The following is a 562,652-nucleotide window of genomic DNA, read 5'->3' as shown; positions in this document are numbered from 1 at the left end:
CAGGTAGGATTGCTGGGCCATGATGAGGCAGCTCAGTGCAGAGTTATTAGTTCTTCAGACCATGAAGAATTTAGAACACAAAACCAACTGGAATCACAGTAGGAAAGAAGTATGAAGACTTCCTAATTTTGTATTCCTAAAAGTATTCCTAATTTTAGCCAAGCAACTAACAGAAACAGCTGCCACCCTACCACCTGTAACACCAACAAGACAGCACAGCTTCCAGGACAGGATTCCAGGACAGGATTCCAGGACAGGATTCCAGGAACAGAGAGCAGGCAGACCACACTGGGAGCTTCCTGGAACACACAGCCAGCCTCCAGCAAGGCCACCAGTCATCTTGGCTGGGTACTTGGATAATGACATTTTAGTAAGAGTTACTTTACAATTTGTAATGTAAACACACATGTAGCAAATACAGAGGTGAAATGGGCCTGAACACCATGATTTCTAGTATCTAAATCCCTGCATTTACCTCTGACAGCAGAGAAAATAAATGTCTAGAGGAAAAGCAAGGTTAGGTAGCATTAGCTCTTCGCGTGACATTTACCACATAAGGCGATGATGTGACTGCTGTCTTCATGTACAAATTTCCGGGTGACAGCTTCTTCCATGATCTGCTTTACCTAAAATGAATAGAGAGAAACGATTGCATGATCCCAACAAAATCAGCACAGCATTTGGGAGTTTCAGTTTCAACCACTGCTTGCCCCTTCCCCCTCACCAACAGACAAACAACTCCCTCACATCACATTTTGCAGGGAAGAATGGATCTAAGGAGGGAAGCACAAACCAACCTAAGGGGCTTATAATAGCATGAGGAAACCTCTGGCAGAACAAGGACAGGTCTGTTAGGGGTGTGCCCCCATAGAAGGCAGATTTCAGTGTGCCCACAGTACCCTCCAGAGAACTCCTCCAGCATAACTTTTGAAGAGCTGTGAAAAACTTTTTATATGATTCATCCTTGGCCTTCACAGTCTCTTCTGCTCATGAAACCAGATTGTGTAGCTATGTCCCATTTCCACTTGTGCCATTCTGCTCTTTTTCAAGCAAAAGCATCCCTGAGCGACACAGGCACACATTCCCAGAGAGGTTTAGGGCCACCTTCTCCCTACCTGGGAAACAGGGCACATGCCACAGCAATTACAAATTATGCCTTTGAAGCTCTGCTGCACCAGACAGTATACAAAATTATTACAGTACCAACAGAGAAGGCAATGCCTTCAGTTTTCACTTCAAGACACGATTTAGCAATTGTAGCAAATAAAATTACACTTATCACACTTTTTAATGATTTAAAACAAAATTCCTTTCCAGTTTCAGGGTTCAAGATGTGTCAAGCTCCAGAGGGAAATCATTGCAAATTACTGACTTTCAAAAATTAAAGAAGAAACAGACAATTCTTACACTGAGGCTCTTGGCAAGAGGCTGTAGTCACCCTCCATTCATCTGCCAGTGATTTCTCCCCAATGGCTTCCTCATCCTGACACCACATGAAACCTCACTGGTTTCCAGCTCATCACCAACTCATTTATCAGACACTCATTTCCTCCTGGCCGTGGAGAGCTCGCTCTCTTCTGTGTACAAATTAACCATAATTTTTGACTTCTCTCATTTGTGAGCTACAATTACAGGGTTATGACACTCTGACTAAACACATGCCAATTCACTCTCAATATATGAAAGTAAGTGCTACCATGGCAGAAGACTCAACCAGACACACTCTTCTTCCAACATTTAGAGCTGACTGGGTACCACTTCATGGCACGGTCAGGTCCCAAGGTTTTGGGCTTTTCCCCTTGGTGCTGGACCAGGAGAGCTGCAGGTGCAGTGCTCCATTGACAGCTGGGCTCTGCAGCTGCCTGTGGAGGTGCCTTCTCCGGTTTGAAGGGCTTCCTCCTCCAGCAAGACCATCTGTGAGACCGATTCTGGATGCTGTAATTAAACATCCCCTCCCCCAGAAATCCTCCTGGGGCCTCTGTGCCCACTCCTACACCCCCAGCCCGGCTGGCAGCAGGCTGCAGCTCTGGCACTTGCTGCACGAGCCTTTCAACACATGGCATTTGCCTCGCTCCAAGTTCTGGATCGAATGGATCCTCCAGAATCTGTGCTCCTTATCAAACAGGAGCCCTCTGAGTCGCAAAGAAAACACTGGAGGGGAAAAAGAAAACATGTAAGAGGCTTTCAAAGTAGAATGTGTTTTATAGCTGAGGATTTCAAAACAGTCATTTGCACTTTATAAAACCTGGCTCGCTGCTCACACCTGAGGCCTGACAATATAAACTTTGAGCCAGGCAATTTGTTTCTTCCTGTGGCTTTTCTGACATGGCTGTTAGAACTCAGGACCTCACAGTGAGGCAGCTGGAGGTGGAGGAGTAGGAGGGTATCAAGGGAGAAGCAGAGGTGTGAGGAGGTCTCGTGAATGGGCACTCACATCTGGATTATCCTGTGTGCTCAGCAATCCCTTTGGCAGAGTTTCATTCACCCAAGGAAAGGGCTGATTACTACTGGCAAAAAGCAGCTGAGTGCCACTGCCCTGGTGCTGCAGTCACCACGCTGGCAGGGGCACAGCAGCCTGTGCACGTACAACTCAAGGCCACAGACATGACTTCAGGACTGCACACCATGAAATCAGTCTCAGCATCCCAGAGAACATTCACTGGAATTCACATCCTAACAACGGGGAGGAAGAAGAGTAGTTTCAATGACCAAAAGCTCAAGTGCTCAGCAGCCAATTCATTGCTACACACATTTCCCAGGCACACCCCAATCAGCTCAGTATGTTATTGAGATTCCCATCAACTAAAATTTTAAGTGTATAAAAACTGAGAAAGAAAAGTGTTTCAGATTCAATAATCAATGCTACTTTTCTAGAGCAGCACCATCCAGTGTGTCTGAGGAGACTTTAAATCCCAGACTCCAGAGCTAAGGACACAGAGCAGGCTCTCTGTGTGTTCCCCACTGCCACCAGATGCCAAGCAAACTCCCTGCATTTTCTGGAGACTGACTGAATGTTATCAGAAAACATTTTTAAAGCATAGGCAGGATATGAGAAGATTCAAAAGCTGGAATGCAATGTTCTTCAATCCCACGTCATCCCTCACTGCCACGTAATTCATGGATGCTCCAGGCAAGGAGCTAAAGCAAGTATTTCTGATCAAATGGAACACAAGCTTTTTTTTGCTTGTTTCCTTAGTTCCCTTGCAATATTGCACAGCTCTTCATAGGGAATTCTGCTGCTTTGTCTCTGTTCTCGGGAGGCACTTGACAATGGAGCTTTTTGAGCACAAGCCTCCACACACACCCACTGGCAGCTACCAGCAGACCTGACCAAACTGCAGATTAATCTCTTTAACAGAAACGTCCCCACCTGCCCCCACAGCCAGCCATCTACCCCCACAGGGGAGGGACGTGCAAGGGATGGAGGGCTGCTCCCAGAGCCTGCAGAGGAGCCTGTGCAGGCGGGAGGGAGCGCTGGGGCCGGCTCAGGTCCAGCCTTGGAAAACATCATCCACTCTCTGTGCCTCCCCTGCAGAGCACAGGAGCCTCTCACCCTAACCAGGCTCTTGTCTGGACCTGCCTGGTGGCACAGAGAGGCACTCGTGTCACTCAGTGTCACCATGCCTGAACCAGCTGCAGCCCTAGGGGACACCTGCTCGCCCTGGAACAGGTGCCAGGCTCTGGGGACACACATCTGCCACCCCTGAGAGCAGGGACGGGAAAGCTCTGCCCAGCCAGGTAAAGATCTCAGCACTCGAGGAGTACAGAAGATCCTGGTGGCAGTATTATACAGGTAAAGCAAAGCAAACTCCCCAGAGAGAAGCTGCTCAGCATTTGCAGCATCTTCTAATGGATCACTGCTCTGACTTTATACCACATCCTACAAGGGCTAAAACTTTCAGAAGCAGTCAAACACTGAACCCATTCCATAATACACAGATTATTTATTAAGTTTCACTCCGGAAATACACAAGAGAAATGCCTTTATGTTTATTTTTTTTAATTTTATTTAAGGAAACTTTAAAATGGTAAAGAATAATGCTTATAACACACCACAATAACCAGGAACACAGTTAAAGCCTACAGCATTTTTTCCTTTAAAAAATTTTTTTCATCTAAAGGAAAAAACCTAATGTCCACCATCCATATCTTCTTCAGCTTGGGCAGCTTCTGCTCACCTCCTTTATTGACAGCTCCTACTGCACTGACTCCTTACTCGTGATGAAAGACTGGCAGTGTAATAAAAGCTGTTCAATAACTATTGCACTTCTGTTCAGAAGCCCTTACATTTCAGCTGCAAGTTGAGCAATTGAGCTTCTGAAGTGCTCTGAAATCGTTCAGGGTGGAACTGCTAAGGTTATTGTTATCCTGTTTGTTTCACAGCTAGAAAGTACTGTTTAAATCCAGAAATGGCAAAACCCTCCATTTCAGGAGGCAAAAGGAAATGGCCAGAGAAAAAAGCCTGTTTTATGAGTCTGCTTGTCACAACAGATTCTCCTGCAGAGAGAGATAAATGCTTGAAACGTGAACTTCCAAGCGGCCTCAGCATGAATCCCAGCAGTTACATTTTCGAAACACATTACATGTCTTCTGTTCTGTGAGAGCCAACAAAATACATTCCCTACCAATGGGAAAGTCCATCTGAGGAAAAGCAAACAGCATTAAATTTCCCAAAGGAAAAATGCAGAAGTTTTAGCTGAGACACTGAGGCAAAATAAACTAAACACTTTGGACCAAATTACTTTGGAGATAACTGTTCTATACTTTGCAAAGACAACTGAATTTTACCAGGCTTGGTGGAACAGTCCACAGAAAGAACGCACTGCCTACGAACTCCTTTGGCCACTGAAGTTATGGGAAAATCATTCAACAGGAAATAAGAGTCTGGGTTTAAAGGACAAGGGAAGGGGACCAGGGCTCTGAGAACAGACATGGACATGGAGTCAGGTTCTCCCAGCAAGCAGGCAGAAGTGGCTGTATGAAGTCACACACGATAATAAATGAGGTTGAAAATTCTCTTGGAGAAAGTTACATACAGTCATTAAGGGCAGCATTATCTGGTGGGCAGTTACTAGTGGCGTTCAATTCCTGCCTCTTTGTCAACTGATTATTGAAGGCAAATAAAATCTCCATCTCAGGGTCTCCAACTGTGACCTGAGCCATTTTCTGACTGTGAGCACAGACAGGGGCCCTTCCACAGGTCTGTGAGGGCACAGGTGAGGAGTGTTACCTCAACCTGCTTATAATCAACAAAGGCTCTCATGGCTATTTTAAACTGGAAAGCTCTGGCCAACCCTAAAAAGCCAAGCTGCTATAAGTGCTCTAAAAGAGCATTGGTGAGGACTTGGGAGAAGGAAAAAACAAATCAGAGACAAAACAAAAATGCAGATGACACAGAAGGTACAAATAACACTTTCAAGCATTATTCAAGTAATTTAAAAACCAGAGTCCAATTAAAAACATTTTAGAGACTTTAAAAACAAATTAGCCTCAGATTTTTTAATTACACACCACTGCTTCTCCTCAGCTTGAGCTGGCTTGGGTTATGAAAATCCATTTCACTTTCCATCTCATGCATTAGCACAAGACTGCAATGTTCACACTTGGAAAACATTTATCAGATTTATTTATATATTTAAGCATTACTCAGGAGAGCAAGCACACCAACTTCTAAATAAAACCTTGCGCTGCCTCAGCTCAAAGGTTCTGGTTCAAGCAGAAATTTCTAATCGAAGTGGCATGTTCGTGGCAGCATTCAGCAGGTACCACCTGCCCAGAGCCAGCTGCTGCCTGGGTCATCCTGGGACACAGTCCTGCTGCTCCACATAGAGACTGTGCTTGTGCCTGTCCCTGCTCTGCCCCCTCCACGCTCCCTACAACACCTGATGTGTTCTGGTTCCAGCATTAATGACTACCAGGATACGGCAGTCGGGCTCAGGAATCTTGGCCACAGCACCAACTTTACATCTGAACTTTGACTGCTCCTGCTGCTTCCCCAGGAGTGAACTGCAGAGGGGAAGGAACAGGAGGGCAGGTACCTGTTAAAAAACTTGTTACTGCTGTGACGGATAAGCATTACACCTCCACTTCACTGCAGTGTAATAACCGGCAGCTACACACAGCTCGCCACAGCCAGTGCCACAAACCCACAAAATCCGATATGGGTGCATGGGGAGAGGTGGCCGCAGGGAGCCCCAGCTGGAACGCGCTCCAGAGGTGCCCATGGCCCTTGGACACCACCGGCACCTCCTCCCGCCCCGGCAGAAGCCCTGCTCTGCGGCAGGAGCTGCTCCAGCGCGATGCCATCCGTCCGTCCTGCCGAGCACCGGGCACGGAGCACCGCCCGCCGGGCACGGAGCAGTGCCGGGTACGGAACAGTGCCGGGCACGGAGCAGTGCCGGGCACCGAGTACCGCCGGGCACCGCCGGGCACCGCCCCGCAGCGCAGGAACGCCGGGCGAGGAGAAGCGGCACCGGCCCGGCCGCGAGTGTGACCGAACACCTCCGGTCAGGTGCAGGGTTGGGCTCTTCATGTACACACGGCTCTGGCTGCCCCAGCCCGACAATGTCACACAGGTGTGTGCAGAACAACCACCCAAATTAACCCTTCCCAGGGCACAGGTGCTCTGGCACCTGGGAGTCAGCTCGGCTCATCCACGGGCACCTTAGAAATACCCTTCTTACCTCCGATTTCCCCCCCTTCTCCTGTAAAGCTCCCAGGTAAGGAAAAAGTCATAAAAAACGAGTGCTGCGGGAAACACAAACGCGGGGAGCGGGAGCCGATGTCAGCCTCCTGCCGCGGCAGAAGTCCCGCGAGCGGCATCCCGGCTCCAGGTGCGCCCGGGGGAAAGAGCCCCGAGGTTCTCCGGAGCCGCGCCGCCCGCAGCCCCGCCGGGGCACAGCCGCGTCCTCGGCGCCCGCCGGACGGGCGCGCACGGCCGGGCCCGCTCCCCGCCGAGGCACCGGCACCCGGACCGGCACCGGGGCCGGCCCCCGCCCGGGCCGCAGGGCGTTCCCCACGCGGCGCGCGCTGCGACCCGCGGCCCCCCGGGGCCGGACCCCGGAGCGCGGGGCTCTGCCCGCCGCACAGCCCCGGGGCCTCCCCCGCGCCGCCCTCACCTCCTTCTTCACGTTCCACAGCAGCTTGTCCTTCACGGCGTCCGCCGAGCAGCTCATGTTGGCGGGCCCGGGGCGCTCACAGCTCCCGACCCGGGCCCGCCGCCATCTTCACCGCGGCGTGACGTCAGCGGGCGGGGCGGGGGCGCAGCCCGGCGCGAGGGGGCGCTGTGCGCGGGGAGAGAGCGGAGCGCGCGGAGCCGGCGGGACAGGGGGACAGAGGGACAGGGGCAGAGAGGGACAGGGGGACAGGGGGACAGAGGGGACAGGGGGACAGAGGGACAGGGGGACAGGGACAGAGGGGACAGGGGGACAGGGACAGGGGGACAGGGGGACAGAGGGACAGGGGGGACAGGGACAGGGGACAGGGGGACAGAGGGACAGGGGGAGAGGGACAGGGGGACAGAGGGACAGGAGGGGACAGGAGGACAAGGGACACGGAGCAAGCGGGACACGGAGCAAGCGGGACACGGATCCCCCGCTCCACTGCCGGCCCCGGTCTAGGAGCTCCGGCCCCAAATCCTCAGTGGGGATCACATCGGTAACAGGGAACAGAAGTTCTAGAGACCCACACTACCAACAAAAAGTAATGATGCTGGAGAAAAATCACAGAAGACAAAATATAACACTTTATTAAAAATTAGTGTTCTATTTCCTTTTAATGCACTGGTGAAACACTTTAATCAACAGATAATTGATTAATTACTGCCTTAGCTAGGTACTTTTTCTGTAAAACTGACCCTTAAAAGTTAGACATGAAAATAAAACAAAGACTGAATCTCTAAGAAAATAACTTGATCACAGAATGTCAATTTAAACAAGATCAGCAATCATATTTGTCATCCTCTGGATATAAAATATCATAGAAATCCAAAAGAATCCTTTACTCTCAATAAACAAATTAAGTGTCAGCCACTCTGTGAGGTAGGGGAGGGTCTTACTCGTTCCATGGGATGAGGAGAAGGGACACACATGCAGAAAACAGAGCCCGTCCCTGAGGGAGGGCAGGGCTGGAACAGGACTCTGTCCCACAGCACGGGGGAAGGTGGCTGCGAGGGGAATGCCAAGGATTGTCACAGAACACAACCTCATTGTGTAAGGCAGGGGCTGCTGGGCAGACCCATCCAGTTCAGATCGATCTCCAGTATTGCCTGGAGAGCATTCTGTCTGAGAATGAAAAACCTCGAGAAGAACAAAAGCAAACCAAGCCCACAGTAAGCAATGCCCATTCAAACGCAGCTCTCGGTGACAGCACGGCCCCTCTAACACCCTCCCCGTCCATCACTTATTTTCTGTTTTAACCAACAAGCGCAAAAGATCAAAGTCACTGGAGTGGAACATTGCAGCAGGATAAATGTCTCCTGCTCAAAAACCAGAATGTCAAGGTGAAGGTTAAGCAGTGACCCTCATCTGGGCCCTGAGCAGCAGCTGGAGCTGAGCCCTGCAGAGCTCTCCCCTCTGCCCCTGCTGCCCCATTCTTAACCCGAGCTAGGGCTCCTTCCCTCACTCGGACCTCCCTCCCTGCAGAGGGCCGAGGTGCTGGCAGGGCACGGCACTGCCTTTGGGAAACACCCACAGCCCTGGGGCACAGGGCTGGCCACGGCTGGCACCAGAGGCTCCCGCTCACTCCCTCATTCAGGGCACTGCCTGAATGCACAGGGCTTTGACTAAATTTAGGAGTGAAGAGACAGCGAGTCCTGTAAGAATGACAGCTGATGTAGTTACAATTCACACCCCACAAGTGGGGCAAAAAGGCTCTTTTTTTCTCCCAAGGGCTACTCCAAATTCCTGTTAATGCACTCACTGGTGATGGTCTGGGTGGAAGCCAGGGCAAGTCTCAACTTGCAGACAAACACATACAATTAGAAACCTTTATTGTCTTAATCTGTGCTTCATTTGAGCTTAATTTGAGCAGAGATCCTTGGAGAGCTCACTGCAAACCCACCAATGCTGCCTTTAGACTGCATCAGCCTGCTCCCTGCTGCTGCTTCGGCACTACACTGGCTGTAATCTCATGTTCTAGAATGTCTAGAACATTCCTGTCACAATAATTAATAGCCTTCAATTACGTAAAGACTGATTAAGATGAGAATACAAAGCATGTGTTACATGTCAGCTCCAGTACTCGAAATGATCACAACCTGGTGGGACAGAGACTGGAACAGGGCATGATTTTGGGGCAAGGCAGATTCAGTGACAGCCCGTGCTGGAGCAGCTCCAGACAAGCAGGACTCAGGAGAACCCACAGTGACATGAAAAGGATGTCTGCACGTATTTCAAACACGTGCACAACTGCTGACAGCTCTTACTGATCCTGCGCATTCCACAAACTCCAAGAAGATCCTTTGTACTTGGTAAAAGAGTCTCGTAACCCAGATGGTTCTCAAAACCGTTTGCTTCCCAGGTTAATTAATCTAAATTCAAATCAGAAATGAATACTACTTGTTGGCTGTGGGAAATAGGGAAAGGAAAACTAAACCGAAACACAGGCTTTTCTCTGCTTCTTACAGTGTAACAATTCACAAGTTGGGTCCATTTTGTTAATGAATCCTGTGAGTACAGAAAGCCTCTGGAGCAGCACAGCGATCTGGCATTCTCTTTCACACACTCCTTCCCACACCTGTCCTCCCCAGAAAAAATAAAAGCAAATATGAGATTTTTCTGCTTATAACATAATTTAAACGCAGTTTTGCAAGGCTATCAGCATCACTTATTTACTCTCTTAACATTCACTACGATAGCAACAAGAAAAAAATAATATAAATCATTTGCCAAGAAACAGAAGTGCCACATGTTTTTTAAATGGCATCAGCCTTTGTTACAAGACAGAAAAAGCACAAGATAACTTGAAGCTGTTAAATGCAGCACAAAGACCCCATCACTGCAGCCTCTGCTGGTGCCTTCTAATTAAATAGCATCAGTGGAGGGAAAAAATTTTAAAAATCCACATCACACTCTAGCAGAATTAGAGAGAAATACCACAAAAATCTTTGTTGAAACTAAATCTCAACAGCTGTACTTTCTCTGGCACAACAGAATAACCAGCTGGAAAACAAAAACCTAGAGAAAGAAATATGAAAGAGGTTGCTAGGATTATTAGAGATTTCAAGAGGCCTTTCACAAGAAGGCAGGTGCATCCCTGTGCAATGCTGCTTCCTGAATGTGAGGAGAATGAAGTGAAATCTGCCACGTGTAGAGGCAAGAAAATCCTAAAAGTCTGTTAGTGTTATCTTACTAACCCACAATATTTTAATTTTCAAAAAACCTAAACGAGTGCAAATAATTTTTCGTTCCCTCCCCTGCTTCTATTACCCCCAAACCATCTAGATCTCAATTCTCCTTAGGAACTCCCTGCAATAATTTGGGATCATTTTGTTGTCAGGGTTTTGCAGTAATTTTCTTTAAATCTTACAGGTGGATTTGGCACAGGTCAAAGCAGTTCAGGACAGACCACTGTGGAATCTGGAGCTTCGTGACCAAGTATGATATGGGAACACAAAGGCAGCTGTGGAATATATCCAGAGTATCCCTGGCTCCAGTGGGCAGCCAGCAGGAATAACCATGACAGCGGCAAAACTTCTACCTACAGCTCAAACATACCAGCAAATGTTTAAAAATACAACAATGGCTTTTCATACTGAACTTGAAACTGTTTCCAGAAAATTTCCAGAAATTTCCGATTTTCAGAGCAGACTTGACCCCCATCTCCTGAAGTGCCCTGTACAATCAGCACCCAGCCAAGCACTCAGAATATTTCAGTTTAAAATCCAGTATAAGCCACCTCTCTCCTGTGCCCAAAGCCTTTCACAGTTCCATGCTAGAACAATATTTTCACAGCTGTTTTTCTTCTTCAAATTCTACCCTCTAGAAGGGGTTCAGGACACAGAACTTGAATTCACATGTTCTAGCCTTAGAAAACACTGTTTAGCCTGTACTTCTCCAGCCACTGCAATTTTTCCCCCGCTGCTTGAGAAATTTAACATCAAATAGCACTTTTAGGCCACAGGAGGAAAGGAATGTAAAACCAATTCTCCAGATTGCCCCTGTTTACTTCAACAGGATTTCACAGTGACAAGCTTCAACCAGGGCAACAGTGCCACAATCTGCTCAAGTTTGCTCACTTCAGGTTTCTTCCCTCACCATACTCATTTCCCCCTCTCCCAGGACAAGTCATTACCTACACATTTACATCTTCAGAGATTTCCATTTTTCACACAGAGACGCTGTGACTTGATTCTTACCACTTTGGCAGAGCTTGCGTTGGAATCAGTGAGTTTTAAGGACACTATCCTGGAACACAAACCTTTGCAGGTGTTCTGGGGACAGGGGTGGGAGAGCACAGGTGCAGCTGACTGGCCAGCCAAACGTTTCTCCCGGGGGTTATCCCGTGTAGGGTCTGCCAAGAGCAGCCACATTCAAGTTCTCTCTTCAGTATCTTGATTTAATAACTGCAAGTTCCATTACACAAGGCCCTGAAAGGGGAGCTGTCTGGAAAGAGCTTTTCAAACTGCCCCACCTGACTCAGGAAGAGCAGTGCTGCTCACGGCAAGGGGGAAACTGGCAAATCGTTAGCTAGGAAAGAGCAACCACAAACTGAGAACCAGCGTTCCACATCCCCCTCCCAGCAGGAGGAGGGGCCGGCCTGCAGGTAAAGCACAAGGTGCACAACTCACACCTCAGTTCTCCAAGGCCTTGGCCCTTAGTGCTGCTCTGCGCACACGAATCCCTGCTGCCTTTCCAGGGGGCCGAGGCGCCCCGTGAAGATGGCTGTCCAGGGGATCCCCCTCCTGCCCAGGGACAGGAGCTGAGCTGCAGCTGCTGCAGGCCCAGCCCAGCTAGTGGCCGAGCTGGCGGTCGTCGTAGGTGCTGTACCTCTTGACGTGGATGCGGCGCACGCGCTCGCGCAGCTCCAGGCCCTCCTCATCCTCGCTGTGCGAGGCCTGGCTGCGGCTGCGGCTCGTGGCCTCCAGCAGGGAGTTGTCCGGGACTCGGGGTGTCTCGTACAGCAGGACATTCAGTGTTTCCTCATAGATCCGTGCCTCAGGGAACTCAACCTGCAAAACACAGCACGCGTCCTGCTCCTCAGCCATCCAGGATAGCAACTGCAACACACACCCAACATGTGAGCCATAAACCCACACATTATAAAAAATTTGTGGTGGATGGTTACTCCCACCAGGTCACCTCCCTCACCTAATCTTTTAGATTGCTCCAGAAGGGAATAGAGTATCTCTGAATCTTAACATTGGACCCTGGTAACCTCAGATGCACCACTCCAAATTCAAAGTTAACTCCTGAAGTCAGAGAAGCTCTGCAGACTCCTGAAGCTAATCAGGACCGTCTCTAATCCGCAGCACGGGCGGATGAAGCTGCATTACCTTGGTTTGCTTCTTCTCCGTGGCGTAGACGATGGAGGTGCAGCACACCTCGGCCAGCTTGCGGCCCTGCCCGTAGAAGGACCAGCAGCAGATCTCGTCCCCAATCACGTCCTTGATGAACAGCACTCTGCCGTTGAACCGCAGGGACAGCTTGTCAAACAGCTCGATGTTCTTCAGCAAGTTGTCATCAGAGTTACTGAAAAACAGCAACAAAAGCAGGAACAGGGCTTTTCATGCAGCCATCTCTGCCTGTTCCACCAGCTTTCAGCCCTGATCCAACTGCAGAATACAAATAAGTAGTGACTCACTGCCGCATGCTGCCAAGAAAAGAGGGGTAATAGCCCATTTCAGATACAAATACACTGCTCTGCCCCACGAGCAAACACACCAGCCTTTAGAGGTCAACTTACATAATTAATAAGGACAGCACAATGTCCCAGACCATTACATGAACTATCCATGCCCGAGATAATCAAACCCCACTTCACTGAAGTTCTCTGGCTTGATGACAGCAAAAGTCCAGAGTCGGTGTGTGCTGGAAGGCCATGTGCTCTGCATCCTGCACACCACAGACACACTGCCAGCATGAATACGTTATTTAAAAAAAAAAAGTTTTATTGACAGAGATGCAACGTAGGGCCCTAATCACTTTTCAAAGCAAGATAGTTGTTAAAACCCAAAACAAACCAAAAGAATCAAAGTTAGATCATTCATCATCATCTTCCACTCCCACAGTCAAAAAGCAACTTTTCCACTAAAGTGAGGGGGAAAAAAGAAGGGACATACCTGGTGTAGGAGTACTTATTGTTGCTTCTATTATACAGCAGTTTAACAACAGGCTGTTGGGAGTGAGAGAAAAGAAGAAAAGGTAAGTTCTGTGTTTCAATACATTTAGCATGAATCCACAGTTGAAAAGAGCAGTTACTTTCATTGATGACTCTATCAGTCTCTCCTCTTCTTTCGGAGAGGTGATAATAGGGATGCTGCAGACAGGTTCATACAAGTCTTTCTTGTCCTGTTTTAACGAAAGAAGAAAGAGAGGAAATAAGAAAGGAATGCTAAAGCTGACATTGCTGCTGCTGCCTCCTTCAGCCTCTCCAGCCATGTTCCCAAACACTGTGATGCACAGGAAAAGAGCTGGGTTGCTACAGTAACCACATAGCTTACCTTGATCTGCAACCCAGAATCACAGCACAGATTTCTTATCCCTGGAAGGCAGCAGTAATTGAAATATTGGGACGCAGGTGGATGTCCTCAGCTATAGCCAGGACAAGGTCTAGTCATACTTGGTTTAAGTGGGTTTAATATTACATCCTTTATTGAAGAATAGAAGGAGTCTGCAGTAGTTTAATTGACTCAAACCACTGCACAGATGAGCATCAGCCACTGTGAACTGAGCACTTGGCAGAACAGGATGTCACCAACATGAGCCAGCCCTCAGGGACACAGAGCAAAACCCAAGTGTGGGCAGGCCAGGCCGTGTCCCCAGACCCCTCACCACCTATTTACTAACTCATATTTTAAAAATGCCTTGCACATCTCAGACTTGGTGCCATCTCTAAGGCCATGAAATAATCTCTCAAGTTGTCTTAAGTAAATTTTATAAGCCAAACACCCATGAAACACTTCATAGGATACTTCTGTTCTTACCTGCAGGGCTGCCTGGCACATGTCCACTAAGCCCTGGATGAGATAGTATTTGGCTTCTGCCATCAACGCTTTGATCTCCTGCCTGTGTTTAGGAAGTGCAATCGTGTCATCTCTGAGATAATTTAAAATTGTTCCAAAGTGCTTCCCACAACGGTCTATAAGGATCCAGCCTGAAAAAGAGCCAACACATTTCAGTCACCTCAACACAAGAGGCAAGAAAAAGCTCCCTGGAGAGGTTAAACACTGAGGTTTCCTGCTGCTCAGGACACTTCTCCAATTTCACCTAGTGGAAATCCCTACTGCCTTTGAGCAAACTGAAGCTGGTTCCAAAACAGAACCTGACAGTGGAGCCCCTTCGGTATCGCCCAGATGTTCCCACTGCTTTCCAGCACCCCAAAAGGAAAGCCCCAAGCTAAAAACACTCAGCTTCCAGCACAATGCACTGAGATTGCTGCAGGAACCCAACTGCAGGGCTACCCTGTGATGCTGGGCATCAGAAACTTCAGAGAGCCAAGGAAGGACTAGAAGAGAGAATTCACCAATGGCTGCAACAAGTAGATATGGATAGGTTCTGTGGCCTAATAAGGAGGATTTGGCAATTCTCCAAACACATCTACTGCTGCTGTTAGTTAAAAAGAGAGAGAAATGTTCTGAAGATGCTAAAAGGCAGATCAGCCCAGAAAACCCAGTGTGGGGCAAAAGCTGTTCTAGTCCCCAAAGAGGAGCAAAGAACAGGACAGACAGACCAGGAGGAAGCACAGAGGGGATGAAGCAGAGGAAACAGTAGCAAATGGACAAATTCTTGCAATTTTACAAAATCCCTGAAGTCACATTTGCTAAGGAAACAGGATGTCTGATTGCTGCCAAACAATAGCAGTGTAGGATGCAGACACACACAAGGCTAAGTATGGTGCCAAACCCTTTCCCATAACGTGGAAGGCAGGAAAAAAGTGTTATTTTGGAATCTAGGTACAGAAAACAACCTAGGAAAGTAAGCTAAACCCCTGCTGGACTCTCCAGCTGGAGCTATCAGAACATGACTCTCATTTTCCATCCAGGCTGAGGCTCTTACACAAAATTGCCTGTTCTGCCCTTTATAATGTATCAGGGATTTAAAATATCCTGTGTCCAGCTGGAGATGACACACTGCCTGACTGATCCCTAAATGCTGCCATGGTACCATGAGCCACAACTGAAACATGCTGCTCAGGAAAAGGGGAAAAAAAAAGATTTTTCAACAAAGCAAGGCAGGCTATTCTGAGCCTCAAAGTTGAAAACTGCACGTCCCTCCTTACGTGCGTGGTTTGAATAATGCCACTGCCTGATGTGACAGAAATGACAACCCACAGACTGTCTGTTCAGTCTTTACAACACCACCACCAACCTGCTCACCAGCTGCGAGGGTAGGAAAGAGGACCAGTCCTTCCCCAGTTCATTGGAGTAACAAAACCAGGTATTTCCATAAAGCCAAAGGATTACTAGCACCAACAGGACTTGGTTGCCTAATGCTCCCAGTTATTTTTGGCACATATCATTCTCTACATCCTTAATGGCATAAAACCACCACCAAACCCCGGCTGTTTTACAAAGCTGTCAGCAACGAAAGAACGAAAGCCACACCCTTACCTTCCTTGTCGGTGAGCACCTCCATCCTGCCGCTGAACATGGCCTTGAGCATGGTGTCGTGCCTGGTGAGCACCTGCACCGTGGTGTAGTACAGGGAGCCCCCGACGTTGAGCCGCACGTACTTGTTGCCCAGGCTGCCGCCCTTCAGCCCGCCGGCCTTGGGCTTGTGTCCCGCGGCAGGGCACAGGGCGCTGCCCAGGCATGTGTCCCCCGACATGGCCTTCTGCAGGTAGATGACCACCCTGCAGCGCGTGGGCCGGGCCGGCCCCGCCGTGGTGCCGCCCTCACGCCTCAGCCCGCCAGGACGGCGGGGCAGGGGCCGGCATCACCCAGGGCTCAGCACGGCCAGGGGTCAGCACGGTGTGGGACCAGGGGTCAGCACGGTGAGGGGCCAGCACGCTGTGGAACCAGGGGTCAGCACGGTGAGGGGCCAGCACGCTGTGGAACCAGGGATCAGCACGCTGTGGGACCAGGGGCCAGCAAGGCCAGGGACCAGCACGGAGCGTGGTCAGCACACAGAGCTCCACAGCCACTCCACACGCACACGAGGATGTCGCTCTGCAGAAGAGACACTTCCTAAGGACACAACTACACACATCCTGACAAAGCACGATTTAGCCATTTTTCAATTGATGCAGCCAGTGCTGCGTCACACTTCTGAGGCACATGAAACTCTCCCGACTTCCTGTTGTTGTATCTCCAGCCAACACTGCAAACACCACACGGCAGGAGGGCCCGGCTCACACGCTGCTGGAATTCAGCTCCCCCTCGGCCTCCCAACAGAGCCCAACTCTCTCTGTGCCCAGCTGAAATGCCCTGAAGAGCTTCCTGCCCCTCCTTCCGCTGGGGTGTGTGTGCGTCCCCCTGAGCGCGGCTTGTTGATGTTGGTTTGACTTTAAACTGGAGACACAAATGTCTCTTCAAATGCCTCAACACTGAAAAGATGGATCACAAGGTTCTATTTTCTGGTAACTCCTTTCATTCAAAACTCTCCTGCATCCATCCTGGAGCCCTGACCAGTGAACGTAGTTCTAATTTGAAAAGAAAATAAACAAGACTCCCCACCACGTACACCACTGTTTGTCACTGATGTCCTGCCTTGCTTTAAACCCTCAAAATCTTTCCCTTTTTAGAGCAGTGGCATGTTTATAACAGCAGCCAGACCGAACCCGTGAGGAGACAGGAATCCAGCCGGTCCGACCGAGCTCCTCAGAAGAGTTCCGTCCCCCCAGGCAGTTTCTCACTGCTCGGACCGAAGAACGAAGCTAAACACGAGCAAAGAAGCTAAACCCCCTGCCCAACCAGCGCAGGCAGGAGCCAGCACAACTCCTGTAGATGGCCACGGAGGACCTGTGAGGCCTCTGCTGTAAACAGCCAGAGATCTTTAATTACCCCTTTTGACACGACCGAAAGCTCCCCACATCCCTTCCCGTCCCTTCCTGCCCCGCGTGGGAGGCAGGACGGGCGGCGGAACAATGGCCCCGCAACGGGACCCGCCCCGGCCCAGCACGGCCGGGAAAGGAGCGACTCCAACGGCTCGGGGGGAGCCGGGGGAACCCGAGAGTACCGGGGCAGAACGGGAGCCGGTCCCGCGCGGGTCACACCGAGCGGCCCGCGGGCCTGCCCCGGCCCCGCCGCGGCCCCGCTCCGCCCGAGCCCCCGCGAACGGCGGCACGGCCCGGGACAGGCTCCGTCCGCCCCGGCCACGGGGCAAGCGAACAGAGCCGGCCCGACCCGGCCCCGCCGCTCACGGCCCCGCGCACCGCCGGCCCCGCTCACTCACCCGCCGCCGCCGGCCCTCAGCCCCGGCCCGCCCCGGGAGCCGCCGGCCCGGAAGAGTTTCCCCGGCTCCCGGCGGGCGCAGCGCTGGCGGAGGCGGGGTCGGGCCGGGCGGTGCCGGAGGAGCCCGAGCCCGGCGGTGCCGGCTGAGGCCCCGTTCCGCTCCGTTCCGTTCCGCTCGGCTCGGCTCGGCTCGGCTCGCTGCCCCGGCGATGGCGCAGGCGGCGCTGGGCGCGGCGGGGCTGCACTTTGACGAGCTGAACAAGCTGCGGGTGCTGGAGCCCGAGGTGGCGGCGCAGACGGCGCAGCTCCGCGAGCAGTGCCGGGCCTTCGTGGACAGTGAGTGCCAGGCCGGGCACCGGGCACCTCAGGCCTTCTCTCGCCCCTTTCATCTGATCCCGCCCGAGTCCTAAAACCTTCCTGTTAACTGTAAACTCTAAACGTACAGCTGCGTCTGAAAACTATACGGCAGGAGCATTCGATTTCTTTAGGGAAGTTCTGGGTGTCACTTGACGATTTTTTTCTTTACAGAAACAGCAGAATTTCAGAACATAGTGGGCAGCTTGATTGAGCTCGTTGACCAGCTGGCCAAAGCTGTAGAAAGTGAGAAGATGAAGGTACTGTGCAGTAAATTCCTTGCTTCTTGCGTGCACTGTTCTGTGTGGGGCCTCTCTGTCCCTCCTTCCCTTTTACAGCAGAAGCAACGATTCTCTGTCAGCGTCCTGCTGGCATTCCCCTGGGATTAACTGGGCCTTTAAAATTGATATAAATTATAATATTAATAATGAATTAATGAAATTTATGACAGTGTCACATTACGCACACATGAACCAGTCCCGCTCTCCCTGCTTGTCTGCATTTCTGCACAGAAACAGAACGTGTACTTTTTAATAATTCCATCTTGGTAGAATTTGTCCTCCAGAGGCAGGAGAGGCCTCTGGTAGCCTGAGCTTGTCTGGCTGTAGGACCAGTGCCCAGTTTGTGTGTCCAGAGGAGTCACTGACTTTGTTCCTCCAGTTTGGGGAACACCAAACTCCCACCCACCCCTCAGGAGCACAGCATCGCCCTCTGTTATTGCTGGCATGGCTGAAATGCCTCACAGTCCACCTGCTGGGAGGGAAAGGGGCTAAAGGAGCTAACCAAAAACCCCTCCACACATCCCTGCCCTGTCCTGCCAGGCCATTGGGGCACGGAACCTGCTGAAGTCGATTGCAAAGCAGAGAGAGGCTCAGGAGCAGCAGCTCCAGGCTTTGATAGCTGAGAAAAAGATGCAGCTGGAAAGGTGAGTTTTGTGTTCGGTGCTCTGGGGCATTGTGCAGGCTGGGAAGGCTCAGGGTGGACACAGGGCTGACTGCCTGTGCTGTGGGACCCCTGGCTGGTTCAGACAGCCCCACCTGCATCAAAGGTGTGTCCTGGCCAGAGCACATGGGAACAATGCCACAGGCCTGGAGTTACCTTCAAGCCCTGCAGTGACCCAGAGAAGGTTCATCCCTGAGGACTTCAGGGCTGAACAGGCAGCTCAGGCCAGGGCAGTGCAGAACTCTGAGAGCTGCATCAGCCTCGAGTCTGGCTGATAAAGAGCTGCTCTGTGTGACTCAGGCACCTGCTGCTTGCAGGTGACTCACCCAGGCAGCCCAGCTCCCCTCCCAGCTTTGGGGGCTGCCCTGACCCCCTCACACGGGGTCCTGGACCCTCTGTTTTGTCTCGCAGGTACCGGATCGAGTACGAGACCCTCTGCAAAATCGAAGCGGACCAGAACGAATTCATCGACCAGTTCATCTTCCAGAAATAGAGGATTTTAAGACAAAAACCAGCTCACATGGAAACTTGACCATTCCGGAATCTTGAGAATTTCAGAAATATGCAATTTCCACTGTACAGGAGTGCAGATGGTTTGTACAATGGAGGGGCTGTACCTCAGCTCACAGCTGCACAGACTGTTCTGGCCTTTGATTTTATACCAGTTTTGTACAGTCAGTAGTTCTAATTCAAATTCCAGTTGAATTAATGCTACTGGTGCTTCGTTGTGTCACTTTTTGAAATCTACAGCTCTTTCATAGAAATCAGAAAATAAATTATTATTCTCAGACTGTCTGGCTGTACCAGAATTAGTTGCTCCTCCTCTGTTATTTTTCAGTATAAAGGTTTACACACAAGCAGCAGTTTTGGATCTATATCTGCCTATGGTACTTCTTCTATAGAATTATTAAAAAAAGACAGAAATGTATGATTTCCAGAATGGACCAATTACAGATACAAAAAAGCAGAAACTACATGAAAATTAGGAACTTTGAACTGTTCCTGAGCAATGTCCATTCAGGACTGTCGTAATATGAGAGCTGAATCCTTTTATGGGCATTATTAGGATGGAACACCAGACTGATGAGGGAAACCATTCTGAGTGTCAGTGACACCAGGAGTGCACAAACTGTAAACTACAAACACAAGTGTGATCTCAAGCCTCATGTTTCAATGCAAACAGATGCATTTTGTATATGTCTACAGCACTTCAGTATGGAAATGCTGCCCCTTCCAAAGCCTGGGGAAGGCTTCAATTTTACAGTGAATAAAATGTGCCAGCAGTGCCTGAGCAGCTTCACGGGGCCTATCACCTCACCAGGCTCCAGATGAAAACCAACCCCAACCACAGAACTTCTAGCTGTAGTTGTAACTTATGCATGGATTTACTCTATGAACTCTCCACCATCTCGTGGTCACTGCAAGTTCCTTCAGCCATTCCCAGAAGAAGACTGAATGCAGTTTAATGCGTTTAGTTATTTATTTCCATACCAGAAGTGATTTTAGGGAAGAAAGAAATTTCCAACTCCTTGGTTACAATTCCTGAAGTACTTCAGAATCCTCTGGGCAGTACTCCTAGTTGTCAAGGGTAACTTTAAGCATTCATGAATCCAGATTTTGGCACATTTATCATCGATCAGACATTTATAATTAATCAAAATGAAGCAGAGCAAAGGCGGTGGAAATTTTAAAGGAAGGGGCAAGGAAGTTAAGAATCATGATATGATTTGGAATGCTTCAAAACGAACAGCTTTGCAAATCTGTGTGAAATGGGTTGGGGATTCTTCAGAATATGTGGTTGGAAGACAGATTTCCTACTTGAGTGGTTTCCAAACAGTCATCTTGGGAAAAGGGACCTTGGAAGAACAGTATCAGCTGCAGAGTGTGAGTGTGTGTGTGTGTGTCCCCTCACAGAGTTACACATCAAAGGGTTAAAAGACCATTTTCCTGGGAGAGAGGCCTTGCACAGACCTGACCCCAGGCTGGCCCAGGCCCCTGCCAGAGCTGTGTGGTTGAAGCAGGCCTGTGCACTCCAACCGATTCCATTTTTCCTTGCAGCAGCCAGTGCAGCCAACACGAGGGAGATGTTTGTCCAGAGGACTCTGCCAGCGCAGGGTCGGAACCAGATGCAGCACAGGTGTGGTGTGTACGACCTCCAGAGCCAGCTACTTCCTTTTCCTCTTCTCCACGTGTTTGTAGTGGGGGTTGCAGAGCATGGTGAACAGGAGCAGCAGTGGGATCAGCAGGTAGGGCAGGTAGATGGAGAGCAGCGCCAGGCGCTCGCGCAGCGTCTGAGGCCCCGCGTGCTCCGCCTTGGAGAAGTCGTGGAACAGGATGTGGGCCAGGATGGCAAACAGAGTGGTGGCCACGTGGGTGGAGTAGATAATGGCAGGAGTCCTGATCCATCTGCAGCCACCTGTACAGAAGCAAAAAGGAAAAAATATTTAAGTATTTTGAAACAACCAGAATTCTGAGTGACAGAACACTGACTGCTGCCTCTCTGCCAGGGTAAGCCATCACTCAGATGGAATAGGGAACAGAAAAAACACTCAGTACTAGTAGGAACCAAGGAAATTTCTCTCCCCTGAAGGCAATTTAGAACAAAGGTGTAATCCTGAAAGATCTAAAGTAACAAAATGAGTACACAGGCTTGACCCAGACCTTTAGCTGGCCTGGGAATTAGCAAGATGTCAAATGCTGATGGTGGTTACACAAATGGCTGCACCTGACAAGAGCCTGTAGTTACAAGGTTTTGTTCCTGACAAACTTTATTCTGTGCTGCTTTCTCAGGTAGAACACTCGTGTGGGCCTTAGCAGCCCAGCCCTCCACAGTACCTCCCTCAAACCTCCTAATCATAATACAGAAATATATACAGCAGCAGCTGTCCTGCAGAAATGCCCCCAGGACATGCCCTCGATCACCCTGGTTCCCCCCACCTTTCAGGAAGGCGTAGGCAGCGATGGGGAAGAAGGGCAGCTGGAGAAAGGCTTCGCAGTAGATGAACGCCTTGAACCACTCTGGGGGCTGCAGCATCAGGGGGTCCCTGAAGGAAGTTGCATACTGCTGCAACAGGTCTGTCAGCTGAAAAAACCCAAAACAACAGTCAGTCACTGAGCATCCACCAGAGCAGGGCAGCGCTCGTGGTTCTCTGTGGGATGAAGCCACCAGGCTGTGAGTGCCTGGTCCTGAGCAAGGCTGGGGCTTCTTCCTGGGGCTGCTGCAGGGGAACAGCTCAGCACCAGGATTTGGGCTCAGGCAGTTCAATTAGTTTCTGACAGAAATGTAAACTCCAGCACGGCTTTACGTTGGACTTTGAACAGAGAGATATGCATTGAGATCTGCTGGTTAACTATTAATTGGAAATGGTTCCTATACTGGAGTAATCCTACAGGCAGTTCCGATGGCAAAAACCAAATCACCAATTGTAAAGTTCAAACAGGAGGTGACACCCTGACGATGAGGGCTGAACTAATTATCTGCCATCCAACCGTTATTTTAATTGATTTTATGATATTCACCGTCTTCTATGATTTTGTTCAAAACCCAGCAAACCAGAGATTTTTACGAATAAATTCGTAAATTTGGCATGCCTGCTCCCGCAACGGCAACAATTCCCTGTTGCCTTTTTGGCAGGAATTTGAGGAAAGCCCGTGATCGGAGAATGCCCGGGGCCGCAGGAGCCACGTCCGGGGCACGTGGCGCGGGCCCCGCGCTGCCGCAGCCTCCGGCCGCCGGTGCCGAGCGCGACAGCGAGGGGGACAGCGAGGCCGTGCCCATGGAAAGGGTGTCCTTGGGCAGCTGTGAAACAGCCACAGCCCGCTCAGGGCAGAGGAACATCCCCACCGCCCGTTCCCGGGGCGAGCAGCGACCCCGCACCAGTTTCCCGGAGCCTCCGGGGGACGGGGACACGGAGCGGCCGCCACATCCCCGCCACAGCTCTCGGCAGCAGCATCAGCCACAGGCGCCGGACGCGCGGGCCAAGCATCCCTCTCCCGTTCCCGTTCCCATTCCCGTTCCCGCTCCTCCCCAATGAATGACCCGGCTGTGACTCATCCCGCGGCACCAGCACCGTTTCGCTCCCAGAACGCTCCTTCACACGCTCGCTGCAGTTTCTCTCCCCCTCTCCCCCCGCGATGTCTCCACACACGAGATTCGGCGCAGGCCGACCCCGGCCCCGTCAAACCGGCGGGTGCCCCTCACGCATCGGCGGAACGCGCCCCGACCGGACCCCCGGCCCCACTCACGGCCCGCGGCGCGATCCCGGCGGGCAGCAGCGGCTGGAGGTCGATGAGCGCCGTGATCGGGATGTGCGAGATGAAATAAAGGGCGAAGAGCCGCTCCCGCCACCGCGGAGCCGCCGCCATCGCCGCGCTGGCCCCGCCCCCCGCGCTGGCCCCGCCCCGCCGCGCCCGGCGGCGGCCACGTCCCGCGGCACGGCCCCGCCCCCTGCCACACCCTGTTCTGGCCCCGCCCAGCGGGCACACCCTGTTCTGGCCCCGCCCAGCGGGCAGACCCTGCTCTGGCCCCGCCCCTGCCCCTTTCCCCGCTCTTTCTCCGTTCTTTTCCCCATTTCCCCCCTTTCCCCTTTTCCCGGAGTGCCGGCAGCCGCGCCGCGCCAGCCCGACTCTTGGCCCCCGTGGTCCCGCAGCTCGGCCCCGCCGTTTCTCCCCCGCACGGGGACCCGGAGCTCCAGAGCCCAGGCGTGCCCGCGTCCCCTGCCAGCCCGGCCCGCACTGCAGGGCTCCGGTTCCGCCGGGCCCGAGCGGGGTCCCGGCCCCCGGTCACAGGCACGGCTGCAGGAGCCGCACGGAGCCGGAGCGGCACCTCCCACCCGCTGCACCCCAGAGGAGAGCGGGACGGGGGAGAGCGGGCAGGAAAGAATGACACCACCGCTGCATTTTCAAATGTCACATTTAATGTTTTCACCACTGTACTCCAAATCTACATTTTACAAAGTGACCAGCAAGTGTGCCACATTAACTGACCAACCTCTGAGATTTTACCTTTCATACCAGTGTCTTCTGGGGCTCGATAATTAAACACGTTTCTCATTCAAGTGAATTGAAATGCTTCAGTTGGTTTTATTCTCAGGAGCCTCATAAAAAACAAAGATATTGCACCATCTTTGTTCAGTTATTTAATGTTTGTCTCTTTCACAGCAAATAATTACTTCATTGAAGTTAAAACTTCCAAACATAACTTACTAATAGTCTCCAATTCCAGCTCAGATCACTCTTGTTGAAAATACTCTGCTAAATACAGATAACTTACAATAACTTTAACAGTTAATTGTCCATAACAAACACCATGGTTTCTCTCCAGACCAAGGCTCAAATTTTAAGACCACCTTTTAGTATTCCTTTGTACAGGTGAAAAACAGTCTTCAATTTTCTAGTCTTGTTTTAAATACAAAAGTTGGAAGGGACATTCAAGTTTCAAGTCTCCACACTAAACTTAAAAAAAAAAAAAATCATGTGGAGGTAAACAAACCAAGTTGTATACTCCAGGAGGTAGAGGCCTTCAATTTGTGTTCATATATACATATGCACAGAATTCAGTGTTCCAACAGAAAAAGAATTAGCCAAAAAGTAATAAAAGTTATTTACTACTGTGACATTTCAAGACTTCCACAGCTCTGCCTAAAGACACGAACACAATTAACAGAATTCCCTATGTGCTTTTTTTTTCCTTTTCTTTTTTTTTTTCTCTCAACTGTCCAGTGCAGGAAAAAGTTCTCACAAAATTTCACAGACCTAAAATGTGCAAGCTAGTTTCTCTCTATACAGCAATGATGTCAGGGATCTCTGAAATTAGCCCATAAATGGAATTATTTACACACATAGAAGATGCATGCTGGGGGGTTTTATGTAAGAAAGAGCAGAAAAACTTCTAATAAAAATAGATTAAATATATATATATATTTATACTGGGTAAGGAAACAGAAGTTTAGTCTCTCCTAGTCACAAACTCATTCTCTCTACTCACAACATTTGATTTTAGAACAGCACACATCACCATCACAGCTCTAGTGAGAAGCTATTTATAGGGTTGGGTATCAGGGGACGTGGCCACTTCCCATGGCCACGGCCACCCAGAGGGACTTCATGATTGGTCGCAGTCAAGTTTTCTGTATTCCTTAGTTTTAGAAAACCCAAAATCTTCAGGAATGGCTCAATATCAAAATGTATGTCTATCTGTTTGTACAATCTCACTTCAATAAAAAAAAAAAGGAGAAAAAAGGAAAAAAAAAGAAAAAACCTCCCCGAATTTGGTTCAATTCTGTTTGTTCTGAGCTGAGCCATCACAGCTGCACTAGAATTCATAAAACACGTGCAACTCTGGGTAAAATATTTTCTTCTAAAAGCACAACCACTTTACAAGATTAAAAGTCTAGTACATTTCTAAGTATTATTCATATTGTACAAGTAGTGGTTGTTAATTTAAAACTTCATTAGTAAAATTACAGTACAAGCATGATTAACCTCCAGAATTGCAAATCCCAGGCTCCAGTGGAAAGCTACATTACATCTTCAGTAGTACGGGGCGCTCGGGTCACTCCCACACCAGCGGCGACGGCGGCATCTCGGAGGGCTGGGCGACCGTGGAGCTGCACAGACACAGAGAGAACTGCTCAGTGCAGGGCCAGGGACACTGCTCATTGCAGGGCCAGGGACACTGCTCAGTGCTCAGTCAGTGCTCATTGCAGGGCACAGGGACACTGCTCAGTGCAGGGCCAGGGACACTGCTCAGTGCTCAGTGCAGGGCCAGGGACACTGCTCAGTGCTCAGTCAGTGCTCATTGCAGGGCCAGGGACACTGCTCAGTGCTCAGTCAGTGCTCATTGCAGGGCACAGGGACACTGCTCAGTGCTCATTGCAGGGCCCAGGGACACTGCTCAGTGCTCAGTGCAGAGCCAGGGACACTGCTCAGTGCTCACTGCAGGGCCCAGGGACACTGCTCAGTGCAGGGCCAGGGACACTGCTCAGTGCTCAGTCAGTGCTCATTGCAGGGCCCAGGGACACTGCTCAGTGCAGGGCCAGGGACACTGCTCAGTGCTCATTGCAGGGCCCAGGGACACTGCTCAGTGCTCAGTGCAGAGCCAGGGACACTGCTCAGTGCTCAGTGCTCACTGCAGGGCCAGGGACACTGCTCCCTGCTCGGGGGGACCAAAGCCCCTGGGACCAAAGCCCAAACCCAACCCGAGCCCGGGGGGATCAAATATCCCAGTACCAAACCCCAAACCCCACCTGAGCCCGACAATGGCCACAGCAGCACCCACAGCCAATATTCCTTTATCTGTGCATTTTCACCCCTCAGTCCCTCCTTCCAGCACCTTCACCCTGCAGCTTCACAGCCAAAACTCAACTTGCCAACCTTCCCAGTTCTAGTTTAGATCTGACTTCTGTTCTTTTGCACAAAAATGTTACTTGAAACTTCTGCATGTTTTACTTAAAATTCTAGAAGAATTCATAAATACAATTCACAAGGGTTTTTATCTATGGGCCCTTGCTATCTCAGGAACTGAAAACCTAAAACATTCTGGATGTGTGAATTCTGTACTACTAATAAATGGGAATTAATATCAGATGTGATTACATACAGTTACCTAATAAAGCTCTTAAAAGCAGCAGACTGAGGGTTGATGCAGAGAGGCACTCTGTTTCCTTTCTGCTGTTCCAAAATGAACTGATGAATTATTTCTGTACACGGGAGAAAAATACAAAACAACACAGCATTAACACTTCTGGCTTCAGTAAAATGCAATGTCAGCTGGAGGGAAAGAGAACTTCCCTTATTGAGAGTACATTTTCGGGAGGATAGAAGAGCTCCAGCTTCTCTAAATCTGACTGCTCCGCTTCAGCTCCCGGCTGCAGGACAGCTGTGGAGGTCACACCTCACAGCCCCAAACGGCCACACAGTGACTTCCCCTTCCCCCAGAGCCATCCTTCAGCAAAAGGATGAGGAACAGGGCACCAGGGATGGGCACTGCTGAGGTCTGAAACGCACAGACTTCTGCAGGTCAGCTCATACTTGTGCCACTGCCTCATCTCAGTACACTTACAATTCTGTTCTTTTGGTGAAAAGAAATTATTTCCAGTGTCTACTATGGAAAAATATCTAAAAGAAACCAGCACCAGGGTCACTGTGTGGATGCAGAGCACAAATCCCAACTCCATCCCAGTTCCATCCCACATCCCCCCGCTGCAGGGGGACAACTGCACGTGCAAGGTTAACTCCTGCTCACCTTTAACCTGCCGAACAGAACTGAGGTTCTTCTCAAAAGTGTCATCAAATTTGGGATTAGTGATGGGTTCAAAATCACTGGTATAAACTCTGCCAGTCGAAGTGGAGAAACAACACTTGCACATACAGGTGTGGTACCGCAACCGGCCCTCGTCCAGGTAGGGGTGAGCTAAGGCATCCTTAGCAGATATCCTTTTGGACTGGGAGCAGCATGGGAAGGGAAGAGAGCAGGCGTGAGGTGAGGAACTACTCATCACTTAATCCTCAGTGCTTAATAAACCCGCGGTGGTGTGGAAGGAGCTGCCACTAGAGGGGAGCTGAGGCTCACAAACCAGCCTGGGTGGCACCGACCTGGCTCAGCCACCACGGCAAACGCTGAGCACACAGCTCTCAGGAACATGCCTTTCAAAGGCTTTTTTCTCCAGATAACCTTACAATTATGACTCCTGCAATAAATCAAAACAAGCTGGGAAAGACAGCATTCTAACTGTTGAGGGAGTCAGAAAGAAATTTTTGGTTTTCAAATGTGGAAGTTATAGTTTAACATTTCCACGGTTCTGCTCAGCAAAGCAATCTTAAGGTTTAAAAAAAATACACTCCAAAGGCAGTGCTTCTAAATGCTTCATCAACCCCCAGCCTCCTCCTTTGCACTGCAGTCACTCTGTTTTACATTTGCAATATTGGGGGGGTTCTGTAGGAATGAAATCATTAAGATTATCAATTCCAATATCATATTTTCTTGTGACAATTCTCTACAATGTCCCAAGAAACAAAATCCAAAATCCACAGCAGCACATTTTTATTAGAAAAACAGATGCTCAGTGGAAAAACGATCCTGTTCTGTGATTGGGGATGCAGAAGGAATTTTTTGTGTGTTGCAAGACCAGGAACACCCCCGTGTCCCTAATTAGAACTGCATCAAAGTAGCTGATGTTCTGCTACCTACACCCAGCTCGGAAAAGAGCATGAGTCATGCACAGCCTCATCCTTCCCACTGCCAGGCTTCCTTCCCAGGACCACTCGGTTTGAAACCTGAAACCCCCATTCCAGGGGGAATTGATCAGCCAATTATACGATATTTTTACTTTTTTCATGGACCAGAAGTACTGCAATGCCATGTAGAAGGAAACCAGCTAAAGCAGTCCTTGACTTACAACACTCATTTAAGCACCAGACAACAAAAACCGTTCAAAGCAGAAGTATTAGAGGTGATTTTCAGTCCTACTTACTGGATCAAAGACCAACATCCTGCAAAGGAGATGAACTGCTTCATGTGTAGCTTGACTGGAGAGTGTATATAGGACAGGAAGGGATGGCTGTAGGGAGAATGGGAGGAAGAGAAGCACAGAGTGTCCTGTCAGATCCATCAGCAGGAGAACCCTGTTCCCGCACGCGCTATTCCAGCCAGCAAGGACAAACTCCTTGTTACAGGGGACAAGTGGTACCTAACGCTTTCCAGCATGACAATAATCACCATTACAAAACCCAGCAACTGTAATAAAGGTCCAATTGATCACTGTTCCCCTTAGTTCAGGTGCAATCCCTGGAAAAACCTGCTTTTCTTTCTGTATTTTTCTCCACAGACACCACCCCCAGCTGTAGCTGCTCCAGGGTTTGATTAACTCCATCATTTCCAGTAGTTCCTTTTTTAATCTCAATCCCTCCCAAATTATGGATTACTTTGCTTTTCCTTGCCCAGGCAATCCACAGCTGACTGACAGTGACAGAAGGACTGTACTGGATGTCAGGGTTGCTGTAAATTTCCCAGTATAAATAAGAATTATGCCTCCAGAGTGACATCAGTCGAAGTTAACCCTGAAGTGCCACACAGAGCCCTGAGCACTTCCCAGCCTTGGTTTCTCAGGGCAGCCTATGGAATATAAAGCTGCAGTGTTTGGTAACTCTCCTCCTCCTGGCCTGCTCTCCCACAGCAGGGGGATCACGACAGGCAGGGGATGGACCCTACACGTTTTCCTTTGAGAAGGGGGTCAGCAGGGACAGGGACAGCTCGCTCCCCCTGGGGCCGCCAGGGACACAATTCACTTGAACTTTTAAATACCAAACTGACAAAGTCTACAGAGTATGTAAATACCCATTTTGCCAGCACACAGTGGGGTAGGGGGGGTTTAATCAGAAACTTCTGGCATTAATCTATTTTTGCACAGAGCAGCAAAATGCCTCACCCCTCTCTCCCACTGCGCTCACCTACGGCGAGTAAAAATAGTCGGTGTGACAAAGCAATCGCCCGCTTCTAACTTGGGCTTCTCTCCCTGTTAGTCTAATTAGGAAACCAGCAACATTTAACCACTTACAACCAGTAAAAGCTCCATTTCAGAATATGAAAAGCCAGAAATTTGCACTCAAACATGAAGTGTGCTTCAAGTTGAAAACAAAAATACCAATCATCACCTGGATGCTCTATATCCCCTGTCTCCAAGGTGCCATGAGCACACCAGCTCCCACAGCACTCCAGGGAGAATGAACATTGTTTTCCCCAACACACACACAACTAACTCTTAGAGTGTATTTCGTACAACTTCGTGGCTACAGGACATTAAATCTGTAGTGGAAACTTTTTATACCATTTCACCTCACTAGCTTTTTAGGACTCCCACCGTCCTGTGGGTCATAAGACACTGGCTTTAGGAGTCACAACTCTTCTAGCACACGATAGCAGAAAAATAAACTTAACTTAAAAGTGGCAGAGAAAATCTGAAGGAAATCCTTCTGTTATTAATGCTCAAATTAAAAAATCCTGTCATGAAATGGAACAGCGACAACTTTATGTAGTGGATCCAAAGTGCCAGGGTGGCAGAGCTCCCACATGTCAATAATAAAGCAGAATATACACGCAATGCTCATTTCTATGGTAACTACTATTGTAGTGAGCAGACCTGAGAGATTACTTCAACATGCAGAAAATGATGCAAACTTAACTACTGGAGCAAGTACAGGCCAATAATTTTGTTAATTTTGTTAGCAATCATAAAAATGACCCTATTGGAGAGCCACAGAGCCTTATCCCCGCACCAGAGATGCCTGCACAAGCATTTCTTTGTATCTGTTAACACTACATTGCATTTGCCCTTTTTATTGCCCAGTCAGCACAATGACTCCATCCTGCCTTTTTCCTTCGGTTTGGTGTCTTTTTCCAAGCTAACTTTTACTCCAGTTGTGTTGAATGCTGTATCTCAGCTTTCAGCCTCTTGTTGGGCCTTCCCGAGCAGCTCAGGTGTGCAGGGACCCTCTGGGCTTGGGGTGCTGGAGGTTCTGCCCTTGGCTCTGGGCAGGGGGTGAATTCCACCTCTAACACTCCTGATCCTGGCAGTGCAGCAGCCCTCCAGGGCTTTATGAATTATACTGTCAATTTTAATTTATGTCTCTTGCCAGTACTAACACGTAAATTTAACATCTTCATTCAAAGTAGGTGTCAAAACACTGCTGCCTCAGAAAGGGACTTTCACCTGGGTCATCAAGTCCAACAATCCCCCAAGGCAGAAGCCAGAACTGCCCCTGACTAGTGAAAAGCCCCCTTGTCCCCAGAGCAGGTGGAGTCAGCACAGATCAGTCCCTGTCCCAAGCACCACAACCCCCCGTGCCCAACTCAGCCCCGATCCCAGGCACAGCCAGCTCTGAGAGCAAACATCCAGGCCGCGTGTTTTTAACCAACAGGCCATGGGAATCCAGTCAGGCTGTGAAAGCCTCGCCCTGCCCAGAGCAAGCCCTGCCTGCTGGGGCTGTGTGGCTGCAGGCAGCCCTGCAGTACCTGTTTATGAGGACCCCTGAGTATGTGTGCCTTGGCGCCTTCACAAGCCGTCCTCATCGCCTCCAGCGACGGCGTGCCCAGCAGGTCTGTGATCAGATCCAGCTGCACAGAGCACACAGGACACAGCTCAGACACGGGATGCTCTCCACTGGAGCAGCAGATTCCCCAGCTACCATGAACCAACATCCTGTCCCTGTCCCCTGGGAGCACAGCCCGCCCCCCCCAGCTGCCCCTCCTGTCAGGCAGTTGTGCAGAGCCAGGAGGTCCCCCCTGAGCCTCCTTTTCTCCAGGCTGAGCCCCTTTCGAGCTCCCTCAGGAGTTCTCCAGCCCTTTCCCAGCTCTGTTGCCTCCCCTGGGTCCCGCGAGGTGCAGCTCTGCCTCCAGGAGCAGGGGCAGCAGGAAGGCTGGCAGGGAGAGGGGAGGTGGATACCTGCTGGATGGGACTCTGTGCCTGGAACAATATCCTTCTCCCAAGCAACTCTGCAAAGATGCAGCCAACAGACCAGATGTCGATGGCATTGCTGTAGTGGCGGCTGCCCATCAGGATCTCCGGAGCACGGTAATACTGAGTGACAACTTCCTGAGTCATGTGCCGGGATTCATCTAACTCTTCCACCCTGGCCAATCCAAAATCACAAATCTAAATTGAGAAGGTAAATAAGAAAATTAAAACAACCAAAACACCTTCTGCATTTCAAATAGGCAACCTTCTGGGAAGGAGGCAGGGGATCCCCAACCAGCACTTAAATACATCAGATAATTTGCTGTAACTGCATAAGCCAGGGGAGAGGGGATAGGAGGAAATCACATTGCTTTGTTCCACAGCCATTCAAACTTCCTACAATTTGATTTGAAATCACAGTACATTTTAAGTAGGCATTACAATATTTACAATCTGAAAGATTAAAAAGTTTTGCACTACAAAAAACCCAACCTGTGGGTATTATGGAGTATTTCACCTCAAACAAACTTCATTTGCTCATGACATGTCTCAAAATATTAAAGATTCAGCTCTACTCATTTGGGCTTGGAGAATTGTTAAAAATGTCTTGAACCAGAAGGGTTAAGAAAAGTGACCAAACTTTGCCAACTAGAATTCTTAGCAAAGCCCGGTAAACAATACTGAATTTTTGTGTTTGGCACGGCTGTACAACACACCTCAGTCCTCCAAAATTCCATATACCCAAGGTTAATGGAGGTGCCTTGGACATTTGGTGTCATCTTCCCCTGAGGAGCACAGGGACACTGAGAACCCCCTGGCCCTCCCAGGCACAGGACATCCCACCCAAGCCAAACTCAGGAACTGTCTCTCTCTGGCTTTCAGAGGTGTGGGCAGAGGCAGGGAGAAAAGGGGAAAGGCAGATGTTTGCTTCATTTCTACTTTTTAAAAAATCTGCAGGATTTTTTTCCATTTACATGGACTTTCAGGGAAAGTGTTCACATTGAATGTTTTTGTTTACAAATTAACAACATACACACACAAACATCTTCAATTAATGTAAGCAGCACCTTAAGGACACAGTTGCTGTTCACGAGTAGGTTCCCTGGTTTAATGTCTCGATGTAAAATGCCAGCAGAATGTAGATATTTCAGACCTGAAACGTTAAAGAAAGTTTAAATATTTTTTTTCTCTTTTAGAAGAAGTTCAAGGTTGACAACATTTTCCCAGAAGATCTGGCAATTCCTGATCAGCAAAGGCTTTGCCTGCGCCTCAGTTTTTAAATGAGTAACTCCCAGCCACTAGTGCACAATCAGCCACATAATGACAGGGTAAAATTTTGGAGTATATAAAATACTACAGGAAAAGGAATTTAGCAGTCTTTTTATAAAAACCCCTTCCCCCCAAAAATCCAACAAACAACAAATCAAAAGCAAAGCATCATCTCTCTGATTATGGCATGGATACTCTGCTAATCCCCACTCTGGAATTTTCAGATACTTCTTACTGCTCTGTTTTTCAGTAACAATTTTTGCCTTAAGGGGATATAATTACCCATATTTACCCATCTGGTTCAGCCTAAGTGTCCATTTTGTTCCTTGATTCTAAAAGCATGACTTTTCTTTCCCTGACAATGCTTTACGGCAGCAGGGGTGCCATGCTCTTGTAGCTACAATAATTCATGCTTGGTATTTATTCAAATATGACATTAAAAGAAGTTCCTACAGGAGGCTTATTCAAGATGAGAATGTCTTGAGAATAAACATTAAGAAAAATTTAAAAAAAATTCTACTACACAATTTTCATTAAATTTAGAGGAAGAAAAATTACCTCTTAAAATCTGGTAAAGAAAAACTTTGACATGATCCGAGCTGAGAGGCTGAGGAGAGACAATAATCTTATGGAGGTCACTCTGCATCAGCTCAGTGACAACATAGCTGCAGTTCAGTGGTTAAGGAGAAGCACAACAGGCACAGAATCTCTTGAAACATTCACTAACTCCTACTTACTTGAGCTCTTACAGGTCAGAACTATTGAGTTAAAGAGAAGAAAGCTGCTTCAGAGGTCAAATTCTTACAGGAATGAAAATAAAAAACAGCTTGTGAAAGAAAACAGATTAGTCCATGAGAGTTTGCACTAAGGTAGTTGTACAAAGTTACTGAAAGGCAAATTACAAGTGAGACTGAGGGGAGGAGGCTCCCAGAGGGGCCTGTGTGTGTTCAGGGGGGTTCAGAAGTAGTGAAATAGGGTGAAAGCTGCACCCTATAGCATGGAGACCATCCCGACAATGTCCTGGCTGTGGGACAACAATAACACACAGAGAAAGCATTCCAATAAATACTGGGGGAACTACAGGCATTAATTAAAAACAGCACTGCTTTAAAAGCTTAGTTTAGCAGTCACATTTGAAACACAAGTCTGCTATTATCACATTTGTGGCTGAAGGAGGTAAAACACATTTGCCCCATGTTAACTGATACAGCCACGTATGGAATGCTCATTTTCTTTCATCTCTACCCAGTCAATGCTCTGCTTTCATCTGTTGCTCTACAAACCCTCTCCAGCTAAATCCCTGTTGCCCAAAGGGTTCATCTGCCAACAGAACACCACACAAAAACTCATTTTATAAATTAAATATCTCCAACTTTTTGAGGAAAAAAATATTAAAATTGCATTCATAAAGAATTCATAAAGAAAAAAACCAACCTGCAGCACCATAATTTGTAGTCCTCTAATTTTTCTTTTCCTTTAGCAATTTTTCTTTTCCTTTTAAATATTTATACCAGACTTTTAAAATTTGCGGTTTACCTTATACCTGCAACAAATCTTTACATTCAATTTAATGGAAAATACTTTTAAAAACCCAAAAGCATTACTCTGGCACTTTATTACGATAAGATTTTTGTTTTGCTACGCCACAAATCCTCCTAAATCTCAATCCCGAGCATAATGTCTCCCAGATGTCTCAACTAGTTGCCATGCCAACTAAAGCAGCTTAAATTAAATGAGGGCCTGAAATGGCACCTGCACCACTGCAGGTCTGGGGCGCATTAAATCAAGCCCTTGACAGGCTCAGAGGTGCCATTAACCCCAGCAGCAGCAGCAGCCATCTGATTATTGTCTCTGGATAATTGAGCCAGGGCTGGCGGCAGCGGGTTCTGCTCTGACCCACGGGCTTCTGCTGCTGCTGGGACCCTGCCTGCAGCAGCCACTGCTGGGGACACTGAGCAAAAGAGAGCCCCAAACCCGGGGATGTCATCCCCTGCTCACACAGGTACCTCAGTTTGCTTTTCTCAGTGCCACCGCCGGGCCCGAGCCGTGGGGCGGCCGCTGGCGCTGCTACCGGAGAGAAATTGCTCCTGACAGCAGTAATTAGTTAAGTAGCTGTATAAAATTAGATCTACAAATGTACCAATTTGCTTCAGAGTAATTATCAAAGCAAATGCGCGGCACAAAAGAACTCGACTTGCTCTGCTGGCTGGGACCTGCTGAGTTGGTGAATTCTATAAAGCCACAGATAAACGTTAGAAAGGGATGAAGTGCCCTCGGTGATGTGGCACTCTCACTGTGGCTTGGTCTGTGCTGTACTTGGTCTCTGCACCCCTCAAACCCCAGTTCTGTGGCTCAGAGTGACCCTGGCAGTCCCTGCCCAGCTGGTTTGGGTGCTGGCCCAGAGGAACTGGCCCCAGCAATGGATCAGAGGAAAACCCTGTCCCAGGGGGAGCAGCCTGTCCCCGGCCCAGCAGGGCTGGCACTGCCCCTCACTGCCTGCAGCAGCCCCCCACCTTGCTCCTCTCCACCCTACAGACACCAGGGATCTACCACAGAATCCACCACAACACAGCTCTTTCCCCTCTCTGGGAATTTACTGCACATCTTTGCTTTTACTGCTATTCAAACCTTTCCCAGACCCCACCCCTGAAAAGTGGTGACTTTTCAGCAGCTTCTGATATCCACTTTAATGGGCAAAGTTTTCATAAAGTTGCTACAGAAACTTTGGATGCTTCTTAAAGGAGAACATCCGTGGATCTGCAGCTGCTGAATTCAGTATTACAATCAACTGTGGAAGATTCTGTAATTGGAAAAAAGAGCTATCAATCATTCATTTCTGCACTAGGTGATATTGGCAAAAACATCAATACCTGTAAGATTCAAAATGGCCACAAAGATTTTCAACCGAAAACTTCAGTATTAATTCAAATTATATCTTAATTTGAATGTTTGTCAGGAATTTTCATCCTAAACAAAAATCTCACTAGATTAAAATTCCTTTATTCATCACCGTTTTCCTCAGAAATCTTTTAATTTATCATTAAAATGTTAAGGTGGTTTTATAATTAGTTCTCTTTAAAAAATACACTCTGCAATTCCTGCTGGTACCTACGAAACACTGAATAATTGACATGAACTCTACCAGCTCATTTGCAACACATCATTCATATCATTTTAGTCATTCTTTTATTACATTTCTTTCCCCAAAAAGGGCACTACAACTCTTTGGAAAGAACAAAGGAAATCACTCAATACCAACTCCAGCCCTTTACGCTTTTATCACTGTTCAATATATCCTACTGTAAAAATGGAACAGCCTATGATCTCTTTGGGAACTCTACCAGTGGACCAACAAAATAAGTTTTGACATCTACACCCCCCAAATATGGAACATCTTTACCTGATCTTCTTCAAACCAGTCTCAAGTTAATTCTCCTTACACTACAGTAAGCAGAAACACATGCAATTAAAATGGGTATATAAATCAAAACATTTACTAAGTCATTCTTTTAAGGAATGTAAGGGTCCTAAGTGCACTTATTGTAATTATTTCAAAAGAAAGGACAAAGAAGATTACACATAATCTTCTGTTGTCAATATTAGAGTCAAGAAATTAACAAAAATATAAAAAAAGGCAGCCCTATAGAACACAACTCAGAATGACTTAAAGTCAGTTAGCCATGAAGGAAACTAACATTTTGGTTTTATATTCAAAACTTGGCAGTGGCTAAGCTCATAAAAATAAGCTTATCCCATTTAAATATTCTTGATTGTACAATTACACGGAAGGAGTAATCCTTAACCTAGATCTGATTTATAACTCATATGACTTGTTCTAAATGAGGGCATTGAACTAGCGCACATAACCAAAATCCAGTTTCTGAAGACTTCTTATATGCTCTTCACGTGAAAGAAATATCAAAGCAGAATTTTAAAGCTTTACCTAAACTCATATGAAAAGCCCCAGTATAGCACAGCAATATTTTCAACTAAATAATGTGTTTCTCCACCAGCAAGTTGTGCTGTACTTTGGTTAAAATTACCACGTTGATTACACCTACCTTCTTCACCAATCAATCCAAGGTATTACATAAACAGATCAAACCAGACTTCAAAAGTTCAGGTTACCTAAAAATAATGACAATTTCCCACCCATTAACTGTAAAGTGGGTCATAAAAAAAGCAGCTTAGACCCACCAGCACCAAAACCCAACCTGCCCAAGTCTAACCACAGGAGTGGCAAAGAACTTCTCCTGCCTTGAGAGTCAGAGCCCTCCCAGCTCAGGGATTCACTTTTCAGTACTCCAGAAAGCAGAAATTCCCTCCTTCACGACTAGAAGACAGCCCAAGCCAGGTTAGAAAAGGAAAAAAACCAAACCAAAACATGACCCTCATGTGAAGTTTTTCCATCAAATTCACTGCTAGAACCCAGTTCCCCACAGGCAGCTGGTACCTGTACTGCACCAGTGACACAGAACATTTCTGGGACACAGCTCTGGGCAATGGGCTCTGGACCAGGACAGAGCTGACCAAGGAAAGCCACAGCCCTGCCAGTCCACTGAAACCTCTCTGGTAACTCAGGGCTTCAAAGCCTGTGAAGGCAGAACTCTCTGAAACCACCACAAAGTCTTTTAAAGTACTGAGAGGAGATTAATTGCTGGATATGGTTTTAAAAAAAATAATTCTGGGGGAATCCCCATGAGCAGCAGCAGCAGCAGGGCCTGCTGGTCAGTCCCACACTCCTGCACACACTGGCCCAGGTGCAATCAAAGCGCAGCTCAGTCCTGCACCATCCCACCCCAAAGCTCAGCTCAGTCCTGCACCATCCCACCCCAGCACCACCTCACAGCTCTGGATGCTACAGGTTCACTCCTGGAAATAAAACTGTCCACAGGCAGGCTCGAGGCTTCTGTGGTTCCATTTCATAGATTACACCACACACTGGCAGCTTCTAAGCTAATGAAAATCACATCTACCTCAATTAAGATGTTCTATTTTTATATTTAGGATACATTTCTTCAAAATAGTCGATGTGTGGAGGCTGGAGGATGTCGAGGGCAGAGAGTACCTAGGAAATACCACACAAGGTCAAGGCCTATTCCAGAACAAATCCCTTTCAAAAAGACAGACTGCACATTTCTCACATGGCTTCATTTTATTCTATCCCACAGACAGACCAATGTTCTGTCTCACCAGGTATGTAAATTTAATAACCCACCATGTCAAATATTCTGTACATTCAATGACTCTCTCTTTTCTAACTCAAGACATTTTTTCCAGCTTTTTGAGTAGTAGTTTGAAAGCACAAATTTATCTATCCAACAAAAAGTGGTTTCTTTACAATATATATGAACACAGAATCTTTGAAAGAAGTAATTCCAGCAAAGAAATGTAAAAGCAGAAGGTATCACACTTTGTTCTGCCTTTAGTCTTTCAGAGTTTTGTGATTCACTGCTTCCACATGGGAATTGCAAACCCCAAAGATGTTCCCATTCTGAATAAGCAGCTCAGTGGTACAAAAAGCAAAAGGTAAAAAAGGTAGAAAAAAGCAAAAACATAGAAAAGCAGCAGCAAAGAATTCCCATCCTCTCACAGAGGAAGATACTCCTTGGTGTAGTCATTTGGATACTATCCTAGGAAGGGTCATTTGGGTGAAGCACCCAAATGATATGTGGGTGAAGCACCCAAACTTCAGACGCACTTCAAACTTCATGGGTCAACTCAAATAGAGTTTAAATGTTTTAACTTAAGCTGACTGATTTTACCTAAAGCAGGTTTGGGAGAGGACCAGCAAAGGGGACAGCACCATGGAGTACAGAACTGCTCAGGAGGAACAGTGTCCAGCTGACACAGCTCTGTGCAGCCAGACATTTACCCAAAGTCTGAAATAAGGCTGGGCAGAAGTGTACTGACTGTCTCAGTGCAAACACTTTGGAGGGGAAATTATGAGTTTCCTTAGACTCTTGACAGTTTCATTTTTATAGTGCCTGCAACAGTAATATCTGAGTTTCTAGAAAATCTGATCACTGTAAAGCATTTTAGACATTCTGTAACAAAACACACTTCTGTTAAAGAGAGCTACATTTTACATTTAGGTTTTCTCAAAGATTTCAAGATTACTTTGAATTTACTTACATTGTCATGCTTAAAAAAACACAACATCTTCAGCTCCCGGAAGACCCTTTTACAAGAGACCAAATTTTGGAAGACGTTGGGCATCTTTTTGAGTGCAACTCTCTTTCCATCTCGTGGATCTGTTACTGACCTACAGAATAAAAGATAAAGAACATCACATACTCCTGTTAGAGAGTTTGCTAAAGAAGAAAATATTATTTTAAAATCTTTTATCGTTCTCAGGTCAGTGAGTCAAAACAAAGTGAAGCCATTTCTAGGGAAAAGAGCACTAATGTGAGGGCACTGAGCAGTGTCCTGCAGAGCCTGTGTCACACAGATGTGATCATTCTGCGGATGGAGCGCACACCCAGCCCAGCAGTGCCACACACGGAGCTCATGGTGACATCAACACCTGCAGTGGATGTCAGGATAAACATCCCCTTCACCTCCCAAAAACACCTCATTAAAACGCTCTCAGTTACCCAGATCAGATTTTATCAGGTCTGTCGCTCACTTCTTCCTCTCCAAAGAGGGTAAAAGATCTAATAATCCTGTTCTGACAGAACACTGGCAAGTGTAAGACTATTTATTGGTCTGTCACCAAATCACATCTGGAGAAGCAACAGCACGTGGTATCCAGGTTTGCACAAATGTAAAACAGGCATGATACTGGTCCTTCTCCCACACAACTTATGGAATGCAAGTATAGTAGCTCAGGAATTATAAGGTGCTTTGCACATGGCAAGTATTTTAATTTAAAATAATTGGATTCTGAAAATAGAATTTTATAATGAGAACCATAAAACTAGAGCAAGGAGATTATGGTGCCTCAATTCCCAATCCCAGTTTTTAAGGTGAGTTTCTCAAACTACAAAATAGAGTATATGCATATTTTTACTGGGATGACCAAAATAACTTCAATCTCAGTGCAGTGTTGAACCCACAGAAGAATCCACATCCAGCTATGCACCCTGATAACTACATTTGTCCTTTAAAAATTGCTGGCTTTTCTCTCTCATGTGAGTCCTCTGCTGTGCCAGGCCTGGTGTGGCTGCTCTGCTCTTCCCAATGTCTCCATACAACAACCATTGCTTTGGGTGAACAGTGTTTTCCCAGTCTCTCATAGAGGAAGGAGTTCAGTGGGGTTGCTGTGCCATTCCCATTTATGACCACTTTCTTTTTTCTTTTAAATAACCCCCTTTTACAAACAAGTGATGATTCCCTGCAGTACCCATCTGGAAAGCAATTCCTCTGCTCTTTTCCCCACAGCAGCAGCAATGCCAGCCTGCTCCTCACCTCCCTGCCTTGGGTTGGGAGCTCTGGGCTACTCACCAGCAATTTCACTTCAAGGGGCAGCACAGAACTAACAATCCAAGTTCTGAAGATCAGAACTGTCAGGCCTGCATGCCAAAGAACAGAAACAAGAAAGGAAGAAAGGAAACAGCCTGTCTGAAAACCTGGTATTTACAGCATCCAAAAAAAGATGCTGAAAATGTTGCTTTGTGTTTGTGTACAGTACCTACTTTGATACTAGTAAAATAATTATTTATAGCAATATGCTATCGGGTCACATATCCCCAGGAGAAACTAGAAAAGCAGGAAAATCTCCTAGGAGCTAATTGAGAGAACAGCTAGAAAGGCAGCTTTACTTACTGCTGCTCTCAGATGAACACATTTGAATTCCCTGCCCTGCTTTGTGAGGACATTCCAGCACGGGTGAACCCCGCAGCAAAGGGCCCAGCAGGCAGGAGCCATCCATCACAAGGCACTACTGAAGCCTCAAAGGGTCCACTTACCAACCACCAACTGCAGCTGGGATAAAGAGATCACAGACCAAGATTCAAACCAAAAATAACCTAGCAAAAATTTATATATAGGTATGGGGCAAAAAATAAGTGATTGAATCTTGTGCCAAAGCAGATAGCTGAGCTCCAACCATACCTTTGGGAGTGACACTGAGCAGTGAACCCAAGCTGGGGGATCCAGCACTGAGCACTGAGGGTGCAGTGAGCCCAAACCCCAGCCCTGCAGGGACACAGGGGGAGCACACAGCTGGGACAAAGGGCCAGGACGTCCTGGGGAGCAGATCACAACCAGAGCAGGTGAGGGACAGCAGCAGAGCAGCCCTGGGGCCAGCACAGAAATGGGATGCAGCCCCTGAACTGCAGTGGGTGCCCTGTGCAGCAGGGCCACTCTCCTGCCACCAGAAACCCTTTTGTTCTGCTCATTATACATAATGTATGTATGTCTTGCTATATTTAAGAACTACATAAAAAGCTTTTAAAATAGTCTGACATAAAACACATAAAGAAAAAAGATACTTTACAGAACCCGCACCTTCTATTTACTTTGCAAGCTAATCACACCAGAAATAATACAATTTTAAAAAGTAATAGGACTACAGAAGAGATTAATGACACAATCCAGACCTCAAGTTAAAATGTTTTCAAAGACAATCCTTATCTCAAAGAATCCTTGCAGGCATTCAGCCGTTTCAATTACGCATTATAAGCCTTTAGCAACTCTCTGCCATGTTGATGGCAAATTTTCAAGGTGGAGTCTATGCCAACAGTGACTTTTTCTCTCCCTGAATCCAGGTCAAGGCATACACATTGTTCTGTAGTTTCAACTGGTAGAAAAACAAGTTTGTGACTGCTCCATGCAATTATTACACAGGAGCAAGATAATGAAAGAATGTTCTTGGGGTGGTGTGGGAAACTGCTGGTGGAGTTTGTTCTGTCACGGAAACAAACCTTCCTTCGCATTTATAGAGAATATCTATAAATTTACATCAGGAGTTACCAGAAGGGAGGGAATTTAATAGGATTACTCTGCAAGTTTTTCTTATTAGTCAGTGAACTTTTTTCCTCAATTGCTTGACTCTTAATCACACAGGCACTTCCAGCAAGCCTTACTTTGAGATATGTAAGTGGCCTGGTCCCACAAGCATTTCAGCTGCTCACCCAGGCATGTTTGATGTACCACTTTAAAACAAACAGCACAGCTAATACTCAAGGGCATGTGATCCCAATATGCCACTTTTTCAGCACATGGTATCGCAATCAATCACATCTTGGCATATTTCAAAATATACTTGAGCATGGGATGATATTAAAAATCCTTTAGAAAAGCTCACAAACCCAAAAGATTCCCAAGACTGAAGTGGAAGGGCAGGGAGAGGCTGTGCACTTATCAAATCTCTTATCTGGGAAATGCCTGATTGTGTACATAAAATTTGCACACAGGCACAGGCCATGAGACCAGGCTCTGCCCTCTGCAAAGTCACTGCCAGGCACTGAGCCCTACCAAAATGTGACAAAAACTGCTCCACAACATTTAATGGACTGTTGGGTAGCAGAGGGGAGAGGTGAGGAAAATAAGAACATAAGTGCGAAATCCTTAAGAAAACAAACCAATATATATTTGTGGATTTTGCAACAGATGTCTTACTGAAGGAAAAAAAAAAATGCATCCACAGAAGCTAAGTTTTCACGCAAAGCAGCTGCTTTAGCAATTTACCATTATAAAGATTCAAACACCAGGGAGACAGGCCAAAGGTGATGTTCCAGGCTCTGCAATGACCTTGCCTTCTGCCAGCAGTGTTTTCTCCCATCACAGACTGCAGACCATGTCCCACACCGCTCCTGACCCGCACACAAAACGCCTTCTGAAGCTCTGTGACAATTCCTAATGGAAGTTAAATTATTCACATGCTATGGTTCTGTCTAACTTTAGCAGCCTGAAAGTCAGTTTTGCAGCCCAAAGCTGCGAGTGAGGCGTTCCTGCCCAGGGCAGGGGCTGCTGCAGCTCGGGCTGGCCCCAACCAGCTGTGCTGGCACGGTGACACGGCCAGCAGGGAACAGCCCCCAGACAAAGGCAGGACAGACAGACGCTTGTTCAGGAACAATGGCAGCCCGGGCATATGTCAGAGAGGATCTCAGTCAGTCACACTGCCTCTGCCAAGTGAACAAGGAGAGGGAGAGGTGGGATTAATCTCTTTTGGAGCGCTCTTGGGTAACACATGAACTGTTTCTCTAGAGGTGCCTCACTTGAGCAGCGAATGCAGAGAACCAGCAGAGCCTCCTCGTAGATAACCAGATTGCCGATCTGAGGACCCCAGTTTTCTAATTTCATATGAGTCTTTTCTCCCTGTGTGTGCAGCCAGGGCCACGCTGAGTGTCACAGCCCACTGCGCGCCCTGTCCTGCCAGCAGCGTGACCTGGGCTCCCCTCCAGCAGTGGTGGGAGAGGGATCATCAGGAGCGAGGATTTGTTTTGGTTGGATTTCTCACAACAAGAGTTTCAGCACACACACTCATGCAATTAGCATGGCATTATAATGGGTTTTACCCTCTGGCTGTACATACATTGTCTGAAAGATGCAAAAGCTGATACAATCTCATTTAAAGGAGATATTCATAGTCATTTCAGCTATAATTTTTAAAAGAAAAGCCACCCACAGATTCATTAGGAAAAGGTGGAAAATATTACAGCAGAGCAGTGCTCAGTCCTCTTCACTTTACTGCCATGACCAGAGCTCCCTGGAAGGCTGCTCTGAGCTTACAGCATGAGGCCTGTCCCCAGGAAGAAGCAATGAAACTGGAAATCAGGAGCCCTGACAGGCACAGCAGCAGGGAGGCTGAAGGAGGAGCACAAGCCAGGGAAGCTCACGGAATCCCAGGATGACTCCAGGGAGTGAGGAACTGCACTGACCAGAGGAGGGTCCTGCACCCACCCACCAGCCAGAGACACAGCTCAGAGAGGAATCACATCATTCCTTGTTAAATCACACCATTCCCTGTTAAATCACACCATTCCCTGTTATCCCACCTGTGAGTTACATTAAATACCTGCTCACCCTGAGGAACTCAGCAGGGCCCAGGAGACTCAAACACTGACACGTGTGGCCACCTATTCACATCAGCAGTTTGGGGACTTAAAAAATATTCCAAAACTTGCACTAAATCATTGCCTACAAAAAGTCCCAGTAGCTGCACCACAGAAGAGTCTGAAACACTGAGGCAGAGTTGTCAGCGACAGCAGAATTTTTAGCACACAAGCACAAAAAAATAAGGTTTCGTTGTTAAAAGACATTATCAAAAAGAACAGCTGTTATTTTTCAAGCTATTTAAGCACTGGATGTGCTGTTGATTTTCAGGTCACTATTGCTCTGTAGCAGCCTCCAGCTGGCAATACTTCAAAGATCCTAAAATGAAATATTTACAGTGGGTAAAAAAAAAAAAACAACAAACTTTGAGAGATATGATATGAAAGCAAACTGCAAAAAGATAGCTAAGGAGATACTACTGAGCAAAACCTGGATTTCACTTGGATTGAACTTTGAGGCAGAGAAGCCAAGTCACAGAGTTGCCTGTGTCACCCATCCCTGCGGATCAGCTGCAGGAGCCTGAGCGCTCACTGACACAACTGAGCGCCTGACAAGGAGCCATGGGCGGGCTGATATGGATTGACAAAAGCTGGGTGAAGGTGTTCACAGGCAAAAGTAAAAACTTCTTACACTTCTGGACATCTGGGACCTCACAAAACATACTCCACCTGCTAAATATTTTCTTAATATTTTGGCAAGTAAAGTAGGTTTTGCACGCAGGAATCTACATGTGAACAAAAAATTTGTGTTTCTTGGAAAGGCACTGAACAGAAAATAAGTTACTTAAGAAGATTACACAAAAAGACAATTTAATTAACTGACTACCAATGCGCATTCTCAGCATTTCATTAAGTTTTCTCAACATTCTCCATGGAATACTGTAAAGTAATCAAAAAATACCCAAAGGCACTTCAAGGAAACCTGTAAGTTACTCCAAATAGTGAAGTCTTTCTAACACATATCCTCAGGAGCTGGTCTTTTTAGTGGTATGGGACCTGGGAAAGAACCTGACTGAATGCAGGCGAACAGATTCCATGTAGAACTTTCACATGAGCCTGAAGAAAACATCCAGATTTCATTTCCACTTACAGGTGTTTTACAGGAAAGGGTTAAACAACTTCAAAGGTGTGCTTCACTCCCTCCTGCTAAATGCAGACCTCTCCAGAGCTCCTTTTCCAGCCATCCATGTCCAAAAAAAGCCTTTTAACGTTGGTTCTAATCACACCCTCCAGCATGTGTGCCATTATCACTTATTCTTTACAAATCAGAGCTAAAAGCAAAACTGATTACTGCAAGAAATCTGTCTCCTTGAACAAAAAGTGATTCAGAGTATCTTACTTAAAAGAAAGGAGTGAAAATTAAAGGGATACTGTTATGGCTAATATCTTTAAAAATGTTTAATTTGTCTTCCTTCATGGAAGCTTAAAATTGAAACTGCTTTCCAAATCAAATTTATTTCCCCACTTATACAAAATTTTCTGACTCTGCTTCAGACCTTTTTATTCGCTTCTCAACTGCCTATATGAACCACAGCTACAATAAATTACTACACTACACATGACATTTATTCAGATAATTTTTAATTTCATTTTTAATTTTTTTTCAGCCAATGGCATATCTCTAGATGTGATGCTAACAAATAAATAACATGCCCAATAAACACATAGACCTCCATGTATTTTTACAGTTCTTTCTTCTTTATTTTTAAAGTTTATACCACTATAACATGCACATTCCTGCCCCAATTCACTGACCTCTATTCCCATTCCCACCAGCCAACCAAGAAAAACCCAGATGAGAAACCTTCCTCTCCACGTCCAACAAGCCTGCAGGCCTTGGCACAGTTCCTGGAGTATTTCTGCACCTCCAGAGCAAAGTAGGTTAATAAGGTCTCTGGTCATATCCCCGACTGCTGCCTTGCTTCCTGCAATAATCACCCAGCTCCTCTCTTCACCAGCAGCTCTCCCCTGCACCTCCATCCTCCCACCACATCTCCAGACCAGGAGAGAACAAACCCACAGGGAACGGTGCCTGAGCTCCTTTCTGCACAGCAATCCCTCTGAAGCAGCTCAGCACCTCATCCCAATCAATACCTCAACACTTCCTCTTCCAGGGCAAGCCTGTCCTGTTTCAGCCAGTCCTTTTTTCACCACAATCATGTTTCCTGACATAGAAAATCAGAAGAGGATTCAAACCAAAGTGTACAACAAATATTAGAAACTCAGTACTTCAAAGTAATTGCACTGCAGTGTTCCCTGCTTCCACCAGGGAGATATTTGTATCTGTTGGTTAAGGATTAAGCCTCAGGACTTTGATGTATTTGTAGATAAATACACAAATAAATAGGTATATATGTATGAGGCTGAGGGTACCTTTTAATTTCAGGAATTACTGCTATTTATATTCATCTCCCCAGATTCTGTAGTGATGATAAATACATGAACATTCATCAAGATTTTTAGCTGGAAGAGCCAAATCTTATTTACTGACCTTTTAAGTTTCAACTTACTCCGCCCATTCCTTATTCAAAGGAATTCTGTATTCTACAATAGTACAGAACACAGAATTGAAACCCAAAATGTTTCGTAGTTGACGCTTCTTTTACCAAAGAATCTCTTTCATTCTCTTTACCAGAAATTATTTTAGATAACAGTGCTTTATTTGTCTTGCATAGGCATGGATGTTAGAATCACCAAACTTTAAAATATTACTTTAAATACACACTAAGCCTATAAGATGCTGTAATTCCCAAGCCCAACACTTCACAGCGGCCAAAGTAAACACTGAGCAGAGACATCTCAATTGCTCTGCTGCTGAACAAACCAAAGAGCTGAGAGCCAAAGGAGCAGCACATCTGACACGAGTTGTGCAGCTTTTCCCATTGTGGCAGCTCAGGATCCGCCCTTAGGCTGTCTGACAATGGTGGTAAAGGCCCAGCCACATTATAAGCTGTGTCCTTGTAGCTGTGCACAAGGCATTTCACATCAGCTTTTCAAAGGCTTCCTCTGCACGTTTTACTCACGTAAATTAGTGCAAACTGCTGCCATTTTTTTCTATGTAAAGATTTCTACATGCTCAACCCTGCCCAGTCATTCCTTCCCTGAATTACTGTAGGAACAGAAGGGACACGTCAAAACCCAAGTGTGGGATAAATAAATTCATAACCTCTACCATCCAAAAGTCTAGAAGATGTCTCAGATGGGATATTTTTGGAACATGAAAGAAGTGCTTTATATTTTATTACATGTTAATGAAGATTTAAGAAAGACCCGTAGCCTTGCAAAAAAGAAGGGAAAAGAAAGTAAAAATCAGTCTCCTATTTATTGCCAGAGCATTTAAAGACACATCAGTCTCCCATTACCATGGGCCAGTGAAGTGAATGATCCTCTGTCACATACCATCAAGTCTCACGGTGCTGTAAAAATTCCACCTATTTCCTTGACAGTCTCAATTACACTGGAGCCATAACCACTCCTTTTCAATAGATTCAAAAGGCAATTTCAGAAATCCGGAGACATTGGAGTGACACACTAAAGTGGAGAGGTGAACAGCACCTTTGAGAGAACAGCCTGCTGAGAGTGGGACGAGACTGCTCAAAATTCTTCCGTCTCTGCAACAGCAGAACATGTAGCTGATGAATTTCTGTGAGAGGTCGTTTGGCTACTGTTCAAATGTCTGAAATACTGTAAAATTTGCAAAATCGAAATTTTCAGGTAAGCCAGCCAACCCTGTTCATGTCTTGGTGCCAGGGCCAGGTGACCTGTACCAGGTGCTGGAGGCAGCACAGCTCCAGTGATCCTCAGCCTTTTCCCCCTTCTAAAACTCACCCACAAAATGTCATCTTACAGAACTGTTTAAAATATTACCAGATCTCCAAGGAAAGTGTGTCTCTCCCTCTTCCCACTAGAAGAAAACCAGCCTGAATTGTTATAAACCAAATTAACGGATGTGCTACAATGCAGTTGGTTTGGTTTCACATCTCCAGCCGCAGAAACACCAAGGTCTGACCTGCAGGACTCCCTTGTGACCTCCTCCTTTCACAGATGTGTTTAGCTTCCAGCGATCTCCATGAACTGACAGGAAAATCCTAATATATGTTTCTCTATTCTGAGTCTGTCAAAAACCTTGTGATAACAGATGGAATCTCTACCATGGGTGCAATTCCAGGGGAATGAAATTAATGACTCTAAAATACTTCAAACTCAAAATTTAAACAATAGTTCAGGATGAAATAAAATTATTAAAGAAGAATTCCCTTTACTGGGTCATTTGGTAAGTGACAAAATCTCCTTGGGAACAACTGTGGGAGTGATGATATATACATTTAATATTCAAATTACCAAACACCTGTCAGTTCTCAATGTTTTAGATGAGGTGTCACATGAGTAAACAGTAGCTTAAAAATGATAAGGTGACATGCCCAAGACAGAGATCAGAAAAAAAGCCACAAGTAGGTCAAAGCTGGTCCTGATTCTGTCAACATTCACCTACTTTTCCTCAACTGCTTCAGAAAACAATAAGCAATCCAAACCAAAGGAACATACATGCTTTGTTTCTTCAGCAGGGGCAGAAGGGAAGCTCAGCTCAGCTTACAGGCTTGGGTGAGGATGTGAATGCCCTGCTGGCAAAAGCACGGTGCAAGTCCCTGATCCTGACTTTTCAAGTGCAATCGATGAGCAAATATACTCAGAAAAGCACTCTGATACCTTGAGGTATCTATAATAATTGAAAAACCAAATCAAATGTACTTTCAACTTCGTAATTAAAATCTGCTTTTAGTTAAGCTCTTAGGTAGAACTCTTACTGTCTTCAATTAAATCAAGTGATCCATGGTAAAACAGATTTTTTAAAATACATTTTTGCCTCTCAGAGCAGCTGTAGGACATTCTCTTTTAGAACAGTGGTGCACAAAGACTGGCAGAGTGCAGGATCTGGGCTGGTCTTCCTTTAGTCACTGACACAGAAGGATTCCCCAGCCCACACAGACACTCCCCTCTCCACACAGTCCAGATCCACAAGGAGAGAATAAAATTCTTTCTCTGCCAAATCATAAATGGCAATTTTCAATGGCTTTTAGACTTAAACATAGCATCCTTTCTTAATTTCACATCCTTTTGTTCCAGCTCATCATGTGAATATTCACTGGTGAAGCAGCACTGGACAGAGTACTAATGATGCAGGCCACTGCCCCTTTAAATTAACAGCAATTATTATGTGGGAGCTTCTGCCCCCAACAATTTGAATTTAGACATAAGAATAAAGTAGATGCTAATCATTACTCACTGTCATTTCACTTTAAAAGTGGTATTATTTTTATACTAGCCTTGGTTGGTTCTGGGTTTGGTAGTTGGGTTTTTTTTTCATTTCCATATGCTGAACTACAGGAAAACAAAAAGCACTAAACTCCACTGGTCTTTACCTGTACATCTTGTTAACAACAGTGACTCTGAGAACAATGACTTAGAAGACACATGCCCTTGACAAAACTATTGGCAGATCTCCATTTCTGGGTCCATTCCTACCTGTCCTTGCGATTGAGATACAAACTGAGAATTGAAAAATGCGAATCGATCGGGAGACTCCCCACCTCTGTTCAAAACCAGAAACAGTATCTCAATTCCGCTAGCGTTGTTTTGACTGTCTTTATCCTGTTTTTTCAAAGAGCTGAGAGCAGGTCTGAGCTGCCCCCCTGGTGCTGGGCACCCCTGCACACAGCCCACGTGTGACCTTGGGCAGCGCTCTGTAGGTTCACGTGAGGAGCACACGGCTCCCTGGGACCTGTCTGACCCACAGCCCTTCCTCCGGCCAGAACAACAACCAAAACAGTCCTTCTGCTCCACCATCACCCCCACCAGCTACACAGCAGCAGCAAGGAGGTCTGCTCTCCACTTCAAACACAACACGGACAACACAGGGGAGCCAGAAAGCACTGAGAGGCTCAGGAAATTCTTTTCTTCATTTTACCAAAAACACTAGCCTAGGAATTGATAAAATTAAGAAAGATGGATGGCAAGCAGCCCAGAAATAATAATGCCTTCTCTTCCTTGTCCTGAAAAGAAATCCTCCTTCCAAAGACTGCTCTGAGCGAGCCAAGCAGAACTTACAGAAACATCCAAAGAGAAGTTATACTGCAAGATGAGAACAGCCTTTAAACAATGCTTTTGTGCTGTCACTATGCAATGTCTGGGGGGAAAAAGCTCTAATTGAGGCTTTCAAATAGTCTCACATGGGCTGCCAAGGGCCTTTAAAAACGAAGGCAGGAGGAAGCCAAGCAGGCCTCCAGTTAAAAGGCAGAGACACACTTGTGCTCAGAAGCCAGTGACCTGCAGCTCTACTCCAGACAGGAGTGCCCTACATCAATCAAGGGCTTCAGAACGGACTGGGAGAGAACTTTTTCTGTATTTCCTGTAGCATACCTTAACCCATTAGGAACCAAAACAGCAAAGGCTGAATAGAATGGGTCTCAGAGAAAGCCAGAGCACGTGCCAGGCTCCCCTCCCTCACCCAGAGTGCCAGCACACACCTCAGCAGCTGTGCACAGGAGGAACACTGCTCCTTGCTGAAAGCTGCTTCTGCCTCCATGGAGGAAGTTTTGCTATTCACAGACAAATACTCTTCCATAGTTACATGAATTTATATCAAACAATAAAGTGCATTACCTGCAATAGCCAACCCCACACACACAGCCAAGGGAGAAGGCAGAATCAGTCACTCTTCAGAAAAAGCATAATAAACTATCTCAAACCCTGAATAAGTACTTGGCCACCAGCTCAACACCATCCCCAGCTTCACTGGTCCCATTGAGCAAAGGCTCTACCCTGACACCACAAAACTCAGCAAACCCTAAGAGCACCTCCTGGTGGTACCCGGATAATGGAGACAAACTGCAACGAACCAGGAGCAGACTTGGGATCAGCACCACTCCAAAACGACAAGGAAACTGAAACACCAGCTTCTCTGGTGAGCAATTTTGGGGTTTTTTCACAACTATTAAAATGTATTTTCATGTAACAGAAGGGAGGAAAGAAAATCCTCCTCTGAAGTCCAAGGATTACTACAGTTCCCAGTACATTTCACTTTTCCACAAAATTTCCTGTAAGAGTTTTTGAACAGAATGCTCTGAAAAACCATTTCTTTTTTCAAATCCCACATAAGTACCATCATATCATGTTCTAAGAAAATTTAAAGAAATAAGAGAATATGTATTTTACACAATGATTCTGTTATAACCATTCTGATGTTATATCCAACAGCATTAAGAGCATAAAAATTCCACTCACACACAAATGCTTCCAAGCCTTTATAGAAAAACACCACATCAGGAAATTAAAGAATGATACTACCAGGACACACTGATTCTGCCACAGCCCTCAAGATTAAAGCTCAAATTCTTACTAAGCACTTTTAAAGACTGTACATGGCCATGTTCCAGAGCTGTAGCCATGGAAGTTGTTTCATATCAAGGCTGGTGTAAGTCTGCCTTCATTTATCTGTCACGATTGCATAAGAAAAGATGATGCAGCTTTAAATACTGAAATGAAGTCCAGATTATTCTGGTAGGTTTGGTGTATTGTTCTGGCGCATTCTGAGCAGCATTTTGGTACCTGGCTGTCCTCCCCTGCAGCTTTGTGCCCTCTGTCCCCTCTCAGGGCTGTACCCACACCAGCCTGAACAGCACCACGTGCACTCACTTCACACACCTGAGTTCACCTGAACACGACTGGCATTTTTCCACAATTACTGAAACCCCCCCAGGCAATTTGTAGCAAAACCAGGGAACTGTGAACCTAGAAAACTGAGCTGACAGTTTCATTGATCGAGGCTCTCAGCAGACTTACAATACAAAACTGAACCTTACAAGCATCAGCACCTCAGTGATTTTAAGGCATTTGTGACCATGGGCAAGTTGGGGATTTCCCCAAATGAGACTCAGTTCTGTAACCCACATGCTGGAATCACAAGTGTTCAGCCAGTTGGCACCCACAGGCTGCAGCCCATCCATGTGCCCACAGGACACACTAAGGAAGTTCACGTGCTCTATAGAGGAGATGACTTTGCTCTTTTCCAGGTTCCTCCTGCAATGCACAATGGATGGAGCTACAGTGATTTCCACAGGGAAATGTTATTTATTTTCTACAATTTACCCCTCATCTCCAAACACTACTGTTTTCATTTAAGCATGCTGTTGGTAAGCTGCACTTCATACCAAGTATCACAGACAATGGCAGAAAATGAGAAAAATGGGCAGAAGTGATGAAAAAGTCAGAAAAGACAGTGTGGGAAATAAAAATTAAATAAAAGATAAGACCTATGTTATTAAAAAAAATACTGCTACAACAACATTTGTTTTTATAACCCCTCTTAGACAGGTGATGGCTGTGGTTTGTACCACCTGTAGCTACCACCCATTCAGTGCTCATCCCATCCACTTTTTCCCTGTTACTGCTGATTATGAACAAATACTCTCATCAATAAACAAAGCATTGATCCCAGAAGTCTCTATCCTTTTCATACATGTTTGTACTGCCTGCCATCTGCCACTTTGATTTAAGCATCTCCCACCTTACTCAGGGGTCTACTTTTACAAAACAGGCACAGTAGTTACTCTGACTACCAATAAACCAAAACTTACAGCATCTACTGCGAGATTTTCTAGCACTTAAAACTCTTTGTGGATTTTTAACGCAGCTTTTAAAAAACATCACCAATTATATTAATGAACACAAATTCCATTTAAGCAAACTCGACACACCTTTGAGCCAGCTTCTCTCACAAGAACAGCTGCACATTACCTACTCCAGACCAGGAGGCAGAACTTTCCAGAGGATTAAAGATACATGAGACCCAGATACAACCATTACAAGTAATCAAAAAACACTTCAAACATATCCCCAAGGCTTCCTCCACTTCACCTGCCCAAAGCTATTCTTTCTATGCCATTGTTCCCTGAGAAATGAAGCAGCCCAGGCACATCCAGCAGCCTCCCCCCAGACCCTTTCATGGCCTTTATCTCCTGCTCTGGGGGATCCCACACTTTGGGCTGCATCCTCACACCTTCACCCCCTCCAAAACACCAACAGCTCTGTTTGGGATTAGGGAATTCAACAACTTAAATATCCTCTTAAAAAGAGATGAAAGAATCGGGGGGAGAGAGAAAGAACATCTGAAATATGTCTTCTGGAAAATCAATATTAGACTGCAGATCCAGTCACAAGCTGTAACATTTGCAGAATTCAGAGGAAGAAAGAAAAAACACTGAATGCTACCAGGATCTAACTGGATTATCAGCATCCAGTCCTGTGTGGATACAAACAACATCAAGGTCTGCAGGTGCTGCAAAGCAACTTGCATTTCAAGTGACCTCTGAAATGCTGACCTTGGTATAATTTACAGTGAACTAATTTATCCCAAATGCTCCTTGCCCAACTTTGAGAAAAAAAATGTTATTCACATTCCTTCTTTCTTGCATCATGTTACAAGACAATAATGAACAACTCGTATATTACTTGGATAGAATTTCACCTAATCCCAACGTCTAATTTGAATGCAAGGAGTTATTATATCCATTTCATTTAATTCACTCCATTTGGGAAACAGTCATTTAAATGTTAACAGAATTTTTCTCTTCAGGAAATTTGAAAAAAAGCCCCAACCACTCAAACACAAAAAGCTTTGCAAAATTTCCCATATAGAAAAACCTGAATAAGGTCATTGTTCTACTACATTTCTTCACAAATAAGGTCAGAATCCAATTTAGATAAAGCAATCCCATAAAAAAATACTGACATAGGGATCTAAGATCATCACCTGCAGCTCCTTCCATTGTGATGGTGAATGTGAAACCCCATCGCCACTCTACTCAGTGCCCACTGCCAGTGCTGCCTCCTTTGCCTTAGGCACCCTCCTGGTTCCCTCCAATAACGGCATAAAAATGACTCTGCCTCCTTCTTATGAAATCAGTGTCTATCTGCATCAGACAACAGCAGAACTCACTGAAGTAGAACACAAAGAGCGGGAAACTCGTGGTCCAAGCCTGGCCCCACCGAGCTGGGGGAAGGCTGGGAGAGACAAACACCCCAGTGCCATCAGCCCTTCTGTGCCCCTGCTCTGTGCCCTGGGCACGGGGCTGGAGCTCCCCAGTGCCATCAGCCCTTCTGTGCCCCTGCTCTGTGCCCTGGGCATGGGGCTGGAGCTCCCCAGTGCCATCAGCCCTTCTGTGCCCCTGCTCTGTGCCCTGGGCATGGGGCTGGAGCTCCTCAGTGCCATCAGCCCTTCTGTGCCCCTGCTCTGTGCCCTGGGCATGGGGCTGGAGCTCCTCAGTGCCATCAGCCCTTCTGTGCCCCTGCTCTGTGCCCTGGGCATGGGGCTGGAGCTCCTCAGTGCCATCAGCCCTTCTGTGCCCCTGCTCTGTGCCCTGGGCACGGTGCCACAGGGCTGGAGCTCCTCAGTGCCATCAGCCCTTCTGTGCCCCTGCTCTGTGCCCTGGGCATGGGGCTGGAGTTCCTCAGTGCCATCAGCCCTTCTGTGCCCCTGCTCTGTGCCCTGGGCACGGTGCCACAGGGCTGGAGCTCCTCAGTGCCATCAGCCCTTCTGTGCCCCTGCTCTGTGCCCTGGGCATGGGGCTGGAGCTCCTCAGTGCCATCAGCCCTTCTGTGCCCCTGCTCTGTGCCCTGAGCACGGGGCTGGAGCTCCCCTGGGCCATCAGCTTTACACATTATACAGGTCAAAGCTAATCACTGTCCACCTGTTAATTAACAGAGAATACTTCCTGATGGTCAAGTACTGTCTTCTGCTAGTAGGCGAGGTTTGAGGGACTGGAAAAAGGTGATACAGACAGCTTCAACTTCAGGAAAAACCTCTCCCACCAGAAGTCCTAATGAATTTCATAAAAGAAATGTCTATAGTTCAGCTTTTGCTAAACTTTTGTCACTTTCCAGCCTAAGCATTGTTAATAGTATTAACTATGCCAAACATCCTTGTGGTTTTCAGCAGTATCAGATAGCAGAAGGGGAACTTCTCCTGCCACTTCTCAGACTTCTCTGAACCCATAACACCTTCTTTTCCTTAATATACATTCTGGCAATTTTGTCCCAGACACATTATCCCCACTGCATCCTTGCTCAGCAGGACACATTCCTTTAAAGGAGAGGGAGATTATCACTTTATCCTGGGAACGTCTTTCCTGCTGCTGTGCTTAGTATCAGTGCTGGGATAAAACCCTCTTAAAATAGTTCCAGGGTCCAGGCAACAATCCATTGTATGCAATATTCTTTTGGGTTTTATGGAGCAATGACTTTGGCATTTTCAGGCCTTTGCAGGCCAGCAATGAACAGTAGATTAAGGCTAAATTATTTCTGCCCTTAAAGTTATGACAGCCTGAATATGATGTCCTGTCTCAACACCAACAGCCAAACTGTTTAGAACACTGTATTGTCATGTGACCTCCTGAATAAAAAGGATTAGAGGCAAGTACTTTAACCCACACACACAATTGCAAATGGGGTAAATCGGGAATTTAAAAAATATTAATTCAAATACTTTCTTCTATTGTCACTTGTAACAGCTTTCCCACAGAGAAGCATTTTAACATGGATTTGTTATTATTAAGAGAGATTGCTTGGTTCCACAGTTTTTGATGAACCACAATAACTTCTCAAAATTAAGAGACACAAGGAAGACAAGCAGAATTCCCCCACACCTTACATTCCTATCCCACTAGATTAGATATATCCCAGCCAACAGGACATTTCCACATTTCAGCAGCAGTGTTACCACCTTGAACCAGCAGCAAGAGTTGTTATTCCCTATCTCCCTCCTGCAGCTGCAGAGCCTCTTCACCAGCTCAGGAACCCTGCATGGAAACAGCACCAGCACCTCTTGCAGACACACTGAGGCTTCACCCCTCATTTCAAACCTACCAGCCTTGGCAGGTTCAATCGATACATTTTTTTAATTATCATTATTATTATTTTTTTAGGAATCCCACCAGATGGCAGCAGCATGTCTCCCCAGCAAAACTGGGAGCACTTCTCCAAAGGACAGCTCCTCATTCTTGGAACAGACACAAGACTTCCCAAACTCAGCCCTGCTCAGTCTGAACCACAGGACACAGACAGAGCTTGTCGCTGACATTAAAATCTGGATTTTTTCAGCACTTTAGGAACATGAGAGCAGGGAACACTCCAAGAGCAAATCACTCTGCTTTTGGCAAATGAGGAACCTGACTGGGTTTGCAGCAATTCGCCAAACCAGAGCGTGGGGAAAGAAACCTGCAGGACCTGGGGGAAGTCCCTGCAGTCCTGCCCCTGCCCAGCAACACCCTCCCTGTCCCAGGGCAGCAGGGAGAGCAGATGCTGTGCCAGGACAGCTGATTTCCACAGAAGTGGTGCCCAGCTGAGCGAGGACACGGCCTGTGTGCACAGACCCCAGGAGCAGCAGCACCCGCCCGCAGCGGTTAATAACCAAAGTGCTGAAGCACCAGGCTTTGGCTCTTCCCGAGCGAAAAACTCCAGCAGCACATCAGCGACCCCGAAACATCATCGAGTAGCAGACAAATGAACTAATGACAAATGCTAACTCAACTGCCAAGAGAAAATCTCTCTCGGTGAGGTAACGGGAAGTGCAACGCCACACGCTGATCGCTCATCTGATGCACCGAACTGAGCTGCTGGTCAGCTGTGCCTCCCAAACAAAGCAGTGACACACCAGAGCACAAGATGAAAGACTTCTGCAAATACCCCAACTGTCTATGCAGTAACATCCATTTCCCTCAGAAGCACCGATAAAAACTTTTCAGTTACCTATTAGCACAAATAATGCTCAGACAAGATACTGAGAAAAAACAAATCCTCCTTCCAAAGTCACTCAGGCTTTGTGAATCCCGCGTCACGCTTGAACCCAAGTGCATATTGCTCATGTCCAAGTCACCTCAAACTATAAATACTCAAGTCAGTGTTTGCTTTATCTCACATAGCTAAAATTCAATGACATGGGCATTTTTCCACATTTTGAATGAAACTAAAATCCAGTTTAATTACTGCTTACAGACTCCTAAATTGAGCCTGCACTCACCAGCAGAAGTTAACACGAAATGCCAAAAGCTGAGCAGTGACCACTGAATTCAAACACACGTGAGCAAAGAGGAACTCACTCCCACCAATGACATCCTCAGCCAGTGCAGCCGGAGGGATCCCAGCTCCCAGCTTCTGCTTTTAGCTGACACCCTCCCTCGTTGCTGTTTTCTCTCTCCCAAGCTGTTGTTACCTCCAAGCAGAGCTGTAGCTGCAGCTCTGCAGGCACAGTCCCCCGGGGGTAGGTCCTGCGGGCGGCTGCAGGTGCGCAGCCCAGGGCTCGGGATGGGCAGATGCTTTTGGCACTGCCTTTCCTACCTGATGTCAGTCAGACCCTTCCCTCTACACCTCCTTTCTCCCCCCAGCACCCTTAATGATATTATATTTAAATATGCAAGCGTGACCTTTCATTCTACTGAATACTGTGGAAGCAGATCTCTCTCTGCACCTTGTTTTTTGGCAAAGAGAACTGGGAAAATAAAGACCTGGAAAATGCACAGGCAAACAAAACACCAGAAAAAAGGGCTGATCTTACATAACGACATGAATTTAAGCAAAGACCTTAACAAATTAAGTTATAAAACTCCATACTTTAAAAAATATACAAACTGATGGAAATACCTTCAGATAATTTCTGAAAGCAGATTTCTTGTCAGTTTTCATTCTTTTACACCCACTTTTTAATGCTGTACCACAGCCAGAGCACGGCAGTGCTGACTGCACAACAGCTCCCCTCCAACGGGGAGAACTCGGCGTTTAAATTAACTCCCCAGCTCTGAGGGAAGGCACACGAGAGCAACCACAGCACTGACCTGCACCTCGCTCCTGCAGCTCCCCCGGCCTCCTCAGAAAGCACCACTTGCTACCAGCACTGGGCTGGTGATGCGTGGCCACCCTGAAGGGCTGGGCTGCAGGCAGAAAGGGTTTTGCTCTCCTGAGGCCTGCCCTGCTGAGCCCTCTGCCTCTGCCTGGCACACACCATGACCCGGCTCCTCTCACTGAAGCTGCAGCTTGGCCAGTGCCTAAAGCAAAACTCCTGGGGCACCCCAGAGGCTGGGCTGGGAACACCGCAGAGGGCTGGGACACCACACGCAGCTGCAAACTTTGCATTCGTGCTGCAGGAAGTGCACTGCAACACGCCTGCTCTCCAAACAACCCCCTGCCAGCCTTCATGCTTCCCAGCACAGCTCTGAATAGGGCACGCTGACAAACATTTATATACAAATATATATATATATATACACTGCTGCCAGCTTTGTGTCAGCGCTCCTGAAGGGCACTAATTACATCCATGGCTCTAAGGTAGTCACAAAATGCATTAGGAGAGATTCCACTCTGCTGACAGACTCCTCTGAAACGCAGCTGGGGGATAAAAGGGCCGGAGGCAGAGCTACAGTGAGGCAGGAAATCCCATTTCCATTTTTGAGAGGGGAGCAAAGTTCAGCTGTGCTGTTTTAGGTAGCACACAGCACTACCGCAGGTCAAACCGCTGTGAGACAAAGATCTTGACAGGTGACTGCACAAGGAAGACATTTTCATACGCTTTTCATTTCTGACTCTTAAGCCAGGTCAAAATGAATATTCTAATGCTCATTTGTTAACCTGAAATTTTAGGAAGCACGGCTTAGCTGCACGGATGCACGCTCTAATTAAAGGTACAGAAACGGCATAAACAAGCTGTATTGTCTCAGAAGAGAACGGCAGGGTGGGCTGTTAGTCAGAGGTGGCTCCTCACCACCGGGAACCTCGTTCTGCCAACGCAAACAAGCGAAGCAACTTTCTAAGAACGGAGAAGAACCAGCAAAAAAGCCCTTAGTAAGCAGCTCTCTTGTATTCTGATTCAAATGACAAAAACAAAGATGAGTTATGACCAGGTAAAGAATGACAAGGAGGTATCGGTTCACTTTTGTCTCTACTCACCAGACAACACCAAAGGCTCCGTATCCGATGGGTCTGTCCGGCTCAATGTCCAGTTGCTGCTGTGGATGTTGTGAGTGCTGATGATGGTGCGCTTTGACTGCAGCAGCTGCTGCAGCCTGTACCTGAGCTGGGGCTGCTGCAGCCGGTCCGGGGGCCTGGCCCGGGGCCGGGGATGGGAAGTACGGCTGCTGCTGCCCTGGGTTCAACATCGCGGCGGCGGCGGCCGCGGCTGCGGCGGCCGCGGCGGCCGAGGAGGCATGCTGCTGCACGGGGTGCACCGCGGCCGCCGAGCCGGCGTGCAGGTGGTGCTGAGCATGGTGGTGGTGATGGAGGTGAGGAGGAGGGAGGTGAGGAAGGTGGTGGTGATGGTGGTGGTGGTGACCTGCTGCTGCCGCAGACGTACCGCCATTGTAAGCCGCCATCATTTTTGCGTTGGCTGTTGTGCCACAAAGAGACATTCAAAAAAATGCCCTTTGATTGGATAACAACTGGGTCAAGCTGTCATTTGGCCATAAAAATTAAATCTGCTACACTTTAAAAGAAGTTGGGTTTCATCATACACGGCCCACCTTTAAAAACATGGAGCTCCACTGGCCTTATCTCCTCGCGAAGCCAAACAACTCGGGGAGTCTCTTCATGTGTGCGGGCGCCAACCCCTTCCCCAGCATCCAGCCGGGCTTGGCTACTCCAACTCCATCCTTGGGCAGCTGGGGTGGGGCCGGGGTGGGGTTTTCCTTCACTTTTGGTTATTTTTGTTGTTTTTCTTGTTATAAAAATTAAACACCGTGATCAATCCCCCTTCCCTCCGGAGGGAGGGCTCGGAGCCTCTGCCCTGAACACCCCGCGAGGGCTGGCCAGCCTAGCCCTGCCATTCCCACACCCTCTCCATGTGTCCCCCGAACCTCCCTGAGCCCGGGCACCTCCTACATCGCTCCCTCCTTCCAGACACCTGCTCCCTCCTTCCAGGCACCTGCTCCCTCACAGCAGCAACAACTCGGGAGTTTGCAACTTTTTCTTGAAGGCCTGAAACACACACAAGGACCCAGAGAAAGTGAAGGGGGGGCGCAGGACGAGGAGAGGGGGGGCGAGGGGGCTAAAAGAAGATAAAAACAGAAAGAGGAAGGGAAGGGCCGGGGCAGGACAGGGATCGCGGGGGGGGCGATGGAGGGGGAAAAGTGGCGAATGAATGACGGGGGCGGCGCGGGGCCGGGGAGGGGGCGCGGGGCAGGACGCAGCGGCCCCTGACAGCGCGACCCGCGGCGGGGCGGGGCCGGCCGGGCCGGGGGGTCGGGCCGGGGGTGGAGGGCAGGGGCCCGCGGCGCGGACGGCGGGAGGGTCTGGGGGCGGCCCCGGGTCCCCGCCCCGCCCGGCCCCGGCCCCGGCCCCGGCCCCGCTCTCACCTGGTCCCGCCGCCCCGCGCCGCGCCGCACGCGCTCCCCTGCGGGGCGCGCGCCCGACGCCGCCCGCAGCCAATCGCGCCCGGCCCGCTGGGCTGCGCGAGAGCCGCCCCCGACCAATCACCGCGCGGCGCCCGGCGCGCCCCGCCCACCGCGCGCGGCCGTGCAGAGCCCCCCCCACGGCGCGGCCCCGCCCCCGTGACCCCGCCGGCCAATCACCGCGCGCCGCCGCGCCCGGAGCCGCCGAGACCCCGCGAGATTCCCTCACCTCACACAACCCTCACCCCGGGCGGCCCCGCCTCCTTCACCTTCCTGCCACTCACAGCGGGCCGCCGGCCAATGGTCTCTGCTCCTGAGCCAAGTCCCGCCCCCGGGACGCGCTTTTCGCCCAATCGCAGCCGCCCATCCAATCCAATTAGCCAATGAAGAGAAACGAAAGCCCGAAAAGAGGTTACTGGGCCAATGGCACTGGGAGGCGGGGCGGCGGCGAGACCGACGGCTTTCCTCACCAGTGGTCGGAGACGGTGGGCGGTGAAGGAGCCGCCGCTCCACAAATCACGGAGGGCGGCGCTGCGTGACGGATGAGGAAGCGGCCGTTGTGCCCGCCCACAGGCGGCAAGCGGCCAATGGGCGGAGGAGCTTTGCTGACGGGCGGCGGACGGGGCCAATAGCGGCCCGGGGCGGGGTGAGGTGAGGACGCGGCGCGCGCGGGGTCACTGTGGGCGCTGAGGGGGCGGCGGGGAGCGGAGCGCGAGCCGAGCGCGAGCCGCCGTGAGGGCGGGCTGCAGGTCCTGGCGGGTCCCGCCGTCCTGGTGCCTTCCACTGCCCGGTCCCGGTGCCCGCCAGCGGCTCCCTGTGTGCCCTCTCTGCTCCCGCCCGGGTCACGGTGCCCTCGGGTTCCGCTGGCTGCGGGCCGAGCCCGCTCCGTCCCGCCGGGGCTGGTCCTGCAGCACGGGGGGCCGACGGGGGCTGCCCGCGAAGGGCGTGGGGGTCTGTGGGGCTTTGGGGCCTGTTTTTCGAGTCTCTAAGGACCGGAGAGCGGCGAGTGCGGGGCGGGCAGCGGGGCCCCTGGGCTGTGGCAGCCGGTGGTGGCACCTTGTCACGGCGCGCGTGAGCTCCCCTTGGCAGGAAAGGGAAATAAAGCGCTAATGAGGGTGTAGATGCTCCCAGCAGCGCGGCCGTGGCCCATTGCCCGAGGCAGTCCCTGCGAGGCGCCCTTCAGTGTGCTCAGAACATGCTCAGGGTGTTCACACTGCGAGGTACGTGTTAACCAGGACCGAAATGTTCTTTGGTTGTTGTTCTAGTTCCCTCACGCTATGAATCTGCATGCTTGGGGACTGCAGTTTCTTTGGATAAGGCATCAGTGTTCCCTAAAACACAGGGGTGGGTAAAAACTCGACAGTTTTAACAACTTCCATTTTCTCATGTGAAGATATTAATCATATCTGATTAATAGTTTTACCTCAGAAAAACTCTCCCAGGTTACTGGAGCCTTTCCCATGGTGGTAGAGTTAAATTACCATGAGGGTGATAAAGAGGTTCCTTCAGGTAGCTGAATGAGCAGTTCAGAGGCAGTCAGGGACTGAAGGGATCTGCTGGTGCTGTGCTGGGAGGGAGCTGACAGCCTCTCCTTCGCTGCCCCTGGCTCCTGTCTGGGCAGAAAAGAGCCCAGCCGAGCTGTGCCAGGACAGCTGCAGTGCTGAGGTGTTACCAGCAGGTCCCTGAAGGTGCAGTCCTGCCACCTGTCCTTTCTGTTTGTCTCTGAAAACTGGACAGCATCGGGCTCCTCTGCGGGGGGAGGAAGAGAGAATATAAATGTGACAGCCTGTTGTGATTCCCGAAACCTCAGTGCAAAATCTTTGCAAGAATGGGTTTGATACCTTGGGGATACTTTATAACAATGGGGTTTGGATAATTTTTGCTGGCTCTTTGAGAATGTAGTCAAGAAAAGTCTTGCAGGACTGAAGATAGATTCCTTTGTTAAAGCTATCCCTGTTGCATTTGGAAATACGGTTACTAGTAGTCCAGTCTGGAATTACATCAGAGTTTTGCTGTCATGTCACCATTTTAAAAACAGAGACTACACTGAAGAAAAAAAAAGCAAGCAAATTTTGGTTTACCGCCATTTTATATTACCTGTTGGAAGAAGAGACAGAATACTTTTTTAGAGCTCACATTTGTAGCTGTCTGGTTGAGGTTTCTGTGGGAGCTGATAACAAGCTGGGTCTGAATACGGCGCACCCCAAGGGTTCTCCTGGTTTCTGCTTCCCCTCGGGCTCTGGGGGGTGTGGTGTGGGGGAGAAGGAAGGAAGTGGCAACAAAAGGGCATAGGGCTGTGTTGGCAGGACTGGAAGGCTTTTAAAACTCTCCCACACGTTTTCATTATGGACTTTTCTTTTTCTTCTGCAAAACCTTTTCAAGTAGTAAAAGGGAGCAGTGGCCTAATAATCCTTGTATGGGAAGCTGGGTTCTCAGTGTATTTGCAGGTCAGTGTCTCAGTGCCATTATTCAAGTCTGAGCACACAGTGTCGCCTTAACTGTTTGTTCAGTTAGGTACTTTACTGGGTAAATAAGTGTCTTGCCTTAGAAGTACTCTGAAAGTGTTGTTGGATGCTGTCATGCTGGTGGATTCTCAGCAGCAGCAGTGCAGGGTTTGCAGTCCTGGCACTGGCACGTGTTTCCTGACAGTCCTTGAACAGATCACTCCAAACTGCACTCCCCAGCTTCCATCTGTGAAGTGTTGGTAAAATCTGGGACCCACTGTATTGATTTCAGATGCACTGAATGCTGCAGCCATGTTGTTCTGTTTGCCCTTGGCAGCTGCAGCAGCCCTGCTCAATGAGGTGCAGCCTGGAGAGGGATGCACTTATCTTGGTGCCCATATGGAGTTCTGTCAGGTGCCACGATGGGTGGCCCACCCTACCCAATGTATCTGCCTTGCACACTGGGTTCATAAACACTTCCAGCTGGTGTCCCTGGCCTCTGTCACACTGTGAAACTTAAGAGCTCTCAGTTCAACTGCTTTTGGACTGCTCATGCTCTGAAAGTTAAGGAGGACAAGATCAAGTTGATTCATAGGGAAGTATGTGTAAGGAAAAAGCAGAAGGGTAGTAAGGAAAACACGAAACTTGCAAAGTGCTCACCTAATAGACCCTTTGTTTCCTCAGTAGAGGTCTGTTACTGCGTGTAGAAGTCAATACTGTGCATCAGAAACACAGGGCTCACACTTGTTCATTTTTTAAGATCCACAGCTTCAAGTTTAGTCTTTTCTGACTCTTGAGAGATTTATTTTCCTCTGGGATTTGACACTTGGTTTGCAGGGGTATAATCTCTTTGACAGTGCTCTGCATACAGGCAAGGGATGGTAGACACTTTGTGATCAGCTAGTCCTGTTTCTTTAATGCTCCTCAGCAGTGTTTTAACCTTAAAATTCTACACAAAAGATTGTATCATCTTGAACAATATAAAATGTAATTGTCCGGTTCCAGACATAACTTGTCAGCATTTTTTTCTTATCCCACATGAACTAACTGTGAAAACAGGACTTGAAATATTAGAATAAGTCTTTTGATCGTGTGTTGTGTATGAACGTCCTTCAGCATTTAGGCATGTAGGGGTTTTGTGAACCTTTAATGCAGAAAAAAATAACATTAAGTGGAACAAAGCATAATAAAATGCACAGATTTGTCTCTGATCCACAAAAGGGGTGCTCTGAGCTGCACTATTGATAATTTATCATGTGGGTGTTTGACAAGCCCACACATACCCTGATATAACACTCTGCAGATACAGTCCTCAGTGTTCTGTAACACCCTGGAAATATTTAATTCATAAATCCTGATGCTGGAGCCCTTAAGGTGTCAGAAACACAGTGCTCATGCCTGTGAATCTGAGCAGGTTTGGTTAGTCAGATAAATACCACGCTCCAAATAAACTGTGATCCTAACGTGCAACAGAATAAGCATATACATGAAATATCATGGGATTAAAATTGCTGTTAATCAAGTATGTTAGCCCTTTTCTTTGCAAGGAATAATTTTCTAGAGTTTTTGTCTTTAAAACCTTTTATCCATGAAACTGGAAAATAATAAATTCTTCCATTAATAAAATTCAGAGAGGAGCAGGGGAAGGAATATTTTGGTTTGGCTTTGGTTGTGTATAAAGGTTTCTGTTTTAACTTTTGAAAGGATGGCAATATTCCTTCATCTAGGTGGAGGGCAGGATCTGCTTGTCTTGTGAATGAGGGACAAATCCTTGCCCTACTCAGGGCAACATTTTAATAAGATAGAGGGAAAAGAATGGAGTAATCCAACCGAGCAGGTGACCCATGGTGAGGCTGTCAGTCAGGCCAACAGGCAGGGTGACTCTTTAGAGCAGCACTGGGGAATGTGGCACTGCCTTGGACAGCAGTGAAATGATGGAATGGTGCTTCCTGCAGCAGGGCAGCATGATGTGCCTGGGATGGGGTAGGGGACAGCTGGTGTGAGTGACAGATGGTGTCATCCAAGATTGAGCTTCTCCCTGATGTTGGATATCAGACTCTACGGGTACCTGTGTTGCCTCCCTGGCCCATCAGCCCCCCCCGGCTCTTGCAGAGCAGTTTTTTTGTGATGGGGTCACAGCCCTGCCCCAAGTCTGTCCAGTGTGCTCCATCTACAGACATGATGGTCAAGATTGGCATTGCAGCTTGAAATCATCCCAAAAATGTCGCCTCCTAAATACTGAGCTTGTGCTCTGCATAGCTTTCTAGCCAGAAGTGTTTTCTTTTGAGAGTTCTGAAGGACTTACTGAGTTCTTTGCTGACTGCAGCATTTAAGCATGAACTTGGCTTTACCTGGGAATGCTCAGGGGCTTACAGTTGGTTTGTAATAATTAGTCATTTACAAACTTAAGCCTGATTGTTTAGTCCCTTCCTAAGCACCAGTTGCAGGAGGCAGAGGGGACATCTTTATCCCCTGCTGCTTTCTGGAGAAAGAGTCAGTTCTGTGGTTCTCTCTGTTCTATATTTCTTTGCACCAGAAATGACCCTGCTGCTCTTTGTCGACAGTGTTTCCTTTTATCCTTCTCCTGGCAGCTGCTCTTGCTCCATTCTGATGTTGGAACAGCAAATGAATTCCCTCTGAAGCAAATGTCAAGCCAGTAAAGATGTTGAAGCAGCAAGAAAATCGTCTCTGTCTCTGAAGATGGAATTGGAGACCTTTGTGAATGAGATGTTCTTAAAATAGCTCCACAGTGTGTTATCTTCCCTAGAAGGTGCAGAATTGAAAGCATCACCACAAGGCACTTGTCCTTGTGTGAGCAGCATCCCTAAATGATGGGTTTGGGAGAGGGGAGAGAAGCAGGCTACTTCCTTTTCCTCCTCTCCAGGCAAAAAGCAATGCATGATTTTAATCTCTGTGTGATGGTACGTTTATGTTTTTTCCAAGAGTTGCATCGCTGTTTGCTGCTTATTTAAATATGTCACATGTTGATTGACCTTGTTCTCCATGATCCACTGTTTCTGGAGTAAACTGGTAGCTGAAATAATGCCAAGCCACAAGTTGAGTAGAGGTGCTCTGAATTACCCTAACGTTCAGGGTGGCTGTGGTCCCCTGTGGAGAGCACGGATTCTCAGCTGGTGGGGTGTGCCACAGCCTGGATAGGCTGAACTCAGCATAGAGTCACATCATGCACTTCAGTTCCTGTCTCAATTCAAACCTGCTGTCCAAGGAAGATGGCAGCTTTGGAAATCTTCCCTTCCATGGAACTTTGGAGTCACTGGTTCAGGTGATGGAAGCTCTGTCTCTGTGGTCAGACAGAAAAGAGGCATTGATTGTACATGGAGAATTTGGTTAGTTTGGGAGCTCTTGCTGAGATTTTTCCACCCTCAGCTAGTTTGGGGTGTTTGATTCCCTGACAGGCTCAGCGTTGGGCCCAGCAGCAGGGATGGCGAGAGCTGCTGGGCTGTGACATCCCATTGTCCCTGAGTACAGCACAGGGCTCACGTCCTGAAGTCCCACAACTTGATGAGCCAATGCTCTACAGGTTGCAGGTACATTTTAAGAATTCATTGTTGTGTTGTTGCTTCATAATCCTGTCCTTGAAATCTGATGTTTTTAAGAAAGTATATCTTGCGTATGTGCACTTTGGAGCAAAAAATGCGGGCTGCACATGTGACGTGCACATGAACTGTTGTTATTTTTTTTATCGAAAAAATTGTTGATGTAATTAATGGAATTGAGGGTTTGGGCAGTAAAATTAATCCAGAAAAAGTCTGATACAACCTTTTGCCAGAATCATGAATAGAATCTTTTACATGCCTGTGAATATCTGAATACTTCTATTTTTCTTCAACTTGGTAGGAGGGGAATTGATAAGTAAAAATACTAGATGCAAAAATTAAATCACTAATTGAAGAACAGGGCTTTTTATAGCCGTTTCACAATTATATTCATAACATGAGTTTAACTAGGAGAAGTGTTAAAATTTTGACATCTTCAGTTTTTCATCTTTTGTGTGAAGGTGGGAATAATTACCTGTACTCATACAAACATAGTTTTCAGAGGTTTCTCAGTTGTCTTAAGACTCTTAATGTTTTTCCTAGTCCTGTTTTTTTGACATGACAATATCTCTTTAAGGGCTTTCTTTACCAGATCAATTCCTTTCCTACCAGGAGAACTAAGGCTTTTCAGCTGTCTGTCCAATTTATCCTTCTGGACTAAATTTCTCATCTTGAGATAACCAGCAGCAATTCTCCCCTCAGGAGATTTGTATCAATTAGTTCTGCATCACTAATTCCTGTGGTATTGGGGGACCAGTGGGTTGTAAGGAAGCTGCTCTGTAAACAGTTATGGCTGTTGGGGGTTTGTCTTGACTTTTTTTTGTTCAGAGGTTGTGGGTGCCATCACTGGAGCTCTTGCCCGTGCTTGCCCTGTCCTTGCCTGCGAGGCCGGGCACTGCTTCACTGCAGAGGGCGTGCAGGGCTGTTTGGGGCTTTGGTGCCTGGTGGATTCAGGGAATGTGAGCTCTGTGTGCTCTCTGGCTGCAGCAGTGGCCCCGCAGCCACTCCTGGTGTCACCTCACGTGGCCAGGTGGCAGGTGGGAAGTCACTGCCACTGTTGATAACAGGAGTGGCAGATGCAGTCTGGCGGGAAAGCAGGTTAGTCTGCAGCTGGAATGCAGGCCAGGCTTTCCCTAATCCCTCCCTTAGCCACAGAAAGGTGGTTTTAATCTATTTGTTCTGCATTTGGTTGTTTTTTCTGCACTGATCTCTCTGCAAATGCCATTGCACTGTCTGTTTCTATCCGTTTGCCATTAGCAGATGTGTCGGGACATGAGACTGTTTTCAGTCACTCAAGTCTAATCCCACCAATGCTGTAGGATCTTGGGAATTGCTCTGTATTTATACAGAAGTAAATGATGTATAATGTGTCATTTTTAAGAACCTGCTACCAGCAATTTTAGGATTTTGTTAGACAGCTGATTTTCTTTTTGCTGATGTTTTAGACAAAACTAATTTGATAGGATTATTAGAGGAGGAAAATTAAAAGGACAGAATCATCCAGGAAGCTCATTAAAATGGAAACCCTGAAAAAACTGGGTAATTGGGCATTGATTCTGTCCTCCCCCCTCACTTTATGAGCAGTATTGTATTAAAAGTAACATGTCTGCAGGATGATGCTTCAACATCTGTTACTGCTGAAACAAAATGATTTGCTTGTTTTTTCCTCTCTATATTCTCCCAACATCTGCATGTGTAGATCTATCCTGTATATTTTTATCCCATCTAACACAGCTCCTTTCCAGGGAAAAGGCATCAAAGGGAACAGGATCCTCCCTCTGGTTTGGAGGAGGATTCTGCATTGCCGCTCGCTTGCATTAGCTCTTGGGTGACTGGCTGTGAAATGAATCATGTGAGCGAGGACCCAGGGCTGCTCAGGAAGCCCAGGCACAGGTTTGGTGCTCTGAGATGTGTTTATGTGGAATAAAGAAGTTCACAGGCCATCAGCTATCTGGCTCTTGAAATATCAGTGTCACATTATGTGATTAAACCCATGCAAATAATTGTCCTTATTTTCTGTTCTCAGAATATTTGCAGGGAAATCACATTTTTAAAAAAGTATTTCACTCTGAGGATGCTTGATAATTGCACTGGGATTTAGATTTTTTTGTTTTCTTTATCGGCAGATTCAATAAATTGATTCTAAATCTAGCTTGCTGAATGTTTGCTATTTTCAATCACTCTGGCTGTGATTATTGTGATAGTAAGCAATACACTTTCTTTGGTTTAAGTTTTGGATATTTGCTAAAATATACATAGTTGCATGTGCCAATCTTAAAATTCAGTTTATTTACAAGTGTGATGGTTTTCTTTCTCTTCAGTATATGTAGAATAAAAATACAATTGCATAAAGGTTTGTAGCAAGAAAATAGAAAAAGCTGGGCAATAGATTTGGAATAATATTGGGAAATATTTTCTGATATCTAAAAATTATGATGTTTGGTCTTCCAGACTTGAAAGTAAGCATGGGAAATTTAAGCATGATAAAGCACATGATTAAATCCATTGCTATCCAGCAAAATTCTCGAACTTGATTTGAAGCATGTGCGTTAGTTATATTAATAACTCATAACTATTCCTTAAAACCAGCCAGTGTCAGCCTGACTAAATATTAGAATTGCAAGGTAAATACTGCAGTAAATGACATAAATATGGGTGCTGGCTTTGTCAGTGGTTTTGACTTCTACAGTCATTTTTATGGCACTTGAAATCAGAAAAGAATGGAAATTTCAACTAATTTTTTAATATGCTGAAATGTATTAAGTTACACAAAAGAATCCATATTATAGTAATCCTGCATATATACAGGGAAAGAGTACCCAGCGTGCATGGCAGATGGTTTCAAAGGAAATCCTCGAGAGCTAGGATTAAAAAGCAATTTTCAGCAAGTTTAAAATGGGTCTCCATATTTGGGTCACAGATATTAACTCTTTCATTGCAAACAAATGAGGGAGAAGTCTGGTCAGATTGTTATGGAAATGTTTCTCCCAGTAGAAGCTGACCAGTTCGTGCTGGGGAGGAAAGGCGTGAGCAGGGCAGCTGATTCTGCTCCTGGTCCTGTTCTCACACCAGTGGGAAGCAGAGTTGTGGCATACAGAGACAGGGATGTAACGCAATAAATGGGATTCATCATTCCATGAACAAACATTGGCAGCCCTCTGAAAAATAATAAGTGTGTGTGGCTTTGATCTTTGCCCACTGAAACAAATTTCCATAAAGATAAATGGATAAATAAGTTTTAGCATGCTAGAAATAGCAGATTTATACCTGTTTACCTTCAGTAAATTATTACCAATCACTTTATTAAAGTGTAAAGACTTTACAGATAGCATTTCTTTATTCCTTTTGGATACGGCGAGCATGTATGATATGGATAAATAAGAAATTGACCAGCAATATTATTGCTCCCTCATAGGCAGGAATGAAGACGGGCTCCCAAGCTTTGCTTGGAAGTATGTCTGTGCATGGCAAGTAAGCCTGTTTTTCTCAAACATGTTTTAGAGGCACACTAGAATTTTATTATCTGTTTCTAAAGGTTATATAAAATCAACATTATCGTGCAGCCATTGTTCCAGGCTGCAGCTGTTTGGAGGTGGCATATGAAGATGCAAGAATCTTGTCACCAATCTGATGCACAGAAGGGATTGAGTGCAGGTCAGCTTTGCACTGGGGGATCACAAGAAGGCACTGGGCTTTTAGTAGATAAAAATAGGGCAGCGAGTTGGAGATTATTGGCTTTAACTAACTTATACCAGTTAGTAACTGTGTCAGGAGTGTAATTCACATTTACATCAGTGCTCTTTACACATTTTGGCAGCTCAAAGGAACCTCAAGTTTGACATGAACTTTTCTTTAAAAGACACTTCCAAAGTGGAAATTCAAGTTAGACCTTAAGCACTGTTTATCACTGAACAATGAAACAGAGCTACTGATACTGTTTTGTTGTGTTCCCAAAGCTCAGCTGGGTGTATTTGAGTAGGTTTGGAAAGCTTTCTGAGCCCAGGTGCTTGATGCTCTGCTAAGTGAATTATAGAAGTAAGTGCTGGTTTGAATATCAGCCTGAGGAGAAGTTAATTGTGTTGCTCTCTGGGTATTACATTGGCTATGAGTTAACAGAGGAGGGACTTCACTTCTGAAAGGGCGTGGTGAATGTCCTGGTGGGATAGTAACTGCAGGTGTATCTGCTAAGTGCTAATTAACAATGTTTTCTGCAGCACTCAGCCAAGATCTTTATCAGAGGTCCTCTGCTCTCACAAAGGAAAATTTAGGTGATGGATGAAAATAAGGCAGCTTTTCGTGTTTAGTTCTTGTACCACAGCTAGAAATTGTCAGTGGACTCAGGATGAGCTTTTAAAGTTCAATCTGTTCTTCTGGGTTCTTGTTTCACATTGCCTATTATAGTAAGGCTGCCTGTGAACATCTTGATATGGCCTTCAGAGGGCAAATATAAGTGCTGACATTAGATACCAAAACTTGAACATCCCAAGCTGTTGTCAATCATCATATGTCACCAAGTTGTGCTACTATTAAATACTTGGGGGAGGGAAAAATCATCTGTGGCAACAGCTGTCTTTGATCCATGTGTTTGTAAATGTGCTTGAGAGTTTTGCCTTAGATTTTTCAAAGACTCGTATCTTTCAAAGGGAGGCAAAACACATCAGTTCAGAGTCTCTGTTGTTGTTATCTTCCAGGACTTTTGTTTTAAGTAGTTTTTGAAAATCTCTGTGACAGGATCTGAGATAAAACCTGATCCAGATGTCTTTGCATAGCCAGAGAAATCTGTTTGCTTGACTTCAACAGACTTAGGAGAGGTTCTAAATAAACAAATTAGTGTTGGCTTTAGAGAATGAGTTGCTTTGCCTTACTCACTGTACAGTCGTGTATTTGAAAAAAAGCAGTTTCTTGTGTGCCGTCTGTTGTTGCCTGGGTCCAAAGCAGTTTTTTGTATGCAGAATACTGTAAAGTAATTATTATGTCATTGTATGGAGTTCTGAGTGTGAGAAACTGTGGCTCTTTAAAGGAGGTAAATGCTTTCTTACCTCCAGCAACTCTTATCAGGAAATATTGAAGGGTCAGTTCTCCTCAGTCAGAATTTCTCTCTACTTAAATCTTTTTGTAGGGTATATTTTTTAAAGCTTTTCAGAGTAGATGACTGAAAGCAACAGCCTGTTCATATTAAAGCCATGCATTCATGTCTGATGTAACTGGTCAGACAAAAGTGAAAGCTCCCATAGGGATAAATTGAGCTGTGGATGGGTTTCTCAGCACTTCTTTATTAATGGCACTTCAAGTAGTGACTTGAAGAGAAACAGATAATGAAAATTGATTCTTCTCTGCAGGTCTCTTGCTTACTTTTGGACTTGGACAGGCCTAATCTGTGAAGATAATTAAAGTTCCTCTACTGTGGATGCTGTAAGTGAATTTTTCATTTTGTGTCTTGTATCTGGTTGAGAATATGCACCTGAAGTATCAGCATTGACCAAAATATCATGTAGAGAGGCTAGAGGGCTGAAAAAAACGTGTGAATGAAGAATGTTCTCATTGGCAGTGACACGGGGTAGTGGCCCTGGCCATCAGCATGGCAGTTGAGTTCCAGGTGCCATGATAACATAGTGGGACGTTTCCAATACCCTTTACTATTCAATAGACTTCTCTCAGAAGAGGCCTGCCCACTTTAAAATCTGTCCCTGTAGCAGCAGAGTCTTTGGAGCATCTGGGACAATGCCCTCCCTAGAGCAGGGAATGGGCTGTAGCTGGCACTGCAGGAAGGCAGAGGATGTGGAGGAGGCTGGGATCAGAATGCCATGGCTTTGACCTTGTTGCAGCATCCCTTTGGGATCCATGGGGCACAGCTCTCTGTGGGTTAATTGTCACAAGTGGGGGAATGACACATTTCTTATTTCTGCAAGAGTGTCTTTAAAACATCTGATGTTTTTCCACCAATGAAGGCATGCAAAGAGCTATTCAGATCCCCATTTTCTCCCCAAAGCTGTGGGAACAATTTTCTGGCTTGTAGAACAAAGAAGTTGGAACAGATGACATAGCCAACATCTGCACCTGGCTCACGGAGGAAGTGAATATTTGGCATAGAAGCTGAGCTCCCTTCTGCCAAGAGAGCCGTGCCGATGCAGTTGTTCAGGGATGAAGATGGCAAAATGTCTTTTCCTTATTGACTCACCAAAGCAATTTTATTGGTCTGTCAAAGTAAAAAACTTATTGGAAAGGAAAATGTCTTTACTTTTAAATATCAGAGTTTAGTCAATGGTTAATCAAATGCTGTCTAACCAGCCCTGTTAAGATTTTGATGGTGTATCACTTCAGTTCCGATGGCAGACACATCACATATGGGTTGCCATTTTGATGGCTTTGAATGGTAATCTGACCCATAAAAACTGAAGCATAATATGCAAACTGATTTTTTTCTGGCCTGCCCTGTTCTTGGTGCCATCTGTGTTAGGATGGAAACGAGCCCGCTCAAAACGTGGGCTGCCGGTTTTGAGCTGATCACAGATGGGTTTGAAAGAATAGCCTTGTGTGCACAAGGAGAGGGAAGATGTTCCTGAGCAGGAAGTTTCACTTGAAACCATATTATGTCTGCTATATCCTGTGGCCTGTGGAGCAGCTACCAGACCTTTCCCTGAATTCTTCATATGGATTAAGTAAACTAAATTTACCTTCTAAATATCAAGAAAACCCGCACAACTTCTGAATATCACTCTTCTTCCTCTACTGTGTTCTACTGCTGTCATCAATGATGGAACAGAGTACAGAAAGCTGACATTACCTGACCCTGTCAGGTATTTGCTAGCATCTGTTCAGCAAAACTGGACACAGTAAATTATTTCATGAGTTTTTTAGATGAATTTTAATCTGTAGTATGAATCCTGTTGAACTTACAGGATTCAGGCTGCTGTTCCTGGATTTCTGTCTTTGACAATTAATAAAATCTGTGTTGTAAGTGAAGGTGAGTACCTGTCCTCTGCTGTTGCATCTCAGATCAAAAATTCAGATATTTAAGTGCCTAATTCTTACTGTGGTCAATGAGATCTTGGTTTTCCTCTCATGTTGAGGGAGCCTGTACTCTAAAGTTAGAGATTGACTGGCCTTGTCTTACGTGGAACCACAAGTGTCCTGGTACTATTTATAATCCCAAGAAATACATGAAATAATTTTCACTGGTTAGGAATATGGTGTACAGAACTCTGATTTCTGTTTTTACTCTCTTTAAATCAATGACATTGTTTGAGTGACCATTTCTTTGTCAGAAAGGAAGCCTGTAGAAGGTGGCACTCATTGATGAGTTTCGTGGTCGTGACACACTTGAACATCCCTCTAAAGACATCTTGAAGCCTTTTATTTCCAGGCTAAATAAACACCAATTTCAGCAATGTCTCATCTACTCCCTTTAATTACTGCTGCTGAGAGAAAGTTTCTGCCAATGCAAATGTGCTATTTTGTCATGTCACATCAAATTGCATCAGCCTTATATTTAGGAACAAAAAGAGGGGGAGGCTGAGACAGGATGTGGCTACAAATGGAACCAAAGGGTTTTCTTAAATACAGGCTGAAAATAGACAATCGAGGCAGTGATGCTTTTTCAAGCAAAAATCCATGAAAGGGAAAATGAAGGCTGTGACGGCAGAGCAGGGCTGGGGGTGGGCAGAGGGAGTTCTGGGGGAGGCGGGGTGCTGGCAGGGAGGGGCTGCTGAGCTCCTCGCTTACGCACACACCCTTGTGTGTCAGATGGGCACGAGGTGCGTTTGGGCTGTGTATGCCCACAGCTCGTTCCTGTGTGCTGGCTGAAGGAGGGGGAGCTGTGCTTCCCTCCAGCCTGTGCCTGCCCTTTCCCCAGGATGTGTCCCCATGCAGCAATAACAGCTCTCTAAATGAAAGAGATTGTAGGAAAGAGGCATAGACAAAATTTGAGTGGCTGTCCAGATAAGTGTTGGAGCCTTTGAAAAATCCCTCACACCACTTTAAAATGTAGTGTCTCTACAGAAATAATATTTTTTAAAACTTGTTATTTAGAAAACATTAGCATCCTCCCCATGGAAAATGCTTTTTGCCCCCTTAGTATTGGGCACAAAAGGATCTGTTGAAATCAAATACATAAATTATGGATGTAATGGAGCTTGCTTTGAACTGATGAGTCTGATCAGAGCCTGGTGGCAATTAAATTGAGTTCTGAAAGATCAGCTGTGTTTGAGAACCAGCAGAACTCAGGGAGGAAGTGATCTGGGGGCGTGTGAGCAGCACCTACTTAGCAAATTGGAAAAATATTATTCATTTCTTACATCTAAGCACTTGGAATCTCTCCTCAGAAGCAATTGGTGATGATAGAAGTAATATTTTTATTCTTGTCACCAGGGATAATAAAAATGCAGTAGAAGCTTGGAAACTTGTGTATTTACAGCATTGTGACAGGGGTAAGTCAAGCAGCATTTCAGGCTGAAGCCAGAGAGCAAAGGCACCCAGGTCTCCTTGGCTGGAGGTCACTGGTCCTGCAGGACTGTAAAACGTTAAATAGAGTGATGCTGCCAGTTGTTAAATTCCTTTACAACAGGCAAGGACTAACCGTAGTGCTACATCCATGCACACAGTGCCCCTGGAGGGGAAGAAGGCAAGGAAAGTTTACCTGGGGCTTTCCAGCCCCACCTGCAGCATGGGGGGGTCTGTGCCGGGCTGCATGGGGGCAGGGACAGCCTCGGGGCTGTGTCCTGCTGGGGTGCTCTGCCCTGGGTGGGCTCAGGGTGCTGAAGGCTTTGTCTGACCCTGAAACAGGCCAGGGGTGCTTCCTGCAGGCTGAGGCAGCAGGGCACAGTCCTGAGACATTCTGGTGCTGCTTCCAGTTATAATTTGCATTGAATTCTTTGGATTTCATTGTCATTTAACCCACCTCTCAAGACTTAACCACATCTGATTTTTGCTTCCACTGACATTTTCTTTTCTTTTTAAACACATAAGCATTAAAAAATCCTCAGTAAAAATGTGTGTATTTTCATAGCAGGGAAGGCATTTCTGTAATACTCTTTCAAAGCAAATCACAGAAATATTAAATGGGGGAGGAAAAAGATGTTTGGTTTTTATAGCTGGGGTTCGTTTGTTTTGAACTGAATAAGTCTGAAAATACTAGATAAAAACTGCAGATCAAATGAAAAGACTCCATAAGCAGCATCCTCCAGATTGTTCCTCAAAAAAACCACCCAACTGACAACAGTACAACAGAAAAGTGTTCTTAATTAACATCTTCAGTTAAAGGAGAAGCATTGTGGATCTCTTAAATGTATTATTAAATCTTCATTGTTTAGGTAATTGGATGGGGACAGACACTTGTGCTGAGTGCTATGTCAAATTCATCAGGGCCTGCTGTAATTCTAGTGCACTTGCTGGATTTCACAGCTATTTGTCTGGGTACGGGGGTAATTTGGAGGGTTGAATGAAGCCAGATGACTGTAATGAACTCATTTTGTTTCTTTGACTCAGTTTGGGGGAAAAAAATATGCTATTAATAGGGTATTTTGTATTGTTAGGACTTCTGTTCTTCCTGTCTCTCAAAGTTTCTCTGGGTCGCTGTCTTTGCTTCATCACCGATAATTATATCAAATTAATTCAGCATAATTGAGTTAATTATTAGCACTGGCAGTTACCACCAGGACTTCGATTGAACCAAAGCTTTTATCCCCCTTTTTCTGAGGTTTCACCAAATGTAAACAGACCAGAATCATGGGTGAAACCTAAGGCAGCTCCATTTCCATCAAATGCTTTTGCCACTCAGAATTGTCCTGCCATGCTCGTTCACTCAGATGAGTATTGATAAATGCAAAGGGAAAATAGTTCTCTCTCACCCCCTTCATCTCTGCCAGAGCTCTAAATTAGTGTAGTTACTCAATAGAGCTCTAAATTAGTGTGGTTACTCAATAGAGTTGGTGTGTTGTGTGTAATCAGTGAAGAGCAAGCCCTGTACCACCGAGAGCAAATGTCCTGTGGGGTTCTGGGGGATGTCTGTACTTGTTAGAGCTTCTCGCTGCCCACACCTTCCTTTTCCTTAGATTGCCTTTGAGCTAGACTAGGGCTTGGAGAGTGACAGTGAAGTTTTGGGGGAAACTTGAGCTGTGGCTTTAAGAGGTCAGAAGTGTCCCGAAGACATGGCGGGATCTGCCCCTGATTAGCTGTTGGTATGGAAACAATCCCTGATTAGTGAGCTGGGCCAATCCCCCTAAGAGGCTAAAGGCTCCCAGACTTACATGTCCTGCATTACTGCTGCTTATAAACACTGCTCCCAGGAACGTGGATTTTGCTCAGGATATGGTGGGTCAAATTCATCCATGGTTTAATTCCACCGCAGACAGGGTTTATGCCAGGAAAGGGGTTGATTCAGATTATTACTGTGATTGAGAGTGAAGGATTGGCAGATGCTAAATTTCAGCAGGTGTGGATTTGGAATAATAGACATTGAGTTGTTCCTGACACTACTGTGAAGGATAATGTGAGCTGGGAAGGACAACTCCAGGACGAGGTGTAGATCCCAGGGCAGGGCACAAGCCCCATCATCACCATCCAGGGATCATGTGCACAGCCAGGGCTGGAAGGGATGTTCAGGGGAGCAGGAAAAGGAAAGGTCACACTGCACAGGGTTTATTCCCTTGTAAGCTGAGCAGGATGTTTGCAACTCTTGTACTTTCCTAAGAGCTCTTTCTGCACTGACAGCTCCTTGTTTTACTGTCTTGACTTTTCCTTGAAAAAATTATAAAGTTGAATTGCATGAGCAAAGTAAGCAAAGTGTTAAAGAATAATGGTAAAATAAACTTTAACCAATTTCAGTCCTTCCTGAACAGCGAGAAGCCACTAAAAAACCTTATGTAAGACTTACTATTCTTCCCATGCTTGTCTGAGCCATAGTCCATAGAGTTAATGTGGTCATTAATCTGACAGCATGGTTTTGCCCTTCAAAGGCACTTCCATGCCTTATGCTGCCAGCTGGGTATCTGTCTGTCAGGAACAGTTGTGGCAGCTTATTTGGTGCCCAGTTGGATGTTTCAGAAAGTGATACAACCTCAGCCAGAAAGCTGTTGCACTAACTGACATGAAGTAGTTGGGAGAATCAGAATTGCTGAACTGGAACTAAGCATTGGATCATTTCAAAATACAATATTTACAAGAAAGGAATGAACAGGCGGTTTTGGCTTAAAGTTGATAACTCAATTCCTATTCAAGCATGATCCCAGAGGTAAATACGTGCAGGTTTGGCCACTGTGAACAAAATTAATTTTGTTCAATTGAACTGAGCAATTCAGAGCTGAGAAGAAAAAGTTCTTTTGAGACTGTGCCTTTCAGAATTTCCTTTAAGCCGGGAGAATCATTTTCAGGAGAAAAAGGTGGAGAAGTTTGAATTACACCTAAACCAGGAAGGTTCCTGTCCTCACTAGTGAGTATGCACCAAAGAATGTTACTCTAATTAGTCTGATCATGCTCATTAATTATACAGAACAAAGTAATCTGGCCTCAGCATGGGCAGCATGTTTCCTCATTGGTGTAGGATTGCAAAAGCCAGAATGTTTTATTTGCAGTATTGCATGTCTGTGCTGTGTGATACCAAACCAGGGTGTAAGGTAAGACATCTGCCCTGTGGCTTTGGTTAATTTATACAAGTAGTCATTATGCCCAGCTCTAGCACTCTCTGTCATTCTCAAGTTTTATCAATTACAATTCTATATTTTGTATTTATATTATATTTATAATTTATTATGTTTTATATTTTTAAACTGGTGACATTGTTGAATAGTATTAGGCCAGATCCTGATGCTGTGGAATAGCATGAAGGGTGTCCAAGCAGTGGTGATTCCTTGTCAACAAAGAGATCTTCAGGATCTGTCATTTCCCAGTCCTTAACCCTTCATATGGTCTACAAATATTGTGTAAAACAAACTTTACACTGCAGGGCTGTGGCCCCCAAATTGTTCTGCAGAGCCACCTGACATTGCTTCTGCCTCATGCATCAATCAAAGCATAAAGGGCAGAGGAGCAGAAATAGAAGTGAACAGGCCTGGCTGCCATCACTCATGCAAGGGGACTTTGCAGCTCGTGTTTAGAAAGGACAAAACCCCAACAATGCCCGGCCCCAGCTCGTCAGAAGCAATCACATCAGAGCCACGATCTCAATGAGAGCCAGCGAGACGTGGCTGCTGGAAGTGACTGCAGCATTGTCCGTGCTCACCCACACAGCAGGGCTGGGGCTGGGGAGCGGCTGGTGCTGCGGGGCAGCTGGGGCTGCAGGGAGCTGGGGCGGCAGGGCGGCCGTGCCCAGGCCTGCCAAGCCTTCCGAGCCTCTCAGTGCCTGTGAGCAGGCAGGGACGGATGGACAGACAGACCTTGGCTGGTTTGCCTGGGGCAGCAGAGCCCCTCACACTGCCCTGGATGTGCCACGCACTCCCGTGACCCACTGGGGACTGAGGGGAGGTGTGACAGTGCCATGAGCAGTGAGGGCAGCTGTGGCCCACAGTGGGGAGTTCTGCCCCTGCTGCAGGCACTCCGGGCTGGACTCACAGGAATCTGGGAAACCTGCAAGGGAGGACAGATGTGACCAAAGAGGAAGAACCTTCTGGGTAGCAGCAGTTCACTTGGGTGCCTTCCTGGACTGATGTCACAACATGAACTAAGATGTTTTGTGGTTAAAGAGGTTTCAAAAGGCTTCATATTTCTTTGTTATTTTGGCATTCTTATTTATCCTGAGATCATGAGGTTTGACAAGGATGGAGAATCGTAAATTCCTGAGTTAAGACTTGTGAGGGTGTAATACTTCAAAGTAGTAAAACACATCTCTACCCTGTATACTGGAGAAAGAGAGGGCTGAGCAGGAAGGAGGAGCCAACCTGTAAAAGCAATAGCTCAGGTAACTCTTGCAGTCCTTTAATTAACACTTCTAGTCTCTAGAGCCCAGCTTTGGTGGCTGTTTAACTAGTTTGGAGGGATTGGGATCATGACTGTTGAACTGTGGGGATTTGCTTGAAAAACACTCACAATAGCAGGTAAAAAAAGTAAACTGAAAGCAGTGGCATAGTGTCATCTTAGCTTCATCAGGGTTCTGCTGTGCACGGGGTCAATTGCCAAATCTGCTAATGCAGAGTGAAGATTAATTGGCTTTGGTCAGCCTTTGCTTCACTATCTGAGTATCATTATCAGGAATGTAAATGATTATGCAATGCAGAGAAATGCCACAATAGTCTCAGTGTCTCCTTTTATACTTGTCTCTTTGTGAACAGGGCTTTATCTAAATGCAAATGTGATTTCAGCCTTCTGATTAGGACATTATACAGTCATCCATTCCAGAAAAGCACAATTAGCGGATTATTTTATTTCTGACTCAACAGTTCTTGGTGTAGATAGTTTGTTTGTTGTGCTGTGCACGATATTTAAGTTATCAGAGGGAGATTTACATTATTAGTCAGGATTGTAGCCAGATTTTGTGAGGTTGAGGGTTTTTGTGTGGCAGATAAAACTGGTAACATTTGTGGGATTCGAGGGGAGATGTTTTCAGAACAAAAGGCAACAGTGCAGATTCTTACTGTGCTTCATTGTCCTCTTTGTGCTGAGGAGGGGCAAATCACAGTAGAGGCTGTGCAGATTCTCCAGTGCATCAGGGTGCACAAGAGCAGAGAGGGTAGTATTACCCGTTGTCAGGGTCCAGTCCCTGTTGAGGTGTGCTTGTACAGGGCACCAGTATCTTAGAACTCAACAATGGGCAGGTCATGAGATTATTTATTATTAAACAGCCACTTTAAAAACAGCCATGAAGTTTTCCATGTGCTGTGGTAGATTTCCTGTGAAGTTTTCACTGGATGAAGTTACATCCTAAGAAAAACATAGATCTTTGATGATAAACTTCCCTGTGAAGCTTGCCCATATCACAGCATTTGTAGCATTTTTGGAGCTGTGAATCTGTCAGAACTCAGGTGGTTTGGTTTTTTAATTTGAATATGAGAGTCTCGTAGGAATTTAAGTTTGATAATAGATGGGGTGCAGATTTCCGTCTTCAAACCTTTCAGAAAGTCCAGTATTTATGAAAGGCAAAGGATGAAAAAAATTCATCTGTGCAAATGTATTTGTCACACAATTTGAATTCAACAGCTCATCATTTTCCTATGAAAAATTACTGCAGTGGAAAATTCCTGATTATCTATGATGAAACATTTTCAATTCCATTGATCAGCTTCATCTTTCCATATCCATATGTTTCCATGACTGGTTCCTTCCTCTCTCCCAGAGCTGCTTTTCTGTGTGCTGGAGCAAGCTGTCCTGGACAGTCCCAGCACATGAGGGATCTTTGCATTTGTGACAGGAAATCTATTGCACCACTTAGGTTTAATTAGAGCACAGTGACATATGATGAGTTTACACACCAAAGCCTAGAAACAACTTCACAAATTGGCTCTGGTCCCAAAGTGTATTTTGGGATCTGTATTGAATTTTGGGATGTTTCACTGTATTAAGTGGGAATATGTGAAATGCCGGGTTGGGTTCTTAGGGTCAGTGGAATTATACAAATTCTTACCAGCCAAGAATATACACCCAAATACACGCCAAAAAAACACATGTAAAGTTAAATTTAGGTACAGATCAAATTGAATCCAACTACATATTCCAGTTTTCTGTTTTGGATCATAAAAACTTCTCTCTCTCATGGAGAGAAGGGCAGGGAATCATTCAGTCTATATGTTAGGAGTCACATTTTGGAGTTGCTTGTCTTTCTGCTGCTTGAAGGGGAATCAGGGATCTCTCAGCTGACTGTTGGGAGTGTAATCACCTCCCCTGCTTGAATGCCAAAGTGAAATGAATCCAAACCAAAAATGCATGGAGCTGATGCCCAGCATAGGTTTCACTGCAAAGAGAAAAGGATATTTTACAGAGAAAAAAACATTGGAAGAAAACAAGAGATGAATGTGTTGAAGCTTGGCGGCATTTGGATCCCATTATGATGGGCATTTATAGGTGCATAGAGAGGAGATTTTCCCCAGTGCAACAAGATTTAGTCTGTGCAAATATACAGCCCAGGCATGTAATAGCTGTCGTGATGTACTCTGAAATACATTTGGCTAAAGGACTTAAATTACTTACGAAAGAGGAAAAAATTATTTCAAATAATGAGTAGGTATCATAATGGGTGCTAAAACAATGACATGCACCTACTTCATTATTCAGTTGTTTATTTATTATCTCTATTCTTAAGAGTAATGATGTAAAAAGTGCCTTTTTCCAAATGTTAATTTAGTTCTTTGCAGATGGCAGCCATCTGTTAAATGACAAGGCATTTACAGTCTTTGATTAGCACTTTATAGGACTTGGATGGACTTACTGTTACGACATGTAAATATAGTTATGGAAGTGAAACTTGGTAGATTTGTTCTTTTCCTGTTGCCGTTACCAATACATGTAAAATTTCAAACCTAACAATGTTTCTTTCTGTCTTCTCCTATGTTTATCTGTGTTGTTTCTAGCTGAAGCCTTGAAATTCTTGACAGAATGACAAAATAGGAAATATTGTTAAATTCCAGCACCATTTGTAGCCATTATAAGCATCCTGATTCTAAAAAGACACCATGTGGATGAACTCCTAGGGATGCTTAAGGAAAGCACTGGAAGTTTGAAGGATTTTAAGGATCCTGGCTGTGGGCTCTGATACAGGTTTGGGTACTCACCGAAAGTCACACTGGCAGTCTGGAGTGATGCTCTGGAGTGAGCTCTGCACTTTGTGCTTTACTCCCTTGAGCAGTGAGAGCCAACCCCGTCTGTCCATAACCTCAGCAAGTTCTCATTCATTTCATGTTGGGGTTTATTCTAAAGTTTCTGCAGGTTCTGCTGCCGAGCCTGTCTGCCAGGCCTGTTCTCGTTATCGGTTTATTTCCGTGCTGTCGGTAACACTCACAGTACTGTGGTTGGTTCTCTGTGTGTTGCAGAGCCGCGGGCCCGGCCATGTCCCCGCTGCCGGAGGCGGAGCTGGTGCGCAGCTCGGTGCAGCTGTACCGGTACCTGCTGCGCTGCTGCCGCCGCCTGCCCCCGGGGCCCATCCAGCAGCACTACAGACACGCCATCCGCCAGGTGCGTGCCGGGCTTCTTCTGCCGCTGAGCCAACAAAAACGGCTCTCCTGCAGCCTGGAGACCTTAGTGCATCTAAGGGTTATAGTGGGAGTGAGTGCAGGACCGATTCTTTTTGTTTGCTTTGAATCTGAAACCTATTTTGCTTGGCTTTCATCTCTAATTCTTGTGCTAGTCAAGAGAGTGAACAATCATTACTTACTCCATAAACGCATATTTTATGGTGAAACCTACCGTTTCCATGTCAGTCATTTATATATTCCCCCCCCTCCCACTGGGGTAAATCTTATCTGGCTGTTCATATTCTATACTTCATATGGAAGTAATATCATGCCTTTGATCATACTTGTTGTCCTCTTTCTAGTTTTAACATACCATACAATTTTAGTTCTTCTGAATTGAAGTTCTCTGGGATTTTTGTTGTTGATATATGAAAGGAGTAGAATACTTAACATAAAATTCCATATGGCCAGATGTTACAATGTGTAGTTTTACCTTTTTAGACCATCAGTTTATTTGCAACAAATATTTTTCTGAGATTTCAATGCTGTCTTTATTTTGACAACTGTTGGGTTGACCAGTCAGTGACACTTGGAATGTTGCAGAGTTTCAAAGTCCATGCTGATGAAGATGATCCTGTGCGAATCCAGCAGATCATTAAAAGAGCCATTGAAGATGCTGACTGGGTGATGAATAAAGTAAGTGCTTGGGATTGTCTGCATTTTGGTTTCAGAACAAAGAAGAAAACATTGGAAAGCAAGTTCTGAATAGCGAATTGTTGTCCTGGATGTTGAAGTGTCTGGGTAAAAGGAAATACCCAGCCAGGAGGGATCTGTGATTTGTGATTCAACACTTTTTGTTTGAAAATTCTCTTAGTCAGCATAAACTAATGGTGGGTTTTTTTCAGAACCAGTAACAATTTAGGTTGGTCTCTGTGTAAGTCTTTGTTTCCATGCAGAATTCTATTAATTATCAGCTGTGGTGGCTAGTATCACTGTTGTAGGAGAAAAAATTAAAATACAGCATTTTGCAAGCCACATCTTGCTATGCATCATGTGCTTTCCTAACAGCATCTGTCCTCAGACAATTTATATGAACTTCCAGAACTACCGTTGCTTTTCCTCAGACCTTGCCCATGGCTGCAGAGATCAGGGATAGGCCACACAGTGGCAAAGCTGTGGTGCTGGGCCCCCTGTGCACAGTTGTCACCCAGTGGATCTGCCCCTGTGTTGTCAGACTGGCTTCTCAGATGAAAGAATGAGAATGGTTTCCATCGGACAGCTGAGAGTCACCTGTGCTTCCTGGGATTTCAGTCTGGCTGGGGAGTGTGATACCTTAACACGGTGTATAATGAAACAAGTCAAAAGTTCAACTTTTTCTCTAAATATCTGTGATTTAATTTACTAGGTGACTGTTAAGTCCTTCTCTCTGCCAGTCCGTGAAATCCAAATGAGAATTGTTACAGGAGCAAACACAGATTAGTCCCAGATTATGATATTTTAGCAGTAACCAAATCCTGGCAGGTTTTGACAATCTAGTCAATAACTGTGTCTGATTTATTGTTTTATACTGCAAAGGGAAAGCCTACCAAATTTCAATCTAACTGAAACGAAATGGACATAAATTTATGTGGATCATGAAGAAGAGTTGTAAATCCTTGTTGGTATGAAATTTTACTTGGTTATGTGCCCTTCCCACAAAAAAAAATTCTTTTTTTTTTCAGTATAAAGACCAGAAGTAGAAGAGGAAGGATGAAACCAAGGAGGACATTGGTAAACATCCTTAAAGGACTTGCAGTCAAGAGCAGTACTATATTAGAATTATTGCCTGAAGTTTTGTCTTGGATAATTTAAATACAATAATTTATATTTCACTGGGATGTCATGAAGCTAAATTAATATTTCTGAAGAAATTTAATTTTGTAAATTGCTTTGTATAATCACGTACTTCTAAGTTAAATCCCAAGCTTGCCTAACATTTGAGTAACTTATTCCATTATACTGTTAGGCCTGGCTCAACCCTAGCAGTGTGTGATAACGCTTGTTGTGCAGGTTCTTTGGGGACAAGGTGCCCCTGCATCAGTCACCGTGGATTTGGGGACTGAGCGTTTCATCCTCTGTGTGTGTGACACTGGTTATGGCTGGCACTCTGCTGGGTCACATCGGCCTCTGCTGGGACAGTTGGTGTTAGAGTGCCGCCAAGTGGGGTCAGTGCCCGCTGAGTGGGGTCTGTGCCCGTTCAGCTGGGTCTGTGTCCTGTGCAATGCTCTGCAGCTCAGAGGCACCACAAGGCCTTGCAGCACATAATGAATGTCCTTTAAACAAGGGGTCCGTGTCCTTGTGGAGCAGCCCGCCCCGCAGTGCCGGGCTGTGTTCCCGAGGGAGGGCAGCTGGGCGCAGGCCCAGGGTGTGCCCGCAGTGCCCGCCCGGCTGCAGTTGCGGCGGGCCGCCGGCAGGTGGCGGTGCCGCCCGGCGCCGCTGTCCCGCGGGCAGGGGCAGGGGCGGGGCCGGGCGGGGCGGGGCCGGGCAGGGATGGGTGGGGCGGGGCGGGGCAGGGGTGAGCTCCGGGCTCGCCATAGGCGAGGGGAGTTTGGCAAGACTGCACCAGAAATGGGGCTGCCACTAAAATCCACAACGTATTCTATCAAAAAACTTCCTTCTCTCTGCTAACCCGCCTCTCCTGGAATTCCTGCTCTCTGTTACACTTCCCTCTGCATCGCCAGCACTGTTCCTCTCTCTGCTCCCGTGTCTTTCACATCACCCTTATGCACCCTTAACTTTTGTTGTCTTTGTTTTACCTATTCCTTAATGCTGTTCTCATCTTGTCTCTCGACCCCCCTTATTTCTCCTCCTCAAGTCCTTTTCTGCACCAGATGATACTCAGTATTATGCTGGAGCCAGCCTTCCGCTTAACTTCAGATATAGCAGGAAGGTAATGGACTTTCTCGACAGAGTAGGTGTTTCTCCATGTGAGGAAAGCCACTTGTCTTTCTACCTAGGTACATTTTTTTTGAAATTGCAGCCATTGTGGTTTAAACTTTCAAAATAATTTTGTGCAAGGTAGAGCACAGAAAGCTTCAACCTTGGCAGTTGATGAGGAATATCCAGTATGATCTTGAACACTAATAAAAAAGCTCAAGCATTTTTTGGTAAAAGCTCTCTGAATGTGCTGCTTCTGATCAAGACCAGCAAACAGGTGACCTGTGCTGTTCTCCAGATCTGTTCTCTGTGTGTGGTCTGTAGCACAGAGATGCACTGAATTTTGTATCGCTGTAATAGTGATTAAAAACTCTCAGACTTAGTGGGATTAACAGTGTATGGAAGCCCAGCAGTTTCCTGAACTTTAACAGTGGAGTGATCACACCCCTCTATGGCTTTAATTGACTTTTGGTAGTGTGAGATGTAATATTTTGTTCAGTTACAAAAAGGATAATTGCATGTTTTTAAATCATTCTTACATGCCTGTTATTTAATTTATGGCTAGTTCAAGAGGGAAAGGACCATGGAGCTGGAAGGTACAGCCATGGCTTGTCTGCAGGTCCAGATGTCTGAGGTGCCAGCTGGGATATGGGAGCATCAGACCAAAGGTATGGTAGATGTAATTGTTATGGAGGATGAGGATCTGTGAACTTTAGGGTTTGGAAAGTGATAGAGCATTCAATTCTCAGTAGGGTACAGATGGGGAACATGGTTGGTGAGGCAGGAGACATCATGACTAAATATTTTGATAGTAGTGATTCAGCTGGAGGCATGAGGAGAAGTCTGAAGGACTTCTGTACAAACTTAATCTGGTTTTCAAAGTAAAAAGACTTAATAGAGTCAAAGATAACTTTATTTACTCAATATACAAGTAATTTTTCTGCTGGTGAGGAGATTGGATGCTAATAACTATTTACTTCTTGTAATAGTAACTCCAGTACCTCAGACATGTTTCTGTAATGACTGGACTGAAGAGTCCTTCAGCTGCAGAGCTGAGGCTTTTATGTTTTCAGGACATTATACAAATTCCATTCTCCAGCAGCATAATTTCAGACCAAAGATGTTATAGTAACCCAGATGTAGATGAGAACTCTGAAAGGGGTTTTGGGCAGAGCTTCAGTACTTTCAACCAAAATTACTATTCCAAAAACTTCTGCTCAAAAGTCATTTAACCCTGGAATTGTCCAAATTTATCACTCACTGACCTGCCTGACCTGAGAGTTACACAGTGAGTTCTCTTCAGCTGTGTTTGAGCATCTCTCTGCCTCTCTGCCCCCCGGCCCTGCTGAGCCTGAAGAGCTGTTCCCTATTCCTTTGGTGCTGCTGTGCTGGCAATTACTGCCCACGGGGACAAAGGCACAGTCACAGGCAGCGTCCTCCCGGGTTCTGCTGTAGCAACTGGGGAGAAAATAGCAACCCCAAATACACTGGTGCACCTGTGTTCCCAATTTCAGTCCTCCAGAATCTCTGACCATAAAGATGGTGGGTAAATGAGGCAGTGTTGTGTTCTGTAATTATTTTTGAAGAGTTTAAAAAACTCATGATGTTCACGAGGCTGCTGACAGAGCAAGGGATAATGTCAGTAAAAGGAAACAAGTGTATTCATAGGCTTCAGTTTCTTTTACTGCAATGAGGAACCCATTTCTGTGCCAGTTCTGGTAAGTGATGAGCCGTTGATAGGTGATTGCAGTAACCCCAAAACACTGCCAAAAACACTTTTGCAGCTAGTTCCAGTAGGATCTTGAGTCAATAACTTCTCCTGGGTACTCCACAATTAGGAGTTGAGTGAAGTTAACAGTTCAAATGTTGTGTGCAGGCAACTCTTGATTAAGGTAGTGAGAGTTTCACTGGAGGCTTGTTATGCAAGGGCAAGACAAACATTAGAACAAGGAAAGACAGTGGGAGACTTCTGATTAATAAAGTGATATCATGCTTTACATTCTTGAAGTATAGAGAATTAATAATTTAAATCACTTTACAGACTTACCAACATCCAGTCTAAGGCCAGAACCAACACTGGTGCTATACTTTCTGTTTTGTGTATGCACGGCCTTGGAAACTTAAAGCTGAAATTGTGTGTGAATAATCTGTACATTACAAATATGAAAGCAACATGTCAAAAGATGGAGCAGTAGCAGTAGGTTGGTCAATGTATTTTTAGTGTTTAAGTCCACAGAGAAATAGTAAAGACCACTTTGGTATTACCAGCCTTGGAGCCTCATGCAGAAGCTTCCTGTGTAGTGCAAATCTTTCCCTTTTATTTATTTTTGTAATGAATTTATTCATTTCAGGTTTTGGTACGGACAAGATTGTTAATTCCTGATTTATGTAACATCCAGGATAGCATTCCACCCTTTATGTGGCCAGAGACAAATACACTTCTGATCACATTCTTGTGTCAGAAGTGTTACTGATTTCCATTACCACTCGCCACCAAAGTAATTTGAGCCCTGTGGGTACTGAATAGAATATTTACAACTCAGGCCAGGCCTTGCTTAGCACTATTTGTCAGTAATGGAATATTCTTTAAGTCATTCTTTAGCACTTTGTAAACTTCCTCACATGGTGGGTTATGTCACAGGCATTGCTTTTGTTTAGGGACACTTGAGCATGAGGACTTGATGCTAAACAAAAATCTCTCCTCCGTGGTGTTTGGCTCATTTTCAAATGTCATAAGGAAGTAATCTTTACTGTGATGCTGTAAAGAAGAGGAATGCACACTATTTCTGGGAGAAACAAATAATATTCTCTCATATCTTTTTTAGAGGAAACAGTTTCTTATTTGTAAAAGAACGTGGCATTATAAACTGTGCCTTCATATAAAGCTTTGATAAGCTGCAAACTGAACAGGCAGCACATCTTTGAGTCTTAAATACTCAATATAGTATCTATTCATTGTGAGAGTCCCTGACCTTAAACTGTAAGAATGAGTTGTTAGAGCTTTATGCTCCACAGTGTCGTGTCCTTCTTCAGTGTCACCCCAAAGACAGGGATGGTTTGGGGTGAGCAGTATCTTGGCCAGAGCAGTCTAAAGCAAGTCCCTGACCCACAGCACTGCTGGACACAGACCTGCACTGCCCACCTGGTCTATCCCTTTCCTGCAGCATTGCCTGCTGCTCAGAGCTGATCTGCCTCTGCTGGAGCACGAGCCAGCTGGTGCATCTTTCGACTTTTGTATTATTTGATTAATTTATCTTATACTTCTGTCAAGCCAAGTTTTATGAAATAGTGTTAACTGAAGTATACACCAGTCATCAAGTACTCCTTTCATCTTGTGATTAAGCAGGGCAGACACATTAACTTTAGAAAAAACCTTGTTCTTTGAGGACTATTTTCTGTTTTCCTCATAATTGTGTTTGATATTTAAAATAAGTTTTTAAAAGTTTAGAAGCAGAGGGAGGCATCTGTCACTTGCACCTAAGAGCTTAACAGTGTTTGTGTTTGTCAATGGGGGAGAGGTCCCTGGCATTGCTCATTGCACTTGTAGAGTCTGAAGAGGAAAGTTCTGGGACTGCTATTTGCTGCCCTCACCTGTGGACACTGAACTTACCCCTTCTATAACTATCAGCCTGGGTGACTTTTCCCCCAGAAGAATCTGCCTTCATGTTCTGCATGAATCCATTCTGAAAAGGATTAATTTGATTTTTGTTTATTTAATCAGCAGCTTCTGAGCCAGTTTGGTTTGGGTGCTTCCAGAATCATTCAGGCAAAAGTCTCCCCAGCCCATGGAGTCCAAGCTGTGCCCAGTCCCCACCTTGTCCCCAGCCCAGAGCCCTGAGTGCCACCTCCAGCCCTTCCTTGGACGCCTCCAGGGATGGGCACTCCAAGCCTCCCTGGGCAGCCCCTGCCAATGCTTGACAACCCTTTCTGTGAAGAAACTCCTTCTGATGTCCAACCTGAACCTCCCCTGGCACAGCTTGAGGCTAAATCACTACCCCATATAAAATATTTTCTTTCAGCTGCAGCTGCACAACTTCAGACTGAGTGGCGTCATTACCTTTGGGCTTCCTTCTGCTGGGGTTCAGCATCATCTGTTTAAAAAACATTGCACTTAATATCTTTTTATTGTTACACCTTATATTTTGCACCATCTCTGGTACTCATTCTTGTTGAGAGGAGTTTAAAACTGCTGGTGTTTTGATTAATATTCTCCCCTTCTACAGAATGGATTTTAAAAGATGAAAAATTGACAATAAATTCTTGTGGCTGATGAGGTTGACTTACATTCTGCATTAAATAAAATCACGCAAGATGTGGGATTTTCTCAGTCTTGCTTCAATTTCTTAGCAGTCATTTCATCTACAGAAAGTGGTCTATGTCTCAGCTAGTGTGAAACAAGGAACAAGGAAAACTGAAAACAGTCTGGAAAATATTGTGTCATGATGGTGAGCAGAGGCAAAGGTTGTATCTTTTGGAGCCATCTTCCTTATACTGAGTCAGTCTGGGGAGTGACTTTTCATGCTTAAAAATAGAGTATTTTGGTTTCCACAACTGCAACTGCAAGCGCTGCTTTCTCTTTTATTTTCTGTTTTCCCCTCCCATTTCTAGAGTTCACAGAAATGGTGTGTTAAACCACAGTTTACAGTACAGAATGCAGACACCTGTTGAGTCTTGGAACTTTCTCTCCCCCAAGAGCTCTGTTGAGTTTGTCCTTTTCCTAGCTGGAAGTATCTCACAGAGTACATTGCAGCTTTCTGGCCAAGATTTCAAAAGTAGTTCTCAGATTGCCTTTGAGGTGCTTAACTCAGGAGACCTTTAAAAGGCACACAGCAGCTCTCAGACAGGTTGAGACTCAGGGGACAAAGAGCAGGAAATTGCTTATTCTCCACTAGCATGGCTCTGAGGTGGGGGGTACTGACATGGTAATGATCATTTTACAACTATTTCAGAAACATGGTTTAAAAATACTGAGATCTCCAAATCCTGCTCCCAACTGACAGAATAGAGCCTGCAGGATGTCACAGTGACACTATGCCAGGTCTGGTTATTTGCATTGATTAAATGCAGTGAGAAGGCATCCAGGGTTTATTATGAAATTTGAGATGGAGAGCCAGTCCCTGCACTCTAACTTCATTATCCTCATAAGCAAAGGTGCAGATTTTATAGCTGGTAATTATACAAAGAATATACACAATATGAATGGTATTTAGCATAAAAAGTAACTTGAATGCAATCCATGTCTGGTTGAGAGAGGAACAGAACCACAAACCCTTTGATGTAACAATGAGGCTTTGAAAGGAATAGATTGGGTACAGTACTGAACCTATAATCTGCTCATTTTATTGCACTATATGGGGAGGGCCTTATTTATTTACTACATAAAAAGTGTTTTCAATTTTATAAGTATCTGAAAGAAATCACAGCTCATAATTATGTAGCTTTGCTCCACAGAACTCTGTAACACTTGTAAGAACCTCTGGAATTCATAGGGACTGTCTGTGAAATGGGAGACACCAATCCTGCCTTCCTTCTCTATCAAATTCTGTCTTGGTCTGTACTAACAGAGGCAGTCTGGATATTGCTTATCAGGATGTTTACTTTCCATGCTGTTCTTGGGTTCTGAGCTGAAGCCACTGGAATCAAAGGTAAAGGCTCCCATGTACACTCCATGACTTCAGTAGTGTTCACCATCTTAAACCATTTTGCACTGCCTGGAATACTCAGAGGAGTGGCCTGTGCTCAATCATGATTACCAGAATTAAAAGTGAAACAGTTTTGTTTTTTCAGTTTTACAAAACATAGTGTCTGCAGCGGCCTGGGTGGACAAGTTCAAGAGATGGGTGTGATGCTGAAGGCAAATATATTCTCCATAAATCAGCTTGGAATCTGGACCCAAAGGCATCACATTATGTGAGGGGAAGGTAGAAATAATTCTGAAGTTTTTTTGTCCAGTAATTAGTTGCTTTCTTGTCCTATGCTTATATGCTCTTTTGGAAAAATAAATATTAAAAATTCTGCTGCTGCCTTTAGTGCTGAAGAACTGTCTTCCTTTTTCTTGTTTTCAACTTTATCAATGTTAAATCCAGCAGTCTGTTTAAAAATGAGCTGATGGTTTGATGGGCAGTGGTTTATACTGTGCTCATTTGTTTGTCTCACCACTGGCCTGGGTCCTTCCTTCTCCAAGGTGCACTCAATTTGCTGGTTAGTCAGGGATGGGGTGATGTGTTTCCTGCAGAATTATCATCCAGCTGGGTAAGAACTTATTACAAGACCCTACCAAAACCATGCACAAGCTCGCATTTCTCACATCCTTCTCAAAAGGTGACAGAGACTTGAGAAGTCACCTTTTCTGCAATGTCATTCTACCAAATCAAGACATTAACTGCAAAGATTTCTCTCCTATGAATGTGGAGTCGTTGCAGTCATCTGTCTTTCACACATGCAGCTTTGCTCTTCCATTAAAAACAAATGGGACTTCAAAAGCAAAAACATGGGAGAAAGTCGGGATCAGAGACGTTATGTTGAACAAGGACTTTGACACTTCATGGAAGTACAGAAACTGTTGGTCCTCAAAAACACCACTAGGAAGAGGAGTGGTGTGTTCTTTGGGAGAACTCTCAGATTGCAGTTAAGTCTTCGAAGCTGGTACATGAGAAGAAAGAAGGAAATGTCATCGTGGTGTTCAGCTTGTACTGGTCAGAGAGGTCTCTTGAGCTGCCCAAACCTAATGGACAGTGTTGTAAGTCACAGAAAATTCCCCTTTATTTTCCCTTCTGCCAGGTTTCAGATGACTAAATCAAAAGTAATCATCATAAAAACAAGGTGATGCAAGAACATGTTTTTAACCAAAAAAGGTGCTATTTCTGTCCTGTAAATAACATACACATTCTACATCAGCTCTTGCTTTGGAGGCTGTGGTCCAAATACCCCTCACTGCAACAGTTGGGTGAAACATTTAGACTGAATGAAGTAATTGTTTTGCATCTTATCCTTTCAGAATTTAAGACAAAAATTGTTATGGCTAATAATAGCACCTGCAAATTAATCTGTAACAATCCTTTGATGTGTGTACTAGGACAGTTTATTATAGATTTACCCGTGTGACTTAACCCACTCCATAAAGCCATCACTTTCTAGAACCTGAACTTGTCAGCACATATTCCTCCACATCTCTTTTTTATATTTTCAGTAAGTGACTTTTCAAGCTCCGAAGTGGTGTCCCCCATTCCAAATGTAGCTTCAAAGACCATCCTCTCTGACACTGTGGCCAACAATAAGTTGTCTCAATCAGCAGCATGTTTGTTCACTGAATGAAAGCTAAGCTAAATGGTATGTCCCTAGCCTGGAATTCCTATAGAAGGAGAGAAGGAAAAGCAGCACCATTGGAGTATCTGCGTCCTTCACTGGTGAGCTACTGAGTCCAGTTTGGGCCTCCAGTGCACAGAGTGAGTTCACTGGAGGTGTTTGAGGCTGGGGCTGCCTCATGAGGAGAGGCTGGAGGACAGAGCTTGTTCAGCTGGGAGAAGAGGAGCAGCCTTCCAGTGGCTTTCAGGTCACTGAAGAGATGGAGCCAGGCTCTTTGCGGGGTGGGAAGATGAGAACCAGTTGAGCTGGACTTGCAGTTCCAAATCAATGAAAACTGACTAAAAATACTCTGAAGAATGTGCCATGGAAATTGTCTTCTTCAGTAGGGGAAGGTAGATAGTTGCTAGAAAAGGAGCTGTAAGCTGATACCCCACACCCTCTGGCACCACTTCCCTGTCGGGAAGGGCAGAGGGGAGGCAATTTCACTCTCATGGAAAGTTTTGAAAATGTGATGTAATTCATGCAGACACTGGAAGTCGTGCAGGCATAGGCAAGACTGGCCCGCTGTAGTGCTTAGCAAGGAGTCCTTAAAAACAACTGAGGTAGTAAAACAGTGTTTATAGATAAAGCAGAGCCATAAAATTACTTGAGAAAACCCCTGTCTCCATGCAGGAAACATGGAAAGCGGGTCAGCATGCTTTGGTTTTGTGTAGACTAAGGTACATTGTCCAAAGTGTGACACCTGAATGTGCAGAAACAACTGAGTAGATAAAGGCAGGTGTAAGGAAAAGAGACTCAGAGGTCACCGATAAACAGAAGCACATACATGTTACTGAAGTTCTTCCAACAGTGCTGTGTGTTCTGGAGTAAAGCACCAAAATTTTTAGATTCAGAACTTAAATTACTTCTATATTTCAATATTCTGTTCTTCATTTTGGCCCAGAAATTTATGGGTTGTTTTTCCAAAACCAGTATTTAAATCTCTTCTATTACCTGTCCTTGGTTAGAGATTCTGCTGGCCTCAGCCAGTGCTCTGTGACTGAAATTGGAGTTTCTTCTTCAGACCATGATTTTGCTAAAGAAGTCATTTGCAGCTTTGTAGTTCACTGTTATTTTTAAATCATAAAACTCTTCTTGCACACAGTAATCTCACAGTAATTTTTTTTCCTGTTCTGCTGTGACAAGCATGGATTGCAGGAGCAGAAGTACCAAACACCGTTCTATACTTTTTCCAGATCCACATGCCAGGTTTTCCTTATGCTCCACACAGGGACATCTTCAGTGTAGTGAAGTGATGTCCAGGAGTGCAGGACACAGAGCCTAGCGTGTGACAGCCACATGCAGGACACCAAGGTTTAGGCCTAGCCAACTGTTAATTGCTTTTGCTCTTTTTTTGGTGTAATTTTGTCTTTGCTGCTGCAGCTGTGGCTGAGGATCTCAGGGGTGAGTCAGGAGTGTCAGCAATTGCTTCTGCCCAAGCCAACGTGCAGCCAGGCACAACAAAGTCTGGCTATTGACTGCCTCTGGTCCTCCCTCACTTCCTCATCCCTGGGAGTTTTGGAGAGGTGACTGATGAGGGAATTCTGTTCTTTCTGCATGTCTGAGTTTGGCCTAACTGACAGTGAGCAGACAGGAAGGGATGGGTTTACTGGCACATCTCCACAAATTTAGCACTCTCTTTAACTTTCATTTTCGCCCTCAGATGGTCAGACTGGGAAATTTTCCACCCTGCCTTGCCATCATTTGACAGTCAATCTTCCACTGGAGAGCAGGACATGGTAAACAAAACATTGCACTTTCCACACTAAACTGCTGCTTTAAACATACCTTAAATCTGCAGAAACTGAAAAACGGTCCAGACTGGGCTGGGATCCTACTTTTATTTGCATGTTTTCAAGTGCCAAGGCCTGGATCTTTTATTTTGCTTTTGGTAGAGTTATTATCCCCATTTTATCAGGAACATTTTGAAATAATAAAGAAACCAATGAAGAAAGGGCTACAGTTAATGGTGAATATCTTAAAGTCCTTAAAGGAATAGTCAGCAATCAGAACACCAAAAAAAAAAAACAACAACAACAACAACAAAAAACACTCCAGAGCTGTTGCAGAGTCTGGGGGAAGATTCAAACCAAACAAATTTTCTTTGGGGAATGAAAAACCAAACCAGTGTAAAAGAAGATGACTGATGGTAGTCAATGAGAGGAGATATTTGGGAACAGCAGTAGTTATTATTGTAATTACCTGTATCTTTATCAGAAACCACCAGATGTGAGAGTAGTTCTAACAAATCTGAGATACTGAGTGTTTACAGGGGTCACAGTACTGTATTTGTGTGCTGCAAGAGACGTCTCAGACAATAGTTACGTTAGTTAGGAAGAGAGAGTTAGAAGGAGTTCACTAATAACCTATGAAATGTTGGGACAGTTGAACATCTCCTTGGGTTTCCATGAAGTTGGGAAGATCAGCCCTCCTTGTAATCAACTTTGCCTCAGTGTCGTAGTTCTTTGAAGACTCAAAATGCCCTGATCTCAGAGGAGCAACCTTACAACCAGAGCTGGATTTGTAAATGTTTTCAGGAATATGACTGCCTGAGCTTATGCAGAATCTTGCAGATATGATGTATATTATAATATCAGACACCGAATGTGACTCACTTGGAAGGAGATTGCAGAGAGCTGATTGTTGAAGCTACAAAACATCAGACACTCAGAAAGAAAACAAAATTTAAGTCAAGATGACAGCATTGAATAGGTCAAAGTCTGCTCTGAAAGGGCAGCTCTTTCATCAAAGTTAATGCAAGGAAAGCAACCAGTTTTTGCACTCTCATATAGCAGAGGAAGAAGTGTCTGTTCAAATGGGCAGAATTGGTTTTCTGAAGGAAAAACCTTCCAAGCCCTGTAGAATATTTGTAGAAGGAGTACCCAGTGAGCTTTTTTAGGTAATCTCTGATCCATCTGAGGATTGAATGGTTCTCTGTTGTTCTTACTATACAGAGAGAGTTTTATTATTGATTTCAAGTGAGTAAAAAACCAAGTCCAGTTTGAGCAAGTGGAGTGGTTAAGCAGTTCCCCGAATGGCTGTACCTGAGCCAATCCTTTTAACAATTATCCTAAGGAAAGATGTTTCTCCTCCTCTGGTTATCCCAAATCTGATTTTTCATATCCAATCCCTACATGACCTTTCCTAGATTTCAGCAGTTCCAAGCACAGGGAAATAAGGAGGGTGAATACTAAAAGCTTAGAACCCACTGAATTGAAATAAACTTCTAAGATATATTATTTCTTCTAGTACTAGACATTAAGATTCCCCATGTTTTATAGAAGAAAGAGGTTAATAAGAAAGGAAGGGGTGAAGAGAGAATTTTTAAACCCTGTTACAAAGTAGCAAATGCAAAAGAAGAATGTAAAGGCAGAATTTTCCCGCATGGCATTGAGTGGCACAGTTCTCACACATCGTTTCTGCCTGCTGATTACATCTGCCTGATGACTGGAATATTTTAAACAAAGGGATTCACCTGCTAATTCTGGTAAGAAGAAAGTCACCACATTAAAGAAAAATCCAACTGTGAAAATTCATGAGCAGTGGATGCCAAGCAGCACAGGCTTGTTAAAGCCAAGCAGATGAATGCTCAGAAAACTCAGGTCTGTTTATCAGGAGGTTCACCTCTAGAGTCCTGGATGGGATACATTCAGGGGATCTCATGCATGAACACGTGGGCATAGCACTTGTTTTGCCTCTAGAAATGCTTTGCACAATCATCTAATATTCATTTTCAAATAGAGAAGCTAGACGCAGAGAGAAGAAAACACCTTGCCCAAGCTTGCCCAGTAAAAGAGTGACAGATGAGAAAAGAATACACATTTCCTCATTTCTCTGGCTGCTTTATGCTTCATTTCTGTAGATCTTTGGTCAGCAACTGTAAATCTTTCCCTAGTTATCAATGTACCTCATTTGATTCATATTATTCAGCAGATTTATTAGTCATCTTTAATTTGTAAACAGTTTCCTTAGAATAGCCATAGATAATATCAGAAACAAAAAAGACAGGTTAAAATCCTTGTTGGGGCACTATCTGGCACCAGATTCGTGGGCTGCAGGTGCCTGACAGCCCTGGGCACTGCTGCCAGCCCTGTCCCAAAGGGGTTCTGCCTTCCAGACTGCAGGGAGAAGGTAAAAGGTACGTGTCCACATGTTGTCCGAGACTGAAAATCAGCTCAGCAATCCCATCCTCCTCATCCAGCTGTCCCTCTGGTATTCCCACACACAGCATGGTGGGAATGGTTTGTACTTCGGGAAGTTGCAGTTTCCTTCCAGTATTCCCAATACTTTGGAAAAGCACCAAGGGACAAATCTCACTGGTAGCAACAGGCAGAACAAGGAGCTCTGGAGAGCAAGAAATTCTACAAATACTCTATTGAGAAAGATCCTTTAAAACTGGATAAAAAGTAAGGAAGTATGTGTAGGTGAAACTTAAAATACCTGTCCTTAGTTATAAGCATGTGGTTAAATGCTTTCCTGGCCTGTACTGTAAAACTCTACAGCTCTGTAACATTTCTCTAGAAGTTGCTCACTCTCTTCCTACAGCCATGGGTGGTGTACAGGAGCGTGCCTGGAGACTGGCCACACAGGGATAAAAGCTGTAAGAAGCCCTTCAGCATTTATTTCTTTTAATTTTAACACCATGTGCAAGGCTGCAAACAGTGTTTGGTGTGATACCCTGCCCTTTCCAGGAGCACCAGCAGGAGAGAAGGCTGCAGCACACGGAGGGAAGGAGGGATGCTGAGAGCTGCCTCCCTCCTCACATGGGTTGTGTAACGCTGCTCACACAGCAGTGCACACCCTGCACTTCTCCAAGTGGACAGGACAGCAATCAGGGGAATCCCAAATTGCAGTACCCGTGTCCAGCCTTGCGCAGAGCTATTTTGCATAGATGCTCTGCACTATAAAATGCTTTTGCCTCCTGGGAGGGATACAGAGCCTGAGCTGGAAGGCAGGAAGCTCTGAGAGAGAGAGGAGTCTCTCCTGGCAGGGTTGGGACACCTCTCACAAAGCACGGTAAGAAGCACCATGTCCAGGTGTTGTTCTGTCATTCATTTACTGCCTCTCACAGGCAAAGTAATTATATGGCAAACTGTATCTTTTTTTTCTCTGTTAGGAGCAAAGTGTCAGACTCGGTCTCCTGCTCTAGTTCCAAGCTGTCCAGCTGCTCTGAAAACTTTGTCCCTCCTTTCTGCTGATTTAAAGGTTTGTGCATGTAACTGGTAACACTGACAGTGCTACCCACAGAACCCTGCGAGGCTGGACACAAAGCAGCTTCTTGCTCTGAGTGCCAGTGAAGGGAAATGTGAGTCTGCTCTCTTTCTATTTGCTTTTTCTTCTTATTTTTTCTTTTTAATATTATCTTTCTTTTATCCTGTTATTATTTTTCATCTTTTTCCTCCTTATCCTTCTTTTCTTCCTTTTCCTCCTTTTTCTCCCTATGTATTTTTTTATGTTTGTGTGAGGTTCCCCCTTTTCTTTTTTTCTTTCTTTCCTTCTTTGTTTGTTTCTTTCTTTTCTTCCCCCTCTCCATTTCTTCTCTCTTTCACCCCTATATTTTACAAAATTGTATAGGCACCTCACTACATTTTTTATTACAGAAAAATAATTTAGATTTTTTTTCCTATTTTGTAACTGCAGAGAAATGCTTATTGCGCATTATTTCTCTCACCTGGAGTAGCAAACAATCGTAACACCTTGCTGTTTCTGCACACACAGTTGGATGGATTTCTCTTCTTGTGTGACTTCATAGCAGACAGTACCTTCAGAGCCCAGCATAAGTTTAACTTTTACTGTAAAAGTAATATAAATACCAAAATAAGACATAATTTACAAAAGGAATATGTGACAATGTCTATTTTCTCCCTTTGTCTAACTTCTTGGAAACATCAGGTTTTGATTTCTGTTATGAACCAGATTCAAATGTTTTGATTTCTGTTATGAACCAGATTCAAATGCTGGGGCTAATTCTCTCTAACCCTGCAATTTGCTGGCTTGATCTTTCTCTTCTGTCACACCTTCCCTAGCACAAAATCCATCTTATGTTCAGAAATGAGCAGAAAATGTATGTTAAAATGAAGAGCATAAACTTTGTACACCCTTATGTAAATGCTATGTGTTACATTGAAATAAGTGCTACAGATCTTAGAAACTAGAGACTTCAGCCTCTCAGAATCCTGTTTGTCTCTGGCAGGTGGATACACTGCAAAATGGTCAGGTTCATATATGAGTAAGATTTTTTCATTACTGTGTGATTAATACAGCAACACTTCACATCCCTTTTCTAAGCTTGTGGTCTACTCTGACACCAATATTTGCTGCTTTACATGACCAGGGGTCATCTGAAATTCTCTTGCCAGTGTTTTAGATTAGTACATGGCTGCACATTACACTGGCAATGTGTTCGTTTTAGTCTCACTATCCTAAGAATCGAGCGATTTTCATTTTAAACACAGGATGTTAGATCAGATCAGTTAGGCTGGTGAGTTTCTGAAAGATGCTAAAGGGAGTTGCCCTCTTGGGTAAAAACTGACCTTGTTGGTTTTTTTATGTCCTTAGAAGTGTTCCCACATCACACAAAACAAGGTTTCAGCACAGTGAAGTAAAACCACCAAAAAAAACCATACGAAATGCTGTGCCCGTGGCAGTTTGTGTTCAAATCTCATGCTGCCAGGAGCCAGTACCCCAGGGAGAAGGATATCAACAACAACGTGGAGAAAAATAGGAAGATCCATGGGTAAGATCCTGGTTTTAATGGTTTCACAGTTTATCTTTGATTTGAAAAGGGAAGATATTAAGTGGTTTGGGTCCTGGAGAAACCCATAATGTGTTTCCAAAATACTGATATTAACCAAAGAACTGTGGGTCTCTGGATGGTGTAACTTGGTAATGAACATTAAGCACTTGTGTCAAAGTTAAACAGTCATTGAGGATATAAATCATCTTGCTTTCTCTTTCAAAAGTAGTCTTAAATTTATTTGGTGTGCTAACATGGTTTCATGTATTCTAAGTCTCAGGAGGTGTGTATGCTACAAATACAGCAAAGTGATTATTTATACTGTAATTAAGTTGGTGAAGTAGTTCTGTGATGCAGTTCATACCCAACACTTGTATACAAAAAGTTGCACATGAATCTTAAATTTCTCAGTCTTCAGGGTGTTACTTATTTCAGGTTTCAGACCCTGCCTTCCTTCCTTTCCTTCCACACAGTGTTCTGGGAAGGGGGTACTGTGGCTTTACTGCTGATTCCTGCCCACTGCCACTGCTGGGTTATGGGCTCAGTACATGTTTCAGAGACAGCACTGAGCATCTCCTGCTGATGCTGAAAGCAAAGCCTAACATAAAGAACATTGCCTTGTGCTGACTTTTCTTTCTCTCTATTGAAGCTCAGAAAAGGACGATGCCAAATTGCACAATCCCAGCAAGAAGCAGATGGAGAGGCTGCCTATCATAACTTCAGCAAAGCCCAGTGAGGGAGGAGAGGTCTGTTCCCAGCATCATTGTTTGATGGTAACAGTTCACATGAGTGGTGCTTGCTGCTCACAACTGCTCCACGTTCTCCTGAGAGGTCTGACTGTGGTTGCAGGAGGTTGGGACTGCTGGGACATCTTTGGGTGAAAGTTCTTTTCTGCAAAGACAGAGCATTGATAAGACTCGAAGGAAGAGGTGACCCCACGGGGACTGGGATGCCTGATTCCTTTATATACCTTTGCAGACCTTTAATAACAAACCTGTCCTGTCTCTAAAATTGGTTCATTGTTTTCCTGAGACTGTGACTATAATGCTGAAAGATACTCAGAGGACTTACTGAAATTATAAAGGTATTTGCAGTGGCAGACCCTGTTTGATTACTACAAAAATACTTTTTTCCCTCATTTCACATCAAACTGTAGATTAGCTCAGTAGTTTTGTAGTCAAATAATCATATTGGAGCAGATCACATTTATATCTAGTTTCTTGAATTTAAACTGAAATATTTTGATGTTGAAATTAAATCTAAAATGAAACTGAAAGATATTCAATAGGTCTGAAGACAGTATGCATTTTTATCTGTTATCTGCCCAGAATCTCCCTCCAAATGACATCAAAGTTTCAAACCAAATATCAGGATGTCCAAGACATGTAAGAGTAAGAAACTTGGAAAATGGATCCAGCTTTCTTGACACACTACACCTGACTGCAAAAGAGGTAAAATACAGAAATATGAACAGGGAGCTTTCATAAATTTTAAAATACACAGAGTGCAACCTTGTTTTTTGACATTTCATTGTTTTTCAGGTTATCAACTGCCAGACCAAAGCCTGCCAAGGGTCACTCATGACCCCAAAGGGCCTGGTGAGAGGTACCAGAGATGGGCCAGTTCCACCAGAGGATCTTTTACCTCAGGCAAGAGACTTCCTCAAGCAATATTACAGTTCATTTAAAGAGTAAGTCAGCTTGATTTTTGGGTATAAAATCCTCTACCTACCTCTCTGTGAGCCTCCAGGAGGGATTGGTTTCTTCACAGCTCTTGGTAACTGTCCTGTTACACAGCATGCATTCAAAAATATATAAGGACTGTTAAAAATGCCAGATAAAACTGTCATTGCACTTCACATGCTCCATCTGTCAATGCAAGATCTTGGGAGCACAGGGAAGGACTCTGGACCGTGCACTCCTCAGCTCCATCCCTTTGGAGTGTGCTACATTCCAGGACATTGAGGACTCTCTGCCAGAGCATTACCTTCTGTTTTCTTGGGATCAGCTGCACTCAGATCAGTCTCAGTGTGGATAATGCGTTTTGTTTGTGCTGTTCCAAGTGTCTTTTCTCTGTGTTCCTCTCAAGGCTTTAGCCAAAGATTGGAAGGCCAGTGTTGCTTCTCAGCCTTGCTCTGTGCTATCGGCATAAGCTCAGTGAGCGTCCCGAGAGGGGTTTGTGTTTTCACAAACATGGCCATGGTGCAGAGGCATCTTGTTGCAGGAAATGCTGGAACAGCTGGTTGATGTCCAAGGGCTTGCAGTGACATTCCACATGATGAGCTTTCAAGCAACAGTTTGGTGTTTGCTCATCCCATTAGAAAACATTATCAAACTTTCAAAGAGACTCAGCCACATAATGGCCACTTCTTTAGACACTTTGAACTCCTTTCAAATCTTTCTTCCCTCTGACTCTTTTAGAAAGTCCCTGTCTTACACACAAGCTGTCCTCACCAGCCTATTGCATTTGCACATCCCCGTGTCTCTGCTCATGGCTGTTTGATCACATTGATTTACACTATCTCATATGCTTGTCCTTGATCTTTCATCTTGCTGAAAATGTGAAAACTCTCAGACAGTGCAGGCTATTTTCATTCTGTCTGTAAGACAACAAAACAATTTTTGTCTCTGCTGTTATAAATATTTTCTAATGTTTTGACTTCGCTCTCTGTTATCAAACTCAAGAATTTGAGTTGGTTTCCCTGACAAAGAAATTGCTCAGCACTTCCCTTTAGGAATGAAAATTCTACTTACTTTACTCAGAAGAGTTGTGGCCTTGTAAACACAATGGATCTTTGAGACAGCAGTCACTCTGAGCCTACATGTGCCCTGAAATTCACCTGTTCTATGGTTTTTATTTCCTTGTGATTTTTTTCAAATTTATCTGGAAAATCCAAATTTAAACCAAAAACTTACACTGAATAGCTTGTGGCCAATCTGTGCGTGTATTGGGTGGTGAAAGGATGGTACCACTACTAAGATTTCTCGTATGTTAGTTTCTTCATGGGGCCAATAAGCTCTGTCCTTGCACTCCATAAGGACAAGTCTTAAATTCTGAAGCCAAAATATAAAGAGAATGTCTGCACTTTGAATGAAATTCTCATTGTTTCTTTTCATGGCTGTTTCCTGTTCAAAAGGCCAAAAATCAAAGAACAGCTGGGCCGGCTGGAAGCAGTGACCAAGGAGATAGAAAGAACAGGAACCTACCACCTGACAAAGGATGAGCTGACCTTTGCTGCCAAGCAGGCCTGGAGGAATGCACCCAGGTGCATCGGGAGAATCCAGTGGTCCAACCTGCAGGTGAGCTGTGGATCTACACCTGAGCTGTAGCCAAATAGTCCTCTGCTGTGACTCAGAAGAATGGCTTTGCCTTTGCTAGAACATGTCACTGTTTCGATTGAGGAGGACTCCCTCCTGTCCCTATCAGGAGATTGGTTTCTTTGTAGTTCTCTGCTTCTTGGCTGAATGAAAATGTGTAGCAGTGTGAGTGTGGGAACCAGGTGTGTCATGGAACCAGGTACATGTTTTGGTCCTTTGTGGATTGTAATGGGTAAAATGATGCATATAAGAACTTAAAAAATGAACCTTTCCTAGTGGAGCCACAATGTTTCCATTCCTTAAGTGCATAGGAAAAATAACTTTGCATAACTGTTTCAAAATTAGTGTTCTTTACATTTCTGTTGGAAACACACAGGTATTTGATGCACGGGACTGTAAAACAGCCAAGGAAATGTTTGAGCATATCTGTCATCATATTCAGTATGCCACAAACAATGGCAATATAAGGTAGGTCTCTAATTTTAATTTTAAACAACAATTTTAATTTAAACAACAAAAATCATATCCAGATCTGGCATCAAAAAACCATGAAATGGTTTATCTAAACATTTTGACAACTTCTGCTCTTAATTTTCCTGGTACTTACATTTTCCTCTCATGTGTTCCATCAACCATCTTGAAAATTTTTAACTTTAATGGCTGATGCTACAAAACCTTTTGCAATTCCTTGGGAAAAGAGATGACTTGAAGATTTGGGGAGGTGGGTAAAGAGGACAAATTATTTTATTTCTACTGATGTTCATTTTAGAAATGCAAAACATTTTCTGCTGGTCCCAGTTTCTGTGTGGAGAGTGAGGATGTGTTTGTATGTGTCTCCTCTGTCCCGGGCAGGTCAGCCATCACAGTGTTCCCACCCCGGACGGATGGGCAGCACGATTTCCGCGTGTGGAACAGCCAGCTGATCCACTACGCTGGCTACCACATGCCAGATGGCTCTGTCCTTGGGGACCCTGCCACTGTGGAGTTCACTCAGGTACAGCTCCAAACTCACCACCGCAGCTGCTTCCCATCTTGGCTAACCCACCTCCCTGGGGCTCCCTCCTCGCACGTTTATGCAGAGTGGCAGGGAGGTGAGGAGTGAATGGGATGTTCTGCCCCACAAGTTCCAGGTGCAGGCTGGAACAATAATTCCCTACAGTTCTGATACAAAAGTGCTGCCCTCCATCTCAGAACAGGGTGAGCTAATATTGTCAGGGGACACAACCAGGCACACAACCAGCACTTCATCAGCATGGCTCCACATTGTTTGAATGGCAAAGACAACCTTTTTCACTTAGAATTTACCTCAGCAGGTTTCAGAGGGTTAAAATTCTTTTGTCTTCAGATCTGGAGGGGAAACCTGAAAAGAACACAAAATGTGCTTTCTGTATTTGCAGTTGTGCATCGAGCTTGGGTGGAAGCCGAAATTTGGCCGCTTTGATGTACTTCCACTTGTTCTCCAAGCAAATGGCCAAGACCCAGAAATATTTGAATTACCTCCAGAAATTGTCCTCCAAGTGCCAATGGAGCATCCAAAGTAAGCACACAGGATTTAGATAATTGCATTTTTGCCTCTGCCTCACCTTGGCAGGTTATTGGGCTGCGCCTGTGGCAGTTGTTTTATGAGTTCTTTGTCAGGATGAAACGATGGTAAATCATCCTGAAAGATAAAATGCCTGTTAGAACAATGAAATGAGATTTAAATTAAGGAAGCAAATGACTGTTTTGTTGGAAAACTTTTTTCCCAATCTACATTTCAATTATATTCAGAATTTTAAAAATCCTAATTTCTTATGCTAGTGTAATACACATGTAACACTGCACTCATAACAGGGTTTATTGCCTTTCTCTCATTGCCTTTTTCTTCCTGTTTGTTTTGGGACTGGCCTGCAGACTGCAGAACTCTGTAATATGGTTCTGCAGTTCCTGTAGCTGGTGATTCCCAAATACTGCAATAAAAACTGCTGTCAGTTTCTACAGACCCTGGTCCAGGGGTTCCTCCTAGAATTGCTACTCTTTATCTTCCTGGGTTTTTCTGGTTTTTGAGGAAAAGACACACAAATAATAACTCCAGCTGCTTGTTGGGCAGGTACGAGTGGTTTAAGGAGCTGGAGCTGAAGTGGTATGCGCTGCCTGCGGTGGCCAGCATGCTGCTGGAGGCGGGAGGGCTGGAGTTCACCGCGTGCCCTTTCAACGGCTGGTACATGGGCACCGAGATCGGAGTGCGCGACTTCTGCGACGCGCAGCGCTACAACGTCCTGAAGGTGACTGCTGCAGGGAGCTGGGCTGGCCTGCAGGGGAGGGAAGGGGCAGGAAGTTTTGGAAAAGGGACACTACCAGTGTTCACTGGGATGGGAGAGAACCACTTCCTGCTTTGTGAAGCTGGAACATCCTCAAGAACCAGAACTCCAAAATTCCAGTTTACCTTTAATCTCACGTGTTTCTGCTGCCATCACTTTCCCCAGCATGAGAATGACTCTTTCCCCTTCTTCTTCTGCACAAGTTTTTCCTGATACAAAGCTGATGAGGTTAGAAATCATGGGGTCTAAGTTCCATATAGCAAATTTTCTTTTCCCTTTTCTCTCTCTTTATCACATGTAGGAGGTAGGGAGGAGAATGGCACTGGAAACAAACAAACTGTCATCATTATGGAAGGACCGAGCTGTTGTAGAGATCAATGTGGCTGTGCTTCACAGCTTCCAGGTAAGTCACTGAGTGTGGGATCTGGACAGACACTGAACACTTGCTGTCCCTTTTTCCTCTCACTTAATGGAGATGGCATTATGATTCCAATAGCGTTATTCTTGATTTTCACCTGAGAAAAAGGTGAGGAATCCATATTTCCTCACAGGTAGAGGCAGAAGAAGAGAAAGAAGCAAAGGAAGTTAAGGGAAAGATTTTCCATCCTTTTAAACATTTATCTATGTTTCAAAACCTATATAAAGGCATTGGATTAATATATTTTATTTTCAATTCAAGTTTAACATATCATGACAATATGAAAAGTGGGTAAAAGTGAGTCAGAGGCTTTGCAAAATGCACTCCCAGTGCTGCAGAAGTAAAATGCTGATGTTAAAGAAAAGATCTAAGAGTTCTGAATCAAAGGCCCGCGCCTCAATCTGTATCTTTACAGTAACTGCTGATAGTATTTATTTCCCATAAATACTCCCTTTACTCTGAGTAAAGTCCTTGAAATATTGACCAAAGCAAGAGGATTACTTTAGCTACCCCAGGTAGAAGGGCAGAATAGGGTTTTTAATGCTGTTTTTCTTTGTGCCATTGTTCTAGAAACAGAATGTGACCATCATGGATCACCACTCTGCCTCTGAGTCCTTCCTGAAGTACATGCAGAGCGAGTACCGTGCGCGGGGCGGCTGCCCGGCTGACTGGGTGTGGATTGTGCCTCCCATGTCAGGCAGCATAACCCCTGTCTTCCACCAAGAGATGTTGAACTATGTCCTCACTCCCTTCTATTACTACCAGGTACACACCATCAAAAAGAAAAACCGACCCTAGCAGACAACCTCAGCAGTGCAGATGTGATACGGGACCTGAGGGAGTCTGGGTGCCAAGCCTTGGTTCATGAAAGTTCACTAGATAGATTCAGAAGTAGCAGACAGGAGCTATTTTATGTGGGAGGTGCTGTTAGTTCTGTTGAATTCTCTGGCTTTCAGTAAAATGCAGTTTAATGCAACAGAGACTGATACCTTATTTTTACTCAGTGGGTTGTATATACAGATTCTATTTGATCTGGCCCCCTAAAGATACACAAACTGTTTATTTACTATTTTGCATTCCTTCCCTAAAGCATAACTTCTTTTTCTTTAAAGGTGGATGCATGGAAAACACATGTGTGGCATGATGAGACCCGGAGGCCAAGGAAAAAAGAAATAAAGTTTAGCATCTTGGCAAAGTAAGTTGTTCAAATAAGATTCTTCATGCTTTGTCCAACTATTCTATTCTTGTAATGTTTCTGCTCTACTTCTTTAAAAAACATTATTACAGTAAGGACCACTTGAGTGGTTTGAATCATAGCCTTACCTGCCCACCCTGAGGTAACATTGCAATCTAAGGTTCTTGCTCAGCTTCTGAACCATCTTCCAAAGAAAAGCCATGCTCCAGCTCACTCTTTCCTAGCTTGTTTGTGAATCAACCTGAATTAGTGTAGCTCCATTTAAAGTTGTGTGTGATTGTTCTTCCCCAGGGCTGTGCTCTTTGCATCCTCGCTCATGCGAGGAGTGGTGGCCACCAGGGCCAAGGTCACCGTGATCTTCGCGACAGAGACGGGCAAGTCAGAGACCCTGGCCAACAACCTGTGCAGCCTGTTCAGCTGTGCCTTCAGCACCAAGGTGAGCAGTACAAATCAGACACACCTCCTGGAGACAGGAGTTTGGCTTCTGCAGGCTTTTCCATTCTCCAAACCTGTGTTTGGAATGTTCTGTAAATCCCAGCTGGACTAGAACTTTGATTTAGTATTCATTTAGCATAATGCCGTGTGAGTTTGGTCAGCGGTCATCTGAGATATCTAAGGCTAATTCTTATGTCTGCTAGCAATGTCTCATGAGCTTTATTCCTTCCAGATCCTGTGCATGGATGAGTACAATATTTGTGACCTGGAAAATGAAACACTTCTTTTAGTGGTTACTAGCACTTTTGGAAATGGAGATTCTCCAGGTAACGGAAAGGTAATGTTCACCTCAGAAGTGTGTATGAGACTCAGCTCAAAGGCCAAAGACAAACCTTTCATTTATCTCATGTCCTTCAGTAAGATATGGATCTTGTTTCAGATCAGAGTATTCTGTCTTAAATCAGAGTATTTTTCTAACCTTAAGTATTTTTATGCAGGCCTTGAAGGACTCCTTGCTCAGACTGAAACTGCTGAGAAATAAAATTAGGTAAAAATACTTTGTTGTTTGGTTTGCATGCGATTGAGTCCTTTAGCACTCCACATGGCAGAACACAGCAATCTTCTTTTCATCTCCTGCAGGTATGCTGTGTTTGGTCTGGGGTCCAGCATGTACCCAGAGTTCTGTGCCTTTGCTCATGCCATTGACCAAAAACTGGCCCAGCTCGGGGCTTCCCAGCTCACTCCAGTGGGTGAAGGGGATGAGCTCAATGGGCAAGAAGAAGCGTTCCGCACCTGGGCAGTCAGTGCTTTCAAGGTGAATATAGAAATACAGCTCATATTCTACTCACTCATCCATTCACTTTAGTTCAGTTCCCATAAAAATGAGGGAAAATGAAGGAAACCAAACATCTGAATTTATATCTGAATTTGGAACTCCCCTCTTCTCTACTGCTTGCCTAACAAGGAGAGGGAACTGGGTCCCTTTTCTATTGTTTTTTAATATCCACACAAAATTGCATGAACCCTTTTGTATAATGGAATGCTTCAGTATGAACAAGTTTAGCATCAAACATATTTTGCAGTAGATCCTTTTTGGCTATACTGTTGTAGAAGTGGAACCTTACTGAACTCACTGAACCCACACACCAGAGGCACTAAAAACCAGCAATCTGTGAAACTGATAGCTCCTTATTAGGATTATGACAATGCTAAGAATTTTTTTTTTTACTGTGAATAGCCTTTATTTTTGTGGGTTTTTTATCTAGGCTGCCTGTGACATTTTTAATGTCCGTGGGAGACACAGTATTCAGTTGCCTGAGATCTACACCTCTGAGGAAAGCTGGGACCCTACCAGTTACAGAGTAGTGCATGACTCCCAGCCCATGGACCTGGCTAAAGGTATTGCTCCCACCTTCCCTTCCCTCTGCCTCTGCTGCTTCAGAGGGGCTGCACTGTGAAGGTTTCTCAGAAGTGCTCTTGGCCCTGCTGGATGCTGGAATGCATATAATGAACTACATGGTCAGATTTTAAAAAGACACCGGTTTATATTGTGTTAGTTGTCTTTTCCAGCACAGTGACACTGGAACTATCACACATTTGTACAGCCCCAGAGGAACACAAGCTGAGATGAACTGCTTTTAGTCAGGGAATGGGGCACACACAGTTGACTGGTGGTTGGTCACTTTCTAGGGCAAGTGTGGTTCAGTTCTCCTCTGCATATTATTTGAAGGCATTTTAAACAAACCTAATCACAAGGCTACCAAGAGTCATATCTTATTTTCTCACCAGCTCTTACAAACATTCATACCAAGGATGTAATTCCCATGAAGCTGAAATTCAGGCAGAATCTTCAAAGTTCGAAGTCCAGGTATGCTACCTCATTCTTTTGAATATTGCAATACTACATTTTACTAAAATCTTAAACATCTGAAGTGCCTGGTTATAAACAGCTTCTCCCTGCAGTTATTACAAAAGATATTGGATTTTTGTACTGTCCTTAGTAGAAGCATGTGAGCTGTGCAGTCTGCAGTGGGGCAGCACTTCCACTGTTGACTCCAGGCATGTTTATTCTGTACTGGACAGACAGGCAGAATTTCAGCACCCAGTTTGTTTGGATACAAGTACTTCACATGCCTAGGCTCTGATTTATTTAAGTCTCTGTGAAGCCCTAAGCTGGTCTGGTATTTGGTAATGAACACAAGGGAGCCCTTGCCAAGAGCCACTGCAGATTTATGCCTTTCCTGTGCAATCCAATGGAAATCCTGTCAATGTAACCAAGATCTGTCTCATTTCTCTTTCTTTGCTGTGCAGTCGTGTCACCATTCTGGTTAAACTTCAGTGTGAGACTAACCAGGAAGTGTACTACCTTCCTGGGGATCACATCGGGATTTTCCCAGGCAACCAGGCAGAATTAGTCCATGGCATCATTGCACGTGTCAAGGACGCCCCTCCAGCTGGTCAAACCATCAGGCTTGAAACCTGCATTGATGGTAAGTTGAGTCTCTTTAGACAAAACAACAGAGGATGTTGGACAGATTCCTTTAAAATTCCTAAGAATTTTTGCTGATTGAATTTAATTCTGTGATCTTTTTCTCAAGTTTCAATAGGATTTTGTTGCTGCTTTTTAGTAATTCTTATAATTCTTGGTTCTGATTTTGCCCTTTCTGGAAAAACCATTGCTTCCCCAGGGTTTGCAGAGGTACCCGAGGTGACACTGTAATTCAGTTGCTGAATTGGCCATTGACTGCAATTAAATTAATCAGCAGTTTGCTTATTGCTACATGTAAATGTCCTAAAATAGACATATATGTCCTGCACATCTTTCCCATATTAGTAGGAACAATCATAGGATTCTGGAACACAGAAAGATGGTTTCCCCAAATGAAAGACTGTGCCTTTCCAAGTGGCGTTTTGTTGTCATAAAGTTTTCTGTGTCAGATCCTCCCCTTACAAAACACTGACAACCTCACAATAACCTCTTTCAGAGCAGGGCCCTGTGGTCTGGACCTGCTGCACCCTCACCTGAAGGAGTGTTTTGAAGGACACTGAGTTTTGCAAAGCTCTACAGCTGTCAAATACCACAGGTGTTGCTAAGTCCTTTTCTTTCCCTCATTTCCAGGTGGGTACTGGGCAAGTCACAAAAAGATTCCAGCCTGCACGCTACCTGAGGCTTTGACATACTTGCTCGATATCACTACTCCACCCTCCCAGCAACTGCTAAAAAAATTCTCCCAGCTGGTGACAACAGAAGGAGACAAGCAGAGGTTGGAGGTGCTGTGTCAGGTGAGCCTAAGGGCTGGAGTTTTGTTTGCACTACTGTCCACTGGGCCCTCTGATGCCCTTTGACTCTGTAGCCAGAAGCTCAAGAATTTTTTGTAGTGATGGATTTTTATGCCTCTGTTAGATATTCTGTGGCCTTAGAAAGCCAGCCACAGTGAGAGAAGGAGGGGTCTGAGGCTCAGCTTGGGTGTGGGAGCCAACATCTGATGTTTCCTGTGTGGTTCTGGGTGGGTCACTTGCTTGCCTGGTTCTCTTGCCTCACGGTGGTTTCTGATGAGACATCCCTGAAGACCTTACCTTACACTTTGCATGTGGAGGAGCTGCACGGGAAGCTGGTAGATGTTTTTGTCAGAGAATTTGCTACCCTGAGAGTCAGAGGGATGTGGCTTTAAATAAGGTGTGGTGAGTGCTGGCTCCTCCTACCAGGTTCAGGGAGGCTCGGGAGGGGTCAGGACCTGGGACTACACAGTTTCATGGACGTGCCATGACAGGGAGCTGGAAATGAATTCTACTTCAGTTTCTGCATCCTCCCTGAGAGAGCAGGTGTCTAAGAACATTGTAGCGGGGTTCTGAACTTCTGTGTTCAAAATGAAATTATTTCTTAGGAAATGCCAGTATTGGTCCTGGCAAAGTTTTGAGAACTCTTTGTTGATTTACCTGAATGTTTAATCAACTGTCAAGCAGGAATCTTTTTTATAAGTGACGTTTCAAATACGCCTGCTCTCCTGAACTCAGCCTGACCTGGTAATGTTGTGGTGATGCCCTTTGGCTTTTAGAGCACAGAGGAATACAATAAATGGAAGTTTTACAACAGCCCAAACATCCTGGAGGTCCTGGAGGAGTTCCCCTCTGCTGAGGTCTCCACAGCTTTCCTGCTGACTCAGCTGCCACTTCTGAAGCCCAGGTACTATTCTGTCAGCTCCTCCTGTGACATGACAGCCAGAGAGATCCATCTGACAGTTGCAGTTGTAAACTACAGGACAAGAGGTAATGAACTGTTTTTTTCATCTCTCTCTTAATTAAATGGTATTTAGACTACATTGTGGTTCAGGGGAAAAAACCTGTCTGCCATACAGCATGAAGCATATCTGTAATAAAAAATTTGCGTTGTCATACCTGCAGAATAGTACCTGCAGGGCAGGTGTTCCTCCTGGGCCAAGATTTGCTAAAATCCTGCACCATCATCAGTGTATCCATGTTTTATAAATCGTTACTAGACATACATTCATTTTAAAGCTATAATTTTAAGTATAAAGTGTGCTTCTTTAAAAACAGAGGGCTTTTGTGTGCTATCAGAGGTTTTGCCTTGTTCTGCTTTTAGATGGAGAAGGGCCTTTGCACCATGGAGTCTGCAGCACGTGGCTGAACACAATAGAGCTCAATGAAACTGTTCCCTGCTTCATCCGCAGGTAAAGAAAATTAAACAGGTAACAGCAGCTCCTAGTTCAGCTTCTTCAGTGGGTTTTCCTTTGGATATTTTCAAGTGATTGGTGAGTTGAAGTTGGAACAGCTGGGTCCGAGAAGAGAGGAAATTCCCTGTCTTCCAGAGATTAGATCTTTTACCATGCCTTTCATTTAGTAAAATTACACATCATTAGAAAATTTTGAAATAATTCTATTTCTATGACCCCATTCTCCACTGCAGAGCAAGGAAAGAGGAGGGAACAAGGAGCACCCAATTCAGCCCCACTGCTGCTTTCACACTGGGGACTTGGGCTGTGCTGCTCAGTCATTCAAGCAACTGAACATGAGTTTCAGTCAGAAACCAGTTACCTAATTAACCTATTCTTGCCTTTTAGTGCTAATGAGTTCCACCTCCCCGAGGAACCAGCCAAGCCCTGCATTCTGATCGCTCGGGCACGGGCATTGCTCCCTTCAGGAGCTTCTGGCTGCAGCGCCTCCATGACCTGGAGCACAGAGGTACCTGCAGGGACCTGGGGCAGGGCTGGCTCAGGGACACCCCCAGCCCTGCAGCCACAGCCACCCCAGCCCCTGCAGCCACCCCCAGCCCTGCAGCCACAGACACCCCCAAAGATCAGCCCAGAGCCCCTGCAGGGATCAGCACCCCCAGGCTCTTTGGGCACTGCACTGGCACAGCCAGGCCATCCCCCAGGGACCATCCCTGTGGGCAGGGACCAGGAGGGCACAGCCTGTGTGCCAGTCCTGTGTGCCAGTGGCTGCCCAGGCACTCACTGCCACTGTCCCTGTGGGTTTCAGGGCTCAGAGGAGGGGACATGACCTTGCTGTTCGGCTGCCGGCAGCCAGACCTGGACCACATCTACAGGGAGGAGACTGAGGAGATGAAGAGGAGGGGAGTCCTGAGAGGTGTCTACACAGCTTACTCCAGACTGCCTGGCCAAGAGAAAGTAAGGCTGGTTCCTTTGTTCTTTAAGGGTTAACTCCTCCAGAATCATCCCTCAAGTTAAGATCTGGACTCTTTTTGTTCTTAAAAAAATGTTAACATTTTGCTTCAGTGTATTGTGAGCAGGTTTGAGATTCTTCAAATGAAGGAAAATCTCCCTGGGCACTCCAGCACAAGCAAACTGTGCTATAAATTGCTATAAATATAACCCCTCACTGCCATAGAGAGGCATATCCAGTGCAAACAGCCTTTGGAACTAGAACTGGAACATTTTCAGAAACCCTGTATTTTGCAGTATTTGATTAGCCCATGAGTTAGAAATCAGTTGGCACTGGCCATTTTTCCCCATTTCAATGACACAGTGACCATGGAAATTAATTTTATGTAGAAGAATCTTGACTGGGAAAAACCACAACAGAATAAAAGTTATCCTCTTTTTAGCTCTCCTGGCAGCTAGGAGACTTTGGCATGTAGAAGAGTTTTTGTCTGCTCAAGTTTGATCAAGAGACGGGTCCAGCTTCCAAATCTGGGCTTGTAAAGAGCAACCTGAAGACATTTTTCACCTTTGCTGTGGTGCAGGACAGAGCAGGAGCAGACAGGGCACTCAGAGCCTTGGTGCACAGACCCACATGGACTCCGAAGAGCCAGCAGCCAGAGCAGCGTTTCAGGAGCCGGGTGTGCTGATGGTTTCTGTGTTCCCAGGTCTATGTCCAGGACATCCTGCAGGGGCAGCTGGAGGCCCGCGTGTGCGAGGTGCTGCACGGGCAGCAGGGCCACGTCTACGTGTGCGGGGACGTGCGCATGGCGCGGGACGTGGCCGCGGCGCTGCGGGCGCTGCTCGCCCGGGCCCTGCAACTCAGCCCGCAGCAGGCGAACGAGTACCTGCAGCAGCTCAAGGTAGCTCTCATCACCGGCCAGTCCCTCCGGCGGGCGGGGCACTGTGCCTGCCATGGGCTCCCGTGTGTGCGGGCACAGGGACCGGGCTCTGAGGGAGCAGCCCGTGAGCTCCCGTGTGTGCGGCACAGGGACCGGGCTCTGAGGGAGCAGCCCGTGGGCTCCCGTGTGTGCAGGTACAGGGACCGGGCTCTGAGGGAGCAGCCTGTGGCCGCCGGCTGCACATGGGCGCGCTCTGTGTGCAGGCACAGGGACCGGGCTCTGAGGGAGCAGCCCGTGGGCTCCCGTGTGTGCAGGCACAGGGACCGGGCTCTGAGGGACACCCGTGGTGTTTTGGAGACCGCTCTGAGGGAGCAGCCCGTGAGCTCCCGTGTGTGCAGGCACAGGGACCGGGCTCTGAGGGAGCAGCCTGTGCCTGCCATGGGCTCCTGTGTGTGAGCTCTGAGGGAGCAGCCTGGTGCCCCCGCACTGCCAGCGCAGCTTCTGTTCGGTCAGGGTGAGAGAGGGACTCTGCTCTTACATGGGGTTCCTGGGGATCAGCTTTGCAGGGTGTTGGGAACACCAGGGATTTGAGGTTTTATTGTACCAACAGAGGAAAAGGGAGTTCAGGAATTTTGTGGGCCCATCACTAAGAACCCAGTGCCTGGGGCTGCTGCTTTTTCAGACCCTCTTGTTATCAGAACTCGTCCTGGTGCATTTGTGCCCCGGATTCAGGAAGCTCCCTTTCACTGGCAGTAACAAAATCTACAATCACAGAACCAGTGCTACAAATGCAAAAGGCCTTTTAGTTACTGAACTGATGGATACGGAGTAGCTGGCAGCATTTCATTCATCTCTTGGGTGTCCTTTCTTTTTGCAGAGCCAAAAGCGATACCATGAAGATATATTTGGGGCTGTGTTCCCACATGAAGTCAAAAGAGCTTTGCAACCCACCAGCTGAAGAACAAATCCACTTGTATTTTAGACAATACTTGCACATTTGTTGTTATTTTCAAAAAACAAAGAGTCAAATCCTCCTTCTTACGCTTGTTCAATCATGCATGGGTATAGGATTGTAGGATTTGACTCTTAAACCTCAGCCTTAATTAAGTAAAATATTAAATTTAACTTTTATTGCTATTTATTCTGACATTTTAATACATTACCTTAATAGTGAAAGTGCAAATTATTTTTTTAATACCATCTATGCTAGTATAATCTGGTGGTTTTTATACATACTAAGAAAATTACAGTTTTGTACTAAGTTAACTGGAGCTGAAATATTTTTTTAATATACTGTTTATCTTTGTGACCTTACTTATATCAGATTGGTTTACTTACATATTATCTTCACTTGAAAGCAAGTGAATGCATGGCTGTGTTGCTGGGCATTGTCTGGCCATGTGCCTGGATCTGGAGCAATGTTTGCAAATGAAATAATAATGTGCTGGTCCCCAAGTGGCACCACCTGCTGCATCCACCTCAGATGAGTCTGCTCAGCAGGTAGCAGTGGGGAATTCTGCTTTGTAGGACTCAGGTACATGAACATCAGCTGTTGTTGTTACGGACCCTGTAGCAGGAAGGTTCCAAAAATTCCAAAGCACTTTGTACATTTGAATTCTATGCTCTGGTTTACTTGATTTGTTTGTAATAAAATCTGTCTTTATACTCAAAGCATGTGGATCAGTGAACCTCTTCTTGCTCTTGGCTCCAGCCTGCAAAGGCAGAGGTAACAAGCAGCTCTCAGGCTGTGGTGAGGTGGGTTTGGCTCCTCCCTGAGCTAAGGGCATCTCCAGCAGTTACAGTCTGCCTATCAGCAGTTTTGCATTTTTGTTACTGCCAGGCAAGTGTGGGTTTGCACCAGGGAGTGAGACTGGCCTGAAACTGCCCTCGTATTTGGACTTGGGCTCTTTCTAGGTGTTGCAGTTACATCAGAAATAGTTCCTTCTCTGAAATTACCACGATTATTTGAGCATATTAAAAAGGTGAGATTTTGCTGCCATCCCTCATCTCCAGGAGCTGGAATTGATGAAGGCAGAGTTGAGACTCTAAAGTCAGCAGTGCTATGTGTGAACAGTGTGTTTCATGCATGCTTCAGGACAGCCCTCAGCCCCTGGAACTGGGCTGGGTTACTGAGGTGGTTGTGCACCTCGCTGGGCTGGGACTGGACTGGGAGTTAGATTAACACTTTCTGAAGCAATTAGTGTCTTGTTTCATTGACATTTAAGCCAAATTTATATGGCTTTAAGTGAATGCAGCATCCAGAGCAGGCCGTGTGCCCAGGGCACTGAGGTGCAGACAGACCTTGCTCTTAGCCTCGTTCTGTACCTGGTTTTGGGTGCTGGTAAAACCCCAGGAGCTGGGCTGAACTGGGGCAGCTGGGAGAGTCCTGGCTGGCAGCACAGAGCACTGCTGGCTGCCCTCCACCCCTGAGTGCACAGGGTGCATTCCTGGGCTTTGGGGAGCAGTCTGACATTGGGATATACTTGGACCCTGATTTTCATAACACTATTGACTGAAGGAAAAGGAAGGGAACGTGTGGACAGAGTCCATGAGTGCAGGGAAGTGAGAGAAGGTTGGGCCCTGCATCAGGGAAATGCAGGAAAGCTGGAGGCTGATAGGGACAGGCAGGGGCTGGGGGATGAGGGATGGTTAAGGCTCGTTAGGGACACCTGAGGCTCGTTAGGGACACCTGAGGTTAGGGACACCTGAGGATCACAAGAGCCAGCAAAGGTCTGTGGGGCAGGGTCTGGCAGATGCTGCTTGTGTTGGGGTGATGTGCAAGGCTGTGGAGCTCTGGGCCCTGGAGACAGTGAGAGCAGGTAGGTGAAAGGCTTTTTCTTCTCCTTGGTGTTTTGGTAATGCTGTGTTACATTGTCCATGTGCAGAGGGGTTCTGTCTGCCCAGTAACCCTGCTGGGAGCCAGGGCTGGAGCTGCTGCCTCGGCTGGGAGGAGCAGGCTGACCTCTGAGGCTGAGGCCAGACGTGGTGTGTCCAGCTTTGCCAGATCCTGCTGCAGTCAGTTCATTTGTAGCCTGAGCTGTGCTTTGTGAGTTGTTATTTGGTGTCTCCTTTGAGTGAACCCCCGTTTCTGTGGCTGCTCTGGGATATTTTGCTGTTGAGCACCCAGCTGGGCTGGCGAAATGTTCCTGTTGGGTGTGGGGGTTTTGGATGCCATCGGGTGTTGCAGTGCAGCTGGCAGGGGCTGGAAATGCTCCCTTTGTGCTGGGCTTGTCTCTGTTGGGGGGTGTGTGCTGGCTGCTCCTGTTCCTGTTTGCTGTGGCTCTCCCAGGGCAGAGGGACCCCGATGCTGGTGCCTCCTGGGGCAGTTCTGGGGTACAACTCTGAGCAGGGAAACATCAAACTGCTCCAGTCACAGCCAGGGCAGAGCCTTTGTGCTGGGGGACTGGAGTTTGCGTGCTTTGGTTTGTTAAATGAAACATCTCTGCCCTTAAAATATAATTGAGAATTAAATTTATTATTTCTTATTCTTTATAAAAGACAACAAAGCTCAACTTATCTTAAGCTTTTTATTGCTTGCATGTGAGATGTAGATAAGATGGATGAGATGTAAAACTGTGCTTTTATGATGCCCTGGCCCATTCCTGGCAGGACGGCACAAAGCCGCCGTTATTCCCAGCACAGAGCTGCTGGCAGCAGCAGAACTTTCCTGGGATTAATTAACACCCGGTAATTGCCCTCCAGTGGGGAGAGCCCGGTCTGTCTGGCAGAGCTCTGCCCCACTGCAGGTGGTGGCAGGACCTTGAGCAAAGGACAGAGAAGGTGCTGGGGGGCCCAGAATGGCCTCAAGTGCTGCTCTTGGGAGGGAAGCAGCTTCTTAAACAGTTCAGTGCTTCAAGAAAACTCCGTGGTGGTTGTGTTACCCATTTAATAATGTGACTCATCATATCTGGGAGGGAAAGCTTTGGTAGTTGCAGGGGGAGATCACCTGGTGTCCCTCAGGGAATGGGCAGGCAGCAGAGGGGGTGGAGGAGCTGCTGTGCTGGGGGGGTCTCCGTGGGACTCTGCTCCTGGTATGGTTCAGCTACAGTCAGTGGGAGGGAGAGGTCAAACCAGGACTCAGTAACACTTGCTTTATCCAGACCAAAGATTTATTCACTGAAAAGATTCCTACATATCCAGAATTCCAGTAGCATAGAATGCACTCTTTTTTTTTCTTTTTCTTTTCCTTTTTTTTTTCTGGTTGCATAAACTAATACAGAAACTGTTGTTAATTCTAACAGTTTGTAATTAATTTAATAGCAATTCTGGAAGACACTCAGTTCATAGAAAATATAAAAAAAAAATTTGTACTGTACAAAGTTTACATCACATTTGAAAAGAAAACGTGTCCACGTTCACCATGTAACGACCATTTACATTCACTACTGACATGTGGCTCCTGTAGCAGCATTGCACAGCATTGTCACATTGACAGCTCCACGGGGCAGGACGTGTGACACAAACACAACCCAGGGACAGCTTGGTGTGCGGGGCTGGGGCAGCTCTGTGGCCCCAAGCTCTGTGCCCAGAGCCCGGCTGGGCTCGGCCAGGTGCCCCTGGCTGACCAAAACTAAACCACCCACAGAGGCTGACCAAAACTAAATCACTCACTGAGGCTGGCCAAAACTAAACCACTCACTGAGGCTGGCCAAAACAAAACCCCCCCACAGACACTGTCAGCCTCTCCTCTGGCTGTGCTGGGGCAGAGGATGAGCTTCGTGTTCAGGGCAATTTATGGGTGTCCCACACAGCACCCAGGTCAGGCTGGATCCCAATCCCCCTGTTAAGGGCAGGCTATGAACAACCCCCTGTGCCAGGACTCGGCACATGCCACAGAGTCCAACACCCTGACCCAGGGCAGGGCAGGACACAAAGGGCTCCACAGACAGGGCCTGCCCTGCACAGGAGGGACCAAGGCTCATTCTGGGGCTGCAAGGAGCCAGGGCCCGTGCACAGCCAGGCCACTGATCCCACACAGAACACTCTGGGTGTCCCAGCTCTCAGGGCCTGCTTTATGCACCCAAAACAGGACACCCTGAGGCTGCTGCTGCCCTCGACACCGACTGAGCTAAGGGCCAGTCTGCACCCAGCAGCAGCTCCTGCCCTTCCCTCCCTAAGGCAGGGCTCCAGCCCAGGGGCAGCACCTTTCTTCCCTGCTTTGGGTTTGTGTTATGCTGCTCTTAATTAAGCAGCACTGGGGGGAAAACAACTTCTGCTTCAGGCTGCTGACACGCCATTAGCGAGAACAGCAGAGCCCGAGAGGGACAGGGTTCAGGACAGCGCTGCAGTGCCTGGCCATGCTAAACCCATTTCTCTTTTTGATCTGAGACACATTTAAAAAGTCTTTGTCAACACTTGTAAGAGGCTACAGTGGACTTGCACACAGGACTGAGGCTCTCTGCTCAACAGAACTCAGGTTTTGTGCCACTTAGTTCCTCACACAAGGCAGCCAAACTGAGGGCTGGTGCTTTGGCTGCTCAGAGATCTGGGAGCTCCCCCTGAGCCTCAGGGATGGGAAAGGGGAGCCTCTGGTAATGGGGCCTGCAGCTGATTTCCAAGGGGGATGACGCATGTCGCCTCCATAACCTCCACACTGTGCACTCGAGGAGGAGGAGGTGGGTTTTGGTTTTAAAACTAACCTCTGAAACAAGTCTGAGGTCAGGGGTTGGGGTCAGGCAGAACCTCCAGGCCCAGATATTGCCTTCTTGGTTACAAGATTTGTTATTCTTAAAGGTTTTTTTCCTCAAAGCAACTGCTTTGGTCCTATGTTTCTCAAACAGAGAATTTGCAAGCTCAAACGTGGCCAACTGTAGGCAGTGGCAACCCTCTGTGTGTGTGTGCAGGGACGCTGCAGCTCTGTGCATCAAGGCCTTAGTTAATGCATTATTTATGGACAGCTTTTCCCTTGTCCTGTTTCTCTTGCCTTTTCCTGCACTCAAACTTGTGTCTGAACCAAAAGAAGAATTTGGTCCCTGTGCAGAGCTGTAACAACTCATGAGTTTATTTTTTAAGGCCAGCAATTCTTAATTACTCTGGGATTGTATGAGAAGGAGCAGGTTTTAGTGTGAGTTCTGTGGAGAAGAGCACTTGAGTCACTGAGAGCCAGCCCCCACGGCCAGACACTCCACCTGCAGCAGCTCTGTTCTGCTGTAGCCCAATTCAGGGTGAGCCAGAGCTGGAGCAGCCCTGCTGGAACAATGGGTGGTCTGGGCAATGCCAGTGCAGCAGGCTGGGCTCTGCCTTCAGGAGGGAGCTGACTCTGGAAGGCAACACCTGCAGGAGCGACGTCGCTGTTCCACTGCTGGGACCCCGCTCTGAGGGCAGAGAGTGGCTCCTGCTGACCACGGACACAAGGAGGGAACAGGAACAGCTCAGCTCCTCAGTGCTATTTGAGAATGGCTGTTTTCAACTTGATTCACTGTTTATTATGTTTAAAAAAATATAGTTCACACAAAAGTATCATGTAAACATTGTTAAATAGCTGCTGGTGCTCAGGCAGGACACAGGGCTGAGCTGATGGTCCTTCAGCCTCGGCGTGGAGCAGCCAGGGAGGGTTTCTGGTGCTGTGTGGGAGCAGGCAGCCAGCATGGTCACAATGACACCGGCCTACAGCTTTGGATTACTCGGCTCCAGGATTCCCAAGCCAAATCTTTCAAAACGCAGGACAACTTTGCTACTGTTAATGCTGCAGAGAGTGGGGAGGGAGAGGAGAAGGGAGGGGGACACAGTTACTGATGATTCATCTTACAAAGCTACTGCCCTATCACAGGAGCTGCAGTGAGTTTGGTTCTGCTCTTGCATCACTTCAGTTCACCCAAGAGATGCTCAAGTAACTCAGCAGCAAACACATGAAGTTATTCATGCAAACATTATCACTGGGAAGAAACTGCACAATCTGATTTGCCCAGGGGGGAGGAGCAGGAAGTTTTCCCAGGTCTCTGCCATGGGTAGAAGCCTGACACTGGTTTTCAGTGGGCACTTGCTTCTCTTGAAGTAGAAGGGAAGGAAAAACTGTCAGAATTTTCTTTGTAAGAGAAAGGGGAATTTTGACAAGGTACATGAACAGGCTAAGAAACCCCAACAGAACAAACCCAAATCCATTTGCTCCTCCCCAGGCCCTACAAACATATAAAGGGGTCTCTCCCCTTGCTCTCACACTGCTGGCAGAGCCAGAAGCACTTTCAGCTCAGAGCTTTCCTGAGGAGGCTCAGGGAATGATGTGGGAGCTTGTCCTCAGGCAGCAGAAACCCCCTTGGTGTGTGCTCTCCTCTGTCCCTGTCCTCTCCCCTCCAAATCAATGAAGAAAGACCTTTTCTAGAAGGCACATGTTTGCTGTGGTAGCTGTGACCCTGCCAAGGCCCTACATCGAGTCCTTCTGCTGCCCAGCGATGTAAACAGAAGCAAACTGTTAACATTCTGAGGCCTGGATCTGCAAGGGGAGGAGCTGAAGGCTGCTCTTGCTTTCCTCCTCCTTCACACAGCTTTGTAGCTGATCCCAGCTGACCCACATGGACCTGCCCCAGACACTGCCCCAGCCTGGTTCTCAGTGGGCACAGGACCCTCAGCTGCTCCAAGCAGAGCAAGGACCATCCTTCCTTCCACTCAAGAACTGACTCTGGCTGCAGTGCTGGCTCTGTGCCTGAGGGAGAACCGGCCTGGCCTCAGCTCCTGCTGGTTTGCAGCGCAAGGGCTGTGACGATGTCCCTGTCACCTGCAGGCACAGAGGGACACAGCCCCAGAGGGGCTCGGGGCCTCGCGGACACGCAGGGGTGCAGCAGTTTGGGGACAGCCCTGAGCTGCAGGCAGGACAGGCACCCTGCCCTGTGTGCACCTGCTCGGGCCGAGCGGCCCCGTGCCCTGCCCAGAGGAGTCTCAGCTGCCGTGGCACAGGAGCCCGGTGTTAGCCAGGAGGGTCTCGCAGACAGGAGTGGTTATTGAAGCTACAGCCCACACCAAGCCAAAGGCAGACAGGAGAACTCGGATAAAGTGTTGATTATGTCCGTGGGTTAATTTCGTGGTTTGTTTTTGCTTTTTTAATGGAAGGTGATTGTCCAAGTTGCCGGTTAGGATACGACACATGGAAGCATGCAAGGTGGAGCCCGTTATTGCACCAGTAGCTACAACCTACAAAGAAATATGGGAGGGAAGGGAAAAAGACACCATGAGAGTTAGTTTTCAGTTATTTAAAGCAAGCCCTTGAGAACTACACACTGTACAGCTTCGCCCAGGCTGCAGCAGGGGTTAGTGCAGTGTGTGAAAGGATCTGGGTGAGGTGGGGGGAGCTCCACTGCTCAGTGCATGTTCTTTGTGTGAGGGTGAGGCCAGAGTCTGGGGGAAGCCTTCTGCAGTTTAAAGTTGTTGGACATCACTGGTGTGTCAGGGATCCAGTACAAATGGGGGGGAAATTGCACAGGAGAAGTGGCAGAATTTTCAACCAAAACTCCAAAGCCCCCACACCCAGCAGAGACCAAACTGCCACGACCGTTCCTGTGTCAAGAGTTTGGGTGGTTCTGATCACGTGTTGCAGAAAGAGGGTGAAGGATTATAGGAAGGGAAGGGGTGGGTTAAACATCAGAACAAAGAGAAAGTAAATATGAGCAGTTGAGGAGATGAAAAGAAACACTGAGCCAAGGCCTGGTGAATGGGCACTGGGCACAGTCTGTGGCCTCAAACCCACGCAGTCTGAACCACTTCAGAGGCAAACAGTTCCTGGGTCCTTCCCCTCCTCAGGCAGCACTGCCATTACCATCACTGGGGAAGTTCTGACTACTCTGGGGTCAGTGTGGGCCCTTCCCAATGCTCTTGTGGATATTCTCTGACACAAACAGGGGTTCAGTCAGCTGCTGGAGGGAGGTGAATATGGTGAAGTAGGAAACAAACTGTCTGAGGCTCATGGCTTAGTCACATCATTTCCCAGGAAGCAGAGGAGCAGCGCTCCCACCCTGCCAGATCTGACAGCCCCAGGAAAGCAAATAAAGCTCAGAAATCACGGTTAGCAAATTGCATGGCATCAGTGTTGTGACCAGCAGCAGGTACTCACTCAGCAGACTTCCAGAAGTGCCCTGGGTGGGAGAGCCGGCGGTTCAGTTTTGGCAGTTTTTCAAGCATTTCCATGAGGACAGTGAAGCTGGGCCTCTCGCTGAGGTCAAAGGCCCAGCAGGCCGAGAGGATTTCCTGCAGAGGACAGTGGTGGCTCACTCATTATCTCAGTTCATGGGTCAACTGTGCAGACCAGAAAACTGTCAGAGCACTGGGATGTGTGTGAGCCCAGGCAGACACTGCTCACAGGGGGCCTGGACACTGTCAGAGCCCAAGAGTGTCCCGTGCTGGGGATGTTCACTTCTGCACCACAGTTACAGGCACAGGCTAAACCTATCCCATTCTCATCTGTTCTCTTTCCTGCCCTTTCTCTTTCGAGTTCTGAGTATAATAACTCTCTGGAAGCAGCCCCCTCTGTGCCTGACGAGCAGCTGTATGAGGGGCTCCTGCAGCTGAGGTACTTACATTGACCTCTTTGCCCAGGCTGACAGTGGCAAGGACTTGTCTCACTCCCTCTCCGCTGCCGATCTGCCAGATGAGAGCCTCTGCAGGCTGGGTCCTGAAGGGCCACTCCCGTGCCTGCAGCTCGTACCACACGGTCCTGCAACGCCAACACACGGGTCAGGCCTCTGCTGCTCCTGACAGACAAAGTACCCAATGCTGGCACTGTTCCAGCTGCTTCAGCTGAGCTCTGGGAGGCGCCTAAGGCTGTGCAGCAAACCCCGTCCACCCATGACTTTTGGAATAGGTGAGGAAAATGTGTCCCAGCTGGAATCCTGACTCTGAGAGAAGGGGAGCGCTGACTGGAAGGCTTAGGCCAGGAGCCAGTCTCACTTAGCAAGCTCTCGTGGTACTCCTGGGTGTTCCTTTCTTACCCAAAGGCATAGATATCTGCAGCTTTGGAGAAAGGCAGCTTGTCTTCATCTTTCCCTGGGGCCATCTCACGGACAATCTCAGGGGCCAGGTAGCACAACCAGTCATGAGGCAGCTTCAGCTCATTCTCCCTCCTGAGTCCAAAAGAAAGAAGCAGGACTAAAACACTGGTGTGGAGGCCATATCTGTGCTGCACCTGATGCTTTGGCTTTATTTACTCCAATGTTTTTGGTGATGTTTTGTTTCTAATTTTCTTGCCATGCTAACAAATAGGCACGTGTCAGCCTGACACTCACAGCTCCTTCCTGGCCTTAAGGTCTTGTTTGTTCTGTACTCTGAGTCTTAATCCAAACTCTCTAGCTGTGCTACTGCAACTGTAGGAAGAACTCCGCTAAAAAGGAAAACAAAGCAAACATGCTCAACGCAAACTGAGTGTGTACTAAACCAATGGATGCTTCTTGTGCACTGCAGGAAATGTTTCCCTATGTGACCATTTGTCATTCCAGAGCTGGAACCAAGCGCTGAAACCTCCGCTTACCTTCCTTCCTGAACCACACCCGAAATTCCAAATAATCCAAAGTCGGTGATCACAACTTTCCCATTGTCATAGAAGACATTTTTGGATTTCAGATCCTTATGTACAATCCCCTTTGCGTGGAGATACCCCATGCCCTGGGAAACACAGCAGAGATGGAAATGTTTTTGGGGTTTTATTATTTCCAAGCATACCCTGCTTTCTAACACATTCCCCCTTCCTAACTCCAGTGTCAGGGATTAGTTGTAACTGGGGGCAGGGCCCCTGTGGGATTTGTGCAGGAAGGTGTGGGGAGAGGCTGAGGGAGCAGCTCCCAGTCCTGTGTATAGCTCTGAGCTCTGGCTGAGGCCCTACCCAATGGCTCTCTTGGCATAACAAGCTCTTACCTTAATGATCTCCTGTGCTATCTGCCTGGTTTTGTTGATGTCCAGGGAGATCTTGGGGTCCCTCACAAAGGAGTGCAGCGTCCTTCCTTTGCAGAAGCTACAGGAAATGTTTATATAAGAGAACATTAGCTAGCTCTACAATACATATCCAGTAGAACCAATAGAAAGATCTCTCTCCTTACCTGGTAATGATTGCTAGGTGAGGGGGGTTCATGCAGGCTCCCATGAACAGCACCACGTTCTCATGCCGGGTCTGCCTGTAGTTCATCACCTCCTTCTTGAAGAGCTTGAGGTGATCCTGGTTGTTGCCGTCGATCTCCAGCAGCCTGATGGCCACCTCCCCGTGCCACTTGCCCTTGTAGACCTTGCCCCAGCGGCCCTGGCCGATGGGGTCCCCCAGCTGGATCTGCTCGAAGGGGATGTCCCACTCCTGCAGGTACACGCTGGTCTGGCTGGGTTTGCGGTAGATCATCCCCTGCAGGTGCGGCCGCCGGTTGGGCAAATCTTCCACCTCATCCTCGTCGTCCTCGGGCTCCGACTTACCCGCCTCTGCTTCCTCCACCTGTCCCCAGCAAGGGAAGGGAAAGGTGTGCTCGCAGTCCCTTGGGGTGGCAGAGCAGCCCAGCAGCACAGGCTGCTCCAGAGACCTCCGGGGCAAACCACAAACCCACCTGTGCTTCCCGTGCGCCTCCGCCCGTGCCCGGCTGCTGGGCAGCGCTGCAACAGAAACAGTGAGAACAGTTGGGCATCACTGGGGAATGGGGGCCTCTGCTGCCATTAGGGAGCAGAAGAAGCCAATACAGAACAGATCCCGACAGTTACAGAAGCAGAGAAAAATACAATTCCTGCTCCATGTAAAAGAGAAGGACTCTAAGCTCACTTTGGCAAATGAGGGACAAAGATTGGAAGTGGTTCTTGATAATTAAGTGGCAGGAATTGATTTGGCAGTGGCATGGCTCTGATATTATTACACTGTGTTCCAGGAATAGATGCTCCCATTCCTACCCCTGAAACACCTGCAGTGGAGCAGCTGGCAATGCAGGCTGGAAGCTTTTCCATGCCCTGCAATTGGGATCCTGAAAGAGCTGTTTGTTTGCAGCTCAGTGTGCTGTGCCCTTCAAGGTACAGAACTCCAACTTTGTTTCATCTGACCCTTCACACAACCAGGACTAGATATTAAAGGCTTGGACTCCTTAGTGTGCCATTTAGAGTTAAGTGTCATATTCAGCTTTATAAAACTGGCAATACCAGCATCACCCTCACTGACTAAAGTTACCCTGGGAATTCTCGGGTGTTAAATCTGGTTTTGGCCATAACACAGCACTTCTGGGCTGACTTGAGGATTACCAGGTAAATGCTGTGCAAATGAAAAGATTTAAAACTCTACTTACTTAGTGTCTGCAGCAGTTTCTGGAAGCTGTGCTGTTTGTGCAGGACTGGGAATTTCTGGGAAAGTAGAAACAGTTATGATTCATCTTCTACACTTAAATCTCCTATAGACTGCAAGTTTTAACACTGCAATAGCAAATATTTGCTTCTTGTTTAGGAATTATAAACTCGACCACAGACAAAGTGATTTTATTCTTTTACTGATTTAAAACTATGCTCATCTCTCCTATGATCAACCTGCCTGCAGGTTGGCTGAGCCCAGTCCTCTTCCATTTACCCCACATATCTGTAAAATCCTTTTGGCCAGGCACAGAGCCATAAAAGTGAGTCTTTAGAAAGGAGGAACATGGATGTGAATAGAATCCCATAGCAGGAAACAAATGTTCTACAGCTAAATATTCAAAGTTCCATCTCAATACATAAATCACACCTCAGATTAGGGGGAGAGAGGCCTGAGTACACACTGAGGTAAGAGAAAGTCTGGATTGTTTTAGACAGGTTTTTGAAAGCAGAATGATTGTCCTTGGGCAGCATGCAGAGGTTTACAAACAAGTTATGTTTTGGCAGTAGAAGTTGGTTAGTAGAATTAAAACAATCAACTCACCTGGGAAGACAAACTGTTGTCTATGCTGAAGGTAGTAGGCAGCTTTTTAATTAATTGGGGTTTTGTAAAAAACGAACAGCAAAAAAAAAAAAAAGGAGAAAAAAAAAAAACAAAACAACACAAACAAGTTAGAGGATGGATCATCAGAGAGTGCCTCATGTGCATACAATGAATTAGTCCCAGGTCACTGCTGGGAACAGATTAGTGGATTATCAGCCTGCTGGGGGGAATTTCAGCACATGCATTTTGGGAGGGCCCTGACAGATGACAGGTATCACACACAAGCTGTGCCACCTCTTTCAAACAGCCTGGTGGGCAAAGGGAGAGCCCAGGAATGTGCAAGGCAGGCCCACATCAGGTGTGATGTGATGTGCTCTCGTGTCTCAGCTTCGCAGAGGTGCCCCCACAGAAGCTGAAGCTCATGAACCATCTGCCTTTTTTATTTTTTCAGTGAATCTGAGCAGTTTGTCCCAATGCAAAGTAGCTGCAGTGGAATCCTTACACTGAACTGCCTCTGGTCCTTTTTAGCAGGCTCAAACAGCAACTTGAATTCACAGGTCAGAAGCTGATGCAAAATTCAGCAGTGTTGAAGGCCAGATGTAGTAGCTACTGAGCACCATGTGACTTCAAGTCAAAGGAATTCCATTTATTCTCACTGTTTAGATCTTTGCCCTTGTCAGAGATACTTGCCCCTCTCAGCTCTGGTTAAAGCTGCACACTGGGGCTCTCAGTCCATAGAGCATGAAGGGTAAACTTCTCTCTACCAGTTATGCCTGACAGTGGTTTAAAAGTTGGTGTTGATTGTGGGTTATATTTTGGAAAGGTTTGGTAAGGTAATTCATTCCAGTTCTCACTTTTACAGCCTGCTCCAGCAAGCACCTCCCTCCTGACTGAAAGCCCCTGGTGAGCACACTTTGCAGGCAGCATGCATTGTACAGCACAAAGGGGAAAGGAGGGGAAAAATAGCTTTTTTCTTCAGTCCTTCTCCAAAAAGGAAAAGGAGAAACATTCCTCAATAGTCTGTTTCCTGCAAAGATATCTTGCTGATACCCTTTAAGAATTTGTAAGGAATACATTTTCATTCTATCAGATAATAAGATACAGTTTTACACCTTGTTTAAGGCACGACCATGTATTCAGACACCCACAAGTCCCTGTGAATTCCTGGTCAGCCTCTTGCAGAGCCTGCTGGCAGGGAGCAGTTTACCTGGGAAGTTGAACCGCCCATCCCTCTGGCCCATGGGGGACGCGTTGGGCGGCGGCGTCGCACTGGGAGGGTTGGAAGACTGGAAAGGTGCTGGAGAAGAGGGAGTGGATGAGGTTGTAGAAGAAGGATTGCTGCTGGAGTCCAGGTGGTTTATTGCTGGTGGATGCTCCTGCAAAGCAGGGAAAGACACTCGTGAGAGAACAATAAAGAGAAAGGAGGAGTTCCCCTGTGTCTGCTGCACAACAAACAGAGGGAACTTGTTCCCAGGCTTAATCGTGGCATTGCTGTGCTGAATAAGCACCTGGAGCTCTGCACAACCCCCGTTTTACAGGGACAAAATGTCTCATATCCAAGTCTTGCAAAGTGAAAGCTCTCCAACCAGTGAGATCCAACCTCTCCCTACTGCAGCTCCCCAGGGACTCTGGACATGCCTCAGCCACCTCATACCTTTTTAGTTAGTGCTTTGGGGAGAGTTCCAAACTGGGGTTCTGTGGGTCTGTCTACTGGATTATTGATATCAGATGGGACAGACTCTGTTCTTCTTATTTTTGTTACTGAAAAACAGTTTGGAGAAGGGAGAGAAACAGCTTTAATGAGACTTTTTATTCTTTCCATACCATCAATTACATTGAAGTGCCTAGAATTTGTAGAAAATTACTCACTGGGAAGGAAGGATATTCTACAAGCAGGTGCCTCTTTAGTACATTTGTTGTGACATTTTAATCTGAAAGATAACCATTACATGTTAAATAGCAACTTGTTCTTTCCCAAAAAGAAGAAGCCTACCCTTAATTTGTAATTCTTATGCTAATCTCAGAAGGAGTTCTGGAATGCTCAGCCCCAGAGCACCAGGCATTCGTATGGAGAATTCTATTATTCAAGCTAATGAAACCACAAACATATCTTAGCATCTGATTTATTTTTAATAGAGTTACTTTCACTGACTCTCAGCCAGCAACCATGAAGTAGTAAAATCTCAGTCCTCTGGACTAACAAGCCTGAGAGAGAAACAAAAATTAATATCCTGGCTGTTATTTAGGGATCTAGCTCCCACTACAAGATTTGCCCAGGATGAGGTAGGAAGCCTGTGGCAAGGAAACAAATTTGGTTCATTCACGTGTCAGGCTGCCACCTTCAAGTGTGAGTTGTGCCAGGAGTATCCCTTTGCCAGGTCAGAAGGACTGAAAAAATGATGCCACTGCCAAAAGTGCATCACATCAAGAGAGAGGAGTTACTGCAGGCTGTGGTGAGTCCAGTTCCAGGCTGTTCTGAAGGAGACCATCCCCGTGTGCTCACCTGCAGTACTTACACTTCACCCCGAACATCATGTTCTTCTGGCACACTTGGCAAATCTGAGATAACCAGGACTTTGTAGAGAACCTGCCAGAGACAAGAGAGGGAAAACTGACGTTAGCTGATGCCTGAGGGAAAACGAACATCTGTAGGTAGCTGAACTTGGCAGTGAGACACGAGACCCGACTCCAAACCCATCTCAGGGTCCTGTGCCACCACAGCCCTGCCTGGGCTGCTCACCTGTGAGTCACAGCCAGGCCAAAGTCTCTTCGTACCGTCTGGGGGGATCCCTGGGAGAGCTCTGATGGAGGACAAGAGGAAGGTTTAGGGAAGCATTGCTGACATGTGCTCACCACCCTGCACAGAAACTGAGCAGTCACTGCCCCAGGTCAGCACCTCCAGCCATGAGGAGTCACAGGAACATAGCTCAGACTGATTTGCCCCCTGTGAAGTTGCTCTTGTATTTGTTTCCATATGATTGGATAAATCATGATGTTTTACATTTAAGGATTACAGAAGTCCATCTCATCAGGTCTAAGCCATTCTTAAAGTGGAAAGTCAGACTTTACTCCCAACTGGTTTACCACAAATGCCATCACCCAGTTTTCCTGCAGTGTCAGTAGATTTCAGAATATTCTATTTCACTGAAAATTATCTCAATTTTCTAGACAGGGCCAGCATGACCCAGAAGAATGAAAACATACATGTGAGCTCACCTAACTTTCTGCTAAGTGCAGAAAGTAAGATCTAGACTTCCAAATGCCAAACCAGCATGCCAGTGGTTAGAGCACATAATTTCCTGAAAACTCTCCAATACTCAGAATTCTGGCATCATTTCTTGAACGAAATCTACAGAAATATTGCACATCTGAGGCAAACCCCAATGTGCAAGTGTCAGTACAGCAGCAGGGCTGGCTCAGAGCCAGTCTCCTCACTTGACCATAGATGGCACCACAGTCTTTTTTATCATTAGTCCAGGGAGCTCCTGAGGCATCTGTGATCCTCAGCCTCTTGGAAAAGGCTGGAATGGCTAGCTGCTGTTCCTAGAAATGCTGCTGGCCTAGTGTGGCCATCCAAACAATCCCAGCACAGCAGTAAAGAAGGCTGTGAACATCGGGTCAGATGGTTAAATCCTCACTGAATGAATATCAACCAGTCTGGGATTGTCCAGGACTCACCAGAGCCCACAGCAGACACTTCTCCCCAGCCAACAGGTCTATATGAAGAGGAGCACCAAAATCCTTCATTTCTGTTTGAGTTTATTCTAATGCCTTTTTCATTTATCACAGTAATTATCTCACTCTCCCCAGAGAAATGCTTAGATTTCTGCTGGCACTTTCATTTTACAATCTTTCTATTTCTGAAAGTAATTCCTCAGATTTTTGTTTTAAATGGCATTAGCTATATGTGCAGTTCTTGGACTTTCATACATGCTTTTAATACCCAGATACTTTTGGACACTTTCCAAGCTGCTCCAATCTCTCTCCATTAGCTTCCAAGGTTACAGGTGGTGTCTGGGACACACCTCAGGATGGCCAGAACTCCCAGTGGCCCTGGAGAAACCCAGTCCTGCTCCTGCCAGCCATCACCCACATGAACAGACTCCTCAGCACACAGGGAACACCCCACATTCCAATACCTGCTGCAGCTTCCTCAGAAAGCTGCACACAAGTGTCTTAACTTCACTGCAGAGACACTGGGCAATGCATATCCAAAGCCACTAAATGGCTTGATGTGAAATTCCTGCACCAAGAGGCATCTGTGCCAGCTGTCTGGCACATATGGTCATAGATAAGCACCCCCTGGCTTTAACCCTTGAAACATCAGTATTCCTTTGCCTTGCTTGTGTCATCCTAGAAAATACCAGGTGCAACCAAGGAAAACCCTGTGGTTCTGTGGCAGGCCAAGCTCCTGCTCAATTAAGAGAAGCTCTGGGATAGGAGGGCCAGTGGAGAACCTCCAGAGGCTGCCCAGGGATGGCCAACAGGGAGCTGACAAGCACAGGTTCTTCTCTCTCAGCAAGGCACGGCAGACACCCCTGTGAGAATCTCTTACCGAACCTAGAAAGAAGAAAAGATATATATTTTTAGGCACCGATACTCCTGTGACAGGTACACACTTTGCTAGAGCAGGAACTGCTGCCTGCAGCATGTGCTGTCAGGTTTACTGACACCTCTGGCTTTGCACAGGCTCCTGAGGTTGCTGCATTGCCAGTATTTTCCTGCCTACCTAGGGCAGCCTTTGCCGGGGAGAGCCCCAGCTCCATTCTGGGAGGAAACTTACTTTATTGGAGGAACTTCGTCTATCCTGTTGCCCAGCTGAGACTCGTGGGACTTGCTCCTGGTGAGGGTGGGGAAGTTGGGCAGCAGCTGGAACACCTTGCGGCAGGGGGCGGCGGCGTCCGCGGCGGCTTCAGGCGGTGCCGGCGCTTGGGCTGCGGCGTGGCCGGGGGGGTGACGGTGATGCTGTGCGGGGTCCGGGGCCTGCCCCCGGCCGCGGGCAGCGCCAGCGGCTCCAGCAGGGCCTCTGCCGAGGGACAGGGCTCGCAGGGCGGGGCGGCGGGCACGGAGCGCGGCTGGCTGCCCTTGGCCGGGGCGCACGGGGAGCAGGCGGGGTCCGGCTGCGAGCAGGAGCTGTCCCGGCGCTCGGGGAGGGCCAGCGGCACATCGTCCCTCGGCTCCCCTCCTGTCCAAGGGAGCAGCGTTAGTGCCGGCCGGCAGCGAGGGCACTGCGGGCACCGCGCCCGGGCTGCTCGGGGCTCCGGGCACGGCTCTGGGTGCCCGTTTCACCTGGCAATGATCTCCCCTGAGCCTCAGCAGGGCCCCAGGCTGCGAAAACTCAGCACAGAGCCTGATCTGAGCTTTTGGGAGACATATATCTGAGTTTTTAAAAATGCCATTTCTTTCTAAAAGGTGAACACCATAACTCCTGAGCAACGGCTGGTTTATAGTGTGGATGGGAAATATTTGACAGCCTGGGACAAGAAAGATTAGAAAAAAGGAAACATGAGACTGAGCTGTTTGCTGATTTTTTCCATTAACTAATCTTTACCATTTGCAAATGGATGAACTGTCATAATACCAACAGGAAACATCACCTTTCAGTGACAGATTGATAACTGCTACAAAGAAAGATGTGGTGCATGTGAGTCCCAGTCTGCTGGGAGAGGCTCTTGTACAAACAGATCGTACAGTGCCTGTGGAAGTGCTAGGGGAAGGTTTCTCTCTGAGCTGGCAATATTTGGGAAAGGCATCACCTACAAAGAATCTGGATGTATTTAAGTAAGTCAAGGATGTGTACTGATCCGTGGAGAATGAACTGGAGCATTAGACACAACTCTGAACAGAAAGGGTTAATAAGGATATACTCTACTGAGTAGGAGAGGATTCTACATACATTTATTTCCATTTATTTATCTGACTTGATGTCCAAACCAAACCCAGCTGACAGCTCTGGATAGGTTTGATCAGCGCACATCCCAGAGCCATACGCTGCTCACAGAACATCCTCAGGCAGCGTCTGCAGGGCAGCAGACGGGGCTGGGCTGGGGACACCAGTGCCCCAGGAGAACAAGGCAGTGTGTACCTGACTCCGTCACCTTCCGCAGGCAGCTCAGGGCCCCGTTGAGCCTGGAGCACTCCTCATCTCTGGCTCCACATCTCTTCATCGTTTCTTTCACCTTTGACTCATTCATTTCTAGTAAGGCATCCAGGGTCAGCTCCTCTGGTATTCTCTGCAGGAAAGCAAGAGAGACCCTTTTTGTTGCTGTGTGTACAAAAGGAGTGTCACCTGTTGGGTACTTTGAGCAGTGGCACTGTCTCACTGCCAGGGCTGACTCATGGCTCACTCCTGTGGGCAGTGCCCCTCTCTGGCATGGCCAGCAGTGCCCACAGCTGCTCTCTCCCCTGCCTGGGGTGAGTGTGCTCTGCACCTCCAGGACTGCTCATCCTCTGCTATTCCACTCAGGATTACAGGGGATCAAAATACTCCTCCCCTTGTGGAAAATTTTTGCAAAGCTACTAATGAAACTTAACTTTCTCATTAAAAATAGGGTCCGAAATAAAACAGGTCTAAAACCTGAAAAAGAGTCAGATAAGGATGTTTGGCTTTTCAGTACTGAAGTGAACAGCAGAAACAGTGAGGAAAATTACTTCTTTATTTGAACAAAAAAGAAATGTTTTTACAAAGATAGCAGCCTCCTCCTCAAGCAGTCTTTCCTTCATCAGAGAACCAGCCTTACCCATATCCTGCCTGGAGAGATATCTGTGCAGAACTCCTTCTACATCTTAATACACCAAAGCCCCACAGTGATAAGGCTCAGATCAGGCAGACACAAAAGATACAAGAGCCTGGAAAACACAAAATGATCTGGTATTTCCTGACACAGAACTGAGCTGTGTGTCTCTCTCCTCCCCCATTCAAATGTTTCCAGTGTAAGTCTGCAGCAATTGTGGTTAATAAACAAAACCAGGATACTTAGCCCAGTTACCCAGGAATTTCCCTGTAAAGTTCTGCCTAAACAAACCTCCCTGTTGCCTATTCTCACAATGAGATCACAAATTTCACAATATTTGGCCTTTATCCTAAAGTTTCGACTCCTGGAATCAAACTATAAAAAAGGCTTTGAACTTTATTTGAAGGGGAAACTCAAAAGTGTGTGTCACTGCTTGGTGAAACAAAAAGCTTGGAATCCTCTAGTCCTTAAACCCCACTTCCGACTCAGAAGCAGACGTGAATGTGCTGAATGTCCTTTAACAATTGCATCTTTCTTCAGCCAGACTCTGGCTTTGAGAGCTGACACAGGACTTTCAGCTGTGACAGTGCCCAACAGCCCCAACCTTTGGAGCTCTGTAGGTGGCAACACAAAGAGTTTCCCATTTTAGTAACTGTGGCATGGAGCAAACAAAAAGAATAAATTAAGAAAGGGCAGAAGTCTAAGAAACACATCCTGTATCTTCTGTCACATGCCCTGGACTGGATGAAACACAAAACACAGCTGACTCAAGGGAGGCCAGGAATTTAAATGAGCAGTAAGCATGAAGCAGGACCAGAGCAGAGCCAGAGTTCAATGAAGTTTGGGTAGACTTTCTTTCTTTTTCCCTGTAACTAATCTTCGCAGAATAACAAAAGCACAGACATCACAACTGATGCTGGGTATTATTCATTTTTCTGCACATCTGCACCACCATGATGCAGGACATAGGACTGCCCATCCCTTTGGAGGACACAGTCTCTCTGTGCCCAGAGCTGACTGATGATGGTCCCCACAAGGCCCAGCTCTGCACCCCCAGCTCAGCTCTTACACAGATCCTGCCTGAGGGGACTGCACCCACACACAAAGCCCAAGCTCCTCTTCTGCTCAGTAGTTTAATTTTAGAAAGACAGAATAGCAAGTTGTAGGAAAGTAGAAAGTACAGAAAAGGAGATTATATTTAAACAATCCCAATGACCTTGAGCTGGGAGAGCTCAGACTTTCTGAACCTGCTGCCAGCCCCCATGACACGCGACAAAAGAAATAAGCCTTCAGAGAGGGGGAGGGAGGGCAAGTAAGAGGCTTTCTTTAAACAGCCACTCATGTGCTGCACATATGTGATGGCTTAATATAAAACTGGTCAACCTGATCCCTGTAAGATTGGCCTGCTCTGCCTTGGCTGTGTGTCACCCCCCAGGCAGTGTGACAGTGAGGAGGGTCACTAGTTCAGGGTGGCTCTCAAACAGGCTCTGCTGCTGCCCTGGCTCAGCTGCTCTGGGGGGAGAAGGGCCCCTGCTCAGGGGCACGAGGTGGGCTCTGGCCCCTCAGTGCAGCTCTGGGCCCTTGCACAGGGGTTACTCCAACTCCTCACCGCTGAGGGTGAGAAATGTGGGTCCAGCTCTCTTTACCTGCTTCTTCAGTGGGTGCTGAGGCTTTTTTTAAAAACAGCTTTAAAAATGCAGATTAAAGGCTTGCATTAGGACCAAGCTCAACACCACCTCCTTGGGCACACCTTGTCTTGACAGGGAGAGCTGCAAGATATTCAGACAGTACTCTACTAATAAGGTCAGATTTAAAAACAGAGAAAAAGCAGGAGAAGATAGAATCTGCTTTCAATCTTCAGCACCTCATAACTGCCAGCAAAATCTAAAGCCTAACCATGCACTGCTCAGCAGAAGGGATGCTAAAAAGTCCAAAGCAGGAAATTATTCCTCCCTACAACAGGTAAGAGGCCTTCTCCCTGAAGCCCTCCTGCTTATCAGACACAGATTGCACTTCATGGTGCACAAGTCTAAAGAGACAAAAGTGAGTACCAGTGCATCCAAGGAGCCATCCAAGTCTCAATTAGTCCGGGTGAAGAGTTCACAGCAGTCTTTAATCTTGTCTAGTGACCAACTTAAATCCCTGAAACATGGCAAAAATGCTGGTATCTAACACAGTGGAGGGGTTATTTTTGGTAAAGATTCCACCCTGCAGATAAGCCTACGTAGCTAATGCTGCTGCAGGCACTCTGCAAAATCAGCCTGACCTGCTCCTCGACCCAGTAGCCACAGCTCTTCCTGTAAAGCTGGACAGTTGTCAAGGCCCCAAATGCCTCCTCTTAAATCAATACATTCCCTCTCCAATCATCCTCCCATGAAGCAGCAGATGCTAGAAGAGAAAGCCCATTACATAAGGTGCTTAAATTCCCACTGATAGCTCTAAGCAAAGCATGTAAAGATGCTGTTAAGAACATCTTGTGCCTGCTAGTTGTTATTTTGCAGTGTTTTTCTGGTGCCCAGCAATGAAGGTACTGAAAAATTGCTGTATTATTAAATTCCTGGAGATTTTATGGGCATTCTGGAAAGCCTCTCAATTGAAATTTCCAGCTTGCATTAAGCTGTGAGCATAAACAGGCCACGGTTCCACCTAACATCACCCTCCTCACGGTTCCACCTCACAGCAGAGGCTGGAGAGGAGCTGACAGGCTCAGGGCATTGTGTCCAGCTGGCTCTTTGGGGACAGGAGAGCTGCTGTCACAACTCTTGTGTGGCAGACAGGTGCAGCAGTTGCAGATCCCTCGGGCTGACCTCAAGCCATGAAGGGTTCACAGTGCCCAAAGCTGCAAGGGGCACCTGGAGCCCTTGGCAGGGAAGGGGAGCCCTGGCAGTGGTACAGACTATCTTCCAGGAGCTGTTTACACTGGGGAGGGCCTTCAGCTGGAACACTGAAGGAATTTTACAGCTCTAGGAAGCCTGCAGGACAGAATTAATTTGCATACACACAATTAGCACATCCAGGATCTCTGCTATCTGGCTGGCCAGCCAGAGCTCCTGCTGCCAGACCCATGGAAATCCCCAACAGCCAGCCACGGTCCTCATGGCCTGTTCATGCAGATATGCTGACAGAAAAAGATGAGAGGATACAGCTGGGGAAACCTGATAGGCATAGGCAGATCTGCCTCTTCTATCCCCCATGCAAAGGATGCACTCACAAAAACCCCTCACAGCTCCTCCAGTGACAGACCTGCTGTGAGCTGGGCCACCCTGTGCCAAAAGAACCCTCTGCCACGGGCTCACAGCAGCAGCCCCAGGCCCGTGGCTCACCCCTGGCAGGGGCACTTTCACAGGGGCAGCACAAGGCTCTGGGCAGACAATTCCTGCTCAAGGCAAGAGCCCTTCTTGCTCTGCTCCTGCCCTTGCCTTGCTCAGCTCTGCAGCTCTTTGGCATCAGTGCTGGCTGGGGATGGGCTTCACAGGCAGGCAGGAGGTATCCCAGAAAAGGGCACAAGGGTACAATTGGGACTCAAATCTGCTCCCAAAAGGAACAGCCTCAAAGCAGCCCCAACCACAGCCCTGTTCCACCTGCTCCCAGTCTCCCTGGTGACACAGCGCTGCTGATGGCCAGAGCCCGGGGCAGGATGTGCCCCTCCCTGTGCAGGACAGTTATCCACTCTAAAAACAGCTTTCCAAGCTTGACTGACTGGCACCCCTGCTCCACAGCCAGCAGGGCTGGCTCAGACATGCTTCAGAAGATGATAAGAAGATGACTCTGTTCTTAAGTTAGTTTTTAAGACAGTGACAAGTTACATGAGGGAACAAATACAATAGTTATGTTTCTGGGAAGCACAGTGATAAAGGCAGAGAAAATCGCTTTCTGGGCTGAAGAAAGAAAACCAACAGAATTTTTTTACTCTCTTCTGTTTGGCAGACATACTCCAAGCTCAGAACCCAGTAAATAGCTCTGCAAGAGACTTCTTGCATCAGCTCAAGAGTGGAGAGAGCACTCTGTTCTCATCCTCCCTCCTTCCCACTGCCCTCCCAATTCCTGACTCCAACTCCCAAGGCAAGCAGGACAATCCAGATCAATGTGTTTTTCTAGGACCATTTTCAGAGCAACTTTTACCCACTCAAGGTGACTACATAGCATGAACACACCTTCTGTCTGTAAGGCTCCTTGCCCTGTCTTTTCTAAGTCTCAGTTCGAGTACCTCTTTGCTCACTTTCATCCCACCATATTTAACCATTTATACATAATTTTTGGCACTAAACTACACACACAATTGGTCTCTAGAATTAATCAATCTCTAGAACTGATCAGATTCTGGAACTCCTAAGCAAAAACAATGACTGCAGCATTCCCTAGAAAAACACTTAAACAGCAAGTTACAGCGCCACATTAGCCCAGCTCCAAAGCAGAGCCTGCTGTCACTTTCCACGATAAAAATCTGTCTGGCAACTGATTAGAGGAACAGTAACAAAGCCACAGAAATAGCACAGGTTGGGGTGGGGGTTTCAAGTTCCCTTAGCGCTCTGGAAGGAGCTGTGTATTGCCAAGGAGGATGCCAGCAGTGCCCACCTACCTGCAGGCCCGCGAGGTCGGCGCAGCGCAGCCCTCGCACCCGGCGCAGCGTCACCGGCTCGCTGCTGTCCGTGCTCTCAGCAGCTCTAGCTGTTGCCCAACGCCATAAACACTGCATTGTTATTGCTATAATCTCCTCCAGAACTAAAGGATTTTACAGGCAGTCATTATTCTCGTTTTAAATATAGGTTTTCAAAGAAATAAAGGAGCCCAGCAATTATAATCACCAGAGCTTTCGAGCTTCACAATGTCTAGAGCAAGTCACTGAGCAAAAATAGTCTTCACTCAGGAGTAGAAGAGTCAGCAGATATTCTAAATTGGAGCTGCTGCTCTATTTCTGACAGGAGAGCCTGGGAGCTTCTGTGCTTCCCTGCATGGCAGCTTTATTTGGGAGAGGACTGGGGGGAGCGAGGGGAGGGGAGGGGAGACAGAGAAACAGAGCATTGTTCCTCTCACCGCCGAGCTAAAGAACTCCTGCAATTAGGCTGCTTTTCAACAGTGTTATGTCACAGATTAGCACAGTCTTGAAAATACTCCCTCCAGTAGCACTAGAAATGCAAAGGGACTCAGAACCATTTAAAAAAGCAAAAACCCCATCAACCCAGGCCTTTCTCCTGGTTTGTCCCTGACAGGCAGCAGGCACAGAGAGCCCTCCACTGCACCTCCTCCGGTGCCAGACCTGCTGTTCTGTTCAGCTCTCAGAGGTGCCCAGGGCAGGGCTCTGAGGCAGCTCTTCTGAGACTCCACAGGTACTTGGCAACCTCTCCAACTAGTTTCAGAGCCTAAAAGGCACAAGAAGAGAGGGCTGTTCTACCATGTGACCACACTGTGACACCTGAGCAGTTTTCCTCCTCTCTGCACCATTTTTTGGAAGCCTTAAGAAGGAAACCCAGCATGCCTATTTCCATTTTACAGCGAGCTAACAGTATCTGAGAGATGGGAAGCTGTTCCCAGTAGCACAGAGCCAGAACCACTCCAAGGTCCCCATTTTCACAGCATGACCTGCTCAACTCTGTCTGCAAAGGCTCCTCCCCATCCTGTCACAGGCAGTGTGCATGAAGCAGGACACCACTCTAGATTTTGTAATAACTAACCTATTAAAGCTCCTTCTGTCAGTGATTTCCATTTTGAAAGCTTTCAGCTGAAATGCAGTTCAATGTGCTGTATGAAATCTAAACAACAGCAGGAATGATCCCATGATACCTGAGACATTTCTGAAAGGTAACTCATCCCAGACAGCTCAGCACTGTGCTGATGTCAGTGTCCAACAGCAACAGTGGCTGCATGGCTATTTTTTGAGCAGTGAAATAACAGGACCAAAAAAAAAAAACACTGCAAGAGCAGAGCACTTAGTTTATTAGCCCAGCTATTTCCACTTCCCCCAGCTCACAGCCTGTTCCAGCATGCCTACTCAGAAATTATTTTAATGACCCACAGGGTGTTGCAGTTCTGCTGTCCAGCTAATACAAGGGCTACAGAAGCTGCCTGCAGCTGCATGAAATGGATGCAGAACCCTTAAAAGATAACCATACATTTGGAATCCCAGAGGAATTTCAGTGCTTTGTACACTTCTTACAGTTCTGTCCCAGAAGGAACAGAGTTCATTCATTTGGACACTGCTTTGGGACAGGGCAGCAAGAGAGCACAAATCAAAATAATACAGATCTGGGAAATTCTTTCTGCCTTAGACCAAACCCGAATTTGTTCGCCCCTTTTAGTGACCACACATACAGAAGGGCAGTCTCAACCCTCTCTGCTTCCTGAATTAGCAGGATGTGGCAGATTTGAACTGTCCACCTCCCTCCTCCCTTTCCTTCACCTCTTCCCCCCTCCTTTCTGTAGGCATCACAAAGGATTTATAAAAGAGCTACAAAGACATTCTTTTAGACTCAGGCAATTCCAGTAACCTTAGAAACCAACACTAGCTGGGAGCCTGACAGTTTGGCCACAGCAACAGGCTGCTTTTGTCCTCTCATTGTCACTGCTGCACCTTTGCCTGTGCCACCCAAAACCTCGCTGGGCTGGAAGGCAACACCAGCACCACGTTCAAAATGAACAGTAGGAAATAAAAGGAACAACTTCGTCCTGAACCCATACTGTTTAACTAAGAGACCACTTAGTTACATCAGAACCAAGCTGGAATAACTTCCATGAAAATTTGTGGAATTTTTCACCCAGGCAGATTCCTGCTGAGGTCAAAGAAAAATTGTGGTTGTTTAGCGATCAAAGGAAACTGAATGAGAACATTGTGACCTGGCCTGCAGAGGCAAAAATGGGAAAAAGAATAGAAAGAGCCTTTTCTGCCTTGTTTAACTGTCAGTGAACTGAGCTCTACGTGTGTGTGTGTGTGTGTGTGTGTGAGACTGTACCAATGGTCCTGTTTTGGCTAATGCTGGACACAGAACACAGTGCAGCACAGTACTATCAGTATCAGAAAGGTCGTGAGTGATTAAGTCCTGCCGTGGCTCTCAGACCCACAGGCAGCTGGGAATGTACTGAAGGGACAGGAGGGCTCTGTGGGGGCTGTGTCCCCTCCTTACCTGCACCACCTCCTTCCTGACGTTGACGATGTCCAGCCAGTCGTTGAAGCGGGGGTAGCTGTTGAGCTCGGCGGTGCGGTCGCTCAGGGGCACGCTCAGCTTGCACTGCCGCTGCCGGTGGATGTAGTCAATCAGCTTCACCTGGGGACCAGAACACAGACTCTGAGCTTCCTGGGCACGGGCTGACCTTGCCAGGCTGTGCTTGTACAGGGGGCATGCTGGCTTGTGAGCAGGGCTCTTACATGACACAGGAGTGACATCCTCCTATGAGCTCTTGGGGAAATCCACGCAGTGCATTTCCCTCACACTGAGCATCTTTGCTCTTCAGCATTGCAGCAGAAGCCAGGACCTGCTCTAAACCCCCATCAACAGCAGTTCTGAGGCAGGAATAGCCAAAGTACCCAAAGACTCTGAGGCCAGTTATCTGATGGGCATTTCTATTACAAAATCAACATTAAAACCAGCTAAATTGAAAGAACAAAAATTCAGGCAGTTGGACTAGATGATTTCTGCACATCTTCTATTCTAAAGTTTTATTCCAAAGCTTTTATCTCCTGACCATCTCATGGCAAATGCACTACACAGAATTCTTCACTTAAGGCACAAAAGAATAAAACAGCAAAAAGGAGTATTGTTTGTGCCTTATGTTTGCTTATCAAAAAGAAAATACTCTCCAAAGATTGCTCACTGTGTCACACATTCCCATGAGGCAGGCTTAAGCTTCAAAACCTTCCTAACAAAACAATGCCTCAAAGCAAGTTAGTTGATCCATGATTTATAAACCAAAACATGTTCTTAGTCAACAAATTTTAGCATCTGGGACATGATCAGACTGAAAATGTAAAGGAAAAAACAAACATGGATTCTTTGACCACGATGTGTCTCCTCTTACAGTTCAAGTGCTTTCCTATGAAGTTAGTTGAGAGCATGTTTTATGAGCAATCTATTCCTTACAACTATCAGCTATAGCAAGTTTGTCCCTGCCCACACACCAAATTCTGACAGCAGTGCCATGCAGTCTGAGATTTATCAAAAAGTGTGTGAATACTGAAGTGATTCCAATTCCTGTAATGCCCAGAGCAATGCAAAGCATTGCCATTTCCAGGAGAGGCAATCCAGGACTGCCATGTCCTAGAAACTCAGCCATCCCTTTGCATTCTCACCCTGACCCTCCTGCTGAAACCAGAGGAGCCTTTTCACCACAACTTCCCAACAGGGCTTTGGAGCACCAGCCCTACAATGAACTGGAAATCCCAACCCCTCGTTCTCAGTACCTCTTTTTATATAAAGGGGCTCACAGCACTTCCTTTTTTCCACCCCTGCTCTGCTTCCTCTGGCCAGAGCAGGGCAGGGCAGGGCCAGCCTCGGGAGGGACTGGCTGTGGGCTCAGCAGTGCCTGGGCCCCAGTGGCTGCCACACTGCTGCTGTGTGCCAGGCAGAGCCCAGGGGCTCTGTGCCTGCCATGTGTGCCATGTGCTGGGCCCTGTGAGACCCCAGGGGCTGCTGCTGGCTGTGCTCTGGCTGCCCTCTCTGCACCAGCCCCTCAGCTGTGCTCTGCCCCGAGTTCCCCTGGCTCTGGAGCAGGGGAGCTGGGATCCTCCAGGCAGCCCTGTGCACTCTGGGGCACACACGTGTCACGGGCTGCCTCAGTGCTGACCTTCTGCTTTCTCACTGTCACACGTCCTTTCCCACAGCAGCCTGTCCACAGGGCTCTCCTGTTCACTGCCATGGCAGAAAGGAGCTTGCAGGTGCTGTCCCAAGGATTTTCCTGCTCGGGGCTTGCTTTAAATTTTCTTTCTTCTCAGTGTCCTTTTCCCCTCTATGGACACTGACATTGGGATGAGTAGATGGGCAGGGGCCCCTCAGGACAGGCAGAAAGAAGAGGATGCAGGAAGTTTGTAGACTCAACAGCCCCCAGTATGCCAAAAATCAGCTTACACAAATGAGAAACAGCTTCCCAACTGTGCAATAGCTATGTCATGGAAAAGAGAAGGAAGACAGAAATCACCCAAGCCTTGTCTCTTTGCAGAGGCCACTCGAGGGAAGGGCCAATGACGATATGTGTTCTGATATACAAACTGCAACCACAACATCCAGCCCCAGGCAAACAGCTCAGCGTGTTTGTGAGCCTGCCCATGGAATTCCCAGGGCACCGAGGGATGTAGCTGCTGCTGCCCCTGGCTCACCTCACCCTTCCCCATTCCTGGGAATGCCTCAGGGTTGCAGAGCACCTAGGGACAGAGGCAAGATTGCACAGTGATTTTGGAACTGGTACAGCCAGCCCTGATGGGCCTGTGTCTAAAGCTTGGCTCTGCAGTCTGACTGTAATCTGTTATTTTAGTGTAGGATCTCCCATCAGGCAAGATTTATTTTTCCTGGAAGAAGGATGAGCTATCAGCATACTCTGTAAAGCCAGAGCTCCATGCTTCATTATATGGAACACTAATTACAGGCAAATGCCCTAAAAGTAGCACATGATCCAGAATAAAGCAGGGAACTGCAGGCATTGGAGGTGTCAGAATCTGTTCTAAAAACCACAGTGGAAGGAAAGGAGGGCTTAGCATCTATTTATAAATGAAAAATCACAAATTATGTAAAAGAAATTATACAGAAAGTGTGTGCCCCACGTTATCCAATTCCAGCGTGCAGTGTCACGAGGACAGCACGCTGCTCGAGGCAGGATGTTGCTGAGGTACAGCCACTGCTTTTGCACTCCTCACAGAAGTTCTCCTGGCCAACCCCAGAGTAACTCCAGAAGCATCACATGAGTAAGAGAACAGAGCTGGGCTGCACTCTGGCTCTGCCACTGACTGATCTGTCTGATCAGGAGCAAATGCACTCATCCCTCCCCTTCTCCCTGCACAGCTCTGCCTGCTCCTCCTGCAGGAACTCCCTGGAGCAGGCACCAGCCTCAGCTGGTTTCGTACTGCTTAAAAAAATACTGGTTCAAGAATTTCCCCTGCCCAGGTGTCATCCATAGCATAAATTCCTAAAGGACACTGCTGGAAGGGACTCTGTGCAGCATGGATTTCAATGTGGAGCTTTTCTCCTTTGCTGGAATGTAACGAATTCTCCAAAATGGATAAGCACTCTGGCAGCACAGCTCTGAGTGTCTCAGAGGGCCAAGGCTGGTTTTTCTCGGATAGCTCTTTCGCTTTTACTCCTCAAGTCCAAATTTGTTTTCCCCATGTCCTATAAATAGTGTATTTGCATTCTCGTCCCAGCCTACATACACCACGCTTCTCCCCTAGGATGAATTTCATTTTGTTGTTTCCTGCCCAGACTTTTTACTAAACTACATGGTTTGGCTTTAATAGCTGAGCTGTTGCAAAACCCTTTTCTGAGAATATAATAAAATTTCTGGGTTCAGTGACGCACATAAAAACCCACAACCAGCACACAGGTCTCCAACCACAAACTAGACTGAGAGATAAAGCCAATAGTAGCTACTCACTGCCTGCTTGCTAAATGGCACGTCCTACTCATCACAAATGGCAAACCCCATACCAGAAGCAGCAATACTCCAACTGCCTTGAACCCACAGAGACGGGAAAGGGCAAGAACAGAGACAGGACACGGAGCAGCTGGAGCACATCACTGACTCCAGGGCAGAGCCCTGCTGCTCTGCCTGGTGCAGCTGACGGCCAGGACACCAGTCCTCACTGCTCTGAGAAGGGCACATGCTGCCAGGTGCTCCTGGACACATGTTCATCTCCTTACAGCACCTTTAAAAGATCCCTTTACACCACAGATGAGAAGCAGGTCCAAGAAGTTTAGGAGAAATCTGCCAAGCTTGTACTTTTTTATTTATTTCTGCAAAATAAACAGCAGATCTCTTGAGATGCAAGTCTGCCCAAATCCATGACCTCCAGCCAACAGCTGGGACTTTAGAGGACAATAAACAAAAAGCAAATGCCCACAAGTTTTTCAGCTGCACTTCTGCAGACATGGCACAGAAAGGCATCTGAAAAACCAGATCACTGACACTGGGCTGCAGAATTCAGGAGATACTAACCAGATAAATCAAGTTTCATGCATTTGGGCGTCAACTCTCCCCAAGCTTCTTGTTGATTATGTTTTATTTGTGTTTACAAAAGTGGCATCTTGTTCCAAAGTCACTAAAAGGCATTAAACTTAGACCAAAACCCAGTCTGAATGCACTTGATCCAAGTAAACATGGAAAAAGGAGCAAAGGCTAGAAGACTCCCCATTTTTCTGAAGCCTTCTGTGGCTTAGTTTCATGCTTTTAATTTTTAATCTGCTTATCTTGAAATACCCTATAAATGCAGCAAAAATAGTAATTTTCAACTCACAAAAAAAAAAAAAGGGAAACCATGGCAGAGAATGAAAATTATAAATTAAACAACTTGGGGACAGGCAGAGGGAGGACTCTGCTATACCAAGGTGCCAGCCAAGATTTCTTCAGAATATCAACAGTTGGAGACCAAGTTTGATTCAATCATACGTTTCACAACCAAATGCCATGTTTTCACACTTTCACAAAACTTATAATCTGCTCAGTGAAGCCTGCAACTTTTCTTGTTGACTTGAAACATACGCAATGTTTAGAAGAGGAGTTTTGCAATACCCAAAACAAACAACTGTCATGATTTAATCAACAAATCAAGCACATGGTCAAAAGCAGATCCTATTGCTCCTGTGCCCGGAGATGAAATCTCAGGGAGCCTGGCAGCACTGGAGGAGACAATAAACATGAGCTTACACGGAAACTTCCAAGGCTACAAGCAAGTCCTGCCCTGCAATTTACCCAGCTGGTGGCTGAGGCTTTAAAAGGATCAGATCAATGTATGGCCCAGCTCTTGCATGTGGTTAAGAGAAATGCAAATCATCTATCTTGCCTCAGACAGGAATTAATCAGGAAGGAACTCCTCTATTAACCTCCTGCCAAGAACCAGCCCAGAGGGCAGGGAGCACTCCCTGAAGCACCCCAGCAGCTCCTGGTGCAGCAGGACACTGCACTGGCCAGATCAGGATCACAGCGTGAGGAATGTTCTGCATCTCTGCCTCCTCAAACAGAAGACAAAACTTCTGAGCTGGAGTTTATCTGCACGGGGCACTGGGGAAAGTCAGATGAGTCATCTGAAGGCATCCAGTGAAAGTGGATTCCCTTCACACCTTTTGCTGACTCTTATCTATTCTCCCCAGTGCGATTATATACACAAACGCTATGTCAGACCAAAAAAACCTTCCAGGCCACCTGAGAACTGAAGAGAACATAAAAAGGTCAGAATTGGACTTACCAAATTTGTCTCTGAAGTCATGCTTGGTACCCATGTGAGAAATTGATAAAGATCTCACCAGCTACTGGGAGAGCAGCAGCATGTGAGGATACTTCAGGGCACTTTCTCAAAGTCATCCATTTTAAAGTGAAAAAAGGGTACAGCAGGGTTGATCCATGCAAGGGAAAGACCCAGGATGTCACTGTTATACAGCATACAGATCTGGGGCAGAGCCTGGGCTCTGGAGAGCTCAAAAAGTCCCTGTGCAGGTGCCCACACAAGGCTCGGCTCTGCCAGGGGTCTGCAGGCACAGGACAGGCTTCTCTGTGCTGTGCAGCCAACCATCCAAACCAGTTCTGCTCCAGTGTGAGGGTCTGCAGGGCCCTCCAGCTGACAACAACCCAACCGTGCCTGCAGCTCTGCCCACTGAGCACTGAGCTGCTCCTTTATGAACCCAAGCTCTCAGCAGCTGACTCATCTGAGTGCCCCCAGCTATCTGGATGGTTATCAGCATCTGATCACAGCATCACCAGCACCAACTGCAGCCTCAGAAATTCTCATTTCCCCCTCTGTTCAGAGAACTCCTCCTTGTGCCTGTAGGTATAAAGATACCCGATGACAGTGTGAAGTGTTCCCTTTCTAGTACAGGGAGAATTGAACCAGTGCCTGGTTTTCACCAGTTTAGAACCAAATCTGCTTGCTTAAACTGAGAGAGTGGGTCTGTACCCTTTTCACATGACATATGCTCAATTTGCAGTGAAATCTGATCCAAACCTGTTCATAGAACACTTCGTTCAGCCACAGAGAAAACCATCCTTCCCATCTGTGCTTCCATTAGGAACAGTCACATAATGCAGGATTCAGCTGGAGAGTCTCACAATCTCACAAATTTCCAAACTACCTTGAGATCAGCAAGAAATTCGAACAGCTCTTTCCAAGGCAAGCACAGGATCCGCACAGGACCCAAAGTACGAGGAAGAGAAGCAAAACACTTCATTTCAAGGAATTATTTGTATCCTAAAAAAATAGGTCACTCCATTTGTCACCCAACGTGGCTTTGCCCTCAAAACCAGTAGAACTGAAGCTACTAAAGGATGATATTGTGACCTGTATTTTCACCAGCCATGCATGGTATCAGACAAAATATTACAGAGAAATAACTAGCGGCAAAGTAATTTGCTTTATTTGAGGTGGCATCTGAGAAAAAAAAGGGGCTCACTTACTGCCAGCCTCTGACCTGCAGCCTGTGGAATTCATTCTCTACTTGAACCCAGCTGACTCATTCAGCAAGAAGCTTGGCAGTGAGCAGGACACCTGTCCAGAATGGGAGGCCTGGTTTCTGTAGTTTTAGCTGTGCTGAAACAGCAGCAGAGCTCTTGCTCGCTTGGATGCATTTGCTATCCCCCCCTGCCCTGGTCACACAGGTGCAGCCACAAGCTCCAGGTCTGGGGTGACTGCTGTGCTGGGCCACAGGCACAATGCCCTTGAACAAGAGTGGCTGCAGAACAGTGACACTGCTTTGAATGCCACCAACACCTCAGGAACATCAATGCTCTCAAAGGACCCCATGCAGTAGCACCTTGTTAAAAACAAGAAAGAGGAAGAAGGATTAAAATAATTTGCACAAAGTGAAGGAGCAGCTCTGAAAAGGGGCCATGAAAGCTCTCAGTGCTCTGCTCTAACCAGTGGCTCCCAGCAGCAGGGACTCTGAAAAGCAGAAGGTGTCAGAAGGATGCCAAGGATGGAACAAGCCCCCAGGTGACAGTGCCACCATGGAGCCCTGGTGCCAGCCCTGCTGCTCCTGCAGGACCCAGCTGTGCTGCTCAGGGACTATGGGCTCACTTGTAACAGAAAAGGAAATAGTTTCTCAATGCATTGCTAAACAGACCCTGCAAAACAGGACCCAGCACAAGGCAGCAGGAAAATGTGCTGGCAAGGTGTGCTGGGGGGGAGAGGCCTTAGGAGAAACTGGTAAATACAAAGCACAGAGAGGTAGAGGGGTAGGGAGAGTTGGAACACCAGATGGATGGATTTTCCTTTGAACCCTCAGTCATGCCTGAGGCTGACACAATAGCCACTGCCCAAACACTACAGTATGTTATTTCTGCTTTGTCAAATGATGCAGACAGCATCATTTCTGGGTCACTTGGAGGCCACATACCACTCCTTTTCTTCTCCACTCTTCTCTTTTTCACAATCCCAGCAAGTGAGGCTGTAAACATTCAGTTGAGGCCTTCCCAGCTAAGAGTGGGAGGATGAAAAACTGCACAATCAAGTAGTTCCCTGAGCCTCATAACATAATTCTCTTCAAAGATTTCGTCCCAGCGAGGCATCTGAGCCTAATGCAGCTACAGGAACAGTGCTCTGCTTAAAGATCAGAGATTTCACACCCACTGAACACTAAAAATGAAAGCCCTCCCCCTTCCCTTGCAAGCCGAGGACACACACACAAGTGTAACAGAATGACTGAGAGCATTCTGCAAGACTAAGAACTGTACTTGCCATTTGCTGAGCACAGCCCTGCTGCTGCCACATCAGATCTGCAGCTCTGCTCCTCTCAGCTCACAGCTCTCCTGCACCCAGCGGGCTTCTTCACTCAGCCACGCTTCATCAGGCTTAGCTGTGCCTCCATACGGAGCACAGCAAGCTCCTCCTGCCCAGCCTCTCCTGAAGGCTACTGTTGTTTCACACTGCCCTACAGACCTGTTGGTGCATGGCCATTGAGCAGGCCAGTGGATTTACCCTGCTGTGAAGAATACCACACAGGCTTCTCCAAGTCGTGCAGGTAAACAAGCACCTGTCCAACCCTGTGAAGTCCTACAGAGGCAAATGCAGCCCAAACATAACATTAACACTCTGCCTCTCTCTATAATTATTCAGTATCTAGGCAAACCCACTGGATCTCTCCTCCCATCAAGAAAACAATTACCCCCCCACCCCTGTGGGCTTTCCAATGACTGCAGCAGAAGGCAGCAAGTGACAGGGAGAAAGACTATGGAAGGCTCAGAATCTGGAAAGGAAGCACCAGGCCATGCTCTGGGGATAGGAGTTGTGTTAAAGCCCATGGATCTCTCTGTAAAATTCAAAACTTAAAGTGCCTTTAAAGAGAATATCCTCCATAGTTTTTATGATGGCACTAATCATTCTCACACATCTCTGAAAGAACTCTCAGGTATATTTGGCTCATGGTTCAGGAAGTGAAAATAAAGACACCAACAAGCTGTGCATGTGTAAACTTAGAGCCTAAATAAAGGCGAGTTTACAGCAGACAATATAAAGCCAGACATTTCCTTCAGCAAGGTCAGGAAGAGAATGACTAATTGTGGATCCCCGTCATATTCCTGCACTTCCCTTTCCTCATTGCAAGCCTCATTCTGCAGGTCCTGAGCACCCCAAGCTGGCATAGACAGCGAGCTCCAAGGCAAACACCTTGGATGAGGTCTGAACAGTCTTCAGGACAGAACTGAGAGGTCTTGGAAAGAATCAAGCTCCTTCAATGGAGCATTTAGGTGTCCCTAATCCCAAAGGCTTTTTCCCATTTTTCTTCCTCTGCCTTCCCAGCGATCTTCCTTTTGTCTTACACGTTTCTTTTTCTGTAGCCTCAGTAAAATACAAGCACAAACCTCCAGTCTCTACCATTCCCTCACGTACTGGCTGGGGAATGAGACAGATTAGCAGTTTGTTCTCAGGCTTATCAGCACACCAAGGGAAGGAAACAAAAACACAACAAAATCAAATCCTCTGCTTGTTTGACTCAACTATTCGAGCACTTCCAGAGTTCACCTTCCCCTCCTCCACGGCACACACAGTTCCCCAGACTGCTGCCGGGCTGGGCTTTGGGGAAGAGGTTTACACAGAAAAGTGTTAAATCTCTGTAGGAGCAGGCTGCAGGTCTTGGAGCTGAAGACGTTCTGTCTCTGCACCCTGGGAAATCTCAGCTAAGAAACTGTATTCTCTGAAATGCTCCCAATTATTGGGTTTCTGCTAGAAAGAATTGAGCTATTTTGGCAAAGACTGGGGTCACATTTCTCTTTTCACAGACAGTGAGTGAGAAAGCTGCCATGGCTCACTGCTCACATTTTGTTTTTCAAAAAATCTCCTTGGGGCTCTCTCTTACTGGTTCACATTTGCCTGTAGCAACCATGAGGGGGTTTCTATCATTAGTTAAATACAAATACAGGATTTAGAGTGCAGACACCTGAACCCAGATTGCCAACCCTGAAAAGAACATTTTTTTCTTATGACCCTGAGACTTTCACCCAAACCATGTTGTGCCCACTTAAAAAGTAGAGAAAAATACAGCTGCTGACCCAGTAATAGTTGTATGAGGAAAAATATAGAGGAGACTGATAAGCAGCAATTGGCCATACACCAGACAGTTCTGCAACAGCTACCTGGCATCATACAGCAGCCTGGAAAGATTTTAATCAACACTTGAAAAAAGATCACAGATACAAAAATAACAAGCACCAAGCTCAGCATCTTTCAGGCAGGTACAATATCCATTACTTTTGTGAATTTCCACAGAAACTTCACACACCACGTTTTTCTCTGTACCTAAGCAGAACAGGAGGTTGGGGTTGGGACTGGTTTTACTTTGGTTTTGTTCATTTAAGAGAAGTGTATTGTGACAGCTGGCTAAAACCAAGTTTCTCATTTTCACAGCATTCTATGGAAGCAAATTAAAGTTCTCAAAACATATTCTTCTAATAAAAATCGGCATTAAATGTACAATGGAAGAAAATGTGCCAGTTCAGAATCAGAGTTTAAGCATTTTGCTTGTGTGTCCAAAACTTATTTTATGCAGAATTTGTGAAAAATCTGACCCTGACATTTTTGCTCCAGTTGGGGATTGGAAAAAGGCCTTTAGAGTAGAGCAAAGTTCTCACACTTGCCATCGCTTCCACAATTCAGAAAAAAAATCCAGAGCATCAGCCTGTAAGAAACATTCTAAAACATTATTTTTACACTTGTATGCTTCCATTCCATTTCTCTTTTCATGCTCTACAGGCTCTTTAGGAAATACTCTTCAGAAAACTTCTTCATCACCCCTTTGCATTCCTTGTGCTGAGTTACATCCCTTTTGTCTTAAAGTATGTCCTTGGATTATGTGCTGGAGAGAAGCTGAGCAGGCTCTGGGTTCAGGGTTTCCACTGCCCTGGCTCAGCCCAGAGGAGGGACTCACTGTGCTGAGCCACATCGACCAGAAACACACAAAACCCAAACTGCTGAGGAGAAAAGAAAAAGCCATTGTAACAGCCTGTGTGCTAGTCTGTCATGGAAATACTCTCCTCCCAAGGAGCAGGGGAAACACAAAGGGATTCTGTGTTGTATTTCTCTGCCTGCCAGCGGACAGCTCTGAGTGCTGGATGCAAATTCATGCCACAGGAGTTGAGATTTTTCACTGCAGCCAAGCAGCTCTGCATCATTATACAGAGATCACTCATGGGTTTGTCCAACTCCATTTACAGTATTTCACCTTGATCTCTCCAACAGGAACATGGATAAGTTAGGCATTACTGAAAATCCTGGATCCTGAGGATGCTGTAAAAAGCTGCAATGCCACAACTGTACAGTGGCAGACTCTAAGTGCCACTGCTACACTACTACACCTCCTGCCAGGTGTGCTGTAAGACACTACTGGGAGTAACTTTTTCTAGCACTCCTCCAGAATACCAAAGCCAGAAACACAGTGAAGGCCTACAAATGGCTAAGGCATCCAGCAGATCTGCAGACAGCTTCTCACCTGTCTCACAGGCACACACTCAGTGCCCACGCTCAGCTTTCCTAATACTTGGCTTGATCCAAAATAGAGCACAAGCTGTCCTTCCACAGCTCAGTCGCTCTGAGGATTTCCACAAATGCAAAACTTACAGTGCTCAGCCATCACAGGATGAGCAAACAAAATAGCAGAATTCCCTAAGTATCAGCAGTCTTGCTTTAGAATCAGCTTCTGAAGCCAAAAATGTCTTGAACAAAAAGAAAAAAACCTTTTTACCTCCATCCTTCCTTCATAGATAGTCTTATTTCTCTTTTGTGTTTTGGTAAAGGAAATTTATAAATTCAACTAGATTGTTTACAGTATAATCTTGAAAGTGCAAATAATCAGCAGCACATTATTATTAGCTTTCCAGCTGTGATCTCATTCAAAGAACACTGAAGTTATCTGAAACTTCCAGATGCCCTGATTTCCCCGAATGCTGGACGAGGTCCTGCCCGTGCTGCCTGTCACCCCAGCAGTACAGCTGAGCCTTGTGCTGGGTTAGGTTACAAACACAGGCCTTTGGGAGCTCCATAGAAGCAGTCTGGCTGTCCAGGCTCTGGAGCCCATTTCCATGGCCTGCCTGCAAAGCCCCTGCATGTCCAGTCTTGCCTCTTCAGCACAGCCACTGCCAATCATTTCCTTCAGCTGAAAAGAGAAAGGGAGAGGACTGAACACAGTCACCCAGAAATAGGAAGCTGTAGCATTACTCACTACCTTGAGGACTTGCCTGCTCTTCCTTTTCAATTACTCAGCAGATGTTCTTAAATCAGTTACTCGGTTTCTGCATGCACCTGCCAAACCCCAATTTCGCAGGACACGCATCCACCCACTGAACTCAGCCAGGCACATCCTGCTCCCCTCCCGGCGCTGGGACTGAGCTCCAACTGCGGAGCCGCCGCCCGCTCATGTCCACGGGAGGGTTCCCAACCGCTCCATCGCTGAGCTGCTTCTCAGGGCTGCTGCAATATAAAAGGGCAAATCTACCCCCATGAAGGAAAATGCTGCTTCCAAAAAAAGCCACAGTTCTTAAAAATTCCAGTTTGCCACATACACTACAGTCCCCCGTGCCAAGGCTCCGTGTTCTGTTCTCATGGTGAGACTCAGGAAGGGGAGTTTGCTTCAAGTATTAATGCAGAGGTGGGGGCTTCTGTGTTGTCTGGGGTATTTTGTCTTCTTGCAGAGAAAACAGACTAGGGACACGGCTGAAAAAAATGTGCATTTAAAAAAAAAAGTCAACTATAGGAAATTGCTTAACTGGAATGTGGCAACTTGCCACATTCTCTCTTTTAAAACTGCAAAACAGCTTTATTTTAACAAGCTGCTATGAGATTGTACTTTGGGATTGTCAGGAAGAACAAAATACACTAAACCCCACTCTGTTCAAAATGCTTTGAACCTATAACCCAAGATTTTAAGAGGGAAAAAGAAAAGCTTTGGTATGTTCTGCCATGCAGTGGGATCAGAAATTTTCAGTTTGCTCACCAATTATCAAGAATGCTCCCAGAGTGCTGTGTACAGGCACGGAGACACAAAATACAGGACTGGAAAAGCTGTGAGTGTAACTGAGATTCAGCTGCCAGGTTAACCAGGTCCCCCACAGCTCAGCTCTAGGAGAGACTCCTAAAACAGTTAAAAAGTAAAAAGGTGTCAGTGGACTGTCTGAGCTTTATCTTCCCTCCAGGACTGGTGATGCCATTTGCCAGTGAGTCTGCTTCCAGGGTCAGCTCTCTTTCCTTCTCAGCAAACAAACGCTCTCACCAGCACCTGTCCCAAGCCCCCTCTTTCTGCAGTTGCATGCCCTCAGGTTAGCCTTCCTGCTCTCTCAAAATCAGGAACATCACAGTCCCAGACAAACCTCTGTGCAGCTCTTTTCTGAAAGCCCAGGACCATCCCACTGATGGAGGTAGTATAATTGCAGTGAGAATGAAGGGTTACTTGAAGAAGTTAAATGGGGCATGTGGGGAAAGGCTGTGAGACAGAAAATGGTGTTGCAGAAAGGTTTTATTTATGGCCTCTTCCCTGGTTTTGTTTTGAAGTTACTGGGATGAGCTGTGTGTTCTACTCTGCTCAAAGCTGCTGGTCAGTTGTTGGGTGTCTTTGACTGTTCAGTGAGGTTTTGTACTGGATCAGTTCTTCCTTCCTACTCCTCTGCTACTCTGCAGGGCCACGGGCAGAGCGAGCGAGGCAACAGGAAGAGCAGGAGTGTAGGAGCCACCTCTACAGAGACAGAGCAGGATATGACCTCTGCTCCATAAAGAGGGCACAAATGGTCAGGTCCCCATATCCAAGCTGGTCTCTCCCTAAAGGAAAGGCTATAGCAAGGACCAAGTGAAGCTGTTAATCTTGAGTCAGAAATTAAATTTAATTGTATCAGTGGTGCTTTGTAGGAAGAACTTAATTATTAACTGCAAAGAAGTCAAATTATTGACTATTCTGATGGATGCTTGCTAAACTAAGCTTAAACACTCTAGTACTTGACAGAACTTCAATTCTGCCAAACTTATATCTCACAAAGTGCTGATGCTGCTCCTACCTGAAAACATCCAGCTCCGGCAGCCTTGGAGCTCTGCTCAGGTAGGACAGAGCTCTGGAAACCTGTGTGACCTGTTTGTCCAGCCCAGAGGCTCCCCTTCCCCACTGGCTGTGCAGCCCTAGTGCACTCTGAATTGAACAGCCTCTGACCCCAGTTTGCTCCATGAGCTGCCTGAGCCCCGTTTGCCAGGGCAGCACAAATTCAGCTGGAATGGGCAATGACAGCCAGCCACCACAAGTTAGTCTCATCTGCACATACAGATACTGAGCTGTGCAAAGAGTCTTTTCAGCCTCAAATCTTAACAGAAGGCTGTATTAGTGTGCAGCAAAGTACAGTTGAGGGAGGCTTTACTGCCACTATCTTGGTGCTCCCATCCTGGCTGTAGTTACACACAGATTGCTGCTGCTGGGTCTGCACAAACACCAGGCATGGATCCCCAACACTACAATCTCATACTCTGAGGGTAATGATTCACCTAGTTCAGTACCTTTAATCTCCAGTCTCTCTAAGAGACCGTAGCAATAACTTCTGAACGTGCCTGCCTTCAAAGCTATCCTAGATCCTGTCTACGAAGGGCTTCTGTAGGATCCTGGATAATGAGAAAAAAGGCATTGCAGTTAACATGACCAGCTCAAAAGACAAAAACAGGGAGCTCCCACTGCTGCTTTAGAGCTTAGTCCTCCATGTATATCTTTTTCTACTTAAAAAAGGGACCTTACTTAGTCCAGTATGGATGAGTGCTGAACCAGCTTCTTGCAGTGCCTCAGCTCCCGCTTGCTCTTCCTGTTTAGCTGAAACCCTTGTGTATGAAGCTAAGTAAAACTGACCTAGAGGTTGTTTATGCTTTCAAAGGGTATATGGTCTGTGCTGGAAATGAGTACCTCGATCCAGCCTGGCTCCCTACTACAATAATAACTGGAAATGAACTCTGGACCATCAGTTCCCAACCACTCTGGGTTAGATCACGTTGCACAAGGAATATCCCAACCTGGGGGAGGGGAAGGCTCTCAGTGACACGGAGCAGCACCTTCTGCTACAAAGGCTCTCCCAGCAGCTGCACAAGGCTTGAGACCAGGGAGGATCCGTATGGAACCAACAAACAGCAATGGCAGACAGAGAGAGGAAAACACCTGTGGGTTCCACAGCCGCTGAAAGGAGAGGAACCACTATAAAGCCAACTGCTGTACAGTGTCACCTGAACGTGAACCTTGAGACTCGAAGGTAACCTGTCAGGTGTGTGCTCCAGATATCTGACCCAGATAAGCAATGCTAAGGCTCCCTTTGTCTCCCAGCCAGGCCATCTGCAGCAGCAATATGAGAATTACAGGGCAATAAAGGTGCAGTTAATTCCCTTCTTATCCCAACTTCCACATTGTCCTGGCCCAAACACTAAATAAAATCAGGACTAGAAGCACTTTCTCTGAAATGCGTCTGCCCTTGCTACTTGCCAAGAGAAGTTAGAAAAGCCTCTCATGAATAGGCCGACTGCTTTCAGTTCCTCAGTGCGACTGTAACTACTCAGCTTTCACTTGCCAACATTAAAAACTCCCTCCTCGTCTTTGGTCATTCTAGCGAACGAGGAAGGATCAAAGCATGGGTTGAGTGTAGGCAGTGTCTCTCTTATTGCAAAGGGAACTGCAGAGTACACAACCTCTCACCCTATTGTCCCTTCTGAGGAGGCTGTGAAGCATGCTGACACATCCAGGATTTCAACACAATTAAATTGTAAATTAGTCTTGTCCTTCACAAAAGGCTCATGACACACAATGATCTCCAACGAGCTACGATGACCTGCTAAATTCTCTATTGGTCTCTTGGGGGTTTCCAGGACCTCCCGGTACATCATTCCCTAAAGCCAAACAGCTGCATTTACCCACTGAAAGAACTAATGGATTGGACAATGGTAGGGGTCGCTTTCCTACATACAGTTCTTGATTGCCAGCTGTACTAGTAGTTCACTATCAGCCCCAGGAACAGGTCCAAGCACTTAAAAATTCTGAGAAGGAGCTTAAGAGTAGTTGGACTTTAAAGCATTCCTGTAGTCATTTCAGTGGCAGAGATTTCAGAGATAGATGTGAGCAAATTAAATCTTCATACAAACACTGAATATTATTTAGGCCGTGGGTAGCAGCACTTGCATGTTATAGATGAGACCATCATATGGTATGTGGCATTTCTTGCCACACACATGGCTCAAAAGGGAGAAGAACAATTAAGTGTCAGTTCTGGATGCCAAGAGAGAGCTGAATAGTTATTGCTGTAACCTTCCAGGTGTACTTGGGTGGATGGCAGCCTCATGCTGGGGCTGTCTCATGCAGAATGGGAGCTGAACTGGCAAAAGAGCAATGTTGCTGAAACATGCATTCAACAAGATGAAAAATTCAAGGTTTTCTTGTAACTGTAGAATTTCTACCAAGAGTCAGGTGAAATAAGGCACAGAAAGAATCCTTCTGAATTCTAAAAATATCCCCTTTCTCAGCTGGTTATCCTTTGCTATGTGTGTGTTGTTTTTCAGTCCCGTGTTCATTCAAAACGCACTTTAACATCAGACCAAGTCTGAAGACAGTACAACAGTACTTGTGTTTAAATAGCTGGAGCTTCAAGTGGGGTCAAGGCCATGCTGTTTAAGGTATTCAGCCTTGAAAAGCACTTATGAAAGAACTGAGCCAGCAGAGACTAGAGCTAAATTCAGCTCTTACCCTAGTTTTAAACTGCTTCAACTCCTTTGTCTTCAGTGCAGTCACATTCAATTGCTACTCCTGTAAAGGAAAGTGGGCTCACATAACCTGACATTCATCTGATGTCAACTGGACAACCCCAAGGAACATAAGTGGGGTTCTCGGTCAAAGCCAGCTCTACTCTTTGCTACAGATGTCACTTACATGATACCTTTAGCAGACCAAGTGTTCCATCAAGTGATACGGCTGTAAATAATTCACCAGCAACCCCATAACACTTGATTAAAACCTACTGAAAGAAGATCTAATTAAATTGTCTTTTAAAGAACAGACATGATATGATGACTGTGTGAAGGGCAGATGGTAAGCAGAAGCTCATTGGAACATGAGAAAATCATTTGGAGGACAGTACTTGGTGGCCAATACTATAAGCTTTGCAAGGTTGCTGGCTTTAAAGCTGTGTACTTGCTGTGCTGTGAAATATATGTCTTATTGATTAAATAATAGTTGGACAATACGTTACAGGAATGTAACAGCTACCTTGCTGGAAATGATATGTGCTTTGAGATAAAGCACCACAGCTCACAGAAGGTTTTCCATGTCTTTCAACTTCTGAGGAATAGAAGAGCTTTATTTCATACCGCAAATCTAAGAAGAAATATGAACATAAAACTCACATCAGAGAGTCAAGTATAAATCTAAAGTAGCCCCAAAGTTCAAATATGCTATCACCCAGTTCAAAGTTTTGCATGAAAATAAGAATTTACTGAAGAAAACACAGACTTTTGTCCTCTGTATAATGAAGTCCATCCCAGTTGGGGGAAGAGAATCTACTGCTCAGAGACAGGCTTTCAAAGTAATTAAACGTGATCCTGGTGCAGCTACCTGAGATCAAAGCAAAGCTGTGCCATGGTACCCACCCTGACCTCCCAGAAGCTATGGTCTGTTTGCAGTCAGTCATCTTGGAGGAAAAGCTCCCAAAATTCTTTTTCCCAAATAAATGAGTGTTTCTTACTGATACATTTCAAAATCCCCCATGCATCAGGGTGGTTCTCCAACTTCCCCCTCCCCCCGTTCTCTCTCCCAGAGTTTGAGGTTAGATAAATCTCAGAGCCACAGCTACTTGCATGAAGAGGCTGAAGGCTCAGCACTTAGAAGAACTCTTAAAGAATTCTAGCAATGCAGAGACTTGCAGAGCTCACTGATGCTGTTCCCACACCACTGAGGCTCTGTGAGGGAAGCTGACAGACCATGGTGCTAACCCACCCTGTAAAATACAGCCTGCATGTGGAGACTTTATTCTTTGCAGTATAAAGGGGCCATGCCTGCAGTGGCAGCGAGCTCACACCAGGCTCCTCGTGTCAGGAATACAGGAAGACTGAAAGGGCTGAGCCAGCCTATTCATGTGGAGGATCCACGAGGAGTGAAAGGGAGAGGCAGGGATCAGACCATGCATTTCCTCACGTGTTTCCCCTTCCCCTCTGCACCTTGGTTTTACAGCTGCAGGAAAGATCAAGGCAGAGGTGTGAAAACTGCTGAGTCAGGCCATGTCTGTGGGGCCTCAGAGAGGCTGTCACAGCACCAGGGCCAGAGGACAAAACCTTGTGCTGAGGCAGAGCTGAGCAGACACTGCAGGGTGGGGACAGGCAGGACACAGCCACTGCAGGCACAGGCAGGAGGCACTGGCAGCAGGACATCACAGAACCCTGCCTAGGAAAGATGAAGACCCAGAAGCATTTTGCATTAAGAGAACTGTGGAAAGTTTCAGTTTTACTCATAAAGACAAAAGGCCTGAAGTTATTTGCTTGGCAGATAAAGAACAGTTTTTAAGGAGACATCTAAAAAAGTCAGGAAGCTTTAAAAAACAAAATCTCCCTACTTCAGCTTATTTCAGAGGAGCTATGTAACTGTATTTCAAAGCAGGACTTAATCCTCTAGCTTACTCTGGAAATAAAAGGGAAAAACTGCTCTGGAAGAAGAAAAATGTTGCTAGAAAATTGGTAGGACCCAGGTTTGGAGAGGTTCTCCAAGAGCACTGTAGGCAGCATAAGGGGCATGGACACACATTTCCCCATGACTGCACCTACTGACAAACCCATCACCTCCCCTAGCAGTGTCTTTTACTGCTGATGGCCAAAAATCAATGTGCAGTTCTCAATCTGTAAAACCTACTAATTATTTCTTCAGTTTATAACTAAAACCTCACACTGGAACCTGCAGGCCTCAACAATAACTCGTACACAACAACAACGAGCTCAAGACTTCCTTTCCAAATTTAGATTGCTTCAAACAGAAGTGAAAGTTCTTTGATAAATCAACAAACCCACGTTTTAGAAGCATGTAAGGAGAGCAGAACTGGGCAGGAAGGTACTAAACTCATTGCAAAAAGCTTCTGAAGATTTCCAGGGCCTCAACCCTGAGGCTCCTGGCTGCATGCTGAACACTGGGGTCAATGACCTGTTCTGGCAGCATCAGATCAGACCAGATCAGAGCCTGGATCTGCTGCATCCCAGCAGCATTCCTCAGTGCCACATTAATTACTGCTCCAAAGAGAGCTCACAGGCTCTGCTATTAGCGCTCTTCCATGTGGGATAACTACTAATCATCCTATCAGGGGCACTCCATACCCTGACCAAAGCGTGATTCCTGACTCTGCTGCTTAAGTGTCCTGTGACCCTTCCCTGCTTCCCCAAGATGCACGCAGAACCAGCTGGATGCTCTCACTAGGCATAAGAGGAATGAGAGACCTGGCCTCTGCTCAGTTTAGAATATATACACAAATGATAACTGTACTGACTTTACTTTTAAAGACAGATTTTGAACAGTCTTGAGCTCAGGTGTGTAAGTCCAATGAGATTTGGATCTTCATTCTGCCTCCAGCCCCAATAGCTCAGACTTCAGCCCTCTGTGCTGCACTTAGAGCAGGATAAACACCAGACACCTATGATCAGCCTGGGCTGTGATTCCCTCAAACCCCAAGAGCAGGGCCTAAGCAAAGGCTTGAGATTCCACCTCAGGAATGCCCCAGGGTTCATTTTAAACAGGTCATGCAAAAAGCAGGTTTCCAAGGAGGACAGGGAGCTGAGCACAGAACAGGTGACTGTCACCTAGCACAGGAGCAAGTGAACACCACAGCTGCAGCAGTGATTACCTCATGTCCTTGGAGGTGTGCAGTGGGAGCAGGGCTGGCTGGGACACGCCTCTGGGATCTCTAGGTGGCACAGGAGCTCTGTGCAGCTCTGGCTTAAGGCAAAAGGCCTCTCTGACCACCTGTAAACTTTGGTGCTTCCCAACTGTCTTCCCACAAGCAAGGCAGAGTTTATCTAGTTTAACTGGGGACTGATCCTGTCCTAGATTCCAGGGGCTATGCCAATGAGGACTGGTGCTAAGCCAGAACGCCAAACTGTTTCCTAATCATGTGCTAGTCTGACTAGGTGCAGACTCCCACCAAGAAGCAGGAATGCCCACAACACTTCCATGCACAACTGCTCACGAGTCATGTGCTGGAAAAACTCCCCTTTGCTTTTGGAGCAGGTGTGTTTCCAGATTCAGAGAGCTTCTGTTCCCTATATTTGCCTGCTGTGGCAACTCTGTGCTGCTGGTAGTGTCAACTGTGTGGGATTGCTCCACAGGAGTGAGAAATGAGCAGGGAGGGAAGTCTGAGAGCTGGCTGAGTCAGGATCATCCATACATCACTCTGTGCCTTTCACCACAGCAGCAATCCAGCCAATACATTCTCCAACCCCCTAACAGTGGAGACAGTCAGGCTTGCTTTCAGCACCATTTTCCTTTTAATAAGGAGAAAAAAAAAAAGGAATCCCTCTAAGCTGAAAATGAGGGTAAGAAATATTAATCCTAAAAGAAAGGTGAGTGTTTATCCCTCAAGCATCTGATAGATTACACTTAGTTGGAAATATTGTAACAGACACTATTCCTTAAATAATTTGGTATTTCACCTGACTTCTTTGTTAAGTGCTCCTATTTATGACCAAAGCAGGTGATAAATTTGTGTACCCAGCGCTGACTCATTGCTGTACATCTGTCTCTAGCATGCAGCTGGAACACTGATGGGGGCTTTCCTTGGGTGAAATGCAGTTCACAGCATTGGAAATAGAGTAGCAGCCCAAGGTCTGTGCAGGTGCGATCTGGGCGAGCTTGGTCACAACCAGGAGTTCAGCTGGACACAGCTGGGGCCCAGCTTGGCTACTTCCCTGATTAGATCAGTTCTGTGTTAGAAGCTGTGTGCAGAGACCAAGGCCAGTGTGGCTGCATAGGCTGTGGGTTCCTGTAGCTGTGTGCAGGCACAGACAGACAGACAGAGCTCCCAGCCAGGCTCTGCTGGGCTCCTGCCCCGCAGCTCCAGGGCTGCAGGAGGGTGAGCAGGAATAACGCTGTGTTACCTGTGACTGCACAGGCAGCCCTAGAAAGGCAAAGGCAGCACAGAGCCTTACTCTGACACTTCCTTTCTTGTTTCCCAGTCAGTGCACCATGGAATCCAACACAAGGCAAGGAGTACACAGAGCCTGACAGAAAAGTGAAGAGTCCCTTGTACTGTCTTCATACTGACAAAAACCTGCTCACCAGAGCTTGTCCTGGTAACTCCAGGTAAGTGAAAACACTGCTGCCGAGTTTCTGTGTCAACAGTTATAAAAAATCAGTGGTAAGAGATGTGCTAAATTCCATTATGATGTGGAAACTCTGATCATAACTGTCACAAAGGAAAGATGATGTCTGCAGACTAGATAATAATATATGGTCTTCCTTTCTTCCAACTCAAATAGAATCTCTGTTGAAGACTATCTTGTACATGAAGTGCACAAGTTTTAGAAAGGAGAAAGAGTCCTAAAAAAACAAAAGACACTTTAAGAAAAACAAATGTGTTGCATATATGCAAAAAGTAAGATGAAGTAAGAGACTTTCTTCTTCTCTTACATAAGACCTGCTGGGAAAGGAAGTCTTTTCAGCTGAACAAAGCTCATAAACATGTGGCTACAGGTTGCAGTTTGGCCTGAAAAATTCGCTACTCCCACTGCTTCCAATTTACAAACACAGTTGTCCTTCCTGTATGCATGCTCAACTTCCAATTTGCAAGTGTGGACTATTACAATCCTTCTTCCTCTTCTCTCGTGCCTCCCCCCATTTTCAAATGGTTTGTTTCTGTTCAGAGATTGCTTGGTAAGATAAACCTTTTCTAGATAAATTGCCAAATGAATTGAGATAATGCCAAAGCAAGTTCAAACAGATTTAATGCACAGGTACCATTCAGCCACTGAACTACTGATTTGTGGAGACTAGACTGACTTATTTGTGAGACAGCACAGCTGGAGTGAGGCTTTCTGATCTGGTGCTTGGTTTGCTGAAGGTGTCAAACAGAAGACATTCCCGAGGAAGAGGCCAAACTGATCTTTGCACACAGGCCCAGGAGTGTCTCTATCATGGATCTAGTGTGGCCAGAGAGCCAGGAGGACAGTTTTCCCAAAGAGCAGGCAGACCTCAGAATGTGTGCTACTGCCTCACCCCGACACTCCCACCATAACCAGTTTGGAGGCAGCTGCCATGCCAGAGCCACTGCAGTCAGCTCTTCTGAGGCAAGAACCCAGCTAGAAAGAAAATACATCTGCAGTCTAAATCCACTCCAGGTCTTGCAGTTCAGCCTTCCTCCCTCATCTTTGCTGCAGTCAAAACTGGGGGGTGCTGGGAGAAGGTGTCCCCCTTAGTCTGGGGACTCCCACAGCTCACCAAAGCAGCTGTTTCCAGCTGAGAAACCACAGGAACCTGTCCTGCTGCCAGCACTGGCGACTGTGTTCTCCTGCTCACCTCCAGCAGACTGGCTTGAGCTGCAGTTGGAAGTTGGATGTGCTTCACCACAGATGTCTAGTCCCACCAGCAGTTTCCCAGCCAGGGAAATGAATCCAGAAAGATACTGCTTTCACAAAGAAATACAGCTAAAAATAATATGCTGCTAACTTTGCAAAACCAATTTGAGTCATACAAGGGATTAGTGTAAGGACAGAGGTAAAGACTGACAGAGCTATTTCTTTCCAAGGATGCTTGGAAACACACTGGATGCTCACTACATGGCAGACATTTTTTGCTCTTACATATGGGTTAAAATTACCATTATTTTCCATTTCAGTTTTGTAGTCAACTTGAGAAGTGAGTAAACACGCTAGGACAGAACTGAAAGCACAGACCAGCACTGGGTAAAAAGAAAAACACTCAAGCACTTATTGGGCAGAAGATATAAAGCTTAAAACCCCAGCACCCCAGACCTTGTGGCATCAAAGAACCCAGTTTGCTAATAACCAAACTACCTAAATAACCAAAGAACCTACTTTCCACTACAGGGAAACTCCCTGCCCTTCTAAGAAATGGCCTTCCTACCCTGAAACAGGGTCAGCTCATACAACACCTTACACTCAACACATCCTTTGCAAGCAATTCCCACAGCCCTTTCTTTCTTCTCCTTCCTGTATCTCAGTTTTCCCTGAACTCTTCTGAGCCACCCTGAGTGCTTATCTGTACCTGCCAAGGTCCAGTTTGAAATCCTTATCTACCTTGTGTTTTATTTTGAGAACACCTTACAAGCAAGAGGAATGAGGAAGGAATTAAAGCATTGCAGTAAATGGGGAGGGAGCTAAGCTTGAGTCCAAGTGCCCTTGGTTAGGTTGGTGTTCTTTACCTGGCGACTACACATCACCACACAGTGTACCAGTTATATTAATGGAACTAAGTTTTCACAATTCTTTTTCCTCTGAAGTCTTTGCAGAAGAAAAGCCCTGTGAGAGTTCAGCCCCAGCCTCGACAAGCTCCCAGTTCAGGACTAGTAATATGTGTAGTACAGATGTGAATGTATAGTACAGACGTGGCTCACAGCACTGCACTACCAGCAGACACTAATCATGACCCACAGAGCCATTTGGTGACTTGTGGAGGCCACCAGGGAAGCACAGCAGGCCCTGAAGAACTCCAAGCTCCCAGCTGCACTCTGGACTCTTCAGGAGCTGCCTGCAGAGTCCATCTACCAGTAGCGAGCTCCCTGCAGGACCAGAGCTCATGTCTGTGCTGGCACGACCCCACAGGCAGAGGCACACTGCCTCAGTGGCACTGCTGGCACAGGAATCGGAGCACAGGAACTCCACCTGGTACCTGAGACAGCTCTGGGCCCACCTCCCTTAGGGGCACCACAAGCAATGACAGCTTGGGGAAGCAAATACAGCCCCTGAGCTCCTGCAGTCTGGCTCTGTGACTGCAGCCTGGCACAGTAAAGCACAAGACTCGGGCTATGCCTGACATGTATTTTGGTACAGCCAACCCAACAGTGCAAAGAACACGGAGTCTGTACCCATGCCCACAGCTCCATGTGCGGGCACAGATCCAGCACTTGGTTGAACTCCCGGAGAAATCACACACTGGACTGTACATTGAAGAGATTTTCTTCTGAATATAAATTTTATGATCATTGGTGAATGTGGCACCCATTTGTTTAAACAGATAAATGCTGAGGAGGATTGTGTGCACACACTCAACAACTATCCACTAGAAACAGCTTTTGTTGCTTTAAGAAGAGCCTCAAGATCATAAAAGGCCTTTATACTTTGTGAATAAAGGTTTTCTTTTAGAACAGGTCCACAAGCAAAATAGTGATGATCACTTTCCGAAATGATGCTGATTGACATTGGGCATCGAAAAGGCCCTCAAGCAGGGCTGCCAAAAGGCTATATAAATATTGTTTCACAGAGAATAGCCTTTGGGATGCTATTTGGAGGTGACAGGAGGAAGAACAGCACTATACATTTTTGGGGAAAAAGAACCAACCAAAACAAAACACCCCACAAAACAAACCAACCAACCAACCAACCAAAACCAAAAAAAAAGTCAGATAAAGAATAAAGGAAGAATGATAGATTTCCAGGAGGCTGTGCCAAAAGCTACCTACCACCTATTGTTTCATGGTTTTCTTCCCAACCTTCATTTCTCATGTGATGGATTTTTCTGCATGTAGGTTTATTACAGTTACAGTGTTGCGACAATCCTTTCTTCCTAAAAAGCCTAATGCTCTGTTTAGCTCCACTGTCTCCAGTACCAGGTAGAGAAGAGGAGCATTAGCATTTACATCAAACTTAAATCAAAGAAGGGAACAGGAGGGGATTGCTTGCTTAGAACAAAACTACCTGCCAAGAAGGTAAAAGGAAATGTTATTTAAGTTTCTAAAGGTCAAATTAACTAAGGAAAAATATATCCTATGTACTTATACAGACTTTTATACAAATCCAGCTCTTCTTCGACAGCATCACAGCAGCGCATGTTTTGTGTTTGAAGAATTTCATATAATCACTCTAAACAGTGGAACATCTCTCCAGCCCAGTCCATGATGCTGTTTGAGCCACAGCAACAGAGGGAAAAGGAGGATCAGATTAGATCAGTGAAACTGAGCCAGGGATAGAGAGACAGGCCTGGAGCAGAGGGCAGGAAGCATTAGGACCAAACACCAAGGACCTGAGGCAAAGGGGAGTTTTCCCAGCACGCCAGGACAGCGGCGTGGGGACACACCTCCTGCCAGCGAGCCCGGAGTCACCTTTGCTCCGCGCCACACATCGCATCCCGCTCCGCAGGGACACGGGAGCCCGGCCCAGGCCCCGGGGCGCGGCGGGGCGGCCGCACGCTGCCTCACGGAGCTGCCGCGCACCCGCCCGACAGCCCGGGGCACCCGAGGGGCTGCCCCGCACCTGTCCGCGCTCCGCCGGCACCGCGCTCCCGCTCCGCGGCTTCCCCGGGCGGCGGGCCCCGCGCCGGGAGCGCCGAGGCCGCTGACAGCTCCGCGGCGGGGGCCGGGGGCGCCGCTGTCCCCGCCAACAGCGCTTGGCCCGCGGGAGAAGGAGCGGAGCGGCGCGGCCCCGGTACCGAAGGGACAGGGCGGCGGGCAGCGGCAGGCCCCGGCCGCAGCCCCAGCCGTGCGGGGCAGAGGCGGCAGCGCGGCCCCGCTGCGGCGCCCGCGGCTGCCAGCCCGCGCCGTACCTCCAGCGTGCGGATCTCCTGCTGCGTGAGGTCGTTGGACGCGGCACACTTGGTGCGGAGCCCGCGCAGGTTGGAGAGCGAGATGTCGATGAGGTCCTGCAGCAGCCCGCACTGCTGCAGCGTGGTCCGCACGGCCGGCAAGCCCCGCGGCCCCGCCGCCTCGCCGCCGCTCCGCTCCTTCCTCTCCAGCATGCCGGCGGCTCGCAGGGCAGCCGCTCTATCCATCCCTCGGCATCAGGGAGGCCGGGAGGCGAGGCGGCGGCGGGGAGCGGCGGAGGGAGGGAGGAAAGGAGGGAGGGAGGCGGGCGGGAGGCGGCCCGGCCCGCCCCGCTGCGCTCGTCGGGCAATCACCGCGCGGTACATGCGCGGCCGCCGGGCTCCGCAAGCGCGCCCGCTCCGCCCCTGCCACCGCCCTCAGCGCCCGCCGCCGCCCCGGGGCGCTCTCCTCAGCGCTACCTCACCCCTCAGTGCCCGCCTCAGCCCTCAGCGCGTCCCCGACCCCTCAGCACGTCCCTCAGTGCCCGCCGTGTCCCTCAGACCTCATTTCCCGCCTCAGCCCTCAGCGTGTCCCTCACACCTCAGTGCCCGCCTCGCCCCTCAGTGCCCGCCTCGCCCCTCATTGCCCGCTTCGCTGTCTCTCTCCCGTCTCCACGCCCGCCTCAGCCCCTCAGCCTCCCCTCAGGTATGTCAGGGCTCCCAGCTCGCTCCGAGGAGCCCGCGGTCGGCTCCTCTCCCTTCCGCGCCCCTGGAGGAAGCAGGGCCGGGGCAGGGGCGGCCTGCCCAGCCAGGGGAGGTGTGAGCGGGCATTAGGATAAACATATTTTAGTGAATATAAGCTTTGACGATAGGTATGGGGGTTCATCCCTATCATGAGTAGGAGGGAACTTCATTATGTCCTTGTGGAATCGCTGTGGTTTGAGTTTTCACAATGGAGATGTGAGAAAAATAGTCCAGGTAACTGCATTACATTTGGTTTCATATCCAGCCTGTCTGATGGACTTGCACAGAGCTGAGCTGTCAGTGCAGGAACCACTCATCTCCCAATTATTAGAATTGGGACTGTTCATCTGACATGAGGGATCCAGAGAGGCAGTTAGGTTGTACCTTACTGACAGAAGAAGACAGCCTCCTTAATTTGCACTAAATTGATACCAGGTTTTAAAAGCTTAAATACATCTGAAAAAAAAAAAACCCTGAATTTAGGACATGAGGCAGTGGAGCAGGGCAAAGCAGCTGACACTGTGCTGTTTTTCTCATGGTTAAATAAATACTGGTATCCACATTAGTTTGTGTGGATTTGCATCAAGTAGTGTGGCATATGCTGTTTAGTAATTTTCTTAAGAATGTGGGTCAGGTTAAGTATTTGATTTCATTGTCATTAATCACATGCTGTAAATTTCATACGCAATAAGGGCTTTGCTGGATTAGGGTTTAATTAGTTTGCCATCTGATGAGTCTGTGGTTTTAGGAAAGTAACTTTGCTTATTACCTCCATATTTCTGACCTTGTGAAAAAGCCTTTATCTACCCTGTCTGCGCTCAGAAGCACTGGAAATTTAGTACTGGAAATTTTTATTTCTAGGACTCTGACAGGTTGAAATATTCAAATACAGGTGACTGTGGTACTCGGGCATGTTATTAACAGGCTATTGTTCTCATAGACATTCTCTGCTGCTACCCACCTGAGAATATCCATTTGCTTTCAGACAAGAGGCCGAGCGCATTGCATAAGAAAGCAACCTAGGAAACTTGTGGGCCGTGCATCACAGAATACTTGGCATTCCCTGCAGTGTTTGTGTGCTGGGAGTGCCGGCCTCATTACCCGGCTGCCATCCGTGGGCAGCATTCCAGTCCCAGCACACAGGGCTGCCCCTGGGCCTGCGGGAAGAATGTGCTGACTAAACACTGCCTCTGCATCCATCCCTGCTCAGCATCGCTCAGCATCGCAGGTTGTGGGGCTGGCGCCTTCCCAGGAGCTCAGGCTGCTCTTCCACCACAGTTCTGTGTGCAGTCCTGGTAGTTTGTCTGAAACCACAGCTTTCTGTCTATAAGGAGATGGGGTAAAAGCACTGCTTATCTGAGGGTTTGCAAAGAGAAATACCATGGCTGGGCCGTGCTAGAAGGACCGTGTGAGCACACTGAATGAGCTCTTTTCCCAGAGATTTCAGAAAGTGACATGTTTCATGTTGTACTTTACACATGTGTTGATGCACCTGTTAGAATTTTTCTTTTAATGTACAGTTTATGTAGGGTGAACATAAGAACTGCATTCTCTAGACTAAAACAACTGTTTTTTTCTTGAATTGAGTGAACCGTACCCGCATTGTCAACTTCATTGTACAGTGGCCTTTTTTGCCACCCTGTCGAAAACCAATAGTTTTGAAAACAACAATAAAATATGGAATGCCTGAACTGGATTGGAGAAAACTGATAAGTCCTTGGTTAAGCCACAGGCCTAAGGATTGAGGAGATTTCTCTTCCCCACTGCCCTCATCTCCCTTGCCCACACAGATCAGGTTCTAGCTACCTCAATAAAGCCCAAACCTTGCTAAGCACCCCTGGAAATCCTGGACCGTAGCAATGGTCTTGGACTCAGTAAAATAAGCTCACTGGGGAAAAATACCTTTTTTTTTTGTTCCTGGAGAAAGAAAAGCACTGATGCATTTCACATGCTGCCTGTATGAAAAGCCTCTATTACCTTTTTAGCTATCTTGCCCCAATTTCATTCAGCTATCACAACACTGAATTTAGATGATGAGACTGAATTGCTCTATTTGATGTGTTTAACACATAATAGAGACCTGTTTTAAGAAAATGCAGTGTTGGGATTTGAAGAGCTGAAATGTTAGGTATTTCAGATAAAAGAGGCCTTTATTATCGGTGATTTTCCCCTCAAAGGCTTCCTCCTACACAGCCATAGGAGTATTCCTCTCCCCGGCACAGCACAGGAATACACAGTAGCTCTGGCATGCTCCTCTGCTGGGAAGCTGAGAAACTTAAGTCCTATTTTTAGACATGCTGCTGGATATTCTTGTTAGGATATACAGAGAAAGTGAGGATGGTGAGATGGTGTTCCCAGAACAAATCCTCACCATTCCCCAGTTTAGATATCTCCATGCCTTGCAACTGAGCCAAACCAGTTCACACAAGTATATGACCTTCACCTTTAGGAAGAATTTTAGTCTAAGTCCGCTTCTTCCATGGATTTTTTCCTGCTCAGCTGTCTGTGTCAAATGGCACAGTCAAATGCAAGGGATGGACCAGCAAATCCACAGCTTTGGCAATGGTGGATCCCAGTGAGTCAGGGATAGATACAGGAAGCTGAACTGTATGCTGATAGTAATGGAGGAAAAGATATGAAAATTAAACACTACTCCTTTTCTTAAAAATAATTTTCATGGGTGGGGAAAACAGTTGTGTTTGGGCAATCTTGAGGGAATTTCTGCCCCACAAGTGGAAGGCAGAAGAAACTGCTCTGTAGCTTCACTCAGTGTTTTCTGTGGACAGGTGTCGTGGTTTAACCCCAGCTGTCAGCTAAGCACCACCAACCCCCTGCTCACTTCCCCTTCAACAGAAAGAAACTTTGAGATGGGACTGGGAGGAGGAGGACCGAAATGATGTGTTCATCTTACCTTCTGGAGTCACGTGAGTAAACAAGCATTGCAGCTGTTACAGCAACCAGAAACGTTCTAGCTTTAAGAACATAAGAATTTTAGTTGTCTATAAAACAAATAAAACCCCCAACATTTATTTTTAGAGTAGTCTCATGGGTTTTGCAGTCTTTCTTTAGCATCAGCTGTGTTGCAATAGTGCTGCCTTTTTGTCTGCTATTTATCACCAGTAAAATAAACTGTTTGGGCAGGAAGAGTCTTTTACTCTCTGCTTGCACGGCAATGCCTGAATCTCAGCGAGAAGCCTCTGAGCTCTGCTGTAATATAAATACTCAATAATTACAGGCCCAGAGGCTTTAGCCCCCACCCCACTTGGAGCCCTGCCAGCCCGTGGGGTTTGTTCTAGCAGCAGACATGCCAACAGTGAAAAGTGACAAATTTTGTTGGCGAAAGATATTCATAGGTCTAACAAGGATAAGAAACACCCGCCTTTAGAAACAGAGGCTTATGTCTCTCCAAGGATAAACACACCCTGGATTGACTCATGCTGGCATAATCCCCTTGTGCAATTTGTATATTGGCATTAGATATGTGTGTGAGGCAAAAAGACAAATATTTGGTTAATGAAAAAACACAGGGATAATAAAAATAATTAGGCAGCTTTACCTCTCAGAACAATGCAGCAGGTGAGCTGCTGCTCTTCCCCTTAGACAGGCATATCCCTGCAAGACGAGCTTCCTGATGTTTGTTTTATTTGCAGCAAAATAACCTGTTTATTTTGTTAAATGCTCTCAGAGTAAAAATAATTAATAAATAATTAAATGAATCAAGTCCAGTAGCGCGCAGTCTGGTGAGGGAGGGGGTATATACTGTGGTGGAAAAAGCAGGCTCATATTCCACAAGAGAGCTTTGTCAAGTGTATTGCATAAGGAGATTACAGGCCTGAGTCTGAAACAGGCTGAAGGTTTTAGTTGTATTTGTCATTAGCACGCTGTGAACTGCAGCACAACAGCCCCTCTTTCATCTGGGTGAGAAAAGGCTCCAGGTCCATCATTATGATTCTGGAGCTGGGACTCCACATGGCTATTAGCTTCATTCCCCAGAGCCCTTTCTTGGTGTTTAAATAAAGGAGAGGAGCTGGGCGGGTTAATTGTCTGCTGCCATTCTTCCCGTGCTGCGATCCGTTTCATGTGACAGCCCTCTGGGAGGGCCCCGGGCCCAGGCTCTGCTCTGCAGCCCGCTGAGGCTTGTCCTGCACTCGGGCTTTGCCAACCGAGTTATGTTGATTAGCAAAATGAGAACAAGCTCCTCCCACCCCCGTGCCCTATGTCTGTGGGCAGCTCTGAATCAATGCCAGTTTTTCTGGTGAAAGAAGGAAAAAAAACCCCAACTTCTCCTGATGCAGCCACTTCTGTGTGGAGATTTTACCACCAGCTCTTGTCCTGCTCTGTGGGAGGCCTCCTTTCCAGTTCTGCAACCCTTCCTCTGCAGCTGTGTGTGCAGTGCCTCACAAGTGGGGTGACCACAGGCATTTCTCAAGCACTACATTATGTCTCTCATTACATACCTAGCAGGAATGCTGTCCTGGCATCATCAGGGTCTGCTGGATAATCCACATCCCTTTCCATGGGAGGAGCAGCACCACAAAGACCACTAGATCCAATATCCACATTCTTCCCAAGATCCACCTGCACGTTTGATGTAGCTGTATCACTCTGCTGTGCATGATGGGACCTGGGAGGATATATTGCCATCTTTCACCTGTGAAACATCCAGGAAATATCTTTTTCTGAAGCATTATGGTGCATATCTTGTAGCTCTCAGTTACGTAGTGGTCCCTGGGGAGAGCTTGCATACACTGACAGCTCTGTTTTGGAAGAGCTGCAAGAACTCTGCTGTAGATAAAATGGAAGGAGCTGAGTTCTACAGGTTTCTAAACATGGGGATACTGTAAAAGAGGCTGGGCCAAATGATATGAGTGGAGGGACTGCCCTGATGCATCTGAGGGGCATTGCCTGTGGCGTTCCTTCATTGGAGATAGAATTCTGCGTGCAACTGCCTGTGTGTTCTGCTGTTCCTCCTGGTCTCACAGCCTGATCCTGCTCTACTGAGTCAGGCTCTTGGAAACCAGTCTGTGAAAAGCCTGCAGACGGTCTAAAGAAAGCTTGCAACATTGCGAAGAATATTTAGAAACGTAAACCTGTCCACTGCAAAAAAAAATGGCTCAGCAGGAAGTCCTTAGAGTATGATAATAGAAAGGACATTTTATGCAACTATCAATCATTCTCACTCTTGATGAGTTGAGAATTAATCTGCAGAAGGAAAAACAAACACAGATCTGTTGTTCCTTCCAATTCAAAGTCCTTTGAAATCAGTATCTTCCCAGCCAGTAAGTTTTGGATTAAGTCCTTGTTCCACCCTCCTTTCCCCTATCCCTACAGTACCATGAAAATTCAGGCTGTTTCTCTTTACTTCCTTCCTCTTCATAAAATGTCTAATAATCAGCCATCTGGTGTCCAAGATGCCTTGAGTATTAGGGCATTTCCTTTATCCAGGGGAGGCTTGTGAGAAGGAAGATAAATGTGTCCACGACCCATCCCTGCTGTGTGCTGATTAGAGTCTGGCAGTTTTTCTTTGTTCACAGTGATTACAATAGTGCTAAGTTGTTTAGGAGAGAAGCATATTTAAAAGGAAAATCTTGGTTTCTGATCTGCTAGATTTCATGACATTACTTAATTATGCTTAATGAGAATTCTGTAGAACAGAATTGTATATATGTTGTAATATATGTTAAAGACAGAGTGGGATTTAAAGGGAAGATGCAAAATGAGATTTATAGAAAACACTGCGTATCCTAAAAAACTGCAGTCTGGATTCATTCTCATTTTATTTCTGTTTCACAGTGGCACCCTATTTTTCAGAACTAGCTAAAAAACTTAACCCTTTCCTTTAATTTTGTATTCCAGAGACCACAGCTGCAAGACAAGCTGTGCTCAAAGCTCTGTTCAAGTCAGTGTCAGTCCCTGGGAACAAGGGTTCTGTGTGCCATGCTGTGTAAAACTGGGTCAGGTCTCAAGGTAGCCAATGGCTTGAAATTCAAGTTTAGGAGGAAAATACTGAAGGGCACAGAGAAACAGTGACTGTGCATCCACTGGACAATTGCAGTTTTTTAAAACAAAGCCTGGAGGGACAGGTCAAGTCAGACTACAAAGAAAACAAAAGCAGCAGGAAGAATCTGCACTCTTAGCTCTGAAGTTAAAGAAAAAAACCTGCCCCCTATTATTCTGTGACAATTTGTAGGCCAAATTCATGACATAAAGGAGGTTTGTGTCTTGATTTGTGAGCCCTTGAGAGCTGCAAATTTTTGTTGCCTTGACTGTGGTGGTGTGAAGAGATGCCAGCAAGGTTCTGTTTGTATTCACAGAATGATACTCCCATCCCATTAGGGTGTGGACAGTCACTAGACATTTGTACCAGGAGTCTTCACTTGATGGTATGCTTATAAATAGTGAACGATTTTGGTCCAGCTGGAGTTTGTCAGGTGAAAGAGACATAAAAAGAGATGTCCTTAAAATACCTTTAGGCTGCTTCTGTACACCTTGGTTCTCAGCAAAGAAATATTTCTGGCTTACTTTTTTCTGTTGAAAGTCACCTCACCTTTAAGGGCATGTACTGTCCTAATCCCTGCTTGAACTCTGTGTACAGTTCAGGCTGTGGATTATGGCACTCATACAATACATAAGCTATTTAGTGCACCCATTAATTAACCAGCTAATAGCATGCATAGCATGAGTGTGAGGAGTATGGTAGCCCAAACTTTCTGTGCAGGACTGTGCAAATCTTCCTTTAAATGGGGGCTCAGAGCTTCATGCATATGCTTAACTTCTCACAGAGGAGATAGATGCTGCCCAAACTATCCACCAAGAACAAACACACAAGCAGACAAACCTTTTTCTGATGATGCCAGAGAAAACAGTGAGCCACATACTTGCAGTCTACTCAAACACAGTAAAAGTCTTTGTCAAATCAAATGGGCATAGGTTGTTACGTTAACTGTTGACTTGAGTTTCTCATTTTGAAAGGAGAAACTGTCAGTAACTGCCAGCATGCTGGGGCTCAGCTGCCCCAGTTCTGCACGAGTGCACACCCTGATCTTGCTGAGAGTGTCTGAGGAGAGAATGGTCTTGGCTGGTTCTTGTCAGCATTTGAATTCAGTCTCCTGATTTTCTGCTCACTCTTCTTCCTCAGTTTCCATCACAGTCATTGACTTTCTCAATAGCACCGTCTCTGGAAATAGTTTGCACCGGAAGCAAGATAAGAGAACTTGAATGCTGGCAGGAGCTGAGCCAAAGTTTTGAAAAATTCTGGCTCTTACTCCACAGCACCAAATAGGAAACCTTCTGCATTCATGGTGGACAAATGGACAGGAAAGGACAAAGTAAACCCTTACCACTTTCCCTCATACTTGAGTTTAGTTTTCTCTGATCCAGGAGCTTGTATGTTTTACCCCTGCTCTGAGTGCAGAATGGCAGAATTCAGCAGCTAAGGAAAAGGCAGCTGTCCCTGGCTGCTGCTTCTGCCATGCAAAGGGTGCAGGTCCCACTGGTTCTGAGGGGGAATATGGCCTGACAAGACCATAGTGCTTGATCATAATAAGGACAGAGGGCTCAGTGCAGGAAAGTGGTTGTATTCAGAATGTTGCATAAGCACAGAGTTAGTTTGAAGTCCATATCCATACTTTAGTGCATGATTTCAGAAACCATTTCAAGGCAGGGAATGATGACCCTGTGGTTGACACACTGAGAGTGGACCAGTCTGGTTCAGTTCCTGGCTCTTTTAGAAAGTATAGCCATGGGCAAATCATCTGCCTCCCCAATGAACCAGAGATGAGAATGTTTCCTCTGTCTGACATGTCTGTTTAAACCATGGAGAGCACTGAGGAATTAAACTCAGAAGATGAAAGGGGTCGATGTGATCCACATCTGCGCTTCCCTTTTCAAAAGGTCAGATTTTGCCCACTACATTTACCCCCAAAAATTCACATTTAAAATAGGAAATCAGAAATATCAAACCCACAAGCATCCAAGTATTTTCATGAAGGATAATCAGGATGTTAAGAGTTGCTGATAATTTTATGTAGATGTTCAAGCTATGAAAGAACCCATGTGGTCCTTTTCCATTCTGCATTTCTGTTAAAAAATGAGAAATCTGTTGAATTTTAGCAGTTGTTGGTTGTCCTAGATGTCATGCTGATCACCTGTTCTGTGAGGCTGGGAATTTTAGTTCAGCCAATGCTCCCCTTACTCCCTCCACATCCTGACCTCTTTGGTACCCTTCAAACTGGGAAAATTCCACCGTCACCAGTTGTTAGAGGAACTTGCCCAGCTGGGCTCACCAGCCGTGGCCCGTGTGGCAAACAGCAGCCCCGGGGCTGCAGGTGCCTTTGTGCTCACATCTCCCCTCTGCCACAGGGCAGAGGTGTTGGGAGTCCCCGCTGGGGTTTGCCTCTGCCCTCTGCCGAGCAGGCACAGCCATCTGCAAAGAGTTCCCAGCCCAAAGGTGGGTGCCAGCCCCGAGCCTCCCAGCTCAGCAGGACGGGTGCAGCCGGCAGCGCTAACGCCCCGTGCGCTCCCAGGATTGCATCATTCAGTGCTGCCAGCTCCCTCTCCTCACACAATGCGGTTCAGAGATTGGCTGCACAGGAGGTCAGCTTGTGCTAGGAGAACAAACTGCTGCTTGGCTTGGTGCAGCAGTGAGGGAGGGCTGGCAATAGCCTCTGACAGGAGACATTTTGCCTTGTTGAGTGTTGCTACTGTGATGTGGTCAAAGCATTTTGACCCGGCTTTAGTGGGCCAGGCTTAATGCACTTCTTTTTCCACACAGTGATGTGTAGAGGGGCTAATCCAGATTGGCTTCTGATTGCTTTAGTCATTCCACAGACAGCTCCCAGTCCAAACCAGTGACTGTCCTGGGGCACGAGGTGTGCAGGTAGGGGTGTTCTGTGCTCTCAGCATGGAGCTGGGGCACGCAGAGTTCTGCTCCACATGCTGTGCTGGCTGCCCGTAGGAAAGTATTTGGTACAGCAAGGCAGCTTGTGTGACTCCCTAATAAACTATTTATTTATTTCAAACAAATGTCATAGAAGGGTAAAGGTATTAGTGATAATTAAATCCCTGCCTGATTGGGGAAAATAATCTTATGATGGAAGTGCCAAGCTGTAGTATGAACTCACTGCTGATTAGACACCACAGAAAGGTTCTCAGCAACGTCTTTCCCATTAGAAATGCTTTGTTTGGAGCTTGTTACCTCAGTCAGGTTATCCAGGCTCTTGCAATCAGCATAATCTGACATTCCCAAACACAGTAGCTTTGCTCCCAGAGAATCAATTGGGAATTACAGAGGGGAAGGAAAAGTAAAGTTATGCATTAGCAGCTGAGCTGAGAAAAGAACACAGAGGGTTGCATTTGGGCAAGTGAAAAATCCCCACATGGACTGCAGAGTGCTGGGTGTGCCAGATGCTTTCATGCCTTCCAGAATGTTCCCAAGGGTCCCAAGTGTACCTGGGGTTTTTTCCTAAATGGATGGAGTTAGAATGACACAGCCTTGCCTCCCTGGGGACACTAGAAAAGTAACGAAGAAGTGCCTAATTAAGGCATAATTTATTTTTCTCTTCTGCAGCAGCTATTGCTATTCAGTTAGACAGATAAAGCAGCACATTAGGAAGGCACATAAACTGTGCTGCCAGGGAAACCTGACTTTGGTTCTTGTTTCCTTTCTTCCTTTAATCCCACATACGGTATCCCTGCTGAGACCAGACTGGTAGGAGCTTGTGAATAATGGAGAGGGGTAATACTGAGCAAGGTCATCCCAATGCACATCTGCTGCACACACTGTTTGTATTTAACCCTTTCTTTCTAACAGGTGCTTCTAAGGTATATGGATTGAGGTAGTTGCATGCATAGAAATTGAAAATACACCACAAGAAGAAATAGTAAGACTCCCAGGAGATGCAGAAATAGTAGACACTTGCTAGGTTTGGATTTTTTTCCCCCAGGGTATCATTTTCTAGGATGAAGTGGTCATCCTAGACAGCCTCACCAAGGTGCAAGGCAAGGTTAGTAAGTGGTGCAGCAGCCTGGAACGAGGGTGGGCCCCTCAGAGACCAGTGCAGTTCAGGTGCCTCTTCCTGCAAGTTAAAGAAGCAAAATCTACCATGTAGAAAGAAGAAGAAAAGGGGGCTCTGAGGAGAGGCTGTGCTGCCAAAGGCTGGGTTTGGAGGCAGCATGCTCTGGAGAGGACAGCAGAGGAGAGGAAGGCAGAACTGGCTGCCTCCTCCTTGTGTGCCACATGTAGCTCTGGGCACATCTCACAGGTGATCCTTTGATCTCCTTGTAAACTGGGGCTGATAGAACTTACCTAACTGTCTCTTTCACAACGTTTTGGAGAAGGTTGGTTATTTTATTAGAGGTAATTTATCATGATGACTGCTATGTAGAGTACTTTTTGGAGGCAAGCCCTAGTAGGCAAGCCCTAAACTTGTCTTTTGACATGAGTGCTGTTCAAAGTCCTTCAGGACCTGGGAAAGGCAGGGAGGAAAGTGTCTGAGTGAATCTGTGGCAGAGCTGAAAAGTGGACTGCAGCTGTTTCATCTGGGAAATGCTCTGTAAATGTGGAATGATATAAGAAATTGTTGACCCTGAAAATCAGGAAACAGGCTGGACTGGCTCATCCCTCACGTGACTGGGCACTCCCTTCTGATTGTTACCTGGGGCTGTGATAGCAAAGAACAGGAATGCAGTCGGGGTGTCACAGAAGGCTCTGAGCTGGGCTCTCCAGATGTGTGCTGGATGGTCTCAACACCTCCCTGCTGCTCTTGAGAGCTGCAAAAACTGTGATGAAAGGCAGAGTATTTTGCTGCAACTCCAGCAGAAGCTTATCTGCACACAGAAACAGTGCTTGTAGGTCAGCTCTTCATACCAGTTTTGTGATTGAAATTATTTGGCAAAGAGGAAAAAACCAAGTGATTATACACGTTAAATCCTCCTGACCTGGGCTGTGGAAGATGTGTTTCAGTTGGTACGTTCTAATGGCCTCACCATGGAAGTGAGACTAGCAAACTGAGGCTGGGAGTCCCAAGGGCAGTACAACCACTTGTGGAAGCAGTTGTGATCGCTGTACTTTCCCTCACACACAGAACAACCTCAGAGAGCTTATACATAAAGATAGGAGAAACAAAAAGCCGCTGGCAAAAAGAGACAACAAAAGCCTTCAGGAGACACTCTCTTATCTGCAGTTTGCACTCAAATAACCCCAAATGGCTGCTTATCTGTAGCAACAATGGAGTTCTTACCGATTTAAAAGTGGGAAAAATAAACCCCAACAACCCAGCCCTGGAGGGCTTATCGAGTTACTCAGACAACTGTTCTGCAGTGATGTCAGGAAGAGAGCAGTGATGAGGTCATAGAGAAAATGCAGTGCTTTTCTGTCACTGGGAATGAAGGATCATATTTGCTAAACTCAGGTGAAAATCTGAAATATTGACATGTTTGGGTTGTGCAGGGCTGAGATCTCAGCGCTTGGAAATCACAGTAAAATGGTCAACAATATTTGCACAGAATGGGGCTGTTTAAAGATGCTGGGATAAAGGAATGTGAACACCTCTGTGCTGTAATAGGAGTTTCAGAACACTTGCCAGCTCGCAGTGAAGGCTGCTAACAAGGAGCACTGATGTTAGAGTAGTGCTTATTTCCTGTTCCCTGTGGACTTCATCCAGTGCCTCAAAGTCTTGCAAAAGCTCCCAGCTGACTTTGTCTAAACCAATGCTGTTTCTGCCCAAACCAAGGCGTGGTTTTTATGCCATTCTCCCCCAGTTACATGCAGAGCATGCTCCTGTGAGCCAGGGAGGGACACAGACTCACTGAATTTATCAAAAGCCAAAAAATATGGTCACACCTGAAATTCAGCATTTTATGTCACTTTTAGTGACATCCCCTGTGCCTTGAAATGACACAAGAGGGAGAAAACAGCTGCCCAGGATCATTGTGCAATTCTGCATTTTCTCCCAGTCCGGGAAATTACTTAAGTAAGAAACGGAGCCTGTTGGGCCAATGTGTTTATTGCTGTTGTTTTGGCGTGCAGCCAGTACCCAGATGAAGCCGTTCCCCCGGGGCTGTAAATCCCTGCTCTCCTCCTGGCACAGCGGCGCCGGCCCTGGTTCCGCAGCAGCAGCAGCGACGCCAGATGGTGCTGAGGTAACAGAGGGGGGCTCCCCCGGCAGGCTCGGGGTGCCCATGCCACACTGGGGGGCTGCCCAGGTGCTGCCCGGCGCTCTCGGGGCGCTGCGGGGACCCTGGGCTGTCCCGTGTCTGTCCCTCGTCCCCTCGCAGCCCGGGCTGCAGCGGCACCTGCCCGGCGCTCTGGTGCCCTCTGCAGCCGCTGGGCCGGGGCTCCTGCGGGAGCTGCGGAGCATCGCAGGCACTGAAAATCGGTAATCCTGCCGGAGACAGCTGTTTTCGTTAGATTAACTTTCGTTAGATTAACTTCACACGCTGGTGCTCCCCCGGCCCGAGCCGCCTGTCAAGGCGAGAGAGGGAATCGTGCAGCCACGGATGTGATTTCTGTAGAACAGCCTGGAGACAGATCCTTCTGCCCAGATAAGGGACCTGCGTGCTTTTGATGCACATCAATCAAGAGCAGTCCTGCAGAATAACAGCAGCATAACCACGCTGAGAGCCACCCCCCTGTGCTCCCTGTCCTCTTGCCCCCTGTGTCCAGGGGCTGTTTCATGCACGAGGAACATTTACAGTGGGGACAAATGCAAGCTGCTCCCCTCACATCGAGGCCTGCTTACACAAGCCTCCTGCATCTCCTGTGGGCCTATCATTTATGAACTTAAATATTCTGCTTTTCATTGTGCTATGCATTTATTCATGGCTTTGCCCTGGGAGCCTCAGTTGTGGTCTGCCTTCCCTGCTGTTTGAATCACTAAGGAATATAGTTAGGGACAGATCCAGAACAAGAAAATCATTCTTGCCCCAAAACATTTAAAACCCATCCTCATGTGTGTTATAAAATTGCAGAGGTGTGTATAATTTCTTAACAGACTCACTGCATAAATCTTTGTCAAATCTTCTTTCTCTCACAGCCTGTGAGAGTGTATGGTTTCTTATTGTGGGCATGATGAAATTAAATACATTCCTAGTGATTGAGAGCAACCTGAAGGGAATGGTGCCTATCCTTCCACCTACCCAGTACACCCCTACAGAGAGCTGAAATGGGGAGGTAAATGTGGGGAGTGACCTCAGACCATCTCAACTACACAGTAACAATGCCAATGAGATACTGTTTCAGGTGGCTGTTTTGTGGAATTGGGTCTTATCACTGGAGTCCTGTGCAGTAACATAGTCTCTGTTGGAGAACTTAGGTCTCAGGTCTTTCCCTTCCTTGTTTTCCTGTCGTTGAAGCTGTTATTTTTATTTTAAATGCAGCTATTCTAAAATCATTGCTAATCTCCCGCATTGCAGTATCCTACTCTCCTCAAAGGCTCAGTTGCCAGTAGAAATTGACTTTGATGTTCTTGGTGCAGCTTTGTCTGGAGCCCCTGTTGTGTAGGTCAGAGCATCTCTGTTCTGGAAAAGGAACTCGTGGGGGTGGCTGCTGCTTAAGCCCAGGTGTTGTCAGAGGAAGAGGATGTTGGTCTCTTGGGCCCAGCTCAGCTCTTTGAAGTCACTTCAGGCTGGTGGCCAGCTGTCAGCCATGCAGGGCTCTGCAGGAGTCTCTTTGTAGCAGGCAGATTCAGCAGCCACAATGCACACTTGTCCTGTGCCCCCGGGCACTCCTGGCATCCCTCCTTTCCTGTGCAGCCACACTTCTGTGGGGACCCTGCAGTTAAACCTGCTCTGTGTCAGTGCTGGAGAATCCTGATGGGGAGATTCTTCCTGAAGTGTGTTCTGAACACTGCTTGAACAGTGCCTCTGCTGAGCCTCAGTCTGAGCAGAATGCTCCTGCTTCTGGCAGACCATGAAAATAGCTCCTCTGGGTGCCTGCTGGATGCTGGGGGATGTGGAGCACACTGCTTTGGCTGGACCATGGTCTGTGCTGAGTTCAGCCTTAGTGCTGGGAGGGGAGCACAGCAGCCAGCAAGGAGCCAGGCATTTTATTGCAAACTGAAACTTCAGGGCAGTTTTGCAATGCAAGAACGCTGACCCTGCTTAGCCATGAGGAGATTTCATGCCCTGTAATCCCACACTGATCTGGATTACTTTTTTATTTAAAGAAACTGACCTCCAGTAGACACAGCAGGTCTCTCTGGCCCAGCAAGCAAGTCCTGAGCACAAGAACAGAAACAAAAGTTCTAAGTAATAAAAGAAATGGTGGAGACCACTATTGTGCCTCAATAAAAAGGCCAAGGAGAGCAGTGTCTTCCATAGGTCCTGACATTTTATTAGTCGACTAAGTACTTTAGCTAATCTTGTTAATTCTTTTTCTGAATTAATAAATTAAGGGTTATCAAATACTTAGCACATTTGCTGAGAAAGAGGGCTCATTAAAATGCTGCCTTCTCTTTCCAGCAGGCAGCCTCATTTCTTTTGGGTTTAAAGAAAATGCACACCTCCATAATGGAGTTTTAACCAAGCAAAGCTGTGCTTACATCTCTGGTGTGACACTCTATGTGTGACTGTGGGTAAAGTACCCAGCTCCTCTGTGTTTCAAACGTATTCCAGAATTTCTCCGCCTCCCAAAGGTGTTCTGGTGTCAAAGCAGGTGATGCTGGGATGTGTTATGAACCAGGCCATGAGGGTCGTGACATGCAGGAGTAAATGGAATGTGAGAATGTCCAAGGCACAGTTGTTCTGAAGCTGGAAGCCTCTGAAGTGGTGACTGGCAGCTTTATTGTGTTTGGGACAGTTTCAGAAAGCAATTCTTTATTACTTGCTCAAAGAGCAGTTTTCCCACTCTTCCTTAAGCCAGGAGTCAGTCTGATCTTCCCAGAAGCGATGAGAATAAGCAGCTGTAGCTGGAACTCTGCTGCCACTCCCCAGTGAAAGGACTGTGCAGTGCAGCCCCACCAAGGAGCTGCAGGACTGTTCACAGGCCCAGGGAGCCACGGCCGTGAGCAGCTCCAGCAGAGGAAACCCAGTGTTGATGGATGCCAGGGTGCAGCCACTGCTGTCACGCCTGGTGACTCACACCAGTGGATCAAGACAGGCCTGGAAAGCCAAGCTAATTTGTCACTTCCTTCCTCTTCCTCTCGCAGGGCAGCAGTTCACAGGGGGCCCCTGTGACCTTTAGCCTCTGAAGGGATGAGAGGCTGAAGAGCTGACAGAGGTGTGTGTTCAGGGAAAGAAAGCATCAAAGGCTTACATTTATTTGCTTTTCGGGCACTCCTTGTGTTTCATGCATTGGCTCTTTTCTAATTAAAGCAGGAGAAACAAAAGAAGTCCGAGGTTTGTCTCCCAGCCTTGGCAGAACTCTTTCATGCTCGGTGCTGCTGTTTGCAGCGAACACTGATGAGAGCACAGCGCCCTGATGAGACAGAAATTCCCAGCCAGCTCATTTTCTTTCTCTAACGCTGACAAATTGGACCTGCAGCAGGAAGCAAGGCACTGATATGACACAGAGTGGACGTGCTGCAGGAATCTCCCCTCCAAACCCGGGCCAAGCTGTGAATCCCGCTGCAGACACTGCCGTGGGGGTTATTGCAGGCTGGAGGAGCCGCTCCCTGGCCTCCGGGTCTGCCTTCGAGCAGAGCACGGGGAGCCAGCGGTGAGCGCCACGGCCGCCTGCCCGCAGCCGGGAGTCCAGGGATCGGCACCGGGATCGGGATCGGGGCGGGGCGCGTGGCCAGGTGGGCAGAACTGCGCGTGCGCGCCTGCCCAGGTATGCAGAACTGCGCATGCCCAGGTGTGCAGAACTGCGCGTGCCCAGGCGCGCAGAGCCGCGCGTGCCCAGATGTGCAGAATCGCGCATGCCCAGGTGTGCAGAACTGCGCGTGCCCAGGTGTGCAGAGCCGCGCGTGTCCAGATGTGCAGAACTGCGCGTGCCCAGATGTGCAGGGCCGCGCGTGCCCAGGTGTGCAGAACTGCGCGTGCCCAGATGTGCAGAGCCGCGCGTGCCCAGGTGCGCAGAGCCGCGCGTGCCCAGGTGCGCAGCGCCGCGCGTGCCCAGGTGTGCAGAACTGCGCGTGCCCAGGTGTGCAGAGCCGCGCGTGCCCAGGTGTGCAGAGCCGCGCGTGCCCAGGTGTGCAGAACTGCGCGTGCCCAGATGTGCAGAGCCGCGCGTGCCCAGGTGTGCAGAACCGCGCGTGCCCAGGTGTGCAGAGCCGCGCGTGTCCAGATGTGTAGAACTGCGCATGCCCAGGTGTGCAGAGCCGCGCGTGCCCGGCAGAGGGCGCCGCACACCCGGCAGGTGCCCGCACGCGCCCGGAGCCCCTCCCGGCATTTGGGGCCGGTGAAGGATTTGGGGTTTGGGGAAGGGGTTTGGGTTTCCTCCCCTTCCTGCCCTCCCAGGCCTTTCTCTCCAGGCACGGGGGTACAGCAACAAACCAAACCAATTCCAGCTTTCCAGGAGGAAAGAACAGAACTAATTAGAGATCTTGTTCTCAAACATCTCTCTAGAAATACAACAGAATTTTTCTCCTCTTGCTTTGAGAAGGGATTCAGCTCAGATCACTTCGCTCTGGAAATTGAATATTTAAGAGCATTGGTACTTGGTGTGAAACCACAAGACCAGAGTTTGAGAGAGCTTGAAGAGAGAAAATCAAGGCAGCAGCAGAACTGCATCTGTGCTGAATGAAGGCAAGCCTCTGGAGCAGGCCCTGCACACTGACCATCAGGAACTGCGTTTACATTTGACATCTGTTTGCAAAGCATGATAGGCCTGTGCCAAAGGGACTTTCTGACCACATCAGGGAGGAAAAACAGATTCTGAGGTTGGCCACAGTTTTCTTTAGAATCCCTTTCTGTGCCTCATTTATTTACCTCTAAGTGAGGGATTATGTTTTCTGTTCACATCTTTGTCTCTTGTCTGTTTAACTTAGGAGTTGTTTGGATTAGAGAGACTTCTTTATTAAAGGCTTGGATGCTACTGTAGTGCACAAATGAAGATAATTCAAACATTTCCATGTTCCCATAAATACTCCAAACGTTATTATCCTTACATTTCTCCATAAATGCTACTGAGTTATGTTTTGTTTCAAGTGTGATTTAAGATAATTGGTGAGTCAGAATACTGCTTTGTTTCTGAATAATAAGTAGTTAATAATATCTGCTGTTGAAGCCAAGAACTATTATAGATTCCAGAAAAAATAGGCTAAAAAGAAAACCCTCAACATCACATTTCTTATGAATTACTAGACGGAAGTGATACTAAAAAGAGGAAACCCTTCTCACCACAGCACAGTGCACAGAATAATGTCTTCCCAGGCAATGTATGAGGATCCCTGGTCAGGGGAGTTTCCTTGGGCAAAGAGCTCCACAGGAAAAGTGTAATTTCAGAAGTTCTCCATGCACACAGATGGACATCTTGGGTTCCAACAGAAGCTGCAACACTTGTGTTGGCCAAATGCCACCCTGGCAGCTCTTCACCAAACACAAAGCTGTGAGCAGGTCAGTCCACTTCCAGCTTCTCTAATGTCTCATGATCCAGTGGACACAGTCAATAAACGTGGGGATGCCAAGGGGCCTCTGCACCTTCCCCCAGGAGGTAAATGCCCTCCCAGTCACTGCCTACCCAGTGCAGTGTTGTCACTGTGCAAGCACCAAGCTTTTCCCAGGCTCCAGAGTAACCCCTGGCAGGGAGTTACACTGTGTGTGAGTTACACACAGACACACATGGATGGAGGCACTCACCCCCACATCGACCCACAGAGATATACGTGTGTGTATCTCAAACTTCCCTTGCTTTATTGCAAGCCTTTGCTATGAATATGCTTCATTAGAGCCTGGTCAGTTGTTGCTCAGATTATTGTCATGGTGGACTCTGTTTAATTAGCTTTTTATTTGTAATGTTGTGCTGGAGTAGAGTCAGGAGAGGATTCTCTAGGCAGCAGATCAAATTCATCCATGAGAGCACTGAGGTCAGAGAAATGGCAAACTGCAGCCAGATTTAGTGCTGATTTATACAGTCACAGAAGCAGCATGCCACCCCTGGTTCCTCTTTGTTCTCAGAGTGTGCCAGCTGGAGGTGCTTCACCTGAGGATCAGAACTATCTGAACTTCTGGGATCAGCGTGAAGGAAACCATGTGGCAAGTTCACACCTCCCTTGGAGGCCAGGTGGCCTTGGGGCTGTGTCACAGACCTGTTGGAAGGCAGGGAGGGCACTTTCTCAGCTGCTGCTTTTCCTTCCATGCCAGCGACCTCACAGAAACCAGCACAGCTCTCTGGACTGGGGCAGCAGCAATCACCTATCTCAGTCTTGTGACATGCCACATCGGGACCAAAGTTCTGCCCAAACTCTTCTCACTGCTGTTATCTGCAGTGGACCTTGGTTTTTTTTGGTTTTTTCCTTTCCTCTGATGCAATTAAGATGAAGCAATATTTTAAGTCTTTCTTCTGGACTGGTTCCTTCTGCAGTGACCACAAGGAGCTGATCATAATTAATAAATATCATCAAAACACCCTAATGGCTCCTGGGCAGTTGCCCCAGGTTTGAATTACACTGTTAATAATGTACACTGATTGATTTTTCCCCATCTGATTTCAGTTTAAGTTTTCCATCCTGGCCTTTATTCTGGTACAAGTTTTACTACAATTGCTGTTATATCAGGAAGCACATTGAGACAGTCTTCCCAAAGAAGTGCTTGCCTTTTGAAGCAGGAGGGGAGAGGAGCACCTGAAGAAGTGGGCAGAACTCTCCAATTAAATGGGAGAAGTTCCTCCCATTAGTGTGCAGGGGGCAGCAGGAGTTTGTATAGGCTGAGAAGTGAACTCAGAGAGGGAGAGGGGTTATGATTTCTGTCAGGGAACCCCAGCGTAGCAATTCTTATTAGAGCCCCTAAATAAATATTTTTCTCCTTGATGCAACAAAGCACTCAGCCAGCTGTAATAAAAGTGAGCATTCAGGAGCTTCTAATATCATGTTAGAAATAAATCATATCTGCCCCAGAATTTGTTTGGAATTAGCTGGTTACACAAGGCATAACCTTGCTGATAACTACCAGTGTTATCATGACTTATCTCAAGTTTACTCTGGCTTTCTTTTGGTTCTAGTACATCAATAATTAGGGCTGTTCTGATCCAGCTCATTGCAGTGGGATTTGGGTGAGAAGCAGTGTTTATAAAACAAACTTGTCCTTGTGCAGAAGCCAGCATCCCACAGAAACCCTCTGCCTGCCTTACTCAGGTGGTTCTAATCTGAAATAATTACTTGGATAAACAGTTTCTGCCTGACACCTCTACCAGATTTCCCATGGGATCTTACATAACCCCTGTCCTTTATGAGATTATTGTAATATATAAGGAAAAGGTCACAGGATTCTTCCACCCTATTTCTAAAGCCCTCCAATGGAAGTCCTCATCTAGCACTGAAACAACCCCACACAATACTTAGCAGTGTTATTCACTCATGATTCAACTAAAATAACCATACATGAATGTGGAAAATAGAGTTTTCAGAGCATTCCAGAGAAAACTGGAGCTTCAGCCACCAGGAAGTTTCTCCATGGTGCTGTCCTTTGCTTGTTCCCTTTCCCCCTGACAGGGGTAACTGAACACCAGCTGGGAGGAGCCGTGTGCCTCACCCTGCTGAAGGGCCCAGCTCTATGCTGTGGTCACAGCTGGGAACTGCTGGGGATCAGGCCTCACCTTGTGGTGTCCCACCATGGCAGGAAGAGGCTTGTAAACGTGGTACATTATTATAAATAGCCTCACTAATGAGGAAAGCTTGTGTACTTGGTCTAACACTATCATTTGTGTCCTGGGAGAAAGGTTAGAGCAAACAGAGGAACTCCTGCAGGCAGAAGCAGCTTTCAGAGCTGGTGAAAGGGGGAGCTGGGATGCTGCTGTCTTCCTCCACTTCCATAAATCATCAGAGCTTTTGGTGAACACAACCCGAGGGGACCCTTCAGTAAGGCCCTCCTGCAAGAGCCCACACTGAAGTCCTACTTGCTGATCCAAAGCTGGAACTGTGATCTTGCAGAAACAGGCTCATGGCAAGCCCAGCTTTTAGCTCAGCTCACGAAGGCGCTTAAATAGGCAGATTTGCATCTCACACATGCCTATAACACTGTCATGGCTTTAGAGAGCTCTGTGTCTGGGAGCACAAAACAGGCCTCACCAGCTCAGTCTGGAACGCTGCAGCCACACAGTGCTGATAAATCAGTCACCAGATGAGACACCAGAAAACTTTTATACAAGTTTTTAATACAAAATTCAACAAAAATATATATAATCAGGCATTTTATGCAATGCATACATTCTTTATATCTGCAGGTACAGATAAATAACAGAAGGCAAAACCAAGTATTTTGCTTATCTTTGGCCATTAACCAATAATCACCCCCAAAGAGATATTATAGGGTTAAAGGATAATAAACTGAGTCTGCAAATGTCTCTCATTACAGACACAGTATCAGGCAAAAATACAGTAGTCAGATTTTCAGAAATGTAAGGAAATAGTTCTCTAACACTGCCCAATACTGAAATTTCACCTGGTTTGCTGCTATGGAGCATAAGGCCTTCAGCTGACTCAGGCATGGTCCTGGGTTACATCAGATACACTGCACCCCTTTTAACCTCCTGCCCTTCCCCACACACTGCTCTCTACAAAGCTGTACCTCTCACATATAAACTAGCACAAAGTCTGACCTGGGGGGCAACTTTCTGCACCCCAACCAATGTACAGAAGGAAGCTTAACTGCTGTGTAAGTCAATAGTTCTCCTACCTCAGTGTGCCAGAACAGCTGTCCTTCCACTTACAGCTCAGATGCATCATGGCTCTACCAAAGCAATATATACATGAGACACATGAAAAATCATACAAGCAATTTTTAAAGGTACACTGATAACATGTAGCAGCTTATGTCTATATATGTACATGTTTTCACAGTTACATTTTAGAAAATTGAGAACACCAGGAATACTTCTACTGTGTTTTCTATAAATAGTAAAAAAAATTACCTGTCAGGCATTTTGATAAAATAGTATTTAGGTTACCACTTTAAATAGCTCTTGAAAACCTGTAGAGTTTTAAGCTTAAAGGCTGTACAGTTTGAGGATTCTGTAAAGTGTTTGTAGCCAGTTTCAGCAGCTGGGCCACCTCCCAGTTGTTGGTTTTGTTGTTTGTTTTCTTCTCAAATAACTCAGATCTGGTAACAAAGGAACTCCACCACTTTGCCCGGGATAGGCAAGTTCTTGACCTGGCTGGTGGGCATCACCCTGCGGATGGCCATGCGACACAGGTGCTGCAGGCTGGACACCTGGCTCGGGGTCGCCCAGAAGTACAGGCTGCCATCCTGGGTCCTGCACAAAACCCACAAAACCCTCCAGGTTATTCCACATGAACCAGCTCAGCCTGCTACCAACTCACATACACATGACTAGGTAGGGGACTTGCTGGTGCTCAGTTCCAGCTGCTTCCGGATCCCGATTTACTCCGGTTCCTATTTTAAGCTGCAGCAGCACAATAAGCAACTTGTCTATGCAAAGGGAGCAGATCTCCCAGCAGCTACTGCTGTGCCACCTAACACACAACAACTGCCCTCAGCTATCTGATGGGCTTCTTCCAATCCTCATGTTTTGGGTCTCTCACATATTTATTTTTAAAGATAAGAAATGAGTTTATCAGCTGATTGATTTTACTGCTATTCCACGCATGTTTAAACAAACAGTACCAATCAGAAGCACCAGACTGCAAGTCACAACTGAAGATTTTCAGAACACTGAACTGCTGTTTTCAATCTCTTGTGTTACATTCATATTTTAGAAAGGAAAAGAAGTCTATACTTGCCCTGCAGCCAGAACACTGCCATCAGTAGAGAAAGTAGAGCAGAGTCCATTGTTCAGAGGTGCAACTTGTACAGGATATTCTTCATCAATTCTCCAGAACCTCACCATTCTGAGGGGGAAGGACAACACAGAAGTTATCAGAGTTGGTTTTTAAGTGTGCTTGGTGTTTCCTGTATGCTGCACGAGAAGCTAGTGTGGAGCACTGCAGTGACAGTGCTGAGAGGCTCCTGTGCCAGGGCAGAAGGCAGGAGGGGCAGCCGCCCCATGCCCACACTCACTTGTCGTCGGCCAGGCTGGCCACGTGCAGCCCGTCGTGGCTGAAGCACACCGAGCGCACCCAGCGGTCGTTGGCGCCGCCCGCGAAGATCGGCGTGGGCGGGGGGAACAGGTGCCTGTGGACAGATGGACAGACACACGCTCAGGGACAGGGACACAGCCTCAGCCAGGACAGCAGAGCTCAGGCACTCACAAACAAACAGCGTTGGACCAGTTCACTGCGGATTCGGCAGTGGGGACTGAACTGCCGCGTGCTCTTCAGCCTTGTTTAACAACTTAACGCACATTAAAATACCAGTGCTGTAAATTGGCTCTCAGATGGAAGAACAACCTCCAGCCTCTGCTACTTTAGGACTTCCATCGCCACTGGTCATTTCCACGTCCATTCTGGGAGATAGTTTCCAGATTTGAGTGCTTTACTTACCCAAATTCCCTAAGGATCACTCCAATGTGTGGATCCCAGACATAGACTCGAGTATCGTAAGATGCAGTAGCCAGTAACGCTCCGTCAGGAGAGAACTCACAAGCTACAACATCATTGTGATGGCCTTCAAGTTTCCGTAGCATGGAGTATTTATCCATATCCCAGAGGAAAACCTGCAATTAAATCAGCTGATGTTATAGCTCTGCTCAGAGAGGCAATGAAGCATTTAATTTGTTTTTTAAGTATAACTAGTCTTATTTAGGATTATACTAAAATCAGGTATTATGAATTACTACAATTAAGAAATACGCTCAGTGTCATATTCAGATTAAAATCAAGGTTTTTTAAAAAATAATTAAAGCAGACATGCAAGTTCTAACTCAAATTTGTTAAATGTTATTAACAAAATAAGCCAAAATATAAGATAAAGGCAACACAATTTAACCATGTAGCTTACTGAAATTCATATATTACAAAACTATTTTATTAAAATATTCAGAAATATATAGGGTTAAACTCTACAGTCCCCTCTTTTCAGTAACTACCAAAATTTTAAGAAATATACAGACAGAAAATGTAAGGTTAACATATTGTTACTCCAGTGGCATCCCTTTGAGTTTAAGATCACTTGTTTACAATTGCTTGGATCACCAACGTCAGCCTAGGAAGAGAAACAGATACTGCAAGCAAAAAGAATTTTCACAGCCAAAAGTTATGTCTGTGGCAAAACAACAGGGAAGTCTAACCACATTATTAGAAAGAATTTAGTCATTTAAAATCAAGTCAACAGTAACAAACAACATTAATATTACAATTTACCCAACTAATTGCACAGTGTATTGTAAGAATTCATGGAATATTACAGTATTTTACATGCAGTTGTATATTATATATTATCAAAATAAGGACTGTGCAGAATTACTTAATAGGAACTATTCATGTACTTTAGCATGGTTTTACAGGAATCTAAGTCTTTAGCAAAAGCTATTATGTCCCTCAAAGAGCTCACTAGCAGCCTTGATTTTTCCCTTGACAGTTTTACTGCACAGGTTAAATTCTGACAACTTGGATAAATTTATGTTTGACCAAAACAAACTCAGCCTTAGAGCCTCCCATACCACCTAACTCTGAACCATTTTACAATCAGTTATAAACACGTTCACTAATTTTTCCAAGGAGACCCCAACATTCTATAAAACTGGAAACTAAGTTTGAGGAGTCAGTGTGTTTCACTGCTGTGAAAAATTATAAAAAAAAAAAAAAAAAAAAAAGCAAGCAAGCAGACAGTGGACATGGAGCAGCACCTGCGTACGTACAGGACCCCTTGCAGCCGAGGGCAAGGTTACTTCGTCCTACGGTACAGACGGTACAGCTCGCCGGGCTGGCGGCCAGAGCTGCCACTCTCTGCCCGCCAACACCACTGTGCTCCTCAGAGTGGTGCCAGCTTAACTCAATCACACCAATATTGCTGCCACCACCTGTGACAGGGAAAGCAAGAAGCTTATGGAAAACACACAGCCTCCAGACAGCAATGTACACATCCCCCTCTGCTCCACTACAGAGCCAAACCCCAGAGCTCGGCTGTGCTCACCACTGTGGACAATGCCTCTGAGCACTCCCACAGGAGTGATGGCCAGTGCCTCAGCTGGGCTTCTGAGGCTGCACTACACTGCCTACAGAGCTCCTGCAACCAGGCTGAACTCCCTTTCTGGTCTGCCCTAACTCTTCAGTGCTAGGAGTAGCTTACAGCATACATGCATTACCTGCACTGCTTTCAGTTCTCTAGCAGGGCATTAGGATGGAAGCAAAACCAGTGTGCTCCTCTTCCCTCTAACTCTTAGGTACTACTGCCATTGGTAGGGGAAACCAGGGAGAAAAGTTTTGGTTCAGCAGGAGATGCCCTGACTGCTCCAACTTTGGGAAGTCTTTCTCATTGAGCACGAAATAGGAAGGACAAAATCAAAACCAAAATAGTTTTATGCATTAATCTAAGTATCTTTTAACACTGGCAGCTTTAGTGGTCTTTGTTTTATGCCGTGACCCTGTGCAGACTTATTTCTCCACACTTACAGCCTCTTCAACTAAAAGCAGTGCAAGTTCCATTCACAAATCAGGGTCTCAATGCACCATTTGCCAGTTTAATTTCATGCACTTTCACATCATCAAACATTAGAAGTTCATGACACCGAGCACAAGCTTAACGTTACTTAGATTTAAAATGATTATGCACACAATTCAGGAGAATTAAGGAACAAGAAACTCTGACACATACTGCTTTACTAGCTCCAACAGAACAGAGGATGGAGGAGTCTGGAGAGAATGCACAGCCATACACCCAGTTCGGATGGCCTCTCAGCACCTTCATCATGTTTCCTAAACAGAAAGGCATTGCTGTAAGAATTGGTTAAGTATTACAAAATTCAGATGGGAAAGCTTTTTCAAGTTAGTTATTTCTTTGCCAAATTTTGTATTATTTTCCCAAAATACTTTTTGCAGAGTCATTCTACACAGAAATAAAACCCCTGGGTGCAGCCTCTACTTCCATGTCCCTATTCAGAAAGGTCACTTCACGCACTCTTAGCCCAAAACCTGCTTCTGCCTCCAGGGTTCAGACAGATAAGGAATTCCAAGGGGCTGCAGAGTGAGTGAGTAAAGAATTCCAAGTGCACAGTGAGTGACTAACCGAACACGCAGTTTTTAAGCAATCCTGACTAAACTGAGTCTAGAGCAATAAAAGAGGTGAGTACATGGGTGCTTCTCTCAGGTATTGGAGCAGACAAAGCCCAGACATTACCATCATCTTTCAGGTCCCACACTCGCAGGGTTTTGTCTCTGGACGCAGACACAAGAATCAGGCTGCCATCGGGGGCAAAGGTTAAATCTCTGACAACTTCTGTGTGGTCCATCAGGTTAAGGAGGAGTTTTCCTGTTACATGAGAACACCACAATTTAACATGAAGGACTCCTGTACTTAGATCAAATGCTTTATGGATACAAATACTGAATATAAAATTACTGCATGTAAAGACAATTTTCTTTGTAGAAATGCTCCCTACAACGAGCAGCACATGGATCCTTCCACTCTCCTGTATGAAGAGGTAACTCCTGGAAAAGCTACAAAATCTATATACTAGAACCTCAGAAATAAGGCAAGACTTGTCTTTTGATGGACATACCTCTTCCAAGCTTCAATTTACAAGGACAGATTACTCAATAGTCATTATTTTTCTTAACTGAGTTCTCTCCAACCGAGCAGCTGTGCTACCAGCAAAACTCAAAGTCCCCAAGTTCAGATTCAGTCTTTTCGAGTCATTAATTTTCTTTTTTAAAAAATTAAAGGTCCTCATCAACATAAACCAGCAATTTCATGCTTTTAAAGCATGGTAAAACTAGGAAGACTATTGAAGAAACAACCAGTGTATGTATGCACACACTTGCTCTGCACTCACCCGTGTACACATCCCAGATCTTGATGCGGCCGTTGTTGAGGCCGGTGGCGAGGAGCAGCTGGTCCTGCCCGAACTTGAAGCGGTGCCACTCGATGTTAACGCAGCGGCTCTGCTTCTCGGGCACGGAGGAGCCGAAGGCCAGGCTCCACACGATGTCCCCACAGTCGATGACGTGCTCGCAGGGCTTGTTCTTCTGGCTGCCCTCGCTGCTGTGCCGCGGCAGCCGCGTGCCGGCCGCGTTCGTGCCATTCTTGGTGCCGTGCAGCAGGCTGAAACACAGCACAAAGCACACTGCAGCACACGGTATGGCCAAAAACAAACCTTTCTGCAAGGTCTGATGAAACATGGGAGCTGTCGTGATCTATGTCTCTGGGGCACAAAACAGTGCATCTTTACTTTAAAATCATAAAAGTGTCTTTTTCTGATAACTGAGAAAAATTACCAGCACCTGGAAACCTTCCAACACAAAATAATACTAATACTCTGTATACAGTTTTACCTCTGTAGACAGCAAGATACCAACTTAACCTACTGCAAAATCCAACAGTTTCGAAGCATTTACAGAAAAATGAGTCGCAAAAATTTCTAGGATTTTCTGCTAGAGAGTTACTGAGTATCCAGCACATGGAAAACAATTAACCATCCCCAAAAGGGGGAAAAAATGGGTCAGAGAAATGTAACCAGCTAGAAAACTGCAGTGGCCGGCTACTGACTTCGCTAACATGCAACCTGCAAGTGCCAATAAAATGTGTGTTTTGGAACTCCACTTGCATTCGAACAAGGATGATAAGGAAAGAGGTCTGCCTTTAAGTAAACTCCTTAAAGGTAAAGCCAAACAGCGTTGTGATAGGAAGTGTAAAGGGCCAGATCTCCCCACGTCTCTAAATTCCCTTTTCATTCTAACTTCCTCTTATTTTAGAGTGTGTGAATTAATTAACAAGTCAGTCCTCCACAGGCTTTGTGAGGTTGCAATAGTTGTTCCTCTTGCTGGCCACATAGGAAGAGACAGAACAGCTGTTATTTTAAGGAATTCATTCGTCCCCAAGGTGTCAAAGCCTAGGAGACCACTGCATGCGTTTTAATCGATCTGAAGCTATCTCCTGTTTTCCAGGTGCACCGAAAGCCATAGCGGTTTGTCTTACAAGTTGTTGAGGCACTGTGCCCAGGGGACCAGCTTCACTATGCGATGTCCCTGTGACCACGCCAGGTACGAGCCATCGGGAGCGAACGCGACCGTCCAGTTCTCCCTGCCGCACTTCTTGTCGAAGGGAGACGTGGGGGCCAGGAGCTCTCCTACCGTGCGCGACCGAGCTGGGGGGACAGAGGAGATCCGTGAGGGGAGATCCGTGAGGGGAGGAGATCCGTGCAGCGCCTTGCACCGGCTGCACGGGCACCCGCGCGTCACCCCGCTTTGTTTCACGGCGATTACCGCCATCGGGAGGGGGCCCGGTGTCACCGAATAACCCAGCAGGGCTGAGCCCCCGCAGGGAGACCGAGCTGTGCGCGATGCCGCAGCCGGTACGCTACGGGCGATGCCGCCAGGCCCGCGCCCGCCCATGGCCGCGAGAACGGGTCGGCGGCCGGCAAGGGCTCCGTGTGCCGGGAACGGCTCCGTGTGCCGGGATCCCACCCGTTCTCCGCGGGCAGCCCCGAGCGTGCTGCTGTGCTGCGGGATGGGCTGAGCGCCCGCCGGCCCCCGCCCGAGCCCGGGCCGAGTCTGGGACTGAGCGCGCTGCCCCCGCCGAGCCCGCCCGCCCCCTTCTCACCGATGAGCTTCTCGTTGACACTCGGGGGAAAGCTGGCCATGGACGGGCGGCCTGAGGAGCTGCGGGGCTGCCACGGAGCGGGACGGAGGGCGCGGGCTGGGCAAGATGGCGGCGGCGGGCGGCGGGGCGGGGCGGGGAGCGGAGCGCTCGCGGGGGCCGGGCCGGGCTGCGGAGGAGCGGCTCTGCCCGCCCTGCTCTGCTCGGCTCTGCTCGGCTCTGCCCGCCCTGCTCGGCCCGGCCCTGCCTGCCCTGCTCGGCCCGGCCCTGCTCGGCTCTGCCCGCCCTGCCCGGCCCGGCCCTGCTCGGCTCTGCTCGGCCCTGCTCGGCTCTGCCCGCCCTGCTCTGCCCGGCCCTGCTCGGCTCTGCCCGCCCGCCCGGCCCGGCCCTGCTCGGCTCTGCTCGGCCCTGCTCGGCTCTGCCCGCCCTGCCCGGCCTCCCGGGACCCTGCCCTGCCCACCCGCAGCCGTTCGCGCTCCTGCCCCCGCTCCGGTGCCCGTCCCGGCCGTGCCGCTGTGCCCGGTTCGCAGCCCGACCCCGTCCTCCCGCCGTGCGCCTCCCTGGTTTAGGGGCTGGAGGAGTCTCCTACTCTGTAGTGTTATTTTCTATACGAGTGTAGTTCAGCATTTAAATCCAGCAGCATCTGGTTTGTGATAAAATTTTGCTGTTAATGAAGTTGTTCACAAGGAACTTGGAGAAAGAGACCCTGAGAGCCCCTCATTCTGTGATTTTGTATTAGCATCTCTATACATCCCTCTCTCCTTCCATTACCTCTTTTCTCCTTTTGCATGTCTAAATTCTGCCCCTCTTCTCCACGAAGTGACTCTTCCTTGCTCTGTGTATGGACTTCAGAGAAGCACGCAGCAGGATAATTAACAGCAGATAATAACCGTGATTTCATTCCAAAGCAGTGGCCTCACTGGCAGGCTCATTGCAATAGCCATGGGATCTGCTATTCAGCTGTAGCAAGAGCCAGGAATTATCCCAGCGTGAGCAAGGCTTGCAAAGCATTTTTAAATTATGCAGTGATACAATGTCAAAGAAAGGAGCAGGCATGTTCGGCGAGTTCGGCGTGTTCTTGGTGATGTGAGCGCTAGCATGGACTAGCGCTGGTTTGTATAAATTCCCTTAGCACATCCTAGCACTTATTTGAAGCAGCACAGTCCAGTTCCTGCTCTGTCCGTCCCCCACTGCCCGCTGGGGGAAGAGCCCTGAGCAGCTCTCTGCAGCTAATCCCTGGACAACTCCTTGGAGCAAGGCAGACTTGAAGCCAGTGAATATTGTGAAATGCTGCTTGGAATTGCTCCGGGGTTGTGGATGTTTGAGCCAGGCCAGCCCAGAGCTGAGCTGACTCACGTAAGGATTCTCTGGAGGGTTTGAGCTTCACTCAGAGCCAGCACACACTGCTGACCCTGGGGGCTCTTACAGCCAGCAAACTGCAGCTTTGGCTTACTCAGCTTCACAGGGGTGTTACCACACTGCTGCCTTTCTCACTTCTTTTTCTCCAGTCCACATTTTGTGCGTTATGGACACAAAGGCAGAAAGGGATATATAAAACCCCAGGGGTTTGCAAGCGTGTTAGGAATTGTTTGTTGTCACAGGCTGTCCTGGGGACATTGGTAGCACCTTCTCTGTTTGGGCAGGGCTGGAAGGGCTTGTCCTTGTGTCTGAAGCCAGAGAGGGAGGGGTGAAAAGCTGTGTTCTGTCTGCAAGCTGCCAACTCATCCCCTCTGCTCAGTAAAATGTATCTGACCAAAATGCAATCTAAACTTGAGGAGATAAAGAAACCACACTTTCCTTCCTGGGGACTTGCTGTGTTTATTTTCCTGGCAAGTGGAGTATGCAGGGTGATTTTTCAGATTATTTTTCAGTTCTTCCTGGGTGAGGTGTGGCTGTGGGATCCAGGGTGTCACACCCCAGGCTGTCACATACTGCCAGGGCCTGCAGCGGGTGGCTCAGGCTGATTTATGGGTTTTCCATTATCTTCCTTTAGGGATGCAGCTGCCAAGCCTCCACAGGGCTGCTCAGCTGGGAAGCTCACAAACTTGATGCCATCTTTCTCCATCAAGTCTTTGTTCACTGCAATAAGCTTTCACAAGTGAAAGGGCTTTTTTCCTTTTTGCCTGTCCTGGAAATACCTTCAGGGTTCCAGGCTATGGAGCTTTCCCCAGGCTGCTGGAGCACCAGGATCTGCCGGTTTCACATTCCTGTATTCTGACATGGTGAATTCAGTTCTACCCATTTTCTTTGCTTTGTCTTGTCTTTTTCAGGCCCACAAGTGATGTTCCTTCTCCTCACAGCTGTGGTTCTATAAAGCACTCCTGGCAAATAAGTAACAGTTAGGTCCAGTCACACTTTAAATCCAAGGTAGCTCATCTGTGCCATAGTGCTTGCCATTAAAAATTATGCTATTTTTAGTCTACATTGTTAATTATTCACAAGCTCCTGTTTGAGAACCTCTTGAGGATGGAGAAAGTTCAGCCTCAGGGCATGGAGGCAGAAGAGAAGGTGAAAGGAAAACACAGAATGGAGGAAAGAAGGAGATGGCAAAGAAGGTTGAGTAGGAAAAGGGCTCGCAATGAAGTGAATGGTGAGCAGCAGAGGATTGAGACAGGAAAGTGCTGCCAGGAGCTGGACTTCAGTGATCCTTGTGGGTTCCTTCCTGTTCAGGATATTGTGGGATTCTGTGATCCTAGGGAGGTCCAGGTGACAGCTGCCCCCAAGCTGAAGGGTTAAAAACTCAACATGCAAGTAAAGCAACAGCCCAGCCCTGTAAGGAGCTGTTAGAGTGCATGAGACCTTGCACACAAGGCTTTGCCAGCTCTTGGTCTGTAGGTACATTTTCAAAACTCAGCAGTTTTGGCCCTGAGTGTCTCCTGCCCCTCTTGTGCAGCAGTGCCATGAGGTGCTGCTGGGCTGGCACCAAGCCCCCCTTGTGCAGCTGTGCCCTGAGGTGCTGCTGGGCTGGCACCAAGCCCCCCTTGTGCAGCTGTGCCCTGAGGTGCTGCTGGGCTGGCACCAAGCCCCCCTTGTGCAGCAGTGCCATGAGGTGCTGCTGGGCTGGCACCAAGCCCCCCTTGTGCAGCTGTGCCCTGAGGTGCTGCTGGGCGGCACAAGCCCCTTGTGCAGCTGTGCCCTGAGGTGCTGCTGGGCTGGCACCAAGCCCCCCTTGTGCAGCTGTGCCATGAGGTGCTGCTGGGCTGGCACCAAGCCCCCCTTGTGCAGCTGTGCCCTGAGGTGCTGCTGGGCTGGCACCAAGCTGTTGCTCCATTTCCCGTCCGTGCTGTTGTGTGCCTGCTGACTGCGAGCAGTGTTGGCACCACCGCGGCCCTGGAGAGTTTGCAGTCTAAACAGACAAGGCAAACAGCAGCTGGGAGGAGGAACAGGGGGATGAGGCCACTTTCTCAGGGTCATCATGGAGCAGTCGGGAGCATAACTGTGTGATTTTCCCACAGGCACCAGATAAGGCTGCCTCCCTTCCTGGAATTCTGAGCTGTCATTTCTCTCTCCCCTTTCGTCCACTGCTCTGTGATCTCTTTACCATCGCTTCTTGTGAAGAATTTTAGGTGATCCTAAATTGATATACATCTGGTACTTAAGGGTTAATTTCAAAGGTCTGCTAAAAGAGTGTGCTGTGGAAAAGTTGCACAGATGGGATATCAGACCATGGGAATTTTTTCTCTGGTTTTTTTGGTCTCGTTGGGATTTTACAATTTTTGGAGCACGTCTTTGGATATAATAAATAGAGCAGATGGCTCAGTGTATGTGGGGAATTCAGTGCTTCCACGATGAGTAGCTGCACTGAAATAACAGAGACAGAAGTTTGGGGTTATTCCTTTTAGATTCAAACCATCCCTTCTCTGTAAGCCAGCCATGGGTGCCTTGTAAGGGAGCTGCTTGCAGAAGTATCTGTGCTAAATTTACCCTCTGAGGGTACAAGAGGTCTTATCCCAGACGGCTGAAGTGACACTGAGAGTTTTGAGCTGTCCTAAACAAGGGCAGGGGCAAAGGAAGCTCTGCAAGCGCTGAGGAGCTGGGTGCTCAGTTCTCCTGGGCCCATCAGGCATTGGCCAGAACAGGCTGGGGTTGGGAAGCTGGTGTAAGACCAGAGGAATTCAAAGCAGTCACATAACAAGTCAGAAAAAGGGCTGTGTCCTGGCCAGCTCTGAGTGTACAGATCACAAGACAGCAGGGAATGTTCTGAATTGTTCCAAACCCAAATGCTTTTGTGTTAATATGAAATATTTACCTTTTTTTTTAAATATCTGACCCAAGGCAGAACTCTACAGTGGTTGCTGCTAATCTGGGGTGCAAGCAGTAATAAACTGCTGAACATGTTCGCAATGGAATGGAAAGAATATTTTTGGCTGTTGGGTTTTTTGGTTTTTTTTAATGTTTTGGCATTGAACTATCAGGATTACGCAAACAGAGGGAAAATCAATGGCATGGAGGGTGTAAATGTCAATAAATCATCTATAAAGTCAATTTATAGAAAACTAAGTTGTGTTTAATAGGAAAAACAAATGGGATAGAGTCCCTACATTCTGTAGAGCAGCTCAATAAAATAACCAGGACAGAAGAAGTCAGCTTGTTGGGAATTGCAGGGCTGTGTGTGACAGCTTCTGCCTGGAAACAGCCGAGGCTGCATTCCTGCTGCGGGGAGTTGGGAAAGAGCAGGTTGCTTATAGATAAAGAGTGTTTGCTCACAGATCAAACAGCTCAAGGTGGGCCTGAGCTGGTGTTGAACTGAGCTTGAAAATATTTGGGTGGCTTGTGTCCAGCCCTGTTGCTACAGGGAACACATGCAGAGGGCTACAGAGGAGGTGCAGAATCTGAGAGAAATGGACATTCTTTGAAAGTGGAGGTTGGACAAGCAAATTTCTCCTAGTCTCCATTTGTGGGTTGTAAAAATGCTGTAAATAGGAGTAAGAGGAGAGAACACAGACCCTTCCCTTCTGTGGTACCCTGAGAAGGGTGGCTGTGCTTGCCCAGTGTGTGCAGGTAAGGCTGGTGTCACCCTTGGTGGGGACACCCCGTGCATAGACACACAGGAGGGAGCTGCCAGCAGAGCTGGCCGTGCTGGACCTTTCAGTGATGGCCTCTGCAGGTCTGGCTGAGCCCAGCCCTCTGTTCCTCACACTCCTGTGCGGTGCTGCTCTGCTCACGGCTTTCTGGGGCTGGCAGAACACTCTGGGGAGAGACAGTTACACTCATACTGCAAATGGAGCTGTGATCATGTGCGTGTGCCTCAAGAGAGCACAGGCCATTCCACAGGGTAAAGGAATAAGCCACAGCACCACAGACCCCACTGTCTGGCTGCCCCACACCACAGGCTTTGTTCCTTTATGTGTGTTCCTGAACAGCCCTGGGTGCAGAGGCTGTGCCTGTGATTCACCTCCTGCTTCACCTTTCTCTGCACTGCACGTCTGGTTCTGCTCAGCCAGCCAGGGTCACTCCAGTGAGTCTGAGAGCTCTTAAGGGAAGGCCCTGCCCTCTGCATTAACGTAATTGCAGGTTCTTTGTGAGATTCCTTCCACGGCTTACTTCCTGAAGGTCTGGCACAGAAATCCGGTTTTGTAATTTGAGCTCTAACGAGTGGCTGGATGTAATTAGGGGCTCCATTATCCCAGCAGCCTCTGTAGCATGGAAAGTAAAAGCTCAGTGTTGCCACTAGCACTGAAAATACAGCAGTTGGCAGCTAATAATTCCCTTGTGCAAGCAGTCTGCGGGCAGTGTGTACACAGGTAGGACCCAGGTTCTCTGGGTCTGTTTGTAAATGTTTCCCAAAAGAAGCTGACGAGGTTTCTGGTTATACTCTCATTATACTCTCCTGAAGGCACAGATTGCACACAAAATGTGTAACAAGTAAGACTAATAGGTTCCCCACTAAAGCAAAGTAGGATTTGGGGGGGGCACAATTTACCTTTCTGCCAGGTGTCATAAATGGGGGATGAGCTGGACCTATGGACACAGGGATCAGCTGCAGAGCAAGGAACTCATGGCTGGCTGAACACTGGGAATGCTCTGGAATGCTCTGGTCACTGGGAAAAGGCTGCTGGGAACTAAAGACATGGATAGAGAGCACATTCCTGCCAGGCGTGACACGTAAGGCAATCTGCAGCCATGCTCCCACATGGCTCAATCCAGGCCCTTTTTTGGGCTGCATTTGAAAGCTGTTCGGCCATGACTCTGTCAAAAAAATGGTGAAATTTTCTTTTTTTAATTTGAGATCCATATATGGAAGTAAAAGATGAATTGACCACTTGATTCCTGCCAGTCTAACACAAGAAAATATTTAAAATGCAATTCCATTACACAATTTAGCTGGAGGAAGCTCGTGTGCTACACAGGTGTAACCTTTTCTTTTCCTTCCTTACAGAGCCTGGAAGTGTTGCCCTCTTGCCTTTCTTTCTGTTGGAGCTGGCTTTTCCTGTCATACTGCATACTCTGAGAGAGCTTGGCTTTTTTCCCTGCCCTTTGCAGCTCTGGAATGCTTTCTTGCTGTTTCTTAATGCCTGTTATGACTGCAAGTAAGGCAGAGGTGGTGCCTTTGTTTCACTGCTGCTTTTAAGTCACATGATGATATTTGGGACCTGCAGCACTGCCAAATCACACCCACAATGAGCAACGAGTCCAAAAATGCAAAGCAGGTTAATGAGCCCTTATAGGGTCAGGGTTAGGTTTAGGGCAAGGAGAGTTATTAATGACCAGCAGTGTGATTTTTCAACATTGGCATTGCCCATGTGGCCAGAGAATTAAAAAAATAAATACAAGGACAGGATCTGTGTGTGGATATCAGCTGGGAGCTCACCAGGACAGTGCAAATGTAACCATGGTGTTCACAGGAGCAGCATGGCCCTGGGGTAAGCTTTATCCCCAGTTTCCAGCTCCATTTAACAGCAGCTCAAATACACCATGACCAAGGCCTCTGTGCTGCTCAGCATCATTTAAAGCCCAGCAAAGCAGCACATGTTTTATCCAAAGGATGTTACCATGTAGCATCCATCCAAACCTCTGGATACCTACTGCAAGTAAGCTTTTTTAAGGTTTTATTTTAGCAAAGATTGTGTGGGCTTAAGCAGCAGTTGCAATTAAATAGGGCAGCATCAGCTAATGGCATGAGTCATGGGGAGGAAACTGAGCAGCAGTTGGGGAAAACTCTTCAGTAACAAAGAGTCTTTATATTCATAAATTCATACAGACTGACACAAGGCTTACACAGAGCTTGTTTAAGCAGCAGAAAATTCAATTCTGGTCTTGACATTTTCCCAATTCTTAAAGCCTTACCTTTCCATCAGACATTTCCTTTCCCTCATCAGTCCCTCCCCTAACCTGAGTACTTCAGAAGACAGAGCAGGAGGAAAGGTAGTCTCTGATGGCCAGGCTGCTCTGGTGACTCTTCTCCCCAGTGCACTGCACCCGTGTTTAAAGAAAGTTAAAATAAAGTCCAGGTGTCCCATGTGTGAACCTGCAGGTCTTTGCTAACCACTGACCCCACCTGTGCCAGTAAATCCCATTTCTGCCCCAGCCCCTTGGTCAGAGCTGGACTGGCAGGAGCAGTGCTCTGGTGCCACCAACAAAGGCCACGCCTGATGGGTGTGCTGATGGTGCTGAACCCAAACCCTGGCTCCCAGACTGTGTGCTTCTGGTCTAAAATCAGCTGAACTAACTGAGAAATTGTGCCACTGAACTGAATGGGACTTGCACAGGTTTTTACACCGTGCCAGGGGGACAAGTGTCAGGCCCAGTCTTGTGTTGTACAAATTGAGACTGGTTTTAATTCCGGGGGTCCCCAGGTGATGGGCATTCCCTGGGGCTCCTTGGGTGGGTCTGCTTGGGTGTGAGCAGCCTTTGGGAGCTGACCACCAGACACTGGAAGGCTTTCTGGAGACAAGTTTAATGTGATTTTAGGATGATTCTGCCTTGCTTGCAGTGGTACCACTGTAGGATGCAGAGGAGATGGGGACTAAAACAAGCTGAAAGCTCCTCTTGATGACCCTGCGGTGTGATAAACAAGAAAGGAAACGAAATGTCAGGCAGAGGAAGTGATAACCTCGAATAATCCTTTGGGGCACTGTTCTAATCTGGGCTGAACTGATTAGTCATCCAGAACAATTAAAATACTGCTCTACAATATTTAAGTAACTTAACCTCTGCAACGACTGTCATATGTGGGGATGGCATTACTCATTAGGGAAGGGAAAAGTAGATACACAAAATGATCTCGTTCTGCTGAAGTCTTTAGAACGTGAACACATACACTGGGAGTGATTGTGATCAAACAAACTTCAACTGGGACTCGACAAAGAGCTTGTTTATAGCTCCAAGGCAAATGGGCAGACACTAACAGGGCTGTGTCCCTTTGCCGTGCAGGCATCAGCCTCCGTTTCAGAAAAGATACCGTTCCATTAAGTGCAATTAGAATATCTGAGCTCTTAGAGGCCCTGATAATAGACTGTTCCTTTTATCAGATCAAGTACCAGGGATTAAATTCCTGATGTTTTGCATCCAAATGAGATTCCTACTGGAATAGAAATACTTGTTTTCAGAATTGATTGTGTGAAACATCGTGCTACAGTTTGAATGATCCCTTGGCGACTGGACTTTCTGGGATAGAAGTTCCAATGTGAGTATTTTGTACAGAATCCCTAATAGATCATTTGCTGGCTCTGCTCTTGTTTAACAGATGCTGTCGCTGTCAGGGAGGAACTGGGAAGCAGAGAACACAAAGGAAAATCCGTGGTTTGCTATTAAGAAAAGGTTTCTTCACGTTTTGCTGTACATCCACGCGTGCGGGGTGAGTCCGTGACAGCTCCCGGGAGGAGCAGGAGCTCCCAGCCGGGCTCTTCTCGGCGGGCGGCCCGGAGCCGAGGCCGTTCAGCGGCCTCTAATGCCCTCTGATGGACGAACGGGGGGGAGCTCCCTCCGGGCTGGCCGGGCGGAGCGGGGCTGCGGCTCTGCGGGGCTGCCCCAGCTCTGCTCGGGACCTGCCCCAGCTCTGCTCGGGACCTGCCCCGGCTCTGCTCGGGACCTGCCCCAGCTCTGCCTCGGGACCTGCCCCAGCTCTGCTCGGGACCTGCCCCGCTCCGCTGCTCGGGACCTGCCCCGGCTCCTCTCGGGACCTGCCCCAGCTCTGCTCGGGACCTGCCCCGGCTCTGCTCGGGACCTGCCCCGGGTCTGCTCGGAACCTGCCCCGGCTCCTCTCGGGACCTGCCCCTCCGCCTTAACCCGCGGGCTTCGAGGCCTTTGGAGCTAGGAAGGTTAAATCACCTCTTACTAAAACCTGGCAGATCCTTTCCTTCCTCCCTTCCTTCCTCCTTTAGTTAGGTTGGTTTGTTTGGCTTCTCTCAAGAACAGGAGAGAAAAATACTTTTGGGTGGCAGATTTGGCACAGTTCCCCCCCAGTGACACCCCCTCCATCAGGAATGGGATCAAACCTGTGCCTCGCAGAGGAATGCTTCCAGAAGGGATGGGAGCTTTCTGGACCAAAGCAGATAAATAGAAATTGGAAAGTATCGCTCTGCATGTTTGAGCCACTGCTGGAGTGTTTGACAAATGCTGGTGAAAATGAGAAACTGGGATGGGAGGAGTAGAGAGAAAAAAAATCAAAGGGTGAAACAGCCTTCAGGAAGTCAGAAGGAAAAAAGGTTAATGAATACATAATTTGAGTTGAAACACAAAATAGAGGAAAGCAGAAGATGGGAGAAGGAAAAAAATTCCATATTCTCTGGCAAGAAGCCAAGTGTCACCTCCAAGAGGCAGCTCAGGTGTAATGCCAGAGAGGCCCAGATCTCCTGGGTACAGTGTAGGTGATGCTCAAGAAATTACCTGAATCTGAAAGGGTAAATGCACCAGAAAGGAAGGAAATGCTGCACGGCTTCTGCCTTTGAAGGGGACTTTATTGGAGGTGGGGCTGTAAACCGATGGTATCTGTGACACAGGATCAGCACCTTCACTCCCCAGCAAGGACAAAGGGTGAGCTGAGAGCTCCCTGAGGCTTTCCTGCAGGCCTGGCCAGGTCATTTCCCATGTGTGCCTCAACCTTCTCCTCTGCCTCCTCATCCTCGAGCTCAGGCAAAAAGCAGAAGTGCCAGAATACCTCCAAGGAAGTGATTCAAGGGGTGTTTTTGGCTGGATTGAAAACATCCATGGCTGGAAATTTCACAAGGGGAACTCTTGCCACGTAGATAAATTTCCAACTCACAATTTATGGCTTGGCTGCTCAGGCTCTAAACCTCTGCTGAGAGGGAATAGAGACATGGCAGGGACTTCCCCTTGCCAAGAGACTCCTACCACTAGTGCCACTTTGACAGCCACAATGGGAGAGTTTTAGTGAGGAAAAGCCATTGGCATTCACAGCAAAGCCTGACAACACTCTGTGGATGCCTTAGGCTGCAATTCCCTATTTCAGTTCACATGGAAGCTTAAGGAAGTGCATAAAAAAGCTCTTGCTAAAGTGTCCTTAAAAATCCACAAGCAGGAGGTTGTCAAGAGCTGCTGAAGAAATGGTGCCACCCCTCAGAGTTCTCAGGAGCTGGGGAACTTGGAAAGGTTCATTCTCCAACAATTCCCAGCTGGCTGTCACAGACTGTCCTGTCTCTGCCTGGGGAGGGCACAGTCAGGTGGGCTCTGGCACAAAAATCAATAGTAGGGCTGTTGTGGGGCTTTGGGGACAGCAGAATGGGTCTCCAGGCTAAGTACTGGCTGGAATTTTTCACGGAGTTTGGGGGAACACTATGAGAATTTCCAACATAGCCATTCAACCCCTGTGCCTGAAATCTGGGAATACTACAGCAAATCTTGTTTGCTTTTAGATTTACTATGGGAAGTGCACTGCCAGAAGCAGGAAGAAGCACTGTTTGTTTTGTTTGGTATATTTTGAAGGGAAGAAATAGCCTGTCCTTTGCTACCTCAGTCAGGAGTTCCCAGGATGCTTCTCTCTTATCTAATCATATCACCCTGATTTCTTTCTGGCATTTTGGGACATGTTTTTCATAACCATATCAGTCAGCTGAAGCCCTTTCCTGCCCCGACATGCATTATTATTGTTTAGATTTCAGCAGAACGTAGAGATCCCTGTGAAGATTGTGGCTGGATTGCCTTCAGTGGAGATTATCCCTGCCTGACTGCTGTGGGACACTGCGGGCTCAAATCAGGAACAGCTGGAAAAGGAGACGTGACCAGGAGGGCCCAGCGGGGTGGTTCTACCCCAGCAGGAAGACCCAGCCCTCGGGTTTAATGGGAATTAATAAACCTTCTGGGGAAGGGCTCTGCTCCACTGAACCCTTGGGGGTTTGGTGTTCATCTCTGCACCTTTGGTGTTGGTGTTTTGTGTTCTCTGCCTTTGCACTCTCTGTGACAAAGCCTTATTCTCCAACCAATTAATTGGGCTTTTTTTCCTTAAATTAAATACTTGCAATTGATTTTTGTCTTTTTATAAAACATCCACTCTTCAAAAATTTGCTGTCACCCAAATTTCTGGATTTGATGCTGGAATGCAATGGAACTGCTTGTCCTGTAAATCCAAATTACAGGATTTTTATTGCTCATTATTTACAGGGAAAGTTAACTCAGGATAAATTTGATATTGCTGTTGCTGGTAATAATTCCTGTGTGCTGTGATAACAGCAAGAGTCTCTGAGTCACATCAAGGCCCTGACTGAGTGGGGGGACAGAAATTCCGTTTGATTCTCCAGTTTTTCTGCCAATTTTAAATCCACTGTTCCAGAGCCCTCACCTCAAGCTGCGTCTTTATTTATACCATCAGAATTTCAACGTTACTCTGATATGAAAGAACACTATTTTGGGCTTCTGTCTACCCAGAAGGAAAACAAATTAACATTCCCAAGAAGGAAAGTGGAAGTGGATGTTTATTTGTGTGCATCCTCCTTTTCTGAGTCACTGAGTAAAGAGTTGGCTGGGGCTGCTGTGACCAGGCTGGGGACGGAGGTGCCACGCTCGGATCTGAAGTTACTGCCAGAGTGAAGACTTGGAATGTAACAGAACAAGTTAATTTGTGGAAATACCCGGGTTTATGTTTGAAGGCAAGATCCAGCTGTGCATCCCAGAGCCAGCAAACCTGCGGGCGATGTGTCACGCAGGGGGAGCACAGCGCCAGCCGAGGTGCGGTCTGCAGGGGGGCGGCCACGGTCCGTCAGGGGTGCGCACCCGCGGAGCCCCGCGGGGATGGCCGCGCTGCGTTCCGGAGCGCGGTGTGTGTCCGTCCTGAATGCGATGTGCCCGTTCCCACGGCGATGTGCCCGTCCCGCAGGGCGGTGTGCCCGTCCCCAGGGCGGTGTGTCCGTCCCGGTCTCCGGCATCCCTCCATGGCTCCTCCTGCCCCGCCCGGCCCCGCCCACAGCGGCCCCGCCCCGCCAGGCCCCGCCCCAACCGACCCCGCCCTCATCGTGCCCCGCCCCGCTCCCGCCCAGCCCCTCCCCTGCGCAGGCGCTGCGCACGCGCAGGAGGGCGCGGGCGGGGGCGGCGCGCAGGCGCAGTGCGGGGCTCGGTGTGCCCCTGGCGCGGCGGGCGCGGCGGCGGGGCGGCGCGCGCTCCCGCTTCCGGTGAGGTGTCATGGCGGGCCCCGCGCGCTGAGGGCCCGCGACACCGGCACCGCCCGCGCGCACCCGCCGCTCCCCGGGCGGGCGGCGGCGGCGGGACATGGCGGCGCACAAGCCCGTGGAGTGGGTGCAGGCCGTGGTGAACCGCTTCGACGAGCAGGTAGCGGGGGCGGCGGCGCGTCCCCTCTCCGGGCCGCGGGGAGGGCCGGGGGCGCGCGGCGGGGGAACGGCCCCGCTCCCCGGGATGGGGCGCCCGTGGCAGCGCCGCTCCTGCCGCCCCCGCCCGTGCCGGGGCCGAGGCCCCGGGCCCCGGCGCCCTTTGTGCCGGGCGGGCCCGGGCGGGGCCGCGCTGCCCTCAGCAGCCCCCCGCAGCCCCCCGCAGCCCGGCGCTCCCGCCGCAACGCGGTCCCGCCGCTGCCGGGCCGGCCCTCCAGGTGCGGCGCATCCGTCCTTGTGCCGGCAGCGACGGCGAGGAGGGGCCTGGCTCCCCTCGCCGCTGCTCCCCCGCCTCTCCCGGAGTGTCTGTGCTTTCCGTGGACAGTGCTGTGAAATTCCCGTCCTTGCTTTACACCATCTGCCTCTCCCGAAGGCAGGAGAGCCTCAGAGCGGGGTTGAGGAGGGCTGGCGCGCTGCGGCGGCCGCGCTGCCCGTGCCCCCCGGTGCAGGGGGACGTCGGTGTGCAGCCCCAGCCCCGGAGCGCGGCCCTGAGGCGTCACGAGGGGGTTCCAGCCCCTGGTTTCCATTGCAGTGATGGATATTTACATCTCCTTGCAAAAGTCATCGCGCGTGTAGTTCCAAGAAGGATTTTCTGAATGGAAGGAAGAGGGATTTGTTGGCCTTAGACTTTGTATTTCTCTGATCCACCAGCAGGCACTGCTTATTGGGATTAGGTGGGTGATTCCCCGTGGGGCTAAGCTCGGAGTTTACACTCCTTCCCTGCTCCCAAGGTGCTTTCCTGACTCAGGTGGCTCCCCTGAGGCTCAGTGATCAGTTCCTGTGGTGTTTGTCTCATTTAGCCACACTGTGAGTGCAGCCCTTGTGTCACAGGAGGCCCAGCTCTGTGAGACCCTGCTTGGTGTAAATCCATCAGAAATGTGGAGCTGCTCCTCCAGACTGAGCCTTGTTCTGTGCTGCATCTGTCCCTCAGTGCTGCTGGGCTTCAACACCCTGCAGAAAGATGTGGCCTGGTGCAAGAAAAACAAGCCGTTTCTTTCTACATTTATATGAAATTTATTTTGAAGAGGAAAATATCAAGCTTTGTCTTTTGACATTATAATGAGGCAGATCTTTGCAATATATTGTAGATATATTTGCATAGTTACCTTATTCTCCTCCTTGAGTCATAGATCATTTTTTCCATAAGCTTAGAAGACATAGGATTGATTATGCTCCCAATAATGCAAGAAAATATTTCTTGATGTACTGGTGTTAAAAGTCCTGGGCTTTCTCCTCTTCTTTATTGTGTGTATTGTGGATCTGGGTTTGCCAGCATCTGTTAGGAGTTACAAACTTAGAACAGAATTATTTTTCTGTACTTTTTGTTGCATGGTTATGGATAGGTGTAGGGGAGGAGTCCTCTCTGGATGGGAAGAAAGCTGAGATGCTGAAATAGTGGAGTTACAGTGATAATATGCATCAAGTACATTGTTGTCAGTCACAGTTGTGGTGTCTTATCAAAATACACTGAATATATGCAGATTATTTCAGTGGTGTTCATGCAGCTGTGAGGGTTTGCATCCTGTGTGTGCCTGAGTGCAGGACCTGTGGCTTCAGCACCAGGAGTCAGCTTGGCATGTCTCAGTGGGTTTGAGTGAGGAGGGCGAGAAGGGCAGCTCAGGTCCCTTGTGTTTTGGTTTTCCTGCCCAGGGGAAGACACACTTTTCCAGGGTTTCTTCCTTCCTTTGCAAGGAAGAAAAGTGTAACCATCTTTCCTCCCAATTTACAGATGTAGACAGACTTTTCATTAATTTGCTGAGTGCTTGAATTCATTTTAGGAAAGATGAAGCAGCAAGCTGAGAGGATGCTAATCGGTATTGAAAACAAGGGAAATCAGGGCAAACCAGTCTGCTCTGGCCTGCTCTTGTTTATTGTTAAAAATGCTGCTTTAACCAAAATGTGCTTTTGTGTGTACAATTCTGTGGGCCTGCAGTGACTGGCAGGCAGAGTTTTGTGAATTAACCAGTGCCTGGTTCACGGAATAAATGCTGGAGCTCCTGCCAGTCCTGCCCTGTGCTCCAGTGAGCCCTCGCCTGCAGCAGGTGAGACCTGTGAGACCAGACCACGCGGACAGAGAGCATGGGGAGACCTGTCAGCAGAGCCTGCCCTTAGTACTAGTTACTGTATTTTTCAAAACTTGGGGTGAACAGGATAAAGTTAGATTCCAGTAGCACAAAGAGCCTGGAAATTCATGGAATTCTCTGTGATTTCAGACATAGTCAGAGCTTTGGAAAATAGAATTCTCTCTGTTTTTCCTATGGAAATACTCACTTCCAGTTTTATGTTTTGTGTTTTCATAGAGCTTTAAGTGTGTTACAATGTGAAATCACAGGAAGGCTGGCACTGCACTGGAATAGTTGTGAACATAGTTGGAGGAGTCTGACTGCCCAAACCATTTATGTCTAGATTGGTTTAAAACTATCAGATGTAATAAAAACTATGAATCCTTTATAAACTTGTGGTCATGTAAGTGGTTATTGTGGTGGAGCGCCCATCCTTGGAAGTGTTCAAGGAATGACTGGATGTGGCACTCAGTGCTCTGGGCTGTGACAAGGTGGGGGTCAGTCACAGGTTGGACTCAACCTTCTCAGAGGTCTCTTCCAACATTAGTGATGCTGTGGTTCTGTGATTCTGATATGCTTTAAAGAAAGAAGACTTCTGTTATGTGGGTTTTGGTTTAGGCTTCCCATTTGCAGTTCATGAGTTGTGATGGCTCTCAGTTAAGGAAGTGCATAAAAACTGGAAGTCAGTAGTAATGTTCCATTCTCCCTTTAATTAAAAGGTATTAAATGAAAGCAAATATTCCTTCCTCCTGTTGATTTTTCTCCACAGTGTTTGAAATCTGTGCAGAATCAGAGACCTGCAAAAGCAGCGGTTGCAGGTACCAGCTCTGGTTTTCCTCGTGGCTTGTTAGGACATCCCTGGTAGTAATGGGATGTAGTGTGAGGTGTTTGCTGTGCTGTGCTGGCTGTGCCCCCAGGGCTGTCCCTGTGCTGGGAGGTGAGGCTGGGCTGGCAGGAGGTGCAGCTCCTGCCCGCAGCTGCTGTGTGTGGGGCAGAACGCCCCAGGAGCTGGGGCTCAGCCAGGCTGGAGCCCTGCCTGCAGCACAAGGTGTGCTGTTCCATCTTCCCCGGAGCAGAACCTGCCGTGGCCCTGGTGTGATGGCTCTCAGGGTGTGTGCAGGGGATTTGCAGCTGAGGTGCTGCTCTGCACAGGGCTGGAGCCCAGGGACAGGAGGGAAATGCCCAGTGCCACAGGTGTTCCCTGGCTGCACTGAGGAGCTGCTCAAAGTGTCCAGGTGAGCCACGGCCCTTCCTCACCTAACACAGTGTTTGTGTTGGCAGGATGGGGAAATACAGGATTGGTCACAGCACCAACTTCCAGTTCACCTTCTGACAATGCTTTATTTTTAGAGCATCCTATATAGAAACTTCTGAAAGTTTTGAAACTGGGGAAGGCTGGGCTGTGAGGTTCTTTTCAGGGATAGTGCCTCTTTAGCAGGTGTGTGTTGATAGAGGGGAGGAAGGTGCCTGCTGATTTAGAGAGATTTGTGTCTGGTTCTGACAGTGCTGATGCTGAGGAGGGGTGCTGCTGTGGGGATTTTCTGTCACCAGTACGTGTGTGCCTTACAGTCTGCTGAAAAGTTCCAAGAGATTGTTTGGAAGGATGAACTGAGGTGGATTTTCGGTCTCTTAAGGACAGCACTAGGGATTTTTTCCTAGATGTTGTGTGTTTCTCCAGACTATTAAATGCCAACTAAGTAGAGTTGATTAAACTTTGTGTTCATTAATTAGAAGTGATAAAGCAAAATCCATGGCTCAGTGTAGCTTTTCTCAACAGCCTGAGTGCACAACTTAGAGACACTCAGGCCTGTCAGTGATCGTGGTTCCAAACCAATGTCCATCTTCATATAACAAAAGATTGGACCTTCTTGCATCAGACTAGAGAATCAAAAGTCAATGAAAGTAAAATTTCAGCTTTCCCCCACCCCAATGTTTAGATTAATGGATATTTGTAGAGAAGTAAAATAGATTCTCTTTAGTCGCTCAGCACTGTCACTGCATTCTGTGACGGGAAATAAAATGTTCCAGCGTGTCAGAGTGCACAAAAGAGCTGAGAAATAAAGCCCCCCAAAATAACAGTGCTAATATTTCCTTTTCGTATAGTTTGCTTTTTTAAATGATAGTATAAAAAGCAGTTTTACTTCTAGGTGACCTTGTTGTAGTGGCTGTTGTGGCAGGAAGCTCCAGAAGTGTGTAATGTGATGTTTCTCTGGCATGGGAGCACACAGAACTAGATCTATGACACAGTTTCTTTGAGAGGCTCTTCTCAAGTGTTTTAGCACTCAGTGGTATTGAGCTTTGCTGCTGCTGTCAGCACAGAGACTTGAAAATCCAAATAAAAAGTACTAGCAATAGTGAAATTTTAAATTAAATGTATCTATCATCCTCCAATGACTTCCAAAAATGTATTGTAGAAATAACATCTGACAGTGAAAACAAAACTTGAGTCATAAATGCTGTTTATTCTGCTTTTCCAGGGGTAAGGCGAGCACACTGGAGCACCTCACGCTGTTGTGAAGCCCTGCAGCCCAAGCTGCCAGGGAGTCACAGATTCCAGTGGGGATGAGCTGGGTTGCTCATGGGCTGTTGCTGTGGGTGTCCTTGCAGGCAGAGTCTCAGCCCTTGGCCTGGAGGTGCTGCAGCTCATGGAGCCCATCTAGGGCTGCTGCTCCTCAGGGACCCGGGGCTGCTGCTCCGGGGGGTTTGGTCTGATCTGGAGTGCCAGGAGCATCTTTTTCCTTCATTGACAGTCAGCCATTCTCTTAGGAAAGACCCAGCCCATGTCCATAGGGATCCTACTCCATGGTACCAGTAGAATTGAGCTTGAACCCACACCAAAGCTCAGCTTATACAGAGAGGGGAGTCACCCCGTAGCATCAGAGCAGGACAGTGTGTCAGTGCCCTTTTCCCTCCCAGGGGACAGGCTGGGTCAGGCACACTGCATTCAGAACTGTTGGACAAGAGTGCTCCAAGTTGGAGCTCTTCAATGCCATTCACCTTGCACTTTCAATCTGGGCATTTGGACTTTCCCCAGCAGCAGGTGGTGCCAGGTGGCTGCAGGGGGGCAGTGGGGAGGGTGCCCTTCCAGAGCCCCCAGCCTGGCAGGTGCCTCCTAAGGCACTTTGCAGCTGTAAAGCTGATTGTAATTCCTTGGAATCCTTCTTTTACCCTCTCTTAAATTCTCTCTCTCTCCGATAATCTTTTCTAATGCACAAATATTACACCATGGCATTTCCATTGAGCTGTTGCTGTCTTTCAGAATACAACTTTATTCACAATTCTGGTCAAAATTGGTTAAAACTCATAATAGCAATTCAAGCTCCTATGGATAGGGAATTCCAAGGTCACACTTTCAAATACAAATGGCATAAATGTTCCTATATTAGTTTGCTTTAAAAAAATGTAAATCCTGATTAAAAGCATTGTTTCTGAAGAGTGGCGGCTGGCAGCAGGCAGGGGGAGTGGGTGTGTGCCTGGGAAGTGACTTGTTTGTGACCCCTGAAGAATTTGGGTACAGCAGGAAACAAAGTACCCAGTGTTCACACAGCAGCAGGAACATCTCAGGCCGTGCAGTCACTCTGAATCTTCTCTTTCTGGGCAAAGATGGATTTCAGGTCCAGTTCTTACCACTGGCTGTTGGGCAGGGACAGGTAACGTGTGGCTCACAGGTGCTCCAAGCGTGTTTGAGGCTGAGATTCAGCACTGGGGGTGTTTGTGGGGGGACCCCAAAGGTACCACGTCCGTGGGGGCTGCAGGGCCAGCGCTGGCTCCTCCTTGGCCAGGCCTGTCCTGTGACAGAGCAGGGGACACACGTGGGACAGCCACTGCCTTCCAGCTCACCTACTCTGGGACCTACTGGGGTTTTCCTCCCCTCAGGTCCCAAGATGCATTTTCTTCTTGGAAGGTTTTTGGTCTTTATTAAGCCCATTTTTAAAATAAAGAATCTTTTCTTATAATTCTGTCTTATATTTTTCTGCTCCTTTTGATTGCTTTGACATCCCGGTTGTAGAAAATTTATCACAAAATAGAGGTTTAGTTTCAGTTCAGAAAAAGGAACAGGTGAGCTTAAGTGTTTTGTTTTATAGATAACTAACAGAAAGATGAATGTAGAGAAGATGAAATAATGTGTTCACTATTGTCTCTTGCTGAATGTTTTTCAAAGTGGTTTCTGGTGTGTCACAAGCTTTTAACCCATCTTTAAAGCTGTAAATTTCAGTGTGAAAAAGCTTATAACAGTTTTCTCTTGTAGCTTCCAATAAAGGCTTGCCAGCAGAATACCCACACCAAAGTCAGCACGGAGCACAACAAGGAATGTCTCATCAACATTTCCAAGTACAAGTTTTCCCTGGTCATCAGTGGTCTCACCAATATATTAAAAAATGTTAATAACATGGTAAGCTTTCTAATTTTGCATTGTTTGGTGATTTTTTTTTCAAATAGTTGTTATTTATTTCTATTGTAAAATCTGCAGAGAATTACTTGAAATTTAGTCAGATTGTTGCTTGTCTTTTACACTTATTTTCTGTTTTGAAGTTCACCAGCAGCATCCATCAGAGCCATGTTCCACAGAAAGGTGTTGGGATTTTGGGGCAGGGAAGGGATTTAAAACTGGAGCTACTTGAATTTTCCAGGCTGCTTGGGTGTTTCACTGTGTGTCTGTGTATATATAAGATAGATGTATTTTATAACAACCAGATGAGTTTCAGTGAGAACCTTTGCCATGAGAAAAGTTTAGTTCATTGAGTTTTGAATCCATGTAATTTGGGATCGTTTGGAATCTCCCCAAACAGGTAACAGAACTGGCCAGGCTCTGGCAGTACTTTTTGTATGGTTTTAGAGACATTATTTAGAGTGAGCCTTTGGCTGTCAGTTGTACAAGGATGTGCAGCTACTGGAACTGCAGAGGACTGATAAAATGAGAAAATAGGTTGCCCTGCTGCTAGGGATTTTAGGCTGCTTAAAGCTACCTGTAATCCCTTTGGAGAGAGAATTTATTTTAATTAAACTCTACAGGCATGAGGGAACATGTTGATGTGCAAGGTGATTGGCTGATAAATGAGAAAACTGTACAGTTTAAAGAAGTTTCTCTATGTGATACACAGATTTTGAGAGGAAAGACCTAGCTGAAAGTGTCAATTAAAAAGTTTGCCCTGAGGAGCAAGTCTGAATGTTTGTCACATGTGATGGTCTGAGCTTCTGTGGGAATCAGCAATAACTGGGGAGGGTTTCTGTGGCTGGAACAGACCAGCCCAAGAGACACACAGTCATAACAGTCTTGGTTCAGAAGGAATCTCAGCTGAAACCTGGGCTGAGGTGAGCCACCCCTGCCCTGGGGTAAAGTAAACCTCTCTGGGTGGCTCTGTCAGGTGCTCTGTCTGTGGTTTTGGCTGAGTCTTTCCTGCTTTGTTTTGCTGTTTCAATGTTGCTGGAGGCAGTGCCTGTTCTTGGCGCAGGACTGGGTGCTGGCTGGAGCACCCCAGGGAGTCCTGCTCGTGTCTGCAGTGGGGCATCCTGTACAGAACTGCAAAAGGGTCAGCACTGATTGATTCCTGAATAGGTTCTGAAAGGTGAACCCACACTTCTGAGCAGCCAGTGGGCCTGAGGGAGGTGAGGGGCTGCAGGGCACCTCCAGTCTTACTTTGCAGGGGCTGTTGGTTCCTTGTTGCTTTTGGCATTGCAGACTGGACAAAGATATTTCTTTAGTGATAAGGTTTTACTTCCTATTTTAATTTGACTTTTGCTGGCTTTATGTCTAAACTCCAAACCAGAGCAGTAATGGAGCCATAATTTACTGTGCCACTTTGCTGCTTCCCTTTCATTACATCACAAGTCAAAGATCTGTGTCTCAGATGAATCCATTCTACTTCTAGAGAATATTTGGAGAAACTGCTGAAAAGAATTTATATCTATCTCAGCTGATTATCTTGGATACACTGGAAAAATGTCTGGCAGGGGTGAGTAGGCTTGCCTAAGTAATTCTAACTTGGAATCTAATGGGTTGGAGAATACAAGTCAAATGCTTGTGTATCTGTTGTTACTGGTACTAAAAACTCACCAGATTTAGAGCAAAATAGGATTAATGCCATTTAAAAATACTAAAACTTCCTATAAATGCAAGTAGTTGATGTAATTAAAGCATTAATGATTTGGAGGGTGCTTTTTATTGCCTAAAATTAATGGTCTTTTTTCCTGTTAAAAGTAGCAGAGAATTCAGTACAGGTTTTTCATTTTGTGCTACTTGGTTCTCTGCATACAGGGCTGAGGTTTTTTAAAATGTCTTAAAACTTTCATTTGTTGAAGTAATTTTCCATGTGCTTTTATATAGAGCAGAAACTTTGCTGCCACTACTCTAGAGATGATTTCTGCAGGTGTTTCCTAGATTACATTAGTTAACCATGTCCAAATCTCCACTGGGAGTGCAGGCCTGAACTTTCCAGTCGGAGCTGCTGCAAGGCAGTTTGCTGGTCCTTTTGGGAGGAGAGTGGTGCTGGTTGTACAACTTACTGTGCCGAGCTGGAATTGCAAAGCCAAGCTTCACTGAGAGCGAGATTTGCAGTGGTTTATTCTTTTAACAATAACGGGATTTTATTTTCAAGCTGTGTCTGATTTCCAGCTTTTACAGCTGAGAAAAGCCCCCCTTTTTGGCACTTTTTGTCTTTGATGCATTGAGTCATAAGAGCAGTTTGAGTCAAAAACTCAGAATTTTAAGTTCAGAATTTAGTTATTTTTAAATATTTCTACAATGCATAATATTTGAAACAGTGGTTTTCCTGATAGATCATCATATTTAAATAGCCTAAAATTGTGCTGAATGTTTCTTGCTCTGTCACTTGAAATGAGAGCAGTTTGAGGCAGAATATGTTAAATCAGAGTGAGCCAAAGCTCTGTACAAAGCGTGTTGTGTTCTGTGGTATCTTCAGATGGATTTCTTGCTCAATGTTTCATCAAGTTCTCATGGCAACAGGACGCAGGTCAGCTAAGTGGGAGTCTCTGAAACTTCCCGATTCCCTATGGAAAACTCATTGGTAGAATTTTAGAAGGCTTTAGTGCTGACCCTTCTGTTCAAACTTGCTCTTAGTAGAGCAAAGTTTCACTTCGAATTCTTCTGTAAATAGTTTCCTTATGTCTCACACTGTGCAAACTGGCAAAAATTAGATTTTTCTTTTGCAGGGAAATTAAGCCATTTTTGACTCGTATAGAGCAATTCCCATCAAGAGCAAGGGAGAAGCACCTCTTTTTGGTTCATTTTTAATATAAAATACTCTCTGTCAAAATATGGTCACCAAGCCCCTACCCCAAGGGACGTGAGGGTGGGCTTTGCCCTTTAGCCCTCAGGGGAAGCCAAGGCAGGCAGTGCTGTCCTGATCCTCACCCAGAGCAGCAGGACATGCTCATCAGGGCAAAGCGTGTGCTGCTTCAGAACCTGGTTTGATGTTTGCCTGGTGCTCAATGGCACCCATCGGCCTGCTGTCCTCAGCTGAGGCTGTGGGGTGGTTTGGCTGTGCTGGGGATGGAGCCTCTCTGTGCAGGTCGGGAGGTGGATCTGCTGGGGCAGGGCTCCAGGCTTTGCCTCGTGATCAGAATTCAGGGGACGCTGTCTGTCCGTAGCAACCGAAGGACACCATGCGCCTGGACGAGACCATGCTGGTGAAGCAGCTGCTGCCCGAGATCTGCCACTTCATCCACACCTACCGCGAGGGCAACCAGCACGCGGCCGAGCTGCGCAGCTCCGCCTCGGGCGTGCTCTTCTCGCTCAGCTGCAACAACTTCAACGCCGTCTTCAGCCGCATCTCCACCAGGTACAGACTGCTCCTGCAGCCCCCATGGGAGGGACATCATCTGCACTGCTGCCTGCAGCCCCCATGGGAGGGACAGCATCTGCACTGCTGCCTGCAGCCTCTGTCTGCCACCAGCTGTGTGCTGTTCAGAGAAGCCAATGCTTTAAATACTCTTTAATGGGGTAGTTCTCAAGTGGAATGCCCTCAATCTTTCACTGGGCAGAGTAAAAGGTTTACTTGGGTTTCAGGTTATGACATGAACCCGTTTCAACCCCATCCTGGGTTACTGCTGGCTGCATTTATTGCTTTTTTAATCTGCTTTCAAAAGTACCGCTGAAAATAGTGAGTGAAGATAATGCAGCAGAAGTTGAGTAAGTTATTGTGGGTGCAAGGTGTCTTGGAAAAAAAAAGAATGCTGAAGCTAATGGTTGTATCCATTTACTTACAAATTTAGAATGAAAACTGGTGATTGTCCACAACTGTGCTGGAGCCCCATGGTTGTTTTCCTGCTAGGAAGCTTTTATGTTAAATCTGTCTTATGCCTGAAGGGGACAAACAGCTGGGCTGTTTGTTAGTTCTTGGAAAAGACCCATTTGTCTTCTGATTTGAGTTTCACAGCACATCTACTGTAAAAATAACTGGATTTTCTGCTTTTCTAAGTAAGATGGGAGACAGGCCCAAAATTTCCATCTATTGTCTCTTTTTGCTCTGTTCCAGATCCTTCTGATGCTTCAGCATTTGTCAGTCCACTAGAGTGGTGTGCTAAGCTTTTTATTACTGAAATACTTTGATATTTTTTGAAAGGTGCTTGAAGTGGCTTAGCTCTTGTCACACAGTGTTACAGTTGACATCATTCTTGATTTGTTAGAAATGGATCTTGGGCAGCCTTACATGGTCACATAGCAATGAGTGAGCCAATTTAATTGAAACAGAGATTTATATTTTCCTCATATATTTATATATTTCTTTGGAAAATGTTTGTGTTTTAGAATTCAGTCTAAAATGATTGAGTAATTTGAAATTTAAAGTATTTTCTGAGTTGTTACAGAACCTTTAATAACTTCTATTTCAAGAACCTAGACTTGGCAGCTAGCATGGGGGATGTTGTTTTACTCTATAGGTTGATAGTGTTTTGTTGCTTATGGAAATGGAAACAATTTCTTTTGCTCCTTTTATTGGAAGCATGTTTCGGTTGAATTTTTTTGAGAATCCTTGAGTCTAGTGGCAGGATCTGTGTATTTGTATGCCTGTAGCATGGTTTGTTCCCCTGCTCCAGAGCACCCCCTCAGCATCCCTTTGAGCTGGAGCAGAGTGCTTTTCCCCTAACCTGTTTTCCCTTGCAGATGACTTGTACAGCAACAGTTAAATGTTTGACCAGTTGTTGCTGGTCTCCACAGGGGTCAGCCTGCTGCCAGTCAGCGCTGCTGATCCCTGACCCGGGTTTCCTGTTTAGGCATATTTCTGGGCCTTGCACAGCAGCTGGGGGATTTTGGCATGAAAAGCACAGCAGTGGGGACCTTCCCAGTCCCAGTGAGGGCTGTTAAGATTCCCTGGTGCTGAAGACATGAAGAACTGCTTTTGTGTGTAGTGCTAGAAATCACATTCCATGTCTGAAACACATCTGTAACCTTGGAAGGAGCCGTGGCACTCCCGAGTTTGTGGGAACAGATGCTGCAGTGATCAGTGGCTTGGTGTCTGGGAGATGCTGAGTAAAGTCTCTGAGACAGCAGTGTGAAAAGATGCTGTTTTGTTTAAACTGCTGTGATTAAACTTCATCCTGTGTGCTCAGGCCAGAGAAATGTGGAGCAAGAATGGTTGTAGCTCACTGCAGTGGTATCCAGTACCATCAGTCCCTGCTGTGCTCTGAGATCTTACCTGGGGCAGGACCTGCTGGGAAGGAGCAGTAGCCTAAGGGTGTCAGGAGTCCATGACTTCAGTGTTTAGTTGAAAAGATGACAAGGTTACTGCCACAGGAGGGTGGATGACAGGAGGATTTAGGCAAATCTTGGGCACAGTCAATCCACAGAAGGTACTGGCATCTTGTAAGATCATCACTGGTTTTCTAGCTCCATTTTCAGTACGAGGATGGCACAAGACTGTAATATTAAGTCTTAATCATGCAAGATCTTTTATTTCTAAGTCTGGAAATGTTCATCTGAGATGATGGAACATTCTCCTGCTATTGAAATGTATAATCTCACAGGTGTGTTCATACCTGTCTGGCAGGATCTGATGGAAAAGTTTGTTTACTTTGTGTATTTTTAGATTGCAGGAACTGACTGTTTGTTCAGAAGATAATGCTGATGTTCATGATATTGAACTGTTACAGTACATCAGTGTGGATTGTTCAAAACTCAAGCGACTCTTGCAAGGTATGATCTGAGCCTGTTTTGAAATATTTCTATTTTAATCTGGTTAGTCAGAGATGACACAGTGCAATTGATATATCTGGGTTTTATTGCTCTGTTTTACTCCAAGCAGTCATGTATTTACTGAAGTATTTAAGAGTAGTTAAGTAGTATTAAAACATTGATTTGAAAATTGCTTTGTGCTTCAAATATCTTGTATAACCTGTGTTGTTTTTAGAACAAGTTTCTGTTCTAAATGCAGAAATGTTTTATCTTTACAGAGACTGTATTCAAGTTTAAAGCTCTAAAGAAAGTAGCTCAGTTAGCTGTTATCAACAGTCTTGAGAAGGTAAGTGTTCAGTACTTCTGTTTCATTGCTTATTCATAGACTTTCTTCTAGTTTAGGAATAGTTGCAATTCAGTAATTTACTATAAAATAAAAATTGCTGCCTCCCTTTGATGCAAATATGTTTTGCAAGAAATTTTGAGTGATTAGAGTTAAGAATAAAACCTCTCTTTGTTTAAATGTGTAATTCAGTACAATTGTTGAAGCTCTGGAATGTGAAGGTGTTTCCCATTATCTGCAGGCATTTTGGAACTGGGTGGAAAACTATCCTGATGAATTCACAAAGCTGTACCAAACCCCCCAGACTGACATGGCTGGTAAGGCATAACACATGACAATGTTCAAGGCTGGTTTCTCAGATATCACCAAATGCATTCACTTGCATTTTGTGCCCTCTTTGCTCCTTGTGCAGCCTGCAAATAAACAAATTTCTGTCAACCTTTGTCAGGGCAGGCAAGAATATGTTCCTGTCTGTTTTCTTTCCTGACTCCCCTCTTAAAAGAGATTCATTTTGTTCTTCACAACACAAAGAAATAAACCCCAAAAGATGGAGACTCTTTAAATTTATATTTTTCATCTTGATACAGGGTAAAAACTTAGAGAACATCACCTTTACTTGTCTCTAGTGAAAAAGAGAGGAGAATTTATATTTTCAGGTAAACTATGTCTTTAACTGGGTTGAGACCATTTGATCCCCAGTAGCATGTCAGTATTGTGCAGACCAGAACTTTCCTTCTGTGTAGGTGGAACTATCCCTCTGCTCTTTTATACCTGTTCTTTACCTCTTCATAGTTAAAACTGGTATTGGACTTGGGCCTATGTTTTATGCAGATTGTGCTGAGAAGTTGTTTGATTTAGTGGATGGCTTTGCGGAAAGCACGAAACGTAAAGCAGCAGTGTGGCCACTGCAGATCATCCTCCTGGTCCTGTGTCCAGAGATAATCCAAGATATAGCAAAGGATGTGGTAGAGGAAACTAAAATGAACAAGGTAAGAGAATGAATTCTGGCTCTGGTTTTTAGAGTTGGCTTGGTTTTGCTGATTCTGTATTTCAGGGATGTTTAATTTTGGCTTTCCTCCTTCAAGAGCACTTTGCAATTCCATATGTAAATTTGTGCACTCTTTTTAAGTTCTCACCTTACATACGTTCCTTTACTGTCAGTAATTCATACAGATAGTATGTCCCAAACAATGTTATTTCAGAACTTTCTATTTCCTTGGAGATTTGAATCTCTGTGCTGTGATTTCCTCTGCCTCCACCTGCAGCAAATGGCTGTGCTGAGGTTCTGGGGTCTGCAGGGGGCTGTGGGCCCCACAGGTGCAGCACCTGCTGGGTTTGATGTGGCTGCAGCATGAGGGCTGGGAGTGAACACCCACCTCTTGTGCCATTCTGATTGCCCCAGCTCTGTCAAAGGGAATGTCTCTAATAATGACAGGATTTCTCCAGGATGCTGCATCCAGTTGGTTTTTGCCATCACAGTGTCTGGTTATAACTATCCCTGGTTTGAATTCTGCAGAAGCTGTTCCTGGACAATCTCAGGAAGGCCCTGGCAGGACACAGTGGGAGCAGGCAGCTGACTGAAAGTGCTGCTATTGCTTGCGTTAAACTGTGCAAAGCATCTACGTACATCAACTGGGAAGATAATTCTGTCATTTTCCTGCTAGTGCAGTCCATGGTAGTAGATCTTAAGGTAAGAATGTCTGTCTCCTAATTGCAGTGAAGAAATTTGAAATAATGAAGTTAATTTTGAATTTTTTAATTGAATACCAGCGGTTTTCAATGGAAAGTTTTGTATTAAAAGTAGCCAAGAATAATAATGGTATCTGATTTATATATTTATATTTTTCTGAATGATATAGAATTTGCTGTTTAACCCAAGCAAACCTTTTTCAAGAGGCAATCAGAATGCAGATGTAGACCTGATGATTGACTGCTTGGTTTCCTGCTTCCGCATAAATCCTCACAATAACCAACACTTCAAGGTAAGAACACTGCTTATGGTAAGTCATTCTCTACATACTATTGACAATCTGTCAGTTATAAAAGCTGTGCTAACAGCAGCGTGAAGCTCATAAATGAGTTCAACTGTATAAATATCCCTTAGTAATAAATCCCTGCATGTTTTGATAAATCTTTTCACAGCTGATTAGGCTTCTCTTGTTCAGATTTGACAGCTTTGTCAATTTAATAAAAAGGCTCCAGAATGTTTTTCAGGATGATAGGAGGATGGCAAAGACAAAGATATTCCTAAGTGGCTTTTATGTATTTTTATTGTAGATCTGCTTGGCACAGAATTCCCCATCAACATTTCATTATGTGCTGGTAAATTCACTCCACCGAATCATCACAAACGTAAGTTCTGTCAGTATTTCATCAGCTCAGTGTCTGGGGCTTCTGTTCAGATCAATATCTGCTTAGTAAATACCATTTGGGTAGCAGGCTAGATCTTGTGAGTGCAGAACATCTCGGGGTTGGTGCCAGTTCAGGAGGCAGAGCGTTGTAGTGAGCAGCTAGGTCGGAATTGTTGCTTCAGTTGCAGCCTGTTTAAAGGTTACAGGTTTGATAATGGGCATGCAGGATGACGCTGGGCATACTGGTACAGTGTACAGGGAATTTGGGGTGAGGGTTGGGCACGCTTAGCCTCGGTGGCCCCAGAGCTGTGGCTCGGGGTCAGCGCTGCCCTTGCCTTGCAGTCGGCGCTGGACTGGTGGCCGCGGATCGACGCCGTGTACTGCCACGCCGTGGAGCTGCGCAGCATGTTCAGCGACACGCTGCACCGCGCCATGCAGGGCTGCGGGGCACACCCTGCCATCCGCATGACCCCGGTAAGCCCGGGGCACCCAGCCCTGCCTGGGGCACCCAGCCCTGCCCTCCTCTTCAGCACCTTGCACTGGACACCAGAGGGGGGAAGAGCAGAGCAGCAGGGAGCCACACGTGCTCTGTAGCCCTGCAGTGTTGGGGGACTGGCTGTTCCTAGTTCAATGTCTCTGTTTTCCTAGTGCTTTTAAACTGGCTACGTACAAGTATTTGTCCTCTAACTGTCCTCTGTGGCTAACTGTCCATTTTAAGCTTTCTGACTCTGTGAATAGCCAGCTAACATGTCCATCCTTGCTTAATGTGAAAAACCAAAGCATTCTGTATGTGAAGACAATCACTGAAAGCTGTGATACTTTTACCATGATTGGCATCTTCATTTGTCTTGCTTTATGTTGAGCAAGTTGACTGTTTGGTCTTGGTGACAGCAACAAAGGAAAAGATTTTTCAACCATTATGAAATAAAGTCAATATTCTTGGCTGTGCTGGAGAAAGTCTTGAGTAAATTCAGATTTGTCGCTCATCCAAATTCTTCCAGTAAGTCCACACACAGATGTGTTGCTGCATTCTCCTCTGAACATTCCTTGAGGACTTCTGCTGTGGCAAGTGGTCTTGGTAGGTTGGTTTAGAGAGCCTAAAATGAGACGTAAAAATATTCCTGTTGGGCTTCTCAAAGGAGAGCAAATGAGCACAATGCTTTTGGTTGAAAGCTACTCCATGTTTAACTTGCTTTTCACCTGTGTGTATTCATCTGTTGGAGAATAGTTGCCCTGACAATACCCCTGCTCTGACTGGTGGTGCTTTGTCTTCTGCTTCTCACTTTCCCTCTGCCTGGCTGCTGTTGCCCACGTGCTCAGACGCCCGCCAGCCCCTGCTTTGCATGGCCCTGGGCCTCTGCTGCTGTAAGTATGACCCGTAACTACCGCAGAAAAGCCCTTCCTTGCGCTGACTTTTCTGTGCATAGTTACCGCAGAGCCCGCCAGCCCCTGGGCAGCGCCAGTGGAGCTCCTTCCCCCAGGAAGGCACCGTTGGTTCTGTGCCCAGCACGATGCTCTTCCCCTGTGCCCCTGCTCTGCTTTAGAACTGGTTCCTCATTTCCAGCCTGAACTCACTGATGCTGAACTCCTCCACGTCTGCCCTTGTCCGGTGCTGTCTGTCAGTGTCCCGCTGCTGTTGGTCCCTCAGTGCACTGCAGAGAGCCTGGCCTGGCTTTCTCACTGACACTCTTTAGTTTGGACTGTGTGGAGGCAATAAGTACTTTCACAGAAACACATCTCCTTTTGCCACGTGGCTCTCCTAGAAATCCCTGAGCTGTGGCAAACCAAGGCTTAGCACAGAGTTAGCTGCCTCTACCACTGTGCTATCAATTTCTTGATCAGATGCTTTATGTGGTAGGTTCTATTCCATATATTTGCACAATAACTAATTATTGAAATAACATGAAGACCTAATTTCTTGTAGAAGTTAATCATACCATGTCATAGCTCATCATTTACCTTGAAGGTGATTTCAAACTAGGCTTTCTCCTTTTGTTCAAAACTTATAAGTAGTTCACTGGTTTTTCAGCTGAAGGCAGATTATATTTAAGTGATGCCCTGTGTGCCTTTTAGAATTGAAAGGTTCATTTTCCAGAGGCTGTTGAGGTGAACATGCAAGCATCTGGCCTGGGGCTGTAGCAGAAAATAAAGACATTACTTTGCCTTTAGAAAGAATTCCCTCTCATGTAATCAGAACAAGTTGGAAACGTTAATTTTTATTTCGGTCTCAGACCAGAGAAATCACCAGTAATTCTTTTTGGTACTTTTTCCACTTTTCTTTCACCACAGTTGGTCTCTTTTGCAAAAAATTTTCTTATGTCTACATGCAGCTTACTGAAACAATTGTTAAGGGAACTTTAAAGATACAGTCGTGATTGCCTGTGAGAGAGGGGATTTTGAACTAGAAGGCTATGTGACTATACTTGAGTTTTGTATACTTTTAAACTTTTTTTTAAATTATAGATGACAAAAGCAATAAATTTCGTAAGATGTTTAATTATAATTGTTATGTTTGACTACTTTCCTGATGAAGACTGTGATTTTTTTTCCTTCTATCAGAGCCTTACATTTAAGGAGAAAATGACAAGCCTTAAATTTAAAGAAAAACCTACTGATTTGGAAACCAGAAGCTACAAGTTCTTGCTGTTGTCCTTGGTGAAACTGATCCATGCAGATCCAAAGCTTTTGCTGTGTGTAAGTAAATCCTATTGTCATACTGTTCAGTCATAGTGGAATTTACTTTTGAAGCTACTAAATGAGTAAAAATTAATGGTCACCTGACCATCTAGGACACTTCCTACTCATCTTTGTCTCTGGTTATGATGCTCATGTGATTTTGAAGGAAAAAGAAACTGTAAGAGACTTTACAGAATCAGAGCAAAACAATGAGCGGGAGCATGAAGTTGTGTGACTCTTAAGGGGAAGGAGGGGGAAGGAGAGGGGAATAGAAGAAAATTAAAATGAGGGGGTTGGAAATTAGTCATCATTTCAATGAGTACTGTCTCAGATCTTCCATTTTCTTAGGCCTGTGATGGTTTAATATAAAAATATTCCAGTTCTGTCAGAGACATGATATGCAAGGCGTGTTATGGATTAAAAATAAAACAACAGATTCTCTGAAAGATCCCCAAATCCCCCTAGTTCAGCAGCAGGAGTGCTGCAGGAGCTGTCAGTAGTGTGGTCAAGCAGGGAAGGCTTTGCAGCTGAGCCTGTGTTGTGTGTTTCCATGCAGAACCCCAGGAAGCAGGGCCCCGACTCGCAGGGCAGCACGGCCGAGCTGATCACGGGGCTGGTGCAGCTGGTGCCGCAGTCCAGCATGCCCGACATCGCCCAGGAGGCCATGGAGGTGAGGGGCACAGCCCGAGGCTCCCTGGGTGGGCATTGCTTCAAAAACAGCCTCTCCTGCAAAAACAGAGTGTGTGTGTATGTGTGCAGCATGGCTTTGGACAGAGATACCAGGGAAAACCTCTGCGTCTGCAGTATGAGCGTGGAGTAATGACTAAAATGAAATGTTGTTGACAGCAAGTAACAATGAACTCTTGCTGTTCTATGGAAAATACTTTTTATATCTTTTGTTGTTCTTAAAGCAGTTAATGAATATGACTGCACTGATTTTCTCTGCCTGTGCTCAGGTACTCTGTGAAGTTCTGTCTTTAAGTGAAACTCTCTTTGGCTTTAGGCCTTGCTGGTTCTGCACCAGTTGGACAGCATTGACTTGTGGAATCCTGATGCTCCTATAGAAACATTCTGGGAGATCAGGTATGCAAATTAACTTATATAAATGAGAGAAATAGCTGTTTTGAAATAGCTGTGAGTATTTTGGGAAAGCTTTGCAACAACAGGGAGTTCACGGTCTCTTCGGGCGGGGGGAAAACCCTTCACACTTGGCACTAATTTGGACCCTTTGGCAGTTTTAACAGAGAGTGTGAGGCCTGACGGGATGTGAAGAAGGAACATCCCTAGATGTGTTCCTTCCAGAGCAGAGTTGACACGTTGTCAGAGCAGTGTAGGTAACTCGTGCTGCCCTGTCTGTGCTGTCTCTGTCCCGGGCAGAGCTGGAGCTCCAGGCCGGGCTGCCCGCGGGGCTTCAGCTGCTCCAGGCCGCGGGCGCTGGGAAGGGTCCCAGGGGAGCTTGGCCTGTCCATGCACACTCTCACCTCTCTGTTGTACTGCTGGAAGCCCAGGGTAGTGTTTGCACAGGGTGTTCATGCTAAGTGCCTATTTCTATGTGAAACGTAATATAATACCTTCAGAAGTTTTGGTGTTCCATCAGAAGGCTGATGCTGAATTTCATTTTGCTGCAGTTCACAAATGCTTTTTTATATCTGCAAGAAGCTTACGAGTCATCAGATGCTCAGCAGTACAGAAATCCTCAAGTGGCTGCGAGAGATTCTCATCTGTAGGAATAAATTTCTGCTAAAAAACAAAGTAAGTGAACATTACCATCTCTCTGTTAGTATCATTGACATGAATTGTTCTCTGTTGGTGTCACTTCCTTTATTTACTAGGTTATTTTTGATTGGAAGAGATTTAGTAGCTACTCCTACATGTTCCATTCTCTGATTTCCTCTCTGTTTTGTGAGGCACCTTGGTTAGAATTGGTAACTAAAGTTAGGTTTGGGATTTTTTTTCCCCTTTAGCTGCACAGGTTGCTGTACTTGCCTAGAAAATGAATGTTTCACATGTGCCTTGTGCCTCTTTGCCTAATACCCAAGGTGAGAGAAAGGGAAGGTAGTTAATGGTAAAATACGCATGCTTATGGACAAAGAAAGTTTCCTTTTGGATCTCAGGTTCTTCTAAGTCCCAGAATTCATACTCGCTTCTTTCTGATATTCTTAAAGTATCAAATAATGTATTTCTTATGGGGAAATATCAGTCTAGGATACCATTAACACAAGGAACTTGATAACACTCTGAGTGCAGCAGTGGAAAGAGTACTGTGCAAATGTCCAAGAACTTTTTACCTTCCTCAGATCTATGCCTTTTACTCTTTTAAAGTATCAATTGATACATTATTTTCCTCCCTTCTCTTTATAGCAATCAGATAGGAGTTCCTGCCACTTCCTTTTCCTTTATGATGTCTCTGGAAGTGGAACTAGTCAAATTTCTCTTGACCATGAGGAAATGATGCGCTGTGCACCAGGGGCTACCCTGAGGAAAGCAAAGGGGAATTCTTCCATAGTAAGTAATACATGTTGATAGTTCATTTTAACACTTGAGAAAAACCCTGTGGGCAAGTAGAAATTAAATTACCTTTAGAGTTAATGTGCTGGTTAACAATGATGTTTCAGACTTTACAAAGTAACATTTTTTCAGTTAAAACGTTGGCAGATATTTTTTTATTAAGATTGCAAACAGCATTGTGACAGCATATATGAGCCCTGATCCTTTTTGGGATGGCTTATTCCTACTAGAACAAAAGGAGTTTCAAACACAGTTTGGCCAGGGCTGAATTTTCACAAGCAGTGTTCCCCAACTGGGAATTGTGTGTTTCCCAGGAGAGCACTGCAGGCTGCAGCGGAACCCCGATCTGCCGCCAAGCCCAGACCAAGCTGGAAGTGGCCTTATACATGTTCCTGTGGAGCCCAGATATCGAGGCAGTCCTGGTGGCCATGTCCTGCTTCCGTCACCTCTGTGAGGAGGCAGACATCAGATGTGGAGTAGATGAGGTCTCAGTGCATAATTTTTTGCCAAACTACAACACTTTCATGGAGTTTGCATCTGTGAGCAACATGATGTCAACAGGTAAGAGTCATGAGTCAGTAAAAGTAATTTTGTACCTGGACAAAAGACTGTTACTTGTGCTTGAGTTCTTTAAACAGGTTGAGGTTCTTGATTTCATGCCGCTCTGGCTTTTCCTGGAATGTCTTAGTTATTAGAATTGCTAGAAAGTGTAAGGAATTTGGGTGACTGAGCTCAGGATGATTTTACAATTGTGTAACAAGAAGCTACCTTTCTGAAGAATTTTAGGGGGATATGTTCCTCTTAATTCAATAATTACTTTCAAATATCACAAATTTGATGTAGGTGGATTTTCAAAAGTTCGGTTCAATGTTCTGCATCCTTTGCAGGAAGAGCAGCGCTTCAGAAGAGAGTGATGGCGTTATTGAGGCGCATTGAACACCCCACTGCAGGCAACACAGAGGTGAACTAACTTCTCACTTCGTATGTTCTGTGTGCCCATTAAAAAAACAAACACAGAAATATTGTTGCTACAAGTAGTTTTGAAGTTAAATCTTGATATATTTTATCTTCTTTCAGGCCTGGGAGGATACACATGCAAAATGGGAACAAGCAACAAAACTAATCCTTAACTATCCAAAGACCAAAATGGAAGATGGGCAGGTGACTATAAATTTTTCCATTGGTTCAACATTTTGAAATTCAAACCAAGTCTTTAAGCTTATATATTTTAAGGCATTTGAGTTTTAACGTAGCAAACGACCTCTGTCTCCAGGTGACCGAGAGCCTGCACAAGACGATCGTGAAGCGGCGGATGTCGCACGTCAGCGGCGGCGGCTCCATCGACCTGTCAGACACGGAGTCGCTGCAGGAGTGGATCAACATGACAGGGTTCCTGTGTGCCCTGGGCGGCGTGTGCCTGCAGCACCGCAGCAGCGCGGGGCTGGCCACCTACAGCCCCCCCATGGGCCCCCTCAACGAGCGCAAGGGCTCCATGATCTCCATGGTCTCCACCGAGGGCAGCGTGGAGACCCCGGTCAGCAAATTCATCGACCGCCTGCTCACCCTGATGGTCTGCAACCACGAGAAGGTGGGGCTGCAGATCCGCACCAACATCAAAGACCTGGTGGGGCTGGAGCTCAGTCCAGCCCTCTATCCTATGCTCTTCAACAAACTGAAGAATACCATCAGCAAGTTCTTTGATTCTCAAGGACAGGTGATTCACAGTTGTGTGATATTATTTACATTTGTGTCAGTCCTGTCTTTCCCCCGGGTGACTGAAATGGATCCCTCTTTGTGTTCTGTGCACACCCCCTGTGAGCAGAGTGATCGTCACAGCACATGTTAATGATTATTGTGGTTGTGATTCCAGGCTGTATTTAACATTCTTGAGTAGTGAACTCTTGAGTGCAGAATCTGTGAGATTGTTTGTGGAATCCTTATGCCTGGCAGTGTTCCCATATTGAATTGTGACATGTATTGGAATTCTCTTGGCTTGATGGTAACTAGAAAAATGCTTGTCCATGAGATTTTTGAAATGTTGCAGTGTATTTGGCAAATACTCTTTCTTTGGTTTTATGTGTAAAAAATTAACCAGAAATTGTCATCCTGTAGGTCTTGTTAACTGACACCAACACACAATTTGTAGAGCAAACCATTGCTATAATGAAGAATTTGCTTGACAATCACACAGAAGGAAGCTCAGAACACCTTGGCCAAGCAAGCATTGAGACAATGATGCTGAATCTGGTTAGGTAAGGAGCCCCCTTGACCTTCCTATACATAGGCATTATGTTTAAGTGAGTTGGAACCTTCTAGTTTAAATCTTTTCTGCTTGTGTCCATGGAGAAGCAGCAGCTGATTTTCTGATCCTCCTTATGGTTCTGACAACTTCAGTATTGTGGAAGTTGTGTAGCATAAAGTGCATTGCTGAAGAGAGACTGTTTTGTTTTAAAGAGCTGACCATTCCATAGCTTGGCCCTACTGCCATAGGCATTCCTGGTTACTTTTCTGTACATTGATGTTAGTGGTTAAAAACCAGCTGAAGGGCAGATTTTGGTTCACTATTACACTGATAGAAAGTTTTGGCCAGAAGAAATTTGCTACTGATGCAGGGGATTACTTGGGGCAGAGGAAGTGAAGTAGCATGAAGTATTTAATTAATCTTTTTTGCTTTTTTCTTCAGGTATGTGCGTGTGCTTGGAAATCTGGTACATGCCATTCAAATAAAAACAAAGCTCTGTCAGTTGGTAGAAGTAATGATGGAGAGGAGAGATGACCTTTCATTTTGTCAAGAAATGAAATTTAGGTAAGGATGGCATTGCCTGACTGATAGGGTAGAGTACTGTGGGCGAGTGTAGTTTTCTTTGGTTAGGTGGTTAAAAAAGAAACCAAAGCCCTGTCACAGCAGTATTCCTGGTACAGAGAGAGTTCCCTTGTCTGTCTTCAGAATGATTATAAGCCTGGTGCTACATTTAAATATTACTTAGTTTGTGGTGATACTGAACACTTGTAACAATTTAATGTGTGATACAGACAGGTAGAAAAACCCCAACAAAGCTAAACCAATCTATTTATGTGTAACAGGAACAAAATGGTGGAATATTTGACAGACTGGGTAATGGGAACATCTAATCAAGCAACAGATGAGGATGTGAAATGCTTGACAAGGTAAGGGGCACTCTTCACATTTGGTTGCAGGTAGAGCTATAAGTAAAAGTGTCTTATATTTGTTAAATTTTATTTTTCAGAGATTTGGACCAGGCGAGTATGGAAGCAGTGGTCTCTCTTCTTGCTGGACTTCCACTCCAGCCTGAAGAAGGAGATGGTGTTGAGTTGATGGAAGCAAAATCTCAATTATTTCTCAAGTAAATAGTGACTTTTAACTGTTCCTCTATACAATCACTCTGAAGAGAAACCTCATATGACCTTTATTACAAACTGTCCTTTTCTTCCAGCAGAAATAATTGTATTATCTCAAGAGGAATTACCTCTTCTCTGGCCCATTTCAAAATCTCTGCTTTGTAGGTTTATGGAAACATTTTCATTTAAAAAATAATTAGAAAATTTGGCTTTGTTTCTGCTTAATGCAGATGCGTGTTTCAGTCATGGCAAGGATTACCTTGATTTGATAGTGTATTTTATTTATTTTTATCCATGAAACTTAAACTCTCTTTGAGTTTGTTGATAGAGGCACACCAGTGTTGGGGAGAATGGGCACACCAGGTTTGGGACAAAGGGAGGTTGTTGGAACACAGTTAAGGTTTGGGCTGTGCCGTGAGGAGGCTGCTTGGCGAGGGGGTGAGGTTTGGGGGGGTTTATTGTGTGATTGCTGCTGTGGGTGAGGTTTGGGAGGTTTGTTGTGCGTTGGCTGCCATGGGTGAGGTTTTGGGAGGTTTTTTAACTCCCCATGGGTGAGGTTTGGGAAGTTGGTTGTGCGTTGGTTCCCATGGCAGGGCATCTGTGACCGTGAGGGCTGTCCCCAGGTACTTCACGCTGTTCATGAACCTGCTGAACGACTGCAGCGAAGCGGAGGAGGAGGGCGCGGCGGCGGGCGGGCGCAAGCGCGGCATGTCGCGCAGGCTGGCGTCGCTGCGGCACTGCACCGTGCTGGCCATGTCCAACCTGCTCAACGCCAACGTGGACAGCGGCCTCATGCACTCCATAGGTAACGCCCCGCCTGCCCGGTGCCCGCCCCCTGCCTCTGCATCCCCCTCACTGCTGCTGGCTCTCTCCCTCAGGCTTGGGCTATCATAAAGACCTCCAGACCAGAGCCACCTTTATGGAAGTCCTCACCAAGATCCTGCAGCAGGGGACGGAGTTTGATACCTTGGCAGAAACAGTGCTAGCAGATCGCTTTGAGAGATTGGTGGAGCTGGTTACGATGATGGGTGATCAGGGGGAGCTTCCTATTGCTATGGCTTTAGCCAATGTGGTGCCTTGTTCTCAGTGGGTAAGTTGATTTTATTTCCTACATTTTGTTAAAATAATAAGACGTGAAATAAAAAGTGCCACAACAGTCTGGTACAGAGAGAATAGAGCTGCCACTGACAATAGCTAGCCTTTCTTTGTGTGTTCTTAAAAATGTACTGAATCTAAGTTCAGATCTTGGTGATAAACTGCATTTTAGTTAATGTCTAGGAACGATTTATATCCAGTCATTATAATAAATGCATCTGGGCTGGTTATTTATTACAGGTGGTGTGTGCTGTGATGCAGACACACAGAATTGTATTTGCTCTTCTAGGTTTTAGCAAGATGAGTTGGGCTTTGTTATACAGCGGAGTGACTGCTTGTCTGTCTGGATAACCATTATGCACTTGTAAGGCTGGATAGCCTGAGGCAGATTTTTAGACAAGCAGTAGCATAGGAAACGTTTGCAGAGAGATTGTTTTTGTGTAATTTGATATTTACCTGCCAGAGCCAGTAGCAGGCATAAAGCTTTATTGCAAACTGCTCAGTGGTTTTGTCATGGTGCTGGGTTTTCATACATGCCTTGGCTCCCTGCGAGTCAGATTAACTCTTCCTCCTCTCTTTAAGGATGAGCTGGCTCGTGTCCTGGTCACACTCTTTGATTCCCGGCACCTGCTCTACCAGCTCCTCTGGAATATGTTCTCAAAGGAGGTCGAGTTGGCAGACTCCATGCAAACACTCTTCCGAGGAAACAGCTTAGCCAGTAAAATAATGACTTTCTGTTTTAAGGTACATAATCTCTTTTTTTTTTTTCCCCTCTGGTACCGATCTCTTCAATAGCAGGAAAACTTTTTGTGTTTTAACATTTCATGAAGTGAATCTTGTAGAACACTTATGCTCAGGCCCTTAAAATGTAGGTATCCCTCTGGCACTAAACTTTTGCCTTTCTGACTGGTTCAATTGTATGACTGATTCTGGGCCAGTGCCAGCTGGAGGACTCTTCCTGCTAAATTCTGAGGTCTTGTTTGTGCTCCCATTTCAGTTTAAAAAGTTGTGTACAAACAGAGGTGAAGTGTGGAGTCAGTGCTGTAAGAAAGAGTGTCTGCTGGTTAACGCAGTTGTTATTTTTCTCTAATTGGAAATTAATTAAAATACCTGTAGAAATTGATCTTGGTTGTGTTCCAGAGGTGAGACTATAATATACAAACCCGAGTTTTACAGGAATTTGGCTTATGCCAAAGCAGCCCAAGTGTTTTCAGGCTGTTGAAAGCTTCCAGAACTTTGCAGCATTCCTGTGTCAATCTGGGCTCTGTCCTTGTTTTCCCTGCACACAGGTCTATGGTGCTACATATTTGCAGAAGCTGTTGGAACCCTTGCTGCGGACTGTGATCACTTCCCCTGAGTGGCAGCACGTCAGCTTTGAGGTGGATCCAACAAGGTTTGAGATTCAGGGCGAGCTGCAAATGTATTTATTTGTAAACATGATTCCCACTCCTTTTTCCTTGTTGCAGATATTTCTCTCATGCTTTCATACTGTTGTACCTCTCACTTTTCCAGACACATTAATTGTCTCTGCAGCCCTCTTGCTCTGTTGCTTTAAATTATTTCTAACTCTTAGAAAAATCAAAAGTATTCATCTCTTAAGTAGCTTGTCCAAAGATAGGCCTTCTAATGAATGCTTTAACCATCAACTGTGTCTACCTCAAAATTCCTTTCAGATAAATCATCATGAACTGATAATGCAATTATCAGTTGGAATTGTGCATGCATGTGTTTGTATAAAATGGTCTGAGAGAATGCCACCCACAGCTGTCTGTTTATTACTGAGTTTTACATGGCCTTTTATTTGTACCTTATGTGGTTTAAAATAATGATGGAAACTTTTTCTTATGGAAATACTTGTGATCTTTTACACAAAAGGAGAAATGAGGTTCTTACCAAGGATGTAAGTGCAGTTTGTGTTGTGTTTGATTGCTGGTCATACATGTGTGGGTCTGTTTCAGGCTGGAGCCCACAGAAAGCCTTGAAGAGAACCAGAGGAGTCTCTTGCAAATGACAGACAAGTTTTTTCAGGCAATCATTAATTCCTCCTCGGAGTTCCCACCCCAGCTGCGCAGTGTGTGCCATTGTTTATACCAGGTATGCCTGCAGTGCTTGCCTGCCCCGAAGCTTTGGGGTTGGTTTGTGAAATTCCAGCAGTTTGGAGCTTGGTGCTAGGCACAGGGGCATCTCTAAAGGTTCTTCCCAGATGTTTGATAAGTAACACCAGTCTGATCATTGGGGCTAAGGGGTGTTTTAAGGCTTGTGTTTGCAATCAGGAGGTGACTGAAGGTACCCAGGTTCCCTGACCTCCATCCCCAGCTCCTCTGCTCTGTCCTGTGGCTGCTGAGCCCAGTGTCCTGCTGGATCTCCTAGTGTGTTTCTCATGGATTCAGCTGCTGCTAAAAATCTGAGTAGGAGTTCCCTCAGGGCTCACTGGGAATACAGTTTCCAGTCCAGTTGGAGCATGTCACAGAAATGCTGTGCCTGGTGGAATATTGGAGCTGTGGTCTCAGTGCGGTGCTCTGGAAGAGCTGCTTCTGCCCTTTCAGCCAAAGCCTGTATTCAGGTCTAAAGCAAAGCCAAGCAAATGGATTTTCTGACCTGTGTGAACTAATGATGAGTAACAAAAATCCTGTCACATTTGCACAGGGGATGCTGGGGTGATCAGGGCAACTGCTGCAATCCCCAGAGCTTGGGAGTGAGAACAGGGAATGTGTGTTGGGACTGTTGTGGTCTGGGGTTGTTCCTGTGAGCCCTTGCACTGAAGCAGGTGTGCAGATGCTGAGCCTTGTTCCTGACTGAGAGCTCTGTAAAAGCCTCTGAAGGCTTTTGGTTTCTCTTCCTGACAGTGGCTGTGTTTGGGTTGGTGGCAAAGTGACTTTGGGGTTTTTTGATTTGTTTGGGTTTTGTAATCAGGAAATGAAGTGGGCAGATTGGTCTCCTTCATGGCCACAATGTCACAGACATCAACTAGAAGAATATTTGAGTGTTACTGAAAATATCACACACAGCCTTGGTTGTTCCTTCTGTTATTGGGTGTTACATTCTCCCACACCTCATCCCAGAACTGGGTTTATATGCTGTTTCCAGGATGTGTCAGATTATTGCCATTTCAGTGGTCCATTGGTAGCAATTATTTCTGTGCAAACCATTGGTAATTCCTTCATGAAATAGAATTTTTAAAATGTGCTCACCAGCAGGCATTCCCACAGATTCTTCTATGGAAGCCTTTCCAAGTGTGTTGGCTTTATTCTTGCCTTTACTGTCTGTGGTAATAAGGGTAATTTGTTCCCAAAAGAGATTATTTACTGGCAGATATACAAGTGGTATTAACTGATATTTAGCTTCAATATTTACTACTTTAACTGTTTCTAGTAACAACTAGATTTCTGTACAATTGTTTGACTAATGCTATTTGTGATGAACATTTTGTACTTAAAATTTCAGGGAGTTTTGAGGTCTAGCCTTTATCTGAAAGAAAGTACAACCAGGATCTGATTTTGGGGCATTAATCTATTTTTATTGTAAGAACCAAATAGGTGATTTTTATAAGATAACTTCCCTTTTAAAAAGGTGAACATGTTCCATCCCAAGCACTAGTGTGAGAGTAAATTATACTGAATTTTGTGGTTTTTTCATGCGTAGAGTGTTAAAGTAACTGTGCGAAGAATGCTCACCAGATGTGTTCTGTAAATGATTTTAATCACTGTAGCAACCTCACAGAAACGGTGTCTTTGGTTGGATATTGGTGTCTTTGCTGGCTGGTGTTTCTTTTTGGGAACAGAGCCCAGTGAATGTTTTCCTTTGGAAACATCAATAACTGGCTACTGGTACAGATTCACCTGGCTCCTTACAGGTAATGTATGTTCAGGAGTGTGATGTGGGAACAAGCATGCTCACAGTAACTCCTGCAGAGGATCTGTGCTGCCTCTTCCATCAAGTCCCCACAAACGCACGTGGGTTTTCTTGTGAAAGCAGAGTGGAAATTTTCCTCTTGCTGCAGTATCCCAGTGAGCAGAGTGTGTGTACAACTGCTCCAGGAGCCACTTGTGGAAATTACACAGGGAAGGTTGGCAGAGGTGCCACTGGTTAAATATTCATAGGTCCTGCACAGGTTTCAGTTCAGCTTGCTTAGCAGAGGGTTTTCCTGGCTGGTTTGGGTTGGGTGTTTGCTTTTCATTGTGTTCCATCCTGGACATGTGGAAGCTCTCAGTGCCAGTGTGACCCTCTGGAGGTGGCTGGGTGCTGCAGGCTGCCTGGGACCCCGCCCTGGGTGCTGCTGGAGGCTCCCAGGGATGCCCAGCCCTGTCCCAGCTCCCAGGAGTGTTGATTCCTCTGGCTGGGGAGCAGGGCGCGAGGGTTGGGGCTTTGATCAGGTGCTGCTGGAAGTAAAACAGAATTGGGGCCTTCGTGGTGGGTCCCTTTGCATCTCAGTGAAATGCAGAAATAAGCACAATCAAGTCAGATCTCTTGATTTGGAAATCTCTAATAAATTAACTGTAGGCTGTAGCTTCTTTCTTCCTTTGTCCAGAGAGTGTTTTATGGCAGTTTCCTCTCACAGTGTAATAACCCTGATGGTTCACAGGTCTAACCAAATTGAAGGACACACAGAGAAACATTGGGAAGATTTAAAACTCCAAATTTAATTTAAAAAGCAATATGTATTTCAAAGGTATAACACTACTATTTGTACTGTTAAAATTATTTGGGGATGGTAAAACACATTTGAAAGCTGAATATACACCATTTAAGGCCCAAGATTGTGTATCATGAGCACATTGATGTGGTTTGACTTTTAATCTAGCCAGAAATAGTAGAAATGATTGAAATTCAACATTTGCTTGTTTTGTATTTAGTGCTTTGTAAATAAGATGTAATAAAACTGTGGAATAAAAACTCCATCATCAGTCTTTAGTTTATATATTTCATTTTCTGTTGGTTATGTTTGTTACATTTTACTGTGTAATTTATGTACAAGTCAACATTGGTTTTTTGTTGCTATATGTAGTTGGTGCTGTGACTTGTTTGTGCTCATCTCTGTTCTGTAGGCAACTTGCCACTCTCTACTGAATAAAGCTACCGTAAAAGAAAAAAAGGAAAACAAAAAATCAGTAAGTTTGGAGACCTTTTTATTAGCCATTTCTTTCAAAGCACAACAGAAATCTTTTGCTGTTTGTTCAAAATATCTTCACTTCAGTCTATTTGACCTCACTGTAAAATCATTCTACTAATTCTGGCACAAAATAGCTTTCATTTCAATTAACACTGGAATTAAGTTAGATTTAAAATATTCTCTGTGTGCCTATTTGAGTAAATGAGACATTTTTAACATTACTGCTTAGTATTTAATATTCTGACTCTTCTAGTCTTGCCACCATCTTCAAATTAAAATTGTGGAAGAAAAATGTTTCCTTTGGTTTTGAGAAAAATCTAGGTCTGTTGAGCTGCTTTAACACTCTGGCAGATAACCTGAGCTTGCATCCTGGGCAAAGAACAATTAATATTTGTGGGGTACTCGAAAGAGGCTCATGGGACTTGTTTCTGACACATTGTCTTCTGTTTCCTTTGTGATTAAGTGAGAAAACCCCAACTTTAGCACTTGTATTATTTCCTGAGAAAAGCAGATTTTCCATTTTAAGTAACTTGCTGTGTAAGGGTTTAGATCTGTGGGTTGCTTTAGAACATTGTCTTTCAAAGTTCAGACTTACTCTTTTCTTTGGCAATGACCTCAAAATATAAAGTATGAATCAACCAGAATGGAAATCTAGATTTTTATTAAGTACTGTTATTTTTGCTGTAACTGAGCAGAATAGTAAACATGTTTAAAATGCAAAAGTTGTGGGCAAACCAGTATTTTACAAGAAAATATCAGTAATTGCATCACAAGGTAACTGACTGGAGTTGCTAATGAACCAAAGTGATTCTTGGTGTATTTTATACTAATGGCTTTGTCTGGTTTGAGCAGCATGATTTGAGATTGCCTTAGTTATGTTTTGAAGTATTATACTAAACTAGGATTTGTTTGGAGTTTTTTTATTTTAAACTACACAGGATAATATCAAGTTTGCTAATTTTATTCTGTGGAAAGGAAGAATCTATCTGACTCCTTTTGATCAACCATTGTTACTTGTTACAGTACACACATATGGATATTGATGTTTTATAGAACCACATGTTGAATATCTAAGAACTTTATTTTTGTCAGGAAGATTTGTCTTTAACTTTTCAAAGTTAAATCAAAGATATCCAAAGAACAACTCTCCTTTTAGTAACGCACAGTTTATTTCCTTAAAGAAAAGAGATTTCATGGGAATTATTTTTTCCTGGATGCCAAGGGACAATATTTTAAATCTGCTCAGTGGTTTTATATGGTGTATGTGTAGGCAGAGGAGTGCACTGGCCACTCAGCTCTGGCTCCTTCTGTCCTGCAGTGGACAGATGATGGTTCTGAAGGGTATTTCTGCAAATAGCTCCTCCTCACAAATGGAAAATTACTCCTGAAGCTGTAGAGCACAGTGTTACTGCTGGAGAGGCTCGTGGCTCACTTGTGCAGTTACAAACACACAGATCAAAGACCCAGTAGGTGAAAGGTGTCCCCTGCCCTGGGGGAGGGCACTGCACACCTGAGGCACCTGCGGGGTCCCTCCAGGGGCAGGGCCCTGTGTGGGATCAGCTCTGAGAGAGACGTGGCCAGGAGCTCTGGGAGCCGTGTCCCTGCCACCGGAGCTGTGCAGCAGCTGAGGGAGAGCCAGCTGCTGTCTGAGAGCCCCACTCCTTTCCCTCTTGTTCTGGTTCTCTGGGATGCAAGACAGTCCCGCTCCATTGTGCCGCGCATGGTGTGGAAGGAATGCTTGGCTTGGCTTGCCATGCAGGGCTTTAGGCAGCCCCTGCCCGGTGCTAAATGCAGAACTGTTGTGTGTGCTTGTCCGTGCACAGGTGGTGAGCCAGCGCTTCCCCCAGAACAGCATCGGGGCCGTGGGCAGCGCCATGTTCCTGCGCTTCATCAACCCCGCCATCGTGTCCCCGTACGAGGCGGGCATCCTGGACAAGAAACCCCCGCCCCGCATCGAGCGCGGCCTCAAGCTCATGTCCAAGGTGAGCCCACACCCTGTCTGCCTGCCCCTGGGCTGTGTGCACCTGCTTCAGTGCTGCTCCATGACCAGTGTGAGAAAATGGGGAAATGTGGAGGTTTTTGTAGCAGCTGTCACGTTTATTGAAGGCGCAGTGTCTGTGCTGTGTTTATGCATCATGGCATTGTTTGAGCTCTCAGCGGTGTAAGGATGGGGATGAGCACTTGGCCAAAAGGATGGATAAGAGAGTGGAATTCCAGCCCTTCACTTGAACTCCTCATTTGGGTAACAAAGAGACCGATGTTCCTGTGAGCACAGTGAGGGTAGCAGCAGCCAGCATTTATCAAGTTCATCCCACTGCTAAAGAAGGGATTTTTCCTGCCTTTAATCTTATTTGGTCATATTTCTTGTGAAAAATTTTTTAAAAAGGTTTAATGAGGGCACACAAATTCTGTGGCCTGTGTATATTATCCATTGTAAGTGTTGGGAAATTGTATTTTTCTTTAGATAGGGGTGTGCTACTGCTTTTACTTACCTGTCTTAAGTTCTAGGAGAAATACTTAATAACTTACTGGTGGTTTGAAAGATTACTTATTTTCCTAGTTTAAAGTTCATAAAGAAGTGAATTAGTTTTTATTATTTAAAAGTATGAGAAAGAAAAGACTTTGAAAGTGAGTGTATTTTAAATTACTTGATTTACTGGCTTTTTGTTGTGAAACCTCAAGACAAGAAGTGAAAATAAACTGTTTCTGCCAGTTTAACTTCATGGCAGAAATGTTTATGTCAATTACTGTAACAGTAATACATTAAACCGCTGTGTGTCCCTGCCATGTTTTTCCCTTTAGATCCTTCAGAGCATTGCCAACCACGTGCTGTTTACGAAAGAGGAGCACATGCGACCTTTCAATGACTTTGTGAAGAGCAATTTTGACGCGGCGCGAAGGTACGGCCTGGGGACAGCATACGGGTTGTGCTGTGGGCAGGGAGAGCTGGGGTGCCCCTGCACGACAGCCCTTCGCTGTCCCTGCCACCCTGATGTATGCTCCTGGCTGGCAATTGCAGGTTTTTCCTGGACATCGCGTCCGACTGCCCGGCCAGCGACACCGTCAACCACAGCCTGTCGTTCATCAGCGACGGCAACGTGCTGGCCCTGCACCGCCTGCTCTGGAACAACCAGGAGAAAATTGGCCAGTACCTGTCCAGCAACAGGTGAGCCTGCAGCCCTGCATGGGGGTGTGTGCTGAGGGGGGAGCCGGCATAGTCCTGGAATGCCTTGTGCTGGAAGGAAACATAAAGCTCATCCCAGCCCAGCCCCTGCCATGGGCACGGACACCTTCCACTATCCCAGGGTGATCCAAGCCCTGTCCAGCCTGCCCTGGGACACTTCCAGGGATGGGGCAGCCACAGCTTCTCTGGGAATCTGTGTCAGGGCCTCCCCACCCTCACAGGGAAAGATTTCTTCCTAATATCCAATGTAAATCTCCCCTCCTTCAGCTAAAAGCTGTTAAAAGTTGGAAATACTCCCTTCTGTTGCTTCTGTTATTACTGAGAAGAATATCAGTCATCATTGAAGATTTCTCATAATTACTTTTAAAAGGAAAATCCAGCTTGTTCCAGTTGAGGAAGGGTAGTTGCTGGGTAAAGAAGGACTTTCCTGACAGAGAACATGTTTGTAGGGACCACAAGGCTGTTGGACGACGACCTTTTGACAAGATGGCAACACTTCTTGCCTACCTGGGGCCTCCTGAGCACAAACCTGTGGCAGATACGCATTGGTCCAGCTTAAATCTCACTAGTTCCAAGTTTGAAGAGTTTATGACAAGGTAATGAGATTACTGTGGTGGGGACACACAATGTGGGTTTCTAGACTTTATCATGTGAGGATATGTCAGTAGTTTTTAAGACTCTGCTAACAAGACTCTCTGTTTTAAAGGAGAGTTTAAAAAGCTCTCTACACAAACCTTTTAGGTTTGTGAGTAAATTTTAATTAAAACAGCTAAACTGAGTATGAGAAATGGTGGTAACATCTGATTTAAGGAAGGCTCAAGATTGTGTAGACTTAATGCTTTTGTTCAGAGATGGAAGTAAAGAGGGTTTGGGATTTTTGAAATTTGTTTAAAAGGCAGTTGTGAAAGTTGATGTCAATGTATTGCTTTTTAGGCATCAGGTACATGAGAAAGAGGAGTTCAAAGCACTGAAAACATTAAATATTTTCTACCAAGCTGGGACATCCAAAGTTGGCAATCCTGTTTTCTACTACATCGCTCGGCGGTAAGAAACCTTTCACCTTCCCAGTCTGAAATGAACCTGTCAGTCAAAGGTGTCAAGTGTATGTAAGAGACACCACCTTGGTACCAAACAAGAGTCTGAAAATAGCTTATTTGTTAATATTTGCTGACAGTATTTTTGAGTTGTTTCCTAAACCGAGATTGTAGTTTCAAAGTAATTGCACTCATGACAGGAGTTATCCCTAGAGGTGTTAAGGAAAGGGAAAGGGAGATCCCTGTGCTCACCCCCAGCTGTGGTCAGGAGCAGAGCCCTGCCTGGGGGTTGCTCTGTGGTCTGTGCAGTGGCTTGGGGCAGGGGGGGCACTTTCAGTGTTGTCACGAGAGGATCTCATCAGTGGTGATTCTTTGGATGGAGTGATAGAATACAAGATGAGGAGCATCATTTTTTTAAGCAAGATCCCTAATGTTTAATCCCCTTACATGCACAGAGTTAGAATCAAAGGCAGTCTTTTGAATTCTCTTTAAAAAACTGTTTGCTTGCCACATTTTTCTTCTCCATTTTGTTCCATTAGACACAGTCTTATTTCATGTCAAGTAAAACAAAAGGCCTGTGTTGTTATCCTGCCTTGTTCAGACAAGAAATTAGGCATACAAATGCAGAGAGTAGTGATAACCCATCTTAAAAAGTGACTGTGCCTGGCGGTGATCCGAGGCATCCTTATGTATTCTGTACAGACCTGACATGCAGTGTTTCCTTGTTTGCAGAGCAAGAAATGGTTATTTCATCTGCAGAGAAAGAATTTCTGGGAGTAAATCAAGACAAAAGTTTGCACCACATTTGCTAGGCCTAGCTCACCTCCCCCTTCTTTAAAAGCAGAAAAATTAATTTATCCAAAGATGCCTCACTGGGCAAAACTGTCATGGTCCAGTCAGCCAAGCATTCCTGCCTTCAGAGAGGGTGGGTAGGAGCAGATTTCTGAACATTTTACCCAGGTATGGGATATTAACGAAAATATTGTTGTGCTGCAACATGGGCCTTGCTGCTAGGTGAGTTTTTACCTTTGTCTTGAGCAGCTGCACAGTTCAGGAATCCTGGCAGGGCTGCCTTTCAAACCAGCTGGAAGGGCTTTGCTCTGGGATGATGCTCTGGCATCATCTCTTCTCACTGGGATGTGGCTAAGTGGAGCTTATTTGGGGTCTTTGTCTTCTGGTTCTGAGACAGGTGTTGTGTTTTCAAGGTGTGAAATGTGGAAGAATTGTTTCGATTGGAGCTGCCAGGCTATTTGAGGGCTTGTAGCAGGCTGGGGTTTTTTGGGGTTGTTTTTTTTCCCTTTTTTTTTTCCTTCTTTTCTTTTTTATAGTTGAAGATCTTGTTGCTAAGGCATTGTTGAGTCATTTTACTGATATATCTGGATCAGTTTATGTCCTCCTTGTGCTGTGAAATTTAATTCCTTCTGTCATCTATCTTCACATTTTGTTTCCTGGGCAACAACCCAGCTTCTGGAGCCAGTGCTTTTCTGTTTTTAATCCCTCTCCAGTTACAAAAATGATCCATAAATCAATGAGTATTGATCCTGAACTACTGCCATTAGGTTTTAAGGCTGATCCCAAACTAATTAATAGGAATAAAACCTCTGAGTTATTGCTGCAGACCGCAGCAATCCCCACAGCAATTTTACCCTTTCCAGAGCGAGTACCCAGCTATTAGAGGTGTGCCAGAGCTTTTCTGGGTATTTTGAATATTGCCCTGAAATGCTGAATGGTTGTTTTGGATACCAATTTCAGCGAGAATAGATTATTTTTTGTTTCTGGAGGTCTGGGTGCACAGCATGTTTACAAACCCAGGCCCCCGAGCTCAGCTCAGAGTGGCTGTGCAGTTGCCCAGCAACAAGTGCTCGACTCCCACACTCCTGCCTCCTCCCTGTGCCTTATCGACTCATTCGTATTCCAGAAAAATACCAGGAAGCCTAAATTCCAGTCTGCCTTTCTGAAAGCAGTCTGAGCAGGCAGCCCTGGTGCTGCAGCAGCTCAGGCAGGGTTTGGGAGGGAGCAGAGCCCTGGAGTGCCACAGTCCAGCTCACTTCATACCCAGCTGTGGGTCTGGGATCCGGCTCCCCAGTCCTGCCTGTGCCTTTGGGAAACCCCAGAGCCCCATTTCCCCTTCCAGGCTTTTCTTGGCATGCTGAGCAGTTGGAAGGCTGGATAGCAAGTCCTTCAGGGTGGGGGCTTGCAGTTTGCCCCAGGTAACCTCTGGAAAGCAGAGTTTTCCTGTTGCTGGTCATCAGATTGTCTCATTATGGGTGGGACATTCCCAGAGCCTTTAAAGTCAATTCCCTGTAGGTTTTTTTAATGCAATAGAATTTGGCATCCTGTACTGATTCTGCAGCAAAGACACATGCAGTATTTCCTGTAATTTCCTCAAATCAAGCAATTTAGCCACAGCACCTCATTTTGTGATGAGTCCTGCCTTGCAAGCCCAGCTGCTCCCACTGTGTGGGATGAGGCCAGAGAATGATGCAGTTCTGGGAATTGCTGAGTTCTGAGCATGGGAAATCGGTTGGTGCTGTACTACAGTCAGTCAGCACTTAGCAAACCCAGGGACTGTCCAAGGAGTGTGGCAGCAGGGCCTTCTTCAGTGTTTCTAAGTTCTAAAGAGTAGGAAGGGGAAGGATAGTCACAGTGTTGTGTCATCTCATCAGCTTATTGCTAAACAATATTAGAGGTACATCAGTATCTACATAGTGCAATTTAATATAACCATAAATTCCCCCCATAAGACTGCTTCAAACAGGTTTGTATAATACAATGCTATCTATTTATTCGTTTTATTCTGCTTAATAGAAAAGAGGCACAGTTGCTAGTTCAGTTCAATACAAACATAACTTTATTTTTACTTAAATGCCAATGAAATAACTGTACAAATCCATTGTGTAACATTTACTGTTAGAAAGTAAAACACGTATCCAGTTATAGAAATACTGTTCACAATTGGAAAGTTGTCATTTCTCTGATACCAGTGGTTGTAAATGATCTACAGCCCCCATTGACACCTTAGGAGAAACAGGTAAAGGACTCTAGTCTTGGTTGTGAGGTTTTCTGGGTTTTGCAGCACCTTCATGCTACAATAACTGGAAATTAAATGGCCTGGAATGAATGGAAAACATTGTATAAGATCTGTAATATTAAGTGGATAATACTTTTTCAATTAACTTGTTCTTCAATTTTCATTTCATGCTGTTTGCAAAACTTCATCTGTAGTATATCAGGTACCTTTGCCATAATTTAAATAGTTTTCCTAGAGTGGACAGAACCATGCGTGCAGCTATTTCTACTGGCTGACGGAGCAGATGTTGAGGAGAAGAGCATCCATGCTCGCCCTTAGAAAGCAGGGATTTGGGCATGTTCAGTGCCATGGCCTGCATTCATTCTCTTTGGAGTCACAAGAGTCAGGAGTGTTTCAATGACAGCTCACCAGCTAACTGCTTAATTGATTTGTTACATGACTTGTGTTAGAAATCAGCTGATATTTCATTTTACTGATAGTAGTTTGCTACGTTCTGGCTGATTTGTGGTATTCTTTTAAGCAGAACATATTAACATTTCAGCATGTCACTTGACATAAAGTCAAGGAATTCCAGGTCATTAATTTGGGTATATAACTCCTTGGTGGTGTTTGACAGTGTCATGGCATTGAACATCTGGCATTTTTCTCTACTTTTATCTTTTTTTTTCTTCTTTTTTTTTTCTTTTTTTTAATGTGGAGAGAGCAATAACTTGCCTGCGGTCTCTAAGTCAAGCCAGAGCAGAAGGATACTGGCCCCTACCACTGTCCCATGCTGAAGTTGGACCATGTTGTCATCTCAGTTTACACCCTCCTAGCAGACATCATGGCATTGTCAGATTTAATTCCGAAATTCAAAACTGTTGTTCTTCATATTTAAAATGCTCTAGTACATATGAAGCAAACGTAGATATACATGCTAGCGATTTTGCTCAGGAATAACTTCTGATTAGTGAAACAGTTCAGTTTAGTTCCTTTATTTTTTCCCTTTCTTTTGCGTGTCATCGTAACTTACAAAGAATCTGTGCTGCTATATTACAGGAATTGCTCACTGGCAAGTCAAGCAAGACAATGCAGATATGATACAGGCCTTCTGTTTTTTTCCAGTTGTTCAATGACAAAATCATACGTAAAATCAGTACTTAAAATTCTGATGTGTTTATTCTGTGCAAGTAAAATGAAAAATTTAAATACAAAATAAGCACATTTTTAAAAACAAAATAATAGATTAGTTGTACTCAATTAAGACATATGAAAATAAGTAGCAGCTTAGTATCAAGACATTAGTGTGCGCGTCTTTAAGAACTGTTACTTTCTTTAGATCAGTCAGGACTTTGAATTTCTTTCATTCATTATTTCAGCTGGATGTGTTAACTCCAGCTGTTATCACAGGAATAACCTCAGTAATTCCCACGGGGTGCAAGCCCTTAGTCCATAGCCAGGGCCAGGGCGTGCAGCAGTGCCAGGCAGAGCAGCCCCATCTGCCAGTGGCTGGCGCGGGAGGGCACGCCTGGCGTGGCCTCCTCCTTCCTTAAGGTAGCGGTTGTGCTTTGAGGCATCTTGGAGTAGTTTGTTGGCATTCCACTGGTGATGCTTAAAGTCATGGGAGTGGTGGAGGATCCCGTGGCCGGGGCCAGGCTGGCGTTGCCCTCAGTGGAGTCCTGGACGAGGATTGTGCGAGTGGCCGCGGCCTCCTGGGGGCCGTTGGGGGAGTCTGTGCCGGGGAACAGAGCCGGGGGGCTTTGGGTCCCCAAGGGAGGGACTTCCTTGGCTTTCAATTGTTTGTGTGTTTTGGTCACTTTGGTGGGCTCGGGCGCCGCGGCAGAAGCCTCCCTGTCGGCCGCCTTGGTGCCTTTGATCATGGGGCTGGAGTCCAGGGCCGTGGGCTGGGCCGGGGCTGGCGCAGTGCTCGTCCAGGGCTGCTCAGCACAGGGGGCCCCCAGCACACGGGCAGCTGTGCCCTGCACCCACTGCAGCACGTAAGGGATGGTTTGGTTATCGCTGCACGACCAGGGGTTGTTGTACAGAGTTATTACCTGCAGCTGGGAGAGCTGGTCAAAGGCTTTGTCGGGAATGTATGAGAACTTGTTGTTGTGCAGGTAGAGGCTTGTGAGGTGTTGCAGTCTCACCAGTGTTCCTGGGAGTATCTGGGACAAGAAGTTATTGGATAGATCCACTGTCTCTATGTTGTAGGGCATATTGGTTGGAACTGTCCAAAGTTTGTTGCTACTGAGATTGAGAAACTTGAGACTGCTCAGTGTGTTGTTGATCAGGACAGCTCTTTCCACCATATTCCTGGAAATATCGAGCACTCTAAGATTCCACTGATAAGCTGTATCAAGTTTCTGGAGAACTTTAATGTTGTTGTTTGTGGCATATAATTCCCATAAGGACTTGGGCAGATGAGCAGGAACATTCTTGAGCCAATTATTTGAAATATCAAGGGTCCTCAGATTGGTGAACCTCGTTAGCTGATGATCGAGATCTACAAACTGGTTAAAGGACAGATTTAAATATGTAAGGTTGTCTTGAAGTCCCTGGGGCAGTACAGTTAAGTTTCTGCCTGAACAGTCCACATTCCTGTCGTTTCCTGAGCACTTACAGCTAGAAGGACAGATACCCAAACCAGTGGGTATGAAAACCAGAAGGACCAGCAGACAGGTAGATGTATTCAATATCTGGTATTCCATTGTTGCCTGGAAATAAATATACCAACATGACACCCTTTAAATCCATGTAATACATTTTATCTCCGTATAAGGGTTGTCTTGGCAATGGCCACTTGCAGGAGAAATTAAGTAAAAATATCAATAACCCCCTTTGTGGCACGGTCCTTTTTAGAATTGTTCAAGAGAGACTTCACAAAGCATCCCTTCAGCCTGTCATGTTGTCTGGCAGAATGAGACTTGTTTTTTTCATCTCCCTTTCCCCCTCCAGCTCAAATGAGGGCTTTCTTCCGAAAACGCAAGTCTCTTCCAAACCTTATACAATGTCTGCTTCTTGTTTTTAGTGATTTCAAGCCTATATTATGTTTGGAATAATGTGTTCATTTATAGAGGATGAAAAAATGGCTGTCAACTGGATCTTCACAAATCTCTGCAGTAATGTAGCAGTCCCCCCCATCCAGGCATGCTGTTTGCTTAAGTAAATTGGTTAAAATATATCATAGGAATTTAGCTTGAACTCCAAATTCCAGTGTTCATGGTAACATGCACTGTAGCATTTTTTCCTCCTTATAGTTAATTACGATCTCAAAGCTGGAAACACATGTTTAGAACCCGAGTTACCGTTAGTAAGAAATCTCTGACACTGCAGCAAATTTCTGGTGCAAGCATCTGTCATCAGCTCCTAATTCCATTCCCATTTCCTTCTCTGATTTGGTAGTAGGATTTTGTGAGTAAAATCAAAAAGCACAAACTTACCGTGGTGTCCTGCAGTATCAGCACATCGTTTCTGTGATGGATTGGAGCTTAGAGGTCGCCTTGTTCTGGAGAGCAGCTCCAGAGGCTGCCGGGGGCTGTGCTTGTCTCAGCTGCATCGTACGGCTGCGCCCGGCTCCGCAACCACCTGATCCTGTGGGCACTGCAGAGCCGGCCCCGAGCGCTGCCAGGGACCTGCTGGGGCAGGGAGTGCCCGGCTCCCCCGAGCCCTGGCAGGGAGTGCCCTGCTGGGGCAGGGAGTGCCCGGCTCCCCCGAGCCCTGGCAGGGACCTGCTGGGACAGGGAGTGCCCGGCTCCCCCGAGCCCTGCCAGGGAGTGCCCGGCTCCCCCGAGCCCTGCCAGGGAGTGCCGAGCTCCTCCGTGCCCTGCTGTGCTGTGCTGCTGCTCCCTCCCAGCTGGGGCTGCCTGCACACGCCTGGGCTCCCCCCGCACGCCTGCAGGCTCAGGCTGCCACCCCACTGCACATTTCTGTTTGAAATGGCAGGTCAGCTTGGCTTCTTTTTACCTTCTGTTAACCTCTCCTCCTGTAATAGAGGTTAATGTGAATTTAGGCTTTCTAGCTTAAGCTTTTTTAAGCTACACTGCCAGAATATATTGTCATAATTTTAAAATACTGTTTTCTGCTCCTTGGATCAGGCTATCACTGTGTTGTCAGGTATATTATAGCTCAGCTCATAGGATTTTACAGATTTCTACAGGAAATCTTGATCTGATTTTCTCAAAGCAATATGAGAGTGAGAGTGTTTATAATGTTTTGTTTATAGTGCTGTTAATTTTAACAGGGTGTCATGTGAATGAGCCTTACAAAAGTCTTTGTATAATTGTAATGCTATTCTTTAGGCATACCCAACCATACAGCTTATGTAAACAGTAAAGAAAATTGAAAATATATTTTTCTATGGCCATTGTATACACAGCAGCCTGGAATTGCATTTGGATTATGTACTACTCTTTATTAGCAGTAGATTGAAAATGCTGAAGTTTATTGTGTGCAAATCTTTGTTCTGTGCTCCATCCACACATCTATTCCCTCTTCATGTGAACTGCAAACTCTGCCATTTTGCAGAGCTCTCATGGGAAGCTAGCTTCAGCATCTAGCAGCTTCTTTATATATATATATATATATATATATATATATATATATATATATATATATATATATGCAATACTGGTAAAAAAAAAAATCTACTGCTGATACCAGCCTGCTACTGCCCAGCCAAGGCTGGTGTGGGGGAGATGAGCTGTGCTGGTACTCAGGGCCCAGAGAGGAGCATGTAAAGTATTGGGACACGAGATGCTCCAAGGAATCTAGCATCCATGAGCCATTAAATGAGTTTATATTAGTGACTGAGTGCATGCTGTATCTAAGCAAATATTCAGGTGGGCTTTAAGTGACCAAAGCATCTTTGATTGAGAAAGCTTTATTGAAATGCCCTGGAGGTGATTGCATTCGCTTGCACAGCCCAGTGGAGCAAACCCGGGTGCGAAGCCGAGTCCCTCTGATGCTGGGCTGTCTGTAACATCTCCACGTGTGTGTTACCTGTGTCTGCCTGTGCTGGCACACACAGCTGTGTACTCTGCCTTCTGGAATCTCTAGTTGCAGGTGATGACTGGGCACAATTTGTTTTGTAGTCAGAAATTTGCTTCAGGCAGAAGCAGGTTGTTCTCTCTTGTGAAAGCTGAGGTTGGGAAACACCAGGGAAATGTCAAGGAAATGCTGGGGCCTCACCGTTCTTGCCTGTGTCAACTTCTCCTTTTTTTACTTTATTGAAAATTACTTGGTTTAAGAAAGATGTAGAGTATTCTGGAAATTAATTTGCCAGTCACAAAGGGTGTTCTGGCTGGGGCAGTGTTTCATGGATCTCCTGGTTCAGTAGCTCAGGCGGTGAGGGCTGTGGTTCCTCTGCTTCCAAGTGAAGTTCCGAGTGCTTGCTGGGATCTGAGCTGGGCTCCTCAGCGGGTTCCCTGAGCCACTCGGGGGGTGGTGGCAGGTCGGAGCACTTGGGTGGAGGCTCTGGGGAAGGACAGGACTCAGCTGCAGTGTTGGCTGGCTCCTGCTCTGGGGCAGGGGCTGGGGCTGAGCTGGCTCCAGAGCAGCCCACGGCCGGCGGAGGTGGCTGCCCATTCCCAGTACTGCTGCTGTGGTGAGGTGGGTTCTCTGAGGCAGTCGGCTCCTCCTGCAAGTTTGTGCCTTGTTTCAGTCTCCAAGGCAGCATAAGTAAGACAGAAGAACGCTTGGTGCCGGGGTCAGAGTCCATGCAGAGATCTGAAGTGTCCCCATCCGTGAAGGGGGAGCGGCCTGCCCAGTGGGACTGGGCCTGAGGAGGCCTCAGGCAGCATTTCCACAGGAGAATCACCATAATTGCCAGCACCATCCCAATCAAAATGCTGCCAAGGATCAGCGCTGCTACCCAGCTGCCATCCCCAGCCTCATCCTCCCCTGGGAAGGCCTGGGGCTCTGTAGCAGCCTGGTGTAAGCTGGGCACAGTTGCTTGCAGCTGGTGCAGGAGGAGGTTGTCTGCCCTGGGGCTCGTGGCACTGGTGCACGTGTGGCTTTCAGTCCTGGCAGCATGCTGAGGTGCTGCTGCAGAGAGGGAGCTCCAGATCTCCCCACAGAACACAACCAGCATGACCTGGTTGCTGACCATTTCCCTCCAGCCTCTTTACAAGGGTCCTCTGCTGTTGCGGGGAAGAAGTAGAACATGGTAAGTTGTAAACTGAATTTCTGCACTTTACTGCCACCAGCCATTCTGTGTTAATACCATCAGACTGAAAATAACGGTCTCCCCAATATTTCACATTTCAAGCCTCTTCCCATCTGCATGATCAGTGGGTTTGGCACTGACTTTACAAATAACAGCAGATTTTCAGTATTATGGATCATATTAATAAAGTGGCTTTTTTGAATGTAATGGCTTATTATCATCTTGTTTCACCTTATCAGAAAAAGGCATTGGCAGCTCTGCAGCATTGACAGACAGGGTTGTCAGAAGTGAAGCTGTGGCTTATTGTGATATAAGCTGAGGCAGAAGTAAAAGGCTTTTTACAATTCTCTTAAACTTTTATTTCCTGTTCTTATATTTGTTCAGCATAGCAAAATATTTAAAAGTTTTCCAAGTACTTATGCTATAATGACACAGCATTCTAATGGTAAAGTATTTTATAAATAAATTCCTGCGTGCAGATTTTGCAAATGTTGAGTTGTTGGCATGAAACAGACTTTTTTTTCCTGTACTGATTAGAGTTCAGCTCTCTAAATGTCTCCATATGAAATAAATTATATAAAAATTCATCCCCTACACAAGCTCTTTTCCTTCTGAAGTCACTTTCATGCAATTTGAGCTAATTCATTAGTTACTATAGTCCTAGTCCTGTGAAGCTATTTCTGGGAAATTAATATGCATGAGTCTTTATGGGTTTACAAATACACAAAATTAAATTTTAAATGCAGCAGTGTAAACACACATGAGCAGTAAGTTAATGACTAGAGAACATGCTGATCTAAACTCTGAGAGGTTTGTAATGGGTTAAAATGATTCTATTCAGTTTTTATCCTGCTCCCCTCTTCTCAAAATAGGCTCAGGACTTGGATTTGATCCTTACCTGCACATTTATCTTCTCTGAAGCAGGCACCGTCCGCGTTTGTTGTTTGGAGCTCGGGAGGGCTGGCTGTGCTCAGAGCGAGGCAGGGTAAAATGGCTCTTTTCAGGCAGAACTTTGTGCTGAGAGGGAGGAAGTTGCCAACGCCGGCAGGAAGCGTCTGCGCCAGCAGCTCGGGGGCTCCTGTCTCAGAGATCAGATCGTGTGTCCCACTGTCCCACAGGCAAACTTCTGAGCTGCCCGCCCTGGGCTTCTGCAAAAAGGTGTTTGTGGCTCCTGCCACATCAGGCACCTCTGTGTGTTGATGTGGAAATTCTCAAATACCTGTTTGCCTGTCTTTGTAGAAAATAGTTACGGTTTCTTCTGTGGGAATCAAAAACTCTGCAAGTTTGGGCTGGATTTGAGTGGCTGATGTAATTCAGTGGTGGGTTTGCTGTACTCTCAGGGTTATTAGTGGGAAACCACCCCTGGGTTCCTTGGTGAGTCATGGAAAGCTCTGTGGTCATGGGATGCTGGCTGCTTACACATCCTCCCTTGTGTGGCTGCACTGAGGGGCAGAGGGCAAAATCTGATTTCACCTCAGCCTGTCCCTACTTGCTTGGCTGTTTTTCTGTGTGGACAGGGTTGTGACCAGCTGCCATCGCTGGTGGAGGGCTGTACTCTGAGCAGCTGCTTCCCCTGTCTGTCCCTGTCCGTACCATGGAGTGTAACCCAAGCTGCTCTCTTTGGTCTCTGTGAGCACTTTTGCCTGGAAAGGCTGCGTGGTGGAAAGAAACCCACACCAAATATGTCCTCATGGCACTTTGCAATTGTGTTCTGCCAGTAGCTACTGACAGATTCCTCTGCAGCCCTTCCTGTTGTGCCTCTCTGACTGCACTGCTTCTCTCTTTGACACTCTGCCTGCTCCTGCAGCACACACACATCCTGGTCCCATACTCACACTAACTCGGTGCTTCTTGTCCGATTTCTTTGTCTCCTCCCCATTCTCTTCAACCCCCACAGCTGATTCCCAGTTCTAGGCTAAGCATGCAAACCCCTTCCAGCTTTGTTTTCCTCACTACACAGCCCACCTTTGAGCCTGGCAGTTGCATTTTTTGAGCTCTCTCTCTGTCCTGGCTGCCACAGTGCTGTGGTCCTGCTGCTGCTGTATCTGCCCTGCCAGCCAAGCTAATGGGTGATCCAGTGGAATTGGAGTGGGGGATTCAGTCTCCTGGTCCTCTCAAACTCGTACAACCGTCTTATGTGTCACAGCTGTTGGTTACAGCTGCACAGGATGTTTGGAGCTTTGGCACTGTGCAGCCTCAGCACTTGTAACCGCAGTGCAACAGAGCTTCTTCAGCCCAAGGAGCAGCCTGTGGAAAGCTTCTCACGTTTCCTTAAAAGAGCAAAGCTCTGCTGCAGGGAGAACCCCCACAGGCACCTCCCTGGCATTGTGGGAAAGTCAGGTCTCTGAGAATAAAGAAACTAAAAGTTGTTGTGGTTGAAAGGAATTCCTGGCATGTTCTCTTTGGTGTCAGGAGAAAGTGGAGTGTGTTTCCATGATGCAGGAAATCACAGCGAGTCATCAGAGACCTTTCCTGAGTCAGCCAGTTGCAGGAATAAAACATTCCAAAATGCCTGGTCATAGTTTTTTCTAACATTTGACTTAGAGAAATAGTGTCACGTAAGTAATTTAAAAACTGATATTACAAGTTTATTGAAGATAACAAATTGAACAAGTTCTCATATTCTAGCAAATACTACAAACTTTATCTATTCATAGTCAATGTGGAAACACAATAATTATGGTTCCAATCAATCTGCTTCAAAAGTAACTAAGCTGGTTTAAGAAGTTCTTGATGGAAAATCCAGAAGGGCATTTTGAGAGGGACTAGATCCTGGGTTAGTGGTTGAATCAGAGTTGTGACTAATGTATGGTTTCCTTTGAAAAGCAACTTGGTTATGCCTGTGCAGCATCCTAGTGTTCAGTGTGTTGATCAGACTCACAGTCTGTTCCTTGTTCCGCTCTGTGGTCTTTGAGCATGGGCAGATTCTGTCCTTTTGGTTTATCCTGTCCAGCTCCTGTCACCCTGATTTCTGGTCAAAGGAACAAAACCAGTCCTGACACTACTTACAGAAAGCTATTTAACACAGTTTTACTGCCTTCTGGGTCCACACAGGGCTGCAGCGTTCCCACTGGCATAAATGGAAAAACTCTAAAATCTGGATTTAGCTTTCTGGGGGGGAAATTCTTGCTGTTACTTGAAATACAAGTTTTTGCCTTACATTAATGGTGTAACAAAGGCAAAAGATGAATTTTTACCTGAGTGTGAATTAAATCTCAACTACAAAATTTGTTAAAATGGGTTTGTGTGGCTGGGATGGTTCTTTGCTTTCTTGTTCATTGTCTGCTGCTTTGGTGAGTTTCTCAGTAGTTTCATCTTCAGTTTTCCTTTGGTTCACAGCATCCCTCCCTGATACCAGCTCCTGCATTATCAGCTCAGTTCCACTTGTCTCCTTGGGCATCCTCTGCCACGTTCCTGCTGCTGTGGGCCATAGGCTGTTGGTGGCCAGGAGGTCACCATTGCTCCTGGGCCTGCGTTTGCCCTGCTGGGCTCTTTTGAGATAGGAGATTTTGTTGGCTGCTATGACTGTGGACAGAAACAGGGAGATGCAGATGAGCACAAGAACTGCAATGATAATGAAGCAAATCAGTATGAGAGACTTATTGTCTTCACAGGTTTCTTTGGTCGTTGGGCTCTTGGGTTTGCTGCTTTTCTCTAATCCTCCCGTGGTGGAAACTGCACTTGGGGCAGGGGAAATCAAATTTTGAGTCATTGTGGAGGAGAAGGATGACATGGTACTTCGTATTTTGGCACGGGAAGATGTTGAATTTTGGGCCATTGTGGAGGAGAAGGATGGCAGGGTACTTTGCATTTGAGAAGTAGTTGTTTGGCTGCTGAAATTGAGGCTCAGAGGAGAATCTGGGCTTGCTTCTGTCCTGTTGTGACTCTCACTGCGGTTTTGGCTGATGGGACTCCAGGTTTCTTCTCTGAGGTGAGGGTAGCCTGTGTGGTTTGCACTCGTTTGCAGCCACAGGGAGAAGATGATCATGACAGGAAAGGCAAGGCGTGGGTTACTGCATCTCGTTGTCTGCATCCTCCTGTTGAGTCCCCTGCAAAAATACAAATTGTGGTGCTAGTTTAGCAGGTGCTGGTTCTTAGAGGTTTGGATTGGACTTCTCAGGGAATAGCAGGATTCCTGATGAAAAATACATGGCCTCATTCTGGGGGGATGTAGGAGGACGAGTTCAAGTGCCCAGATTGCGAAAGAATAGATTGTCTCAAACTTCTGCCAGTTTGAGGTTATAGAAAACTTACAAAAATCAAAAAAAGAACATGGAACAAAGAGAAAAAGAGAAGTGTTTCCTACTGGGGGCTTCCTGATGTCAGGGCAGACACGGGGAGTTGCTTCTCTCTGAAGCTGCCCACATTACACCTGGTCATCACTTCTGCTTTACACCAAGACCCTGTGGAGGTTACACATCACTGGCTGCTTCTCACCTCCCTGAATTCCCCTGGGCCAGGCAGGGGAACCCTGCAGGGAACAGATGGGCAAGGGAAAAACTTGAACCCAAAATGTTCCTGTAAGTGACAGCAATAACTTAATGTGAACTGTGTGTAGTTCCTAGCACAGCTGTCTGGGGTACTTTAAAATGCCCAGGAAAATCTTTGTTCTCTTGTTTTTCTGCTTTTTTGTACAAAAAGCTCTTCATCACAAATGTACTTCTTGTATTTTTTCTCCCAAACATTCTGCAGATTGTGACATTTTCTGTAAAACGCCACCGATAATTATGCAAATGAGAGTAACCATTCATATGTTCTGTTTCACATTTGTGTGGCATTCATATCTGTACCTGTTGAATTTTTCTGGAGGGTAGGAACGTGAGAGTGGGGTTGGTCTGATATAAAGATAATATTTATTATCTGAAATTAACAGACAAATCAGCCAAGCAATGACCCAGGCAGTGGGCCAGGCTGCTCCTGACCTTCTCAGGGCAAGGCTGTGTCCCACCAGAGTCTTTCTTCTGTCTCTGGTAACAGATCAAAGGGTTTCCTTTGAGTGTTACACACTCTGCATAGTGCAAATTGAAATGCTACAAGGAGTGACATAAAGTAACACTGTTAATTTTATGGTTGTTCTTGAAAAAATGTGTTTGTTGCCTGTAAAGGTAACAAAGTGTATTTGTGTATGCGTAAATATGAAACATCAGAGAAGTGATGTTCCTGTGTGTGACCAGGTGAGGGGAAGGCAGGGATACACCTGATGTATAAGGAGATCTCTCCTTGCTCAACGAGGAAAAAACAAAAGATCTGTCTATAACTTGGTAGTTCACCCATAATATAAAATTGTTCTCCATCCTGAGCTTAATCCTGTTTGTTCAGTTTGAACTAGAAACCATCTTAGTCATAAGCTACAGCTCAGGTAGGATTTTTGTTTGTGTATCGTGGAAGTCACCCGGGTGATTCCTTGTAGCATACTTTGGAAAGGAAAAGGAAAGCAAACCCAGCAAAGCTTGGGGTTTGTAACATTTCAGCTGCTGTGAGCAGGACAGGCAGGGCCAGCCCAGCTCCCTGCAGTGTTCCTGCCCCTGCCCAGGGTGCAGCTCCAGCTCTGCCCCAACACACTGAGCCCAGTGTTCATTGTGGGCTCCCACTCCAGATGTGCTTTTCTTACAAATCAGCGGGCTCGTCTGTGAGGGGCTGCTCTTGAAACCACGAGAGCAAAGGAACTGATCTTTAAAGGGCTGGTTTTCTTTTTAGTTCAACCCTTTGTGTCTGGGTATTGACAGGGTCTCAGTACCCAGCGAGATCTGCACTGAAAGGACAACAGAGCCAAGTAGTGACTGCCACTGTTAATTCCTGACTGTGAATAACCTTTAACATGATGAAAAATTCAGTATATCAGCTTCCCTGATTCAGTTGGAGATACTGTGTCTACAGTTTGTTACTGTTTTTTAATTACTCAAATTTCTGTAAAAATACCTTTTCATATATTTTTCTACAAAATGTAAGTAACTTTGAAGTACAACTTAAAATAGGAGAAGGAAAATGTGTACTTACCTTGCCAAGATGTAGTCAACAGAACATGGATGTTTCAGATATTTAGTCCTTTGCCAATAAGATTTCTGTGTGCATACATTTGCTCCTAGCATGCAGGCAGCCATCAGTGTACAGCAGGGAGATTTGGGCAGTGCTGGTGTTTTTTAGGCAAACCTGTAACTGCAATGACATGTGGCTCTAAGGGGGGAACTAAAACCACAGCTATGACACACTTCCTTTGGTAACAGCTATACCATGACGTGCTGGGGGAAAAACACCAACTTGCCCAACTTAGCTCTCAGAACCACCGGAGGTAACGGGGGCGGGGGGAAATCTCTTGTGCAGATGAATGTTCTGTTTCTGTCTCCTGAGTTGTCCTGCACTCAGGTGCTATCAAGAAAAGTGTCCCAAAACCCTTAAAGATACACCTGTGCTTAAAGCATTTATTAGCTCTTCTGTAGCCTGTTTTTTGCCTTGGAAGAGTTGAGTTAATGACAAATCAGAACAGTGACAGGTATTTAAAAAACTTCAAAATTTCACAAGCTGCTGATGAATTTATTTTTAATTAATTTTTCCTACTAGAATTCAGTCTGCTGTGTGAACCCTAGAGATGTCGTTTAGGCAAATGCTTTGCCCAGTCTCAAAATTCAGAGAACCTTTAAGTGAGAAAAAATATTCTCAATTATGTGAATATTTTTGAAAAGAGGTGTTTTTGTAGGCAAGTCCTCTGTACTCCTCAGAGGACTGACCATTCTTAGAAACACCCCCAAGCATTGGAGTGCTGCAGGACAAAGTAACTGGAGTGGCTCTGAACCCTCTGAAAAAGTTGGGGTGTCGATGTTTGATTATTAAGACTCTTGAGATAAATATATTTTTCCACATACAAGTATAGATAAAATTTGAATCTCTAAGGCTGTTACAAAGTTAGAGGCACTTGGAGGTTGTGGGGCACTTCAGGATGAAGCTGAGTTAAATCCAAGCCCCCTCATCCTGGGCACTAAACGTGGCCAGAGTGTGAGGCAGTGCCTGGGGCCGGTGTGGTGTCCATGCTGTGCCCAGGGGTGTTTGCAGGACTGTCACAAAGGTCAGTCTGGCTCATGGGCAGGACTGGGGTGCTCTTGGTGTGCCTGGGCCCTCAGGCTTTGTGCTGTGGGCCTCAAGCATGACCCAGCCATGTCTGTCCTGTCTTACAGGTTCAAGACTGGTCAGATCAACGGGGATTTGCTGATCTACCATGTGCTGCTGACCTTGAAGCCATACTATGCAAAGCCATATGAAATTGTGGTGGACCTCACACACGCTGGCCCCAGTAATCGCTTTAAAACAGACTTTCTTTCTAAATGGTTTGTAGTTTTTCCAGGCTTTGCTTATGAAAATGTTGCAGCAGTTTTTATTTATAACTGTAACTCTTGGGTCAGAGAATACACCAAATACCATGAAAGGCTCTTGACAGGTTTGAAAGGGAGCAAAAGGCTTGTTTTCATAGACTCTCCAGGGAAGCTGGCAGAGCACATCGAACATGACCAGCAGAAACTCCCAGCAGCTACCTTGGCTTTGGAGGAGGACTTGAAAGTGTTTCACAATGCTCTCAAACTGGCTCATAAAGACACCAAAGTTTCTATTAAAGTAAGTGCTTTTAATGCTGTTCCTAGTGATCTGTTATATTTGTTTAAGGATTGGAATATGATTTTACTGTCTCTTAATTCTCCTCCCTTGTCTCGAGGAGAAATCACAGCTTTCTAGTATGCCCCATTAGGAAGTACAAAATTTCATGTATTTATCTTTCCTAAAAGTAGGAGTGTGAGGGTTTTCTCTGTGTGATTACCCAGAGGTGCTGCAGCAGTTTTCTCCTCTGTCCCCAAGGTCGGCTCGACCGCGGTGCAGGTGACGTCGGCGGAGCGCACGCGGGTGCTGGGCCAGACCGTGTTCCTCAACGACATCTACTACGCCTCTGAGATCGAGGAGATCTGCCTGGTGGATGAGAACCAGTTCACCCTGACCATTGCCAACCAGGGCACCCCTCTCACCTTCATGCACCAGGAGTGCGAGGCCATCGTCAGGTCCATCATCCACATCCGCACGCGGTGGGAGCTGTCGCAGCCCGACTCCATCCCCCAGCACACCAAGATCCGCCCCAAGGACGTGCCCGGGACGCTGCTCAACATCGCCCTGCTCAACCTGGGCAGCTCCGACCCCAGCCTGCGGTAACAGCTCTGCACTGCTGCTCCTCTGCTCGCTCAGGGGGCTCCCTGGGGCTGCTCCACTGGTAGAGAGCCTCTCTTGAGAAAAACCACAGCTCCATAAAATGCAATTCTTAATAAATAAAGATGAGTTCCTGTGAGCGAAGAAGGGCACACACTGTCAGAGGAAGTGAAGACATGAAGGGAGCTTAATTTCTCGTTATGAGGAGCAGTAGTTCTGCTTTGCACTCTGTATTTATTGGGTACATATGATTTCCATGGTGTTGAACTTCGTGTTTAAGAGCATGGGAGCTGTAGCCCTTAGAGCAGCTTGTGATTTGTGTCAGAACAGGCTCTCCCAGGCTTGGTGCTGACCAGGGGCACCCCTGGGCTTTGGGCAGCTCTCTCCCAGCAGCTCAGGTACACCTGGAGGGATTTAGAATTTCCTGGAATTCCAAGCTGTTCTGAGAAACCCAGTACAAAGCCCTTCAAACGTACTCTGTAACCTTATCAGAAATTGTTCAGAGCAAGTGGAGGAATAATTTCTTCTATTTCTCCAAGGAAATTCTTTTTTGCTCCAAACTGTAGCCTGTCCAGGGGAAAACGTTTGGGAATTTAGATGTAATTTCTACTACAGCAGCATTGAATTGATTTTTGAAATGTCAGTACTGTGGTGTATAACATGTATATGTTCAAAAGTACAAGAAAGCTCTTACAAATCACATTGTTTGCTTTGTTACAGGTCTGCTGCCTATAATCTTCTATGTGCCTTAACCTGTACCTTTAATTTAAAGATTGAGGGCCAGTTACTGGAAACTTCAGGTCTGTGTATTCCTGCCAACAACACACTATTTATTGTATCTATCAGTAAGACTCTTGCAGCAAACGAGCCACACCTCACCTTGGAGTTCTTGGAAGAGTGTATTTCAGGATTTAGCAAATCCAGTAAGTAACTCCAGTGCTGGTTAGTGCCAACCATGAATTTGAAAAGATTCTAATCTCTAAAAGGATTTTAGATCTAGCTTAGTCAACTGAGCTTCCTCACTGGCTCTGTTGCTCTCTCCATTTGCCATGCCTCTTTGAAGCCTCTCTGTTGGCCCAGTGTTCTCTCTTCAGCTGGGACAGTAACTATTTTAGGCACTAAAGCTGGAAGGAAGAGTTATTTATGAAGGGGGGCAGTGCTGGCCGTGTGTGATGAGCAGTGTTGTTGCAGGCATTGAGCTGAAGCACCTGTGCCTGGAGTACATGACCCCCTGGCTGTCCAACCTGGTGCGCTTCTGCAAGCACAACGACGACGCCAAGCGCCAGCGCGTCACCGCCATCCTGGACAAGCTCATCACCATGACCATCAACGAGAAGCAGATGTACCCTTCCATTCAGGCCAAGATATGGGGCAGCCTGGGACAGGTACCACTTCTGCATCCTCTGTAAACAAACACTTCAGATCAGGTTTCTTCTTCCTGGGGTCAGCATTTTATAAAGAGATATACTTTAAAGTGGAAAATTAAATAAAAATAGTGCTAAATTACAGTTTCTAGTTCTGAATCACTGGTAGTAAAACCTAATGGAATTCAGCTTTATGCTTCTAAAATTTACATGGGGCTTTTTGCCAAAGGGTAACAAGTCACTAAAATGGATGGTTCAGTTTGTGATAGTTGTGCATCTTCAGCTAAAGAAATGAATGACTGCTGTTTAAAGGGTGATTCAAGGTGGAAAAGTAAAGTTAATCTGACTCTTTTTCTCTGTCAGATAACAGATCTCCTGGATGTTGTGCTGGACAGTTTCATCAAAACCAGTGCCACGGGGGGCTTGGGCTCTATCAAAGCTGAGGTGATGGCAGACACAGCTGTAGCACTGGCTTCTGGCAATGTCAAACTGGTGTCAAGCAAAGTGAGTTCCCTCTTTGCCTTCTTTTCCTTTTAGAGAATAATTTCAACTTATTTACTAATGTAACACTGAGATGCTTTCTGGTAACTCAGGACAGGCAACAATGCAAAAGCCATGATAAAATAGATTCCAAGCAGTAGAGTAATTTCATTGTTAAGTGTTGATGGTTTTTACTGAAAAATTCTGAGCTGTGCTCCCTGTTTGAGTAGAACAAAATGGTTGCTCTCTTTATAGGTGATTGGGAGGATGTGTAAAATCATTGACAAGACCTGTCTGTCCCCCACACCCACGCTGGAGCAGCACCTGATGTGGGATGACATTGCCATTCTGGCTCGGTACATGCTCATGCTGTCCTTCAACAACTCCCTGGACGTGGCTGCACATCTGCCCTACCTCTTCCACGTGGTGACTCTGCTGGTGGCCACGGGGCCCCTTTCCCTCAGAGCTTCCACTCATGGGCTCGTCATCAACATCATTCACTCTCTTTGCACTTGTTCACAGCTCCACTTCAGTGGTGAGCTTTTTTGGATTTTCAAAGAAGCTGATTGCTCCTTAATTTGTTTAACAAATATTTGAGTTGTCTTTCTCTGCAAACTATTCTGAGAGTTTGAAAAAAGTGGGTTGTAGTTCAGCATGAATACAAATCAGAATGAGGATATGATCAACAAGAAATGAGTATGGAATTAAAAAATATCTTACTTAGAGCAGGTGCATAATGTAAATTGTTTGTATAGTGGGTTTTAGAAAAAGAGAAGAAAGTACCAGTGATTTTCTGGTAAGGCAAAGCAGAAAATACATCTGTGCTAAAACTGGCTCATGTACATCTTGTGAAGGGTTGCATAACATGGTAACAAAAATACCAATTACATAAGGGAATTGTTAACTTACGGTATTAAAACAGGTATTTTATCTACTGCTGTATTCTAGCAGTCCTAAAATAATTGATATTGGCAATTTGGCGCTTCTTAGCCCAGAAGCACAATGTGAAACCAGGCTGAATTTTGTGCAGAAGAAAAATGCAAAGTTTATGTGATCTTGTCTTTTTTTTTAAGTCTCTCATTGTATGTCTGTACATATCAGCAGGGAGGGTAGGTGTGCACACACACACACACAGAGGTGTCTGTGTGTCTGTGCTCTCATGCACGGGGTGCTGAGCCTCCTGCTCACACAGTGGGTTTGAAGTGCACTGAAATCAACTGAAAGGTCAGAACTGTACAGATAGTCAGTGCCAGAACAGGGCCATCATTTTCTTCTGCTTTAAGTGTCTTTCTTCATGTGAGTGCCAGAGCCAAAAGCGGAGTCTACTGCAGTTTGAACTTCCAGTTCTGTCGGTATTTCAGAGCAGGAACACTCTGGGTTTCCATTTTCTCAATCACTGTGAGGAGAACACACAGAGCCACATCTTTACACAAGTTCCTCTGTAGAGTCTCTAGAATCCAGTCCTCGTGCCTGGTCTCAGCAGTCAGGGCTGGAGAGCAGAGCTGCTGTGCCCGAGTCGGGGCAGCGGCAAAGGGAGCGGTGCTGGAATGGGCACAGGGACCTTGGCTGTGTCCCTGGGGGGGAAATGTGCATTTGAAAGTCCCTGGAGTCAATCTAATATGTGCAACTTTATTCAACAGAGGAGACCAAGCAAGTTTTAAGGCTGAGCTTGACTGAGTTCTCCCTGCCCAAGTTTTATTTGCTGTTTGGGATCAGCAAAGTGAAGTCGGCAGCAGTGATCGCGTTCCGCTCCAGCTACCGCGACCGCTCCTTCTCGCCCGGCTCCTACGAGCGCGAGACCTTCGCCCTCACCTCGCTGGAGACGGTCACCGAGGCCCTGCTGGAGATCATGGAGGTGTGTGGGGACAGGGGGTGATCCCGAGGGACAGGCAGCAGGGGCAGGGGATGTGCCTCCTCCATGCTGACAGTTAACAGCTGATTTCTGAGAGCCAAACCTCTGCACATTCCCAGTTGTACAAATACATTTTCTCCACGTTACATCTATTCAAATAATCTAATTCCCTTTAGGCTTGTATGAGGGATATTCCAACATGCAAGTGGCTGGACCAGTGGACTGAACTAGCTCAAAAGTAAGTAATAGAATTCAAACCGTGAGCCCTCCCTGCCTGTGCAGTACCCCCAGAGTTCTCATCTTTCTGTTATATATATTTTGTTGTATATATGTTGTTTAATGCAATGTGCTCTGTTTCTTCACAGGTTTGCATTCCAGTACAACCCCTCCCTGCAGCCAAGAGCACTGGTTGTCTTTGGCTGTATAAGTAAACGAGTGTCTCATGGACAAATAAAACAAATAATCCGAATTCTCAGCAAGGTATATGGGTCTGTCTCTTTTCCTTTGTGACTCATAAAGTAGCTATTTTTAGCTTTATTTTCCCATCAAATATAGAACTTGGAATAATTTCAGGATAAATGTTTTTTTCTAGCATATTCTTGTATAGAACTGATTGGAAATACACTTTCTGTAGGCCAGGCTTCTGAATTTAAATTAATTTCGTGGCTTCTGAATTTAAATTGAATGAGTTCCATCACTGCTGTGATCTCTGCAGTATCAATAGATCTCAGTATTGAGTTTAAAACTCCTGACACAGGTAGATCCAGCAGTCTGTATTTGAAGAAGTAAGAAATTTTCTGTTGAGGCATTTACCAGCATGCGCATGATGCATCGCTTCCTTTTTCTTAAAGGAAGTGAATGACCTCATGTGTGGTAGGTAAATATAGGAAAGAGCTGATTTATATGAGAAAACTTTGAAGCAGGTGCCTGGCCTGACAATGATGTTGCATCGTTCTAAAGCAGGTTGTATTCCACAGCAGGTGAACAGTGTACTAAATATGTGTCCTTTAAGCATTTCATTAGAGTTTTATAGACACAAACTTTAATTGAATAGTGTCTAAATGATAAAAGAGCTTTTCTACAGCTCTTACAACCTCCTGCAGCCTGACTGTTAGGGTACACGTTGTGCTGTCATACATTTATTTCTGCTGTCTAAATCTCCATTTGGAAAAGTTCTTGAGAATTGGTTTAAAATGAACTCAGGCTTTGTAAGTAATTGAGAAAAACAGTTATTGTGCAGATCTTTGATCTTCTTTTTACAAAGCAAAATGTAATTATGCTTATGTTGTTAATTACTCTCTTTTTTCAACAGGGACTTGAGAGCTGTTTAAAAGGCCCTGATAATTATAATAGCCAAGTTCTAATAGAAGCCACAGTTATAGCCCTCACCAAGCTGCAGCCTCTTCTTAACAAGGTAAATCACTGCCCTTTTGAATAAACAGAGCATATATTTTGTAAATTGTGATTATGGGTATGATCTCAGAAATACAAGTTAAATGTTGGGGTTTCTGAAGCTCACACTTCACTGTGATTCATGCGTGGAAGGAGCACATATGGGAAGTGTGGCAGATTGTGGGACCAGTGCAAAGGCTTGGGAAATGCTGGGAATGTTCTGTTCTGCTTCCCGGAGCGGGGCCCTGGCAGTTGGGCAAAGGCTGTGCCCAGGCTGTGCCCGTTCCTCCCACAGGGCTCCAGTGCAGCTTCAGCTGTGTGTGCTGCTGCCCTGCATGCCAGGGGAATGGCCACGTGTGGGTGCTGCTCCTTCAGCCAGCCAGGGTCACTGCCAGGCTCCTGCCTCAGAGCACACCGGGGGCACAGCAGGGACAAACAGCTCCTGGTGCTGAGTAAAGTAAAACTTGCTCTGCAAACAGCTCTGCTCAAGGCACCCAGGATGTGCTCAGTGCCAGTTCCTCCTGTGTGTGGTTCTGATGTTGAGGAGGAAGTGCTTGGCCAGTGCTGTGTGCAGAGCTGCTGTCCATGTTTAGATGGAGAGCCACAGACCCATTTCTGGTCAGGCTGGTACAGGGCAGTGTGAGTCTGACACTGAGCAAGGAAGGGATGGAGGTGAGCAGGAATGGCTTGGGAGGTGCAAACAAGGCTTGAAATTCATTTCCTTTCTACTGTTCACCTGTGCAGTGTATTAACAGGTCCATGTGAGCATCTGTTCCCTTGGAATGGATGTGGCTGAGGACAAAACCTGCTACAAGGGGACAAACCCTCCCCTCCAGCCTGGTTGTTCCTTCACCTGCAGGAACTGACTCTAACTGGCTCTTTCTCTCCCTGCAGGACTCCCCTATGCACAAGGCTCTGTTCTGGGTGGCCATGGCCGTGCTGCAGCTGGATGAGGTGAACCTGTACTCAGCAGGGACAGCCCTGCTGGAGCAGAACCTGCACACCCTGGACAGCCTGCGCGTGTTCAACGACAAGGTGAGCCCACAGCCTGTGCTCCTGGCAGCAGCCAGAGCTGACAGAAAAGGGGAAAAACCCAGCTTTGTCCTTGTGAACACTTGCTAAGCAACTAAACTTGAATTTGCATTAGAAATTGTTTCACTTGGGTGATATCCACAGATAAAGGTGTGGAGAGAAGTTGTCATTACTCTGTTGGAAACTGGAACAGAAATGTCCAGATGTGATCTGTGAGAAAGTGTTTGATATTTTCCTGTAGCCTCTGAAAGAACTGTTCTGTCACTTAAACAAAAAACCCAACAAACTTGCCATGTCCTGAGTGCTTCAACTGAGGTGCTCTTGTATTTTGTTTTTGTGGGTCAGAGCCCAGAAGAAGTGTTCATGGAGATCAGGAGACCACTCGAATGGCACTGCAAGCAGATGGATCATTTTGTTGGGCTAAATTTCAACTCCAACTTTAACTTTGCACTAGTGGGACATCTCCTGAAAGGTAAGAGTGCATACTGCTCTTTGTTTGAGATGACTCTTACTTCAGGAATAAAAACAAGTCGAGGGATAGAGGGGCCACATTGGGTGATGGATTTTGAGTAACTTGGATTACAGAGTAGATACAGAGTTAAACACTCTTGGATTAAAGGACTTCACCAGATTTCCTTCATATGTCTCCTGTGAAGGTCTTTAGTGCTTCTGCTAAAAGTTCTGAACTGTCACAGGGTGCAGAGCTTCATTTGCTGCAGTCTTTCTTCTTCCTCTGAGAATGTCTCTCCCTGTTTGCCTGTGCTCAGGCTCACTGGGTTTTTTAGAAGACTGATTTGTGAGATAACAGATATAATGTATGCACAGACATTTGAAATTATGCAGTTTTTAGGGGAGGGGTAGAAAGAATTAGTCTTAAATGTGCCATTTCTGGTAGCACTTTGCTCTCTTACCCTTGAGATGGAATGTCTGAGAATGTGCTGGAAAATATTTATAAATGCTTTCAAAATATTCGTGCTTCATAAATATGGATTCAGAAGTTAAATACAGTCTTCTGTTTCTTAGGGTACAGGCATCCTTCCCCTACCACTGTAGCAAGAACAGTGAGGATTTTGCAGACACTCCTTGCTCTGGTTAACAAACACAGGAACTGTGACAAGTTTGAGGTGAACACCCAGAGCGTGGCTTACCTGGCAGGTAATGAGCCAAACCTCCTTTCCAGTCTGAGCTGACTGAAAAGGACTGGATTATTGTGGAATTCCTTCAGGTTCAGCTTGTTAAAATTGTACCAGCACAAAGAAAACTTGTAACTGGTGGACAGGACTGTGGTCAGGGTGGGCTCGTTGGGAAGGCTTTTTGGGTCTCAGGGCTTTGCCAGCACAGCACATCATCTGGAGCTTTGGGACTTCTTGAGGGAGGCTGGAGGTTTCTTGGTGTAAATAATCCAGTGTATGCCTGACAGCCTTCAAGTTTCCAGTGGTCTGGATATAGAAATTGTGACCATGTGAGGGCAAATTTGTAAATCTTGTCATTGTAACTGGATAGGAAACAGAATTCTTTTTAAATGACCTGCTTTTAATCTGTACATCCCTAAGGTGTAACTGCAGCTCAGTGCTGTTGGTGTAAATGTACATTGATGCCTGTAAGAAATGCAGAAGGCTGGAATATTGTTTCATTGTTCACTGTTCTGCTGTGAAAGCTTCCCTTGCCTTGCTTTGCCTGTGTGTGTTTGCAGCCCTGCTGACGGTGTCGGAGGAGGTGCGCAGCCGCTGCAGCCTCAAGCACAGGAAGTCTCTCTTGCTGACAGACGTTTCAATGGAAAATGTTCCCATGGATACATACCCCATCCATCACAGTGACACTAGCTATAGGTTGGTTGTCTCACTTTTAGATCAGTTACCCACATTGCAAAGCTTGGTTCCTTTAGTGAGTGAGCTGAGCCCCACTGATAGCGCTGAGTCCATGGGCTGTGGTGGCTCCTCAGCAATTTGCTCCTTACACTGGGGTCAGGAGTCACAGAAATTTGGATGTGCAATCGGTACAGATTTAATTTTCAGAGCTTAACTGCTCTGGAGGGTGTTAAACCTTTTGCTAAAATCTTTCTACAAGACCTGATTTAATCTTATTTATATTTTAGAGGAACATTTTGTTTGTCCTTTTAAGAGCTCCAGGGCATGGAGCTGTCTGTGCCACTTGGAAACCTTGACACCTTGTAACAGCCTGTGTGCAGCCAGAGAGATCAGTCAGGAAATCAACTGGAAGTGCCAAGGAGAGCCTGTGTCCTCAACAGGGAGCGCTTCACTCCTGATCTCTCTTTTTAGCACTGAGATTGGAGTGGCTGATTACTAAATATATTTCATCTTGCCCCATAGGCTGATTTGCTTGTGTTCTTTTCATGGCTTTATTTTTTATCCCTTCAGCATCACATTCACATCAGATTGTTTGTTTTCAGTAGCTCAGACATCTTTGCAAGCAAAGTAATTGCTATTTGTTATTACGTCTTTTGGGGAAATTAACCGGGTAGGAAAGATGGGTTTAAGAAAGGATAGTTTGGCTGCTTGAAAAACCTCTGCCTAAATAGCATAGTTTTAAGATTTTCTTAATTGAATTTCTCTGCACTTTCAGGACACTAAAGGAACACCAGCCCTGGTCATCCCCCAAGGGGTCAGACAGACACCTGGCTGCCAGTTACCCAACAGTGGGACAGATCAGCCCTCGCACCCGGAAATCCATGAGCTTGGACATGGGGCAGCCTTCACAAGCCAACACTAAAAAGCTTCTAGGTTATTAACATAACTAATTTATTGATCTGTCTACAGAATACCCTGGGAAGCATTACTGGAGGAAAAATGTTCTTGTATTAGTTCTGGCTTTAAGGGCTTATTCCCGATTGAGAGGAATAAATGCAGTTTCTGCAAAATGCAAATTTCAGGGCACTGGCCAGTTAAAGAGGACTCAGTTCTTTTGGCCATGATGGGGGGGAGCAAGAGCGATGCTCAAGATGTGCATGTTGAAGTGGAGAAAACAAGATATTCCAGATCCTGAAGGTGCCTAGTGCCAGTTTTGTGGTCCCAGCCCTTCCCAGCAAACCCAGGAGGTGGATTTTTAGCTGCTCCATTGAGTACTCTGGTTGGGGCTGGAGGAGATGGTCCCAGAACATGGTAGATGTGTGTAAACAATCTGATTTGTACTCATGGCTTCTCAGTGCATCATGTTTACAACAAACTCATGTATCAGAGGAACAAGCTGAGTTGCTTTGCAGAACTTGTGGAAGCCCTTTGGCATTACACAGGTGGAAGAACAGGGGCATTTCCTTCATTCCAGCCCTTTCCTGCTTCCTTTTCAGTAACCACGTCCTGGCATGTGTATTCCGTGTGGGGGCCAGGAGTCCATGGCATGCCCCCCTGACTAATTGCATGCTCCCTCCTGTGTATTGTGAAGCACTCTGGAAGCTGTGATGGAGAGCGGCATGGTGTGATCGTATTTTCTGTCCCATCCCTGAAAATGGTGAAAAGGTCACAGATTCCTGTCAACACATGGTAGATAGGGGAGTAGCTTGGCCAGAAAATCAGAAAAAGTTAGAATATGGATTTAGGTTTAATGTTTTTAATTGCTTGATAAATTGTTTTTAGGTACAAGGAAAAGTTTTGACCATTTGATATCGGACACAAAGGCTCCTAAAAGGCAAGACATGGAATCTGGAATCACAACGCCTCCCAAAATGAGGAGAGTAGCCGAAAATGATTATGAAATGGGTGAGACACAGGACTAACATTTTAAGAACAATACTAATTGTAAACGCTTTGTATATCTATACAAAGGACTATTTCTAAATTCGGTGTTTACTTACCAAGGTTACTCCAAGGTAGGGGAGAAGCACTTTTCTTAGCAGTGGCTTCTGCAGGGTGCAGCCTTCATATCTCTGGCAGCTGCACTGGAGCTGCTCAGTTTACAGGTGCAGAATCAGGGGCAGCTCTAAAGGACTGCATATAGGAGTGCAATGAAATAAATAGCATTTGGCCTTCTATAAGTTAATAAGCCCCAGCAGCAAATTCCTGCAGGAGATGGAACGTGAGCTGATGCCTGGAATGCCTCTCTTCATCTTCTCCCCCATCTGCTTCCTGTGCCCTCACCCCCAATTGCAATGCAAGACCAGGGTTCTTCTCTTGTATCTGCCTGACCCTAAATTTGGTACTTACACCCCTGGGCCTGTATTTCACTGAAGAGGAAATTGGGGTTTTTGTTTGCCATCTGATAACACATCCCATGTAGTGGTGCAGTGCTGCTGCACTCCAGCGCAGTCGTTGCTTTGACCTTTGTGACGAGGCCGGTGAGCTCTGAGGTTTGCACATGACTGACTCTGGTGTGCAGAACCTGATTCTGTCTTGCTTTGGGTTTATTTTGCTCTGGATGAGTTGCTCTTTTTTATCTGGCAGAAACCCAGAGAATATCACCACAGCAGCACCCACACCTCCGGAAAGTTTCTGTTTCCGAGTCAAACGTCCTCCTGGATGAAGAAGTTCTGACTGACCCAAAAATTCAAGCTCTGCTGCTTACAGTTCTTGTAAGCTTTCTTCTGTGTGTTGTCTGCTATTTTCTGATGTCCTTTTAACTCCCAGCAAAAGAAACATGTTCCTAGGAGTTTTTCCTGGCTGAGTTTATGACAAACTATTTTGTATAACAAAAGCTTATTAATACATTATAGTTTAAAAGAAATTAGCATTATTGGAATCCCAGGATGATTCAGTTTAAAAGTAGTAAGAGGTGCAGTCTGATAGCACTTGCTTCAGCGGTACCACTGCAGTTCCCACTCCAGCTACGCTCAGTTGTGTAAAAAACTGATGAGATATATTTATTGGCAAAAGACAAATTGTTGCCAACTGGTTCTGTTGTTTCTCAACAGAGACATAAATCAGTCTTTTCTAGCACTGCTTTCTGGTAGTCAGAAATGTTTAACCCTTTAAGCAAAGGCTGTAACCACGCAGGTGCACTAACAGCTCCTTCCCTGGCAGGCCACGCTGGTGAAATACACCACGGACGAGTTTGACCAGCGCATCCTCTACGAGTATTTAGCAGAAGCCAGCGTTGTCTTCCCAAAGGTCTTTCCTGTTGTGTGAGTACCTGAAGTTCTGGTTACAATAACTCTGTACCTGGCTCTTCTTTAGAGGTCTCTGGTCCAGGACAAGCATCTACAAGGCACTGCCTTATGTGGAGGTTACAGGCTGCAGTCTGTCCATGCTGGTTGATTTTAACTTGTGCCCCAGGTGTTTCAAATCTGATTTAAAGCCTGGTGCAGGTGCTCTTTGGGTGTTTCTTTAGACACCTGTTGTAGTTTTGCTGGAGTGAATATGTGTAAAGGAAACCCAGCTGTCATAAGTTAAGGTGAGCACGTGTTCACAAACTGACCTGAGCACATCATTAGAGTCCTCATGGAACAGAGTTGGGAATTGTGTTCTGAAATCACTGCTGGGGCAAAAATCCCACCTGAACTGCTGGTTGCTAAAGTCAGTTGGGAACTGCAGGTTTATTTTATTTAATGACCAAAAATTAAGCCACTTTTTCTTTCTTCAGGCATAATTTATTGGATTCCAAGATCAATACCCTTTTATCGCTGTGCCAGGACCCAAACTTGTTGAATCCAATTCATGGGATTGTGCAGAGTGTTGTGTACCATGAGGAGTCTCCACCCCAATACCAAACATCCTATCTACAGAGTAAATATTTTTCCATTTTTTAAAGTGCTGTACTGGGAGCACTGTTCTCTGTCAGGTGAGAGCTGGGCTTTCATGGTGGTGTTCCATTTGTTGTTGCAGGTTTTGGATTTAATGGGCTGTGGAGGTTTGCTGGCCCCTTCTCCAAGGTAAGAGCTCTTTGGGGTCTGGGCTGTTTGGCCTTTCTGGGCATGTTGGTGCTGCAGCAAAGATGCTCATAAGGAGCATCCTTCTCATATAAGTGAGCAGAGAGCATCAGAGGCACCTCCAGGGCTAAAACCAGCCCTGGGCCTGCAGCAGGTGCTGTGATAGATAAGTTACCAAAGTGGGGTAAAAGCAGCCAGGTATGTGAGTGCAGCTTTTCCTGCTCGTGGGGTCAGTCCATTACATGTATCTGACAGGGTAGGGGTTAATTTGGTAAGAGTGATGATTCCAAGAGGCTAAATTTTGTGTTGGAGCAGAGCCAGTGGAGCACTGCCCGTGTGTCCAGCCATCCCAAGGGAGGTGGCCCAGGTGTGGGGCTGGGGCAGGGGCTCTGCAGCCCCTTTTCCTGCCCTGGGCTCCCACACACTGAGATCACACTGACACCTGGTCTGCAGTGTGGACATTTAGATTGGTCTGGACAAGGCCACAAATGAGTTTTTACAGATACATCAAATGCTCTTGAAAATCTGCAGGCAAAACAGAGGGACTTGAGAGTGAGCTCTGGAGCAAAGCTCAAACTGACATGGAAAGAACAACTTTTTTTTCCCCCTATCTCCCACAGCAAACCCAAATCCCGGACTATGCGGAGCTGATTGTAAAGTTCCTCGATGCCTTGATTGATACATATTTGCCTGGAATTGATGAGGAAACCAGTGAAGAATCTCTCCTGACCCCCACCTCTCCGTATCCTCCAGCGGTGCAGAGCCAGCTCAGCATCACTGCAAACCTCAACCTCTCCAACTCCATGACCTCACTTGCCACTTCCCAGCACTCCCCAGGTCAGTGCCTCTTCTGGTTCCATCTGGGTGGGGGAAATGGGAATTTCCTGCTTTAGGAGCCTCCTTGGCTCTTTGGATGTGTTAATATGTCAAACAGCGGTGCATTGTGGAGTCAAATGAATATTAAATTGTTCCTGAGCTGTTACCCTGTTGATTCAGATCCTGGATTTTATCTAGCACAAAAATTGTCTCCCAGATCACTCCATGTGAAGGGAAGAGAATTAAGGGCATCAGAACAGCAGCACCTATACTGGAACATGTGCCCTGCAGGGGATCCCTGGCTCACAGGCACTGAGACGGTTTGTTCAGGGTTCAGAGGAGCAGCAGGAGTAAGGCAAGGCTGTTGGAATTATTTGGGAACAGGGGTTTCTTTGGGAACATACCTTGCAGTCAGTGTGGAAGGACATTCTGGGCAGCATCTTTCCATTTGGAACACAGCATCGGTGGCAGCTCCAGCAGTTCCTTTCCAAGGATGAGGTGATGGTGCAGGATTGGGCTCTCTGCAAGGGAAAGAAGCATTTTGCTCTGTAAATGTCCTCCTTCCTTCTGCCCCACTTTCCATTCCCTCTTCCTTTACAAGCTGAGAGGAAGGAATTAATCCAACTCGTCAAACATTCCTTCCAAGTGCTGTGCAAACAGATGGCTTTTGTCAAAGGCTGGTTAAGAGTCTCCACAGAGTTGGGAACTAGGGAACTCGTTCAGGTTAATAGTAAGTCTGAAACAACACACTGCTGGCACTCTGAGCACTGTTTGCTTGGAAATTAAATTTAAAACACCAGTGTGAAGGCCACGTGTTCAGCAGTACTCAGTTAAAAGAAACATTTTCAGCCAAGTGAGTTTTTTTAATATGGCTACAAATACTAAGTTGCAGATACATGAAAAATTCATTTCTTGCATCTGGAAACAACTATGCAGAATCATTGTTTATAAATGTTTTGTCTGTCACCATCTCTGTTCCTTTCCCTCCACTTCCCAGTCTCATGGACATTATTCACTTACGTTGATTTCTTTCATTCTGTGTCTGTGAAGCTTCTCTGCCTTGCTCTAAGTCTGCAGTTTTCATGCAGCTGCCTCATCCAGGTACTCTCTTCTTTCATCGTATTTGCACGAAATGCTGCTTGAGCTGCGTTAGGGCCGGGCTGTGGCATGAGGAGCAGTTTCTGACACGGGAATGGCTTCAGCAAGTGCTAAGCTGGTGCATTTCTTGAGGGGTGCCAATAATACCTGGTGGTAGAGCAGACAAAGTCACCCACAGCCTTGAGAATAAATCTGGTAACAAGAGGGATGCTTAATATGGAAATCACTTGGCTGCACGTGTGAAGCTGAAATGAACTGTTTGGTGTGAGCTCCTTAGATTGGCCAGGATTCAGCTCTGACTGCAGGGACACACGGGCTAACAGACATGAGTTTGGACTAAACTGCAGCAGACAGTGGGGCAGTAAATCAGGAGCTGCACACTTCTGCATTTCTGCTTTGTGTGGAGAAGAGAAAGCTGCAGAAGAGGGTTTTTTGCTCATGCCCATGGATTGTCCCTGTCCTCAGCATAGTTTGGGAGTTTTGTGCTGCCACCCACACAAGGAGAGGAAGGTGCAGCCTCTGGCTGGAGCCCTCACATTTGTCCCTGTGCTGAGTGTGGAAGGTGTTCTTTGTTCTCACTAATGACAACACCAATTAATTTCTTGCACATAATGGTGGATATGTCACTTACAATAACAGAACTTTGTTCTAACCTTTCTATTTGCTGTCAGACATCCTAATTTTTGCTGCTGATTGTAGTTGTATCCTCTTGCATAAAACCACCCATCCTGCTCTTCATTGCTGGTGCTGCACCTGTCCCGTGGGTGTGAGGTGTTGGTGAGCACTCACCAGGCAGACTCAGTGTGGCAGGGGTTAACTCACAGCAGAGTCAGCATCAAGAGCAGCAATTGCTCAGGAGCAGGGCTGCACTGAGCCCAGCTCTGGGCTGTGCAGTGAGAGTGCCCAAAGCCACTGCTGAGGGCTCTAACTGTTGTGTAAGCGTGGGGTCTTCACTAAAGCACTTCAGTTTTGAGGTTTGTTTGATGGGAGACTTTGAGCAAAGCATAACAGTTTTGCTCTGAAGGACAGGGTCCTGCAGAGGACATGCAAGCTTCTCAGGAGGGTCTAAGTTTGTGGGCACAAATCTGTCTGGTGCCATTCTCATCCTGAGCCCCACAAGCCTCTTCCTGCCACTGGTGGGGCTGAACTCAGCACAGTTTTCATTAAGAGTCCCAGCCTCAGTTTCTCTGTGCCTGTGTCCTTTCAAGACCCTCCTTAGGAAACTGTTTCTTTACTCATTAAGAGTCAGTTCAGTGGTTTGTGTTTTCCTCCTTCCTTCACTTAAGCAGACTTGTTTCCAGCAGGACAGCCAAGTTTTCTTGGTTTTACTCTCCCTTTGCCCTCCACCGGCCCCACAGGCTGGAGGGCAGGAGCGAGCGGCTCTGCAGCCCTTCCCTGCCTCTAATCGTATTTGGTTCTTTTTAAACTCGCCCCGGCGGTGGCGGGCGGGGAGGCGGGCGGAGCTCGGCGGGGTCGGGCCTTCAGGGGGAGCGGCCCCTCCGGGATCCCCGCGGCTCGGGGGCTGCCGGCGGCGGGCTCAGCGCGGCGCTCGTGTCTCCGCAGGGATCGACAAGGAGAACGTGGAGCTCTCGCCCACCGCCGGCCACGCCAACAGCGGGAGGATGCGCCACGGCTCCGCCAGCCAAGTGCAGAAGCAGCGAAGCGCCGGTAGCTTCAAGCGTCACAGCATCAAAAAGATCGTGTGATTGTCGCTTTTTAATTTTATTTTTTATTTTTGGACCTGACTGACACGCGCGGCCCCTCGCTAAGGGCCCTCTACCGGGTGTGATGCTGCACTTGACCTGTACCGTTCCCATCCAGCCGCGTTGCCAGATGATCAACTCCTGACCCACTGCCTGAGTTAACGCCTTCCTTCATCCCCCTGCTGGGCTCCAGCCGTGTTCAGAGCCACGCCTGTGCCCCGGGCGAGGCTGGAGTTCGGTAGCGCTGCAGAGCCGAGTCCTGTTCGAATCCAAAGCCATTCCCCAGCCCTGCCATGTCTGCTCTGGCCTCAGGTGTTCCTGCTAAGGGAAGTGTTGATCCTTAACCCCGTTTGCACGCCTCAAGGTAATAGTGGCTTCCTGAGCCGGGGAGGTTTCTCTAACCCTGGTTTTAATCCAAACTATAAGATTTAAGCTGTGTACTTTTTTTTTACCACACTGAGAAGAAGTTCATGATAGCTGCAGTACAAGGAGCTTAACAGAAGTGGTGGATTAGGTTAAATTTCAGGTAATTAGCAATAAAGGGGAGAGGAAAAGGAGGCTGCAGGAGTCCCTCATTCCCCAGACCAAGCTTCACACACTTGGACTGTATATGGACCAGACTGGACAAACTGGCTTTTTTCCCCAAGCATTTTGGGTTTTTTTTGGCTGTACTTTATCTTCCCTGAGGAAGTTGTACCGGGGAAAATCCCTGGGAACTGAGCCTCGAGCTGTCATTGTAGCACCTGCTTTAGTTCTGCCCTTCCCAACAATGTGCACCTTCAAGAGCTCCTGGCAGAATATCCCGTGGGGAATGGAGGGAAAATGGGATGGATTCATACCCGGCTCTGGGGGATAGTGCGTGGCAAAGTTGCCCCTGTGCTGCCCGAGCAGGGACAGAAACAGCCACGTCTGCTCAAGGTACATGAATTTAAATTAACTGACACTGTGTCCAATCCCAGGGAGGTCTGGCGGAGGCGCAGTCCCCTCCCGAGCTGGGTTCAGGGCTCCTGCGGGGCTCACACAAACCTGAGGCTGCGGCCCCTGTCGGGGCTGCGGTGCCGGGCAGGAGCCGGTGCCGCTGCGGCCGCGGTCCCGGGGCTGGTCCCGCTGCGGTTCCGGTGCCTCGCGGGCACGGGCGGGGCGAGCTGGAGTCCAGGCAGGGGCTGTGTCCCTGGGGCTCACACGGCTCCTGCTCAGAAACAGACCCGCTTCTCGGTTTCACATCCCTCTGCTGGGGTAGGAATTAACAATCCTTCAGTGGCTTTAAAAGAAAAAAAAGTATATCCATTAGGTAAAAGCCAGTCCTCCAGTGCAATCGTTAGTGGCTTTCAGTAAATCAAACTCCACAGCTAAATTATTAGAGAATGGTACAATTAAGGGTTCCAATTTATTGCTATAGCACATAATTCCCATGTATCCACACAGTAACAATGTAACATTTATGTAAATAAAAATACCTTTATTGTATTGATTCATAAAATAACAATTTCTGTAATTTGTTTACAGTCCTGGAAAAACTATGAACACAAACTTCATATGCAAGTAGTTTGCCAAAACAAGAGGAAAACTTAGAATTAGCACTCATGGAATAAACAGGCTAGAAAGATGAACTGGTGCAATTAACCAAATCCCCTCACTCGGGTGGTGCAGGCACCAGGGCAGGAACGTGGTCACTGGTGACACAGAGTGAGGTCTAAGCAGAGCCACGAGGCTGAGCTGGGCTCAGGGACAGAGCAGGGGCTCAAGCCTTGGGTTTGGGGTCCCCAGGTTAGCAACCATTGTCATCTCACAACTCAGATTGTGAGGAGCCACCCCTGGTGTCACTGGGGTTTGCACTGGGTTGTCCCCAGTCAAGCTGGTTCCAGCCCTTCCCGTTTTGCTGAGGACAAGGAATTGTAGAAGCCTGAGGATTTGTATGTAGGAGGAAAACAACCTCTTGTAAAGGTGGTGTGCTGTTTTCAGTTGTTTCTCATATGAGCAGGTCTCCTGCAGACAGGAACAGTAATTCCAGAGGAACTGCCCGACTGCCTTGGTTTGGGCAGAGAGCAAGCCCTTCACTGTTCTGCATCGCCCATGTCAGAAGTGTCCCTCCATCAGAAGTGCTGTGTTCTCTGCAGCACAGAGATGTGACAGCAGAGGGGACAGGGATCAAAGTCACCTTCCCTGTGAGAACTACTCCAGGCTCTCAGTCCCAGCTGGAAAAAATGGTGTCTTCCTAAAGTCAGTGAACAAAACTGAATTTCCTCTTTCCTGGAAGGAGTCGGTTGGAGTTTTCCCTGTGTGAGAGGTTCAGTGAGAGGGCTGGACTCTGGCAGAGCAGAGGTATCAGACACCTGTGTCAGGTAACAGGTGAATTGAGGTGTAAGGACTGCTGATGGCCAAGGTTGGATTTGGGATCATGTGTGCCCTGATAGACAGGAACATTGTCTCCTAGTACTGGTGCTTGGGAAGCTTGTGCTTGGCTCCCAGGGAACCATGGCCTTTGTGTAATGATTAAACTCCCATCAGTAATTAGTTGTTGAGTGCCTTACTGTCACTACATCGCTCTCCCACTCCCCCCAGCAGCCGCTGCTGGGATTTGCCTCTTTTTCTTTCTCACATCCTCCTTCCTTTGTTCTCTCCCTGTTTGAGCACTCACCATCCCATCCCATCCCTGGGAGCTCTGCTCCCATCCCGGGCTGCTCCATTCTTTCTCCACCTGCTGCTCTGTTCTCTGGTGACCAGCAGGTTATTGCTGGTGATAGTGTGGGTGTGACCTGACAGGAGCCCCATCCCAGCGTCCCCAGTGCCCCACGCTCCGGGCAACCCACAGGCCACTGGCAGTGCCTGCTGCTCCAGGCTCTGCTGCTCCAGGCTCTGCTGCTCCAGGCTCTGCTGCTCCAGGCTCTGCTACAGGGCTGGAGCTGCAACCCCAGAGTCCCTGTGCTCTGACATGAAAACTGAAAATTCAGAAAAATCCTATTGGAACACGTGGACCATGTAATGCCCTCCCGGGGAGCGTGTGTGACCCCCTGGCTCAGAGCCCGTTCCCTGCCCCACACTAACCACAGCTCAGTACTGTAAAGACAATTAACATTCTGTTTGTGTTTGTATTTTCCCTGACTTAAAGATAACTCAGTAGTATTTGAATAGTGCATAACCTACCTGTAATGATGCCGACGTTTCTGCTTTCCCGTGCATGAGGTTTCCCAGGACAGGGAACATTTCACTGAGTCTGAGGGCTGAGCCCCTGGCTCATGCCAGGGCTGGCTCTGACCTGACCCGGGTTGTAGGTTTTAGGGCTTTTTCTGTTTCATCCTAAGGTTAATTTTTTCCGAAGTCACAAAGCACGTCCTATTGTTATGCAACAAACCACAGACAGTCACTCAGAGTGTTGGTCCCACCTTTTTTTTTTATGCAGTATATTCACCTGTAAATAGGTTTTGTGTAAAATTTGACAGAAAAGTATATTTACTACACTGTAAATACATGTGACAATATATTGTATTATTTTGCTTTTTTTGTAAAGCAGTTAGTTGCTGTATATGTATAACATACAAATTTGATTATTCTAGTGTTAGTAACTGTTAACTACTCCTCTCCCTCCTGCCGGTGCATTCCATCATTTAAACCAGAAGCTGTGTCCGACACACTCACCCTGTGTATGATCTCACTGCTTCCATCAGCCTCGGCTTCCCAAGGGTTTCCAGGATGCCAGTCCTGGTCGTGCTGTCAAAGCCAGGCTGGGAGCCTGGAGAGCCCGCTGGTCCCAGGCTGGTGGGAGCTGTGGGTCAGAATGGTGGAAATCTGCTTTCAGATAATTATTGTTCACCCCATTCTCCCCTCATGTATGTACTTCCCCTTTTTTTTTTGAAGTAAAATGTAAATTCAACCTGCTCCCAGTTGTTTGAAGGTCATTCCGGGGCTGCAGGGTTGGACGCTGATGTCCTCTCTCTGTTGGAACAAGTTTGGGTGGGTTCTTTGGGGCTGAACCAAGGCACCCAACCCAGTTACAGAGCCCAACACCCCACATTTCTGGGGAAATTAAGATTCCAGTTAAAATTGAGTGTCTGGGGTTTGTCTTCCCAGACTGGTGCTGCTCTGGGTGTGGGATCCTGCACAGATCTGAGATTGCCTGCGGTGACTGAGGAAGAAGAAAGCCCATTGTCATGAATTTCATGTCACTTCAATAAGATTATCATAACTGAATAATAAATCAGAATATTTCTTTTTAAAATGTAAATTTAATATTGTAATAAAACAGCTGCTTGGTCTTTAAAGAACAATTCAGTATAATTTGTCTATTTGAGCTTTTTTTGCCTAGAAGCTTGAGGTTTCAGCTGTCAGGCAACTTCTCTGACAAATGATTAATCACATCTATTTTTCTTTTAGGGGGATACATTACTTCCCCATTAAAAGTGTATAAGTACTTATATTCTGACTTTGTGAATCGTAAAAGGATGTAAAGACACATTAAAGTGTGACTGCATTGACTTCTTCTGAGACATCTTATTGTTCCTGCATGGTGAACAGACAGACCTGCTGACACCTGGACAGGTGATTCCTGTTGTGCTCCTGCTGCCAGCTGGGGCTGCACAAGTGGAAGAGCAGCAGGGTGTGAAGTGTTAAATTTCATTTTCTTTACTTCAGAGGAGATGTTCCTTAGACCTGGAGTGGGATCCAGGCAGGAGCCAGTTCCTGAGCAGCACCTGCTCAATCACTGCTGTCAAAAACATTCCTAAAGTTCCTCTTTTGGACAGTGGAGCCTCCCTGCTACTTGAGATCACAAATACAGTGTAGCCACAGGGAAGGAATGAAAGTTTTATTTTAGTTACATATGCAGTTGGAAAAACTGTATTTAGGGGAAAATTGCACCATTGGAGCAGGCAATTCTGTCTAAGGAAATAGCTTCAAAATCCCTGCCCAGCTGATGCTGCTGAAATATTTTACAAAGGCAAATAATAAAGTAAAAATGCAGAACTTACTTGAAGTTGGGGAATGCATTCTGTTCTGGAACTGAAAACTGCACAAGGAGGAAAAGCAAGTTGTTGATGGCTCAGCCCAGGATGGCTCAGAGCTGCTGGTGAAGGTGCCCCAGCACTGTCCCAGGTGAGATTCCTGTTCCCTTAGGTCCTCTTGTAGGACTGGATTCTGCTTGGTCACTTACACCATTACCAAATGTGTGTCTGTCCTCCCCTTGGGCTGCTCTAAGGACAGGGACAGAACACCTGAACTCAGCCTTAAGTGATGGATGAGCCACCTGTGTGACAGAACGAAGGGCCAGAGCCAAGCTCCTGCAGCTGTGCCCCTCTCAGAGCAGGGAAATGCCTGTCCCACCACCCGAGCTACAATTCTCAGGTGTGACTTCTTTGTGCCTTGCAACAGGGGCTCTTCAGCTGGCTGCTCCTCTGCTTAACAAGCTCTCAAATGAAAATCACTCCTAGGCTTGTGTGGGTGGAAAGGGTACAAAAACAACTCTCATGATGCGACTTGTTCAAATAAGTATGGGTTTGTTCTTCAAAGGAATCATGAAAAAACCTCTGATGACAGGATCTTCTGGGATATTTAAATAACAGTGCTATAAATAGCCAGGAGTAACTATATGCTCAAGAAAATCCCCCTGAACTATTAAATAGTATTTTAGGGTTTTTTTTCTCATAGCATACTGTCCTTCAGACAAACTGGAAATATCGGTTCTGCTGCTTCCACCCCCAGTGGGGTATTGGGAGAGCAAGGTCTGCCCAGGAGAGCTGGCTGTGGAGCAAGACACGGTGTAAATGCTGAAGAGCTCCTCCTCCTCCTCCTGCTCCTCCTGCTCGGGCCGTGAGGACACGGGAATGAAACCGCAGGAGGTTTCAGCAGTTCTGGTCCCCATGTGTGTGTGACATAGGCTGTGGCTGTGACCTTGATAAACCCCTGGGTTGGGAAGGTGAAGACTGTCGGTTGGGAATTCTTAACGGAAAAACTTCTGAGAGCCTCAGATTAGGGACATCAAAAGGGCAAAGTCTCAACACCAATGGATTTTTCCACTTCACGTGTGACACAATTCGGATTTTTTAAGTGGGTAGTTAGTATTTATTCCCGACTGCTCTGAACAAAAATATAAAGGCAAATCAGGAACTTTTCACAGAAAAATACTTGGACAAATCAGTGACTTAGGAAGGACAATCCTGCCCATGACTGTGGTTTCTCCAAGTTACTCATTTACACTCTCACATACCCGCTGCCTGCTGCAGGCATGTGTCAATAAGAAATGGGCAGGTTTGAAGAGCATCGAATATTTCCCAGTCTCCTCCAAGTGCCTCGTCCAGAGCTGTCCTCGAATCAGCTGTCACACGGCCCACTGAGCATGGCTTCTCTAGCCCACCAGCCATGCTTCTCTACTGTGCATCCCCCCAAAACCTCAGAGCTTCCTTGGGACAGGAAATCAGTCACACACTGGATCTTCTGCAAGGATGCCAAAAGCCCTGGGGGGAAATGTCACAAGTCCTACACAATGACATGGAAAGTCTCTATTAATTCCAACTTGGCACTGCTGCAACTGAGCAATAACTTTGCCTGAACACAGATTCACATTTCTCACTCTAGTTCAGCCTTGCAGTTCCAAACCATTGCTGTAGCTTCTGGCTAATATTTGCTCACTAATGTGTCACCACCAGCCAAACGTTCGCGTAAAACTCTGTCTAAAGCTCACATTCATCTGCTTGCGTGTGCGGCTGTGTTAGCAGGCAATGAGGTGCTCTGGCTCGGGGGCCGAGCCCGAAGGCCCCAGCAGAACGCAGAGGCGGGAGGCGGAGGCTGCTGGAGCGGCCTTGCGCAGCAGTGACAGGGCCATTCCCAGCGACTTGTGGAGGTGCCCAAGGCCCGACCGGGGCACCCGGCACAAACCCCGGGGCCAGGCGGGGAGCGGGGCTGCGGGGACCCGCGGGGCTGTGGGAAACAAACTCCAATGAGGGCAGGGGCCGGGAGAGGCCCGGGATGAGGGACACGGCGGGAGTGGGCCGGGCTGGGCCTCGGCGGCCCCACAGGGCCTGTCTGCGCCCGTCCGCGACTACCGCGGGAGAGGGAGGAGGGGAGGAAAGGGGCGCGTCCGGACTTTCCCCGAGCCTCGGCCCGAGGACCGATCTCGGCCCCAGGAGCGCTCCCACCGGTCCCACCCCGGCGCCGCCGCGGCTCCGCTCCCTCAGGGCACGGGGCGGTGCTGCGCGCGCGCGGGGCAGTCTCGCGGGACGCGGCGCTCTCGCGAGAGGGGCGGGGCGGGGCGGGGCGGTGTCGCTGCATGTCCGAGCCGGGCGGCCCGGCCGGGGCACGTGGGGCGGCACCGGCACCGCTCCGGACCGGGCCCGGCACCGCTCCGGGCTCCGCCGCCGCGCCGGAGCATCCGTAAGTACCGCCCTGGGCCGCCGCCCGCCCGCTGGCGGAGTGGCGGGGCCCGCGGCCGCGGCTGTCAGCGGCGGCGCTGCGGGGCGCGCTGAGGGTGCTCCCTCGCCGCGCTCCCGGCCGTACCTGCCCCGGTGCAGGCGCGCGGGCCGTGGCGGGAGCGCTTCCGCACCGCCCAAGGTCAGCGCTCCGGCCCCGCCGTGACCGCAGCCGTGGGCAGCGGGCGGGGAACGTGCGTGTCGGGACGCGGGGCGGCAGCGGGCGGTGTGGGCCCCGCGGGGCAGCTCCGTGTTCTGCTCCCGGGATGCGGGCGGTGAGGGGCCGGCCCGGGCCCTTCAGGGCAGCTCCGTGTTCCGCTCCCGGGATGCGGGCGGTGAGGGGCCGGCCCGGGCCCTTCAGGGCAGCTCCGTGTTCTGCTCCCGGGATGCGGGCGGTGAGGGGCTGGCCCGGGCCCTGCGAGGCCGCTCTGTGTCCTGCTCGCCGTCCCGGGCGGCAGCGGCCGGGGCGGTTCGCCCGTTCTGAGGGCAGCGCTGCGGCCGGGGCTGCCCGCCTGCCGTGAGGGCCGGAGGCGGCATGGGCGATGCGGAGTCACGGTGAAGATTAAGGCACCTTGTGCTGTCTGGTCTGGCGAGCCTTGCCTGTGTTATGGTAATGGCTGTAAAAAGTGCTATTTGCAAAACTTCTAATGTGCTGTAGTGACTCCTTTTGTTTGTAAGCCAGCATGGAATACAGGTGGGAGCAGAGGAATTAAATTATATTGCTACTGAGGAAGTGATGTTTGTAGTCTTGCTTTCCTGGGAGAATCCTTGTTGTTTGCTCTTTCTTTTTCTTCTTCCCCCTGATTGAAGCAAGGGAGATCTAAGTAACTCCTGCTCCAGAAATGGGCAACTTGATCTGTGCCTGGCCGAATTCTTTAGTGCAGTGCAGTAATTCCGTGAGGCAATGACCACAGAATGGACAGGCTTCTCAGCAAGGGCATCCTCTTCATGGATGTTATCCATAATAGCAGAAAATAGCACCAGAAGCTGCATTTGGCAGCAGCCCACATGTTGGGCAAAGCCAGGGGCTGTGGGATGGCAGAAGTCGGCCCTTGCTGTGTTGCCGGGGTTGTGCTGCACCTGCCGAGCGTTATCGGGCCCTGTGGACTTTGTCTCAGGTGAAAGGAATTGGCTGGTGCTGCGGAAGGTGTAGCGCTGGTGTAACTAACTTTGTGGCTGTGAATGATCGACCGAGCACAGCCCCGCTCGGGCCGAGCACGTGGAGCGGGGAGTGCAGCACAGCTCCCCGGACTGGGCTCTCTCTCCTTGGGAGCGCTTGGGCCAGAGCTGCCAGAGCAGCTGAACAGAGCTGGCTCCTCTGCTGGGATCACCGTGTGACCCACTTCGGGTCACTTAACCTCCTCATTCTTTAATGAGCTGCTTGTGTAAGGGTGAAGGGCTGTGCAGGCACCTGCTGACCTGCTGTACCTGTCACCTAGTGATGGACCTGTGATTCTGGAAAAGGGCAGCACAGCCTCACTGTGTGTCTCATTCTGCATTCCCTGGTGTGCTTGCACGTGCTGCGCAGTGCAAATGCACTGCAGGGAATGACAGCTCTCAAGTAAGTGAGAAGAGACAAGTCTGTAGAGCTTGAGCAGTGCTTGAAGTAGAATGGAATCCACTGGAATCCATTCATGCATCGATTCCTGTCCTGGTCTTGCTTACCTGACAGTCCTTCAGCTTCTGCTTAAGTGTTTCACTGAGCTCTTGGAGGACTTTTAAAAGCTCTCATGGGGTTTATGCAGGTCAGTCTCTCCCTGCAATTGTAGCAGTGTCTCCTGCAACAGGCTGTTTGCTCTCAGACACGAAACTAGTGATATGTTGGGGTGCAGGGTCTGTGTAGATGGCACTGCAGGAGCTCAGTTGTTGTGTATTAGCAGCTGTTTTGTACTTGGGAGTGCTCTCCTTATTCAGCCTTGGTTTAGAAACCCATCCTAGGAACCACATTCTTTCTTAAAGAACGCTGGAGATGGTTTGAGATCCTAATACTGGAAATTATGGACTGCCTAGGAAGCCTTGGCTTTAACCTAGACACTCCACAATGCCTGAAATGAGGGAAGAGGAATTCCCTCACTGCCCAGGGTGTAAGGTGACAGGACCTGCAGCTCGGATCCACCACGTTTTGTCTGTTCCCAAAGGTGCAGATTGCCTGTGGAGTTAACTGTGACAGGAGTTTGCTGCAGGAGTGCAGCCAAAGCTCTCAGAGCCAGCAGCAGTTTGATTTGTGATGGCTGAGACTCTTCACTTTGAAAACATTGCAGGCTGGCTGCAGGGGGATTGGAGAGCAAGTGCACTTCTGCAGGAGCAGTTATCTGAAGAGCATAATGCTTTTAAAGCAACATAGCCCACTTATCTGTGCCTCTCCTTGTTCGTGTGCACTTAACTCATGTGAAAAAATGATTTAAGGTATTTCTAGCGTCCAGGGAGCCTGTAATAGGATTGGGGCTGGTATCCCAGTTGCCTCTAGCAACATCTAGAGCTAATAAAAAGCATTAATTGCAGCATTAATTGCTTATAATTGTTTCATGTTTCAGATCTAATGATTAGCCTTTTTAAAATCCTGATTTCTAACTGCAGTGCTTCTGTGGAGCTCTTAATGCACATGGCTGGTTAGACTTCATGAAGTGATGATTAAGTTCAGGCAGCCATGCTCAGATATTCAGAAAAAGCTATTTTATTCTTCAGGTGTTTAATATTTCCTGGAAATTGAAGCTGTTGCATTTGTTTCCCATGGGGATTGCTAGAAGGGGAGATATTTGCATGTTCCAAACTGCTTTTTCAAGTGCTCTGTCTTCAGCTGGTTCACTGTACGTTTCTTTATTGTCCACTCTGTGGATTCTGGTCCTGCATTTTGTCAGCTGGAAGCTAACTGGATTTTTGGGTCCTGTGCATTACTACTAGCAGAGATGATTATTTCATAAAAGACCATTTAAAATCATTCTTGAGCAAACAAATCACTGCTGCAGACCTGTCCTGGTCGGGGTTGCGTTTGACCTCTGCTGCCACCTGGCACTGAGGATAAGAAACTTGCCATGTGCTGTGGCTGATTTTTGACTCTGGATATAAATAGCAGCAGTTCCTGGCAAAAGTTCATGATTTTCATGTGCCTCTGGTATCAGAGGCCTTAGCTTTGCTTGGGGATGAACCTGGGAATGGGGAACTTTGAGATCTCTCTGGTCAGGCTGGCGTGTGCTGTGCCACTCCTCATAGCCCTTGTTCGTGTGCACGAGTGTCTTCCTGCTCCTTCACATGAGTGGCTCTCAGTGAAGCCTTTGCTGTTCCGTCCCAGCTCAGGTGAATACAGGGCATCCTTCTCACTGATGGTTGCTGCCCTCCCTCTCTGAGTGCTTCTGCAATTTCTCCTCCAGCTGAGCCTTGGCCACAAGGCTCCCAACCAGACTCCAGTGCTTTTTGCTTTCTGCCTATCTTGTTTTGGGAAGCTGTTTGTCAAGGTCTCGTGGCTGTGCCCAGCAAACATCCCGTGAGCAGAGCTGCTGTTGCTCCCCAGATACCTGGGGACCTGTTTGGTCTCTGCTGCTCTTGGCTCCTGGCTCTTGCAGCCCTATCAGTGTGTTTGCTGGAAACCTCCCCGTTCTGTCTCCTTGAAAATTCAAGCTTGTTTTTGTCTCCTGTGCAGAGCATATTGGAAGCCCTTGGTTAGTTTAGTCTCTGTTCTGTGGAAATTGATAGAGATGCCAGGCATCTGACTCAGGTGGCTGCTTTTAAATCTTCATTTATAAGCTGTACATGTAGTGGCCACTACACTGTGTTTCCCATAGTAAGGGCTGCATTGGCTTCCTTATGTAGGAGCAAACACAAATGGCTGATTATTGGATGTGTTTATTCTGAAACTCTGGAAAATAATTTGTTCTGTTCTCCAGCCTGAGTGAAAATGCAGAGAGAATGAAAGATAAAACTTTTTTCCAAATCCAGACCTTTGTAATGTGTTGATAGGTTATAAAGATAATAACAGCTGCTTTACCTGTACTGTGGGGGTACAGGTAAAGTGGTGCAGAAGCAGTTTTTGAAGCTTGCTGAAGTATCTGAAAGACTTTTCTGGGAAAGTGGAGAAAAAGCTCTCTGCAGTAGAGGATTCACAGGGAGACACTAACTTGGGTGAGGAAACTATAAATAATGAAACAACTGGAGCAGGGAGGTAATAAGATATCAAGAGCAGTATGGAGCTCAATAACCTAATAGGATTAATGTTAATTACAAACTGTTCATTCCTGCAGAGCAGGAGCACTCAAGGCCCTGCCTGAGTCCATGAGAGCAGTGCTGAGGGTTGCTGGGGGTTGGTGTTTGTGTCCTTGTGAGCTTCTTGATTTCCAAAACATCTATTAAAAAAACCCTACAGGTTGGCCCAGCTGATGCTTTTATTGTAAAGCTCTGAGTGTGGCAATAAATAGGAGCTGTTCTGAGTCCTGTGTTGGTGCAAAGGCTTCTGTAGGAGCTGTGCTAGGCCAGAGCAGGGCTGCTGAGTGGGGGCAAACACAGAACCAACAATCAGTGTGGCAGCTCCAGCTGCGAGGGGGGACTGAGCTCTTGTCGGAACAGCACTGGTGCTGATTACACTGAAAGCAGTTTTTATCTCAGAGATAAAAGACAGCCTGGTGTTAATGGTCTTTCTTGTTCCTGAGCACTAGTTTAATTCTACATCAACCAGCTTTTTCAGCCTTTTACTTAAGTCGCAATTTATCCTTCTGCAAATAGGAGACTGCTGGTTCTTAAATATTCTAAGGTTGTGGAGTGGCTTCACTGGTGGTTTTCATTCAGAGAGGAGCCTGTTCCTTGGGCTCATAGCCCATGTTTACTGGGCTGTGAAAAGGTGGTGTTGCTTAAGGGCTATCTCTTGCTGTTCTAGTCCCTCAGTGCTACTGTTTGAAGCAGAAATTGCTGCACAGCACTTGCCTTTAATTAGTTAAGTACAGAGAGATTTCCCTGTTGGCTTCTCTTAAAACAAGTGCCACCCAGTTTGAGATCTTGCTGGCCTGGCTCCTACCTGTCTCTGGGTGCTTGTAGCTCCTGAGTCACGCAGTCTGAGCTCCTGGCTCTGGGTGCTGTTGCATTTGGTGGGGGTACTCCAGGCTGGCTCCTGGGAGGGCTGGGGAGGCTGTGGAATCTGGTGGCCAAGTGACACCCTGGTGATGCAAGGGCTGGCAGGCTGCTGTGTCTTCACAGCTCCCTCCTGTAAGCTCAGGCCAGGGCTGCTGCTGATCTGCATGGGAGAAAACCCCCTGTGCTCTGCAGCTGGAACAACTGGGAGCACGTGCTGCAGCAGGACTGGCAGGAGGTCCCTCTGTTGTGGATGTTCAGCCTCCTTCATCTTGTGTGAAGCACAAAGAAGCTGCAGTTAGATAATGCAGTGCCACGTGCCAGTTCAGCTTTCGATGAAAATATGCCTCATGCCAAGGGTGGGTTATGTAAGTCCTTACGTCTGTTTCAGTGCAGCAATTTTTCTTATTTTAATCTTAACAGTAGGGCCCCCAGTTCCTTAGGTTTTTGTTAACTCCTGTTCTTATGCCTCCTATAAGGCAGAGCATGTGCTACCAGTTATTTTTAGCATGGAAAAATTTAAGAGCCCACGTGATCCCGTTTAGTTTGAACTATGCCAGCCTGTCCAGTTCTCTTTCACCCAGATAGTATTTATTTCCCAAGTGCTGCTTCACTAACTACAGGGTTTGTCAGGAGGCATCCTGGCCTTGCTGTTGAAGCTGCATTTCCAATTTGCTCTGTGATCCTTTAGGACGGGCTTTAATTCCAGCCTTGATTTCCACAGCTTTCAGGGTTTGGAAGCCTCTCAAGTGCAGGGGCAGAGGGAAGCGGAGGAGCCAGGACCGGCTGAGGGTACGTCCCTGCAGAGCATGGGGGCTAAGTCACTTGGGAGTCATCCTGGCCTCTCTCCTGGTGGAGACTCGAACCAGCTCGCCTTCAGAACAGACCTCCTTGTGTGTAGAGAACCCTGATATTCTGAGCAAGTGCTTGCTGAACTCCTCTCGGACCTGGAGAATGAATTATCTGGCGTCCCCGGGAACCTCGTGCTGCGAACATTTCTGACCTTATAAGGCTGTGAGTGCTGAGGGCTCTGTGTCCTGGCCAGGAAACAAGGTGGCTTAGAACTGCTCTGGGACCCTAATGTAAACGAGTAGAGTAAATTGGCTGTCCTTGGCTTTTTTCTCAGGTAGGTAATGTGTGCATTCTTTCCTGTCTTCATCTCCTTGCTCTTTACCAGCAGTTTTCCATAAATCAAGTCAGGACACAGACTTGGAGAGCTGACTGACCCCTCCTCTCCCCTTGGTGCCTTGATCCCATCCTGACGTGTAGAGGGAATTATTTAGCAGTTTGGAGAAGTCTCATGCCCCAGCTGCAGCTCTCCAGCCCATGATAGGTGTGACATTTAGGCCGGATTCCCGGCGTGCCAGAGGGATGTGGAAGTGGCTGGTGCTGGGGTGAGCGCATACAGTGCATGAGTTCTGCACTATTTATGGTGCAGGGCTGTTGGGGCCCTGCCTCTTGGGAATGGTGGTGGAGATCCAGTGTTTTCTGGGGGCTCTGGCTCCTGCAGGCTGCTCCTCTCCTGTCCAGAGCTGCTGCATTTCCCAGCTGGCTCCTCCTGCCTGGAGAGGGAGAGTGCAGGCCCTGCTGGGCTGGGCTCCTTGCCTCTTGGCAGTGCTTGAGGGCATGTGATTTGACAAGTTGCCATTTTCTGTCCTGCTGCTGGCAGGAAAATCCCAGGCTTTCTTCCCCCAGTGTGTTAAAATGATCCCATTGCCACTGTAGTCCTGAGCTGGCTGGCAGATCGGCAGCGGGGGGATGGCTTGGTTACTCTGGGACAGGTTGGGAAGTGGCTGTGCGCTTTGGGGGAGAAGTGGACATGGAGCAGTGTCACAACCCTTGGGATGGGCAGGTTTGATTCTCTGTCCTCAGGCATCACATGCAGCCAGGCTGTGACCAGCATTGCAAGATGTGCCAGAGCCTCCTGCCAGGTCTGTGTGAGGGGATGTTTGTTGGTGTTGAGCTGTTTCCCAGCCAACCCAGCACTCTGGGATGTCTGCTGGCATCTCATGCACAGCCACTGCCTTTCAGCCTGCTCTAACTGATGGAAGAATGTGGAATTCCCATTTCACATGATCCTGGTAGTGATGCAGCTCTGGCTTAAATAATAAATCAAAAACATGGAATCAAATGTCAGCTAATGCAGCAGTCCCCACTCATCCAGGTATCATAGAGGAATGAAGATCTGTATCCTAAATGATGATAGTGTTCAGAATGACTCACTGAACTGTTTTGTCTGCCAGACTTCAGGACAGGCTTGTCCCTCTGGGGCATCCTGCAACTGTCTCCCTGTGCTGCAGAGCTGTGTGGAACTATGGTTTGGACAGTTGGTGCAACTTAGTAGGGAATCAGATAATAATAAGGCTGTCTGTTTAATTGGGAATGCTTGCTGGGAATGGACTTATGTGAGCTACTTTAATTTGGGTTTGTAGTACGCCTGAGAGACAGCTTGTAGGGTAGTTCTGCATTAATTACAACAACTTGGGCACCCAGCAGATGAGCACTCACAGCTCACAATGTGCCATTGTTCTGGGCAGCATAAAGGGGAATCTTTTGTCTTGGGGATGTACAGGCTTCACCCTTTCCATTTGCCAGCTTCCAAACACAGAACAGCCACAGTATTGCATAGGTTTGTTGGTTTTTTAATTCTAAGATCCCAGATGTTGCCATTAACAGAGGGTTCACCCTCAGCAGTGCTCCCTGACTGCATACAACCAGCTGGGAGTAACTGGGATTTTAGTTACTTCTTAGTTACTTAGTTTATTTAATCAGATACAAATGTCCAATGGACATGCAAGTCTCTGTGTAGAACAACATAAATGCCTTCTTTGTGATGTACTGGGAATATTACTGAACTTAAATTGTGTCTGCAGCTGACCTTTAATTTGGGATTGAACAACCAATTTTCTAGTCCCTGCCTTTGCCATTCTTTCATTCATTTGTGTGCCTCAGTGTCTGGGCCCTGCAGGAAGCAAGGCAGAGTCTGAGCTAGTGTGGGTGAAGTTCTGTGGATGCTCCTGTGGAGTGGAGAGTGTGACTGGAGGAGGTGAGAAATCTGGGGTGAATGTGAAATTATCTGAGGCTCTGACACTGGGTTTGAGCCCGAGGGAGGCATGGTTTTGTCCCTCAGCTAGAATGTCATCAGCTCCTTGTGGAGATTGTGGCCTGAAGGAGTGTTGCACTGGGAGCTGTGGTTGGGGTGTTAGTTCTGATAACAGAAGGATTTTTTTGGTTGAGACACACTGGGGCCAACTGCCTTGGTTGTCCTCTCTTGTCATAGAAATATTATGCTTCTAAAGAGGAACCAGATAATGCTCTTTTCCAGTGGGTGGCTCCCATTTCTAAGATTTTGCTATCTCCTGAAAACAATCTTTATTTTTGTTCCTTGCTGGCAAGAGTCTTGAGGACTGTTTGGATTAAAGCCTGTCTGTGTAAGCACCCTCAGACACGTGGTGTTTTGCTTTAATTCCTGTGCAGTGAAAATATAAACTGTAAGTGCTTTGCAGCAAGGCTCTTTGGGATGTGGTAACAGTTTAGCTGTGCATTCCAGTTGCAGATATTCCTTAAGGAAAAGGGAAGGCATGGCAGCCCTGTCCCATGTGACTCAGGTGAGGCTTGCCAGTGAAGGAGCACGACTGGGTGTCTGGGTGGGAAGGAGTCAGAGGCCTTGCAGAGGAAAAGGGAGAGCTGCCAGCTTTTAAGTCAGGGGAGTGGCAGCTGTCAGTGTAGTGAGTTTGGATGTAGAATAAACTTTGGAGCTGCATTCCTCAGGCTTTATAGAAGTGTATGTTGTCAGAGTCCAGAGCCCTCGGGAATGGGGTGCTGCCTTTCAAGGGGAGAGCTGGGGAGCCCTGCCGTGTGCCAAGCCCCTGCCATGGAATGCTGTGGTCCAGCTGGGCTGGGAGCCCAGCCTGGTGCTGGAGGAACCTGCTGTGCTGGAGGCTGTCCTGGGGGCAGGACTGACCTGCAGAGGTGTGAGGCAGAGGAGGCAAGGGGAAATTAAGTGCAAGGTGAGGAGGAGTGAAATCATTGAGTATAATGATGAGACATGTCCAGATATCCCTAGTCTTGGGTAAAGATCTTGTTCTGTGGTGTGCTGGTAGAGCAGAGGTGTGAATTTCTAAAGCAGCTGGAAAACAAGCCTGACCATGCTAATAGCAATACCTCAAGGCACTTACGGGACCTCCTGCCACCTTCCCTGGGACTATTTTAACGTGATTTCTCTTTCTCCTAGGTGTAACTGCTGAAGCTCTGTAAGATGGCTTTACGCTTCCGCAATTTCGTCCCGTATGCCATTCCCGGAGTGCTGGCGCTTCTTGGCTGCTGGTGGATCTATTCCTGGAGAAAAAAGCACTCGGGCTATTGCAAAAAACAAGCAATAGCCGTGGCAAGGGAAAAGAAGGAGGAACTATCAGAGAGTGAGGCACGTCCCAAACCAGAAGCGTGTGTCCCTCGGAGAGTGCCTCTTTTATCGGAAGAGGAGTGCCTGGAGCAGCCGGCCCCCAGCTCCCTGCTGCCCGCGGGGCCGACGACGCCCTCTCCCCTGCACCCAGCTCACCAGAGGCCGGAGCTCTCACGGGACCCCCCGGACCTGTCAGCCACGGCAGCTGGGCCCAGCCCCCGTGAGGACGACAGTGAGCAGCTGGAATCAGTGGGATCTCGAGAGGGAAGCGGTGTCCCTGCTCGTGCCTCACTCCCTCTGCTCGCTGGGAGCTCAGAGTGTGACCAGAACGAGGTACTGAGCCTCACACTGGGGCAAAGCTTGGGGGCAAACCAAGGCCAGCAGCCACCCCTGATGCAGGAGTCTTTGGGAGTCACAGAGGACACCAGCAACACAGAGCAGTCGGATGAGTCTTCATTTGAGCCCCCTAAGGAAAAGCAGATGCCAGGAATTGTGCAGTCAGATACTGACTCTGTGACAGCCGGTTGCTTGGGATTGGAGAAAGAAGCCAGTGCCCCAGAAGCCTTTCTGAATGAAGCTGAAGTATCAGGTCACCAGGATTCTGCAGTGAGTGTGTTACCAGGGAGTTTGGAGTCTACCTGTTCAAAGCAGTCCAGAGAAGAAGAGATGTCCGAGTCAGTCACTGGTACTATACCAGTTTGTCAGAAGGACACACAGCCAAAAGGAGATGAGTTGGAAAGAGAGAAGATTGGAGGAGTGAGTTTGGACAAGGAAGTTGAGAAAATTGAGCAAGTAGCAATACAGATAATTTCCAAGGTCATTTTGGCAGCAACGGAGGAAGTGCTGTCGGGTTCTGCAGGCGATGCATCCCCTTGGCTCTGCCAGGCCACTGCCAGCCGAGCTGAGGCTCCTCTGGGGATGGAGAGTGTTGCTGCCTCTGCTCAGGTGCCTGTGGAGGGAGCCACAGCAGCTGATGAGAGTGTGGCTGCAGGGAGCAGTGCAGGGGAGCACGGTCAGGGTGTGACAGATTGCTCATCACACGGCTGTTGGGCCAGCCCTGTTCAGGGGAACACAGAGGACTGTCAGGTGGAGAGCTGCGTGTGCAGGGAGTCCCAAGGAGTTGGTCGGACTCATGTGGAGAACTCTCTGGAAAAGTCACCTTTGTCCATGGAGGACTCTGGGTATGGCACGCACACACCCGGAGGTGGGACGAGTGTGGAGGAGCCCCTGCAGAGCACAGTGCTGTCTGTCACATCAGAGCAGCACTCGGACTCACTGAGCACATCCTCAGCCCCAGACACGTCTGCTGAGCAGAGCTTGCTAGCAAGGGAGACCCCCTGTGCTGCGGGGCTGCCTGAGGGCAGCACAGTGCCCTACAGCAATGGGATCCTGAAAGAGGATGGGCCAGACCTGAGTCAGGAGTGTAGCAGTGCTCCAGGCACGGATGGAGATCACTCAGAAGGTAAGGGACTGGAAAATCCTCCTGCAGAAAATGTGGTGAACAAGCATTGCTGGGGAGCACCTTGCAGGTGTGAGACCTCATACCAGTGGTTTCTGGTGACCTCCAGGACCCCCTGGGTGCTTAGCCCTGTTTATGGGCTGCTGCTGACAGGAAGGTGAGGCAGGTTCTGAGGTGCTGCTAGAGGAGCCAGAGCAGAGCTTTGAATTGTGATAGAATCTGCTGGTTGCAGAGCAATTACCCTGAAGCCTTTTTGTTTGGAGGGGCAGGTGCATGCCAAGAAATCCCAACAGGGAGCAATATTCATGGAGTTCCCCCATCTGTCTGTGCTGCTCTTCCCTTGTAGATGCTGGATGATGTGTGCCTGGCACAGTACATGCAAAGCTGTCTGAGCAAACATTAGCCTGTGTGACCTTGGGGAGGGATGTTAAAATCCTTTGTAGGACCCTGTGGTGCCAACAGCCCTTAATGACAGGGGATGTCTCTAGTAATTGCTACAAAGCAGTTGGAACACTGCTTGTTGCAAGACATGGGGGTTCAGTTTGCCAGCAATGAAGGATTGAACCCACTGAATGTTTTCACTAGTGAGAGTAAGCCAGGAGGAGAAGGTATTGCCTTGTTGTAAGTGCTGGTGTGACAAGAAGGTCCAGGAGTGAATTGTGGAGCCTGCTGGCACTGAGACACTGAGGTGGGGAGAGGGGAATACAGCAGGTAAAGCTGATAAGGTGGCAGTGCTGGACAACAGGTTACCCAGCTGACCTTCACATCCAGGCTGTGAGTCTCAAATCTTCCTTTGCCTACAAAGCCAATGCCAACAACTGCACCCTTGGCCTTTCTCAGCCTCTGTGCTGTGTTCCCCATTAAGATGTGGCAAATGTGAAGCAGCTCTTGGGTTCATTTTTCTCTTTGGTCTCACTGGATGGTCTGAATACTTGCAAGCAAGTGAGGATCTTCATGCTTCTGCTTGTTAGTGGGAGGAAGGACCAAGCTCGTGTTACACTGGCTGTATCTGAGATCTGCTCAGGAGGAGGCTGTTGGAATTTGTCCCTTTCCCAGGTAGAAATATTCCTGGTATCAGCTGATGGTTTGGGAGCAAAATGCACTTCAGCTCTTGCGCCTTGTTTCTTCAAATATAGGGCAAATTTGGGCAAAAGGCAGCCCCCTAGCATGCCTCATAGTGGGCACACCTGGCACTGGGGTCACTCTGCAGCCCCTCCTTTGGGGTGGGAATGTAACTGTGGGTCTTGGGGGCTGTCTGAATGCTTGTGCCTGTCTCGTAGGTTCAGATGTAAATAGTGTGGATTTTGTGGACAGTGGCAGTGCCATGAGGAAGACAGTGGCTCGCCAGAATGCGAAGCTGGAAGGAGGATCCAGCAAGCCAGACTTCGTTATCTGGGAAATCGAGGTCCCAAAGGTAACCAGCTGCTGGCCTGCTCACCATCCTGCCCTGCCCTACACAGCCACCTCCTGGTCCTCCTGGTCTGCTGCTGGCTCTGTGCCATCCCAGGGAGATCAGCAGCCAGTCCAGGACGACTGGAGTGTTCTGCTCCCGTTAGGACTCACAGGAGTGAAGAGCCAGTGCACAGCGGTAAACACACAGCACTCCAGGGCTACACCCAGGGGAGCGGTGCTGGGTGAACTTGTTATTCCCTGTTATCTTCCATCCAGCCTGGAAGTCCAATGCTTTGAAAGCATCCAGGAGGCTTTGAGGGTACCCAGGTATTAAGAACAGGGGATTATCAAGATGAGCTGTGCTTACTGGTCTGAACTTATCCCAGACCCCCTGAGCTCTGCACTGTTCCAGCACTGCCTTGTGTTTATCCTGCCTGTGACAGGGGAACTGAGAATGTGGGTGGTGTAAACCAGAGAGAGCAGAGATGTTTGATCTGTGTTTCTCTTCCTGACTGTTGCTTTCTTGTCCCTTTCCTGAAGGAATTAGTTGGCCGCTTGATTGGCAAACAGGGGAGGTTTATGAGCTACCTGAGACAAGCGTCTGGTGCCAAGATTTATGTCTCAACACTACCTTATTTCCGTGACTCCCAAGTCTGTCACATCGAAGGTGAGTGGAATGTGTCTCTGTTCATGGTCTAATGTGTATCTTGGGGGACTTAATTAGATGAGCAAGGAATTTAAATGGATTTAGTGGCTTCTGAGTCCAGTGCTTTTCAAAACCCCTCTGGGCAACCTGTTAAAACTTACACTGTTGAGGTAGTGCAGGAGGATCCTGGCAGTTGTGTTTCTTCAAGTGACAGGACTGGAGGTGTCCTCAGCATGCCCATGCTAGAGACTTCCCATGGGATTTTTGTCTTCCAGGGACCTCTCATCAAGTGGAGAAAGTTCTGAGCCTGATTGGCAAGAAGTTCAAAGAGCTGTGTCTCACCAACATCTACACCCTCCCTCCGCCGATGCCGCTGCCGCTTCACTCCCTGCTCGTGTCCGCCTGGGTGAGTCCTGGCTCTGGCAGTGCTGGGGCTGGAGCTTGCATTTCCAGCAGCACTCATGACAGTTTTTCCTCCCCGTGGCAGCTGTTCCTCCCCGATGGAGTCACTGTGGAGGTGGTGGTGGCACACCAGGTGGACGCAGGGCACATGTTCCTGCAGCAGCACACGCACCCCACGTTCCACGTGCTGCGCAGCCTTGACCAGCAGATGTTCGCCTGCTACTCTCAGCCCGAAATTCCAACCCTGCCCACTCCGGTAGAAGGCAAGTCATGGATGCTCACATGTTGTTCTGTTGAGAAAGTTCTGGGCTCCTGTGCAAACCTGTTGTCCCTGACTCAGGCGTGGGAAGTTCCCAGTGGATGAGAATGTGATAGCTCACATGTCATCTCGTCTTTAAGCTGCTGCCAGAGTACAGATGTTGCTCTGCTCTCCCTTCCCCTGCTCATCCCTGGAGTACCTCCCGAGCCACATAGCTGCATGTTGAAATTCAGAGTGAGATCAAACCTGTCTCGGCTTATTTTCGGTCACCCTGGCATCTGGGGTATTTCTCCTGGCAAAGTGTGGAGCTGCTCCCACACCTCCATAGTGTCACTGTGTCCGTGTCTGTCACCCTGTCTGCACCTGGTGTGAAGGGTGCATCACATGGAAAGGGGTTGTGTATTCCTGTGTGGAGACAGGAAGGGAACTGGGTACCTGGGCAGGGCAGCTTGGTTGTAGCAGACAGAGCTGAGAGTAAAACCCACCAGTCCTGTCTAGCTGCAGACCTGGTGTGCTGGGGCTGTGGGGGATGTTGGAAGAAGTTGGAAGCAGCCTAAGGAATGCTGTTGGTTCTCCATAGATAAATGAGCATCACCGCTCATGCCTGAAGTGCTGATTTTTGGAAATCCACTTATCCTGAGCCTTTCTTCTCTGCACTCTGGTGTTTTGCAGTTGGCATTATCTGTGCAGCTCCAGGCCTGGATGGGGCATGGCTCCGGGCTCAAGTCATCAGCTACTTCGAGGAGACCGATGAAGTGGAGCTCAAATACGTGGACTATGGAGGATATGATAAAGTGAAGGTTGACACACTCAGGCAAATCAGGTCTGTAGATCCTCTCCCATGGCCTGAGGCCTTGTCTGGCTCAAATCCTAATCACAGGAGTCTGTACAGTTTGAATCCTTAAAGGTTTTTCCACAGCTGAAGTGGGAAATGGTAGAAAGGTTCAGCTCAGCAATGAGTGTGGGTTCTTGGGAGCACAGCAAGATCCTGCAAGGCTTTTTTGAAGGGAGGGGAGAGGAAATGGCAGCTTCTGCCACTTCAGTATGGAAGCTGAGGAAGAGGATGTCTTCAGGAGGCCTTGAAGTGTAATTGATTGAGCCAGGAATAAGCTCCTGATTCTCTATGCTCCAGCCCCACTGTCTGGGACAGCTGTGCTGGATCAGGAGTTTCTTACACAAGCCCATTACATATTTGATTTTGCCCCAGAGCTGGGAGACAGGCAGCACAGCCTCCCTGGTGGAGGTGGGTTTTGCTTAGAGCCTGATCCAGCTTGGCATGTTAATCAGACAATTCATTGCTGCTCTTAGATTGCTGGGAGAATTGTATGATTTTTATTTTTTTTTGTTTGACTGTCATTAATTTAAAACTGAATTCCTGTAAGAGCAATTTGATTAATCAATGTCATATTGAAGAATGTAGGAGTGATTTAAAGCCCTGTTCTTACTCTGATCCTCTTTTCTTTAAGGTCTGATTTTTTAACACTACCTTTCCAAGGAGCAGAAGTTTTACTTGACAATGTGGTGCCACTTCCAGGTAAATGGAGCTCTTGATGTACTCTTGGCCCTTCTCCTGAAGGTTTCCGTGGATGCCAGATGTGTCCAAGCCATGATTCTGTCTAAACCTTCCACCTCCTATTGCCAGTGCAGCCTCTGATGTGACAAGAGGAAGGACTAGAAAAATTGTATTGTATTCTTCTAAATGTGCTAGCATGGCATAACCTGTCAGAATCCAGGGGAAAGATGATAAATGTCCAGGCTTTTTCCTGCTTGGATGAGACAATGAATTACTGTCCTAAGCAGCAAGTTGGCAGGACTGGCAGGGTGTAGGTGCAGTAGCTGTAACTGCTCTAATTCTTCTGTCATAGAGCTGCTGTAAATGCAAACTTAGTTTTTAATCTGCACACAAATACCTGACATTTTCCTCCTGAAATGACTGATTTGTAAAGTTCTGTGTTCAAACTCCAAGCCTGCAAGCACTGGGAGAATGTCAGTCACTGCCTAGAAACACTTTAGTTTGCTTTTTTTTGTCCTTGGCTCTGCTCAGGTGCTGGGCACCTGTGGTACAGACACTTTGGGTTCCCAGTGCCAGGGGTGCCCTCTGTGCAGGGTCAGCAAAGCCCTGAGGGACCTGAGCTTAGTTTACTGTTTATCAAAACAACAATGGCAGCTCCAAGGTGCTGCAGAAATGTAGTTTTCTGTATTTAAAGCCTCCTGATTCATCAGCTACTTGTGTTTACATGATTGTGGCTGGTGGCTGTAGGAAGCTCTTCATCCTTTCCCTGCAGAACCAACAGCTCCAGATGTGGGATCAGCTGGCTGTGAGGGATCTCTGGCCCAGTGTCTCTAGGAGGACAGAGAACATTAGCTCAGTAGTCCTTTCTAGTGACTATGAAGGACCTCACGTGTTTGCTCTGCTCTCCTTTTCCCACAGACGAGGATCACTTTTCCCCGGAAGCCGACGCCGCTGTCAGTGAGATGACCAGAGGTGCTGTCCTCGTGGCACAGGTACAGCCCCTGTCTGGAGGAGCCTTGCTGCTGGTGCCACTGCTGGTGTCCTCTGCCCTGCACTCTGTGTTACATAAACCCCAAACCCCTGCGAAGTGCTGGGGCTGGGAACTCCCATCAGCACTGCCTGGAGCTGGAAAGGGATGAATGTTCCCTCTTGTTTCTGGTGCAGGCAGGGGGAAGGGAACCTGGATGTGTTTACAGAGCACAGCAGGGCCCGGTGTCCAGCAGATCTGGGGTTCCCTGGGTCTGCACTGCTTTGCCAGTCCTCACTGGTTTTACACCATGGACATGTGGGATCTGGCTCCAGCTGGCCAGAGGTGGCACTGGGACATCTGGTGATGTCCCAGAGACTTGCAGGCAGCACCTGCTTGCAGTCCAGAAGTGCTCACCTCTTCTGAAGTGCTTCTGGTAGTGGCTCTAGCGGTCCATGTGAGTGACTTGGGACCAGAATTGCTGCACACTCATGTTTTTCTGTGTTTCCAGGTCACAAATTATGACAGTGTCACAGGGCTGCCACTGATACAGCTGTGGAACTTGATGGGAGATGAGGTGGGTATATGCTGAAAACTCTTTAATCATAAACCTTTTATTGTTGATTAGGAATTTTCAGAACCAATGTTTGTTGCTGTGGCTTGTTCACTTATCTGCTCTTTGGGTTTTTTCCCCCTCCCTTTAGGTGGTGTCAATAAACAGGACTCTGGTGGAAAGAGGGTTTGCTCGGTGGCTCGACTACTAGCAATGTCCTAGATGCCTTGACTACTCTTTCTGCAGAGAAAAAACAAAAGACAAAATCTTGTTTTGCACTGTTACAATTCGGTTTGGCAACTTCCCCGAGGAGACCCGCTCACACCTGCCTGCGGAGTTTTGTGGTCCATTGAAACGCGTTTTGCTCAACTGTTACCATTTCACTAGAACAGATACCTCATCTCCTGGAAGGGGGTGTTCAAAGCCATAATGACAGATACTGTAGCTTTAAAGCAAAAAGTCCTCCCTGGCCTCTGCTCAAATTTTAAATGGAAAAGATCTCAAAGCCTTGGGGGTGGCAGGAGGCAAAGGCCCCCAGAACGGTAACCGCGCTTTGGTTCCGGCTGTGCCCCACGAACTCGGTGTCTGCTTTTCCCAAAAGTTACATCGGTTGTCCTCTTTTTAACAGGCCCTGCCTATGAAATTAATGAATGTTATTAAGGAATTTAATGTTCAGTTATGGATTTTTCTGTATTGTGCCAGTAACCTGCACAAACAGCATCCATCTTGTGTCTTCCTTGCGCCAGGAGGTGGAGGAGTTGTGTTCCTGTGTCTCACTGCAATCATGGATTTTAGGCTTGATCTGCTCTCCCTGCAGGGGCTTGGAGTGCAGGATGTTACCACTACAATTTTTGCTCTGAAATGTCATGTATTTAAAGAAAAGAAACTGCTTGCCAAGCCCAATTGTAGTTTATATTTTTCTAGCCGTGCAAGTCTGTAAATATATATTAAAAAATCATTGTAATATTTTGTACAAGAAAAACACTGGAAACAAAGGGAACTTTACAGAAACTTTTTCACACCAAAATGTCCTATATAGGTAGAACTGGTATGGAGTGCATTAGGGTAGCCAAATTATTTGGAGCATCTGAATGTTGGGAGTGTTTCAGCTCTGCTGTATGAGGATTAGTGTCCCCTTAGGTTGCTGTCTGGTTGAAATTGTGATCGCTGCATCCTTTGCTATGTTGCTGTACAGATCTATTTAAAAAAAAAAGTAACAACTTGGCATTACTCTTGCAGTGGTGTTCTCTCTCAATTTTTTTGTTGCTCCTTTTTAGATTTCTATTACGTATTTAAAATTTTGCTCAAGTAATTTAAGCTGACTTAATGCTCTTAAAGACATGCCCTCTAATGTGTATCATTTTAGATATGAATTGAGCTGGGATTTATTGCTGGCAGAGAAGACACTTGCCAGAAATTGTTGATGTAGTCAGTCCTCAGAAGCTGCTTCAGGTGATTCAAGGATGTGCTCACATCCTGTGAGCTGACATGCCAGGGCATCATACATTTGGACACTGGCCTACAGCAGCCTTTAGCCCAATCCCCTCTGCTAGGGAATGGTTATATCCTTTCTTGGAGTTCTCTCCTAGTCGATGCTTTGATTTAATGTTCATGTTTGCAGTAACATCCGAAGAAAACTAAATTGGGTAAATCAGATCTATAAAAAATATATCCTTTTGGAATGTTTCTTTCCATTTCAATTAAAGCTCGAATTTTAAGCTGTCTTAGTGAAACTGTGATGACTTGAGAGCCTTGCTTTCCTGTCTCCATTAGAGCAGCCCTGGGCTCCTTGCTCTGCACCTATGGGGTGGATGTGTCACTGCTTATTGTTCATGGCAAAGTTTGACTTGTCTGAATGCTGGTGTTTTCTCTTCTTTGAGAGGTGTCAGAGTCAGGAATCTACAACAGGGATGGGGAGCTCTGCCAGCATCAGCTCTGTGTTTTCCTCTGGCTCTGCACTGTGGAAGAACATCCTGTTCCTATTTGTGTTGAGAGCTGCCTGGTTTTTAAACTGCAGTAAAATAGAACATTGCACGGGGAGAGGAACTGAAATAAGGAGGTGTTGGCAGGTAACAGATACTCAGCTCATTCTTCTTTAAAATCACAACTCTCAGCCTATACAGGAGCATAAATGTGGGGGGCTATTTTAGGTTTGGGTTTTGTTTTGTATTATGGATAAAAGTGAGTGGGTTTGCTGAGCTGCGGAAGGGAGTAGTTGAATATGGACTGCTTGGAAAAGGCACAGGTCAAAAAAGGCCCAGGGGAGGTTGTGGCAGTGGTGCTCTGTGCCCTGTCAGACCTCGGGGAAGAGGCTGTGCTGGGTTTGGAGTGGGTCCTGCTGCTCATAAATCATCAGTGGCCCCCGAGCAGCTCCGTAATCCTTGGCTCAGGCCTGAGGCTGAGCACAGGCCCATGGAGCTGAGCTGTCCCACGGGTGCTTTGACTGAAGCCCTTCAAAGGGGCTTTTCCCTTTGGAAAGTGGTAATTTTATTAGGGGTGAAATGAATGAGGTCTCAGGAGATGCCTCATTTATAAGCTCCTGGAGAGCTTCCACGGGCTGCACAGCACACTCCAGCACTCCCTGCCAAGCAGCCCCTGCATGCCCAGATCCCCTCTCCAGGCTCTTTCCATGGAGGAGTGGTGCTTCCTAGGAGGCCTCCTTGTGGCTGCTGGCTCTTGTCCTCCTGCCCGGGGTGGAGAATCAGGAGCCCATCCCTGGGCAAGCAGCCCCTTCCTGCCAGAGCCTCTGCAGTGCCAGGGCTGCTCCCTTGGCAGAGCCTGGAGCTGATTTCCCTTTGGCACATGGGTTTCAAGGCTCCTCAGGGAGGGAGGAGGGCGGAGTTCCTGGAGCAGATGGAGAGTAAGGAAACCCTTGTCTGACACAAGCCCAGAGCCTGGCTCAGCACATCCCTGGTGCTTCACTGGCAGAGGTTTTTTTTCCCTAAAAAGAAAGGAAAATTAGGTGCAAGCTGTATTATCTCTTCCATTCTACTGCATCACACAGATCCATGGGGTCCCAGCTCGGGGCTGTCCCTGGGAAGCCAGCATGTAGGAGGCTGCTGAGCAAGAATTAGAAAACATGTGTCTTGCCTTTAGTTCGTTGCCTCGGGGGCTGTGTTTTGGCTTCAGTCACCTCTGCTTCTTTCCCCACCCCGGTAAAAAAAAAGAAAAACTAGCAATGATAGAGGAAAATTTCTGGCTGCATTGGGCAACAAGGGTGAGGATGGCAGCTGGAGAGACTTGGGGCTCTTTGCCAGAGGAAATGTCAGAGCAGTTTTGCCCTGACCCCCCTGGGTCCCAGCTCCTCAGCACTGCTGAGCCTGGTGCCTCACACAGCCCGTAACAGAGAGGAACTCCCCTCTGAGGTGCTGCGAGGGCGTTTGAGGCCATTTGTCCTCCTGACCTTCACAGCTCCCCGTGGCAGTGTGTCCCACAACTTAATCATGTGTGAGTGGGAAAAGTGCTTCCTGTTTCTTTTCTAAATTGCCTCAAAGTCTCCCCGGCTCATCCGTGATCCCAGTGCCCAGGAAGGTGAGTAATGGCCCTGCTGTGCCTTGGCCACACTGCCCCCGAGCCTACAGCCTCCTCTCCTGTCCTGCCTCAGGCCGAAGCTGCTGAGCTTTGCTCCACAGGCTGGAGCAGGGGTTGCTGACTTCCCCACAGATCCTGAGCCCTACAGAGCCTTTGCTGACTGAACACGTGCTGGAAGCTTTCCTGCTTTTGCTGAATCAAGGCTGTAAAGCTGCTGCACATGCCCAGCCGTGAGTATTGGTGTCTGAAAGCAGGTTGGGATGTTTCTTACAACACTCAATCCTTGTGGAAAGCAGGGGAAGGCAATGGGAGTTGTGCTGTAGCTGTCACTACACCAAGGTTTTAACCTCCCCCTGGAAGAGGGATCAGAGGCACTCTGGGTTGTGCACTTCATGTCCCAGCTTCAAAACCCTGCATGTTGCCTGGGGGATGTTACTCTTTTGTTTTGTGCCCTGACTCTGCAGTTTGGATTCAAGAACACTGAAGAGACATTTCATGCTGTTTCAAGTGAGGTGCCCTCATTTCTGGATAGCAGCACTCTCACACTAATCCCTGGGTCTGGGTTTCTCTCTTGCCTGTTGTTCTCCAAGTGCACCTGAGGCACTTCTCTGGCCCTCAAGTACTGTTCTTGTTGGCAGCCGTGAGTGGCAGTATGAGCATCTCCCGCTTCTGTCACATCCCCCTGGGTTCTGCCTGGTGTGGGGATGTTCCCTGGCTACTCCAGGACCTCCAGTGTGGCTGCTGGGGCATCCAGCTGCTCCAGCCTCCTGTTCTCCCCAGCTTTCCTGTCCCCAGGGCAGGGGGATGCTCAGGAGGGATTCCTGGGAACCCAGCCCTAAGGGAGACACTTGTTCTTCACTGGACAAGTTGTTTTGTAAGAGCAGGAAGAAATGTTTGGCTGCCCTGTCAAGCCTGTAGCTCTAATTCTGCTATGGGCAGCTGCTTTTTTGTGGCACAAACCAGTGTTACACACTGTGAGGGGCGGCAGAGTGAACTGCTGCAGGTGCCCAGCCCTGTCTGGGGGCAGAAAGACACCACGCATGATGAGGAAAGAGTTGTAGTGGAGAAAAGTTGGTTTGCTTTTTTTATATCTGCCCTGTCCCACTCACACCCGCACCCCTGCTGCCCGCCCATCCATCCCTCCATCCATGCCTCCATCCATCCCTCCCCTCCTCAGGAGAGCAGCAGGCTCGGTGCCGTGCAGAGGGAGCAGCAGATGGCACTCGAGCACCGGCCCAGCCCCGCCGAGCTGCGCGGCTCGCAGTCCTTGCCGGGAGATGGATCATCCCAGCTCTTCACTGCATCCACAGGACCGCGATTTACATGCCTGGGATGTTCCTCTCTGCTCGCAGGTCCAGATTGTATCTCTGCTTGTGCAGGTTTGTCCTTACACTGTGTCTGGATATGAGATGATAAAGGGAGTGTGTTACTTTTCACTCACAGAGACAGACCCCTAATTTGCTTGGATGTGTTTTGTGGTCGTGGCGTGCCTTTCCCTCAGAGCTGCCTCAGAACACAGAAACAAGATTATTTTTTTCTCAAATAAGATCATTTTGTCCCTCCAGCCAAAATTAAGTGAGCTTCTTGTCCTCCCACTGAAAATGGACTTGCAAGTGCAGAAAGTGAAAAGCAAAGTTCAGCATAATTGTTACAGAGGCAACAGCCAGAGAGGTGTGAATGAGTCAGGGAAAATGTTCCTGTTGAGATGGTCACGGTGTGTGCTGGGATGCAGAGAGGTCCCCTGGCTGAGGAGCTCTGGCTCCCCTTGGTGCTCCAGCACTGCTGCTGCTCCTGGCAGAGCTGTCACATCCCAGGGCTGGCTGTTTGCAGGGACAGCTGAGCTTCCAAGCATACAAGCCCTGACCCCAGATTCAGACTGTGCTTATTCTCCTCTGGACCCCAGTTCACTTGCCAGTGGCAGCTGAGACAGCACAAGCCCCCAGAGGTGCCTGTGTCAGGCTCTGTTTGCCCGGGTTTTGCCCTTGAATAGGGCAAGACACCCAGGGTGGGTTTGCCCAGGAACGGGGAGGAAGCAGTTGCCCCTGCATCTGCTGAGCACCCCAGCCCCAGGCTGAGTGTGCTGGGCCCCCACTATTGAAAATTGGGGGAGGAAAGCACTTGTGAGCGCCCAGCTCTCCCATGTGTGAGAGCCATACAAATCCAGGGGCTTTTGTCAGCAGCTTGACCTCTCGGCCAGCGTTCTGGCTCTGCAGTGAAGAGGTGCCCTCGTTCTTCCCCTTGCCTGACTCCTCTGTAATGGAAGGGCTAAATGCTTATTACTTTTTCTGTAGCCTTTTCCACTTGCCAATCAAACGTGTCTGGTTGGGGTTTGTTTTGTTTCCGTGTTGCTGGGGCTGTGCAGGACACTCCATCTCGCTGTAATTATGGTTCCATCATTGTCTTGGCACAGAAACATCTGCTGGCTCCCTGCGATCTCCACTTCCCCATTTCTTTGGAGAATTTCGTGGATCCCGATGACCTTCTATTTTCCATGACATCTCAGTGTACGCAGCTGTTCCTCTTGCGTTCCCCTGTCTCTCCATCTACCTCTTTTTTTCCTATCAGCATTTCCAATGCATTTGGAATTTCAGCTCATCTGCTTATCAAATCAATATCTCGCCGTCGCCTCTGTGCCGCAGCCGCTGGGAATGCAGCGCTTGCCCCCCAGTGCTGGGCTGCTTCCCTCTGAGCACAGACATCCCCAGCTCATTTCCCTTCATTTCCCCATTCCCCAGCTTAAAGTCCATTTTCTCTGGCTTTTTGATTGTGTTGCACCCTTTGGCTGTCTGGGTCTGAGGCCCATCAGTGCTGCAGTGATGTGCTGTGGGATGGATGGATGGATGGATGGATGATGTTGCCACTCAAGGTGATGTCACTGCTGGTTGCTGATGACAAACTGAGCAAAGTTGGAGTGTGTGAGGAGAGGAGCTGTGCTGGGGCAGTGAAGAGACTGGAAAATACAGGCTCAGCTGCTGATTTTGTGTGACCTTGTTGAAAGAACGTGAGGTCCATGAGAGTGATGAACAGAGATCCTTCAGGTTTTATTCTGTTCTGGCACCTTTTATTATTAGGACTTTACTCGTATACCTATTCTCTTAAAAAATATTAATTAAAAAATCAGTCCTATAGCTGCTGCAAAATGACTAATAAAACTCTGGGATATGACAGGACCTTAAATCTCTGCTTTGCTCTCTGAAAAGTATGCATCCCAATTCTCCACCTTTCTCTTCTGTCTCACCTGCCTGCATGGCAGGACCCTAGCCTGGCACAGGGCACTCCATGAGACTGCAGTAAAATTAATCCTGAAAATATTAAAGGCACATGGATTTTTTGTTATTTTAGTCACCTTCAACCCATGGTCTGTGTACATCTGAGCTAAGAATATCCCGTTCCTGAAAGGTTTTACAGAAGTTTGGCACCTGGAGGTGTGACAGAGGAGGTGGGAGCAGGTAGGGAGCTGGTGGAGGTAAGGAATAACCTCATAGATGGATGGAAATAATACCATGTTTGCATCACAGCTTTTCCTCTTTCAGGGCTGTGTTTATGCAGAGCTGGGTTTTATACAGATCTGCATTGCATGTGGGTGCTTGTACCTAAGTAGGGCTGTGAAATCATGGATTAAGGGTTCTAGTCATCCAAAAGGAGGGATGTAGCAGTTGGAGTGGATAATGACTCCCTGACTGGGGAGGAGAAATGCTCCCGTGGAGATGGGAAGCAGCAGGTTTGGTGAGGACTCAGCTCTGTATCCTCACCCAGGCAGAGCTGTCGGAACATCACCAACAGCAGTTCCTGTTCCCTGGGCACGAGGCCAGGGCACCTTCCCCTGGGCTTTTGCCCCTCTCAGGGAGAGGTGCCCAGGAAGGCACAGCAGCAGCCTGGCTCCAACACAGGGCTCAGGTGTTGGGCCAAATGGGGATCTGGAATGGGCCAAATCAGAGCAGAGTGGGAATTGCATAGGGAATAAGTGTTAGAGGGAATAATCTGCATCACTTAACGCTCCAACAACTCTGAAATAATTGGCTGTTTCCTGGGCATATCCAGAAGAGCTGAAGTGTTCTCCCTGTTGCCTTTTGCCTGGTGATCTTCCAGAGACCTGATTGTCTGCCTCTCCCTCACCCTTTACCTCCTGGGCTCCCCCTCCCTCAAATTTCTCCCAGAGTTTGTATTTTTCCCCCAACAACGTCTCTAAAGAATCACAAATGTGTAACGTGTGTCCCAATGCCTGGATTTTAATAACGTGCAGCAACCCCCATCAGCACAGGCAATTTCACATTCAACACATTATTGCTATTTAAAGCGCCGAGGTATAAAAATGATTGGCAATCCAGCTCTGCCAGCCCGCGCCGCCGCTGCCAGATTGTGATTTTTAATATTGGCTGCTCTGCGCAGTCATTCCCTCACCTTTGACTTGCAGATTTCCCAACGTCAAAATAGCAAAATCATTTTGGGTTGTACCAGGCACATTGCTCGCTGCTGAAAAGAAGCAATTATCATTAAATATCCCCCTGGCTGGATGTACACAGACACACCCACACGGGCTGGGGCTGCTCTGTGTTTCCAGCTGAGCCTTGCTCCAGCTTTGCAAATATCCTTTACCTGAGCTGCTGGATTTTGGGGGTAGGGGCCATGGGCAGGTGGGGTATTGTGTTGTGTCTGTTGTGGTTATGGAAGAGGAAGGACACTGGGATTCATCCCAGAGGTGCTGCTCCAGTAGGGCTGATGATTTTCGTGTTCCCAGGGCTGTGACAGAGACCTCACACAGAGCCCAGAGGTGTTGGTTGTGTCAGGGCTGTTCTCATGAACGTGTCGCTCTGGGTTGATGTACAATGTGAGTAAAGATTGGACCTTTGAGAATTTCTGTTGGAGGCAACCTCACCCTGCTTACCCTGAGGTGACCAGGAAACATCCCTTCTTACAGGAAAACAAGGCTGTCCTTACTGAGGTAATGGCCCTGGTGAGTTCTCTGTGTGCCATATAAAATCCAGTGAACACATGGCAGGTGGGTAATTTCTCTTCTGCTGTTGCTTTCTGAGGTCCCTACTCCAGGCCCTGCTGCAGGGTGGCTGGAGGAAGGCAGGAGCATCCTCATCCTCAGCTCTGCTCGAGGAGCTGTGCAGGGAGCAGGACCCACAGCGGGGTCCCTGGGGCAGGCAGTGCAGCTCCGGGGTCGCACTCTGGGCTGCCACAGCTGCTCAGCCCAGTGGTGACACCGGGAAGAGCTGGGCGTGGGATGGGGCTGGGATGAGGGGTGGCGTGAGCTCACCAGCACTATGACATTAAACAGCAGCCTTCCTCTCTTCTAAAAATACCTTTTCCCTCTTGCTCCCCACAGCAGTGGAGGAGATGATATGCCGAATACACCTGCTCCAGGCAGCTTTTGGGACGGGAAAGCGGAGATCTTTTGGGAGATCTTGGGGAAATCCTGGTGCCTCATGCAGATGTGGAGTGAGCAAAGCCCTGGGAAAAGGCGGCCCCTGGAGCCAGGGAGCAGTGGCAGCACTTTGTCACCATATTTACACTTCCACTTGCCCAACACGAAGCGTTTGGCTCTCCTCCACTTGCGGAAGGGATTAGCTACTTCATAACATCTAGACAAGATAATCTCTCCAATTTTGCTTGGAAGAAGTCCCTGACAAAGAGCAGCAAAGCAAGAAAAATGCCAGATGAAACAGTAATTGAGTTTGCCTTCTTATTACTTTCTCAACTAAGTTTGTGTTGGTTTGAATTTTATTTTGTTGTTGTTGTTGGTACAGAACAGCAAAACACTGTCCCTGTGCTGATTCAGACCAGCAGAGTCCCATCTGTGGTGAACTGCAGCCACACAAGGAGGTGAGCAAAGAGGAGAGGGGAAATGACTGCAAGGAGTTACGTGCAGTGTAAGTAGTGTTACACACTCCATCCTCACTGGAGCAGTGCTGCTCTGATGGTGCATCACAGTAATGCCCCACAAGAGCCACAGAGCTTGAGTGCTGCATCCATCCAAAATGGCCTCAGCCAGGAAGAACACATCCAGGAGCCTCTGCCCACTCCAGCTAAGTATTTTTCAGTTTCCCCAAGGTTTTCCTTCCCTTGAAAGAGCACCCTAGTATGAAATAGCAGGAAGAATAGCTGCTGGGCTCCTGAGGGCCTCCCGGCATGGTTCCCCAATGATGCAGAGAGTTTCATTTGCAGAGGTGAAGCTGAGGTGCTCCCAAGTGCCAGCGAGGCAAATGTCACCTCCTGGAGCGCTGCTGGACCGTGGGCTGGGCACGGCTGCTGGCTCAGCCCAGACAGCCCCAGCTCAGCACCTGCTCCTGCAAAATTGGGCAAGCAATGGTGCATGCAGGAGATGTTTGCTGGTACTGTGTTATTCCACTAATATTTCAAGGATAATGTAAGAGGCTGCTGTCAATCCTGGCCTCAAAGCAAAACACTTCATCCTTGTTTCCTTTCTCTGCTCACTAAATGATAGCCATGTATATTTCTAAGGGGATTGTCCTTTGGATTCTTTTTATTTGTCACCCAGTATCAAAGCTCTAAAGGTCACATTTTTCAAGTTCTTTCCTTGGAGCTTCCAAGACTATACATTTACTTTAAACGAAAACTAAAAACTGGGCAATTTTAGAAAACCACTCCACACCCAGGAACTTGGGAGAACTCTAAATATCACTGCCAAAACCCAGGGCTCTCAGCTCAGCTTAAGAACAGTTTGCTTTTGCTTCATTATAACCAGTCTGTAAGTGTATTTACACTTAGAAATTGCATGTTTGTAATTGTGCCTGTTTGTAAGCAAGCTATGACAAACAAGAGTTGAGTGCCCAGTTCTTATCTCAGGCAGTTAAATGTTCAGTCCTGCTCACCCCATCTCCAGGCTCTGACCCACTCTGGGAGCACAAAGGCTCCAGGTGGAGCAGGGATGTCACTCAGGGCTGTGGCAGTCACACAGAGCACACACAGGCACCGGTGCCAGTCTGACCTGGCTGGGTGCCACCTCCAGGACAACACGTGGTGCCCAATCTGGCACCGAGGCAGAGGGGAGGGAGATGATGCCTGACCCAGCTGAGAGCCTTCAGTGCAAAATTAACCCATCAATGTATTTGAGTAAGTCTGAAGTGGCAGAGTGACTTCATTACAAGGCAGAACTCCATGTGGGATCCCAGCCTTTCTTCCTTCAGTGTCTGGAGCCTGGAAGCCACTTCTGCTGGCCTGTCAGCTGGGCCTCACACAGGTTTTCATACAGTTCTCAGTGTGAGCTTAGGCAGGTGGATGAGCCTGGAAGGGAAATGAAGGACCTAAAGATCTGGATCCAGCTCAGAAGGAGCGAGGGAAGCATTGTTACAGACCTTGTCACCTAAAATCTCTTTTGGATCTTACTCTCCTGAGAGAGCTTGTTCTAATTATTTGCATAGCTTGATCTTGACATCAATGGAAATTCCAGCTGAATTTTGGCCAAGAAAGGACGGGTATGTCAGGGCCAGTTGCTTAATTATGTTTGCAACTAAATTGCTGCCGTACATCTTCACTTCCTCGAAAGTAATTTTCCTCTGCTCTTTAATTTCATAGAACAATATGAAAGACATGAATCTTCATGAAACTCCTCTCCTAATGCAGCAGAGACTCCACAGTGTTTGCAGGCTTTGCTTTTCATCACAAGAGGTCCCAGGGGAGGTTCAAGGTAGGATCCTTGCCATCCCGGCTCAGCAATCACAGAAAGACAAATAAATAAAGCAGGAAGTTGGCAAAGCCCTGATTCAGCAAAGGCAGAAGCACAAGTTCAGCATTAACCTCTGCTTAAAATGATTTGGAACAGAAGAGTTAATCTCATGGCTGCCCAAAAGTCAGACCAGGGATCCAGGGCCTTGACAGTCAGTATATCAGTGCTTTAAATCTAGTGGGAGAAGGTGCTTAAAGCTGAGGAATCTCTTAAATATGGGAAAAGCACTTTCCCTGGTAGGAGGTAGTAACTCAAAGAATGGTTTCCAGTCCATGGTGAGATGTAGTGGTTGGGTGTGACTGTGGCCAAGGCAGTGATGCCCTGAGCATGGCTGATGTTGGATGGCAGTGAATGGGTGACTGCAGGGGAGGCTGCCATGGCCCCAGCAGCTCCTCCTCAGCCCATCCCTCTCACGGGGAGGCTGGAGATCCCTGGGCAGTGCGGGGAAGGCTGGGGGGACTGGAGGGTGTCAGGGCAGCAGCTCAGCCAGGGGCTGCAGTGCTCCCCCTGCTCACCAGCACTGCCCTGGGGATGCCTCTCGGGTGCGGGAAGGACAGGGTTGGATCCGGGTAAGGGCCCATGTGGCTCAAAATACCCTGCCAGGGGAGGGATGCAGGGTCTGCCTCTGGGCTGCACGGGTGACACTGAGTCGGAGCAGAGAGAGGGAGTGCAAGGCGCCGCCTGGAGAGGTGGGTTTGCGGTGTAAACAAGTGGGACATCCCCGGAGGAGGGAGCGCGATGCTCCCCCAGCCCCAAGCGCGCCCGAGCGGCGGGACGCGGCTCCCGCAGCCGGCGCGGCCCGGCTCCCTCGCTCTCCGTGCTTATCTGATCTGCACCTCCGTAATGATGTGGTTAGAATTGAATCATGGTGCTTTAATGTAGTTACAGCTACATTTCCCAGGCACATTTCTTCCTGACGTACAATGCTGGAATTTAGGATGTGGCCAGAGGCTGTGTGTGACTCCTTGTCTCCCGGGCTCGCTGCACCTTGCAACGTGCTGTGCCAGACCCTGGCCAGAAAGGCAAACCCAGGAGCTTGAGCCACATCTGCTGCTGGAAATCAGCGAATTACATGGAAAGCCAGGGAATTGCATTAAAGGTAAGCCCAGGGTGACAGCCCTGTGTGCAGGGAGTGAGGCTCCTGCCTGCACACAGCCAGGCATGGCTGGACAACAGCTCCTGGCACGGACAGCATCCCACAGCTGGGTCTGTTTTGTCCTTGTTTTCCAGCTGCAGGAAAATACCGTCAAAGATCCATGGAGGTAGGGGTGATCTTTAGCCAATACATGTGGTAGTGTGACTGTGAGGATTTTGTGCCCATTGAAGATCTGGGCTGAGATAGTCTAAAGCCCTATGGAAACTTTCTTGCTCTGTGTGTCCTTTGATGCGAACTTAATAGTCATGGAATTTGCTGTATCAGCAATAAGAATCATTTGATTAACTGGAAAGGAGCAAACAAAGTAGTTGACTCTAAAGTCAGACAGGAAATTATGGGTTTGCCATTTCCATCATGCCAGAGGTACAGGAAAGCCCAAACTCCAAAATGTGAGGGATCCCCACAATCTACAGAGTGGGAGCTTTGCTTATCAACCTCTCAGGGTGTTTTCATCAATTCTGATCTGCCTGTTGTTAATTTAGAGCGATGGTGTCCTCTGGGGAGTGACTTGTTTTTCCTACCCCGATTCTGCTCCACACTTGTGAATTTTAAATGCATGTGCATATATAAATGAGTGTCTGTATTTATCCAGATCCTGCCAGCACATGTTTTGCAATAATTCTCCTTGGATGCTCTTGCTTTCTCCTGCAGTCGATTTTTTTGAATGACATGGAACTGATAATGGATGTGGTTTCAGTGTGATCGGGCTGACTCGTCTCATTCCACCTCTCCTGCTTTTGAGCAAGAATGTGAGGACTTGCTGTGTCTATTTTAGATTCCATCATGAAAGGAATAATTGAGATTGAGATTCTTAGTCACTCAATGCGGAAGGTCAGGGAATTAATGCTGTGTTACACCAGACCATTCATTTACTGGGGCTCCTTTTTTTTTTCCCCTTAACTGTCTGTAGAGGAAAACAAATGTGGCTCAGAGAAGGTAACACATCTTCAACACCGTACACAGCCCCAGCCTCTGATAATACACACTGTTTGTCTTTATTTTGGGGGTGTTCCAGGGTAGTTTTATCATCATAATTGATTAGCGGCGACAGGGAGAAAAAAATCCAAGAGTAACAGGAAGAAATGATTCCAGTGAATCCATTGACTCAGTGGTAGCATTGATCTACTTCTGGGAATTATTTATAGGAGAAGATTCATAGTTAATAATATTAGTTTGGACTTTGGGAGCAGTTTATCAGAGGCTCTTAAAGGCCTTTGGTAAAAATTAATCAGGGAGAGAAATAAGGTAGACAGCCTGGTTTCAGGAGAGGGAAGGAAATGGAATTTCTGGCATAACTCTGTCCAGGGTGAGAGACAACACAAGGGGTAACTTGGGGTGCTTGGATCTGTCCAAGCACAGGAGTGAGAGGCTGGATTTCCAACTGCTCTATCAGACAGCAGAGCTGGGGAAGTCTTTGGCAAATTCCCCACTAACCCCCTCCTTCAGGTGAAGCCAAGGTGCCCACAGGACAGTGACCCCCCAGATCCAGCAGGGAGAGCTGCCCAGGGCAGCACAAACCCTCCTCTTCCCCTTCCTCTCCTCCCTCTTTGTTTTTGGCTTTAACTTAATTGATCTGTATCCTGCAATCCTACCCGCAGGAGGAATGACACATCTGAAAAAAGCAGGAGGATTTGTTTAAAGTGAGCTGCTTGGGTTTTTCGCTGTGTGTATATATAGAATTGCCTGGAAGTAGTAAATAGAATTAAACACTGTGGTTCTGAAAAACAGAATTCTCAGGGCTGTCTGTTGATTTCAAAGCTGACGAAAACAAAGCAGGCTTTGAAATCTTTCCTTGCAGAGCTTCCCCCTCCTCCCTTATCATATGAAAGATAGGCCTGATAATATTTGGGTTTTATTCTTCTTTTGAAACAGTTGAAAAAAACACTGTTTTCTCAGTTAAGATGAAAATCACGATGTTTTTAATAAGGTCAGTGTAATGTCTTCATTAGCAAATGCTGAAATAATTTGATGCAGATCTGGAACTTGACAGGGAAAAACTCCAGTGTCTACTCAAAATATAGAGCCACATTTGCACCAAGTGTGAACCAGTACTGCTTCCCTAAAATTACTGGTTCTGGGATAACCTATTCCTGTTTAGGGACTGGCTGCTGTGTTTTTAAGTCATTCCCTCCTGCGCAGCCAGACTCAGTGGTTTTTGTTTGTTTTCCTGCCCTGGGCTGCTGAGAGCCCCAGGGCTGGGCAGTGCTCATGGGCATTGGCTTTGGTGGTTTCCTTTCAGCTGATGGAGCAGGTGGAAACAGAGGGGCAGGCAACATGGGGAGAGGTGTAGAGCTCACCACGAGGAAACACAGGTGACGTTAACGGATGGGCAGCCTAAAATGAAATAAAAAATATCCAACGCCCTAAGTCTGCACTCTGCTGAAATTTTGTCTACAGATATCACAACCAAAGCTGCTGAGTGCTGTGCAGTTAAAAGCGTGTCCCCTGTTGTGAATCCCAGGGACACACAGGAAGTCTTTGCCCAGCTCTTTGGAGAGGTGGATGGTACCTAGACAGCCCTGACCAGTCTGACACCACAGACCCCAAAGACATCTCTTCCATGCCCTGTGCTGTGTCTCCTCCCTCAGAGGCAGGGCTGGCACAGCTCCTCTCCTGGTGTGGCTCTGTGGGTGCTGCAGGCACTGGGGTAATGCCCGAGGCAGAGATGCACCAAGAACACCAATTGTTTGCAATGACATATTCTGCATTTTAAACGATCTTTGACTTCCTGGCAGCTCCCCAGCATATCACCCCCTGGAATTCTGTCTAAATAATGTTTGTCAGGTGAAGCCACAGCTGGGCAGCAGGCAGGGCCCTGCTCCTCACTGGGGACCTTGAAACCCACCGGCCGATCAATCTCCACAACCTGCTAAATGATAGATGGAATGTAATATAGGTCATTATTCCTTCCCTATGCGTGAAAATGAATTATTCAGTAAAGATTTAGATCCTTTTTATTATGACACTGAATTTATAGAGCATACAACACATAAATGCAGATTTCTACAGCCCCAGATAGATGAACTCATTCTCCAGGCAGCCTGAGGTGGATGCAGCCCCTCGGCATCGCTGCACAGCAAAGACAGGATGTCCAAGGAACACACTGCAGCCTGGGAGATTGGGACCTGCCACCTTCCATACCTGGGAACAGCATTCCCAATCCAAGCCCAGCTGGTTTAGGAGCCCAAGATCTCTTTGTTTCGGAAGTCAGACTCTCAGGGCCCACGTATATCCAAGGAGATTTGGGTCTCATGTCACTTTGGCCTTACAAATGCTGATCTTAACAAACTCTGCATCTCAGTCTCTGATATGAAATGGGAGTTGTAAAAATTGAAAGGAAATTGGTGAGGCTAAAACCTGCTAATGAGAGTAGGGGCTACGTGAGTATGTGGACAGTTGTGATTGTCCCAAATTCCTGTGTCCCGCGGAGCCGCCATGGAGGATCTGGGCTGGTTTGAATCAATAGCAGTAACTTTCCTTGTTATTGGACTAAATGCTTCAACTTTTAATTGTGCAGCTAGGGAGAAGGTTATCCCTGGCCGGCAGTTACAGATGTCAGCTTTGCAGTTCATTAGCTACTTCCCAAATTCCGCTGGGACTTTGGATTTTTAGCATGAACATTAGAGGCTGGAGAGGAGGAGAGTAGAGGGCAAGCCTGCAAACTCTCAGTGGGCTGGAGGAAAATCTGGGATTGGAGCTGGAACAGCACCTTTGGGGCTGGGTGCTGTCAACTGCTGCCAAAGGAGCAGGACAGCGGCTCCTGGTTTGTCACCCCTGGGCTTCAGGTGCCCATCGTGTCCCCAGAGCAGCCCTGGTGCCGTGGGTTTGGCTTCTCCTGTGACAGCAGAGTGCTCAGAAAGAGCAAAACCAACCGAACAGATTGAAACTGGTCACATCCCTGAACCCAGCCTCAGCTCTGGGGGAGGTGGAGAGAGAACCTACTGATAAAGTCTTTCCAAAGCCGTTTGACCTGCAACGTTTGCTGATGGAAGGGATAGCAGTGAAGATTTCCTTTTAATATATAGCAATCAAAATTTCTTTCTGAGCCATAAGCAGCCGCACTGAAGTTCCTTCTGTCCATCAGCAAAATCTGTCTTGTGCTTGTTCATTCTGGAACCCCTTTAAAATTCTGCACCGCTGCCAGAGAGATTAAAGGGGTAATATAACCCCAGGAATCGCTCTCCTGACTAGTAATTTCCCAGTGATTATTACAAGAAATAGCTAAGATCTAAAGGAAGCTCAAAGGGGGAGAAAAAGACTGTTCTTTAATCCCCCCCATCCATTTCCTTTGCACATTGGTGCTGCTCACCCTGCTGGGGCAGGGCCGGGTCAGCCCCTCTTCCCTGCCCGCTCTGGAGGAGCAGAGCCTGCCCCGCTGCTGAGCCAGAGTTCAGCACTTCATGGCAAAACAAACCAAATAAAGGGAATTATATCCTGTTTTACAGTGGTCAGCATCACAGCATGAAGAGAGGTGTTTCTCCAGTGGGCCTGACCTCCCAGCCCTGCACACATCCACTCATTCCCACCTTGCTCATTAGTCCCTGCTGGAAAGTACATCCACATACTGCCCCCAGCCCCAGTGAAAATATTATAATCTCTGAGCTGGAAATAGTTGGCAACCCCAAAACAGCTCTTGTAGGCTTGGCTGCTGAGCTGGGAGGTCTTTGGATGGGAAGCACTCGGTGCTGGACAGGTGCAGGAACTCAAAATCCACAGATGTCTCTGAAAATTTTCCGAGTCCCTAAAATTTAATTTTCCTCTCCTGGACACCCAGCCCCCGGAATTCTCCCCTGATGCCTGGCTGGGCTGTGCGGGGTGGGGAGTGGAGCAGGGGGCCGGCAAGAACAGCCAGTTTCGGCCGAAGGCCACCCCTCGTGAGGGGCAGGGTGTGAGGGGCCCGCGGGACAGTCCCGGGGGAGTCCCATGAGGGGGGGACAGTCTCGGGGGACAGTCTCAGGGGTACGCTCCCATAAGGACAGCCCCAGGGATACAGTCCCATGAGGACAGTCCCGGGGTACAATTCGGGGTACAGTCCTCGGGGACAGTGTCAGGGCTACAGTCTCAGGGGTACAGTCCCGCGAGGACAGTCCCGGGTGTCGCGGACACGCGTGAGGGACGGACGCGCGGAGGGGGGGCGGGAGCTGCGCGGGGAGGGCGCGGTGACGTCACGGTGACGTCACAGAGGGCCACGCGCCGGCAGCGGCCCCGCCCCCTGAGGAGGGGCGGGATGGAGGGAGGGGAGGATGGCGGCGGGGGGGGGAAGCGCCGGCGCGGCGCTGAGCTAAGCCGATCCCACGTGTGACGGATCTGGCTGCTGCCCCAGCGCCTCTCCAGTGAGATCCTCCGGTAGCGGAGGGAGGAGGAGGAGGAGGAGGGGGGAAGGGAAAAAGGGGCAAAGCAAGCGGAGCGAACCGAGCCGGAGCCGGGCCGGGGGGGCGGGTTGGGCGGGCGGGGGGTTCTCTAAGGGGCTCTCGCTCGGCGCGGCCATGGAGGCGGACGGGAGCCAGGCTACCTCGGGGAGCCCCGGAGAGGCGCAGCACGACCCCGGGTAAGTCGGCGGGGCGGCGGGGGCGCGGAGCGCGGCGGCGAGGGGCGGTCAGGCGGGCCCGCCCCGCTCCGCGCCGCTCCGCTCCGCGCCCCTCCGCCCCGCCGGGAGCTGCCCCGTCAAAATGGCCGATCCCGCACCGGCGCTCAACTCCGCTCTGCTCTCTCCCTCCAGCAAGATGTTCATCGGCGGCCTCAGCTGGCAAACCTCACCAGGTAACCCCCGCCCGCCGCCCCCTCCCCCACGCGTGTCCCGCCCCGCGTGGGCCGCGTCCCGCCGGCCGGGCCCTGCCCGCGCCCCCCCATCCCTGACCCTCCTCTCCCTCTCTGCTCTCTCTCTCCGCAGACAGCCTTAGAGACTATTTTAGCAAATTCGGAGAAATTAGGGAGTGTATGGTCATGCGGGACCCCACCACCAAGCGCTCCAGGTAAAACCGCCGCCCACCCCGCTCGGGCTGACAAACTTCGCGAGTTGCGGTCGGGCCGGGTGGCCCCGCAGCCCCCGGTGCCGGCCCAGAATCCCAGCCCGCATCCCCCCGCACGCGTGGGGCGCTGCGGGAGGGCTCTCCCCGCCCGCATCCCTCCAGCCCGGAGCAGGAAACAAAGCGGCCGGTGGAGCCGGAGAGGGGCCGGGGGTCGGAGCCGGCCGCTCCTGCTCCCGGAGGCTTCGGGGGAGGGCAGAGCAAGGAGGGGGACCCAGCGGTTTATTTTTATGACTTCTCCCTTTGGCTCTAATTCTCATCACCACCCCCCCCCCCCCGCCATCCCCTCGCTCTTTGTCTCTCGCAGAGGCTTCGGGTTCGTTACGTTCGCGGATCCGGCGAGTGTAGACAAAGTCCTGGCCCAGCCGCACCACGAGCTGGACTCCAAGACGGTAGGTGCTGCTGCGGGGGCTGCCCGCCGCCCTTCCCGCACCCGGGGACGCGACCCGGCCGCTCCGAGCCCCGCTCGGGCCGGTGCCGCGGGCGGTGCCAGGCTGTCATTGAACCGGGACCTTGCGTGGCTCGGCTTCTCCTTTATATTTTTATAGACGCTGCTTTTTAACTTGCCAAAAGCGGTAACTTTTTTTTTTTTTTTTTTTTTGAAATCGGAATTCGCCCATACCGACCGCTGGCTCCTCCCCCGGCCTTATATTTTATTGAGCGGTGACATTGAAAAAGCTGTGGAGTAAAATCCAACTTTTTTTGGTGTTGGGCTGCGGCATGCTTTCTGCAGGGAACTTTGTGATTCTTTTGATTGATTATTTATGTATTGTTGACCGCGTTTCAAGGTGGGAGTGACTTACTGTCAAACCGAGAAAGCTGCTGCTCGTGTCATTTGCCAAAGTCATTTTTTGGAGAGGTCCCCTCACCTGTGATGGCAGGGCCCCGGCGAAATGCACGCGGTAATTTATGGGAAGCTCTGCAAGAGCTGGAGAGTGGATGTGGTAGAGAAGCACAAGTCTTAATGTGTTGTTGTTTCTCCAGAGCTTTTTGCTACGCTCAGTCTCCAGTGCATAATATAAGGAAAAAAATGCTTGTGAGATGCAGCTGATTTTTTTTTTTCTTTAAATAAACATTACATTTTTGTTTGTTTTTTTTTAACAAAAATTCCACGCCTGGGTTTGCCCCCTGCCCCAATGTGGTTCTTTCAGTGTTGGGTCAAACAAAAGGTATTGGGCAAGTGCAGCTCTGGGCCCTGTTTTCTCCCTGTGACCGAGGCCAAGCAAAAAGATGAAGTTTTGTGCCTCCTACTTGGTTGTAGTTTTGAGCCTCGGCAGAGCTGGGAGGGGAGGGGGGAAGGACACTGCTAGAGGTCATCAGTGCTCTGGTGCTGCTGGCTTGGAGGGGGCTGTGTTTTGGGAAGGGAGCTGTCTGCAGAGACATTCTGCTGGGCACATCGAGTGTGCTCCTTGCTGTCACTGGGGTTTACAGGCGGTGTTCTGGGGCTTAAGGGGTTTATTTTAGCCTGAGCGTGGTGTTAGGAGCAATCCTGTCTCGGTGCTGCAACATCTCACGGGTGCCTGTGTGTGCGAGATTATAGTTAAATGAAGAAAGGGAGAAGCAGGGAGCAAACATGAGGATATGTATTTTTTAAAAATGTAATTTATATGGAAACAAAAAGCCTAAAGCTCTTGTAGAAGCAGGTGGAATCTAGTGTTTTAATTCGACCTACAGATTCTGCTGGGCTTGCCTGAACACGAAGCCCATGCTTTCACATGCCTTAATAATTTGATTTTAGGTTTAATCAGATATGGTAAGATAACTGATTCAACCGTGCTCCTGAAATTAAACTCACCAGACTTTTCATGTACAGCTATATTCTCTATGTGTTTTTAAAGATAAATTTAGATAAGAAGAACAAAGGCAAACAGTATCTTGAACGAGAGTTTAAAAAAAAAAATCATGGGAGGACACCCTGTCATATTTCTGACTATAATTAGGTCCTCCCCCAGCTTTTTTCTTGTATCACAGTCTAGTCCCTGCAATGTATTAATTTGCTCTTCTCTGGGGGAGGGGTGAAGAGCTTCACCAGGGCAAATCTGCCTCGGTTTTGGTTGTGTGATAATGATTGAATCAATCCAAATACAAAACTGACCTTAGAATCAGTAATTCAGCTTAAAAGTGAAGCCCAGAGCCAGGCAGGTCCTTTCAGGCGTGTATTTGTAGAGTATTGTAGTAACTGTTGTGCAGTATAACAAGGCATTTGACTCTGTTTCAACGTTCAGCGCAGGAGGCAGATCGGTTGGGTATTGGCATGGAAACGTCGCTCTTGTTTACAGTTACGTTAAAAGCTTTGTTTAGGTAATGGCCATTCATATCAGAAATAGTATTATAGTCATTTCCTAGAGGACTTGTAGATACAGTAAGTAGAATTGTACCTAACTAACTAATTTTTTTTGGTAGAACTTTGGTTTTTTGTTTTTGTTTTTTTTTTCCTTTCTGGTTGTTGTTTAAATAGTTGACAGGGTTATGCAAAAGGTATGGATTTGCCACATTCGTTGCTAGTGTTTGTTTTCAAAGGCTGGTGGTGTTTATGCAAAAGGTTGTGGGAAGGAAAATTCAGTTCTTTTAGAAAATCTGTCGCTGTGGTGCAAGGGACTCCATGCTCTTTGAACTGACCTTCAAAAATGAATGTGTTGCTTTGGAGTTTAATGGCTCTCCCAGCTTTTTACCAGCAGGACTTTGCAGTGATGTCCCTCTGGTGGGCCTGGTGTTCTTTGGTGGGAAAACCTGTAGTTTTGGAGCAAACATAGAAAAGTGCATATTTTTCCACCTTTGGGTATTGCTGTGGAAAATCCGTACCTGTTGTATTTCCCCAGTAGACAAATGCCTAGTCAGTGCTGAATATATTTGTAGATAATGTTAATCTCTATGAAAAGGTTAGCTCTCTAGATAAATAATTTTACTTTTTATGCTTTTTGAACAATAAAATGGCATGTAATCGCTCATTTCTCAGGTGTGTCCTAAAAAAGGTACAATATTTGTTTCTGATAGAGGCAAATCAGTTTATCAGTTGCACATCAAATGTCTGCGGTATTTCCCATTTTGACAAATTAATTGAGTAAAACTGCTTTTTAGAAGAGACCCGTGGTTATTTAGCAGTGACAGGAATATTTATCACCACAGGAATAACAATACCAAATGGAACCATCTCCTCTTCTTCATCAGGGTTTGCTTGAGGGGGGAGAAACACAACAAAAGCCAGTCCCAAACTCTAAAAAAGCCCGTCCTTCTGAGTATGCTTAACACAGCCAGCGTTAGTGGCATCAGCTGGTTGCACAGGCAAGGACAGCACTGAAAGCAGTTGCAGGTTGCGCAGTTCAGGTAGGATCCAGTACTTCAGAACATCCTTTTCCAGACCCTTTTTGTAGGAGATGTCTGAGAGCAGGTGCTGCTGAGAGCCAGCAGTGAAGCCAGCAGCACACAGGGGCTGTATTGCGATTTAGGGGAGCTGCTGTGGGAAGGTCTGATGGTTTTGTTTACATCCAGCCTTCAGCCTGCCTGCTCCCTCCAAACACCACCGGGTGCCATTTCTTTGTGCCTGCGGTGGTGCCTTTTTGGTTTCATGCAATTTTTGAATGGGGGAGAGGAGTCCCTTTTTAGAGATGACCCCCGTGGAAGTTGTGTGAGGTTGCAGAATTAGCGTTTTGGAATGCAGAGGGGACGTGCTAATTCATGCAGCGCAAGGGGAGCCAACGCTGCATCTTAAAACAGGCCAGGGGGGTAAAGCAAGGATTTTTTTTTCCCCTTTTCTTTTTGTCTGTGGTGACGTGCTTCATACATGGATAGTTCGAGTAACTCCTTAATGGAAAACCTTGTTTAGGAAGTTGTTTACTTTTGAGTTCAGTGCGTGTATATTTCACACACATGAAACTCGTTTGTAACTTACTCCCCTCCCTTCCCACCCCATCCCAGAAATGCCCCTTTGGAGTTTTCCATTGCTCACATATTTTCTTTGAGAGTGAGTAAATCACATCAGTTGGGCATATTACTGTGGAGGAGACTCTAGTCCTTCAAATGTTTCAGTTTTAATAATTGAAATGTGAATAATTTGACTTTGCTTTTGGCTTTCCATTTTTGTATGATGTTGCTTGTCAGTTAGCAAAACAAAGCAGCAAAAAAAAAAAGTAACCCCAAACCCAAGTGCAGGAAGGGGCAGGTGTCAAAGCCACCAAGTTAAGATGTTGGTCAGGAATGCTGGTCCCCTTCCTGTGCAATCTCTAGGGCATGTGGATAATCCTCAACATGCAGTTTTGGTGGTAGAGGCAGCACCGAGAGACTGATCCAGAGCTCCCTGAGCACCCACGGGGATTGCTGCCCAGAAGATGATGGAGGAGAAGTGCAGGAGAGATGTTTTCTTCCTGTCTTCCCATCTCCCCACCCCTGCCAAACTCCCCAGACAAACCTAAGACTGTGACCTATCATTTCCAGAGTAGCTCTGGATGACCCGGTGTGCTGAATTGCAAGCCTGAGAAATGAGGGATTAATAATTCAGTGATTTAAAATCAAAATAATGTGAAATGACAACCAAAGCTACCCTGTTGATTTCCCCTTTCTTTTTCCTCAGATTGACCCTAAAGTTGCGTTTCCCCGACGAGCACAGCCCAAGGTAAGTAGGAGGATCGATAATAGGATTTCAGGCACACAGAGAATCATTGTTGCCAGGCAGTTCGGGTTTCAGCCGGGGAATTGGCAATGAAAGCTTTGAAAGCTGCTGCTGGAGGGGTCAGTGTGTGGCTGAGGCCCAGGAGGCTGCTCTGTGTCCGTGCAGAGCTGCTGGGCCGGGCTGGGCAGCAGGAGCGGGCGGCTGCTCTGGGCCCTGGGCTGGGTTTATGAACCGTGCTTGGATTAAGTGCAGGCTTCAGGCTTGTTTTGAGCTGAGCTTTCAGTTCTGTGGTTGTGATGGATGGGGATCTATCTCTGCCTTCATTGTTTGCAAATTTTCTTTTGTGCAACTCAAGAGATGTGTGTGGAGTTGTGTGTAAGGCTCGCATGGCGAGTTCCTGGTGAGGCTCTGAGCTCTGGGGGCTGCTGGCTGTTGTTCTGTAGGAGCTGTGGGTGTCCAGCTGGTCAGGCTGGCCGAGCAGTGGCTTGGCCATGCAGTCCTGGCCGTGGCACGGGGACCTGCAGGGACACAGGAGCTTGTGCCCCTGCCCTCCCTCCAAATGCCACTGGTGCCATTTCTCCTGCAGGAGCTGCCCGTGGAATACAAGTGGTTGTTGCTCTTTAGGTTGTGCCTAATGAAAACAAATCAGTTTCAAAGCCAGACCTGCAGCGTGTGAATTTTGAAAGCCACAGGCTGAAAGAAAACTTTTGCAATTGACTTTTTTTTAATTTGTTTTTGAGAGTCTATTGGAAAAACTTAATTTAACTGATGTATGGCACTTGTGTATACACTTGTCATCTTGGGTAACTTCAGTCTTCGGGTAAAAACGGGAGAAAAAGGCTGCAAAGTTGTACATGCAAGTCAATAAGGAAGAGAGGTTTAAAGCTGGTGGTGGGAAACTACCTGACCAGCAGCCTGAACTGCTATTGCATACAGCTCCTCACGAAAGCAAGCAGTGTAACTGGGTGTGTTGAACCATGATGTTAAGTATTGCACAAAATAGGCATCTAGGAAAAACCCTGTGTCATTTCAAACCCCCAGGCATGGCACAGGTGAGGTGCTGGGGAACTCTTAAAAAAAAGAGAGCAAACCCCAACAGCCTACTCACAGAATTTTTAACCAGACTAATGTAGGCAAATGTTTAGAGGTTCTTTTCTTCCTAGGACATACCTAATTACTAATTGGTGAATAATAGTGTGCCTGGCTTGCTTCTGCACTGAGCAAAGAGTTTATAGTGTGTGGGGCTTGTGGCTTCTGGATTATGTTGTTGGATTGATGCCATCTGTAATATACAATTTAAAGGTGACAGAATTTTGATCATGAGCTTGATGTGCCTATCCTCCTTCCCAATACCTTCTAAAGGTTAATTTACATTTTAAACTGTCTTCAGTGCCAGTTATCTGTTTCTACAGTGTTATTTGGAGAAGTTTGTAATGGGTACAACAGAGCTGTTAAGCTGTCCCATGTGATTTCTTCTCTAACAATTAAAAAAACGAGGACATGTTTTGTGTCGAGCATATTAGTGAGTTAAATTTTTGCGTTAAAGAATGCAAAATCAGGTTGTATTGACAAAGGGGATTTTGTTTTTCTACACGTAGGGGGTTTTTTCCCTTGGTTTTTGGTAAGAGACATCTTTCAAGCGTGGGGCAAATGCTGGAATAGACATCAAATTCCACTCTTAGCAGGAGCTCGCTCTCTCTGGAGAGGTCAGCAGTGTCTGTTGCTGCTTTTTACACAGTTGTCCTTTCTAAAGTGTTGGGATTTCTACGGGGCACTTGAAGAAAATCTGAAGATTGAAAACAGCCTGATTTGGAGACTGGAGAAAATCAGATGCAGTAAAGAGCAGATTTTACATCAATTATGATGTATTATTCTGGCAAGCATTTCATAATCTGAATATTTTGTTTTCTGTTTTTTTAATTAGATACTGAATTAAGGTTTTGGACTTTTTTGTTCATTTATCCCAGTTGAATAGTGAATGCTCAGCGTTAAAATGTGACTGTACTTTAGTCTAATTAACTGGCTAATGCTTGGGTCTGTGGAGATTAATGGCATTTAATGAAATGTCTCTGTCTCTCTAGGTGCAAGGAGAGAATTTGTTTTTTGTTTTGTTTTGGGTTTTTTTTTCCCCTAAGTAATCTTCCTTCCTGGTACGTTTAGTAAAATAGGGATTTGTTTGGGGTTTTTTTCTTTCCCTGTGCTTTTCCTGGCAGTGATGGGGGCTGGGGTGAAGCGAGGCTGGGGGTGCATTCCCCCTTCTCCATCCATCCATCCATCCATCCATCCATCCATCCATCCATCCATCCATCCATCCATCCATCCATCCATCCATCCATCCATCCATCCATCCATCCATCCATCCATCCCTCCCTCCCTGTCCTTCCAGCTGAGCTTTGCCCCTGCCTTTGCCAGCCCACACTCACTTGTTCCTCCCCTCCTGATCCACTGGAGTTGCCCAGCCCTGCCCTTTCAAACCCCGGCCCAGTGAAATGTTTTATTTTATTTTATTTCGGCTTTTAAAACCGCGTCTCCGCGGTTTGACACCTCTCTGGTGATGCAGATTGGCTCCCGAGCCAGCAGTGGCAGGTTGTAACAGCCCGGCGTTCTTCCCTGGTTTCCTTAGAATGACCCTGCAGAAATCCTCCTGAGTGCCTCCCCTGGATTACCGGGGTGTGTAATCCTGCTCTCCTTGGGAAGGCCAGCACCACTTGAAGCTGTTGTTTCAGGAAATCTGCTGCAGGGTTTAACTCCTTGGCCTTCTGGGGAATATAAGTCTCCTTCCTCGGGGCTGCTGTTCCTTGATAAAAATCTGCCTTGCTCCCAGTGCTGGAAGGCACTCTGTAACAGGAGATCATTTGTAACTCTGCTGACTTAAAAAGTCCTTCAAACGCAGCAGGGATGGGGTGCCAGTAGTTTTGTACCCCCTTTTGAATATTGAAGGCTGCAATAATTGAGTTACTATTACCCATAGCCTGCCATTTCTGATGTTACCTGCTCTGTTAGGTTGGAGAATATTTATCACAGAGGTGCAGGGCTGTCCTGGCCCCCTGTGCCTGTGGCCGGCTGGGTTTCCTGTCTGCCTGGGCACGGGGGCTCTGAGCAGTTGTGCACATCTGGTCCTTCTTGGGCAGGAGGCAGTGCCAGCAGCTCTCCTTGGCTGTGGGACTGTGGAGCTGCCTGCTCCAGAGCAGCAAATGGAGGGCATGGCCTTTGGGGATAAGGCCCAGGCTAACCTGGGATTGTGTTTTAAAGCTAACCAGTGGATTTGGATGTCTGATTCCAATTAAGTTAGCTGTGGGTGGGGTGTCTGCGTCCCTTGCCTGTCTGATAGGCCTCAGCCAGAGTAGCAGGGAGAGATTTTATTCCAAAGCAAGTGATGGACCTTGAAAATCAACAGTTCTGCTTGTTTTCTCCCATGCTTCTGCCTGTAAACTCCTCCAGGTTAGTCCTACTACTTCCCATCTTATTTTAGGTGTTAGGTAGACTTTGAAGTTTCTTTTTTTTCTCAAAAGAGTGTGAACTGGATACAGTAGCAGAACTCAGGATTCTTTCCTTCCTGCCCACCCTTCCTTCCCCACCAGGCTGTAAAGAACACCAAGGTCAGACCTTTTCCCAATGATTTTTAAAAATTCTTTTTAGATTCCCCTGCATTTGCAGGTCTGGGTGGAGTAAGAGAGGAAGTATTTCCTGATCTTGGCATCAGGCATGGATGAGTAGCTCGATGATAATCATGGTACCATCTGTGTGCAGAGTAGTGTGAAGTCCTTCCCAGATGGTCTGGGGGATTTCTTTGGGTGGTCCATGGCCACTGTTTGGGTGTCTTGTTCAACCACCCTTGATGTGAATCCCTTGTCCAGGGTAAGCTGCTCCTGGAATCTGCTTCCCTCTGGCATTGGATGGGCCAGTGGAGAAGTTTGAGTGTGAGTGAACCCAGCCCCAGGCAGTGGAGGATCAGGGTGTAGGAGCCCTGGTCTGTGGGCTGGGGTTTGTGCTCTCTGTGCTGTGGCTGGGGCAGAGGGTGACCTCTGTCCCTGCATGTCACAGCCAGAGGGAGAAGGGGCTGCGCAGGGCCTTCTGTGGAGTGCTGTGAGTTCTGTCAGAAACAGGAGCTGAGCTGGATTTCTGTAGCTGTTGTATTTTGGAGACGTAAACATGTATTTCTTCTCCCCAATCACTCAGGTAGATTGTTCATGTTGTCCTGCGTCCCCACAGACCGTCTTGTGCTTGTTAAAATGTCTGTATTTCCATTCTCATTGCCTAAGGATGTCTTTCATGTTAGGAATAGTCCTAATGTACTTCCCTTCTATTTTACATGCTGCTAACTAAAAATTAAAATTGAACACTGTCTGACCTGGGATTTTTTAAAAAATGAGGTTCTACATTGCCTGTGTTTTCCTGAATTGTTGGATTATTTTTGATGGCGTCTACCAGGTGGCTTTTGTGCACTTGTAAATGCCAGGAAAGGTTCTGAGGTAGGGAGGTCAGGGAAATGGAAGGAGAGCAGCATGCTAACACCCCTGTGCATCCCCTCTGCTTCCAGATTGAGTGCATCTCCTCTGCAAAGTGCTGAGCCTTTATCAGCCTGGGGGTAGGTCTACTAATGACTGATCTAAAACCATCAAATTCATTTATTTGTCACTGCCAGTGACAGGCCAGTTAATGCTAATGGATTCTTTTTTTAGCCTGTTGACTCTGGTGATAGTCTCATAAATGTTGTGAAATCCAGAGCATTAAAGGCAACTTGGAATTTATTTTTAGAGGAGAGCCACTGAAACAGGGCAAGGTGGGGTGTGTGCATCAAGATGTATGTTGGGCAGAGAAGGAGCAAAGAACAATTCTAGTTCATTAAGCTCTACCTTGGGTCTTGCTGTTCCTGATGGTTATTTGGCTTTTCAGTTGTACTTAAGTGTTCTCTTCAAATGCATTTTGGGTCATGCTATAAAGTGAGGAGAAGCTGTAAACAGTCAGTCGTCTTAGGGAAAAACAGCTTGTTCCAGAAAATGGTTCATCTCAGGGCCTGAGTCTTCTCTGCCCCTATTGTGTGAAAGCACTTAAGCATATACTTAAGTTGGCATAAGCATGTGGGTAAGTGCTTTGCTGAATCAGCATGGGCTCAAAGCACATTATTAAATGCTTTGTTGAACTGTGAAGCCCGTAGCAGAAAAAGATTAAAAGATTACTTTGTGTATTTGACAGTACTTTGTATATGGTCAGTTCCATCGCTTCTCCTTCAGATAGGCAGTTTTATCTCTCATATTCCCCCCTCCACTGGAGGATCTCACTCACGAGAAAATAATATTCTGCTGTTTCCTCAAAAAACAGATTACAGGGTCAGTGTGGCATCAGACTTAAAAAAAGAAGTCATTATTGAAGCTTAATTTAGTCTCTAGCCCTGAAATCGCACGTTCTGTTTGCCTTAGTCACTGGAATAATTCTGTAAACTATGTGAGTAGTGTTCAACGTGGCCTATGATTTTTACGATATTACTGCTCTAGAAATTGTGGTTTGCTGAGTAATTTGGAAGTTACTGTGAAACTTTGTAGCCAGATCAGCATGCGGTATTAATAAGTTACTTCTAAACTTTGGCATTTTACTGCTCTCCTGTTGAAAGTATTTCTTCTATTTTTTGAGCGCAGAGAAAATCTGAAGAATGTTGGGAAGTTGTTCTCCCCTGCTCAGTCATTCCCTGTGTTGGGCCATCTGCAGCTGGGTGTATTGTTGTGACTGAGCAGGCTTAAATCAAGATTGGGAACTTTGTATTATAAAGAAGGACCCTGCTAAGGCTTGTGCAATTCTGCACATGAGGAATAGTCCCAGAGACCTCAGCGAGCACAGTGAGATGCAGACAAGGCTCCTTAATATGTTGGTGAAGTGTAGGTGGCAGGAAGGGTGAAGGAAAAGAAGTATTGACAGCAGCAGAAAGTGCCTCTGCCCTGCCCTCCCCCAGCAAAGACTTGCATTAATTTCCCATTGACTCTGATGTACAATAGGGAAGAGGTTTCAAGCTGACTGAAGGGGCAAAGGTCCAAGAAAACTACTGTAGCAAGAACTGATGCAGAGTGACAGTAATGAGGTGGCCTGGCAGGTGGGAGGGAAAAATGGTGGGGTGGGGGAAAGAAACTAATATCTGGTGAATTAAGTAGTTCCCAGGGTTTGAAGTTAAGTCCCCCTGGTTTTATTTTCCTTCTTGTGTGCCACTCAGCTGTGGGATGGGGCTGGGCAAGGCTCCTTGGGTCCTGGTGCAGCTCCAGCCCTCCTGGCTCAGGGCTGGGTCGCTGCGAGTGCTGGCATGGCCCAGAGGGTACAGAATTCCTCTCTAGTGCTCCCAAACCTGTGCTGTGCTGTTTTAATCAGTGTTTTAGTATGCCTGACTCAGAACTCTTCTTTCTGTTGTTCTGTGGGTCAGTTTTGCATCAAAGAGAAGGTGAGGAGCACAGGGTGAAGAAGAGTTTTGAAGTTTGGATTTATTTAAAATAGTGACTGTGAAGTGCAGACAAGACTTTCAGCTTCTTCAGTGCTGGTGTAATGAGGATGCCTGCTGGATAGAGAGTCTGGGGAGGCTTTAACCAGTTGCTGGATGAACACTGCTCAGGAATCTTCCCAAAGGGCAGTGTGGTGTGGTGTGAAAGGAGGTTGCAAGGAGCTGGGCATTTGTGCTAAGTCTCCGTGAATCCCGCTGGACTGGGAGATGTTGCTCAAGTCAGGGGCCTGGTTTATGGCAGAAGCTTGCCGGCTGCAAGCCCTCAGCACTGGCAGGTTTGGTGGTTGTTGCCCTGCTGGAAGAAGGTGTTGATGAAGGGGATGTTGCCAAGGATTCTTCTGCGGTGCTTGCTGAACGAGTGAAGCTCCTGTTTTGTTATCCTTTTGGCTGTGTTATCAGTCATTTCTGTGCAGAGCTGTGTTGGTGTGATTCCCTGCTCCAGCCTGAGCTGTGTGCAGGGCCCCATATGTACATGGAGCATTTATCCTTTTGGCAAAGGTTTGCACAGTGTGCGAATGAGTGTAAAGATGTTTCTTTGCTGGTGAAATTCGCCTACTTCTGCTGTTGTATTTGGCAGACCTGCAGAGCCTATAGCAGCATGGTGTGTTCAATGAATTGTGGGAGGGAACAGAAAACATTGAGAAGAAATCCAAAGGTAATGCTGAGATGGGAAATATGATAGGAATTTTCCAAGGATGGGGGTATTGCCCCACCTTTTGCTCTGGGACTGCTACCAGCCACTGTGTTGGGTGGTGTCAGGTCTTGTCCTCTGCCATGTCCTGAGGATCCCTGAGAGATCTCTCCTGTGAGTATTGAGCAAGCCCTGAGACTACTACAGCAAAAACTGTTGGCTTCTTGCAGAAGTTTCCTGTCCTCACAAAGTCTCTACTGTAAAAGTGCTTGGGGTTGTTTTGATTGATTTGCACCAACATCTCATCTTCCTCCCCAGTCACTTTCTGTAGGTCAGCTCTGAGACTCCGGCCCTGGATGGGTGGCCTGCTGAGCGCACCCCAAACATTTACCTGTACCCTCTTCAAACACTGCCTGGTGAAAAAACCCTCCTAAACCTGCTGTGGAAATGTCCCAGGCCCGCTGTTGGCTGGGTTTGTCCTGCTGTTGGCTGGGGTTGAGAGCTGAGGAGGCAGAGTGGCTGTTGGTCAGACTCTGGTGGTCCTGGCACAGCGTGTAGGACCCCGACCAAGGCCCTGGTGGGCCTGGTACTGATGCTGCCATTGAGGCTGGAAATGAAGGGTCAGAGGAAAAAGGGCAGCAGGGGATTTTGCAGAGATGTCGGCGTGGCACAGAGCTTCCTGCCCCCGGTTTGGTGCCGCAGTGAACGGCTGCTCTGTCTGAGGGGATGTTGGCAGCATCCCTGGCCTGGAGAGGAAGTGTGGGAGGCAGAGCAGCACTGTGTGCTGCCAGCTCTTTATGCCACTTGTCTTTGAGGGGTTAACCTGGGGTTCTTTGTTGTTGTTAACGGCTTTTGACTGTGAAATCGGGGAGGGAGGCCCTGCCTGGAGTGGCAGTGCTCTGGTTCAGGGGGGCTGTAACTGCTGAGGTTCCTGCCCTGCACCGGCACTTCCGAGCTCCAGAGAGGGGAAGCAAGATAAGGATGCACAGCCACAGCATGTGAGAGGGAGCTGGTGCTGTGAATTATGGCTCGTGCTGGTCCCATGGCTGCAGAGCAGCCTGGGGGCTGGGGCACAGTGCTGGGAGCAAGGGGGGAGCCTGCCAGAGGATTATGGTGGGCTCAGAGGGCTGCCCTCAGTAATGCAGGAGAGGGGAAGCATGCTGAACTGCAGGTGTCCTGGGGGGCTCTGCCTCCAGGTAAGCCTTGGCTGCTCTTCCCCACAGCCATGCCAGAGGCTCCTCTGGGGGCTGGCTGGCTCCTTTGTGCCACAGGCTGTGCCCACTCCCCTCTGGGTGCCCATGGGAGCAGCTGGGAGGGATGGTGCCGTGGTATCCCAGTCCTGTGCAGATGGGGATCCTGTCCTGACGTGTTTGCAGAGCTCTGGGGACAGGCTGCCCCAGCATCCTGAGCCTCTATACCCCCATGCCTGCCTGGGGGCATTTCCAGCCCACGTGGGACCCCAGGGGTGGATGGCAGTGGGGATCTCCTGCCACAGCACCTTTTGTGCTCTAAACTCCTGCCTCACCTAATCCCAGGAACTGGGATTGAAGCAGCAGGCTCTGTGTGACATGCCTGGCAATTTATGTATGAGGAGGGAATTGTAATTGTCCTGTGTTTTATTTTTTCCCCTCTCTTTTTCATCTGGTCACAGCCACTATGTCATTAATCTTCCCGGTCAAATACAATGATAGTTGAAAGTCTTCCACAGTTATGATTCCCCCAAAGTTTTGTGAGCATGGCTTTGATTTTGTGGTTGTCATAAGAAGTCAGTTTAGATTTGTGGACCTCTTTTTGTAGGTATTTCCAGTGGATATTTTAGTAGAGGCATTTGTCTTCTCTCTCGATTAAGCATGTGTATGCAGTAGGAAAAGAACAAAACTGGGAATAGAAAAAAATATTAAAACAATTCAGTTACGAGTCCAAAAGCCTTAGTGCTAAAGAGCCATGAAGAAGCTTTATTGGAACTATAATTGCAGACATAAGCAGTGATTATCTGTCTTGGTGCCTTTATAGTCCCCATCACTGTCATCTGAACGCATGAAGCTGATGATAGTGTGAGCAGAACGTTATTCAGCTGGTGCTGTGTAATCCTGATCTCTTGCAGTGTGTGGAAAGTAACATAAAGAGTCAATTCACTTGAAAGTGATGGGGAGAGAAGCAGGTAGGAGAGGACAAGTATTGTTGCAGAGCACCTTACTCATGAACCTTATTTCATCCTGGTTGCAGCTGAAGGAATGCAGGGGCAGGGTAAACTTCTTACATGGACATGGTCAGACAAATTTTGCTGCTTCTTAACGTTCTTAGAGGTCTTGGGCAGGTGCAGCCCTTGGTCGTTGTAGGGTGCCTTGGTGTGTTTCCTTGAAATGCTCTAAATTGGCTCCAGCTGAGAGAAGGGCAGCAGCACCTGCTTGTCTCGCATTCCTGAGAACTGGAGATTGTTGGATCGAGGCAGACAAATGAAGCTGCCAAGCACTTCTTGAGGTGGAACAGAGATCAGAGAGCAAGTCCTGAATTTCTTGGCTGATTATTGGTGCTGGCTATGCAGGTGAAAATGTGCTCTGGGCTGTGCAGAGGTGGTTTGGTGGGCTGAGCAGCTGAAGCAGTGGCAGGAGCAGTGTGTGCGGAGGCTGGATTTTTTTGGGTGAGCCCAAGATTGGGCACAGGTGATTTGAGTTAACCTGTCCGTTGCTCCCCTGCTGTGCTGCTGATGAGGCAGGTGTGTCCCTCACCTGAAGCCAATTATCAGCCCCAGGTTTGATTGCAGTCACGTGCTCTGGTGAGGGCAGTCAGGGGAGGAGCTGGTAGGAGCCAGAGCTGCTGTGGTCTCCTCATGGACAGTCCACCATGGTCTGGAGCTGCTTTGAGCCATAAAAAGGTAATGCTTTGGGGGTGATTTTTGGGGTGGGGGAGGCATTTGTTTAATGAGAGACTGGTTATGCTTTTTTTCCTGAAGTTTTGGGGCAAAAGAGCAATTTTAAAGGAGGAGAATAGATGCAGGGGAATCCAAAATTTGTAAGCCTGCTTTTTTATTTACTCTTGCACTGCTTTAGGACCAGGTGGAAAACAGACCTGATCATGCATGTTTTTGATGGACTTTTCCTAATTTCTTAGTGATGATTGTGTTTGTGTTGGAGTTAGCAGGACATATTCCACTAACTTCTGTCAGAGCAGCTCAAAGCAAAACTTCTAAGTTGCTTAGTATGCTCCAAGGGCATTTCAAAAACAAAACCAGAGATCTTCTAGCAAAGTGTCTAGATAGACAGAGAATAGGGAGTGAAGTTTTTAGAGGTGCCTGCCTGCCCACTATGTGAAAATAAAGTGAGATAGTGATGGTTTGAAAGTTTCTGGTCTTCAGCTGAGTGAGCTGTGAGTGACAAACTGATTCTTGGAAAAGTTTTATTCAAAATGTTAGTTGGTAATCTGTGGTATGTACATTACTGGAGACCATCCTACTTTCAGGAAGGACTTGTGTACTGAAATGACTTAAACTAGTTTAAATGTGGCCCTTGTTCTTACCACACAGAGATGAGGTAAGTGATTGTCATCCCCCTTGTTTTGCGGATGTGCAAAACAGAAGTGCTGCTCACGTGTTGTGCAATACTTGAAACGGGGAATTGCTGGTGCCTTAGAGGAGGGTTATTCCAAACCTGAAGTGTGCTGGGCTGTGTGTTCCCAGGTGCTGGGGAGGAGGGGACAGGCAGGGTTATGGGGGCTGAGGTGTCCTGGCTGTGCCGTGGGCAGTGCTGGGTGAGGAGCTGCAGTCCCCACGAGTGGATGAGGCCATGTGTGGAAATGGCCTGGGTGTCGAGTGAGTCAGGCTTTGGGCTCCTCCAGCAGCAGCGCTGCAGAGATGAGGAGTATCATTGTGTTTTATTGTAGCTTCTAAGAAACGCAGCGTGTTTGTGCTTCGGGGAGCCCCAGGGGCTTTGTTTTTCACCAGGCCTGAGCTATTCTTCAGCAGAGCCTTCCTGGAGCGTGAGCCAGTTCTGCCCATTAGGACCGAGAGACGGGCCTGACTGATTTCTGCTCCCTGCTGCATAATAAATCTGATACTAAAATTAGTGTTGGTCTCCCTAGGCCATAATTCTTGCTGAGATTATAGAGAATCGTGTGTGCAGAGAGGAACTGTGGTTATGTGTGCTTGGGTTTTTTTTGTAACCTTGAGTGTCCAATTTCCAGGTTTTTTACTTAACCCCCCCATCTCTTTCCCCTTTTCCTCTCTTTTGGGAAGTGCTTAGCCTTTCTGTGTATTTTGGCTATTTAAGCCTCTGTCACTGCAGGCAGATGAGTTCCTTGGGAGCTCTTCTGAAGGTTTTGTAATTGAGTCTTTTACCACGGCGACAGGATATTATTAACCTTCAGTAAAGCAATTTATTTCATACTCCTTTGTGGGGATAAGCCTTTTTTCCCCCAGGAAAATATGTACGTGGAAAGGGTTTTGCGTACAGAGGTAGCTCGACTTGCAGCAGTGATTATGATTTTAGGAAAATTAATAATTTACACGGAAAATAGGCAGTTCTGCTTGCATCAATTAAAAAAAACCCTTTGGTCCTGAATGATCCCACTCCTGACCAGTGTTTTATTTTCAAGAACAGACTTTTTGCCTGTTGGTGGGTTTGAAAAGAGGTTGTATTTCACGTTAGAGCTCTTGATATTTAGCCTGTGTGAGCAGTAAACCATTTTGGTTGTGGTCTTTCAGATGGCCTTAGGAACGACCTGAGAGCTGCAGGGAGGAGTTCCTCACGGGGTCTCCCTCTGGGCATGGCCTTTGCCCTGAAATCAAATGCAGACTAGTCCAGAAGTCGTTAAAGATTGGGTACTGCCAGAATAGCAATTTCCAGCCGGGGGGAATGCTGGATAAGTGGCCAGCCTGGCTGAATCCCTTGTGCTCCCTGTTGAGCGCAGTGACAAAGGCTCTGGGGTTTGGGGCATCCAGGCTCAGGTGTCACTGCAGCTCCCTGCACCCCGGTTTTTATTTTAGAGGATCAGAATATGTCTTTTCCCATGTCTAGTTGGACTTTTTACTTCAGTATTCTGTTAACTTCAAAAAATTAAGTTAACAATGCACTTGGCCTGGTGTTCAAGATACTTGAAAACTCTGCGCTGTAACAGTGCTGCTTTCGAGGGAGCTCAGCACACCTTGCAGGAGGAATGTGTTATTTTGGCAATTCCATTAGATGAAGTAGGGGTATTATTCCCACATTATACAACGGAGCTTGGATGAGAGGCAAAGTGCTTTGTCCAGAGCTTTAGGTTTATTAACACACTTGAATCTCTTGGCGCCGTGCGGAGGCTCTAATTGCAGAGTCATCATTTCCCCACTCTCCACTGGATGCTGCTGCCTTGGAGTGAAATGGGCATCCTGGGCAAGGATGTGTCTGGGGGCTTCTGCTGGCCTTGAGTAGGGCTGCCCAACCATTTGTCTGCTCCTGCTCTTCCTGTGCTCAGCCAGGTGCTGCTTTTCTGCATGTGCTCTGTGGTACAAACTCCCAGTGCCTCTTTGGTGCTTCCAGCCCTTTCCCATGAGATCAGCTTTTCCCTCTGTGGCAGAGGTGTTCCTGTGGAGCTGGGCAGTGCAGGCTGCCCGTGGCAGGGGCTGCAGCTCTGCTGCGGCTGTCTGGGGCTCAGGAGAAAGGATGGGCTCACCTGGGCACACCGTGGTGTCTGGAGTGTCCTGCTGGGTGCCCACTGTCCTGTGCCCAGGGGTTCATGGAATGGACCTGTCCCTTCCTGGCAGCTCGTGGGTATTGCTGTGAGCTGTTGGTAGCAGTGAGCTGAGACTTCTAAAAACACAGATGAACACCATGCTTTGCTGTTGTCCTGCAGCCTCCCCAGCCCTGGCTGCTGCCCCATCCCTGGCTGTGCTGCAGGGGGACACAGGGGCTTCTCCAGAACCCTGTGGGTGCCTGGCTGTGCTCTGCTCTGTGGGAAAGGGCCCTTTGCTGGGTGGTCCTTCAGCCTCTCCTAAAATTCCACAGACATGTTACATGCATGAAAATGTTTTTGTTACAGGAAGACTTCCTGCCCCCTTCACATGCTGCTTTTGTAAAACTTTGCAGCTGGTAGATTTATTCTTAAATCTTCAACCAGAGAATCTTTCTATTTTAAAAATGCTTAAAATACATTTTCCCCCCTTTTTTTTCTCCGTTGTTGTAAATGAGCCCCACAATCCTAATTTTTTTTTCCTTTAAATCTTCCCCACCAGAGATTTAATTAAAATATTGTGAAAGGCAGTCATTGAAAATGAGAAACCTTTTGAGTGGAAGGCACCCTGATTTCCCTCTGCAGAGCTTTTTGTCACCATAGAGATGAAAAGAGAAGCTCAAAATTGCACTTTCCCCTTGTGTGTTGCTACTGAGGGGCCGTGGCTGCAGGTAGCAGCTGCACTAAGATCAGCAGGGCTGGCTGGGGCTGAGGCTTTAACTCTTTGCAGGGCGTGAGCTCTGGGTCAGGATTTCCTTCCCTGCTGGAAGCGTTTTTCTTAGTCTATTATTCTGTTTTAATTTCCTGTACTTCGGGGCTGGAATTTATCTGGGTTTGTGGAGGGAAGGCACGCAGGGGCCCATCCTTTTGTCTCCATAAAAGCCCAGCTCAGCACCTCTGAGCACAGCAGGGCCCAGTGGGTCTGCTCCGAGCACTGCCGGTGTCCTGAGGTGTTTGTGCCCTGGGGAATGTGTTGGAATCCCACTCGGCCTTTTTAATTTTCTTTCTTAAAAATTTTTTTAATGTATAAATCATAATTCCTCTATAGGCTTGAAGCCTATCTGATTCTCCCTTAAAATAGCTAAATGTTGGGATTTTTTGTTGGTTTTCTTTTTAAAATCAATGGGTTAATGGTATCTTTTTTTCCTTCCAGTAACCCCTTTGGAAGTGTTGGGATTACTAAATCAAAAATACATGCTATGAGTGGTAAAACTGCTCTGCTACAGTTTCAAAGACAGTCCCACAAATTGAAGATTATTGGAGGGGACATGACACTGGGCAGTGTTATGCTTTTAATCATTTTAAAAACAAATTTTTCTCCCTAATCGAGTGAAGAGCTGGCTCAAGTGGATTCTTGGCACAAACATCTCAGACAAATGAAAGTAAAATGTATATTGAAGCTGTCTGCTGTTGTATATTTTATACCATACCTGTTGTGGTGACTGATCTCAAATGGGAGCAGTGGTTTAACTTTAAGCTGTTTGAGTGAGACCTGTTGTGGTTAAACTTTCAGATAGAAAGTGAACACAACCCATGTAATGGCATTATTAACGGGGAGTATTACTAAATTGTAACTTGCAAATTAATGGTTTAACTCTGAGACTAAATATACAGCTGTGTTCTTGTGTAATGTTACAAGACAAAATTAGATCAAGTATTTAAAAGCAGAAGGGCCTCATCCAAGCCCTGTGGGTGTCTTCCCAGGGACTTCACTGGGCTTTTCCACCTGCAGTCAGGGTGCAGACCCATAACCCCAGCACAGTCACTGAAATGAGTGTGTGCCCTCCACAGTGGGCTGCTAACATCTGATTACCCAAGGTACCCATGGATTTGGAGCAAAATAATGACATTGCTTGTTTCCATGGTGGTGGGGACTTGCTTGGGTTCAGCATGTTCCTCGTGGAAGCGATGCTGATGTCTGTGTGTATCTGAGTTCCTGCAGGATTATATATTAATTTTTTAATGAAACAATATTTGGGAGCTAGGCTTGGCTCTGATGCAGTTTGCCCTTGTGCTTTCCTTGGCTGTTGCTAATAAGAAGTGCTGGCCTAAATCAGCGTCTTGAAGAATCATCGATTTGCTAATTGCAGATAATCAAGTCCCTGCTCATGCTGAGACCACTTTTGTTTCCTGCCATTCTGGCAGGATTCAGGCAGCATCTCCCAGCCTCTGATGTAACCAACAAAGTGGGTTTGGAGCACCCACGTGGCTCATTCTCAGAGGTGACAAAGTTATTGGTATTCAGGCTTGATGAATGAGGAGCTGTGATGGCACTGACCTTTCTGGCCAGCATGAGCTGTGGAGGTCACAGCTGGGGAAGGGGATGTTCAGAGAGCTGTGCTGGCACAGCTTTGCAGTGCTCACCTTGGGTAGTGCAGCCCTGGGCAGTGTGTGTCGACAGCAGCCTCCTGAAATTGTTCTGAATGTCTGTGGTAGTTGCTTTTTATGTTATTTTTTTGTAAATGTGCTTCCACCCCCTCTGTGTTCAGCCAGGGGGGTGTTCCTGTGAGCTGTAGACTTTGCAGAGTGTTTAAAATGAAGCAGGGCTGATGAAAATTTGTGTCCCACGGTTAGCACTGTCAGGAGAGCTGAGGACAGGAGGTGCTGCTCTGTGGCTGCTCCCAGTGTCCTGGCCTGTGGGCAGGGCGGGTTGTGTGGGTGCTCTGTGTTCTCTCCTGTCCACCTGAGCCTGCCACCCTGTGCCTGTCAGGCCTTTTTCAGTTCCCTGGCTGGATCAAGTCTCACTGAAGGCTGGTGAGCTTTTCTGACATGACTTCATGTAGAATAGCAGTTTATCTCAGACCATGAGAAAACAGGAGGGAAGTAGGAGCCTTTCTGAGGAGGATCCTGTTAGCTGATGGGCATTGTCCTTCCATGGGTGTTGGTCCTCTGGAGAGCAGGGCAAACCCTCTGAAGCCCCTTGCTTGGCAGGTCAGGAGCTGCAGCATATTGCCGTGGCTGAAGCATTTTGGTGAAATGAGGAGGGTTTTTCCTGCAGTCCATCTGGCTGGGAGCTGCTGTGTGTGTGCAGGGCAGTCTGTGCCCCAGAGCTGGACACACAGCTCTGCTGTGCCAGTGCTCGCTGCAGGGATGTGCTCAGCTGGCAGAGCCCAGCTGCCCGCGGCCTGCCCCTGCTCTGGGCTCTGTGGGGTGTGCTGGTGGGGCACACAGGGTGGCAGTGCCCCTGTCAGGGGGCACAGGGACAGCAGGGAGTGGTCCCTGTGGGTGGGTGGCTGCTGGAGCCGGTGCCAGCCCCGCTGCCGCTTTAACGCCACACCAGAGGAACAGATGAGCACTGGACAGCTTAGGTTACATAATCTCTTTTGGGTTTAATGTCAGGCCTCCCTGAGCCCCATCCAGTGCCAGCTCCCAATCTGGCTCGTAATACTCCTGAATGTCCTTTTAATTTTTATTAATAGTTCTCTTACTGTAGTGTTGCCTCTGCCTGGCTTTGTGTGCTGTGCGTGCCTCGGAGTTCAGTGCTCTGCCCTCTGAGGCATCCACTGCCTGGGCTTCCTGCTCCTGCACCAGCCTGGAGCCATTCCCACTGCCTTCTTGCTACTACCAGAGGTTTTTTCAAAAGGTGTTGTGGGGAGGGAGGCAGGAGGATTGTCCAGGGTCAGAGCCTGTGTGGATTTGGCTCCTCTCCTTTGTGAACAGAGCCTGGTCAGAGCAGGGGTGCTGGAAGTGATGAAGGTGATGGGGAAGATGAGGCAGCATAGACCACAAGCTCTGGCTCCACCTGGATGGGCTCTTACTCTTTGCAAGCACAGATTTGTCAACTGGACTAACATTTTTTCAAGTTTAGTTTGTTCATGTCTAAATGAGCTGGTTTGTTTCTGTATTGAGTTTTTATCTCTTGTAAACAAAGTTCAAGCTCCTCACTGTTTTTCTCTGATCACTTGGATGTAGTAAAGATAAGCAGTGATTTTGGGTGCTGAAGGGTTGTGTGTTTCAGAATACCAGTACTTTTTTGCTCATCCCTAATTCCATAAGTAGGTGCCTCTGCAGGTGTTCTCCACTCCTGCTAGGATTGGTGCTAATTCTGTGTGTCCCCCTGATGGCTGGTGTTTCTCTGAAAGCCACTGATTGTTTGTTTAGTATTTAAAAGAATAACATAATTAAAATATATGCAGAGGGGAGAAGGAACTGAGATGTTATTTCAGACCTGAGTCTAGGAACAATCACAGAATAGGTGTGGTTCAAGAGGACATGGCTGAGCAGCCACATCAAGCCCTTGGATTACTTCTGCATTCCCTGGGACAGCTTCCCTTGCATTAGCTCCTGCATGACATTCCGTGCCAGTTAAATAGCTGAAAAATATTGCAGGGAGGATCTTTAATGCATTGTGAACATCAGTGTGTTGTAGCAGCTGTTTGAAAAATGAATACTAAAGCCCTGAAGAGCAGAGTGCAGTGCCCAGACTGCTCTGTGTGGCTGCTTTGGGAGCATGCTGGACCAAGGCAGGGCTCTGAGCTCCTGGGGTGTTTTACTCCCTCCTTTGATTTAATTGTGCTACTTTAAATGATTTCTTTGCTGGGGGGGAGGCAGGGGTAGCTGAGGAGGGGAGGAATGGATCTGCTTAGTTTCTTTGGAAGCCTCACACACCAGTAGCTGGTGCTTCCTAAACTCTTCCTGTGAGTAAACCATGGAGCAGAACTGATAATGCCATCATGGTCTTGACTGTGAGCCAAACTGTGCAAAATCCAGTAGCGTGTCTGAATGGCTAAAAAAGCCCAAAATAAATCACAAAGTGCTGGTAATACAGTCACTGCTGCTGTTTGCCACAGGGGTGGATTGCAGCCTGTGATCCCTGGGTAAGTCCCTAAATTGTATTCAGAGGTGGTGTGTGGCATAGCTGGAGTACCACAGCATCACTGCTGTGCAGCGTCAAGGAGCAAGAATCCAGCACTATTTGGGGTTTTTTTTTGTTTGTTTGTTTAATTTTACTTATTTATTTTTATTTATGTGCTTTTTGGGCTGTGTCATTTTGCTAGTAGATCTGTGCAAATGAAAGTCAAGACCAAGATGGGTGGGGAACACTAATTTTATTTTATCTATAAATATATGTATGAACACACACATAATGGGTGCCAGAATCTCTTACATATTTGTGTTTGTTCAAGTGTACAAGAAATGTGATTGACACCACTGAAAAGGGGGAGGGAAAATGAAATGAGTTATAGCTTTTGGTCCCTAAACTGCCATTTCTTAGTGTATCCTAGAAAAGCCTTCACCCTAATGGTGCTGAGCAATAAATAACACAGGGAAGAGTAATAGCTGCCTATGGTAGCAAATTATAGTTGATTTATTGCCCATAATATATACAGGTGCAGCTAATTTAATTAAACACAAGACCTTTTAAATGCTGTAAAGCCATCCCTCTCTAAAGCCAATCAGCCCTGTGGTGCTGTAATAAGGCTTTAAGTGAAATAAGCAGCATTACAAGCACAGTTCCATTGGTCTGATCAGCCTTGCATGTGTTTGAGGGAGGGAGTATTTTTCCACAACCATTAAAGCCACTTTAAGTCAACTTATGCCATGACAAAGTCCAATTCAATGTACTGATGGAAGTTATCCCATTTCTGCCTCATCATGGAGCAGCAGCTCCCATGAACCAGCATATGCAGCTTGTTATTTTCTTGGCCAGCTGAGGGGTGCTGTGCAGGGGTGGAGGCTGGGGTGGTGTGGGATCTCACTCTGGGGATGGGAACAAATAACAAACAGAAGTTGTGGTTCCCTGGAGCCTCTCTGCTTGCTTGGGGGTTGTCTCCTATTCATCCCCCATCTGAGGTGGGAAAAAGGGGGCCGTGGAAACTCCTGTACAAGAGCTTGTACATCACAGAATCCTGAAAAGGCTTGGGGTGGAAGGGGCTTTATTAAAGATCACCTAGTTCCAACCCTCTGCCTCCACTCAGGTTCCTCAGGACCCTGTCCAGCCTGGCCTGGAACATTTCCAGGGATGGGGCAGCCACAGCTTCTGTGGGCAGCCTGTGCCAGGGTGTCCCCACCCTCACAGGGAAGAATTTCCTTCCAATATCCCATCTAAGCCTGCCTTCTGTCAGTGTGAAGCCACTGCCCCTTGTCTGTCACGTATAAAAACTCCCTCTCCATCACACAGGTGAGCACAGGCAGCACTCTGGGGTTTTTATCCCTGTGCTCCTTTTTCCAAATCAGAAGTGGCAGTGGGTGTCTGTGTGGGTGTGTTTGCATAGAAATACACCTCCAGCCTGGCTGGGAGCTGCTCCCCTGCTCCCTGCTGCTGGAATTTCCCCGAGCAGGGCTGCTGCCTGCCCTGCAGTGCCCTCAGCTCATCACCATGCTGAGCTGAGTCCCCACCCTGGGATAATGGGGGAGATGCTCCACGATACTTTGCCACCATCACTTGATTATTTGTGAAAGCCTGAAAGGCTCAAGTAGCTGATTGATTAATTTTTCTCTAAGTTTTTCTTCCCTCTGTTGCCTTCATTTGGAACATGTAATCAGGGAAGGAAGAGGCATTAAGAATAGATGGGTATGCATATGAATGCTTAATTTTTTCTAATTCAGGCATTCATGTGGGCACATGTATCCTGCTGCACGCTGTGCTAAACAAACCTCTGCCAGCAATTCTGGGGGCAGATGAGTGAGTTTGGTGTGGCTTTCTAAACCTTCAGTGCTGGGGTTCTCTGCTCTGGAGCAGCTGCTGTTCCAGCACTTGGGCAGTGTGGGGAGTGTCCCTGGGCACGGCTGGGGTGGGTGAGTGCTGGGTTTGGTATCTGGGAGCACAAATCAAACTTCTACTTGACCTTTTTATCCCCCAGCACTGGGAGGAAGGCCAGCAGCTCTGCTGTAAATCTTTCTGGCCCCTTTGCTCTGGTCCAGCACTGCTGTCTGTGGCACTTGGGGCTTCCAGGTGTAGGTTTGGAAAGGTGTTTGTTGTCAGGAGCTGCTGGAAGTGTGCAGCCAGGCAGGAGCATCCTGGATGGGGTGGGAACAGGACCTGGTTCCACCTGAGCCTCAGTAGCTGCAGGCACCTGGCAGAGGGTTTGGTGTAGGGGCAGTTGCTGTGCTCAGTGCTGGTGGAGAGTGAGTTGTTTGTGAATTAAGGTGTAGTAGGAAGAAAAGCCCCAGATAGCTGCTTTGCAGTTTATAATAATTATTTTTCCAAAATAAGTAGAATTCCCAAGCATAAGAAAACTAAAATAAAAGCAACTTCTCTGTTGGTTGATGTGGTGGCTCCATCAAAAGAAAATCTTGGATTTCTTTTATTCCTTCTTTTAAAATTCTTTTTCTGCGTAGTCCTGGCTCTGTCTGTGGATACTTTCTGGATGAGGATCTCCATGCCTCAGTTTCTTATCTGTTTAATGGATAGAGTAACAATTAATCTCACTTCTCAAGGATTCTGTTGTGAAGTGCTTTTGAGAAATCTGGCCTGAAATGTCACATTTGATAAGGCTGCTTGAGAGCTTCCATAAAAACTGCTTTTAATCCCAATTATGTTTGATGATAAAATATTGTGAAATAGATTGCTCCTTCTTAGAGCTCACTTTCTGTGTTAGGATGTAGAAGGGAGCTGAGACCTTGGAACCAAAACTGGAGCATTGTTTGAAAGCTGTAGTTTACTTAATGGTTGGGGCAGAGAGGAGAAAATTGTCTGAACACTGCCCAGAGAGTGAGAATACTAACTTCATGTTTTAATTTCTCTTGGAAAAAAAATAAAGCTGTGTTCTAAGTAGGTCCAGTATTTGCCCTTCTGTGCTGTGCTAATTCTCTTCTTGTACTTGTAGTTCTGATTATGTTCCCTCAGCTGGTACTTGAGGAAATGTGTTTGTCTTTGAGCATGTCTGGTGACTCAGACACGTCTCCATAGCATCTGGTGAGCGTAATTGTCATTATTAATCTGCCCCATGCCAATCTGTCCTCAGCAGCAGCAGTGGGAGGGAGGGAGGGAGGGAAGGTGCTGCATGACTGGGTGTGCTCTGCAGAGAGGGGGCTTGGGAGAAAGGGCAGAGAGAGCCTGGGCTTGGCTGAGGTTCTTGTGCTTCCTGCCACTGCCTCCAGAGCCATCAGAAATGACAGCAATTCCCATCCCATCAGGGCTCTGCCCAGCTGGGCTGCCACGGGAGGGCTCCTGGAAGGGGTGTCCTGCCTGTCCCAGCATCCTTGGCCCATGTGCCCTGCTCTAATTATGTAATGCTGCTATTTCCAAGGGCTGGGTAAGTGTGTGTAAGGTAATACCTGACTGTAGGGCTCAGAGATTCATTGGAACCAGATACAACTTGGCATTATCTCCGGAGCTTTGTCCATTTTCCATTCTAAACGCAGCTGAATGAAGTCTCCCACAGTAAAGTCCCTTCTTCCCTCTCTGGCTTGTGTCAGGGCTCTGCTGCCCTGTGGCCTAACCACAAGGTGAGCCATACATTAGTTTTAAAATGATTTTTTTTCCCTGGGCCCAGATGCTCTCTGTCCTTATGGGAAGGCTCTAAATGCTCTGTCTTCACTACTGGACCTCTCTCTTCCCAATTCAAATAATCACAGGCTTTTCCTTCATTCCTGCTATTAATCAAACTTGACTGCCTGCTTAATGCCTGTCTTCCCTTTTTTTTTTTCCCTGACATGGTGATTTTGGTTGTTGCTTCCATAACAGGACTTTTGTTGCCTTTGGCTTCACAATAAATTGGGGAAATTAATAGTGTATGATTGAGAGCACATACTTTAAAATAAGTTAAACGAGAAATAGATATTTTTATTAGTATTAAAAATACCTTTTTTGTCAGTCCTTTTGTTTTGAGCAAAGGGCACATTCTGCTTTAACTGTTTTATCATATGTGTGCTATTGTAATTTACATAAATGAATTTTAAATACAGTTATAAGCTGTGGGAAGATGTTATTGTCTCTGCACAATGAATGTGGAGATTTATGCTGTGCATACGTCTTGTGTTAGATTAACATTTGTTCCCTCGTCTCTGTTGGATAGTGTCATGATGGAGCCTTGAAATCTTTACACAGGTACTTCTCATGCTTATTTAAAACAGCATTTGAATTCTGCTTTTTCCAGTCCATTCATTTCATGTAAATATGCCTTTGGATATTTGACTCAAATCTGATGACATTGACAGAAATAATAAAACTTCTGTTAGGAGTGAGATGGGAACTGCTGTTATGCCCTCCCACCCCCTAAATACCAAACAATTCCCATTTTTCCAGGGTTTGTGTGTGCAGAATTCAAGCTCTTGAGCTGTGCCAGTGACGTTGGTCCAGCCATGTGCTTTAACTTGTCTGAGGAAGGTCCAGCCCATTTTCTGCAGTGTCTGTCTTGTGTCCGAGGCTGGTGACAGGGGCTGGTTGAGCTCCTGCCAGGATTATTACAGCCCTGAGCTGTAGTGCCTGTGACCTGGAGGGTGCTGGGTGTGCACATCCCTCTCTGGAGGAAACCTGTGGATGTGCTCTGTGTGTCCCAGGGGGAGGTGATGGCAGGGCTGGGAGCACAATTGCAGCAATTTGGGTTGAGGAGCTGCTCCCTTCCCACCCTTGCCACTTCTTGCTTTTCCTGCGAGGGGAAAACAACCTGAAAAAGGCACTTTGTAAATCGTGCAAATCCTTTTTCAGGGGATGTGCTGGTGGAGTTAGGGTGGGGAAGCACACCGTGGAAGAGAGGTTTTTTTCCTGCTGGAGCTCTGGCTTGGGCAGGAGGGCTGTGTGTGCCAGGATGAGTAAGAGAACCTTTGGAACACGTCTGGAGAGTGAAGCTGTCGAGCTGGAGCAGGGCTGCTTGCTGACTTGCCAAATACAAGGCTCTGGTAAATGCTCTTGTGGGGGCACTTAGCCTGCGTGTTGTGGGGGAGGAGAATAACAATTTGACTTGGGGCTGGTGATTATTCTGTGGCTGTGGTTGAATTTCTCTCAGCTGTAGTGGTGTTTTGAGTTCTGGGGACAATTACCAGCTCTTCTAGATGTCTCTTTATTTCCACATCTTAAAAACGGCCGTTTGGGGCAGATCCACCTTAATGAGGCGCCTTTCTTCAAGGCTGCCTATTGAATCCTGCCTGTCAGGAGTCAGGTTTTACTGCTTCCCTGTCAAGTGAGGGCCTGTTGCTGGGAGCTGGGCTGGCGTGTGTGCACAGACATGCAGAGGGGTGCAGGGATGCTGAGTCCCAGTCAGACATTCCCATCCTGGAGCCCTCGATGTGACTGTGTGGAGCTGCCAGGGCCAGTGCCAGTGGTGGGGCTCAGTCACAGCCTGGCTTTCCTGCCAGCTGGAGTCTGTTCCCATTGTGATGGAGATCGTTATACTTACCATAAATGTTTCTTCTTAAAATAAGAATTAAGCCAAGGAGCGCAGAGCAGCGTGGGGCTGTGCTGGTTTAGAAGGGGCAAGAGAATAAAACTGCAGTTGAAAAAGGGGGAAAAAAACTATACAAATAATCTGCATATTTTTTTGTTCTTGCTGTTTTTCTGTTTAAAAAGGAGTTTGTTACAGGCTTGAGTAATGACTGGTTATATGTAAAGCAATAAGTTTTTTAGGAGGTTGTGGAAAATAGAACATGTTTGGTTTCAAGGGATAGGTTTGTTCTTTTTTTTAAGTCTTAGCTGAATGAATTCTGCTTCTAAAAATGTATGTCCATGTTTCAATGAAGTTTGGTGCTTTTTTGTATTATCCAGTTGCTACAGTGAGAGTTTTCGATGCTTTAAGCTTGAATCATTGCTCTCTCTCTCTCTCCTTGCTTTTGGTGTTGCCTCTCATGTCCAAGGAATGCTCCAGTCTTAATTTCTTGCTTTTGGGCTGTTATTAGCTTCCATGGGAAAGGTATGAATAATGCTTATTGTTAGGTAAATGCAGGTGCTGTGTGGTTTTCCATAGCAACATGCTCACCTGGAGGTGGTTTCAGACCTCTGGGGACTCCCTGGAGGATTTGGTAAATTAATCCATCGGGAGATATCCTGCTGGGCAGATGTGGTCAGGTTCTTGTGGTGTCCCTGCAGCCTGGCTGATGTCACCTCAGCCAGGGGAAATAGTTAATTGGTGCTGTGTGAGCTGCTGTGTTTCCCTTCAGGTGGCTGTAGCTGTTTTAGAGGTCGGCTCTCTGTGGTGCAGGGTGTCTGTTCCAGCTTTTTCTCAGATTGAGCCCTTTGCTCCCTGAGCCCCATGGAGGAAGGCAGCTCTGACAGGAAGTCCCTAGGCCAGAGCTGCAGCCATTTACATGTGCCAGTGATGATTAAACTGCTGGAGAATAAGTGCCAGAGACCAGAGGAATGCTGGTGCACTCATGGTCCTGCCTCGACCTCCTGGAGTCATTACAAAAGCACAAGGAAATGAATGTTTGGAGTTAGAAGCTTTATCTTGGGAGACAAGGCTTGTTGAGCCTTGCCACAGAGGCACAGCACAGACAGGGGAGCCAGAATCGGGATTATTCGTGGAGCAGTCCCAAACCCTGCCATGGGCAGGACAGCCTGCACAGGATGGTAGATGTTGCTGAGGTGGGTGCTGTGAGCACCACAATAACCTGAGGAGGTGGATTAAGAGATGGAGCTGCACGTGTAGTGCCTTGAATTCCCAAAGCAGTGTGCAGTCACCGAGCCCTCCACTGGGAATATCCCTGCCTGTCCCGTGGATGGAGGAAACCAAGGCACAGAGCTGGGCAGGTGGGTGACACAGCCTGGCAGTTGATGCTGGAGCTGCATTTAAAGGACTGCCTGGTTCTGAAATCCAAGTGGAGTTAAACAGACTTCATCATGATGGCTTGAGCTAATCAAAGCTGTGGTGGGCCTGCTGCAAACCATCCAGTGGTCTCTTGTTTCCTTTTCAGCTCTGTTACTGACTGTGACAGCAGCACAATGCTGTGAAGTTCAGGAATAGTCAAATTGAAACCAAAAAGCTGCTTTCTGCTCTGAGAGGGACCAGCTGGAAGTCACTGCTGCTGGAGCTTGAGGCCAGTGCTGTGGCTGAATTCAAACAAACCACCTTCTCTCCCTCCCCCTCACCTATAAATTCATGTTCCATAACATTATTCACTAAAATTCCAGCATGGATAGTTGAAACTGAAATGTTCTAATGCACAGAATAGCTTGGGCATCCCCAGGCTGACCTTACTTCCCTGTCTGATAGCTGAGGGAATGGCTGAGCCTTGAAGTTGATGCAGAAATTACATTTTGCAAGCTGTTTTGTCTTTGCTGTCTTTGAAGGATCCAGCTGGTGTTTCTGGCCAGCCTCACCCATCTCTTGGGAGAAAACATGAGGTCATTCAGCCTCCATTTGCAAGGGCACTGAGCAGGGCAGAAGGCTGGTGTTATTTTAAGCTTCTACTGACCAGTGCAGGATTTTAGACAGTAAAAAATATTTGTGTACTGCTGCCTGCTACCTCCAGCTGCCCATATTCAGGAGTTTATATTGTCTCTGTGCAAGTTGCCATGCAGGAGGAAGAAATTCAGCATGGGAGTAAGTTTGTGCAGTTCTGTATTTTTGGTAGGTGTTTTTATATCCTTGGGAGAGCTTGGCTGTGACAGCTGTGCGGGGTAATGCAGTGTAGTGACAGCTTTGGGCTGTGCTGAGGAGCTGCAGCGTGCTCTCCCTTTCACTCTGAACGCTGCTCTGGGCTTTTGTGTGTGTTTGTTTGTGGAGCTGCCTCAGGCTGGAGATCAGGAATTGTTCCCCCAGAACAGAGGGTGCTGGCACTGCCCAGGCTCCCCAGGGAACGGGCACAGCCCGAGGCTGCCAGAGCTCCAGGAGGGTTGGGGTGGCACTCCAGGGATGCCCAGGCTGGGCTTGGTGGCTGCTTTAGCCCAGCAGAGAGGGCTGGGTTATCACAGGTGGGCTGGGCACTAAGAGCAGCTGGAGGCAGTGGTCAGCCTGCTGTGCTGGGCACTAGGAGCAGCTGGAGGCAGTGGTCGCTGCTGTGCTGGGACTAGAGCAGTGAGTAGGCTGTGGACTAAGAGCAGCTGGAGGCAGTGGTCAGCCTGCTGTGCTGGGCACTAAGGAGCAGCTGGAGGCAGTGGTCATTCTGCTGTGCTGGGCACTAGGAGCAGCTGCAGGCAGTGGTCAGCCTGCTGTGCTGGGCACTAGGAGCAGCTGGAGGCAGTGGTCAGCCTGCTGTGCTGGGCAGTAGGAGCAGCTGCAGGCAGTGGTCATTCTGCTGTGCTGGGCACTAAGAGCAGCTGGAGGCAGTGGTCATTCTGCTGGGCTGGGCACTAAGAGCAGCTGCAGGCAGTGGTCATTCTGCTGGGCTGGGCACTAGGAGCAGCTGGAGGCAGTGGTCATTCTGCTGTGCTGGGCACTAAGAGCAGCTGGAGGCAGTGGTCATTCTGCTGTGCTGGGCACTAGGAGCAGCTGGAGGCAGTGGTCAGCCTGCTGTGCTGGGCACTAGGAGCAGCTGGAGGCAGTGGTCAGTCTGCTGTGCTGGGCACTAGGAGCAGCTGGAGGCAGTGGTCATTCTGCTGTGCTGGGCACTAAGGAGCAGCTGGAGGCAGTGGTCATTCTGCTGTGCTGGGCACTAGGAGCAGTCAGTGGATTCTGCTGTGCTGGACTAAGAGCAGCTGCAGGAGTGGTCATTCTGCTGTGCGGCTTAAGAAGCAGCTGGAGGCAGTGGTCAGCCTGCTGGGCTGGGCAGTAGGAGCAGCTGCAGGCAGTGGTCATTCTGCTGGGCTGGGCAGTAGGAGCAGCTGCAGGCAGTGGTCATTCTGCTGGGCTGGGCACTAGGAGCAGCTGCAGGCAGTGGTCATTCTGCTGGGCTGGGCAGTAGGAGCAGCTGCAGGCAGTGGTCATTCTGCTGTGCTGGGCACTAGGAGCAGCTGGAGGCAGTGGTCATTCTGCTGTGCTGGGCACTAGGAGCAGCTGCAGGCAGTGGTCATTCTGCTGGGCTGGGCAGTAGGAGCAGCTGCAGGCAGTGGTCAGCCTGCTGGGCTGGGCACCAGGCTCTGCTCAGCTCCTCCTGCAGGAGCTGTGCTTGGCGTGTGTCCTCTGCGTGACTCCAGCGCTTTCCTGTCTCTGTTTATCTTGTCTGCCCTCCCCTGAGCTTCCCGGAGCCTGAGAGGAGGGACTCCTGCTCTGCCTCAGCCAGGGAGGGCCCTGCTCTCCCCTGCACCTCTGTGGGTGCTGCTCTGACACTGCTGATGGAAGTGTCCTTAGATGCCATTTGACACGCACACAGCTCACATCCCCTGTACCCCAGAGGGAATTATTGTAGGCATTTAAATCCATAATGCAGGAAAATGGGAGGGAGTTCTAAAATATTGCAGTAAAGAGCTGCTGGTGTATGGAGATGTGGGGGTTGAGAGAAGTTGTATGTACTTTGATTCACATCTTTTTTGTTTGTTTTGGGGGGTTGTTTAGGACATCTCCTGATGTCATTTCAGGTTTTAGCAGAGCCTTGTTGATCCAGGAGTGGAAGTTAAGGGTAGAGAGGAGAATGTTTGCAATTAGCTACTTCCATGATAAACATATATATCATAGTGACTGATCTATCTATCATAATATGATTTCCATCACTTTGATGTATTTGGGTGATACTGAGGGGAGAGGGAAGCTTGCTTTCCCTGAAAAATGAATCTGAAGCGCATGTTGATGTTGTTTTCTGTCCTTCCAGTCTCCTCCCTGACAGAGTGTAAGGTTTGTGAGGCAATGTAGCTCTAATGCCATCACTGTCACTCCTTTGCCTCTTGAAACGTTTCTTGCAGCTGCCACCCTACAGATAAAGACTTGCTTCCTAAGCCAGCAGGACTGCTGCTGGAAAACATGATGCATTCTCTTTTCCAGGCACTCTTTCCCTGTGGCTGAGGGTCCCTTGGGGTGCTGCTTGTGGTTCCAGGCCCCTTGTCTTGTGTGGTGCTTTTGGCACAGCCAGAGATTCCATTGAGAGAGTCTCTCCAGGAGTGGGATAATGCATTTTGGCTTCCTGGAGGAGTTCCATGGAGGAACGCTGGTGGTGCAGGGTGAGGGGCCTTGCCTGGATGCTGTTGGGGCTGGGGGTACCTTGGGGACCCTCATTTCAGAGCTGCTGAAGGCTGGCAGCAGATGTAACCAATGGCTGAATTGTGGAAGCTCAGCCTATGAAATGTCAGATGTGCCCTGATGTTGAGGAAGTTCAGAGACTCTGAGCTGCATCTCCTGGGGGGAAACGTGGCTGGGCAGTGCTGTGGCAGGCAGCCCTGCAGCGTCCAAGAGCTGCTGCCTTCTGTGGGTGATGTTAAGCAAATAACTTCTTCTCTGCTCGCTGTTTTTTATGGCTTTTCCCTTGTTTAAGAATGGATGCTTGAACTACATGTTTACTGAAATCCTGTTTTGCTGGGAGATCTGAATGTTTGCCAACATCTAAACATGAGTGACCTTGGGATTTGGATCCCTTATGCAAGGATCCAGGAAGGACAAGGTCTCTGCTGAGACGTTGCCAGAGCTCTGTGTCACACGAGCTTTGGGGTCCTGCTCAGCTGCTTAAGGATGTGCCTTGGTACACGAGCCTGTGTAGTCCAAAGCAGGAAAGTTTGCCTCCTGGATCAGGAGGGGAATATTGTTGAACAAGTTGCAGCCTAAAGGACATCTCTTGTTAATGAAATTTGAAGGGAGGTTCTTACTGGAAGGAATCTCTTGATCTTGTTTTAATGAAATGTGAGGAGCGATGGAGTGTGATCTTCAGCAGGGAGAGCTGGGTGGTGGCAGGCCCAGAGAGCACACTGAGGCCTTGGTGCAGTCTCCTCTCCAGTGTTCCTGCCCCTCTGCAGCCACCCCAGCAGTGTGATTGCACTGCTCTTGCTCCAGCACAGCGCCAGTCTCACCAGCAGAGCTGCTGCTCTGCCAGAGCATGGCTTCTGTCTGTGGGACGAGGAGATCCAGCCCTACCCAGTGTGAGGTGGAGGAGGCTGAATCAAATCTTCCTCCCTGCCCCATAAAACGAGTGTTTTCCTTTCTGCCAGGAGAACCTGGGTGATGTTTCTCTTGTGTTGACTCCTGTAAATCAGGTCTGCACAAGCAGTGCTCTCCTCCTCTGCCATAGAGAAGCCTTTGATCACTGGCTTTGCTTCTCAGCAAAGTGCCTCCATTGCAGCAGGAGGGCGGCTGGCAGCCAGGGCTGATCGATACTGACTTTTTTAAAACATTTTCTACTTCCAAAGATTAAATATTGTACTAGACTTTATGATTTGAGGTCATTTTAACCTCCTACCTCTGGGCTAAGACAGCTCATCTGCCTCTCATTTTTCAGGCTTTGTTACATATGTATTTGAAGCCATATGTAGAATAGTAAAAGCTTGTAGCTCTCTTCTGGTAGCAGTTAAAAAAGGGAGGGAGAGTGTGAGAGGCACGGGCTGTGTGACAGCTAATACTCCCCCAGCTTCTGATTGGAATTCAGAGTGGGTTTGCACCATTTGCCTTCTGTCTTATTTCCCTGCATTAGTGGTTAACCTCAGCAGGACACTCCCATATTATTATTATTTTCTTGCAGGAAAATTGCTCAAAGAAAATGAAGTTCAAGTCATATCAGGCAGAATTTTTTTCTAAGCCTGTAAGGGGAATTCCTTCTGAATGGGGCACTCGTGGGGAAGGAGAGAGGCAGAAGCCTTATTGAAGAGAAGTCAATCGGATCTGTCTCCTCCCACAGCCTGCCAAGGCTGGGAGATGTGATGGTGAAGGAGGTTGATACTTGTCCTCCTTTCCTTTTGCACATCTCCTGGTGACATTAGCCAGAGGAGATAAGTGGAGAATATTAATTCTGGTGCCACTGAAGTGTGAGCCTAAGATGTGAGGGGACCCTGGCACTGCAAACTCAGCTGCCTCTCTTCCCTCTTTACTTTCTCAGTAGAATAATCTGCCTCCTTGAAATTCTTCCTCTGCGTCTTTTCTTTCTGGTTGTTTGGTTTCTCATTAGAGCAGCGTTGTGTTTTGCTTTGGGGATGATTGTGTAGCTCTGATCATGCTGCCTCCGATACGTTTATTCACTTTGGAAAGCAAGTGGGATCCTTTAGGATTAAAAGCCCGCATGAATGAATGGGATTTTCTGGTTTTGTGCATGTGTGTATGCTTGTGTGTGTAATCTGGTCTATTTTTGTACTTTGGTTTTTTAGCATGCACGCAGGATGGTTTCAGGGTTTTTTGGGGGGCGTTTTGGAGAGCAAGGCTGCTGCTGGGGGTGCCCTGCAGGTCTGTGCCCTGCTCCTTCTCCAGGGAGTGTTTAGCATTCCAGCAGCAGGCTGTTGTGGCTGGGTGTTACCAGCCAAGCCTGGAATGCTGCTCAGAGGTGCAGGTGGTTTGTATCGATAGGTATTTCCATTACTCTTAAGCTGGATTCTGATTTCAGCAGTCGGGTTTCCATGTCCCGAATTGGTTTTGGTGATGGAAATGCTTACTAGAAAAAGTGATTTGCTGTGCGCTTCTCTTCGCCCTAAAGGAACGTTGTCAAGAATTGCAGGGGAAGATTAAACACTTAGTCTTGCTCTCCTAATCTGAATTGTTCTGTGAAAGCTTAATTTAAAGAGTATGCTCCTGATCCAAATTTGCTGCTCCCCACTGGCACTCAGCTCTGAGAGCGTATCTATAACACACAGGATGGTGAGGGGGAGGCATTTTAACCTCTGCCAAGAGGAAAACACAACAGTTGGGAGAGGCACGATGTAATGGTAAATATTTTATTGACATGTTCCAAACATATTGGATGTAAATTTAAACACTCTCTGAGCTTTGCGAAGTTTCCTCGTTTGAATTTTTTACGTTCCCGTAAATCGCGGTTCATTAATTGGCTGTAAAGTAACGAACATCTGAGGCAGTGCTTTGGCAGCAGGGAGCCTGTGGTGGGTGGTGGGAGCCCCCTGCCCTGGCAGAGCCCCTCGGGGCAGCCCTGCTGGGGGCTCAGTCCCACCTTGGGGGCCTTGGCACGGGCACTCTGTGCTTGGAACCCTCGTGGCTCCGTTGCTGTCCAAAAGGCAGGAGAAAAACCCACCCTTGTGTGAGGGATGGCTCAGGAGGTGTAGAACGGGATTTTCTGGCTGCTAAAGAGGGTGCTGGGGTCTCCAGAGAAATGGCAAGTCCTGTGTAGACTTAATAAAGATAATAAAACCTTTAAAACTGTTACCTTCAGGTGTTGCCACCATGTTGTTTCCCTTAGCAGTTAGCCCTGATGTGGCTGCTGGTCCATAGCTTGTGAGGAATGACTCTGAGTGTGGGGCTAGGCTCAGTTCTTCAGGGCCTGCAGGAGGAGCAGGCATGAGTCCCTCTGCCCTGTGTCCCCAGGCTTGTGGAATTATTCCCCCTGTGTTTCCTTGTGCAGGACAAGAGCAGAAAGCCTGGGGGCAGGAGGAGATGAGAACTCCAATGTTCCAGTTCCATGGGCTGTGGAGGGGATGAGGGGACCTTGGCTGGTGGAACAGTTCCTGGGAAATCTCATCTTCCTACACAACGCCATTGATAAGGACAGGAGATGGAATTGTCCCTCTGTGGTTCTAGAGCCTGAGTGTTTGTCCAAAAAGCAAAGACTAGGAAAAATATGATTGGGTCTGCAGCTTGCTGTAAATGTTGCACTGAAATGGGATTTTATAGAGATGCATCCCACTGACTTTTATCGGCACCCTCATAAATTGAAGGTTCTTCGTTAGTTGTGCAGTAAAAGATTTTACTCTCATAACATTCTGAAAATGTTTCTGTTACCTACCCTTGGATGTTGGCTTTCTAATGGGCGATCAGTAAAAAGGAAAATAAATCCAGTTCTGGATATGCAGTTTGGCTGCAAAAGGTTATAGAGCATTTATTTCAGTGCAGATCTAAAATTCCTCTGCTGGATTATTTTGAGGCTTTTTTTTTTTTTTTTTAGTCTAGCTAATTAGATTTCTGGGGCTCAGAGGACCTGGCTGGCTCTGTCTTTGATGCTGTGAGGAGTCCAGAGACAATGATGATGTGTGTATTTCAGCTGTTAGCTGCAGTGTTTGCAGGAACCAGTGGCTCAGAAGCTTTGGTTTTCCATCCAGAGGTGGCCTGGTTGTAGCTGTTGCTCTCCTAAGTTTGTTGTAATGTTAGGGTGGGATGTGTGTTTGTGTGTTTGCTCCTTTCACAGACTTTCCAGGAGTCAAATCTTCCATTCAGAGCCAAGGTTGAGAAAGCAGCTTTTTGAAAATAAACAGAATGGGCTTATCTGCTTTAGTGGGTCTCCCTTTGTGGAGCCATAAAACAACTGAGTAACTAAATTTTTTTGAAAGATGCATCTTCAGAAATGAGGGGCTTGGTCATGTGAACAAATTACTGGCAGTGGAGGTGCAGCACATCCTCATTGTGGTGAGCACACAGGGCTGTGGTTGTTAAACCAACCCCTGCTGCAGCCACACCTTCCCCAGACCGAATCCACAGGCTTGTCTGTCACCTCCAGAGCAAGACTTGAAGGATGAGGACTTGAGCAAGGCTTCTGAGAGGATGTTTGCAGGCTGGAACACCTGTTCCGGTTCAAATTTGGGTGCTGACTTGTGAAACATGAATTTTCTGATGTTTATTGAATTGTCAGGAAAGCAGGCAGGGAACGTGTGTGAACGTGTCTCTTACCCTTCATTTAGTAGCATCTCATGCATAGAGGTGCTTAGTGATACCCATTTGCTCAGAGTTTGCTCTGGAGCTTCTTTTGAGCAAATGTTTTGGAGACTTGCCCCCCCTCTGCTGTTGCTCTTTACCTGCCCTCCCTGGGTTCATTTTCCCCATTATCTCTCCTTGGATGGGCTGCTGTATTAGATGTTAATGATTACAGGCTCCCGCTCTGCCTGCTGCAAGGAGGACTTGTGGGTAATCCCAGGAGAACAAAGCTGTTAAACTTGCCAACAGCCATAGGAAACATTGCTTGAAGGAAGCAGGAAACAAGGCATCTCTTATTATTGTTTTACCTACAACCTTGATGAGAAATCTGTGCATCCTACAGAGTCCTTCTCCTCTGTACCCACCTGGGATCTTACAGAGTCCATGCCCTGACATCTAGGAATGTGGATCACAGCCAGGTCTGTGGCTCACCAAAGAAAAGCTACTTACAAAATTCTGTTGAGGAGGATGAAGGGAAGGATCAAAAGGAGCCAACCTTTTGTCATCTTCTAACGAGCAAAGCACTCTTGTCAAATGTTAGTTATGGAAATGTCTCTTTTACAGAGAGGAGAGTGGTCCTCCCAGCATTGTGTGTTCAATCTGTGCTTGACCTCAACACAGCAAGTCTTCTTACACGTGGACTTTTTTTCTACCTGCATCTGCTTTTATCTTGCCTTAGCTCCCCTGGCTCGAGTGCTGTGTGCAGATGTGCCAGTGCAGATGTGATGGGACTTGAAGAGAGTTGCCAGATTAGCTGAGCAATGCTTTTTTTTTTTTTCATTTTGCCATTTTAATCTTGGTTAAACCTCTTAGTCAGAGGGTGATTTCCATTTCATCTTGAGTTATGTTGGGCTTCCATGCTCATTTCAAGCTATAGCTTGCCTCCTTAAGTTTCTGATGTAACCCCTGTTACTGCATTGCCCATGGCTGCAAGGAGCCGTACCTACTCCTGAGTATGTAAATATTTTCTATTTTGTGTCCTTGTTTGTCAGACATTTGGGTTTGGTATGAGCAGGAATGGAAAAGTTTATGCTTGTTTCAGGGGAAAGGCAACAAATGTTTATCTGAATGATCAAAGCAGAATTTATGAGGAAATACAATGGAAACTATTCCTGGCTATTTAGAAGCTGATGTATAGGGGTAGCCAAGAGGAACAGAAATGAGAGGAAAAAGTGAACTGAGTACACTCAAGTCAGACTTTTCCTGGTCCTGAACTGCAGTGTGTTCTCATTAAGAATTAAGCATTAAACATGTTTTTTCTTCACATGTATTTAATACTCGCTATGGATTTGTGATGTGTAACAAAGGACTGGGAAGAGCAATGGTTCTGCTTGTTGTGAAGCCACAGAAAACAGTATTTTTATTCTGAAATATTTCTGAAACACCTAGTATTGAGTGCTTTCCACCTCCCTCCTTAGCTGGCCTGGCCATTGACCAGCATGTGCTGCAGGGTGAGAGCAACCCTGGCTCTCCTGGGCAGGCCGGGTCTGGTGCCATGGTTGCTCTGCTGCATTCCAGGTTAATGAGCCTAAACTTGTATTCTCGGGCCTCCATTTTGTGTCTCATCCAAAGCCTGCTCTTCCTGGGATGAGGACAGCATGCTGAGCCAGCCTGACCAAGCTGTGGTCACTGCAGCCAGGCTGCTGATCTCGTTAGGGTGACCCTAATGAGCTGTGACAGCCTGACGGGTTCAGGCAGCGGCCGCTGGAAGGGAGCCGGGGCTGGGCCGAGCAGGGGCTCCAGCATTTGTGTTACCTGGCCTTAGCAAATGGATTTCAGCCCTTCAGAGCATGACAGCCAGGCTGGGGGACTGCTGGGAGACACACTTGACGGGAAGTTGGAGTAAGTCAGCTGATAGAGCAGTGACTAAACCTGGTTCTTTCCAGTGGGTGAGTTGTATCTGTGTGCTGCTGCCCTGCTGGCATGCAGAGGTGCCAGGGAGATGCAGAGGTGCTCCTGTGCAGCCTCACACACAGTGGAGAGTGTCCCTTTCCCCACCAGCCACTCTGGAATGACCTTCCGTCTGCAGGAGTTTATCTGTGCAGGTCCTGGTGGCCTCATTCCTTGGCTTTGGCAGTCCCTGGCCCCTCCTGCAGAGGAGGGTGATGCCTCTTGAGTTATTCCTGGGAACTGGCTGTGTGTGTGGCTCACTGGTAACAAACCCTGTGACATCTCACTGCTGTTTGTTTCCCTGAGAATTACAATCTGTCCCCTTGAGGCAGCTTTCTGCTCTCTTGTTGCTGGTGTGCCTTTGGGGCCCGAGGTGGGACAGCTTGGGGGCTTTAATGTGCATTTCAGTACATTGTACCTGTCTCTGCTGTCTCTAATAGTCTTCCTGCAAGTTCTTAATTTTGTTCATTAATCCTGTGGATGCAGATACTCCCCTGCTTGCCCTAGGCAGGATCACTTGGGGAATAGTTTCTCTCTTGTTCCTTGCAATGGCAGCTCTAGGCTGTTGCTGAACCTTCACTCTTTAGATGGAAATCAATGCAGTTAATGTCATGCCAGCTAAAGCTATGCTGATACCAGAGGACTGCATGCTTGAAATTTGAAAGTCTTTGGAGTTCAAAGACTTCTGTTGCTTTCTTCAAATTCTGGCTTGGTTTAGGCACTTGGTGAACAAAATAGGGGGTGGTATCTATCCAGAGTGGTTGTGTCTCAGACAAACCAGGTTCCAGATGTTGCATCCGTGGTGAGGCTGCTCTGAGTTGGTGACTCTGGCAGCAGTTGTCTGCTTTGCCTCTTTTCTGCTCGCAGAGGCGACAGGGAGAGGATTGTCCTGGTTTAGAAGTGCTTGCAGAGACAGGAGCCTTGAGAAGGTGTGGGAGATGGGAAGGTGCTGGTTCAGCTCCCCAGATGGGCAAATTGAGCTGTGGCACTTGGGCAGAGCTGCCAGGGGCTATGCAGGGATCGCCTCTGAGACTCAAACAGGCTGCTCTGTTTATATTAACATGTATTTAGACTACCTCCCTTTAAGAGGGTTCTCCAGGCTGTCTGCTGTGGATTTATACTGCAGGTCATGAATGTGAGCTGGGTGACTCCTCTTTGGAGTTTTTTAGTTCTTTTTGGAGTTTTATGGTGCATCTTGGTAACTAAGTCTGAAGTTCCTTCTTTTGGTAGTAACCAAGTGCTAAACAACCATCTCTTGCTACAAAGGGAAGGAGCCACATCTCTGCTGTGTGCCTTCTTTGGGGCTTTGTGTGTAGCATTAAAGTCAGATTGCACATGACATGGTGTTGAGTATTTAACAACACAAGGTTGTGTTTTAAAAAGAATCCTCTGTTGCCTGCTCACAGCAGTAATATTAATTAAAGCCTGTTCCTTCCATTTCAAGCATGGGTTTAGGCAAGGCTGTGAAACTGGTGAGGCTTTGTCTTGTCTGCTTGTCATGCCAGTGTTGAGAGCATCTCCTGGAGCCCAGCTGTCCTTGTGCTCTTTGCAGCATGGGGGCAGAGCTCCCACCAAAGGGAACCAGTGAAAGAGTGGCCTGGGGAAAAAGAAAAGGGATAAAACTTGCCAGCTGAGTTATGTTACTGGTCTGCCCTCCACCTCCTCTGGAGGAGTTGTTTGTTAACAAAGGTACTCACAGCTTGGGGAGTGCACCATAATCCTTACAAGTCATTTAAAGCAGTGTAGGCAGTTAAAGATTAATTTTGCATGCAGTGACCTCTTTATTTTTAACTGCTTTGCCTCCTGCATCTTCAGAAATAACAAACAAATGCTCCAAACATACCAACCCCCTTGGAAGACAATGATTTCATTGTGGCTGTGAACATGACATACATTACATAAATATTGGTGCTTACATGCCTGCTGATTCTTTGTCCTTGGATGTGAGGCTTCCAGCCCCGCTGGTCATGTTTCGTAAGAGCCTGGGAGGAAGCACAGCAGTGCAAGACACTGACGTTAGTGCTTATCCAGGCTGCTTTTCTAGCTCAGGCTGCTCTGCAAGGTGGATGTTTTTCTGTTAATGTGATGAGGCTGGTTTATCTGTCACTTCTGTCGAGCAGGCCACAGCTGCTGTGGCACTCGTGTGCATTTATCTTGAGCTTTGAGGTGTCTTTATGCTGCTTATTGCAGGATGCAGAAGAGCTTTATGCACACAGTTTGAGCCCTGTGCCATCTCTGGAAGAGGAGTAGCAAGGCCTGATCCCCGTGGAGGCAGAGGAGGGATGCACAGGGCCCTTGTCCTTGCAGCACCCTGTGAAGTGTGGTGGGTTCTGCCCTTCTCCCACGTGGGGCTGCTCAGGGCAGCACGGTCCTCCCACAGCCACGCTGCTCTTTTAGCTCCATGGTGGGGTTTTGTGCTAAGGAGCTGCGAGTCCCAGTTTTCAAACCCTCCTGGTGACTGGTGCTAGAAGTAGTTTTAATTTCCTGAGGGCTGCATATAACTCCAGTGGAGCTATGAGTTGCTCTCTGCTTGTTTCTGTAGCTACGCCACACTTGCTTGCAGAGAATGAAATCTAAATCTCTACATGATCTAACGGTAGTTTCCTAAAATATGAGCAAAATCAAAGAATGAAGAATGTTGTTCAGAGCAGCTTGAGAAGCTGAAATACCGACTGAAGTAGCTGAGAGAAAACAAAGTAGGGGGTTTATGGGGTTTTTCTCGATCGTTTAATGCGTTAAATGAATCTTTGTAGTAAAGCCTTTTAAATTAAGTCAAAGTAATTGTGCATATGTGCTCCTGTAATTGTAAGGTCACTGCCTGGGTATGGGCAGCAGAGAGAGGATAATTTTGGTTCAGTATCTCAGTGCTTGGATCAAAGACACTTTACCAGGCTGAGGTGGTTCTGTGAGAGAGCACTGCCGTGTAACCTGCGAGGAGCCTGGGTGGGAGCAGAGCATGGTCAGCTTGTTTAACCTTTGAGTGCCTCTTGGCTCAATGGCCCTTGGATACTGCTACTTCATGGAAAAAGTTCTAAATATAGTGCTCGTTTGTTGTTGAGTAATGACTCTAGAGGGTGGATGCTGGGGTTTCCAGCTCCTTGCAGGGCCTGAGCTGTGCATGAGCGAGACACTGGAAACGAGACCATTAATGAGGACTCGGTCTGGTAATGCTGCTGAGCACTGATGCAACTTGTTGATTTATTGTAGAGTATTCTGTTGATAGTCTGTTTGTCGAAAAAAACTCCTTGAGATTGAACCTGAGCATTGTTTTTAACCCCTTTTGTTGACTTTCCATTCCTTTCTTTACTTGGTGCGGTCAGCTGCCAGGCATAGGTTCTGTTCATCGGTCAGCTTGTAAAGGGGAAAAGATTTTGAAGGTAAATAGAATGGGCAGGAAACGTTCTGGGGATAGAGATTAGCAAGACCATCTTTCTTTGGAAGAGGGAAAGATGAAATCCAGGGGAAGGTGAAGAAATTTGCCTGGGGACCCCCATGAGGTCAGTGGTGAAGCTGACCTCTGAAACTTTTATCAGTCCTTTAACTAAGACATCATCCTTTACTGGAAGTCCAGAAACCCTCTTGGTTTTAACCACCAGTGAGTGAATCTGCTTCCTCTGTGGCTCTTGTTTTCCCAGAGCTTTTACCTCAGAAGACCCTAACATCTTGAACAATTTCCCCGTGCAATGCTTGCTTCATTGCTGTTTCATTTCACTAACTTTCACTTGAAAATCAGATGCTTCCCTATCTTTTCTTTTTACTTCCTTGTACAGCTTTTCCCTGTTGCTGCAGCTCATTAAATCCTGCAGCTGTGTGTTATTTAACATCATAAAGTGGTTAGAGATATCATTCATATAAAAGGATGCAAAATGAATGTGCATTGTAATTCTAGTCTCGAGGTAGCAAACTTCTCTCCGGAGTTGTGACTTAACTTATGGCTTTGTAAGAGCTTTTACTTGCCTTTATTTAGCTCTTTTCTGTTTCCTAATGATTAGTGTGTAGGAAAATATATCTATAATGCAGTTATTAAGTAATCTGTGTAATTATGTACATTAGTCTAGGTGTGAAGGTTGCTGGAACCGTCAGTTCTCTCTCCTGCCCTGAGCTGAGCACGGGCAGGTGCTGAGCTGCCCTGCTGCCCGCTGGCACCGCGCCACGTGTGCGCCCTGACCCTGGGCACAGGGCTCCTGTTCTGCTGAAAACCCATGCAAATAAAGCCCTGCCCCAAACCTTCTGGGGAGGCAGGGCTGCCAGTGCCAGGGGCCAGCCTCCCAGGCACAGGAGAAGGTGGCAAAGCTTTGCTTTTCAATTATTTGGTAATGAGAATCTTGCTGGCGTTTGGCACAGGGATTTGTCGCAGCCGTGGCAGCTCTGATGGATTGGATTGGTGTTCATGGCTCGTGGGTGGAATGGAGCTGGCTCTCACCTCTGCTTTCTTCTTCTTTGTTTCTTCAAAGCAGTTTCCCTTGCATTTCTGTGCCTGCCTTTTTTAATTCTGGAGGTCATGTATTTCCTCTCCAGGAACATGGTGAGACTTGACCGGTGTCAATCACAGAGGAAGCCGGGGCTGATAGGATCTGCTCTGCCTGTATCTGATTTTCTGGATGGTTTTGAGCGTGTGTGTGGTTTGCTGTTGTGTGGGCTTTTCTGTTTGTTTGTTGTTTTTAAATCCAAGCGCTCATTTTGGGGCCTAATTGCCATTGTTTCTGCGTGCATTCTGGATCTGTGTCAGGGAGTTTGGTAGCTCTGCAGAGCCTCTCTGAGCAGCACAGGGGGGCACAGGGATAGCCAGGCTCGCAGTGTGCCCTGCTCCTGGGAGCTGCACTTTGCTGGCTCCTGGCAGAGCCTGGCTGCCTCCCGTGCTGCTCCCCCGGGCGCTGGCCGTGCGTGTACGAGCGCGTCTTGGGCCAGGGGAGCTGGGGATGCAGGAGTGTGTCCCACGGGGCACAGCTCTGCTCCCTGGCACTGCCATGCAACATGTGCCTGCCTGTGCCTCCACGAGGCTGCCTTGCAGCTCCTGGCCTGGCATCCTGAGCTGTGGGATGTGGGACGAGGCTCTCCCTCCCCAGCCCCACCCGTGCCTTGCACAGTGGCAGTGGGATGCCTTCAGGACTGTCCTTGTGCCTTGCAGAGCATCTACTAGTGCCTTTTCACACACTCCCTTGGATAATCATTAAAAGCATTTTCTCCTTTTTATTTTTTTCCCCTCTCTTTTTTTAATCATCCTGGCCAAAGCAAATGGGATAAGGAATTAGAGCAAGCTGAGGCTGGTATAATATACTAAACTATGACTCTAACAGCAATTAACGCAAAGGAATGAACATTTACAGTGCCCTGCAGTTATCCTTAGTGCTCAGTGGTAAACTGAAATCAACCTGGTGTCTATGGGCTCGCTGGACTAACTGCCATTTTTATTACATTAAATGGATTATTGCTCATTTTTCCTTCCATTTTCAGGCTTCTCTCAGGCTACCCTCCTTCCCCTTAACAGTGACCCCGAAAGACGAGTGCTATACTTAGTGCAGCTGATGTTTGACACAGCTGAGGGTGTGGAGTCTCCCTCACTGGAGGGATTCCAGAGCTGTCTGGCTGCAATCCTGTGCTCTGGGATGGCCCTGGCTGGGCAGGGAGGTGGCACCAGGTGAGCCCCTGTGCTCCCTTCCAGCCTGAGCCGTTCTGGGATCCCACAGTTCTGTCCCTTTGAAAAGGGACTGGTTGCACCCTGCTGCTCCCACACCTTTGCCTTGGGCTCCTGAACTTGTACAAGTTTGGGGCAGAAACTGGACAAGGAAGAGCTTTCTGGGGAGGTTGGTTTGGTGTGGACACAGGACCCAGCCATGAGCTGTTAGTGCTTCCCAAATGAGGTTACCATGTCCTCACCACTTGGTGTGAGGAGAGGGGAGAGACCCTGAGCTGCAGCAACGGGCTGCACATGTATAATATTGGTGTATGAAGAACATCTGTGTGAAACACACGCTTTGGGCAAGAAAAAGAATGTGTAATGTAAGAAAATGCTGTTACTTAATACAGTTTTTGCTTGGAGGCTACAGTCAACACATGCTGTAATACTTCTCGCTCGTGTGATACAGTAGCAGCATGACACTTCAGATTTATTACTTTTGGTTTCTCTTTAAAGAAATCCTGAATCTGGAATCAGAAGAATGCTTTTTTCCTCTTGAGCTGCAGAAGGGAAAATGTTTCAAAATGTCATAAATCAAAAATATATTAAAGGCCAACAAACCAGATGAAAACTTTTTTGGAAGATTGTATATAATGTTTGGCAGAAGAGACTAATGCGCTGTGGTTTTTGGCTGAATTTAGAAATGTGAAATACTCTAGGGTCCATCTCCTTGAAATGAGCTATTTTTATGTATTTTGTCTGTCTATATATTAAAACAAGACCAGAGGTGATTGCCTGTGTATAATGTAAGTATTAGCGTGTGTGTGATTTATGTTAAGTATAGTTAATGCATTATATAAATTGAATTACACTTTGATATAGAACATTCAATTACAAAATGATTTCTGTAGTGCAAGCACTCAGATACCTTGATCATAGCCAACAAATTCTGTATCCTTGTTGACTGCAGGGCTGGCAATACGTCATTTTTTATGTAGACTCGTTTCTCACAGACCCATATATCTGCAGATTTCACAACAGGTGTGTTCCTGTGTGTGTGTGCTCTCTTTTCTTTTCCTGGTACCTCAGAGGTGCACCGGGGACTCCAGGGAAGCTTGGCTGAGGTTCACCCTGTGCAGCAGGATGGAACCATTGAGCCCTGGTGGCTCTGAAGGAGCTGGTTTCGTGTGTGTGCCTCTTCAGGAAACCTCAGGGACACGTTCCTTGCCTTCTGCTGCCTTTCCCCTGCAGCTCTGTGGCTGTGCTCGGTGTAGCCTGTGTGTGGTTGTGCTCGGTGTAGCCTGTGTGTGGTTGTGCTCGGTGTAGCCTGTGTGTGGTTGTGCTCGGCGTAGCCTGTGTGTGGTTGTGCTCGGTGTAGCCTGTGTGTGTGTGCTCTGTGGTTGTGCTCGGTGTAGCCTGTGTGTGTGTGCTCTGTGGTTGTGCTCGGTGTAACCTGTGTGTGTGTGCTCTGTGGTTGTGCTCGGTGTAGCCTGTGTGTGTGTGCTCTGTAACTGTGTGGTTGTGCTCGGTGTAGCCTGTGTGTGGTGTGCTCGTGTGCTGTGTGTGTTCTCTGTGGTTGTGCTCGGTGTAACCTGTGTGTGTGTGTGCTCTGTTGGTTGTGCTCGGTGTAGCCTGTGTGTGTGTGCTCTGTGGTTGTGCTCGGTGTAACCTGTGTGTGCGTGCTCTGTGGTTGTGCTCGGTGTAACCTGTGTGTGTGTGCTCTGTGGTTGTGCTCGGTGTAGCCTGTGTGTGTGCTCTGTGGTTGTGCTCGGTGTGTGTGGTTTTCCGGTGTAACCTGTGTGTGTGCGTGCTCTGTGGTTGTGCTCGGTGTAACCTGTGTGTGTGTGCTCTGTGGTTGTGCTCGGTGTACCTGTGTGTGTGCTCTGTGGCTGTGCTCAGGGCAGAGGACAGGGTGTGGGATGGTCTGTCCAAGCTGCTGCTTCCTCCTCAGAGCTTGGCCTCCTGGCGCAGGTTCCAAGGATGTTCCTGGCGTTTCCAGCAAGGACAGCCACCCTCCAGGCTGCTCCTTGGCTTTTCACCTAGGGAGGCTGTTTCCAGCCAGAAGTTCCTACAGCCCTTTTTCCTGCTGGGGGTCTGGCACTGTCACTGCCCCGTGGTACCTGTGCTGCATGGAGGGGTTCCCTTTTCCTCCCCACATAGAGGCTGCAGTTTTTAGGGATGACCTTTAGTTCCTCACTCCCTGGGTATGTCAGTGACACTGTGTGGCACAGTTTGCACTCCTACACACAGCTGCACTTAGGGTTCAGGTCACCTTACAGAGATCTGCACATTCCCAGTTTTAAAACCACGTCTTTTGGTGTAGAATTCCTTGTAAGCCCCGTGTAGGTACCAGCAGGCCGCTCTGAGGTCTCCCTGAGACTAGCAGAGGCTTCTCCTAAACCTCTTAGGGTCAGGTGCAGTCGGCGAGGGTGATGGAGGGCTGAGCCCTCCCCAGGGTGCTCGGGAGGTAAAAACAGCGACACAAACCCTCCAGCATCCCCTTCCCTTCCTGCTGAACCCTTCCCTCCGTGCCGTGATGCTCATAATGCTCCCGAGTTTTGCTGTTTGCAGTGGGGACGTAACAACTCAAAGCTACATGTAAACAGCTTTGTTGGCTACTTTTCCTTTCCTTGCTTATATTGTACACCTTAAATGTGCTATTTCTTTTGGCATAATGGCAAAATCACTGCTTATGGGAACCGCGGTAGATAATACAAAAAGCTCTTTGAAAAGAGCTTTATCAGAGTACAAAGTACTTGGAATTGAAAGCCCCTAGAGGGTTGCTTTATTTTCCCCCTTCATTCAAACTTGTAGTGGTGCAGGATCGAGATACATCATGCCCTATTTTCAGCTGATTTGCATGTTAGAGAGAACGGAGTAATTGGTGTTTAACCAGAACAAAAGAGGATCTGTTTGCTAAAAGAAAAAGAATTCTTGAAGTAGACCCTAATACATATACTGCCTTTGTCTCTCCTCTCATTAAGAATTGAATAGGATGGCCTAGTAATTAGAATGTGGAAGGCATTGCTTTGGTGTTGATGCTTTTTGAGCTAATTGGTTTGAAAATTATATTTGATGTTGCTCTAAGGGATGTTGGCACAACACCTTCTTGGGACAGGGACATCCTGTACTCCCATTTCGCTGCAGAAATGGGTGCATTGAGGCGGGGTTTTGTCCTCTGCTTTGGTTTTTATAAATTTTATTTATTAAACCCATATTTGCCTTCCCAACTGAATACACAGGATGCACTGTCACATGTAAATAATTCTCTCGCTGGTATGAAAACCTTGAAATGACCTTGGAAAGAGCTTAGTCCTCTTTTCCCAAATAAGTGCGTAGTTCAGCCTTTAGTAAAGTAGAGTTTTGAGCTAAACTAGGTTTGGATTTCTGCCCTTCTGCATTCTTGGAACGGTTTTGTTGTTGTTGCTTGTTTGGTTGGCTTTTTGTTTCATTTTTGTTTTGACAAAAAGATTAAAACAAATGTTGTTCTTGAGAGACAGAGAGAGGACAGGTCTGGGATTATGCAGGAGGCTTTGGTCAGTGTTTGTGCTCATCTTCAGCCCCATCCCTGGTGGGGAGGACATCGATTGTTGCCTCCATGGATCCTTCCTTTGGATCCTGAAATTGAATTGCTTTAGTGTGAAAACTTGTGAACTTGGAAACATTTTTTGTATCTCTTGAGTCGCAGGACGGAGCCTTGCTTTGGACCAGCCTTGGGGGTGGTGTCCCCTGTGCAGGGTTTTGGGTGGGTTGGAGGTACCATGGAATTCAGAAGAGGAAAGTGCATTTCCTAGACTGAGAGATACATTTCACAGTAAAGATTCAGCCAAAGAGAACTTCAGGGTGTTTTATTTGCTAATGCTGTTGTTCTGTGGAACAAATTGAAGTCTCAAGCCTGTTGTTGGTTCTCTGCAGAGCCCTATACAATCATCTTAATAAAGTATTGCACTGTGGAGGAGTCATTGTGTTACAAGGATGAAATGAGCTTCTAAAATTTCCCCCAAGGTTTCAGTGATAAAAAGAACAGTTTTAAAAACGACTTTAGGTTCTGGGGAGTTTGTATTTAGCAGTGTATTTGTAATTTAAATGGATTCAGTCTCTCAATGAGCTACAGCTTGTTTTCTTTACTTTCCAGGGGTGTCTTTTCTCCCTTCTCGTGGTGGGTGGGCACGTGCCTGCCCTTCCTCGGTGGTTTTGTTTGGCTGCTCACCAGGGTGTGTGAATCAGCGTGGAGTTTGTCCTGCTCTAACATCTGTGTGTTTGTTGTGCTGCAGCTTCAGTGCCCTTTAGATTGCCTGGGTATCTGAATGTCTCAGATCTCTTATCTTTGGATATCAGCAGTGACACTAAACAGTGTAAAACCTGCTGGCCACGGTGTCCCAGTGAGCCCAGGGCTGGGGCTGAGCTCTTAGGACAGATTTCCTGACCCACACTCCAATATGCTGGATGCTGCTGAGCACCCACCTCTGCTCCCTCCCACCTGTGCATTGAGATCTTCAAAAAACTTCCATTTTTCCCCTTCCTGCACTCTGCACGTTTAAAAGTGGCCCTGAGAGGGAAAAGGTTTAAAAGGGGTTAAATAAACTGAAAAACCTGCAGTGTATTTCCGCTCAGAGTTGAAACAAGATGTGGACTGACTCAAAATGAAATTTTTCTTTTTTTTTTTCCTTTCCTTTTAAGTTTTGCCAAAATGAAAACATGTTTGTTTAATCATAGGCAAATTCGTCCTTCTGGTTTTTTGGTTCTGTTTTGTTTTTAGTTTAGCCAGCAAATTGAGAAATGAAACTGTTCTGCCAGCACTGCTTCCAGTTCAGATTGCTCTGAGGGTGAATCTCCCCCTTGCACACTTTATCTAGGAACCATCAGAATTTCGCTGATTAATACCTTGGAAATTATAAATTAACCATATGGAACTACTTCAGTTTAAGTAACTTGTATGTTCTGGTGATAGCTAATCCCCTTAAAGCGTGGTTTTAATGACCAGTTTGTTTTCACCTGAGGTCATTAATGCTCTAAAACCAGCTGTTAACTGCACCAAAGAGGTTTTTCCTGCCCAGGGAGGAGTGCTGCTGGGCACCCCGTTTAATGGTCTAATAATGCTTTATTTCTGCCCTACCTTCCGGACACACTGGCTGTTTTTAATGGCTCTGTTGGAAAAAACCTGTCTATTTTCTGTCTGCCTGGGACTGATCTTGCAGCCAGCTGGAGGGTGGTGTGGGGGATGCAGGGCACTGGGGCAGGAGTGTGAGCATGTAAAAAAGTAAAAAGTGCAAGGATGAGGCTGCACAGCCATTGCTTTGGGCTCAGGGCATGTGGGGAGGGAAGGGTGCACAGCCCTCTGCCCGACTGGGAACCAGAGTCATGAGGAATATTAAAACGTCAGACAGTGTAATTCTCCCGCTCCTTCTGCTTAATTTTTGTGCTAATTTATTGTTCCTCTCTGTTCCTACTTCTGTCACCTAAATGCAAATGCCCTGGCAGCCTGCTTTATGGATAACACTTAAAAAATAATGGTGCAATAATGAGTGGTGAATTGCAGCAGAGATCTGCTGAAGTGCCTGCAATATTCGCATTAATTCCAAATGAATTAATTGCAGTTAATACTATTGTATTTAAAACCTGTCAGAAGCCATAACAATGATTAGGATGTAAGAGTAAAATGCTGTTTCAGAGCAGCATCAACATGTTTTAAAATAGCAATAGCTGGTGTTAAAGTGTGTCTGACCTAATGGCCATCAGCAGCAGCAGCTTTTGTGTGAAGCCAGTCAGGACAGATGAATCAGAGGCATCTGAGGAATGAGGGGCCCTAAACCCATTCATTTCTCTCCTTGATTGGGAGCAAATGGGTTCTTTGCCCCAGTGCTGTAGGTAGGAGCAGAGGTAGGTGAAGGAGGGGTTTTATCTGGCAGGGCTGAGGATCCCATTGATCTCTGCTGCTGAACCTCATCTGTCACCAGGGCTGGTTCCAGGGGAAGGTGTGAGAGAAGCCTTGCTTTAATGTTTATTTCCAGTCCTTCAGAACAACTTGGTGCTGTGGCAAATAGGTTTATTATTCAGGAGTTAATACTCATGAAGTAAAGGCATTCCAGAGCCTTTCACTTGAGTTCTTGGTGAGGCAGGAACTTCTTTCAGTTTAAGCACTTGTATTTGTGTGTTAGTTCTTAGTGTCTGGCCCTGAGGAGCTCTACACCTGCAGTTTGTCTGCTGATAGTGGAAAGCACAGAATATAATCTGGCAGATGAAGACAGCTGCATTCTGTTCATCTCAACCATGAGTTCTGCCTGATGCTTTCTCGATACAGTTTCCATCTGACACAAAGGCAGGGACTAATTCTGGCATGTGTGGGACTGATAAGATTTCAGACCAGATCTTTCTTCAAAAAAAAAAAAAAAAAAAGGAAGAAAAACCCCTTGATGTGTTCCATAGTGCAGTAATCAGTTTCCAGGTTCTTTAATTAGATCTGTACTTTAGCTGATTTAGCTGCATGTCTCAATACACAAATGATTTATAGAGGGAAGAAAAAGTATGTGTTAATCCTGACTGAGTGATACTCTCTGCACTGTTTGTATTACATATCCTACAGCATTCAATCTTTTCCTTCAACATGGAATTGGACTTAATTTCTTAAAAGAAATTACAGAGCTTTACAGTTGTATTGTTAACAGCTATTTATTGATGTAGGTTTGTATGTGTGTTTACATTTATATGTAAATGTAATTATTTAGTGAGGATTAGCAGCCAGCGAGGCCCTCTCTTTCCATTTTGTGTATTACTAGTCATTTGCAAATTCATTTCACTGTAGGTCAGAAATTATGGTTACTATTACATTTAATGCATGAGGTATCCTGGATTCACCATTTCCTTGGACAGCCCTCCTGCTCCAAATCTTACCTGAATTCTTCCAAAAGCAGAGAGGGTTCAGCAGAGTCTCTCCTGTTGTCGATCCACCCTCCCTGGCATTTTGGGAGCTGTGGGCTGTGTAGCCTGTTGTGCCCATAGCTGGGTGTGTGTGTGATGGGTGAGCTGGTGCTGGGCACATTTGGGAGCTGTGGGCTGTGGATAGAGCCTGTTGTGCCCATAGCTGGGTGTGTGTGATGGGTGAGCTGGTGCTGGGCGCATTTGGGAGCCGTGGGCTGTGGATAGAGCCTGTTGTGCCCATAGCTGGGTGTGTGTGATGGGTGAGCTGGTGCTGGGCACACTTGGAGTGGCAGCAGAGGTGAGCCCTGGTGTCCCTGGGTGGGCACAGTGTGTTTGGGGGCTGTGGCTGCTGTCTGGTGCTGGCTCTGTGCTCTGAGCCCAGCTCTGTGTGCAGCTCCCCTTCAGCCTGGGCCAGTGTCCCCTGCCCTTGGGCCACCAGCTGCTCCAGGAACAGCTCTGCTTCCTGCCTTCTCCCTTCTCTGTAGTTAGAATAGAATCTGGGGCCTGAGGGTATCCTGGCTCTCTAGTAATTGCATCATTCCCACTATTAACTAAAGAGAGCAGATTCTTTTTTTAATAAAAGCTTCCTCACATATTCTCGAGTGTTGTTTTAGTTTGCAGCTACTCTCGTTGGAATGCATCCAGACACCAAGTCCTTATGTTTCCTGCACGTCCCCAAACTCTCTGCTGGGTAATTTGCATTTCAGCACTGCTCAGTTGTACTTTGCTCAGTTTGAGGGAGGGAAGGGCTGGGCGGTAGCATATGCTGATTTGCATATGCTAATTGTAACATGGATGCTTTGCTTCCTTCTGGCAACCAGACCAGGATATTTTTTTGTTGTAATATCCTGTTGGTTTAAGGTGAGAGGTAAATCAGAGCTTGTTCTGCTTGATTTACAGCTGGAATCTTGATTTGAGGTTTGGTGGTAAAGGTCTGAGATGCTTGGAGGGCGTGATCAAAAATCAGGGAGCTGAAGGGTGGGACTTGAGTTGTTGCAAAAACTTGGGAAACAAACTTGGTGGTTGACTAACAGGGAGTAATAAAGGACGGGAAGAAGCACTGCAGGGCTCTGCTGGGTAGCAGCATGTGTCATTGATGCTTCAGCCTTCAGCAAACACTGCATCTGCAGCACTGCTGCACGGGGTCAGATCCCACAGGTCTGGTTTGGTGAAGAGGTGCAAGTTCCCAGGTACCAGATCATGCTCAGTCATCTTCTGTGGTTTTTAACAAAATCGAGATGGAAGGGAGAAGGATTTTGGGAGGGGAGATGAATAAAGCCTCCCCTGAAAAAGTGTTCCCTGATCAGCTTTGAATTTGGGGGTTCCTTTCCAGAGCTCCTGGGGTGTCGGGGAGAGCTGGCAATTGCCACAGAATATAGCAGAAATTCACACAAAAATGGGAGAAAAGGCTGTACGTGTCACTGATAATTGCACTGTTACTCTCAACAAACAAACTGGCTGCAGTGCTGGCTGGATTTACGTTCAGGATCCTCAGAGCAGCAAAAAGGTTTTGTGTGCTCTGACTCACGAAGCTGATTTTAAAGAAAATGGGCATTTTTAAAATCCTATTTTCCTTCCATTTTCAACCTCCTTTGATGAAGACACTTGAAACACCTTTTTAACTCTACATTTTAAATGCTTTTTTATAGCCATGAAATACACCCTTGTGTGGTTTTCAGGTCTTTTTAATTTTTAAAAGCTCTCCTTATTGCTGCTGCATAAGGAGAAATTTTTAGATTATGGGGAGAAGCAAATGTGACATTCTGTTCCATATTAAAAGTTAATTTAGGGCAGAACTGCAGACCAAGAAGTGTCTTTTCTTCTCCTATACCTCCTTGTAATGTAATTGACCCCTAATACCTCTGGAAGATCTGGCACTCAGACAGAGGGAGCCAACTGCCCAGGGGCACAGTGTGAACACAGCAGGAGGAATTTGCCTGACTGGAATCAGACTTGTGATATTTGAGGGTTTTAAAGCCTGTTACAGCATGTTTTAGTGTAAAGCAGGGCTCTGGTGGCAGGTCTGGGCAGCAGTGAGGTGATGGAGGTCCCTGGGAGGGCAGAGCAGGAAGGTGTCAGGTCCAGAGGGGAGACCTCGGCTCCAGCCCAGGTCCAGATTCCAAGTTTGGCCCTGGTGAGTCTTGACCAAGGGCAGAGCTCAGTGCCCAGAGTGAGCGCTGAGTTGATCTGTGTACAGGAGTACCTCAGTCCCATGCTGACTCTGGGCACACCACATTATTAAAAGTGACGAGTTAATTCAGATTGTGGTCCTGGAAACAAGGTTTTCCCCAGGACAGCTCCTGTCATGGCTGCGACTGATAAAAGCCTTTGATACGTCCTCCTCTTGAGAGAACAGGTTTGTGTGAGGGTCCAGGTGGGGCCCAGCCCTGCAGAGGACAAAACACAGCTTTGTGTGGAGCAAAGCTCTGTCCAGCCTGGGGCAGGCCCAGCATCCTCCATCCCTGTGAGCCCGGGGCTGGAGGGGCAGCACGGGCACCTCCTGGCGCTGCATCAGCTGCGTTTCCTCAGCAGGGGTAGCCAACTGGAGGCTTGATGCTGACGCTTAATTATGCAGTCGTAATTTTCTATAAAATGCATCATAAAACCTATTCATGCCTTATATTGGCATGGAAGAGTTGCTCCAGGCTCGCTGGCTGTAGAATGCCCGCTTTAGGAAATTGCCTAAATCTGTATTTTCCTTGGAGCAGTGCTAGTTCAGCCCCACAGGTAGCTAATAAATATTTCATAACCTTCTATGAAGAATTATGAAAATAATTTGAATATCTAAATGACTGGGTCTCCTTGGCCTAAGCAGAGCCCAGAAGCAGGCTCCTGTTCATTTCTCTGACCTCTCTTGGCATGCCATCAGATTGCCCAAAATTGTAGCCCCTGCATAAACACTGTCCTGTTCTTACTGCCTTTGAGTTTCTTTTCCATTAATTTTTTTTTTTTTTTTAAGCTCTAGTGGGTAAAATACATTTTTGTACTTTGACACCACTTAGAGTGAAGGATTTAAAAATACCTCACACACATTGATTTAGCACAAGCTATTTAATCTGGGTTGAGGAACCTCTTTTCACTATTTCACAGTCGCAAGGGTGGGAGGAGAACCCGTTTCCACCTGCCTCAATCCTTGCAGCTTTTATCTGTCCCATACAACAGAAAAGAAATTAGAAGGGGAAGAGAGAGAGAGGCTGACACAGCATAGCTGAGATAGTGGGCATACATAGCACAGGTTTCCTACAATTTTAAATTTATTTTTGTGAACCTTCACCAGGCAAATAGATGCAAATGCTGTTTTAGTACTGAGGAGTGCCTGACCCTGCTGTGCCAGGGCAGGGCTGCCTGGAGCCCTGAACCCCCAGAGGCAGGAGTCAGGTGTGTGTCCCTGGGCTGGAGCACGGGCTGGGAAGGAGGAGAACATTTGAACATTTGGGGTGGGCACACCAGGATCTCCTGGGAGCTCTGGCCCTGGGTGCGGGATCTGGCAGCCTGGCTCCTCTTCACACCGAGGTTACTCACAGCAGCAGCTTGGATGCTTGATGATATTTGTAGGCTTTTAGGGCTCTTCACTCTGCTAATTTGACATTATTGAAGTTCTATTTCCCCAACTGTGCTGTGGGCTAAAGCGAGAATGACAGCTTGCTTGTTATTTGCGTGTGCAATATTTATGTATGTAAATGACTGGTGTGTTTGCCTTTATCCCTCCATATAAATACAAGAGATGTATACAAATATAATGAGGAGGTACAGGAAGCTCATTTTGTTTAAGCAAAACGTGGAGCATTAAGCCATCATGCCCTGACACTTGTTCTGTGCTGGAAGACAAAAAGAGAAGCGTCTGGCTTTTGTTGGGAGACATGAAAGTTGCTGCTGCTTTCCACGTTGGGTATTACGGCTTCAGCACGCCAGAATCATTGGGGTTTTTATTACTATTATTTTTCCTTTTGGTGAAGACTGAGAAAAGACAAAGACTAAAAATAAAACCCATAATTTTTGATACAACTGTGGAAACATGGTTAGTTCTAACACAGCAGGTGGCTAAGGGACTCGATCGGCAGAAACCAGCAGTGCTTTCAGTGCAATCAAAGTTAAGTGCAGAAATTTAATTAAATGGTAGCAAGGCTGGCAGAAACTTTGTAAAGCAGCAGTGCATTGTCAAATCTAACAATTATTCCAAGGAACACAATCCACAGATGGCGTCTAATTGATAAATTAAGGTTCTGGTGCCTGATTCCGCTTACACTTAAAGGTTCTCTTTTCTTAAACAAAACCTTAAAATTTTAAGGCTGCATCGCTGTTCTGAAAATATAACAAGCTGGGCTGGGTTTTTTGGCTTGAGAAATGCATGCTTTGTGTTAAAGGAGAAGGCGTTTGCCTTCTATTTTCCCTGTCTGACTTTCATTCCAGGGAGGATGTGGGGTGTTGCTGGTAAGGTGCTTACCTGGAATCTCAGGTATTTAGACCTCCTGTAGCTGCTGGGGCAGGCAGTCACATAATCTCTCCCAGCTTTTACAAGCCTTTCCCTTTGCCTGTCTGCCCCTTGAAGCTGTCTGTGGATTTTTGGGCATCAGCAGCAGCAAATGCAAACCCTTCAGAGCTCTGTGCCCTGAAGTGGAGCTCACATCTCATAGCTGGGGTCACATTGCACATCCTTTTGGAAGGGGTTCTGGGCTGCTTTTCAGTTCCCCCTCACCCTGGTGTTGGTGTGAGGGGACCCAGAGTGTATCTGCCAGCTCCTGCAGCAGCCCAAGAGCAGCTCCAGGTGACATCCTGGATGCCTGGAGAGTTTAGTAAAACAAACAGGCTTTATTTTCCCTCCTTCTGAACTCCAGATATATCAGGGATATTTTGTCTCTGTGTGTTTTTGATTTCCATGTGTAAATACTGTTCACTTCCCAGGGTTCAGCATAGCACTTCAGAGAAGGGGCAGGAAAGATTGAATCCAGCTCTTCAAATACACTTGGCATGTTGTCCTCTAACGCTGGAGAGGGTCTTTTCCCCATAGCTAGTGGCACTTTCCCTCCCAGCGTAGTGTTTTGAACAAGGATGGGAGTTGAAAGGGCAGGAGAGCACATAATAGCTGTGTGGAGTATGGAGATACACACACACCTGTGTGCACAATAAGTGTTTGTCCCTTGCTGGAAAAGGAGGAAAATTGTTTGCCTTCCAATTCAGTCTTTTCTTCTTTATTTAAGCAATTTTAGAAGATGGATGCAAAGGGAAATGATAGTTTCATTGTATTTGTTGTAAACCCAGGGCACAGATGCCCTAATTGCTCTTGTGAGTTTTTTGTGTGTGTTTTTTGGCATTGCCCATGTGGTAGTAAATTCTCCATTAGCTGGATTCCCTGTGATGGAGCTGAGGCCGTTCTGAGCGATGGAGCTGAATCAGTGCTTGTTATTTTTGGTTACTAACAGTATACTTGGATTCAGGAACTCGCCCGCTCCCTTCCCCCTTTCCCCTCCTGTGCCTAAATATATCCCACCAGTCAATCAGCACTGGCAGGCATCAATGCTATGGCTGTCAGATCGAGTTAGCTCTGGAGAGCCAGAGCACTGGCTTGGGTTTTTGGGCTTGGAAATGTATTCAAATAGTGGCATTGTCATTTGACTTGCAAATAAGTGTAGTCTGGTAATGGGGCCCTTGTATGGGAAGAATGATGCAGCACTTCAGACAAATCTCTGTCTTCTTCCCATGAAGCAGATTAGAAATAATACAATCCACACTGGTGTTTATGGCTGCACGCTCAGTGAACACAGACATTTCTGAATTTTCATTAATGGTGGATTTGTAGTTTTTAATGGAACAAAGAAAAAACACTGGAAATCAAAGAAATGCTAATGCCTTCCTGAGAAACTTAGACAACATTTGGTCTAGAGGCAAATCTGCTCTGGTTGGCATTTTCCCTCTTAATTCTTCTGCCCTTATCTGGGCTTGTTGGGTGGTTGGTTGCTGGAGAGCAGCACTTAAGTGAACAGATTATCTTTGCTGCTGCTCCTTCCCAAAGGAAGGGACTGGCCTTTGGTGACGGCATAGCCATTGCCACAGCAACCAGGCAGGATGTCACAGATTCACAAGTGTGATTTTACATTCAGAGCAGCAGCAGGAGCAGATGGATATTGGAAACAAAGTCCCCACCCCCTCCCAAAGCAGCAGCAGCCCTTCTCAGCAGGGCTCTTTGTGACTCCAGGGGTGGCTTCAGTGGGAGCAGGGAGGGCTGGCTGCAGGGTGCTGGTGGCAGCGCTGCCCTGGCAGTGTCACTGTGCCTGTTCCTGACTTTGGGGCTCATGGAGGGAGAATGAGCTCACTCTGAACTTGGGCTCAGCCTAAGCTTGGGTGTGTTTCATTAACTTTGCAGGGTGCTGGTGGCAGCGCTGCCCTGGCAGTGTCACTGTGCCTGTTCCTGACTTTGGGACTCATGGAGAGGGAAGGAGCTCACTCAAAACTTGAGCTCAGCCTTAGCTCGGGTGTTGTTTCGTTAACTTTGCTAGTGGCTTCATTCTTTTGATGCTGAGCTCGGCAGGAGGAGCAGGCCAAGCCTTGCTGTGGTAGTCAGACACGCCGGGAGCCTGGTGCACAGAAGTTGATTGTAACACCCACCCACCGTGTGGGCAGCAGCCTCGGGAACATATGCTCAGTCTGTTTTCCCAAAAAAGACAATATTGGAAACAGATGCAGGAAGGGGGTTGCACTCAGTAAAATGTGAGGTCAGGGGCTCTGGTTTGAAGCGCAGGGATCTTGTTCAGCATCCCAGCTGAGGGCTCTCCAGGGAGGCTGCAGAGTCACACACCAGGTGCAAGGGGGGCAGGAGAACCCCAAAATCGCTGTCACAGCCACCTGCCCTTGTCACAGTAACCCCGTCCCTGCTCTGTGAGCCTGGTTGCTGTCCTGGTGCTGCAGTCCAGGCCCCTGGGTTGTGCCCAGGTGCCAGAGCCTTGCAGGGGCACCCCTGGGGGTACCCGGGGCCAGCTGAAGCTGTGCCCTGGGCTGACTCCTGAGCAGAGCCTGCTGCCAGACTCTGCCGAGCAAACACTTGGGGCTCCTCCTGTGTGTTATGGCCACTTTGGTGCTGATCTGAGAAAGAAACAAAACTCGAAAGCCCTGGAGCTCAGGTGACTCGCCCAGACCTGGCCAGGTCTCCTCAGAGACTCCTTATTCTGCTGAAAATTGTAGGCTCCGGTCTAGTGGGCTGAGGCACTCTGAAATTATGCTCAAGTTTAAAGTTTCAAAGGAGTTAGGTATCAAATTTGCACTGACTTGGATTTCACTAAGAGCAGAGTATCTATTTTTGTCTTGCAGCAGTAGGGTTGCAGACCAAGATCCCCTTGTATTTTTATTTTATTTGACTTTGAAAACACCAGCTGTGATCCTCTACACAGTTACTGGTATGAAGCACATGAAATTTTAATTAGCTTGGGTGAAGAGAAGGGAAGTTCTGGTAATTGATTTAATATAAAAATGCCCCTCTGCTTTCTTTAGTTTATGTGCTGGAAAGATTGTATTAGAAATTTTCCTATAACAGAGGAGATTTAAATGCACTTTTAGGACTGTCTTGAAATCAAAAAGTGAAGTGCCTCTAAACTATTTAGAGGAAAGGTACTATTGATATTTCACTATTTCAGATAAAAGTAGATGATATCATTATTATAATTTCTGTTATTTTTACTATTAATATCTTAATGGAGCCAGTCAGTGAGTGCTGAAAAGTGAACAAAGGAGCATTAGTGCTTTATATCCAGGCTGATCAGACTCCGCTGGTGTCACTGTGGTGGTGGGACATCACAGGAATTTCCCTTGGTGGGGCTCCCGCCTTTGCTTTCTCCTGACCTGCTGTGCCCACGTGCTCAGGGCTCACCTGTGTGCTCAGGACTCACCTGTGGGCTCAGCTCCCAAGAACCTGCAGGCAGATTCCTGCTGCTTCAGAGGGAAAACCCCAGGCACAGCTGGTTGTGTGCCTGCAGGTGACTTTTCCCAAAGGCCAGACTCCTGTCCCAGTTCAGACCCTGCTGCTGGCACCTGGACTCCTTTGCTCACCTGTGCAGAGCTTTTGGCCTTTCCTTCTGCCTCTGTCCCTGCACAGAATTTCTGGTTTTCTGCTCTGCGTTCTTCTGTGCCTCTTAACGAAGCAATGAAAGAGAAAATCCCTCTGAACTCCCCAGGTGGCTCTGTAAGGAATACAGTGACGCTGGTATTAATACCTGCTCGACCTGGGAGAGGCTCTTGGTGCTGGGAGTGATCTCGGTGCTCCCCCAGTATTTTACAGACACGCACTGAAAAGCCTCTTTATTCAGTTTGACTGTTGCTATTATGTGGCGAGGCATTCAATAAAAGTTGTGATTTATGAGATGTGTGTGGCCGTTGTTGTTTTTTGCTCTGTCATCTATCAGGGAGAGAAAAGCCAGGCCTGATAATTCTTGGCACTCGGTTTTTTCAGTTAAGAATGTCAGCTGTCAGGCTGTCAAGAGAAGTTATTTCTCTGGATTTTTTTTTTAATAGGCAGAGATCCTGCTTCATACTGTGCTGGGTTGATAAGGGAGTGCTTTCTGTGCTGCTGAAAAGTGTGTCCCATGGTAAGGCCCTTGGTGTGTGCCCACTTAAACTTCAGTGCTTTGTGTTTTCAGTGTGTGACAGCACTTGATTGCTTAATATACAAATGCATTCACTTTCTTTTTTTGCAGCTTTTATGTGGTTTTTTTTTCCCTCTTCTCCCTTTCTCTCCTCCTGAATGGAATGGGGTTTTTTTCCCCTTCTCTGTGACTAGGTATTTAAAAAGTGCTCTTTTGCAAAATATGTGCACATTAGATAATCTGGTGTTGCATAAAAGCTCTTTCATATTTTGGGGGCTTTATGCATGCATAAAACAGGCCTAATTGAAGATAGAGGCTGTTTGTCACGAATGTGAAAATAAGGATAGGGGACAGAGGGGAAGAATTATGTTAAATACCAGGGTGATGTGTTTTTTTCTCTTTTCCTTATTAGTTATTTGCAAAAATGTATCAAAAAGTCATTTTGATACAGTGCACAATAGTATCACAAACTTGTGCTCTGCATCCTAAGTGCCTGGTTAGAGCACAGTTAGAAGCTGAAATCATTCCTCGATTAGTCCCTGGAGTCCTGTAGAAGTCTTTAACTCTCCGCATGTGGTCTGTGATTTAACAGTGGATGAAGGATTGCTGAGCTGCAGCTGTGTGGAGAACCTCACATTTTCCAATCTGCACAGGACCCATCAGAGCCTCCCCAGAGCTGGCAGCAGGTTTGGGGCAGAGCTTGGGGCTCAGGAGGGGCAGGCTCTGGTGGGTGGCAGATCCCTGTCAGGGAGCGGCAGGGAAGGTCTCTGCAGCTCCTGGGGACATGGGCCTGGCTTGCAGCTGTCATGGTGTGGCTGCAGGTACAGCTTGTGGAGACCTTGTTTTGGTGAGTCAGTCTCCATGGAAAAGGCAAACATTTCCTCTGTGTAATTCAGTCTGCATAGCTCACTTACACGCTGTGCAGCACGTTGGAGGTGCGAGGCTGAAGAGGTGGGATGAAAGGTTTGATTGTTAACCTCTGTGAGCTGTTTTAATGTACAGCACTGTGTGTGTGGCTCAGAGGTGGTTCACGGGTCCTTACAAATGTTTTAGTCCTGTGTCTGTCTGTCCAAGTCACGGCACAGGGCTCCTGCACTTACATTAAAATTCCCACTGTAGGTACAGGTCCTGCAGCTCTCAGGAGGAACAAAATCTCCAGGTGGGCAGCTGAGTGTAGGTCAGGCTGGGTGGGTTCCTGCAGTGCCCAGCACCCCTGGCTCTGGCAGGAGCTGTGCTGTGGGTACAGCTATGGGGTCAGGCTGGGCTGGCACTGTTCCTGCAGTGCCCAGCACCCCTGGCTGTGGCAGAGCCCTGCTGGCAGAGGTGCTGCTGCTGCTCCTGCAGCGCTGCTCCCAGCACAGCCTCAGGAGCTCAGCCCTGCAGCAGGCAGATGTTAACAGTGCTCACTCTTGGCTGGAGTCACTCTGCACAAGTGCCTGTTCATGGGAAGTTGTCCCAGCTTTTCATGTCCTGCCAGACCTGGAAATCCAGTCATCTCAGTGACTTGGCCTTTTTATGCGACATTTTTGGCAGTGTTGTAATGATCTAGGTACTTGAAAGTCTGTGAGTGTATTGAGCTGTGATAGGCTTTGATACTGGCAGGGTTCTTGTGCTGGGGAAGGTGGGGAAGGAGTGTACATCCAGCCAAGTGTTTATTCTCAGTAACATCATTATTATTAGAGACCTGTTGGTATTATAGATCAGGTAAGAGAGTCCCTCCATCATAGCTGGTGTTGCTCTGTGAGCCAGTCCAGCACCTGCACAGCTCTGAGCTGCTGCCTTGGACAGGGAGCTGTGCTGGGGCGTCCTGAGGATCTGCTGTTGGTGTCCACAGCTTGGTTGGTAGCACAGAGCTTGGCTGTCTCTGCTCAGGCTGGGCTCCCAAGGTGTCCCTCAGGCTGGCATGGGCTTAGTTCCCTCCTGTCTGGGGAAGTCCCTGAGCTGCTGTGGGGAGCCCAGGCCTGTGGTGACAGTGGTGCTGGATGTCCTGGCACAGCTCCCTGTGGGACAGGAGCATGAGAGGTGCCTGCTGAGGTGGGCAGGCAAACCTGGACCCATCAAGGTGCTGCTCAGAGCTGGTTTCCTTCCCCTGGCTGCTGAGTGTGTCCTGCCCCAAACGCCAGGCACAACCACATCCCTCCTCACTGAACCTCCTGCCAAGTGCTCGGGGTTACAGTGTTAACAGCTTTAAATAAATTCTTCCTGGAGATAACTGATTTATTGGGCTCCTACCCTTCTGAGGGCAAAGCCAGTCCCAGTTAACAAAGCAGCGTGGGGCAGTTATCACTGTGGGCAATAAATCTTTTGATGTTGGGTATGACTGGCTGATGGGCTTGGGGAGCAGAACTGCAGACAGAGTGTGGCTTCAGCACGGGCTGCTGGCAGTGCCTGGCGTGACACAGGAGTGGTTCTGTTTGTGTACCCAGGTGTGTGCTGGAGGGGGACCCTGGGCTGCTCTTGGCCAGGAGGCAGCTGTGCCACTGTCCCTGCTGTGCCACTGTCCCTGCTGTCCCTGCTGTCCTCGCTGCTGGTGTGGTGGCACCGCGGGCAGCACCTTTGCTGCTGGTTTCACAGTGTGCCTGCCCTCCTCATTCTCAGCAGGACATCCAGGGGCAGGAAGCAGGGATGTGTCAGCTTTAGGGAGCAGCAGAAGGGCCCCTGTGTGGTGACCAGCTCCTCTTCCAGCCTGCCATCCCTGTCTGGCTCTCAGTCCTGGTGGCACGTGGCTGAGAAATGAGCCCTCCAAGCTCTGGTGGGGAGATGCTGTTGCTCCCTGGTGGCATCTCTGTTTGAATAAACAATTGCTCCCAGACCTGTGGCGTGGTTTCCAGCGCTGGGGAGAGATTTCTTGCTGGGTTTGTAAAAATGATCTAAATGGATCCGACATTGTGGCCATAAAACATCTGTAACATTACACATTTAGTTATGTTGCTAGAGACTTGAGTTCATTTTGATGGGCAGTATTTTATCTGCTACTTTTCCCCTTCTGAAAGCAAAGCTTTCTGTAGAGGAGGATTTATAGAAATATATTTCTAGTACAAAAAAAAGTCATGCACATTAAGATGTTGGAGTAAAGGAGAATAATGTCTTTTTTTGGAGACCTTGGCTGATTTATCTCTTGCTTGGTAGTTTGATATGGCCATCCTAGCTAGGAACAATATTTTTTTATTCTTCCTTTAATAACAATAATGTCAGTAACAATGTCTTGTGCTATTCCAGCATCTTCAAATCAGACTTGCAGCAGGTTAGGCATTTAATGAGTGAAACCTCACAGGCTCCATTGAGCTGTGGGGATATATTTCTGTTCTTTTTGTGGAAATCAAGGCACATAGCACTCGATTGTGCAACGCACTCAACCTAATGAGGCTTCCCCAAATGCTGTGAGTTCAAATGTGTGCTTAGATGCTGAGCCCTACAGTCTCCAGCTGAGCTTCTCCCAAGCCTCTTTGATAGTCAGTGCTGTGCAGGCTGAAATGACTTGCCCTGTGGTCACTGAGTGAGTAAACATCACACAGGGAGACAAGCTCTCGGAGCTGGGAGATGCTGCCTTCCTTTGGAAAAAGTATGGATGTTTTCTCTTGCCTTGCTTCCCCTCTTGGTTTGTGGTGCAGCTCCTCAAGGGCCCTTTTATTCCCAGTCAAGGGTTATTTGATCTGCTTTGGAGTGACAAGGATGTTGGTTTAATAAAGGCTGGTGGGCTCCCTCCCTGGCAAGGGGAGCATCTCCCCTTGGTGAGCTGGAGCTGGGAGTGCTGCAGTTCCTGAAATTCACCAGCCCATTTGTGTGCGAGGGGGAAAGGATAAAAGCAAACACAGCATTTCATAAAGCTGGGAAAGTATTTCAGCAGCGGTAACAGGCAAATCTGGGCATTTTGCAAGATTTTAGTGGTCTCGCATCAGAGGGAAAGCTCAGCCCTGTGCAGAGCCTTGCAGCTCCATGGGCTTGACTCAGCAGATGAAGTCGAACCTGCTCATCAGTAACTGATTGCCATGTGCAGCTAGAGTATGTAGATGAAATTAATCAAGGCTAAGGGTTAAAGTTTCCATTTGTTCTTTTCAGAGAAATCATCTGGAGTGTGTTGGGAAGGAGGTAAATTGCTTCACACATTTCTTATTCCTTCCTGTGAATTTTTCTTGTTTTAGCAGATTATCTAGAATCTTAACAGAGGGCTCCCATCACTGATTTTAGAGGGTTATCATGAAAAATTAGTTGATACTAACTTAGAAGCATTTAAATTATGTCATGCTCTCTGCACTGTAGAGGCAATACATTTCTTTGGACTGGCCTCAGTGTTTGGAGCTGGAAGAATTTACAAACTCTGGCAGAATCCTTTTCCTCTGCAGCTCAGGCTGTGTTGTTGGGTTCTGTTGAACGCTGAGTTACAGGGCTTGGCCGGAGCTTCCCAGGAGCCTTTTGTCACTGACGCTGGGGCAGGCTGGGGGTGTCAGCACGTCTGTCCTGGCCCAGCTTCCTGCTCCTCTGCACAGGAGAGTGCCTCTCACTGCTGCCCTGCACACCCTCCTGGGCTGGGAGAGCAGGGACAGCCAGGGGCCTTCTCCTTCCACTGATCTGGGTGAAAAATCAGGGCTTGGGCTGTGTTTTGGGAAGGTGAGCAGTTGGTTCCCCACCTCTGTCCATCCTGCTCCACCTTCAGAGCTGTGCTGCAGATCGACCTTGAACATGCCCTTGGAAACATTGTCCTCCACCAGGACATTAAACTGTGGCAGCCAAAGGTGTTCTGGTTGTATTTTGGCCATGGCACAGGACATTCCTTTGGGAAGGTGGTGTAACATAGGTGAGGAACTGATGCAGTGGGAATGGTCAGTTAATCTGTGCTCCCACTGAGTACTGCTGGCAGGGCTTCCAAAGGAGGTCCCTGGGCAGAATGCCATCTCCCCCTTCCTTCCCTTCCCTCTTCTCTCTCCCTCTCAGCCTGCACAAGGTGAAGTTTTGCCAGTAGCCTGTAGATTGAGGACGAGAGGCTTAATTGCTTCCCACTGGGGCCTTTGTCCCTCATTACTTGGGCATTGCAGAAATTCCCCCTCCCAGTCATGTTGGGCAGTGCTCTCCATTTGTGGCCCTGAGATGTATTAATTTAAAAATAATTATCTTCATTTAAGGTTATTAATGCAGTTTTTAAGCGCTGCTGAACAGTAATCAGGCAGGGCAGGTTGGATAAGTTGTCTGCACTCAGTGAATATTTAAAGTTACCTTCCTACCATGCCATGCAGGAGGAGCTGAAGCAACCAGGGGGATTTAAATAGGTTTGCTCTGCTCCCTGCTCTTGCCTGTGCTTCTGTAACCTGTAAAAGAGTTAACTGGAGCACAGGAGGTGGGAGCAGCCCTCGGGGATGTGATATAACTGGTTATAGCGAGGCTGTGGGGCCAGGAGCTATTCCTGGCCTCTGGAGGGGGGAGCCCTGGCCCTGGTGAATTTTACTGTATCTTTTGATACGAAGCTTGCAGGCAGATTTTGCTCGAAAGACCTGCTGAGCTCTCACAGCTGGGGCCAATTTTCAGGCTTGGATCTCCCATGCAGGGAGCTGTGTGTGATGGTGCAGGTAAAGGTGTTCTGTGCCTGGAGAGCTGGGGGTGTATGGGACACCAAACCTGGACAGCAAACCCTTTTTTTGGGAACTGTGGCCCACGGCAGGCTGCCATCACCTGGCTGTACCTGTGAGTGGGGGAGTGAGGGGCTGGGAGTTATCCCTGGGAGTTTAACCCAGCAGCAGTTGGGAAGATGGACCAGGAAGGGCTTTGCTTGGCCCCTGGCCAGGTTTGCTCATGAAACTCCAAGGATGGTTTTGGCAGTTGCTGCCAGTTCAGTCTGTCTTGGAAAAATCAGTTTGTGTGTTCTGCCTCCTGCTGATGCTGCAGCCACCAGGGAGGGAAATGCACCAAAACCCTCCCAGCAGGAGCAGCAGAACCCAAGGCAGCCAAAATCCAGGAACAGAGCAGGGACCAGGTTTGGTTTCTGAATGGGTTAGGAGAATATAACCCATGTGTATTTTCCCAGAAATCAGGGGAGCTGATTTACCCCCTGGGAATGTGCTTGGATTGAAGGGCTCTTTCATTCCCTCGTCCCTTCCATAGCCTGAGCAGTTCTCACAGGATGACAGGAGCTTACACAGGGGTCAGGCACAAGGTATTTGCTCCGTTTAAGTCTTGCAGAAATCCTGTTTTGAATCCCTGAGTGTGCTGTACGTGGCACCCAAAGCCAGCTGCCTTGGAGGGATTGCTGTCCCCTGCTCCAGTGCCCAGCTCAGCACCCCAATCTCTGTGCAGAGCACCTGGAGCAGGATGGTTCTGGCTGTTCCCTGTGAGCATACACAGCTTGGCAGCTTCCACTAAACGCTGCCTTTTTCCTCCTGTCTTTGCATCACATTTCAGTTGAGTTTTTAATAGCTTTTTGGAACTTCCTAGGGGGATCCCAGAGGCAAAAAACTAAAAAAAACCTGGAGAATTCTTATGGTGTGTGCTCTGCCAAAGAAGCCTGGCAGTTCTGTTAACAAGATCACTTCCCCTGTTACATGAATTATTGTTGGTTTTAATTAGAAGTAATGCTGTAGTTTGAATGTACAGCACAATGGGGTATAAAATGCAGTTCAGCACAGATACCAAAGCTGGTTTTTCCAATTATAAACCTATTTAGAAGGTGGATACACTAGAAATGATGGAATGCCAAACTGCAGATGAGGTGAGCAGGCTGGGATACACGTGCACCCCTGCCCACGCTGTTGTAGGAGAGAGAGGAGAGTGCTCTGGAAAAGAGTTACATATGCATAATTAGCTTAATCTGAAATTAATGCTAATTTCAGCAATTTGTGATGCAGATTCACTATTAGTGCTCTAGTCCACTTCCACTACAACTGAGAAGTTGAGGATGCAAAGCCTCAAAGTGATGAATTCCATGCTGGAGTGTGCCAGAGCTGGGTTCAGCACAGGTTCCCAGGGTGTTCCTCGAGCCCCACGTGCTGGGTGTGTGTCTCTGTCTCCTGCCTTGGGATTTTACATGGATTTTACTTCCCAGCACGGCCTGCCAGTGGCACACTGGGGCTCCTGTCTGTGCCAGCTGGGTGTCAGCACTCATCCTTTCCACCCTCACCATCCTGAGCCAGGAGCTCTGCACTAAGACTGGAGGCAGGGCACAGCTGAAAGGCTGTGTAAGGAATGGTTGGGAAATGATACCGAAAGCCATTACCCTGAAGTTAAATATGTAACTTCTTTGTTGAATGTAGACAGGCCTTGACTCATCTAGAAGGAATGGTGGATACTTATTGCTTGAGATTTTGAAATTCTGGGAATCCTGCAAAATATTCCATGAGCCTAAAATCTTCTTTTTTCATTTTTACTAGTCAGGATAATAAGAGAGTTTTGGTGGGGAAGGAGGAACCACAGCAGATGATGAGCAGTGTCACTGTGTGAGTGTGAGGGATGCTCAGGGGTTTGGGGCTGGAGCCCCCAGCTCTGCAAAACCTCATTTCTTCATTTCATTGGCTAGGCTGGGTTTAGCTCACGTTTGTATCGACATGTTTGAGTGGGACCAGACTTTTGTTCCCAGAGGCTGTATCTTCAGCCTGTTGTTTAGAGATTTACCTGATACACCCCAAACTGATCTAATTACAGCCCCAACCTTGCACCAAATGGCATGAACTGAGCAGACTTGCCTGGCTAAAGCAGGGAGGGTTTCCTTCCTGCTCCTACACCTCCCGAAGTGTTTGCTCAGTTTCAGAGCACAAAGGCGATTATATTTTTCAAAAGCCAACCCAGTAAAGAGAATGTAACCTTGAATGCCTCCTGGCAGGAGGAGTCACATGTGTTTTGATTAACTCAGCACCAGCGCCGAACACAAACAGAGCAGTTCTGGGATGCTCACAATTAAAGGCGCTCACACCAGCTCAGATCTGCCTCTCCTCGAGTACTTCTGCAGCGAGAGAGAGACACCTTCAGTACACAGACCCTCCAAACCCACTGGTAGCCACGGTTTGCAGAGCCTGCAGCAGCCAGGGGTGGATATATTACACTGCAAAGGAAATCCAAAGACAGGGAGCTGCAAGTATTGTGGTTTCAGAGTGACCCAGACCTCTCGGAGTCCTTAATAAAACATGGGCTTGTGGTTGATTCACACAAATTGCTTCCATTACCCAAAGCCACTGTTGCAGCCAGGAGAGGGCAGGTGGGGCTGCTGGCAGAGGGTCCAAACCCACCAGGGCTCCTGTGCCACCATTGCTTTGGGGTGTCCCTGTTGTGAGCAACCTCCAGAAAGCAGATTGTGAATTTACTGACAGGAGAAGGCAGCGATCCTCAGTGACTTTCACTGGAGGAATTCAGAGTGGCAGGGTGTGCCCAGGTGTGCAGGCTGTGTCCAGTGCCCTGCTCTGCTCCCAGAGCCACCTGCTCTGCATTTCCCCCGGGGAGTCCTTGCCCTGTCCCATCTGCGTGGCCAGGTGAGGCCGTGCTGCCTCGTGCCGCAGGTGGAAGGGAGGCAGCAGACCCTGCTGTGGAGGCACGTCAGGGTGTGCGTTCTCTGTTCTGGTGCTGGGGGGAAGGTGGGAACAAAGCAGTTGAAGAGTCTCTTCAGGGAAATGTGGATTGTAAAAGCAGACTTAATTTTGTGCTTCGCTTTGGTACCAAAGAGCTGATTTCTGAAACCATTTCCCCACTTGCAATGCATCTCTAGGCATTAAAATGTTGTGAATTTGCTTGTCATTACCAATGTTTTCTTTGACTGAAGCTATTGAAACAAAGTGGTCTTTTTTTTTTTTTCCTATAACCTTCAATCTTGCTTCTAAAAGCAGTAGCTCTCTTTTTCTTTCTTTCTTGGTCAAATATAAAAATGATGATAATTTCAAATACTGCTTTAGAATAATTGCTTTCCTCCCTCTTTTGTATGACAACAGAAGCTTGGCCTGATCTTAAATCAGATGCTGGCAGGCAGAGGGCTCTTGACAGCCCTGCAAAATCCTTTACTTACAAGTCGGCTTTAGCCAATTCTTTATTTGTAAATGACAATTTTCTACAGAAAAATATATGCTTGGGCTTCAATTTTGGAGCCCTAGATTGCAGCCAGGAAAAAAATAATTGAATTTTTACACATTTTTTTTCCTCCTCTCTTTTTCTTTCTAACTTAAAAAAAAAAAACCCCAAACAGAAAAAGTGAGGCTGTGTAAGGTGTGATTGGAGCTGACTGAGGGGAGTATCTGCCCTGGTTGATGTGCAGGCTGTGGGACAGGAGCGATGATTAATTTGTTCTGTGCTGGGAGGGTTTGGGGCTGCTCTGAGCTTTGTGTCCGTGCCCCAGCCCCGCGGGGGCTTTGCCTGTGTGTGTGTGACAGGGTGACCTCGGTGGGGAGCAGGTCTGGGCTGAGCTCAGAGCCCGCTCGGCTGGGGCTGGGGGCACAGACAGTTCCTGGAGGGGCTGAGCTGCCCCGGGGATGGTGATTCCATGGGCTGGGGCACAGACAGTTCCTGGAGGGGCTGATCTGCCCCAGGGATGGTGATTCCATGGGCTGGGGGCACAGACGGTTCCTGGAGGGGCTGATCTGCCCCAGGGATGGTGATTCCATGGGCTGGGGGCACAGACAGTTCCTGGAGGGGCTGAGCTGCCCCGGGGATGGTGATTCCATGGGCTGGGGCACAGACAGTTCCTGGGGGCTGAGCTGCCCCGGCATGGTGTTCCATGGGCTGGGGCACAGACAGTTCCTGGAGGGGCTGAGCTGCCCCGGGCATGGTGATTCCATGGGCTGGGGGCACAGACAGTTCCTGGAGGGGCTGAGCTGCCCCGGGGATGGTGATTCCATGGGCTGGGGGCACAGACAGTTCCTGGAGGGGCTGAGCTGCCCCGGGGATGGTGATTCCATGGGCACAGGCTGCGGTGGCTGGAGGATGCTGCGTCGGCAGCTCTGGCTGTCTCTCATGGTTTGATTACTTTAAAAGTAACTGTGCAAGTTCCTTTTAAACTGACCCGTGGAAACTTAATAACACATCACTTGGATTTGATGTAATTGCCTCTCCCTGCCAAGGAGCCTGTCTGTAGGAAAAGGAGGGGCAAAGGCACCTCTGCTTTGAGACAGTAGCTATGAAGATGCAATGCTTGGACTCCTTTTTCACTTTTATTTGCATCGAGAAGCACAATAAAAATCATTTATTAAAAAAAAATATCCGGGGGCTAGAGTTGTTATTGAGAGCCTTTACTCAGCTATCTCTCAAATAAAAACAAAACAAGACAGAGAAAGAAGTATCTAATCAAATTGAATTGAAATTGCTTTTGTAAAGAAGTATTCTCATTATCGGGGTTAGGGATGGGATCTGGAGAATGTTTCTTTTTTCCGCATATTGTTTGAAATAATCTGGTTAAACCATATGCTTGTCTTGTAATTTCTTACAGATGGTCACAAGAACAAAGAAAATATTTGTAGGTGGATTATCGGCTAATACAGTAGTGGAAGACGTGAAGCAATACTTTGAACAGTTTGGCAAGGTAAGTTCTGCCCAAGTGAGCACTACATAGTTGTTCTTTCTTCCCTTTCTTTTTGAAGTGTGTTTTGAAAAACAAAAGTGCATTGAGGACTGAGCTCAAAGGAGGGCCGAGTCTTTGCCTTTCCGTGTCATTTCTTGAAGCCTCTGGGATTCCTTTTCTGTTTGTTGCTTGTGTGTGTACAACATTGCCAACACTGTTTACTTCCACTGAAGAAAAAAGCGTCACTGGGAGGTGAATCTGTGTCTGTTCAGGAAGAATCTGACCCTTAGCTGAATGATTACACAGTTGTCTTCTCCATAAAATCAGCCTTCTGTTAGCCCCGATTCCAGTGGCAAAAAGGGCAGAGAGACGTATTGGAGAACTCATTAATTTGTGAAAATGCCTGGAGGAACCATGTGAAAAGCAAGAGCAATGTGGAAGTCACTAGAATATCCACTTAATTTCTTACTAGAAAATCCTTCTGCAAGTATATGTAGAATGCTGGCAACATTGAAAAATAAAAAAAGAAAAAACAACAAAAAAACCCCACAGCAAAAGAACCCCTGACCAAAACCCCAGAACAAACAAGTGTGTGCAGAGAAGGAGATCTGAACCTTGCCAGAATAGTCTTTGCTGTGGTGTAACAGCTGCATCCCCACTGTCCAGGCTGTGGCTGGTGCTTGGTGGCACTAACTTGCATGGGGCTCCCTGGGTCCCCACAGGCTCTGGACAATTGTTCAGGAGTGCCACGGGTGACGAGCTGCCTGCTCTGAGAGCAATTTGTGGCACCACCTTCTGCCAGCCCCACTGCCACAGGGCTCCATGGGTTCCAGCTCCAGGGATTCCAGCCCAGCAGCTCAGTTCTGTCCTTTGGAGTGCAGCAGTTGGTGCTTTGGATGCAGGATTGCGTGAGGACACAGCAGGGTATCCCAGAGCAAAGCAGCTCCCATTCCTTGCAGTTACTGTATGTTTCCTTTATCTGCCCTGGAAAGCCTGAGCCAGGCAGGATTTCGTTGAGGGCTGAGGAGGCGAGTTTATAAATGGTTCCTGTGCTGGATTGATAGTTGTTTTGCAAACCAGTCATTTGATTTTCAATAATAATCTTCGATTCCGGCAGGATGTTTACAGCCTGCTGAGCCTTTTATTAAAGGATTACATGAGCTTTTGGATGTTTCTTCTGTAGTTACTTCTAATTGCAGAACTCCACTAACCTGTATTTTTCAAGTTAATAATAGTTTCAATATAAGTGCTTTGCATATTGTCTGGATGTTGTCTTAATATAGTCTTTTTAATTTCACCATCTGGTAGTTTCATGCTTGCAGTTTTACAGTCCCTGAGAATGCAGCAGCCAGGCTGTGTCTGGGGAGTGACTGGGGATTCGGGACACTTTGGTTCTGCTTTCATGCTCTGCCATTCTTGAGACAGCTTAGCAGAGGTTTGCCTTCCCAAAGGCAGCACTTTGGAAAAATCAAGTGTTTTTTTCCTTCGAGTGTCTTAATTTTGCGGGCTGAAAAATTTAAGGAGCTGAAAATTGCCCGAGTTGGGGTCAAGGTAGGAGCCCATAGCCAGGTCGGCAGCACAGCTGGGGTTGTCCCTCTGAGGCTGAGCTCCTGCAGGAGCCAGGCTGGCAGGGCTTGCTCCCTGTCCCTGCAGGTGACCTGGGTCACAGTCCCTGCTCCAGCTTGTTCAGAGTGAGTGAAGCTGGTGCTGCTTGGAGCAGAGGCTGCTTGGCTGTGTGACTGTGACCTGACCTTGGTGCAGGTGTGGGGTTCTCCCCATGGTGCTGCTCTTTGTCAGCTGGGACTCTTTGGTTTTGGGGTGATTCTCCTCAGGCTCTGGTTGTCAGGAGGGGGTCAATGACCCTTAGAAATGGGGAGGTGTGGTTCAGCTGAGTTAGAAGACTTGCTAAGCTGCTGTGGACAGTGGGATGCTGCACTCAGACACAGGACCCAGGACTGGTGCTGCAGGACCTTGCAGGAGTCAGTCCTTGTCCTTCCTCCTTCCCTGCCCCTCCAGGGCTCCCTTGCTGGGTGCAGCCCCGTGAGGCAGGGCCTGTGCTCAGCACACAGCCTGGCTCTCCATCAGTGATCCACATCCATTGGCCAGCTCTGCCTTTGCTCTGGGCTTCCTTAAAATAAAGCAAATTGCATTAGACAATTAAAGTGTGAGGAGCCGCCCCTGTTTGATAAGAGCATCTCAGGTGATTTGCTCTTTGAAATGCTGAGCTTATTTATCAGCCTGGAAAAAATTGCAGTTCCTGCAATCCTGTCTGTACTTGCTGTGGAGAGCAGCTGTGGGGCCAGGGGAGGGGTTTTGGGGACTGGAGGTGGCTCTCAGCACACAGGATGTGGGGACAGCAGCCACCACCAGCTCTGGGGCCAGGTGGGCTTGGTCGTGTAACTGGAGTTGGCAGGAAGGGGTCAAGTGTTGAATTTGAAACTGCAGCTTTTTGAAAAGTCAGTGCCAGAACATTTGTCTCCCAGAAAAGGAAAACCTTTAGCAAACCCACCTGTAAATAGTGATAGTAATAATAGAATATTTAATTAGTAAACCCACCAGTGGAAATGCCTGATGATACAGCACCAAAGTGTGTGGCAATGATAATTCCTGAAACTTGGCTTGTGAGATTTCTGATAGTGATTGTCCTGCCCCTGGGGGCTGCAGCAGGGCCCAGGTGTGCCCAGGTGTGCCCAGGTGCTGCTCCCTGCACAGAGCTCCTGCAGAGCAGCCCAGCCTGGCTTGTGCAATTCCACTTCACATGGCCAACTGTGTAATTAGTTTGGAAGACTTATGCCTAGTCATTGGTTTATCCTAATCGGCTTTGGCTTTTCCCAACAACAAAGTGAGCTTATTTTCCTAAGCTGCAACAACTCTGCTCCCTTTGTTCCTCTCTTTTATTGTCTCATTCCTTTCATTCTGTTTTACTGCCAAAGTTTTGTTTCATTAGGCCTACAAGTCATTTCCAATCCAGTGGGCTGCTACAATAAGGCCTTTATAACTCAGCTGCCCTGGTTCCCATGTCCCTTCTGGTCCAGAGCCAGGACTTGTGTTTGACATGGGATTTTAACCCTTTGGTGCCCCTTGGTGGGGCTGAGCCAGGCTCAGGGATCCCAGTGATTGCGTGCAGGCATTAATTGATGGGGTAATGGGCTCCAGGTAACATGTTCAGGCCCAATAGTGGGAACAGAACTCAGAGTGAAAACCTTACTGTGATGAGTCGTGGTGGGAACAGTGCTGGGAATGAAAAGGCCACTGTGTCCTTCCAGCAGGGTGGGAACAGTTCTGGTGGAGGTTTGTTCCAGTTGTCCTGAGCTATTAGATCAGCCCGTGTTGGACTGTTCTTGTAGAAAAATCACATTTCCTTGTGTAGGAGAGAACAGAAATTTAAATTTATCCTTTTTGGAACCAGATTGGTGATGTTTGAAGGAGATGTGTGAAGTAGTTTTGTGGACAAACAATATTTTCCATATTGCTGTTTCAGACTGCTGGAGCAGCAGTCAGTGCTGGTGGTGGTGGCCCAGATGTTTTACTTTCAATCTGAGAGCACTGGCTCTTCAATTTCCCTTTCACAGTAATCCTAAAGTGAATTTCTGGGAAGGGGCTCTGGCACTTGTTTTTTATTTTAAATTTCCAGCTGAAATTGGACCAGACCAGCATGCATGAATTTTGTTTTCTGCCCTGGCTTGCTACAATGTCCCTCAGACCTATCATAGCCATGTTTCAGCTTCACTTGGAATATGTTGTTTCCTCAGGAATGGCTTTTAAGGTTTGGAAATTTTGAGACAAGACAGGATTTCTGAATTACCTCTGTGGATTTGAAATATTTGGTACACTCACTTGTTATTTCCTGTGAGACACAGAACAGACCAGTGGAATAATAATAATATCTGAATTCTGAGATTATTTTTTTTTCTGTTGAGCTTTTGAAAATGTGTAGTTTTCTCATCTCTCCCTGCTGTAGCCTTAGTGTCTAGTGTCAGTTAAGGGAGAGGAGGTGACTCCTCTCACCTGTCCTGCCCCAGGCACACCTCCAGGAGCTAAGGCTGTGAACACCAGAACGTGAGAATGAGAATTTCCTCCCTTGGTTGTACCATGCCCTGCATTACAGCATGGACCCTGGTGCAAATAGCAACCAGTTTAACCTTTGGAAAAACAGCCTTTGTGGTGAAGTGCCTCTGCTTTCAGCGTCAGTGTGTCAGGAGGGAAGGAGGTGGGATCCACGCTGAGGATTTCAGCCTAATCTCGTGGTTTACATAAATCACTCTGTGCTCTCCTCCCTGACAGCTGTGAAAATATAAATCAGGAAAAGAGGAGAGGAAACTCCTCCTTGTTTGGCCAGGCTGTCTGGGTGTGAATGAGTTAATGCACTGCCGTGGTATTAAGCACTCCAGTGGTTTACTTTTCCCTGAGACCTCGAGTATGGCCTCTGAAGATGTTTTTACAATAAAGTTGTTAGCATGAGAAAAGGTGGTTTTCTCACCATGGGTTCATTTTGGGGGGATTTGGAAGTCTGTGTGGAGCTGGGGCTAAGGCCAGAGTCAGGAGGTGCAAGGAATTGTGCTCGTCTGAAAGTGAAAGCTTAGTTAATTGAGCCTTGGCAGAGAGCTGGGATTGTATTGTCACCTCGGTTGGACATTGATATGTAGATTTAACGGTCAATAGGAGACATGGATGGGCTGTCCTTAAAGCATTTGCTTTGCAGAGAAGTCATCTTTCAGTTTGACAGATTGCTAGCCTTTCACATTTTTCAGCACTGTATTTCCCAGTTCTGTACTTGGGGATTGATTATGTTTTATGAAACGAAGGGATAAATTTGGACTCTTATTTACGTTGTAGTCTGTAATAGCCGGAGTTCCCTAAACTTTTGTAATGTGCAGTAAAACAGAGAATATGGTGGCTTTTTTTTGCCTCTTGCTGCCCTCAGTGTTCCCTTCCAGAGTCACTGCAAGCTCTAGGCCTGCTGTGGGACAGCTCAGAGCTCATCCTGTTCTTGTTTCTGAGTTATCTGCAGGCACCTTGGCAGAAGCTGCTTGATTTGGATCCCTCATCTCCTTAAACCAGAGCCAGCAATAAACAAACACGTCATTGTTTGCAGCTCCTGATGGCTTTGGAGCAAGGAAAAGCAGTTTTTGGGGGCTGTTCTGTGGCAGGAGCAGCAGCTGCCTCCTCCATGCCTCTGCCCTGTGCTTGTGCTTTAAAATTCCACTGCTCCCACATGTCCCTATTTCCCTGTTGTGTCCGTGATGTGCCGCAGTATAATGAATGTTCCTTTAAATTTTAGCTTTGACATGTGATGAGGGATCTGGGATATAGGGGTCCCTCATGGCCTAAAGCACTTCTTATTATTTCTTCTCCCTCCCACACATGCTTTTCTTTTTTTTCTTTTTTTTTCAACAAACTGAGAAACTTGATCGTTGCTTCAAAAGCAGCCCCAGTTTTGTTTCCATCCTGCCAGTGAGAAGCTGTACACAGGAAGTCAGTTTGGAGGTGGTCTGGAATAAGCCACATGCTTTGTGGAAGTGGTTTTGTTATAAATTAGATGTTGGTTTCTCCCTGGGTTTTATGAAAAGAGGAAATGTTAAGGCAGGATTTGTGGGCACGAGGGCAGTATCAGAGCCCAGCAGAAGTTTGAAGTTCAGTTTTGTTCCCTTTCCTCCTCTGGTTGATGAAGTGCTGAGGAGGCTTCGTGCTGTAGCACCACAGCCTGTGGGAGATGAGTGAAATCCATCATTATTCAGGGGCTGTGTTTGGGGAGAGAAAAGTTACATGAAAATACTCAGGTTTCCTCCTCCAACATGTGTATGAAATTTTTTTTGTGTGTGTCTTTGTCAATTTTACAACTGAGCCAAACCTGTGGAAATTATCCATATCCTTTCTGAGACCCCAAGGAAGTCAATTTTGTTTTTCACCCCGCATTTATTTCATACAAATGCAATAGGCTGTATAAAATCCCTACCAAATTGAGTTAATCCTATTTGGTTTTTATCCCTGGAGCATTCCTGGGTTCAGCCCTGGTCAGGGGGGTTGTAGATGTAGGACTTCCCTGCAAGGAGATGATTTGGGTTTGCTAGGGGAACATCTCTGAGCCCCCTTTGGGCCCATGGGTCTGGCTGGAGCTCTGCCCCAGCAACTGGGCTGAAAGCAGGAGGTGGTAATGTTAATCCCCAGCACAGGCACCAGGTGAAATATCTGATGGACATTTTCAATATCTGCTGTGAAATTGCATCAGATTCCACTTTGGCACTTGTCTGGAAGCCTCCCAAAGTTACTCTGGGTGCACGTGCTGCTCCTGCCATCCCTGCAGGGCACTGCTGCTCGTTGAGGAGCTGCTCTGAGGGGCCCAGAGCTTGGCTTTGGGAAAAGAAAACCCCTGTTTTAGCACTGCTTCTCTGATGGGAAAACAGCAGCAGTTACTTAAACCTGGCACAATGTAATTGAAACCTGTGCTCTCCTTCCTGCTCACAGCTTTGGGGAGGCTCACAGCCCAGGTGAGCTGGTTAAATAAATCATAATTGACTGGGGAGTCAGCATTTGATCAGTGCCATCATCCCCCACCGTGGGCACCCCAGCACTGAGTGATGGGGGGAGACCTGAGCGTGTTCCAAATGCAGCTGAGGCTGGGCCACAAAGAAAAGGGCTTTTACAGGTGCCCAGGAGGAACTTCCTAGAAACTGTTCCAAATGGGAGCAGGTGTAATAATGCTTTTTCCACATGTAAATTAATGGTCATATTGATCAGTCCTAAAGATGAAATATCTGAGTTTTGCTCACACGTGGAATATCAAGGTGAAACCAGTTTAATTAAACTTAATTCTGCAGGTGTAGAATATGAAATTCGTTTGTTGTCCATCATACATATGTCTCTCTCTGTTAGGAACACCTTATAATTATTTTCTTAGGGGGAAAAAAAGTGCCTGCACATGTTTGGGTAAAAATGGGGTGGTGGCCAAGCAGGAACCACATCAGTCCTATCAATAATGACCAGTCCTGGTGATACCTGCCAGCCCAGAGAGGGAGACAGTGGTACAGTATATGCATTTATAAATATAACTGCAGAAACCAGGACAAGGACAAAGTAGCTCAAATGAAGAGCCAATTAAGATAATCTAAGCAGAATGAGGATTAACTGCCTCTTAATCTGAAGGGCACCCGAAATGCATGTGGCCAGTTGAGATCAAACAAGAGCTGTCTGTGTTTGGGACATGCACCAGGGGTTTGGGGTGAGCAGGAATGAGCAGGGAGTGCTCACCCCCCTGCCCAGGGCACGGTGCTGTTGGAATGGTTCTGCATGGCACAGAATGAGCCTCTGGCTGTGGTGTCACCTCCGTGGCAGTCTGAACAGTGTTGGATATGTCATAAAGAAATTATTGCAGGTATAAGGGGAGTTAACATCTTGTAGTTTTTCTTTCCCAGAAAGAGGAAAGCACTCAGAACTCTGTCAGGGAAGGAGCTGCTCTGTGTTTTCTTTCTAAAAAACACTTAAAAACCCATTTTATTTAACCATTTAGCCTGTTTATTCTACTGCTGGCCTGACAGGGTGTGGTGGCTGTGTGCACCTGAAATGGGCGGGCTGGCAGCTCCTGCTGGGTGTTTGTGGGAACCAGGGGGTGCCCAGACCCCGTGCTGGGCACAGGGGGTGCCCAGACCCCGCTGGCTGTGCCCCCTTGGTTGGCAGTCGCCCTGTGAGCTCCGTGGTGGCTCAGCGGGTGAAGGTGCCCGTGTTGGATCTCTCACTCTGCTGAGCGGTTTAGCGAGTTCAGATCCGTGCCATGTTAATTGTCAGGACTGGGAGGGTGGGAGCAGATTTCACCGGGGGCAATGGAAGGGATCCAATGAATTTCCACTCTGTTTCACCGCTTGGCAAACCAGCACTTACTGTCACTTTGCATAAATAGGTTTATTTCAGAGGGTCAGCCGGCACCACTCCCCCCTTCCCCTGCCGGCCCACCCTCCCCTGGAGGAGAGGAGGCCGACGAGCATTTAATTTCCCCAGCAGCAGGTGCTTGTCATCCATCTGAAGAAAGCTGCCAACATCTGGTGCAATTGCCTCGGCAAACGCAGTAACAAGGCGCCTGCAGTTCAAACGCAGAGAGAGCATTGCCTCTTTAATGATAACAAGCTGTTGGCTTCCCCTCTGAGATGAATTCATCTCACAGATGTTTGTCTAGTTTTGGCAATCTTATCACTATAGCTTTGGTGATTATGCTCAACTGGAGACTATTACTATAAAAGAAGTTTGAACTTGTTCCATTTTTGCATTATTTATTTATTTAGCCATTTATTTCTCTGCTTTCTGGATATAATTTGTATCAACAACTGTACTGTTGGTCCCATTACCCGAGTACCCTCAGATTTTTATTGCATCTGCTGAACAGTAGCTCGCTACTTGACTCCCACTGCTGGCAAATGTCTTTCAGCCACGCTGACGTTTCTAACATTCCCCATCAACAGCCTTGTGGTTTGAACCCTCTGTTTAACACTACATTTTCTGGGATTACTTGGCGCTGGCTCTGTCTGTTCTCTCTAATAACTGCAATGTACTCCCTGGTTCTGCAAGGCGTGAGGGGCCAGGAATATTCTGGATATTCCGGTGACCTTGGCAGGGCTCTGTGGTGACAGCCGTGACCATCTTCATTGGTGGATCCTAAACATTTCCAGCCTCAGCCTGATCCCACGGAGCATGGGGACCTGCAGGCTGAGGGCTCCAGTGCCTGTTGGCTCTTGTTTGCTTTTCTAACATGCCTGGCTTTTTTTTGAGGAGACAATTTCTCCCCGAACGTGTGGAATTTAATTCTGGTAAATAGGATTTATTTTTGGAAACGTGCTTGTGAATAGGTGACTCATGCCTGAATGAAGATGTGTCACTGTTGGTGGGGACACCACGTATATAATTTCTTAGGCTATAAATAGATGCCAGTCCCAGTACTGGTGACATGGTGATGCTTCACACCGACTCGTTAGCTCAGCCTGGCTGCTGAGGAGAGTGTTTAGAGTCTCAGTCTCTCCTGCTGGAGCAACAATTTCTGCTGATGCTTATGGAATAACATCAATAGATTGGTGGAATCCTGGGAGTACTTTAATTGGCACAAGCAGGTTCCTGTGCTGCCGTCATGGGGTGTACTTGTGTTTCTTCTCTCGTTGCAGGGGTGGAGAAACTGAGTTTTGGGGTGTTTGTGTGCTTGTCAAAAGCCAGGGGTACCACCTGCAGGGTCCTGAGACTCAGAAACTGGGTTTGCTTATTTGTTCCTATTGCTGAGGAGCCTTTAAGCTAAACACACAGGTTCAGAGCTCGTTCCCATTTTCAGATCCTGCAAGGAGCAGTCCCTTTTTCCTGTTGTTGATGCTAAACTGTGGCTCCATGGTGTTGTTTGCTCAACACCACTTACCCACCAGCACAGCACATATGGTTTAATGGCTGTCCTTTTTTGTGCTTCTGCTGTAGTTACAGTATTATTAAAAATCCATTAAATTTTGATGTACATCATAAAGTATGTGCTCCTGTGAATGCGAGCGCAGAAAATTATTTCTGATGAATAAACCAAAAGGACAAGTATGTAAGAAGTTCATCCTGCAGCTTTCAATTTTCATTATATACATCTCCTGCAGGGGCAGTCGTTGTGATGTTGCAGCTGGTTATTTCTGTGGCCTGGCTCTCCCTGAAGATGGATGATGACAGTGCAAACTTGAACTTGCACGAGTGCCAGTGTTTCTGTGGGCATATTTGTGGATAAATGGTTAAGCAGGAGAGGTAACCCTTGGGAAGGCAGAGGGTGTGAAGAGGCTGCCACGCAGCAGCCACTTCCTCTGTGTTGGTTCATTGTGCCTGGGCTTTGTGGAATCTGGGAAAGTAACCCAATTATTTCTCATTAAAGTAACCCAGAAATGCAGCAACAAGCAAGGTGTCATTGCTAAAACAACACCAGGAAGCCAGGCAAGCTCTTCTTGGTGTCCAGGGCCTGAAGCAGGCAAGGGAATCATTAAAAATAATGCATTATAGTGTCCATAAAGTTTCCTGCAGTATATAATGGCCCACAGGGGCCTCACCTAGATTTCCATATATGATATGGTTACAGCATCTCATTAACTTTCCCATAACACCAAATACACTTCTCTTGAACACCCCCTTCAGGCTTCACAGGTTTTGCCAACTAATAAGCAGGAACTTCATGCTTGCCTTTTATCCCCACTGGGCTGAAGGAGAGGTTGGCCTCTCTGCTGCCCCTCTAATTTCCTATTCCTGAGTGCTCTGGGCAAACCCAGCTCTGGCAGGGTCTACTCCTCTCGCTGAGAAGGCTTCCCTCACTTTTCCCAACTCTAGTTTCAAGAGTTCCCCCTGCTATTTCTTCTGTTTAAGAGCATGTCTGCACTCAGGGATTAGTCTGGGTATAGCCCATAAACTCTCACAGAGACCTTGGTCTTGGAAGCAGCACAGCCCAAATGAGAAAGCCAGGTAAGTGCTAGGGAGATCCCAGCAAATCCTGTGTACCTGTGGTTTCTCTGCACCTGGATGTTGGTGCTAGGGCTGCCCTGGTGGGCTATGTGTGGTGCCCTGGTTGCTTTCTGCCCTGGAGAGGCTCCTTCAGGGCCGGGCCCTGCTGCAGGTTAGGCTGGGTTCAGGGAGGTGGTCCTGGGGGAAGGGGATGTTTTGAGCTGGCGTGGCTGTGATGAGCTCAGGGATAAAGGCAGGGATGGAGTTGTGCCTGTGCTGGGCTTAGGAGTTCAGCTCTGCAGACGTGGCACTGGTTTGCTGTGTTATTTTGGTCTTATTCAGGTCTCAGTCCAAAATCTGGGACTGATGGTGTGGCTTTCCCCTCGCTGCTGTGACTGCAGGCTGTTGCAGGGGTGAGCTGGCTGCGTGCAGCACCTTGCTGCGACCTTGATCAAAGTCACAGTGCTGCTGTGAGAGCAAATGATGACAAATAAATTCACCTTCACACAGTTTAGTCTAGCTGGCTTTGTTCCTCCATCCCTGATCCTCCCTGCAAAGGGTTCTGTTTACTTTCCCTGAAATGGAAGAGGCCCTGCTACACGGTCTTCTTTCAAAAATAAACCTCTGAGAAGGAAAACAAAAGAGAAGGAACAAAAATCAGACATTGTCCGATTATACAGAGCAGATCCTGATTCTGGGCTCCAGGCAGCTGGAGCCAGAGGTTTGTTTAAGTGTAACACAAATTCTACCATTTTTGGATGGTTTGAAACTCTCTGCCTCTCCCTCCTGTACTTTCAGAAAACAATCAAAAAAGAGAACTGCCCATCCTGTCAAAAAGAAGATCTGCAGAGATTCAACACCCAGGATGGCAAAAGCAGATGAAGGGACAGAAACATTTCCCACGTCCATGCTCTGCCTCCCTGAGAGTGGCCTTGGAGCTGTGGGTTCTTCCTGACAGCCGGGCTTAAACTCCTTGCTGGCATCGGCGGATGCATCTTTAGCAGTTTGCAGTCATGTTTCTGAAATAAATAAGCACTAAATGTTGGTAATTGGCACCCTCAGAAAGGCTGAGAGGGATAACTGGAAACCTCTGTAATGGCAGAGCTGCACTGTGTTCATCAATAATTAGGATACAGGTTCCTGGTGGGAAGTAAGTTTTGGTTGACTCGTGGGTCGTGTTTTCCATTTCTTTGCAGTTTAAGTGGAGAGGTTTATATACTTACTATTCCTTGACCTAAAAATTTGCTCTGTAAAAGGTACAGAAGGTGCAGGCTGAGGTAATGCATCCTTTGGGGCTGGAGGCTCACTTCTGACCTGTGTTTACATGGTGTAAATCAAACTGGGGCAGAGCTGTGCAAACAGGCCAGGGCAGCTCGTGCATCAGGGGCTGTTCAGCCCTGTCGTGGTGCTAATGCTGGCTGAAAATGCTGCTGCCCAGTGCAGTTCTGCCTTGGCCTTTGGGGGTCAGGGAAGGGCTCCAAAAAGAAAAGAATTAGAGGTAACTGGAGTTGGTTTGCACACAGAGCATGTGAGTGAATGTGGTCCAGGTGTCAGCAGCACTGGAGATGGGCTTATCTACATGAGCTGTGAGTTGGACTCTTGGTTTTGAACAGTGTGGGCTGGGAGAAGCATCTTTAGGAAGAAATTCTTCCCTGTGAGGGTGGTGAGGCCCTGGCACAGGGTGCCCAGAGCAGCTGTGGCTGCCCCTGGATCCCTGGCAGTGCCCAAGGCTGGGTTGGACGGGGCTTGGAGCACCTGGGAACAGTGGAAGGTGTCCCTGCCCTTGGCAGGGAGTGGAACAGGATCTTCAAGGTCCTTCCAGCCCAAACCATTCCCTGGTTCTGTCTCTGCTGAGTGAGGGGTCTGTGTGTGCTCCTCCACGTGCCATCCCTGAGCCCTGTGGCCTCCCCAGCAGGGCTGGGCTGTTGGTGCTGGCAGCCACAGCTTCACCAGCGTGTGCAGCTCCAGGTGCAGCTGCTGTGAGCCACAGCCCGGGCAGGAATCCCTTCCCTTGCTCAGAGTGCTGCTGAAATATTCATGCAGAACAAATCATCCAGCTTAAACCCAACAGCAGGCGGAGGAGGGAGCAGTGGGGTGTGATGCTGTGGTTTGTGCAGGGAAATGTGCCTCCTCTGCTGCTGGATCCCCCTGGCACTGTGCCCTGAGCCAGGTGGGCACGAGCAGGATCTGTAGTGACCTGGTCCTGTTAACTGCTGGAAGGTGGGGTCCCAAATCCTCCCCAGCTCCTGGGAGCTAAGGTGAAATGAGAAGAGGAGTGTTGCTATTTTGCATCATCTCTGCCTGATGGGGAGGGTACTTGGATAAACTTAACTGCTCTTGGGACTTCCCCACACTGACTGTTTAAATCAGTTATTTTTCCCAGATGGTAAATCCAGGAGACTTCCTCAGCAGCCTGGTGGTAATAATAATACTTATATAACACTTTACATATTCCAAGTGCTGTCCAAAAAGCTGATCTGTCTTGTCTTCTGCAGACTTGTGTAGTAAAACTTGAAGGATATTGGCCTGAATTTGTAGTCGTTTATCAGCCATCTATCTGTGGGCGAATTTACTTTTCTGGTGGCTTGTACCATGTGAGTAAACTCATTTCTCCTGTGGATCTTGACATTAATTCCAGTCTTTCATCTTGGTAGTGGAGATGATCTTTAAGCAGAGCAGAGAAGAAAGATGTCTTTCTGGCTATGGCGCTGCCAAAAAGATGAGTACAGCTTTGGAGAAATATTTCAGCCTGTGTAATGTATAAATGAATGTAGGCCCTGAGAAGGAGTGTGGTGTTTCCCTGGGGAGTGACCTGGCTGGCATGTGGCACAGGAATGGGCATTGCCCCTCTGCCATCATCTCTCCAGGGCTTTGCTGTTCTTTAAAGGTGTTTCCAGGGAGCATTAGGCGCTGAGGGAACAGCTTTGCACACCTGCCTGCAATTAAGGAGTTTGTTTTCATTCCCCTTGGTGGTTTATGGCAGTCCCAGGGACAGCGTGTGCCATGCAGAGCTGTCCCTCGGCCAGGCGTGCAGTGCTGGAGGCTGAGTGCTCCACACGCAGCCCTGTGTCCCCTCCTGGTGTCACCTCGGGCACGGGGGACCAGGCAGAGCCCAGGGCTGGCTCAGGGGCTGCGTGAAGGCTTTGGGAGACTGCAGCAAGCAAAACATCCTCAGTGAAAGGGGCCAGGGAGAGAGCCAAGTTCCTCGAAAGAGGACCTTGCAAGGAAGGCGCAGATGACATGGAAAAGTAATTAAAAGGAAAGCCCTAATGGGACGTTAGGGGGAGATGCAGCTGGAACTTGAATAAGCAAATGTAAAGAGGGAATTAAGTTTGTAAGCTTTCCTCCCAGGAACTGCTGGGGAAAACAGGGCAACAGCTTCTGCTGATGTAAATCAGCACTGAGCCTGCAGCCGAAGGCTCCAGCCTGCGAGCGTGGCTCGTTTGATATTTGCTACTCCTAAACCTGAAAACACACAGGGAAAGAGGCTGTGGCGTTCTGCGGAGGTGACATGAAGGACATTTGATTCCAAAGTGAAGGATATTGACTGCAAAAACAAAGGGAAACTGTCGGTAATGTAGTTTGCCTGGGGCAAATTGGTAGTTTGCGATAAGTAATATTAATTTAAGTGTATAATGCTTTAAATTATCTGGGTAATTTAATCTATGTGATTTTAAAAAAAATTATTTATCAGCTTTGATCTTGAATAAAAATAAAACAAACCAAATGAAACAAAACCCTTCAATTAATATTAGCACTTTCACTCTGGAGAGTAATACACAGCAGAGACGTTTATTTTTAGCTGTGAAGAATTTGCATGTGTGTTTCCAGATGTGTTCTCAGACTTGGTGCTGCTTAAAATTCAGCTACCACAGTACGTAGATGCCAATTTTCTTTTCCGTAGCATTTTGTCTCTGCCACCGTGGATGTAATTTTTTTTTTTTTTTTTTCTTCTTTTTTTTCTCTTTTTTCTCTTTTCTCCCAGCAGAGGTGGTGGAGGGGGGTGTGATGATTAAGGCAGCCGGTAAGTCTCTTAGCTTCCTCTGAACTTTCCTCCCTCTGCCAGGAGTGACCTATTTAGATGAGGCCCTTTGATGCAGTTTGGGGAGGTCAGGTGAGGTCGGAGCTCTGGCCGTGCCAGCAATCCCGGAGATGCAGGAAGCCAGGAGCTGGTGGAGGACGAGGGCTGAGCAGGCAGTTGTTTGAGCGCCTCCCCTCTCTGCCTGTGCGTTTGTTCTCCCTCTGGATCCCTGGGACAGAGAGGGACAGAGGGTGCCCTGCAGAGCAGGGAGAGGCTGGAACGCCTGTGGGCAGGCACAGGATCCTGTGGAAGGGCTGGGCTGGGCTGGATTCCCTCTGCCCTGCTCAGGGATCTCTCAGCAGATGCAGCCCTGCCTCCCCTGCTCCTCCTTCCCAGCACCCTGGCAGCCTCCAAACAAGGGGCTGCACAGATGGGCGAGATCCTCCAGCCGCTCCAATTCCTCTGATTGCCCTGTGCAAGAAAGGGAAGGAGGAAGACCGCTCCTCTCAGCTCGGCTGTCCCAAAGTGAAATCCCAGCTGAGCAGCTTAAAATAGATGGTCAGCTGGTTGTGAGGCCGGAACTAGCCCGGGGAGCGTGGCATCTGTCTCGCAGGAATGCTGCCTGGTCATCAGGCTGGGTAGATGAGGACTAGGAGTGTTTGTGTGTGAGACAGGCTGCAGTGGGGATGGGAGCAGCCTGGGCTGTCAGCAGGGCTGGCGTGCTCCTGTCCTGTGGTGTGTGCCAGGCAAGGAGAGCTCGGTGCTCACGGACACCACAGCGTGCTGCTGCTCCTGCCCGGGGCTGCCCTGCCCAATAACTGATCCAGCTTAAAAAGAGAAGGGGGGAAAAGATTATCCCGGTGATACCAGCACGATGACCAAGTCTGTTTTAGCTGTGTGCTTTCCTCAGCACTGCTGCCTCCCTCCCGTGGCCAGGCTGGGCCCAGTGGCAGCGCTGCTCCTCCTCGGGTGCAGCACAAAACAGATTTTTCTAGTGGCTGAATTTAATCACTTAGATGCAGAACACTGATAGACTGAATCAATTTAATTCCTATTGCTCACGACTGGGAGGGGAGAGAGAGGAGGAGGAAGGTCATAACAATTTAGCAATCAACTTGGCTTAGAAACAACCAATAGGTCGTCACTGTTGGTTTTCTTTGGTTGGGGTGGTTTTGGGTTTTTTCTAAACCTGCCCAGGCCAAGACACATGGCAGCTTTGGGATGTGCTGTGCAAGGTGGGAGAGGTCATTTTTTGGTGTGTGAGGTCTGAAGTGCTGGGGCTGCCACAGAGCTGTGGGATCGGCTCCATCAGGGAGGAATTTGATGCTCCCCCCTCTTTTTTTTGAGGGAGCTGCTGGAAAAGGCGTCTTGTAGTTGGGCTGTGAATGTCTGGAATGGCACGTGGTGTCTGAGCATTTGTTTGCTTCAGAGCATCTCAGTGCTGAGCTGCAGGGTGCCTGGGTGGTGCCAGAGCTCCTTGGGAGGCTCAGTTACCTGCTGAGGCACAGTCCTGCTCCTAGAACAGAAGGATTTAATTGGAAACGGAGCAGTCTGTGAGTCTCCTTGCAGTGCAGGGCCCTGCTGCTCCTCGGGTCTGTTGCACTTAGAGTTGTAGCCCTTCCATGTGAAGCCCAGAGGGTTGGCAGTGCTCTTGTAGTGCCTTTTCCAAGGGGCAGAGCATGGGCTGTGCAGGTTCTGTATTGCCCCTCCCTGGTGCTTTGGGGCTCTGTTACAATCAGTGGTCTCAGGAGATAAAGGTGAAGAGGTCCCCAGGACTGGCCTGGGTAAGCTGTCGATGTCACAGTCATCTTTAACAAGCATCCAGCGTCCCAAGAGAAATCAATCCCAGGCCCATCAGGGTCTTTTCTCTCGCAGCTCTTGCCTGCTGGGTGCTGCAGGACGTGGGTGACACTGTCACCCCTGGGGGTACCTTGTGCCATCCTTTGCAGGGCTCCACCTCAGTGCCAGGGCCTCCCGAGGTGCCCTCCAGCACAGCCCTCAGCCATCCTGAGCGAGACACAGCAGTGCTGCGGGGATGAGAGCAAACTTGGCCAGCCTGACAGCAAACTTGGTCGCCTGCCACAGCCATTGGCCCATATGCACAGTGGTAAATAAAAGCTGGAGTTGAATTCCTTTCAAGTTTTATATAATATTCGCTACAGTATGGAGTGGAGGGGGGAATCCCTCTTAGGAGTAGTTCTACCAAAATACAAACCTGACCTTCTCTTTGTCAGGGGCTGTGCAGCAGGGCAGCAGTGCTGTTCCAGAGGAGGGAATTGTTGAGTTCATCACAGCTGTGTGGGGCTGTGGGGCCTCCACCGAGAGCCCCAGCCCTGCCCCGGGCTGGGCTGGGCTGTGCTGGTGTCCAGTGGGGCTGGTGGCAGCAGCAGGGGATTCCAGGGAGAGCAGCCCTGGTACCCAGGCAGTTGCAGGAGGTGTTTGCCGTTCTGCTCTGTCTGGAGCCTGGCGCTGCGTGTGCAGCTGGGCAAGGACATGAACCAGAGCAATGACAGAGAAAGCACAAGGGGAGGAAGTTCAGCTGTGCTGAGCGATGGTCAACTTAAAAATAGACCCATCTATTTATAGTGCTGGCAGCCCAGTGCCCCCCCGAGTGCTCCAGCCTGTCTGCATCTCATCTCAGACAGATGCAGATGTATTTATATACACTCATACACACACACACGATGGGCAAAGACCCTGCCCTGGGGCTGGCACCATGGACCCTCAGGCTGTCAGGGAGCCTGGCAGCAGTTTGGGTGCCTTTTCCCTTCCTGCCCCTCTTGAGAAATGCCCAGCTTGTGGGTGGGTGGCCTTGTGCCACTGCTTCCCTTCCAAACCCCTGCTCCTAGCTGAAACTTAATCAAATTAAATCCTAATTATATGGGGCCCCAGGACAAAGTTACAATCTTTTCATATACATTAAAAAAAAAAGGGAAGGAAGTGTGTCTAGGGACTGTTTCCTGTGAGATTGTCTGTCCAGCACTGAGGACTGTTCTGTTCATTATCTGCATGCCTATATTCAGTTTAATTCTATGACCTGTCAAGCAGGGTTGATATTTCTTGTTTTTTTCTTGTCCAGTCCCTTGCATGTTCAGGCCTGACCTATAGCTGGTGTTTCTGCAGGGGAAGTAATCAGCAGAATAGATAAGCTTTGATGGATGGCACTGCTGGCCGGCAGAGCCAGCACCCCTGGGAATAGCAGTGGTTTTAGAAGGCTCCTGTGGCTGTTCTGGGACTGGGATGTCAGAGAGGCACAGCTCCAGCCTTCCAGCAAATCCTGACTCCTCCTCAATACATTTGTACCTTAAGGCCCCTTTGCCTGAATTAGACATGAAGTTCAGTAAGACTTTGTGAGGGAGTTTCTTGTACTTGAAATGAAACCAACTGGTTTTGTTCCAGGGAGCACACTGAGGGGAGATTAATGTCTCCACATACAACGCCTGTAAGGGCAGTTGTGGGTTCTTTTCAGGCTTGGTTTTATTTCAGTGGAAGACTGATTCTATTTTAATGTTTCAACTTTGAGCTTCCAGTTCAGACTTGAAAGCCAAAGCTGCTCTTCCCCTCAGTAGTACACACTTAAGGGTGGAATTTCTGCTTTAGTTTTCAATCTCTTGTGCTTTTGTCATTTTTTTTTTATCACAACCTTATGTGTTCTTTAAACAGTTTTTTATTTAATCATTTATTCTTTTAAGTGGGTTTAATTGTATAAAGATTATCATGCATAAAGAGACATCTATAATTAGAAGGGGGGATTGGTGCTGTTAGACAGTGTTTTAGTGAAGAAAATTACAGTGTTCATAAACTGTTTGCAGAATGGAGGTAGCATATATTAACACTCAACAGGTCTTATGTAATCCTAAGAGAGGATTGACTCTTGCTCACTTGGATGAGTTTTAAGCTCTTCTCCAAGCTTAGTGTTCCCCTCTCTTCCTCCTCTTTCTCCTGGTGCAGAAGTGGAAACAGCCCTGTAATCTGCTTTGCCTTTTTCCTTGAAAGCAGGAATTACTGATAATAATTGACAGTTTTATATGGGTTGGGCTGTAAAGAGATTTGCCTCTGGCTGCTGCACTGCCCTGCCTCTCCTGCCCCTCACTTGTGCCTGGTGGGGCCCTGGCACCGTTGGGATGGACGTGCCCTTGGGACAGTCCAGGGGATTTCCAGCTGCAGGGATTCAGCAGTGGGATGCACTCAGGGTGGTTTAGAGCATCCTGGGCTTCTTCCACACTGAGTTCTGGCCAGCTCTCCTGGAAAGAGCACATCACCACTGCTCCTCTTCTTCCTGGTGCTGCTGTTACAGTGTGCGTGCGTCAAACCACGGATGAACACACAGAGCTGCTGTGGAGCTCCATTCCAGGTAGGGAATTGATTGGGAAGAATTCCTCTGCACATCATTTGTGAGCTGAAACAAGCAGGAGAAGCTGGTGTGCCATGGCTTGGCAGCCTGCCTGCAGTCCCTGGATTGTCAGAATTTCTTTTCCCTTCATCTCCTCCCCTTCCCCATTGAAATGACACGGCCACAGGGGACCATTGATTTCTGCTCTCCACGTTGCTAATGAAAAATTCCTTCTTGGCTCCTGGTTCTCTAAATCCTTTGAGACAGCTGCAGCAGTTCAGATACTTGAGGAGCAAATATGCCAGGCTGGGTGATGTACAACTTAGTGAACTTTAAAGGGACAAAAGGGTCTGCTTTGCTTGGCCATAAACCCGAGCGAGGCTCTTATCCAGGGATTATTGCATTTTCTGTAGCCAGTTTGCTGAGCATATTCTGCAAACTCAGTACGCAGTTTCCATCTCTGATGGCATACGAAATTTATCGTGGTTCCTAATGCTTAATAATTGTATTTTGAAGTTCAGTGTCAGCCAAACAAGAGCCATGAGTCTCAGTGATGCTAAATAAAGCCTCTCACGCTTTCCCAGGACTCCACATGCGGTCCTCGTTTCCTTTGCTTTGCCAAGTTCAAGCCATTAATTTTGAGGGAAGGGAAGTATTACTTTTAGATCACCTTGTGATGCTTTGTTGCCACATTTTATGTTCCTGGACAGCACGGCAGTGGAACACTGTCCCTTTATGAAGTGCAGGGTGCAGATGGCAACTCATTAAAACTTTAGTGATAATCACCCTTCCTATGGAATTACCACTTAAATCTGGTTAGTAGAGGAGGAGGAGCAGTGTCACAGGAACCTGCTGCTTCTGGGTGATTTAAAAGCATATGGGATTGAGTGTTTTATGTGTGCCCCTTGTCAGGAGCCCTCAGAGCAGATTGCCAGAATTGTTGAGCAGTTACAGTTTAATGGAGGTACAGGAGCTTTTGCTCTTGATCCCTTTGACAGTTAAGCTGTCGTCTCCAAGTGCATTTGGAAAAAAAAAGTCTTTTGAATACAGCTTTTTTTGCAGAATAAATGGAGGCAAGAACAAGTATGTGAGGCACCTGGTGAGGAGCTTTTTGGTCATTTCAAGGTTGGGAAGCATTCTTTGGGGAGCGATGCATCATTGTTACACGGCCTCAAAGCAAAAAAGGTACTTGCTTGTTTGTCCTCACTTGTGCAGATGGTAAGAGGAATGGTCCCAGGGGCCAGCTGAAAGCTTGGAAGTGCCTGGCAGCCAGAAAAAATATTTGGATTCAAGTCTCAGCACTGTCACAGGTTTTACTTTGGGACTTGGAGCAAGTCACTTAGTGTCTGTCTCGGTTTCCCACCTGTGGAATCTGACTGGAGTGTCACTGCCTCCACTGTAGGAAAGCATTATTTGAGTGTGAGCAGGACTGATTATTAGCTGTGAGTAGAGAGAGGGTCTTGGCATGTGTTTTGAGACGTAGAGCTGTTGAGTGTGACTGGGGAGGCCCTGGTTTCCAGAGGCAGGTAAGGATGCCTCCTCTTCCAGGGAGCTGCATCCAGGCAAAGGGTACCAACATGTTTCAGCCTAGAGGTGTCTAAAAAGCTCCTCAAATAAATCACCTTGCCTGGGTAGCTCAGGTGCAGGAAGGGTGGGAGTTTTTTTTCACTGTTCCAAGGACTCATGCTGGAGTGTCCCCATGTCCCCTGTCTGTGTCTGCCTTTCCATGAATTTCCCTGGAGGGCAGCCAGTGCCTGGGCTGTGCTCTCCACTCCTGGCTGCAGGTCTGCTGGCTCTGTGGGGTGAGCCACCAGCCAGATTTGGCCACTCTTTGCTCTGAGTCACATCTGTCTAGTCTTCCTAAAGCAAACAGAAAGCTTTCCTGCTTTGTCAGTGCTGCTGAGCCAAGCACTGTGCCCAGGTCTGTGCCCTGCTTGGCTCCCACCACGCTGGCCTGGCTGTGCCTCGAGCTGGCCAAAGGCTCACACCTCCTGTGCCAGGAAGGTGGGATGCTTGGGAGGAAAACCCAAAATATACCCAAAGGCATCCTGCCCTCAGTCAGCTGTGAGGTGGGAAAACCTTGATGTGGGGTGGGACACAGCAAGATCTCTTAAAAATGACCCTTCCTCCTCATTGAAGCTGTATTTGAGTTGATAATTGTCTGTTCAGTGCAGTTAAATGAATTCCTGATTCTGTCCGTGCATGCAGGAGAGCCTGTCTGTGGCTCAGTCCTGCCTGGCACTGCCCTGTCACTCAGCCCCTTGCTGGGGACTGGATTTAAGTGCCTTTAGGTGATTTGTGCTTGTCCCTGGTTCATGTTTTGCCTTGCTGTCAGCAGTCACACCCTGGCAGCCTGAGCCCGTGGGGACAGCAGAGGTGACCAGGGCAGCCACGCTCCCTCTGGCATCACTGCAGGGATGTACTGAGGGTCTGAGAGGAGCTCTGGCCTGCCCAGACCTCTCCTCTGGCCATGGGCTGGAACCAGGACTGGGAGCTGGTGGGTGCTGCCCGTGATGGACGGGCTCCCCTTGCTCTGGGATCAGCCTCCTTTGCTCTGAGCTCAGCATTTCTGCTTTAATTTTACAGCTGCATTTTCAAAAGCAGACCAAGGCCTTTTTTTCTCTCTCATCTCCTCTTTAACAGCCACTTGAGCTGTGGGGGACACTGGGCACATGTTTACTGGTAAAGTGTTTCCCACTGCAAATTGCAGGAGAGTTACTTGGGAGTACTTGCAAATAACTGACTGTAGCTTCACCTCATCTCCCCTCTGCCCCTCATACCTCACACAGTGTTGCAAATTTTACATTCAGCACCCTAACATTTGAATGCACATCCTATATCTGTGAGTTCTTGAGGGACCCCAGCTGAGAGGAGCCCTGATGGATGTTGAGTGCTCAGCATCGTACGAACCTGGGCAAACCCAATGGGCACGAGGGGTTTCTGATCTCTGTATTCATATGCAGGACAGTGAAGAAATGAGGAACCCACCCTCCTGGAAGGGTTTCATCTTTTGAACAAGGCATGTTAGCAAAAAACCCACCCAAACGTTTGTGTGCATTTGTTCCAGTACAAACACAGGGGCTGTGCTGGGCTGCTGTGTGCATGCTGGAAGTACTTAGTTCTGCTTTATTACTGCCCCTAGCCCAAAAAAACAAACAAAAAAATAGAGAAAAGAACATCTGCTAATGCATAGCTCAGAAAAAAAGCTGCAGAGGAAGGGCCACTCACCCTGAGCTGGTGAGGAGTTCAGGGCAGGCACGGGGAGCACTCACTCCACCACAGTGTGCTCATGTCCTGCGTGTTGGGGTTTATACCTGGGGATGGTTTCTATGCAATAATAGCATATGCAGATTAACTTTTAATAGAAGTCTGTAACAGCTCATGGTGCTTTGTTGACAATTGCTGGTTTTGGTGGAAGCAGACCCCGAGGCCTTTGCAGTGCTGCTGTGTGTTCAGCCACTGCTGTCTGCACAGGGCAAGTGGGGCTTGCAGCTTTCCATGAGGAAAGGGATCCTTCTCTCTCATGTAAGGGAAAGCTTCAAAGGCAGGGGTTTGGACCAGTGATTGCAGTGCTTGGCTATTAACTTCCTTCTGGTCTCCTCATCTTTTTAAGTGTGTTTAGCTCCCAAGTGCACAGATGGGGGGGAGTGGGAATGATTTAAGCAGAAACCCCCCTGCTTTTGGATGCTTGCTCCAGCAAAGGTTTCACTGTGAAATGCTGGTCTCAGAATGTGTCCAGGAACGCACTGGGGATTGTAAGCACAGTGTTTTGTTTGGTTTTGCAAAGGAAGCTCAGTTTACCTTTAATTGTTTTGTGCATATTTCCAACAGATGCAGTTTATTTTCTTGTCAGTGGCTGCCCGTGCTGGGAATGCAGGAAGCTGGGAATGTGGCAGGCTGGATGCTTCCATGTCCTGGGCCAGAGCAAGACCTGCCTCCCCTGCCTCCTCCCAACACCTTGCACGTGGCTGCTCCCCAGAACCAGGCTGTTCACTGCCTGGCTGCTAATTGCTTTAGAAATCATCACTTTCAAGCTCTTGGTGGGGGACTTTTGATTTTTATGAGGCTTTTTTGTGGAGAGCGAGAAACTTTGATGTAATTTGAGTGTGCTGGTGCCAGGTGCTGGGCAGTGCCTTGTGCTCCTGTTCACTCCCAGGTACCCAGAGCTGCCTGTTGCCATTGCCCAGTTGTGTTTGTAGCATTTTTCTCAGTGGTCTTTGTGGATTCAGCTGGCCAGGGATGGGTGGGAGCAGGCTCCATGGAGGGCTCCCACATTGCTGTTCTTGTCCCCAGGTGACATGGGTAAATAGACACACAACATGTTACTTATGCATTCAATAATTGCCTGTTCTTTTGCATTCCCATGTTCCAGCTCTTACTGTGTTTCAGGGATTTGTTCTCTTTGCCTGGAAATGAAAATTCCTCTTAGCTGTTTTTCTAGGAATTGTTTTCTCCCTCTTCCTGATGACAGTGCAGAAGCTGCTGGAGGCTGATACCTCTAGAGAATGTGTGGCTGTTTCCAGATGCTTCAGCCCCTGCAGCAGTGGCTGCAGGGAGCTCTTTGGTTTCTGCTGGGGCTATGCAGGCCCAGCTTTTATTTTTACCCTGACAAAATTCTGCAGGACCCTTCCCAAGTGCTGGGAGCTGGTGCCAGCAGCCACAGTTCTGCTGCCTTTCCATGTGGAAGGGTTTGGATCTGAGTTCCACTGACTCCTTGCTCCTGCTCAGCATTACTGGAGAGGAGGGCTGGCACAGGAACAGTGGATATTGTGAAGGTGAAGTTTGCAAGTACCCCGTGTGCGTGTAGCTGCGGCTGTCATTTATTTGTCTATCAAGAGGGTTTGTTTTCCCAAATAACCCTCTGAATTATTCTGTGTAATTAACTCATGAACTTATTTGAAATGATAAGGGGGTAGGGAGGAGGAGAGGAAGTGTTTGGAGCTTAGCAAACCGATAGGATTGCATCACTTTTCCCCACTGATGGCAAGGTCGTCTCCAACAGCTGTTCCAGCGTAATTACCCAGCCCGGGCTCCATGCTCGGAACAATTGAAAAATTACAGGGGTCACTGGCTCGATGTCTTAAATTTTAATAAGTACATAAAAACAAAGTGCTGAGTTATTAAAAATTAATCCTGCTAAGCGGTTGTTTAGGCTTTTTGGAGATGGGAAGCCTTGAGGGTGTCCATTTGTCCACGGGGGCCGGAGCGCCGCGGGCGGTTATCTCTCCGGCAGCGCTTTAGCGGGAATGTTAAGTTTGATTATTAATTTAATCAAGGTCATATTTTGTTTATACAGAAGCAGGATGAACTGTGGCCCTCAGTAATCCTTTCTCTCCTCGCTAGCTCAGCCTTTGTAATGCCTGTAAGCTGCTCAGAGCGCGGGGTTGGGATATTCACACAGCCAAGGGATCTTGTGCGAGTGTTGATTATCGCGGCTCCGGCTCCTCCTGAGCACAGACATGTTCTATTAGCACGGAGCCTAAAGCTGCCTGCATTAACATTATAAGCCTAATTTTTTCCCCCCGCTTTTGGGGCTTTGAGTCCTGGTTATAAAACTTGGATGAGAGCTGAGAGCAGGGTGAGTGCATTCTTCAAAGAGCGCTTGGCCGTGGCGCTGCTACGGGAGCGCGTTCAGGAGCTCCTGCTCGGGTTCTGCAGCTCCGTGTGCGTGCAAAGCCATCAGAACTTGCCACAAGAGAAAGCTGAAACCCTTCCCTGGCCCACCTGGCATTGTTTTCTGAGGCAGTTCAATATAAAGGGCATGCAAAGCAGGGAGGATAGGCTGAGCCTGGGGGTGGGCTTTGGACTGAGACGTTTATTTCCTTAAGTTGTGTGCAGGAATTTGTCATGGAATCCAGGAGGAATATTTAGTTTTATTTAAACATAAATAAAGAAGATGCAGGCTATCTGGTGCCCCAGGGATAGCTGGGGAAAATCATGAGGGGCATTAGACATATAATGTTAATTTTCAGATAGCTGTAGAATAGGATATTGAGTCTTTTTCCTCCATCCTGAGCACAGGCCTTTGAGTTAGCCAAGGTTATTGCTGGCCAGCTTTCCAGCCTGCATAATGGGACATTTTTTATATAGCAGGTCTAAAACTTTCCTGAGAAACAGTGAAAACTTGGGGACCTTTTGGCCAAGCTGCCCCTTGGAGGAGGAGAGCTCTGGAGAGAGAGGCATCCTCAGGCTGGAGCTGACCTTCCCAGCCCCACTCTGCTCCCTCCCAGCGTGACCTTGAGCTGCTGAAATCCACAGCCAGGAATATGAAGATTAAACTGATGCTGGTTTTGGTTTTCTCTGTAATTCACTGGGCTGTAATTGATGGCTGTAACTCGCAGCTGAGCAGCGACCATGTGAGTCTGCTGAGGGCCCACAGGCAGCCCCTGTGCCCCCTCTTTCCCTACACCCTAAAGAAGCAGCCGTGAGGTTTTTTCCTCTCTTTAGTCAGGACTAGAGGGCAGGGCTGTGCAGGGAAGGCTGTGGGGTGATTGCATCCCTCTGGAGCTACATGGATCACCCACAGCAGTGCTGCTCCCCTCAGCACCTGCACAGAGCTGCCTTTCACTGTCTCCCCTTCTGTGAGCAGCAAGGTGAAAGAATAGCAAGAGCCTTATTAAGATGTTTTTAGGTAACGTTTGCTCAGCTGCGAGATGGCAAAAGATTTTTTCAGAGTCTATTAGGCAGCCAGTGCTACGGAATCTTAAGGTTGATTTGAAAAATTGGCACCTAATGGTTTACAACTGGAATAAATTTCCAGAAATTGGACCGGGGAGAGAAACTTCTGCCTGTGTGTGTGGCGTGGTGAGCCCGTGCACCAGCGAGGGGCCGCCGCTCCCTCCCAGCTCTGCCCGGGATTTTTCCCTTCTAATTAGGGAATGTGAGGAGTTCAGATCAGCTTCTGTTCATTTCTCTGTTTTGACAGAGTTGTTTGATGAGGAGAGGGCTGCTGGGCAGAGACTCTCCTCCTGCCTGGAGTCTCTTTCTCCTCTTTCCTCCTCCTGCCGCGTTTTGTAAAGGCCAAAGCCAGAGAATCCCTGAAAAATTAATGGGGCCTCAATAGGTGCTTTGCACCTGCTGCTCCCCCCTCTGGCACCCACTGCTGGTCCCTGCAGGAAAGAAAAAATCTTTTGCCTGAAAGCTGCCCTGGAGCAGAGTGGGGTGCCCTGGGTCACCCCTGACCGTGCTGCGCGCTCGGAGCCACTGCCCCGGGGTGCTGCAAATGTCAGGGCAGCTGTGTCCCCACCCTGCTCCCTGGGCGCCACCATCCGCCACCAAACCTCGTCAGCCAGCTGCTGAATAATTGACAGAGCTGCCTCGGAGGAGCTGGGCGCAGGGGAAAGGTCTCTGCCTTTAGAAAACATGAAAACGTCTCTCATTTTGGTGTTTGAAATATTCAGAGGGATCCTGGAGGGTTCTGAACCCATAAGCACCTGCTTTTTTGTCATTATTGAAAAGCCCTCTGTGGTTTTCAGCATTGTTATGCAATTTCCAGTTAGCTGGGCCTTGTTTTCCAGCCTGGATTTAGAAAGAGAGGTGCTGGAGGGGTTAATTTTTAGGTGTAAGTCATCTCTTCCCCTTCTGTCTCCTGAGGTCTCAGGCTCTGCCTCTTCCACCAGGACAGAGGGACAGGTGTGGTGCTGGGCTGAGGGTGCTTGAGTCTTTTCCATGAAAACTCCAAGCACTCCTGGTTTGCTGTAGCAATGATTTGTCTGGAGCAGAAGCCAAGGCTGAGTGCTGAGCCGTGTTCACCTTGCTGTGCCCTGCCCAGCTGGGATGGGGCTGTGCTCCTGCATCTCCTGGGCTTCCCTGCCCTTTTTCCCTAAGTAGGTTGGGGTTGTTTTTATTCCCTTTGTTAATGGAACGCTCCCCCCTCAAAGAAAAAACAAAATAAAGTGAGAAGTCTTCTCCATTTGGCGGTGTGTAAAGGCTTTTTAAAGCTAAACAAGAAAACCAATTATTTTTCTAACTGCTTTACTCCTTCAAATCTTTCACTGTAATGGAGATTTAGAATCCATCACTGTTTAGCTATTATTTCTGTGTAAAGAGTCATGCCCTATTGCACCAAGCAAACAGTCAATTTTTTCCATTATACTTTGCTGCAAATAACAAGGGTATGGAATAAATGACCCATTTTGGAGCAGATCTCTCTCCGTGAGGTGCCTGTGTCCCTGGAGGAGGGCAGGGAAGGGTTAAGGCATCCCTGGGAGTTCTCTCCACTGGTGGGAGCTGCCACAGGCAGGGCAAGGCCAGCACTGAGGTGTCCCCAAGTGCCACATCCACACATTGTGCCAGTGCCCGAGAGCCCTCTTGGTGGAGAAGCTTTTGCTAAAACCTAAACAAAGCCCTGCCCTGGCACTGCCAGGGGTCAGAGCCTTCCCTGGGCAGGGTCCCTTGGGAGCGGGCAGGGACCAGGAGGGTGATCCTTCCATGTCCTGCTGCTTGTCTGACTGTGACTGAAACGCGGGAGGCTCGCGGGCGGGTGTGTGTTGTGTGAAAGTGTACTGCACAAATATGTAGCCAGCAGCTGGGTTGTTTTTTTAATTAAACAGACACTTGAGGTTTAAAAATCCCCAAGTTCAATGTAAACTTCCTTCTGTGCTATTAAGTTTGGATCCCATCCAAAAACTCGATAATTTTATTTTGTGTCATTGAGTCTGTTTGTTTACATTTTGCATTTCATTCACATTTCACTGTTGGGTTTTGCTTCCCAGCTCAGACTTCACTGCCAGGGAGCTTTCCGAGGGGGAGGGCACGGTGCAAGCACAAAAAGTTGGGTTTATTTAGTGCCTTTTGCTGTGCTTAAAGGCGTTTCAGTGGCAGCAGTGTCTGGGGCAGCTCTGCAGGGCTGGGCAGTGTCTGGGGCACTGCCTGGTTCCTGTGCCAGGGGCTCTGGGGACTCGGAGCTGCCGAGCAGAGGAGGATCCAGCTCTCTCCCAGGAGCAGCTGGAAATGACAGTGAAGGCTGAAATAGGAAAGTGTGATAAATTAATGGACTAAAACACCGTGAGGGACTCGTTAAAAGAAATGGCTTTAGGAGAAGCTGTGAGGAGGATTGGAGTGTGAAGGGGAACAGGCTCTGCCAAGGGCCCGGGTGTTTCTGGGAGAGCAGGGGAAGTGCTGCTGCCTTTACTCCATCTGATCATTAGCAGAAATTGATCCTAATGGGGAAGTTACAGCTTTTAATATGGCTGAGGGAAAAGGGAGGAAGCTGGAAGAGTTGATTTAGGCCGGCAGGAGAGGGGTGATGCCTCTCCAAGTGTCTTGGGGTTCAGCACCTGCAGAGGATTATTTGACTGAGGAGCAGAATCAACAAGGGAACCAGAGGAAGTAAGATTAATAGGTTTAGCCTGGAGGTTGAAATTAAGTTTAAGACTATCAGTAAGTGAAAGGAATAGCAGAGACTGTTGCTTAAAACAGTGAAGGTCTGTAAGACACAGAATGTGCCGTGTTCCCAGGATTTTCACACTCATATTTCATTCTTCTTCTGCAGTGTTTGACTTGCATGACTAAGTAAAGACTTTTTTCTTTCTCCTTCCCCCCCTACCCTTTCTTTTAAAACTATTTTTTATATAGCCTGTTCCCAATTGAGGCTTTTATTGAGAAACAAATGCTTTTGGTTAGCTTCTGTGTGGAATCTGTCCAGCTTTAAACCATTGCCACGAGCAAAATTCATTGACAGGAAAAAAAAATCAAAACAAACATTCCCCAAGATGGGGCACTTGTTGAAAGGGAAGGAATTTTTATATCTTTAGGTCTGTGTATAATAGCTGCACGTGCATGGCACACAGAGACATTCCCTGGGGATGTGGGGAGGTTACATAAAGCCCAGCTGGCTGCAGGGAGCCAGCCTGGGCTGGGAGATGGGCACAGCTGGGTTGGGTCAGTGGGGTTTGCAGTTCAGGAGGGGCAGGGGTGCCCCTGTCCCCCTGCATGGGGTTGGTTTGCTCAGGGGCTCCGAGGGACAGAGTGGCTGGGAAGAGGCTTTGGAGCTTTTTGGTGATGTGGGGTTTGTTTGTTTGTTTGTTTGTTTGTTTGTTTGTTTGTTCTTCAGCTGCCTTAGCTCAAGGGAGCGCAGTCTGAGTCTCCTGGGTAGTTGTGTCCCTCTCCTGCAAGCCTGTGCTGCTCTCTTTTCCCTTCCCTTTGGGCAGGAGTTTGTTCCAGCTTCCCTTCCACACTGAGCCTGTAACCCCTGCCTCTGCTCACAGCATCCTGTGCCAGAGAGGGGAAGGCGCTGAGCAGGCTCTGTTTCATCTGCCAGATGTTGTTTTGTGCTCTCGCTGACCTTGACCAAGGCCAGGTGCTGCAGAGCAGAGCCCAGCTCAGGTCTGTGCCCTGGCAGTGCTGTGGCTCTGCCCCAGGCAGAGGAGCTGCTCCTGGGGCAGCACTGGGGTGCCAGGAGCTAGGGGAAGGCTGAGGAGAATCTCTGGTGTGTGAGCTCCACATCTGCCACAGCTCAGTGCTGGACAGCTGCTTGCTGCCTCTGCTCTCCTCTCTCCCACCTTTTATAAATTCCAGAGCAACATATTGAGGGGCTTGATTTGTTCTTGTTCCTGCCTTTGTTTTTCCAAGGCAGTGAACGTGTTTTAGACAAACATAATGAAACAATTTAGAAAAATAAAAGGAATGGAAATAACCTTGTATAAAGTGGCAGAGAAAAACCATTCTTGGCATCATCGGCTGTGCTCACGGTGAGGCACAAGCTATCTCAGCATGTCAAAGACACTTAAATCTGCTTCATGTGAGAAGCCTTGGTGGAGGCAGCTCTGCAGTGCCTCCGCTGCTGGTGGGGCACAGAGAGGCTCTGGTGACTCCTGCCTTTGCTTTGGTTTGGTTTGGTTTCTCACAGCATTGTTCTGGCCAGAATTTTATTGTTGTTTCAGATCTGTCAGACTTCTGATCCATCCTCTTAAAGAGTGCTGGGTGTAAAGAAGCATAATTAAAACCCCAAAGCCCACACCAGCCTGCACCTCACTGTTGAGCTCCTCCACTGAGCAGTTAGAAGAACTGGGCTCTGTGGGTGGCTTTGTCTTGCTTTGATTTCAGAATAGTGGTACCTCCAGACCTTGTCTGTTTGGAGATGTTTGCAGTGTGCATGTGGGGGCTTTGGAAGGAGGATCCTTTTCTGATCTGCCTAGAGAAACAGCTGTCTTTTGTCATGGTTATTGCTGGGGAGTCTTAATGAACAAAAAGACCTCCTGTCACAAGAGTCCTTAGCAAGATGTTTGTATTTTTTTTAAAAGGGAAGAAAATTGTTTCTTCCCCTTTTTATTAAACAGTAATGCAGGTTCAGACTGTGTTCTGGTGAGTCTTTAATTGGCACAAAGGGGCAGTTTAGCTTCATCTTAAGGAAGAGTTGTCAAACAAGCTGCAATTGTTTGGCACTCAGAAACATGCTGAGCAATAGGCCGTGATTTGCATCTTCTTCTCAAACATCACATAGTGCTGCAAGTTACTTCGTTGGCATGAAATGAGCTTCTAATGAAGACACTTCTCCAGCGATGATGCTGCCCCTGCAAGCAATAGATTTCTTGTCAGAAATGTAATTTCTGGCTGGAGAAGGCAGATTTAACCCCCAGTGTGTTGTGGCAGTGCGAGGTGCCAGCTGAAGGAGTTCATGGAGCAGGGACAGGCTGGGCCACACTGGGGCTGCTCTGTGCTCTGACAGCCCAGGCTGTGGCATGTCCCTCCCTTTCCCCATGCCCTGCATCTCTGGAGATTATAAACCCCCAGATCTTGTTTTGATCAGCGTGCGGATGTTCTGGAGCATCTTGAATTGAATCAAAGCAGCAAGAAATTGGTTTTTGCAAAGAAGCTTCTTAAATGAAAGAATTCCATTATGGAATTTTTTTTTTTTTTAAATCCATGTAGTAATTCCTTTAAATTCTGCTGTGTATCTCTTGTATAACATAGTGGTTTGGGCCATTACTGGAGCATATTTTGTTAACAATGTTTTTTACTTCCTCAGTGTTTTCTGGGGTTCCTTCTCCTGGCACAGCCGGTGCTGTGCTGTGCTGCAGGTGTGGGTTGGTGATGCTCAGGAGGGCCAGGTGTGCTGTGGGATGGTGAAGGGTGCACACAGATGTGCTGCAGGTGTGGGTTGGTGATGCTCAGGAGGGCCAGGTGTGCTGTGGGATGGTGAAGGATGCACACAGATGTGCTGCAGGTGTGGGTTGGTGATGCTCAGGAGGGCCAGGTGTGCTGTGGGATGGTGAAGGATGCACACAGATGTGCTGCAGGTGTGGCTTGGTGATGCTCAGGAGGGCAGGTGTGTGTGGGGTGGTGAAGGATGCACACAGTGTGCTGCAGGTGTGGCTTGGTGATGCTCAGGGGGGGGGTTTTTTTTTTTTTTTTTTTGAATACACAGATGTGCTGCAGGTGTGTGTTGGTGATGCTCAGGAGGGCCAGGTGTGCTGTGGGGTGGTGAAGGATGCACACAGATGTGCTGCAGGTGTGTGTTGGTGATGCTCAGGAGGGCCAGGTGTGCTGTGGGGTGGTGAAGGATGCACACAGATGTGCTGCAGGTGTGCAGGTTCTCCCAGGTGGACCTGGCAGCCCTGAGGGTCCGGGGTGCTCTGGGAGCCTCTGCCCCACCAACCTCAGCTCTGCTGCTCAGGAATGGGGCTGCTGCCATGTGTGGTGTGCTCTGTGATCAAACACACCAGGAATTAAGCTGGAAACCCTTTTGAAGGTTCTGGCTATTTGTTCAGAGAAGAGCACGAAGCAGAAGGCTTGTGCTGCAGCTGCAGGAGGTTTCTCCTCCAGGCATGGGCTGGGCTCTTGAGGGGGCAGAAGGACCCTGGAGGGGCTGTGCTGTGCCCCTGGAGAGGAGAGGGGTGCTGGTGGGCTCTGCAGGCCGAGCAGCACTGCCAGGGTGATGGTGCAAACACCCATCCAGCTCTGGGGGTGATGGCAGAGTCCTGCTCCGTGCAAACGCTGCTTAAACCCTTGCAAACCCAGGCAGTTCTCCGCCACGTTGTTAATTTAACCTTTTGTTCTAATCCCTCTTGTGGCTCTCAGGGTTTAGGAGCAGCCCAGGGAGCCAGGGGAGCGCTGTGCCCTGTGCAGGGCAGGCCAGCAGTGCCCGTGTGGGGCAGGGGCAGAGGACAGAACCTGGCAGGGCCGTGGCCAAGTGGGCACCCATGGCAGCCAGCTCTGCTGCACACTGCTGTGCCCACGAGGCCTCCCTGCAGTAATTGCCGAGGCTGCTCCGTGTTTCTGGGGATTCCTTTTCCCCGTGCTGAGGGAGCTCATTAGAGCAGCACTGCCAGCATGGGGCCCTGGGTAATTGGCACCACAGAGCTCGGGCAGCCCCTCCTGCAGCCCCCAGCCCTGCCCAGCCTGGCCCTGGGCTCTGCCAGGGATGCAGGGGCAGCCCCAGCCCCTCCGGGCACCTGTGCCACCCTGCCAGGGAGGGATTCCTTCTCAGCACTGGCTCTAACCCTGCCCTGCTGGTTGTGAGGGGCTCACAGGTGTCTGTGGTGGATGCTGTGCTCCCATCAGCCCAGGCAGTGCTGAGGCTGGTTTTGGGCTGGCACTGGGCTGTCTGTGGTGGATGCCCTGCTCCCATCAGCCCAGGCAGTGCTGAGGCTGGTTTTGGGCTGGCACTGGGCTGTCTGTGGTGGATGCCCTGCTCCCATCACCCCAGGCAGTGCTGAGGCTGGTTTTGGGCTGGCACTGGGCTGTCTGTGTGGATGCCCTCTCCCATCAGCCCAGGCAGTGCTGAGGCTGGTTTTGGGCTGGCACTGGGCTGTCTGTGGTGGTGCCTGCCCTACCCCAGAGTTGAGGCTGGTTTTGGGCTGGCACTGGGCTGTCTGTGGCAGCCTGAGCCCTGCTTCCCATGCCAGGAGCGTGTGGTGCCCGCCCTGTGATCCCGGGGGATTGGAGCTTTAGTTGGATGGAGACAGCTTTTAGGTCTCAGGTATCATTGTGTTGTTGTTATTGTTGTTTTCCAAATTCCCTTCCAATCCATCTGCTCTCCTGACATCCTTTTTATGTTGTTCAGAAGACGGGGAAGGAGTTGCATTGTGAGCACGGTCAGGTCAAACTCCTCACTTTTATCTCTGCTCTCTGGTAGGTGATGGGCATTTGGGGAATAAAACACTAAGAACAGGGTTTAACCAGCCTTTGTTTGCTATTGTCCAGCTGGGCTTGAGACAGCAACAGAGATGGGAACAATAAACAGGGAGAGGAAGGAGAGATTTTAAACAGAACTGTTCTTTTTCTTCCTATTCCGGTGTTCCTGGAATCTGACACATTTTGTTTTGAGTCCCGACTGTATTAGTAAAAATAACACACAAGCAAGGTATGTTTGGTGCAGCTCAGCACAGTTCTGGTTTTTGCTTCGTTTTTTATGCATTTAACTGCGTAACATTTTTATGCAAATGCCAGTCTCCCCTTTTTTCTCCTTGCCCCTGGTTAAATCTGTGTTCACCACGGTGTGAGAGGTGTGCAGCTTGGTTTATTGGTTTAATGTTATTTGTAAGGATGTTTGCAGAAGGCTTTGCTGTCTCAGGTCACCACTGGGAGTTTTTTCTACTTAGTTGTTTTCGTTTGGCCTTCTGTGTTTTTGGGGGCTGGTTTCTCAGTTCTCCTGTTCTTTTCCTTATAGCAGGTGACTGATTTTCACAGCTGATCAAAAAATGAGGGAGTCTGGCAGAGAGCAGTCGTTGGGCCAGTTTTGTTATGCTAAACAGCTTTTAGTCTTTGACATATTGTGTTCCCTGTTTTGGTGCTCTGGAGCATCCCTGGGGATCACAGCGTGACTGGCCCGGGATTGGGTCCTGCCCCCCTCACTCACATTATAAAATCCTGTGGAATGAAAGAGAATTTCCTCCCTGGCTTTGTTTCAGATCATAAGTACCAAGTAACACACCAAATAAGTAATACTGTGCTATCCCCTTCTTTCATCTTTTATTTTTTAATCCAGTCTCCAAGTGGTTTGCCTGTTGGATGCCTGTGGACTCTTGGGGATGTTGTTTGTGCCAGCACCACCCCCGTGCCCTGCAGTGCTGCCAGGGAGGAGTTTTGGGAGCTGCAGGTGAGGCCAGGCTCCCAGGCAGGGTTTGCCTCCCCCTCCTCTCCTCCCTGGGCTTCGTACCCGCCCGCCCCGTGGGAAGTTATCTTTGAAAATCTCCACCTCCTTCCAAAGGCTGGTTTTAACAGCTGCACTGCTCTTAATTTCTAAACCTCAGGAGTAGCTCTCCAGTAGGAATAGAGGCTGGAAAACAAAGCAATCAAAGGAAAGCTGTGCTGCTCTCCGGGCATGTTTGCTTAGCAGGGTCTCCGGGGATGCTCAGTGGAGTTGTCTCAGCAGTGTGGAGGGTGGGGAGCTGCACCCACAGCTTCTCCAGCTCCTGGGGTGTGTGAGGTGTCCCCAGAGGAGAGACCCATCCTGCTGCACGTCACAACAGCAGCCCAGCCTGTTCCACCCAAGTAAATAACTCTGGGAGTAAATCTCTTGTCATACTGCCTTTATAAATGCCTTTTAAATGGGAGACAAGACACGCTGGAGTCGCTGAAGGGCATCTCTGGAAGATGGGGGAGCCTTTTCAGATCTGCTTTGTACCTGCTTGTCATTGCAGCCAGAGGAACTGAGCTGCCCTTCACTGGCTGCAGGTCTTGGAAAATCCCAGCTGGGAGATTGAGGATGGAGATTGAGGATGGGGATACTTCTGCATCTGCTTGGAGCTCCCTTGGTGGGCCTGAATCCCTGGGAAGGAGGAGAGGAAGGGGGTGCTGGCCCTGCCCAGTGCAGGGACCAGGGCACAGCCCACAGTGAGCACAGGAGCTGGCACATCAGGGCACACGAGGCTGCACACCCTCGCCCCAGAGCACGGAATCTGGGTGTGCTTATTAGATTTTCAAATGTTATTTAGCTTGATTGCAGCCTTTTTACAAAAGGAGTTAAGACATGGATATAGAAGATAATAGAACTATAAATTGCAAGTCAGGTTCTTATGAAATCAGTAAATTATTCATTTAGCAGTTGTGTGTGTGCTAATTTCATGTTGCTATGGTAGCTCGGGGTGGAGCAGGGAGGTCAGCCTGCGAGGCAGGGAGCCTTGGGGGGGACAGAGTGTGCCACACAGCCTTCAGCTGGATGATAAATTGCCTCTTTATCTGCTGTTGTCCAGGGAGAGCCAGAACAAGCCACTGAAAGAGGTGTTTCACACCAGGTAGCGGGTTTTGGAATTAGACCAAAAATCACACATTTCACTCTTGAAATTGGTTTAAGTGTGCTTTGTCTTTGTGACACCTCTGCTCGGCCTCTCCCTGGAGACAGACAGATCCCAGCATCCCAGCCCCAGCTCCGGGGCTGCCTCCCTGGTGCAGTGCAAGGTGGAAATAAGATGATCTTCCACCCCAAACCACTCTGTGGTTCCATGATCCTGTGATCCCTGCTTTCGTGGTCCTGCCTCTGCTGTTGCTGGGGCTGCCTGTGGAAAATGGGGTTTTTTTCTGCTCCTGCTTTCCATGAGGGGACATTGTTTTCTCTTGGCACCAGCAGTGGTGGGTGGCCAGGCAGGTACTGACCAGTCTGTGAAGGACAAAGTGAAACACTTTAAAATGTGGCCAAGACTCTTTCATTCCAGACCCAGTATTCTTGGGAAATGAGAGTCTTCTGAGCTCAGGTACAGCAGTTGAAGACAGGATTTGTAAAGTGAGTGTGTCTTAACTGAGTGTTTCCCAGAAAAATGGGAGGAAGGAGAGCAGAGCCCCCAGAGCCATCCAACCCAGGTGTGTCCAGGCAGGGAGCGAGGGGCTCCAGGCTGCCGCTGTCCCCTCCCTGCTCCCAGTGAGTTCCAGGCATCCCTGCACCACTGAAACTCACCTGGCAGACTTTGGTACAAGCGACCTGTGAGGCTGCATTTCCCAGAGGGAGCAGCAGCTCCTCCACAGCAGCAGTACCTGTTCTGTGTGCCTGCTTAATTGAGCCCGCTGTGGATGCTCAGGAGCGTGGGTAGCTATTTTTATTTTTTCCTGGGGACACCAAATGCACGGAATCTGCATATGGGGGAGTGTTTGTGGTCTTTTGCACTGGGCAGTCCTCAGCCTTCCTGCTGGCCCACGTGCTAAGGGCTGCTGCGCTCAGGTAAGGAGATAATGATCACATCATTAAGACACTACTAAGGCTGGCATTACTTGTTAGGTCAACATATCGATCTTGACATTACGCTGCAAGATTTTTTTTAGATAATGCCTGTCTGTCCTGCCTCTTGCTCCAGGAGGAGGGAAGAAGAGGGGGAGAGGAAATGCAAAACTGAAAGTGTCTTGACACAGATCTTTTTCCCCCAGAATAAAAGCACTTTGCTCCTTAAAAGATTTGTTGTGCTGTGGAGACTGCAGCCTCGTTGCTGCTGATGGGATTACTGGCAGATTTCCTGTAAGTCCATAGAAACCCCGAGGTAGTTGCTGGGCTCTGGGCAGAGGAGCTGGTCATTCTAAAAAAAGAACCTGCTTTAGCCTGTGTGTTTGGGTGCCCAGTGCCTTGCTGGAGGCAGATGGCCTGGAGGGAGGCTGAGCTGACCTGCCCTGGGGCTTGGCCCCAGTTCCCCATGACCAATGAATGCCCCCTCAGTTCACTCCCCAGACACCCTCCCTGTGATGGTACAGCTTTCCTTTCCAGCTCAGCAGATATTTGCATTGCACCCATCCTAGGAGCATATTAGAAATCTTGGAAATGCCTTTCCTGTCTCCCTGCAGGATAAAACACCTCTCACTTTTTAATAAATTCTTGTCTCGTTATCTTTTCTGTATTGAAGCTGCCCAAGCCAGTTTTTCTCATTTCATTGGGCTCTTTATATTGTGCTACTTAAAGGCAATTTGTAAAAATAGCAGCAATTTTACTTTATATATGTATGCGTGTGTGTGTTTGCTATCACTAAAGCTTTATTTGGTATTTTAATCTGGGCTTACTGACTGCACTTTTAAGGACTTATAAATCAGAAGTGATAGTTCCAAAAACACATGATGTTTTTTAGTCCCTGACTTGCAGAGAAGCAGCACTTACACCAGTGCTGAGCTGGTTCACTATCCCTCTAAATATATTTCATTAAGAACAGTCCATATGGTGTGTTAGGGAGAAGGGGAGTGCGGAGCAGAACCTGTGTCTGCCAAAGAAAACTGTTTTGATCTAATGTTGAGCATAGTACAACTTTGGGGGGAAAAAAAATAAACATTGTCAGATGGGTCCTGCCAAATTTCATGATTTATCAAGAGTTTCAGGCTGTTCAGTGGATTTTTTTTTTTTCTTCTGAGTACTCCAGTTTCTGGAGTCTTGTGATTTACACAAGACTGTTCATTTTCATTTTTTAAACATGTTGTAGGAAACACCCTCAAAACACGGAGCCCGGAAGCTGCAGTGTCAGCAGGTTAATGAATACTTTGCTGTATTATATTGGAGATCTGGTGGGTTTTTAGTGCCTCTTGTGATTAGGAAGTGGTGAGCTGTGGAACTTCAGGGTTTGAGTGAAAGAGGAGCTGGGAGAAGGTGACTTTTTTAGGGTGTTTGGTGTATGGTATTTTCCGAGGTAAATCCATCACACTTGTTCTCCCATTCCCCTGGAGCTTCACTGCTTTCACATGTTGCTTCTGTTCACTGAGTGAACACCGCACTGAAGTAAATTTTCCAGGAATAAGGTGGGGGGATTGCAGTAGAAAATGAGCAGAGGATGAAGATGAGGAGGAGTCCACAGGGCTGTGTCCTCCAGCTGAACAGCAAGGTTGAAATCTGGCTGCTCCAGCCTGCCGTGGATCTGGGTGTGAGATCAGCGCTGTGGCTTTACTTATGGGAGGGGATAAATCTAATTTCCAGTGCACTTAAAACTGGGTTAGCAAAAGCACAAGCAAAATACGGTAGAGAACATTTGCCTCAGCCTTGTCGGGTGCGACAGAGCCTTCCACTTTCCCTTAAATCCATTTCCCAGCTTGCAGCCACCACTTGGAAATGCCCAATTATAAATTTGTGAGTCTTTTCATTGCTTGTTTCCAGGTTATTTTTCTTTCTTTCCTTTTCTTTCCCCCCTTTCTTTTCCCTTGCCTATTTTAAGCCTTGGCTCCAGAATGAACGCTCCGCTTCCCACAGTCCTTCATCACGCAATGTTTTCAGCAGACACTCAAGAATTAAACATGTACAATTTCCATAATACTGATTATCCCTGTTTAAGTGCTATTTTAGAGGGTATTAATTTCTGTTGCAGTAGCAGCCGCAGCGCTTAGCACCACCAGCCCAGTTTTCCCTCTGTGCCTTAGGCTCGAGTTTGGCGTGAGCTGGGATTTGGCTGGAATTGCTCCCCACTGCTTTTAGCCCCTGTTTCAGTGAGAAGGGAGGGAGGCAGAGCCACCCTGGAGAGGAGCTGGTGCTGGACTGGAGGAAGGCTGCCTCTGTCACTTCTGATATTTTCTGATTTTTGTATGCAGAAACACAAAGCACAATTAGAATACAGTTATATATCCTCATCGTTATTAAAGCTTGGATTAACATGACATAAAGTTTTGTCTGGGGAGCCTTTTGCTATGGCTCAGGGAGCATTTTTGTGTGACAGTAATAGGCTACAGTTAATATACTTGAATGATACCAGAATCTGTGTAATAAGACAGAACAAAGGGGGTTTATTTGAAGCTGAATTACAAAGGTGGAATTATCATTGTGAACAATCCACCAAGATCGCAGCTTAATTATTGTATCTGGCGTTATTTCTGTGAAATAATGTGGAGTCAGGGAAGCAAAGTTAAAAAATATCCCTCGATCTTGGAAGGACATCTTGTCAGTCAGGAGGGATTGATGTGTGGACCTGTCACCTCATTCTTAACACCCAAATCCTCTCTTTGCCCGTTTTTGCCGTTTGTTTGATTTACCGAGCCTGTTTGCCGTGATTCAAGAGGCTCTTGTCACGTTTCTAGGAGAGATTCATCACTGGGACATAATCCATTCAAATAGCTTTTGGGCAAGAAATAAAAAGTGTTTGAAGCCAAGAGGTTTCAAACAAACCCTTCAAAGGCAGCTGTTGGGCCCTGCGGAGAGGGAGGAGGGAGGGCAGGGTTGTTCTCCAGGGCCTGGAGAGAAAAAGGAGTGGAAAGGTGGGAGCAGCTTGAGGGGGGCAGAACCTGGGCACTGGTTCTGCAATAGACAGGAGAAAAGACACATGTCCCCTGCATGTGGCCACCAGGGGTTCAGCACACATGGAAATGGCACCTTTGGGAAACTCTGGGCCATTTTCACGTGTGAAATGTTATTCGGCCGTCCTGTGTTTGTGTGGACAGTTCTCCCTCTCTGCCTGTGCCTGGGTCCTCGTTACACAGATAATAAGAGTGGGAGAGGAGGATTCTTTTTTAAATTTTCATTTATAAACTAAAGAAAATTGCTTCTTTCTCACAGAAAGCACTTTGGTGATGTCAGGAGCGGGAGGTTGAATTGACTTCAACAACAAAAAAGCCCTCTCAGAACAGCAACCCTTGTTTTTCCTTCAGCAGGCTTTAAAAGAGGAGTGCTGTGGTTCCAGGATCCCGGCTCTGGTGATTACCCTGTAATCCCCATGCCGTCCAGGGGTAATTAAACATTGCAGCTGAACCTTGGTTTCAGATGCCTGGGTGAGGAGGCTCTGTCAGGCTGATGAGATTTGGCGTTGTTGACACGTGTAAAATCTCAATTTAGCCAGCGTGGTTCCTGGGCACTCAGCCCCTCTCCCAACAGGCTGACCCGGGCAGAGCAGGATGCACACACCTCCGAGGGCAGGGGGACAGGAGCTGTGCCCAGCCCTGCAGCACCACGAATTGCTTTCTTTTGAATATTATATTCAGCCTTAACAGCCTGCTCTCCTGCAGGATTGCCTTTCCCAGCATTTACTGTGGCTCGCTCCGGAGTGCGAAGGGAATCAAGGTGCTGCCTGAAAATCCCATCCCAGCTGCCCAAACTGGTGTTCCTGTCTGAGTGCCCTGATTGAGCTGGGCTGGAAGGGCCAGGCTGCAGCGAGTGTCCCCAGGTGCTGAGTGGTGGCAGTGGCATTTCGTGTCCCCTGCTCCCCGTCCTGTAAGCCAGGGCAGCGGCGGCGATTGCAGCCACACAGTGCTGATTTAACATAATGATGATTTCTGCCCTGAACACGCTTAAGAGAATCATTCCCTCAAGTGCTTTGGGCCCCTGCCCTCTCATCAAGACTAACTGGGGTATTTTAAGAGGTAAAGAAGAGTCCAAAGCCCTGAGCAGCAGAAATCAGAGCAAGTGCTTCGTGTTGGTTATTTCTTCTCTCGAACTTGTGTGGGTGGTGCGGGGATGTGCTGGGGCTCTGAGCTCAGGAAAATCCACATCCCAAGCTCTGGGTGTTGCATAGCTCTGGTCTGTCCAAGCAGGTTCTGAAAGGAAAGCCAGGGACTTGTCTTCTCCTGTTCTTACCATTAATTTGTGGCAGTGGAGAATCACTTGTGCTTCCTGTGCGTGGGCGCTGTGAGCTGCCGGAGCGAGCCTGTCTGTGTGGGGGGACTGCTCCTGCAGCCTCAAAGTCATTTCTAAAACGTGGTGTGTCATCAGGGTAATGAGTTTGGTCAGAGTACAGTTCTCTGACCACTCACCCTGTCAGCAGCCGCACAGGGGGAGGATTTGGAGTGTTCTGCACAGGCAGAGCTGCTGCAGCCACCATCCTCCACCTGCTGCAAAGCCAGGCTTGGAGGGAGGGCTTGGGCCCCCAGGCCAAAAAATGGCACCTTCTTGAGTGCAGCATCATCAACATTGTCACAGCAAGGGTCTGGTTTGCACATGGTTTTTCCATAAATTAAAAAAATCCCTAAATGTAGAGAGATAAGCTGTGTTTGATTTAGGGTGCAAAAACAAGGGAGGACAGTTCTGTTTAGAACAAACATCCCTGGAAAAATATTCCTTAATATGCAAGTCAGTATATGAAAAGAACAATAAAAGGGAAAAGGATCCAGCAGGAAATAAAATGAAACTTTTTTTTCATTACAGTCAAAGAGAACTTAGATGAGTTTTCCTTTGCTAATAAACCGAAGTTTGATTCTGCAGCTGAGCCTTTAGCTGGAGCTGGCTGTGGCAATTGTTCATCCTTTTTTTTTTCAAATCTGGGCAATAAAAAAGCCCTTCATGCATCAGGAAGCCCCGTAATGCAATCCTTGTCTTATCTTCACACTTATTCAGCAGGTATTTACGGAAGGGCAGCAGGAAGCTCTTTAAACCCGATCCTGTTACTTTGCTCAGGATGTCTCTTAATCAGATCTGTGTCCCTGAGCCTGGCCTGCCCTGGGACTGCTGCAAAGGCATCTGTGAAAACACCCCGGGTTTCCTGTGAATAGAGTTTTTCTCGGTGTTCTCAGCAGCAGGGAAGGCTCTGAGCTGGGTTTTGTGTGTGGCTTCAGGGCACTCAGGGAAAGCCCACAGGTTGTTCCTGGAATCCCAGGATGGTGTGAGTGGGGAGGGACATTACAGTGCCACCCCTGCCCCTGTCCCAGGGTGCTGCAAGCCCTGTCCAGCCTGGCCTTGGGCACTGCCAGGGATCGATGGGACACCACAGCATCTCTGGGCACCTGTGCCTCACCACCCTCAGGGAGGAATTCCTGCCCGATATCCCTTCTAAACCTACTCTGGTCATCTTGGTGGCCTCCTCTGGCCTTGAGTGCTGTGGCTGCAGCACACCCAGGACAGAGGCTGGTGCTGAACTGGTGCTGTGATTGAAGGAAATGGCCATGTCCCTGTTGCTGCAGCCAGGAGGGAGGGCCCGTGTTTCAGTCTGGCTTTGCAGGCAGTGGTGCTGGCAAAGCCCCTCAGGAGAGGAGGCTGCCCCTCCTCTGGCACTTCAGGATCAGCTCCAGCCAGGCCTGGTGGGCAGCACCTCTGAGTAGTGTTTGGAAAAGCAAACAGATTGCAACTTTGCAGCGCTAATATGCAAAGGAGCCCTGTGAAGGGAGGAAGAATTATTTCTGCTGACGGTGCCTAATGTTCCGTGAAAGTAAAATCGCCAACGCCTCGCACCTGGCTGGCTGGAGTGCTGAGGGAGCAATGTTCCAGCATGGCATTGCTGGGCCGCCAGCCCAGAGGGGAGGAGAGGGTCCTGCCCTGCCCCACGGCACCCCTGGGCACTGCCCTGCATGGGCCCACCTGGCCTGAGGGCACCTGAGGGAGTGAAGGAGCTCCTTGGAGCTTTGCTGCTGGTGGCTCTTGTGATGTTTGATCTGTTCAAGCTTCAGCTGAGGGATGGGTTTGCACGGAGCTCTCAGCCTTTGCTTTCCAAAGAGCAGAAGTTCTCCAGCCTTCCAGCGTCAGAAGCTTAAACCTCTAAACCCAACAGCCCCACTGTGAGCCCCAAAAGAATGGTTAAAATTATTGTGTGTGCATTTGAAAAGTACCCCTTGTGTGGGTTTGCCTCGGGTTTTTATTTGGTGATGGCTCCCTCAGGCAGGTGGGGAGGGCACGTGGAGCAGGATGATGGAGCTTGGGTTCTTCATTCAGTTGTAGATTCCACCAGAAAACACTTGCCAGAAGTTGTTCTGTTGTTGGGGAAGTTTGCAGAAAATAATGCAGAGTCTGTGCACGTGTGCAGGGAGATGGGGGCCTCAGTAAAGAGCTGAGAAGGGCGAGCGTGGGAGGGGATCCCCAATGCCACTCTGTGTCCCATTCAGTGCAGGGACCCCAGTGACACTCCCGGGCTGTGTGGGTGTGTCCTCCCCTTTGCAGAAATGTCCCTGGAGTTCATCCATCCCAACCAGTCTGCTGCTGGAGAGGTTATTGCCTTGTGCCACTGCCTTCTTTCCCCTGCTCTTCTCACCACCTTCCTTCTCTGCTGCAGCCCCAGAGGCTGAGGAAAGAGCTGTCTCATGTTTCTGAGTTGTTCATTGGTTTGGTGGGGTTTTTTCTGCCAGAGCCTGTGTTCCCTGTCGGTGTTGTTAGCTAACAGGTGCTGGAAATCTGGGGGCACAAGGGGAGCTCTCAGTCAAGACAGCAGGTAAAGGAGCACTCCAAGAGTCCTCAATAGTTTATAACTTGATGGGAGCTTTGCTTTCATCAATACTCCCTGTTATTAATGCCAGAGAAGGAATTAATGAGAAATCGTCCATGAAGTCATGTTTAATTTGTCCTGCTGTGGAAAGCTGTTTTTTCTGGAGAGCATTAGTCATTCTTACATCCCCCTTGGTAGAGTAAGCGTTGAGTAACGTGTTCGTGTTTTGCAGGAGCATTTTGAAGCCCAACAGTAGCCACAGTGCATTTTGGCAAGCACTGGGGATGCTCTTTGCCATGGCACGGCTGGTGAGCAAGCCCTGAGATTAACGTGATTGAATGACTGTTTTAATTTCAGCCCTGATGGAGCAAAATTAGTTACAATGATATGTGTGTGTTGAATAAAATTGTAGTTTTATTAGCTATAATTGCTGAAGAAGACTTTTTAAAGCCTTGACTGCTGGGGGGAAAAATTGCCAGCACTGGAATTTGTGCTTGCACAGTATGGCATTGATTGTTAGCGTGGTGCACAATCCATCACCAGGGCACACTGGGGAGCTCACCCCGTGCCCCCAGCAGCCCAGGGAGCACAGGGGAGGTGAATCCCTCCCCAGGGAGCTGGGAGCCAGGGCTGCCTTGGGAAGATGGAGCAGAGCTGCCAGCCTGGAGGTGCCTGGAGCCCTGGCCAGTGTGGGGTCAGCATGGAGGGGTGGTGGCAGAGGGACCAGCCACGCTCAGGGTTGGGTCTGGTGGGGTCATCCCTGCTGGGACAGCGCTGAAGGAACCTGGGTGTGATGGTCAGGGGGGCTTGGGGAGCCCTTGGGCAGGAGACAGCGCTGTGCTGGGAGGAGGGGGTGTGTGTGTGACAGAAAGAGGGGGGATAATTTGTTTCTTTGTTTAATTCTGTTGTAATCAAGCCCGGAGGCCTGGTGTGGTGGAGCCATTTCAAATTGTCTGCCATGCAATAGGCATTTGTCTTAATTTATGTGGGGGGAGGTTGTAAATCTGTAGGAGCTTGCATTTCACATGCGCATTTCAAATAACAGCACCTGACAGTTCACTGGCAGCTCAGAGCTTTTTCTGCTTCAGAAAACAAAATATTGGAGGAGTTGTGCGGTGTGGTAAATAGTTTGAGGAATTAGACCAGAATATCCACCACACTTTTCTTGGAGGAGCAGAAGAGGCGATAGACCTGTAAAGTTCAGGAGTGGGGGATGCAGGGAGGAGAGGCACAACTGAACTGTGTGAAAGTTGTCCTTCAGTGGTTCCTTCCCTCCCCAGCCCCAGCTGGAATTGCCAGCATGACCCATTCCGGGTGCAAATCCATTTGTCCGCCCTAATTCTCCTTCACCTTGAAGGGATGGAGAACACAGTGCCAGATCTGCTTGGGAGTGTGGAAAACGCCCCCTCCACCCAGGGGCACTTTGGGGAGCACAGGAACACCTCAGCCTGCTCTGGATGTGTTGGAAACTTGGGGCTTGGATCAGGAAAAGCCTTCCTGGGCTGGGTGGGGAGGCACAGAGGCTGCTGTGTGTCCCTCCAGTGCAGCTGTGGTGGTTTCATTGTGGAAGTTTTACTCACGGGGTAAACTTGACCCGAATGGAAGAAGCAGAACGTGGAGGTGTGGAGTGGTGGGTGAGTTGCTCCTGTGCACACAGGCACCCTGTACAGGAAGGTTGGCTTCACAAGGAGGCTCCATGGGCACCTCTTGGCTCTGTGTCCTGCTGGCATTGTGCAGTTGGAGAGATACAGGATGAGCCTTAAAGTTTTCCAGAAAAAAAAAAAATTGGTTTGGTCCTTCTGGTTTCAGTGGCAGCACCGTGCTCCAGTTTCTGCAGCACCACCCTGGAGATGCTTCTGGAAGCAGTGCTGGCTTTTGCAGGGCACTCAGCCTGTTGGTGACACTGTGAGTGACCAGGGGCTGTGCTGGGTCTGAGCAGCTCCTCGTGGAAAAGAGGAGTTGAAAATCCCAAAGAGGAAAGTAGGAGGAATGACTGGAGAATGCTGTGTGTTCTTGTGCTGGGCTAGATCACTTGCATTAAATTCAGAGACTTTCTGAGTACAATTAATAGTCATTTTATTTAGGTCACCCTGGTTTTGTTGCTTTAAATGTATGCCTCCATTAAAGTGGAAGAAAATCAAATACATTTATCTCCGTGGAGCCTTTTGTGAACTGGTTGGGCATATTTTAAATAACCCTGGGAACTGTTAGGATTATTAAAGCCTTTGGCTCCTCCAGGTTTTTTTTCTTTCCTCCTATTCTCCCCTATTCCTCCTTCCAGGCAGTGAGTAATGAAGTGGTAGAGCCCTTCCTTTTCTCAGAGCCCCAAGTGGATTGGAAAAAAAAGAAGTTAAATAAACTAAAGCCCATTAGTTAGGCTTTATGTAAGAAACTGGGTCTGCATTGGCTGTATGGATGGGCTGTGCTGGGACAGAGGAGTCTGGGGGCCTGAAGTGTCCATTTGTAACCAGTGTTCACTGGCAAGCCTTTGTTTTCTGCTTTTTTTTTTAGTTACCCTGAGTTCTGAGACTGTTCATTTTGTACCTCTCGCTCGATGCCCAGGATGAGTCTGCATTAATCAGCTCCTGTAAGGCTCCATTTGGAGCCGTGCTCCATGTGAGGAGCTGGGCTGTGGGTTCCCTGCTGCTGTCTGAGTGCCCTGGGTGGGGGTGGCTCAGCCTCCCCTCCTGTGCTGGGGCATCCAGGGCCTGCCTGGGGCTGGGCTCCAGCCAGCAGCACATGGTGGGTGATGGCCAAGCCTTGCAGGTGGCAATTCCATCTTCCAGTCCTGCTTCTAGCCCAGGAAAAACCTTCCTTGCCTCTTGTGTGCGGAGTGTGAGCGGCATGTTTTGAGCTGAGACCTGGAGAAGTTGCAGTTGAGCGTCTCTAAAGCACGGGGCGAGACAGGGGCTGGGGAGGGGTTACTTGGGCAGCCACAGCCCCTGAATGTGCTCGAGTTTCGGCTGTGGGCTGGTTTTTTTTATCCCTTCTCCTGAAACAGGGATCAATTTGCTTAGTGCAGGGTTTACTGGCGGTTACCTTGACTGTGTCCCTTCTTTCTCCCTGATGAGAACTCGAACAAGCCGCTTGTGTTTGCCTCCCAGAGAACCGTGAGAAACGGGCTGTGTGTGTGAGGCACTGTGGTTTGCTCATTCTATTCAGCCCTTTGTATATTCAAATTCTTCTAGTTTGAGTTCTTGCTGTTCTGCCAGATTTCCATACCATTGATGGGTTTTCTGCATTAATAAGTTTCTCTCCCCCCTCCCTCCCATACCCTCACCACCTTTTTGCAACTGGTGAAAAGTTTTTCTGAGCGCGCTGCCCTCTCCACATTGATTTTCCTCTCCTGCTTGTCTCACCAGCTCTCAGATGTTTTATTTTGCAAAGCGTTAATAGAATTTTCCTTTTGCCACCGCACTTTATCTATTCAGGGGGTTTCAAGAAGTCTCATTGTGTCACTGGACTATGGAGGAAAGAGGCTATTCTTCTCCTACAATGCCTGCCCTAAAAAATAACGCAGGGTGGGGTAAGCACAAAAAGGGCAGAGACGGAGATAAAATGTTCTGACCTTAGGAAAGAGAAAAGATAACCAATTAGACATTGTTGAAAGGGCACCAGCTGGCTCAAAGAACACCCCACTGATCATTTTTTCTTCAAGGCATACTTGGGCCACGTCTGAACTCAGCTGCAGAGACGCTTCCCCCGTGCAGGTTTCATGTGTGCAGTGTCAGGGCTGCCCCTTTTCCAGGAGCTGCTGCCCGGCCCTGATCCCAGCAGTTGGTGCCCACTGCAGGGTGCCTGTGCTCCTCGGGGCCCCAGGAACCTCCCTCCTGGATTAGCCCTGCAGCCCGTGCTTGGCACTGCTAATGGGGATTTATTTGCATCAAAAAGATGCCTGCCAAGATCATCATTCCAGCTTGGTACACATGGCACAGAGCCCTGTTTGCCCAGAGGATGGTGGTGTGTTGGACAGGTGGGAGAAGGGAAGGGAACTGCAGAGCCCGGTGTGGCTGAGGGCTGCACCCAGAGCCCCTGAGCCCTGCAGGGCTGGCTCTGGTGCCAGGAGCAGCCCCCAGCAGTGTCCTTGCAGGAGGAGGTGTCATTTGGCAGGACAGTGGAGCCTGCACTCAGGCTGGGGGCACAGGAGACATCCCTGTGCTCCTGCACATGCAGTGGCTCTTGGGGCTCTGGGATGGGGTGGGAGGGGGAAAATTCCATATTGAACCTTTTGCAGCAGGGTTGGTTGGGGACAGAGGAGCTGTGATGCCCCAGGGAAGCAGCAGCAGGTGCAATGTGTAATTTTTGGTTCCAGTGAGGCCAAGACCTGTGAGAATGAAAAATAAGGATTGCTGAGCAAACATAACCCTGGAGCAGAGATAAGCAGGGTGAAGGGCAGCCCGGTCCTTATCTGCCTCCTGGTATTGCTCATCCTGGTGAGTGTTCCCCCTTGGAGGGCAGACAGACAGCAGGACAGAGGGCTCTGTGCTTAGTGCAGTTTGGGTTTTTCAGTGCATCAGCATCTTTAGTCTCAGTCAAGATGGGTATCAGGAGACCTGCAGTTCTGCACCCTTTCAGGCCACTGCTGGCACTTTCTACAAACCACTTTGGCTAAAAAAGTTAAGAACTTAAGCAGAGATAGGTTTTCAGATGAATTTCAGGCATCATGTAAGGTTTTGCTGCACTATATTTTTTTACAATCTCCTGGAACATTAATTACAGTCCTTCAGAACCTCAGGGAAGTTCAGCTTGTGTTTTCAGCACCTTCCCAAACTGTTTCTCCCCAGCCAAGGCTGAGAAATTTTTCACAGACAGAGCCTGGATGTCTGTCTGCTGCCTAAGAGGACACTTGGGGGGACAGGTGGACCCTTCAGTGGCACTGTGTGGGATGAGGAGAGCATGTAACTGCATTGTAAATCACTTAGCTGAAATAAATGATTTCTAGAAAGCCCAAGGAAGTACAGAAAAAATACTGATGGAAAAAAAATCCAAAAACCTCAAACAAATAACAAACAAAAATCCCAAAGCCACACCCCAGACAAGCAGTGGAGTGCTTTAGAGCATGAAACCTTTTCTTTAAAGTTCTTCTCCCTTCCTGCAACACGTTCTGTAATTCAGTGTTAGAGGTTTTCATCATCCCTGAGTTTACAACAGGGAATTGCAAGTCTGTAATTTCATCTCAGAGCTTGCCCACGCCATGTCCAGTGGCACATGGACCCGCCTGCCCCCGTCCTGCAGCCTCAGAGCAGCAGCTCAAGGTGTGATAACGCTGGGGAATCAACCCCAGCACCACATCCTTGTGCAATAAGTGCAAAATTTTAGGTGTGGCTGCACAGATTAAATGGAGGTGGAATAAATCATGCAAATCCTAATGAAAGTTGAAAGCAATTTGGTTGCACTTCAATACGTTTCATCAGTCATCTCTCTTCTGAAGTGGAAATGCCGAGCCTGATGCGAATTAAAGTTTCTCCCTCCTCCCTCTCCCCTCTCTCCTGCAGCTTTTGAAAAGCCCTTTTGAAAACCTCTGAATACCTTTCTTGGCTGACCAGATTTTACCCTGCTCATACCTCTTTTAACCCAGTTCTCAACCAAGACAGTGACTCTAAATTTGGAGGAGTCATGGGCTGGATTTGCATCCATGCTTCCTGCCTGGGCCCTTCCTGGTCTCCCTACAGAAGGGAGATGAGGCACGGCCAGGGATTGATGTGGAGTGGGAATGCTGCTGAGATTTTTGGCTGTTTAGGGCCAGCATTTCAGTGGTCACTGCTCTGCTTCAGGATCAGCTGTCAGGCAGGGCAGGGAGGGGAAAGCAACAGGTTTCCAGCAGGAGAAGCTGCCCCTGGCCAGACCCGAGGGGTTCTGCTGCTGCCTGCCCCCCTCCCTGGTGTGTGCTGTGTCTGAGGTGCCAGCTGTGTTAAAGCACAACTCTCCCCTCTTTGTCTTGCAGGTAGAGGATGCCATGCTAATGTTTGACAAGACGACCAACAGGCATAGAGGTAAGAGGGACTGGGGCTCTGGCCTCACAGTGTGTGGCAGCTTCTGCATGGGGGAGCAAAAACCAGATCCAGTGAGATGAGCCAGTGGCTAAATCCATGGCACTAAATCCTCTGTCCTGCAGGTAGCAGAGGTGGGGTGGTTGGCATGGAATGCCCCAGGCACGTGGATTTTCTTGTTAGGAGTGGCTTTCCTGCTCAGTCTAATGGCCAAAGCCAGGGATTGTAGTACCTGGGAAGTTCAGCAGCAGTGAGTAAAAGCCTTGCTCAGGAAGATGAGCTCCTCCAGCCAGGGAGGCTGTGTGAGCAGGCAGTGCCCTTCCATGTGTAACAGGGACCTCCTCAAAGCTCTTGCTTAGGTTGAAAAGTTCAACCCGTGACAACTTCCTTTTATATCCAGGGAATTTTCCACCCTTCCCCATGAAATCCCCCTTAAGTGGGCCATAAATACTCCTCTCCATTCAGAGTCTCAGCACGGTGTTTGTTGCATTTAAAAGCTGCTTTGGTGCTGGGCACCAGGGCCCCATGGCCCTGTGGTCTGGGGGCAGCTGGGGGGCTCAGCTCCCAGCTAGGGGGGCACTCAGCAGCTTTGGCCTCTGACACAGCTGCAGGTGTCTCCATTTGCTGAGATGTCCCAAACCCAGGGCTGGGCTCCCCCCTGGCTGTGAGCTCTGCTCCTGCCCACCAAGCTCTCTGTGCTCTCAGCTCGCTGTGCCTGCCCTGCCAGGCTGTGCTGCCAGGGTGGGCAGGAGGCTCTGCAGGGTCAGGAGAGCAGAGCAGGGCTGTGTGAGCCCTTCCCGTGCAGGATCCTGGCTGGTGTTGCCAAGGTGACCCTGCTCTGTGCCTGGCTCTGTGCTGCTGTAAGCACTTCCCAGGCAGGAGGGCACAGCAAGTGTTGGTGTCTGTGCTCTGGGAGTGCTGAGCTCTGCTCTGGCAGCCCTGCCTCAGCCCTGCTTCAGCATTTCTGGGCTCTTTGGGGAGCCTGCAGGCTTGAGCCTGGCTAATGAGCCCCGCAGGATGCATTCCTTGCCCAAAACCATCTTTCCACTGACTTTCCAGGAGTAGAGGTCTGCTGAAGATGAGGGCTGCAGGTCTGGGGGGCACCTTAGCTGCTCTGAAACCTTTTGGGTTTTCCTCAAAGGCCTTTTTTCCCACTATGTGTGTTGAAGATGAGAGGCAGCAGGTCATCTTTTTTTTTACCCCCTGGGAACTCCCTGAATTTATTGGCTAATTTTTTTAATAGCTTGTTTTTCCTACATGCAAGCCATGACATTTTGCTCTGCATTAGCCTCCCTGTGTAAGCTCCTGGATGAGGTCTAAGTGGGGAGGAACTAGAAGCCCCTAAAGACCAAAAGCAGGCTCCAAATGCCCCTGGGTGGAGGTGATGTTCCCCCACAACCTGCCCTGTGCCCCAGAGTCAGACTGTGCACCCAGGTCTGTCCCTCTAGGGCCAGGCTGGGCTGCAGTCCCTGTCCTGGTGAAGAAAGGAGCTCTGTGGCACTCAGGAGACTCAGCTCTGTTGGGGAGGCTGTATCCCAGGGAACAGGCTTACCCACGGCTGGGAGAAGGGCAGTGCTGCCTGTTTGTGGGATTAGCCAAAATTCTGTGAGCGGGGAAGAGGGGCTGCACAGCTCCAGAGGACAGAGGGGGCTGAGCTGCGGGCCCTTCCCCTGCCAAGCACAGGTGGGAGGAAAAATCAAGTACAAAAGGCAGAGTAAGAGTCCTCTTCATCCTCACACTTGAATTTATCCAGCCTTTTGTGGCATTTCTTCCTGCTCTGCACAGGTAGCTAGCGCTAATCAGCCTAATGAACTGGCTCAGGGCTGTGGTGATGAATGAAGTGAGTTCTGCCGCCTCCACCGCCGATAAAATCACCCCAGATTTTACAAATTGTGGCACTCTGATTGTGGTGGAAGCGTGTTTAAAATGCACCAGTGTGCAGCAACAGTGTTAATGGCAATTCTTAAAACCACTTGTGGGTTGCAATCTGTATCTTCAAATTAGCCAGGGGAAGGAGGAATGGCAGATAAAATATCCGCTGTGGTTTGCTGCCGTTGGTCTCTGCCTGCAATAATCACCGTGGGCAGGGCAAGGGAGGAGGATTAAAATTCACTCCCACTGCTAGAAGGTGAGATAAATTTCCTTGCAAGAAAATGGAGAGGGTTTGTTGACATAATTCTGGCACGTGTGTGTTGCTCCTGTGTGTGGATTTGGGCAGTGTGGAACTCACCTGCACCGGCACTGCTCGGTGGAAATGCAGGGATTGAACCAGGCAGGGCAAGAGGGGTTTTCAAAACTGCTCACCCTGCCTGGAAAACCCCACCCAAAATAAAACTTCATGCCTGGCAGGGAGCACTTAGTGTCTGTGGTGCACTTGATCTTGGAGGTCTTTTCCAGCCTTAATGATTCTGTGATTCTATAACCTTAGAAATGCCATCAGGCCAGTCATGCTGTGTCTCTGCCAGGGGTATTTTAATGTCCAGCTATTCCTGGATGTTCTCGAAGGAAAATAAGACTCAGCTCTTGCATTTCGTGCTGATCTGTTTAGCCATATTAAAGGCAGGCTGCAAAATCTGTGTTTAACTGGAGTGGTTATGTTTTGGTGTATTGTAGGCAAGACAATCCCTAGAATTACTGGGATGTCTCCTTCCAGGGGTTCTTCTGGCTGTGGGCACACAAAAAAACAGCATTTGATAAATAAATATCCCTGGGTCAGCTTGTTTAGGTGCCTTTTTTTTTTTGGAAAGAAAGGTTGGTGATCCTCTATTTCTGTACTACTGTATTCCTGCAGTCTTCTAAAATACACACACAAAAGTTCTCCCAACATTCTGGCAGATCGCTTCTGTCACTTTTCTTCACTGCTTAAAATTTCATAGAGCTGAAAATTACTGGGTCAATCTTGAAAGGATTCAGTAATTGGAAAGAAAGGGGAAAAAAGGAGGGTGGTGTTATTTTGTTACCCTTGCGAAGTGCAGATAAAATCTGGAGTTCAGCATTAGTTATTGATCTTTGGGGGTGGAGGGAGCCTGGCAGGATGATGATGTCCTTCTAACTTCATTACGGAGAGGAGCTCCAGGAAGCATTTCAATGTGCTGGGCTGGGGCCGTGCCCTTGGGCTGTGCAGAGGGTTTGTTGTTCCCAGCCAAGCTGAGCAGAAGCACCAGACCCAGCAGAGGCTGCACGAGGAGGAGCAGGGAGGGAGGAAGGCACAGTTAGATCAGTGCAGGGGTGCCAGAGTGGGCTGTCCTGAGCTGATCCCAGCATGAGGTGAGGTGAGCCAGGAGAAGGGGTCCAGTGGTTCCTCACCTCAGTGGGATGCCCTTGGTCCCAGCCCCAGGTGATCCCTGCCCAGCCCGTGCTCGTTCCCTGGGTGCCTGCAGCCTTCAGCCGCTCCAGGAGCTGTCCAGGACCCTCAGCACAGCAGCCCCATGTCTTGGACTCACAAAAAGCCCAAGATTTTGAGTGAGTGACCCCCCCAAGCTGTAATTGCAGGACTGAGTGTAATACTATATGTTTTTCAAAGCTGTCCAGCCCCCAGAGTTATTTTCACATCAATTAACCCTCTTGCACAGTTAAGGGTGGCAGTGGAGAGAGGAGGGAAGTGACAACGTGTGATTTGGGCTCCTTTAATCTTAAAAACTAAACAAAATTAACGCTAGGCAGGCTGTCTGCAGGGTGCAGACAGCATCCTGGTGCTGGGGGTTCAGACATGCCCAGGGATGGGCACTGAGCTCTGCGCTCCCTCCCTGGGGCTGCTGCAGCCTCTGCACGGTTCTCTGTTCCCTGGGCTTGTGAGGAGCTGCCCAGGCAGGGCTGGAGGCTGGCTCAGCATCCCCTTGGCTCCCAGCTCCTTGCAGGGGGGCACCAGGACGCTGCTGGTACCCTCGTGGTGTGCCCAAGGGTGGGCTTTACCTGAACCCACAGAGCTCAGGCTGAAAGGTGGGTGCCCCCATCCCACCAAAACCAGAGCACAGGGGCTCTGCTCTCAGGGAGGAAGGGGAGGGCTGAGCTCCATGGCTGTGCTGTGTCCATCCAGCAGATTTCAGGGCATGGGTGTTACTGTCCAGGTGGAAGCAGTTGGCACAATTGGCAGTTTGTGCTTCTTGGGACAGTCAGGAGTGATGCTGTTAGAGAGATATTGGCTGTGCCTTGGCCAAGGAGGAGGCTTTTCTGAGGAGAAAAATAGCCTTTTGTGTTCTGTCCAGCTGCCAAAACCTCGGTTCTGGAGTTGATCTCTGAAGTTATAATTGACATTTTTATAGATGAGATATAAATATAATTAAGTCACTGTAATTATTTGTTTATCGCCATCTCCCTCAAGTCAAGCAAGGTCATGTGCATTTAAAAACTCATCCCCAGGCAGTTTTGAGAAAAGAGTAGTTAAAATATATAGAAATAATTGCCTAATTTGATCATTTTGAGTGTAGCTTTTCTTGGCAGCAGCCTGGCTGTAGCACTGAGCATCCTTAGAAGTGCTTGGAGGGAGCCTTCCCTCAGCTCCCAGACTGTGCTTTTTGGGAGGACAGGGCTCAGGGAGAGCTGCTCCAGCAGGTTTGACCCACAGCTTTGGGGAGAGCATCCACAGGCACGGCAGTGATGCTGTTTTAAAACACAAATGCTTTAAGGGCTTTGGATGAGAAGTGTGCCACAGGCTCTAAATGGAGGCAGTGTTATTGTTGTTGCTTCCCGAGGTGAGCTGGGCTGTTATTCCCCTGTCAGCTGGATCACTTCTCAAATGGGGCTCCAGAGAGGGCCAGGGCTGTGCTGGGCTCCCTCGCTGAAATCCATCCTGGGGACTGGGGCTGGAGCAGAGTTTAACCCTTGGTGGCACAGCTGAGGAGTGTTTATCTCCTCCAGGGGGTCGGGGGAGCAGCAGCTGCCCACAGGGGGCTTGGAGAGATTTTTAAGCAAATATTTGCTTCTAAACTTCACGTGAGGGCTGCAGAGATTCATTAGTTAATATTATTTACCATTTACACACCTATCAGTGAACACCATCAGTCACACCTGTCTGTTTGGATTGCAGCAGTGACATGTGCCATGTTAATATTTTATATGTGTGTGTTTTTAATATTACATCCAGCTTATAAATATTCATTTCTTAAACACATTACCGGCTGCAAGGCTGCGGAGCAGTGCTGACACCTCTGCTCCGTGTCACCAGTTCTCCTCCAGCTGGGGATCCAAACTGGGAGCTGGGATGGCAGCAGCACGAGGAGAGCTGCTCTGCTTTCAGGGCTGGGGGCCACTTCCCAATATTCCCATTTGGCACCAGTTTGCCCCCCTTAGGCTCTCACCAGGTGTGGGGATGTGAGTGTCCCCTGGGGCAGCGCCGTGCCCGTGGCTCACCCAGCTCTCTTTTGTGTTAATAAACACAAAGCAAAAAGGAAAAGCTGCCAATTCTTGGCTCCTTCTCCCCTCTCATAATTTCCTGGCCGTGCCGTGGCTGCTGCGTGGGGGCACCTGACATGAAGTGTAAAAATAACCAGAGCCAGGCCAGTGTGAGCGCCCATCCCAGCTCAGAACAGCACACCAGGCTCCTGGCCGCGCTCCTGCAGGAGATCATGGAACATCTCAGGTGGTTACAGCCATCCTGCCCCTGGCCTCACGCTGCGTAATGCCACCTGAGGCTTGCAGTAATTGCCCAGCTCTGTGCTGTCTGTCAGACCTCATTGCTTAATTTTGTACCCGTAATGAAAATTCCACCCAGAGTCAGAGACGAGCGAGCCGCTGCCCCGAGGAGGAGCCGTCTGTGGATGCTTCCTCTGAAGGAGGGGAGAGGCTCCACTTGAGCAGCACTCAGGGAAGTCTGATCTCTTCAGGAAACGTAAATTGAGGGCTGTGCAAATATTTCTGAAGTTTTCTAGATGGTGCTCATGGTTCTGTCACACTTGCAGGGGGTGAGCTTGTGTTGGAGACGCCGCGCCGTGTGCCCAGCTGAGGCTGCCTTGAGGAGCGAGGTCATTCAGTACGAGCCCAGTTTGCCTTCTCGCTGTCACTGTCACTGCCAGCTTGAGTGACAGAGAAATTAGCACAAATCCTGGAGATCTCTGAGCAGAAAGAAACCCTAAAAGCCACAAATGAGTTCTTGCTTGTGAATCTACCCAGCTGATGAAAACCCAGCCCCTTTTGCTTCCCGAATGCAGGAGCCAAGTGATTAGCAGGGAGCACTCTGAGCCTTGTGGGACTGTTTGGAAATGTTAATTGAGGAAAGGCCAGAAACAGGAGGAGAGCAAAATGCAACATTTCCATAGACGGGCAGTGTGCATACAACAGGCAGAATTAAAATCAGCCTGGTGACCTTGAGGGAAGAGGCAGCTCTCGCAGCATGCCCAAAAATGTGATAGGGAAACAGGGAGAGATGCTGCCTCTCTCCCTCCCTGGAGTGTTGGCTCCTTTCCTGTGGGTCACAGACTGGGCAGGTCCTCTCCAAGGTGCCCAGGGGAAGCTTTTGTTCTTCACACACCTGTGCTTTCCATTGGTTGGGTTTGGTAATGAATCTTTGGGGTTTTTGTGGGGAAGGTGAGGAGGATGCTGCAGAAAGGGGCTGCTTTGTCACCCACAGTGAGTGTTCTCTGTCAGCTGTGCCCAGTGCTGCTGAAGCCGTGAATTGTACAAGGTCATTGCCATATGTAAAAGCCTCCTGGTGATCTGTTCAAACAGATAACACATCCCCTATCCCCGAAATCTTGAGATTCAGCAGAAACAGAGGTTACACAGATAATGCTGGGAGCGAAGCTTTTGCCCCTGAGCCTCTGTCAGAGCAGGCTCCACCACTTGCTCTCCCCATCCTCACATCCCTGGTGTGGTTCTGTTTCTGGATGTTGAAGTGTTGGCAGTGTGGGGGGAGGCTGATCCAAGCTGTAGGTGCCCTGGGCAGGTACCTGAGCTCAGGTGTGTGCTATGGCTCCCAGGCTTGTCTGTGCAAGGCAAAAGCTCCAAGTGACTCTGCTGCCAAAGGAGGACTTGTCAGGGGTGGAAATGGAAGATTTCTTTAATTAGTTTGATTAAATGTCCTGGCACGGAGTGATTTTTGCTTATCCTGTATGTTTTTTGTATATATAAGCTGAAGTAAGAACATCTGGCACTTTTTTCACTGGATCCGATAGAATAAGTCGAAAAACTGCTTCTTTCAGAAAACTGCAGGTCGGCACATTTGGGCTGTGGGTTTTATCTTTTTAATTTATTGAGTGTTTTCTGGACCAGAAAACTACCTTCAGCCAGGGTAGTAATTCACAGATTGCTCCCCATTTTCAAGCACCTTCCCAGTTCTGAGAGCTTGCTGAGTTCTCTGCTGCGGGAGGAACCAGGAGTGAGCAGATCCAGTGCCATTAACCCCCCTCAGCCCTCCTGGGTGACTCCAGACCCCTCTGCAGGGGTTTGGGAATGGAGCCCTGTGCTATCCCAGTGAATCCCAGGTCACATGTGGCAGTGGGAACGCTGGGTGTGGATCCAGCTGGGTCTGTGGCTCACGCTGTGACCACAGAACCATCTCTCCATATTTACTCTCACTGGGACCACTGCCAGCCCCAGAGTCAGTCAGGTGGGGTTGAGAGGTGACTTCAGTCACAGCAATGCCCTGGTGGTGAAATCTCCCTCCCTGCCCCTTGCAGGAGTCACACATGAACACACGTGTGCTCCACACGTGTCCACAGAGCACTGGAAATTAGGGCAGGATCCGTAGGGAGCAGCCTGGCAGGAGAATTGGCTTCCTTGTGGCAACAAATATTCCCCTGTCAGCTCACAGGGAGCCTGGATGAGCTAAAACCACTCTAAGTCTTGGTGGGGGCTTGGCTTTTGCCATTTCTCTTCCTGTTCTAGCAGCTCTGTTCCTCCTCAGGCTAAACCCAAACTGATAAAGAGGTAAAAAATACTTGCTTTTGTGCTGCCTGGATGCAATTGCAGGAAAACAAAAAAGTCAGATTACACAAGTGTGGGGTTTGTTTCCCATTCCCCCACCCCTGGTGGTATCCCACAGGTTTTCCCCTGGCCCTTTGGCCTCGTTCTGCCCCTTCCCTGCAGGGCAGGGGCACAGAGGCTGTTCCATACCTGCCCCTGTGGCTCAGGAGGTTTGGGAGCAGCAGGAGGGTGTGGGAGCTGGAGATGGGCTGCAAACCTGCCTGGGGAAGGAGCAGCTGCACAGGGAAGATGGGAGCAGCTGTGGGTATGAAATTAGTCATTCTATGAAGAAATGGATTTGATAAATAATAAAACAGTGGTATTAACAACAGATGCTTTCCAGGTCAGATGACTTTGATAAAAGCACCCAACAGCCGTGGGTAATGGTATGAAAAATATGTATCTATATTTATAGATCTATTTATATGAAAAGGCATATAAATAAGTGTGTGTGTATATGCTCTCTGTAAATGTACCTGACATTTTATTTCTGGTTTAAAATGACAGGGGAAGTGTTGCTGCTCCCGTTCTTCACAGGCTTTTGAGACTTGTCAAGAAAACCTGAAATTTGATCAGTTCCCCAAACCCAGAGCTCCCTCCCCTCCTCTCCACAGCACAGGCTCCATTTGTTTTTATATTCATACCTTTTCATTTTGATAACTGTTTTGATTTGTAAAATACTATGCCTTATACAATGTCTCCTTTATGATGATGTAGTGTGCTCTTCTTATCTTTCACCTTAAATCTTTGATAAGAGCGTTTTAAAAATGAAATTGCTACCTGGCACCATTACACACTCCTGGCTGCCTGCCAGCAAAGAGGGAGCTGCTGGAGGAGAGAGGAGAGAGGCTCTGGAGAGGATGCAGGAGCTGGGTTGGGGTGGAGGAGGCTGAGCAAGGGGAGGAGGCACAGCAGGAGTGACCCCTGGGCAGCACAGCTTTGCAGGGTGGAGGTGCTGCCAGGGTCAGTGCCAGCAGCTCTGACACTCCCCTCTCATCCCTTCTGAGTTCTCTATTGGTCAGTGACCGTCCTCGCAGGGAGCCTGCAGGGGTCACTTTATTTCCCCTCGGAGCTGTCAGGCTGAACTTTGGCCATGGGATGTTTTGGTAGGGTAGCCCAGCACTGCTGGAGTTTCCTGCATGTCCAAGTAACTGAAATGTTTTTGGATAACTGCTGGTGGTGCCACAGAAATGTGATTTATCAGGGGGGACATCAGCAGTGGGAATATCAGTAAATAGAACTGTCTGACGTGGCAGGTCATTTTTATTTTAATGTGCTGGATTTAATGAACTCTGGTTGTTATAATTCATGCAGTGGTGGAATGCATCCATCCCCCTCCTGATGACATTGGTTGCTGCTCTGCCCTTCGTTAGTGCTGTTCTCATGGCAGGAGAGCTCTCCCCCTTGCACTCCCAAAGTGCCAGGGCTTGGCTGATAAGTTGTTAACATTTAACATTCAATACTATTAGCAATGAACATAGCTGAAAACTTCCCCAGGTCGTTCAGGCATTATAAATAATAATTATAATAATAATAATAATAATAATAATAATAGTAATAATAATAATAATAATAATATTGATGGGATCCCTTGGAAGGGTGTTAGCAGAGGCTGGAGGTGCTCCCCAGGTGCTGGGGACGTGGCTGTGGCCATTCCTGCCCTGACAGCTTTGTGGGGTTGGAGAGCAGCGAGGCCAGAGCCCCACATCTGCTCCCAGGTGATTTAACAGCATTTCTGTCCAGCCTAACCCAATCTATCTCACCTCTCTGAGAAGAAAAAAAAAATAATCCTGCATCAAAATTACTGCTTTTGGAACTGTCTTGTCTCTTTTGAGTAGGAACTGGAGACAACTAGACAAGCTTCAATGGAAGCGAATAAAGAAACGTTACTTTGTGAACACAATCTTCTGGTACCAGTCACTTCTCAACAGCCATTCAATCAAAATGCTAATGGCAAAGGCAACAAGGGAGCGAGGTTATTGTAATCCTAATTGATAGGCTGCAGGGATGGGGTTTGATAAGTGCTGTTGAAGAGATGTTTTTGAAATATGATTCCCTTTAATTACAATGATACTAATAAAAACTGAACAAATGATTTAATGATAGTTTTCTAGGTAGCAGCCCAAAGAGTTTTGTTCCAGTTATTTTGGAAGTTGTTTTTTTTTTTTTTCTTTTTTGAACCAGAAATTATGGAAATCACCTTAAAAATAAAGCCGTAGTGGCAGGTAGTGACTTTATCTCGACTTGCGTGGCTACTTTGCATCAGAATTAATACTGTCACATCTGAAGCTTTTGAATAAGAAATCCAGTCATTTATTTATACAATAGACTTTGCTGAAAGCCCACAGTTGAAGCCACATTGCATGTAGGAATGCATTTAATATCTAATGCTTATAATAATTAGGATCAATTATGCCAGCGAGGATTTGAAAATACATTTTGAGGGAGGGGCTGCAGGATGTTCAGGGGGTTTTACAGCACGGGTTGGGTGGTGTGAGTGGAGATCATTGGCATTCAGCAGCAGAAAGCTCCAAACTTTCCCAGGGCAGCAGCGTTTTCCGTGTCCCCTGCTGGGTGGGAGAGCTGTGCCAGCGCTCCATGTTCTGTGACTTGCTTCTTGCCTCTGGAAACAGGAGCACAAACAGGAAGGGGAGATCTGTCACTGGCAGGCAGCCTCTGCCTCAGCTAATTTTTGATGATTTAATTGATAGCAAAACAAATAATTTTTGGGGGGATGTGTGTTTTGCTGTTGTTGGCGTGGGCAGGGGCTCCTGGGACGGGGAGGATGCTCTCTGCTGCCTTTCAATTTGTCAAGCTCTCTCTCAAAGATCTGCCAGAGAAGAAAGGGTAATTAATAGGCTTGAAGTCATTTCCGATGTGTCAGTATTTCTGCCTTGCTTCCAAGTGATAATGTTGGCTGGCTCCAGGCCCCCGGGGAGCCTTCCATCTTATTAACTTGTCTAGGAGAAACAGTGAGTGGGGACAGCTTGGGCCAGTGGGTGACATGAAATAAGGATTTGTGCTGCAGCGAGCTGTAAACACGGGGGCCAGTTGAGTAAAAAGTGGAAAGGAGAAAAAAAAATAAAGGAAGAAAAAGATATTAAAAAGGCCACTGGTCACAAGTGCAGCTGATGGAGGGGGATGTGCTTTATTTAGGGCAGCCTGTCCTCAGTGCATAGAGCTGGAGCTGATATTGTGCTGTGTCACCCATGGCCAACTTCAGCAGGACCAAAACTGGGTCCTGGTTCTGTCTGGGTCCTCTGAGTCCCCTGTGGTCCAGCACCTGGCCTCTGCTGCTGGAAAACCTCGTGTCAGACGGGCTGTGGGGTGTTTGTTTGAGCCACAGGTGAACATGGAAACTGGGGCTGTCCCGTGCCTTGGGTCCCGTCCTGCCCAGCTGCTGGCCAGGGCACACAGAGCTCAGAGCCACCAGAGGCCGTGGGGTGCTGGAAGGGGACATCTGTCAGCAGCCCACGGGCTGGTCTGTGTGCTCATGGCTCTGCTCTTTGCCAAGGCTCCTGGCAGCTCCGCGGCATTTCTCAATCGCATTTGGGAACTTCACTGTCAGCCTGGGGACACCGGGGGTGTGGGTGCCTTCGTGGTCAGGAGAACCTCAGGAGAACCTGCAGTCCTGATCCCCTGCAGAGCCTGGGGCACTCTGGCACTTGCACAACGCCCCAGTGGAGCTGGGCAGCAGTGATGAGGTCCCTGGTGTCACCCTGGTAGGGAGCAGTGCTGTGCCTCGGGGTCAGAGAGCAGGGAGAGCCCCCCTGGATGTCCATGCAGTTCAAAACCTGCTCTTGGAGCTCCTGGAGTTGTCCCTGACCTGGGGAAGTGTGCTTGTGTCTGGGGAGGGGGCTGTCCATGCTGCAGGAGGGCTCAGAGCCCTCAGTGGGGCACTGCCCCAGCAGGGTCCCTCAGGGCTGCCCATGTCAGGGGACAAGCGGCGGCCTGTGCTGGGCTCCAGCTGCCTTTGGCTTCAGTAACAGCTGGCACACAGGCTGGAAAGGGGGACAGGGGCGAGGGCAGAGTCAGGAGGGGGTGTCTGGGGGGTGTGGGTGCAGCCCAACCCAACCCAGGCCTGCTGAGCCCAGCCCAGCCCTGCTGAGCGCTGCTGGAGCTCCGACCTTCACGGCACACGTGCCCTCACATCAGGGCTGTGCATCCCCCTGTGCCCTCACATCAGGGCTGTGCATCCCCAGTTTCACCTTCTGTGCCTTTCTTGGCTCAGTTTTAAGTTCTCCTCCACTGCACAAGCGTGAGAGTGGCTTCAGGAGCCGTTCAGGGGACCCAGTGGGGACAGTGCTGGTCCCCGTGGACAAACTGTTCCTTGGGACTGTTCCTTTGAGATGGTTTGAAGTGGCAAACCGTGGTGTTTTGGGTCACTGGGAAGGAACAGGATGTCTTTCACGTATTGACAGGGTTTTGTTCCTTCTCTGTTCTCGGCTGATCTCTCTGCTGTTTGTCAAGCTCGCTTCTCCTGTTCCAGAGGAGTTTTTATTGCTGAGCATCCCTGACTGCCTCTTGGCAAGGTGTGAGGTGGCCACAGTGAGGAAAGCAAGGAAGGCCCCTCAAAGCTCTTCGGGGATTAAGCCACTTAACTGGCAGGTTCTTCTCTTCCACTGCAGAGCTTGTCTCTGCCCAATGGAGTTCCCCTTGCAAGCACTTATTAGGGAAGCTCTGGTATAATCTAATTAAAATTTGGTTTAATATTCTGTGAAAATGAAAACTGAATCCTCCCTGCTTGAAAGAATGACCGTGCATGTATTAGTCCTCTGTTTTGTTGTTGTTGTTGGCTTATTCAAATATTAACACTGCCTGCACGCTCAAACTGATGGTTTGTGTCCATTAACAGGGCTTAATTCCCAAATTTAATGATGAGTGATACACAGGAGCTGGTGAAAGCTGCTTGCTGGACATTTTTTATTATGTTTTTTATGCTAATGTTCCTTCCTGGAGGTAAATAAGAGGAGGGATTGCTGGGCAATATTATTACTGTGAAATTAAAATAAAGTCTCATTATTTGAGGATGGAATTTAGTGGCTGAAGGTTTACTCTTCGTCTGCAGCTTCATTCTGAATTCTTCCAGCTAATTACCTGCTGATTAGTTGAGGACAGGCATTGCTCACCTTGGCCTTGAGCATCAGTTTATCTCCTGGGCAGGGGTGGATGTATTTGGTGCATGTGGAGAAGGTACTGACCTCCAAAAATAGGCAACAGCAACTTCCCTGCATTTTCTGGTGAAACTTAACTCTTCTTTAGGGAAAAGCTTTTTTGGGAGGGGAAAAATATATTTAATTTAAAACTGGATTTTAGTTTAAAAATACCCAAACTTCTTAGTTTTGCACTGAAGATGGGAGAATTACCAGAAAGTCAGAAAACCTCCAGCTATCTGAATGATTTCTTCCCTTTCCCCACCTGTCTTTCTGAACTTGATTTATGTGGAAATATCTCTGTTGCTGATCTGCTGAAGGTTCCCTTCAGTGACCAGCAGAAAGGCTGCTCTGTGTGTGTCTCCTGTGGGCAGAAGATAGCTTTAAAAAGCACCGTGTTTATCTGGAGAGAGCAGGGAGGGAGGCAGGAGCCACAGGATGGATCACCCAAAACTTCCTCTGCTCAGGGAGCAGGGATGGGAGGATCTGCCAGCAAAATGTGTTGGGAAAACCCCCTCAGAGCAGATGTGGGGATTGCAAAGTCTCTGGGTGGTATCCAAGGCACTTTCCCAGCTCGGGCAGGGCAGGCAGAGCCAGCACACCCTGCTCCCTCCTCCTCCTGGAGGACAGGGCGCCGTGAGGCTGTGCCAGGCTGGAGGGGCTGTGGCCAGTGCTCTGTTGTGGTGGCAGCTCCACCAAGGGCTGTGTGCAGTGTTTGGAAGGAGAGCCCTTCTTCTGGAGAGTTTAAAGGAAGGTGCTCAGAGGCACAGCAAGGCTTGGCAGGGAGAGCAGCCTGGCTGCACCCAGGGTCAGCGTGACACCCACGGGGCTGTGGTATGTCCAGCTCTGTGTGAGAGCACAGAACCGCCCAGCAGAGAGCCCACAGACCTGGCTCCGTGTGCTCGTGCCACTGGGGTTTGTGCCATGGGGGCCCAGGTGTGCCCAGCCCTGCTCATGGCGTTTGTGCCATGGGGGCCCAGGTGTGCCCAGCCCTGCTCGTGGCGTTTGTGCCATGGGGGCCCAGGTGTGCCCAGCCCTGCTTGTGGCATTTGTGCCATGGAGGCCCAGGTGTGCCCAGCCCTGCTCGTGGTGTTTGTGCCATGGGGGCCCAGGTGTGCCCAGCCCTGTCGTGGTGTTTGTGCCATGGGGGCCCAGGTGTGCCCAGCCCTGCTCGTGGTGTTTGTGCCATGGGGGCCCAGGTGTGCCCAGCCCCTCCTGCTGCTTCTCTGCCCACAGGTGAGCACCGAGCCCTGGGACTGACCAGGTGGGTCAGGTGGGCTCTGCCTGGCTGGGGCTGACGCCAGCTGGGGTGGGTGAATGTTGAAATAGTCAAAACAGCCAACAGCTGCTTTCACACCAATTTCCTGGCTCGCACAGCTGACCAGAGGTGATTTTGGCACTTGCCATGAGCGTGCCCAGCCAGAGCAGTGGCCATGCAGGCACCTCTGGGGGCTGCATTATTTCCTAGTCCCTTTGCACTCCAGGAGTGGGAAATAATGCAGCCCCCAGAGCTGCAAATCTCCCATCTAGGATGGATGGGTGGTGTCAGGCAGGTGCCAGCCCCACCAGGCTGAAAGCACGATGCCATCATGAAGCAGATCAAGACATGAAGCCTTTAAAGGCATGTGTTGGATGTGTCATATCACAAGGGCTTGCTGTGCCTGCTGATAAGGATCAGCCACACGTTATCTGTGCTTCCTCGCTGTACATTTCTTACAAGCTGATAAACTTTGAGCTGGATGGGAACCAAGTGTGCCACGTCTGGAGCGGGGCTGGAATAGCTGCCCAGGGGCTGATAACGGGGTGATAACAGCGCCTGCTGTTCCAGGGCATTCTCAGCCCCTCTGTCCAGGGCTGGTGGGCTCCAGGTGCTGCAGTGGTCCTGCCAGCCCAGCCCTGCTCCACAGCAGGTAGCCACAGTGTCCAGCAGAACAGATAAATACCAGAGAGGGTCAGTGTTTCAGCGGGGGGATGCCTCGCTTCGCTTGGCTTTTCAATCTCCTCCAGCACCAGGTTGGAATAAGCACTTTTTTAGTGTGTGGTGATTTATTTTGTTAAAAACCAAAGCATTATTCATAATTATGCAGTTTTATGAGAGTATCCATAGCAGTGTTCTTCCTGTGGTTGGCTGTGGGAGCTGGGATAATATTTGAGCAAGAGCCCCAGGGAAAGGACACGCTCACATTCGGCGCGGGGCTCAGCCTATTGAGCTGGGGTATAATTACCTCTATTCAGCACCACTGCTCCAGTTATCAGCCAGCGTCAGGGGGAAGGCCAGAGCCTCAGAATGACACGGATTGTTAGAGAACATCAAACTTTTTTAATGCGGTTAATGATCCTCGGCTATAAATAGCCTGTTCCTGGTGACTGGCGCTCAGGGTTTGTGCTGAGCTGCACGGTGCTGTGGTTTGTTGGGGTTTCTTTTCTCCTTCCGCACATACTGTAGGTCCTTCCACCCAAATGCTTTGCAAACAGGGTAAATAGGCCCTTTCTGGGTCGGGAGGTGAAGGTCCTGCCAAGCAGGAATATGAGGTGGGAGTCTGGCAGCTTCATCCTCTGGTCCTTTTGCCTCTTGCCCCCAGAATGGGGGTGGCTCCTCTGGGGCTCCCACCTCTGCCATGCCACTGAATAATCCTCTGGCATTGGTGAGACAGGCAGCTTTCTTGTATGCTGTGCCCCAAAATTTCCTCCATCCTCTCTCCAGTTAAATACAGCTGCAGGTTCATGGAGGACAGTCTGGAGATGGGACTCTCTGACTTTGGTCGCAGCTGCAGCCCCAGAGCTCGAAACAAGAAGGGCTTGCTCCAGAGGAGCCCTTGTCCTGGCAGTGCCCTGCTCTGACCCAGTAAATCCTGAGCAAGTGTAAATCTGCTGGGGGAATTGTCTGCAGGAAGCCTGGCCAGAGCATTTCTCTGTGCTCAGGCTGTATCACGAGCAGTTCCTGCTCCCTGGGAGTGCACACATCCCTGTGGGTTGCTTTACCCTTTACAAAACAGGATTTGAACCAGCCAGGGAGTCTGAGAGCAGTACTTGAGAGCTTGGAGTGCGCAGACACGCTGAGCCTGTGGCTGGAGGCAAGGTGTGAGGCTGGGCTGGGGCATCAGGCCGAGCTCTAGAGGGTTTCTAGTCAGCAGCACTGCTCACTATCCCAGCAGAATAATGCCAAAGCCCCCAAACCCTGCCCTGCCTCCGAGCTGGAGTGCAGCGAAGGAGCGGCCGCGTTTCCCGCTGCCCGGAGCCGCGGTGAGATCTGCCACAGCTTTGTTCTGCACAGCCTGCAGGGACCAGGGAAAAGGTCATCTCACACACACTGCTCCTCCACAGAGAGCTCTTTGTCTGCTCTGAAAGCAGGGAAGCAAGGGGGATTCTCATGGAATGCCTCCCCCCCTGCCCCCCGTGTTCCCAGCTCAGGTCAGGATCCGTGCTCATCCGCGGGCTTTGGCTGCTTTTTGGGGTCTGGGTTTGCTCTGGCGCCTGGGGACGAGCCCAGGCATGGAGCTGGAGGGCTGGGCACTGTGAGAACACCCCGGGGAAGGCTCAGGGTGTGTAATTAGTTCCCCGTTTCCCCTGCTGTGACTGCTGCTCCTGGCGCTTTTGTTTTTAAGGATAAAGATTTCAGCGTTTTCCCCGATGGTTTGAACAAAGGTTGAGCACGGGGGGGAAATCCATAAAACAATGTCACCAAAACACAGGGAGGAGAGGGAAGCTTTAATAAAGCTTTGCTGGGCCTGTGCACCTGGGATTGGGGCTGGGATGGATTGGAGCAGGGAGGAGGCACTGCAGAAGGTCACCTCTGAAGGTGGCAGATGACAGAGCAGCGTGGCTGCGCTCAGGGGGAGCTTGGCAGGAGCCCATCCATCCCAGGGGTTTGCTCATCCCATCCTGCAGTGTGTGATCCCCTGGCAGCCTGGGGCTGGGCACAGCTGGGGAAGGTGCTTGTGCTTGGGTGGGACAGGGATGGATGGAGGGGAGACAATTCCAAAGGAGCCCTTCACAGCAGGGAGGGCTGCAGCTGTTGCAGGAGGTCAGAACAAGGGTGAGGCACTCGGTGATGACAAATCATGGATTTTGGATGGCTCAGCAGAGAAAGTCCCTCTCTTCTTACCTCATCTGTCTGTGCATGGTCTTGAAAAGTGGCTGCAGAGGAAGGGAAGCACCTGCTGTACCTGAGGAGCATTGGGAAGCCTATTTTAGATGTGATACTTTAAAATTTAGATGTCATTATTAGCAAAGGGCTCTGGGTTTTGTGCTTGTCTTAGCCTTGTTTTCCCTCTCCTTTCCCAGCAGATCCCTTTTACAGAGCTGCTCTGCTCTGTGTGGTCCCTATTAAAAGTTTCCTTTCCCAGGGTGATTCTGCTCCTTTGTTGCATCTGGTTCTTGAACACTTTATACTATCAAACAGCAAAACTGCTTTTATTGATGCAGCAAAGAACAATGGGATTTCTCCAACAGTGCTCCCAAAATACACTTGTGGCTATTTTTTCCTTTTTTTTTTTTTTTTTTTATTGCTGGCTTCCAACAGTGGAAAAAATGATCAAGATCTGTTAGGTTTACTCTGGTCACTTCAATGGGAGGTTGGTAATATCCACAAACGGCTCCATAAATGGATTATGTCCTGTGCTGTGGCAGGGCTGTGCTGCTGCCCAGACAGGCGCTGGGAGAGCAGGAGCATGCTCAGTTTCCTGGAGGGTTGGGCAGAACTGTGGGTGCAGGGCTCGTGGGGGGCACAGGAGGGGATGGGCAGGGTGGGCAGGGGCTGCTCACAGAGGAGCTGTGCCAGCCTGGCCCCGAGCCCTGCACAGCTCCTTGGGGTCACCTCCTCAGCACTGCACACACAGGGACACGCTCCCCACAACATCTCAGTGCTGGATTCAGGTTTTCCATGTGAACAGGTGTCAGGATAAGTGTGTCTGCCATATAAAACAAAATTATGCCATGTTTAAAATGTGATGTATGCATTTTAACGGCCGCTGTCAGCCTTTGCCCCTGGACATGTGTAAAATCTGATCACTCCTGACTGTCTGGAGCTATAACTGGAGAAGCAAGGCTGTTTGCCCTGTTTCAGGGGAGGAGTATGGAGCTTGGGAGGGCTGCTGGGGCCAGGGGCATCTCTGGTGTTAATGAGGGGCCCCTGTGACAGCTACAGGCCATGCACGGGGCTCTGGGCAGCCTGCTCTAGTGAGGGTGTCCTGCCCTTGGCTGGAGGCTGGAATGGGACCAGCTTCAAGGTCCCTGGCAGCCCAATCTGTGATTCTGTGTTACCTCACTTCACCTGTGGTCCTGGACAAAAATCAGACATCAAGCTTACATTAAAAGGTGTTTCCCTCCACCTCATGTACTTCTATCAGAGCTTTCCTGGGAACACACACCCGAGCAGTTTGAACTTTTTGCTTGTTCTCAGCCCCTGCTCAGGGGGAGAGCTGGGTCAGCGTTTGCAGGGATGTTTGGAGCTGTATCCCACACCCTCCGTGGTGCTGGGAGCTGGTTTCCAGGAATAGCTGAGCAAATACTTGGCTCTTTACATACGTATCCAGAGGAACAAGTGGTGTGTGCATTCAAAGCATCTGTCCTGGCCAGGCTCTCTCCCTCCCAGCAGTGTGCATTGTTTGCTTAGGCAAATGCTGATATGGTGTGTGAGCAGCAGGGATGGAGCCCTGGCCAGGGATATTAATAATGCCCAGGAATGTTGTGTGCTGCTGAAGTTCTAGCCCAGAGGGTCATACTGCACAGCTCAAAGGGATTAGCTTAACCTGAGGCTAAGCTGCTCATTTTTGCTGGAATTTCCCTTGACCCTAGTCAATTATTTCAATTCCTTGAATAGTTTTTTGTTGTCTGGTGCCTGGTTTGTTGTTCCTTTGCATTGTGATATGTGGAGTCAGCAGGGCAATGGAGAGTCCGTGCTCCCGTTCCCAGGCAGGGCTGGCAGTGCCTTGGGATGCAGCCCAGGAAGGGTGGGATCCATGCAGGCTGCAGGAAAGCATGTCAGAGGCTTGTGGGTGCAGCAGCAGCATTTCACCTGGGCAGGGATGCAAATCAGCAGCTAAAGCACTAATGAGGAAAAGCACTGATGAGGATGGGGGGCTCGCTGCACTCCGTGGGGGTGCACCTGCAGAATGTGCCCCCCTTGTTCACCTGGGTGAATTTGAGTTGGTGCCTCCCCGCAGGGATGCCAGGGCTGCCCCAGTGTCACACTGGCAGCACCAGTGGGCAGGGGGTGTCCCTGCTGGCTGGGTGCTGTGCCTGGGGGCTGCAGTGACACCTCCAGCAGCCCGTGCTCACCTGCCCATTCATCTTCTGGTGCTGGTGTGTTAATGAGGGAAGGACACCTGGCTGCTCCCAGCAAAGTGCCCTTCACTCTGCCCTCCATGCTCTGCAGCTTGCAGGAGGGCTCTGTAACCCCTGCTGGCAGCCAGGCAGTTCTGGGGGGGCTCTGTGCCCCAGCCCGGAGCTGCAGCATCCAGGGAGGCAGGAGTCACCTTGAGCGAGCTGCTGGGAACGTCTCCCCCTGCAGAGTCCCTTCTGGAGATGCCTCATTTCTCTGGGGCACCCCAGAATCCACGGTGGGGGGGTTAAATTTCAGCAGCGCAGGCAAGGGGAAGGTTCTGGGCTTGGCAGGTGCTTGGGGAGCAGCAGCAGCAGTGGCAGGCTTTAGCCTCCTTCCTCCACCATGGAGCTGCCACTTTCAGCAAGTGCTTCTCCTCCACTTGCTGAAATCAAGCAGAATTTTTAAAAATTAATTTTTAAATTAAAATCTGTCTTTAAAATCCCTTTTCAGTTTGGGGAGAGTGGTCAGCTCCAGGGACACAGAGGCTCAGGAGGTGAGCCCTGGCCCCATTACCAACCAGGGGACACTGATTGCTGGTGCCTTTTGGTGCCTTAGGGCCTGAAACTGGGCCATTGCTGAGATGTGGTACAGATGGGCCTGGATGGGGGCAGGCTGGGGGTCTGTCCCTCCCAGCCTCCCCATATCAGGCACCCACAAATGCCCCATTGCAGGTGGGCACATACTGTCCCCCCTCTTTGTCCCAGAAAAGACAGCTTTGGGCTCTTGGTTGCAGAAGAGACAGCTCTGGGAAAGAATACTTGCACTTTTTTAATAACCTATTTCTATAATTGAAGGATTTCAGATTTCTTTTGTAAGAGCAAGCGCCTGCTTAAACATGGAGACAAATACAACCAATAATATGTACTTGAAATTTAATGCAGGCTAATTCATTTTGGCACAGTCCCAGATATGCTGATTAAATGGCCTGTGAAGTGCTACAATATCTTGATAATGTACATTCCACATTTGATTATATAATCAATTATGTTGCACCTAATAACATTTAAAATTAGTGGAAAAGCTGTGAGCAGATTGTATCAGGTGCAGAGTGGGTCTTGGGCAGCTTTAAAAAAACTTCTGCCAGGAGGAGCAGGCGTAGATGGATCTTCAAATACTGTTCTTCAGGAAACCAGAGACTTGATAAAATTCCTAAATTTTATCAAGTTAATTTAGTGACTTTAAATTTTGTTAATTTAGTGACTTGATTTAGAATAAAATAAGCTGTCTGCTGCTCCCCTGCTGGCAAAGGGACTCATATTTTCTATCTAGAGATGACCTTGCACCACGTGTTCAGAACGGCCCTGGTGATGTTGGCAGTAATTCTGTGGTCAAACGCAGAGCTCAACTCTGCCTGTGGGGCTTTTCCTGCGCCCAGCAGTGGGAACCAGATCTCCCCTTCACCGGCTCTTCCCTGCCCGGGGAGCCTGAGTGTCCATTGCTGGGGACAGCCAGTTCCTCCATCACATGTGACATTTTTCTGTGCTGCTGATCCCAGCTGTGGGCACTCCCTGCTCCAGAGGGACCCCTCAGCTGGGTGATCACTGTGATGGGCAGCCCGAGCTGGTGCCTGGAGCAGCCAGGACCATTTGGCAAATGATTGTCATTCCTTTTGGGGAAAGTGAGTGCTTTTTGGGTGACTGGCAATGGCAGGTTAGGGGGAATTTGGCCTGGGTTTTATGGCCCTCCAGTAGGAGAGGGTTGATGGGAAACAAATGTGTTATGGCCCCAGACAAGCTGTTGCTCCATTTTTTGTTCTGTTTAAAGCAGCACTATCAACCAGTTGGAATATAGGCTTGGAGTATCGCAGGGAGTAATCTAATTAGTATGAAGTCAATTCACTAGTTCCTTTTGTATCTCGTGATTAAATAAGTGGGAAAATGGCTTGAAAATTAGGTGCTAGAACAACCCAATTACATTTCTGTAGCTTTTTGTATTCAATTTCATAAACAATTTTGCTCTTCGCTGGTTAATCAGTGAATGCCTTTTTCCAGTTTGAAAAGCACTTTTGAAATTATAATGCAATTAAATTGTGTGTGGATGTTCTGGCATAGCGAGCGTGAGGGCTGGGGGCCTGGCAGCCAGCCACGCTCTACCTTGACAGTAATGAGTTCCTGAGCTGGCAGCTTGCTGGTGTCATTCATAATATTGTCCAGGCTGGGATGCTGAGAGAGGCTCTGCTCCCTCCCCTGCCTCTCCTGGGCAGGGCTGCTGCCACTGGCAGAGGCTCAGCGAGCACATCCCCTGTGCCAGCAGCACCCAGAGGAGTTCATCACTGAGCTCCAGAGCAGCTGCCTCTGTGCTTTTTCCTTTTTTTCCTCTCCTTTTTATCCTCTTCCTTGTATGAGTCTTTGCAAGACTGGAGGTTGGAGAGGGATGTGGGGGATTGAGTGTTGTTGTCCTGGGGGTGTGGCAGGGATGAGTAGGAGAACACCTCAGTGTCCTGTTAGCAGAGAATCACAGGATGGTTTGGGGTGGAAGGGACCTTAAAGCTCACCCAGTGAGAGTTTTTCAGTGCTTGCTGTTTGTGCAGTTATTTGTCTCGTGGTCAGTTCAGGCTCCTGGGGAAAGGGTGACCAAGCCTGCCTGATCCCAGGATTTACAGCCCAGCAGCACAAGGGGAGAGGCAGAAAGCTGTGTTAAGAGAAAAAGAAATAGTGCTGGAAATAATGACTTGCTTGGCAGGTTTTAACAAGTTCAGTAATGGTATTAGGTGCCCTTGGCTCAAGATAGTAACCTCCTCTTAAATGATCATTACCTGGCTAATAAAGAGCTCGGAGCGGGTCATTACAGCTTAATTTAGACGTAGCATCCTGTTTGGTTTGCACAGCGTGCCCATCTCTCAGGTTGTTGAATCTATTGCCTGGGTACGAGGCTGGGATGTGGGATTGCTTGGGTTTTCACAGGGGGGCTCTGCCCCAGCCATCCCAGGTGTCCCTTGCCACCCTCACCTGGGGAAGAGGAGCAGGTCTCAGCTCCCAGTGAGCGCAGCCAGGCAGGAGGGTGTGCAGGAACGGGGGTCCAGCCTCGTGCCCTCCGCACTGTCCCAGCCTCTGCTCCTCCTGATGAGCCCTTGTGCTTCTCTCACCCCATTAGCAACAAGTTTCATGTGCAAATAATTGCAATAACCAACCCCCACACGTTATTAATATTTTTAAGCCATCTCTTTGATAAGCCCATCTTTTCAGCCAATTTCCTATTTCTTCGGAAAGCAAAGCGTCTTTCCTCCCAGTTTTGTTAATCTGTTGTTAAAAGGAAGAAAAGGAAATGGAAAAAAGGATTCCCCCCCCCTCCAAACCCTGACACCAGGCTGGGTTCTGTGCTGCCTTTGTCAGCCCTGGATGGAATTATGCATCATGAATAAAAACTGCTGTCAACATGCATTGGGTTCGAAACATTAGAGCATATGGTATGTGATTATCTGTATTGTCAAATGCAATAAAGTGAATTTGGATATAATAAAAAATGTAATATTTTAGAAATTTGGTAATAAACTGTGGAGGAATTGACAGGCAGAGAATATCTGATGCCTGTGGGCAAACAGATAAAGATGGCAGGACGTGGCACTTGGTGGCTGAGGCAGCATCAGGGGCTCGATTTTCTGATGGGAGCCTGGCTGGGCTGACTGGCACCCAGGGTGGTGGCCTTTGTCCCTCCTGGCTGCCAGAATCTGTAGGTGCCACTAATGAATAGACAGAAGCACAAGGTTCCTATTCTGCTTGTAGATGGATTAATTGGATTTTACAAACACTTGGGGTTTTCTTCTCTGATAGCAGAAAGAAACCTGTTGGAGTCTGCTGTATTCTCCTACCCAGCAGCATTTCCATACTGTTGGCTCCTTATGAGGCTGGGAAATCTGTACCTGAATAACAGGGAGCAGTGAAAGGCTGGGAGAGTGGGGCTGTTCCCAAATAGTGAGGAAAAAGAAAAGGTGGAGATCATTTTCTCCTGCAGTATCTCCCAGTCCAGCCTGATGCTTTAATCCCCGAGCTGCTGACCAATCTGTGCCCGTTGTGACACGAATGTCCCCAGCAGAGAGAAGCTGAACTGGGAGCAAACTTCAGGGCCTCCCATGTAGAAAATTCTGATGGGAAAGTGCAGATGTATCACACGTACCTGCAATTTTTCTTAGGTCACTGCTAATGCTTCTAAATGATCTGCGAGCGCATTAATCGTTTCTGTTAATTAACAATATGATAAAAGTGGCATTTAGTAAGCTCGGCGTAGTGTGCGTCTCAGTCATTATGTACTCAGCGCTTAGGTTTGATTTCAGAACGTTAATAAAATAAAATTTTAATGAAGGTTTGTTGTTATGAAAGATTTATTACCAGGAGTTGAGGTGCCGCTGCCTCGAGCGGGGTCTGTGACAGGCACGGGGGTCCCTGGCTGCTCCTGCACTGATGGCGCTCTGCTGGGGCCCCATCCCAGCCCTGACTGCTGCCCTTTGCACCTGGAAACCTTTGCTCAGAGTGGCTCATTGGAGAGGGGGACAAGTCCCTGTGTTCTTCATCCTCCCCTCGGGAAAATCCCTCCCCAGAGCTGCTTTGGGTGGATTTTGCCCCGTTTCACCCCGAGGTGCCTTTTGCTGTTTCTGAGCAGTTCTCACTTTGGAAATGCCACGCAGCTGTGGGAGGAAGGAGCGAGGAGCCCAAGCCTTGCAGCTTTCCCAGGCAGAAACAGAGGAGGATCTTGGTGGTGCCTTTTGTCCAGCCATGCCCTGACCACTGTGCCTGAGCGGGGCCGGCCTCACTGACCTGCTCATTTCACTTTGAGAATTTACTCTCCTGTTATGGAGAATTTACTGACACTTTAGATAGGTGTCTGTGTCTGCCAGGAGAGCCTGCCCGTGCCCCATACCCGAGGCATGCATTAACACCCAGTGCACATGCAGGCAGATCATGTCGTGGTGTCACAGTGGATGTACAGGCAGATCGTGTCCTGGTGGGTGTCAGCCCCAGCAGCAGGGCTGGGCAGCACATGCTACAGGAAGTGAGGATATTTTCCATCCTAGAGCACAGGCTTTAACCTCATATTCTTCCCCTTCCATCTGCTGATGGAGCAGGTGCTACCTTCAGGTGTCTCCCTCACCAGTCTCCCCAGCAAACCCTCCTTGGAGATGAGCTAAAATCTGAGGTGTGTGTCCCAGGTGATGGCTGTGTCCCCTGAGAGTGCAGAATTGCTCCTTTGGAAACCAGAACCTCTCCTTCCTTCCGTGTGTTTGCAGCACAGGAAATTGGAATAATGGGAAATAACAGCTTTTGTCAGCTTTTGTCCTAGACAGGCAAGGCAGTGAGGGGGATGAAGACCACAGGGAATATTTAAGTGACTTCTCCAAAGGCACAACAAAGGGGGGTGGCAAAGTCAGGGCTGAGTTTTCAAGTCCTGACTGTCGGGTTCTGGGGCTGAGGAATGACTGGCTTTTCCCTGACACAGGATTAAACCCCCAGGTCCCCATTCCCAGACTCTGGGGTAATGACTTGTAGGAGTTAAAAACATCCATGGTTCACTGTCTTCTGGGTAATTAAAATGTCCTGTCCCCTCTGCTCGTCTGTGTGTTCTGTTCATGTGCAAAGACAAGATTTGGTGACAGTGATCACAGGACTTGGTTTCACATCCCCCTCTCTACCCCCACCTGCCAGTTTATTATTATTATTATTTTTAGAAGACAGCTTGACAGGCTGGGAGCTTACTAAGGAACTTTTTCCTCTCTGATTACAAGGGATGTGTGAATAAAGTAGAATGGTATTGATTCACACCAATCTATGCATCGACTGTGTGGGAGCCACTTGCAATTCCCAGCAGCACTGGAAAGCTTTGCAACAGGGAGAAATATGACCAGGCAAGTTGAGAAAATAAATTAAACTAGTGTCAACTTTTCTTGTTTCTTCCCTCATTATTAATGGATGGAATGGGGCTCGTTTATCAAGAAGAGGAAAAATTAATTGACACGGGCTTTAATGTTATTATGCCTGGCTTGTCTGGTCACATTTCTTCATTTTTAATTTTTTTTTACTTTTGAAAGGCATTTTATTACCTTTCACAGGACCAGCTGCCAAAACTATGGGTATAAACAAGGAAGCAGGTGCATAAATAATACCACAGCAGGACTGGACTTCTCTGCATTTCAGTAGCTCAGATGTGAGGAGCAGAGCAGAGGTGGGTGAGCAGGGCAGCTCCAGAGCCCTGGCACAAAGGGGGGCACAGCCTGAGCTGCTGTTTCCTGATGGATCTGCTGGGAGGTGTCAGGATAGATGTCCCATCTGTCAGCACAGCCACTGCTGGGGCAGCTCCCAGGTCAGGGCTGGAGGGACCAGGGACCCCAGGGACCCATCCCAGTGCCATGCCATCCCTGGGGGCTGTGCCTGCCTGCTGAGCTGGGTTTGGCTCCAGGTGCTGGTGGAGGTGCTGTACCGGTGGCATTGCTCTGCCTGGGCCCATCCGAGCCTCCAGGGTTAACCCCAGCCTTAGCCTGGGTTTAACCTCTGTGGCCTGGGATGCAATCACCTTGTTTTGCTCGTTGAAAGGCCAGCCAGGGGTTTGACAGTGAGCCCTTTGCCCGGGTGAGCTGCTTTGGTGTCGCTCTGCCCGGCAGTGACGTGCTCAGTGTGTGCAGCCCCAGCTGTGACACGGATCACTGTGCAGCCAGACCTGGGCTCTGGGAATGGTGCTGCCAGCCAGGGAAGGGAGATGCATTTCACAGCCCTGGTGTCGTCATCTCAGCTATATTTCACCAAGTTTGATGTAAAAACTCTCAAGTGATGACAAAAGTGTGAAATGTGGTTGTTTAGAATATGAAAAAAAGCAAAATACAGAGTGCAGGAGTCCTGACATTTGTTATCTTCAGTCTGGCTTCTTAATAGTATTTATGGCTCCTGACTGTTCTTTTACAGTATTTTAATCTGTTTATGGTTTCAGTCCCTTTCTCTGAACAGTGTTTGTCTTACTTCTGGAATACCATGGCAGAACCTGCTGAGCTGACTGTGGAGCCACCCTCCCACAGGGCAGCTTTGGTGGCTGAACAGGGCTTGGGATCAAAGGAGGATTTTCACTGAATCCCAGAGTCACTGGGGTTGGAAAAGACCTCCAAGATCACTGAGACAGGCCTGTGCCTGATGCCCACCTTGTCCCCAGAGCCCTGAGTGCCACCTCCAGCCCTTCCTTGGACACCTCCAGGGATGGGCACTCCAACCCTCCCTGGGCAGCCCCTGCCAACCCTTTCCATGAAGAAATTCTTCCTGAATTCTTCTCTTTTCTGGTGTCAGGGTGTGTTGGAGGACGTGTCCTGCACCATTGGGTGTCAGGTGTCTGGGCTGGCATCACTTGGGTGCCTGTTGGTGCCCATGAACAGCAGATGAATGGAGTGGGCTGACTCCTTTTGCAGCAGATGAATGGAGTGGAATAACTCCTCATTCCCAGTAGATTCCAGAGGAGGGTTTTTCACCTGAAGGTCATGGATACCTGTCTCAGCTTCCTTTAGTGCTGGTGCTTGGCTCAGAGCCTCTCGTTTGGGGCATCTGTTTGCCTCTTACTTTATTTTTCTCCCTCTTCTTTGTCTTTTCTTTTACAGAAAAGATTATTCAAATGAATATTCAGTTTTATTCATTTGAATAAAAAACCCAACCGTTTGACTCTGTTAAATGCTTATCTCTTAAATAGAGCTTGTTAGCTTCCAATAATAGCTTCATTCAGAAGGATGCAGTATAATTTCATTTTAAAACGTGTGCTCCTTGACAACCAGAATCCTATTTCTGTCACCGTTTTCAACAGCCGCCTTTGTTTTGGGTTAATCTTTTCCATGCACTTTCTGAGAACCAGCATTTTGTTGACTCTTAGTACCTCTCAGAAGAAATAATTGTCTATTTAGCCCAGGAAGGTTTCTGAGAGTTTTTGTAATTTAAATATGAGTTTGTATTCATTATGGGAACTAATAAGACCGTGCGTGCAGGGGGATCTTTGTGTGGGTGCAGTTATTAAAAGTTGGAATTTGATACCCACAAAGTGGAACAAGAAGAGAATCCCAGAATGGTTTGGGTTGGAAGGAACCTCAAGGTGCTCATTCCACCCTCTGCCAAGGGACACCTTCCACTGTCCCAGGTTGCTCCAGGCCCTTTCCACCCTCCCAGGGAGGAATTTCAGTGATCTGTGCCTGCAGGTGGAAATCCTCTGGTTGCTCCCACTGCGTTTGAGGTGTTGGGCATTGTAGAGGTCACCTCTGGTTTTCCTCTCCTTTTCCTCTCCAGGACACTCTGGCCAAGTGCCACAGGTCTCTCAGAAACCCCCAAATGCCTGCTAACACCTACAGATTGTTGTTTTATTGTAAAATCTGGAAATGCAGGAAGCTGGGTGGCCATCTGATTTAATCAGAGAAATAATTTCTTGATAAACCTGTGCTTAAGCCATATGGAGTGGGATGAGAATGGGAGATTTGTTCCGAGTCCAGACACGTAATGAGTGCAGCGGCTTCCTCGGGTGTTCACATATTAGGGCTAATCTCCTAAATTCCCTCTGCCTCCATCCTGGCACCGACACCTAACACAAGTGAGGGAGGAATCCTCAACTGCAGCACTCGCTAATGAGCTGCTAATGATGAAGATGTTGCTGGTGCTGGAACAATTAATGACTTGTAGCCCCAGCCCGGCCATCTCATCCCTGGTCCGGCCAGCTTTGCTCCCAGCTCTGGGATGCCTGGGATGCCGGATTCGGGCAGCCAACCACAAAAATCCCAGGTTTAACTGCAGGTCTGTTTAAGATAGATTTAAATGGAGTAATTTAGAAGGCGAATGAAAGACGTGAGTTATGTAAAAAGATGCAAGCTGCTGCCTGCCCTAGGTGCAGAGCAGAGCAGGGCGGTGAGCCTGGTGTGCTGTGGGTGCCTTGGAGGGGGGATAGGAACCATTCCTGGGGATCCTTCGGCTCTGAGCCGGAATGGGAGCGTTCCCCAGGCTGCAGGTACCGTGCAGTGCCAGAAGAGCCGCCCAGAGCTCACCTGGAAATGCCCTTTCCTCCCCATCCAGAGGCAGGGCCGGCCTGTCCTGTCCCTGTGCTGTGCTTCACCAGTGCACAGTCCAGCAGCTCCCGGTCCGGGGATGGAATTCATCCTCTTCTTAGAGCCTTTAGGTTTCACTAGCATAATTAGTGTCGATGTTAACTCGTGGAGCCCTCTCCAGCACACGAGCTGGGGTGTTTTCATTAGCCTGAGGTGTTTGTTAAGGCAGGGGCAGGGTGGGCTGCCAGATGCCTCCAGTGCACAGCCACAGGCAGGCAGCAGGCATCAAACAGCCCAAGCCAGCCCAAATCCTCGGCTCTTTGAAGCAGCACTGAGAAGAGAGGAACGATTAGATCAGAGGCCTGAAGTGTAATGGGCTCCTGGAGGCCTCAGGATGTCCTGATGAGGTATTAGAGGAAGTAATTCAGGAAGAAAGGGACAAATAACCACCTCCGGAGCGGGGCTGACCCGGCAGCCAGAGCACACACAGCACACAGTGCTGCTCTGTGTTTGGGAGGCGCTGGGGTTTTTCTCCTTGCCAGGGGTAAATGAGGAATCATCTTCTGTCTTCCCGGATTTTTATGGTTTTTGGGTCGTGTAATGAGTCAGCTCTAATGGAGAAGTCCCTTGGAATTAAACAAGAGATGAAATCAATATGGTTCCATAGAAATATAATTGGGTTTTGTAGAGACTGCTCTTAAAAACCTATAAGGTGTAAAGGAAAATACAGCCTTATTGTAGTTTCCAAGCCATCATGTAACTGGGGTGTAACTATCCATTAAATTCTGCAGGATGGATCAGAAAATCCATAAGGAGGTTTTAATTCCCCATTAAATCCTATGGAAGAGCTGGAACAGAACAGTATTAATTTTCCCTGAGACAATGCTTCTTCCCTCCATTAGGCTGCAATAAGCTCAGGAGCAGCTCCATAGGCAGCAGGTGTAGCCACACATGTGTGTTGTTATGGAAGTTTTCCAAAGTCCCAACGGTTAAATAAGGCTTTATTAAAATGAAATTGTTACACTTAACTAATGTTTTCCTTACCCCCTCCCCTCTTTGTATCTTTATTAAACAGGATTTGGCTTCGTAACTTTTGAAAACGAAGACGTGGTGGAAAAAGTCTGTGAAATTCATTTCCACGAAATCAATAACAAAATGGTGAGTGCTGGGGGGTGCCAGGGAGCTCTGAGCCCCCCTCCCTGACGTGTGCCATGCCCAGGAATGGGGGGACACCCCTCTGGGAGGGTGCTGGGGGTCAGGGGCTGAGCTGGGGCTCTGCCCAGCCCCTGCTGTGTCCCCACTGCCCAGGCAGCTGCCCCAGAGCAGCGTTGGGTGTCAGAGCCCTTGAGCAGGGTGTGAGTTCAGCTCCGTGAGCAGACAGCCCAGCTGAAGTTCCTCCTCAGTGGCAGGCAGGTCCCAGGTTGTGGGTTGCCCTGAGCCAGATGAAAAGGGGCATTTGTATTTCAATTGCTGCAGTAACTTTGATATTTTCGGCTAAAATATTCTTTTTCCCTTTGTCAAAACATCCTTTGCTTCTCAAATGTGTATTCAGATATGCATTGTATATCGGTCTGATATGTGTTCACAGACTTTAAATTTAATAATAGAGCTTTTAGTGTGGATAAGATCAAAGCAATCTCCTTGGCATATGCTGGAGGCCTGATTCAATATTTGACTTGCTAATTTTTCCCAGGGCACTGAAATAATATTCCTCATATTGTTGCTCCCTGCAATATGCATCTGAAATAAAAGTGAGGGTCCCCTTGGCCGAGTGTGGGGTGGGTGCTGGGCAGGGCCGGGGCAGTGCCCCTGCTCCTGCGGGAAGTCTCTTGCTCCCCTTCCCATGGATGCTGTGGATTTGCCTGTCCCATTGCCCCCAGCCCCTCCTGCACTGGGCTCTCCTCCCTGTCCCCCCTGAGTGCCCCTGGGCTGGGGGAGCCTCATTCCCTTTGTGTTGTTCCTAAATGCTGCTAATCTGCCTTAAAACAAAGGAGCAGAGCAAACCCCAAGCACCCCCACCCAACAGAGCCAGTGACAAGTCAGAAACAAATGAGAAACACTGGGATGTGAATTTAGGGATTGCCAGGTGGGAGGGAAGAGCTCCCTGCAGGATTTCCTGGCCACAGCAGGAGGGCACACTCCATGGCTTTGGTTACTCGCCACGAGAGGCTTTTCTCTGGAGCAGGGCTCAGGATGGCCCTGGGGAGGAACTGGGGAGCCCCAGGCAGGGTCAGTGTTGGGTGCCTCATCCCTGCACTGCCCCCGTGGGCTGGGAAAGCCTCACCTGGCAGGGGAGGAATAGCACAGAGCTCTGGGGAGGATTCCTTCCCAGGCTGCCCAGGAAGGGAGCAGGGAGCATGGGACAGGGTGAAAACACTCCAGGAACCTCAGAAAGAGCAAGAGAAACAGTTTGGACTGTTGGTGTTTGTTATTGGGTAATTAAAATGTCCCCTTCCCCCTCCTGTGCCCGCTCAGTGCCCCCTCCAGGTGCCACCATCTCCGAGCGTTCCCTCCATGTCCCTCCCTCAGCCCTGATTCTGAAAGCAGCCCACGAGCAGGGGGTGAGACATGCTTCTGTCTTGGGACTGAGTCATGGCCCTGAGCTGTGTCTGCAGCTGAATGCAGGGCCAGGGAGCTCTGTGTGTGTGACAGGAGCTGGGGCTGCCACACAGCTGGCCTGGTGTGCCACACAGCTGGCCTGGTGTGACACACAGCTGGCCTGGTGTGCCGCACAGCTGCCTGGTGTGCCGCACAGCTGGCCTGGTGTGCCACACAGCTGGCCTGGTGTGACACACAGCTGGCCTGGTGTGCCGCACAGCTGCCTGGTGTGCCGCACAGCTGGCCTGGTGTGCCACACAGCTGCCTGGGCCAGTGCTGGGGTCCTGTCACACTGGGATTGTGCCCCCCTGTGTCCCTGAGCCGTGGAGGGGACTGGCTCCCACAGCCCCAGCCTGAGGCCATGGGGTCTGCAGTGGCTTGATGAGCTGGGACTGGGACACCCTGTCCTCATCCCCATCCCTGCCTGTGTCCCTGTCCCCATCCCTGCCTGTGTCCCTGTCCCCATGCCCAGGTGGCTCCCCTGGGCCATGCCCAGCTCCATGGGCTGGGGCTGTTGTTCCCCCAGCTCCCTCCTCCTCCTCCTGTCCTGGCCATGTCCCCAAGGCAGGGGCAGGCAGAGGGCAGCAGGGCCGCTGCTCCCCAGCCTATTTCCAGCTCCAGCCTCCCTGGCAGGCTATTTTTAGCTCATCCATTCTGCTTCTGTTGCCATCCATAAAGCTTAGAATGTCAAATGTAATATTAAACGAGCAGTGGGACAGTGAAAAGAAAATGCCAGCGAGGTATTTAATAAATGGAAGTTGGAATTTACGTGGGAGGCCAGAGATGCTCCAAACATTGCAGGGGGACAATAAGCCCAAACGAGCTGTCCTCAGACTGTTGTTCCTTTGACAGGAGCAGGCTGCTTTGCAAAGAGACGCCTGTTTTTCTAAGGAAGAGTAAAAGTAGCTGGAAAAGAAATGTGGTGGAGTAATTCTTTCCCTTAGATCCCCCTGTGGTGGAGTCATTCACCATCCTACAGTGCTGGTTAGAGGGGTGATGAGCTGAGCCTGAGTCAGGGTCTCATGTCAGGCTCTCGAGCAGCTGACTGAAATGTTGGGCTATTCTAGAATAGGCTGTGGCACTCCCAGCACCTGTGGCTCTTCCTCCCTCTCAGGGTGGGATTTTGCAGGTTTTGTGGACCTTGGGCACTTCCAGGGATGGGGCAGCCACAGCTTCTCTGGGCACCCTGTGCCAGGGGCTGTCCCAGACCCTCTAATTCCAAGCCCCAGCCATTGATCAGTAATGTGGTGGATCAACAGACCCACAACTCAATGCATTTTTTAAATTTAGCTGAAAACCCCTGTGCTGCTGCCTGGTGTGGCTGGCCTGGTGTGAGTGACGCATTGTCCCCAAGGTGATTGCAGCCCCTCACACGTGGTGGCACAACAAAGTCTCCTTGTCTTTGGGTGGCTCAATGGGGGTTTGTGCATTGTGGATATTCACATTCTGCTTTCCTCAAAATAGCCCTGCTTTCCCTGGAAAGCTGTTAGCCAGGGGTTTGTGAGACATCCTGGGCTGAGGGCTGACAGCCTGTTTTGTTGTGCTGGGTATAAGAGGCTTTTCACTCCCCAGCTCAGCCCTCCTGGCTTCCCGTGGCTGAGACTGCTCTGCCTGACCCAGGAGTACCCCAGCACAAGGTTAATTCTCCAAACTAGACTAAACAAAAATAGTGAATTTTAGTTTCCCTGCCTTTTTTTTAATTTTCTTTTTTTTTTCTTAGCCTTAGAGTTAGACCTTTCTTTGTTGGCTGCTGAAAGTGTGGCACATCCTCATACGAGGAGGTGGAAAAAATCTGGAAATTATTAAGATGCCCAGAAACTCTGAATTGAAAGCTTGAGTGAGGTCCAGATGTGTGTACAAAGACCCTTATCAGGCACTCTCGGGGGCAGTTCGGCAGGGGGCTGAGTCCTGACTCATGAATCCATACACATTTCCTCTTGGAGAAGCCCCGCTGCGTGTCCTGCCACATGTGGGACATCCCTCCAGGGTTTTCCCCTTGAGGTAACTGTGGCTTTGGAATGGTTCTGGCCATCTCCATCCCCTTCCCTGTAAGGACAGGGCTGGATTCTGGCAGAAGAGCAGCCAGGCCCCTTTTCTTTCTGCTTTTCCTCTTGATGAAGAGGCACCATGCAGGCCCCCATGGTATCCATGTTGCAGTGCTTCACTCCTGTGCCCACGTTGTCCCAGTTTGCTGATGGGATGGTGCATGGGCAGCTTGAGCAACTTCCCAAGGCAGCAGGAGTAACTGAAAGTGAAAGTATGCAGATCCTTTATTAATAGGGTTTACAGAAATTTTCTGCTGGGTAGAAATATTGATTCTTTATTCCTATTTTAAAAGGAGCTTTTTGTAACGATCACTGGGAGTCGTTCTGCGTTATCGATTGCAGTGGAGCCGTGCTGGAGCCCTCCCTCCATTCATCCCGCTCCCACTAGTGCTGGGTTCCCTTTCAGGAGCACAGAACTTCTTAAATCAGCACTTCTGTCATCTTTGGGGGCTGCGGTGGGTGGTTAAAGAGACACACACGTTTGCTCCTTCAAACCTGGTTACGCTGTTCTGGAAGTTCACCTTTGAGCGGGAGGAGGTGCGGGGAGGCAGATGCTAAAAATAAACCTCCCCCCCTTAAGTAGATCAGTTCTGCATTGACATTTACATGGAATTCATTTGCATCTCATTTGTACATGTTTCTGCTCAATAGGTAGAATGTAAGAAAGCACAACCTAAAGAAGTGATGTTTCCACCAGGGACGAGAGGAAGGGCACGTGGATTGCCGTACACCATGGACGCGTTCATGCTAGGGATGGGAATGTTGGGTAAGTGCACATCCCCACACCTGTGTGGGTGCCAGCCTGCGACTTTAGCAGGGGTGGGCTGAAGAAAATAATCCTGTCTGTGGTAAATTATTAACTCTCAACCCCCCCCCCCCCAGCCTGGAATATAAAAAATTTGCATTTAAATGGATGTTTTAAATAGCCTGTTTTACTCTTACTCGCAAAAATAGAATGATGAAAGATGCAGTGTGTTCATTCTGACTAAAAATGATCTCTCCCCTTTTTTAGAGGAATTGAGTCACACATTATTCCCCTTCTTTTAAAGGTAGCTTTGACAGTTCAGCACAGATAATTGAAAATCTTGCTGGTTCTTAAATGGCATGGATGGAGGAAGTGGGGGGAATGTGGAACAGGACAGGTCGCAACAATAATTACAAGTTTCAAGGAGATGGAATGGTATTTTAGTCCTGAGTATTGTGTCCAGAAAATACTAATTAAATGGGATAAATGATACTTAATGGCAAATTCCTATTTGTGCAGGAGGTCTATTTAGTTATAATTGGTTCTCATTTGTTTCTGCCTAGATAATTCTTTCTAAATAATGTGACAACCCCAGTTACTCTGTTCTTGGCCAAAATGCTGCTAATCCATTGCCAATGTTTTTTTTTTTTTGTAAAACACTGTATATTTTAAACTTTCTGCTCCCTTTGTATCCCTGGACTTCCCTTCAGTTGTCACCTCCTGTGTCCATGAGGCATGTGGGAATGGGAGGGCAATCTGGAGGTGTCCCCAGGCAGCAGTGAGCTTTTCCCAGGCCAGTGTCCCCCTCCAGGATGCTTTGACTTTCCTGTCCTGGGTTTAGATGATCCCAGAAGCTGAGCACAAAGCCCAGCCTTGGGATGTGGGTTGCCCTGAGCTCTGCTGAGCAGATTCAGGGGCTGGCTGAGATGCTGAAGGGCCCCCAGAGCCCCTGGGGTGGGTGTCAGGTCAGAGGACCCAGTTCCTGCAAGGATCAGGCTGCTACACTGAGGTGTCTGACACCAGGCACTGCTTGATTTGATAGGAAGAGCTTGCTGCCATGTTTGCTTTATCTCAGAATTAATAGTGCTTCTGCTGGTGTGGCTGGGGTGATCCATTTCTGGATGTGTAATCAGGTTATTGCAGCTGATAATCTGTTTTGCTGTCCCCACGCTCCACCGCCACCCTGCCCCATAGTGTTTGGAAATCACATTTTATGCTTAAAATATTTATCTTGCTCTAGTCAGCCCGTGATTTTGTTACCTGTGTGTTCCCAGCGTGCCTGAGCCAATGTACTTGAATTCTGCTGTTCCTCTTCCACCTGGGCTGTGGAGGGAGGGCTGTGTGCCACGGTGCTGGCCTGTCCTGCTGGCTGCAGGAGCAGAGAGTGCAGCTCACCCTGGGAAGCCAGAAAGATCCATGGCCTCATCCTCCACTGTGGCCTCAGCCCTGCTCCTTGCAGCTGGGCACAGCGGGGATGGAGCTGGATCCACCCCAGGGTCCTGAAGGGACAGTTCAGCCCAGGGGTGCAGTGAGAGTCTGTTCCCACTGGGGCTGTCTCTCTGCAAAAGGATCCTCTCGAGCTGTGAGAATGAAGGGAAGCAGCCCTCAGTGAGTGGAACTGCACAGAGGGAGAGCTGGGGCACCTGTTGGTCCTGCTGCAGTGGGGTCAGCCTGGCCGGTGCAGCTCCTCACTGCTCTCCCTGCATTTCACACTGGGGGACTGGCTGAGCAGTGGTGATTGATCCATGGTGAAGGCCAGATGCTTCATTATCCGCTCGAGCTGGTTTTTCATCTTCCAAGTTCCTGCTTGCTACCGTGGCACCGTGTTAAATAATTAAGTGCTAAACAAGGAGATTGCAGCGCGGGCGAGCAGAGCTGCTGGATGGCCCTCAGAAAGCCCCTGTTTCAAAGGCTGCAGGGCCCATCCCTGCAGGAAGAGGGGCATAATTAACCCATCAAATGATCATACACAGAGTTCCATCACTGCTGCTGCTGATTGTTCTGTGGGGACTCACGAGGCCAGGTCAGGTCTGCCCCATTCTGTTCCTTGCCCAGCTGGACTGAGCCAGAGCAACTGGGGCTGCTCTGGAAGGGTTTTTGTACCTGTTTCCAGAAATCCTTGCTCAAGGTCACCTTCTGCAGCTGCTGTTCCTGGGCAGAGGAGGGAATCAGAGGAACGAACGCACGAGACAACCCCAAGGAAGGAGCGGGGAGCGACTCCCTCCAAAGCTATTAAGGAAGTTGGTCTTTTTCATTAATCACAGCCTCCCCAAGGAGCCTGCAGCAGCCAGGGTCTAAAGGTGCGCAGGCAGCCGCTTTTGTGATGATTTGGTTGATTGGAGCAAAATTAAAGTGTTCTGAAAGGATTTTTTGACTGGGAGAGCGGGGGCAGGCTGAGCCTTCTGCCAGGACGGCTGCTGGGCTGGCTGGGGCTGGGGCACGCTGCTCTCAGGGAGAGCAGGGGCTGTAATCAGCCTCTCTGCACAAAGAGTGGAGCAGTCAGTCCCACTCCTCTCCCTGTCAGCCCAGCCAGCAGCCAGAGCTGCTCCCCAGCCCCTTGGATGCTCACAGACAGGCTCTGTGTGCCCCCTGTGTGGCAGAGTGGGAGCAGTTTGGTGGCCAGGAAACTCTCTCTGTGCCTGGAGCCTCACACTGGCACCTGGCCCTGGTGTGCAGACCAGGAGCTCTGTCACCCAAGGGCAGGTGGGTGTCACAGCACTGCCCCAAAGCTTTTTGTGCTCTGTTCAGGTCTGTGCCTGGAAACTTGTAAAGAAGAGAGCAGCAGAGGAGCAACATTACATAGAGGAGATGGTTTTTGTGTCCCCTCCCATCTGAAGCTGCTCTCTGTGTCTGGGACACTGCAGTCACCACAATGGCCACACACAGCTCTGGAGGTGACCCTGTGCTGCCTGCCTTGAGCTGGGGCTGGCAGCACTCATTTCTCCTGGTGGTGGGCATCATCCTGGTGTTTAACGTTAGAATTGGGCTCCTTTAAGCTTGCAAACCCCTCCGGAGATGGAAGCACTCAGCCCCCAGGCTCGCAGTCGGTAGTGCTGGAGCGATGTGAGGTGGGAACAGATTTGGGAAGGTCTCTGGCAGGGCTCTGTGTTCCTGCTCACGCTCAGTCTAGGTGGGCTGAGCTCATGCATCAGAGAAGCTTGTGCCCTTCAAAGAAAGTCATTCCTTTTTCCACCAGACACTGTTCAACGGAGTAGCAGCTGCAACTCGGAGCAACATTTGGAGACAACAGCTTCCTTGCATTTTCTGGAGCATTTGAGCTAATTTTGCACGGGTCCCCTGGCTCCTGTGCGCTCAGCATTCCCACATATTGACCATGAGCTTTTGTCCACCCCATTAGCAAATTGTAAAATGAAAAGACATTTCCGCAGCCTGGACAGGAGCTGGGTGGAAGCAGTGGTGTGAAAGTGGCTTGGCTGCTGGTTTGAGTTCTGCTTCTGTGGACAGGTCAGTCTTGCTTTGAAGGAGGCAATCCAGTCAAAACTTGGATTTATGGTTTACTCAAAAGGGATTGGTCACTCCCCAGGACTGCCAAGGCAAATCAGCTTCTCAGTGCCCAGTGCAGGGTGAGGATGGAACCTAATGGGAATGCTGGGTAGGTCAGCAGGGCCATCATTTGGCCTGATGGAGCATCCATGTAGGCATGGTGTTAAACACCATTGATATTCAGCCAGGCAATGTCCCCACGAGGATCAGGCTTCGAGTCGTTAGAGCAGAGCTGGGCACTGCAGCAGTAAATGAAGAGGAAAATTGAAGTAATGTTGTATTATAAATTTATGATTTCATCTGCCTGACTTTGAGAGCGCTGAGTGCTGGCGGTGCCAGCAGAGCCCCCGGGCAGCTTGGCTGCTGCTGGGGCTGTCAGGCACAGCCAGGTCTGGCCAGGGACAGCAGGGCTGCCCTGGGGTCAGAGCCAGGACCGTGCCAGGGCAGGCAGCAGCAGAGGTGGCACCCAGAGCACGGTGGGCAGCTGCCATCCCCCACTGTGCTGCTCTGGCTGGGGCCACAGGTACCACACCTGCAGAGCTCAGTGCTGCCAGCACTGTGCCCTGGCACTTGTGAGCTGGCAGATCTGCTTCAGAACTGTCTGAGACAGAGCAAACGGAGTTCCTCCTCTTGGCAAGGAGAGAGGGGCTGCAGTGGACGCTGCAGAGCGATTTTTCAGGGGTGTTAATGGCGCTACTTACTTAGCAAACAATCCATTTATCAATAGTGTTGCTTAAAAAAAAAAAAGAAAGGAAAAAAGGTTTGTAAAGCTTAACTCTGAAAGATCTGACTTAGTGACAGAGGTGATTAATTTCAGAGGGAATCCAGCTGTTGAGCTGTGCAAGGAGGGCTCAGTGGTGTGTACATGTCCTGGGCGTCGCGGGGCTGCCTTCCCTGGCACTGCCTAATCCCACATCAGAATTCATCCAGGCATTTTTATCTTCCACTTCTAGATTATGATTTATAGTACGCTGCACGTATGTATAAATCTGATCGGAAACGGAGGGGCTTGCTGCAGCAGGAGAGCGGCTGAGTGATGGATGAGTGTGTTACAGGAGGAACCAAAGCAGGGGGGGAGCCCCCCAGAAGAGTCACTCGGCTGCTGAGCCTGTTCTGGGCTCCAGCCCAGCTGCTGCCAGCATTCCCACTGACTTCAGACAGCAGGAGAGAACTTTTCCTGATGGGTTCTTGGTTTGGAGAGGCCTGGCTGATGCTGAGGCTCATTCTGTAGTGTTCAGTGCACTGGAATTGCACAGTGCCTGCATTTAGGAAAACTGAGTGATGAGGAAATGTTGAGGATCAATGTGGGGGTAGAATTTTAGGAAACCCCCTGAGTGTACAGGACACCTTGGGACATTGGCCATCCAAGTCAGAGCACATAGCCCCTGTGGGGAGCAGGGGGTGGCACAGTGTGTGACCCCAGGGCTGCTGCCAGCCCACTCATGGCCAGAGATCAGTGGGACATCCAGCACATTCCTTCACAGGCAGGAGAGTGAAGCCAGCAGAGTTGCCACTTTGTGCCTTCACTGTTTTAATTCACGAAATGCTCTCAAGTGAGTTTTTCTCCTAATAAACCTCCCAAAGCTGCCCGAGGTCGGCTGCTCTGCCTCAGAAGGGGCCTTCAGAAGCACCTCGGGCAGCTTCCTTTTACTTTCCTGAAAAATTAAAAGCTCTTTGACTCCCTGGCTCGTTGCTGCCTCTGCCTCCAACTCTTTGATGTGTTAACTGTTGTCCTTCACACTCCCGGGATAAAGAATTACTACTACCTTAATCTCCAACTGTCAATAGCTCTGAAGCAAAGTACATTCATTGTAAGCTCTCCAAATGTCAGAGCAAACCCGTGTTATGTGTTTAGCCTTAGCATTTGGCATTTACTCTTCCAGCTAACAAGTATGCACAGTCCTTGGGCTGCAGACACCAAAGTGCATGTTAATTACCAGAGTGACAGGGCTCCTGCTCGGAGCTGGGCCAGCTCGAGATGTTTCTATTCAGGATAATGATGAAACCTCTCTGCAGTTTGGCATGAGCAGAATAAATCTCATTTTTTAATACCCTCCGTAAAATTAGGTCTCACCCATCCTCCCTGTCTTTGTGCATTGTGTTAAAAAACAAACAAACAAAAACCTTCAAAAAACCCCTTCATTAATCCTCAAACTTCTCTCTCTTTTTTTTTTTTTTTTTTTACATGTCTGTGATCAAGGTTACCCGAATTTTGTTGCAACATATGGCCGAGGATATCCTGGATTTGCCCCAAGTTACAGTTATCAGTTCCCAGGTATGTACATTTCATTTGCAGATATGCTTTATTTCCCCTCTTTCCTTCTTTTTTTTTTTTTTTTTTTTTTTTTTTTTTTTTTTTTTTTTTTTTTTTTTTTTTTAAGTCTGTAGCTGCAAGCTGAGACAGGCAAGTCTGCAGGGAGGAGCATCTCACACAACAGCAATTTTTTTTTTTTTTTTTTTTTATTTTAAAATAGACTTTTATAGCGACATACTTTCAACACATTTTTTTCCTGATGTATAAATTGGTACTGGTTATTTGAAAACAAACTTCTTAAATTAAAACCATAAAAGCAAGAGAGACCACTGGAGAGCTGTCCCCCTCCCTTTGCTGGGCTTCTCCTTCGCGGAGCTGCACACAGACACGCACACGCACACAGGGGCCCGCACGCTGCTCCCCGTGCTGGCCTGGGGTAAGTGAACCTGCACTGCTGAGTGCACAGCCCGCCCTGCTGTGCTCTGGGCTGGCTCTGGGGGTCCCTCCAGGAGCAGCTGTGTGGGGCTGGCCCTGGGCTCAGGTCGGATCCCCAAGCCGAGAAATCAGGTGATGGAAGCACAGGACAGGATGGCTTGGGCTGGAGGGGACCCCCAAAGGTCCCACCCCTGCAGTGAGCAGGGGCAGCTTCCACGGGATCAGGCTGCTGAGAGCCCTGTCCAGCCTGGCCTTGAGCACTTGAGGGATGGGGCATCCCACAAAGCCCATCCAAAATGCAAGTGTGCCCTTCCAGCACATCCCGCAGTGGGATGGCACCGCCCAGGGCTCGGGGTTTCCTTTCACCCCAGCGCTCTCCCAGGCAGCTGGGACAAGTGAAGCAGTGGCTTTGCTGTTGGGGGGCAGGAGGGAAACCAGCACCTCACAGGAAGGTTCTCTAGGGTGGCTGAGGATGTGGACAGTGCTTGGCTACACCTGCAGCGCGCTGGGGCGAGCGTGGAGCTGTGTGTGCAGCCCTAGGTCATTAGGATGAGACCCTGCTGTGGAAAAATGCAGATTGTTGTCATCTGTAGGGTGAGCAGTGTCCTTGGGATGGGGTTATTGTGCGGCTGTTTCTTGCAGGACTGATAACTCCGAGGGGAACAGCCCTGTGAGGGTTTGTTTACTCGAATTCACAAATGCCAGGGCTCTTCTGGAAGCTGAGCCACCTCTTCCCACCTGTGGTACATCTTCCCACCTGGACCAGGCCAGGTCTGAAACAACTGGGGTGTCAGGCAGACAGCAGAGCTGCTGGGGTGGCACAGTGCTGGCGGGGACACGGCAGCTGTCCCCAGATGCAGGTGACACCACCTGGTTCCTCTGGAACCAGCGGGACAGTCCGGTCTGGCAGGAGCTGGAGGTGAGGAGGAGGCTTCAGCAGGTGTTTGTGTGTTGTCTCAGGCTCTGACTCCTCACAGTTCCATGTACCAGCTGATTCATCCGAAGGCATTGAAGGAGCGACTCCTTTGATAGGTTTAATGTCAGAAATCTGCAGAGGTTAGATGAGTTTAATTATAAACACGTCTAAAGCGACCGTGTTTGCTCACTGACAGCAAAGGCACCTTTGGCTCGACCCCTTCTTAGATGTATTTTTTAAGGGCCTGTTTTTACCAAAGCAGGAGTTACTGCCTGGTTATTTTCAGTCTCCTGCAGATATTGAATATGGAAAATAAATCCAGGTGGGTTGTCCCCAGCAGAAAGCTGTGGGTCACTGCAGGAGAGCAGGAGATGCGCAGGGCCCTGTCTCACCTTGCTGAGTTCCCCTGCCCCTGGCTCTGCCCCTGCTCCCCTCCCACTTGGGTCAGTTACTCCTTAGCAGCAAGCAGAAGCTTTCCAGAGTTGTTGGGAGTTTCTCAGGTGTCCACAATCCCAGCCCATCAGAGTGTGCTGGCTGGAGGTGTGGGGTGGGGAATGGTGCAGCAGCAGGATGGGCTGTCCCCACTGCTGGGGATGGGACAGGATGGGCTGTCCCCACTGCTGCTGCGGTGTTTGTTTGGGGCAGAGAGCCCGGTGCCACAGGGCACAGCTTGGTGCCAGGGAGCCTTTCAGGAGGAGGCAGGTGTCAGGTTTAAAACCTCAGTGTTGTGATTTGGGGGGAGATCTTGGCTGTTTCTGCAGGAGCGTGCTGGGTCCGAGAGCTGCCCCTGCCTCCTGCCCTGGTGGTGCAGCCTCAGTACAAATACACAGAAAAACGTTCAGTCACACTCTGGGCTGCTCCCAGGAGTTCTGCCATGACCCACCTATTTGCATTCCCATTCCCTTGTCCCTGTCCCTCAGGGGCTGTCCCATGTCCTCCCCCACATCTCCAGCATTGCCCATGGCACGGGACAGCCCCTGGCTCCAGGGGCAGGGCACACAGCCCTTTGGCAGCTGCTCTATCTCCTCCTATCCCATTATTCCTCCCAACCCTTCCTCATGCAGTACATTGCCTCTTTTATTTTTTATTTTAATTGCAATCATTCCCTTTCTGTGTATCTTCTTCTTTTTTTTTTCTTTTTTTTTTTATTTCTGGGACTTATCTTTTCAGTTTAATCTATTAATTTCTGTTCTTATTTCACTTTGCAGACTATTTGCCGATTTCACAAGACATAATTTTTATCAACTAGTTCTTAAAGATGCATAACAAATTAATCGGGGTTTACTACAGTGCTAATGAGAGAGAGACAGAGAAAGCCTGGGTGGTCCATGTTTAATATCAATGTCCACTGAAAAATTGCTGCTCTTACTGGCTGGTTTGATTGACTGGACTTTTTATTTTATTTTTATTTTTTTAAAGGCTCCATATCCTCACTGCTTTGAGTTTGCTTTTTTTTTTTATTTAATTTTTTTTTCCTCTGCTTTGTTATGAGTTTTTAATGCCCACTTGGAATGTAACTCACAAGGATGGGGTCAGGGGCGTTCCGAAGGCATGACTTCTCACAAACTTCTTAGAAATCACTTTATCAACGCAGCGAGAAGGATGATTGGGTTGATTTGGTCTCACAGACAGCCCCAGAGAGAGTGACTGGCGCTCTGTAATGTGGTGACATCCAGCAGTGGCACAAACCCCACCCTGAGGGGCGTCCCCTGTCCCTGGCAGGGCTGTGGGACCCAGCTGTGTCACCCCGTGTGTCACAGCCCCACACCTGTCCCGTTGGCCTGGGGCTCTTTGGGAGCTGCCACCATCACACGAGGGCCCTGGTGAGATGGCACCCAGAGAGGGGCTCGGGGCTGCTGCCCCCACAGCAATTCCTGCCCCCAGAGCCGGGCTTGGAGCAGCCTGGGACAGTGGGAGGTGTCCCTGCCCCGGCAAGGGTGGCACTGGGTGAGCTTTAAGGTCCCTTCCAACCCAAACCAGTCTGGGTCTCTCTGATTCTTTGATCTAACTCTGACCAGCGATGGTCCTGCACACTCCCTGCAGCTGCTTCTCCTTCCAAACTTTGCTTGCAAATCATGGGCAAATTTCCTAAATTGTGGCCAAGCTTTCCCTGCTTCAGCTGCATCACCCTGCTCCTCTTCATCCCCACCCACGTGGCAGGAGAGCTGCAAGCCTCCATCCATTGGCTTTATTTAACATGACCAGATTCTGGACTTCTGGGTAGAAAACACCATTCTCTTTAAATTCTGCTCTTCCTGAAGTGTTGCTACCCATTTGATAAGTTTGTGAGAAGTATGGTGCATGCTTACAGTAGAACTGTAATGCATTTTAATGTTTGTTAATCCACTTGTTTAAAATGTCAGTGTCAAAGGCTCTACAATCCATGGCTGTGCTGTTCATTTCATTAAAGATGCTTGATGTAATACTTGGGTAGTTTTCTTTTGACTTTTCTGCAGGCAATAGCTTTTTTTAATCTGTATGGCTTCTTATTATTTTGTTTGGGGTTTTTTGCTATGAATTGCTTTGCTTTTGTGAATTTGTCTTAGTGTGCATGATTTGCAAACATTTCGGCTATTGTGAATTTTCTCGTTTTTTGTAAATAGTCCATCTGTGCTTTTCTTTTTTTTTTTTTTTTTTTTTTTTTTTTTTTTTTTTATGACTTTTTTCCTGTAAGTAACTGAGGTAGAAAATAATAATAAATTGTTTACAACGGATCTGCTGTGTTGCTGCTCTCTTAGCTTGCAATTTTAATATTTTGGTTTGGACACCCCAAATAACCAGTACCAATGACAGTTGAATAAAATAATAAAATCATCACTCAAAACGTGTGACCCACCGTTTGAAGAACCTGCAGAGGAACAGTTACATGCAAGGTGTGTTTACAGCAAAAATTATACCAAAAAAAAAAGACAAAACACACTCCTAACTGGGGGGAGAGGAAATTGCAGCATCCCCCCTGGTGCTCCACACTGTGGTGGGATGTTCTGCACTGTCCTTTATCCCAGTTACGTTTTCTCCCATCATCACCTGAGTGCTTGGGGATTGTCGAAGTTTCATAGAAGCCTTCAGGTTAGAAATTTAAATTATTTATTTTAATTAAGGGTTTGTTTGCTTGTATGTTTGTTAAAGCTTATTAAAACCTTTGTATATGGTGAGAGGTGAGGAAAACAAATATTTTCACAAACTTTGCAGAGCTCAGGGAAATATATTTGCTTATTAATACTGGTGCTGCAAAGGCCATGGGCTCAGCCTTGGGTCACGCTCCTGCAGTGCCTGGGGCAATGGAAATGCAACACAGGATGGTTCAAAGTCTCAAACTGATGGGATTTGTTACCGTGAGAGCATTTAAACCCAACTTTCTGTTGAGCTTAATTCAGTTTCTTTCCCGATGCCAGTCCCACAGTGTTCAGCCATCAGTGTGGGCAGGGAGGTATCCTGTGTACAGTTACGTGTGGTGCTCCCCTAGGAGGTAAGGACTAGAAAATAGGAATTTTCCAGGTGAGGAGAAGGAACTGGTGCCAAAGATAAGGGGAATTACTATGTTGTGCTTAAGGCTTCTTTGTCATGGTGTCTTGAGAGGAGGAGGAGGAGGAGGAGAGGGAAGGAGGTTCCTGTGTCTGGGGCTTAGGGCACCCCGATGCCAGTTCTGCTGCACAGGTTCCCCCTTGGTTAATGACCTCGAAGGGGAGTGCGGTGGGGATGGAAAAGGATGTGGCTGCAGCATCCCAAAAAGCCAACCATTCCCTCTGTCCCACTGCAGTGGTGTAAAACGCCAGCCTGGGGCACGGGGTACTTCATGTCCCCAGGACACATTGCCCTGTGCTGGGGCACCCAGCTTCCTGCTCTGGTGAGGCAAAGTGATCTTAAAGTGCTGCCTGCACATGCCTTCTGTACCCACAGGGAGTGAGGAAGTGTGTGTGAATAGGGGTCAGCTCTGTAAAGCACTCTTCAAGCACTGTTGCACGAGTGTGAGGCTTGTAGAACATTTACTAATGGGAGCAAAGTTTGTGATACTGGAATGATCAAACGTAACGCTCAGAAGAGGAGGACCTGGTGGCAGCTGCAAAATAGGAGGAGGAAATGTAAAACCTGTTTTAAATTGTTCAGTTAGTTAAGCCTTGTAACAGCAAGAGACATGGAACAGAGCTGGAGATTTTTCTCACTCCTTTGTCTAACCCTTTCTTAGCTGCTTAAACCTGCTCTGCTCTGCCCTGCACTGCATGCCTTGTTTAAACACATCACTGCATCTGCATGGCATCACTGGTTTACAGAGTGCATTTGGAATCTCTTGGAACCACCTGAGTTACCTCTTCCCACCTCTCCATTTCAGCCTCCAGCCCTGAAAACAAAGCCTTTAGACTGGACCTGGTTTAAAATTAAGGTTTTGGGTGTTCTGCTGAGGAGGGGCCGTTCCCATTGCAGGCGCATCCCTGGAGGGAGGAGCAGCTGGAGCTGCAGACAGCAAACTGAGAAATTAATATAGCAGAGCCCATAAATCTCCAGACAGAAGGTTCTCCTTCAAGTTCTGCTTAGATTATTGTGTTTTCTTGCAGGAAGAAATGGTCTCTAGAGCTGTTCTCTGAGTCGAAGCAGAGCTGAAGCACCTTTGCCTTTAAGGCACGGTTTTTCTGAGAAAAGCTGTGGATTTTGATGTTGCAGAGAATTGTGTAAAAGCCTTTTTTCGTCTTCTATTTCCCCCTACCCCTTAAAGTAACCTTATTGTTAGATTTAGGGTGAGATTTTCCAGAGAGAAGCTGTTGGTCTGTGTTGATGGTCTGGCTCCCAGCACTGTCAGTGGCAGCAGAGCGTGGCTGGTGACAGTGGAGCCTGTCCCCTTTTCCTGCCCCATCCTCTCAGTGTGAGTGAGGCTGCTCTGGAGCTTTGGCTATATATCATGTCTGGCTGATGCTCAAAACTGCCCAGGTCCTTCATTAGGTTTTTCTCCACTTATAACTTGAATAACTGAGAAATAAGAACATCTTGAATGTTGAACTTGAACACTGATTGTCCTGTTCTCGGCTGCTCACTGATCTGTGCCTGGTGTTAGAGGCTTTAAAACTTGAGGTTCGTTGCCCTGAAAATGAGTGATCCTGAAGGGGCAGAGAGGAGAGAAAAGGAAAAGGAATCAAAGCTGCTGGTGTCTGTCGAGCTCTGTGTGTTTTGGGGCGGTGCTGCAGCTCCAGAGCGATGGATTCAGCTGAGAGCAGGCCACAGCTGCAGTGACCAGGAGGGTTAATGAGAGCAATTATTCACAGGAGTAAAGAGGCGTAACACAAACACTGGTGTGTGGAGGAAAACATGGATAACCCTGCAGAAGGAGGAGTGTGCTCTGGTAATGCCCATCCTGCCCTAAGGAATTCTCTGTGTCCAAGCACGATGGCTCCCCTACCTTGTGCCTCAGCAGAGACAATTGTTAACTAAAGCTGTTGAAAACTGGGGCTGGGGTTGCAAAGAACTGGACAAGATCTGTCTCCTTATAGCACAGAAACATTCAAATGTGAGTGTTGTAGCAGTAGGGTTTCCAGCTGGCCATTGAGGAGCTTCCACGTCCTGCCTTGCCCAGGAGCAGTGATGGTAGTTGCTGCAGCAATGCCTTGAAGATCTCTGGGCTCAGCATCCCAACCCTCTCCTGTGACCTCTTTCATAATATGGATTATGGAATGCCCAGTGAGGCACTGGGGAGGTCCCTGTCTGCCAGTGATGGCTGTGCTGGGTGAGCTGCACAGGAGTGGTGAAGAGTTCCCCACCCTCTGATAACCTTGTCCTGTGATTTACTGCCTTCTCTTTTATGAAGTTGCCTCTTTGTGTTGAATTTTTTCAGCTTCAGCCTCCAGACATGAGTTCTTTTTATGCCTTTGTTCATCATCAAGGACCTGTCTTTAAATAATACTTACCCAGATAGTTTAGATCATTCATAAAAATTGAGACAAGCAGCTTAACCAAACAGCTCATTTTCTTTACCATCAGAGCAGCGGAAATGAGGCTTGAAGCAAATCAGTGCCACGTTGCTGAACTCCAAATAGGTGCCTTAATGTGCTTCCATCGAACCTGCCCTTGTTCATCCAGCAGCAGGTGACTGAAATGCAGAAATTCAGAGCTGCTGAATTGGGCCCAGTGAGCTCCTGGGTGTTCTGCCCCTGCAGCCATCCTTTCCCTTGTACTTAACTTGTTGATTTAAAATCTGTGATGAGTCTTTGGCTTTGGCCTTTAAAATGAGTCGTAATGAGTCCAAAGGAGGCCACCAAGATATGAAAGGGATGGAGCACCTCTCCTACAGGGAAAGGCTGGGAGGATTGGGATTATTCATCCTGGAGTAGAGAAGGCTTCAGGGCAGCCTACAGGAAAGATGGAGACAGACTATTAACAAGGGCCTGGAGGGACAGGACAGGGAGGAATGGCTTCAGACTGCCAGAGGGCAGGGTTAGGTTGGATATTGGATGTTGGTAACCTAAATCAGCTACCAGCTTTTGCTTCTTGGTTTGTGTTTTTTTGAATAAGTGCCTGTTTTTAAACAAACTGTTTGCCTTTGAGAAGTTTCCCAGTTTTCAATATAGTGAAATAGCTGCAAAAGGGTTATTGCACTTGAAATGCCACAGAATGATAATTTGGGGACAAACAAGGCTTTGTCTCACTGATGCATGAAGTAATTACTGGGCAGAAATGCACCATTCTCATCCTAAAAGGATCACGGCCTGAGTGTCCCAACAGCTGAAAAATGGATCATTTACTGTACATAAAGTGGAAGTGCCAGATTCTGAATGAACTATATTTGGGATTTATTGTTTTGTTGAAATTCCAGAATGGGAATATTTGCTCAGCATAAAATCCATCTGCAAACAGACGTGGGGGGGTATCAGACATGGGACAGACCTGGTCCAGCTGTGCCCTGGATGATGCAAGGCTCTGGGATGAGGGTCCATGATGCACATGGATGTGTGTTCTGGATGAAATTCCCTAATTTGCTGGAAGAGATTTTAACAAGGTTGATGTAACACAATGGAAAAAGACAAAGGGAAGCACTTCAGGGTCTGTTTCAATAGAGAACTTGGAGTAGGTTTGGAGATACTGAAAGTGTTAATAGAATTGATCAGACCTTTAGGAAAGTGCTGTCCTGTTTCCCTGGAGCTCTGCCCTGCTGTGCTGGGTCCTGTTCCTCAGCTGTGGTGTGGATGGAGAAAGCTTCATAGACTCTGCAAACTTTGAGAAAGCTTCGTAGCGTCTGCAATCAAATCCCAAGGAGTTAATTGCTAGTAAACAGTGGTAATGAGTTGTGAATGATGTGGTAGAACCCCGATCTTTGATCAGTTCTAGGGAACATTTGATTTCTCTGGGTGTATGTTCTTCTCTAAATATTCAGCACTGAGTTCTTCATCTCAACCTTGGAGTAGTAGCAGGTTTTTTTTTCTTTCTCATTTGTGTTTCCTTATAGAAAGGGAGGGGGAGTGTGAGACAGAGAGCCTGGAAGATGAAGGTTTTAAACATAAAGGGATTGTTTTGGAATGGAGCTTTCCCTTGTGTGTGTTCACCATTAAAGACGACATTTTTGCCCGGTAAATTGGACCCACGCCTGCCTGCCTTCAAAAAAAAACTACCAGGCTCTTCTGCTTCATGGTTTTGAGTCTCTGATACTTTTGAAATGAAGCCTAAAGATCCTCCAAAGAGGATAACACAGCCTAATGGAAAAATAATGCAAGCGAGAACCCATCTGAAATGACAGCTGTGAGCCTGGTGCAGCTTTTTGGGCTGATCAAAGCTGCTGGGAGCTCTGTGTGAAAAGGGGGGATCAGCCCCTGGGAACTCTGTGTGAAAAGGGGGGATCAGCCCCTGGGAACTCTACTTGAAAAGGGGGATCAGCCCCTGGGAACTCTGTGTGAAAAGGGGGGATCAGCCCCTGGGGTTCAGGTCAGCACTGGGGAGCACCAGGGGTGTAAGGAGTGAAGTGTTGGGGGGCAAAGGAAGCCCTGAGCTCGATGCCCTCAGCACAGGGACCCCCAGAAGACCCTGCACAGACCAGTCTGGTGCTTGTGTGTGAGCACTCCAAACTCCCCATGAGCACAGAGCAGCGGGGTTGCTGCTTAGGTGCAGTTTCATGGTGGCTTTTATTTAATTCTCCATGCCTGTTCCATGATTTTGGCTGTTTTCTGAAGCCAGGTGGTGATTTGGGCATCTCAGCTTCCATTTCCTTGTTTTAAATCCCTGTGCTCATTGCTGAAGTCTGAACATGCAACCTCAGGTGCCCAGGTGCTTTGGCCACTAAGAAGAAATTCTTTGCATGATGTTTTTTCATGTAAGGACTAATTTTGTGATCTTTCTGCCCTTTTTTTGGGTTGATTCCTGTAGTCTGACTGGTTGTCAAGGATAGGGTTGTGTGTGCTTTGAGGATGCAAGATATTTGGGGTCTTCAGAGGCTGATCAGAGCAGGGCTGAAGGAATCAGTGATTTCCCTTAGAGCCAGAGCTGCAGGAAGAGGGTCCTGGCAGTAGGAAGGGGTGCAGATGGTTCTTAGGTTATTCCTTTGTGGTTGCCTTGTAGCCAAGCCCAGGTTGGAGGGCAGGAGAACTCGGTGATCTAAGAAGGAGTGGTCCCACCAGAGCAGGAGATGGAGCAGGGCAGAGATCTGTGAGCCCCTAAAGCCCATGTGAACACTGGCCCTGCTCAGGCAGCATTGTGCTCGCCAGATTTGTTCACAAAGCCCCTGGAAATGTGCTGAATCCTGGGCTCCCACTGCAGTGCCCAGAGCAGGGCAGTGGGGCTGTGTGCTCCAGCCCAAAGTGCTGCTGCAGGGCTGTGCCATCCTGGGAGCCCCCTTCTCCCAAACTCACCTGTGCCTTGGAGAGACAACAGCAGCCATGGACTGAGTCTGGAGCTCAGGGCAAAGAATTTAACCCAGATCTGTCCATCTTCCCTCACTGCTTCACTGTTTAAAGTGAAACTATTGATGCAGGAAGCAGGAAAATTTATCTGTGAAAAATTGCACTTGGAACGCTGGTTTTGGCTCATTCTGAGCAATGAGAGAGCATGAAATTGCTGTGAATCCTCAGGGCTTTCCTGGACAGTGTGTGAGCCCAGAGCAGAACGTTTATTGTAAAATACCTTCTAATTGCAGTGCTTAAAGTGGGCACTGCTGGCTTTGCAATGGCTCTGGGCTTTGTTTCCTCTGGGCAGCTGGGAGCAGCGGGCACACAATGCACAGGGGTCATTTGAGCAGGAATCAGTGCTTTAAACAAGCACTGGGAATGAACTGAGCTCTCCCTCCACCCTTCTGATTTTCCAGGTGACTTCAGAAGGCTCAGAGGGAGTGGGGCTGGTGCTGGCCATGCTCCTGATTGTCCAGGGTGGGACCCAGGGGTGCTGCCATCAGTGCTCCCCTGGGCTCCGAGACGCTCTTGTCCAGGCACCCATTGCTGGCACCCACTTAGCTCCGAGCTGCTTGGTAAAACGAACTGGGAGGCTGTGGCAGCTGGGGCAGGGAGCAAAGGGGCTGCTGGCACCCCACAGCCCTCTGTGCTCCAGGGGTGCCCCCACAGCAGCATCCCCAATGCCATTGCTGTCTCCTGGAGATGCCTGCACCTCCCAGGCATTGCTGAGGGAAGAGAGGGGCACTGGGGCTGTTCTCTCACTCTGCTGGCCACCAGTTCTCCTTGCTGGGATCCCTGTCAGGCAGAGCGGGGTGCTGCCAGCTGCCCGTCTCTGCTGAAGGGGTTGGGGAGGCACAGTGAGGTGGCACAGTGAGGTGGCACAGTGGTGGAGGTCACACAGCATTAGTGGCTCAGCAGCAGGGACAGGGAAGCTGCTCCCAGCTGAGCCAGCCCGTGGATGTGGTGCCTGGCAAAGGGCATTTTTGCAGGGCATCGATTGCTTTCAGTGGGCTGGATTGATGGGGGGATCCTCCAGAGCTGGAGCCATCCTGTGAGTGTGTCAGTGAGGGGGGTTTGGCCCGTCCTGACAATCAATCCCAGTTTCCATCTCCTGCTCGCGGGGCCTGCGGCGCTCCCGCACGGAGCGAGCAGCGCTCACACTGGAGCTGTTTGGAGTGCCGTGTCTCAGGGATGCTTTTATCTCAGAACTGGGATAAAAGCTTTCTTCAGGGGCACAGGGATTAATTTTTCACACATCTGTCCACTGGAATGCAATAAGGGAGCCTTTGTTCGGGCTCTTTCCGTGGAGCGCCTTCTCCACCCTTGTTATTTCACTCTTCTTTTGCATGGCAAAACTTTTTGTCCTGCATTTCAAATAGATCCTGAGTGTCCCTGGCAGCTGAACAAGAGAAACAAACTTTCCAGCCCTGTTTTTTGTGCTGTTCTCAGGGGATGCTTGGTGATTTGAAGGGTATTTGATTGGTTTTGGCAGAGGCGTTTTACTCCATGGAAAATCCACAGCTCCTCCAGTCCCCTATGGATGGTTTAGGGAGCCCCTGGAGCCTCCAAATGAGAGATCTGTGGGTGGCCAGCTGGTGGTGGAGGTGCCATGGGAACGCTGAGGACACTGCTCTTGGATCATGGGGGGCAGGGAGGGACAGGGGACAGTGCCAACTCTGCTCCTGCCCGAGCGCCATGGGAGGGCCCAGAGCTTGGCCCAGACATGGCTCTGCATGGAAATGAAGCCCCAGAGCCTCAGCCCTTGTCCTGCACGTGCTTTCCTTGCTCTTTGGAAGGTGATTTTACTCTTAACACCAAAGTCCTCTCACTCCAGCCCTAATCACGTGTGGGGGGACCCAGCCAGGGTTGATGGCTCCATCCAGTGAGAGAGAGTTTAACACTCGGGTTCAGCGCTGGTTATAGCATCCCCCAGTGTGAATGTGCTTCCCCCACGTCCCACTCCACAGAGGTGTAGCAGTTACCAGCTGACAGGTTCACCAGAGGACCAGGGCTGGCTGTGCAGTGCTGCTCTCTGAGGAGCACCACCCTGGGGATCCTCTGCATACATTTACCTGTGCTATGTTTTTTCCCCCCAACAGCCCTATTACCATATTTAAATGCAAGTATGTCTTTTTTTGATTGATGTTTTAAGTAGCTTCAAGTTATTCTAGCCTAGTGCTCTGCTCCTTGGCCTGGTAGCTGAGCTGTAGCTGAGCCATAGTGCTGAAGGTAATGGGCTGTAGTGTGCTGGGCTCTCTCTCGCTCTCGGGCTCACTCTTCTCTTTCTCAGTGCCTCAGTTGCTCTCCTGTGGTTCCTCAGCCTTGCAAAGCAGCTGTGATCGTGGTCCTGGTGCCCACCTAAGGACCAGGTTCCATTGTGGTGGCCACCCCAGGCTTGTCCTGTTGGGTGGCAGGAGCAGTTGGAGCTCCCAGGGACCAGGAACCTCCCTGGAGTCATTGACCTTGGGGTTTGGGGTTCTTGCTTGTTGCCTGGACTTTGCCATTGCCCTCTTAAAATACATGTATTGAAAGTCAGAATCTCTGGCAGATCTTTTGAATGTTAATTAAGTAAATCTTGCTGGCAGCATTCCATTCCTCTGCGAGGGCTCAGTTCCCTGGAGCAGGGGGGATGTCATAGAGCTCCTTGATCTGCGGCTGGTTTGCTCTCAAGAGCTTTTTCCTTCCTTTCCTTCTTTCTTTCTTTCTTTCTTTCTTTCTTTCTTAAACCACATTCCATTGAATTTTTTCTGCTTGATCCCAGCAAATTTGTGATCTTGACACAAGGACCTCCTCATCCGTTCCATTCCTGCTTTGTCTACAGACCAGCACGTTATTATCACCTGCAAATAAGCCCGGAGGAGAACTCTCTGGTTGTTTGTGGAGTGGGCTGCCCCTGTTCCTGCAGGAGCATGGAGGCACGAGCTGAGAGCTGCAGGCTGTGCCTCCAGCCTGTCCTCCTTGGCTCCAGGGCGTGCCATGGCCATTCCTCCTGTACCCAGGGGATTTGTGCCAGCAGCAGGCACTGGCCAGGGCTGGGCTGGCCCCAGGTGGCACGGAGAGCCAGGCTGGCAGCTCCAGGTGCCCATGGCCCACAGGGACTCGTGGTACCCACTGGCCTGTGTCTTTACCCTTCTCCTTTTCTCCACGGCCAGGTTTCCCAGCAGCGGCTTACGGACCAGTAGCAGCGGCAGCCGTGGCGGCAGCAAGAGGATCAGGTAGGGGGGCCCGTGGAAGAGCAAACCCTCAGAGTGCAGGGTCAGGTAAAAGCTCTGTCGGTATTCTGTGTGGCTGCAGCTCTCCATCATTTCTCTGATTTTCCTCACACTTATCCTGGGGACCTGAAAACAATCAATCAAAATGAAAAAATTAGAGAAAAAATAAGTAATCAATCCCAATCCAAACCCAAACTACAAGCAGAGGCCACGGGGGCTGGAGCGCCTGCAGGAGATTGGCATGAGAACTGCCAAAACCAGGGTAGATATTCCAATTTGTTTCTTCCTTTATTCCTTTATTGCGTTGGTTTCTTTATTTGTTTGGTGTAAATTCGAGGCTCTAAAAGACACCCCAAAAAAGATCAATTTGTGTTTTCAGAAAAAAAGTTTTGGTTTCTCACAGGAAGATGGGGTTGGGTTGAGGTGGTGGCAGCAGCTCTGGGTGCTCCCGCCGTGCCCAGAGCTGCTGTCACCTCCTCCACCATGGCCAGCACGGGGCATCTTGGGCTGGCATCACTGGTGCCATTGTCACCAGCACACGGCTGACAGTTCACCATCCCTGCCTGCTCCAACCCCACTGCTTCCATGAGGAACCACAAAGCTTTTCTTCTGTCCTTCTGAAAACTCTTTACTTTTCTTTTTCCCCTTAAGGGAAATAAAGAAATAAATCATTGCCAATTGCCGTTACTGCCTTAGGTTTAAATTTTGCTAAAGATGTGGATCAGCACTTTGCTCAGGTGGCAGAGTTCAGAGCAGCCCTCAGTGAGCCGTGGGCTCCCGCAGCAGGCCGGGATGGAGCCACTGCTGGGACAGAGCCACTGCCAGCCCCGTGTCCCCTGTGCAAGCGTGTCCCCAGGGGACACGGGGCTGGCAGCACCTCCCAGCTCGCTCAGGGCTGAGCTGGGGCTCTCGTGGCTTTTCGGGCAGTGCCGGGGTTAAGGAGGCGCTCCCGAAAAGCCCCGACTGCGTGAGGGAGTAGAGGTGGGCGCAGGCCCGGGCGTGTCCCAGCGAGAGCCTGGGGCCGTGAGGCCAGAGAAAGACACCAGGAGAACTCCGTTCCATGCAAACTGGCACTGCTTGCAGGCTACAAAGGACTCTCTGTACCAGTTCCATCCTGTGGCATGTAGAGAGCGCCTAAGGGGTGACTTGCCAGCCTGGTTGTGGGGATCCCCCAACTCCAGCTTCTCCTACTGCCCTGGCACGGAGGGGGAAAAACAAACCCAAAGAGGGAAAAAAAAATACCCCAAACCCAAACAAATCCCAAGATTGCTTTTGCATATGCTTCCAGGAAAACAGACCTCATTGTTTCTGCCTCTTCCTCATGTTTTGCCCTTCAGGTTTTGTTTTACGTGCAAACAGACCTGGTGAGTTGCCCCTTAGCAAGGCACAGAGGGTTTGGCTGGATTAACGTTGCTTCCCTGATTATTATTATTATTTTTTTTAATCGGAGTGCTTTTGGTGCCCATTACAACTGAACTGAGCATTGATCAATTCTGTGCCTGAAAATCATTTGTCTTTAATTTGAGTGTTTTTTGGTTTCTCTTTTGTTGGGTTTTCTGATTTGTTTTTTCAGTTTTTTGGTTTTTTGATTTGAACTTGCAGTACGAAACTAAATCTAACCCTAAATTAACAACACCCTTTCTGGCAAGTTTAAAGAGCAGTATGGTGTTTGGAAATGTCTTTTCAAGCCTCAAAATTGCCTGCGTGCACAAAACTGGCAAAAACCCCAAAACTGAATCCAAAGAGCCCCTGTCCCACCCCAGCCCTGAGGTCTCAAGGAGGAAGGTGGGTTTGTCACCGGCCCCGCTCACATCTGCACCAAGCCTGGTCTGGGAACGGGGGGTTTCTGTAGAGTCATCTCCATCCAGAGCTGGTTTTGGAAGGGACATCCTGGGTTTGCCACTCCATCAGCAATGGTAGTGAATTGTATCCAGGAGCAGTGGAGTCCGATCGATCTTGCGCTGCAGTGTACGGGCCCGATTCATTACAAGAAAAATGGCTGGGGTTTTTTCCTTCTTTCCTTTTCGGTTGGGTTTTTGTTTTCCCTTCACAAATTCGCACAGCCCTCCTTCACGTGTGCCTGGTCCAAAGCACAGAGCACAGCACGGCTGACCCTAACTGGCCCCTTTCTGCCAGGAAATGGGAAAGAGCTGGCAAACACCTGGGCAGGTGTGTCCCACCACCCCCAGCTCACTGGGAGAGCTCTGCCCAGGGCTGCTGGAGCACAGCACAGAGCAAGCATTGGCCAGGAGGTTCCTGGAAGGCATTGATGACAGTCCATGTCATCAATGTCCCCATCACTGCTGCCTCTTCAGCAGCTCTCTGGCCCCATCCCGCCGGCTCTTCCCCACCTTCCTGGCATCAGTGCCAGCACGGAGACTGAGCACCCTCAGAGAGCATCCGCCCTCAGTGCGTGTCTTGTTCTCCCCAGGAAGCCGCAGCCCTCTCACTCCAAGCCCCTGGGCACTGACCACCTTGGTTTGTCCCCGGGGTGACATTCCTGCTCTTGGGACACCTGCATGTTTGCTGAGTCAGCAGGGAGCCTGCTGGGGGCAGGTACCTGCTCGGGGCCTCCTCCCTGCCCTCACCCCTTCTTTTTCTATGGCAGCTTGTCACCAGCTGACCTTGCTAGATAAACAGGTTCTTCTGTGTCACGGCAGGTCTGTCCTACAGCCAGCAGAAAGGGCCGTGTCCCTGTGCCCGTGCTCAGTGCCACCATAAATTCCCGTCCCGCGTGGCTGCTCGCGTGCCGGCAGGGTGAGCGCGGCCGTGCTGCTCGGCATAAATCACGTCCCCGTTTGACATCCCGGTGATGAGGGGATAGCTGAGGTCCTTCCAGCAGACACAGCTCTGGCCACATCCATTCGCTCCGGGTGGGGCTGTGCTGCCGAATCCCTCCACTGGTTTTGACAACCTCACCCATTCTTGTATTTTTTAATGAATTGGGACCTGAGCCACGGAAAACGAGCAAAGTTAAAAGTCTGAATGCTGCAAACTCCTCCTAGACAACTTCACTATCAGTGTCACATTTCTTTTGAATCCACCTGACATATTTTACGTGTAAAACATTTTTGTCGTGTAAATGCTTTTTTTAAAATACAGTCATGGGGGGGGCACATTTTTCTCTTGCATTTGACATGGGAGGGGTTCATCTGGCAGGAGAGCAAGACGAGGAAAATTTGGCAGGAGAGGGTTTTTGTTCCTTCCTCTTTGGTTCATTGACAAGCCTGAGATTTTTCCAGTTCCCAACCTGTTGCTACCAGCTGTTCCTCCCTGAGGACTGGAGACAAAACCCCTAAGGCCACAGGAATGCAGCCCTGTCCCAGCTCCCTCGGGCAGGCTGTGCCCGCCGAGCCGGCCGGCGGCACTCGGCGCAGCGGGACAGCGCAGTGCCGCGGCGCCGCCGGGGCTGCTCCCACCCCAACCCCTGGCACATCTGGATTTTGGGCCCCAGTCCCGGCTTGCCAGTGCTGCCTTTGAGCCCTGCGCCCCAACAACCCCTTACTGGACTTTATACTTGCCAGCTATAACAAATCTCATAACGTGAGCTACTGACCTTGATGGTGAGTGTGAGCAGTTATGTTTTGTTGTTTTCTCTCTTGCTTGGTTGGGGCTGCTGTGAGAGAGGGTGTCTCTGAGGCAAACTTTCCGGCCTCTCTTACACTCGGACGTGCACACCTCCTCTCAAACACTCTTCTGAGCGCTCTCAGCGGGAAGGTTTGTCCACACCTATTAATCCTCTCTCAGTGTCCAGCTTCTTGTTAGTAGCAGCTGGTTGCATGTTTTTTGCTTGTTCGGACGAAACGGTTCAAGAAACGACTCATATCAACTCTTGAGAAATGTCTCTATTTTTTTGTACACTTTCTTTCTTTTGATGTTTTTTATTAATTTCCCTTACTTAAAAAACAAAACACCTGTCGTCCCGTAAAACATTTCACATCTCCCCTTGCCTGTTCTTAGAGTGTATGTATCTGTGGGACTGAACTAAATGCATGCACTGTAGTAGTCGTACTGGTAGCAGTAGATGTAGTTGTAGAACATGCATTGTCGAGTTGATATTATAGGCACCATCAACGCGAACGAGCGTGGCAGATAAAAGCAGAGCTTTGGTCTGATTGAAAGCGTAGGGATAACACAGCAGAGAGCTGCCGATGGCTTGGATCCATAGAGCCCTATTCGTTAAATCCCATTATCTGGAAGTTTAAATTGAAGCCGGCTGTAGGCAACCTATACCCTCTGTACAAGAACCCGCACATGCTCTTATGCTGATAGTAAAACTGACCTTTTTTTTAATTCAAATTAACCCCCCTAGGAGCTGAAACACTGACTATAACTGTATTCTCTTATTTTTATTTTGTATCCAAAAGAACCTAAGATATTTTTCAAATCATTTTACAATCATGGTTTCTCCATCAGCCTGTTACTCGTCCATATTAGCCCATAGACTCATTCGTTGGCGGTCGTAGACCAGATGTGCCACACGCAAATCACTCCATTTGGGAATCCAGTAATTCTGTGCGTGAGGCGGCTCCCTGCAGCCTGTCCTGAGCCACCAAGCGATTGTTTGTAGGTCATAAACCTTAAATCTTATTATGCAACAGAGACTCCCAGCTAGTGATGGGTCGTACTCATTGCCATGTCACCCAGCTTAAGGGAACATTTTTAAATGAAGATTTAACATGTCATAAATATCAGCGTGAGGAGTTCGAGGCAAGTTCATCCTCTGTGCCACGAGCCAGCAGTGGCTTTGCTTCTCCTGCCTGGGTTTCTGTGCTAAACTTGGAAAATGCAGAGACGGCGCTGCAGTCAGTAAATCCAACAGATGGTAATTGAGATCCCGAATTAGGCTTTGGTTTATTTGTTGTTTAGTTTGCTGCTTGTCAGAAAACACCCTGATGGGAGCAGAAAAGCTCCTCTCTGGTGTGGTCACTCTTCTTCTCCCCACGCCCTGGCCATCCCCAGAGCCAGCTGTGCTGGGTGGGAACCTCTCCCTGCTCTGCTGGGCAGAGCCACACACTCATTAATGCACTTCAGGCAGCAAGGGCTTTCAAAGGAAATAAAATATCCAGAATGGGCTTTCCAGTGTAATTAAGGATTTGTATCTGCTCCTTACCTCTAATAGAACATTGAGTAAATCAAGCAAACAAGCGCTGGGGCTGACACGGTGCAAGGTGAGCTGAGCTGCCCCTGGTGCTGCCAGGGAGCTGAACACTCGTGTGCCAAGGCAGGGATAAGGTTCCCTTTGGATCTCAGTTTTCCAGGGAAATGGTGAGCCCACCATTCAATGCACCCTGGCATGTGTAAGGAGTGTGCCTGAAACTCGGCAGAGCAATAAATTGCACAGGGTCGACACCTAAGGAAGGTGCTCCAAAATCTAATCAACTCATAATTTCGCAAATTATGGCCATAAAAAGAGGGACAGTGGTTGGGCTGTGTGTGCAGGGGGAGAGGAGCTGCCGTGGGCTCATGGAGATGTCAGGAGGAGCATTTCAAAGATCCAGCCATGAACCAATTTGGGATTTCTGCGGACCGCTGGGAGGACTCCCTTGTGTCACAGTGGCTCTGGTCTAATTGCTCTCCCTTTTTTATTTTCCTCTATTAAAGTACATAAAGTTTAATCCAGGCTATGTAATCTTAAAAGCCACAACCTAACAAGTGGACCACTTGGGAGCAGCAAGGGCTGGAATTTCTCACTCCACTGGAACGCCAGTAATTACGTGACAGAGCCTGGCGGGTGATGCACTGGGAAATTAATGGCTGCATTGGATTTTATCCCTTGCTTATCTCGCTGGCAGAGGCAGCGCCTGCTGGGGAGCATGGAGGGTGGCCAGGCAGGGACCCCACACTGGGGGGCTTTGGGGAGGGGTGGGAGCAAGAGAAATCATCCTGGTTTAAACAGGATTTCCATCAGCCAGACTCGGCACGCAGGAGCCCCAGGTGGTGAATGTGCTCTGGAGGAGACACTCCACATTCCCATGGGCGGTTTGGCCTTGTTGCTGACATACTGGGAGCCCTACAGTTACTTGTCTGTCTACTACCCCAATTTAAAAAACAATAATAATGAAAGAGGCATCTTTTCTGTTTGGCTCAGAAGTGCTGTGCTGCTCCGGCATGGGAATCCCACAGGTCCTTTTCAGAGCAGGCTCCAGGCAGAAGAAACCCTGGGTCTTGTTTTACTGTAGGATGCCACTTTTGGATCTTTTTTGATCCATGGGGGACTGAGCTTCTTCCTGCAGTGCCAGGGAGAAAATTCAGTAGATATGAAACAATTTGGTGCTGCTGCTGCTCGACCTTGGCCACAGCAGCCGTGTTTGACAGGGCATTGGGCTTAAGTCTATTGAGGTTAAAATACATCAGCTTTAATCAATAATTTTGTAATAGAAAATCTTGTGCGCTTGATAAATCATCTCCAGTGCAATTAGTGACCACCTCTGAAGTGCAGTTGAAGTTAATCTGTAGCAAATTTAGCCAGTAACTTTTAATAGTCTTTTCCATCAGGAGAATTATTTTCCACGGGAAAATGCTCCTCAGAATGCTCATCATGCTGTTTTATTTAGGGAGACATTCTTCTCTGTGAGGCTGGGGAGGCACAGGTTGTCCAGAGAAGCTGTGGCTGCCCCATCCCTGGAAGTGACCAGGAGCTTGGAGCAGCCTGGATGGTAGAAGGTGTCCCTGCACATGGCAGGGGGTTGGAACAACTTTAGCACCCTCCAAAGCCCTGCCACAGTCAATTATCCATGTTTTATTCCCTTTCTCCCAGCGGAAGCTGAGGGACAGAGCTGTTGGCAGTTGTAATTAGACTTTGTTCCCTGCAAGATGCAGACAAGTTGTTGCAGAGCTTGAACTGGAGTTTCAGGACGTGCTCTCCAGGGCATGAGATCCTCCAGCACAGGATGGTGTCCCATGCATTTTAATCCCTAAACAGGTAAAATGCTGCCAGAGCTGAGGGTAACTTGCCTCTCCAGCAGCACTTGCAGGCTGTTAGCCATTAGTGGAACAACTGCTAACTGTGAGGCAGCGCGCGTTGGACTGACACACTACTGTCAGTATTTTCATGCTGATTCTCTCCCCAAATGCTTTAAAAGTAAATACATAATTACAGTGATGTTTTTTCTCCCTCTCTTCTCTCTGAAATAGAAGGCTGCCAGAGGAGCAGAGTAGTTTCTCCTTGCAGCAGATGTTGGTGTGCATCTGGCTCCGTGTGAGCTCGAGAAGCACGGTGGGTTAGGAGTTGCCAGAGAGTGCAAAATGGATCTGCAGGTGTATAAACCTGAGCTGTTTAAAAATAATAAACTCACGCAGCTGGGGCCTTTGTGAACATTTCCTGATGGTTAAAAGAGCCCAGAACTCTGTGCCCTGACCCTGACTGGGTGTCAGCTGCCCACAGAGTGGCTGGTGCCACCAGCTCTCCCCCAGGCACCGTGTGCTGGGCAGCAGCTTGCCTGGTGCAGAGCCTCCCACAGGAGGGGATGGCTGCACAGGACTGGGGGTCTGCAGGCTGGCTGCCTCTCCTGTTACCTGGATAACCTCCCTAGGCATCCCCCCAGCTCGTGGGATCAGCAGTGGAAAGGTGCCCCCCAGGCAAGGCACTCCTGCTACCATGACTTGAATTATGCAGCAAAACAAAGACCCGTTTTTGGTTTAATTTTCCTCCTGTATTGTCTGTTATTGTACAAAAGGCTTCAATTTCAAATTACAGGAGTGATAGCCAGTTAATGTGGTACAGTGGGAGGCCGGAGTTGCTGTTGCTATGGCAATGGAGTTCGGCTCATTTGTTTTGTAGATGAGTAATTACTACGCAATTAGAGTAGGCTAAAAATAAAGGGGCCTTTTGTTCCCTCTTACTCATTAATATTAATAAAAGACCTGTCCGGGCTGTGGTAAACAATTAATGCAGATGTGGTTGCCCATGGTAGAATTAACAGCAGCTTTCCTTCTCCTCGGCGTGAGGTGAAGGCGCTGGCATCACCTGGCTCAGCTCTTCCTTCATTTTAAATGGAAAAATGGTTACAGAGGGGTCTGTGATATCCCAGCATCTGAGCTTTAGTTCTTATTTGCCAGTTGGATGGGTGGTAATAAGTGTTAAAGCTTGGTGTGCAGGCACAGGCAGCAGGAGCAGCGCTGGGGTCGGCGCCTGTGACACAGCGAGCGCCCGTGGCCGCGAGGGCCCCGGCAGGAACCCGGCAGCAGCAGCAGCTCCTGGTGCTGACACATCCTCATTCATCCCCCTTGGAGAAATGCCAGGGCTGGAGCAAGAAACCTGCCCAAAAACCTGAGCACAGGCAAGGGCAAGCGGGGTGCTGCTGAAATGACTCCAGCACGGCATGTTGCAAACACAGATTGACAAAAAAGAGTGTAAGGAGCAGTCCCAAGCGTTTGATGGGAAGTAAAAAGATGACAGTACCCTTAGCCTGGATATTGGGATGAAATTCTTCCCTAGGAGGGTGGGGGAGACACTGGCACAGAGTGTCCAGGGCAGCTGTGGCTGCCCCTGGACCCTGGCAGTGTCCAAGGCCAGGCTGGACAGGGCTTGGAGCACCCTGGGGTAGTGGAAGGTGTCCCTGCCCATGGCACTGGATGGGTTTTAAGGTCTCATCCAAACCATTCTGTGAGGTATGTAAACATTAATTACATCACGTTTTAAATTAGCTGTAAAACCAGTTGAATTGGCAGGAACCAGTTAGGAAATTGACTTAACAGGACAGCATTTATCTGCCTCTTTGGTTTCTTTGTGAGGTCCAGCTGAGCTGGTGAACATCCCGTGCCTGCAGGGAGGGACAGTGGAGCAGCACAGAGCTGGGACCGGGGCAGGGGCTGATGAGTGGTCACCTGCTCCCTGCATCATCCCTGGGCTGCTTGGCACCCCTGGTCAGGAAGGCAGGACCTCTCCAAAGAGCAATTACCCCAGCCCAGAGCCCTGAATCCTCTGCCGGGGGGGCTGTGGGTGCACAGAACCGCATCCCTCCCAAACTGTTTAACTAATGGAGGGAATCGTAGCAGAGCCTTTGTAAGGTCGACATTTGTTTGTTGTTAAGGATCTAATTAGAAACATGAGAGGAAGCTGAATGGCTGCTTGCTCGGCTAATTAGCGACATGCACGAAGACCACTTTGAACTTCAAGGACACAAAGCTATTAGCGCTTACATCAAAAATGGATTAAACTTCTGTGCTTTTATAATGATTAAAGATGAGCCGCTGGAGAGGAAATCCTTTTGTGAGGCTGTGACAAGAGCTGGCTCCCTGGCTGCAGCTCCTACAAGCCAAGCTTTGTGTGGCCTCGTGTTGCGCTCGGCCCCGCGCGAGTGACACCACTAACACACGCTATGGAAAATGGGATTAGGCAATAAATATTGATCGTTGGCAAAAAGTTACAGCTGAGCTGCAAAGTGCAGCTATTTGTCCTGCAGGAATTAGAGCAGCTGGGCTTGAACACGCTGATTTTTGTGTCTTCTGCAAAGTGGTGCCCATCAGCAGCTTCCAGATGTGGTGGATGCCTTGGATGTGTTAAGTACAGTATTTAGTAGAAGCAGGGGCTCACATGCAGCAGTGGGTTTGTGGAACACCTGCTCCAGGTGAATTTTTATCTTGCCTAAGCTTGTGGAAGCTGCCCAGCTCTTGCTCGTGGCTCATCTCAGGTAGTTCAGCAGTTGGTTTGTGTCGTGCTGAGCTGGAGGAGCAGCGTGGTGGGAGGACACTGAGGCTGCAGCAGGAGCAGTTTCCTCAAGATCCCAGGTGGCATTATCACCCCATTGTGCCCAGCTCAGGAAGGTGGGCAGCACTCAGCCCTCCCTCCTGGTTCCCACTCACTTCCAGCCGTAATTGCCAGCTCACCACCCACTGCTTGCTGTCATTACCCTGCGATATTTTGATGTGTGAAGCCATTTCCGAAGGGGCTGCAGCCGCAGAGCTACCTTTGAAAGTGTGACTGCAGCTAGAAAATAACGTACAAATAGTACCTTGTTAGGGCAGATCTCGGTGTGTCTCAGCCTCATCACCACTTATTTTGCTGACGAGCCCGACAGTTGTTGTATTTTCCTTTTTCCCTGCAGGGCCAGTGTAGCTGCAGGGGAGGGATAACCCGGGGCAGCCTGGCTGCTCCCCATTACGGAGCGTGTCGGGGCGACAGGGAAGGCACAGCTCTCGCCTTTGATTTTCCAGGCAGGACTGAGCCAGCTGTCATCTGCAGCTCTTCACACTTCACACTTGCAGAGGAGCCGTGTCTGCCACAGGGTTCTTAGAGAGGGAGTTTGCTTTTCAAGTCTGCTTGGGAAGAGCAGGAGCAGAGGGATGCAGGTCCCCATGAGAGATGTACAACATGGCAGCTCTCGTTGTGACGCCGCCGTTATTTGTTTTTCTGGTTTGTCTCCCACTTTCGCTTCCAGTGAGTTGGGAGCTGTTTGTACCTTGTTATTCTCCAGAATATCTGTGTGTTTCCAGCTCATTATTTGTGAGACGTCTGTGAGCTGGAGCATTGATCTGAGTTCGAGGTGTGCCACACGCTGCCTCCCACAGAACCCACACTCTGCAAAAGCTCAGGCACGAGGAAGAGATCCTTCCATGGCTCAACCTGACCACAAAGGAAGGGGTTTGGAACTCTGTGAGGTGGTTGGTATAGAAAAAAAGAGCCTGAATATCAGCTTTTATTTCTCAGTGCTGTGCCAGTGCACTCCTGCAGCCTGAATAGGCCACTGAGAACCAGGAGCACCGATGTCTTATTTCAGACTGGCATTAATTTGTACATCCAGTCCCGGGTAAATGACATTCTGGTTGTTAGCAGCTCTGAAGAGCAAGGTACAAACTCCCATTAACTTCAGCCCTGACTGCACAAAGAATTAGCTTTGGCCAAGCGATCTGTAACATGGGTGCAGCGCTGCTAATTATATTTATAAGGCTCTGAGCACTAATGATGTAAGATCTGCATGCGGTGCTGAAGTTGTGCTGGTTATTTAAGGTATCAGCGTCACGCTGGGAGTGCTGCTCTGTTAGTCATGCGTGCGACAGCGTGGCCATCGGTGCTCCCCTCTGGGACGCTCGGGTCCCCAGGGAAGGGGGGACTGTCCCCTGCCACTCGCTGTGGTTCTGCTCTGTGTCCTCTGCCAGGCTGTGCCTGGGTGGCTGCAGAGGCAGCATGGCAGGCTGGAATGCTTGGGGACAGGTGATGCTCCTTCTGTGACAGTCTTCTCTGAAAATCCAGCAGTAAATGGACCCAAGTGGCTCAAATTCATAAATTTGTAGAATCCTAGAGCAGGGTGGGTTGGAAGGGACCTTAAAGACCAACCCAGTGTCGTGGGCAGGGACACCTTCCACTACACCAGGCTGCTCCAACCTGGCTTTGACATGAAATGCCACCAGGCTGTGGGGCAGTTCCCTGTCCCAGCTGGGCTGCTCAGTGCCCTGTGCCCTGCCTGCTCCCCTCCCTGCCCGCAGCATCCAGTGTTATTATATCATTTACTCCTTCGAGCTGGAAGATGATGTTTGCAGCATGTTCTATGAATTTTTCATAAAGATAGAAAAACAGACTAATCTTGTGAGCTTTGAGTCTTGGTGGTGGGTAATGGCTTTGATTTAAAGCATTTTGTCTTAATGATAGTTATATTGAAAATTTCCTGCTGCTTTCAAGCACGTTTAGTTATTATCATAAACATTGATGGTGGAAATGCCTGCCAAATTGTGCGTGGCTGTTTATGGCAGATGAGAGAGTCATCCAGAAATTATAGCTCTGGATCAACAAGTTGTGAAGAAACCTGTTTGTGCAGGAATCCACCCCGAGGGCAGTGGGACAAGGCAGGAGCAAGGAGGGTCTTGGAGGAGAAAAGGGCTGGAGATGACCAACTCTGGTTGTAGTATATGCTTGACAGGAGATGAAAAATGAATTTCTGATGAGAATCATAGAATCACTTATGTTGGAAAAGACTTCTAAAATCAGTGAATGTTGCTTTAACCCCACACTGCCAAGCTCCCCCAATCCCTGCAGAGCTGCTCACCCCCATGCATGGCTGCCCAGGGACAAGGAATATCCTGCCTCTGCTCAAAGAGGGAATCCAGTGAATTGTGGTGGTTTCTTTCCCTCGTGGGGATTTCCTCACCTGAGCACTGTGGCGGGGAAGGCAGACACACAATCTGCACTGTTCCTCGCCTGGATTTTTTTTTTTGTTTTAGAATACTGATATTTGTTATGAGTCCTCTGCAAAGGTGTTTAAGTCTTTGGGTTTTGGTGCTGTAGGAGAGGGAGGGGTGTCACCAAGGCTCCATGTGGGCTGTGTGCAGGGGACAGTGATCCCCATGCAGTGTCTGTCTCAGTCCTCTGTCCAGATTGCCCCTGCTTTGTTTCCTTTGCAATACAGCATATTTTAGTGGTGCCCAAGTGGTTTTTTTTGCCATCAGGTCCCATTTACTGGTCCCTAAGGGCGTGACTGTGATCCCAGTACTGTGTGAGTTCCCCCTGTAGGACAGTGATGTCAAAATCCTCATGTCTCTTCTCCTTTTCCCTTCCTCTTCCCCTTCATCACTCATGGCTGAGTTGGGTTTATTTGGGGGATTCCAGCATCCAGCTTGTCGTGCTTTGCCCAGGTCCAGCAGCCTTGGGGTCCTTGCTAGCAAATGCCAGCAGGAATCCTGACTTAGAAATGTCTCAAGAGTCATGGAGGGAGAGTTTATCTTCCAGCACTGACCTTTGTGGCTGAGCACAGCTGAAGGTGTGGGCAGGGTCTGTGTGAGCGTGGCAGTTTGCAGGAAAAGGCTCCAGGCACACATCCCTGCCTCCTGCCCTGCCTCAGCCTGGGCTGCCAGGCTGCTTTGGCTCCCAGCTCTTGGCTCCTTGTCACAAAGCACTTGGCTGAAGGTGGAGGAGCATGCCACATGCATGTTAAACGGGGATAAAGGCTCTGCTGAAGGATGGGCTGAGATAAAGCCTCGCTGCCTGAAGAGGTCCAGCTCTTGCTGTGCCAGCCCTGCACAGCAGCTCCCAACTCCACCAGCACCAATATTGGCATTCAAAAATCCTGCTGGGGCTGCTTTATGAGCCCACATGTATTATATCCTTCTGTGTCCCATCTCACATTCCCTCACTGCTTTTCAGTGCTCCCCAAGGCACTGTGACACTGGGCAGAGTGGGCCTGAGGCTCCCTGTCCCTGAGGCTGCACCTGCTGATCAAAATTCACAGGCTCAGAGTCTTCTCCATAAGAAAAACCACAGCAGATTCAAAGTGAAGCAAGCAAGACATTCGCCTGCCCTGTTCCATCACTGCCAGAGCTGCTGGCTGCTGGCCCTTGATCTCCATCAGCACAGGAAGGAGCTTCTGTAGTCCAGGGGATGGAGGATGGCTGGGGCTGAAGATAAAAGGTGGTTGGCTGTGACTTACAAGCACATCTAATCTTTTCCACATCTCTGCTGACCTTGATCTATCACAGGGCTTCCTGGGGACGCTTGGGATTGTGAGTTTTGCATAGAGGAAGCCTTTGAGCTGGAGGTGCTCAGGCACAGAGTCTCAGAGCTGTGAAGTTGCCTGCTGCAGGATGGCTTCCTGTGCATGTGGTTGGGAAATGGCACCTGGAATGAGTCCTTTGCTGCCAGGGCTTCCTGAGTGCTGGCAATTGATGGCCCTGGCAGCCCTCGGTCACTGCTGAGTCAGGCTGGTGGATCCAGAGTCAGGGGATTCCTGGGCAGCTCAGCCCCTGGCTCTGCTGGGACCAGGCTTTGCTCCTGCTCCTGGCTTCAGGTCACAGTCAGTGTTCCCTCCCCTCCATGGACAGCACAATCCCCTGGCAGTTCTGCAGCAACAAGCTTCCAAACATCTGCCCCGGTTCCTGTTCTTGCCATGGGATGTTGGTGGCCAGGGGAAAGGCTCCAAGTCCTTCCAGCCTGCAAGGAATTAATGTCAGTGCTCTGCAATTCCCACAGTTCACAGCAGCCTTGGACAACTCCTGACAACCTCCAGCAATCGGGAATTTTGTCATAGGTTTCCAAAAAGTGTTAACTTTTATTAATGATGCAGCATCTGGAGTCTGGAGGATTGCAGGCGTTTTTCCTTCTTCCTTTTAGTGTCAGGGTACTCCAGGTTTGTGTAAAAGAAACTTGTTTCCAGGCAGTTCTTGCCAAAACACATCAGGATTTGCCTGTTGGGGAAGTGGTTCAGGGTTCCTTTGCTGTTGTGATGGTAAAGGTGCCTCTGGCTCCAGGTGAGCTCACCTGAGCTCCTGGAGGAAGACAAACACTTAGCAACTAACCATGGCTGAGCAAATCATTTAAATACAGCTTTCTGAGCCTCCTGCTAATTATGGGAGCTTTCTGTTTCATTTGTAGGCTCTGAAGCAAAGTGTTGGCTCTGGAAAAGCTTCCAGCTTTTTCTGTGGAGTTTTTCAGGCCCCACATGGAGAGGTGCCAGGGCATCCCAGCCTCCACACAGCCCTTCCCAGGCACTGGAGCAGCCTTTGGCATGCCTGCTCTCCCTCCTGTGAGCAGTGTGGAGTGTTGAACCCCTGGTCAGCAGATGAAAAATCACCTTTTCATTCCCCACCTGAATAACCAACCCACTGCCAGCTCTCCCTGCAGGTGTGAAAGCCTTCCCTCCAGTCTTGAGAGATGCAAATGAGAGTGGCCAGGGTGGGATGTGGGGTGTGGGGGCACAGAGGGTCTCTCAGGTTCCTCAGGTGGTTGTTCTGGAGGTTTCTGTGGGGTTTGCAGGAGTATTTTACTAACAGGATGCCCCTGGCCATGCCAGGTCCTGCTGTCACTTGGAGCAGCCAGCTGGGTTTTCTGTGTGACTTGGCAGGAAAATTCACATCCATTTTATTGAACCAAAGGGAAGAAAAGGGGGGAAAAGTGCTGGCTTGTAGTAATAAAGGGCTTTGGAACATCTCAGCTGGATATTTTTCTTCACGAGTGAGAAGGCCAAATGTTATCTTGACATTTAATCTTTAATAATAAAAAAAGGCTCTTTGTTTGCCAGCGAAGTCCAAAATCTGTTTACTCTCTCATGCCTTATTTCTTTGAACTTGCTAGCTTAGATGTCCTACTTACCCTCCCCTGCTACCAGTGCAGAGCTGTGGGGAATCATTTCTTGTGCAGAGCTGCCTTCCCTGTCCCCACAGAGCCACCAGCTGCCAGGTGTGCTTCTCCTGCCCAGTTCAGGCATCTGAGAACTGGGCTCCCTCTGGGTGGTGATGCAGGGGAAGGGGCCAGGGCAGCAGAGGTGCAGCCTGTGCCCACCCCAGCACTTTGGTGAGAGCACAGGGCTGGCTCCAGGAGAACCCTGTGGTCAGTCCCTGCAGCTCTGACCTGGCACAGGTCACTGCAGGCCACCAGGCTTCATAACCCACTCTGGTGTTCAGTGGAGACCGTGGGAAGTTGCAGCCAGAGGAAAAGGCTGAAGTAGCCTTGGGGCAGCCTGGAAGGTGGGGATGGAGGTGATGGGGGCGGTGCCCAGGGGGTTTGGGGCAGGCTGTGGTGCTGGGCCACGTCCAGCCCCGCTGGCCATCGTGTCCTGGCGCTGCCCACGGTGGGGACACGGTGGGGTGGGCAGAGCAGGCTCCCTGTGCCCCCAGGGACCTTGCAGGTACCACCCAGGTGTAGCTCCAGCTTCCCGCAGCCATCTCCATCCAGTTCCTCCCAGTCCGCTGACTTTTCTTTCGCATTGAAACTTCTTCCTCATAAATTCTACATCCAAGAGCAGCCGTGAGAAATGCCAGAAGCCTGACCATCTAACATGCTTTAATATCTAAATTTCTTCTTCAGTATCATTCTTATTTACATTGTTTTTCTTTCTCAAAAAAAAAAAAATTAAGGGAGGAAAAAAATTAAATTTTCTTTTACTTCCACATTAGGAGGTGAGTTGTCATCCACCCTCTGGAATTCTTTTTTTGCTTTTGATCTTTATTTATTTGTTTAATTTTGGTTGATGTCCCAAGCATGGTTTTGGAGACGAAGGTAGGTCTTCGCTCTCCAAATCAAAAGGAAAAAAAAAAACTAAATAAAACAACACTCTCCTTGGTCATATTTAAAAGAGAAAAATCCAAACTGTTCCATTCCATATCATTTAAAGAAAAAAAAACTACTACTGAACTATATCTACAGCTTACTGATCTAAAAGGGCGGGTTTTTTCCAAAAGTATCGAATGGATCCAAAAAACGATTTTCCTAGACGTGATTCAAGTTATTTGCTGTCAACATTTTAATATCAATATTACCACAATGTGTAGTCTCAAACTAGTTCCTTTGTAGTTTGCATGGGATGTGAATGCTGTCTCGGCGTGCCCAGACCTAGAGAACTTGTTACTACTGCATGAGCATCAAGTCAGATGTTGAAAAATACCTATTATATTTTGTGATAACTTGGTGAAAATGAGCACCTCCAGTCTCTGGTTGCAGTAGTGTGTTGAATGATTGTTCTTTTTTTTTTTTTTTTTTTTTTTTTATATATATCCATATATATATTTTTGGAGCTCTAAGCTTCGTAGTAGTCCGGGCTGACTCTTCTCCAGTACTTGCTCTCCTCTCGCATGGCCTTGGTTAAGTGTTAGAATTGGGCCTAGGCTGTTTATTCTGGTGTTTGGCTTTGTAATTCCGGTGCATGCCCGGCGTCTGGCCTCATACCCAGCTTTATTCTCTGCACACCAGTCTTGAATAGCTACAGTGCTCAACCGAATTTTGGCGCACCCGCTTCCCCGGCAGGCTCCACCCCAGCGCGGCCCGGAGGCTTCCCCGGGGCCAACAGCCCCGGGCCCGTGGCGGATCTCTACGGCACGGCCAGCCAGGACTCCGCCGTGGGCAACTACATAAGCGCCGCCAGCCCGCAGCCAGGCTCGGGCTTCGGCCACGGCATCGCCGTAAGTACCCCGTGCTGGGGGCTCTGGGGACTCTGGGGGGTTTGGGGTGGGCTTTGGGGGTTTTGGGGGTGGTGGGGACCCCGTGGCCAGCGGGGCTCCTCGCTGCCAGAACCTGCGAGCCGTGCCCGACCCGTGGGTACAGCTGGATTGTGGAGTAATCCCTGATTGTCAGGGTGTTCCAGCTGGGATTGGCAAGGGGGAAAACCTCCAGAATCATCAGGTCCAATCAGCCCTTGAGAACCAATTGCCATTTCATCACCAATTTATCATTATTATCGCTAATTGCCATTTTAAGGAGAATATACTTCCATGGGGGCACTGGCATTGCGCCAGCATCAAACCATGACAGCCGAATGTTTTGCGGAGATAAAACTCCACAACTTTGTGAAAGTTGTAATGTTTCCAGGGATGGGTACTCCACCACCACCCTGAGCAGCCCATTCCAGTGATTAATCACTTTTGCACTGAAGAAATTTTAAGATTAATCACTCTTGCACTGAAAGAATTTTGTCCTAATACCCAACCTGAACATCTCTTGGTGCAAACACTCCTTTGGAGCCGTCTGCAGCCAGACATGACCTGTCTCAAAGAGAAATATTTAATAAATATGGGATTTAAATCCCTGCTTGTCCACATGGGCTTTACATCAGCCCAACTACCCCTCCTGGCTGCTGCACCCTTTGGCAGGCAGAGCAACAGTCCCTGCTCCCACTAACCGAGCAAAATCAGCTCATTAATTTGGCTGGTGGGACCCCCAGCAGGGGGAGAAGGCATGTCCTGCTCCTCTTCCCCTGTTGGCTGATGTTTGGGGTCACTCCCAGCTGGTCCTGGGGTCACTGCAGCCCCTGAGCGCCGCAGGTTGGAGCGAGGGGCCGGGCTGGGCCGGGGGTCCCGGGAGGTGCCTCCTAACGCGCCTAACATGGGGCTGTGATTGCACTAATGAGGGCACAGATTGGCTTAACAAGGCTGCACGTGGCTGTGTCACCTGTGTGTGAGCATGAATGGGGCTGGGCTGCCCCGTGGCACCCCAGCGCAGGCTGCAAGGGAGGCTCCTGCCCTTTGGGAGCCCAGCCAGGAGCTGGATTTATCTCCTGCACAGTGAGGAAGTGCAGAGGCTCCCCCGAAGGGCCCTCAAACCCAGAGGAGAACTTCCCTCCCTGATGGAATTGGATGGGGGCAGCAGGAGTGTGGTGCAGACAAAGCTCCTGGAACTGTTCTTTTTACTGCAAAAAAGACAAGCAAACCCTCTGCCTGGCTTGGTGCCCGTGTGCTCAATTCCCATCCCGGGCCTGCCCCTCCCATGGTCACACCACGGACTTGACAATCCCTGTGGATCAATTCTAGCACAAACATGGCATATTACTGCTCTGCAAGGAGCTACATCAGTTCAAACTGCCACCTCTCACCACTTACAACACCTCTTATTTCCATTTTTCACCTAAAAACCTGTTTGTGCTTGAAAACTTGGGCACTTTTGTCTCTGCAACATCCTGATTTTTCAAGTGAAAGGACACCAGGTCCAAGCCTGGGTATCCAGATTTGTCTGCACTAACACTTCCCAAAGAACCATTTTATAATTGACTTGCAGATTGGTAGCCTCTTAATTCCCCCAATAACTGCAAAGAATCCCCTAGCTTTTATTACATATATATTTATTTAACACTCTCCATTTACTAACCCTGGTTTAAAAATAAAGAAGGGAGAACCCCAAAGCTTATTTTTGCACCTGGGGGAATGAGAAGATGATGGTCTTGGAAAGGTGACCATAGGGCTGAGCACACCTGGTGACCAGAACAGCTCTTGGAAATCCCTATTCATGCTGGCAACACAGTCTTTCAAGTCCTTTGATAATTTCTTGGCAGAAATTAATAATCAGCTGTTCCCATGTATAGAGCACTGATGAACTTAACAATTGTACAATTTTAGGGACCTTTGATTGCAACGGCTTTTACAAATGGATACCATTGAAACGTTACACATGGTTGGTTGCCATCTCACTTGGAGGTATTACAGTATATCCCATTTGTACTTTGTGCTGAACTACCATCTCCCCTATATTTACTTTAAGTGAACAATTTTTTATCTTCATTTCGTCTTTCCTTGGCCTTTAATCATTCCTTTCTGTGATTTGTGTTACTCAAATCAACCTCATGGGCTGGAAACTGGAAGACAGATCCAAAGCTAAACCAAAAGTCACTTTTTCATCTTCGTGATGCTTCGTGCAATAATTTGAAGAGGCAGAAAACCCAGGAAGCTTTGGGGAATCACCCCCAGTGCCAGCAGCCAGAATCCCAGTGGGATCAGAGATCTGCTCCCAGCGCACTGCTTTAAAAATAGCTGAGCCCCACTGCTTTATTACTGAGAAACCATCATTCTTAATTAAGTGCTGTACCAAATATTACAGCTAAAAGATAACATTGTAACTTGTAACCATAGAGCAATTATCAAGATTAAAAAAAAATTAAACCTGAGCAAATTAAATTAAAGGCATTACCTGAGCACCACAGCCCTGGATCGCTGCCAGTTTCCTACCCTTTGAACTAAGCTCCAGTTAATTAAATGTTTAATTTTTATTTTTTATTATTATTTGGCCTTTGGCATATTCATCTTTGCAAACAAATATTCTTAACACTCGGAATGGAATAGATTAGAAAATGCAATGAGAAGCAGAGGTTATCCCAAATAAATGGCATGGGTCTGCCTCCAGAGCTCTGAGCCCGGACAGGCAGACGGAATGGATGGGACACATTTTATTTCCCTGCCTCTTGCCTGCTATTACATGATCAATCTCACATCATTTACGTTCAAAAATCAGTCTATGAAATTAGAATTAAAGCTAGTCAAGGGGCTGGGAACTGTGGAAGATGTTCGGAGACTTTAAAATACATAAAAATAGATTTATACCTAAACACTAGTGGATAAAGGGGGTTTCTATTTACTCTCCATCTCCACACACACCCCCAAGATTACCTGAAATTGTTCTGTCAATTGATTTGCTCCACCAAGGAGTGTTTTTATGGGAAAGAAAAAAGTGCCATAAGCACTCTTGCTTAATCCCAGCTATTACTTGCACGTAGCAGGGCCTGTTCTGCGATCAATTTGTCAGAATCCTTCACGTCAGCCTCTGGAATAGTGAGGTGGTACCCGAGGCCAGCTGGAGCCCGGGCAGAGCATCATCACTCAGGCTAATAATGCATAGCGCTGCCAGCCTGATGGGCTGTAATCACTCCTCACTCACACAGCCCATCACTGCAGCCATCACTCACTGGCCAGGCTGAGACTCAAACCATTAACGACTTAAAAACAAAGTGCTTTTAATGCTGCTCATTACTAATTAAAATAGATTTGGAGAGGAGGAAATGAGCCTTATTATTAATTCCTCGAGGAACACCGGGTTTGAAACGCTTGTGGCAGCGGCTGCTCCTGCATCCCCGGGGCAGGATGTGAGGATTTGGCTGAGCCGCAGGTTCCTGGGGCAGGGAGCAGTTCCACATCCCTGCAGGATGCTGCTGGGACCTCACCCCAGCACAGCTGTTTGGGGATGGGCTCTGGAGGTCCCCAGGGAGCATCCTGTCCTGGCCCTCATCCCTGTGAGTGGCTGCCTGCAGAGCCAGTACCCCAAATATTTATATTTCTTTTATACATCATATATCTCAGCTCTAAGCACTGGCAGGGACGGAGCGTTGGAGGCTGAAGCTCCTGTATAAAATAAATCCTGGCTGCCTCAGCGTGCCCAGGTAAAACTTGTCACCTTCCAGGTACTTCAGAGAAAATCCATTTTACCAAAGCTGTGTGAATTCATGGCAGAACAGATGCCTGAGGAGCCGTTTTTGTCCTGGCCCTACATAACTCACATTTTACTGTTCCTAAACTGGAAATAAGAGCAGGGAACACGAGACCCCTTCTCCCATGGGGGCTGTCCTGGGAACACCTCAGCATTGCAGCCCCCTGCATCCTCCCTCGGGCTGGATGGGGCAGGCTGTGGCTGCAGTGTTTGCAGACACTTTGGGGTTTTTGGTTAAAAATCCTAATTTACCTCAATTAACTGTCCCTCTCCGTGTCCTGTCCACCTTCTCCCCACGCAGAGTCTCTCTGGATGTCCGGGCAAGACAGGGCGAAGTTTCTGAAGGGGCCCACGGTTGGGTGATCTCATCAGACTTTGAGCACTACATCATCATCACCATCACCATCATCATCATCACCGCCAACGCAAACTGGAGGTGGCACTCGAAGGACTTGGGTGGTTTAAAATCTCTCTCATCATCTCATGAATCTGCTGTACTATAAAAACAACAGCTTTTAAAAGTATGTATATATAAAACCCATTTCTTGTTCGTTTTATTTTCTCGGTGGGTTTCCCCCCCTCTTTTTAAGCCTCTCCAAACCCACATCTTTTCGTAGCCTTTTGGACATAGTCTCGTAGCCACGTAGTCGCAATTCTTTGTGTATGTAGCGAGAGCCTAACCATAGTGTAACTGTTATATTAAGGGGTTTCTTTTGCTTTTTCTTTCCCACCTCCCCTCCTCCTCCTCCTCCTCCTCCTCCCTTCTGTTTTACGTAGTTGTTGTTGCTTAAAGGATGCTGAGATGGTGACAGGAGGCTCGGCCGCGGGGGGAGCGGCGGGCAGGGCGCGGGGAGGGGGGAGCAGCAGGTTCTCTGGCCCTTCTTTTCCTTTGTGGCGTCTTGGTTACTCTAATTCTCTCTATTTTCGGCAATAAGGCGAGGGCGACAAACTTTTTGCGCGTCCTTTTTCTATATAAGTGCTTTTTTTTGTTGAAAGAGGTGATATAAGGTTTTTTGAAATTGTGAATTCTGAAAAAAAAAAAAAAGAGAAAAAATAATAAAGTGCTGTAAATACAATTCCATTAACTACATAGAAACTATTAAGAAAGAGAAATACAAACCTATTTTTGTGATGGAGTCAGCCTAAGGCAGTTTCTCTATGTGAATGGAGGAGAAAGGACGAGGGAGTTGTAGCCTTTGGGAGTGGCTGCCGGGGGGCTGTGGTGCTGTGGGACCCTCCCAGCCCACCCAGCTCACACCAGCAGCTTGCTCTCACAGTGCACAGCTTACAAAGGAACAGTCTCGTGGGATTTTTATTTTAATTTAAAACCTGCTTTTCCCAAAACTGATCAAGAAGCTACGATTTTTCCTACTTAGCGCATTTACGGTTCAAAGCACACCTTTATTTTGGTTCTTTTTTTGGATTTTGGTGGTTTTTTTTTTTTTTTAGTCATTATTTTAAACTAGATCAACTTGCTGTCCAGTCATTTCAGCTGCTCTGGGCACCTCATGTGGGCAGAGCAGTGTCCAGCTTGCATGGTTTCCTTTATTATCCATCACTTTCTGTAATGTCAAATTAGAAAGCAACTTTGGTTGGTTTTGATTTCTTTTTTTTTTCTTTTTTTTTCCTTTTTTTTTTGGGAATACCTCAGTGCTACAAGTTTCACCCTAGAAGCAACGGAAGATTTTAATTTATTGTAGTTGTAAACAGAATTTAAAAGAAATAAAGTATAAAACATCATTGCACTGTGACTGGTAGGGGAAAAACTGACAGTTTCCTATTTGCACATGTTTAATATTTGGCTGTTATATATATGGTCCTCTGTTGGGGGAGGAAACTTATGAAGGATATTTTTTAATTTAATTTTTTTAATATTGGTAAATAGGCCTGCAACAGCAAACTAGAAGTACAACATGGTAGGTGGCATTAAGAACATACTGTAGTGTGGATATATTTCTTCTTTTTTTAATGTAATATTGACAAGTTTTATTAATATTTTTTTAAATTGTTACGTTTATAAATTTGGTACTTTAGGTACAGCCAGTATAAGACACTGAATGCGACATTTGTTAAAAAGAGCTGCTGCACTCCTATTTTTGTAAATTTTACTAACAAGTAGACTAATGTAGGCATTCAATAGACAAGGTAGAGCAAGGCATCTTTAACAAAACAAGGCACCATACTGCTAACCGAAAGGAGAAACCTTGTTTTTCTTGTTTTTAAAAAAAAATCATGCTTTTTATGTAATATTTTAGGTTTTTTTCTTATTTCAGAACAACCAGGTTTAAGCAAAATGCTGGACGCTTTTTAAATATTGAGACTTGATCAAGTAATAAAAGAAACAAAACAGAATTCTTTAAAAAATAAAAAGGTAAAAAAAAAATACTACGAACCAAATTCCCTGCGATTCAGTGTGCCGTCAGGGAATTTTTTATTGCTATTTTGTCAATGTTGATGATGTACTGTACTACCAGTTGGTTTTCCTCTCCATTCCCTGTCACCTCATAGAATATTCTTTGTTGATCATTGTTGTATGTTAATAGTGTATAAAATGGCTTATCTTGTAAGAGTGCTGTCCTGATGGTAGTGTAGTGAATTTTTCCCCCCCTCTTTCTCTCTTCCTCTTCTAGTACATATTGGTAGGTGTATCGTAATTAAGGTTAAAAATTTAGATGTAGTTATTCAGATTTAGGACCAGTAAGGATAGAACTTTCTCTTATTTAAGAAAAAAAAAATGCTAATAATTTTGGGAAGGTTTTCCTTTTTTGTTTTTTTTCTTCTCTTTTTTCTTTCTGTGCTTTTTTTTCTCTTGTTTATTATTTTTCTTTTGTTGATCTGATGCGGTTTCAACTAACCAAAGGTCTCACAATGTTAAAAATGCTGGCAAACTCTTAAGGCATTTGTAGATCCCCACCCATGACTTTGGAAAGGGGATGTGCCATACTACCTTAAATGCTAATGCTAGATATGCAAAACTGGATTTTTTTAATTTATTTTTTAAAAGAGGGAGGCACGGTATATTAAAACGATTTTACTAAGAGAAAAAAAAAAAACATATTTTTTTAAGAATGCTCAGAAGAAATTGCTAATCTGTGTGAATATGTTTTAGATGTTTATATACCTTTTGAGAAGTCCCAGTGGCCCATAGCACAAATGTCGTGGAATCCAAGATGTTTTGATGTGGCTACCTAGACTAAGGTTCACGTTAGTCCCCCACTCATCTAGAAATCAATTTTGAACGATATTTTTTTTTCCTTTTCCTTCGTTCGTTTGGGGGTTTTTTGTAAATTTTTCAGCACAAAGGTTCAGCTCCACCTTTGTTTTGCTCAAGCCCAGGAGGGAGCGATGGAATCATGGACTGGGTTGGGTTGGAAGGACCCTGAGCCCGTCCAGTGCCACCCCCGCCATGGCAGGGTCACCTCCCGCTGTCCCCCTGTCCAGCCTGGCCTGGGACCCTGCAGGGACAGAGCCCAGGACACCTCCCTGAGGGACAGAGCCCTTTGGATCTGCAGCTGGGGTGACCAACAGGAGCCATTTCCACCGTGCTGGGTGACCTGGGCACCCAAAGGGCCGGGGGGCCTCGTCCCCACCACCAGGGCCATTCCCCAGGAGCCGCAAGTGCTTGGGACCCTCCCCTCAAATAACCCGAGTCCTTCTTCGGGATCGGCTTGGTTAAGGCAAAGCCTGATCTGTCCTTTGGGGTTTTTATTTTTTCTTACACTTCATAAATGTTCATTTTGAGTTGAATTTGTAGCTTGGACTTTAAGGTAGCATGGCTCTCTTTGCTGTAAGTTGATTTTTTTTTCCATTGTACAGCAGCGTCTGCTGGTGAATGTCACACATCTTGCTAGGCTTAGTTAAATCATTGGGTAATTGTGGGTGATAACGACCTGAAAGGTGTTGGGGTTTCTTTTCTTCCCTGCTTTCATCTGTAGTGTGAATGAGGGCTAGCGACTCCAGCCACACGTCCCTTCCTGTTTCGTTTCTGCCATTCACTCAATGCAACATAATCAATAATAAAGCAATATAGTTTACTACATTTTTACTGAAGGCCAGCCATGGTTCTGTATGATATTGCATATGAAACTGTTTACAAAAACAAAAAAAAAAAAAAAAAAAAAAGAAAAAAAGAAAAACAACACTAACTCATAGCTGTCTTTTACGCTATGGCGATGTCTCTTGGGTGGAATCTTCTGAATTCTTTTTTTTAGTGGTTTGGTTTGTTTTTTTCAAAGCGACATAGTTGAGAGAGAGGGAGAAAAGTGAGGTTAGTGTTAGAAGAGACAGGGAGAAGTGAGGTTAGTGTCAGAAGAGCCAGGATGCCTCGCAGACACACGGGCACAGACACTGTAGAGTTTCCTACGTACAGAATCCAGCCGGCCCCGCGCGAACACTACGTGAGGAGATTCTGTAAGCTAAGCAATACTTTAATACTGTAATAAAATTACCAAAAAATACCACAATAATAATAAATAATAATATTATAATAATAATAATTTTTAAAAAGGAAAAAAAAATACTTAGTCTGAGAAAGCAAATCCTCGTGGTGGGTTGTCGGCCCCCCCCAGCAGTCCGACCGTGTTGTGTGGAGAGCTCGGTGTCCGAGCAGGGCCCAGTGGCCAGAGGGGTCACCCCGGCCCTGAGGGGTCACCCCAGCCCCGGGCTCCTCTGTCCCGTGACCGTCGTAGGTAGCACCCCCGTCATTCTCTGTCGTACGAGGTCTGAACTCCCATCAGTACTAGGATGCAAGTGAGCATTTCAGGTGGTCATAAATGTACCTAAATAAACTATGGCACAGTGGCAGGCCTAGCCCTTCCTTTTATACTTTAGTATGAACTGATGAGAACTTTGGTAGTGACTTTTTTTTTATATATATACATATATATATGTATCTATATATATCAAGCATCTTTCAGGTCTCTGTGTATGGCTTTCTGAAGCCCTGTTGTAAAATACTATGTGGATGGGGGTCTCTCACATCACAGATGTGGAAAGTATAATTTTATATTTGTATTTTCAAATAAATAAGTTTGTGAAAGGTTTCCATCCTCTACTGTGGTCCAGAAATCAATGTGTTTGTCTGACGAAAAAATACAATAAACTGTTTTGAACAGATCCATGGAGTCCATTTCATTGGGGAGGGGAATATTTATTCCTGGGGGGGTGAGATCAGCCCCATCACCCCAAAACTCATCACCTTGTTGTCTGTCCTGCACATCCCTGCCCTGTCCCTGTGCACCAGAGCTGGTCCCTCATCCTGTGCCCTGCCAGGCGCATCTTTGGCACCATCAGCACTAATCCTGTTTCCAGGAGGGGCAGTGGTGGCCCAGTCCTGCTGGATAAATTCCCAGTCCCCCACACCCCTGCTGTGTATTTTCCTCACAGGAGTGCCCCCCTCTCCCGGCTCGGTTCCACCAGAGGCTGTTTCCCTTTGGCGCTCGGCCTGGAGCAGAGCCAGCTCCCCCCGCCGCTCCTTTGGCTGGGAGCAATCCTCACTCATCAGCCCTCGTTCCGGGCTCACACTGGCTCCTTTCCTGGGGACAACCGGCGGTGGGATGGGGCAGGGATGGAGGCAGGGATGCTGCAGCCCCTGCGAGGAGGGACCCGTCCCCTGGGGGTCCCGGGGGGCTCAGCCTGTGAAGGTCAGCTCAGCTCGGCAGGATGCAGGATGGGCTCTCTGCAAAGCAGTCAACACATCAAGCCCTTAATGGGATTGATGATTAGTGGAGCACCGAGGGGAAAATTAGATTAGAAAAACAAATGAAAATAATTTCGGAAGTCATGTTTGTTCGGGGTGGAAGGAGCTTCCACTGCGAGGGCTGCAGGAAACGATTTGACTGCAATCCAGAAGAAAAGGAGCACGGGTCTGGAGTACATTAGTGTGGTGGGAGGCCGGGAATAGCAGCCACTTAACCCTGTCATTCAGCAAACATTAGTGAATTATGAGTGTATTATATGTGGGTGATGTGTTTTGTGCAGAGCCCGCGGGCCCGCTGTAGCAGTGCTGAAATGGGAGTGGGGGTCGGTGTCAAAATGTAAATTTTTATACCAGCTATGGAACAAAAATAAGATTTTGTGTTCGCCTCCCAGCTACTGAAATCAAATTGCAGCCGAAATCAGAGTTGTAAAATAAGCAAGAATTTCCCTTCCCTGTCAAATTAGTGCCCCGATAAAGAAAACAAGGGAGATAAATGTGATTTACTTCCTCTCCCTCCTGTCATAAACATTTATGGCCGAGCTGTAACGATGAGCTGCAGGAGGCAGCTGGAGCCATTGGGGTTGTGCAGTGTCACCCCCGTGGGGCTCTTTGGGCTCAGGGCCCAAAGGTGAGCTCCTGCACCCTGTGCCACATCCCACCCTGTGCCCCACATCCCACCCTGTGCCCCCACATCCCACCCTGTGCCCCCACATCCCACCCTGTGCCCCAGCCCTGTCCCACAGGCTCTGCTGTGCCCCAGAGCCAGAGCTGGCTGTCCTAAAATCTCGGAGTAAATCCTGAATTTATTAACTTGGAGGACTTGAGCACCCTCTGCTCTTGGGCAGAGCCGTGCATCCCCCATCACACATCTCCAGGCTGCAGCAGAAACCAAGGCAGCATTTATTAATTATGAGCTTAAGTGCTCCCTTTCACGGCTATTTACAAGGGCCGCCTCATTATTAATACGGAATAATAAAATAGAGGGGTTTAAAACTCATTTGTTCCACTGGGTGCCAGTCCCTGTGGTGGCACGAGCCCGGATGCCACCCAGCCTGAGAGCACTGAAACCCTGATGGTGATGAAACCCATCCCAAAAAACCCTCCCCTCTCTACCATCCTGCATGAAATTATTTCAGATACCGTTCGAAATGAGCAATTCCAGCAGCTCCACGTGTCGAGGGCTGCAGTTTTCAGCCGGTCACGAGGTGGTGGCAGCGCCTGGGTAAGGAGAGACTCTTGTAATTCATTAGTGCTTTGCAAAGGGCAGCGGTACTTGACTCTGTTTGTGCATTAGCAGAGGCTGATTCCTGCTCTTTACCTCCACGGCAACGGCTGGAATGGCACGGAGCAGCTCCCGGGGGCCGGGCTGGCAAACACAGCCAGCAGAGAATCTGCAATGGGCCGCCTTGGAAATTACTCTGAAAACCACCCAGTGCCACCCCAGCCATGGCAGGGACACCTTCCACTGTCCCAGGCTGCTCCAAACCACATCCAGCCTGGCCTTGGGCACTGCCAGCTTCTCTGGAACCTGTGCCAAGAATTTCTTCCCCATATCCAAACTGACTCTGCCTTCCTTCAGCTTGAACACATTCCCCTTGGAGTGGCACTGGCCCTGGCTGTGAGAGGAGCCCATGCACTGCTCCTGCTCGCTAATAATTACTGATTAAAACTGGTTACAAAGGCAGGGAAGGCTGAAATGTGCATTAATGGGTGACCCTGCCTTGTGCCAGCCGTGCGGAGATGGGCGCGGGCACAGAACGAGCACTGGCAGTGTCCCCATGGCCTGGTGACACCCAGCAGGGACCTGTCACCTCCTGCGGCCACAGAGCACGGGCTCTGGTGTGACATAAACAAACAGCCAGAATAAAAAGCTGGAGAAAGTTCCTGCTTTTGCCTTTTCTAAGCCCACAATGCATTTTGACCACCAATAAAACTGCTCAGGATTCGTGCAGGGCTTTACATCTTCAAAGCAGCAGCTTGTTCCTCTCAGCCCCTCTCATCCAGACATCCAAAGTGCTTCCTATCCTTTCACAGCCTTTTGATGGGTGGGGAATTCCTCTTTTTTGATATTGAAAAAGCGAGCCAGGCTGGGCTGTGGGCTCTAAAGGCTCCTGAGTGGAGGTGGAGCCCAGGCCAGGTCCCATCCCTGTCTCCATCCCTGTCCTGCTTTGCTGTTATCCAGCACAGGAGCCCCGAGCTGAGATGCTGAAGGAGGTGAACACCCGGAGAGGAGGAGTGCGGCCCCCAGGCCGGGCCGGCACCACCCCCGGGGCAGCACCGACCCGCCCGGGGGACAGCGGGGACACCGCCAAAATGCAACCTCCGCATCCATCCCGCACCTCCCGGCAGCGGGCATGGGTGGCAGCGGCGCGGACACCGCAAGGTCACCGGAGCCCCGCACATCCCACAGATCCCGCACACCCTGAGCCCCGCACACCCCGCACAATGCAGAGCCCCGCACACCCCGCACAATGCAGAGCCCCACACACCCAGTACAATGCAGAGCCCCGCACACCCAGTACAATGCAGAGCCCCGCACACCCGCGTACAATGCAGAGCCCCACACACCCCGCACAATGCAGAGCCCCGCACACCCCGTACAATGCAGAGCCCCACACACCCCGCACAATGCAGAGCCCCGCACACCCAGTACAATGCAGAGCCCCGCACACCCCGCACAATGCAGAGCCCCGCACACCCCGCACAATGCAGAGCCCCACACACCCCCACAATGCAGAGCCCCGCCGGTGCCACCGGAGCCAGGGGAGGCTGCGGGCCCCGGCCCGGCCGCTCCGACAATGCTCTGCCATCAGCAATCAGAATTTCCCCGGCCGCTCATACAAAATCAAGAGGCAAAAATAATTGAGTCAATAGCGCTGCGCAAGGATTGCTCCTTCAGCCCCATTCTTGTGCTAACAATCCTCCAGCAGGGCCGAGGATTCAAAAGCTCGGAGAATCAAAAAGGAATTGATTTGATTCAGAGCTTTAGCCCGGGCTGTATTTAACACATCATTTTTGCTTGCTCTACATAGAGTAGAAACTGTTTGAAGGCAGAGGCAGGGGAGCACAGGAGCAGGAGAATATTCTGGATTCGCTGCTTTTCCAAGAGGGTTGGACACACTCTGTCCCCCCAGAGGGCTGAGAGACCCTGGGGACCCACAAAGGGACACCCGGGGCTCCAAATCCCCTGAGCATCCACCGAGCCCGCACTAAAACGGGAGCAGAGGGAAGGAAGGGAAGGAAGGGAAGGAACACCCAGACACATGTTCATGATATCTGTGATAATTCCTGAGAGCCCTTCTCGGCCTGCTTTGTATCTATGAAAGGGGCAGAAGACTCCTCAGCCAGCTCCAGCATCCCGCCAATGAAGAGAAACTGAAAATGCAGAATTTCCCCAGATTCCATTAAACGTGAGGGCAACGACCCCCGGGAGAGGATCAGCCACAAGAACAACCCCCCAGCCCCTCCAGGGCTGCTCTACAAACCGCACATTAAAACATCAGCAATGCTGAGGCACCTCAGGACACGCAGGGCTGAAACACTTCCAGAAAAACCTGAATGAACTGCAGAACAAAACCCAGCAAGTGCCGAGAACATTCCAGCAGTTTCTCTGCTCACTGAGTGGCACATGGAGCTCTGTGAAACCCTTCTGGGTCGTTTCCCCCCTCGCAGAGCCCAGCTGGAGGCTGACACAGCGGGGACCCCCAGGCCCCCACCCAGGCAGCTGATGTGATGTGTTGATGAGCCAGTCATGTCGCTGTAATAAGGAGTGTTTATTTGAATAATAAGGTCAGGGAGTTAAGTAGTTGGTATTCCACTCGTAGGAAGCAGTTTGCACAGTGTCACTAATAATTAAAGGGGTTTTTTGACTAATCTAGTTGCTCTTCCTAAATATACTCCGCTCTGTTCAAGAAACTCATCAAAGCAGCGAAGTGATCTTCGAGGTTATTAATCTCCTTTGCTCCACAGCTGGAGCAAATTTATTTGCTTGAATTAGCATGTAATAAACTTATAATAAAGCTGCCATATCCCTCACTTTAGAGCTATAGTTTGTGTAATGGGTAGTTAAATCCAGGTAATGCAGCCGTGGGCTTTGGGCTGGGGAAGCAGGGCAAAGGAAAAACTCACCAAGGGGCTCTGCTGTCCCAGCACTGGGCTCAGGGGGTCCCTGCCACGCCAGGAAAACCAAACTTTTGGAGGCCAGAGGGGCAGATATTGAGCAGAAATTGTTCCCTGCGAGTGTGGGGAGGGCCTGGCAGCCACAGGGTGCCCAGAGAAGGCTGGACAGGGTTTGGAGCACCCTGGGACAGTGGGAGGTGACCCTGCCCGTGGCAGGGGGGCAGAAATGGAATATTTAAGGTCCCATCCAAACCATTCCATGATTCTGTGACTCTGCCAACCCCAGCAGCAGCCCCAGCAGCCCCTTTGCCATCTCCAGACCCCCAGGAACAGCTGAGACCTGTTTAGCAAACCTCACAACACAGCAAAGGAGGGGTCCCCAGCAGCAGTGGGTACCTTCCCTGGCCCCCAATGGAGAATCAGCCCCAAAAACGCCCTCAGGCTGCCCAGGAGGGGTGAAGCCCCAGCCCTGTGCAGAGCCAGCAGGGGATGCTCAGGGTGGCACCAACACCAGCAGCACCCACAGATCAGGAATATCCCAAACAGGGCTGAGCTCGGCGCAGGGTGTCCAAGTGAGAGGAATTAATTCGCTTCAGTTCACAAAGTTGAGCCTTTCTAGGCTGCAGCTTCCCAGGAGCAATAAATCCTCTGCCTTGCCCTTCGTGCGGAGCTCAGCGCTGTGCCCGGCAGGGGCCGATGGAGACGGATGGGGCGCGCAGCAAAGTTCAGCTGCGCACGGAGCACCGGCCCCTCCTGCTCCGCACGGGCTGTTATTCACACAGCCTGGGCAGTAAATAATGCTTCCCTCTCTCCATTTCAGCTCTTTTCTGCTCCTGCTCCGCGCTGGAGCGGGGCCTGAGCATTAGCCAGAGGTGTCAGAGGTGTTAGACAAGGTATTAAGGAGGTGTCAATGGTGAAATAGCTGGGATTACAGTAAAGTCTAAATAAGGTGTAAAATAAAACCAAAGGTGATAAAGTCGTTGATAAGAAAAGCTGGAGAAAAAATAGGAGTGCAATTATTTTTCATCCTGCTTGTTCGCTCTCACAGTGCATTATCTATGGCTTTGCAAAGACTTAAGTGAGATTTTTTCCCCAGTCTGTGGTGTTTTCTCCAGGCAGCACCACGGCAAGGGAGCATCAGCAGCTGCACACAAACCCACACGCGCCCAGGGGATGCCCCTTGCTCCTCCTGCATCCCTGTGCAGGGGACAGAACGGGGACAGGGGTCTTTGGCAGGAGCCCCGAGCCAGGGCCGGGCTCGCCTTCCCCTGCAGGAGCACACGCACATCCCCACGGCCCTGAGCAGGCACAGGAGAGCTCTGCTCCCCTCCCCGGGCCAGCCGTGCAGGGGGAAAACATAATGCAAGAAATTACTCCGGATGGCAAATGTACAAATTAGCCTTGATTGCCATCCGGGTCTCACAGCCTCCTCTTCCTCGGGCTCATCAGCTCCGTGTGTGTGCAGAGCTGCTCTGCTCCTGCGGGGCCCGGAGCCAGGGCAGCCCCAGAACTTGGGAGGCGCCTTCAGCAGCCAAAACTGCACGAGGAGGCAACGGCAGAGCTCTGCTGAGCGTGCCTGGCCCTGACCCTGAGCCCAGTGGCCCTTTCTGCCAGGCACAAACCAAAATGGGTTTGGTTTTTGGTTTTTTGGGTTTTTTTCTTTTTTTCTTTTTCAGAAAAAAATCACAGGGGAATAATTCTGGTAAGGAAAAAAAAAAGTTATTTAAAAGCACATTCATCTGCAATTCTCCCAGTGCTGTGAAGGGTTATTAACTGATTGGATTTCATCACATCCCACTTTGCTGCTGCAGAGGCTGATTGTCCCAGATTTGCATTTCTCCTGGACAAGCAGCAGTGCTGGCCCCCACGGTGGGCAAAGGCTGTGCCGTGAGCCCTGGGATGGAGCAGCAGCAGCTCAGCTCCATCCCATCGTGGTCAAACCACCAGAACAGCTCTCCTGGGTCCCTGGGGTCACCCAGGAGCCTTCCCAGCAAACACCACAGAGCAGCGACTCCAGCTGGGCGTGCGGAGCAGCCCGGCCTGGCCTGGGGGATGAGGTGACAGAATCTGGGCAGGGACGAGAGAGCCAGCCTGGCCCAGAGGGTGGGCATGGCAGTAAGGGCCACAGCCTGGGCGTCTGCCCTGCAAACCCACCCAGTCTCAATGTCAAAGCCTCACAGGATGGTCTGGGTTGGGAGGGACCTCAAAGACCATCCCATTGCCCCTGCCAGGGCAGGGACACTTCAGGCTGCTCAGAGCTCCATCCAGCCTGGTCTGGAACATTTCCAGCCCCAATTTTAATGTCCCCCAATAGTTCTGCATCACTGCCTGTGCTGCAGGGTGCTGGCCCCAGCCTGGAGCACACACACACGGAGCAGGGACAGCCAGGGTGCCCTGGGCAAGCTTCCCTGGCCAAAACCCTTCAGCTCCTGGGCCACAGTGAAGCCCCAGAGAGCTGCACCCAGCCCAGCAGCCCAGCCCAGCCAGCAGCAGGGTGATTAATATTGTACATCAACAAACAAAACAATTGCAAAGTCAACAGTTTAGGGGAGGAGGGGCTGCCACAGCCCCGCGGTCCCGAGGATTATTTTAAATGTGCAAAATGCCATCTCTAAATAATCAAACTGCACTGCTGCGACTCGGAAATTGCCACCCACGGCTAAAGCTCCAATTTTAAACGCATCCTCAAGTCAATCTTGGTAAATTCCACATTAAATATTGATCAGCCCCAGAGAGGGCTGGGGCTGCGTGTGCAGCATGGATGTGCCAAATTCAAACAGCAGCGGCTGGGAAGGACAGACTGCCCAGATCCCTGCCCAGATCCCTGCCCAGGTCATCCTGCGCCAGGAGCCAGTGACATCTCCAGGGGCAGGGGCACCACGATGGCCCCATCCCACCAGGAGCCACATCCCAGGGAACCTGCTGGATGAGCAGCACATGGACACACAGAGGAGACAAGGAAGGATCCCCACTGATGGACACTGCCCAAAGCACCATGAGGAATATTTAAAGCTCCATGAGGAATATTTAAACATGGACACAGGAAGGAAGGAGACAAGCACCGGCGCTTCCCTCCCAAAGAGCCCAGCTCCAGCCATATTCCATGGGAGTGCATGTCCAAAAAATTCAAGTTACAGCATCAGGGCAGCTCTGGTTCCCAAAATCACACCATCACTGGAGGGCTCCAAGTGGGGAGGTCTGAACCACCAACATTCTCACTGATCCCATCAGGAGGGGGTTTAAGGAAAACATGATTGTTGGGAAACGATCCCAAATCCCCAAACATCGTACATGTGCATATATGTGTGTGTGTATATATATATTATATATATATATATATGCCTGGAGTATCATGAAATCGTACTTGAAAGCCAGATTCCAACTCCATTTCCCAGCCACTCGTATAAAATTTTCATTACAGATTGCTGCCCTGCAGAGGAACCAGAGGGCAACTTTATTAGAGGCTGCCTGGCAGCAGGAGAATGAGCCAGTCAACAGCTCCAGATATTCCTCTGCGAGACATGGCAGAGTGCTGGAAATGGAACAGATTATATAAAAAAAAGTAATTCAGAGCAATTTCTAGTAAAGAGTCAAAGAACCATATAATTCAACATTTATATAGACAAGGCTTCAAGGGAACTCTTAAAAAAAAAAAGAGGACGAGGTAAAGGGTAAAAAACTCTGGTTTGATTTTTCCTCTTTTTTCAATTTCTTTTTTAACCTGCCCTGTTGGTTTGTGCCACCCTTGGCTTGGCAGCCCCTGCAGGCCAGTTCCAGCTCCCAGTGCCTGTCTGGCTGCTGCTGCCTCCAGGGCAGCTCCTGCTTTTGCTACCAAACCTGCCAGCCAAGCAGGGCTGTCCTGCTGCACCTGCCTGGCATGGATGGGGATGCTCATCCCCAAAAGTGCCCACGTGCAATTTTCCTCTTCCCCCTCTCCCCTGGCTCGGTGGTGGTGCTCTGAGAGGAGCAGACAATCCCTTTTGCTGTGATTAATTGGGGTGGGAGCTGCTGGTACCTGCAGCCTTGCCTTGGTGCTGCAGCTGCAGGAGCCCCGTGACTTCCCCGCCTCGTTTGTCATCTCCTGACACTGATGAAGAGCTGCTCCAGGAGGGAGCATATCCATATCAAAGCTGCTTGGATCATCCTTTTGCAAACTATCTGCTGCATTTCCTGGCCTAGTTTCCTTTCTGATCTCCAGCTCCTGTTCCTGCCCTCCCTGAGCCCCAGCACCCGGGGCTGAAGGCTCCTGGGGAGAAACTCTGCTCCCACATGGTCCAGCCTGAGCCAAAAACAAGGCAGGAGCAGAGCCCTGCGGAAAACCATCTCCTGCTTCCCCAGGGAGCAGATTCCTCCTGGAGAACCCAGAAGGGAACAACAAGGAATTGCTGCATTGTTTTTAATCCAGAGATGCTTTTCTGTCTATGATGGCACTTCAAGAGGGGCCCAATGAACAGCACCTGCCTGAGACCCCAGTGGCATCTCCCACCCCTCCTGAGAGCCCCTCCTGCTCTCCCAGCAGCATCAAACCAAAACTAACAAACCAAACTTTCTGACAGACCAAAAACTCCCTCCTGGGACCCAGCTCAGCCTGCCATTCCTGGGAACTGTGTTTCTGACAAACCAAAAACTCTGCCATTCCTGGGAATTGTGTTTCTGACAAAAACTCTGCAATTCCTGGGACCCAGCAGGAGGGTCTGTGCTCCCTCCCTTCACCAACCTGTGTCAGCAGTTTGTTCTGCAGCCCTGTAGGTTCTCCAGTTTAAAAATAAAATAAGAAAGAGGAATTTTCAAAGCTTTAATGGCTCTGAAAACAACACGGAGAGCTCTCTTTACTGCAGGAGAGGTTAATGATCTCCCTGTGCCACAGAACCGGACTGGACATCATAATAAATAACCATAATAAGATATAAATATCACCCAGAGCTGCTCGGAGCAGGGAGCAGGAGTTGGGAGGATTTCCATGATTTCCAGGTGTGGCAGGCCCAGAATGGGGAGGCTGGGAGGGACAGTGGAGCTCACCTCGCCCCACCTGCCCTGCAGGGACAGGGACACCCTCCAGCCCCGTCCCTGCGCGGGGTGACAAGGCCAGAACATCAGCCTGCTCACCCCACGGCTGCCCTGCCCCATCCCTGGAGATGGCAGCTGCTCACAGAGCCCGGGTGGCACCGCATGGACACAGCCAGGGGGGCACAGACGGCCAGGACTGCCCCAGAAACCCAGCACAGAGGGGACAATGCCCCAGAGAGCCAGCACAGGGGGGACAATGCCCCAGAGAGCCAGCACAGAGGGGACAATGCCCCAGAAACCCAGCACAGAGGGGACAATGCCCCAGAGACCCAGCACAGAGGGGACAATGCCCCAGAGACCCAGCACAGAGGGGACAATGCCCCAGAGACCCAGCACAGGGGGGACAATGCCCCAGAGACCCAGCACAGAGGGGACAATGCCCCAGAGACCCAGCACAGGGGGGACAATGCCTCAGAGACCCAGCACAGAGGGGACAATGCCCCAGAGAGCCAGCACAGGGGGGACAATGCCCCAGAGACCCAGCACAGGGGGGACAATGCCCCAGAGAGCCCAGCACAGAGGGGACAATGCCCCAGAGACCCAGCACAGAGGGGACAATGCCCCAGAGAGCCAGCACAGGGGGGACAATGCCCCAGAGAGCCAGCACAGGGGGGACAATGCCCCAGAAACCCAGCACAGAGGGGACAATGCCCCAGAGACCCAGCACAGAGGGGACAATGCCCCAGAGACCCAGCACAGGGGGGACAATGCCCCAGAGACCCCGCACAGAGGGGACAATGCCCCAGAGACCCAGCACAGGGGGGACAGCCCAGCGGATGCAGGAGCCGATCCGTCCATCAGCACTCGGGAGCAGGGAGGGGAGGGCTCGGGCTGGTCCCCCCGGGCATCCATCACCTCCCAGAGGCTCCGAGCCCGGACAGAACCATTCATCAGCAGCACATCAGCCCTGCAGCCCGGCCCGGCCCCTTTGTGTGGGTCCCTTCCCATCAGAGCCAGATAAGATTATCAGCCAGGAGCAAGACACCCATTGAGCTGCACCTGACTGCAAGAATGGGATTTTATTTTATTTTTTTTATTTATCCCCCTGTCTCAAAGATGAGCTGTTTCTTGTCTTGTCAGACCACATCCTTTTCTTGAAAGAACCAGCTTTAAGAATCCAATTTGTCAAGCTGGACAATCATTTGAGAATCCATAAAAAGCCTCGGTGACTTTATAAAAAAAAAAAAAAAATCAGAAGGTTTTAAATGGTAACTGAAAGGGATTTGAAAATAGGTTGAGTGGCCTACATCAATTAATCTTCAGAGAGCTGTGGCTTTGTGAAGCTGGAGTGGCAGAGAAGTGTCAAAAACCAGTTACTGGGCTGGAGGAGATGGAAGCCATCGATATTTCCCCTCTCTTTTTCCTCTTTCCCTGCCTGTCCAGAGCACAGCGAGGGAACCCCCTGGCCCAGGGCACTGCCAGCGGGCAGGGCTGGGGGCCGAGGCAGGAGGGGGCAGCTGCTCGGGGCCTCTCTCTGGGGCTGTTTGTGCAGCCCCGGGGCAGCCAGCAAGGGCCGGAGCTGCGCTGGCACCCGGCTCTGAGCGTCACTGTCACTGCTGCCAACAGGGACAGGGACAGCCCGGCAGGGACATCGGGCTCTGCTGGCACTCAGGGGCCACAAAGACAGAAATGAAATTATCTCACTTCAGCCTCAGGGCCACCACGGCAGGGGTGTCCCTGGATGGGCTCTGAGGTCCTTCCAACCCAAACCATTCCACGATTGTCTGATAACAACAATGAGAATATATTCCATTTCAGGCAGCGTCCTTGGGCCACATTTCCAACTCCTCGTGTTCTGCCCTGCAGGCTCCCTCCTGCTCCCTTCTGAGCAAGGTGTCCCTGCCCACCCCCGGTGCTGGAGGGGATTTCTGCCCCCTCCCCATCCCAGGGCCCTCGGGGCTGGCAGGGGAACGCAGGAGCTGCAAAAGGAGGGATTTACATGGCCAAGGAGAGCCAGACCCTGGAACTGCCCCCCTGCCCAGCCAGGGTGCGACAGACAGAGCCCCAGGGACACCTGGATGGAAACAACAGGATGCACAATTTGCCATAAAAATGAAGAGCTTGGGAGGAATCAGGAGGCTGGGAAGGGAAGGGCCAGGCTGCTCTGGGATGTGAGGGGCTCCAGATGGCTCTGCGCTTTAGTGCAATAAAAAATTTAATCTGACAGGCAAGTGTGGGGCTGGAGAATAATAATAAGACAAATAATTTCCTTAAAAAAACCCGAAAGGAACCTAACAGCTCAAAGATATCTTCATTTGCTGCAAAGAGCAGAGCCCATCAGTTATTTACTGCAGTTGGGAGCACATTCAGGAGCTCCCAAACGCTATTTTGTTGCAGAAGCACAACTAAGGACACTTTCCTCGCTTCCCAGCCGGGGGAAATAGATCTGCCTTGGAACTTGGCCAAAGGGCTGCAAGTCCGGGCTCTGAAGCGAAGGTGATAACTTTACCAATTAAATATGGATGTGATATTTCCCCCCTCTCCTCCCCTGGAATACTTCTGCACTGCCATTAGGTGATGATATAAAGACACAGGCCTCCTGGTGCAGCTTAATTGCTCCTATATAGAAAAATGATGAGCTCCATTGCTCTGCACAAGGGCTGCTGCGGCCACTTGCTGCCTTATTAATAGGTGATAGCGCCGTGGGTTTAATTCTCGTGCCCTAGGAAAGGCAGGGAGACAGCAAAGCCCTGCTCAGCAAACACCTCAGCACTGCTCACTGCTCCACCGAACAGCCAGGGGCTGAGGAGACACTTCTATATAATTACACACTTAAAGTGTTCTGCTGAGTTGATGCTCGGTGCAGGGCAGACAGGATGCACTCCCAATTAAGCGATCTTTTATTCCCATATCCTGGTATTTGTCTTTTTTATTGATACACAGCACGGGCAATCCTGTGTTTTGCAATCTGCTGCTCAATGATTTTCAGTGCAGGGTGAAGCCTGGGCGAGCTGAGGGCCAGAACAAAGCTGTGGTTTTAGTGAGCATGGGCCTGCGAAGGGGCTGGGAGCAGAAGGGGCTCTGGGATATCCCTGGGCATGGGGAGGGGGCAGAAATCCCCTCCAGCACCAGGGGTGGGCAGGGACACCTTGCTCAGAGGAGAGCGGGAGGGCAGAACACGAGGAGGTGGAAAGGATGCTGCCTGAAATGGAATATATTCTCATTGTTGTTATCAGAGAATCATGGAATGGCTTGGGTTGGAAGGACCTCAAAGCCCATCCAGGGACACCTTGCACTGTCCCAGGTGCTCCCAGCCCTGCCCAGCCTGGCCCTGGGCACTGCCAGGGATGCAGGGGCAGCCCCAGCTGCTCTGGGCACCTGTGCCAGGGCCTGCCCACCCTCCCAGGGAGAATCCCTTCCCAATACCCGCTTATTCCATTATTATTCAGCCTTTGGTAAAGCAGCATTACTGCAGGTTCTCAGACTTCACCTCCTCAGCAGCCACTAAGTCTCTCCTAAAAACCCACATTTGCCTCTGCTTTCCAACAGTGCCTCTGGGAAGAAGCTTTTTTAAGGGACAGGAGATTGGGGAGCGCGGCCAGCAGGCGGGCAGGGGCTGCGGGGGGTTTGCATTTCCCCTGCTGAGGTCCCAGGGCTGAGTTTCATCCCCAGAAGCTGCGGCGGGCACGGGGGGAGCGGAGCCGCGGGGGAGGCCGCGGCTAAATTGATGGCAACGGGAAAAGCTGCAGCTACAAATGGCCTGAGAAAAGGCGTGATGAGATGTGACTGCCCCGGGTGCCGGCACCGCGGAGAGCGAAATGGGAAAAGACCACCTGGACGAGGAGAAAACGCTGCTGATTGCTCGGGGAAAAGCGGAGTTAAAGATCATTGGAACGGACAAGGCAATCTGGCGGCGGCGGCACCGGGATTGATTCCAGGGCGAGGAGGGGCTGCCGAGGGGGCACGGGGGACACGGGGGGCACAGGGGGCACACGGGGCTCCGGCCACCCCAGCCCAGCCCCGGGGGGATCGGCGGTCTCCCTGCCCAGCCCCGGAGGGAAGCAGGAGGGACCCAGACCGAGCGGGGGAAGCGCAATTCAGGGGTCACACAAGTTTTGGGGTGGGCCAGGCCCCCGCATCTCCCCCAGGCCGAGGACCTTGGCCCCGAGTGATGCTCTGTGCCCCGGGCTGTGGGTTCGCACAGCCGAGGGTTTTCTAAAGGGTGTGCGAAGGTTACCGCGCAATTAACGGGCCCAATTAACGGGCCCGAGCAGCACCAGCTCTGGCTGCCTCATTTCCAGACCCGAAAGCCACGGGGCAGCTCCCCCCACACATCCGCACCGACCCCGGAGCACATTCCAGCGCGGGGGCCGCGGCAGAGACGAAGATAACAATGACCATGGGTCCGTTTCCTCTGCCTCGGGCGTTTTTAAGCCATCTCATCTCAGAGATGAGCCCATTGCTGCCCATTTTGCACGACAACCTGTTGGGCCCTCTCGGCCACGGGCAGATGGTGGGGCTGCCCTCACACATCACCTCAGCAGCACCAGGCGGGCCGGGACCCTGCACTGCTCTGTCCAAGGTCACAGAACCACAGAATGCCTCGGGCTGAAAGGGACATCAGAGATCACCGGCTTGCAGCCCCTGGAACGGCCGGGATTCCTCCCTGGAAGGGAGGAACGAAGGTCACAGACTGACCCAGCTTCCTCTTGCCCTCCTAGCCCGACAGCCCTGAGCCCTGTGGCCCAGAGGGGAGGCAGAGCCCCTGGAGATTTGGTTTGGGTGCTGACCAAACCCGCAGCAGCGCTGGAGCCCAGCTGCAGGATACCACTGTGTGCAGAGATGGGGCCCTGCACAACAGGCACAGACACATTTCTCCCAACGTCCCTTCTCATGCCATTAATTACGTCTCGGGTTACTAAACACAAGCAAATTAGGATGATTTCCTTCCCAGCACCACGAGCCTGAGTTTGCTATTCCCTTCCTCTCAGCTCTTCCATTAGCCTGTATAGATGATTTCCCTGTCAGGCTGGCCGTGCCTGCTCACAGCTCCCCAGCATTCCAATCCACCCAATCTACGCTTATTGCAACTCCAAGTGCTCCACTAATTCCTCTCCTCTTTGCAATTTCACATTCCCAAATTCTGGGAGCAACGGCAGCAGCGCTCCTGCCGCTGCTTCCAAATTAAATGAGCCAGGAGGAAAAACACTGCGAGACGTTTTCAGCCGAGCCTTTGTGCTTTGAAGGACGTTTTAAAGGCAGGGAACACAACCTGGCTCCTGCGGGTGTTCAGGAGGATTTCATCACCAGAAATTGCAAACGGGGCTCGGAGCAGAGCAAAGAGAGGGGTTAAGAAGATGTGACTTGCTTTTCCAGCCCTCCCTGTGTCCCACAGAGCAGGGCTGGTCATCTTGGCTGTGTTTTTGGGGGCTGGAGAAAATACAGAGCAAAAGGTGGAGCTCAAATAACCTTTTTAACCCAAGGAATTGCAAAATCAAGAACATTTTTAAAAAGCTGCCGTTTTGGAGAGCCCCTCAATAAAGGCACATGGAAAGTACCTGGAGAAGAGGCTGTGGCACCACAGAAACTCCCTCCGGGCCCCTCCATGTGCCCACCCTGCCCCACAGTGCCAGGAAGGAAAACAAACAGCAGCAGAAAGCAGAAAACTTTCAGTCTCTCTGCTGTTAATTATGATCTTACTTTGCACAGAGAACCTGTCATTCAGGCGCCGGTAATGGATAGTTTCTATTTCAATTCTCCCTCCACCCTATTATCTTTTATAAAATCCAGCCAGGCCGGTGATGGATTGATAAGGGCCGGTCCCGGCGGCTCCCGCGCACACCCAACTTCTGTATCTTTTTAAATATTTCACTTGCTTGAGATCTTTATTTCACATTTCGATTTCCTGTAGCACAGCGAATTTATCTTAGTCACCCAGTCAAGTTCTCTCCGAGTCTCTTATCTTCTCCCCTCCGTACAGCCCTGGGATAAATCCAGCCCTGGCACCCGCGGCCCAAAGGGGACCTCGGGAGCCCCAGCGGGAAATTGAGCGCTCAAACCCCGCGCTGGTCCCTGCCAAGGCAGCTCCAGCTCGGCTGGAAAAGCGTCGGGAGCTTCGGGGCAGCGGGGCAGCCGCTCCCGGCAGGGAAAAGCCCAGGGGACAGCCCGGGATGGTGCCGGGGCAGCGGCCGTGCCAGGCAGAGCCCGCAGGCACCGCTCAGCCTCACAGGGATGTGCTTCCCCCCTCTGAAGCACAGATTTTTAAATATCCCATCAGCGAGGAGCGGAGAGCACCGCACGGGATGCTGCCAAGGGAACCCGCCCCGGCAGCGCGGTCCGGCCGGGGAGGACACGGGAGCGCTCAAACCGGGAGAACAGCGGAAAAACCAGCGAACGGGTAAAGGCGAGTCACCTTCCCGCTGCTCCGGCGGTGGCAGCGCCGAGCGCGATCAGGCAGCACCCCCTGGTGCCACCGCGGCACCGGCACCGGGACCGGCGGGGACGGAGAACGGGAAACCTGGAGAGCCGGGAGAACTGCCCGGGATGGATGGAGAGCCAGGAAAACTCGGCCCAGAAAAAGATGGAGAGCCGGGAAAGCTCTGCCCGAGATGGATGGAGAGCCGGGGAATCTCTGCCCGGGAAGGCTGGGCTCCCCCCCGGCCCTCCCCGCAGGGACACCCCCCGGTGGATGCCCCGCAGAGCCAGCCCGGCCCCGCTCCGAGCACAAAGCCGCTGCTCCGGCACCGTGCCCGTCCCTCCTGCGGCAGCCAGGAGCTGCAGGACCAAGGGAATCCAGGGGATTGACCAAGGGAATCCAGCGGATTTCCCTCCTGGGGAGCAGCTCTGGTTCATGGCAGGACATGGAACTCGGGTCCATTCCCCTCCCCAGCTCTTGGGGTGATTTCCAGCCCAGCAGCAGGGCACCCAGTAAAGCCATCTGCAGAAAGGTGATTTATGTCCAGGGGAAGCCATGGAAATTCCCAAACGCTCTTAAATATCCATTTTCTGGCTCTAAACCATCAGTAAGTTGCCAGCTGGGGAACGCATTTGTCTGCTCCCCTCTGTGTATTTTCTGCTTTTCATTATAATTTGCTAAATAATACATTGCAATGAGTTATTTATCACACTCAGCCCTTCCACGACGCCTCCTCCATGGCGGGGAATTTCACCCATAAATCAGACACACAAATACCTGCTGGCACTGCCGCGGGTTTAACCCTGCCCCACAGCCCCCAGCTCTGCTGAGAGCCAGCCCAGGGAAAAGGGACAAGCTCCAGCCCTGGGCAGCGACCAGAGAGGCACAGCAGGGACACCTGGGCACTGTGAGCACGGAGCTCGGCCAGCTCCAGGCTGTCACTGCTGGGAGATGAGACAAGGACAGCGCTCATCCTCAGCAGGAGCACCGGGAGGGAAAATGTGTGATCCCTCCTTTCCAAGTCACTGTACCCCTCCCTTTGAAACAAATTGGTTTGCAAATGTGGATTAATTTAACTTCGCACCATCTTAAATCAACACTATCCAGGCCCACAGATTGGGAAAATCAAGGCATGGAAGGGAGAATTTTAAGAAAGCAGAACTAGGAACAAAACCCTCTCTCTGTGCTTTAACTACAAAATCATCTTTCCTCATTAGCAGCTAATCAGAACTACCAGAGGGGAAGAGATTACAGACAGGGCGGAGAGGGGAGTAACTCACAGAAATACAGACATCAGAACAGATTTTCATTTATTTACCCATTTATCACAGTGAGTCACAGGCTTTGAGTTCATGAGTCTGCATTAGCCTTGCAGGATTTTGGGATGCAATCTCCAGAATCTCAGAAGTGAACAGGTCACAGCCACGTGCCATCTCAGGAAGGAGAAAATCAGCACTTCGGGGTTGCTCTCGGGAAGTCTGAGATTGCTTTTCCTGCTGGATTATAAGGAGGCGCTAATCTTCCCTGCCGGCTCCCAATGTCCCCGGGAGCCCAGATGCCTTATCTGAGAGTGGCTCCGGGGAGGGCAGCCGGGCTGGCAGGCTCTGGGATGGATCCCAGCGGCCCTGGAGCCAGGGCAGGGCAGCCAGGGGAGCCCAGGTGCCCAGGCTGGGGATGGACAGCTCCAGCCCCAAACCTGGGCGGTTGTTCCTGAGCTGAGCAGCTCCAGAACCAGCCAGGCTCCGAGGGCCTGCAGCCCTCCTGCTCCCCCACACACCTCTGTGTGTTTAGACACCGAAATAAACCACCAGCAGCTCAGGGGCTTTTCTCCCCCTCCCTGTTTTCACCCAAAATTATTTGCAGGAAGCCAAGAGTTGTATTTACTCCAGGCAGGGGATGTCTGGTTTAGAGCTCTCCTTTCTCTGCTTAGCTCATCCCAGCTCTGCAGAAGCGAGGGGAGGCTCCCACACCTGAGCACCACCCCCAGACACTGCCCTGGGCTGTCCCCGAGGTCTCTGTGGGCCACAGCAGCCCCGGGATGTCCCAGCAGGGCTCCCCCTGCGCAGAGCATCCCCTCCAGCATTCCCAGCCCACGCTGGGAAACCAGGAACATGTTTTTAAATAAGAGGAGGAAATGGTGTCTTTGTGTCAGGCAAGTGGAAGAAATCCAGGACCAAGAGACTGCAGAGCCTTTCCACTTCAGACAGCAGGTGCTCTCCAAGATGTGGTTATGGCAACAAAATAAATGATGGATAATTGCTTTTGTGACAACTTGCCAATTAAATTAGACTCAGCAGAATAACATAATGACAATTTGTTATGCTCTGGTGGGCACTAACACACCAATCATAATTAAATGCTATGACTGAAATAGAATGCTGCTGTACACAGGAATATATAACCCCAATTCCCTCCCAGTGAAACATTATAGGTTCAGACTTGATTTCAATTTCTGGAGGATAATAGCATTAGCGCACATCAGAATGAGCTTGCAATATGCACAGAGGCAGCAGCAGCAGCACGGGGGACACGCAGAGCCAAGGGCAGCTGAGGCACCGGGCTGCTGTGGGACCCCCGAGCACAGGGACAGCCCAAAATCACTGCTGGGGACGGGGACATTGCAAACCAGGGCTGCTGTGGGACCCCCGAGCACAGGGACAGCCCAAAATCACTGCTGGGGATGGGGACATTGCCACCAAGGCCACAGCTCACTGGGACGGGGTCACAGGGGTTTCTTGGGGCAGCACTTTCCTTTCAGGCAGCAAAGCAGCCCCTGGCAGCCAGGCTGGGCTGTGGCACACACGCAGCCTGGCCCTCCTGGAACGGTTGTTAAAACATCCATTGAACTCACTGCTGTGCCCAGAGGGAGCTCCCCCCAGAGCCGGGGTCCCTGGGACTCAGCCCCACCAGTGACCCGGCCAAAGGGGCCTGGCTGCACCCCTGGGTCAGAACTGACCATCGAGGGGTCAGGCCCTGCCAAGACTCAACATCTGCTGGTGAAAGAGCAGCAGCAGCAGCTCTGTCAGGCACTGCTGAGCTCCGCCTGCTGCTCTGACCCTCCTGCCCTGCCCAGGGGCTTTGTCCTGCCCCTGACACAGCCCAGAGCTCTCGGGCCAGGAACTTCTGTACCATGGACATTGCTGCTCCGTGCAGAAGCAAAACACTACAAGAAACACCAAACCCAATTCGTTAAAAAGCCCCAGTTTAGAGCCAGAACCAGGCAGGTGGCAGAGCTGACACTGCCCAGGTCCTGCAAAGCCGGAGCCACTTCTGTGCCACCCCCTGTCCAGTGTGGAAACACAGCACAGCAGAGCCAGCACCCTGCTCTGATCCCACAGCCATCTTCCTAACAGATACAGATTTCTGGAATATTCCAAAGCTCAAAACAGGGCAGGTTTGAAGAGCAAATGTGTGTGTTCAGCAGGGTTGGGCAGAGGCAAGTCCCAGAGGATTCCACGGAGTAGCAATGCCAACAATTTTACGTCTTATTTGGAGCCATGTTCCTTAAACACTAAACCCTTGATTATCTGCCTCGCTGAAGCTTGGCATTGGCAAGGTCAGATCACCTGTTTTTCCAGCAAAGCTGATGAATTATTTTGGCTGCTCCAGACAGTAGACCTGATCCTATTAAATCCTTTGTTCCCCTGCCCTCAACACATACCAGCGGATAATCCACGGCCCAGGAACACGTGAAGGGGCTGAGCAGGGCTCTGGGAGCAGCTGCCTGAGGGTTAAAAGAGAGCCCAAGCTCAGAGCCCGGCTCTGCAGCCCTGATCTGTGGGACTGGAGCTGTTTGCTCCAGCAGGACACGTCTGCCCTGCCTGGGGAAACATCGGTGTCAGGAATGCTGCAGCATCCCTGGGGCATCCCCGCAGTCACCCCGGCATTCTGCCAGGGGGCAGGCAGCTCTGCACCCCGAAACTCAGCCCACGTTTTTGGGACCTGGCCCCGGAGAACCTTCAGCCTGGCTGTGCGAGGTGTCCCTGCCCGCTGCCTTTGGGGCCGCGGGAGCCCGGGCTCGGTGTAAGCGATGCTCCGGCATTCACTGCCACTGCAAACAGCCGGGCACGCAGCGAGAGCTGCCCCGGCCCGCGGGTCAGGAACGGCACAGGAGAGGTCACCGGGCCGGGCTGGGCACGGCCGGGCACGAACGAGCGCTCCGGTGGCCGCGGGGACATCACCGGCCCGCAGGAGCTGTCCGGGCTCGGGGCACAGCCCTGGGGCTGCCGGGGCAGCGATCCCGCACCCCCTGCCAGCAATCCCGCACTCTCCATCACCGCGATTCCCCCGGTGCATCCCCCGCTGCCTTTTCGGGTATTTCCCGGGGAAAGCCGCGGCTCCCGCACGGATTTCCTGGCCCGCGGGGCCCGGGAGCCGCTCGGTGCCGGGACGCGGAGCGCGGCTCCCACCTAGCGGGGAGCGCCGGGGCACCGGGGCTGCGGGCACCCTCCGACCGCTCCTGCCGCCGGGAAAACGCCCCGACAGCGACAAATCGCCCCCCGGCTGCTGCCCACAGCTTCTAAATTAAATTGGCGCAGCTACAGCCGGTCCCGAGCATCAGCATCGCCCTCCAGCCCGGCAAACGCGCCCATTCAGACTCGCTGGTTTAACCGCTTCTATCCGAATTGCACCAAATGCCCCGGCCCCGCGGGATCCCCGGCACCCACCAGACACAGCAAATCCACGGCGCTGAACGTTCCAACCATTTCTTCATCACCCACAGCCTGCCCTGCCCCTGCCCAGGCTCTGCCCTGGCAGCTTCCAGCAGAGAATTCCCACATCCACACCACGGCACGAGTCCTGCTCTCCCCCGCACTGAAACACAGAGTCCCGCACAGATTTCCAGGTTCTCCCGCACGTTTGGCCACGTACCTGTCTCGGAAGCCCGGGCAGAACTCGGCAGCGCAGCACAGCACGAACCGCTGGGGCAGGAACGGGACGGGGCACGGAGCTCACCCGCACCCTGCTGCCCCTCACAGCCACGGCCCCTGCCCTGCCCTGCCGGGGTTTGGCTCCCCGGGCACGAGGCAATCACACGCAAACGCCCTCACCTGTGGCCATCAGCGTGGCCATGGTAATTAACCACCTGCAGCTGGTCCCCATCACCATCCCAGGTGGTCGCGGGCAGGGAAAGCTCCTCACTTCGCTCCCCCAGCTGCCCCCGAGGGCAAACCCAAGGGGATTGACTTTTTGCAACAGAAATAAAACCAATTCCAACTTTCTCCTCAGGTGCTCTGCACAGCAGCTCGGTCAGGGCACACCCTGGGAGGGCTCTGAACTCGATGTTATTGCTGGATGTGGAAACGGATCAGTGCTAAAACACGGAGATCCTTGCTCTTTGTAACAAACCCTGAGAGGGTTTAAAGCTTGACCTTCCAAGGATAACTCTGAGCAATTCTGCTGCACTCACATTGCTGCCAGGAGTGAAGCAAGGCACAGGAACCAAACCAGGGGCATTTCACACTTTGCTTTTCACTGCCACCGAGCTCTCCTGCCTCCCACCCAGCAGCAGCAGCACCGAACTGGGCAGGGAGGGAAGGGCTGGACATCAGTCACACCTGGGAGTGAGGTGGTGCCAGTCTGGGATGGTAAAGAATCACAAACAAAAGAAAAATCACCAAAATCTCAAAGAAAAAGACACCAAACAAACTTTGTTTTTAATACAGCCCGAGCCAAATGTTTAATGAGAGATGAGCCAGCCACTGGGTGTGCAGCCCGGGCAGAACTCCCTGCCAGTCCCAGCAGGGCTGGTTGTTATTTTTGTCCCTGCCAGGTCTCCAGTGACTGTTCCCAAGCAGCATCACCTTTCCCTGAGCAAACAGCTGGAACATCCCATTTTCACTCTTCCAAGGTGGCCAATTCCATCAGGAGCCACTACAAACTGCAAAGCTCCTGGTTCTCTGGCAGTGCCACCCCTCATCCCGCTCTGAACTCAAGGAAATGATGGGATGGGAAGAGCACAGTACAGCACTTCTATAAATAGCAGCTTTCCTCAATCAGCTATAAAAAGATGACACTCGAGACAGCTGCTGGAACACATCAAACAGGATCTGCATTCCCCCAGCAGGAAACATCTTCACTGCTGCACACCAGACACCTGAACAGGCAGGATTCCAGTTTTTAAAGAGAATGGTTTAATTTTCCACTTTTACACTCGGTATTTTCCAACTTGAGTTCAGAAAACAGTTGTGCACATTAAACAAAATAAGATTATCTGTGACTTTATCAATGTGGAGCTGGACAGAGGGGAGCATGTGTGCCATGGACCAGCCTGGAGGGCACCAGGACCCTGTTCCTCAGGGAAATGTCCCCAGGGAGGGCTGGAGGTGGCTGCTGGCAGGTGACAGGGCTGTCAGGAGGGACAGGGATTCTCCTTCTGTGTCCCTGCCAGCTCTGGTGGCTGCTCCTGCCCGTCCTTCCTCTTGTCCTGCAGCTGGGGCTGCGAGGCAGCATCCCTGGCTGCAGCACCCTGCAGGGAAGGACAGCAAAGATCCCATGAAACGGGGGGAAGCCCCTCTGAAGGGTGACTGAGGGGAGCAGCAGCCCTCTGTGTGTCCAAAAGGAGCTTAATTCATGCTGAGATTGTTGTGGAGGCACAGCACAGTGTCAGCACATTGCCAGAGAGGCTGCTGAGCTCCAGCTAAAACATGGAAAAGTTCAAGATACAACAGCAAACACACCAAGTTCCAAGTGCTTTATGCAGATGCACCAGGGATTATTTGAATGGTTATTCAGTTTCACCTCCAGGAAAATATCTTTTCTGGCCCCCAAGTGCCTCAGCCTCGGCCAGAGCTGTTCATGGCCAGGAGGAAAGTTTTCTTGGAGACCATGAGGTGTGTGAGTGCTGTGCTGAGGGTTTCCTTCCCACCAACTCAGCACTAGGGGCCTGGCACTGGGGTTTTCTCAACCCCACCAGCCAAGGAACTCTGTGGATGTTTCATACTCACTTTGTCTACTCCTCTTCTCTGTAAAAGGATCCCGCTGGCTAAAAGGGCTTTTCCTGTTTCTTCAAACAACTTCTCCTCTTCAATTTTCCCCTCTTCCTTCAGTTCATTGTATTTCTCAACAAACCTGGGTAGCAAAGTTGCTGTTTTACACTCCCAGGAGATGCTCTGGTTCCCTGACTGAAGGGGAGAAGGAGGCATCCTCAGGAACACCTCTGGGTTCATTACCACCTCACCTCTGGCACGTGGATTTGAAGTTCAACTGTGTCAGGTCGAAAGGTTTGGGGCCATTGCCATAAACTTTGTAAAACCTCCTGCTCAGAAAAGGAAACTGTTCAGATTTTGCAGTTAAACCAGGAGTGAACAGAGCAGAGTCAGAGCACACAGAGGATGCAGTAAGAGCATGCACAGAATTGTTCCTCCTGTTCTCAGGAGCCTGTATGAACACCTGGCAGGGTCCCAGGCTGGACACCGGGGCTTGGAGGGACAGGGGGAGGTGTCCCTGCCATGGCAGGGGTGGCACTGGGTGCCCTTCAGGGACCCTGGGAGCCCAGACCTGCCTGGGACTCCACAGAGCTTCCTTTTAAACTGTGTTAATGAACTCAGGTTAATCACAGCAGCCGTGGCTCAGAGCAGCTCTGAGGAGCCTCCACCTCCCTTAGAAACACAGGGCAGGGCAGAAAAACCACCCCCATTTATCCCCAAAACCACCCCCATTTGTCCCCAAAACCACCCCCATTTATCCCCAAAACCACCCCCATTTATCCCCAAAATCCACCCCCATTTATCCCCAAAATCACCTCCATTTATCCTCAAAACCACCTTGATTTATTTAAAAAACTCCACCCTGATTTATTAAAAAAAACCCCAATTTATCCCAAAAACCCACCCTGATTTATTAAAAAAAACCCCACCCTGATTTATTTAAAAAAACCCCAATTTATAAAAAAAACCCCACCCCGATTTATCCCAAAACCCACCCCGATTTATCCCCAAAACCACCCTGACTTATCCCAAAACCCACTGATTTATTTAAAAAAATCCACCCCGATTTATCCCAAAAACCATCCTGACTGATTATAAAAACCACCCCGATTTATTTAAAAAAACCCACCCCGATTTATCCCAAAACCCACCCCGATTTATCCCCAAACCACCCCCATTTATTTTTTTAAAACCCCACCCTGATTTAACCCAACCCCCCCCATTTATTATAAAAACAAACAACCCCGATTTACCCAAGGCCCCCGATTTACCCGGCCCCGGTTCCCCGCACCCCCGGTTCCCCGCACGCACGCCCGCACGGTGTCCTCCCGGTAGAGCACGGCTCCGATGGGGTCCCGGCTCCCGTAGCGCGGCCGCGGCACGCGGTACACGGGCTCCCGCAGCGGCGGGAACGCGGCGTACACGTCCAGCCACAGCGGCTTCCGCAGCAGCCCGATGCGCACCAGGTTCCGCGCCCTGCGGGCGACAGGCGGCTCAGGGGGGGCTCAGCGGGCCGCGCTCACGGAGAGCCGGCAGCCGGCCCGGCGGAACCCCCCGCACCGGCTGAACACGCTCCCGATCTTCTGCGTGCGGCTCCCGGCCGTGGCGGCCATGGCGGCCCCGGGCCCGGCCGCTGCTGCCGCGCCGCCGGAAGCGGAACCGGAAATGGAGCGGGGACTGAACCGGAACGGCAGCGGCCGCCAGGGCACGCGGCCGAGTGCCGAGCGGCGGCGGGGGAAGGTGCCCAGGCAGCGCCAGCCGATGGCCGAGCCGGGTCGCCCCCATGCGTTTGGCGCTGTCGCGACAGACGCGACCGGCCCCGGTGTGCCGCGGCAGCCCCGGCCCCAGCCCGGGCAGCGCCAGCAGTCCCGCGGCTCGGGGCAGCCTCGGCTCCTGTTGTTTGCTGCTGCGGTGTGGCAGAATGGCTGGGCAGTAAAGCGCGCCTGGCGTAAAACGCGCGGTAAAGCGCGACTGTCGTAACGTGTACCGCAAAGCGCGACTGGCGTAAAAGGGGCCAGAAAGCATGGCTGGCGTAAAAGGGGCCGTAAAGCGCGACTGTCATGGAAAGTGCCGTAAAGCACCATTGTCGTGAAAGGTGCCGTAAAGCAACACCGCCGTAAAAGATGCCGTAAGGCAACACTGTCGTAAAGCCTGTCGTAAAGCGCGACTGTCGTGAAGCCTACCGTAAAATGCGACTGTCGCAAAGGGTGCCATAAAACACGACTGTCGCAAAAGGTGTCGTGAAGCGCGACTGTCGCAAAAAGGTGCCGTAAAGCCCGACAGTCACAAAAAAAGGTGCCGTAAAGCCCGACTGTCGCAAATGGTGCCGTAAAGCGCGACTATCGTAAAAGGTACCGTAAAGTGCGGCTGTCGCAAAACTGACGTAAATTGCGTCTGTCGCAAAAGGTGACGTAAAGCGCGACTGTCGTAAAAGCTGCCGTAGAGCGCGACTGTTGTAAACCTGCCGTAAAGCGCGACTGTCGTAAAAGGCGTCGTGAGGCGCGACTGTGACAAAACTGCCGTAATGGGCGACTGTCGTAAATTGCCTGCAGTGCGCCCGGGCAGGCGGCAGGGGGCGCTGTACTTGCAGTGCGCCGGCCCAGGCGGCAGGGGGCGCTGTACTTGCAGTGCGCCGGCCCAGGCGGCAGGGGGCGCTGTACTTGCAGTGCGCCGGCCCAGGCGGCAGGGGGCGCTGTATTTGCAGTGCGGCCGGGCAGACGGCAGGGGGCGCTGTATAAATAACGTATAAAATACAACGTGGGTATTGAAAGGACAGACGCGACTGACCCGGCGTGGCCCGGCAGCCTCGGCCGCAGCCCGGGCAGCGCCAGCAGGCAGAGCGGCCCCAGAGCATCCCCGGCTGTGTCCCAGGCTGTGTCCCAGCTCCGTGTGCAGCCCCAGCCGCTCCAGCAGCTCCATCCTCCCTGCAGGCAGCTCTTCCCGGGCACCGGGTGCAGCTGGGGAACCGAGGGCAAGGAAGGAAAGCACATCCCGTCCCATCCCCGCTCCCAGGCTGCCGAAGGAAGAGGGCAGCACACTTCCACGGCACACCGAGGGCCGGCAGCAACTCCGGCCGGGATCAGAGCCCGGGGAGAGCGGCAATTCCAGAGGGAGCAGAGCCCCGGTCCCTGCAGGGAGAGCGGCAATTCCCGAGGGAGCAGAGCCCCGGTCCCTGCAGGGAGAGCGGCAATTCCCGAGGGAGCAGAGCCCCGGTCCCTGCAGGGAGAGCGGCAATTCCCGAGGGAGCTGCCCGGGCAGGCCCTGCGCTCCCCAGGGCACCCGGGCTGCCTCCAGCCTTTCGCTGCTTTTGACATTTAAGGCAAGAATGCCCTGACTTTATCCAGGCTTTTCTTTCACAGGGAAGGTTCCCGAGCTGGAAAGCTCCGATCCTGCCGGGAAATGAAAGGTGGCACAGCACAGGGGGGTTCTGTGCTGTCCCTGCAAGGCAGGGGGATGCTCCGTGTGCTTCCCCAGGGATGGCTCCTGGGTTATTGAGGAAACCACTGGACACACATTCAGCCCCATCAGGAACAGCAAACCAGGGCAGATTTTGGGTGTTTGCATCTCCTGGAGCTGGGCTAGAGCTGCCCCTTCCCTCCCCAGCCCCCTTTGTTTCTTCTTCCTCCCTGTAAAGAGTAGAAAAATAAACAGTGTTTAAAAAATATGTACAGTGTGAAGAGTACAACAGGACTTTATTATAGGAATTACTATTAAACATCTTTAAGAAAAAAATCACTTATGTAAATAAAATTCTAAAATAGCCACACTCACAAATGTCACAGATCAGTTTGTTTTGTTCTTTCGAAACCCTTCTGTAGAGAAATGATACAAACATCACTGAGAATTGTACATTTTTATGTAAGAAACGCATTTTGGCTCCCAAGCTGGGTTTGTGGCCTTTCCACTGCGTAGACCTGATTTTTGCTTTTTACAGGACACAAAAACCCCTCTCCACCTGCATTAAAACGATGCTTTGTGCCTCCAGGATATTTTGACACGGCCGCAGAGTGACATCCCCCAGCGCCCTGTGCCAGGCCTGGGCAGTGCCACCCACCTGTCCTGTCCCTCCCCAGCCTGGCCTGGGGTGTGTAAGGGCAGCTTGTTGGGGGTGGTGGTGGCAGAGCCGTGCCCAGAGCCCTGTGCCAGGCCTGGGTGGCCATGGAGCTTTGGTGCAGGACGCCAGCAGGGTCAGAGCCAGCAGGGCTGGGCACTGAGCCACCTGTGCTGTCCCCTCCCCTGCTCCCAGCCACCCTTCCTCGCTGTGCCTCTCTCAGGGGGAGCAGAGGGGACGAGCTCAGGCAGAAAGCAGAGGCAGCTGCCGGCCTGGGGATGCTCTGCCAGCACAGCTGGGCTGGCTGGCAGAGGTGACCCCGGTGTCCCTTATGGAGCAGCCTGGCAGGAGGGACAGTGTCCCCCTCTTTGTCCCGGCCGCCAGCGGTGCACGGGGCTGTGCCAGCCTGCCAGGGAAGCTGATCCCATCCCTGCAGGGAGGGCAGGACCCAGCCCAGCCCAGCCCAGCCTGGGGCCGGCCCCTCCCGGACAGGGAGAGCAGAATTCCAGAGTTCCCTTCCCGCCGTGGTGCTTCCTGCGCTCATGGAAACCGCGCTGGCACCGCCGCCCGCCCGCCGTGGAATGGTGACAGCCTGATCCGCTTCCAAGTTTGATTTTCTTCCAAATATGCAGAGCTGCTTTGGACTGGGAGGGAGTAACGGCAGCCTCAGGGCCCCCAGGGCCAGCGAGGGCAGGGAAGGAGCCCCTCCTTCTCCTCAGCTCTCTCAGAATGGAAATCCCACCCAGGGACTAAAGGATTTTCCATTCCCTGATTCCCCCTTAGCCCCTTGCACCCCTCCAGACCCACATCCTACCCTGGGCAGGGCAGGGCACAGCAGGGCAGGCTGGGGCATCCTGTGCCCTTGCAGCACCCTGACAGTTGTGCACCCCACCAGGAGCAGGGCTGCTGCCCACGGCGTGGGACAGCCAGCGTGGCTTGGGGCGGCCTAACGTGCCACGGTGCCGCCACAACCCAGGATTGCTCTTCCATCCTTCAAAAGCAAAGGGGAGGACACCAGAACTGGTATGGGCTGGGTGGGGTGGGAATTCTGCCGCTTTGATTTGAGGAACCCAAAGCTTGCTGGCATCCCAGGGTGCTCCCAGCCCATGGCACCTGCCCTGGCCCTCGGCACCCCAGAACTTGTCTGAGCGCCGGTGCTGCGGGAGAGTTTTGTGCTACAGAGGCACCACCCAGACCCTGCAGCCCCAGACACCTGGAAGCAGCCCTGGCCCTGGCCAGGAAGCAGGGAAGTGAAGCTCAGGGGATGCCCCGATCCCCAGCAGGGCTGGAGGGGAAGCAGCAGCGCTCAACAGGTGCAGCAGCTGCAGCGCCGCCGGGGCAGCAGATCTTGGCGTCCACTTCAAAGGCACGCGGGCTCCTGGGGACTGAAGAGGAGCCTGAGGGAGCCAGCGCCTGCAAGGGGGCTTTGTTACCAAACCCTGCCGAGAGGCAGGGAAAACAGTTGCGTGAGTGTTTGATGGCTGGGGCTCCTGCGTCTGCCGCCTTCACAGCTCCAATCCTGCAACATTTGTGCTGGTTGGCAGGAGGCAGGGAGTGAAACAGGCACGTCTAGAGCCACCTCCTGCATTTGGCAGGGAGCGTTGTGCCGATAAAGGAGAAGAAAATGTGCTGGCGGGAGCGGATTCTGACTTTACGCTCGTCACTCATTACTTACACAGCAAAGGAATTTGTTTATGTAATTATTTTTAGCCTGACAGCATCTCCCAGAGCTGCAGGATCCCGGCGCTGCGGGCACGAGGAAGGGGCTCTGCTCCTGCCCCGCACCAAACCCAGCAGTGCCCCCAGGCCCTGGCACCAACTCTGTGCTGGACACACCTCCACCAGCCCTGCCAGCCCCTGGCTTGGGCTCTGCCTCTCACCCGCAGCAGGGCATGCCTGGAGCTCCCAGGGACCACAGCAGGCACCCCCAGCACCCCACAGCCCGTGGGACACGTCCTGTTCCACCAGTGAGGGTTAAACTGGTGAGAAATCCAGCCCTTGGTGCTGCCCCACAAAGCTCCCCAACTTCAAGGCAGTTGTAGCAATGCCGAAGGCAAAGGTTTAATTCAAAGTGAAACGCCTAGGAAAAGAAGGCCTTTCCTTTATAAACAATTTATATTATTTGACTACTACCTGATCTGAATCTCTGCTCGTTACTCCTAGCAATAATAGACAACGGCTGTTAGCTTCCCTTCCTCACGTGGTTTTTGTTCCGCTGTGCGCAGAGTGAAGTCACATCAGACCACTACAGATATGTTCAGGAGTGCTCCGGCCGGGCAGACCCCGCGCGGGGCTGGATCCTCGTTAGCAGCGCTGATTCCACTGCAGGGAGCAGGCGGGGCTGCCCCTCCCCAGCCCGAGCTCGCTGGCTCCTCGGCAGCCGCTCACTCGCAGCAGCTGCCCGCTATTTTTTTTTTTTTTTTTTTTTTTCCTTTTTGGCTGATTTTCTCGACAGGAAAAGTTGTTTTCAAACCATCGGTAAGAAAACATTGTGCCTCACTTCGATACTTGTACTTCAGAGGAGTACAGCAGCAGAGGGGGAACAGCCAAAATCCGGGTGGTGTGTTGGGTGAGTTTTTCCTTTTTCAGCCGTCTCCTGATGAAGCCTCGTGCACGTCCTGTGCCAGCAAGGAACCCCAGAGCTGGGACCTGCAGGGAGGGGAAGAGAACAGCACGTGCTCAGCCTCAGCCACACAGCGACAGCGCCGGGGGCTGTCCCAGCCCTGGCACCCCATGATGGGGCTTGTCCCCACCTGGAGCCAGCCTAAAGCACGTGGCTCTTCCCCCAGCCAGGCTGGGCCATCCACACCCAAGCGATCCCCCCTCCCCAGGTGCCTCTCACCGTTTACTGCCCTTCCTTCGGCGTCTCCTCCTCCTCCCGGAGCTGCTGCCGCCGTGCTTGGAACTCTTCATCTGAAAGGCAGAGGCAGGCGGGGCTGCAGCCACCTCCGCACCAGGGCAGCCCTGCACCACGGCCCCAGCCCGGGGGAGGCAGCCCAGCTTCCCCAGGCAGGGTTTCCTTGCTCAGAGAGAGAATTCCCCGTGGGACTCGGGGAGTTGCTCCCAGAACACGGATGGAGGCTTTTGGCCCACAGGGGTATTTCTGCCAGCCGTTCGCACCTGAGCCAGCCCCGGGCTGATGTGGCACCATGGACCCAGCCTGCCAAGCCCAGCACACCCAGCACAGCCTGGCACAGCACTCCTTACCATATGCATGTCCTTCCACATCATCCAGAAGATTTGCTGTGGAAGCTGCTGTCCCCATCCTGTGCCCTCTGCTAAGGAAAACCACTTTGGGGCCAGGATGTGGCCAGGGACCACAGCCACCCTTCCCAGCCCACGCTCCAGCCACAGAGGAGCCCTTGGGGAGCCCCCCGAGTGAGGCCCCCTGCCCCACAGCCCCTTTCAGGATACACCTGGTGCTTCAACAAGTGTTTTCTTTTTGATTTCCTCATCTTTGTCTTCTCGGAGAAGGCTCTGGCGAGTTCAAACAGCTTCTTGCGCGTGGCTGGAAGGAAGCAGCTGCCTGAGGGTCTCACCCAAAACCAAAAACCCTTCCCAAAGCTGCCACAGGCAGGGGAAAGGAGAGGGGCAGGGCCAGGGCTGTGAGAGCCACCCATACCCAAAACCCTGTGGTGATGCCCAGACTCGGGGAGTGAGATAGGGGCACCTTGGTTCCTGGTGGGAGCTGCTCATGTTTTCCCCTTTTTCTGGGATTTTCACGACCTTCCTTACCCACTCCTCCCAGTGTCCCCAGTGCCTGCAGCCCAGCTGGGGCCACCAAGGGCCTTGCTCTAGTTTGTGGTGGGAAAAGCAGGCTGTGACTGAGTTTGGGAGAGTGCCAGGTACTGCTGCCATTCCCCCTGCCCAGCCCACTCCCAGCTCCCCTCCAGCCCGCCGGGCTGCCAGCACGGGCCCTGCACACACTCACATTTCCCCATGTGCTTGAGCTTGTCTCGGAATAAGGCATCGTCGGACACGGCCCCGCCGGCCTCGCTGGCTCCACAGGGAGCTGCCTCACCTGCAAGGCAAACACTCAAACAGCTGCTCACCGGGACTGCCTGCCTGCCTGCCTGGAGAGGGGGCTGTGACAAACCACTTCAGTTCCAGCAGCAGCCACGGGCAGCGTGGGGAGAGCAGGTGGGATGAGGGTGGGGCTGTGGATGGGGACCCTGTGGGGACACAACCCCCGGGACCAGGACTGCAGAGCCATGGGCTGGCAGCACACCCTTACAGGGGCTCAGCCCCAGCCCCAGCACCTCCCTCCAGGGCCAGCAGCTCCAAATTCCCCCGGGCTCTGGCTGTGCTCTGGGTATTGGATGATGCTGCCCAGTGGATCAGGAGCAAGCCCAGCTGGGTCAGGGAAGCAGAGACCCCAGAGCCACGTCCCTGTTCCCCAGGTTTGGGAGCCCAGCTGGAGCCCTGCCAGGCTGCCCCACATGGGGCCATCGACAGACAGCAGCTCTAATTCTGACTCTGGGCAGCTGCTGTGCTCCGAGGTTAATCAGGATTACCCAGAACAGTCATTATGCCTCCAGGCACAATCCTCTGCTCCAGCCCAGGCAGGGAGGGCAGGGATGGATGGAGGCAGGATGCAGGAGCACCTCCACATGGGGAGGGCAGGAGCACCCACCCCCAAGACCCACCAGGTCCTCTCCCGTGCTGGGAGGGCAGCAGGGAGGGATCAGCCAGTTTCCTGCCTCCACAGCCACTCTGGAGGCAGCTGGGCAGAGGGGTGGGAATGCAGGGCTGTGGGGGATCCTGCTGTGGAGAGACAATGCTCACATATGTCTTGAAGTTACCTGATAATACGGAGGAGAAACCAAAGTCGTTGCTGACAGCAACACCAGTCGACTTGGATTTTTTTGACTCATATTTCAATCGATCTGAAACACAAAAAGCGCAGCGCCCGCTCGATCAGGCCCTGGAGGCAGAGCACGTGGCTCTGCTCCCCGCTCCCCTCACAGCCCCGTGGCTGCTGGCAAGGGAGGGAGCTGGGGCTTTGCTTCAGCACAGCGACCACAAGCTGTGGGTGGGAGCCCGCAGCAGCAGAGGAACTGCCCACCCACCACAAGCACACCACAGCACACCCGTGGGTCCCTGCCACCTGCAGGGACAGCGCTGCCAGGACCCTGCAAAGCAGCATTGACAGGGCTGGGCAGGGCTCAGAGGCCATTTCCAAAGCTCCTTGCTATGGACCCTGCTGGCTCAGAGATGCTGCAGAGGGCTGGGCAGCGGGGGGAGAGCAGGAGTCCAGGGAGCAGCCCAGCAGTGTGGGCAGCTCAGACCACAGCCCCCAGCCTGGCCACATCTTGTGCTGGCTCTGCTTTGGCACCAGCCCTGATCCCACGGGCAGGGCACTGCTGCCAGCAGCCAGAGCCACAGCAGGGCACACACCCAAAAAGCAGAAGTTTCTGAAGGGCCTTTCACCTCTCTCCAGGGCGAGCAGGAAGTCCCGGTTCCTCTGGAGCTCCTTCATGAACTCTTCGTTCTGCAGGAAGAGCGCGATCCGCTCGTCCTCCAGGTACTGCTTCCAGCGCCGCTCCTGCTCCAGGGAGCCCTGGCCCCGGGGCACGGGCTGCCGGCAGCCGGGGGAGCCCTGGGGAGGCAAACAGGACACGCTGGGTGCTGCTCCCGGGGGTCCCTGCAGCAGCACCTGGGGCTGAGCTCGGCCTTTGCCCCTCTGTGTGTGACACCGCAGCTGCCCCAGCCCCGATGGCACCGACTGCTGCTCCCAGAGGGGCCCTCCCTCCTCTGGGGCAAAAGGGACAAACGGGGACAGGGCAGCACTGCCTCTGCCCCTTGGGAAGGGGGACAGGGCAGAGGGGACAGACACCCCACGTGGGAGCTCCTTTAGCAGAGCACAGGCTGGCAGGGATTTTTAACTCCAAGCCATGGGGTTGTGCCATAGCAGAACCTGGTGTGGCGGTACGAGAAGGGTGTCAGCAGCATCGCTGCTTTATCTCCCATCGCCGAAGAGCAGAGCCTGCAGTGCCCTGCTGACAAACATCCCTGCACGAGGCACGTCACGCCTCACACCTGGGGAGCAGCACAGCCTCATCCCTGCCTACAATATTTATCTGATTTGTAGCTGCTCCCAGAGAGCCATGAAAAGCAAAAGCACACAATTACTGGGGAAAGAAAAGGGCAGCTGCTCCTCTCCTCCCCCTGAGCCCAAATGAATTGGCACGCTCCTATTCCCAGAAAGGTAATAGAGCCCGTGCAGCTCAACTTGCAGGGCAATCATTCATGAAAACGTGGCAGGCTGCCTTTGGAGACAAAACGAGAGTGAGGAGCAGGGTGCCTGCAGATCCCCCAGCCCTCTCCATGCCAGGAGGGTGCTGGATCCATTTAGGGGTTCCTGAGTTAGCAAAGGGCCGAGGGATGCCCCAAAGTGTGCCTGGAGTTGAGCAGCATGCCCAGCATGTGTTGGGGCTGCTTGTTCCCCAAGGGATGCTGCCCATTGCCTGCCCTGCTGCTGGCACCCAAACCTTGTGGCTTAAAACAACCAATGGAGCACATGTGGACTCTGATTTCCCAGGGGGAAACCCTCTGGCTTGCACTAGGTTTCCCACCCAAATTCCACTGCAGCAGCCCTCAAGTGCCCTGGAAGTGCTGCCCTCCTTAGGAGCATTACTGGTCCTGCTGCTCCTCACCAGAGCAGTGGGCAAGATTTTAAAATAATTGAAAACATTAGGTGCTTATGGCAAGTGGCATTTCTGGCACTAATCACTGAGATAATGCAGGAAAAAATATCAAAGCTTTGCTGAGAGCTCTTTCACCCCTTGCCCACTTCAGTCTCTTGAACAGGACACACTGCAAAACTTTCAGGTTAGTCCACACCTGGTACCCAGTGTGCTGATGCTGCAAGCTCAGGGAGGCTGAGGACCGGGATGGTGTCCGTGCCACCCCAGGGAGCAGGCTGGGAGGGGTGGCCAAGCTCACCTGTGTGCCAGCTGGGGCAGTCTGCTGGGGCAGGATGCGCAGGAAGTCCTCGGGGAGGTTGCCCAGCAGTGGCGGGTTCCAGTTCCTGTAGTGCACAGTGCTGCTGGGCACGTCCGTCCTGTGGGGCAAGCACAGCAGCACCTCTGCTGAGGAGAAACCCACCAACACCTGCCATGGCAGAGTGGCACAGGGCCTGGCACAGCGGGGCCTGGCACAGCAGGGCCTGCCCGGCTCCACCAGCAGTCCTGGAAACCACGAAACCCCAGCGCATCCCCAAACCTGCAGTGTTAGCATCAGCTCTGGAGAGTGAAAGCTCTCCCAGAGCATTTGGATATTTGGGAGCTGTATTTCAAGTCCTGCCCTGCAACTTTGCACGCTGGGTTTTCCTTCTCCTCCCTGTTTCCCTCAGACTCCCAAAAACCAGCCCGGTGGAGCCCCAGCACTGCAGGGATTTGCCCACGAAGCTGACAAATGTCTCTGTCCCAGTGTCACACGCAGCCTGCACAGAGGGCAGGGCTGGCACAGAGGTGCCCAGGGCTCACACTTGCTGTGCCACAGCCACAGCCAGAGCGGTGCTGCCAGGGGCCAAGTGAGCCAGCCGAGGTGTGTGGTGAGCAGCTGGGGTGGGGCTGGCCCAGCACCTGGTGTTTTCCAGCAGCAGTGAGTGCTCCCCGCCCCCGGAGCTGATTTTTGCCATTCCACACGCTGCCGGAGCGGCTTTCCAGCCCCTCAGCTGTTGGTGGTTTAGACCCTCACAGGGATTTTTGAGCCAGCTGTGAGCTTCATTCATCTCCCTTGGCTTTGTCTCACTGGACCCTATAAGGAGCAGGGCCAGACAGCCGTGCCAGGGCCAGCTGATACAGCCTGACCCGCACAGGGTGCCCCAGGAGCAGGAGCTGTGTGGGGCTGGGGCTCACCTGGGCGGGGGCGTGGTTGGGGCGCGGGGGTAGCGGCTGCCCAAGGCCTGGCTCTCGTAGGCAGGAGGGGAGTACACAGGAGGGGGCTCCTCGTCCGAGCTGTCCGGCTCCAGGGTCCGCTCCAAGATCTGCAGGGTGAGAGGATGGGGTGAGGGCAGGACAGGGAAATGCTCCCCAGCGGGCCAGAGCCCCACGTGCAGCAGCAAAACAGGGATGGCACAGGCTGAATGGTGCTGCAGAGGATGGGGCAACCTGCTGGCACTGGGCTTCCTGCACCCAGGGGGGTTTTGGTGGAGCTTGGAGGTACTGCTTTCAAGGGAAGAGGGTGGCTGAGCCTATCCTTGGGTGCACACAGCCCCAGGGAGTCTCTTTGACAGCAGCAGAAGGGTCTCTGTTGGGTTTTGGGCGAGTGAGAGAGCACTTGGCTTGAGCCTGAAGCACTGCCCAAGCCAACCTTTGGTGCAGCAGCCCAGCTGATCCGGGCACTCCAACCTCTGCCTGCCTGCAGCAGTTGAGCAGCACCGTGCCCAGGCAGGAGGAGACAGGATGAGACTGATGTGCCCCAGCTGTGGAAGGCAGAGCCCACAGAGGGGAGCCCAGGCAGTTACCTCGGGGGGGATGCTGTCCTCCGAGTCCGAGCTGTCGTCGCAGCCGCTGCCGTCCAGGTTCATCTGCAGGAGCTGGTCGATGGTGGCGTCCACGGCGCCGTTGTTGGCCCTCAAGACGCACTCGATGATGTCGTAGTCCATGTTGGGGAACATGGTCTTGAAGTCCTCCATGGCCTGGTTGAACTCCAGGCGCCGCACCTGCCTGGCGGGGCGGCTGTTGTTGAGCTCCTGGGCGGAGGAGCCGCCCCGGGAGCCGCCGTTGCTGCTGCTCCGGCGGAAGAGGCTCGTCATGGCGGGGCGGCTGCGCCGCGCTCCCGTGCCCCCCTGCTCACCGGGGGCTGCCCCGGCTGCCAGCCGGGACCATGGGTGGGCGGCGGGGGTCCCGCTCCCCGCGGCCGGCGGGTCCGCGCGTCAGCCCCCGGCGCACGGCTGCATCCTCCCACCTGCGGAGGGGACACGGACACAGTCACCAGGGCACACAGTCACCAGGGCACACAGTCACCAGGGCACACAGTCACACGGGGACAGCACCCAGAGGCTCCCCTCTCTCAGCAGGGCACATTCTGTTCAGTTCCACCCATCCCACTGCATCCTCGTGGGACTGAGCCATCCCCGCAGCGGGCCCCGCACGCTGGAGCCTGGACGTGCCGTGCCAGGAGCTGTACCAGCAAAATGCAAGGCAAGAAAAATGGCGTTACTTCCAGCGCCCAGATTTAACGTTTCCAGGTTTGACATGTATTTATAAACACAGTAAAATCACTCTTTAAAATAAAACATGGAGTCGGCTCAGAGAGTGTCAGGGCAGGGGGCTGCAATGCTCTGCAGCACGGCAAATCGACCTTTTGGAAAAGCTACCAAATCCAAGATTAACATTCACTTTAAAACCATAAACAGATTATACAGCTACTGCTCCTCGTTTGAAAATGCAGGGCCAAATTCAGTTCTGGATTAACTCCACTGTTTGAAACAGAATTACCCCAGGAACACTTTTGATCCATAATATCATTTTCAAAGGCTTTTTCCTAAGCGGCAGGCATAGAGTTCAGGATAACTGTCCCTAAATGGTATTTAATGCAGAAGAACGTGCCAAGCACATTTCTTAGCGAAATGGTGTAATCAGATTCCAAGCCATTAAGAGGAGCAGTCACCTCTGAAGGTCACCTGGGCTCTCCCCTGCCCAGCAAGACCATGTATGACAGCCACAGCCCCGAGCTGCTCCAAGGGGCTTCCAGAGGCTGCTGAGAACAAAATACACCTGCAATACATGGCAAACTCAGCAGGAGCTTGGGGAGAAGCTCACTTTTTGCCCCACTGCTAATTTACCCCCACCTTCATCCCCAGGGACAGCGCTGCTGTGGTACCAGAGGAATCACAGGGATGATTCCTGCTCCAGGCACTCTGCTCTCCTTCCCTGGCTTTTCTGTAATCCTGGAAGCATTTCCATTTGGATACACCAGTTGCTGCACCTCTATCCCTGGGCTGAGCAGGTGCCAGGGGCCATCCAGTGCCACCTCCCGTGGCATTTGCTCCCAGGCAGGACAGGACACAGGGAAAAGCAGCAGCAGAATCATTGTCAGGCACAAGGGGCCATTTCCAAACAGCACCAGGAGTCCCCAGCTCACTCCTGCTCACCAGTAATATCTATTTAAGTGGTCACTCAGCCAGGAACTGTCTCCATCCCAGTAATTGTCAGTCCCCAGGATCAGCTTGCCAGGAGGCAGGCGTGGAGCAGAGCAGGAACAATTCCGACAGCTCTGCCCGGCTCTATTCACTGAGGACAAATAAATCCGCTGGAGTCAATTAATAAAACACTGCTGCTCGCTTCCTCCTCCGCTCCCCTGACTCACTCCAGCCAAGAGCCAGCATTGTTCACACCTCTGGAATTATACTTTAATTGCAATATTGCATGGCTGGTTTAGTCACGTATTAAATTGAGTTGTAACACATTCACAGGGTACACACCTCCTTACAAGATTTGGCTACTCCAAGAGCCTGGGCACCCACGGGAACACAGCTCATGCTGGATACACATACAGGATCCATGGATGGAGATGAGAGTTTCTGTGCAGAACCATTGGCTCAGTAATGCTGTGCCAGCCCATAAACCTCAAACAGCACAATAAGCCCCCCAAATCAGGCTGGAATTCTCCAGATCTCCATAAAGTAACCAAAGTACCTGGGCTGGGGAATCTTTGTCTCCCAGCGTTTGACCTTTGAGTGTGTATTTAAAGGCTTCCCTGTAACCATGAGGGCTGTGCCAGGCACTGGCAATCCCCCTGTTGCCAACACCAGCTCAGGGGAGGGTTACTCAACACTGCACGGGAGTCTGGGACAGCTCCCTGGAAGTGCTGGATAGTGGCACTGAGCACAGCAACGTGCTGAGCCACGGAAATCTTCTGGTCAGAAGATGAACACAATTAGGGATGGGGACAAGATATTTTACACCAGAAAGGCTCCGCTGCACATCTGGCTTCAAAGAGTCCCAGGGGAATGTGTTGGGACCTTCCCTGCCCCGAGATACACCCCAGGAATTCGGGGCTGGCAGGGGCCACACAGACCAGGGCAGTTCACATGCCCCGAAGGCTTTTAAACCCATTTTTCAAAGTCCTGCTGCTAATCCAAAGAAATGCAAATCACTCCATCAGCATGAGTTAAAATCCAGGGAAAAGCCAGTGGCGCTGTCGGCAGGAGCTGATTTCAAAGACCAACAGGTATGTGGATGCTGAGCTCCTCCCGAGCCCCTGCTGGCTGCAGCAGTGCTCAGGTGAGCAGCGGGGAGGGCAGCAGGACCCCGGGGGCACCTGGGGAAGGGGCTCAACATGTTCCTGGCCCTTATTTCTGTGATGTCAGCGAGGGGCTGGGGAGATGCCAGGAAAAGCAAAATCCTTTGGATTTCCCAAAAAGGAAAGAAGAATTTGGCTGTGCCTGCAGCCCACGCGGGCACAGGCGCTCGGGGCACAGGCTGGGCCCCTCTGCCCCACGTGCAGAACCAGCCTGGGATGACTCCTTGGCTGCTGCCTGACAACAGCTCCTGCCCTGCTGTCTGCAGAAGGACCCTGAATGCTGTTATTCATCCTCCAAACCCAGGCACAGGCATAATCCTTCGCCCTTCTGCTGCACCCATCACAGGAGGAGCTTAAAAGCTTTGCAAGCTCCTGGTCTGGGTGTCCCCGTCCCACAGGTCACAGGGAGCAGGGACACTGCTGTGGCTGGCACTGCCCCTGTGCCCCACCAGCCCTGGCAGCACAAGATAAATCCTCCTGTCCCAGCAGGGCCCCATCCTGGCTCACCCCAGCTGTGCCACCTCAGCACCCAGCAGTAGTGGCTGTCCTGGCACTGATCTGTGCCACAGAGAAGGTGACAGGTGACATCCCGTGCCAGGCTGGGGCCAGGCACAGAGCCAGCACTGGGGTAGGAAGGGCTGCCACAATGCCACATCCACACCAGCTTTTACCCAAGTGCCTCCACATGCTGGGACAGGGACAGGGCAGGCACTGAAAATGCTGTGTTTGGTGTCACTGCACAGCCAGGACAGCACAGGACACTGTTCCACACGACTGCTGTCTCACTGCACACTGTGCTCAGGCACTGGCACACCTTTGGCTGCAGCCCCTGCCCTTGGCTCACCACTCAAACCCATAAAATACAACCAAACAGGAGCTGGCCTTGGGGGGCAGCTCCCCCCTGCCAGCCCAGGGGTTCACCCTCTGCCACCCAGGCTGCCAGTGACTTGCACAATTCAGAGCCACCCTTGCCAGAGCCAAGGACGAGAGCAGAGCCAGGAGAAAGCCTCAGTCAGGCTCCTGGGGAGGGATAATGCTCGCAGCCTGGCAGAACATCCTCCTGTGCCCCGGCATCCTGCCTGGCACAGAGCAGCCCCGGCAGCAGGCACTCTGTACCTCCCAAAAATGGGCTTTTCCACGGAGGGACGGCCCCAGGGGAAGCTCTGGAGAGGCTGCTGGCCTCAGCTGCCCGGGAAGAGCAGCTGGATAATCCTGGGGGTGGGTCAGACCGGGAATGTGGCGCTGGGAGCAGCAGTTGCTCGGCTCAGCACAGCCCCACCGGAGAGCCAGCAGCTGGAAAAGCACTGGGACTGATGGCTCCCAGCCCTCCCTGCTCAGGGAACAGCCTTGGCACCGAGTGCAGACCAGAATATTCCCTTCCCCAGTGTCTGCTGCGGCTCAGACAGCAGATGGGATTGCTCAAACACTGCCCAGCTCCTTCTCCCCTGCTCTTGCCACGCTGTGCTCATGGATCCCCCTGAAAACACTGGAGCCTGGACCCCCTCTGCAGCCAGGATGGGCTGATACCGCCGAGGGCAGGGACCCCCAGCCCTCAGGGCACTCATCCCGTGGTGGCTGCAAGCCCAGGCCTGTGGTGCCTCAGCTGGGGATGCACAACAGACGTGCAGAAGCATTTCCATCACAGGATTACTTGGAGAAAAGGGCTGACAGCTCCCCCGGTTCCTGGAGGAAAGACTCTTGGGAGAAGTCTCAAAACTGAAGGATGTTAAAGTGGAAGCACTGGCTCTGTCCAGAGCAGATGTGCTGAGTTCTGCTGCAGCCAGGCCCCTGCAAGGGGACTGCTCAGTGTGGGAACGAGAAGTCTGGCAACGTGACTGCTCAGCAGCTGCAGGTGTGACTGTAACAGGACTGAAATTGGGATGAAAAGTATATGATCAGGAACAGAAATTATGCTATTCTCTACCACCAAACATGCCAAGGATGTGCAGGATAGGCGCCTACCAGTCTCTCCTAAATCCCCTTGTCACCTTCCTCTCTGCCTCAGGGGATGCTGTGCACCCCTCCTGGGCCCACAGCCTGGGAAAATTGCTCTGAGCAAATCCTTTTTCATGGAAACAAATAAGCACCTGAGGATCTCCTTTAATACTTGTTCCACTGAGTATTAAAATGGCCGGGTTTAAGCCCTTTTCAAAAGCAAAAGCAATCAGGGAGGCGAGCACAAGTAAGCCCTGCTTGGGAACCTGTGCAGCACGAACCTCTCTACAACAGGAAATTCCCCTCTTGGCTCCCAGGGCAAGTGCAGAGAGCCACGGAGTGATCCCAATCCTGCCCAGGTGATCTCCTGCTTTCCTGGGAGCCCTGGACACTGCAGCACCCTGAACACTCAGGATCCACCTGTAAGGGATGCAGCTGCTGCCTCGGGGCACCCACTGCTCTCCCAGCAGAGCCGGGTGCCCTCCCTCCAGACAGATTTATGGGAGCCCTTTGTGATGTGGCACTCCACAGCACCCAGCTGGCTCCTAAATCACCAACAGCCCGCTACAACACTCTGAGCCGAGAGCCAGGCAGGGCTGCACCGCTGCACCCACCTTCCCCTGCCAGTGCCAGGGTGCAGGGGGATCCCAGTGCCCCCAGCCCTCCGAGCCAAGCCAGGCAGAGCCACCCCCTGCCCCTCGGCATTGTGCAGGCTAATCCCCGGCTTGGCTTTCACACGTTTTCTGCAGCAGGGCTGCAGCCCCCGGTCTAACTAAGCCCACATTAATGAGGCAGCACTAGATCCTCATCCGAAAGTCGCCTGCCTTGCGAGGCCGCCTTGCACTGGTTTCATTGAAGGTAATTTGATCTTGGTAGGACGACATTCCTAAAATAGTTGAGGGAATTCAAACATGAAATAAGGTTTCCAGGAAGGGATTAAAAAAAAAATAGGTCAAGCAAGTGTGAGCGATTAAAGTGACCCAGCATCCCTTTGTACGGTTTAACTGCGACTCTCTTCAACTCCACCTTGCATCAACGTGTAATAAATTAGATCCACGAGGCTGCCCAAAGCAGAGAGGCTGATATAAGATTATTGCAGGAGGTGGCTGGTGTCGGTGACCTTTCCTCCCCGGGCTTTCACCACCGACATCAAACACACAGGGCCCAGCTGAACCATCAGCTCAGAGCTCTGGAACAGCACACACGAGCGGGATCCAGCACTGCCTCCATCCCATGGGACAGCCCTGTGCCCATCCCCAGCTTTCTGCCTCAGTTTACCCATGCCAAGGCTGGCAGGAGGGAAGCTCAGGCACCCCTGTGCCTGCTGTTGTCCCTCCACAGCCACTGCACAAAGCCCTCGCGCCATATGTCACACAAACCCGTCTGTAACTGCTTATCCCTCTCCTCCCTTTGTGCTCCCAGCTCGGCACAAAAGCTGGGAAGCAGCTGGGAGTGAAAGAAAATAAAAATTCCTATGGACACAAAGGTGTGTGGCATTCCCTGGGGATTGGGCTCAGGGCCTGTGGAGGACTCACTGCAGGGCAATTTTTGGGTTCGGTTTGGGCAGTGAGTAATAAAGGGGAGGGGGGGGAACATGAACCAGGCTGGGGGCAGGGCCAGCCCCGCTCCCTGGCTAATTAGCGCGGCTGATTCCAATTGCTAATTTGCCATTATAGGTCAAGGGTCACAGAAATTAAGGGATAGGAGGGAAAAAGGGAGAAAGAGTAGGTGCAGTCCCTTCCCCTCCATCTCTCTATCAGGAACATACTGGAATGAACTGGGATGAGACTGGGCTGACCCTGCCCCAGGCTGGTGCAGAGCGTCTCTGGGACTGGGCCCTGGGCATCCCACAAAGGCAGGGACAGGCAGGGACAGGCAGGGACAGGCTGTGCAGAGCGGGCCCAGCCTCCAGCCTCTCTGGGGGCTGCTCTCCTGCCATCAGGGTTTAAGGGCCGTCGCTCAGTGCGCAAAGGAAAAATCCCGTATTGATTCACCCGGAGCTCTGGAGCACAGACCGCACGAGTTTCTATGGAAACAAAATTAGTGGAGTAAAACTCTCCCTGCCAGCACACGGTGAATTATTCACCAGGACAGGCCCCTGGCCAGAGGGGCTGCTGAGAAGATTTAAAGGTGATCACAGAGCAGCTGCTGTGATCCCCCTTCCCTCGGGGACCAAACCACAGCCAGGGAGGACCAAAGGCCCTGGGTTTCCATGCCATGTGTGTGGTGGGAAGGTCCTGCACCTTCCTCACCACATCCACAGCCTCAGGGGTCTCCAGGGAGAGGAGGGATTCCCCCCTCACTTCTCCCATCTCAGCCCCTTGCACCACAGCAGTAATAGAGGGCACAAAGTGTCACTGCCTGATGTCCACCTGCCATGCACCAGCCACCCTGTGGTCATCCAGCCATCCCTGACACCCAGGATGAGCCTGAGGGCAGGACCAGCCACAGCCCAGCTCATCCCACAGAGCCTCTCAGCACCACGCTGAGAGCCAGGGGACAAGGGGACTAATGAAACACAGAGGGTTTTTTCATGAGCTACTGAGCCATATGGTGGATGCAAGCTATCGCAGGAAAGTGCCGAGCCAACAATCCAGCGCTGCGTCCCCTCGCTGTCCTGGGACACAGTGTCACACTGTAATTGCACCGGGCTTTTGTCCTCCCTCCTGCTGGGTGACATTGCTCGGCAGAGGAGAACCTGCTTGAAAGGCTACACCTCACCAGGGACAGGTATTTAATTAAGGCCCTACGTCAGCCCCCTCCTGCCAGCCAGCACAGGCTGCTCCATCCCGGCACAGCCCGGATTGTGGGGCGGAGAAAAGCCCTGGCAGGAGGAACGCTGGGTTTGCTCCATCACAGCACATCACAGAAATTACACGGGACACTAACCTGGATTTGAGGCCAGGCCAAGGCTCAGAGAAACTCTCAGTCTCCTCAGCAGCAGAGTCATTCCTGTGCCAGCCCAGTTCTGGGTGGCAAAGGGACCCAGGCCCCCCAAGCAGTGGCTCTGCTCGTTGCCCCCTTTGCCAACAGCCACGTGCTGGGCCCAGCCACCACAACGGGTCACATTCTTCTTTAAAACCCATCTTGCTCCTGTTTCACTAATTTTAAGTTTGCATGACTAACTCAGGTACACCCCAACCCAGCTCATTTGCACTGATTGTGGCAATCACCAGCCAGGGAGGGTAAAAGGCACAAGGATTTTAGAAGGAACAGTTTGGGCTCCAGGAGCTGGGAATCCTCCCCAGAGATTGTCCCCCATCCCCACTGCTCACTTACAGCCCCAGCACATCTCCCAGTGACCCATCTCCACCAGCAGAGCTCCAGGACCGTTCTCTGCATTTGCTGGAGATGATCTCCCTGTTCCCTTGCTCAGCCCTGCCTTCCTGAGCCAAGGACAGGGCCAGGCTCCCTCTGCAGTGTCTGTGTGCCCATCGGCTGTGCCTTCCCTGGGGAAGCGAGAGCAAGGCCAGGGATCGACCAGCTGTCAGGCAGAAGGAAGAAATACCACTTCCAGGAGTCAGAGCTCATTTCCCAGCAATAAAAGCAGGCTGGGGCTGGAAAAACGTACCACTAATGGGGATGCACATCCCACACCACTCCAGCTGCCAACAGGAAAGTACCCAGGGGCTGTAGCTTGGAAAACTAAAAGCCATCAGCAAGGCCTGGTTTTAAGTGGCACAGCTGTAGATTAGGCCCAGATCAGGGCAGGAAGGATCTGCCATTCCTCACACAGATTACTGCTGTGGATGATGCCCTCTGCATGCCAACCTCGGCTCCTGGTTCTGAGCTATGGATCCTCCAGCAGATGGAAAAGAAAACCTTACTGCTTCCTTCCAGGGAGGAGAATGGCTCAGATCAGCATCACCCTTAACTGCTGCACTGTCCATCCTCCCCAGCCCCACTATCCCCACTCCATCCACACACACTGCTCTGGGGACCAAGGCAGAGCCAGCGTCTCCAGTGCTCACAAATGCCACCTAGAAAGGAAGACCTGCAGAGTCTGTGCTTCCTGGAGCTCTTTGTGGGTGGATTTTATCTCCTTTCCCATCTATTCTCGGTGTGCCTTGATGCAGGGTCCTCACTGCTGAGCAGCCTGCCTTGTCTCTGCCAGGCTCACACCCTCCGAGCAGGGGTGTGGGACACTTCTACCTCCCCAAAACAACCCCCCGAGACCCAGGCAGAGCCCAGGGACTGGGACAGGCCTGGGCCCAGCCAGGGGATGGTCCCTGCAAGGCAGCTACTGTGGCTTTGAAGACACACTTGTTTGTTTGTTTGTTGCTGGGCAACAGAGAGGATGGAAAAAATGTCAATGTCACATTGTCACCTATGAGTCACCGCTCAGCACGGGCGAGATGCCCCGGTCCTGCCACCACGAGTGGGGAGACAGGAAAAGGGCCTGAGGCACCCCAAGAGCAGCTCACTGCAGCTCTCTGCCTGCCTGGCCCCGCTCTGACACCTTCCCCATCCCCACAGGTGGGCACTCGAGTGGCCCGGGCACATCAGTGGCCTGGGGACATCAGTGGCCCAGTGGGGACATCAGTGGCCCAGTGGCGACTGTCGGAGCCCTGGAAGGCGAGGCAGGAATTTGCATTCCTATTTGCCTTTCCTAATTGCGCCTGCGGGTTTCCTGGGGCAGCGGCTGGCTCTGGTTTCCATGGCAGGTTTTGTGCAGACCTGGAGCACCGAGGGAGGCACAAAGAGGCCACAATGGCCCTGCCACTCACCCGCATCAAAGGCGGCCGGCGGGGCGGGCCGGGGCACCGCAGCCTGTCCCCCCCGGGACCCCCGGGCCAGGGGACAGGGCGGCTGTGCCGATGGGCTGGGACAGCCGGGTCCAGCCCTGGGGACATCCCGGAGCAGCGGAGCCACGGCCGCTGTGGCCCGGAGGCAGCAGCTGCTCGTCGGAAGTGGTGCAAGAGCTGGACCCAGATGTTCCCCCTGTTCTCATTTCCTGTTGTTTTCAGCCAGCTTTCCACCCAGCTGGGAGGGCTGCTTTCTCCTTCCAGCTTCCCACTCCATCCAGGGACCGCCCGGGTCGCTGCTGTGCCCATCCAGCTCCCGTGCTGGCCCTGGGACCCGGCAGAACAGGCAAAACAGACCCGGGAAAACCCGGTCCCCACACCACAGCTGCAAGTCCAGTGCCACCGAGCAGGGGACAGGCTCCGGCCAATGTCCCTCCACCACCCTGGCCATGGTGACAGAGATGCTGCCACCACAAACAAGAGAGGGACCCATCTCTGTGCTATTATTTCAAGGTTTTTTCTTATTTTATAGTTATCAATTATCATCACCATCACCTTGTGCTGCCCCAAAGCCTCCCAGTTCTGACCACGAGCACCCCACAGGCGAGCCCACCCACAGGGTTAGGGCAGAGCCCCCTTCCCACACATCCCACCTGGGATTTCACCCTCAGGGCACAGACCCTGACCATGAATGACCCTCTGACCCCCTCCTGGCTCTCCCACTGCCAGCATCCCCAGCATGCCCCATTATCCGTGCCCCAGGCAGATAAGCTCCAGCACCCCTGTCAGGCTGTGCTGCTCCCCGGGGCTCAGGGCACCTCGGCTCTGGTGCCACGGCAAAGCCCCTCAGCCACACCACCAACGCCATCAGGTGTCAGCAGGTTTTGTTCATTTCCTTCTCATTTGAAAGCTCTTTTTTAATAAAATGCTGGAAAAGTTCAAACTTTCCCAGGAACCCTGTGGCTGGCAAGAGGATGGGCACCTTTGACAGAAATAGTTTTGGCTGTCAGAGGCTCTGACACCAGGGCTGTGGAGAGCCAGGTGTTGGTGCACAAAGCTCTGCCAGCATCAGGCACAGTCTCACTACGGCGTGGCTGGACAACACAGGGAGAAAGGCCACAGGTGCACGGCTACCAGGAGCTGATGGCAGGGTCTCCTCTGCCACGACGACCACCAAAAGCTTCCCACCACCCCAGCACCAGCACCAGGCAATCTGCGCTCCCACAGGGCTCCCCGGGGTCTCACTGCCCCGGTGCTGCACTCCCGCCGAGCACTTCCACAGGAAAACCTCTGTGAAAACCACAAAAAGCTTCTCAGCGCAGCAGATGCCGCTCCAGCCTGTGTTCTTAGAGATGGAGGAGGAGGAGGAGGATGTGAGGAAAGCCACAGCTTCCCCAGCCGCAGGGCAGCCCCGCCAGCCAAGCCCCAGCGGCAGCCTCAGGGGTCAGCCCGGGATGGTGGTTCTCCCCTGGAAATCCTTACGGCTCCAGCCCCCGTGTTTGTTGTCAGTGGCAGCAGCAGGAGGAGGTGTGAGGAGGAGGTGCGACTCCACTGCTTTTTAAGAAAATAATAAAAAAGAGCCTTTCCAACCCGACTGAGAGACAGACGGAGCAGGAGAGCACTGCTTTGAGCCGTGACTTGCACTTGACTCCTTCTCCATCGCTGTCTGCCCACAGCGCCCTGGCAGCAATTTCAGCGCTGGACAGGAACCCCAGGTGAGGATCAGCCTGGTGGGATGGTGCCCTCCATCCTTATGGAGGACAACAGATGTGGCTGAGCTGGGCACCCGGTCAGGGGCTCACAAATGTCCCTGGTCACCAGGAGGCGACCACCACGGCTGTGGCACACCAGGGCCCGGCCAATTCCTGCACCAAGTGATGCCCACCCGGCAGGGACGGTGGGTGTGAGGTGTGCTGCTCCATGAACGCGGCACGGGGCACGGGGGCAACGTCCAGCAGCAGGAAGGCACCAAACCCAAAGCCCCAGTGGCACGGAGGGGTCGCCCTCGGGGGGGACCGGCGATGCTCCGGGGCTGAGCGGGACGCGGGTGCTGCCCCAGGCCGAGCCAGCCTGCCCGTGCCCGGCCCCGGGGGATGGCCCTTGGTCCACGGGGGATGGCCCTTGGCCCACATGGATGGCACCCCTGGCCCCACATGAACGGCACCCTCGGCCCCACACCGCCCGGTGGGCCCGGCCGCCCCGTGGGCTCCGCACGCGGGACGCTCCGGAGCGCGGCGGGCGCGGGGCCCCGCGCAGGCCCGCGGCGGAGCGGAGCGGAGCAGCCGGAGCAGCGGCGGGGCCGTGCCGGGGCTGCGGCCCCCAGCGCTCGGCTCCGGCCCAGCTCCGGAGCGGCGGCCGGGCGGCCGCAACAGGCGCGGCCCCGGCCCCGGCCCCGGCCCCGCCGCCGCTCCGCCCGGGCCCCGGTAGAGGCCGAGCCGGCGGCGCCCCCGCTCCCCCGGCCCCGGCGGGGCCCGCTCGGCTCCGGGCCCGACCCGCGCAGGCCGAGCGGCACCGCCCGCCCCAGCCCGGCCCCAGCCCGGACCGGCCCGGCCCGACACGGCGCACAAAGAGCCCCGGCCCGCCCCCTTACCGGCGGTCGGCGCCGCGCTGCGGGGGCGGCGGCGGGCGGCTCCAGTCACGCCGGGAACCATGGAAAGGAGCCGGGACGGGAGACGTACGTGGCGGGCGGGCGGGGGCGGCCGTGCCCGGCAGCGGGGGCGGCGCGGCGGGGCCGGGGCCGGGGCCGGGGCCGGGCCGGGCCGGGCCGGGGGGCGCGGGGAGCGGGGCCGCGCCGAGAGGCTGCGGGGCCGGGGTGTCCCTCGGGACCGGGGTGTCCCTCGGGCCGGAGTCCCCCCGGGGGGAGCGCGGAGCTCGATTCGGCCGGGCCGGGGGCAGCGAGGGGCGGCACCGCCCGGCCCCCGCCGCTCCCCGAGGTGAGAGAGCCCTGACGGGGTCCTGGGGATCTCGGGGTCCCCCCGCTGTCCCCAGGCTTCCTCAGCGTCTCCAGCCATGGGGTCAGCACCTCCGGCCCTGAGTGGCCTGGGGACCAGTGTGTGCAGGGAACAGCATCCCGAGGATGGATGGATGGATGGATGGATGGATGGATGGATGGATGGATGGATGGATGGATGGATGGATGGATCCATCCCAGATTTCCAGGCTGGCCCTCAGCCTCTTCCACACTTTTGGAGTGTCCCAAGCTTCTAGAGCCTGGAGCTCCAGTCTCGTGGTAAGGAAGGGGAGACAGCCCTGCTGCCCGCAGCTGAACATCCCAGCTGGGTTATAAGCCAGCATCACTGGGAGCAGACAGAAAACAGCCGTCCCTGTATCGCACGCTGTGGCTGACAGCTCGGGACGGGAAGCGATCTCCTCTTACAAATTACAGGAGCCCGTTTACACAGAGCAGACACTTCCCGTTCCACAGAGACCAGAGTGAGACTGTGAACAGCAGCAGCTCAGAGCCTCCACTTCCCTCCCGGCTCTCCAAGCCTTCCAGACATGCTGCGGGAAGAACTCCACACTGCTGAGCACCACAGCCTCCCGCAGCACCCTGCCACAGCCAGAGACTGCTCGGGTGCACGGCTGTGGCTGCTGGAGCCCGAGCACAGGTGTGGGACGGTCCAGAGCTCTCACAGGACAGCTCTTCGGGCTGAGAGTTGTCCTGCTCCATCGTTTCATCTGTGTCTGGGAGATGAGCAGTCCTGGGTAAAGATGTGGAAGGCTCTGACAGGGAACACAGAGTAGGAGTGGAAATACTGGAGGCAAACCTTCGGTTCTCAGCGCCCACTGAACATGTGCCTCATCATTCTCTTCCCCAAGTTAGCACAGATCAGACTCTTCAAGGCACAGCGCCTTGCAGTGAGCTTTGGTGGCTGCAATATCCTCCTAATCCAGGCTTGTTTCAGGGAAAACAGGCAATTTGATATCCCTTTGATATGGGTCTTAGCTGCTAATGATGCTAGGAAGTAAAAAGAAATGGGCATAGAAATACACAACTATGAAGAGTTAAAATAGTGAATTTAATTCAGCCAATTCCAACAAAATTGGTAATTCCCTGAAAAACAAACCTTGCACAGAAAACACAGAACAGAAATGGTTTCATCTTGACAGCTGGTGAAAACAACTGGGTGAAAAGGTGAATGGAATATTTCTGACTTCTCTGGAAAACACAAGGTTTCACACATCCTGAAAATGCCCTATTTTTTACTAAATGGGTCGGTTTGTGAGTCAGTG

The 562,652-nt window shown here is 48.7% G+C and overlaps 17 protein-coding genes across 38 annotated transcripts in view; 6 read left to right on the top strand and 11 right to left on the bottom strand.

The window, feature by feature from the left end:
- The window catches only part of SGSM2 (small G protein signaling modulator 2), a 37,441-nt gene extending 30,197 nt beyond the window's left edge, over positions 1-7,244 (bottom strand). For 6 of the 7 annotated variants that reach the window (XM_030962714.1, XM_030962717.1, XM_030962716.1 and 3 more), the window contains exons 1-2: positions 7,119-7,244; positions 551-626 (exon numbers count right to left, since the gene is read on the bottom strand). In XM_030962714.1, the coding sequence (XP_030818574.1) occupies positions 551-626; positions 7,119-7,175 (133 nt within the window). In that variant the 5' untranslated portion in view covers positions 7,176-7,244. The remainder of the gene's footprint in view (positions 1-550; positions 627-7,118) is intronic. The other variant, XM_030962721.1, reaches the window with a different exon arrangement.
- Positions 7,245-7,721: 477 nt separating this feature from the next.
- On the bottom strand, positions 7,722-17,614 carry TNFAIP1 (TNF alpha induced protein 1). The gene is made up of 7 exons (XM_030962812.1): positions 17,553-17,614; positions 15,770-16,327; positions 14,144-14,313; positions 13,419-13,508; positions 13,280-13,332; positions 12,494-12,689; positions 7,722-12,169 (listed from the first exon to the last, which is right to left on the bottom strand). The coding sequence occupies exons 2-7, from the start codon at positions 15,984-15,986 to the stop codon at positions 11,951-11,953; spliced, it is 945 nt and encodes a 314-aa protein (XP_030818672.1). The 5' UTR covers positions 15,987-16,327; positions 17,553-17,614; the 3' UTR covers positions 7,722-11,950.
- Positions 17,615-17,643: 29 nt separating this feature from the next.
- Positions 17,644-19,683, top strand: IFT20 (intraflagellar transport 20). The gene is made up of 4 exons (XM_030962940.1): positions 17,644-17,887; positions 18,080-18,165; positions 18,727-18,830; positions 19,259-19,683. Exons 1-4 carry the CDS (start codon positions 17,761-17,763, stop codon positions 19,338-19,340), a joined length of 399 nt encoding a protein of 132 aa, XP_030818800.1. The 5' UTR covers positions 17,644-17,760; the 3' UTR covers positions 19,341-19,683.
- A 630-nt stretch (positions 19,684-20,313) lies between these two features.
- On the bottom strand, positions 20,314-23,233 carry TMEM97 (transmembrane protein 97). Its single transcript, XM_030962938.1, has 3 exons — positions 23,093-23,233; positions 21,785-21,929; positions 20,314-21,263 (listed from the first exon to the last, which is right to left on the bottom strand). The coding sequence occupies exons 1-3, from the start codon at positions 23,210-23,212 to the stop codon at positions 21,013-21,015; spliced, it is 516 nt and encodes a 171-aa protein (XP_030818798.1). The 5' UTR covers positions 23,213-23,233; the 3' UTR covers positions 20,314-21,012.
- A 511-nt stretch (positions 23,234-23,744) lies between these two features.
- On the bottom strand, positions 23,745-59,809 carry NLK (nemo like kinase). Of its 2 annotated transcripts, XM_030962768.1 has the most exons (12): positions 59,129-59,809; positions 58,560-58,995; positions 38,704-38,833; positions 37,581-37,636; positions 33,127-33,233; positions 32,367-32,452; positions 31,288-31,497; positions 30,858-30,959; positions 28,321-28,407; positions 27,093-27,291; positions 26,454-26,547; positions 23,745-25,455 (listed from the first exon to the last, which is right to left on the bottom strand). In XM_030962768.1, the coding sequence occupies exons 2-12, from the start codon at positions 58,982-58,984 to the stop codon at positions 25,401-25,403; spliced, it is 1,551 nt and encodes a 516-aa protein (XP_030818628.1). In that variant the 5' UTR covers positions 58,985-58,995; positions 59,129-59,809; the 3' UTR covers positions 23,745-25,400. The 2 variants fall into 2 exon arrangements, with proteins under 2 accessions (XP_030818628.1, XP_030818627.1); XM_030962767.1 differs by having other exon boundaries at positions 58,560-59,809.
- An 880-nt stretch (positions 59,810-60,689) lies between these two features.
- Positions 60,690-85,869, top strand: LYRM9 (LYR motif containing 9). 2 transcript variants are annotated; one of them, XM_030962967.1, is made up of 6 exons: positions 60,690-61,215; positions 71,336-71,408; positions 81,947-82,088; positions 82,691-82,783; positions 83,809-83,857; positions 85,569-85,869. In XM_030962967.1, exons 2-5 carry the CDS (start codon positions 71,404-71,406, stop codon positions 83,824-83,826), a joined length of 258 nt encoding a protein of 85 aa, XP_030818827.1. In that variant the 5' UTR covers positions 60,690-61,215; positions 71,336-71,403; the 3' UTR covers positions 83,827-83,857; positions 85,569-85,869. The 2 variants fall into 2 exon arrangements, with proteins under 2 accessions (XP_030818827.1, XP_030818826.1); XM_030962966.1 differs by lacking the exon at positions 85,569-85,869 and having other exon boundaries at positions 83,809-84,060.
- Positions 85,870-98,976: 13,107 nt separating this feature from the next.
- Positions 98,977-114,223, top strand: NOS2 (nitric oxide synthase 2). The gene is given in 27 exon segments (XM_030962582.1): positions 98,977-99,083; positions 99,733-99,829; positions 100,412-100,534; positions 100,625-100,773; positions 102,220-102,382; positions 102,777-102,868; positions 103,253-103,394; positions 103,798-103,937; positions 104,490-104,664; positions 105,002-105,103; positions 105,689-105,883; positions 106,231-106,313; positions 106,605-106,749; positions 106,981-107,085; positions 107,246-107,295; positions 107,388-107,562; positions 108,014-108,146; positions 108,537-108,615; positions 109,059-109,237; positions 109,867-110,034; positions 110,811-111,014; positions 111,349-111,436; positions 111,827-111,879; positions 111,882-111,947; positions 112,245-112,393; positions 113,092-113,286; positions 114,143-114,223. Coding segments are annotated over 27 exon segments (3,438 nt in total).
- A 3,145-nt stretch (positions 114,224-117,368) lies between these two features.
- Positions 117,369-165,401, bottom strand: KSR1 (kinase suppressor of ras 1). The gene is given in 21 exon segments (XM_030962841.1): positions 117,369-119,950; positions 122,306-122,439; positions 122,770-122,905; positions 123,180-123,311; positions 123,716-123,849; positions 124,099-124,195; positions 124,281-124,660; positions 124,770-124,815; positions 125,490-125,544; positions 126,092-126,133; positions 127,299-127,467; positions 127,746-127,852; positions 127,961-128,022; positions 128,595-128,678; positions 128,832-128,892; positions 130,647-130,651; positions 130,875-130,977; positions 130,980-131,276; positions 132,177-132,324; positions 139,944-140,084; positions 165,177-165,401. Coding segments are annotated over 21 exon segments (2,637 nt in total). The 3' UTR covers positions 117,369-119,871.
- Positions 165,402-186,120: 20,719 nt separating this feature from the next.
- On the bottom strand, positions 186,121-193,774 carry WSB1 (WD repeat and SOCS box containing 1). Its single transcript, XM_030962790.1, has 9 exons — positions 193,647-193,774; positions 193,023-193,191; positions 191,881-192,149; positions 191,226-191,357; positions 190,704-190,804; positions 188,432-188,604; positions 188,010-188,123; positions 187,733-187,840; positions 186,121-187,245 (listed from the first exon to the last, which is right to left on the bottom strand). Exons 1-9 carry the CDS (start codon positions 193,684-193,686, stop codon positions 187,086-187,088), a joined length of 1,266 nt encoding a protein of 421 aa, XP_030818650.1. The 5' UTR covers positions 193,687-193,774; the 3' UTR covers positions 186,121-187,085.
- A 12,430-nt stretch (positions 193,775-206,204) lies between these two features.
- On the top strand, positions 206,205-277,662 carry NF1 (neurofibromin 1). Of its 2 annotated transcripts, XM_030962390.1 has the most exons (58): positions 206,205-206,363; positions 212,732-212,875; positions 214,353-214,436; positions 216,091-216,281; positions 218,526-218,632; positions 218,890-218,957; positions 219,196-219,271; positions 219,786-219,943; positions 220,471-220,644; positions 220,814-220,936; positions 221,232-221,306; positions 221,648-221,779; positions 223,865-223,999; positions 224,538-224,651; positions 224,985-225,064; positions 225,610-225,733; positions 226,343-226,486; positions 226,804-227,050; positions 227,377-227,450; positions 227,567-227,650; positions 227,763-228,203; positions 228,602-228,741; positions 229,173-229,295; positions 229,574-229,657; positions 229,738-229,854; positions 230,473-230,654; positions 230,728-230,939; positions 231,527-231,688; positions 232,234-232,337; positions 232,903-233,038; positions 235,990-236,052; positions 237,878-238,036; positions 238,857-238,954; positions 239,074-239,220; positions 239,688-239,834; positions 240,172-240,282; positions 256,615-257,047; positions 257,285-257,625; positions 258,344-258,546; positions 258,815-259,008; positions 259,351-259,491; positions 259,723-260,002; positions 261,108-261,322; positions 261,496-261,557; positions 261,685-261,799; positions 262,632-262,733; positions 263,606-263,746; positions 264,089-264,215; positions 264,767-264,898; positions 265,437-265,572; positions 266,327-266,484; positions 267,334-267,456; positions 268,138-268,265; positions 268,714-268,814; positions 269,273-269,415; positions 269,515-269,561; positions 270,179-270,395; positions 273,036-277,662. In XM_030962390.1, exons 1-58 carry the CDS (start codon positions 206,304-206,306, stop codon positions 273,176-273,178), a joined length of 8,502 nt encoding a protein of 2,833 aa, XP_030818250.1. In that variant the 5' UTR covers positions 206,205-206,303; the 3' UTR covers positions 273,179-277,662. The 2 variants fall into 2 exon arrangements, with proteins under 2 accessions (XP_030818250.1, XP_030818251.1); XM_030962391.1 differs by lacking the exon at positions 235,990-236,052 and having other exon boundaries at positions 273,036-273,178.
- Positions 243,106-245,990, bottom strand: OMG (oligodendrocyte myelin glycoprotein). The gene has a single exon (XM_030962392.1). It carries the CDS (start codon positions 245,988-245,990, stop codon positions 244,728-244,730), a length of 1,263 nt encoding a protein of 420 aa, XP_030818252.1. The 3' UTR covers positions 243,106-244,727.
- Positions 248,127-250,460, bottom strand: EVI2B (ecotropic viral integration site 2B). 2 transcript variants are annotated; one of them, XM_030962394.1, is made up of 2 exons: positions 250,344-250,460; positions 248,127-249,419 (listed from the first exon to the last, which is right to left on the bottom strand). In XM_030962394.1, exon 2 carries the CDS (start codon positions 249,386-249,388, stop codon positions 248,564-248,566), a length of 825 nt encoding a protein of 274 aa, XP_030818254.1. In that variant the 5' UTR covers positions 249,389-249,419; positions 250,344-250,460; the 3' UTR covers positions 248,127-248,563. The 2 variants fall into 2 exon arrangements, with proteins under 2 accessions (XP_030818254.1, XP_030818255.1); XM_030962395.1 differs by having other exon boundaries at positions 248,127-249,416; positions 250,344-250,430.
- Positions 252,654-255,574, bottom strand: EVI2A (ecotropic viral integration site 2A). The gene is made up of 2 exons (XM_030962393.1): positions 255,443-255,574; positions 252,654-253,494 (listed from the first exon to the last, which is right to left on the bottom strand). Exons 1-2 carry the CDS (start codon positions 255,544-255,546, stop codon positions 252,654-252,656), a joined length of 945 nt encoding a protein of 314 aa, XP_030818253.1. The 5' UTR covers positions 255,547-255,574.
- A 2,814-nt stretch (positions 277,663-280,476) lies between the features above and the next one.
- AKAP1 (A-kinase anchoring protein 1) lies at positions 280,477-298,953 on the top strand. 2 transcript variants are annotated; one of them, XM_030962845.1, is made up of 11 exons: positions 280,477-280,537; positions 289,862-291,491; positions 292,769-292,902; positions 293,421-293,547; positions 293,802-293,932; positions 294,014-294,191; positions 294,860-295,010; positions 295,654-295,721; positions 296,619-296,692; positions 297,179-297,244; positions 297,372-298,953. In XM_030962845.1, exons 2-11 carry the CDS (start codon positions 289,886-289,888, stop codon positions 297,429-297,431), a joined length of 2,595 nt encoding a protein of 864 aa, XP_030818705.1. In that variant the 5' UTR covers positions 280,477-280,537; positions 289,862-289,885; the 3' UTR covers positions 297,432-298,953. The 2 variants fall into 2 exon arrangements, with proteins under 2 accessions (XP_030818705.1, XP_030818706.1); XM_030962846.1 differs by lacking the exon at positions 280,477-280,537 and adding an exon at positions 286,352-286,753.
- Positions 298,954-314,864: 15,911 nt separating this feature from the next.
- On the top strand, positions 314,865-511,726 carry MSI2 (musashi RNA binding protein 2). Of its 11 annotated transcripts, none has more exons than XR_004061280.1 (15): positions 315,032-315,148; positions 315,320-315,360; positions 315,491-315,572; positions 315,934-316,018; positions 320,194-320,235; positions 385,944-386,036; positions 434,687-434,735; positions 464,168-464,250; positions 468,387-468,501; positions 474,185-474,259; positions 487,600-487,662; positions 491,285-491,376; positions 504,329-504,483; positions 506,410-506,487; positions 508,569-511,726. XR_004061280.1 is itself a non-coding variant. In XM_030962687.1 (14 exons), the coding sequence occupies exons 2-13, from the start codon at positions 315,324-315,326 to the stop codon at positions 506,449-506,451; spliced, it is 1,020 nt and encodes a 339-aa protein (XP_030818547.1). In that variant the 5' UTR covers positions 314,865-314,946; positions 315,320-315,323; the 3' UTR covers positions 506,452-506,487; positions 508,569-508,799. The 11 variants fall into 11 exon arrangements, 8 of the variants coding, with proteins under 8 accessions (XP_030818547.1, XP_030818549.1, XP_030818548.1 ...); XR_004061279.1 differs by lacking the exon at positions 491,285-491,376 and having other exon boundaries at positions 487,600-487,707; positions 504,275-504,483; positions 508,569-508,788; positions 510,153-511,726; XR_004061281.1 differs by having other exon boundaries at positions 504,275-504,483; positions 508,569-508,808.
- A 23,891-nt stretch (positions 511,727-535,617) lies between these two features.
- Positions 535,618-538,321, bottom strand: MRPS23 (mitochondrial ribosomal protein S23). The gene is made up of 5 exons (XM_030962706.1): positions 537,996-538,321; positions 537,747-537,911; positions 536,687-536,764; positions 536,454-536,577; positions 535,618-535,975 (listed from the first exon to the last, which is right to left on the bottom strand). The coding sequence occupies exons 1-5, from the start codon at positions 538,046-538,048 to the stop codon at positions 535,859-535,861; spliced, it is 537 nt and encodes a 178-aa protein (XP_030818566.1). The 5' UTR covers positions 538,049-538,321; the 3' UTR covers positions 535,618-535,858.
- Positions 538,322-542,157: 3,836 nt separating this feature from the next.
- Positions 542,158-561,111, bottom strand: CUEDC1 (CUE domain containing 1). The gene is made up of 11 exons (XM_030962465.1): positions 561,010-561,111; positions 548,957-549,399; positions 548,349-548,476; positions 547,432-547,549; positions 545,917-546,085; positions 545,289-545,372; positions 544,418-544,507; positions 543,901-543,994; positions 543,694-543,752; positions 543,329-543,399; positions 542,158-543,135 (listed from the first exon to the last, which is right to left on the bottom strand). Exons 2-10 carry the CDS (start codon positions 549,245-549,247, stop codon positions 543,332-543,334), a joined length of 1,101 nt encoding a protein of 366 aa, XP_030818325.1. The 5' UTR covers positions 549,248-549,399; positions 561,010-561,111; the 3' UTR covers positions 542,158-543,135; positions 543,329-543,331.
- Between the last annotated feature and the right edge of the window lie 1,541 nt (positions 561,112-562,652).

The sequence above is a fragment of the Camarhynchus parvulus genome, chromosome 19, assembly GCF_901933205.1.
Source record: "Camarhynchus parvulus chromosome 19, STF_HiC, whole genome shotgun sequence".
Lineage (NCBI taxonomy): Eukaryota > Metazoa > Chordata > Aves > Passeriformes > Thraupidae > Camarhynchus > Camarhynchus parvulus.
This window is presented reverse-complemented; position numbering and strand designations above follow the sequence as displayed.

Excerpts from the sequence above, each read along its gene's own strand:
- NLK (XM_030962767.1), bottom strand. The coding sequence starts at position 59,017 with ATGTCTCTTTGTGGCACAACAGCCAACGCAAAAATGATGGCGGCTTAC. Across the intron at positions 30,960-31,287 it reads CACAGAGTCCCATCCAGCAG|CTGGATCTGATCACAGACCT; the intron begins GTATCCACCTCC and ends TGCTCTGTGCAG. Across the intron at positions 28,408-30,857 it reads TCAGGGGTCCTCATAAACAG|CCATCCCTTCCTGTCCTATA; the intron begins GTACTGCAGGGC and ends TTCTCCCTACAG.
- LYRM9 (XM_030962967.1), top strand. Across the intron at positions 82,089-82,690 it reads ACAGACACGCCATCCGCCAG|AGTTTCAAAGTCCATGCTGA; the intron begins GTGCGTGCCGGG and ends GGAATGTTGCAG.
- OMG (XM_030962392.1), bottom strand. The coding sequence starts at position 245,990 with ATGGAATACCAGATATTGAATACATCTACCTGTCTGCTGGTCCTTCTG.
- WSB1 (XM_030962790.1), bottom strand. The coding sequence starts at position 193,686 with ATGGCCAGCTTTCCCCCGAGTGTCAACGAGAAGCTCATCG. Across the intron at positions 192,150-193,022 it reads GCACAGTGCCTCAACAACTT|CCTGCTGCACGGCACCAAGA; the intron begins GTAAGACAAACC and ends GCTGTGTTTCAG. Across the intron at positions 191,358-191,880 it reads GATCTGGGATGTGTACACGG|GAAAACTCCTCCTTAACCTG; the intron begins GTGAGTGCAGAG and ends CTCATGTAACAG.
- EVI2A (XM_030962393.1), bottom strand. The coding sequence starts at position 255,546 with ATGGCTGCCTGCATGCTAGGAGCAAATGTATGCACACAGAAATCTTAT. Across the intron at positions 253,495-255,442 it reads GTTGACTACATCTTGGCAAG|GGGACTCAACAGGAGGATGC; the intron begins GTAAGTACACAT and ends GTATTTTTGCAG.
- NF1 (XM_030962390.1), top strand. The coding sequence starts at position 206,304 with ATGGCGGCGCACAAGCCCGTGGAGTGGGTGCAGGCCGTGGTGAACCGC. Across the intron at positions 228,204-228,601 it reads TCTTTGATTCTCAAGGACAG|GTCTTGTTAACTGACACCAA; the intron begins GTGATTCACAGT and ends GTCATCCTGTAG. Across the intron at positions 261,800-262,631 it reads TAATCCGAATTCTCAGCAAG|GGACTTGAGAGCTGTTTAAA; the intron begins GTATATGGGTCT and ends TTTTTTCAACAG.
- MRPS23 (XM_030962706.1), bottom strand. The coding sequence starts at position 538,048 with ATGGCCGCCACGGCCGGGAGCCGCACGCAGAAGATCGGGAGCGTGTTC. Across the intron at positions 537,912-537,995 it reads ATCGGGAGCGTGTTCAGCCG|GGCGCGGAACCTGGTGCGCA; the intron begins GTGCGGGGGGTT and ends TGTCGCCCGCAG. Across the intron at positions 535,976-536,453 it reads AGAGAAGAGGAGTAGACAAA|GGTGCTGCAGCCAGGGATGC; the intron begins GTGAGTATGAAA and ends CCTTCCCTGCAG.
- EVI2B (XM_030962394.1), bottom strand. The coding sequence starts at position 249,388 with ATGGTCAGCAACCAGGTCATGCTGGTTGTGTTCTGTGGGGAGATCTGG.
- TMEM97 (XM_030962938.1), bottom strand. The coding sequence starts at position 23,212 with ATGGCGGCGGCTCCGCGGTGGCGGGAGCGGCTCTTCGCCCTTTATTTC. Across the intron at positions 21,930-23,092 it reads CCGGGATCGCGCCGCGGGCC|CTGACAGACCTGTTGCAGCA; the intron begins GTGAGTGGGGCC and ends GGGTTTTTTCAG. Across the intron at positions 21,264-21,784 it reads TGCCTACGCCTTCCTGAAAG|GTGGCTGCAGATGGATCAGG; the intron begins GTGGGGGGAACC and ends GCTTCTGTACAG.
- AKAP1 (XM_030962845.1), top strand. The coding sequence starts at position 289,886 with ATGGCTTTACGCTTCCGCAATTTCGTCCCGTATGCCATTCCCGGAGTG. Across the intron at positions 293,933-294,013 it reads CCCTGCTCGTGTCCGCCTGG|CTGTTCCTCCCCGATGGAGT; the intron begins GTGAGTCCTGGC and ends TCCCCGTGGCAG. Across the intron at positions 295,722-296,618 it reads CAATGTGGTGCCACTTCCAG|ACGAGGATCACTTTTCCCCG; the intron begins GTAAATGGAGCT and ends CTTTTCCCACAG.
- MSI2 (XM_030962684.1), top strand. The coding sequence starts at position 315,087 with ATGGAGGCGGACGGGAGCCAGGCTACCTCGGGGAGCCCCGGAGAGGCG. Across the intron at positions 315,573-315,933 it reads CCCACCACCAAGCGCTCCAG|AGGCTTCGGGTTCGTTACGT; the intron begins GTAAAACCGCCG and ends TGTCTCTCGCAG. Across the intron at positions 434,736-464,167 it reads GACGACCAACAGGCATAGAG|GATTTGGCTTCGTAACTTTT; the intron begins GTAAGAGGGACT and ends TTTATTAAACAG.
- TNFAIP1 (XM_030962812.1), bottom strand. The coding sequence starts at position 15,986 with ATGTCGGGGGACACATGCCTGGGCAGCGCCCTGTGCCCTGCCGCGGGA. Across the intron at positions 14,314-15,769 it reads GGTGCTCACCGACAAGGAAG|GCTGGATCCTTATAGACCGT; the intron begins GTAAGGGTGTGG and ends GCTCTTTTTCAG. Across the intron at positions 13,333-13,418 it reads TGATAGAGTCATCAATGAAA|CCTGTTGTTAAACTGCTGTA; the intron begins GTAACTGCTCTT and ends CACTCCCAACAG.
- IFT20 (XM_030962940.1), top strand. The coding sequence starts at position 17,761 with ATGGCGCAGGCGGCGCTGGGCGCGGCGGGGCTGCACTTTGACGAGCTG. Across the intron at positions 17,888-18,079 it reads GTGCCGGGCCTTCGTGGACA|AAACAGCAGAATTTCAGAAC; the intron begins GTGAGTGCCAGG and ends TTTTCTTTACAG. Across the intron at positions 18,831-19,258 it reads AAAAAGATGCAGCTGGAAAG|GTACCGGATCGAGTACGAGA; the intron begins GTGAGTTTTGTG and ends TTTGTCTCGCAG.
- CUEDC1 (XM_030962465.1), bottom strand. The coding sequence starts at position 549,247 with ATGACGAGCCTCTTCCGCCGGAGCAGCAGCAACGGCGGCTCCCGGGGC. Across the intron at positions 547,550-548,348 it reads CCAACCACGCCCCCGCCCAG|GACGGACGTGCCCAGCAGCA; the intron begins GTGAGCCCCAGC and ends CTTGCCCCACAG. Across the intron at positions 543,400-543,693 it reads TGTGGAAGGACATGCATATG|ATGAAGAGTTCCAAGCACGG; the intron begins GTAAGGAGTGCT and ends TCTGCCTTTCAG.